Source organism: Tauraco erythrolophus, chromosome 4 (assembly GCF_009769465.1).
Source record: "Tauraco erythrolophus isolate bTauEry1 chromosome 4, bTauEry1.pri, whole genome shotgun sequence".
NCBI classification, from domain to species: Eukaryota; Metazoa; Chordata; class Aves; order Musophagiformes; family Musophagidae; genus Tauraco; species Tauraco erythrolophus.
Genome location: NC_141468.1, coordinates 53,297,062 through 53,819,265, shown reverse-complemented (window position 1 = coordinate 53,819,265; position 522,204 = coordinate 53,297,062). Strand labels below are relative to the sequence as shown.

Sequence of the window (522,204 nt, the reverse complement as noted above, 5' to 3'; positions counted from 1 at the left end):
GGAGGAGGAAAGGTCCTTTACTGCTTTGTCCTCCCTCAGTGGCACCCGATGTGCCGTGCAGAGCCTCGGCTCGAGTGTCCCCAGCGCCAGCGGCTGAGCACGGCTGGGTTGCCTCACTCTGGGCCACCGCACAGACCGGTGCTGGCTGCGTGGAGCACCGAATGCACCTGCCAAAGCAGCCGGCTGGCTGTCATGGCTTCAGCAGCATTTGCTGGGTGTCCCCAGGTGCTGAGGGTGACTGGTGGGAGCCGGCCATGTCCCACGGGCAGGGTGCCCATGTCTCTTCTGGCTGCTGGACCCCCCTGAGAAAACGTAATGTGCTCTCACGCAGCACTCCTCTCCTTCTCCAGCCTTGCCACAGGCTTCTGGAAATGAAACAGCTATTTTGGCCTTGATTTTTTAATTTATGTTATCTTAAAATCACAGTTAATTTCTGACTTGCACATATCAATAGGAGAAAGGTGCTTTAGTACTGTTAAACCACCTCAGGGATGCAACTTGCAAAGGTGACTTATGTTTTTGCCTTTTTCTGTGTTTGAACCAAGGTTTCACCAACCTACAGCCCAAATATCTTCCTGTAATGCTTTGAAATATTCTGCATAAACTGTGCCGAAGTTCAGCAAAACTGATTTGCCTGGCACAAGCAAAGGCCTGGAAGCAGGAACTCTTGAAAAAATGCTAACAATATCTCAAACTTGAACTATTTTTCCCTGAGCTGGGAAATCATTCCTTTTAAAATAGAACAGGCAGAGAGATGATAGAGAATTTTTTTAGCGGTCCCTGAGACGCAGGACGCACAAATTTTGTTCAGGTCTGGGGTGGCTTATAAAACCCATTTAGCCCCCGTGCGTTGACAAGCTTTCTGTTTTGCAGAAGGGAAAATACAAAGATTGCTGGCCTCTGGTCGTGTTTTCAGCCTTTGTACTGCCGGGGAGATGGAGACACCTGATTTGCATCCGTTTTACTCCACATTGCATTAATGTGAATTAAATAGGTTCGCAGTGTGTAAATAGTGGACTTAGCGCAGCAGCCTGGCTTGCATGAATAAGTCAATTAAGCTTCTCTGCCCTTTCTGCCCCGTGACTGCATAGATAAATAAAGAAAAGGCCTTATTATATTTGCTGTGGCTAAAATTAAAGGTCTGTGCTAACCCAAGTAAACTAAGCCTTCACACTTGTCCCCTAACACTTGCTGCTTCTTAAATCCCTTGGCTTAGGCTTTCTAACCTGGTGGGATATTACTATTCTGGGAGAGTGTTAAAACTGGAGACGCAGTTACGTACAGACAACAGCGGGGTCTTTGCCAGAAACGAAGCCCAAAATCTCACAGCTGATGTGCTGCAGCCCCCTCGTTCATATGAATAGACAGAGAGCACTTTATCCAGGAGTTTTGTAGTTGCTGAGACATTGTTAAAACGGAGAGAGAATCTGTGACAAATTTTCACAGGAAAACACCTTGAAGTCCATGTGGTTTGAACACGGCCAATTGGGCTGCAATTGTTTAGGAGGGGGTGATCCTGGAAGAGGAAGATTCAGTCACTCCTTGCCGAGTATCCATCCATCCATCCATGTGAGAGCTGCCATGTTATTTGGAAAGAAAAAAAGCAAGGAGAGAGGGAAGAATGACTACTCCACCATAACATCTCCTTCTTCCTCCTGAATTCCACATCATTCTTGCCCCACAGCCCCCGGTTCCCGTCTCACATGCTGCAGAGCTCAGGCTGCCCCTCGTGCATCTCTGCCTTCCACAGGCTACCCTCCCAGTCTTCTCCACAGCCACCGGTGCTTCCCAGCTTGGGCACCGCAACACACACCCCCCCTTTCCCAGAGCTCTCCCTTCTCCTGCATCCACATCGGAGCTACCCTCCACCCCAGAGCTCCCCACCTCTCCTTCCCTAGGTCCGGGCAACGGCTCCCCCTTCTCCCCACAAGCCCCTTCAGTCCTCCTGCCCTCTCTCCCAGCCCCTGTCCCTGGGCATTTGGGGAGCGTGGCTGTCATCATTTCCCTCCCTTGCTGTCCTGTTGGGCCCTAACACCATTCCCTCTGTGGCTGGTGCAGTCAGCCTGGCCTGTCCCTTGGTAGGCTCACAGATCCTGTATCTGTGGATGAAACCCCCATCTATGGCACCGTGCATCCTTCAGGCATCTCCACAAGACCATGGTCTCATCTAAGTGGAGTCAGAGCTTTCAGGAGGTGCAGACCTAGAGCTAGGATGTTGAAAGTCCCAAATTGCTAACACTTGCCTATGTGAGAGACCTTGCCTCTCACTTGTCCCCACCTCGCTGCCACTGTCTGGACTCCGTTGCCCTATACTGGTCCTCTCCTCAGGAGAGCAGTTTGCTTTCCTTTAAGGAGTGGGAGAAACAGCGGGACCTGGACCTCCAGCCTTGTGCCCTCAGCCACCCGTAATGCGTTCAGGAGTCGAAAAGGGCACCGTGGAGAAGGTGCTGGCAATGGGTGGAATGGACACCCTCAGCATCCCTCGGAAACTCATTACCTCCCCGGGCTGCTTCAACCGCCACTGTTCAAAGAGATTTAGATACTGAATGGCTAAATGGAGCTCTTGGCAGTTTCAGCAGGAGGTGGGTGCCTGGTGCCACCCTCCGATAGCGATTGGCATCCTTCTCTCCTCACTTCTCCTGGTGTCTTTCAGCTTAGTCCCTGCTCCTGGTGAATCCTCTTGCCTGGCAAACCTTTGTGATTACAGACTCAGAGCAACTAGAAGTTACTGTTCCCACCCAGCTCGTATTGCACTCTTCCTTGCAGAAATAATCCTTCGTCCTCAAGCCTTATCATGCCTTCAAGGTGCTCAGCTCCCCATCAGACCAGACCATGCAGCACAAAATAAATTCAGTCCATTTTTTTATATCATTCCAGTAATTCCTTTGGGGATGAGACTGCCTCAGTGTGCAGGCAGATAAAGAGCCAGCACTAATGCAGGGCTTCATCCTTTCCATGCTCGCTGTCCTTATACCAGAAATATTCCCACTGTGCTAACAGGATTAAAAAGATGGGTATCCAGGCACTAAGAATTAAGAGAATTCAGATTCAAAATGCCGTTGAGTTTTCTTTTGAAATGACTGTGTAAACATACAAATGATTAGCAGATGGAGATCAAAACTTCCACATTAATAAATACAAAAATGGACTTGGCATTTTTTCTTGAACTAAAATGTTATGAACATAGCGAAGTTTATTGGTAGGCCAAGGCATCATCATAACAGAACATGAGCTCTTAGGGAAGCCTGTTATCTGGCATAATAATTCTGTCTTTACTCATTAACAAACATCAGCAAATGCGTGCTGCAGACACCAATATTGGGAAGTGTTGGGTACAGTGGCTTCTTTGTGAATGAACTGTCTTTCTCTGAGAACTGGACCGCCGGTAATTCATTATCTCAATGTCTTTGATCTATTTACTTTGTGCATATTTCATCTGTTTTGGTTTGTTACTTGCATTTCAATGATCTCTCACATTACGGAGCAATTCCTCTGGTTGGGAAAATTGCCTTTCATTTTCCCATGGGAGCGTAGCAGTGTACTAACCACTCCTCAGAGACGACAGGTCCATTTTTTACTTCTGTGAGCATGACTGCACTGATTTAAGGAATCTGCCCGTATACAGCTGAGGAATTCAGTTTGCTCTTATGAAGCCTCTGCGCGCATTTATAGCAAACTCCAAACTCCCTTTGGGCTGCGAAGCTATTTGCCTGCTCTCTCAGTTTTAAAGGTAAAATGGTAGGCAGAGATGGCAAAGGATGACTATCATTAAAGATCTGTCTCTTGCTCATCAAAAGCAAGATCATCTCTATTTCTAACTACTGGTTAAACACTTAACTGTATTTAACACAATAATTGCAGTACGACTGCGTGTGTGATTGACCTCAGATTTTCCCAAGAACAATTTTATTAACTATTACATGTTGTGAACTTGAGCTCAAAATAAAAGGATTGCTCAGTCATATTTTTGCCATGACAGACAATGAACCCATGCTGATAGCATGGGGGTCAATCAGTCCATTCCATCTATCTCCTTCCCAAAAAAAACCATGGAAATTGGTGTGGGTTTTTTTTAAATTATCAAGGCTGGAACAGGTTGGGAAGTTTTCAATTCCTTCCTCCCACAGGCTATTATTTCTGAGTATCCGATGTTTTATCTTTAACAATTTATGTTATTGCATTTTATGTGATAGCAAAAGCAGACTTGAGGAGGGAATAGCAAATATTTCATGTATTTTTGGTTTCCATTCTTGAAAAACACCACTGAAAAAGGCACAGCAAGCAACAAACAATGTTTTACTGGAACTACTAAAATCAAATCAGAGCTAATTTTGCGTTTGAAAGCTATGGCAGAGCCCAGTTCTAGCTTGCTATAACCCTGCCGATTCCCATACAAATCAGTACCTCATCTTAGGCAAAATTAGCTCTAGGTTGACCTATACTGTAGAGATTGAGCTGAAGACAAGGAGCAGCTAAGGGCATACTACCAGAAGACAAGTTTTGTCACCTGGTCATAACAGGAGAGGGACAGCAGGGCTCTGCTGAGGACGCCGGAGCGCAGGGTCAGCAATCACGGGGAGCAGCATGCTCGCCCAAGTGTGCATGCCCTGTGCAAGAAACACGATGGGGTTTCACGCTCTCCACATGCTGGAGCAGGGGGGACTCACGCAGTCCAGAGGTTCTCAACCACATATTGGTAAAATAGGGCAAATCCAGGATCAGCAACTTACACTAGAATCGGCCCTGACTCAAAGCTCCCTTATGATTTTTATGATGCATGAAGCCAGATTTCACTGCCCCAGCTAAAGCACATCTAATTTATGCAAAGGCACTTATCTAGCAAACCCCTATGGCTGCAGTGGTTGTGGGAGGTTCGCAAGAACTTTATTTTCTTGAAACTTAAACTATAACCAAAGACATTCTGCAGTACATTAGGTGCACGGGTATTTTTCTCCAGCACCAGGGGACAAATCTTTCCAGAGCACGTTCAAACCTCACCTCTTTGCTTGGTAGCTTCAATAACATCAGCAAGAGCTTTTGAAGCTTTCTCAGTCTGATGGGCTGTTGTAGCACAGCCCCGAGAGCACAGCTCTTTGATTTCTATGACAGCAATTCACACTCTAAGGCTGGAGACCAGGGGTTCGATCTCTTGCCCTTGAGTGCTGCTGTGGTTTGAAGGTGAACCTGCTTCTGTGCTCCAGCATCACGCAGTCACCAGCCACCTCTGGTGTTTGTCTCCCTCTGTGATTCTTCTTCCAGGAGAGGCTGAGATTGATTACTTTTGCCCTCCAGGGTGACTCTGGGACACAAACAACATTTGCTCTCTCTTCTCTTTTTATTGACTGAACAGCTGCCCTTGAGCTGCGTCATGAAGCAAATGTATTTGTCTGAGCTAATGAAAGCATGAAATGTACCCTGTATTGGATAAAGAGCATAGCAAAAGGATGTTTTTGCAAAAAGATGTTTTGGACTTGCTTTGAGGGACTGTGATGCCCAAGCAAAAGAGGAAAGAAGAGGTGGCATCCCACCAGCTCTCACAGCTCTGGAGCTGAAGTTTGCAGCCAGCTTTGGGATCGTCCTCTCTGCCACTGCCCCACCAGTCCCTCAGCAGTACCTTGGGAGGCAGGAGCCTTCACAGCTCTAATCCTCTCTTCCCTTGGACCTACATTTTGTGCCAGGGGATAGCCAAGAACAGCAACCAGGGGCTGGAGTGCCAATACATCTGACGTGGAAGAGCAGTGGTGGTGTCATTTTAAGGCACTCTGCAAGAGGTAGCCGGTGAACGATGCTGTGGGATGTATCCTGCATTCATCCATCGGTGGATTATGCTTAGGGGACACAAGTGCCTTGCCCAGCACCGCAGGAAGACAAGTTGGGGATTAAAGTGGATGAGGTTTTTCTCTTCCAGACCCCAGCAATCAAACTAGCAGCAGGCAATCTTTCCAAGCCCTGTGCCAGGCTGGCTTTTTCTTTTCTGACATTAGAGATTCATAGATTCATAGATTCATAGATTTCTAGGTTGGAAAAGACCTTAGAGATCATCGAGTCCAACCGTCCCTAATCCCCATTAAACCATATCGCTAAGTAGATCATCCACCCTATTCTTAAACACATCCAGGGATGGGGACTCAACCACCTCCCTGGGAAGCCTATTCCAGTGGCTGACAACCCTTTCAGAGAAGAAATACTTCCTAACATCCAACCTGAATCTGCCCTGACTAAGCTTATACCGATTTCCTCTGTTCTATCTTGATTATGTGCACTGGATAAAACAGAGCAGGAACTATGAGGGTCATGGTTTCCAGTCCCCTTTTGGCAGGACCTAGCCTCCTCATGAGGGAGCAAGACCTGAGAGCTCCTTACAAACCTTTCTCTGAAGATGCCATAGTGCCCCCTCCCTGCCCTGCACTTTCACCATGGGTATGTGCTGCCATGGTCCGCTTCTCATGTTAGACCATGTAGATTTTCCTCTGAAGGTAAAATTCAGAACACGCGTTCCTAGTAGGAGAATACAGCTGCACAAAATTGAATCTCATCCCTCTGACTCCTGGATTCAAAACTCAGACATCATTTTACGTCTCTTCCAGGAAAGCAGGAACTTCACTGTATTTACTGTAAATGCTCCTCTTTTACACTCATTCTATGTCATCAATTGCAAAAATCCCTTCTAAAGTTAAATATAAGACTTTGGTTTGAGACAAGTAATTTATTCTTTTTTTTTTTTTTTAATAAGAAAAACTCAGTACTGTGCAAGATAACTTACTTGTGCAGTTATCTCAGACTGCCCTCTTATGGCAAAATTTTAAACTGTAGGTTTTCCTGGAGTTTTCAAAGGTTTTGCAAGTTCAGTTACTGAAAAAAAACATAGTCTTAAAAGTTACTGAACAATGAGACAGAAGAAGTCGTGGTTGCCTGATTCATTTCTGCCCTGTAGAGGTCCTGTCATCTGTTTATCCTGCTGTGCTCAAGCACTACCAACCCCTGGTCAGCAGCTTGGCCACCATCTGGTACCCTTGAGCTCATTTATCGTTCCTTCTCCAACACGAATGTGCCTAGCTGGATGTATGTGTTTGGGAAGCTTTCTAAAATGCTTGTGCATGTATGCACACATCTGCGCTGCTCTTTGTATACATTAGAGAAGGCTTGACTTCATGAAAGTGTGTCTTTCATGTAGGATGAAGGCTGTTGACGGTCTCCAAATCCTAACAAACTGGAGGAGTTTCTCAAACCCAGGGGCCAGCTGCCAACAAGGCTTTGCAGAAGCCACAGCTGAGCTCTCCCCTGATGCAGAAAGCCTCAGAAAACCAGGGCAGCAAAACTGCTGGCCGCTGAAATGATTGTAGAGGCCATATCTGCTGGCTGCAGACAAGAGTATGGATGAGGGAGAACTTGGCATGGGTCAGCAGCTCTGGCCATGGGTGGAAATGGGCAAGCGGGCAGGGCAACCTGCAGCCTCCTCCCCAGCCCTTTAAAGCTGCTCTGCCCACTTCGTCCTGGCCGCTCCTCCCCAAGGAACTCATCTTGCCCCATACACGAGTGAGGAGGGCTACACGTAAAGGAGCTTCTCACCATCATAGAGCAGGGGTGGAAGGAATCAATCTAACCTGTGGATTTGCAATGTCCATTCATTGTGCAAATGCTTTAAAAAAAAAACATCAGTCACTTCCTTCAGATGGACAGTCTATATAAATTGTAGAGAGGACTGGAGAGTGCACTTCCGCTGTCACCTAAGCCTTTATGGCCCGTGCTGCAGCGGCTGCCTGGGCACTTGGAGCCTTGCAGTGGTGACACTTCTGACATCTCATGTCTTTCAGCTGCCAAGACTGTTACTCTTGACTTAAAGTGTTTCCACCAGAGGCCTTGCAACATGTCTGAGCTTTTCAGAATCCACCTGCTACAGGACAGCGGGAAGCTGTCACATAGCCAGCTGTTCATCATAGCTGTGCAGACAGGGGATGCATTCATGTTTGTAGAAACACACCAAAACCAGAAGTAGTCTGTATACATGACTGCAAGGTACTGACAGCTTGACTGACATTGTAGTAGTAAGATCTGACTCAGGAAGAAAGCCAAAAAAAGCCTCTGCCTCAAGGTGGTGTCAGCTCAGGCCACCACTGGTTTATTCTAGGACAGTGCCCTGGGTCTTTTGTAGCTGTGTGACCAGGGAAAAGGCCATACCTGCAGCATACAGATCCTTGCAAATTGCTCAAATACCCAGGCAGAGAAAAGAAACTATAGTGGCAGTGGAGAAAAACTCTTTCATTTCCAGCCATGAAGAGCCAGAGATTATTCAATCCATTGATATATTTACACCCTCCCAACCAGCACCAGCCTGTCTGAGGTACAGCCCTCTCCTGGCTGCAACAACTTACAGGCCAGTGAATGGATATACATCACCTGCATGACAGTATAGCTCTCTGGAAGGAATTCTTTCCTCTTACAGCTGATTTATAGATAGAGAGGTAGGTGGAGAAGGTGAACACATACTTGACTCATCAACATTTTTTTCAGTCCCATTTGGCTCCCAGCTCTTAGCCTTGCCTGAGTTATGAAGTCTCGACGTGGCCTCTTTTATTTAGATATTCAATCTGGAAAAGCAATACAATACCCTAAGCTTTCAATTTCTAAACCAGGAGCTGCACCTGGTTTATGCATTACAGTCCTGCACGGAGACAGGAGGGAGTGTATTCATACTCCCCAAACAGCAATTTTAAAACTTTTTTAAGGATTTGGCATGAGAAACGGTTATGAATGTCAGCAAAACACCTTCCTTTGAAATTAGGAGAATATAAACAAGAAAGCACTGAGTTGCCAGAAGACTGAAATTCAAAGCATTAAACCAATGAGGAAGCAAAATAAATAAAGGTCTGGTTCCTTTCTAACGTGCAGGTGCTCCCACTGCAAAAACGCTCACTCCCAGGAGACACCCACATACCTGCTGACTCCTCAGCTTGGGAAACGGGGCTGCGCTCCCTGCGGGGACTCGGAAGAAGCCATTTCTCTTCCTCAGCCGTCTGCTTTGCTCTGTATAAAGTGGAGAGGATTATCATCACTTTTACTGCCTTTATTCACCCTGGATGATGGATTACGTGACAATGAGGACTTTTATAGACTCCGTTCCTCTTGTGTGGAGAATATAACATTTGAGCCTGCTCGCTTCGGCAACATGAAGCCCAGACTCCAGCCCCTACTGCGCACCCCCTAAACAAGAATAAGTTTGAACGTGAGGCATTAAAGTGTGGCTCTGCCGGTGCTGAAGGAGGCTCTGCAGGGTCCCCTGTGTTTCCCTTTCCAGCTGTTTCCTCCGGAGCCGCTGAGACGGGAGTTTGTTTCCCGACTCTTGTCCTCGGGCGCCCTGACATCCAGCAAACTCTGATGGTTTGCGTGCAGGACCCACATTTTTGCCCCATTCCCCAAGACAGACACCTCTCCCAGGCCACAGCTGCCCCGGTAAACCTTCAAAAAGATTTGCTACTGCCCTGGAAATGCTGGAGGCAGAGGCACAGGCTCTGTGTTTTGGCTTTTCCCAGCTGTTTTCCTCCACGTGTGGCTGCAGGCAAGCAGCATGATGTCTTGCCTCCCTCACCCTTGACAGAGTGTTTCGGAGCCCCTGGCAGCCCTTGGTGGAGGACAGGCAGCATCCCACACCTGCCTGCTTCTTCAGAGAGGGAGGGAAAGCTATACCTGACGGGCCCCAGTTAAAGAAAGTTTAAAAGATGGCTTTAAAATCATCGAAAGCATGAAATATGTTACATAATCCTTTTGTCTCCATAATTCCTTCATCTCCATTCTCTCCCAAGCAGAAAGTGGATATGGGGCAAGCAGGAAAGCCCCATGCAAAACTCCTACATTCAGGGCAGGCCAATTCAGTGCAGTGCAACTGCTGTTCACAGTGAGGATGAGGAGCTGCCTTCGCTCCAGGTTAACCTATCATCAGGACTGGCAAGGTCCAAACTTGGCTTTGCCCAGCCTCACCCAGCAACACTTGGGTGTGTTCCACTTTCTCATACATGCTGACATCCAAGACATCTGAGTCGTGAGATGTTTTGAGAGCCCCAAATGAAAATACACCAGAAAGTCAGCATCCTTTCACCACGAGGTAAGAGGAAAATCTCTACTTGAGTTGTCCAGGAGGGAGCCCACATGAGATCTGGCCCTGGGGCAGGTACCAGGGAGCAGGAGTGGTAGCTCCAGCTGTGGTCCCATAGGGGTCAGTTTATACCCCAAAACCAAGCCAAGTCAGGATTTCATAAAGAATGTTGGTCGGTGTTTAACAAAACTGCATGCAGGGAGAAAAAAAAAAAAAAGGAATAATCACAAGTATTTTTATTTTAAAAATAGCTCTGTTAACTGAGGACATTGACAAAAAATGGGTGGTTTCTGCAGCCGAAGTGACTGCTTTGTTTCCAGTACAAGAGCTCGGATGTCCTTGCAAATGCCCACAGACTCCTGCTGGTTTTACCTTTCACTTTAAGTGGCAATTCAAAAGCTCTTTGCTGTGGTTGCCATCCTTCCAACCGCAAAATACCTACAGTGGTCACCACTGGAAAGCCCCAAAGCTTATCACCGGTGACCACACCATTTAAGGCCTGAACATTGCAATTCGCTGGGCAGCAGCAGTCCTGCGAGTCCGTGCCATGTCCTTTGTGTCATGCCCAAGATACCACAACATCTATAATTAGAGCAGGAAATGCCTGTGGAATCGTGGTGAACACTACCAACAATTTCCTTTCTACTGCTGCTTGCAAGAGATTGTTGCTGACATACCTAAGGAATTATGAGTCTAGTTGAGTTGCAAAAGTAGTGTTATTTTCTCCACCTTTCTTCCTACTTTCCTGTCTGTCCTGATGATTTTTTCCTTGTTTTGCATTTAACTTAAGTGTCACGGTGGTGAGACCATCTTTTCATCTTTCAGTACAGCATCCATGGCCATGAGGCCCCCATCCCTGATGGACGCAGTGGGAAGATAACTCTTCTGTGTTGGCAATGTGCTTCTTGCCTGTGAGGCTGAAGAACAAGCACTAACCATCCAACGCAGCACGGCAAATCTGCTCTGCCAGTAACTCATATTAAACCTGACTTCTGTAGAGACTGTGGTGCATGTTGATGAGCCCTGAGTGGATTGTAAAAGTAGGGAAGGAATAGTTTATACAGGAGCACACCTCATTGTGTAAGAGTTATCCATCTATTTCCTCATTTAACATCGAGAAAAACAAGATTTTAAAAAATATCTCGGAATATGCCCTTTTTTAAAGATTAAGGCCCTGCAGCATGAGAGTAGCACTGTCTTGTTCTTTTACTTCACTTGAATGTTTTTCCCTAAATATAGCCTACATCAGCTGCATTGAAAATTGCGCGTAATTTCTCTTTTCTTACTTCCAATGGCTATCAAGGACCAGTGACCACCACCTGCAATATAACAAACCTCTACCCATCAGTAGACCTTTTTTACCATTTCCCCTCACTCCTGCTCTACATGTATTCCATTCATTTCCAGCTTAAGTAAATCTATTTCCTTCAGCCTTTCCTAACAGATCAGTTTTCATCCTTTTGGTTGCTCTCGGCACCCGCTCATCGTGTTTATTAAATGAAGGTGGTTGCAGTTGGATGCAGCAGCCAGGCAAGGTCCTTGCTGGCAGCAGAAAGCATGGAACAAACACCACATTGCATCTCCTCAGCTCCTGCTGGTCAGGCCAACCCAGAGGGATGAACAGATCTCATGAATCTGGCCCATGAGGAGAGGCTGAAAGACAGGGACTGGCTCAGCCAGGAGCTGAGGCAGCTTTGGGGGGACCTAACAGCAGGCCCTAAAGAGAGGGTTATGGAGAAGAGGGAGTCAGGCAGTTCACAGCCTGCTGGGAAGGTGAGAGACAATGGGCATGAGGTGAAACATGAGTTACAGCTAGAATGTATGGACATTTTTTCCCATGAGGACACTCAAACAGTGACATGGGCTGCCCAGGGAGGCTGTCCAGTTGTCGTCCCTGGAGGTTTTCAAGACTCAACTGGAGCAATCTGGTCTGATCTTACAGCCGCTCCTGCTTTGAGAGGAAAGTTGGACCAGAGACCTCCACATGTCCCTTCCAACACAAAGTATCCTGTGGTTCTGTGATCCTATGACGTCCTAGATGACAAAATCGGATACATATGCTGCATAAGCCACTCTCCATAGAGAATATACTTTTAAACCTAAAGAAGAAAGATGTTTGAAATAGAGCTCATGAGGTGTGTAGAAGGACCTAGCTCAGTGCTGTATTCCCAGCTCAGTGTGCACTTCGAGGAGAGGCCTACCAAAAAGATTAATTTTGGTGAAAAGCCTGGAAAGTCAGAAAGTTACCATCGCTTTGAAAACTAGTCAATTAAAAAAATCAAAGTGATTTCAAAGGTCAGGCCTACCAAATACCCTTTGCAGTGGTTTCACAATCTTGTCTTCCTATTTTATCGCAGTATTTTCTCACCCCTAATGCATTAATGACTCACCCATGTGGTGGAGCACCAAAAAAACCTCTAACAGCTCGAGAAAGGAGACAAGCAGTGAACCTCCTCAAGCTCACGATGTTGTTGAGGGTTGAAAGTAAACAAACAGAAAAGACATTTCCTCCAATTGCTTCACTTCACATTCTAGTACACCAAGGAGGTAGCTTTGCCCATATTAGGTGAAATATTTTCAGAACTGGATTTTCAACTAATGTTTTTTAAAGCAACATCTTGAACCTCTCGCTGCCTACAAAGTGCACATCAGAGTGTGCAAGGAACCCTGGTTCCCAAGTCTCTTGGCAGTAGAACCAGGAAAATTACACCACCACCTCCTCTATGTAAACCAGAGTGTCTCATCTGTTTCGTAATTGCAGCTTTTATGAAACTTTGCCACAACAGCACTGAGTGACCATGCAGTAAACTGTGCTAAATGTCAGCATCGGATATCCAGAAGTTGTCAAAATCCTACACTCAACACTTGATTTTTACATTTTTCCCTGTGAGCAACAAACGGTGGAGGAAAGAGAAGCCTCTAAAAAGTTTACAAAAAGTGCAACATAAAAGTAAAATACTCTAGTGTCAATATTACTAAAATAGCGACAGGGATGGATTTAAAAAAGAAACTTGTTACAAGCAGGAAGGGGCGTGCCTTTGTGCATATATAAAATAGTGGGGAACAGGCACTGCATTCGCCTACTCCAGTGGCTGCTTTTGGGGCTGAGGGAGCACTCCCGCTCCTGGATCTGGCCTTCTTTCCTCTTCTCCCCTCTTGTTAGCAACCAAGGCTCGGGTGAGCAGAGGCTGACTCCTCAGCTCCTTCCACTGGGGAGTCCAGCCTTCCCTCCTCTCCCCCCATCCCTCCCCATCATCTGGGGAGGGAACTTTCATCCTCTGGAGAAAGCATCATTAGCTTTCCAGCATGTTTCCAGATGTTCATTATTTTTCTCTTTTTTCTTTATGTAGGAGTTTTCTGAAAGGCACCTCAAGTTTTGGGAAGCCAGCTGTCACCCAGAAGAACTTATTGGTACTTAGCCCCATGCAGGTGAAGCAGCCCAAGAAGCACGACAATTACAATAAATTAATACCTTACGTTTCCTCTCCTATCCCCTGTGTCTATACCATAAACTTAAAAATCAGCCTCTTCGCTGTAGGAACTTCCTCTTGCTACACATTTGTACCATGCCTAACGGAGCAGGATGCTGCTGTCAGTCTGTCACATCTTGTGGGAGATGTGCTTACATGGCTGCTTCCTTATGCTCTTCTGCCATGGAGCTGCCCCTCATGCTCTTGCAGGGCTATGCTGCAGCTCCCCACCTACCCCATGCATCCACCTCTGAGCCCTGCTGTCCATATGTCCATCATAACGTTGATACGCCAACATCTTGGAGCTGGTAGGGGAGATCCGAAAGGCAGCAGCAAGAGCACCTCGTGAGCCCTACGAGTGGCTTTGGAGGAGCCTGGATGAGAGGCATGAGCAGAGGCAGACCTGCACCCCCCACCTTTGGGCATCCCCTCTCTGGGATCTGCTGGCAGCTGCCCACTCCTGGCACACAGCTCGCCAGGTCGTGCCATGGTCAGTGTTGGAGGCTCTGGCACAAATGTTCTGTACACTGCTCTGGTACAAATGAAATGTCTTGATTATCTGTTGCATGGATTACATACCATCTTACTATCATACGCATACATGTACATGTATCTGGGCACGCACTGCTCTTCCATTCAAGTCTGTGAATGTTTCCAAATGCACAAATACCATGGAAAAATAAATATATGAAGCATAAATCATCCTTCAAGGCCAGGTCTGTGATTCTTGCTAATCCTCAAGCTCCCACTGGAGTCAAGAGAAGTTCAGCAAGCACAAAAATTGTACATTGTCCAGTAGGTATTTCTTTGCCTTCATTGCTGCGTGGTGGGCTCATGGGAGGCAGCTGTTGGATCTCCACTCCTAATGTTTAGGCAGTAACAGAAGGGAAGCAAAACAAAACATGGCCTAAACCCCTGGAAACACACAAGTAGATATAAACAGCTGGGATGGAAGAAACTCCTTTTTTTCCATGCCTCTGCTGAGGTTTTATGGTCTTTGCTTCTCCCACAGAGGGATCGCTGGGTGAGAGAGATTGCAACCACCAGAGGATATATTTGAATTATTTGGAAGTCTTGTGAAGAAGTTTGTGCACAAAACTGTTTATCTAATTGCTGGAATTTGGAAAGCTGACATTTTCCATCTCATTTAAACGTGCATGAGGAGCATTTTCCGCATAGTCGTCTGAGCACACTGCAAACATAGGACCAGTTTCCCAACAGTTCATTGTGGAGGACAGTATCTATGTCAATGGCACATCTCTTGCTGTCTCATATGGACCCTACTCTGAGAAGGGACCAGGGGAACCAGAGGGTCCCTGTTCACACTCTAATCCACCCCACATGACAAACGCACTATTGCATGGCCTGTCCTTATCTCTCCCATCCTCTTCATACGCCTATCTTACCCTCTCCAAATTAGGGATAATGAACAATAACTATTTAAACTTCCCTTCTACAGCCAGGGAAATTACAGCAAATTTTGTTTTTTACAGGCAGTTATCAAAAAGCAACCGCTTTTACAGCAAAATTGCTCTTATTTTATGTGCCACTTTCACATTCTGGTTTTGTTTCCTCTCTCTGTAATTTACTCAGCAGGGGAGAAACATATAAATTTCCTGTGCATGCTCCCAGCTCCAGCTTGAAAGCTCAGACCAGCACACAGCGAGCTGGGGCTCCTCGGGATCAACACGGGAGCGGCAAAATCAGCGCCGGGGTCTGTAGGACGCACTGAAATGGCATTAACTTGGTAGGGGTGTCATTTAGGAAATCTCTCGTTGTCACATACCTTGGAAAATAACAACCACAAGACTCGCAATAAGTAAGAGTTATAGCAGCAGCAGATAGCGGTATCTTTACAATTCAAGTTCGAAAAAAAAAAAAAAAAAAAAGCCCCAAAAAAGCCCAAAAGAGTCTCTCATTGTTTCCCAGGCTGGTCTCTTCCAACTTGAAATAAAGTACTGCAGCAATATACTGTTCTCTAGGGGTTAATGGTACATTAATCAGAACTGACAAGCATGAAAATCATTCTTTGTTGTCTTTAAATTGCTAATTTAAGATTGAAATCTAAAACGCTTGAGCACTGATCGTTAACACTGACGCTCAAACAAAACCCAAGTACAATCTTCCCTCCTATGGGCCACTACACAATTGTTTTACATTTGGTTGAGAAAACAAATGCAAAGTCTGTAACTAAATCCTAATGTATCCTTTAAGTGTTTCTATTCACACGTGTTCTTTGGCTAAACTTCAACGAATTGTTCTAGTGTAATTGAAAAGCGGCATTTGCACAGGCATTTACATCTCAAGGCAGAAATACTGGTAATGTATGGTGCGGTGCAACGGCAGCAATAATACCCAAAAACACGAATAATTTTTTTGCAGGTATTATTTTTCCACTTGCAGAAGTATTTTAATGAGCTAGTTCTCAACTGAGGTAACCAAGTAAAGTCTGAGATGCTTAGTAACAAAAAAGCTTATTTAAAAAGCTTATTTAAGTTTAAAAAAACTTATTAAAGGGTACAGTCGAAACTCAGCGCAATGAAGACAGGCACCAGATAAAATCAGGGGGAATAAAGCGGCAGCGACTGTGTGGCTACAAAACTAACAAAAAAGTACGTAGTAGCGAAACAAATGGGATAAGCATGCCCTCCTTCTGCCTCTCTAATGGGATTATAAATTCTGTTGGGAGCCACATCAAGTCCAGTTTATTTTGACAGCTTGAATATTGGCAGGTTCAAGCCTCTTCGCAGACATAGCTCCCACTGGAGCCCGTGGACACACGCACTTGCAGCTGGAATAAGCTCAACCTTCAGCTTGGCTGAAGCAAACTCTGTGATCTAAAATAATTTCTTTAACTCGGAGTCCATCAGTGGATCTGGTTTGATCTGAGCCCTTGAGATGAGGACGGAGGAAAAAAGACATCTGGGATAGAGTCACTCTCTAATGGGACCGTGCGGATGCTCCATCAGAGGCTTGGGATGCCGAGAGCAGGAGAAGGGCTGGGGGTAAAGCAAGTGATCCCCTCGTTCTTCCCTCTGAGAAGCCAGTGAGCTACAGTAGCTGTGATAGCCAGAGTCCAGAGTGAAGAATGACACATTTTTCACATCCGAGCACTTCGCCTTTCTTTGCTATTACAGTAAAGCAAGGTTGAGCTATGCAGGCAGACTTAGCACATCCATTGACCTCGATGGGAGATCCATAGCAAATCTTAGGGCAGAACTTGTCACACAAAAGACGTGTTAAAGACACAAGCACTGTCATGCAGAACAAGCTCTTCGAGCAGAAGAAAAGGACTCAGCATTTGGCCGAAGAGTGGGGTCATGCACTGTGGGTGCTTTGTATTCTGGGGAGGACGTGGGACGATGGCTCTCCAGGCTCACGCAGAGCAGAGGCAGAGGAATATAAGGCTTAGGGAAAGAGAAAATGAGTATAGGATTTAGGGAAAAGGGAAAATGTAAGAGATTCTGAGCTCTCTCTCATCTGGCAGCTGGATCGAGAGTATGAAAGTGCCTGTAGAGGAAGGCACTTACCTTTCCTTCTGGTTAATAAAGTAGGAGAGTAAAACTGCCCTTGAATTAAGAGGCAATCAGAGCAACATTCCTTTGTTTGTTAACCCCTAACATCACTAAGAAATCTGAGTTCCGGTGTCTGTTTGAGTCTAGACTCAAAGTCAGATCTAATGTAAGTATAACAAAACCAGATGTCCATCATGTCGCATGCTTCTTTGCAGCACCCCTTGTGTACAGTACTAGAGCAGGTCCCAGTAGAGCAGATCAAGAAAACAGACAAGTGTGCTTTCACCAGGGTATGTTGGGTTTATTGTTGAAGGGGACAACTCCAGAGTTTGAAAATCAAAAACATTTTTCACTGTATGCTTGTTCTTACAAGGAGCAGTTGCAAGATTTGATTGATACATTTTTGTTGCATTCAATTCTGTCTCTCGGCACTTCCAACTCATGTTTAGCTGGTTTATATGAAAGTCTGACAGGAAGAGGATCTCTTTGAGCATCTTTACTAACAAAACTTTTGTTAGAGCTGGGACTCAGAAGCTCACCAGCAGCACCAGGAGAGCAAGCCAAATGCCTAATAGTGAAAAGAAACCTCAGAGCCTCAGACCTTCCAGTTGAAATCAATAGTACCTGCCTAAACAACCATTTGTTAAATTCTGACTTCTATTTCAAGCTATTTAAAAATGATAAATAATAAGCAAAATAACCCAAAGTGTCATTAAGTATTGTGGTGTATTCAACGTTTTCAATAGGCCTTCAAAGCCCTGGGTCCAAATACTTCCTTACTTTTTAACCGTTTTAGCCATGGGGATGGGTTTGTCTGCATTTGTCTGGAAAACACAATGTGAAGAAGTGAAGGGAAGTCTCATGGGAGGAAGAGGACTGGAATAAGCATGACATTAACCTTGACAATGACCATTTTCCCTCAAATCAGCATTAAAATTAGTATTTTCTGTTTTCTTTATTCTTATGTGGAAAAGTAGGGAAATTCTCATTAAAATATCTAGTGTTTCATAATGCCATATTTACAATTCATGGTTTTTACTTTGTTTTTAGACTTGCAGATCATTTAAAGACTCAGGAATTCTCCCAAACATTCATCCCGTTTGTGAAAAATTCACATTTGCAAAACACATCTTCTATGTTCACACCCAGTCGAAGTTCAATGAAGTGAGTAAGGGCAGGATCCATTGCATCAGGCAGACATCCAAATCGAAGTATCTGCACACAGGCTAAAAGCAGGATTCAAGTGCCTAAGGATAAGACACCTGTCACCACTGAGGGACCTGGGCTAGGGAGAGGTGCTCAGCCCCACAGGCAGCTCCAGGAAAGTTTGGTTCTTCTGTAGACCCTCCATCATGCCAGTCAGCCTCTGAGGATGCCTTTGGTGCCCACGGGCATCTCTAAGGCCTATATTTAGGCAATTAAATGCGTCTAGCAAATGGAGATCCAAGGCTGTTATCCAGGTTGGCATCTAAAGCAATGTGAGAACCCCTAAGGTGTCTGAGATGTCTCCCTATAGCTAGCAGATATGGCACAGAATATATAGGAACTGATGCCTTTCCAGAAGGGTAGCCTGAGACAAGTTAGGACAGCCCACAGCCTCTCAAGTAGCATTAGATGTTCACAGAATCGGTTGAGCTCTTGGTCAGTATATTCAAAGGAGTCTAGAGACTGATTCATTTAATTGGCCATCAGCTATATGCTTAGGGTCAACATAAGGAGATCCCCAGTGCTCAGTTCAGCTATCTTGGCACCCAGTACCATTTGAGAGGTTATAGGTTACCCCATCTTGTGTCCAGTTGCTGTTCCAGAAGGGCACTACAGTCCTGTAGGCTGTATGCCAAGTTGGCCAGCCCTGTCCGAATGTCTCACACATCAGAAGTAACTCAGATGTAACTGATGCAAGACTTCCTCTAACTCTATTGGGAATTAAAACAACTAGCTCGTATGTAGACACCAACATGTACACATCTTCATCTTGAACTGAGCTGCAGCCCCAAAGTCTCATGAGTGCTGGTGAAAGTCCTGTGTTATTTTCAGAGTCATACACAAACAGAATTTCTCTTTGAGTCCTGAATCTGTTTATAGATAAATTAAAGTATTTTGTTTGTATCAAGGAACATAGCAGCACAACAAATGCCCAGTTGCATGAAGGTAAGCATGCAAATATTCCCAAAACATGCAAATACTGGTGTATACATGTATCAAGCTTTCAGATGAGCTTCCAAGATACTTCTTTTTATGTGCTGTTTTAAAATGCTCCTGCTGTTTTAGAAAAAAGTTTTCTATTTTTTGTCTAGGGCTGAACTGGAAACCATCAAGCTGCTCATATTAATCTGTTCAACTTTATGATTTATTATTGCTCTGCTCTTTCAATCTGTTTTCTGTGCCTCAGATGTGCAATAAACTCCATATAGTCAGCCCCATCTGCTTCTGTCTACACAGGACATGTCCATACTGTCGCAAAAGCAGAAGAACAAATTTCCTGATCACCAATATTGCCTCGCACTTTTGGGGAAGCCGCTGGCTCTCCAGGAGGAGAAATTTCATATGCGAGCAGCTTGAACTCAAAATAGCTCCTGGTGCGAGCGGTGTGGATGCAAGCAGCTTGAGACCGGAGCGGTGACAAACATGACCTTACATCCAAGCAGTGTGGCTGCCAGAGTGACATCACACCCTGCAAGTGCTGGGGGCACACAGGGGCACCACTCCTAACTGGGGTGCTGCAAACAACTAACAGCGTTCTCATCAGCCAGAGCAAAAGGTGGCTCCATATTTGTTTAAAGCTTGCTTTTAATTTCTGTACCTTATGTAAGGATTCCTCTTTGTCTCACCCTTTTCACCAGTTTTGAACATTCAAACCACAAAACCAGACTCAAAGCTATGGAGACAAAGATGTATATGCATTCAATCTCTAGTGATATGCCATATCACATCAAGTGTCTTTTCAGATACTCAGAAGGTTTGGTTAACCTACTCTGTTGCTGCTTTTGAGTATCAAAACCTATTACTGTTTTGTAACTATGTTTATATTTGACAGAAATTTTAAATTTCAGGTATTTGTAAAAGTTTAGATGCCTCACGGGTAGTAACAGCTTATGATGCCTCCATCCATCAAACGGATGAAGCAAATATTTTTTCAGTTTTATTAATGCAGTAAATGCACACAGTGTATATGATGCTAGGGACTGTTTTAAAAATACATTAAAACTATTTGCCATATTGGAAAGGTTTTAACCTTGAGTCAGAGGTGGTGTTTTCCCCTCCAGAGAATGTTTTTACATATAATAGGAAGATAGAGGTTACATTGCTTAAGGGTTTTATTACATGTGCTTGCTTCTGGATAATATATTATGTATCTGGCATCCATTTGCATAAATGCCCAATGAATTTAAAATTAAATTACATTTGGGAAATCAATTTCTGGCCGTCTCAATAAATCACAAACATTTGAGCTATAATGTCTGGATGGTGGAAAGGAGCTGAGTCTTGTATGTGTCCCTAAGGCTCAGGAATTCTCTTATCAGCCTTGAATGTTTTTAATGTGATCATTATTTATGAGAATAAATACAAGACTGTGAGAAAGGTTAAAGAAAGGTGAAAAATTTCAATTGCGATGTCACTAAAGGCACATATGAAGCAAGAGAGATAATAAAAGCACCACATAGCAATTCAGTGATTTACCTGCTACGCCAGAGCCAAATCCCAATTCCAAATCAATACTTTGCAACTTATTAGCCCATCTGCAGGAACAGAGATTCAAGGCTGCCCTAACCCAATAAGGGCGCTTAGTGAAGTGTGTTTAGTGAAAATCAGCTGAAACGTGTTCCATTTACACAGGGAACCCACCCACAAAAAAAAACCAAAACCACCACAACAAAAAAAACAAACCAAACACAACACGGGAAAAAAAAAAAAAGGAACATTTTCAGTGTTAAATCAGATACTGTAGAGATAGCAGAGACATGGCAGTAAATCTCTGTTACCGCTAGAACAAGATACTATTTGGTGAAAGAGAAACGGGTAGCACTGTGCATTAGAGATATGATAGGCTACCAAGATATAAAAAATAGCATTAAATAAGATTTTTTTTTTTGAGGATCATAATCACTTTGGGAATAGCCGCTAAAAGTGACCATTTAGGACATAAAGAGGGTTGGTGACAAGGCCTGGGGCAGTGTCTGAATGGGTTCCGGAGTGGGGTTAAGCATATGCATGGCTGAGAGCCACCATTTCCCATTTCCATTGCTGGCCCTAGCCTTCCTGTGAGCAGCCCAGGATCAAAGTCTCCCCCGGATGCTTAGGAAAACCAGCACTTGGGATATCTCTCGGGTGCCCTGAACGGTAACATCCTGTGCCCCACTTAGACTTCATCCACTCAGACCACACGGACAAGACATCCAGCGTGCACGCAGGCATCAGGAGCTTGGGCTCTCTCCCCCTCCAGAGTCTTATCAGGGCTGAGGAGCTCAGATGAAGGCAGCCTGCGAATGCAGCTGAAGAGGTTCCAGTAGGGATGGTGAGTCAGTCTGGTCTTGAGAGCAGATCCAATATCCACTTAACCAACAGACAGACTGGATTTAGATATTGAGTATGAGAATATTGTAAGAGGATTTCAGTGATGTATCACTACGGGAGAGTTAGTTTCCCAACTATAACTGAAGAAAAAATGGCAACTGGTAAAGATGGAGGTAGTAACTTGACAAAAAATAAATATAGTTACTTGAAAATTGTGAAAGTTGTCTTAAAAACACCTGAGAGGCATGTGCAAATATGTGGAATCACTGTTCATGAGTAGTTTTCATAAATATTTCGGTTAGACAGCAGCATTCCGCACTTCAAAGTTATGAGTTAGAAACACATTGGAATCATGAGAGAAGCCTGGTGAGTTTATTTTATCCTTATACTCTTTTTATGAGCTTCTGAAAGCACCATGATAAAGTGACTCTGCAGAAAAACGGAATAATGTCTCTCCTGGCCACATCCTGCTAGCACCGCCTCAGCAATCTCATTAGAAACAGCAAGAACTGGAAAGCTCTGCCGATGGAGAACTGAGACTAGCAGGGCCTACAGATTTAATTTAAAGTTTTAAACTAAAACACATTTTCTGCGATGACACAATTAGAAACACAGAAACAGATGTGCAAGATTTTGATGCCGTCATGAAAACATCCTGATGCATAATGGATCCAAAACCAGAGGGGGGATCTGAAGCACTCACATCCTCCATCAAATCACCTCTCGTGGCTAAGAAGCCACACACACGTGCCATGACCACGTCCTGCGATCACTAGCAGCACCCTGCACCGTCTTTCTGGGCAGATTCATATCAAACAAAAAACAACCTGCTTCAGCATGGATGCGAAAAACGTCAGCCCAGTCAGTAGGGAGTTTTCAGCAGATACCTCTTGTCCCAAACACAGGCAGCCTGTGCACGGCTGCCCGGTACATCCCAGGGCAGAGCAGAAAGGATGTGCAAGTATAAGTTAACTCAATTCAAGACAAGCAGAACTGGAAATCAGCTAAGAAGAGCTGTCTGCGTTTCAGAAACTTTAGTTTTAAAAGGATCAGCGTAAAGACGTCTCAAGTTTACAAAATAGGGCATCTGCAGGATGTGAGTTTACAAGTTTTTGTCTATTTAAGTTTCTGTAATGAAACCTGAGACTGAAAAAGTACTAGATAGATGGGTGACGGAGGCCTGATAAGAGCTGTTTTGCGTGTGTGTGTGTGAGCTGCCTTGCAGATGTTTCCACAAGCAGCGCTCACGGAGGGATGTGAAGGAGTTTGAGATCCCCTATAAAGCATGTTTGGCCGTCACGTCCCGGCAGACAGAGCCCAGAAATGGCTCCTGGCAGCACCTGCAGCCTGGGGGGCTGCCGTGCTTAGCCCGCGAGGGGAAACGCAAACAGAGGGCTTATTCTGGCCCAACAAGGGCGATGCCACAGAAGACCAAACACGAGTGAAACGCAGGAAGGAAAATAAGAACGAAACGCGCCACGGGCAAGCCCGAGACCCCTCTTCTTCCCGGTGAGGTCCGGACTCGCCGCAGGGAACGGTCCGGGGCAGAATCAAATCCTCGGTCCCTCGGGAACCAGCTCCAAACGCCCGCCCGCCTCAGCCCCGCGCCCCGCCGTCGTGCGAGGGCAGCGGCCCCGCCGCACCTCCGCCGCTCCCCGCCCGGCTTCCCGTGCCCGGCCCAGCGGGACCGGCCCGCTTGGCTCGACCGCCGGCCAGCGGCGGCGGGCGGGGGAGGCCGGGGGAGGTGGGAGGAGACGTGGGAAGGACTTCGGTTGCCACTACAAATCTGGTGACAGAGCCGCCGCCGGCACATGGCGATCGGTCCTTCCCGCCACACGCTCGGCAGGTGGGTGCGGGGCGGCGCGGTACAGCCCGGCCCGCGGGCGGGCGTGTGGGGAGGCTGGGAGGGTGCCTGGCGGCGCCGCTTGTTTGCCCGCGGGGCCCACCCTGCCGCCCGCTCCGCGCCCGTGGGAGGGGAGGCGGGAGCGGGGATCCCCGCGCCGGGCGGACCGGGGCGGGGGGGGGGTGCGGGGTGCGTGTGTGCCGCCTCCGCGCGGCGCTGACGTCGCCGAGGGGCCGCTTGGAGGAGGCTGCGGCTCGGGGCGCCCAAGATGGCGGCAGCGGCGGTTGACGGGTGCGTGCGGGGGCGGCCGGCGGGAGCGGGACGGCGGCTCTGCGACCCCGCCGCCCGGGGGCGGTCTGCGGCAGCCCCGCGGGGGCAGGTGCCCGGCGGAGGGGAGCGGAGGGCGGCAGGGAGGGAGGGAGGCGGCGGCGCCACTTCCCGCGGGCAAGGGGCGGTAGCGGAGGGGCATCTGAGAAGGGGGCGCCCGTTGCCGCGGGGCGAGCCGGGCACGGCGTGGGGCCGCGGGAGCCGCCGGGGCGGGGGGAGGGTGCTGCCGCCCTGGCGACGGCTCTGGCAGGGGAGCGGGGCCCCCGGGACCGTCCTCCCTCGCCGGCCGCGGGCAGGAGGTGTCCCGCCGCGCTCGGCGTGTGGCGGGGAGCCCGGCGGGCCCCTGCGTGAGGGCCGGTCCCTTCAGCCGTCCCGGAGGGGTCGGGAAGGCGTCGAGGTGAGGGAGACCGAGGGAAGGAGGAGGGGGTGGCGGTGAGCGGGGCGGCGGGCAGCAGAGCTGCCAGGCCGGCCGCTCGGGTCTCCTGCGTGCCGCTTGTTGTCGGCGAGAGGCCGGGAGTCGCGCCGTGTCGCGGGGCGCTGGGAAGCGCTGGAGCTTCCTATCGGAACAGTCGTGGGCACCCTCGTCCTCCGGCATCGAGCCGTGGGTGAGCTTAGCGGGAGTGTCTTTATTCGCGGGGGCCGTCAGAACAGGAGGCAGGCGTCGTCCGAGGAGCTGTCAGCGCAGCCAGAGATGCTTATTTTTCTAAATGGGAAGAACCGTCGAGTGTAAATCCAGCCTACTAAGAAATGCTGTGTTTTCCATGCTTCCGTGAAAGCGCTTCTATCCGAACTATTTGTTTAGTTCGAATTCTCAACTGCAGGAAATGCGCGGTTATTTGTCTGGAGACGTTGAAGGTAGTGCTGTGCCGGTGGCTGGTGCACTGGTGTAAAGGGCTACTTCTAGGAGCATACTGTATAGACATTCCTTAGCTGGCGAAAAGAGAGAAAAAAAAATGCTAAATGGCTATCTGTATGTGTGGCTTCAAAGAAAAGACGCTGGGGCTTTCTCGTCAGAGGCTGTACTGTTAGAAATCGAAAGTAATTTGCGAAATTTCTTCTGGGAGTGCTGGTTTGATTTTTAAGTCTTACTGTTATGCCTGCAGGACTTGTACTGCAGCTTGAAGTTCTGCACATCAATGTTTTGTCGGGTTGTTTTCCTTTTTTTTTTAAAAAAAATAAATTAAATGGTTTAAGCAAGCAGTAAAGCAGTGCCTTCCAGTTAGCATACTTGCTATCTAAAACTTTCAGATGTTAAGTTCCCATGATTCCTGTTTTTTCAGATATTAAACAGGTACTCTGAACCTGGTGAAAAATCAGTTGATAAACTGTCGTCTGATTTATTAATGGAACACATAAACACACACACACACGTATGCTTATATGCTAGTAAAACTATATACTGGATTTCTAGTTCAACGCTTGAGATAAACTTTGATTTTTTTCATTTACGTGCCAAACAATTAGTTACGAAAGTAATTAAAAGGGAAAAATATTTCCTTTTGTTTATATTTAGAGTTACAATTTTAAAATTTATTAGAGTTACAATTTTGAAATTTATCAGCTGCGAATATTAATCTTCTTGTTTACGTGGAATACAAATCGGAAAAAGAAAGTATTTTCATGACTTCTAAGTTGTTGTTTTGTGACATCGAGTACTTTTTCAGCTCATGAGTTACCCCAAAACGTACATTTTGCCAGCCGTTCTTTAGTGAAACTGAAGAAACGAGCACGTCAACAAGGTTGAAATATGGTTCAGTGAAAAAAAAAAAAATCCTATTCTGTATATCGTTCTTTCTTGCTTGTGAAACTTTGGCGCAAGAAAGGACTTTTGTGTATCTCTGTTTTCCCAGACGACGCTTTCGGTAGTGCTGTTCTGTGTGTTAGTAGTTGTTATTTTGCTTACTACTTCAGCTCAGGTCTGTGCTGAGAACCCAGGGGGCCTGATCTCTGAAGTGCTGGTCAACTAATTCACAGTTTCTTTGTGTGTGTGCACAGAACTGAACCTCGGGAGGGAAGAATGCAGAAGCTAGCGCTGAATAATTTTCTTTAGGGAATTTTAACGTTAGAGCATTTGCTTGTACTATTTTATTCCAGCTGCAGCTTTCTAGTAGGCGTGGGAACGAGTATGCAGTATTTTTTAGGTTTCTTCCACCACTATCTGTCACTTCACTGCTGTTCCCCCCCCCCCCCCCCCCCCCCGAGCTATTCTATTTTGCCAAGTCTTGGTTCTAAGGTATGGTTTTAAAATTTTGTGACTTGATTCAGTCTCAGTACTTCAGTGCTCCACGTCTTTAAACATTCGTGCTGTCAGCGTGCTGCTTGACATTCAGCTGAAGTTTTCTTAGTCTGTTTTGTACTTTTAGCTTTTTTGCAGTCTTTTCGGGTATTTCTGTCTTTTTGACCAAGCTCTGCATTTGGATTTCTTCGCGTTTTCTTCAAAGAAAGACTTCTCCCATGCCAAGACGTTTCCTTCTCCCCTCCCCCCTTCCACCCTGTCTCCTTTCTCCATACGACGACGTAGGTGGGAAAAAGCCATGCTGGCTTGCTTGCTGGGGGGGGTGTGAGCTGGGGCTTTAGGTCTTTCACTTCAAGGCGCTGATCTTGCGCTTTCGTGGAATCGCGTTGTTTTTGCATGAAGAGCTCGATTGTGCAACTCTGGTTTACGCAGTGCTTGTCCTGAAATCAGCGCACTGCTTTTGTCCACAGTCCAATATCTGCTTACGTTGAGGCATGTCAGTAGTTTCACTCTTGATAATGTTTTTAAAATGAAGAAAAAAACCCCAAGTTTCTGATCATGTAATATTAAAAAGAAGGAAAAATAAGGCACAATGATTACACAGTGACTTTAACAAAACCAGAAAGGGTCGACCTGTCAGACCTCTCTGACTGACAGCATTGCTGTATGTGACAGCCCTGTGGGGAAGGCAGGGTTTAGTGTTCCTTTTCTGGCCTGCTCGAAAGGACTGTTACTAATATGTTGTGCAGGAGAATCTGTTTCTCTTAGCTCAAAAACACAAAGATGAGTCTTGTCTCTTAAAATCCTGTCTACCGTGTTTAATTCTTGCAGCACACTTTACATAGGTATTACTTTAATATTCCAGGAAGAATTAGCATACTTGGTTCAACTCTGAAATTTACGTGAATTTTGTCAGTGTTAGAAAAGCTCAGCTTCGTTGAAGAAAACAGGTTGTCAGACTAGGAGAAGATATGGGATAATGCTAGTGGTCTTATTTATAAAAACAGTAGAAAAAGCAAACTTAGTACGCACAACCATTTGTAAAAGAATCTCATTAGCAGCCTATGAATAGGCTGCCTTTAGAAGGAATGAATGTTATGGATGCTAGCAAGCTGAAAAAGTTCAGCAAGCCATTATTTTTGTGATCTGTTGACCATAGCACACAAGGGATCTCGACCTCCCATAATACGCTATGGCTGGTACTTAATCTGGGAATTACTGAATGGGTACCCAGGGGTCATGGCGCCTGGAATTCCTCAGTGCAGTGAGTATGGACTGGAGACATCTCTTAAATAAATTGAACGAGGATGATTAATATTGGCATGTAAAATGTGTACGCTTTATTAATTTTACTACAGCTGACTCAGCCTTTTCCATGTTACAGAGTAAGACCTACACAACACATGCCGTGCGGGATGCTGGCTGCATTCTTAGAGAGTTATTAGAGCCCTTCTCCTGGTATCTGTGTTGTAACATTTTAAAAGGCACTAGCCATGGGCCAATTAACTGATCAAAGCCACTTTTTGTTAAATCTTTTAACTGCAGTTTTTATCTAAGTAACAGATGAAAAAGAAAGCGGCTTTCCTGTCCAGCTGCAACTTTTACCTCGTTCCTTTCCTTAGCAGTGTCATGTCATTGTATATTAGGGTTGCCTCAATCTAATGCTTATTCTAACCTAGACGTCTGTTCTAAATTGTGTATTTCTTGTGTATTTCAGAATGGTAAAAATGAAAAAATACTAGCGTATGGAAGGATAATAGCTGCAATATAATCTTGGGTTTCATCTGGCAAGTACTGTGCGTAATGATACTGGTGCTGTGTGTGATTTAGCCCTTCTAGTCAGTGACGTTGCAGGCGCAAGCACCCCAGATAAAATATTATCACTTCCTGACACACCATTTGTCTCTAGATGATATCTCTCAACTAGAAATAGTCGAAAGAAAGATGATAAAAACATAAAGAAACAATGAATCACTGTCTCTTTAATTTTTATTACTCAGAGCCTGCCTGTTTGTTTTAGGCAAATGCACCTTATAGGAGAAAGCAAATACAGCAGCTTTGAACAAATAAGTGCTACCACATAAACTTATTAAAGGAGGTAAGCCAGTGCTTGCCAGACTTTTAAGTGATTTTTTTGAAGACATGATTAGAAAGGTTTGTTAAAAATGCAGGTTTTTGTACGGTTTGCAGCAACTGAAGTAGGTATCTAATGGTATTTTTGTCTTATGAAGAAATCAAGTTCTGCTTTTCCAGGTCACTGTTGTGTTTTTTTTTTTTTTTTTCCCCCAGAGGTGTTAGGATGACATATTAAAATATGCTTATTGAAGATGTATTATTGTAGAAAGCACTGGTATAATGGGCTTGCCTGAGCACAAAGGTGCAGTGATTTAATTGAAGGTGTGGTTTAATTAAGGGTTTGAGTTGTATAAAGCCTCATTTGTCTGAACTGTTGGCACTGTGTAAACATCATAAATTTAAGTGAACTTTGCACTTCTGCACCTGTACCCTTAAGGATAGAATTAATAGGAGCATTTTAGAATCACAGAATGGTTTGGGTTGGAAGGGACCTTCAAAGATTATCAAGTCCAAGCCCCCTGCAGTGAGCAGGGACACGTTCCACTAGATCAGGTTGCTCAGAGCCCTCTCCAGCCTGACCTTGAATGCTTCCAGGAACAGGGCATCTACAACTTCTCTGGGCAACCTGTCCGGTGTTAAGTTATGTTTGTATCCAAACTCTGTAACAGTGTCTTTTAACGAAATGAGTGCTCCTTCGAAAAAAACAGGCCTAATCTAAAGTGTGGCTAGTATGCTTCAGTCCTGATCCAGAAGGTACTGGGAATTTAAGCAGTGGTGTTCAGACCATTTACTCTGAACGTCATACTGCTGCAGATAATGTTGCTTGTGGCTCCACATAACTGGCTGCCTTAATGTGTTTGATGGGACTTTGTTGGATGGAGATTGTGATCTTAACCTCAAGTGTGAGTCTGGTGTACTGACACCTGTAAAAGTGATACAGTTGGGTATTAATGAACTGTAACATAATTTTTTTTTTTTTTTAGTTGCAGATTGAAATATCGTGAACAGAAAATAGTTTGCATGATGTGTTTTGCCAGTGTATCTCTGCAGTTTCAGTTTTAACAATGGATAAGTGTAAGCATGTAGGACGTCTGCGACTGGCCCAAGATCACTCCATCCTGAATCCTCAGAAATGGCATTGCGTGGACTGCAATACTACCGAATCTGTGTGGGCGTGCCTCAGCTGCTCACATGTGGCATGTGGAAGATATATTGAAGAACATGCACTAAAGCACTTTCAGGAGAGCAGTCACCCAGTGGCATTGGAAGTAAATGAGCTGTATGTTTTCTGTTATCTCTGTGATGATTATGTTCTTAATGATAATGCAACTGGTGATTTAAAACTGTTGCGAAGTACATTGAGTGCAATCAAGAGTCAGAACTATGAGTGCACTACTCGAAGTGGGAGGACTTTGCGTTCTATGGGTACAAGTGATGATTCTTACCTTTCACATGGTGGTGCCCAGGCCTTGCTTCGGAATGAAGACCGCATGTTCACGGCTCTCTGGCACCGACGGCGTGCGTTCCTGGGCAAAATATTCAGATCATGGCTTGAGTTGACACCTACTGGAAAAAAGATTTTGGAAGAGGAAAGGCGTCGGGAACAAGAAGAGGAAAGAAGAGACAAAGCTAGGAAAAGAAGACAAGAACGAAAGCGTGAGTTGAAAGCAGAGATGGAAAAGATGCCTCCAAGAAAGAGCAGTCGTTTACAAAATCAGATTAGAATGTCCTCAAAAACAGCACCTTGCCTGCAAAAAACATCACAGAATGTGGAATCTGTGGCAGAGTTGAAAGAAACGTATACCTCAGATGACGTAAGATTGAAAAAAATAAGTGACTCTCCAATTAAACGAAGGCCCACGGTAACTCCTGGGGTTACAGGACTGAGAAACCTGGGAAATACATGCTATATGAATTCTGTCCTTCAGGTATTAAGTCACTTACTTATTTTTCGAGAATGCTTTTTAAAGCTTGATCTCAACCAAACTCAGGAACTGCTGGCAACAGCAACCAATGGTAAAACCAGATCTTCATCTAAACACCTAACAATAGCTGCCTCAACATTACATGTAAATGAGAACCAAGAGAAAGGAAAGGGATCGTCTTCTGTGAGGCGGCCTAGTTTATCCTCTGGATTAAGTGGAGGAGCATCAAAAAGTAGAAATATGGAACTTATTCAGCGCAGGGAGCCCAGTTCAAAGCATATTTCTCTCTGTCATGAGCTACATACTCTGTTCCAAGTTATGTGGTCTGGCAAATGGGCGCTGGTGTCTCCTTTTGCCATGCTTCATTCTGTGTGGAGACTAATTCCAGCCTTCAGAGGATATGCCCAACAAGATGCTCAGGAATTTCTCTGTGAACTTTTGGATAAAGTGCAGCAGGAACTGGAGTCTACGGGGACCAGATACCCAGCTCTCATCCCTGCTTCTCAAAGAAAACTTATAAAACAGGTTTTGAATGTGGTTAACAACGTTTTTCATGGACAGCTATTAAGTCAGGTATGTTTTATGAGATTTTTTTTTTTTTCAAGTGTGTAATGATTTGTAGTAATGGATTTCTACTGCTCAATGATGGGCATACTTCAAAGGTTAATAAATTTATAACTACTGAGGAGGGATGGGGAGGATATAATACATACAGATTCAGAAGAAAGGTCATTTGGGTACTGCTAAAACTTTCAACAGAAGAGTCACCTGATAGACATAAAAGTATTAAATTTGGTATTTTCAAGCACACCTTTGCAACTACTGAGAAATATCTGTCTTTGCTATTAAGCACCGACTAGTTTGCTGGAATAAAGAATTAACAATTTTAAGCATCTAGCTTATCACTATAGTGATACGAGACAAAAGGTGTTAAGGAAGGTGTTAATCTCACCTAAGTGGAAACTGATTAGGTAACGGATGTCAAGCAGGATATTATTTCAGTAAATAGCCTGAATTTGAGCTCATTACTACAGAGTAATTGCGTGTCATGGTGCTATGTAAGAGAATACTAGCACTTTTCTGTTACAACACAAAGATACACAAGACTCTGTCAACACAGGAACCAGATTGGTGGGCTGGAGGCAACAGTTGTTTTCCTTTTTTCTGCCTGACTACTTTCCTTTTTCTTCTTCTTCTCGGCTTCCTGTTAAGCACTTCGATGTGTCTGGTTACTATTATGTGTATCCCAACTGTGCGTGTGTAGAAATGTCTGAGAACTGACTGAACAAACAAATGCTGGTTTTTGTTGAATTAATGAATTAATCTAAAATATGATCACATTGCAGTAGGAACACAGGTTGAGAAAGTGTTGCCCCCCTGGAATTGGTCTTCAGTGTGCACGCACGCGTTACTGAGGGAGTGCAGAGGCATTTAATGAATATGTTGTGTAAAGGAGTAGAGGTTTAACACAAATTAACAAAAATGTGGATGTTCCTATTATTCTGGCTATTTGATTGGTGGTGCAATATTTTAGTATGTGAAGCTAGAAATCCAAGTGTTTTTTGAATAAAGTAGGATTGTTACTGCTATGGTATCTATAAACTTTATATAATACGGTAACGGGACTTTTAAAATTAGTGTTGTTTGCAACATATGTTAGCTTTTAGATCATCTTAGGTTTTGAGTAACTACTAGAAACTGTTATATCTACTAATAAAACCAGATCATCCTCTACCTTCTGTTTAGCCCAGTATAAGAACATTTCTGTTGGCACACTTCCTTACCTCAGGGTAGTTAACATATCTTGTATCAGGGTTGCACTAATTTAAGTGTCTAGTGTGTTATGTCATTAAAGCTTTCTATTTGAAAAACACATTCCTCTCCAAAATGCTAACTTTGTTAGTAAGACAAAGTAATTGCCTTGGCTTGGTTGCATTCCAAGCTTTCTTACAGAACTCATTTTTTGGAAGAATTTTCAAGGCTTTGAAGACACAAGCATTATTTCAGTAGTACCACTTCTTTCACACGTTTTTCAGCTTTGTTATGTTGAGGCTTGTTACTAGAAACCCTCCCACCTTCCTGAAACCAGGGAGGGGAACAGTGAGAATTCACTCAAGTGTCATGAGTGAGACTGAAAGGGAATTCAACAGTTTTAGCTATGCTGTGACTACAACACACAGCTCTCTTACTGCAGCTGGTCAGCGTCTGTGTGCAAAATACAGCCTTGATGAACTTCAGAATGCCTAGAGTGACAGGAACAAAGAGAAGAGTATTGAGGCTCTTATCTGTAGTAATTTCTCCCTGGCTCTAAGGCAGTTCCCACAGACAGTGTCAAACACTTTACCTCCTAATGATCCCTTTGTCTTCTGCCACTCCTTTGTTCCAGTTTAGTCTTCCCTAGCACTTTTGAATAGGGTAAGTATTAAAAGCAAAAGGTAACCCCTGAAGATTTACCTTTCCTCCTCGATAAAATTTACTCAGGTCATGTTAACGATTCAGACCCTTGTGTTTTCTCATGGAAGGATGAGCTTTAAAAACTTAGGCAATTACTTTCCTCAGTAAGACTCCTGCATCATGATTTCACTAGGCCTTTCAGAATTGGCACAAACTACTGTAATTAAGTTAACAAAAAAGCCAAGAAAACGTCCATGCAGGGCTGAAGAAAAAAAAAGAAAGACTTCTTGCTATGTCATCTCATCTTTGACAATGTTAACTCCTTTTGAAAGCAAGCAGTGTACGCTTTGTCCTTGTAGGCTTAACTTGATAAGTCCCCTACAAGCTGTAACAGTATTACAGTTTCTCTCTAGAAGATACCTGGAGCCTGCTGCATTTATTAAAAATAGGATGGTATTTTAGTCTAGTGTATTTAATAAGCTACAGCTTAACTCAGTGACTAAGGGGAACTGAGAAGCTTGTTTCTGTATAGCAGTTGCCTTCTGTTTTAGGATCACTAAAAAGGTTGTTATACTTACTGTCCCTTTGTACTGAAAACGTTAAAGATTTTTGATTCTGTGAGATACTCAAGTGCGGTGAAGTCAATCTTGACTTTCAAACCTCAGGAATACTATGAACTACTCTTGATATAGGACGGAGAGGATCACTTACAATGCTGAAAAGCTGTATGTTTACTTGGTTTTCACATTACTTTCACATGTGCAATAAAACATTTTCCCTCTTCTTCTAGCTGTTCTATTTTAACTTGAAGGGAATTTGTAATCCTGAGTTTGCCATCATTCTGTTGTTATTGAAATAGCTGCCTGGTTCAGTACTGTAACTGAATTTAGGATACAAGATTTAGAAAGGAGAGGGGTTTTAGAATCTTATCAGATTACTTTTTGATAATTATAAAAAGCTTTAGGTGATGCCAAAACAATTGCACCTTTTATGAGTTAGTTGTTTTTATTTTGTTGTGTTCTCAGGTGATTTAAAGTAATCCTCCTTATCTACCACTTGAAATCTTTTACTATTTTATGGAATACTAAATTGAGTGATGAGTAACTCAAAGAATAGCATGGGTAAATTGCCTCTTGAATTTTTTTTTTTTTTTAAATTATTATTATTCCAATATCCTTTTTAGGATTAGAGCTTTTTACTCTGCAATACAGGTTGTGAAACTTCAATACCCAGTACATCCAAGGGAAGTAAAGATAGGATATATAGCTGCAAAACCCTTCCCCTCTATTCTTTCCTTTTTCACATGCTAGTCTTCCTCTAGCGATTGCCTGGATAAAGTTGTGCTATAGCACTTACTGGGCAAAAGAGTCTTCATCTTGTAAACCTGTGCTTTCAGAGGCAGATTTGCTGGAGCAGTGGTTCATCCCTCTCAACTTTACTATGACTACAAGCAGATGCCAATGTGTCTACTAAAATCTCAGTTGTTTTCAGTGCCTTGGTGCCTCTAATCTTGTGGAAGATACCCACTGTCTCCTGTCCTTGATCCTTCAATCGGAAAGGAAGAAAATACTGCACTATGAAGTTATGTGTGTGCCACTGGTAAACTGACCCATCCACAGATCTTTGAAGTACACTTCAAGAGCTCAAGTAGGTTAGCCAACACCTCCCTCAAGAGTATTTGGCTTGTGTTTTTAAATGTTCCCAGATAAATAGCACGGTATGCAACATTGCAAAATTATCTATATTTCAAGTTTTGTCCATATTAAGCAAGGAAGTGGGCAGGTATATTAAAAAAAAAACAACAAACAAACGGAGATTGAAATAGCAGATTTTAGCTTTCAAAGTAAATGTATATTTTCAGCATTACATTGAGAAAATTGCATCCCACATGTCCGCAGAAATCATACTAAGAGAAACTCTGGTGTGTGTAGTTATACCAGCATTAAACTTTTAGTCAGGATGATTTATACTGGGAGGAGGGAGACAGGGAGACTTGTATGACGTATTTGTGAAAGATGATCTAGGACACTACCCTAGTAGATCTACAAAACTTACAGATACTGATACTGGCAAAAGCTTATGTGTAGACATAGCTTTTACCTCTTGAAGCTCAGCTTTTTAACTAAATTGGTTTACGCCTAGGATAGTGTTAAGTACGCAGGTTTTGATTGCTTGAAAGTTAGGGCCATTTTAGACTCCATTTTTGAAGATTTTAATAATTAATATTGGCTCAGACAAAAAGTCTGAGTCAAGACTATCAAGACATCAAAAATAGTCAAAGAATAGAAGTGTGCTTCTGATACAGCTTATTTGGAGACACTCTTGACATTGGAGTATAGCACACATATGTCCCAGATGAATTGCCCAGAATAGCTGTCCCCAGTTCAACCCATATAGTAATGAATCTTTCTGAAACTGAGAAGTGGTAGTTGCCAACGAAAATAGATACTGGATATTTCATGTATCTTGTGCTTTTTGGCCACTGTGTTGGTAAAACCTTAACAATTTATTAAAGTTCAGAATAAGCATCTTGTCATGAGAATTGCCAGGGGAAAAAAAAGACTTCTGTAAGCCAGACAAGATGATTCTAAATATTTTTACCTACCTTTAAATAATGCCAAAATAATAATTCAAATTAATTAATCTCTTTGTATCCTTGATTTTGTGTGTGAAGAGTTGTAAAGGTATGTTTGAGTCTAATAATAACAAAATAACTGGTCAAAATAGCCACTGAAGATCAAATTCCAATGATTATTTAGAAAACGTTTTTGTTACCAAAGATTGTCTTTCCTCAGTTGCTCAGCTTTCATTCTTCATTTTTAGGACAGCTTCTTGACAGTTAAGGTCACGTGCACACACACACAGAATTGTTGAGGTTGGAAAGGACCTCTGGAAATCGCCTAGTCCAACTCGGCTCAAAACAGTCAACTAGAACAGGTTGCTCAGGGCTGCGTGCAGTCAGGTTTTCAATAGCACCAAGGATGGAGAACCACAGCCTCTCCGGGCAGCCTGTGCCAGTGCTAGACCATCCTCACAGTAAAAACAATTTCTTCTGTCTCAGCGGAACCTCCTGTGTTTCAGTTCGTGTCTGTTTCCTTTTGTCCTGTCACTGAGCACCACTGAGAAGAGCTTGGCTCCATCTTCCTTGTTCCTTGCCATCAGGTGCTTACACACAAGGATAAGATCCCCCTGAGCTTCTCTTCTCCAGGCTGAACACTCCCAGCTTCCTCAGCCTCTCTTCATATGTCAGATACTTCAAGCCCTTTCATCATATTCGTGGCTCTTTGCTGGTGTTGCTCCAGTAAGTCAATATCTTGTACTGGGAAAGGCAGCACTGGGCCTAGCCCTCCAGCTGTGTCTCACCAGGGCTGCGCAGGGGCGAAGGATCACCTCCCTTGACCTGCTGCTGATGCTCTGCCTAACACAGCCCCAGAGGCTATTGGGCTGCTTTGCTGTAAGGGCAGGTTTCTGGCTCATGGTCAGCTTCTTCATCAAGACCTCAAGGTCCTTCTCTGGGGAGCTGCTTCCCAGCCTGTACTGGTGCCTGGGGTTATTCCTGCCCAGGAGCAGGACTTGACGTTTTCTTTTGTTGAACTGCAGGAGGTTCCTGTTGGCCCATTGTCTCAGCCCGTCTGGATCACTGTGTCATGGTTTAGCCCAGCTGGCAGCTAAGCTGCCTCACCTGCCTCGATGACATCGCTCACTCACTTCTTTCCCATGGTGAGGGGGAGAGGAGAAAAATGTAACAGAAGGCTTCAGGGTCAAGATAAGAACAAGGCAGGATCATCCACCAACCATGGCCCTGGGCAAAACAGACTCAGCTTGGGGACAAATCAATTTAATTCATTAACAGTTGCTTGAGAGGATAAGCCAGATCTTAAAACACCTTTCCACACTGTGTGCCCCCCTGTCCCCTTCTTCCTGGCTCTACCTCCTCCCCCAGCCGCATGGGGATGTGGAATGGAGTGGGTTGCAGTTGTAGGTCATGTCATCACATGGTGTTTCTGCTGCTCCTTTCGTAAAGGGGGAGGACTCCTTACACTCTTTTCCCCTGCTCCAGTGGATCCCCTCCTCATGGAACACAGTCAACAGACTTCTCCAACATGAGTCCTTCCTACTGGATGCAATCCTTACCCATCAGATTGCTTCAGTGTGGGCTTTTCCCATAGAGCTATGGCTTCTTAGGGCACAACCACCTGCTCCAGTGTGGGGTCTACCACGAACTTGAAATGCATCTCCGCCTCATTGTCAGCTTCCAGCAGTGTGGGGTCCTTCCCAATGAGATAATCCATGACCTCCCTTAGGCACAGGCATCTCTGCTCCAGTGTTGAGTTCTCCACATGCTGCAGGTGGATCGCTGCTCCACCATTAATCTCCACAGGTGGCAATCTCCACGGGTGGCAGGGGGGCCGCCTGCTGTCTCACCATGGGCTGCAGGGGAACCTCAGCTCTGGCACACCTCCTCCTGCTCCATCTTCATGACCTTGGTGTCTCTGTGGCCATTTCTCCCAGGTCTCAGTCCTTTCTCTGCTACAGCAGCACCGGGTCTGACTGGCCCCATGAACCTCGGCAGTCCTGGCAGGATGAACTCTTCCCAGCAGGTGCCCCAGAGCTCCCCAGGCCGTTGCACCGTGGTCATCTCCAGTTGAGTGGTGGTGGCCCAGTGTGGGCAGCCACCCTCCCAGGAGGCTAAGGGGCCAGCCCCCCACCCTCCCCCTTTCTTCACTGCAGGTCCAGGCTGGTTTGGGCTCCTTTGTCCCCTTCTTAAATAGGGCATTCACAAAGGTGCTGATGGCTTGACCTGGCCAGAGACCAGACTGACCAGTTTTGGAGCCAGGGAAGCTTTTTGCAGCTATTTACAGAGACTACCTCTGCAGCCCCTCCCCTGCTACCAAAACCCCATCACATAAACCCAGCACACTCTGGAAAGGCAGCACGACCCTCTGGTGTATCAGGAGCTCCTCCCTGTATTGTGTCATCTGCAAACTTTCCAAGGGTTTAACAGGATCGGCCTCAGTGTCAAACCCCCGGGGTACACTGCTAGCGGCTGGGCTCTGGCTGCATTTCGTGCCGCTGACCGCAGTGCTCTGAGCCTGGCAGTTCATTCAGTTGCTGGTTCACCTCGCTGTCTGTTTATCTAGCCTGCATTTTATCATTTTTTGTGTGAGCATGTTATGGGATCGTGTTGAAAGCCTCACTGAAGTAAAGATAAACAACATCCACTGTTTTCCGCTCATCCACTGGTTATCTGTACCAGTCATCTCATTGTAGGGAGAAGGCTAATCAAGTTGGTCAAGTGTGATTTTCACATCATAAATCCATGATGCCTGCTCCCAGTCATCACCTTATCCTTAATATCTTTGGAAATGGTTTCCAGGATTATTTGCTCCATCAGACTTCCCACAGATCAAAGTGATGGCTTGTAGTTCCCCAGATCCTCCTTTCTGAAAACAGGAGTGACGCTTTGCTTTCTTCCTGTCCTTCCTGTCCATGGGAACCTCCCCTGATTGCCATGACCTTGCAGGGGCCTTTTAAAGATGGAGGATGGTCTTCCGACGCCATCAGCCAGCTCTTTCTGTTCTTTCAGTTTAATCAGGGATAGTTTCTAATTCTGGGCAAGGAGAAGGAGAAGGACAATCGATACTTTCTGTGGCTAAAAAACGGCCCAGTAAGGGAGGAGAAAGAATAAGGTTTGTGCTAATTTACCTGAAAGCTGCTTGGCTACAGAATTCAAGGAAGAGAATTAATGTTGAATTATGAATGCAGTGTTTTACTGAACTGGTGCACGTTGCAAAGCAGTAAGTAGTTGTTGATGATTTCTTCATAGAGTACTGTTGATTAAATTTAATGTAAAAAATCAAAAAATATGTAGCCAATGTAGTTCTAACATCTTTTTGGAGTGGTGAGGAACCCTTTAGGAACTGTTTTGTTTGAGGTGGGTTTTGAAAGTCTCTTGTGAGGATTCCACTGTGTTTGAATCTGGTGCCTTATGTAAAGCTCTTTGACTAGATTTCTATTACAGCAACACCAAACAGCAGTGAAAGTGAAGAGCAGTGGCTATGCAGATTTAGTAACAAACTTCCTCTACAGCAAAGTTGTGATTAGTTGCTGTTTCTTTTTAGGATAAACCTATCTTGGGCTGTCAGATTTTTTCCAACAATTCTTTATTTATTATAGCGATGCCTAGGAAGAACTAGCTTTTGATATCTCTAGACATACGTAAAAAAAAAACCCAAACGGTTTGGCTATTTACTGATCATGTTCAAGATGGAATCTGAGCAAAATGCCTCACCCCGGCCCCACACAGCATGGCAGAGTCACAGTGCATGGTGCTCAGAGAAATGAATATGCCAGAGACCGAATTAGATTCTAACCAATGTAGTATGTAAATTGTGTTTAAAGTTTTAAAAGGCAGTGCCTCTCCTTGCAAGCCTTGCTTCATTTACTTGCTCGACTGGTATATTTCAGGACGGGTTGGCTGAGAGAAGCGGAAATGTGCAATCTTTGGGTTATTTGAAGTCCTGCAGTTTTGGGTAGCGTGCTGTGAGTTAAATGTTGAGGCAGAATGCTGAGGGTGACTATTGTGCAGTGCTGTGTATTAAGTGTCCCACTGAAAAGATTATTAAAAACTGTGAGATCTTCAGGGAGGTAATAGGAGGATTTGCACTTGGACCATCCATGACCGTATGCCGATTTCTATATTCCAGTATTGGTCTCTGTGCTTTTATGTGTTGCCTGAATCACAAAATGGTTGTCAAGTTGCTTTCCAAATAGTCGAAGATGACATTTTAAGTTAATCTGTAGGAGGCCGTTGAAATCACAGACCACGGTTTGCTGTGGTTATGCTTGTGTTATTCTGTTAAACAGATACAGATCATTTTGATGATGGTGTATGCTCATCACCACAAAGTTATTTTTATAACCGAAGAAATGCAGTATGGACTGTCATGTGGAATGCCATATTATAGCAGAAATCTCTTTCTACTTTGCTGTGGAAAACTTCAATTACTACTCTTTTTATATATGTCTCATGTAGTGAAAACTTAAGTAGTAGTGAAAGCACAAAAATGGAACTGGCCGTCTTACTATTCTTAAAAATAAAAAAAAGAATCAGAGCAGAGATTGTAACAATTGTCTTTCTTCCACGCAAGTGCAGGAAATACAGGCAAAACAGTGGATGATGGAGTTGGCTTTTTCTGCAGCAATATGTTAACTATTTTCTTTGGCTGCATTTAGGCTGAATGCCATCTGGGGCAGTGGCTGTCTGTCAAATGATTGTGGGCACAATGATGCTTGTCTGAGTGGCCTCCGTGCTTAGCTTGAATCAAGCAATTTGATCCAGCTCTTTTCAGTCTGGCCTTTGGCCCACGATTGAATACTGAGCTGTAACCAAACTATTGTGTGTAGTACCGTGTTTCAAGGCATGAGAGGGTGGTCAGGGCAGAATGTAAGGTAGAGATTTCAGACTAGCTAAAAACAGTCGTTTACTTTCTTTGCTCTAATGTGAACTTCTCATATAGCTTTGTTATAAATGACAACATTACGGCTTCCTAAAATAGCAATTGTGGAATAGAATGGGGAGGTGAAATCGAACTCTAAATTTGTAAGATACAGTCATAAAAAGATACATGTCACTAACCAGATTGCTAGAGTAGACTTACTTCCCTATTACTGTTGTGCACACTCGTACCATAAAAAGTTACATTGGACAGATACATAAGTGTTTTTGCCAGCCCTTTGAGCTCATGTTTGGGTTCAGTTTGGTTTGTTTTGTTTTCATGTCTTGTTCAACCAACTTGTGAGCAGTTTATACCGTTTCAATGCTTTTCATTTAAAAAGAAAATCTGGGTTGCACTGTGTGAGTGGTGGTGGATGGAGTGTGAAATAAAGGAGTCCTGTTTAGGACAGGAGGAGAAGTGACGGGAGTGTTGTGAAGCCTGTGCTGATTGATGGACAGGCCAGTGCTGATGGATTCCACAGAAGGGTAGGGATCCTCCTACTTGTTGAGTAATCCAATTTGTAAGCTCAGGCCTGGCTAAGAAAATGCTTCCAACCTTCGTTCCAGCCCTGTTTTACCTCTTATTTACTACTGAGTGAGAGTGTGCACAGGAGCAGATAGCGCATGGCGACTGATAAGGTTGGGTGTACGCTTATCTGAATACGTTACTTTCGAGTTACTTGGCTGTTGGCAAGTATGCAAATCCCACATAACTCAATAGTTTAACTCTGCTGCAGTGTCGTGGTGAGGAGAAGTGTCTTGGATTTGAGGAAGTAAGTACAGCTCTATATCAGTACAGGATTTTGTCAACCAAATCAGCTTTGCTTACAGTGGCACGACTATTGCATCAGTTTATCTTTTTTGGTTTTTTGAGAGGCAAAATTTGGAAGCTGGATCAATTATTTGTTTCTTTTTCTTTGGGATAGTACTTACTAGCTAGTTGGGAAAGAGAATCTTAAAATAACCTAGATGATTAACATTACACACTAAATTTAAAACCTCAGAACTTGTTAAAATTGTCTGTACTGAATTTGTGTATGTACTTCATCCCAAGACGTTAATCTTCAGTGTGCATTCATGTGCAACAAATTCTTCAGTAACTCGTCAATTAAATAAACTTTTGGCCCAACAAAATCACCCATTTGTACAGCAGAAATCTATTAGTCATTCTGTGTTTATGCTGGAGTTAGCTTGAACTGTGGCCAAACATACCATTTTGTCTCCAAGTCTAGATTCCAGCTCTGAATTACTAATAGTTTGTGGCTTTGAAACATTGCCAGATGTTAGCACTTACAAAAGAAGCTCCTGTCAGTGTAAATTAAGAAGATTCTCCTCTTTCCTGCCATGTAAGTTAGAAGTTTTGTTTTCTAAGAACAAGACAGTGGCATTTTCTTCTTCCTTAGAACTTAAAACAACTAACAACTTTCCTAACTCCACCGCTAAACATGTGTGCTGATACACAAATACCCATGTGCATTAGGTAGCTAATGCACAGGTCGTGTATAAGCTGTTGTAGCTAACAAATGCATTAAATACTTACTCACAAGAACACCTAGGAGGAAGGTACCATAAGGTGACAGATCTGTCCTTACATAAATGATCATGAAATAAAGAAGTAGGGTGAATAATTATGTAACAGCAAACCTTCAGAGGAAAATAAAGGAGCTCTTGAAAAAAAGTGAGTGTGTTTTTACACTGAATTTCTTTAGAACAGCAACACAAAGGCGTGCCTGTGAAATAACAATATTTGGATCCCTTGTGGATTTTCATTCCTTTAATACTACATCTTTGTATTCATTGTTCCAAACAACTTGTGGTATTTTCCTAAACAGGAAGCATGCTTACAGAGATTTAATTTGGCAATTATTTACCCTTGTGGTGCAAACTTAAGGAGATATCACACCTGGCTGTTGTTCTCAGCTGATAAATAGCAGTTCCTTGACAGTAGGTCCTATATGAAAATTTTGAGTGCCTTTAATGTTTTTGATGGGAAAATTTAATTGTTGGGGAAGGAGGTGGGAACGTGTTGGATGCTTATAGAAGATTTGTCAAAGCTGTCTATCTGAGCCCTGTTAAAATTCAACTTATTTTCAGAATGCGTCTTTTCTAGAGCAGCGAGGTTAGAGCTGCTTGAGTTAGTGGTCAGCTGCAACTTTTAAGCCAATGAATACATTAACAGTAGAAAACTCAGGTAACTGCTCTTCAGGATTGTATTGTACTTTGTTCCATTGAACATACCGAGGGAACATATCTTTAGTCTCACACACAACACTTGTTATTTACTGGTATTTCTTTATAGCCCACATGAACTATGCTTGTTACAGTCTAAATGGAGTTTTCACCACTGCATAGGTTCAGCTGCTGACAGAAGTTACTCATCCACATGGATCGTGGAAGGGTGGAGGTCCTTTGGAGGAAGACTCAAATGATGTGACACCCTTCTATAAGCAGCTTGAGCTGGCTTTTAGAAGACTGCATTGCAAATCAATGCCTAATGTGTTGCCATTCCAGCATAGAAGAGCTACTGCTTTTAACTTAACTTTCCTAAATATTCAATGTTATCATAAATTAATTGTCCCCTGCTGTATTATCTGCGTTTTCCAGGTTGACTCACTTCACTTCTTGACATTTTATTTATGTTGTCTTACTGCTTGTCCTTTCCCTAGTGTGACGATGGATCCACTTACTGAAAGAAGAAATAAATTATTTTTACCTGTTAATTTTTCTTTGAAGAAGTGTGCTTCCTAATCCAGGCTTCCCTGGAAGACTTACAAAGTAAGAAGGATATGACTTTAAAATCCCCAGCTGTTGTTGGTTTTTTGTTTGTTTGTTTAAATTAACCTAAACTATAGTTTCTCTTCATGTAAATTTTCCTTTTGGAGTATTTCTTTTTGGAGAAAAGACTCCCGAGACTCCCATCAGCTGCTCTCTCTTGGACAGTCCCAGGCCAACCATTTTGACACTGCTTGCTTTCTCAGTAAAACATAAGAACACTTACATATTTGTGATAATAGTATTGGACATGCTGCTTCAGAGAAAAGAAATGAGGTGCATAATTTCTTTTGTTAAGTGACTATGTCTTGGTTTTGGTTGCATCAGTTATCTCTAGGGAAAAAAAATATTTTGGTTTGGTTTTTTAGAGCTATGTTAAGGTATGCTTTTAGCAAAGTAAGGTTTTGCGTGTAAGCAACTGGTGAAATATTGTTTTACAGGTTACATGTCTTACCTGTGACAACAAGTCAAATACCGTAGAACCTTTCTGGGACCTGTCCCTGGAGTTTCCTGAGAGGTATCACTGCAACGGCAAGGAGATGTCATCTCAGTATCCATGTCTGCTGACAGAAATGCTGGCCAAGTTTACAGAAACTGAAGCTTTGGAAGGAAAGATATATGCCTGTGATCAGTGCAACAGTGAGTAAAGGCAGTATGTACTCATGCATACGTTCTCTGTGTAAAGTATAAAGTAAACTGACAGTGAAAGTGTAGAAGAAAAATACTAAAAGTCTTAAAAGTATGTTGTGATCAAAGTTCTCCTTATGTCCTGGTGTGGTCACTTGACAGCTATTACTCACCACACTGAAGATGGAATTGTTCAAAGGATGTTTTAAAGTGTGATGCTTCTCTTAGATAAAGTCTGACCACACACTAATGGGGATTCTGATACTCCCAGCTGAAGAACCCATCAGCGTTTTTAATTAAGGTGACTAACTTAAGTGACCACAAATATTTCATACTTGCATCATAAAATAATCCTTGCAAAATGGCTCTCAGAGCATATCTTTTTTAAGGAGGCACATACCGTAGCTATTTAGGTCCACGCAATTTTGGTGGATAAATCTTAAGACTGAAATACAAGGCTGTTATCGAGATTTGTATTGTGTAACTGTGTGTTTGGCCTCAGCAAAACGAAGGAAGTTTTCTTCTAAACCAGTTATACTCACAGAAGCTCAGAAGCAGCTTATGGTGTGTCGGCTACCTCAGGTTCTCAGATTACACCTTAAACGGTTTAGGTAAGTAGTACCACAACAAACAGTGTTGCAAACTGACCAGTTCAGTCCTGCTCTTCCATTGTTTGGGATCAGTGTTTTTCCGCATCAGTTTCATTTCCATTTACTAGTATAATGAGAAACAGTTATTAGAAACTCCTTTTTCTTGTTAAATTCATCTTATTAATGTTTAAATTTACCTTTTGGATTCCAACTATTTTCTACTTTAATACCAAAAATTATTTAATCCTTCTTTTCAGTCAAAGCCTACTAACCTTGCTGTGATCTCTGTTGGTAGAAATTAATCTCGTGCTATCTTCAAGTAAACGTTCATATTCATTAACATACAAACCAAGATTGTATTCAGTGGAAATCTCACATAAACTTCATATAATGAAATACATTAATGCGAGTAAGGAAGTGGAGACTGCATCTCTTTGAGACCTTAGTCCACGCATTAGTACAGAATCTGCCTTGAATACAAAGGAAACTGAAAATGAGACAGAATAAATGAGAAATGCCAATGAGATGTAATACGCGGGAAGTACTTCCCACTCACCATTACACAGATCTTCAGAGGACAATAGTAGATGCCATAGACGCATTTTAAAAGGCCTCGGAATAAAGGAAAAGTGAAAGAGGAAGCCTAGGAAAAAAGTATGCAAATTAGCATACTAATAGACAATAGTAAAGACAATAGTGAAGATAACACTCGTTATGTTAAAATATAATTCAGAGTGCTGTGTTCTTTCTGTGGAAAAAGGTAAGTTTTTGTTTGACTTAACTTTCCAGGTGGTCAGGACGCAATCATCGTGAGAAGATTGGCGTGCATGTGAATTTTGATCAAATGCTGAACATGGAGCCTTACTGCTGCAGAGAATCCCTCAAGTCCCTCCTGCCTGACTGCTTTATCTACGACTTGTCTGCTGTGGTAATGCATCACGGGAAAGGATTTGGCTCAGGGCACTACACTGCCTACTGCTACAATTCAGAAGGAGGTAGGAACCAGCTGTGAAATAAGGAGCGTGGGAGAAAGAGCTGGTCATAATTCTGAACGGATAAGCTCGCTGTCTTTTCTCAAATGCAAAAGGGAAAAAAAAAAAAAGCTGAGCCGCCGGGAATGAGAATTGCAGTTGTGTAGACCAACACTGTTTAGTTTTTGTATTGGCTTGTTAAATGTGTTCTGGCTATAAACTCTTATAAATCCGAGGAAGCTGAGCTGGGCTTTTAAAGCGTAGAGGCAAATATACTAGGTCAGCTGAAGCAGTATACTGTTTCTGCACAACTTGTTAAAAGTGACTCGGTAATTAATTGTTAAATACAACACAATTACCTCAACATCAGTGTCCTGATGGCTTTTTTTGGGTGTATTTCTTCACTGCAGGATTTTGGGTACACTGCAATGATTCGAAACTCAACATGTGCACTATGGAAGAAGTATGCAAGGCTCAAGCTTACATTTTGTTTTACAGCCAACGACGTACTCAGGCAAACGGACATGGTAAAATACCGTGTCCTAGCACAGCTGAAAGTCAGCAGCACACAGAATTAGCTGACTGTTCCATGGACAACAGTAGCAGCTAATCCAAAGCCAGTTAACTGTGTGTATGGTAAAAGTTCAAATTGTCATAACTATATATTTTTTTAAATGAAATGGAAGTATGGTATTGTACTTTTTTACTTTGAATCTGTGTACAATGTTTATATACTTTTGTATTAGTTAAAGTACTCTTCATAATTGTTAGTAAAAGTTTTTATTGGCAGTAAATAACTTCCTAAGTACCTAGAATTTCAATACAGCTATTTTTTTAAGAAAAAGATTGCTATTTGCATTTAACTCTTACCTCAGGCTGGTTTTTTAAGCTGGTTTTGTATTTTGATAATCTTTTTGAATTGGTTTAGAAAAATGACTTTTGATGGGCAACTGATGTTTCTCTGGTTAATTTTCTATATATGCTTGTGTACATTTTATAGTGTAGTTCTAATGGTATCATGATTCTTACTGTCTGCAGGAATCGCTACTAGGTCTTAGAATATTAACATTCACCAGCAAGGAATGTTTTACGTGTCAAACAGTAACTGAACTTTTCATGGGGAACTTTCTGGATCTTCTTCATGACTGAAGTGAAATTATTTTGCAAGCTTCAAGGGAACTACACTAAAGATATGTTGATAGAATTTCTTAAAATCTGAAATTGAGGAATTGGAGCATGTACTTATTTTCATATAAGTATGTAAGAGGAGCGTTTAATAGCACAAGAACGTATCTTTACCAGGACTTCCGTGTTTTAGCCTTAACAAGCCTGACAACTCAAGTGCCAAATTCAAAGTATAACTTTGACAACCAGGGGCTTTTTATTCCAATAACTTAAAAAGCTTTCTTAAGAAGAAAACCAACAGAACCACACTCACCCACTCCCCTGTCATTGCTACACGAATGTTAGCACCCTCTTTCTTGCATTGGACAAGCTTACTTTAAATTACAGCAAGCGATGTCTGTTTTAGTAATCTCTAACACAAACCCCTGAAAAGAAGCTGTAAAATTTCTATGAAAGCATTTTCAATCTGACTGGTTTCATTAGCTACAACTGCTGTACCTTCTCCATGGTCCTACCACTAGCATTAACAGAACTGTGCATTGAGGAGAATCTAACAAGCAGGAATTATCAGTCGTTCTCCACTTATGGTTGTTAATACCAACTTAATTTTAATTGCGAAGTTATTTTGCATAAATCCTATGCAAATTGTTACCTCATCTTCTGCAAAGTTTATACCTCAATAAAATGCCTTGATGTGGACAGAAAACTATGTGTGTACTGGAATTAGTTCCTTTGTTATCATTATATTTTTTAAAAAAAAATTATTGTTAAACTTTGTCAAACATGGGTTAAGGCATTAAATTAGTGATGGCCAAAGTGGTCTTACAGTTAACAGCTGGTTTTAATCATGACTTTTCCTACCACCTCTATCTATGTTTCTGCAAAATGCCATGTTATAGCGAGCATATAGTGGCCTCTGATCTCGAACTTTCTTCACCTTGTGCTCACCCTAAGTAAATGTGAAAAAGCAGTTTGGTTGGGTTTTTTTTTAAGCCAAGGGTGACCTACTGAAGTGAGATGATCTGACACATCTACTTGTTATGGCTGTGCAGTCTTTCAAACACTTTCCTTCTCTGCTGTCCTCTCACTGCAGCAAGGATTATTAGGCTTTCTCTAAAAGACATCATTAGCTTAGCAAAAGCAAATTCTGCTTTCTTCCCGTTGGTGCTGTCTGGGGTAGAACAAGAGAAGGGAAGGAGAAAGGACACACTCAAACAGAGTTCTAGACCTAATCCAAGCAGCAGGAAGGCAAGAGATTATTATTGCAGTCCAGCATAAGGATGAGCTAATTCAGGTGCACTTCTCAACAGCTCCTGCTTCGGTTAATGCTTGCTGGTTCATGTAGCTGGCTCTGCACCCTTTATCTGGAGTAACGCTTAAGCACAGCACGATTCTACACGCCACTACCTTTATATGAGCCTGCCTCACTTCACTCCAGTTAAGTATTTAAAATAGAGCTCAACCGGAGCCAAGGAAGCAGCAAGGTGCTGGAGCAGTGACCAAATTAGCAGAAATACCATAGCCATTGCAGAAGCCTACATCATGTTGTAGGCCTTGGGAAACCAGACAGCTATTTGAGCAAAGGCCACCCATCCGTTTTGGCAGCTGCTGTTCCTGGGATCAGGGTTCCACAACTCACTGGAAGGAGTTCTGCAGAGCGGTAAAGCTAAGGGTCCAGCAACTTGGCACCTGTATCAGGGACAGGTGCAGTTAAGGTGGAGTGATCTGTTACATCAGAAGAGACCCAGATAAACCCATCTGATGGCTCCACAGCTCTCTCCTTCATCAGCAGGGAGCTGGTCTCGTAGCTAAGTTGATTGCATGGAAGACTAACCATGTGAAAGCATCTCAAGAAGCCATCACCTTTGCCAGCCATAACCTTTGTCTCCTCTCCACATTCAATTTAATCTACATTCAGAAAAACAGGTTCAAGAGGAAGGTTCAGCTCCACTGCTACCTTGCTACGAGCCGTCTCCAGCCCAGATAGCTGCTGCCTGGTTACCTAGAGCTCCATACACTGTCCTTGCTGAACTTCCTCTGATTGCACAATCAGTGCTTGTGGGAACTTGGTAAAGCAATTGCGTATTAATTATTTTTAATGAAGGGTTCAGGACCACCTCACACACAGAGTAACGCTCCATGAGTAGTAATTTCGCAGCCAACCACAGCGTGAACATGCACACACACTGCTGCTCAACATAGAAATGTAATTACAGTTTTATGTCTGTTTTTGAGATCACTTGCTGACTCCCTTCCTCAGTCCTTCAGGAGAGAGGCTGGATTGTTTTTCCCCACATGCACAAGGGAAGTAGTACTGTGCTGGAACTATTTGCCTACCAAGTACATTAAAGGAGAGTGCACAAAATTGTTGATAGCAGAATGGGCCTCTGGAGATTGCAGAGTCCAACGCGGCTCCAAACGGGGTCAACCAGATAGAACAGGTTGCTCAGGGCTGCCTGCAGTCAGGTTTTCAATAGCACCAAGGATGGAGACACCACAGCCTCTCTGGGCAGCCTGTGCCAGTGCTAGACCATCCTCACACCAGTCTATGTAGGCTGGCTGTTTATTTAATCTATTATTTTTTAAGCAGTATAGCTGTGCAAAAGGAGAAATCAGCATTAGTATAAAAGCAAAGCTAAAGGCTCTACAACTTTGGACCTGAGTTAGGAGTCAGTGGGCTGTCATGGCAAAAACACAAATCAATTTTTGCTACAAAAATCTTGAAAGAGTCACAGCACAGTTGTCTTAATTATTTTTTTTCTTTTACTTTAAAAGTACTCAAACATTTCCAATTATAAAAACATAACTGCCTTTTGATTCCTTGTAGAAAAAAAATATTCTATAGAAAAAATTCATATAAAAATAACATCCTGCTTCAAAGCATGCTATGCTTTTCTCAAGTTACACAGTCTTTATCTCTAAACACACCTTCATAAAACCATTTGGCAGAAACATTATTCTGTGAATGGATATAAGAACACACACTGCCTGCCTTTGCTTCTGGACATCTGATTGATGTTGCACAGAATGCGAGTACCAACAAGTTGGAAGTGCAAAATCCTGGCAAATGATTAACTATAAAAGCCTAACTCCCTTCTTCCTTCCTGAAAGAAAAATATTTGAAGTAAGTAGGATTTGGCAAAGTTCCTCTACCTCCAAACACTACCCGTAAAAATCAAATGAACAAATTCCACTCATGTTTACACATCACATCATTAAGTTTCCTTGATACCATTCTTGCCCTGGTTTTGTACTTTTAATGTAATATACATGTTATTTTGATATACTGAAGGTAACATGACACAATGAAGTTGGAAGATGCAACAGCAGTTTTCTCATCTAACAGCAACTTTGCCTCCCTCCCCAGATGCCCTGTTTCGGCCTCGAAAATTACGGTCACATTCACCCTGAAAACACCTGCTCCCTTGCAAGCCAAGTTGCTGCTCAGCAGCTTCCATGCAGCTAGTGCTACTACTGCTTTGTTATTTCACAAGCTAGAGTCTGAAGTCAAAGAGTACGTCCCTAGGGATATAGCTTACCGTTGCTGCTTGGCACTGAGTTTATTTCTCTTTTTAATAAAGTTTGCCACTAAAAAGGAAAAACCCTGCTCTGTTACGGTGGTATTTTTAAAGCCAAAACAAATGTGAAGTGGAAAACTCCAAAGAAAACTACCATCGATACACAAGCTGACATTTTTCAACAGGAGACCTGCAGCTTTGGATAATACTACCTCCGACTCAAGTAAAAGCAGTAAAATCTATCCTTTAAAAGGAAAGCCCTTCTAGTTTTAACACATTTATTTTGTTTTCTACAAAATATCCATGCCGCAGCAGCTTTGAGAAACAAAGATAACCAAACCCATCACCGTATGCAAGACTTCCACTTCATGGCTGGCAGCACTTATATCCACCAGCCCCATTTCTCCTGTCCCAGTCCCAGTCCATGGAAGGCGTTCAACACCAGTCCCCCGCCCCAGCCGAGGGACACGCTGCCCGGGGGAAAGCGCCAGGGCAGCTCCAGCACTCGCCGCTTGCTGCAGGCGGTCGCTTTCTTGGCAGCTGCTAGATAGAGGCTTTCACTGAAACTCTAAAGCAACAGGGCTTTTTGTTTTGGGACAAAGTCAAGTTCGCTTTGCTTCTGCAAGCTGCAGTCAAGTTTCTGCCTCATCCTGCTCCTTAGGAGCGCTGCTAACACAGTTAAACACAGGACAAAGTAACTTTGCTATTTTACAGTCAGAAAAATTGTACAAGGCTCCATGAAACTAACAGACAGGCTTATTTAGGTTGAAGACTTATTCAAGCAGGTAATCAAAAAGCAGGGGAAAAAAAATCCAAATCAAACCCAAACCGCACATCTAAGAGGAGAAACACGTTGTTTGAGTCTAAGATTAGTCTCCCAGTTAGGAAAATCTTAGGCCATACCTTCATCAAAAGGACAGATCATATGAGGTCCAACTGTACATTCTCTAATGACATGTGTGTCTCAAGGTCTGCATGAAGGAAAAACTCTGTGGAGTAGCTTCTGGACTCTCTACTTTGGCCCTTCTAATAAACATACTCTCTACAAAAACTATGACCATTTCTGGTGCTGCATGTACTTGAGAAACAAGATGATCCCCATTGTCTGGGTATTTGAGGAAGGCACACTTCAATATCTGGCTCAAACATCTTTGATAAGCTTTTGATTTTGTCAGGTGACAACAGTACGGTTCAGTTATCAGACAGCATGGCCAGGACTTTGCAACTGCACTGCCAGCAATATGAAAAGGCAGCCTAAAGAGCATGAAGGCAGCAGAGGATTTTTTTTTATTATTATTTTTAAATGCGAGGTGCAAGGAGGTGGAAATGGGGCTTGCCTTCCACACTGACAGGTGCAAACGCAGGATGGTCAGCAGCACTGGAAGCACATAACCAGACAAACCCAGTTAAATTTAATGGCAACAAATAATCCTCATGTTCTGCAAATATTTTTCTGAGGCATTTCCTCTACAATTTATGCATGATTATCAAGCTTCCATATGTGAATTGGCTAATGGACAGTAAATTAAAAAGTTAAAAGACCAGGTCATAGTCCAAAGTAGCTCTGCTAGTCTGGATCTTCCTATCATGTTCAGGTAAAAGAAAGGACAAACGGAGGAAAACAAGTCATCGATCTGTAATACTACGTGTTCTTGAAGTGAAGATAAAAGCCTGAAGCTGTAGGAACAGCACCAAAGATCTCTGAGCTACTACTTCTCTCTTTCTAGAGAGAAAAGTCTGTGGGTAAGAGGCTGAGAATCAAAGCAGATTTGTCTTGTTCCTAGCAGAATTTGTAGTAACCAGGCTTGTTCCCAAAATAGGGTAAGTGAGCTGGAAACCGTTAATTCTGCCCTGTTCATCACAGATCCTTCAAGCGCCAGTCTTTGCTTTGCAATGCACAAGCGCATACACCAGCTACTCTTTGTTTGGAACCTGAAACACATGTGCCCACACAGCTGGACAAATTGCTTAAAATTCATTGCTGGGATGCCAAGAATCTCAAACATCAACAACAGAAATACACATTTCAGTATCTCATTAAATCCATTTCTACAAGCAGTACTAAGTTTAAACTTACAAACAGGAAAAAGAACCACCACTGATGTCTCGTTTTCAAACTGTAGGCGGGGTACCCGACGCTGCTCCCCTCTAAAGTGCAGCTCACACACCAGAGTTTTAAAGGTCAAACGGCACCTTTTACCCAAAGACAGCAGGGGAAAGAACTGATATTTCTAAATTAATATGAACTCCTCTATAAATCAGCACATGCTGTCACTATAAAGGAGCAGGTGAGGTGTCTCTGCTTCCTAAGCAGTTTAAGGCACTGTCATTGATCTATTAAAGAAGCTGGTTTTGTTACCAGTAACTACGTAAAATTTTGATATGCAAGTCCTGAGGTAAATACACAGCACTGGGAAGATATACTGCATCTCGGCCTGAAGAGCCATGGGATTTAATTCACCTTCAGAAATGAGATTCACCGGTCAGATTCGCTGCAGTGGGAAGGCAGATAACGACTCCTTACATCAAGAAAACATCAAATACTACAGACTAGTTTGCCTGTATGGAAGAACTCTCAACACTCCAAAATAAATCGATGTTTTCATTGTCCCCACAACTTGTCCAATCCAATGTGTACTTGAAGGAGATAGGGAATTGCACAAAGGAAAATTTTACTCCCTGTTAAAAGGGCGTACCAATGGCAAAGAATATAAAGGGATACATACTAACAGTCACAGTTGACTTCAGCCTGAAGTTGCATGTTGCTGGTAACAGCAACAGAGACCACAAAATGCATCTGACATGTTCCAAATACAGATAAAGTCTAAGCCCAAGACCGGCACTCTCAAAACCAAACCACACCATGCATCTCCACTGAAGTCCCTTTCTGTCCTGAAAAGAGCTGATGACTTCTTGCCCTGTATCCCAGCACCAACAAGACTATTTAAATAAGCACTAAAAGGCAAAGTTTCATATTAAGGGCGAGCCAGGTCCAGTTTCAAGACAAGAAATGGCAAATCAAGTTTGTAAAATATTTAATACACCGGTTTCCCAGCAGACTCCTGACCAGAATCGTAACCAGACTTCTAAAAAGTATATATATTTTTAGATCTGAAAATTTGTCTTTATTTTTTACAAAATGGATTCCAGGAAGTTTAAAAGGCAATATCATAGAGGACTTGGGTGCAGAAATCAGGTGTAGTCATTCAAAGCATTCAAGTAGGAATATGGTAATATAAATATTTGAAAAGCATCTTTTATCATAAATGTTCAAAACAAAATGTATAACTCATTCCAAACTAAAAATTGAGCTTTATAGCACGTATTTCCCTGAACAGAAAAAATAAGTAACTTTTGAAATACTTCTAAAGGCCTGAAAGCTTTTTCCTTGTTAGTTACATTAGAAGACTTGCCTTTGATTAAATTCCTTCCTTTCCAAATGTGGAAAGTATTACATCAGTCCACTGTTAAAACAGACAATATGTTGCAAATTAATTCTGGTATAGTATGTTCCAACAAAGCCTAGAGTATAAAGGTGCTGAGGTGGCTTTGAGTTTAGTAGTCATCTCCTCTGCTGACAACCTCCTTGCACGTTGGGCGCAAGAGTATAGTGTGCTCGAACTGTGCCGTGTAAGAGCCTTTAATGTCGCATAAGGGAGGATACGGATCCACTATTCCCAGATCGCACAGGTTCTTCAACGCCATTAGGTATTTACTCTCTCCCAGGCGATCCAGCCATCTGCGGCAGAAGGCAAGAGTACCAAAGTTTTCATTGATAACGTTTAGCAAGTGTTTTGCTCTTGGAAGCCTGAAGCAAAAAAAAAAAAAGAACATGTTTGAGAAGAAAGAGGTATCACCAGCAAGCATTCACCTCAGAAATAAAACACACCAATTAGGAAAAGGGTTAGATTTCAAGGTATTTTAAGACTGCCCACTCTTGGAAACTATCTTTCTACATCAGTCAGGTCTTCTGTTCACAAAAGAAAGTGCATTTTCCTCCTGCACAAAAGACACCCTTCAAAACAAATCTGAATGCTGCCAAACACACTGGCCATCCGTTTGCAAAAGAGGAAGTTAGATTGTGAACATATCTGCATCTAACTGCCCAAGGAAAACTAAACGCAGCGACAGGAACCACTCTCTTAAACAAAAGGATGATTCATTTTATAAAGAAAAACATCATTCTTCCTGATTCAAAGTGGTTAATAATCTGAAGTAATTTAAGACTGGTGGTTAAGAACTCCGATGTTTTGCTCCTGAAGTCAAATACTCAGTAAGCTTTTTATTCATATTTCTTACAATATATATGAATAAAAATTAGAGATTTTTAGATTTGCTAAGAAATAAACTTACTTCCAAACATAAGCAGCTCCTTTCCAACCCATAGGCTAATTATCCCCCCCTCCTCGCCTTTTTCATATTACTAGATTGTTCTACGGAGACAAAATATCTGGAAAACGATGTCTGCCTGTTATGTTTCTAACCATGATAGCCTTCCCTTCAGAAAACATGTTGCACGCCTAGAAATGTCAAACTGCAATCCCAGTGAAAACTGAAAATTAATAAGTTATTTCATTTTACAGCAATAAGCTGAAACAAGAACTTAAAAATCATAAAATATTAACAAACAAAACAGATGACATGAATAGCTTGATATATTCTGGGAACAGGACTAAGATAAATATTGCGGCACATAACCACGATGCAAATGTTGATTTTTAAAAAATGTATATATGCATTTAATATGCAGACTAATATGCAAACATAATCTATATATTATTAATTATAAAAATTTACTATTGATAGGAAGTTAAAAAACAATCCAGATTTCTGAAGACATAACCAGGTACTTTCTCCACTTCCAGATTCTTTGGAATAATTCCATATTGTTCCAGATTTAAAATTGGAGCATTGCTAACACCACCCTTTGAGTCCTGGCAGCCTCATTAATTACTGAAGAACCTGTATTATACCAAATTTGAGCCCTAAGAGGGTGGGAGCTCTCGCACAATATACCAACAAAAAACACCAACAAAAATCCGACCTTATTGGCACGTGCCCAACATCAAAATTCTTCATATAATGAGAACACTCCATATCATCATGAACAACACCTTTTCCTGTGCTACCGAAGGTTTCTATAGCATATACTTCACCTTCCTAAGAAAAGAAAAAGAAAAAAGGGAACATGTTGCAATATCAAAATAAGTGACATTGGGCCATTCTGATATAATTATCTCAGTATAACAACTTCTGAATGCAAATAATTAAATGTGAATGGATTCAATCACCAAACCAATGTTCAACTTCCAAGAGAAAAATTCAATATGGAGATTTCACACAGTAAAGTTACAGACATCTCCAAATCATCATCTATTTATGTTAGTACCATTTTATTTGTTTCAAGTCATAAATACCAGTATGTTTCTAGTCACAATTTCTCAAAGTCATGGCAGTTAAAGCATTGTCAAAGCATACATCTAACATAGCTAGGAAACTACATTCTGCTGCAAAATATTTGCTAACTGCAAGTAATTCTCTGTTGCTATTCAGATCGAAGTCCTAGGAAATGTATAGTTTAGACACAGCAAATAGATGTTGATTACAAAGACTGCGCTGAAGAACTTTCTGCCCAATTTCTGCAAGAATTTTCTGGTAATAGCTGCTAGTATAAACCCTTACCTGCTCATTTCCACTCCACAAGATGAATTTCTTCAAGAAATGAAGGTGATATATATCTGCAAGGGCATTATCAAAATTCCAGCCAAGAACATACTGAAATGCCATTATATAAACTCATTTCTGCCAAGTGCATTCACATATCCTTAACGGTAGGACTGTGAAAGGGACTTAACGGGCATCAAACACTAACAGACAGCAGGAGCTGGGTTTTTCAGTTTATTAAGCTACTTCAAAAGTCACAATCCAAAACCAAGAAGCCATGTGAAAAGCAGTAACACAGACTTCAAATTCAAGACAAACTCTTAAAGATGCCCCTAATATTCGACTGATTTAATTTAAAAAAGCAAAACACAAAGCCACAAACACCCTCACACAATGCCACAACAAAAAATTCACTTTACACCCACTTTTTCAGAATAAGGATCATCAGAGGCTCCATTTCTCTCCATCACAAAAAACTCATTGGATTGCAGTTTGGTACTATAATTAGCACAGTACAGCAAGAGCTTGGCTACACTCCACATCCTTCATTGGCAAAACTCGCTGTCTTTAATGATGCAGGATTGTGTCCTAAGTAACCTACAGCGGCTGAAGAAATTAAAAAATGTCTTCTCCCCAGTGTCTGGATATTCAATTAAAACCATCTCAAAGCTCTGAAATCTTTAAGTAAGATTTGCTTAAAGAACACTTAAGTTTTATACTAGTAATACACTGATGATGGATGATATACAAGACCTAACCATTTGACTAAGCTAAAACAAGAAGGGCACACAAGCTTTTTCTGTCTTCCAATACTCTCTAATCCTTTGCACACTCCTATAGACAAGACAATAGTTAAAACTTTGTCTTTTTGCTTGCATGGTTAACAAGGAGATCAACAATTATGACACAAGTTTTGGGTGATGAGAGTGAGCTTACCTCAAAAACCAATCCTGTTCAGACCACACCTGTCCCTGTTCAACTCTTACAATCTTATTTACTCTGATAGGCTTACTAGCGATCATTGCTGATCAGTTATCAGGCTTAGAATGAAATTAAAAGCTTCTTATCTCATTGCCAATCTTTTAAATAGGCCTTCTTATCTTGTTAGCACACAAGCTTACATCAAAATGGTGGCTACATCTCAGGTTATATATTTTAACACTGCCTTTCCAATCAGTATAGTTTGCCACATCATGTGCAGCACTTTCTCTTCCCCTGCTCCAAACTGCTATTCAGACAACATCTTTCATCTAGCCTCTCACGCCAACTAGAAATATGGTTAATTCTTTTGTATCTGCAAAGAAAAACTGCACTGGAAGCTTTTCAAGAAAGATACCATATCTAACTGTACTTGCAAAAAGTCATCAAAAGCTACAACTCTACAGAAATATTTCTCAAGAATTACCTGAACAAGAAAAGATTGTTATTTTGTCTTTTTAATTACAGAGTGAACAAACAAGAAAAGTGTGAACGACTGGTAAGTCTAAACACCCTCCTGGAAAAATCTAGTCCTTCAAGTTCACTCCAAAATCTGAACTCTTGTCCTTTTTCCTGCTCCTAAGTGCAACATTACAACACTGCATTTAAGTAATGCATATACATTACGAAATAAATACGCAAGAGTTTCTGTAGGCATCTCTAAGGCCATTCAGATTTCAAGGTGGGGTTGGTTTTGTTGTTTGGTGGGGTTTTTTCTTTGTTGGTTGCCCCCCGCTCACACCCCTCAAATAGCAGAGTTCCAAGGCCTCAGTTTCAGAAAGCATTAGATAGCAGAACATTCCAGGACTAAAAGGAGAAGCCACAGAGATGAAACAGGAGCGATCACTCCTTTACAGGAACACTACAAAGTACATGAAAATTCTTCCTCTGCTGCTATCACCTACCAGGATCACAAATACTAACCATTAGTAGTATGTGATTATTAGTCACATTAGTCTTGTGTGATCTGATCTGGGTGGTCCTGCTCCAGCAGGGGGATGGGACTACATGATCCTTTGAGGTCCCTTCCAATCCCTAACGTTCTGTGATTCATTAGGATTGCATAGGAAATATTATTCTTGCAGTCACAGTTGGGGAAACTTAACGGAAATATTTAAGAACTCCATTTACCTCCATTCTTGTGGCTTCTCCTCCTTTCACAATGGGCACTGTTTTTCCAGCATGTATCCTATATGGCCCAATCGAGTGTCCATTCAAATTGCGAATTGGTTTCACTTTTGAAGAAAACATTAATATTACAGGTAATTACCTAACAAATGTAAAACTTTTTAAGGCAATCTGGTTTGTTAGCTCATATTGAAAGTACAGTAGTGACTCGTCGTATCGCAGAGGAACTAAACACAAAACTATCCACACATATTGTACAAATTCCAGCCAAGACACAAGTTAGTTTTGTATGCTATATCAAAACTTCATTATTAAAGACTAGCAACTCCAATACTAACAGAAGCTTTTCAGTCAAACAGCAGGTATTAAATGATTTGTTCGTGTTGAAAGTTTTTCAGCCTTTGTCTTATCTGTTAAAGATACAATACTTGGAAGGATAAGCTAAGGACATTCCTCCGGAGGAACGGCAAGCCAACCAGAAACACGTTTTTATGCAAGTCACTCTTACCACGCTTCTCGTCCGGAGGTCTTTTCAATACGATACGAATAAATCAGTATTTGTACAAAGACACACACTTGAAGAACAGCTATCCTTATAAAAAGAAAAGAACTTGCCTTGGTATGTTTTGCCATCAATTTCAACCTCATAAGACTCCATAACTTCTTGTATGGCCTCCCCCACATCACAGAGACGTACATCTATCCCAGCACACTGAAAATAAAGCGCAAATATAAATGGAAAATAACTGCAAAGTTTGCTGTAAAAGACTTGGTAAATGACTTACATAATGATCATACCTTTATTCCAGTATTTGTGGCATCCTTTACAGCTTGTAACAGTCTGTCATATTTTGGATTGAATGTGACTGTAAAAGCACAGTCAATAATACGACCTGAAATCAGCAGAAGTTAATTAGCTTCACAGTCTTTGCGCTGAAGAACGTTCTCAAAGTTTTAATTAATAAATGAAAACTAACCACTAATGTGTGTCCCAAAATCTATTTTGCAAATATCATCGTACTGCAGGACTGTTGGATCTCCAGCATTGGGAGTGTAGTGGGCAGCACAATTATTCAGAGAGCACCCAGTAGGAAATGCAAGTCCTGCATTTAAACCATTCTCCTTTATCAGCTTACGTGAGCAATCTTCTAATTTTTCACTAAAAGGCAGAGGGGAGGGAGAAGAAAAAAAGAACATAACGGTTGTCATTAATATTTCTTATAATGACTTCAAATAAATCAATGTAAAAACAAAACCTCAGGAAAACGTTCAAGAAAGTGTTTTAATTTTTTAATTTGAAATTTTAAATGACTTGTAGGCTAAATAGAAGGACACTCTGGACTGGAAAACATAAGTAAAACAAAATGGTCTTCAGTTCTTGGTGGTGTTTCTTCTACCCTTTCTTGGGCAAAACTAAGTACTTGGCTAGTATTTCTACTCTAAAGTTAAAACATCCATCCTTTACAAGCTACATTTAACCCATTCTTCCAGAGCAGCAGAGGTTATACAACTAAAGTTTAGGTAAATTAAATGCATTCTTTACAATTATTGGGATTTAAAATAAAAAAAAAAAGCAATAGTATAGTTCTCTCATTTACTAAAAAAAAATCCTAATTAAAGAAGGATAATATTTTTTTAATTTAAGCGGTAACTGTGATAAAATAAAACTTTATGAGATTAGCATTTGCTCTTGGTTTTTGTCTACTCTCACGCTGTTAGCTACTGGAAAGCTATAGATACATGTCGACCAGTGCATACTCTTATAGTGGCAGTGAATGATGTAAACTGCAGCTCACATTAGTACACCGTACTCTGATTTTATCTAATAAAGCTATTCACTCAGAGCAATCTGGAAAAAGGAGAGCTTATTTTAGTAGGCAAGTCCCCACAGCCTGAGGTACTTCAGGAAGAAAAGTCATGTTTTGAGAAAATCATTGCTTATAACAGTCAAACTGTGTAATTCAATATGACAGATTTGTTTCAGCCAGACTAGTGATTATTAAGGCAGCTGTCTGTCTTCCACTTTCCCTGATGGTATGTTATTTATTTCCGTTATCCTTGCAGTTACCTTGGGGATCAGCTCTGATTAGCTTTCTTACTATCCTACCCTTGTCAGCACAGTCCTCAGTCATACCAGGCTGAAAGCATCTGATTTTGGAAGCTAAATTGTCCTGGATCTGTGCAGTACTTGGACAGCAGACATTTACTCTAGATAGACTGGAGGATAGAAAAAGGAATAGTTGGAAGAGTCACAAGAATCAGTTGAGGGTAATTATTTCTTTAAATTTAATCAAACTCATGTTTATCTTAATCTATTTGCTCAGTTATTTCTTGTCAACTGAGAATAACACAAAGAAACGTTATATTTCTCCAAAAACATCAGTCAGTGAAGACTAAATATAGCCTAAAACCTCCTGCCCTAGACTGAGTACAGAGTCATGCTGGTTTTATGCTTCTTCCCTCACTCCCAGCCTCAAGACAGCACGTGCATTGCTTGTCCACAGAGCGTTTCACTGACAATTTTGGCAAAAGCCAGGATGCTTACTACCACGATTGCTGCTTCGCCCAGCCCTGCTTGCAGAACTTACGTGCAGAGCAGCAAGGGCACAGAACATTAAAATCAAGCATGTGCTCCAAATAAGTGAGCCATAACTGAAAGCTTTGTTTGAAATTCATTATGATCCCAGGCCCTGTAAAGCTGCATAAGCTAAGAATATGCCATAAGAGGAAACTTAAAGAAAATAATTGGGCATATTGGTTGCGTGCTTCAAATGGAAATCCCCCCAACACAGTCAATTAAGCACCCAAAATTGAGACTAAATCCCTCCCGCTCTGGAGAAAGAAGAAAAATCTACAGCAGAGGCCTTTGAGAAGATCTGTATCCTCACCAGATTTCTATCATTGTCATTCCAGGTTTTATCCAGCTCATAACATATTTCCTCACTTGTCTGTGTGCCTCTGCAGCCTCCCGAAAATCATTCCAGATTTCCTCACTGGCTTGGTCTAGTGCTTTCTTTTCTTCACTAGTTGTTCTCCAAGCAGCAGTTCGCCTTCAAAATAAATAAAGCGTGTCATGAAAAGTTACTAAAATCACAGTAGTCATTAGAACTTCTGTCTAAAGTCTGCAAAGTGTTTATTAACTAGCCAGGCCTCCACTCCCCTGTGTAATGGAAAAGACTTTGATTTATACAATTTTCAGAATAAAGGAAGCCTATAAAAAAATCTATCAGCACCACAGACTGGCACCTGTGAAAGGCAGCGACATTGGAGAAAAAATAAATAAATTATATGTACACTGAAATCTAACTCAGTTAGACCACGAACCACTTTATTCCCTTTACATTTTCCAAAGCCGTACCTCCCAACCCTCCCAAAAGGCCACAGAAGCAGTGTGCTTGAAGGATGTATAATACTTTTCAAAAACACAGAACTGGCACATAAAATTCATACCAAGGCCTCCAATTGTACCTTCAGCTTAGCAGGGCAAATCACTGCAACATGCTCTGCTTATGCAAAAAGTTTATTTTTTGCACAATCTTACTCAGACAGTGCTCCTCCTGCATGGAGAAGGATCTCAGCACTGTGGTGTAACTACTTGGCCCAGAAACCGTTACTGACACAGAGACAATAAGCTCCTTCAAAATTTAAGAGCCTGCAGTTCCAGCACTACCTTCGCCCATCTTCAGAATACTTAGGGATACCGAGCACCTGATACAGTGCACAGTAACTATGACACAGGCCAGGAAGTTACTTCCTAAATTCGTTGGATGGCAAATTAACATGCGTTCCATGAGAATACCAGTAATTTTGGCTCTTTGGTAGGTTCATACAACAAATGCAAGAATAATTTTCAACACAAGACTAAATAGAAGATTAATTTTGAATATCTTTTTTTATTATGCAAGAAATCATACAACTGAGGTTCCAAGAAAACAAAAACCAAAACAAAAGTCATTTAAGCACTCCAGCAACTTCCAGAATTTAATTAAAAGACTACTCTTCTGACTACGAAGTAGAGATACCCTTCAAATGGTAAAGCTGAAGCCCTGTAATGACACAAAAAACCCTAGTGATAAAGAACTCAGTATGTGCTATGCAGCACATCCTGGTAGGTGGGTCATAAAAGAACAGGGATGATGGACAAGACAGATGAAAGATGCTGTACTACACCAAAGTTTCCAAATTTAGAAATTAACTTTTACCTTTATGTAAATGAGCTGATTCTAAGCAAACAACTGAATATGCAGAGTTAAAGGATTACTTTTTGAAATTCAGAGTGTAGCTACTTACCTGTTTCATGGACATGTATCTTGGCTCCACTCTGCTTCCCTCACAGCCAAAAAAACAGGTATGAGGGAGCCAAGAGACTACGCCCTGCAATTTTACTGCATTTTAAACTGTGTATTTATATGCTATTGAGAGGCCTGCAATCCTAAAGCAGAGTTGAAAAGATAAAGAAGGATAACAGTCTATTCCTTAAAAATCTTTCTCAGGATGACCAGAGGTTCTAAATATTTTGAGACCCTTTTGTTTGTTTCCCTTGAACTTACTGAGCCTTTTCAAATAAAGTAACAATAGGGCAAAGAAGAAATCCCGTGCTTACATTTCTGAGCAGTTTTCTTGCTCCAAGAGCAAGCATCATGCACGCTACCCTTAGAATTTGCCTTAACACAGGTAAATTCCACACACACACAAAAAAAAAAAGGGCAAGCAACAGGCTGCAACACCTGAGCCCCTTGAAAACTGGACTACTTCCAGCACAGCAGTCATGGCATAAGAAAACAGAAAAGATGTACTGCAGAAAAAACAGTGGGAAGAGGGACTCAAGGATCCTTTCAGACTGCTCTGGGTTCCAGCAGGGAACACCCTCTGGTAGCAAGAGCTGTCGACAGAGTCTGGGCAGCTGCTCTGCCATCAGTCATGGACTTAAGTGCAAACTCCAGCAAAGTGGCGGGAAGCCGTCCTTGCTCTATCCTACTGTATTTCAGCATACAGTCACTCCATGCAAGACAAGTGGACAACAAAATAGCCTCTACATTTAAAAATACTGCATCAGACCTAAAGCATTTTGTTGCCAAAGCTGCACCACTGCCACCTGGGAGCTCAGGAAAGAAATCCTGCTTGGGCCTAAGCACTTCAGGATATGTGAAAAATCCATTGATTAGGTAAAGGTCTCACATCAAACATCAAGTCCTCTGACAAGTACATGAGCTAACAAGCTTTTCCGAGGACAGTTTCCTAATGTCCTGGCTACCACATAAGCCAGCTTAAGAAGTTTACCTCTTGCTACAAGCCATTTGTTTCCGTATTTTCACTCCAGTTCACAGCTCCCAGCTTTTACTATTACAAATCTTTATAAGATTGTGCTGTGCAGATTCTAGTGATCAAAGATAAGAATTCCAGAAAATAATTCCCCTAAATTATTTTAATGCAGATAACGGCACAGGGGCAGAAACAAGCATGCAGGGACAAGAATTCCTTAATTCCACTTTAACAAAATCAGTGTATTATGAAATACTGCTTATAGCTTTTCCACCCTCCCTGTAGCATCATTTCATATTTGAGTGTCTTCAACAAAAAGCACAAGTCTTCAAACGGAATTAAATACCCAAGATACAAAAATATCAAAACTGTTAAGTCTGTTGTCTATGTAAGAATTGATTCTCTGCTATTTTTCCCCTGAAAACAGAACGATACCCACTTCTAGTTCAACCTCCCACACAAAATATGCAATTCTAGGTTGATGAGAGGTAACTCTAGAAAGCATGTGACATCAGGAGTCAAGAATAGAAGTGCAACTCTTTTTCAAAAAAAAAAAAAAATCCGACAAAACCCTACTGACCTCAGCACGAATAAGAGAAGTAGCACAAAAATGCTTTACCAATATATAAAATTAAACTATTATTCAGATTAGGAAATATCCTAGCATTCGTGTCAGCTACTAATTTAAGTGGCTGTTTATGTTAGGAAATACTAAAGTAGTATCACAAGATTTAAATATTTAAGTTAGGAACAAAATCTAAGCATATATAATTTGCTTAAGCAAATATAAAGAAACTACTTCAGGTTCCTTAGAAGAGTATTCTTCTCGCATGGCAGAATACTCTTGGTACAGAAAAGATGCCCCACCTAAATTGTTAGAAAAGGTGGTTTGGTTTTGTTGTTGTGTTTTGTGTTTTTTTTTTTTTCTTCTATTCGAATTAATAGTAGCAAACAGCGTAAAACATTCCATCTTCAACAGCTGGATAGGTAACAGAGGTGTAAAAATGGTATGTCATTTGTTAATAAACTATGAACATGCTTAAGATGTTTATAATCTAACTTTCTAGCTTGCTTAAACCATGTCCTTCTGAACTCGGCATATGCATATACAGACAAACACTTTAACTCTTAAGCATGAAAGAATCACTCCTGGATCAGCCAGTCAGGACCACCCTGTGAAAGTCCTTCATTAACATGCTAATATTGTGCATACAAACAAGGCAGTCATTTGTAAGTAAATATGAGCACACCCTGTTATCAAATTGAAGTCATTAACAATAAGAAAAGGCTTCCTCAAAACAAAATTTTAATCTCATAAAAATGAAACCGTATTATCTGTGAATATCTGAATATAATTTATAGGATGTACTAGACTCTTAACTATGTTGTCGACACTCCATGAGAAACAGGCATTGACTTTAAACAACCAATAAATGTTATTTGATTAACAGTAATTTGATTCTGGAAAAAAAAAGTCACTGAAAACTAAACAATACTTTCAGAAATATAAGTATTTATCTACTCCTGTCCCTCTTTCGTTTTTGGTTTTTTTTTTTTTTTTTTTTTTTTTAGAGTTTTGATTCAAAATTTCCTGGGAAGTTTCCAGAATACATTCAGATTTACATGCAGTTCAAGCTGATTCCACCCCCTCCACCCATATGAGTGAAACATGACCTTCCACAACACTTCATGTAGGAAAATTCAGGAAGCTCAGTCAAGCTTGCATATCCTAGTTCCTAACAAAGCATAAGGAAATAGTAGTACCCTATGAAAACAAACGGATGCAGATCTCCATTCCAGTAAACCACTGGAAGCTGTTGCTCGTTTAGTAAAATTGCACATTATTTCTACATCACTATGAATTTTAAAACAGTTTAGGTTATAATAACTATATATTCATACAAACAAAGAGAAGCAAAGTGCAGAATATACCACTCAGGCTTTTAAACTAAACTGTCTCCTACTCTGAGATTGACATATCTCTACCAAAAAATAAATAAAAATAACAAGTTGACATCTAGATGCCTCCAAAACTGCTGCATAACAGTGTCTCATCTCCCTAAATTTTAAACCTTCACTCAGTTCTAATTCAGATCATATTTTTATTGAAAGCTGCCTACTGAAATTGTATTGGTCCCCCGAGTCTCAAGGTCCCCTGCCTCATAGCAATTCTGTTCATAGGGGCTATACCTTAATTAAAAGGGTAGGGAAGGAGGAACATTTCTGGCCTGAAGACTTCCATTCATTAAATTCTTAGATGATCCAGTTTAAAAAATTAAAAAAAACCCAGGCATTACAACTCACTTTGTCCATTTAGTTGCACATCAACAGTTTTGCAATTCAGCACATCCAGATGACAGCATTTATTTTTTAAGCTTAAAACACTCACCCATCTTGCGTTGGTGGGTATTCACATTCTTCTCCCTTTGGGAATATGTTGCTGGGAAATAGATCACATATTGGAATGGAAGGTGGATCTGTCTGGACCTTAGCTGTTGAGTAAAATTTAAGAAAGTTTTTACATATGATAGATGGGAAATACTAAGTATCTTACTTGAACCATAAAAGTTAAACGGCACAAGTTATTTAAGATCTCCTTACTAGAATCTGAGCTTCTACCAAGAAAACACCTTATTGCAATGCCCTTGTATGACTTTATTTGGCCAATGCTCAAGGTGGCATTCAGAGGTACCAGAGAGAACAAAATTCAGCCAGGCTTAACCTACAAAAAACAGAACCTACCAAACAGAACCCCAAAATTTGTTTCAACTGCCAAGAACAGCACTTACATATGCTTATCCAAATATTCATGCAGTCTATCTTTATTTTTATGCTTGATACCTACGTCCTTTCTTCTTTTTCTTCTTCTTCTTCTTTTTTCCTGTTGCTCCATCTCCTTCGCCTTCTCCATCTACAGGAAAGAAAGTGCTCAGGTGAACATAAAATAACCTTAAAGAACCAAAGAATTTTGAAGGAGACACAAAACCATCTGGACTACCCAGAAACACTTCTTTCAGAGAAGAATTTAATGGATTAAAAGAAAACAACTAGAAGCTGCCACCAAATCATTAGCGTTTTCAGTCCCTACACCAAACACAGACCTAAGAAAATACTTTCTGAAGTTGATGACATAAACATATCACCAAACAGACAAAAACAAAGCAGCTCAGGAAGTCTTACTTCAAATTCCTTAATTCTTAATTCACCCAAAAAGATGCCTGGGGTGGAGAGAAGGCATGAGAGAGAATATATCAGACACAACAGCTAACAAAAAGATAGGAAGCACTGCTTCAAACCCATCTTCTGACGCTTCAGCTAAAGGAACTTAATGCATCTGGAAAGAAAAAAAACCCAAACAAGTAGAGATGACAGCACTTAGGTCGGGATGAGTTTAATCTGGAGATAAGAAGCAAAGTCACAACCAGCACGAAGCAAAACCACTGTGTGTGGGATGTACCAGCGGGAGGTTTTTGGAGAGCACAGTGTGTAAGCACCAAGAATCGGCCACATCATGTTACAGTCACATTTGGGAGGTAACGATAAACCCGTGCATGGACCTCACATGGGGCTACATCTAATGCTTAGTTACTTCCTACACAATGAAGCATTCCTCTAATGTGACACCATCTAACTAACCTTCTGGACCTAACCACAAGTTCATTACAAAATGGGTAAGTACTAGTCATCTACATTTAGAACACTTATTTTTGTCTAAAGTGAAAAGTAAAATTGATTTCAATCTTCTCGTGATGGTCAGTGTCATACACATTTTTATGCCGTAGTGACTGCTGTAATCCTGCAGCTGGGGCAAGTTTCAGTAATGTGTCACCTCTGCCCCTCCCCAGCTCATTTTGGCATTAAGTATCTTAATATAAATTTTTGTAAAAAATTGTAAGTATGAATACTTTGTAACAACAACAACGTAGTCCAGCCTATCAGATTCTCCATCAATCTATATTTCATAGGCAGCTGAAAATCCTTAACAGCGCATATAAATTTCTTTAAAATGTAGTAACTTTGCCACATTCCTCTTGACCTTGAGCTGTGCTCAAATCATTCATCAAGAAATGAATTAAATGTGACTCCAGTTCATTCACCAAGCAATTTTTTTTTTCCTTTTAAAAGCTAGGCCTAAACTGCAAAAAAGTGCAGCATTTCTTAAATGTTGTCACTGTTGCTATCTGCTTATTGTGGCTTTTTCATACATCACTGCACGTGAATCTGCCAACTGCAAGCCAAACTAAGCGGGCCTCTGCTTTCACGTCCTTGAAGACTGCTGCAGGCTGGCTGTGCTGCCAGAAACATAACTACTGCATCTGACCAATACCCTGTTTGTCTTCAGGTTATTTAGCTGATAATGAAAAAATACTTTCACCAGAAAAGCAATTTAAGATCTTTGCAAAACCAGGGCCCAAACTTCGGCCATTTTGCTACAGCTGTTTAATAACTTAGCCTAATATAATGCAAAAATGTTATCTATCAGCATGTTCTAACAACTCCATTGGAAATCTGAAGAATAGTTCCTAATCTCTCCAAGATTTCAAAAGGCACACAGTCTCAGCTCTGAAGCCCAGTTATGGGCTTATCAAGGGGAAAAACAAAAAGGGGAGGGGGTAGGTGCTTTATTGATTTTAATCTAATGCAGCACCATGTCTTAAGCAACATCTCTGAAACAATACAAGTAGCAAGAACCAGTACAAGCAAGAACACACAGCTGCCTTCAAAAAAAAAAAACACCTTACAACAATTTTTATTTTTCTGCAAAAATATTGTTTTTCTAAAAACAAATCCAAGTAATATTTTTTAATACTTTCTAATACTGCAGTACTAATTGCTAATACTGTAAAAAGCATAAAAACACGATCTGCAACTAACAGTGTTATTTCTACTGAGATGAAACTATAACTATTGTAATAATTTTCAAAAAATTTTTTTCATTGTATAAAGTTTTCACTATCCTCAATACTTCTCACTTAGTTGCAACGATGGCAAAGTATGTGTTGTATTAATTATCTTTCAACTTCATCACCTGAAACATAGTGTAAAATAAATAATCCACCAGAATACACTTCTACAGAAAGTAATTTCATAAAACTGGATGCTATATATAGATTAGTAATGTCCAAAGATAAATTTATTTGTAATTTTATATATCCCAGCAGTCTTATTTCATTTTTTTTAAACTCCTGTATATAATATATTAAATTAAATTCTGGAATGATGAATTCCAGCAATAGTCAACTAAGAAGGTTTCTAAGCAGAACAGTAAGAACCATTTTAAGGTGCCGAACCAACTTTAAATGCTAATTCACAAGAAAGAAACTAAATTGCTAACTTGAGAAATATATTTTCTTAAATGTCCCTTTCTATTGAGAACCACTCATCAGAACAAGGCAAAGACAGCATTTTTATCTGACTTTCCTACAGACCAGATACATCCAGCCTGAATTTCAATGCTGGACACATCCAAGGCACTTGCTTAGCACATCAGCTGCAAAGCACAACCAACACACAAGTTGTATGCCTTGCTTGTGTATTAATCTTTCGCCAGTTCAGCTTTAACGAAAAATTAGGATTACAGGTGAACAGGATTCAAGTCACTAGTAAAGACTCTACGACCTTCTATTAATTAAAATGCTCCCTTAAAATTTTGCCTGTACTTTTTGTTCTAAGCCAAGAATAAGAGACATAATTTGGAACATAAAAATTTATACTGATCATGATAATGCAAGTGAGAACGATTTATAGCTTACTTTATCTTAAGCTAAACGTTTCCCTGCAGTAATTAGATCCTTGAAAACAAGAAGCTTTAACAAAGCTGTTATCTCTGTTATTTTTTATATGTTTGCACCTGTGATAGCTAAATTGTTGCCAAAAAAGTAAAAAGTATACATAGTTGCATCTCAGGTCTCCCGAGTGGAAAAAACCCAAACCAAACAAATCCAAAAGGCATCTGTAAAGGTTTGTTAAAATGGGAGTCTAGGAAGAAGTTGAAATTGGAAATGTTAAGAGAAAAGATAAGTTACACTTGCCTTCATCATCATCATCTTTTTCTTTCTCCTCCAGTGCTTGTTTATCCAATTGTTTTGCTACATCATCAAGAGTACCTTCCATTTCTTTATCTGTTTCTTGTCCTGTTTGTAAAATTAAAGTATAACTTGCAGTAAAAGGATAGCTCCACATTAGTAAACAACAGCCCCAAAACTTTATAGAAATATCATCCTATAGATACAAGAGCATGTTGCTTCCCCCCCCCCGCCAAAGCAGACCCAATGTGTAAGATTGTAGGGCACTACAGTGACAGGTACTGGTACTCAAACTTGCGTATACAGGTAGCATTATCCAGACACTTCTGATTACTTTTTTTTCTGTCAGGGTAACTAATTCTTGCCATAGCAGCAGCCTGCTCTTGTGAGATAACAGGGGCGTGAAGTAGATAATTATAAACGCACCGCATGATCATCACTCACTGCTAGCCTGCTAAAACAAACCGAAACAGTAGTTCCTTTACACTATTTGCCCAGACTTGCTCCGGCTCTCTCAGAAAGCTTGGGAGGGGTACAGAGACTCCGTAATGCAAGATGACTTTTACGGCAGCAGTCTTACGCCTTTGCCCCCTCAGGGCATAGGAGGGGATAAGGGAACGGGTGGCTTCTCCAGCGCGCACCGAAGCAGGGAGAACTTCCCCCGCCCCAGCTTCTCCGGTGCTGACCGGCAGCAGCACCCTCCCGGCACCCGCCGGCCCGCTCCTCGCCGAGGGGAGGCCCCTCAGCCGCCACAGGCCGGACGGTGGCCTCGGCGGCGCCCATCGCCCTGCCCGCGTCTCGCACGGCAGGACCCTGTGGCCACCCGCAGCAGCCCGGGCCGCGTACGAGGCCCGGACTGCCCGGTCGCGGCCCCTCAGGCCGCCCCACCGGCCTGTCAGCGGACGGTCCCGGCGCGGCGCGGCCCCTACCCGCGGGGCCCGTTTTGCCCTTCTTCTTCTTCTTGCGCTTCTTCTTGGCACCATCCTCCGCGCCGAGTCCCGCCGCGCCGCCCTCCGCGCCGTCCTTGTCCTCCAGCTCCGGCGGCAGCTCGCCGTTGAGGTGCTTCTCCGCCTCGGCGGCAGCGGTGCCCGCCTGCCCCGCGCCCGCCATGTCGCTGCGGCCGCGCCGCCTCCCAGGCACGGCGCGAGCGAGAGAGGAGAGAGAGAGTGGCGAGGCCGGCCCTCCGCTCTATGGCGAGCGCGGGGCACGCCGGGATGGCTGGAGGACTCCCCGCGCGCGCGCACGCGCGCAGCCCGTGAAAAGATGGCGCAGTGCCGGTCGGCCGCTGCGCTGCCCTAGGCCGTCCCGCCGCCCGCCCTGGCCCTGGCCGGCAGCTGCCGCTAGTGGGGCTGTGCCGCGGCCCCGCCGAACTCCGCAGCCTGCAGCCGGGGCACCGGCCCGCGGCGCGGGGCACCGCCGGCTGCCGGTGCCGTCGTTGTCCTCAGCCCCCGTCCCGTCCCGTGCCCGCTCGTTTCGTTCTCCCTGTTTGTGGGCGCCACAGACGTGCGCGTGTGTAAGTGCTTTTTAGGGGGAGTGTGTGCCCCTGGGTTTGAAAGGCCGTTTTTGGTCTCCTGCGTTTTCCAGAGGGCTGGAATGGGAGTAGTCCAATTCAACTGGTCGGGCGACACAAACGACCTTCACGTAATTGGTTTTCAGTTTGGAAAGGGTCAGTGGGATAAGATGACAAGCCAGTAGCCGTTCCAAAGGAGGGTTTCAAAAGTGCAGGCTGAGGGCTAACAGTAGAGGCTTCGGTTGTCTTCCTCAGCAAGTATCTTCTTGGGGAAATAAAACAAAAACCAGAAAATCTTGCTAAAACAAAGTAGTCCTTTCCCAGGAGGAACAGCTGCCATGAAAAGTTTTATAGCATTTAGGATTGTTGAGATTTTACACCTGGTGAACACTGAACAAATTAAAACAAGTCACATGAGAGAGAACTTGTACAGAAGGAAAATAATGTAAGAAAAAAAGACTCGAAATTCCAAGTCCCATGAAGGAAAAAAGAAAAGATTCTAATACGTGGTAAAGCGTGCTGCCTTGTGCCATTTTCCACCACTACCTATAAAACCAAGGAGAAATACCTGTATTATCAGCAGTCACTAATGGTTCATTAAATCGGTCTAATTCTTAAAATTCCTGTACTGAGCTTAAACTTTTTACATGTTTTCTCCCAGTATAATCGTGCTGGCTAAAAATACTATTTCTTCCTTACTGGTATGTTTTCATAACTCTTTCCTTAGGTGTATTTATAGTATATAGTATAATACAGTTTATAACTTATAAGGGTTATAAATGCGTCTTAGCGTGCATAACTGTTTTTAAAAATGCTTCTGCAGCCAGGTCTTTGGGAAAACTGATAATGCCTTGTACCTCACTGAGGCACAAATTCTGGCCCCTTGGCCCTGCTGAGGCTGACTGCTTGCTTTCATTTCCCCCCAGTGGCTCAGACCCAGGAGCACTCCCTCACTCCCAGCCTGCTACAATTCCAAGCAAGCACAAGGCTTCAAAAGACTAAGCTAATGTCTAGTACCGATCAAACAAACTCCATCCTGGTCTTTGCAGGTGTCATAGCAGCATGTTCTCCAGTGCTTTTGCTTGTAAGAGCACTCAAACATGGAAACATCCAGCTGGGCCTTTCATGGGACTGGGCTGGGTGCTGTGAAGCTGACTTCCTTGGGCTTAAGACATGTTCAGAGGAGTGAGACATGCCCCATCAGTTGAGAACTGCTGTGGTGCCACTTTTACTCTGTTTAAACCATGTTGTTTATATGTCTATGTCAATGAATATAACAGGACCACCTCCAGGACGGTCCTAGTACTATGCTTAAAGCACAATAAACCTTGCACAATAGAGCAGGTGAGCCATTTAATGCTCTGCTGCCATTTTCCTGCTGTTTTGTTGCCCCTATTCCAGTCAGAATTGATGTTGTCCAAGGCTGATGAAGAGAGCCATGGAGAAAAAGCTTTTTCTCAGAATGGATGACAGACAAGCATGTGCACTAATGTTGACTAGAACGCTTTTTGTTTATTGCTTTCCATTCTAGTTTTCTAATTAGGTAGAGGAAGAATCTACAGAGCTGTTATTTTTTTGTGTGTGTGGTTGGCAACAGGGAGAGGGGGAACATCAAGAGGGGTAGTATTCACTGAATTCTCCATTTTGAGTCATCTTAGATCTTCCTGTTGTACATTTATTGTAGCTGGGCACTGTAATGGTCTCAAGACATCCTATAGCGATGTTTCTACTTCTGTGTTTGATTTTAATCCATTAGTCTCCCATGTACCAGACTGTTCTTACTCCTCGCTATATGCCTTTTGGTGTCTTCGACAGCCTGAAAAAGGGAGTTACTAGCTTGTGTTCCTGGTCCTTTCACTCTGGCATGTGTCAAAACAGCCAAGTTGCCAGACCATTGATTTTGCTCGCTCTAGAACTGAAGGACATAACATAAAGGAGGCCGTAAAGTCTACAGAAGCCCAGGGAGTACAGAAAGAGAGATACTGAACAGAAATAGATAAAGGAAAAATAAGGCAGGTAGGAATACATCCTGTGCAGGGGCTGCAGACATGAGATCCAGAAATAAGGGCATCAGAAGAAAAGAGACAACAAGCAGAACAAATATTTCTGTGATCAGCTGAATTAATGAAGCCAGTTTTCTCAGAGGGTTGTTTCTTTCCTCCCCAGAATGACTCCAGCACCGTTCATAATCACTGTGGTACTCCAGTGAAAAGAGAGATGGCTTGAGCTTTAGTACTGACGTGCATTTGGCAAGCTGACTGGTGCCACACCGTTCAGCAGAGTTTGGCCTGCCTGTTTTTTGTTGGGGACACTTCCTTGAGCCTCTGTCGTCTACCCAGCTGCTGATTTTCACAAAGTGTGTCCAGGCGTCATTGTCTTTGAGTGTGTTATTCTGCCAAATCTGGCTGAAACTGGACATTTGCATAAAGCTTCCTTCCTTTAAAAAGTAGGCTAAATAGAAATCGTAGAGGGGAGTCCCACTTTCCTTACCAAAGAATATGAATATAAAACCTAGCAGAGTGAAAGAAAATTGGCAGTGAGCTAGAAGAGGCAGGACTTAACAATGTGTCTCTACGGTTTGGGGAGATGCTGCGCACTAAATGCTGTTATGGGATCCAGGAGCACTCCGTAAGCTGCGCTGCATTCATGAGGCTTGCAGAGAAGAGGGCACATTGGGCAGAGCAAAGTTAAGCACCTTTGTGGTGGGTTGACCCTGGCTGGATGCCAGGTGCCCACTAAAGCTGCTCTGTCACTCCCCTTCTTCCACTGGACAGGGGAAAGAAAATATAATTAAAGGCTCATGGATCGAGATAAGGTCAGAGAGAGATCCCATTACCATCACGGGCAAAACAGACTCAACTTGGGGAAATTAATTTATTACCAATCAAATCAGAGAAAGGTAATGAGAAATAAAACCAAATCTCAAAACAGCTTCCTCCTGCCCTTCCCTTCTTCCCAGGCTCAGCTTTACTCCCAAATTCTCTACCTCCTCCTGCTGAGCGGTGCAGGGGGATGGGGAATGGGAGTTGCGGTCAGTTCATTACATGTGGTTTCTGCTGCTCCTTCCTCCTCAGGGGGAGGACTCCTCACACTCTTCCCTTGCTCCAGCGTGGGATCCCTCCCATAGGACTCAGTCCTCCATGAACTTCTGCAATGTGAGTCTTTCCCGAGGGCTGAAGTTCTTCACAAAGTGCTCCAATGTGGGTCCCTTCCACAAAGTGCAGTCCTTCAGGTAACAGACTGCTCCAAGTGTGGGTCCCTCATGAGGTCACAAGTCCTGCCAGCAAACCTGCTCCAGCACGGGCTTCCCACAGGGTCACAGCCTCCTTTGGGCTGTCTCACCACAGGGTGCAGGGGAGTCTCTGCTCTGGCACATGGAGCACCTCCTTTCCCTCCTTCTTCACTGTCTTTGGTGTCTGCAGGGTTGTTTCTGCCATATATTCCCACTCCTCTCTTTGGCTACAGTTGCCGTCCCGCAGGTTTTGTTCTCCTTCTTAACTATATTACCCCAGAGGTGCTACCGGCGTCACTGATGGGCTCAGCCTTGGCCAGCAGCAGGTCCCTCTGGGTGCCAGCTGGCACTGGCTCTGTTGGACATAGGGGCAGTTTCTACACACGCCACCCCTGTCGCCCCTCCACTACCAAGACCTTGCCACGTAAACACTGCAACCTTCCAGGCTACGCTGCTTCCAGCCCCAGAATTAGTGCTACACCCTGTATAAGAGAGTACATACAGGTAGCCAACAGGATGGTAGCTTGATAACCAACACGGAAAAATAGGAATGCTGAATGAAAAAATTGCAAAGTGGGAGTAAGAAGCTGGGCTGACTGCATTAACAAAGCGAACATTAACATGAACAGACTGACAGCTGGAGTTTGCGTTCCCCACCTGGCTGCTTTTAAGAGGATTTGGTCTTTTAGAAGCAGAGAGAGTGAGCCACGTCTCGTAGCATGCCCTTACCAGCTCAGATTTTTTTGCCCTTCTTCTGTTATTGCCAGTCAGCTATTCCTAGCATTTAATACACATTATAGTAATGAACACTACATTTTCCAATTTCGTTCTGTTCTAGGCAGCGTGATAAGAAGACAGCATCGGACAGGCCAGAGGCCAGAAGAGACATGTGAATACCATTTTTAGCTGGAGAAAGATACTGTTTTTTTTTTGTTTTCTCACAGTGGCCATTCCTTTTTCTTAACTAGCCTCCCAGACAAAGGCAGGCAGTGGCTGGGGAGCCAAGGGGAGGGCTGAATGCAGTCCAAAACGTGGTAACTAAGCAGCAGGACTTGAAACCATTTCCTGAAACACAACATAAAGACTCACCTCTTCTTTTTCTTTCAAGGAGGCAGCTCCTATTGCACTATTTTCCTAGCAAAAGAAGTTATGATCTTAAAGAAAAGACTTCATTCAGGGTATGTTATGTTTTCTTTTGTGTTTTCTTTTCAAGCTGTATGTAAGTGTCAAGAAATGGCATGGAATGGAGTGGGGAACTGTCTCTGACAGCTGCAGTTTAATCCTGGAAAGAGAGGGAGGAAGGATGACCAGGGAGTAAGTCCCAAGAAGAGTTCAACAGAGGGATATTGTATTTGTTTTGTTTGTATTTCTGGGGCTGCTGTTATTATTTATGTGTTTATAACACTTTAAAACTCTTTTTCCTAGCTTAGGGCCAAAATTCCTAGTCCTTACTCAACTTTAAAAATCCACTGAAGTCAACGGGACAATTTTATAACTAGAAGTTTAATATCGAGCCTAAAGGCTGGATGTAGACAAAGAAAAAATTTCTTGCATGAGAGCAAATATATCTTATGAACTCTAGAAGGAAAGATATTCTCCCTCACCAGTTGCTCAGGACAGAGGACACTTGTACTTCCTCAGCCATCATCACCCATAGCATTTACTAGGGGAATGACATCTGACACCTAGAAGTACCTTCCTTAGCATGAGCAAGTTAAAGCTCCTTCTCTAAGATTTTACCTAGATGAAGTGGCTAAATCACCATTAAAAGTGACAAAAGCAGCCAAAGAATTCACATTTAACACTGTCTGCTGTGGACTTCTTTCCACATTCCTTAACAATTTCTTTTTTTTTTTTTTTTTTTTTCACCAAACACTAGTTTGATTACAGCCTGTCAGCTGTGATCCAAACATCCTGGCTTGCATCAGCTAGTGTCACAACATCAACATTTTGGAGGACAGATTTTCAAAGGATGCAGTGAGTGCTTCTGAAAAGAAGCAAATTTAATCTCTCTTACTGCTGAAAGTCACCTTGAGAAGCACAGGCTGCTGTTTGTGCACTTAGACTGGGACAAAGCAAACACTTTTCAATTTGCATGAATAGATGCATGCTGTGAAATATAAAAATAAGTCAGTTTATTGCCTCCTCTGGAGCTCATTTTTAAAATTGCTTTTAAGTGACAAGATTCATATGAACAGAACAATCCATTGTTTGGACCAGTGCTTCAAAAAGACTCCTTATATTTCTGTGATAAGGAGCTATTGCATTAGGTGTGTATGCAGATATGTGTGTTAGGATGTGCTACAGTGATCATCTCCCTGACAGCAGATCTCTGTGCCTGTGTATGCAGTCTTAGTAGGGGATGGAAGGCTGCACAGAGTCAAGGCACCCCACACTGGTATCTTTCAAATAATTCTTTTGTATTTATGATAGAGTCATAAAACTCCTTTTTTAAACAAAAGTATATTTATCGATGTACTCACTGAGTCATAACTGCAGATGCAAGCAGTCTTCTTTTTCAAAAAACAGACATTACCTATTATCAGAAATAATTGTAGGTCATATCTAATGAAAACACTAGTTTAGAGTATTATGAACCTAAATTATCAAAAACTGGTATTTTGATCTTCAGTTTTGTAATCAACTTCATATAATTTAATCCACTGATGCATGAATGTATTCCCATTCATACAGTAGTGGTTCCTGCGTTAATTGAAACAGATTTTCAAGGCCTCACACAGAAAATAATTTCCCAGCTTCACTGTTACTGTAATAAATACAAACATTTTCCATCTCACAGCCTGATGACATAACTGTTTTCCTCTGGGGTGCTCCACCCCTTCTTCATTCTAGGGAGTAATGGAAGCAGTGCTTACAGCTGCAGTGCTGGATGCAGGACCTGTATATTTCTTTGATCAGGTATTTTCTTTTATATCCAGCACATTCTTCTACTTCCCTCCTCCCCTTTACACCTCCTCCAAACTTAAATTGGAAACACTCATTTTGTTACAGAAGAAAACTGGAATGAAAGACAGGAGCAAGAAGATATCAGAAGAACTGTCCTCATGTACAGATCTTTTCCCTGGCTTTACTCCCAGGTAATGGTGTGACGCCTGTAGTGGTGGAGCTTGGGAGTTTCTGTCAACTGGTTTTTCAGGGAAGACACAAAAAGGAGTCCCAAGGTAATGTGGCCAAGGCAGAATGGGAGAGATGGGGAAGGCACATGACCAGAATTAGCATTCTGCCACATGGTGTGAGCAGAGGGAGACAAGTGGGAAGGTGATAGTATCCTATACCTAACCCTAACTCCTTAAGGTGTAGGTTCTAATGTTCATTTCTGCTGTCAGCATTTCATTAGTTTAATATGTTTAACATACAAATCTTGAGCAGTTAGTTAAAGAATGCCACATAATAGTCTTGTTCTACTGTTTTGGCATGGACTGAACAACAGCACATTGCAGAGCTCTATGGATTTAATTAAGTTCATGTTTGCTGACTAATGTACTGGGAGCCAGTGTTCACAGCATTCCTCTGGGGTGTGTGACTCCTCTGGATAACTGGGTTTTAAATACAGGTTTCATCACATTTGCTTTAAACTGATATTTTTGTTCCAAGGACAAACCTTGTTTTGCTTACCTTGCTTTTGAATTTCAGAAATTTACTCCAGCTTGTTTCAGCCTAGAACACGTTTGTTTGCACTCAACTTAAAGAGTGTAAGAAGCTACCATTGAAACTGGAGCGGGTAGCCATGTGGTTACAGCTAAGCTTGAGTGCGTTTAGAGACTTGAGGACTAAGACTTTTCTAGTAAACTTTCCTTGTGTTTTAGATTTTAAACCTCCTAAAATTTGTTAATAAATTTTCCACGTTGGCAGTCCTCTAATTAAACTGTTACAGTTTAAAATGGAGATGGTCCTTTCATAACCATGGAAGACAAGGGTTCTCAAACTGAAAAAAATAAAAGAGCCCAACATAAAATAGGGTGTATAGAATTAGCAGCTACTGGAGAAGACTTCTTTAGACACTCCAGGTTTCATTACATCTAAAAGTCCTTTGCATGTCACATCTAAGAAAGCAAAGTTTTGGATTTATTTGATTACCATTTTACTGAGGCAAGAGAAAATAATTTCACATAGGAGAGAAGAAATCAGTCAACATGTTACATTACATTACATTGCACTTCAGCAGGCATAGTCGAAAACATACACTGTCAGTGCAGAGACACCCTGGTTTGGCAATGGCTGAACTAAATCTTCTCTTGCTGCTCTGCACAGGTATTTCTGAGCTTGATGTAGGAGTGCCTTCTTTAACTGTTACTGCTTTCACTTAATGATACAGCTTTTTTTTCTCTTCAGCCCAACCAAAGGAAGGAGTGCCATCTGTACAGGTGAGCATACAGAAAGGCATGAAGATGGTTTCTTAAATGATGATCCAACAAGAAAAGAAAAATATCCAGTTTTGCAACAAGTGTCTTGTCATTCCCTGTGTAAAACCACTATGGAAGACTCAAACCCAAAGATCTCCCAGACATCTTTGAACCCACAGGCAGATGAGGACTCACCACTGAACATGTTGAATAAGTCTGTGGCTGCCAACATGTTAGAGGAACTTGGAGAGAAGTTGCAGCTTCTTGCTAGGTATGAGACTGCCTTCCCTCAGGGACTTGTGAATGTACTAACCTGTAGCTGGAGAGAACTCACTGAGGGAGCTGATGACCGTAAACGGCACCAGAAGTTACTAGCGTACAACAGTGTGAGATCCAGGAAAAGCCAAGCTTCAGAGGAGGTTAAGAGTGGTGCTCCGGGATCCAAATATACGAAGTGTGAAATCACTGCCATCAGAAAAGAGCGATACAAGAAAAGCTTTGCTCTACCAGCCTGCACTACAAAGGAAAAAAGAAAACCTGAGACAGCATCAAACATACCTGTAGAGAGTAAAGGTAAAGTCGTCATGCTGTGTAAATGTGCTGTGTTGTGATGTTTGCCCACAAAAGGGAAAAACGCACTTTCTGTTAAGACTACGCTCTGTTGGCCGGGTAGGCCAACGTGCTCCACTTTATAGGTTGTTATACTGCAGTTCTCTGCAAAGCATTGTTTTAGGACATGATGAAATAGCTTTGCAGCTGAAGCAAGAGGTACAAACACTTAGAAGAACAAAGCCGGTGAAACTGGGCAATGTTTCAAACCATTTATCAAAGCATTTTTAGTCTCCTCTTTCAAGGTGAGCGATAGAGTCATAACATATTGCGCCAGTAAAAATCATTTGCATCAAGAGCATTTCATTCAGCAAGCGTCAGTAATTCTCCGTGCAGAACCATAGGTTGGGGTCAAGCCTGTTCCAGCTCTCCAGATGCTACCGCAGTCTTCCTCTTTAAAAAAAAAGAATAATCTTTGGTTTTATGTTTTTGAAATCTGACTTACGCTTGCGTGTATGATCATAAGCATTGCACTCTGCTTTCTTCCTGTATAGCTTCTGTTGTGCAAAATGATGCTGGCCAGTCACCTGTCCCAATCAGCTTCTCGCTCTCATCCAGCATTTGTGAGGAAGGAGGTAAGAGTAGCAGGCAGCTTGGTGGGATGGCTGGTGCTTAGCAGAGGCAGTCAGAATTATGCAGTACCTGGACAGCTGTTCTGAATGCCTGAATTAACCAAAGCATAGATTAGCACGAGAAGGGAGTAATCGTCAAGCAATAACCCCACTCTGCTTTTTGGATAAGATCTGGTTTTAAATACCCTGTCCTTCTCTGATTATCTCTCATCAACTGCCAACAAGGTTTTCTACATAGCTGCTGCAGGTCCGCTGCTCTCTGCTAGCAGAGCACAGGGTGAATAACTGCTTTGGGACATTATTTTAAGCCTTTCCCTACTGGAAACCACCTGACCATATATATTTGACTTATTAACTTTTGCTGTGAATGAGAGCACTAATGCACTAACTGAAAAGTTCTTCACAAGGCGTTATACCAGTTCTGCCTAAAACATGGACAAATTTGATGATCTGGAGGGAAGGACTGCTTACTCTGCACCTCTGTTAGATTTCTTTAAGAACATTGCCATGTGGGGAAAAAAAAAAAGCATTGGTGCATTTTTTTCCTAATCCTGGTCATGAAGTTGGTCAGGTGCCACCAGGAGCGCAGAGCTGAAATCCCTTGACAGGTGAAGGTTATAAGTGCTGCAGAGACACCCAGCATCCTAGCATGGAGGAATAGCTCTGTAAACAAATATGTAGGCAGTGAAGGGATTTACACCCTCTTCTGTTGTTTTCTGAAAATGTAGTGTCCAGTTTCTTCTAGTTGTAACAAAGCGATAGCACTTCTGAAATGGTTTGCTGTAGAGTTGCATGCTCTTGGTGTCTCTGAGCTATTAAGTTGGCAAGGGTATTGATTCCACCTTTAGCTCTTGTGCTCACAGGGAGCCTCTTTATTCTTCTGTCTCAGCGATCTCAAGATCATGCACATTTCCCTTCAGCACTCCATGAGTGGATCTGCCAGTGCACTGTACAGTCAGGCAGCTGTTGGAGTTTTCTTGATCACAAATGAAAGTCTAAAGGGTCAAGACAACCAGCTTCCACTAAACCATCCCTACCCTTTCCTATCTCATGGGAGCTTCCATTTGCTTGGTCTGGCATCTCAGGTTTATTTTTTGTTTGGTGAAGGGAATGCCCAGCAGCAGGTCATGCATTTCTGTGACTGCAATTCTAGCACACTGAGTTCTTGTTTCTGACTAACTTGCTTTTCAATTTGTTCATAGCGAAACAGTAAAACTAGAGAAACTGAGCTTCCCTGCATTGATTTTAACAATTGCTTGGCCCATTCTCTAGCAGTCTGTGTCTGTAGCCATTCTGTATCACCTCATTTGGACTTTCATATCAAGTAATCTGATTTCTTGTTGATAACCATTGTAATAGAAGATGTTCAGACTGAATAGAGATCACTCCCTGACCATTCATCTTGGGCATTCTCACATTGTTAGAAAATTGAGTGAGAATGAGAATCTCCAGAAGTTGAGGAACTGCTCCTTCCACACTCCCACAGGCCTTCTGAAATCATCCACAGATGCTGCAAATGTAAACTAAATAAAATATACCTATTATAGTGCAGCTGCAACCACAGATGTCTTACAGAAATGCAGAACTCTGTGCCCCTGCTGCTCCAAGTGATACATGGCTTAATTTTCCAACTACTTCTCCAGATTGCTGCTGAGAATAATTAAAGAGTCTACATTACCTGTGTTCTTTTTCAGCAGTGATCCTGGGCTGTAGACCAATCAAATAGCGACTGACTGAGGTGGGAAGTTAAGGTAGTTCATAGGAAGGTCTAACCGGGAATTTATCTGAATAATCCATTTTTCCGGATGCCCATCCTCTTCATAGAGATAATTTTCTGGTTTTCGATTGAAGGCACATACAATGCAAATTCCCTCTTTCTCCCATTGTGTTCTTCAAGGCAAAAAATCTGTTTAATCTGTTTAAGAAGACACTTCCCAAAGCATCAGCACTTTATATTCATATGAAAGAACCTATCTTTCTGTTGTCACATGCCATAGAACAGGACTGACTTTAACATCAGTCTTTACTTATGCATATAATTCTGATCTCTCATTCTGTTTTTCTAGATTGGATTTTCCAACTTTCTGACTCAAATTCTGAAGATATTCACCAGACGCTGCCTTACGTGTGGACACTGGAGAGGCTAAAACAAATTCAAAACCGAATGTAATAAACTGAGGTTTTTACTTCCATAAGCAAAGTTAGAATACATGACAATGTTTTCATGATGTAGAATGCAGATTATGAGAGACCATTTCACCAAACTAACATGCTAGTCAAGAGACTGCTCTGAAAACTAGAGTTCTGCTTAACATTTCACTGTTCATGAAAGAGAAACATATACTTGTATTTTAGCTGCTAGTAATGGAAGATAAGAATTATCTCAACAGAGACATTTTCAGGGATTAGTGGTGAAACAATATTTTCTGATTATGGTTAAGCTGCAGATAAACTTTCCAATAGTTGTGAAAGCCTGTTTGAATATTTTTTGCAAAAGAAACCATGATCCATGAAAAACATTTTACATTTTGATAATTTGCTGTGATCTATAGCGTGTTGCCTTGCCAGGGCCTGAAAGAGGATTGCCATAAAATATTGTGGCCAGAATCAGGCCTTTAGACTTCTTCACGCTGCTTATACTTAAGTCTTCTGGTTTTGCACAGCACAAGATAACCTTAACACCCTGGAGGCTCCCCATAGAGAACTGGCCATGTGTTTAAAATGTATGGTAGCTTCCAAATACATGAGCCATTCTGTGACTACCAACTATAGTGCTAAAATAATATCAAGGGATGGAGGGTCAGAAATAGTTAAGATTTACTCTGCCTGATCAATTCTCTGAATTACTTACAAGGACAGTTATTAAAGTTAACCTTTATAAATTTGTATCTACAGCACTGTTTCTGAATTTCAGCTGTTACATATCCTGCTATTTAACTGGCAGTTCCTGTACACTGGCAAATTTATAAACGTATTCAGATTTAATAAAATCAGCATTGTATCTTAGGTGAAAAATTATGAAATCATCATTCACAGTAATAGGTTTAGCAGCTAGTGGCTGTGTAAAATCAAACAGTTTTTGGTGTTTAAGAGTGTTACAATGTATTGTACGTTGTACAATATAGTACACTAGCATATTACTCATTGTGGAATGGGTTATTATCACTGCTTTATTCCTTGGGGAACTGAGTAGCCCAAAGTCCAAAAGTATTGATGCTGCAGCAAAAACTGGAGTTTGTGTTGTTTGACCATCCTCTGTATGTCAGCCTCCAAAAGCTATATAATGTGTTTGCAAGGCCGAGAAAAAGAAAAGCGACAAAAAAGCTTAATATTTGAAGCTTAAACTGAAGCATCATATCTTCTGATTATGTAAATCAGTGCTGTTTTCTTTCCACCCATGAGACATATCATGTCTTAGAATTACCTGTTTTAGAGAAGACTATTAAATGTGTCAGTCATTTATCCTCCTGGATTCTGGATTTTGGTATACCCCAGCCTGCAATTGTTAAGAACTGGATAGAGCTCATCCAAACACTGAGGATAGCTGTGGTTATCTGTGGTGCAATTATTCTGGGATCTACCATATTACTGTTCCCAAAAGCTCTGCAGTCAGCTGATTTAATCATCTAATTGAAGACAAAATTTACACCACAAATAGGGTCATAGAGTCTCCCTACAAGCAAGGTGTTTCCTTTCACAGGACCCGAGCATGTTTGCAGGACTTGGAAACCCTGTTGACCCATCAAGTTGGAAGTAAAATGCTGCTCTTCATATTGCAGTACCCTGATGCTGTCACCACATTCTTGTATCAGTGCCATGAGAGTTGGCTGAGTCTTCTTGAATATTTATGCTTAGCCTGGTCAGCAAAAAGTTTATACTAAGCAATATTTTAGGCAAAATTGAAACAGCAAGAAATCTTGGCTTGAAGACAAAAATATTCCTTTGATTTCCAACAGCTGATATTTTACATAATTAGCTTTCCTCAAAATTGACTGGCTTTTTTGTTCATTTTCCTTTAATGGTCTCATTTGCCTAATACTACTGTGATGACCTGCACATTTTTAGCACTGCTTAAAGACTAACAGATGAAAGTATGGATGCATGTACTCATATATACATGTAGAACAGTACTCATGGAACATCTAATTGAAAAGAAGGTCAGCCAAAGGCCAGCAGGACTAAATAGCTGTCTCCCAGGTTTGGGTTAATTTAGCCAGCCTTAAACTCTCTCTGCTTCTTTCTCATGATCAGTCATAGGAGCTAAACAGATATAAATTTGACTGTTAGATAAAGAGATTTTTAAATATTCGAATATTGTTCTTTCTCAGAAAGATGAAGTAAGCAATAGCAATGAAGAGTAGCACAATAGATGTATGGAATATGGGATGGTGAAGCTGAAGAAAAAATACCAGGTAGAATTTCAACAGGGGTATCGTTGGCTGCTCCTCACAGTCAAAGGATCTCTGCTATGTACGTGTGTAGAGGTTTGGTGCAGTCTTCTAGTGCCAGCTTAACCACAGGTGACTTACGTGATCGTAGGCAACTTACATGACCCCATTCTATCTGAGAGTAATGTGTTTAATAATAAGTATTTATCATCAATGCTTACAAAGCTCCTCAGGATTCTTAGGTGAAAAACAATTTAGAAGGGTGCAAAATCATATCATTAGCTGTAGAGAGGTCCTGATGAAAGCTTATTGATGAAACAAACCAGAAATCTGCCACTTCAGGCTGATATTGCTTGGGGAGGGAATGGGGACATCAGCAGGTTCTTCTGTGGTTAGTTGGAAGGAGGAGATTATAGAAGAACATTTGGGCACATTTTACTCATACTGTAGATGAAGACAGAAACCTAGTGACTTGCTAATATAATTGTAGGTGTATAATAGCTGAGCCTTTACACAAGAAATTTTAATTGTTGCTCACACTGGCCGTGCTGATCAGTAAGAAGTCTGAACCTCCACTCATGGACTGAGTCTGTTGACAAAGCACTGAAATGTCTGTAACAAATTCAACAGGCGATAGGACTGTTTGCTAATGTTTGTGAGGCTGCCTGAATTCCTAGATAAATTAGTAATCTTGATAATGTCTATCTCAGCTTAGAAACTCACAAATCAAGGTATGTTTTCTGCTTAGGTCAAACTTCATTCTAAATTAACAGAAGTCTTGCCTGAGGATTCTGCTTAGCAGGAACTAATCAGAGGTATAATTTTTTTTCCTCCCTCATGTAAACAGAGAAGAACAAACATCGAAGCTGAAAGAAGTGGAGTTTGACAAACCAATTATTCTCCGGCATTATGGTGATCACAGAGAAGAAACTTTCTCCAAGACATGGAAGGTTCAGACTGGCATGACTGTCACACCGGAGCTGACATTCAGCAAACCTCAGATCCCAGTGGTCAAGGAAGCAGGCACAGCACAGAGAAAACTGCACTACAGGCTGAACGATGGCTCATCTTTCATTTAATATCCTTTCTGTTTACACAGCACATGTGAATTCTAGCAGGAGTGTGAAGGATAGTGGCAGAACTTTTACGGGGGGAAGACTCAGACTTCATGTGTAGCTGAACAGCTTCCAAGACTCAGCTACTTGAAAAAGAACAAGACATCATTCTTTCGTTTGTTTCCTATCAGACTGTATTTATATGGTACTAGAGCTACAGCCAGGTAGTCAGATTGTAACAACAAAGCCCAGTATGTGTCAGGTGGTGGACATGCCTCAGAAAGAAATATTCCAGAATGAAAAATGCAGGTACAAGTTAATGGCATCAAACTGCAATCCATTTAGAGTATAATCTTGTCATGAACAAAGATGGCTTTATCAGTCACAGTCATCGGACTGGATTAGGAACATCCGCTCTGTCACAGGGAAAACAACCAAGATATTAGGCTTCATAAACATATTTCTGATGCGTATGTTGCTCCTGCAAAGGTCATTTTTGGCTTGTACCAGCCACGTTAGCTCAGTTAGGTGGGTGGATTTTGTGCTGAGAGCTCTGCCCATCCTCCATCCCTTCCAACTTGCTTGTCCAAGGACGGACATGATTGGTTTAGTAGCTTCACTTATCCGTATACACCTGGACACAATACCCACGATAGAGAGCTGATAGAGACTGTTAGTCCCCATATTCTTTGCAGGGGCATGTAACAGAAGCCATAAAAATGGAGAATGATAACAACAAGCTAACTCCTTGACTCTCATTTTAGCTATCCTTCTGAGTATCTCGCTGTTTGCCAAAGCTGCTGCAATCTACCATGTGGAGGTTTCTATACTAATATATTTAGCCCTTCTCCAGATCACTCCATAGTTGGAATTTTCACCCCTTTTGGACATGGCAGCATCTGTCTTCCAAGCAGGTAGGCAGATGCACTATGAGCACTTGCTTGATGCTGCAAATTAGAGCAGAGAGCATGAAGCTATACATGGATGTATATTGGATGTCTCTTCCAATCCAAACCATTCTATGATTCTATGTGAACAATGTTCAAAACCATAATGGACATGAGAAAGGTGATATGCTGTGCAATGCTTTTTTTTTCCCTGCAACTTAGAGCCATATCTTAGTTGGGTGTCTAACAATGGTTTGGGTTTACTTTGTTTGGTTGTTTTTCATTTGCCCTCTTCACTCAAAAAAGTAAAGTCAGGCGCAGTCTTTGGTGACCAAACTTTTGTTCAGACAGATCGATAGTCTATGGAGAGTTCGACATTGGAGGAGATTGACATCTACATATGTGGGAAGATGAAAAACACCACTTCCAACTTGTTTGCAGGTCACCTGGAGGTGCAGGAACCTGGAGGTGCAGGAACCTGTCCCCTCTACAATTCCCTCTAGGAGTCAAATGTCACCATTTTTTCAAGCAGCCCAAAAGCACTATGTTATCTAAATTGCTAAGCTAGACAGAAATCACTTTGAAAATTGAATTTCCCATTTGTGAAACCAATGTTGTGAGGACAGGATGCACTTTGTCTTACTAGAAAATTTACACGTGCAAAGGAGACAGCAGGCAATTGGGAGCCAGCCTTCTGGCTGCCTTGAATGCCTGGCACGAGCTACAGATAGATATTTCACACAGACAAAGCTCAGACACCCTCTTCCCCCCTCCACCCCTGCCACTTCTTATGCACTTATAATGCAGTGCATTATACAGGTCATAAAAAGAGCTGATCAATGCTATTTGTTCTGTGTATTATTCAATCATCGTTATGATTTTTTGTATTAAAAATAATTGGCATAACTTTATGGAGAAATTGGAGCTACTGACCTAGTCTGGAATAATTTACATGCAACAAGGAACTTTCTTCTTAAAGAAGCTTCGTGCCTGTCTATCACCAAATATTTGCGGAATTGTTTGGTCCCTCCCTCTATTTAAATGTGTCTGAGTGACTTCTCTAAGTCCCTTCCAGCTCCTTTTTCTCCAATCTGTTTTAATAAGGATGGAAATTAAGACTATAATTATCTTCGCTAGATCTTAGATGCATGTTTTAAAAAAAGTCCTTTAAATAATATTGCTCATGGTTTTACATTTTCATCTTGATTCTGTTTCTTTTGTTGGGTTTCATTGATTCTCCCAGGTTTGTGTTACACCATCTTGTTAGAACAGTTGCAAGGATTTGTTTGGATACCCAGCCTTCTATACAGCTTTCTTCCTTTTGTGCGTGGGTCCCTTATCTAAAGAGTCATAGATTGATGTGTCATTAAAAACTTATTTATCTAACAAAAGCTGCAGGATGAACACTGATATTCTCTATATCCTCTGCGTCGATTTCAAATGCAGATGTAAAGAGCAGATTCTCACTTGGGGAAAGCATGCATGCTGGCAATTTCCTCTGAAGTTTCAGGCCCACCAGAGCACGTAAACTGAACATCAACAGTTCTCTTCTGGATAATGTTACTACCTGTTTACATCTCTCTGTGTACATCTTTCTGCACCTTTACATGATATGAACAAAGATTATCGTTGATTCCTACTTACAGCACAGTCTTTTCCTTTATTTTCCTCTTTTATGCTCCTTTAGTGACTTTGGAGTACTCAAGACATCTGGGATCAAAAATTTCATGCTCTGCAGAGAGGAATACTAGCTAAAAATGAGGGATACATTAACTTGCAGCTGCTTTCATTTTTAAAGAAGTCAAGTTCATTGGCTTACCATCCTGAATGAGCTCTTGGGATTGGAGGAATATGTTTTATTGGAGCTGTGCAGATAAGGATTGTACAGCTCTTGTATAAAAGGACTTTAAAAGGAGCTCAGTGGCCTCATAGCTAGAGGAAGGAGCTGGCCTTTGTTTATAAAACAAAAATCTAGGAGTCAAAAATATTAAAAAAACCTTTTTAAACAATTCTCAATTAGGATATCAATTAGGAAATCAAACCAAGAAAATTTACTTACACTGGCCAGCCTTAAATGATGGAAAAGCAAGAAAAAATGCATAGAAAATATAAAGTGCAAGCATGAAATCTCAGGATTCCTAGTGTTTTGTGCTTTGTCCTTGTTAATATATATGTATTTATTTTTCAAAACCCAGTGGAAACTCAAGAAAAACATATTTTATTAAAGATTCAGTTGCTGTATTCAGTTAAGTTGTGAGAAAAAAACCCCAGCAAACCCAGGACTATCCCTGGTACTTTAAACAAGAAACCCCTGAATTCTCCAATCCTCTGTGTCCAGGGAAGACCATCAACACACAGAATCCACTTAAAAAAACTTCTGATGATCAGAGGACCTTTTCTATGTGTTTCAAAATTTATGTCTTTCTGCAGGTCACCAAGTGTTATTTGCTTATGGATAGATAAAAGAAGGATCAGAATACATATTATTCTTGATAAATATTGAGGATAGAGACATAAAAATGCTACTGAAACTGTCCACTGAAGGCCTATACATGAATGGCATCTACGTGCCATTCTACCTTATTGATTTCTTTCTTTGAATTTACAATAGAATTTGTAAGTGGTTTAGAACTTCTAGGAACATACTAGTACGTGGAAATGCCATTAAAATCAGATCATTTGACATCAGTTTCTTTTTAATTTGAATTATTTAATCAAGAATTTAACCTGACTCTTTTGTCTGTATCACAGGGATAACAATTTGTATCTGCCTCACTGGCCTATAGCATGAGAAAAGCTCAATGGAGTGGATATGCAAAGTGGCTTTTTAATTAAAGACTCGTAGATCAAAGTGAGCTTCTTGGATTGCTTAGGTTTTACTGAGATACACCAGGAAAAACAGGTTCCATATTTCTGCTTGTTTACAGCAACACTGTAACAGTGATGTTTAATCAGGAAGGAGGTCTGGTGACTAATAAAGATGAAGAAATGGTCAGAGAGTGGAAATGGCCTCAGGATGGCAAGCTTGCCCAGCCAGTTATAGCACAGGTAATATTTATTGCTTTACTTTTCTTACAGTTGTTCTTACTTCTTCTTTTTTTCTTTTTTTTTTTTTTTTTTATTTCACACCTTCTGGTCTCTCTGGGGTGTCTTAATTGCAAGGAACATGATGCACATATTTCTTCTTCTTTAAGACATTCTTTACAAAGAATGGCTCTCCCAACAGCCTCTACATGAGTGAATGTCGTTACTTCTGGTTTATTCGTGTGACATCTTAGCGAGAAGGAAAAGCAAATTGCCCGGAACTGTTGTAACTCAGGATTTCAATAAAACAGAGGCCTGTCTTCCCTTCTGGAAGCATCTTGGAAGAGACTTTTCTGAGCTTGGGAATATGAATGAGCCATTCCTCATTTTTCTTCTGGGCATGTTCAGTAGCAGGTAGTTGTTTGCCTTCCTTCAGGCCTGATCCAATTTCCACTGACATCCATGAATAGTCTGCCACTGCCGTGTAGTTACCAGAGCTGGGCCTGGCATGCTGCAGAAACACCAGAAACAAAGGCAGAACGTTTGTGACCCCAGTCGGTAAGCGTGCCTTCAGGCACGGAGTTTGTAAACACACCCATTATTTCCAAGCGTTGGATCAGGTGGGGTTTTTTATTGCTTGCTCCCTGCTATAGAGGCATACAAGGCGTACAGAAGGCCCTGACAGAATGACAGGCAGCCAGACCCAGACCAGGTTTTCTTTACTTGGCTCATACTACCAGGCTGGCAACTGACAGGAAGGAATAGCTTCAAACAAATGGCAATAAAATTCTTACAGCTGCTATGACTGTTCCGCATAGGCAGATATTCTTATTTGGGGTAGAACTTTTGTTGCTTCTGTAAAATCTGCAACAGTTTGAGACTTCCAAAATATCACGCTGTATCTGCAGTTTTGGTCTTTATAAAACCTGTAACAATTAAAGCAGATGATTATTGAAAGAGTTTGGGTTATCAAGTGCAGATTACAGAATGCTATAGATTATAGAATGTGAATTATATGCTATATCAAATTAATTTGACATTCTTCAAGAGCCACATGAAAATGGAAATTATTTTAGTAAAGCTGTTAGTTTTTGCAACATAGTATTTACTTTGTTTGAAAGGGTAGGAGTGTCAGAGGCTAGAAAAGGCTGGTGCAAACTGGCATTTGGATTAAACAGAAGTGGTTCCAAGTCCCCTGCTTGGTGTCACCAGGGCATTCTTCATGGTCTGCGTGCACAGACAATGCTAAAGGCTTTAACAACCATGATTTTAAGAACGTACTTTGTATGTGTCAAAACTCTAATTCTTTACTGGGGACTAAACATTGTCCAAATCCTGCCCACTTTCACAAACAACCGTAGTTAAAGGGCAAGCAAGGACTAGAGCTTCCCAAGTCTGTCAATGTCTGACTCCACAGCCTCTGCCTCAGAAGCATACATGCTTTCCCGAGCAGTAGGAGAGTTTCTCAGGTCTTCCTGCTGTACACCATCACCTTCCAAAAGTTGCAGTCTCTGCATTTGCTTGGAGCAGGAGTCACCCAGGCACAGGGCTGGGAGCTGTCTCTGTACACAGTTCTTATGCTACAAGCTAACTCCGCAGGATTCAAATCAGACTGACAGCACTAAAATTGTTGGTGGACTCAAGCCTAGAGTAACTGATCATTCCCTTGACTATGACCAACTGTCTTGGATAAGCCTTTGAGACTTCAGTCTGCCTCTTCCATACAAACAGAAATATGAAAACTTTCTGGAGTTAGTAAATCTCCCTTTTTGCTCTTTCAGGTTAATGAATACATCACAGTGAGGATTGCAGGGCGCTTTGCAATTAGCTTGGTCTACAAGTGGCAACATGAAAGTGTGTGCTTGTCTTTGTCACCGCTGCAGGGTGTGGCTCTTCCACAGTTAGAAGAATTGGTATGTTGTAACTGCTACAGTATTGCATTTTATGAAGGCTCTTTAAAAATATTATTTGCCCTGCAAACTCCAGAATTGATGAGCTTTCCCATAAAATACATTTCCCAAGTCTATTTTCTTTTAAGTGTGCTAAGTGCAATGACACAGAGTGATCAAGTAAGAGCTTCTAGAGATTAAATATAAACTCCAGTGGCTTTATGCCAGTGTCCACCTACTGTATGTCTAGCCCAAAGGGACAGTTATTTCTCTGTGCTTGGGTTTCTGTTTCTGCTTTTTTTTTTTTTTCCTGGCTGATTTCCTTTATTATTTAATGTATTACCTGTTCACAATTGCCACCCTACATCCCGTGTTTACTCTATACATACATCTAAACCACAGATGAATCTTCATTTTGCTTAGAAAGGATGGTTAAATATTACCTGTAATTTATCTAGAATTCTCTGATCTACCAGACAGAATACTAAGTGCATTGACAGCCCATTCTGAGGTAGTGATAATTTATTGTGCTGTAGGTGAGGGGTACTGAATGAAGCCCCAAGAAATCCTGATCCAAATCATTCTGTCCAGCTAGGTTAACCATTCAGCCAAAACCCTACATCTCAATGGCAAATGCTGTCTTATAGTTGGGTTGAAATACACTGTTCATAAAAAAGATTTTTTATGTGAATTGGGAGTCAGGAGGATAATTATGAAACAGTTGTTGAAAAAGCAGAGGAAATCTATGATCCAAGTAAAACAAAACCAAAAGTCTGTTTGTTCAGAGTTTATTTCCTTCTTCCTGTTACATAGGAAAGCTAGAAAATTTTAGCCTAGAAAATGTGAAAGCACATATTGCATGTCTATAAGAGGCATGTATACATCTCATTGATTTTAAGAGAAATTTAGATTAACTCCTGAACTTCTGAGAAATTAAATTTGTTGGAGTTATTTAATAGCACTTGTAAGAGAGTGTCACAATGTGTAGCTCATAGGCTTAGATCCGTCAAACTGCTACAACTAAAATTGCCATCATTAGCAAAAAACCCTCCAACTTCTTTCTCACGCACCTTTCTGCTTATGTGGGCAAGGAAACGTTCTAAATGAGGGAAGGTAAAAGTAGTAAATTAATATAGTCAAAATCTAACCTATTTTTTATTTGTTTGGAAACAAAAATTCAATCTACATTTCATAAACTGGACCTTAGTTTTTTTAAACAGTTTGGCAGTTCTTGATTAAAGAAGATTGAGAAGCTCTTAATACCTCTTTAATAAGCTGTAATCCCTCTGTAACACTGGGATGAGAAACAATACCTTATTCCTTCTAATTCTGGAAATGGCTGGGCCATAACAATAATAGAGCTACTCCCGAGTAGTCCCTGTAAGGCTGCTGGCTGAAATGCCACCAGAACAGGGCTTCCTGTAGAGAAGAAGGGAGAATTTGAGCCTCTCTCAAAGTAGAACTAGAGAAGATGAAGCACCATGAGGAATTCACTGGATATCTTTCCTGAGTGGAACTGGAAGGGTCACTGCTCTGAGAGACTACAAGGAAATACAGAGAATTGGTATAGCAAGAATAAGTCTTTTGATTCATTCACATCCTTGAGTAGGTGTTTAGAATTTATACAATTCTCAGTTCAGACCTACTTCTTTACACACAAAGCCTTCCTTGACACAGCACTGAGGTGGAGAATTTGACTTTAAGAGGATTTTACTTAAAATTGCTGATAAAGCAAATTCCACTTGGGAAAAATTATAGAAAATATGTGGCAGACAGCTATGGTCTGAGTCACAGACAACCTGTGTCTTCACTTAGTCTACTGGCACAAGGGTATGTCAGTAAAACACTACGAAGAAGGTATGACGAAAAGCTTTTATTGAGTCATTTTAGTTTGATTATGGGTCTCTACTCTCTAAGACTCCACATTGACTTACTAAGAGATATCCCAGCAACACACTCCAGATGTATATGCTACTCTGCAATCTTATTGTCCTCCCTCCTCCAAGCAGATTTGTGTCATTTTTAAACACTACTGGTCCAAAAGAACCAATTATTTTGAAAGGTCAGATTTTTTTGAAAACAGGATATGGGAAGGTGGCATTTGCCTACATCAGAATATCAGCTGTTGTCAGTGGCATTTTAAATACTTGTACCTGTTATTTCATTATAGATTAACAGACAACATCAAAAATGGTCTAAACTTTGAGGTAAATCAGCATTTGTCTTTGTACTTTGCCCTTTGTTTCTTATTAATGAAAATAATCTCTCCTCTGAATTTTACACAGTGCTTCTTACTTACAGTCAGCAAGAATCTCTCTCTCGCAATTAATCTTTTTCTTTTCCAAAAATCAAATAATCTCCTTTTATAACAATTAAAATAGCTCTTTTTTTTTCACTTGTCAGCAATCCAAATAATAAAAGACACTGCACAGTAAAACCTCATAAACCAACAAATATTTAAAAGCCACACAATTAAAACTGTGAATTATCATAGCAGAAGTGATGAATACTCTCTTTAAAGCCAGTTAAGCATACTGGGTATTTGTCGACTAATACCATTCTTTTTGGAGTCCCATTAGCATCTGCTTTTATGTCAGTCTATGCTCTCTATGAAGGTTCTTCACCCCAAGAACTCCTGCACTAGGCATAGTCATCACTACAAGGAGCTAGACAGTAGACAACATAATCCATATCCTGATGCTGGCTACACCTTTAGAAACCAGTTAATCCTTTCAACTCTTTCTGCCCTAAGTAAGAATAGCGTAAGCAGAGGTTATTAAAACCAGATATATTGCCACTACACATCACTTAGTAGTTCCTTTGCATCTATATTGTTCACTAGCAGAAAATTCTTTTCTTCAAAGCTGATGGAATTTGAACAAACTATGGGAAATCTAGAGAAGATTAGATTTCATTCTGAGAAAATTCTTCTGATTCTTGTCTCTCTAGCCCTCAAATCTGTTTAGCCACAGAGACTTTTTCTATGTTTCTTCTGAAAGGGCTAGATAAGAACTAATTTGCAGGGGCAAATCTGTAAGAGAAGTATTTTCAGGTAGATTTAAATTAATAGTCACACTGTGGCATGGTAGAATTGGTAACATTTGTAGAGGACACAGAATGTTGGCATGCAAACTAAGATCTTGTTAAAAAGAAATAAAAATAGTTACATTAACCGTCAGCAAGTAAGCTGACAAATTGCAAGCAAGGAAGCAGCTATTAGGCTGATTTTGATTTATGCAAGAAATTAAGACCAAAATCTGCATAGAATGAAAAATATACTTCAATCTTAACTGGAGAGAATCCTACAGCTCTGGAGAAGAGTGGGTTATCTGATATCTACTCCAATTTAAAGAATTAGGGAAACAAAAATAAAACCAAAATAGTCCTGCCATAGCTACCTTCTGACTGAAAAAAAAAAAAAAATCTCAAGGAGCACAATATTAAAAATGTTTATTTTTATCTTAAGAGTATTTTGTTTAAGGTATGAAGAAGAGATTCTGTGTGGAATTAATTTATATTAATTTGAGGTTACATTTATATTTTTCAGAGTGGCCTAACTATCTTAGTTGTTAATTTTCATTTTCCATAGTTATCAAGGGCTCTTTCAAACATACACCGATGTATGACTTATTGTTTGTAAAATATTATTACATGTATCATGCTGTTACTGTGTATCATAGAATCATAGAATGGCATAGGCTGGAAGGGACTTTAGAGACCATCTAATCCAACCTCCCTGTCATGGGCAGGGATGCCTCTCAACTACATCAGGCTACTCAAGGCTCTGTCCAACTTGGTCTGAACACCTCCAGGGAGGGGGCATCCACAACTTCTCTGGGCAATTTATTCCAAAGTCTTACCACCCTTGTACTGAATGTTCAGAACAAATTAAAGGTAAAGCATTTGTTTGGAATGCAAAGATTTAAATGTTTCTAGATTCAGTGAAAAATCTAGCAGTTATATCTGCTTCATGCTTTTTTTTTTGCATAGCGCAGAGTGCTATCTTCTTTGGCCACTGGAATTTTCATGAGCCCAGTCGGCAGACAAATACTAACCATATCTGCTCTGCTTTTCAGTATTTATAGTCTCCTTTGTCCAACCTAGAAGAGGGCAGAGTTCACTGTTGCAACTATTCTCCAGTGATAGTTGAGTTGTCTAAAAAAATTTCTTTTTAAATTGCACTTCATTCTGTCAAGAACTTGTACTCAGAAGGTGTTTATATCTCTGAGGCATTTAGTAGTGTTATGCCAGCATCAGTGCCATTAAACACCAGATGGAATCATTAAGTTCTTTTTTTTTGTTCTGTTGTTATTTTTTAAAGCCAAAGGTGACAGAGCTGTTGATGAAAAATGAAGTTCCGAAGGCAACTATAAGCTACATAAATGATATCAGTGCAGCCAGAGAACTGAGGAATTTGCAGAGGAAGATCCGGAGCATCGTGAATGACTGGCTGCGGTATTATCGCACAGCCTTAGGTCAGGCATGTTCAGAATACAGCTGGGGACGTGGTTTTATGAGCTTGTTTCCATATCAGCAGGTACCAGAGTAGACTAAATAGTCCTCTGAAAGTCAGGCTCAGACTGACCATCAGAGAATGCAGACACTGCTGGCTTTAGCACTGAACTAGAAAGGAGGCCAATAGGTGACCTGTTACTCAAATTGGTGAGCAGGTGCTTGGGATACGTGGTTCCTCTGAGGTCAGCAGATATTGCTATGCTGAGTGTTCCCATACAGCATGGCAGTAAAATTGCCAGGCAAGTGCTGAAGAAGCCCACTCTACACCTGACAGCAGCAGAGCCACATCAGATTGCCACTGCATTCGGACTGATGGGTCCCAAAGGGACTGGGCCATTTAGCACAGACACAGCAGCATGTTAACGCACCGTACTGCTCCCAGGGCCAGGCTAATACCTCTGCACGGTACTGCACAAAGCCAAGCACATCGACTTGGTCAGGGATCGCTGCAGTGAGGTACATTTCACAGTACAGACAGGCCCCGTGTAGATCTTTGAGCTATATTTGGGCTGAACAGACACTGAATTCCAGTCCTGTACTGAGGAAACTACTGGGGACAACAGGACAGGTAATGGCCTCTCCAATTCCCTACTTCCTTGATAGTGCAGCTTTTGTTGGAATGAGACTGTGGAGATGGAGGAAGGAAGGTTTGGAAAAGAGAATGGAAAAAAGGTGTGTTCACTGTGAGTTCATAAAACTCCTGACAGCATGAAAGCCAGGCCTGGGCAGAAGGGTAATATAAACTTATTTCAGCCTTGAATGGAATGAAATTGATTTAGAGAGCTCGTGCTGGTGCATTACATGCCATGGGAATCATTCTGTAAGTGCTTGATACATAAAAGCCTCCTTAATAATACAAAAAAATCTGTAAGAACATGCTCTGGTTTACTGAACATGGTTCAGTAAAATTGGCAGTGCCTGAATTCTGTATTGTTGCTGATTAAATTAGCAAAATATGCATTCCATATATTGGAGTCCTCTTATAGGGAAGACAGCTTAAGCATGACCATGTTACTTTGGCAGGGTTCATTTTCCTTCTTCTACCTTGCCAACATCGTTGTCAACACTGATAATTTTTTCTTCTGGATTGTAATGTAGCCACCAGAAAAACCTGCCAACCTGCCAATTAGTTATACCTAATCCAACAGTACATAACTGGTTCTGGGCAGGAAGAGGGAGGTGTAAAACGGTCAAGATCAGATTTAAGATCTACCAACTAAGTTAAGACTTTGGCCTTAGCAGGAAGAGGGAGGTGTATAACGGTCAAGATCAGATTTAAGATCTACCAACTAAGTTAAGACTTTGGCCTTAGCAGGTCGAGGAAGGTGATCTTTCTCCCCTACTTAGCACTGGTGAGACCATACCTGGAGTACTGTGTCCAGTCCTGGACTCCCCAGTACAAGAGAGACATAGATACACTGGAGGCAGTCCAATGAGGGGCCATGAAGATGATTAAGGGACTGGAGCTTCTCTCCTATAAGGAAAGGCTGACAGAAATGGGACTGTTCAGCCTGGAGAAGAGAAGGCCTCAAGGGATCTCTTCAATGTATGCAAATGCTTAAAGGGAGGGTACATAGAGGATGGAGCCAGGCTCTTTTCAGTGGTGCCCAGTGACAGGACTAGAGGCAATGGGCACAAACTGAAACACAGGAGGTTCCCTCTGAACATCTAGAAATGCTTTTCTCCTGTGAGGGTGACCAAGCACTGGCAAAGATTGCCCAGAGAGATGGTGGAGTCTCCCACATTGGAGATATTCAAAAGCCATCTGGACATGGTCCTGGGCAACCAGCTGTAGGTGGCCCTGTTTGAGCAAGGGGATTGGACCAGCTATCTCCAGGGGTCCCTTCCAACCTCAACCATTTTGTGATTCCATAATTCTATGATTGTCACGGTTTAACCTGGCCAGCCACTAAACACTGTGCAGTCGCTCGTACTCCCTCCCCCATCCCTGGGAAAGAGAATTGAAGGGGAAAAGGGAAAGAGACTCATGGGCTGAGATAACAATTTACTAATTGAAATAAAATAAAATTAAAAGTAACAATGATAAAAATGATAATATTATAATAATATATTTTAATATAAAAATGATAATAATATATGCAAACAAGTGATGCACACTGTAATTGCTCACTACCCACTGACCAACACCTGACTCATCCCGGCTAGTGATCCCAAAACAGAGAAGTCCTGAAACCACAATCCTGGAAGAGCAAGAGCCCCAAAAAGAGATACGAAGGGAGACAGAGAGCCCACTTCCCGGCCAACTCTTATCTATATACTGGGCATGATGTTGCATGATATGGAATATTCCATTGGCCAGTTTAAGCCTCAATCCTAAATCTAAGATCAAATCATAACCTAGGAGTTGTGGGTCCTTTGTTCTGGCTATGCTCCCTCCCAGATTACTGTGCACCTGGCAAAACATGGGAAGCTGAAAGTCCTTGACGTCTTAGCAACAACTATAAACATCAGTGTGTTATCAATGTTCTTCTCATAGCAAATCCCACAGCGCTATTCTAGCTACTGAAAAGAGAACTAACTCTGCCCAGCTGAAACCAGGACTATGATTAACTTTCACTATTACTTTCCCAGTTTGGATCACAGAGCAGACACGTTAAATTTATAAGCACAAAACCACCATCAGTTACCAAATCAGGGCCTACTTTGTCACTGATTTCAGTGATGCTGATGTATTTCAGGAATTGACCAGATACGCCTTCAGAAAATGTCTGGCCTTCCTCTGCGACCCTTAAGGAAGGGCCTAATTCAGTCTGCAGATGCTCTCCCAGTTTCCTTAGGTTTGCAGAGATCACAAGGGAAGAGGAAAGAGAACAGCCAAGCTCCCAAGTCAGAAACTCCTCACGTCCTAGATCAAATGCAGTCTGTTCCTCATGCCACGCAGTAAGAATTTACATCCTTTTTCCATGACATGTTATTATCAGTACCTCAGAGTTTTCATATATCCCAGTACGATACTGTAAAAGCAGCCATAACAATGAAGCAGCAGTTGAGAAGGTTTGGAAAATGCCCATATTAGAGCTTCAATATTTCAGCAAATAAGATTAACTTTTTTGATTATTATCAGTCACATTTGTGATAGTAGCAGCCAAAGAACTCTGGGAGCAATGCCTTCCTGTACCAGCATTTATGAAGATGCAAACCCCACGTCATGCACTTCACTGATGCTCTGCTCTTCCAAGTGCCACCATCTGCCAGTTATCACATATAGAACATCTGAGCTTCAGACTTGCTTTCTAAGAGTTTGTTTAGAGTCCTAGTCATGCTACTTTGTTTCACTTCTTAAAAATATGTAAGGGAAGTCAGAGAAATGGGAAGAATACTGTTTTCAGCATCTTTCCCAAGTCTTGCCTTTTCAAGTACAAGACAGTCCGTACTTGATTTCAAATTATCTGCTAGTCTCAGACAAATGTCTTTTTATTCAATCCATTAAAGCAAAGAGGTTTGCAATAGCCATAGCAATTATCTGAAATCTGACTTCACCCATCCATGGCACATCTTGCTAATGCAAGACGATTGTCTGTTTTGTTTGGCCATTCAACTTTCACTTACTTGCTGTATTTTCTCATACAGGGCTTCTGTTTTACTAACTAGCAATACCAAATCAGAGAAGCTGCTTACAACTCAGTTCAATTTAAATAAAAGAAGGAATGTACTGAATGTCATTAATTCACGGTAAGGAATTTAAAGCTAAGATTGGACAATGATCGCTCCAGTGTAAACATTGATGGTAGTACACTAGCAGTTCGTTCCTGGATATCATAGAGTCATAGAATCATAGAATGGTTAGGGTTGGAAGGGGCCTTAAAGATCATCTAGTTCCAACCCTCCTGCCACGGGCAGGGACACCTTCCACTAGACAAGGTTGCTTAAAGCCTCATCCAACCTGGCCTCAAACACCTCCAGGGATGGGTCATCCACAACTCCTCTGGGCAAACCTGTTCCAGTTTTCAGCACCCTCATTGTAAAAAATTTCTTCCTTATGGTTAAATAGTTCACCTATGCCTCCAAGCCGTTACACCATTGCATAGGAGGCATTGCATGTGGATTAAAAGCAGTAGTAACTTTTCAAGCCTAAGTAAAAAAACAAGATGATACGATTTCTCTCTGTATTTTTGGTGGCCTAAAGTTCCTTTGTGTCTTGGAGGCAAGTTTGCTTTTATTGATACTTTTCCTATGGGTGAATAGCAACAGTGCTTTTTTACAAACTCAATGATTTCTGAAAATGAGCAAAATTAATGGAACAAAGTACTTTTAATTTCATATGACTAGTCTCAACTAGTTGAGCTAATAGCTCAACTCATAAAGTAAAAATACCATAAATCTCAAGTATTTTATTATTTCTTCTAGTATGCTGAAATTGTAATCTTGTTTTACATACATGAGAAGCTGAAAACAAAAATTTTGCACATTCTCGTGCTGTCTATGAGATTACTTATGGTCTCTTTTCCCTGATCCATTTAGTTCAGACTTCCTTTTTTCTTCTGCTCCCTGCAGCACAATATACCCCCAGTAGACATCTAATTCAGGCCAGTGCTCCTCATAGCTCTCTCTGTTTTAATGCTTTTCTCTTGGCACAGCCATTTAGCAACTGGTCCAACATCCCCAAATAGAACAACAATCTTTCCATTAGCTTCAGAAGGCCACAGAGGAGGTCTGTGAGCTTCACAGTCTCTTGTTTTTCTGGTCCAAACCTTTCACAGGATTTGCTCTCACTGTGAGCAAGTTGTGTTCAAAAGATACCATCACCTAAAGCAGTATGGCAGGTTCTTATTGACAACATGATGTCTTCACTAGAGGTGTGAAGATAAGGCTCTGAAACTTGGCACTCGTGCTGGCTGCTTTACAGGATGAAACAACCTACAGAATCCCCCGAAAAGGTCCAAGGACTTCTCAAAGAAATTAGTCTTCACCATGTTTGTGAAAGACAAATAATCCCAACACACAGAGCACATACACATGAACATAAAATGAGTACACTACAATCAGCTGTCAGAGCTAAGAGGTGCCTATGAGACTTTCAGATAATTAGGGAGTAGCCTTTGAAGTCTGCTCTTCATTGCTACCAAAGCCTGCCTGGCTAGCTTATCTGGTTAAAGCTCATCCCTTGTTCTCCTGACAGCTTGGTTTCAGAGGCTGTGTTTTGGCAGAAGCCAGGAGCTCCACAGCACGCATGGTTGCATCAGACCTTAAGAAATACCTGAAACGTTCAGATGACTGCATGCCTCAGATAACAGGGGATGACTGGGCCTAGGCTTGTCTTTTATAGAGATGTTTTTAAATGATTCTTCAATCTGTATTTGATTTATTTGACAATCTAACTTGCTAACTCTTACTCCTATGTTTTTTCTTCCTTGTGACAGAGAAAAGCTGTGGGTTACATCCCAGGCTGCTTGTCCTGCTGTGCTTCGAAGAATTATGATGGGGGAGGAAGGGAAGACATGCAAGTGTAGTAATCGTCGGATTCCCTATGTGTCAGACCTGGAGTATGATCGCCTCATTAGCAATCAGATGTCCTTTAAGGAGCAGATTACAGTGGTCTGTGTCTCATCATCTTCACAAACAAACAAGGATCCTAGCGAAGACAAGATAGAACAGCTGTATGAAATAAAGAACAAGAACAGAAGTATGCCTTGTGTTCAGGTGGGCTTCATCAGACAGTAAATAGTTTTTCCAACACATGGTTGAAAACTTTCAAGACTCTTTTTGGAATAATTCTCTGTTTACCTGGTTGCTAAAATATCTGAAAATTTGTCTTACCAGAAACGTTTAACTGGCACCAACTCCAAATATGTGTTCTATAGGAAACTTAATATTAAAAAAATACTTCCAAAATAGAAAAAAAGTCTGTAAATACTAGAGTTTCCTACAAAAAAAAAGGGCATTTCAAAACAAATTGTTTCTGAAAACTAAATATTACTTGAATCTGTATCTTTGAAGATGGAGTAAATCGCTATTCCCAACTTAGAGGAATTCCTCATATCATTCTTTTTTCTGGAACAGCTGAGGGAGTAACCCTGAATAATCCCTTGATGTACAGCAGGGACCTCAAACTTTGATTAAAAATCCCTAGAACTGAGTCTTGGGGGCTTTCTAGCTCTGTCACACAGTACCGGGAAACCCTGCCGAGTGTGTGTGGGGCTTGTGTGGCATTGCAGGCCCCAAGGATTAGTAACCACAACAATCTATTGCATCAGTTGAACAGAAATCTGTGATTTGGTTGCAATGTGACAAAAAAACTATTTTTGTTGAAACATCTTGGCTTCCAGGAATCAGCACTTTCTAATAAAAATGAATGGAAAACATTCCGCACAGAAGTATGCTGCTAGAAAATTTCAAACCAGCTCATTTTCCTTATAGTATAAACTTACCAAGTAGTGATTTAATACAAGACTCTGTCCTCACATTCACATAGCCGAGTACTACAGAAATATACAACACAAACTAGCTTTGTGTAAGTCTGTATTTAGAAGGACTGAGAATACGAGTAAGTTAAAGTTTGGAAGGGCAAAAAAGCAAAAGATAGGTAATATGATAAACACTTTAAAACAAGGAATGTTTTCTGTTTTAATGTCCCCCAGACATTGTCTATTCTTATAATTACCTGAAAATTTCTCAATAAAGCTAACGGTGGAAGTGGTAGTAGTGCTCAACAGGCATTTTTATCATCTAGATATAGTGGGCACAACGGTAAACATCAGTGACTGCTGTATTCTAAATCTTCTGCTTGTTATTAGATATTAACAGAGCTGCACTGAAATTAAAATGTTAAGAGGATTTGAGCCTGCGTAGATGCAGCTTCAGTACCAATGAAGGCATTAAAATGACTTCTTTCACCAGGTCTTATTTATCCATTCCTTGAGAAACTGGTCACACAGCAACTATCATTTCTGATTTGCATTTGAAAAAGTTAGCATAGAAGGGGTCAAATTCTGGCCTTCATGAAGTCTTTGGGAAAACTCCTGTGTATTTCAGCACCAGCAGGATTTTTAGTCCAAGAAACAGATGCTAAATCTGATTTAAATATCTACATTTTATATAAAGAGAAAAGGAAGACAGTAAGGGTGTTTTCAGACCTAAATTTTCCTATTGTTCTTTCATCCTGGAAGCCTGACCTGAAAACCTATTTGGGAAATCAGTGGAAAAAAGGCTTGTGTATTGCCTCCTTTTCTCATGCTGTGGTCCTGTAGATGGCCCTTGTCCATTGGTGGCAGGAGCACAAGACTTTTGGAAGACAGGATTCCAGAGGATTATGACAAATCCATAAGGAGGTTGCACAGTGATTAGCTACCACTGCTGTTTTGGCAAATATGAAGTCTAGTTTTATAAATCAGAGGAGTTGTTTCTTTCAAGAAGAGAGAAATCATAGAATCATAGAATGGTTAGGGTTGGAAGGGACCTTAAAGATCATATAGTTCCAACCCCCCTGCCATGGGCAGAGAAATCCTCCACTACACTAGGTTGCCCAAAGCCTCATCCAACCTGGCCTTGAACACTTCCAGGGATGGGGCATCCACAACTTTTCTGGGCAAAATACAAAAAAATACAAAAATACACCTACAAAGAGAAATTGAGAAATTTAGAAGCCTCTGTCATCAAACTTACAGTGTAGAGAACCATTGCTACCTAGTCTAAAAGGGGAAAATAATTCAGTTAAGTTCATAAGGACTTATTTAGAATGAATGTTACTAGCTTAATTGGTCAGGCAAAATTTACCACCTACTTAATTATATAATGATACTTCCCTTGTTTCTTCAGGGTTGTCTGGATTCCTTTCGCCTCCTCAAATATGACATCACTTCTGCAGCTGCATTTACAGATCACAAGGGCTCCTTACTGGAAAAGAGACATAATGTAGCTCCTGGCATGTTTTTGGTACGTTAAAACTATTACAGTCAATTATTTAACTTTTAATGCTATTACTGTGATCTGGTTACAAATGAGTGACTTTGGGATTGCCACATGTCATGAGTATTTGGGCCACCAGAAGAGCAGAATGCTGGTCTTCCCTCTTCAGGAGTACTGACTGTTGCCCAGCAGACCCAGCTCTTCTTTATCTATTAGCAGTTCAAGATTTGCAATGCATCAGGTCATTCTCATTCCACCTGTAAAGGGCAAGAAGCACATGCTAGTTGCCACAGCATTAGATTAGGAACATGATTTCTTCCTTTGGACTTCGTAGGTTAGATCTAGCCATCTATATGCACTTAACCTCATTTCTGCTTCATCTGTGGCAAAAACTCTTGAAGCACATCACACAACAGCGTGTTTCAGTCTTTAGAAAAAGGAAAAAACACTTTCATTTTCCAACATGCTAAGAAGTACTCTTTGCAAATCAGGAAAAAGTCTAAGATGAAACATGCACCGAAGTTAGTTTTAAGTACTTGTATAGTTTTCATATGCAGTCTGGAAACATTGGAATTTCTTGTAAGAGACTAATTCATAGGTGGTTTATTCTACGGAAGCTTTGCATGTGAAGCATACGTTGCAAGTTTTGAAATACATTATTGTTGTAACACTGTGAAGAGAGGATTCTCCAGGTCTTGTTCATCTCTGTTCACAAGCTGTTCACCTCTGTCGCAAGCTGTTATTAGGCTAAGAAAATGCAATCTTGTTTTGCATCACACAGAATTGCATTGTAATTGGATTTTAATAATCCTCACATCTTTCTGTAAATATCAGCACAAACACTGTTTTGCTTGGTTATTTTAGTTACCTTCTCCCAGTAGGGGAGTGCGACTGCTAATTACTGTTTGGTTATTCTTTGCTTCCTAATAACGGTGAGGAACAAGTACTGCTTCCTCTGTTTGCTCTGTACCCTTTTAGTAGCAGCCATGGCATTAGAACAGAGGACCTTTCCAATATTGTCTCACCTACTGTAAAATTAGGGCTATTTCTGTCAGTTAGGAATGAGCTTTTTCTGCAGAGAGAAAAACTTCTCTACATGACACGCATCTGTGATCAACTTCTCTGTCCACTGGGTGACACCAGCAGCCTGTCCGACATTGCTTAGCTGTGTACAGTACCACAGAACACATGTCTGAAGAACATCAAATTCTTAACCACACAGCTTCTTTTTCCTTAGTAATATTAACAACATTTTCTTTCCTCTCTGGTGGCAAAGTGATATAAATAAATAGGAAAAACAAAATGCAGAAAACGCAAAACTTCCTCCAAACCTACTACATGTAGTTTACAAAGCCGAAGGAGACAAAGTGAAAAACAGTCTGTAAAATACACAACAAAGTGAGGGCCTGTTGTAGAAAAAGATGGAGATGACATGCTTTAGTGTGAGTGACCCACAGTTGATGAAAACGATTGTTAACAGCTCTGAGGAACTCAGGCAACCAGTTACAGAGATGCAGTTTGATTCTGTTTCATGTTACCTTTTTGCATTGTCATATGGAAATTATTTATTTTTTCTGAAAGAAAAATCAGGATAGAAAACAATTTTTTGTGGCTAATGAACTGATTAACCCTTAGAGCAGCTCATAAACTACTTTTGTTTTAAAAATCATTTAAAGACATTTTATGGTATATGTGCAGTATTTTGTTTTGGTAGGGTTTTTTTGTTTGTTTGTTCGTTTTTATTTTTTTTTACTTTATCTGTAATTCACTGCCTCAAAGATTAGCCACCAGTACAAGCTCAGTTGCAGTCAGTACCTAGATACAGACAGACAAAAAAGATGCATGAAGAGTAAAATCCGAAGCCTAATTAGCCTGTCAGCATGGTCTTAATTACTGTTTTAAAAAACTGAACAGTAAAAGGAAGGTGGCTATTTCTTTTGCTTGAACAAGAAAATAACCATTGTTTAAGGAAGAATGGAGTTTGTTTTAGAAGGAATGTGTTAACAGTCCTTTTAATACCCCTAGTGTCTCCCAGCTGACAGATAATCAGTCCAAGCAATCAAAAAGTTCCAAAGGTATGAGCCTATTTCACCTGGTTACAACCTCTGCCTTTCAAATGATACAGTGAACATCCTATACAGATGGAGTCTTTGCTGTTTCCAGGGAGGTCTTCAACTCATCTTCAACCTTCATCCCAGTCGGACCACTCAGCTGTTACCATGCTCTGCCAGAGCAGTTTAATCTACCAACAGGAGCCGTAGCAATTAAGAACAGTTTCACAGGCCTGGCTTTGAAGGGCAAGACTTGACCAAAGCGGTACTGCAGGATACAGGCATTCTCTATGGACCAGGGGGCACTAAGGAAATCCGCCAGAGGCAGCAGCTCCAGCTCTCCTTATATTGTCTGTGTACAGTGGCGACTCGCAAAGACCAGGAGAAAGATAAGCTGTCAAATGCAACTCTACCAGAAGTCACAAACTGGGAAGGGCCACAACATTTTATATAGTCATTTCCAGAGCAGCTCAAAAGCAAAATAATAAATAAAATTTAGAAGTTCTGGAATGTAAAATAGGCTATGGTTCTTTTCTGTTGGACAACAGCATGACTGCTGCTGAAGAACTGGGACTGGCCTGATTGTAGTTTAGAAGTAATAATCACTAAGAATGAAGTCACTACATTTACAGTAGAATACAACTCTCATTTTTTTGTAGTTCTGAAAAATTGACATTATGTGTCACGAGATGACAAAATTCCAGGTCACACTTGACTGAATGTCCAAGGCTGATCACAGAGAACTCCAGAAGAATTGTGCAATGCTCAGCAATTGATAATCAGTTGGTGTATGAAATTCCCTGTCAATGCAGAGTAATTTACATGGGGGAGAAGAATAATAATTATTTATACAGATGCAAAGATGGACACAATAGCTCTTAACACTGAAATAAGAAATCTAAAACTTGTTTGCTGACATATCCCTGAAAACTTCTGATCAGTGCTCTGCAACAGCCATAATGCAAGCAGAATGTTAGTGAAAGGGTAAATAAAACATTCTTGAGGGTCTGGTATACAGCACATGACTGTCTTCACTACATCTCAGAAAAGGATATAATATGGAAAGGCTGTTCGTATAAGGAAGGACTAAATAGGGTATCTTACAGAAGAGACTAAGATGAAATACGAGAAAGCTTTATAAAGCAAAAATGGTGTGGCAAAGGAATAAGAAATAACTATTCATTGTTTCTTAAAACATAGGAATGATTGGGCACTGATGAAGAGATAAGCTGCACATTTAAAAAAAAGGAAGTTCTTTTTCTCACAGCACATCATTAAATTGTGGAACTCTTTGCCACAGGATGTTGTGGAGGCCAAAAGCATAAGTGTGTTCGGAATGGAATTAGATACATTCCTGAGGGTGGCTCCATTGGCAGCTATCAAACATGATGGGCCAGACACAGCTTTTGGTTGAGGAAATCCCTGAATTGTTAACTGCTTACAGCTGCTATGGGTCACAAAGTACAGGATTTTCTTATAAACGCTCTTCCACTCCTCCCCACCTACCAGCCACTTGCAGGGACAGGATACTGGATGGGTTAGATAAGCCTTTGGTATAATCCTGCACAGCTGCTTTTACACCAGTATGTGCAAGGTTGTTGCTTGAATTTGGGTAAAACTTCAATAAAATGATTAGAGGGGGGAATGCGCAGAGTTCATGAGGAGGTTCTTTGCCTCAGAAATCACCCTCAGCTACATGTATCAAACAATTTTGCATATATTTTGATTTGTAAAGCTTCAATAAAGCAAAATTAATGTTCCCAGGTAGGGAAGGTCTCTCTCAAACTGTGTAAAACTAGGATTAAAAACTTACTTAATTTTACATGTTTTCTTCTTGAGGCACATAACTAATTTCCTCCAGTCATTGTGAATTTCTTCAGATGATCAGGAAAAAAACTTCAAAATGAAAGAGAGTTGTCCTCTGTGTCTAATGAATCAAAAGGACAGCGTCTAACCTTAATTTCCTACTGAAATAACTATTGTTCAGCTAAATAAATACAAGTGAGTTTAAGAGAAGGAATTCATTGCTTCAAAGAAAAAGAATTAAGTTCAAGTTTTAATGAACGTATTAGGCAAGAAAGAAATGTTACATGATATTAAACATTTGCTTTTAGACAGCTTTCTATATAGTCTTTTAGATGCCTCAAGGAAATCTTTTTACAGAAGCATTATAACAACACAGTTGCTCCCAGGGGCAGTTGCTTCTCTCTGATCGTGGCATGTACTTCCTGCCATATGGACAATCCCTCTCTCTCTCCCTGCCCCCATCTAAAAATCTTCAGCCAGGACTTAATTCCTGTGCCTTCAAAATGTGAGGGAGCTGTGTGTTTGAGGATTATTATTTTTTTGTCCGCAAGAAGTGGCTTTTCAAAAGCATTGTTTGTGCTGAGTTAAAAGAGAACAACCACCGAGCACCAAACATTTCTGCTGTTTTCTTTCCCACAGGATTTTCATTTTTGCCAAAGTAGATGCCTTTTCTGTGTAGTTTACAAATTCATAATCATACATTATTTGTTGACTAATTACTAGGATAACAAACATAAGAACCTAACAATAGCAAAACGTGGTGTTCTCATATACATACACACACACAAACACACACTGCTGTTCCATTTTAAGAATGAACTTAAGCCAATATACTTGTTTTCATCCATTAATGCTGTACTACATGGAATGATCATTAAATACCGTGAGAGCTAACTGAGGGAAACTGGCATCGAATGATTGCATTTCTAGATTTAAAATTATCTCTGTGATGTGACTACCTGAGCCCTAGCAGCACAATTCTTAAAAAGTTGCATTTTGCAATTTGTGGAGCATGTCAGACTGACACTGTGATGCAATGGAGAGGAGAAGGCAACTTCAGGTCAAAAGCAGGTTCATGGATCTGGAAATGTGTTCCTGCACTTGAAGAATGCAACATGAGCTGTGAAAGTTACTTACGTTCACTTAGCTTTCACTTGCAATGTGGCCATGTAGTCACCGATGGAAGGCAGCAGCTTTAGATTTCGACCCATTAGTCAAGATTCTCTGTTTATCCCAAATAACAAACATAACTGACCTCTCCAGCAAGCAGCAGTGTTCCTGGTTTGTGCCACTGGTAACATCCCTCTAAGGTTGAAACACAGACAGAAGTCCCCTAAATGTGTGAGGAAGCTAGAAGGGGAAAAATAAAAGGGAAACAAGGCAGGAAGGGGACAAAGCTTGCCCTCAGTAACACCTGCTGCATTTGCCATTAATGATGAAATTCATACGCACCTATAAACAGTCATCGGCGGAGAAATCGGCCATTTGAGCATAGATGCCAGGCCTAGGATGAAGAACAGGAGACTCCACACTTTTTTCTGCCAAGATGTGAATATGCACAAAATTTCCAAAAAAGGTCAGACGAAACCACAGTCTGATCTTAACCAATCCTAAACTTCCCCATGGCCAGCCAGGGTTCTAGCATGCAGGTTTGAGATAAGAAACGTAACAAAGATTTCATTAAATTCACTAGTGACATTTTTATTGCTGTTTCCAGACTACTACAGGTTGCAAATACTGAGACAGCGTAGTGACAAGCGGCAGGACACACTTATAACTAGTTGTATAAGTCGAGATAAACTATCAGTATGAAAAACTTCACAGATGAGGTTTTCATTATTTTTCTCCCTTAAAAATTAGGGCGCTGCCCTGAAAAAAGTGAGGGAAAATCACACCAATCCATTTCATTCCAGCCCATCTTAAAATCCAAGACTTTTTAAAGGAAGGCTAGGTTCCATAATTTCATTTGCCTTGCAGCAGACTAAAGCCTTGCCAGCTTCTTAAGTGCACTCATTACAATATGGGCTGAATGCTTTGAGCTGATTCTGCATTTTATCGACAGCATGGAAGGAATTTGTGCTCTATCAGGCCATTGAGTGACTTTGGACTTCCCTGAACTGAAGAGTTGAATGGGAATCTTCTGGGTATATAATTCAAAATGATTTCTGCCGTTTTCTGCTGCAGATAATCAAGGTGACAAGGTTTTTAGTAATTTTTCTCCAGAAAAATAATTCTCATGAAATGAGCCCAGGACATGGAAACTTCTATTTATACACAAAATCTGACAATACATCCAGCAACTGTTTGAACAGTTTTCTGTTTCACAAAAGCTATTCCGGAGAGGCCATAGTCAGGAATCTACAGGACAATCAGTCTCTATACTTCTGCTCTTGACTCCTTTAAGAATGCTGGTTTGCTCATTGTGTGGTGATGATGTACTTGTTTGCTTATTAACAATTAAATTATTCATTATTATCTCATTCCAAATTATTCAGCCAAGCAGCCATCAAACAATAATAAATTTCTGTTACTGTCATCCTACTGAACAGACAACTTCTGTTTTCAGTTAGTCCTTTAGTTAGGCAGACCTTCTGCAATGGCAGTTCTTCCTAATCTGGAAGAACCTCAAGCGGTCATCTAGCCTCACCATTTTCATCGGTACAAAATCAACTACTTCAGTGCTATGCTATGACTGACACAAGAGATGGTACAGTCTTCTACAGACCTCTAGACCTGAATCAGTTTTCTAGAGTCTGTCACAGCCCCTGAAGAAAAACAGGCACTCCCCAGTGTAATTCATCTCCTTCCAACGGAAAACAGAAGTGGGTCAAATGAATCACATACTAGAAATACCAGTTTGTCTCCCATGGGATTCAGGCGTAGGTGAGATGAATTCCACTCCTGCTGTTTAACCTGTTCATAAAGACTCGGTGATTGAGAAGCCATAATATCTCTCAAAAGTCTATCTGAATGATTTATACTCATATTGCTTGATAGCTTTTCCTATTTATTTTTTCTTCCTGCAATTAGCCTATTATTTCTTGCTCTGTTTATCACAGATACAGAAAACAGGTGATTCTCTTTCTTTCTGTAGCAGCTCATATGGTCATATCTGTTATTTCCCTTCTATCTTCCTTAAGTATACTCCCACACTCAGTCTTCATGTCTGTCTACTAAACAAGCAGAGATTATGCAGCCTTTCTTTATAGGTCATATTTTCTGGAGCTCTGGTCATTCCCTTTGCTTTCCTGCAGATTCTTGCTGGTTGATATGCATTTGGCCACTCCAGCACTGCTGAACTTGTAAGTTATACCTTGTATTTCACAGGTTAGATTCCTGTTTGCACACCCACAATGATTAAAAGTTGTATGTCATCATCACCACAGATAATCTATAACATGAAAAGGACAGCTCAACCATCTTGTTTGTTTATTACCAGCCCAAGAAGGGTGGTACTACCAAACCCAAACAGATAACAAAGCTTTCACTAAATATATTTAAACTCTGGTGATTAAATTTAAATGAACTTTAGTGTAATCAAATCTTTTTTACTTGAACATCTGAACATACATGCACAGACACACATGAACTTGTCAAGTTGCTTCTCTACGAGGCAGTTTGAATTAACAGAATTGTTTCGATAATATGAACATGTGAAGTTTGCTACTCTGCATGAAATATTCCTAGACAGAAGAAAGAAGGAAATTAATCTCGAGAATGACCGTCTTGATCAAAAAAGCCAGGCAAAGAGAACTTGTGATAACTTGACGACAGCCCTATTTTACTCCTTCAGTCAGCTGGAAAGATGCAGAAAGGCACATAAGGGGAAAAATATGGGCTGAACTCCCAAAACCCCTACTGTGCATTGCTTAATGTCTGTGTTTAATGTCTAAAAGTTCCCCTTCTCCCAAAGGTTAAAAGGAATCAGGACAGAGATATATATGCTTATAAAACCAACCTACTGTTGCCAATAATAAAACATATTTTATTTTGGCTTTTTTTTTTTTTCATGTTCTGACCTATTACTGCTCTGAAGTTCAGAATTTCATTAGTATTAAACTTCATCTTTGACCTTTCACCTTTTTATGTGGAAGAATAGTCAGGGAGAAAAAAACATTCCTCTTTGCCCTGGCTTGCTTATTATGACTCCCGCAAGAATTTCAGTCTGAGGCTATTTGCCAGAACTATGTTTAGCTCTGAGAGGAGAAAGAACCTCCCCCCACTCCAAAACGCTGCTATCCAAATTTATCTCTTGGCTTTCACTAAAGCCTTGTTTTTAAAACACTATGGATTAAATTTACCCCAATAGGGATAAAAAAGCTTTGCTATGCCAGTTTATACCTACTGTGAAAAGTTCACCTTCACAGCTGCTTGCTAATGAACCTTCTTGTTCTATAAATTCCTGGTGTTTTAGGAGTGAACCAAGCCAGAAAGATACCCCGTAGAAGATAAAATTCCTAGTCATGCCATAAAATGCCAGCCTGTGAAAATCACATGCTACAGAAGGCCATCATAAGAGTGACAGGAATTTGAAAAACACTGGAAAACTTTGACTGGTAACATTTATGTATTATGCAAGCAAAGCAAAGCTTCAAGCATACTTGAATTTTACGCTTGAAGGCACAAATTGATTGCTTGTGGTGGAAGGAATAATGAAATCTCTCCGTGTAATAACATCACAGATTCAACCAGGTGAATTGTAATGGAAAGGGCCACATTCCTCTGATAGCGATGGTGATCGCCAGAGGCAGCCTTCTCATTTATATTCACTTAGAATAAGTTTCAATGCATTGTGTATTCCTGCATCAGATCATCTTTGGAACAGATTTATCTACCCCTTCTATCAACCTCTTCATTTTGCACAATTACAGAAGATATTCTTATCAGAGAACAGCAGTGTTATTTCCAAAGCATTCTGTACGCAGTCCTGCAGTGGTAAAACGTTCCTTCCCTGTCTGCTTGTTACCGTTTTCACCATTAGCCACAAGGAAACAGTCAGAGCTCTACATGAAATAACAAACCTGGTATGCATCCCACCATATTTTGGCAGTAGGACAATGGCAGTGGTTAAACAAAGCCAACATGAGAGGAGCGTTGTGTGTTGCTTCCTCATCCATGTGAAAGGCAGTGAAAGACACTTAAATTGGGCAACACATGTAAGGGCTTGCAGCAGCAAGACAAAGGTAATTCAGATTATCTGTTCAGGGAACCCAAAGGCTAGAACAGACCAAGGAGTCGTGACCAAACCAAAGCACAAATTCCTGGCATACGGAGCGCTGGGCTGTAGGTGGCTGGGAGCTGCTTTTTCTCTGTGCAAGGAAAGAACATGCAGAATTGAGGGAGAATGATAACAGAGATACGGACGAGAAGTATGAGATTCCAGACATGAGAAGGATCTGTGTAATGAGAAATATGATACAGAGAGGGAGGTAAGACCAGTTATGGGAAACAAGATGAGGCATTGATTAGGGAAAAAAAGTAAGCAGCAGGGAAAGAAATATATGCACAAGTAAAGGAATGAGGAATAAACTGAAATAAGAAGAGCAAAATCAAGAGAGCGTTAGGAAAGTCAGAACAAATGAACGCAAAGAGTTTGCCTCAAGAGGAAAACACAGAGACATAAAGGGGTACGTATCGCCAGAGAAACAGCAGCTGAGGCCAAACGTTTCATCATATCCACCTGCTGACATACGCTCAAAGCTGTACCCCAAGGAGAGCTTAACAGGATTCCCTTTGTTGTGATGCTGACACTGCTGACAACACTGGACTTAAGCAAGGGAGCGGAGAAATGAGGACCTGTGTGGAACTGTAACAGGTATTAAACTGTCCATCGCTTTCAGATCTGTACTGCTGCGGGTGCTCCTCTCACACTCGGGTAAATAGAGCTTTTCATAGTAATGAGAAACTATTTGACTGAAAGAAAAATGCTTCAGAGTTGAGTAAAACAGTGCTATCATAATAACTTTTTGTCTATAAAACTGAAAAATGCATGACGTAAAATGTTTTATTCCCTCTCAGTTATCCACAAGTAAAAGCAGTGTTCTACGTCATGTTCATTACTGGTTATATTACAGATGGATACATACTGTTGTGAGCATAAGATGAAGACAATTCAGTGGTCTTCTGGATTTCCTTCTAGTGAATACATCCGTTGTTACTTAAACATGCATATACCCTGAAGCATTCAAAGAGTCTTGACTTGGAGTCCCGCATGCCAAGAGCTTCCATGAAATACACCAGATGTTTCCAATTGTGTAACACTGGGAACATCCCACAACACAAGCAGCTTCGGATAGTACATCAGCTTAAATGGTTCTTATAGTTTTAAACTCAATGAAGCCAATTTTCACTTAAAACAAAGGCTCCTTTACACTGCCAGAACAATGACACAGGCCTTCATGTCAGTGAGAATCTGGCCTAGCTAGATCTTTACTGACCAAGAAAAGGCTGATGTTCTGACCTTCACATTTTTTTTATATCTAATTTTTCAACAGTCTTTTCTTCAAGCCCTAATTCTGAAATCATCCATATGTTATATAGAATTATAGAATGGTTTGAGTTGGAAGGGATCTTAAAGATCAGCTAGTTCCAAACCCCCCTGCCATGGGCAGGGACACTTTCCACTAGATCAGGTTGCTCAAAGCCTCATCCAGCCTGGCCTTGAACACTTCCAGTGATGAGGCATCCACAACTTGTCTGGGTAACCTGTTCCAGTGCCTCACCACTCTCACAGTGAAGAATTTCTTCCTTAGATCTAATTGAAATCTACCCTCTTTCAGTTTAAAGCCATTGTCCCTTGTCTTATCCCTATGTGCCCTTGTAAAAGTCCCTCTCCAGCTTTCTTGTAGACTCCCTTTAGGTACTGGAAGGCTGCTAGAAGGTCTCCCTGGAACCTTCTCTTCTCAAGGCTGAACAGCCCCAACTCTCTCAGCCTGTCTTCATAGCAGAGGTGCTCCAGCCCTCTGATCATCTTCGTGGCCCTCCTCTGGACTCGTTCCAGTAGCTACATGTCCTTCTTGTGTTGGGGACGCCAGAGCTGAACACTGTACTCTAGGTGGGGGTCTCCCAAGAGTAGAGCAAAGGAGCAGAGTCACCTCCCTGGACCTGCTGGCCACGCTTCTTTTGATGCAGCCCAGGGTACAGCTGGCTTTCTGGGCTGCCAGCGCACATTGTCGGCTCTCATTGAGCTTCTCATCCACCAGCATTCCCAAGTCCTTCTCCTCAGGGCTGCTCTCAATCCATTCTCCGCCCAGCCTGTATTTGTGCTGGGGATTGCCCTGACCCACGTGTAGGACCTTGCACTTGGCCTGGTTGAACTTCACGAGGTTTGCACAGGTGCACCTCTCCAGCCTGTCAAGGTCCTTCTGCATATTCCTCTGGATATCTGTGTGAAACAGTCTTTGCAACATGTTGAAAAAGTATTTATCTTTTCTTGAACTTGCTCTGTTAATTTTGAATCTGGAGACATTAAAACCAAAAGGTTTAACCCAACAAACTGATCCAAATCCAATAGAAATACTCTAAAAATCCAGAAGGCCACCTCCTTTCAGTTGTTGAGATCTTACTACAAAATGCATCATTAATCTGATTTGTTTAATAATTCTAAATTCTAGCATGAAACAGAATTTGGCTTTTAACTCATCTGTTTTGCTGAGGATGTCATGATAAGATAGTCATCTACAAATGCCAGCTTTGAGAAACATGCAAATGATTGAGACATCATGAAATATACTTCAGAATCAAAAGCAAGTTTGAAACTGGAAATAGAGTTGGAAAATGTTTCTGGATCTTTCTGAATCACTCTGAATTAGCTTTAGTCTCACAGTTTACTTTTCCAAGCAGAGAAAATTGCTGAAGTTTCAGATTTTGCACACATTTTGAATCCTTATGGCTTTGAATATCAGGCCTAGTTAATTCCTGTAGGTTTCCAATCCCTTGTCAAATGACCGTGGTCACCTTTCTTCTCTAGAAAACTGTTTTGAGTGAGATACAGTATTTAAACAGGAAAGTTCATTGCTACTCAGAAAAGTGTAGAAGTAGGACACCTTACTTCTACTGCTTATTAGTTAAAACCAAAACAAAACAATAAAAGAAAAATATTTAGTTAATATATGCAAAAGAAAAAACCAAACAGCTTTTTTTTCCTGCACCTAACTTATTTGTCTGTGTTCATCTTCAAATATGTCATGTTATGCCATACCTAAACTAAAATATTACTTGCATGCATGATGGTGGGTTTCAGTGGTCCATGAAACAGCATGCAAAACATTGTTTTATACACTCTACTAAGCTGTGTTTTGAAATCTTGGAGGGACTAGAAAAGTATGAGGTTTATTTTTTAATTTCTTATATAAAATATTTTATTTCATTTAACAAAGTCATGAAAGGTGAAAGCTGTAAGCCGTAATACAGTTGTAAGTCAGGCTACCGAACAACCTTCTTTGTTTGTTTCTCAAACTATCATCTTCATTTAGAATAAGAGGCTGCTCTTGCAAATTATGCATTTTTTTTTGTTCTCTTTGGCAGATGTACATTCAAGGAAAGCTAGTCTTTGCCAACTATATTTTCAATGGGTACAGCAAGTCAACTAAAGACCTTCAAAAACAAATAGCTAAGACAAGGAGCGATTATCTCATGGGTTACTGTCTTCCAAGTGATTTCAAGCTCAGGTATTTTACTTTCCATCATTATGGTTTTTAATCATTTCATTCTGAGACCTTTGGCTTCTTTGTTCCGTTTCTTAAATATAAAGCACTGTGACTCAGAGCACCGACTACAGCAGTCTCAAATACGAAAGCATTTGCAGCTTTTGGTGTGATTACAAGTTCTCCATCGTGTATATTCCTTCCCGCCCCAGTCAGCAGTTAGGACTGTCTAACCCTAACTGCTGAGCTACAGAATAATTTTGAGCCAATTCTGCCAGTTACTGGCAACGAGGAAGTAAGAAATCAGGTGAAAGTTCTGGCACATCCCCCATTTCTTTTTTGCATGTCTTACTTGTTTTCTGGGCTGTTATATTTACATTTTGGCATTAACCATAAAAAATTAATTGCCATTAAAGGATCAATTATTTTAGTCAGGTGTATTCTGGCAACTAGGTTTTTCATTTAATTAATAGTTGCAGAGAAGCTTTAGAAGCATAACCTGGAGAAATAGCAGCAGATGGTCAAACACTTCACAGCTGCATACTGAGCACATAGCTCTCGGAGGCAGCTGTCCCAGGAGCTAAAGCATATGCTGCAACAGTTAGCTCTCTTGTAGAAGTTCCCAAAGCAGAAACAACGACAGGCAGAAAGAAACTTTTGAAATGTGTTTAGTATATAGCTTTTGGGAACCATATCATTATTTGTAATTCAGTGGTGCTGCAAACCAGCAATCAAACTGGAACTTCACAGTGCCTGAATGCCAAGGCCACTGCATTCCACTACTGACTTAACCAATAGGTCTTGCAGGGTGTGATTACGATGATGATCCATTAAACTACTGTTAATAGCCGAGAAGCAGCTGACAGCAGAGACAGCAAAGAACAACACAGGATGTAGCCCAAAATGAAGTGTGCTGTCTTTTGCTGAGCTGCTCTTAGCCAGCTTAGACAAGTCACGGAAAGCCCGTTCCTTTCTTGTGCTTCTTTTTAGCTTAACAAAACAACCTATTTCATTTATACAGAACAACAGCAGAAACTGGCACATATTACAGTTGTAGTCCATTCTTTGCTGAAGGAAATCTTGTCACTTCATATGCGTACACAAAACAATTACCGGGGTAGTAAAGAAGTCAGGGATTAAATATGACAGGCAATTAACAGTAGCATTTTCAAATGCATTAATTACTGGCATACCGTGCTTTCCCGCCAAGTCAGCAGCAAGCTTTCTTGATTGCAGTCAGGACAGATTAGCTTTAGGCTGGGTGTTTTTGCAAACGCTTCTCGGAGTGACTGGAAAGGCTGCACTTGCCTGTGGAATTCTCTGTGCTGGGTCTTCTATACACTGGAATTTCCCTAAATATTTCCCACTGTGGCATCATCCCTAAATGCAACATTAGAAGCAAATGTATGTGGTTGCACAGATGGGCATTTGCCCGACCTAAGTATAACTGATGTCACATGTGGTCAGAGCCAGCATGGGTATTCTACATGTGCGTTTCTGCTCCTTGCTACCACACCACCATGACAAGAAATCCACTGGGACATTCCACGAGGTTCTCTCATGCAGAGGCTGTGAGCACATGAGCAGGTGCAACTGGGGGCACAAAAATAGTCTTAATGAAGAGAGGGTGATAAAGAGTCCAAGAGAAAACCAAGGTTAGGTGACATAGCTATTTCCATATACACTACTATAATTATATAGGTGGTGCTAAACATGTGATTAATTTCATCCTTAAGTAAGTGTCTAATTACAGATGAAACAGTAGGTTCTCCAAGAGTGGATTCTCCTGGTATTTTCCCTCTTGCCAGCTGATCTCCCACCCTCAAAAATTGCGATGTACTCAACACATAGGTGCATGTGCATGTTCTGTTCACTTTCTTTATTTCAATACCTTGGGTCCACTGTAACAGACCTTTGAACTCTCTCCTCCTGCATACCATGCTGTGGAACAGATACTATTGAAGAGTGCAGCTGTAGCTCAAGGAAGATCGTGCACTACTAAAAAGTGATTAGCATCAGTGAAATGCTGAAAATCTTGCTTTTCACTGGGAGGATAAAAGAAGTGCTATCATTTCTCTATCTGTTCATGGAGTGATTTCTTGGGAGATAGCATTTTCTTGTTTGTAAATCAGCTGTTTCTCTAATGGAAGGAAGCAAACGGGTCCTACCCTGCCTTCATTTTTCCTTTTTCATCTACCTGGAAGATGAGTTGAGCATGGAGACAGCACAGAGAGCTGACTGACTTAAGTTGAAGGCCACATTTTTAGGAAAAAGGTGCCCTTATATTACTCTTCCAAATCTCTCCTCAAAACTTGCTTCGCTCAGGAAGACCATGGGTTTCTTAGCATATGTCAGCAGGAGCAACCACCCATGAGACTTACAAACTTCATCTCTCAGTACATTTTTTGTGGTGTCTTGTCCGTTTGTTCATACCATGGATAGCCCATTCTAGGTTTCTTCTTCACCATCTTAAAAAGGTACGGACTATGCTGCAAAATAACCCTAGGGAAGCTTTATACAGTAAAACTGATTACATGTTGGGATCAGTGGAACAATACAACAGAATGACTGGCTTTTTAGGACTCATCTGTCTCCATCTCAGCCAGACACACTACACTAGACCAGGTTACCCAATATGGTGCAAGTATATGAAGCAGCACAGTAGAAGGATGAGAAGAACAGGTTTTAATGAGAGAAAGGAGAAATACAGCAATACAGCTGATACAAAAAAGTACACAATATAACACAAGTGTCTAATAAATTAGCAGAGAACTCAAGAAACAGGAAGAAAGTTTCAGATGGTTGAAGAAAGGCTTGCTCAAAAAGATACAATCTTAAGTCTTCATAGATATATATACATTCTTGGCAGTATAGGAAACGTACAGTTCTTACATAGAAAATATTGACTGTCTGAAGTGGTAGTATCAATTCCTGAAGAATATTTGCATATGGTACATTATGAAGAATACACACAGGCAATTTAGCATTCAAAAAATCTCCAAGTAAAGGAAAACATTACGGACCTCTCTTTGTAGACAGGCTTCTCGTTCTAACAGCAGCAATTGGATCTGCTCAGTATTCCATATGAAAACAAACAAACCAACCTGAAAATAGCAAAGAATAAGCTAGACCTTTTGTACTGCACAACAAATTATGCACTGATTAGGCAGCAAGATTCAATACACAAGAATAAATACTCCTGCCTCAGCAAGCTTCCCCTTGCCTTTCAAGATCAAATGATTTCCCTTCTTCCCCAGTCATCTCTAAGCTTTCCTTCCTGGGGATATGAATTAGGTGAGAGTGAGTCATATCTAAGTGAGAAGAGTGGTCAACAGCTGTTAACCTTAAAACCAATACAGGGAAAGCTTACAGGAAGAGGTGTGCATCCGCCACAGCTCCTAACACCAGCAGAACACAGCCTTTGTCCTGATAATAAAGTCTAAGCATTATGAGGGAGCCACAAAGCTTCAGATAAAAGGAGCCGGTCTGTACTGCTGCCGCTATTTTGGCACTTTCAAAGTGTACAGAGAAAGTCTCTTTGTTAGGAGTCATACAGCTAGACAAGTAGAAGATGTCTCCTGCAGACCAGCTAAGCCCGGTTCCTAGGTTAAAGATCTACCTGCTACCAGTCTCCTCAAGTGACACATTATTCTCTTCCTAAAGCTCCACCTACCTAGCCATTTATGTGATGCTAAAAGGGATTTTGGTACTAGTTGCACATGGTTGCACAGCATACAGGTCTCTGAAAGATGATGGGAAGGTGCAACTGGAAGCATACGATACACAGAAAAACATTCTTTCTTCAGTCATCACTTATTTAGACAAGAGCAACCAGTGTTCATTACTAAAGTGCTTGTACAAAGGAGCCAGCAAAATATACTGCAGAAAATAACTATTGCCAAGATTGCTTAAAATTAATTTCATCTTCAGGATGAAAGAGGAATTATAAATAAACTTCTGTATAAAAGATCAAACAAAGTGCTGATACAGCATTTATGCATCCCTGTAAAAGCATTCCCTATTCCATTCAATCACTACTAATTGAAGGATAGATAAGCCATATCCACGTCACCTAGGCAGATGTCAGGGATACAGGATAAGGAGAAAAAGCGATACATGCAGGACTGAGGCAGAATTTTACTACAGATGCTGAAGAAGTAATAGCAACCAAAAAGACTTTGAAAGTGATTAGCATTACAAATGAGAAAACTACTTCTGAAACTGGGGAAACCCAGACAAAAATAATTAAAAAAAGGCTTAAAAATAATTCTGGTGATGCACATCATGAAGCATGTAAAAAATACTTTAAGTCCTGATGCATATCCATAGGAAAAAAGGAAGGAGGTAAAGTGGGAAAGTAAGAAAAAGGGAAACAAAAATGGTTTGGGTAAGTATCACAGGCAAGAAACTATCACAAAGAAAGGGCAGAACCCAGGAACGTTTTCCTGCTACCGCCTACATCCAACCCAGATCTTTAGTTCTTGGAGCCTTAACACAGCCAGTCACCAGGCTTCATACCTGCTTTAAAGACCTGCTGATTTAAGCCTGTGTGAGGCCGATCTAATCAGCTGTGCTTAAAGCAGTGTCAGCAGTGGCAGGGTAGGTGCAGAAAAGGCTCCTAGTGGAGCAAAACCACGTGAGTTTTCAGTGTAGTCTAAGGAAAGAGACTGACGTCATACAGAGCTTAAAGGAAGAGAGATGGAGATCGATTTACATACAGCTGGATACACCAGCACAGCAGGACTGAGTCTTTCTGTGGAAATGAAATGTAGATGAAATAGAGGTTTCTTTAAAAGCTGCTGAAGACTACCAGTCTGGTGAACATTTCCTGTCTCCACTTCACACTGAAGAGAAATTGTGGATCCTTCCCAGTGTCTGCAAACTTCAGAGTGTATCATGTGTGATTTCCTTCTGTAGCCCTGCCAGAAGTCTCTTACTGCAGTTTGTTCTTTTAAACATTTCCTCTTATACTTTAGCTCTCATTTATTAACCAATGAAACAGCAGCTTATCAAGGTTCTTTTCTTTCCCTGTGGTTTCCTTGGCAATCTATGCTGCCCTTAGGGCCTGTTTTGGGAAATGCCAAGACTTAGCAGGCAGGAAATGTTGAGGAACATGTATTTGTTTACATGTTTAAGACAGGGCAGATGGGCATACAGGCACTCACAGTGGCTCAGGTGCAAAGGACAAACCAAGGTTAAATAGCTTTTCTAATTAAGAGTGTAAAATCAGTATTTAAAATCAGGTATTTAAATACCTCCATGCAGCCTGCTTGGTAATACAGAACTCAGTTATTTTGCCATTAGATAGCAAGAATAAAGTTTTTGCTTACCTTCTGAGTAAGTAACTGGGAAGTTTCATATAAGAAAAAATACCACCTCTTTGCTAGACAGCCTTTCAATGTGATATCTGGCAATACACATGTATGATAGGAAGAGGGTGTGTGTGTGTGTATATATATATAAAACCTCACACAAACCCCGTAAATTAAGAAAAAATCCATTAATACTGCTCAATAAGAATTCTAAATGGTTCAAATCAGGGGTGATTTAGCAGTAATTGTGTTCTGAAAACACATGCTCTTTGACAGTGGGAAAACTTTAAGCACAACTGCTAGATCCCAGAGCTTCCAGAGCTCAGGGCTAGGCAGCTATGGAGCCAAAGCACATTGGCACAGCAGCTGGAGAACATGTTTTCAGCCCCTACTGCAGGAAGAAGCGAGCTTATCTAGAAGAACACAGACTCAGCCAGAACTGTGCCACCCTCCTGTTGGAAAGAACAAGTAAAGCTCACGTAATGAGGAATGTGTGTTCAAGGATGAGTCTTGCTGACAAGACATTACCATCTTATGATCATTAAGGAGAGAGACTTCTGGAAGTGAATGTTCTGAAGTCCAGGAAGGAATAGGAGGGCCAAGTTGAAATGAAAGTCAAAGTTCCCCAGAAAGAAAGTCAGGATAGACAAATTACCAGCCCTAAGAATCCTTTTGTTTACAAGTTTTCAACTGGGAATGTGCAGCAGTGCCTTGGTGTGGGTTCCCTATAACCTGCCATTTCATAAAGTTTAGACAATGGGTTCAGAAATGAAGGGAAAAAGTGGCCAAGTTCCTAAACAGCTGGCAGCAGCAGAACACTGGAGAAGACATGAAGACTGCTAAGAGGGAAGAGAGAGACCACTGAAGGAAAGAACAGACCTAGCAAAAACTGGAGCTTTGAAAGATGACTCTGCAGCGTCATTGAGCCTACCTAGCTCAGCACCCTCATGGTCAATTACCTCAGTACAACCCTTCTCAGAAGTGGTCAAACCAGAAGAGCTTCTCCAGCCCTTGTGTGCCCAGGCCCCGTGCTTGCAGTGTGGCCACTAATGTTTAAGCTTCTATTGGAAATACATTACCTGGTGCATTATAGGATAGTAACCTAGGCGAGAAACAAACAGAACCTCCCACAACTGGTTTGTATGGTCTATGAAGAGGAAAGCTGAGATGGAAAAGAGTTTATGAGTGGGATTGCACAAGGCATGGATGCTGCAATAGAGTAAGACAGAGACAATAAACTCAAAATGCTTGGGAGGCATCCTGCTCCTGTATAGCTTTCACTGAGCACTGTTCCATGAGCTCTAGAAGCTCTGCAGACCTTGTGCACACAGGTGCATGCAGACTGTCTGTGAACACTCATGTTAGGACATTAAAAACTTTGAGTACAATGTCATACTGAGCAGTGCAGGAACAGACAGCATGACTTGTTTAAATATGACCAGCTGCAGCTTTGGATGAAAGATCTGGAGGACAATTCATTGCATTCTGGCGTTTATCTCATAATACATTTAAAATCTTTTATTATTATTATTATTTTAGAAACACAGATATCAAACGTTATAAATGGCCCTCCTTTATGGTGCTTCTATTGAGATCAAATGCATGATTCTCTGTTAGTAATGACTATTGAAGATATTAAGCACTGACTTTTCTCTTTTTGTTTATTTAGGAATGGGCCTCTTTTTAATAGCACAAAGTAATGGAAAGCATTGGTCACTCTCCATTTGGAAATCTGAGATTATTTTCGGTTGTGTTGTCATCCGTGCAGCTGGAGAAGGTCAGGAAGCAGTCTTTAAATATTAAAGACTTGAGCACAAATCAAGTCAACTAATGACACTTATTCTGGGACCTTGTACTAGAATTGCAGTTATTTCTAAAACACAACTGGTGTTTTTAAGGAAGCCAGAATTACTTATAAAAGCCAATATACACCAAAAGGGTGGTATAAATTTGAGCTGCCATATGTTATTATTTCTGTTTTGACTGCAGTACTCCCCATTATGGTGTCTGCCTTCTGTTTCAGTTCTCAGCTCAACTGGGAAGGTCAGTATGCATTTCTAGATCTAATCCTTCCAATGCTGAAGATACAGAAGAATCAAGCTGTGTTACAAACATACACAAAAAGAATTTGTGTGTTATTTTAAAATCTGAAACTGTAGAGTGATGGTAAGGGGAGAGGACTGTGAGTGTCACAGGGACCAGAAAGGTGAAAACAGTAAGCAGAAAAGAGAAAAAGACACCCATGATAATTTCAGTTTTACTGGCAGTATAATAAACAGGTCTTAGAGACTCTGTGGAGTAAGCCTCAACAGGTCTTGGGCAGCATAGGCCTGAAGAACAAAAAAAATGGAGGAGTTAAAATGAGTGAGGAAAAGAATGAATGGCATCATCCTCAATCAACAGAAAATACGGAGAGATGAAGGAAGCAACATATAGAGTTGAGTTTATCCCACTTCAGTACAGACACTAATGATGTCAGCTCACAGCATGTAAATACTAATTCAAACTGATTTAAATTTGAGCTATGGCATTCCTCCTCATCACCCAGCCACGTATTCCCTCCTGCTCCCCTGAGATGCTACTATTGCTCTTTCAGCCACACACTGAATTAGTTGAGGGAGCCAGCTGAAAGTTAAAGCAGTGGTGCATTTTCAGCCAGATCCATGTCCTAACTCACTGAATGGTTACAAAAGCCAGCCTAAGTCCCAGGAGGGACTGAGATTGCATGGCCATGGCAACGCCATGGCAGCCTGGACATGGATCGGATTAAGCTGCTATAGAACTGCATCCCCTAAAGCAGACTGTCTGTGAGGCCTTTAAGATTTAAAGCTGAGAAGGTATAAAAGTCAAAAAATGCTGATCACATGAAAGTATTCAAGTTTTGGTCCTATTCAACCCTTTTAAAATAAGCCACTTTGTAATGGAGAAACAAACCCTTTTTCCTCATCTATTAAATTATAGTCACTTCTTCAGAATCCTATGTTCAATTCAGAAAGCATAAAATGGGCTAACAGAGCATTCAGGTTGTTAGGTCAAATTTTCTTCTGTCAAACCTGCCAATAACTTAAGAGACAGCAGTGTGAAAGGTGAGGCAGAATATCGAGAAACTGATCTGTAGCTCAAACTATATCGCTGTATCCATCTACAGAGCAAAGTTCACGGTAGGTACATTTTACCCCTACCTATGACCACGTCTTACTATCACAGTTACAGTACCATTACCATTTCTCTGATTACTGCACAAATTTCCAAGTCAAATGAATCAAAGTGTATCTTTTGGCATTTAAAATTCCAGGTGGTAAAATAAAAACATACACCCAAGGGAATTAAATATCATGAGAATATGGATAAAGCACATCTCCAAGCATTTTAAAAATTAGTCACAGAAGTCTTCAGTTTGATCTCTGATATCCATATTGTTATATATTTTGTGATACATGCTTATTCATCAGAGATCAGAACAGCTCTGAAAAAATCAAGCTGAAATTTAAACAAGTGTTGTTTGGCATCTTTAGTTTGTGTTAGACCAGGTGGCAGCTGTTGGAAGATCATTTTGATTTAACAACTTTTTATTTTGTTAGCAAAGAAAAACATTTTCCAGTCAAATCCTGCTGACAGTGAATAAATATTTCTCCTCCATTAGACCAAACATTTTCATTTGTCATCCTAATAGCTAGAGGTAAAAGATCTGAAAAGATTTTATTTCCTATATGGACTCTAATATATTTGAATGATTCGGTGTTTTATGGGAGGTAATTATTACTCCATACTCAGCACTGCTGAGGTTACGTCTGGAGAACTGCACCACACTTTGGTCACGATACTGCAAAAACTGGACAGATTTCCAAGGAAAGTAACCAAAAGGTGGAAAACATGACCTCTGCAGAAGGTCTGAAAGAAGTCAGCTTGCTCAGTTCAATAAAGAAAATTAAAAAACAATATTGACAAATCTTCTCATCTGTAAGAGTCTATTATTATAATAAAGATGAGTGCGTACTGGCATTGGGACTAGTAATAAATGACCAAACATGAGACTGAACAAATTTATGGAAGAGGATTCCATCAGGATCTGTTAAGCTCACAGCCACCGCACTACTGGCTCAAGAAGTCCCCGATCCACAAATTACTGGGAAGTAGCCTGGGGAAACATCACTACACGATCTCCCTTTTCTCATACTCTTCCCCGATCATCTGCTATTAGTCCCTGTCACAGACAAGATCCTAGAGTAGCCTGACCCATTACACTGACCTGGTGCCTTTCTCACCCTCTGCCCTCTTTTTTAGATAGACAATAAGAAAACTAGTTAATTCTAAAGAATAGTTAGCCCTGGGAACAAGCCACTTGCAGAGCAACATTAGCCCTTCACCTAAATACTCTAAAGAACAAGGGAAGTTCAGTATGCTTGACCTCTTGTTTCTGTTAAAAACAAAATAAGAAAAAAGAAAAAAAAGGACGGATTACAAGATTACATAGTTCAGTGCGGGCTACACAGTGCACCACTTAGATGTTTTTTTATAAGCAAAGAAATTAATAAGATAGTTTCAAATTCTGCACTTGAGATGCACAATACTAATTCTAATACTGTAAACAGTTGGGTCGCACACAGATAGGTGCGCTCAGGACAAAGTCTGAAACCTCAGTAAAACTGGCTACTCTGCCAGATTTCATCTTGTATTTGGATAACTAAGTGCAAGATTCGGTGATGTCTAGGAATCCTCTGTCAGGAGTAAAACTATCTCATTACTGCAACTGATAGCAGAAGCCTTCACGTTTGTGGATCTTGCTTGTAGTTGACGCAGGCACATTTGAAAGATTCTCTATCACCCGTAATTCTCAAAATATGCTGCCATTACAGCACTGTTTCATTTCTGTCTTGAAGACATACACTTAACAAGACAGACAAGTGATCTTTTTATCATAGATCTCTGTCCACATTTAAGCCTTTACCTAGATCTTTAGCTGCAAAGTGAATGACAAAGCACGGAGTGCTAGATTGCAATCCAACCTAAGAAGCACATACTGCCTTTGGAGTGCCTTCTGGGTGGGCCAGGAGGAGAACAAACTATTTAACCCTATATAATTACTTGCTGCTTTAAAATTTCACAGAGCTGCTGATTGGAAATGGAATATGGAAAATGCATTTATTGTTAGCTCTGCTCTTCACAAAGAAATTTAGCTGCTGATAGCCTTTGCACAACCCATTATTTAGTGTGGATTTCCTGATTAACATGTTTCAAAATAAGAATTAAGTGTTCTGTTTTCACAAAAATCCCTATCTAGAGTAATGAGCCAAAGAACACAGGACAGCACTCAGACCTTGACATGCTCAATATATTAACACGACTCTCTAGTGCTAACACACACTTCAGTGTGTTCATGTATGTTATTTTAAATGCAACAATAAATTATGAATGCCAAGAAATCTGTCAGGTTCTTGAAGGAATCTACAGTATGTACGCACAGTCCTTTCAAATGACAAAATTATGAGGAAATCTGGATTACAACAGACAATTCATACGTAAATGGAACCTGGTTATCAAATCAAGGTAAGCCATGCTTTGTGTGCTGTACACTGTTAAGTCATATTTTTCTGCAGGAAGAATATGAAATAAATCAAAATAAATGACCTGATGGCTGTTATACATAGATGTGACAAGAGGCAGAGAACGCCCAGGTGTTCACACGTGCAGCTTCTAAGACCACATTAAGTAAAACCATGGAGATCAGTTAAATTGCTTGTTGAAAATCTATTTGTTCAAAGTAGGATCAGAACTTGTTCCAAAAAGTCATCCTTGTCTAATGTCAAGGCTGTAATTTCACACTACACCATCTTTGCCAGTGACGTAAATGTGAGCAATCCTGACTCTCACGCCAGCAACACAGCATGTGCTGATAAGAGCTGTTGGAGGTAAATTCTCTAAACTTCATTACTGCCAACAAGAACGGTGAAAAGTAATCCCTAAAAAGTGTGGATTTTCGACCCAAGAGGACTCCTGAGCTGGTTCATAACATGGCCACAAAAACCTGTGTCGACTCAGCTGATGGGTGAAAATGAACAACTAATGATGGATGGAGTTTCTTAGCCCAGTTTCATCACCAAGACCAGTGTCTTATAAAACTAGGTCCCAAGTGAGCCACCAAAGTAGATTCTCCAGGTCTTTTGCTAAGGACTGCAGCAAAGGAATAAAGAACTAGCAACTTTTATAAATGCAAGATCTGAAACCTGTTTTAGTAGCAATGCAAAGCACTCAGGCTACTGCTGACTTCAACCAAAACTGTGAGGACCGTGATAATTCATGTCCTAAATCTAATCATTTTTCCAGGTTGGTATCATAGCCATACACATTGTAAAACGAAGATTTGGATCCCATGGGAAAAGTTCAGGAGTATGATTTCTGGGATACACAACATCAGACTGTGAGATGCTGGTGGATGAGTTGCAGAAAAATATTAAGGGAACGTACATTTAGGCAGTCAGAACAATTAGCTAGGAACAAAAAATATCTGGGCACTTTGTGAACTCAAGGATCTCAAGTCAAGGATGAGGAAGACTTCTTTTTCAGAAGCATGGACAATGCTTCAAACACAATTTATCCAAAGCAGTTGTTCTAGACTTGTGTTTTTTTTGTTTGTTTTTGTTTTGTTTTGTTTTTTTCACCGCAGAGAAAATAAACCAGTGTTTCATCATCTTAGCCTAACCTTTACAGGTTACTGAAGAATATAGTCTGCCACTAAGAGGAGGCTTAGCTTCTGAATACACAACGAGAAGTATCTTTTTTTTTTTCTTTTACAAGTTCCCCAAGACATCATCCATTCAGCTTCCAGTCACTTACACAAAATTAAGGGCACAGAACACAGTGTTACTGGTTAATGAAGAATGGCGAAACTTTCTCTTCCCAAATTCTGTATGTGAGGGAGGAGACAGGCATTATATTGTGAAAGAACAGTGTAAGTCAAGTACTCCCATCTCTATCAATTGATATTTACCTCTTTACAGTCTGTGAAAAAATCCACATATTTAACAGTGTTCATACAAAATCATGAATAGAAGAGGGAGGCTGAAAGAAAGCACTTGTTTTCTGACATATGGTCAAGCGTTCCACCCTAACCTGCTGACCTTTTTTAGCTTCCCCACTTCCCATGACAGCATCCTAGGAAAGATATTGCTCTTAACCACTTGCATCTAAAAACCCCTTTATTCTATAGAATCAACAAGAGACAATAAATACCCTAAATAACTGATGAGGCTTTTTTTTTGTGACTGGAAATGTATCAAGGTCCAAGTAGAGTATTCCATTCAAAGAGGCAGCTCTCGCCATCAGAGACATGAGACCTTTACGTCGTTTGTGTCAGAGGGCAAAAGGCAGAGAAGGCAGTGAACCCATTAAGCAGCTCCTCTGTGAGGTGAGCGTCAGTTCGCTGCTCCTCATAACAGCACCACAGAGAAAAAAAACCACCCACATAATCTCATACCAAATATCCAGACTTCAGTGTCAACTAAGTTACAAGATGATACACAATTCTTGTTCTCTCATGGATTCTTAATCACACAGGTTATAGTTGTGATCTAGAGGAGAACAAAAGAACATCGGGGAAAAGCAAGTATGTTGTTTAAACAAAATAATGGATGTTGTGAAGCACTCAGATAATTTTGCTCTAAGAAAATAATTTCAGGACATAAACAAAAATGTACAATCAATCATTATATCAAATCAAACAATTATATTAAGGTTCAGTTTACAAAAGGTTAACAAATAATTAATAGCTGCTTTAATAAATAGGTATTTAGTTCTCATTTATTATCAATCCAACAGATAGCTTCTAGCTGTCTATAGTACTTTCTACTGATGTGCTCATTACCCTCCCTAACATATACTACACGTTTCTCTAACATGAATTACAATATCTAGAAATCATTTATTAACCCTTCATAAAATTCTAAAAAAACCTTAATATGAAGCATGACTAACTTCGTTCTATTTCGGCCCCATACCCCAGGACACATCAAATACTAGCTCTTTCAAGTTTTTATTTAAAATTCTACATTTTAGTTGGGAGCCACATCACTAGCCACAGAATCACAAATGCCTATGGTGGCTCAGCCAACACACTGCAGACACAAGAAGTGAAACGAAAGTGGTGGGGGAAGATCAGAGGGAACAGTTCACATTCTTCCAAAAGAAACGTCCTGGCTTTTTTGTTGGAACAAATATTGATACCACGACAAGAGAACCAGAGAGAGGAAAAAAAAAAGGGAGTCTGTTGTAATTCAAGACATTGTTTTTCCTTCTTTTTAGAAAAAAAAAAACCCAACACAATACATTAAAATATAAATAAATAAAACACAAATGTAAATTGCAAAACTCACCACTAGGATCTTAAAAAGGCAACAGCCAACTATTTCTTGGATGCAGCCTGAACTTCTCTTACCTGCAAATTTTCAATATACTTAGAAGTCCTATTTAGTGTATCAGACTTAGGGAAAAAGATGTATTATATTTAAGTCTCCTTTTTTCCTTCCCTTATTTTCATCTTCAAACCTCCACCTTAGTTTTTTCCACCAAACTGCCTGCTGTTGGTTTAACAAAGTTCAGCTCAGACTTATACTTTTCTTTCACTTTCAGAGCCTCTATCTTCATTCTCACAGTCCTCCACAAGGTCTTCACACTCCTGTGTCTTCTCTTCCTCTTCCTCCTCCTCCTCCTCCTCCTCCCCCTCATCTCCAAAAGTCTCTTCTTGCATTGTGGTAAAAGCAAAAGACCTGGCAGCAACTTGTGCAGCCAGACCAGACGTGAAGTTTAAATCTGTGGATATGTGGAGCTGGGCCAGTCTATGCTTGATTTTTGAATGCAGCACGTCCTTAGAGCGAGACTGTGAAACCTCTACTCCATCCATATTGCTTGGCTTGAGTTCTTCGACTTCCCCTTCATGCTGATAACACATTCTTTCTTCAGCCTCTGTAGAAATACCTTCATCAGTAGTACTGTCTTTGTTTTTCTCCATCTCAGGTTCTTCATACAAATATTCTGTCCTGATTTTATCAGCAGAATTCACTTTTGGATTAGAGTCTTTTTCTTCTGATTTATCACAACTTTGGCTGCAGTCCTGCTTTTCTGTATCTGAATTCATATGCGATTCCAAATTATTTAGTAGCTTCAGCGGTTCTACAGGAGACAAGGGTTTCACTGCAGCTTAAAAAGGGGGAAAAAAATTAAATGATAACTAAAAGCAAGCTGCTATATCTAAATAAGTTATTTGTGTCTGAAAAGATGCAAGATTCTAAGGGTTGAAATAGCTTAAAGAAAACCCTGAAACCACAGAAACAAAAAAGCCACAATCAAACAAAACTTAAAATAAAACAATGTTTTCTAATCACAAAGCTGAAGTGAAATGTGATAGCTACTGGTTGTAACTACTCCTTAAAATCTGTGACATAACGAGACAGCACGAAATCGATGATGTTCAAAACCAGCATCAAACACAGATGATGCAATCAACGTTAAAGCAAAAACCAAGTAAAACTACCGCACTGTATACAGATTTGAACTGTCTTCATTTTAAACAACAGTTTACCTAAACCAATAAAGACAGCTGGTACATGAAAAAGTCCTTATAGGCAGCATCTGATCTCATACACCACAACATATAAATACAACACGTATTCATACAGTCAGGTAAGGTGTCCTCACAAATAAAGTGTGGTTTAATTTAGCCTCTCTTGAAGTTAGTAGCAGCAGCGAGTCCCATTGCCAGCAACGGGATGCTTGCCAGGAAGTCTCTCCTCCCAGTGTTAAGGGTTAGTATAACTCGGTACAATCACTTCTTGAAGAACAGACGTCTTTCTTTTTAAGAAAACGATATAATGTCCATTTCCAAGTAACAGATTCCCTATACTGCAGTAGCTCCATTAGAGTAGCAGCACGAACATAAATGAGAGCGGCAACAGCAGATTCCCAAGTAGCATTTCCCTTTCTAATTCCATTCTGACTTTACCCCTGTAAGCAGAGATGAAAATAACTCTGGGAAATACACAAACTTTTCATGGGAAACAAAATTTACGGTATTAGGATTTTTCCATCGCATCCTATTTCAGTAATATTTACTTTAGCTAGCTGAAGGCAGGCACATCATCATGGTTGTCATATTGATAACTATTGTCATTAGCACACTGACAGACTGCAGCTTCGAATTTTAAAACCTTATATACCAAAGGAGCGCTGCACCAGACTCGTCTCAATTGTTAGTTAATGAAGTACTTCTTTCCCCATCTTGTGAAAAAACATGCTGCTGCTTATTTCTGCCCATTTCCTCGAAAAGGCAGGAATATGCACTGTAATCTTATAATTTGGAAACAAACTTGTTGCCTACTTCCTCCAAAGAATACTTCCAAACTCAACATTTCTCAAAAAATAAATAGATACTTCAGATTGGTAGCTAGCCAATTTGCTGAGTTGAGTCCAAATCTGAAAAGAAAGCTCTATAAGGACTGTTGTATGGACAAGGTGGGAGAAGGGGAAGCAGCTGGGTACAACGCCACCACTGACAGAATGAACTTTTTTGCAGGAGAGAGGTTAGGGGAAAGGCTGGGAGTCATTTTGCACCAGAAGAAAGGTGTTTTACAATGTTTGTCAAATGAAAACAATGCCACTAACAACTTCACAGACCTCTTCAAAAGCACTTTCATTTTACTGGCTCAACAGGATGCCAAAGAACCAAAAATGTAAATTACCTACACTCTCATGAATTACCCGCTGCCCAGCCTGTAAGCAGTATTGCCACGGTGCTGGGCCTGGGCAAATTTGCTTTAGTCTGGTGCTCTGCTAAGATGATGTTTTTCTTCTGGAATCCAGCCTATCATCTCCAGTTGACTTCATGCCATGTTCTTTAGACATATTGGCCCGTTTGGAGCTGACTTCTTTTATGCGGAAACCCTCACCGAACCAAAAATCATAACAAATCAGAATGGCTTGCTGGGTGCCTTCACTAACAGTTTAAAGCCTTTGAATATTTCAGGATCTTTCTTCACAATAATCACAAGTTAGGAGAACACAAGATTTCTGGAATACAATCATCCTATAAAAGCAAGATTTAAGCAGGCTATGGAAAAGTGTGATATCACAGCCATCCATTGGCTTGGGCCAATGGATTCAAGAATACGAACCTTTCTGGGTTTAAATCTTCAAGATAAAGCAAGCCACAAATGTGGAAAGCACAGCTCACAAAAATGTTTCCCTAAGTAGAAGATGTTATTTATATCTGCTGTCCCTATCGGTCTTTCAGATTAGACACACACTGTCTCTGAGCCAAAAGGATACAATATTAATTACTTTAATGAACTGCACTCATGTCTTCCAGTTTTATACAGGATGGAAGTAATCAATGATTAGTTGTAGGCAGCTGGAGGAAATCAGACTTTCCTCCCTCCTCACCATTGAATCTCTAATCCTAAAACAATGTAATATCTATACATGGAAAGGGAAGGAACCAACATAAGCCACAAAGGGTTTCAGGTGAACAGTTACTGAAGATTACAGGAGTCACCTGACTCTTTCCAGCTATGGCCACAAATGGCCTGAGGACGTACCGATGTGGACAGCTGTCAGCTGCTAGATAAGGAAATATCCAATGCTGCTCTCCTGACAAGAACTCTTTCTGCAGCAGTCACTAGATCTGCCAAGTCTTGAGCTAGAGGTGGGATTCCTTCCTTCTCTTTTCAACAGGGAGGAAAGGAAGACTTGAAGAGATTTATGTGAAGAGTTGTGTGGTGTCACATCTAACACCAGAAGGATAATATAGAAATCCTACTCTTGAGCAGACTGATGCAATCTGATGTCTTAGGTTTTTTTAACTCAACTAGAAGAGAAGTCAATAGCAATGGCCAAGTGATTTCTTTTACCATAGTTGTAGCTAAATGGATGTAAAGAAGAAAGTTGTGAAGAATTATGGGTTTGATGTCAAAAGAAAGTCTCATAAATATGTATGGTCTGCTACTGTGTGTTCCCACTAAATTATTGAAAGATGCAATCCATGGTCTTTTTTTTCCTGGAAGACACTGGCAGGGGCAGAATCCTTGGATAAATTGTCAGACTTGAGGGTTGTTTTTCATAACATAGAAAATGAAATTTTTGAGAGGACTATTCTTGACCTGTCTTTAAGAGGAAGGAATGAAAATGGGAAAAAGAAGGGAAAAGACAAACTACTGCTAATTTTAAAGATGATAAATCAAACAGCTCAAGTAGTGAAAGGAATCAAGTTGTATCCAGTCTTACTGCTAGAACAGAGATACACTGTCTTGGTGAGGCAAGAGAAACTTCCATATTCCTGCTTTCAAGCGGTTGGAGCTACTCAGCAGACCTCAGAGTTAGTAAAGGCTGGTTTGGAAGAACTCTTCTTGTTAGGTTGTTGGTTTTTGTTTGTAAACGTATTCTGTATATTTACTCTCTCATTGAAACAAAAGTCAGTCTTACTCTTTTATGAGCCTTTAATATTTCAAAGTCTAGCTCAGGCAACAGACCTGAGTACTGTGTTCAGCTCTGGGGTCCCCAACACAAGAAGGACATGGAGCTGTTGGAGCAGGTCCAGAGAAGGGCCACAAAAATCATCTGAGGGCTGGAGCACCTCTCCTATGAAGACAGGCTGAGAGAATTGGGGTTGTTCAGCCTGCAGAAGAGAAGGCTCTGGGGTGATTTTATATCAGCCTTCCAGTACCTAATGGGGCCTACAGAAAAGCTGGAGAGGGACTTTTTACAAGGGCATGTAGTGATAGGACAAGGGGCAATGGCTTTAAACTGAACGAGGGCAGATTTAGATTAGATGTAAGGAAGAAATTCTTCACTGTGAGAGTGGTGAGGCACTGGAACAGGTTGCCCAGACAAGTTGTGGATGCCCCATCCCTGGAGATGTTCAAGGCCAGGCTGGATGAGGCTTTGAGCAATCTTAGTGGAAGGTGTCCCTACCCATGGCTTTAAGTAGATGGTCTTTAAGGTCCCTTCCAGCACAAACCATTCTATGATTCTATTATTATTCACTTTAGCCTATATATTTTTGTAAGTCTGGGATAATTTCTGATGGTTTCTTTAAATTCTGAAAAGTAATTTATTTATGCAACCTGATTAAAATGCATATTTACTGGAAAGCCATGAGAGAAAGCCAGTTCAGTTTGTGTGGTTTTAGCCTGACAGTTCTCTTTATGCTTTCATAATATTTTGTGCGTTTAATATTTTAGCTCAATATTTTCTTCAGAGCCATATTCCCATTTCTCTTGAGTTCTTTTTCAATATATAGTAAAATGACTGCTACAAGTAATATAAAGAGATGGAACACCAAACTAAGGTAACATAGCTCTATCAAAGACACTACTATAGCTAAGCACTGTCTGAATTCTAACATAGCCAGATGTTGATGGCAGACACCTACCCTTTCTTAGGCAGGAATTAATTTTCAAAAGCAATGCTTACCATGGCCGCTGAATAGCAGCTGTTTCCATTTCTGTCTTTCTATTTCTGAAGCTTTAAATCCCAGTACAGATTTCAATTCTTGTAACACCCTCTTAGATTCCTGTCTCTCTCGTTCTTGTCTCTCTCGTTCTTCCTGGGAAAAGCAGTAAAAATCTTCCCTTTTGTATTCATTCTCCATATCTGAATAATCAACATACGCTTCCAATTCCTAAAGAAAGAAAGAAAAAAAAATTTGATCTTCACTGTCAGTGTAGACTTTGTCCTACAATCTGATGTATGATCAAGTGCTCTCAACACAAGCCAATCACAGTAAAAAGATGGAGCCAGTCTGAGGAGAGCCAGTGGATCTGACACTGTTCTCAGTTATATCTGTAGAATTTTGGCGCAAGTCCACTCATTGAAAGTTAACATTACTGCAGTCACCTAAGATTTTCAATGACTGGTGTTCCTCAGGGGCCCGTGCTCTTTAACATCTTTGTTGGCAACATGCACAGTGGGATCGAGTGCACCCTCAGCAAGTTTGCTGATGACACCAAGCTGTGTGGTGTGGTGGACATGCTGGAGGGAAGGGATGCCATCCAGAGGGACCTTGACAGGCTTGAGGGGTGGGCCTGTATGAACTTCATGAAGTTCAACAAGGCCAAGTGCAAGGTCCTGCATGTGGGTCAGGGCAATCCCAAGCACAAGTACAGGCTGGGTGGAGAATGGATTGAGAGCAGCCCTGAGGAAAAGGACTTGGGGGTGTTGGTTGATGAGAAGCTCAACATGAGCCGGCAATGCGCATTGGCAGCCCAGAAAGCCAACAGTATCCTGGGCTGCATCCAAAGAAGCGTGGCCTGCAGGTCACGGGAGGCGATTCTGTCCTTCTACTCTGCTCTCATGAGACCCCACCTGGAATACTGCATTCAGCTCTGGGGTCCCCAACATAAGACAGACATGGACCTGTTGGAGCGGGTCCAGAGGAGGGCCACAAAAATGATCTGAGGGCTGGAGCACTTCTCCTGTGAAGACAGGCTGAGAGAGCTGGGGTTGTTCAGACTGGAGAAGAGAAGGGTCCAGGGAGATCTTATAGCAGTTTTCCAGTACCTAAAGGGGGCCTACAGGAAAGCTGGAGAGGGACTTTCTACAAGGGCATGTAGTGACAGGGGAAGGCATAATGGCTTTAAACTGAAGGGAGGTAGATTTAGATTAGATATAAGGAAGAAATTTTGTACAATGAGAGTGGTGAAACACTGGAACAGGTTGCCCAGGAGCTTTGGATGCCCCATCTCTGGATGTGTTCAAGGTCAGGATGAATGAAGCTTTGAGCAATCTGACCTAGTAGGAGGTGTCCCTGCCCATGGCAGAGGTGTTGGAAGTAGATGATCTTTAAGGTCCCTTCCAACTCAAATCATTCTATGATTCAGAGACAAGTATGATCAAGTGATACACCTTTTAAATTCCACCACAATTACAGGTGGAAATAAGCAATGCTGATGTGTTTTTTTTTTTTAAATTTACATCATAAGTAATTCTTTCTCAGTCAAGCATCCTGCTAATTGAACCTCTGTAAATCCTTATTAAGACTATGTTGAGAATTGCAAACTCCTCCTCCGCTTTTAACTATATTGGCTTACAAACCTGGAAAAACTGAGCTCCATTTACGTTGTAACAGAGAGCCAGTAAAGCTATTAGTCCCAGCTTTTTGATATGGAAAAAAGTGTAGAGAGAATACATGTGCAGTAGGCTTGGGAGAAGGCGAGGGAGGGACAGAGCAGAGCACTATTGTTCAATCTGCTTTCAGAAGGCATCTGCCACTCAGTTCTGGGATGGAGGAGGCCAGTCTCTCTTCAAGACAGCCCAACCATCACAGAGGAGCTTCCCAAATAACACAAAACTGTTCAGTGTTACAGTTTGTTTTAGGTATCCAAAAATGCAGAGATTACTCAAATTTAAGGCAGGCTGGTTCGTTCTGGAATTTGTCACTTTTGCAACTCTGTCAGTTCATCTAACAATATCCAAGTAAGACTCAATTTTATATTCTGCCTTTTAGCAATGCACTTTTATTTTCTACATTATTTTGACTTCTGTTGCTGCTCTCCATTTGTCTTTTATTTCTAATGATATAGGAGAACAAGTGAATGCTAATGCTCCTTTTTCCAGGAAGGGGAATATCTCCCCTTGGAACAGCAGAAGGAATACACGTAAATTTTTTCTCTAAGTCCAATTACAAAATGGCACTGGCTACCCACTTGATCTGTCTTGGCAAGACAAGAAAGTCACTACATAAGCAATTGTAAAAGGAATGGATGCAGAAAACAAGCATCACTTATTACTTTAATAATAACATTTTTTTAAATTATTTTTTTACCTGCTCTTCAGGGATTGGATCTTTGTTTTCTATGTATATGGCAGGCTGTGTTAATGGTACTGTAGTATGCTGTAGGTTGTCACAGGAAACTTCAAGTTTGCCTTTAGGGGGGGAAATAAAAAAGGGATTAAAAAGCAAGAAGACTGAGTGTTGAATGACATTTTTGACTCACTCAGGCAGGGTCTTGGCATTTTCATTACGCAGGATTGGCACATATTAAAAATATGGTGAGAAGGCTGGTTAGCACACATTGAAACACTGGGTTAGAGAGCACCTAAATAACTTGGCTATTTTGATATAATCTGGGTCTGATGAAACTCACCTTGAAATACTTCAGCTAACAAACCTCAATTTTTACAGACTTTGAAAACCTGCAGATGGCAGGAAAAATTGGTAAAACCATAAAAGAGACTTGATGCCCAAGTTTAAAAAGAGAAACAAAATATGAGATGGGAAATTATAGGCAAATCAGCTTCAAATCATTGGAAAACATTGGAAAAAATAATGAAGCTAAATTTACAGGAAGCTACTTCGAAGGTAGCAAGGAGGTAAATGACAGCCAGTGTGGTTTTGTTGAGAACAGAAGATTTCAAATCACTCCAATTTTACGTTGCAATGCAGTAACAGGTCTTAGAAATAGAAAGAAGAGAAAGACATCCTGCATTTTATTTTCAGTATGGCTTTTGACATGGTGTCATGACATACTGATCAGCAAAATACATAGGCCAGGAGAAGTTGCTATTATGTGCATAGACCAGTCTTTGGATAATCAGAATGTAGTTACCAGCTTCAGAAAGGAACAATATATTGAATGAGAATTTGTCTCAAGTCCAATACTCTTTAATATTTCCAATGGGTGAACAAAAAGTGTTTAAGTTCATTAAATCTGCTGACATTGGGATAATCTGCAAGGATACTGAAGGGCATAATTAGAATAAAAAATAATACAGGAAAATCAGAGACACAGCCCAGGAATAATTGGATTTCAGATACAGCAGTTCCATGTCAGTGGCTGCAAAGTTTTGTGCTTTGGAATAGTCAAAGGCACAAATATAAGACAACTGACTGGGCAGCACCACTGAGACAAAGATGTGAGGAGCCTGGTAGTCAGCTATATCCTGCTGCAAGCAAAAAGCCAAACTACATGCTAGTACATATAAACAACAGCACTGACTGTTAGACACATGAAATCACATTTCTACTCTGTTTGGCACTGATCAGGCTGCGAATAGATCATAGTGCCCAGCCTGGGGCTCCTTCACTCAATAATACTGTGGACCAACTAGAGGGAGTCTGAAGGAAAACAGTGGAAATGACTAAATAAAGTATAGTCATAAGAGAAGAGTTGAAGGATTCAGAGTCATGCCGAGAAGATAGAAACACATCAGCTGTCTTCAAAAATGTATGAGCTATAAAGAAGGAAAGAATTTCCATTGTGAGTAGATCAAAAGTACCGCTTTTAAATGGCAGCAAGAGATATTTATATTCAATAATAACTTTCTAGTGGTAATGGAATTAAGTGCTGAAATAGATGCCTGGAAATACTGTAAAATGTCTCTAAAGAGAGGGTTTTAGGAACAGGCAAACAACATTTACTCACAAACACTAATTTACCCTTGAGAAGGGAAATAGGCTTGATGACCTCGCCAAGCCCCACTCATCCCTATTTTCAATTTCTAATCTATACATTGAATACTTAGGGATGGTGTGGTTCTGAAAGTAGGGGGTTCACATCAGTGACAATTTTAATGGTGCTCAGTTACCTGCTTTTGCAAACAAGGAAGCTATGTGATTCCCCCGTTGTCTGGGCTGAGCTAAAGATTTGACATTCCAAAAGCATCTAAATGCAAAGTTTAAAAGAAAGGGGAAGCAGGCAGGGAAATTTGAAGTAAGTGGAAAACTGATGTGAGATATTTATTTTATAAATATCAACTCCCTTTGTTGATTGCATAATTCTGCCTTGGAATAAAAACATTTAAATAACAATAATAATGACAGCAACAATAGAATTATGCTCCTGAAGGTATGAAGACAAATTTGGAAGTGTATATGGAAGTTATCAATGAAAACTTGCCTTCCCAAATCAGAGGAGTAAACCAGCTGCTCTAATATGTACAGGCTGCTGTGTTTGCCACCTATATGGGATGATATCGTTGCTAAGGATATTCATAGATTCATAGATTTCTAGGTTGGAAAAGACCTTAGAGATCATCGAGTCCAACCATCCCTAATCCCCATTAAACCATATCCTCAAGTAGCTCATCCACCCTATTCTTAAACACATCCAGGGATGGGGACTCAACCACCTCCCTGGCCAGCCTATTCCAGTGGCTGACAACCCTTTCAGAGAAGAAATACTTCCTAACATCCAACCTGAATCTCCCCTGACTAAGCTTATGCCCATTTCCTCTTGTTCTATCACCCGTCACTAATGTAAAGAGCCCTTCCCCTAACTCCCCACCATCTTTTCTCAAGTATTTATAGGCCGTAATCAGGTCTCCCCTCAGTCTACTCTTCTCCAGGCTAAACAGCCCCAACTCCCTCAGCCGCTCCTCATAAGTTTTATTTTCCAGCCCCTTGACCAGTTTGGTCGCCCTTCTTTGGACTCGCTCCAGGAGCTCAATATCTCTCTTAAAGCGAGGGGCCCAAAACTGGACACAATATTCCAGGTGCGGCCTCACCAGTGCCGAGTACAGGGGCAGGATCACTTCCCTGCTCCTGCTGGTCACACTATTCTTGATACACGCCAGTATCCCATTGGCCTTTTTGGCCACCTGGGCACACTGCTGGCTCATATCAAGCCGATAGTCAACCAACACCCCCAGGTCCTTCTCCGCCAGGCAGCTCTCCAGCCACTCCTCCCCGAGCCTATAGCGATGCTTGGGGTTTTTATACCCCAAGTGAAGGACTCTGCACTTGGCCTTATTAAAGCTCATGCCGTTGGCCTCAGCCCAACGATCCAGTCTGTTCAAATCCCTCTGAAGGGCCTCCCTACCCTCAAGCAGATCGACACAGCCTCCCAGCTTGGTGTCATCCGCAAATTTACTGAGGGTACATTCAATCCCCTCATCCAGGTCATTGATAAAGATGTTAAACAGAACTGGACCCAGCACTGAGCCCTGGGGAACCCCACTGGTGACCGGCCTCCAGCCGGATTTAGCCCCATTTACCACCACTCTTTGGGCCCGGCCATCCAGCCAGTTTTTAACCCAAAGGAGGGTGTGCCTATCCAGGCCAGCAGTTACCAGTTTCTCAACTATCATCTTGATATGCTTCAAGATGACGAATTCACAGTGTTTATCTAAAACTGCTGTTGCTTTAGTTCCTCTCTAGTGGATCAAATGACTGCAAGATCCAGGAGCTTGTAGCAGCGTACTATCGTCTTGCTCTTACAAATATCTAAAAAAGCTGTATACATTTGCAAAGATAGAGACATAAACAGTCTGAGGGATATTATTTCAAAGATCATTAAAACAACCCTATAACTAGCCATAAAGCATATTCCATTCTGTAAAATTAGCAGCAGATTACTACATGCTTAAACTGTCGAGGCCTTAAGTGGCAAATCAGTTTTATCAGTGATGAAAAAGGCGAAAGAATAAAGAGAAGATGGCTGAAAGTCTAGAATCAGCTCCTGTGGGAAGCGAGCAAAGAACAACAATAGATAAGCCTATCATTGTCCAATGAATTTAAGTAGAGGTAAATTCCCTTCAGGGTGCTAAAGCCCCACTCGTGCTCAGGCTCTGTTCTGTATCTGACAGAATCAGTGACTAACGGCACTGGTTCTAGAAATACACCAAGTCCTGGAAACAAAGCAGCCAAACGGCATTTACTAAAGTAACCATACAGCATAATATATACTGATATCACCACCCAGTAAAGGCTGATGAATGAATGTTCAATCAGGTAGATTTAAAGGCTTTGCTTTGACAGAGCTTGACACAATGAGCTATTTAACGTAGCTGTGAGAAACCTGCTTTGACACAGAATGACTTAGAGCAAGAAGCGTGCAGCGCTTGCTGAAGGACATCCAAATTCTGTATAAACAATCATTTATACAGAAAACAATTAAAGAAATGCAAAACTGCTCTGAAAATAACTGATAGGCAGCTACGTAGGATGCCACAACCAGGACAGCTCACAGTTCAAAACAGCTCTTTAGTGGTTGGAAGCTTTCAACTCCTGGTTCAACAGCAGTTTGATGCTGGATGGAGCAACGAGTCCCCAGGTTCTTTCTTTCCATGGGGCAATGCGGGCCTTTTGCTGCAACTGCTGAGCTGACTTCTACTTCTCATGGAAGGAAACCTTCCCATGCTGGGAGCAGAAGGAATGAAGAAGGGCAAGTAAAGCTACATTTTTGCTCAGTATATAAACATGGTAAGATCCAAACCCAAGCAAACATTAAGTTTAAATACTGGATACATTTTGTATGTATAGATGAAGAACCAAAAAAGGCTTATTTTGTTTAATACTAAGAACAATTATGAGATACTGCTATAAATATTTAAAAATATATACAGCTTTTATGTAATGAAATATTCCCTCTCAAAACTGGGTCTAAGCCATCAGAAACAGCTGCTTCTTCAACAGTGTTCACCACTGACATTGAAAACGGTATTCCCACTGCTCCCTGGGTGAACTAGTTAACTGAACTAAGCATTTATTGCAGCAAAAGTGCTGGGCGTCCACTTTGACACAATGTTGTGCTGCTACGGGGTTCTTGCTACAGCTCTTGTCAAAAGATTCATTTGGGTTTGGATAATAGCGCATAAAGACAAGAGAAAGATGTGCTTAACTGTTATATTATTTCAGCAGGAAGATATCTTCTTCCAAAGAGCTTACAGGAAGCATTGAAAAAAACCAAAGATAATTTAATGAAGTAATTCACATAATCATGACCAACAGACCAGCTGTCAAGATTTGTAGAAAGTCAGCAGAAGAATTAGACTCAATTTCATGCACAGCTTGAAAAGGTCAACTCATGGAAATTAGACTGCTTAGAAACATATCAGGAAAGTAAAATGTAGTCAGATAAAAATAGTTTTCAATGACCAACATTATTTAAAAGTAGCTCCTGTGAAGTAATTCAGTAAACTTGTTGCAAAATAGAGAATCAACCCCAGCACCTTTCCAGGCAAGTCACTGGGCAAAAGTGAAAGTGAAGGTTTTTTTATTTTTTATTTCCCACACAATCCCTCCCTTCTAGATCACACACTAGGTTAATTTTGTACTGAACTTTAAAAGGAAGCCTACTGTGAAATTTATACACAAAGTAAAAATAGAACTAAAATAACTAAAAATACTGTGGCATGCAGTCTAGAAAGAACATTTAAGGAAAGGGGAAAAAAACCCATCAGTGGAACTGCTGGTTGTGGAGGGCATCCAAAACACAACAGGCTAGCACATGCAAACGTATCAGAGTAAATTTAATATCTTCAGAGGTTGTTTTATGCATCACTGAGAGGGAAGTTGTAAGACTAGAATACGAGGCAAAGTACAGACAAATTTGGTCATACCATGTCTGTACCTGCATGGAGCCTGCATTAGGCCTCCCAGCGCTCCCAGTTCTGATGTAAGCATGAACAAGGTCAGTTTGCGCACCTCTAGGCCCACAGCGGTATTCATCCATCTACTGGATATCCCACCCATATATCATTAAGAGCTTCACTCACTACAAATTTGGTTTTCTATAGGTAACTTGCTGATATCCCAAGTCATAATTTTCCTAATGCAGTTTCCATTACCAGCATTACTCTGATGCTGGGCTGTGCCTTCCTAGGACAGTGAAAAAGCTCCTGGAAAAAAGGAAAACTAGAAATTACAGGTTCAACTCTGTGTCAGGAAAGCCTTACTTCACTAACATTATTTAAGCTAATTGTGATTCAGAAGGAGAACGGCATGGGCAGTACGAGTCACTAAAGAGAGGGACATAAGGCAAAACTTTGGGATATGCTGCTCAGTATGACTTTTAAGCACACAGAAGATTAGGTCACTCTCTCTGACAGAGCAGGTGAACGGGTATTATATGCTCAATACATCCTCTACAGTTTAAAATGTTCCAGGAAATGTCACTGTCAAGAAAGTTTCATGACAATGTCATTGTCATTTCAAATAACTTTGTAATTTTTATGCAGTAAATAAACAGAAATCTCAGGGATGATTCATCCAAATCCCATCCCTTCTCATGTGATTCATCAACCAAAGGCCAAAAGCCACCATGAGTCTACACTTGGGAATGTAACAATCCGAATCCACAGGTCTAACAGAATGAGTTAACATGTTTACATTTTTTGCTGAAACAAAAGCTTCAAGGTCAGTCATCACCATGAAAAAGCCTGACACATGTAGACAGTTCTTCAAAGCGTATGGTTGTAAGACCTTCTTCGGCTAAAACTCTGATACTTGGGCTCAGTGCTGTTTTTGATGCATTTGATTATTCCATCTCTAAAGTGTATCCCACCAATTGCTAAATTAATCTCTCACATTTACCTTTTTTATTTGGGTTTCTTCCACTCATTTTTTCCACCTGAGAAATTGCTTCTTCCCAGCAGCTGTTGCTTGCCTGGATATGAGGCTGAATAAACTTCAGTTTTTGTTCCAGAACTTGATGGGCTTCTGTTGTCAACTCAGGTGTCTCCTTAGTGCTAACAAGTTTTTCAAGTTCATCCTCCAGAATTATTACCCTGAGTGATGAGGAGATGAAGAGAAGTAAGTAATAATAAATATCCAACTTCACCATTCCTTCAGGTATTTAATTTAATACATTGCTATTTTCTTTAAGTTTTAAGAATCTAATTCAGCCAATTCCTCAAAGATGCCCCAAAAATTTAAAAATAAGATCCTTTTCTCCACATCAAAATACATTGATCACCTGCATTCATTATAGTAATTCTTATATGTAAGATTAAAGGAGTAAAACAGTTCCAACTATTTCACCAAGGCAGTGACAAATCTTTAAAAATATGTACTAGGTAGCTACTATAAGCTAAACTTTATTATAAAGCATTTGGTATGTTGCAAAATCAATGACAGATAAGTAAGTTTTCAGATTTTTTTCAAGGGAGTGACAAAAGCAAGGCAAGATCTTAATGCAATGCTTAGCTTTGAATTTTCACCAGGTACTTATAGAACAACCAGGAAACAATATCAGATTCCACACAGAACCAAGAACCTTTGACCCCACAGTACACGAAGATATGCCTATGATTGCAATGACTGTACACAGCTGTCTTTTTTGGTTTTAATTTGCGGCAGATACAAGCTGACAACCCAAAGAACTCAAGTCTGAGCCTTCTTCCTACAGGCACATTCTCTTAATTCATGTGTAAACTTACTCATTGAGCAGTGCCTTGAGATGAAGCTGCAAGCTGCGTACAGCTGTCTGAAGACTGTTCAGCTCTCTTGACTTCTGCTTTGTTCTGGCTGGCCGTTCGAAACCTGACTGATGCTGAGTCTCAAAGTACCGATAAAACTCATAACTTCGCTTAAGCTCCTCTAAGCAGGCAGCATGTGTGTGAGGTAGGCCTTGAGTCACATCCGACAAGATGTGATGAGGCAGCCGTTCGGGGGAGACCAAGGGCTTGGGGGACGCGTTGGCTGGGGAGAGGAGCAGTACCAGCCTCCTGAAGAACTCTGAACTCTGCCCTACCCAGAGCTGAAAGAGGACCTGCAAAACAGAGTAGGGTTAGCTCTGTGCACCTGGGAAGACAGCCAGCCGCCAAACCATACGTACAGATGTATCATGGGAAAACATTCCTTGGCCAGCCACAGAACTTTGAAAAACTAAGAAAATCCACTGAATGTTTTTGAAGGGTATTCCAGACCATGTGAGTTTCAGATCTTGTGAACCCTGGGTGACTGTTAATTCTTTGATGAAGGATATTACATGCAATTATGCTCAGAAGGTTGTCAGATGTCTAAAAACTCATATTCACATCAGGCAGTCTCATTATTGCTAAAACCTCCACATACTCTACACCTCACAAAGGGCTGCCAAAATTACAGTGGCAGCAAAGACATTTTTTCCTTCATAACACCAAACTATCATTTCTGTGATCTACTAACGAATGCATTGCCCCACACCCAACCCTGAAACACGAGTCTAATGGTACTGTACTTCCACAAAACCCACCCAACTTCTGAAGAGAGCTGAACTGCTAACTTAGGGTTTTTTTCAGCTGAAGTGAGAGACTTCACCAATGTCACTAAGGAGGAAAGACTTGGAAGAAATTAATCGATTGACAATGTTATATATGGTTCAAAAGAGGACAGTCCCTCTGGGAGCAAGGAAACCCACAATTTCGATTTCTTGAGAACTTTCACTTCCAATGAAACAAAAAGAACTGTTTTCTTAGTTTAGAGAAGACTGCTAGCTCAGCAGACCATGAAATAACAGTAGCATCTTATATTTCTAAAACAAAAAGGAAAGCTTCTGACACTTCTGTCTGCAATTCTGGTCCTTACTGAAACGAAACAACTGAAGGTGAATATGAGGTGTAGTCTGAAATCTGTTCTCAAGCATTCCAGACAGAGGAAGAAAAAGTAACTACTCATAATGCTTTTTTTCTGCCTCCCTCAGCTACAGAACAGGACTAACAATTGACTTTTTCTGAGATTTTAGATCTAGAGGATTTCTAATAAGATATGTGTATCTTTGTACTCATACTACTACGGACAAATAACATTTTTTCCCAGTGTGCGAATATTCAAAAGCAAAACATTCAGAATAGTAACACAAAAAATTAAATGCCTTCAGATAGATGTGATTTGATATACCCACAAGTATATCAAAAATACTTGGATGCAAACCGACAAAATATTCTGAAAGAAAAAAAATAATTCTCAGTTTAAAAAACATGGTTATGAGAAGCAAGCGCACAGAATGATATGAAATTAATTTGTGGCACACATGCAAGACAGTGATTTGGCTGGGTGTTACAATAAAAAGCAAACAAATGGGCAGCAATCACCCAAGTGTGCCTGAAGGTGTGATGCCCTGGACAGAAAGTCAAGAGCTCACACTACAATAAGCGCAAAAGAAGACCAATCCCTTCCACCAGACATTAGGCAAAAGCAGTGAAAAAGTAGTACACAAAAGTAATGAACTTCAGTAATTGATAATAATAATAATCCAAAACCTACCTGAAAACAGGCATAATGATGAAAGAAAAGGAAATTCCAGATCTATTTAGGGTTGCAAGTAGCTTGCTCTGACAATGACTTTTGATGATACTTACTGGCATTTAAACTTCATCCAAAACATCTCACTGGCTCTCCTCAGCTTGGATCAGTATTTATTTTCAAGCCATAATTTTTCATTCTTTAAACTGGTTTAGTTCAAGGGCAAGGTATCCAAAACACACAGGCTACATTTGCCATATGGCCTAGGTAGGGGCCTGAAGGAAATTAATATATTAACTAAATCTGGACACATGTCTGTATTCTACCTGCATTTTAATATAATGGCAAGTTCTCTCAAATTAAAAAAAACCCAAACCTAAAGAGGACTGTTCATAAATCCAGGGGTCGCAACACGAGCATGTCTCAGGGTTATCTAAATGTATCTATTTTGTTATCTAAGCAGCAATTTGCTTAGGACTGATTTATGTTAATTTAACTTGATTCAACTACACCAGACCAAGCCTTCATCACTGTCTGTTACCAGTTAAGGTAAACTGAGATTTAGTTGTGAGCTTAACTTTACTCGGAAAGCATCCCAAACAGTTGAACTAAAACAGATTTCAGCTAAATTACTGCAGATTGCAGGTAAATAAAGACTTAGCTTGCAAGCTTGGGCAACTCTGACTGGCTTCTTGCGCTTAAAAAAACGTGGGTAAATAAGTGATCTTGCATGGTTGCAATTAGAACTTCAGCTAATGAAAAGGCAAGAAAAAAATCCCCAAAGCTTACATCTGATGTAGCTCTTAGCTTACAACTAATTAGACAAAGCCTCAAAGCTTAGCAACCGCTATTACTGGTAACATTTACTGTCAGAACAAAAGAAGTCAAGGTCTAGGAATTCAGTGAATCAAATGCAACAAGAACCAACCCCATAAAAACACAGAGCCACACAATAATGGAATTTTCCATTAAAAAAAATTATATTAAAATGGAATTGCCTCAGCAGAGAACCACTAGAGTGTAGAAGGCTTGCATTCAAATTAAATCTTCCTTCCAACTGCAAACATTTACTCATGCAAATCAAAAATACTTAACATCTCAAACCAAAATAGATAAAAAGGCCATTATGTGGTTGTCATTTTGTTCAGTTAAATGTTTTTCAAAGATCAAAGAACCACACTGTTTCATGGCAGCAGGGGTCCAAGCTTATGATTTCTACTCCTCAGTGTAACTACATGCAGCTATTCCCTTTGGCAATTACAACTAATTTGTACCTTTGGATGCCTATCGTTTTATTTAAGTCAAGAGATTAGCTAAAAAAGATAGAAATACAAATCGGGAAATTACTTTACTCAGTTAGTATGAAGTGAAATCAGAGAGCAAGAGATCATGTTTAAGAAGGAGATTGCTCAAGCTAATTATAAAACACTGACTTGAAATTATGCGATTTGCAGAAAAAAATCCTCCTGGTGTATTGTGCAACTTCTCTTCAACTACATGCAAGCAGAAATCACCTAAAAGCCAATAAATGTAGAAACACGTGATATAAGACTGATAACATCTCCCCGTCAGTTGACCGTGTTACTACAGGCTAGTATGTACAAGCCACAAGCCTGCGTGACAACTGAAAGAGATTTTCACGAGGAACCTCGTGATGTAGATGTTGTTCTAGGAGAGGTTACCTTGAGCGCAGGCAAACTGAAGCCATCGGTGAGATTGTGTGCCTCCTCTTCAGACACCTGCTCTTCACTCAGTCCCAGACCCAGCTCCTTAAAGGGGACGACACAGATGTAGCTGGTCACGTTGTCGCTCTCCGAGTTCAGCGGGTAGGTTTAGCCGGAGTTAAGGTGGTTAACAAAGCAACTTTTGCATTAAACACACAGAAAAGGGAAAAACACCTAATAAGGTTTCTTATTTCTGGCAATTTACATGAAAGAATATACATTCTACCCAAATCCACCTGAATCCTGTTTAATTGAATGTTTTGCAGTCCTTACTCAGAGCACAAGTTTTGAAGACTCTTAGAAGGATGAAAGATAAGACATTGACAAAACACCTACATCTAAATACAAACACATAAAAAGAAACAAACCAGATTGATGAAAAAATCCCTGCATCCCTTTCAAGTGAGGAAAATACCTTATCTTTAAATCTTAAGTTTCCAAGAAGTATCTCATGTCAACCTTAAACCAGAAATCATATATTTACCAGAGGAAAGAGGAGAGCACTTCTTGTGCAATTTTAACTTTCAAAGGTAGCTTACGTTACAGGCCAAACTCAGGGTGATGGTAATTCCCCGCAAGTTCTGTCTGTGGAGGAACTGCTCAAAGATCTCTACAATAACTGCTCTCTGACATTTCAGATGGTATCGTGAAGAACAGGAGCTCCTGGATTGTCATACCACTCATTTTATTGATTACCTTGTTGTAAAGCCACCATGATCTTGGCAGGAACAGTGGCAAACTTATCCACCAATATTATTCAGCCTATTTAAATTCTGAGTATGAAAATATACATTTCCAGTCTTCAGAAGTGCTTAAAAAGTAGGAAGCAAGCATGACATAACTGACACCAGAAGATAGACACAAATAATTCATAGACTAGGCAGCATTTATTTTAAAATAGCACTAATTTTAGGCTAAACATGCTGGGGAAGGGGGAAGAGGAACGGTTCAAATTTTCTGCACGTTTTGGATAGTTACCCAGTTGCAAAATAGTAAAATTTGCTTTAAAACAGAAACTTACAGCTTATGATCACAAGCACGTTTGTTCCACAGAAATACATAAAAAAAATATTGTGAAGCATTCATGAAAATAAGGCCTTAATTTAAACTATGTTTTTTTCATTTATATTTTGATATACAAACTGAACACTCTCATCTCTTGGGGCACATAAAGCCAATTAGAAGCACCTGTCTCCTGTCCAACTAATGTGTTTTCTGGAGAAGCTACAAGTTCCACCTGCTTTCACTCCCAAATTTTCCACCTGGTAAATCCTCATAGGATTAAATTTGTAATGATGATCTGCTCAAAAAAATTTTTACCACTTGAACAGTAGAACATTGCCTAAAATAAAATTTCTGTGGCCCAGGAAACTGCAATACTAAGTGTCCAAGCTCTAAACAAACAACTAAATTTCTCCCTAATTTCTCCCCTAAGTCCAGGAAGAAAGAAGCCTATTAAGTGTTCTCCAGAAGCATGAATGAAGATGAAAAATTGCAATGCGAATCACTCAGAAACACAATATATTGTTGCCACCAGCCGCTGCCTCACATAAACGTAGTGTCTCCTCTAAATTAACCTGACAGCATGCCCAGCAGATGGAGCACATGGGATGAGGATGGTAACTCCACCACAGATTGAAAAACCAGGTCAAAACCCTTCAGGACCAGTTATCTCCAAGACTAATTATTTTCCTTGTTAGTATTTTCACACAAGAAGACATTTCCAACAGCACGAACACCATAAAAAGCAGTTTGGACACATGTGAATTTCTAAGTCATGCTAAAAAAAAATTCCAGGGAATCTCTCAAATGTGTGGTTTGACCAAACGAGCCGCTTATCAGTATTATGTCTCAGTTTGAGATTCCCAGAGGACTCTCACATCTCTTGCTTTGCCTTGCTCTATTGTAGCCCTCCCACTCCCATTTCTATGTTAGATGAAAGCAGGGAGCTGATCCCACACCCCTATTAGCTTCCTAACAACTAAACCTTCAGAAAGTTTAAGCACATACATCACACACACAAACATATTTCTTTCATGTGCTTTGCTCTAAAACGCAATATTTTTAGAGCTAATGTTTTCTATTAAAATCAAAATACAGTAACTAAGCTTACGTTAGCAAAATTTTTATGCCTTTATGAAAATACTTTATGAGTTTAACTTCTATTCCTTATTAGTTTGGAAAAAAAGAAGACAAAGCTACTTAATAATAAACAGTCACATCCAGAGTAAAGTATCTGTACAGCGAATATCTAACCTCTTCCAGGAGGCCAATCTTATTTACCTAAAGAAACGCAAGAACAGTAACGTACCCCTGTGCCTAACAATTTAATATTCGCACCTTGCTCTTCAAAAGCACATTCCCATCCAAAGATCTAACAGGAAGGCCTCACAATATCCCTGAAAAATTTAAGCCGCTCTTTTATAAAATCCTCACTTGCTCATCAGGCGGGGAGGGATAAGCAAAGCATGTGATGAACTGGCTGGTCAATGAAGAAACATCACACTGAAAAATTTCCAAGTATCTTTATTCAGACCTTCCAGCATCAGATTTCTGATTTAGGCTTTTATGACCCAAAGAAGGTACTACTTTTTGTTTAGCTTACTGTTTTCTTGTGCAAGCTTTCTCTTTCCCAAGTTAAAAAGTATGTGTTTTTTTCTAACATTTCACGATGCAATAGCTAAATTTTTGCAAAGGAGAAGGAACAATTTTTTTACTAGAGGAAATTTGCAAGTTTCCCTGAGCTCAGTACATCTCAAAGACATCGAAAGCATTTTATATCCATTCCACCTTAATCAGGTAAGATATAATTAAATTTAAAATATTGCTATCCCATGTCTGTTTATGCCTTCTCATCAGGGAATGACACACTGACAACAAACTCAGTCCTGCTTGAGTTTATATGGTCCAACCTCCAGGTCTGACCTATCACTATAGTTCAATGGAAATGGAGTATCACACTATTTTGCACCAGCTCAGGATGAGACTACGAACGTCATCTAGTAACATAAGCTACAAAACTTCCTCCATCCAGCTTGAATATCACTAAATCAGTGAATAAATCATAGATGCCCATGACGCAGAACCCACAAGGCTCTTACGTATAAAATATTAAGCAAATAGCCAACTGAAGTATTACTTGAGATATTACACAATTCGATGGAGTACAGTGCAGAGATTGGTTGAGCTAGTAGTCACTGGTCTGCACAACATCCTGTAAATACTTAACCCAAAATGTCTAATTTCTAGCCTAAGCTTTCAGTCATTGCATCCTGCTATACCCTAATCTTCCAGATTAAAAGAGAAATACTCTTTTCCTTTCTCCCTTCTGACTTTTTCTTCTTTGATTTTGAGCAATGAAATCATCTCAATACAAACAAATCAGAATAAGAACAGCATGAGAAAATGTTGAATGGTTTCTGCAAGCACCCAACTGTTATTTCACATAAAATGTAAGGAATATGACTTTCCATCTCATGAAGTATTACTGATCCACCAAGTTTGATACAAACATCTGGTATAGGGCTAAAGTATAACTGTATATTTTTTCTGGTTTACATGGGAATAAATTTTATTTAAGATGGCATTATTCAATGAAGGGAGCTGTCTAGCTAAAAGGGGGCACACTAACCACAAGCAAATATTGCTAAACTTCTAATCTTACTGGAGTGAGTAATGATAACATATCAAGTTTATGCAATTTGTATTGCCATGAATAAAACTGTGAATTAAGGTTTTTTAATTCTCTGTAACAGGTTCATCAGACAGATCTCCCTCTAACACATTTGAGATATACATTAACATAAAAGCAAAATTTGCGGCAGATATTTTGGTAGAAGAAATAATACATATGGCTATAAAATCTACACTTAATAGATTAGCGTAGATCAACATATTCTTTAACATTTACGGTGTATTTACTATTTTATTTTTACTTAGTCACTCATTTTTGTCTACAATTAAGATTAATACTTAGGTTAGCCAGTTTTTAAGACTCAGCCCAAGAGTTACCAGCCTAGCCCCTCAAGTATATTTCATAGAATTACAGAATCACAGAATGTTAGGGATTGGAAGGGACCTCAAAGGATCACCTAGTCCAATCCCCCTGCCGGAGCAGGACCACCTAGATTAGATCACACAAGAGAGCATCCAGGTGGGTTTTGAACACCTCCATAGAAGGAGACTCCACAACCTCTCTGGGCAGCCTGTTCCAGTGTTCTGTTACCCCTACTGGGAAGAAGTTCTTCCTCATGTTTAAGCAGAACCTCCTATGTTCCAGCTTATATCCATTTCCCCTTGTCCTATCATTGGATCCCACTGAGAAGAGCCTGGCTCCATCCTCATGACAGTCACCCTTTACATATTTATTTTTTTTCTTCCTTAGATATAAGGAAGAAACTTTTTACATTGAGGGTGGTGAGGCACTGGAACAGGTTGCCCAGATAAGTTGTGGATGCCCCATCCCTGGAAGTGTTCAAGGCCAGGTTGGATGAGGCTTTGGGCAACCTGGTGTAGTGAAGTATTTCTCTGCCCATGGCAGGGGGGTTGGAACTAGATGATCTTTAAGGTCCCTTTCAACCCTAAACATTCTATGATTCTATAAACATTAATGAGGTCCCCCCTCAGTCTCCTCTTCTCCAGGCTAAAGAGACCCAGCTCCCTCAGCCTTTCCTCACAAGGGAGATGCTCCCTTAATCATCTCTGTGGCCCTGCGCTGGACTCTCTCAAGCAGTTCCTTGTCCTTCTTGAACTGAGGGGCCCAGAACTGGACACAATATTCCAGATGTGGCCTCACCAGGGCAGAGTAGAGGGGGAGGAGAACCTCTCTCCACCTACTAATCACACCCCTTCTAATACACCCCAGGATGCCACTGGCCTTCTTGGCCACAAGGGCACATTGCTGGCTCATGGTCATCCCGCTGTCCACCAGGACCCCCAGGTCCCTTTCCTCTGTGCTGCTCCCCAACAGTTCAGTCCCCAACTTGTACTGGTACGTGGGGTTGTTCTTACCCAGATGCAAGACTCTACACTTGCCCTTGTTGTATTTCATTAAATTTCTCCCCGCCCAACTCTTCAGCCTGTCCAGGTCTCTCCGAATGGCAGCACAGCCTTCAGGTGTGTCAGCCGCTTCTCCCAGTTTAGTGTTATCAGCAAACTTGCTAACTGTGCACTCTATTCCCTCATCCAAGTCATTGATGAATATGTTGAACAATATAGGTCCCAATACTGACCCCTGAGGGACTCCACTGGATACAGGCCTCCAACTGGACTCTGTCCCATTGACCACTGCTCTCTGGCTTCTATCCTTCAGCCAGTTCACAATCCACCTCACTACCCGATCATCCAGACCACACTTCCTCAGTTTAGCTGTGAGGATGCTGTGGGAGACTGTGTCAAATGCTTTACTGAAGTCAAGACAGACCACATCCACTGCTCTACCATCATCCACCCACTGGGTGATGTCCTCATAAAAGGCTATCAGGTTTGTCAAGCACGACTTGCCCTTAGTGAAGTCATGTTGACTGCCCCTGTTTGCATTTGTTGACAAAATGAGATACAAATCTATAAATGTTTTTAAGATTAAATATTTACGTATTTAACTGCATAGTTTTAAAGATCTAGATTTAAAGCAATGTAAGCATTAAAATTCACAGAACTTAGATCAAATATATGTCTATACAACATCATTCACTGAAATGACCTTTTCTGTGAAAAAATTGCCCCATTAAAATAGATTTTGCTTATTTCTGAACACATTTTTGACTTAACATTACGTACATGCAACCTGTCTTAGAAAACAGTACCTTTAAGAGTCTGTTCAGCTGATTTTGTTAAGCACATATAAATGCATATTTTCAAAGTAGAGAAAATTATCAGCCCTTATCAAGCCACAATGAGTAAACTGATCTTGTTGCAAATTATTTTTGAAAGGGATATTCTGACATAATAAGCTTGAAAAATAATTCAGCTACAGATATTTCTAGTAAGTTCTGAATATATAAGAATGTTTTAAATGAAAGCTTAACTTAAATTAAAGTATACCTTTTACTACATTAGTAAATTTAATACCATTTTCTGTATTACTTTAACCATTATATGTAATAACAGACATGTATCAGTTCAAGGTATATTTACCATAGCCTTAAGGCAACAATTATCTTCACAGCATTATAAATTTCAATCTCAAATTTCCAGGTTCATTATAAGAAACATAAGGATGGCAAAAAATAGGGCATACTTCACACTATCATACTTTTGTACCAAGTATACCACTCAGGAAGCCCAGTAACAGACTAACACCTTACTTTGATAACTGGACATCACACAGAAAGGATCTCTGGAGTCAAAGGCTCACCACTGTCATTGAATGACAAGTATCATGCCCATGTAGCAGTACCAACTGCATACTGCCAACCACAGAAAGCAAAGTGTAATATGGAAGTTCATTTCCCATTTATACATGCATAAATGTTTCCATGAAATGCACACTCCATGATTCAAAGCAGTGCCTGTCCTACATATTTTCTTACACTCTTAAGGAATGACTACTTCCTTATTCTTTAAAGATAAAAATGGCCCTACAGAATGAACAACCATCAGTTAAAATGGAACTAAGCTTTGATCCACAGTGTACTCACTGGAAAGTTTAAAATTTTGTTGTTGAGGTATTCTGCATACTAAATTCCTACTGAAAATTGTTCCGAACAGAAATTATTCCGTTTTTCATTTGCCTAAATACAGAGATACATCTGCTCTGCTACGAAGATACAGAGCAATATCCAGTAAAACAAAAAAATGTTCATTTAAGCAGTATTATGACTAACCAGGAAGTATAGGGTTTGGAGGTTCTTTTATGTCACTTTTTAATACTAATACAAATGTTAAATATTTGGAATGTTTTTCCAATATTTTTTTCTCTAAAAAAAAGCATTTTGTTTTGCTGTTGCCAGTGCAAATCACTAACAGTGCTAATGGATTCATGTCTCTCATGATACTCAGAAAAAGCAAATTTCAAATAGCAATTCATTAGTTCAAACTCCAATAACCTCGTGGAGTTAAAGTTGAGAATATCTTCTGATTTTGTGCAAAGCAGAGCTTGCAAAAAAGAACTGTAAAAGTCAGAATTGGGATCTCATTTCCAGACTTTGGATGGAAGTTCCTTTCCTTTAATTTATCAGCATTCCTTTCCTTCGATTTGTCACCTCACTCCTTTATTTAATGTCTCCAGTTCCTCCTTCTCCTTGCTGTAGGCCAGATTTATGCTAACAATCTGATGACGGACAAGGGCATTGAAGTTGTCACAAGTGGCAGCTGTGAATGCCTTTGACATGAAGGAATCTTTGGCCACCCCAGCATAAGACTACTATTTAATTTTACAAGGCAGTGGAACCCATTTGAAAGATGCTCCTTGCCATCAATGCCCGTATAATACATGTAATGTTTTCAGGCATTCGTGATACGTGGGAAAAAGGCAACTTGGAACTGCCTTAAAGCTGCTCTTAATTATCCCCTGCTGAGGAGGAGGAATCCTTTACTCACTTTCCTTACAATTAAATTCCTTGCTTTCAGTTTTCATGCACTGCAGTCGGCCTAGCCTGCATCTCGGCTCACATGCTGCCACTGTTTTTGCCACTACACTTCACACAAATATAATGCTTCTCTTTCCATTTGTCAAGAACCTATACGCAACACAACTTCAATACATTTTTTGCTATTTATTTTTGCTGGCCCTTACTACTGTGATATCTGCATGATAATTTGGTATAATGTAACTTCCATCCTAAATATTTTCCAAAGACAGATTTAAATGTCCAATTATCCCAAGTAAACAAATAACTTTCTTCTCTCCTGTCCTTTAGTTTAAAAGCCATTCCTTAAATTTAGTATTTACAAAACTAGTGGACAGTGTAATATACACCAACATTCCTTGAACCTCTAACCTCCCCACTCACAGCAACAATCTACGCACTTGCCATAACCATTGCTAGACTTCCTTCCTTCATGATGAAGGGTATTTGAGAAGGCCATGTTAACTGATTCCATTTTCAGATCTCTTCCCATGTTCTTAGAACTGATTCTTGATTATTTCCAAGCTAGGTTGTCAGTTGTTCTTATCAACATGCCTGAACGAGTCAGAGTATTATTTTCTTCCTTTACACAGCAAACACACCTCATTCCTCAAAGCTAAGAGTGAAGTCTTGAGCCCAGAATGAGGATGCCTATCCCTACACAAGTAATTATTTTGCAAACAAATACTCGTTTCCTTCAAAATGAATGCACGCACTCACAGTTTTATGTGTCCCTCTGTGTGAGTACACGTCATCACTCGGTATATCCATCCATTTGTCAGGCAAGATACATTAGTCAAATATTATGTTTCAGGAAGACAAAACAAGCAATTTGTCATGTCAGATTTTCAACACTCGCATTACCACCTGCTTTCATTTCCCTGCATGTGTTTTTTCAGATCAGGAACATATCTGTTTTATTTTTGCTATAATACAGGGTGAAGACATTGTTTCCCATATAGTACAAGAAGTACAATAAACAGAAAAAAAAACCTTGAAATGCTAATGCCATTAAGAAAGAATACAATTCACCAAAGAAATATAGATGATGCTTCACAAAATGGAATCTGAACAGTGTTCTGCTTTGATTCAGAGCAGAAACTCCTTGCTCTTAAATGGCCAATTAATGTAACCAGAGTTTCACCCACCTTGCCTGAAACAGGAAGTCAACTTACCTTTGAACACACGGATATTGAGTGAAAGGCCATATTGTTCAGAGGAGAGGGCATTTTGGTGCAAGGGAAAAAGATGGCTAAGAAGGACTCTGACACACATCGCCAGTACTTAGACCGAAGGCATGGGTGTCAGTAACTGGGACAATGTTTCAGTGCACAGAATCTTATCTCACACTGCACAGTACCCAAAAAGACAAAAATTTTAAGAATGTTCCAAACCAAGCATAAGCCACAATTTACTGTGCTACCTTTTCTTTATCTTGTTTAGATATGTAATTAAGATATTTTATGTTTCTAGACATGCAAACTCTAAACATTGGCACAATTACAGATAAGTAACATGGAATATCTGAACTCGTGGGCTTTTAGGAAAAGGATATTTTTTCAGCATGTACAGAGTAGCCAGTCTTGAAGCTCGAAAGTTGGCTCTGACAGATCGATAAACGGCTTTCCGGAGACCAATAAGATGCTGACTAGGATGCTGTCCAGCTTTATTAAATGGGCAAGCGGCACTGACCCTGTCAAGCAAACTTGAAAAGTAAAATGTGATACAACTGTACAGATGTCCTAAAGTATTTTTAAAAGACAGTATATCAGATTTCTTATTCCATTGCTTACAAAACTTTTTTCAAACCACTCAGTAACTATGAGAGCAAAAAAATAAAATCAAATCCATCATATCAATGATATATTTAATAAAGATTTTAGATAAGCAGCCAGGATTCCTCAGTAGACAGACTATTCCCATCTGAGCCATTGCAAAACTCCTAAAGACATTTGTTTTCTCCAAAGTTTTCCAAAATGATACACTAAGGGCAGACAGGCCATAACATTATCTCTGATAAAAAACTATCAGAAGCCCACTGTAAGCTTTGGAGGTTTTAACACACAGATGTTCAACATATATGCAAATTTGTTCTTTAAATAATTTTTGCAGAAAAAATGTGCTACTACGTACTGTTTTTCATCCAACACACTATATTCTTTCAACCTTCTCCATGCAGAACCTTCTCTAGGTCAACAGAAATATTATTTGAGTGGTGACTTAGATTTAATCATGCAATGAATGACAGCTGTGTTTGTGGGAGTCTGACAGGTAAACACATGAAATGTATGCAACTATACAAGCATATTAAAAAATATATTTTGGTGTCCACACATTCAGGTGAATATACCATTTAAAAGAAATTGTGCCATTTGCCTATTAGAATATACTTCTGAATGGCTTCAGAACGGTAAGAAATTGCCTCAGCTGGAAATAAACTGAACTGTGAAGTGGGTGAATGTCAAACACATCTGTAACATTAAGCTGTAGAAAAGGAAAGGAAGATTAATATCCAGTTATATCTACCCATACATAGTCTGACGCCAAACCTGTGACCGAGACACTGAAAATAGCCTAGGTGGACAGTTCATCCATTCTACTTGCTGGGACTGTTTTTACTAGAATCAACTCAGGAATGGACATAGTGCGGACAACAGGATGATGAACTGAGATGAATTGTTTGGGTACTTGAAACTTGCTCCTGGTCTCACCATTCCCAGGCACATTGAGGAGGTGATTTCATGTCAGAAGTCACTTATAAGGGAAAAACATACAGGGTACCTGGCAGGGTGGGTTGCTGCATTAGTAACTATTTCTTTAGCCCACCCTCCATCCCACTGAAGAGTTGACTAAACCAGCAGACCTGACCCTGCTAGAAAAATGTCAGTCCTACTGTATGTGCTTAGTTGGACCATGCTGCACATTGATCAGGAGGGGAAACAGCTTATCGCCTGCGCTGTCAAATAGGAAAAGCGACGCAGCCCACCCAGTGAGCAAGGCTAAACACATTCCAGCATGTTAAATATGGTTAACATGAGGAGATTCATGCCAAATAGCAGTATACTCAATAAGCTAGCTAAAGCACCATGTTAAAACAACTGTATACCATATTAAATTATATAAGTGATATTAAAACGGTTGCTGTAACAGCTCATAAAGTACATTAAAATCTATATAAAATAAAACCAAACTGTGATAATTTCAATTGCTAAACATAAATTTAAAATGCTAGTCTTGACATACGTTTCACTAGGGAACACAGCATGTAATGTACTACATGCCAATCTCTAACGTTTCCTTAGGTTTTGAAGGTAACAACTGGAAATGTTTATGGATGAACTCTCACATCAGTTTGTAGACTCAAGCCCTGGGTGAATTGTCAGAAGCAGGCTCAAAGAAAAGGAGTAAAATTCTTTTACTGTAAAAAAGAGAGAGAGAGATCTATGTTCTGCTACAGCGATATAAGCATTTCCAGCTTCTATACAGAACAAATATAGCACAATTCCTGCACAGCATGTACTGCCAGTATTCAGCAAAATAATTTGCTTTCCTTCTGGGAAGGCTTGTTTCAGTGTTTTTTATAAAATAATTCTTCTTTATTCCACTAATCTTAAATTAGTATAACTTGCTATAAATGTCTATGTGCCAGACGTGCCATGTCTCCAACTTCTTAATGTTTCATTTCTCTTCTATGTATTTTAATTTAACTCGCAAAATGTTATCAGCTTTGTGTATCAGCCACAAATACCAAGAAGAAATAAAGGTTAAGGGTGAATTTCCTCTTTCCTACTGCTCCAAATGCGTTTTACTTGTAAAGAACAGAGACTTATTTCTCCGTTAATTTCACCAGCCAAATTTTAAATAGTTCTCAACTTTTAACGACCTTGTATAGACGCATTAATAAAAACCTATTACTGCACTCCAACATGAAAGCAGTTCTATAAAGATGCTATATACACCAATATGTGCTCATAGAGCTTGATTCTAGTTTAAAATACAGTAGAAAAGAAGCATTTTGGAGAAAAGCTAATTATTTCAGTGACAGACAAGAAAATAACTACTGCTTATTGCTGCAGCCTTTCATTAGGTATTCCTACAGTTTTCATTTTATAGTGTGCAAGACAACGGACATACTTTCATTATCCAGCAGAAGTTCCCAGCTGCAACCCATGATCAGGCTTCATTTGTCTAATTGCAAATGAAACAATAAGACAGAAATACTGCCATTCTGTCTGAGCAGAGAACTGCCCTACCTTGGCTACACAATTTCTGTAATCCAGACTACCCTGGTGAGGTCTCAGGCATCTCTGCATCGCAGAGCTTGTACCACACCGACATACCCTAAATGCCAACATTTCTGAAATCAGAATATCCATCTGCCTTTGAAAGCAGCTAATGTAAGAGAGGACTGATGGGATTTTTAGTTCCTTTTCTAAGTGGCTACTGTAGTGTTTTTGGTGGGAAATGAATGAAGGGAAAACAATGCTTGAATTGGTTAAACATAGAGCAGTCACTACCACACAGTAGCAGACCAGAGAACCAGTGGAGAGCAGACCAAAACCCAATCAAGAATAATTTAACTTTTACAGACACAGTCAAGTACGAATTAATAAGGGGCAAACAGGGTAGAATAAAGCAAAGCCATAGATATTTCAAAGCCTAGGTAAATTAGCCTATGAGAACACAGCAATGGATGGTGCAATGAGGAGAAAAAAACAGCAGTGGAACGCAAGGAACTTCAGGCCAAAGCTGCAGACCTGAGCTTGCCATACCAGAGTTCAGCTAAGTACAGCTAGCCAAAATCCGAACTCAGTACTATTTAAATATCAGCTTCAGTATCTTTCCATTCACAACACGGTTAATGCACAGTCCAAACCATGCTGTGCTGTGCTACCTGGCTGAAATCCCATTCCTTCAAGGATGTAAAATGACACAAGAAGATACGCATTAACTTTTCCGATGCAACCATTTCTATTGCCACATGACTCTTTCTGAACAAGCATTAAGACTTCGACAAGGTTACTACAGGAGAACATACTAAGCTCTGTTTTGCTAAGGTTTATTGTAGCAAAATTCTGGATGAAAAAAGGAGTAGCTAGTTTTTTGAATCATACATGAAGCGCTATCTCAAGCAAAAAATTTCATGGTGCCCTGTGCAGCAGCATCTCTTGCATACGTGGATGCAGAAAAGGACGCTGGATTTAGAACTTCCTCCATGCTAAACCAACCCAAAACCTGTACCGCACTGACTTCTTCATACTGGACAACTGTTGCAAAGAGGATGCTGACGCAATCAGACTTCTCCCACTCCATCCATACTCCGCAGTCTTTTGAAAAGCTCGCCAAAGTTTTAATGAAAGAGGCTATTAGATCAAACATCAGCTTGAAGACCAGTCTGGTTTTTGTTAATATGTTATCTAAGATATGTAGCAAAAGAACAAGGCACCAGCAATTTAGACATTGACCACAAGTTGGTTTGCTTAAACTTAGGAAAAAATCCATATGTTTTTCTCATCTGTAACTTGGACAAGCCCTAACAATAATTTCTTTTAAGAACGCATTTGCACAGATAAGACTGCCTATTGCTTAACAACGTGCTTCTTCAGCAAAAAAAGAAAACAAAACATAGCTAGGCAGACTGAAGACACGCTCATGCATTCTAAAGGGAGAAAGAAACGTTTCTTCAATGAAGCATACTGAAAGCATCTCAAGCTAGAAAATTAATTCAAAATGTTAAGTCTACCATTTCAAATTTGCATGTAAAAACATGTGCCTGAGCGCAGAGCTGTTGGTCTGGCATGAACAAACACTTTCTTGGTGCACCCAGGGGAATTTTTTAATTGTTTTTAGAAAGAAGTGGACTTGATTTTAGCTGTTGGTGTTCCCTGCCTTCTTTAACCTTAAGTCTAACTGGCACAGGTACGTATATAACCATAGGTTGTTACAAGGGAAGAGCATACAGAATCACAGAAAGTTAAGGATTGGAAGGGACCTCAAAGGATCATCTAGTCCAATCCCCCTGCCTGAGCAGGACCACCTAGATCACACACGGCAATGAGCGTGCACAGAAGTGGGGCTGTTGGCTTTGTGATCATTGCATACACTGAATGTGTTCTGAAGTCCTTTCACTCAGCAAATAAGCAAAATTACCAATAGCTACAAGAACTAAATAACCAGGAACAGTTTCACATCCCTTAAGTAAACAAGAGACTAATTCAGAAGTAAGTAATTTAAGATTCTAAACATCTCAACAACTGAATGCAGGAAAAAAAACCTATTGTAAACTTTTTTTTTTGAGGTGGGAAATGACCTTTGATGGTCTTTACTGATTGCTGTGTTTTCATTCCTCCAGATCGTTATTTGTTCAATAAAAATAGAATGGTTTTCATTTCTAAAGCATGCATGATTACTTGCAAGTCAGTTTACTTACATAGATTTGGTAATATAAGATTAAAAAAACCTTCAAACAAACAATCCTCTAATTGACTCCCCAAAACAGTTAACTAAATTGGTTCAAAATTCACTTCTTCATGTATTTCATTGCTAGCAGAGCATGAGATTTTAAAGGCATAGAAGTTTTGTGAGACTTAATTCTCCTTCAGGATGCAGGGTTTTAACACTGAGTTGTTAGAATTCATAGTTTTAGAATGAATGGTAATTAAACTATTTTATGTAACTGAAAAGCTCTAAATAGTATGTTTTTCAGTAATTCCACTTGTTATGAAGACAGTGTAACAGGACAATTTTAGAAGATATCTGGCTTAAATGGATCTGTGTATTACATAAAGTGAAATACAGACTCACAGGGTAAATCCTCTGGAAATTACTTCAGTCTCTTGAATGAGTCGTAGAGCTTTCCTCACGAGATTAGTAAAAGCTCGGCTATTAGCCACTGTTTCTTCCAGCTGGCTACAGTATTTTCGCAGGGACATTTGCAGCTTGGCTGTCCTCCATGTGCCCCACACGCGAAAGACTGCGTAGACAAGCAGAACTACCCCCCACGGCAGCCACGACGATTCCTTCCACCACGAAGGAAGCATAAGCAGCGCGCTTACGAAGGCAAGCAACAGCGAGACATCCCTGCAAACAGAGAAAGTACCATCAGCTACAAATTCCTGAGGTCAAACAAGCAGGAAAATCATGAAGCTTTCAGTTCCTGAGGTCAAACAAGCAGGAAAATCATGAAGCTTTCAGTTACATTCGAGATTACAACATCTTATTACAGGGCTTTTTATGTAGGTCCTGAAGGGAGCTGTAAACACTGACAACTGCTCCTAGTGGCAGATTTAGATGTATACGTACATGATATTACTTGGTCAGTATACTCTAAGGAAACATTTCTCTGGCTTTTTTATGGCATGAGTAAAAGAATAATGTACCACTTTGAAAGGTCAGTTTCTCTTACATATACAACATTTTTTTTTTTTAAAAAAGAAAAGAAAATAGAAAAAGAAAAAAACCTGGTTACTCAGCATTATAAGCCAGGGTGGGTAGGAACGGGAATATCTGTACTTCCAGGTTCAAGAGTACAGTAGGGAAGGGCGTTTCTTTTGGTAACAAAACCCTCAAGTAATGCTAGCTTTACTTTTTCCAGAGTCTGACTCATTTAACTTGGACACCAACACACCAGTAGTTTTTAACACATTTTTTGTAAAGATGGCTTCAATAATCGCTTAAAATAATTTGGCAGGTTTTGAAAATCCTTAAAGAACAGTTACTAGTATCTCAGTTCAGTTATTTCTCATTTAAAAACTTCATAAAGCTGTTATTTTAATCTAGAAAAATTCAATTAAAAAAGTAACTGCTAGAAAATACACTGTTTTCTCTATATAGTATTATAGAATCATAGAATGGTTTGGGTTGGAAGGGACCTTGAAGATCATTTAGTTCTAACCCCCCTGCCATGGGCAGGGACACCTTCCCCTAGATGAGGTTGCTCAGAGCCTCATCCAACCTGAGCAACCTACAGTTTTGTATAATTATGACAGTATTCACCTAGATGAATAGGCTATGGTTTCAAGATGCATAACATTAACTTTTTTAGAATTTTTTAAAAGAAAAATATTCACTTTCTTCACCCCTTAAGGCTGCATATCTTTTATTTAGTTTTGGAAGTATTCACAAGGAATATTTTCCTATTTCTAAAATAAGACATGATCTTTGAGTTTCTATTTTCTGGACAATTTTGTGGTCATATTTCAACAAGCTTTACAAGTGTTAACTCTTCAGGGCTACTGATAGGTTTCAGTAGAGGTCTAGGATTAAAATATTCCAGATATATAATTAACTTTAAAAAGGACAGACACACAGTCTGTAACTTCCTCGGTACATTAAAAAAATAAATCACACACACAAAAATGAATCACAACAATGAAAGACTGGAAGTGATTTAAGAGCTCACTTCGTCCATTTTCAGTTTCTAGTTAATCCAGACCATCATGGACAGAGTGAAAAAGAAAATGGAGACTCTACAACCCTCCCACGTAGCTATTCCAATTTGTAAGGACCCTTAGAGTTCAAAAGATTTCCCCCAAGTCCAGTTGGAATCACTGGTAAACTGATTGCACTATTTTTCCTCATATCCTTCACTTTTCTGAACAGAATAAACGATGACTGATCACCACTTTGTTAACTACCTTCTACACATCATAACACTGTTCCATCTCACCTCAATTTTGTCCATTTTGGCCAAACAATCCTCACACATTTTAGTGTTTCTGAGAAATTACATTTTTTAAACTCATTAGTCTTCTCATTCTACTCCGAACTGTCTCTAAATTACCTATGCCTCTCCAAGTGTGGCATCCAAAACCAGATGCTGTAGTCTAACACAGGGCTTAGGGAAACAGAAAAGTAAACCTCCATGTCCTGCATATAACAAGGACACTAGGATGAGAATTGCCATTTTTTGAATAATTTGCTGATGCATTCAATTTATGCTCTGCAACAATGTCCAGATCCTTTTCTGAAGTGGTACTGCCTACATAAATATTCACCACTTTGTGTTTGTTTATTTGATTCTTCTTGTATTTCTCTAAGCTACTTTTGAAGTCTATTCAGCCAAAACACTTACAAACTTGGTGTCACCTGTAAGCTGAGCAATATTTACAAATTTTGTTAAGTGTACTTTATCATCTGAACAGTTAAAGAAACAATGAATAGTGCTAGGATCAGGAAAAATTGCTGGAAAAATCTGGTTCAAAAGTTCTCTTGACAAAGAGCATCAATAATGACATATTACATACATGACATACAACGACATAAAAGTTTGGGTTTTTAACCTGCTTTGGCTTTAAAATAATCTTATCTATCTTCCTAACATATGTTTGAAAACATAGCACCAGGCTGTGTTATGAGATATTTTTATCTATTGATTCCTGTCCATTTCTGAGCAAGTGACTCCTGACAGAACATTCACCATCCTTGTTATTTTTCAAATACAGGTGGTAGCTGTTCAGGCACTGCTGCAGCTAGCTCCTTCAGTATTCTAGGGTGAATTTCAGCCTCTGCTGACATGAATGCATCTTATTTAAATATTCTTTAGTCTATTCTTCTGGTATTCTATGTCGGAAAATCAATTGCACATACCTCTCCAATATATTTTATGAAAACCACAGCAAAGAAAACACTTTTCAATTCAGTCTTCACAATCATGTCTTGTTTATCGAAATCACCATTTTATAGCTTTAGAAATTCATGAATTAATCATAGAATCATAGAATGGTTAGGGCTGGAAGGGACCTTCAAAGGTCATCTAGTCCAACCCCCCTGCAAGGAACAGGCATATCTCCAACTAGATCAGGTTGCTCAGGGCCTCGTCCAACCTGGCCTTGAACGTCTCCAGGGATGGAGCATCCACCACCTCTCTGGGCAACCTGTTCTAGTGTTCTACAACTCTCATGGTAAAAAATTTTTTCCTAATATCCAATCTGAATCTACCTCCCTCTATTTTAAAACCATTACCCCTTGTCCTATCACAACAATCATATAATTAATCAACCATATTAGTTCTTCCTTATAGCAAATATTAGAGTTGGAAGTTTCCATTCACATTCATGTAGCTATCTCAGATTAAAACTCACTCTTTCAATAAAATACTGGAGGAAAAATACATGCTTATACAAAAATTTGGGAACTAGTGGACCAAAGACTCAAAGACCTGAAAAATAAAGTAGTTACTTCATTGCGGCATTTTATATAAAGAACATACAATAATTTTTTTGCTTGTTTCTCAGTGAATATAGTGGTAGATATTCTTTATACAATACCAAATATTAGGAGTTGCTAGGGAGCGTAGTGTTGGAAGCTGTCTGTTTTCCTGTTGCTTACACTGCCCTGCAGACAGGATACTGGGGTCAAGGAACTCAATCAGTTCCACATCCTCCTGCAGCAGAACTTCCTGTTGCAGGATGGTACGGAGCGTGTCAAATCGAAATCCAACATCCTTACCACAAACGGGCAGGAGAAAAAACAGGCATTAGTAAAGAATATGAAAATTCTTAAAATTAAGTTAGCAGAAAACCACCTAGACACTCTACACTGTACTGACAACAATCTGTTCCCAAAGGCTACAGGAATGTTTCAGATATATCGCAAGTAGCTACTTCGTTTTTATTAAACTTGCTTAACTTTAAGAACTCACATACTACCTAACAGTTCAGACCTGCAGTGTGCATCGCACTGACTTTGTGATCTGACCTAGATAGTAACAATACCTGGAAACATGCCACAGATTATGCCAATATATTTGCGTAAGAATCAGAGAGGTACTATATCTATCAGAAGATCATTAATAAAACAGTAAACACCTTTTTTTTTTTTTAAATGTCATGACATAATTTACATTATTAACAAACAAAAATTAGAAAGAGAGATATCGCAAATCAGACAACAAAAAGTCACCTATGGACACTTAATAACAGTAGAGTCAATGCACTGGACTCAAGTCCCAAGACAAGGCAGTCAAGTCCTCTCCTGCAGGATTGTGCCTTTCCCAAGGGAACTTGATCCAAACATGCAACAGCATGAGATTCTAAAGACCTCACACTTGCTAAACTCCAGGCAAACTTCAAGGAGTTACTTCCTTGTGGATTTCATGTCACAATAAGCATTGACTATTTTTTTCCCCTACAACTACAGCTCTTGAAGACAAATACATAGCTCTTGAAGACAAATATATCCATCAGAGAAGCCCCATGAAATTTTAATATGCATACTGCACCAAACTACAATTGCAAAACACTTCAAGTTAAGAATGTCATAACAAAACCCAACGAACACTGAATAAGTGCATCTTTGCATCTAGCTAGATTACAGGAGGGAAAGGAGAATATTTCTGAAAACCCTCTAATAGAAGCTGTTAACAGAAGTACGACATTTCACAGTATAAAACCTGTTCAGTTCTGTCACTGACAGAATTAGATTCTTTATGAAACCGTAAGACAGCTAGTCAAAAGTTTAATTCCTTACATTGATGTCACTTGAGATAACCTGCATACTGCTTTTAATGGAAAACATTTGTTTCAGGACTGCATGCAAAGGGAAACTCTGCCCGCCTCTGATGCATCCTGTGTCAGACTTGACAGGATAACAGTACCCTACTATAGCACTGCTACTACTATATAGCAGAACGAGAAACATGTTTTCCATATTCTTTGACTATGTCTCCATCTCAAGAAAGTACAGTTAAAAAAAGCTGTTAAAATAGTACTTTCGATTCATAGAGGAAGAGGGAGAAAAAAAAAAAGACAACCAAAGATCACTAAAGAGAGGTTTCCGAGGAAATTTCGTCCTCTTGAGATAATGGAGAAGAGAGAGCAATTGGATTCGGTAGAAGTCTCTGAGAGATGGAAACCCCTAACTTCTCATGTTGCTCAACACTTTTTTTTTTTTTTTTTTTTTGAAGCTACATTTGAAGATATCATCCCAACATCACAGTAGAAAAAAAAAATCTAAATTCCAACTTTTATATTCTGGAACCATTTGACTAATGTGACATTTGTAAGCCAGACTAGGAACCTGAAGCAGTTGAGTGCAAGTTAAAACAGATCTCAGACAAGCCCAGCCTAGAGACTGAACTGGCTAGAAAGTGGTGCTGCAGAGAACAGGTGTAAAGGCAGCATAAAACTATTTTTAACTATAAGTTAACCTAAAAGTTCCTGCAGGCTCCAGGAGTAGAAGAATACAACTTCTGGTGAGGCAGATGGATACCCAACCTGCTTCTGAACTGCTGAGACAAGAGAACATAGGTAGTACAGAGAACTGTTCTTGCCTCTCCCTACAGCCAGACCACTACACAGATGTCATCTGCTCTTAACGCGTAACACTGTTCTGAAGCACTATAATGGAGGTGTCTTAGTTTGCTTCGCTTTTCCCAAATGCAGAAGCACCGTGGACATCAGACAGGCCAGGATGGGTCCAAGGATAGTACGGCTGCACTGTGGTAGTGCTACGCCTGAGCTAACAAGCTGAAGCAGAAGGTGAAGCAACACTCAGATGAAGCTCTAGAGCCTTCTGTCTTGAGCTGTGTCTGCAAGGCACTAGGCTGCAACATATGGACTTTCTCAGTCAATATCTCCACACTGCCTTCTGCTGAAGTAGGCAGCTACACCGTAGGTTAACTCCTTTCAGCTGTCAAGAATTTCTTTAATTTCTCATACATTTTATTTTAATTTCTCTTCCACATTTTGAACATCTTCAACCTGGCTACTGATATTGTTCCTGTTCTTGTGTGCCCAATTTGCCTGGCACAGTAACTCTGAAAATCAGAATATTATCTGAAGAATAAGTAAAACTCTTAGCAAAACCAACAACACAGACCAAAGATGGTGCTCAGAGGACGAGGCAGAGAGGAAAGGAAGACTTGCGGATTAGGAATGGAAATGAAAAAAAAAAAAAAAAGTGATTACTTACCAGTCGGTGAAGTATGTCATCGTTTTTCTTATACTGTGGAAAAGGAAACCAACTTCTAAAGAACTCAACTAGTTTTGACAGGATGCTTTGCTGAAGGGAACAGAAATTACTCCAATTAAAAAAAAAAAAAACAAAGCCAAAAATAAATAACAAGAGACAACTCCTTTATTTCTGCATTTGCTTTTCTTATTAACTTAGATCCAAGTACCTGTAAGGAAGTTTCGCTTACTGTGTCTGGCCTAACTTCAGAGTACGCTAAGGGAACATCTGCTTCCCGTCAGTTTGCCTGTACACAGGAGTGTGAAATAAAGCTTTCGGTAACCCCACCTATTTAGAGCATAATGAATTGTTATGTTGTACTGTTAAAAATAACTACAGCTAGTATTAGTTTGATCTCAAGTTGGCAGCTACTGCATCGATATGAAAGGCTTTCTCTCTCCTTGAGGATAAAAGCAAGCAGTGAAGTTAAATGGCTGACAGGGACTGAACAAAAGTAAAAGATCAGGAGAGGAACAACCTCTCCTTGGTAGACCACCACAGCTTGAAGTCAAAGCTCTGGAGGAGTTGTGAACTGAGACAGAGAAGAGTGACTGTAAGAAGAGGAACTGTCCAGAAACTTCCTGTCCCAATCCGTGTGAGCTTTCAGGCACTTTGTCTCCATGCTGCTTCACATGCAACCTAAATCCACACTTTCATCTGAGTTGCAAACATAACTTCGAACGCCACTAATTAGAGGGACTCCCTCTCCGTCATCATACATTTTACTCATGTATCTTCCTAAAATACAATGCGTGAAAGATTATCATTAAATAGATGCATGATTTTGCTTCACTCTGCAGCCACTCAATGAAAAAAAATAACATGGAGTTTTTGACACACACTGCGTATCTACTTTCCTCAGACTAAGCTGACAGAAAGTATTTTTCAAAATATTTACTTACATGTATTTCACAAATTCTGAGGCCCTACCTCTTTATCTTCAGACTGCTGACATGTAATACAATCAAAAGAAATGTAAGCAAAGAAAAATTAATTGTGGAGCACTTACATTTTGTGGCATAGTCTTTCAAAACAAAAATAAAACCCCCCTAGATTATAATGGCTTAGTATAAAGGCTGTCTGCATTAAATCAGCTTCTTTCGTTTCTCCCTTTTTTTTTTTTCCCCCCACAACTATAAGGTGGGAAATAGAAGAGTAAAACCAAGCAACAGGAGCTTGGAGCTCTGTGGTTAGTGCTGTGATCAGCCCGACAGCCCTCTGAAAGGCAGTGTGACACATGTTTGATGCAGCAAGCGGGGCAGAACAGCTTTGAGTAACACGAGAAACTGTCACCCTAAAGCCCTTATGCTTCAACCATTTTTGAAATAACTTACTTTGGCGTCCATTTGGGTAACCTAACTCAAGTTTTTTGTTACATATATCTCATCTTTCTGTGTACAGTTAGAATTGCAGACCTATGCCAAAAGGAAGTGTTTTTAGGTCAGCGGAGAGACAAATCAATAATAGAGATTTCATAACGATAGCCCCTCCTGATACACAGACATCATCATGGCTCATTAGGAGGAGCTATCCCAGCAATCCACACTTCTTAGACTACGGAATAAACCCAAGTGATTGTACTTTGATGTTGCTGAAGGGCACTGACATAAATTGGAAGAGGAGAATAGTGTCACAAACTGCAGCACTAGATTATCCTCCAAGTTTCTTGTAAAGTGATGCAAAATAAAACAAAATTTTCCAGTTAGGAATTTGTAGAAAATCGAGATTAAATAAACAAAGGTCCTTGCTCTGCATTTGAGTTGCAGAAAGATACTTCATTCAGAAGTACTTTTCTCTGTACTTTGAAAGCAGAGTACAGAAAGAATTGTCCATTTACTATTTAAAATTATGCCTCTTGGAGCCTCCCATTTTCAACTGCTTAACCTTCATAAGTCTTTGGGTTTTATCATGAACATTTAAACCTACACCAAGGATAATTTTAAACTGCTACCAGCTGACTAAACTAGACGGTGGAATCACTGAAAAAAAACCCCATATTAGTGTGCTACTTAAGTAATCTTTTGGTTTATTTTCTGTGATTTAGTTTGAAACTAAAAAGCTGAGCTTGCATAAACACTCAACAGGCATGTCAGTGCTTGAAAACACAAAACATGACAGGCCACTGTCTTGGGCTGTGACCCAGTAAAGTACAGTAACACATTAAATTATTCAGATCCTTGGAACAGTGTCTCAGTCTGCATTCCCATTGGGGGTGTTACTGACAAGTAAAACAACTTTCATCAACACACAAGTCAGGTCATGTTGCCATATTCTTCTTACAACTTCGGAATACCACTCAGTCAAACTCTCTGTAAATTGAATAACAAAGATGTATAACTCCTAACATTTAAAAAAAATAGCATAGGACATGCACATTTTAGGTACATTCATTTGAATCTAAAATAAAATTCTAAGGACTATTTCTCTTTTGTACAGGATGAACTTGAAATGGCAAACTAGCAAGTATATAAAATATCCTCACTCACATTGGCACCTTTCAATTCTGTGCACTTCAGAAAGAAGATAATGCTACATATTAAATACCTTCCAGCCACCCAGAACTAGCGTTAAGTGGGTGGGAGCCCTAGACAAAGGCAAAGGACTGGTTCCTCTGCCTTTCCACATCAGGTCACCTGCACAGCTACCAAGGGCTAGCCCCAACACAATCCTCAGTAGCTGCCTCCAGCATCAGCCGTGTTCTAGTGATGAAATATTATCACATCTAAGATGGGATAAAGTGTGACAGTATAATCAATTTAAACATTCAGATAGGCACAGCAGTGGAGGAAAATGACTGAGAAAGAAAAAATGTAAATGGGAAGAAATACTTTCCTTAAAGATCAACCAGAATTACCCAAACAGCATTTAATTCCAGAAACAGGTCTAGGAGCTCTTGCAAACAGTGCTTTTGAGTATCAAGTGATCATGAGACCAGAACTTTAGCTGTTAACTTCCTCCAGACTGGCACAGCCAGGAACACCGTACCTATAATTACTGTGCTAAATCACATGTCTGTGCTCCCTCAGATGGGAGCTTGGCATTTCATCAGCCCTCAGAACACAACCTTGAAGCACCTTTACAGCTTTTTAGCTCAATATTCATTAAGACCACATTCCGATTTAAAAAATCCACCAAAACCACACAAACGGAGAACTATTTAAGACATGCTTCAAGTTCAGCAGAAGCCTCTGCCTTGCCTTAAGTCTCAACCAGATACGCTGCTTGGAATGACAGCAAGACACAGTAGCAACGTTTGTATCAGTCACTAGGAACCTCTTCCCGCCCCCCCCCCCAATTTGTTTTTTCAGTCCCTGAACTAGATCCCAAATTAGATCTTCACTTTGCCAAAATCTTGCTACATGTCACCGGATTGCATCTGCACAGGGTTCCTACTTGACTGAATACAAGAGAAGTAAACAATCTCAACTCAAAGACAAAGCAATACTGCAGCTTTTCTGTTTTTATTTTAATAAAGTGTTCAGGGCATTCGCAAACTTGCTTTTCAGAACAGAAGGAAAATGATGCACACATACTAGGCATCACTCAGCATGGAACATCATCTACTCCCTGTGATCATATTCTACATTACACAAAGCCTCAACTAAGATCATTTTATACTAGGACTGTGGGTAGGTACATATTCAGAACTCAGAAATCATTTGTTTCCCAGACATTTTTTAATTTCAGTAGGCCAGGCCAGTGAAGGCTAAGAGAAGGGAAGTGATAAGAGTCTCATGTAAAAACGAGGAAATAATGGGATGGGAATGTAAATGATTTGTCTGTATGTCATACAAAAGTTACACAAAGCCTCAGATCCTCCTAAACTGTCTACTTTAAATGTGTGGCCAGCTGCCGCTCCCTCTTCATCTTTCCTTGTGAGACACCCTACCAAAATGGGACACCAAAATCAAATGACAAGAACAGACTTTCTGACATCACATTACAAAAAAAAAAGTGTTAATATTCCCAAACTGGAACCGGAACAGCAGCAGGAAGAACCTGTGACATTTTATCACTAGAAATTACGCACAGGTTTCTTCCATATTTCTACCACATATCCTTGTCTAGACAGAGATGAGACAATGTGAGTGTCATCCTAGTATTTGTAAGAAATGGACAGTCCATTGTCACACACCCACTCCCTTCAAGTTGCAAATCATGATGAATTACTTCTACATTTGACTCAATGCTGGAGGACTTGCTCCCAACACAACAAAATTAAGTGTAAAACACTTGAGGGGAAGGGAAAAAACTGAATACTTGAGGCTTTTGTAAGCAGCATATCTCAATACTTTTGAGGTTCTTAACCCCACAGCACTTTTGTATTAAATTGGTGGAAATTATATACCTGAACACAGGATCATACTGCTTTACTGACTTCCATAAAAGTAATTATGCAAAATAAAATAATGCAGCTAACAAGCGATAGTCCATGCACTACTACATAGTAATGAAAAGATAATCAGACCATGAAATATGTCACACTAATTTTCAATTAACAATGGTTTAATTAAAATCTTCCTGCACTAAGCCAGAATAGGTATCTTCAATGTAAATGTACCACAAAACGGTCAATATCTTTAAAGGGAAAATACACTTTCGGGTGGTTTCTTAAGGATTAGGGTGAGTGCCAGCTGACAATTCTGAAAAGTAAGGGTAGTGGACCTAATATTTCCATGAATACTTTTAAAAGTAATTTAAATTAAAGTATAAAAAATTGTGAGTTAAACCCTGAATTAAATTCAGCCTTGTCTTGTGACCATTGATAGAAGTAATCATTATTACAAATGTAATAGATATTCACATCAACAGTAACTAGATATCAATTCATTCATTACATTTACAGCAATCTCACATTAGAGAAACCAGTCAAAGAAGCAACATGGAGACACTGCAAGAGTCACTCCTCCTCCTCTCAGTTAGTTCTGTGTATTGGGCTCACAGATCCTCAGCACACAAGACTGGAGTTCTGTATGAAACTTCTTCGTATTTTTTTCTACATGATTGCTGAACTATTTGAAAAGCTGTAAACTCTACAAGAATGCAGCTGAAAACTACTAAACTTGAGGATTCTTATTACAGTATTATTAGTTTTACAGGCTCTGTCTAATCCATGTGCTGCGCACGCAGTGGTACTTACTGGTCTGCTCAACGGATACGCACCCTGCATCTCACTTACATGGTCATCTTTGATCAGAAAGGGGGGCATCAGAGAAGGGAGACATGGCACACTTCTGTAGGACTACAGGTCTCAGAAACTGGCGATGAAGGCTAGGAAGAAAAGTGCACAGTGCACCTGCCCAACAGGTAAATACAAACTATGACCAATCTATCCATGAAGATAAGTGCCCAACAGGACTGAAAACCAAAGCAAAAGGTTTCATGTTTTATTATCCTGCCTTTTCAAACGGACTAATGAGTGTGTGTCTATACACAGAGTGTATAGAAACGAATGTTGTTGTATGAAAATATGACCCACCAACACTTCTCTGAATACTGCTAGATGAATAAGCTTCACACTGCAATGTCTAAATTTCCACTTCAAAGACAGTGCATGTCAGTCCTTGCAAGTACACCATACTATTGTAAACATTTCAAAACCCACATATTCTTCCCTTGGATCAGAAAAAAAACTGACTGATGTTATCCACACCAGTTCCTACACATCCAAATCCTACCCCACCTAAGATCCTACATAAAGTAAAACAGATTAAAAATCCCACAAGAAAAAAAATACTACTGACCTAAAACAAAGAAGGAACAAGAAGGACATATACGAAACTGAAAAAATTCTGTTGAAATAAAGCCTAACTAACTGTGACTATTACTTGGCTAATTCCTGGAAGCATCTGAGAACTGAGTACCGGATATATGTCAAGATGGCATTATTTGAGAAAAGATCCTAAGAAAGGCATCAGCTCTCCTTATTTGCTCTATGATCCTCCATCCACCAAAAATGCAGAAAGATCTTCTTGAGATCTCAGGGCCATTCACATCATATTGCCTGTGTTTGGGAAAACCAGAATGCTCTCCCTAGTTCACTGCCAGCTAACTGAGAGGGTGGAACATTGTGGAGCAGGGAAGCAGTAGAGGTTACAAACAGGTGGAAAGGGGTTGTGAACCTCTGATTTGAAGGTGGCTGAAGAGGTATAAAGCAGGAATGAACAACAGGAAAACTGAGCTCCAGTGGAAGGTTAAAAGCCACAGCAGCCAATTATCAGATGAGCTAAGGTGCAAAAAGATGAAAGCTACCTTAGATGGTGGAGAGAGAGGAGAAAGAAATTATAATTCTTCAGAGGCAACGCATCAACCCACGAATGCTTGGTTTGGGTTCCTAGTTGCGAGGTTCTGCCCACCTTAGCTGGCAGTGGCCAGGACAGAGAAGTCTGCACGGAGGCCTCTTTTTCCTCTTGGCTTAGCACATAGTTGGAGTATGTCCACTGAAAATAGAACCCTTCACTGTGGAAGTGAAAGAGGTAGGTAGAAAAATAATTGCTCTTTGCATGCTCCATCTAGGTGTTAAGGAGAAGACAGACCAATTACTGAATTTTCAATATACTGGTTGCAAAGAGATGCCTACATTAGCTTCCTCAAAAGAGGGATTTCCTAACCTACACTACAGCTCCTCATCTGAGTCACATTGCTTGTAAGCTACCAATAACAGTAAAATACTATTTATTTTTAACAAGGAAAACAAAAAATGTGTAGTCCTTAGTAGGTATTAAATGGTAAAATTCTCAAGCATAACTTTAATATCAAAACGTTTTAAAAAAATCCACAAGCCTTTACTTAAAACAATAGAGGAATAACAAGTCTGAGCTAATCAGTTGATGATCCTTGTCAGGTGTTACTGTTAGAAAATTGCCATAATCTAAGCACAGTTCTACTATCTTCATTCATACTGGTTACTGTATGTATACTTCCCAGAAATCCTCTTTCTTAATATGTTTTGTCTCAGAGTAAGTGATATTTAGCAAATGAATGCCTGAGAAGGGCTGGGATCTATAAATATTCTGTTCCAGAAAATTACAGGTTTTATTCCCAGAAAGTCATGCTAAGCTAACATAATATCCAGTAAATAAGATAACTTACAACACTCGAAAAATTCATGATCAAAGTCTCTTGCCTCCCTAGCCTATATAAGTGCAAAGAAACATTCGAAACTATGCTGGCAAACCACGCATTTCCAAACACATTTTCAGACAAGATATGACAATCAGTTGGAGTTTTTTTGTTTGGGGTTTTTTTACTTTTTTTTAATTTAAATAGTAAGAGATTTATGTTTATCCCCTCTGATTTTGCCTATTTGTGAAGCAATGCCGTTCTCTTTTGAGAAGATAAATACTCAGGAACCGGAGAGCACTCACTTTCTGGGCAGTGTGCACAGTCCGCTCTCTTTGGCTTTCTGCTGCTGCACATTGCTCTGCCTTCTGCGACACAGATGAACATACTTCAAAATCTGTGTGTCCCAAATCCTGCAGATATTGGTAGAGTGGGGAATTCTGAAAGAGAGTTAAAAAAGAAGTATGAGAAAAAAACAATGTTAAAAACCACTCCCTGTTTCCCACAAAACACAACTGTGAATATAGCAACCGCACAACCAGCAATGTATAAATTGAGAACAGCCCTGCAGAGAAGGACTTGGGGGTACTGGTGCATGAAAAACTGAACATGAGCTGGCAACGTGCGCTCACAGCCCAGAAAGCCAGCCATATCCTGGGCTGCATCAAAAGAAGCATGGCCAGCAGGTCAAGGGAAGTGATTCTCCTCCTTTACTCCTCTCTGGTGAGACCTCACCTGGAGTATTGCATTCAGCTCTGGAGTTCCCAACATAAGAAGGACACGGAGCTGTCGGTGAAGGGATCACCATGGTGGGATCACCATGACGGTCATCCGTGGGCTGGAGCACCTCTCCTATGAAGACAGGCTGACAGAGTCGTGGTTGTTCAGCCTGGAGAACAGAAGGCTCTGGAGAGACCCTACTGAGGCCTTTCAATAATTAAAGGAGGCTTATAAGGAAGACAGAGATGGACTTTTTACCAGGGCCTATAGTGACAGGAAAAGGGGTAACAGCTTTAAACTGAAAGAGGACAGATTTAGGTTAGATATAAGGAATAATTTTTTTACAATGAGGGTGGTAAGACACTGGAACAGGTTGCCTAGAGAAGCTGCAGATGTTCAAGGTCAGGCTGGATGGGCCTTTGAGCAACCTGATATAGCAGAAGATGTTCCTGCCCATGGCAGGGGGGTTGGACTAGATGATCTTTAAAGGTCCCTTCCAACCCAAACCATTCTGTAATTCTATGCAACAGGAAAAAACCCAACATAGTTAATAGTTAAGAAGCCAAAATTTTGCTTTAAATATCTCCCTTAAGTTTTATCCTGGCCATAATGAAAGAAGCTGCAAGTCAGTCAACATACAAAACAATGTGATGAGAAAAAAGCACGCAACCAATCGACTGTTCCCACAGCAATATTTTTTTGAGGTTACCTGATAGGGTTCTTTAGCCTATAACTTATGTGTTTTCAATAAATAAATTATGTATTTGGTAATACATTTTAAAATATTATTATGTGACTCCAGAACACTTAATGACACTGTCTTCCTAAAGTTTATAAAAATTAAATAGATTATACTTTGAACCACTTCTACTGAAATAAACTTTAAAACTAGAGCGATTTTCAAACTCCAATAAATGAAGCTTCAGCATAACCTGATTAGGTACCTACAGAACGTTTTACAGAAATGGAAAAACAAATTAGAAAAGGACTTCTGCTCTCTCCAAGGATGGCACTAGCACTTCTGGCAAAGGAGTATCACAGCACTTTAAGCTGCTGGCAAAACTACTCATTTAAAAAATGTCCTTAATAAAACTTTTTAGAGAAAGTATGAATTCTGATCACCAGAGAATGGGTTTTTACATGTTTAGATATTTATCTATATAGACTTCTGAAATTTCTTGTGATCATCTGCATCAAATATCTAGATTTACTTAACTTTTTTTTCTGTTTACAACCACATATATGGCAGTATCTAGGATAGACTTAACGAAAAGGATATTTATGCTAACTCCAGTTTTTCTCAGGACATGTGAAGAGACTTTGTTTTTAAGAAAACCTTTCAGCAATAGGTCTTAAATAGTCTAGTTAGTTAGGGATTCATTTCAACCTCTGAAAAATTTTATCAACATCCCACACGAGCATGCAAACGCTGGCCATATGCAGTTTGCTAACTGCATATGAAGAACACCAACCATTTTAAGAATTACAACATACTATCAATGAGATAACAAAAATACTGTAAATATAAAGTAAAAACTTTACAGTAAATAATGCACAGTTGTGGAGGTCTGCTGAAACAACCACCAAAAGAACACCTACTACAAATTATTACATTAACTACCATTAACTTGGTGGTGCAAGTTGCGAAGGCGGCTCATCTACTATGACCATGTACCACCATGGCCAAATCTCAGACGACTGCTTGCCATATGATAAAACTTGGAAGCAATCATTCACACCAGCTGAACAAATTAACTTGTCACTTCTAGGGATTTTCTTAACCCCATCACCAAGGAGCTATTTTGATCACTTATCTATTTAAAGGATGCAAATTCATACTTTTGCACGGTCTGCTTGAGTTACTCACAATAGATTTACTGTCCAGTCATTACCTGAAACTCAAACATTTGTACCAACTCACAGGTACAGACAATCACCCTCACCCACAATGACAATGACTGTGCAAAATGCTAGGATAGGTTAGTGACTCATTTCCTTGCAAGAATTTTTCTAGTGTGACAACTCAATCCTATCTTTTTTTCCAAGTACCCTTCCTCCAGGGTTGAGTACTTTTTCAAATGCATCTAACTCTAACTAAACAACGTGCTGTTCTGGACTGGCTGGAAAGAAGGTACAACATGCTACCTTACCAGAATTACTTAATTAAAACGGAAAAGAAAACAAAATAGACACTGTTAAATTCCCTTAATAACTTCAGGACAAAACTTGGAATATGAATGGATATGCACAACCATGTCTTCTTAAAATTACTTCCATACAGAACCAGGCTGCACACTGGCAGCACACCTGGAACAACTCGAGCACCCCCACACAAGAGGCTTTAGGGTAGCATGGAGGTTTCAGGCAGGACCAGCCAGAATTTTCCCCATTTAGACAGAGATGCACAGACAAAACAGTGGATGATCAGAGAATGTTTTATTAAAAAAAATCACAGTTTTGACACTCACTCCAGGCAAGACTCCAAGGAAATCGTATCTAGACTCTTGGCAGACCTGTCCATCGTCTTGACCATCATCTTGATCATACTTGTCACAAGCATGGCCAGTCATCATTTGACACATGACTATTCCTGTAGTTTATTGGTACTCATCTACATAAAGAGAGCTGACAAAAGAACCCAAATATACCAAGGAGATTTTCCACAAGTATCTCAGGGTGCACCTCACTTTGTGGTCCATGATGAGATAATTTTCTAAAAGCGGAACAAGAAAAATGGACTAATGCTGTTTAGATGGGTTCTATTTACTCACAAAAATGGACGAAGTTAAGGCAGAGAGAGAGGCAGAGACTCTGTCTACTGAAGACAGAGAGAGAATTAGCTAAAATCCTGACTGCTACATTTAGTAAGTGAAATATTGCATAGATGAAACAATGCCCAATTCTTCTCTCTTTCTGGGTATTTGGCAACATCAAAACCTTCCATCTAACTGCAATTAGTACATTTTGTGCTTGACAGAAATAGTAAAAAATATAGCATCTCTCCAAAAGTTAAGAAAACTTTAGCCCCTGGCTAGGACGAATAATTTTATTTGTTCTTATTATCAAGGTAGAATACAGGCACCTTACTAGTTTTACATAAATTCCTTCTGATTAACATTTCAAAGGCTTTACAGGGTCTCATTAGGGGTAGATTTACAATTTTTTATCACTGCTCGACTGGAAATCAGTTTGCTGACTACTGAGTTAGCAAATAATAACTGAATAAAAGCTAACTTGAATGTTTATCATATATTCCTTCAAATAGATAAGGGTTCTCCTCTTTCAGTTTCTCAGAGTAGTCAGGCTACGCCAATCCTCCTCCTCGGAGGAGGATTTTTCTCACTCCACATGATTTCTCTCACTCCACATGCCTTCTCTTTCCCACTCTTTTCTAAAAGATCATTAGTGGAACTTAAGTGCACATTGGAAAACCTCATTTTTTTTATTAAATGACCAAGAACTACACTGTGACTAAAATCTCATATACTCTAAGTAAAACCACCACTGTTCCCCTTTCTGAATCCATTAGAAGCATGTAAAATGTGGGCAAAGAAAGCACTAAATAGGTAGTGGGTTAAGGCCCTTGTGAAATCAGGTTATTAAGAACCTTAATGATCATAAAATTCTTCCATTAAGAGTGAGGTCTCTTGTGTAGCACACTCAGCTTTACATTTTGCTCAGAAAATTTGAAGATTAGACTCCGCTTCCATCAGAAATATCACTGATGGCATACATATATTAGCCTATGCTAACAAAAAACCAGACACTATTTGTTTATTTATTATATTTCATGTCCTAGATACTGTCTAACTTTAAATGATACTGACAGGCCTGTCACTTGTAAAGCTGTGTGGTCTGTATAACTCATTGAAGATGTCTCCAACAGTCTATAGCAAACTTCTCCCATGACATAAGTAAGTAATGGCTAGAAAATCTAGTAAAGGAATTTTAAAAAGTTGAAGGGTAGATTTTATGTACATGAACATTCACACAAAAGTTCCAATATTATCAAAGAATCAGAATATTACTACGTAACTACATAATTGCAATACCATTAAAATAGCCTATTCTATATAATGCTTGTTTCAATACAGGAGACAGAAGTATTATACTTAACACTTACAAAGCATTTTTCATCTTCACAAAGCTTTAAAAACAATAATTAAATCTCATAATGTGTCTGATGTCCCACAAATTATAGCTCTGAATTTCTAGCTTACATCCTTACCCAAACCTCTCACTCCTAAATGCCTTCTTTCCCATAAAAAACATCACAGATACGCACATATTCTTGAACATGCGCTTCTGACTGTGAGAAAAGTTCCTTGGTTTCTATTCATGCTGTCATTCATCAGCATTGTCAGGCTCAGCTGTTTTCATCTGCAAATGTCATGATAATATAAAAAAACCAGTCCAATGTTAAAAAAAAAAAAAGTGCAACTCATTTTACATTTCTGCATATATTATAGAATTATAGAATCATAGAATGGTTTGGGTTGGAAGAGACCTCAAAGATTATCTAGTTCCAACCCCCCTGCCATGGGCAGGGACACCCTCTACTACACCAGGTTGCTCAAAGCCTCGTCCAACCTGGCCTTGAACACTTATAGATACCACAGTTTTAGTTTAAGAAGTTTAAGACATATCAGAAAGTTTATCCTTGCAAGTACTAATAGGTTGTAATTTAAAAAAAAACAAAAACAATTCAGACCTGAGAGAAAGTTTTTATGTTAGAATGTGAGATAAAGGAACAGCAAGGTTGTTTCAGTGGATGGCATGAAAAGAAAATTTAAAATATAAAATCTCATCTTCCTACCAATAGAGCATCATATTATTCTAGAGGAATCTACTTCCACGTATTTTTGAATCTTTACTTTCAATCACTCTCAACTTAGATAAAAAAATGAACCTGACTGTCAAACATGAATAATACTATTCTTACTATTACTCATGTTTGACAGTCAGATTTGTTTGTTTATTTCTAGTTATCTCTGGTAGAATGACATGGTAATGAATCGTTTACAAAGTAGGGAAGAAAAAAACCTGTAATAATTCATGTTATTGTAATGTTTCCATCATACTGTCAGTTACTGATGGTAAATAAAGTAAGTAAGGATACCAAAACAGGGTTTTCAAAACAGGGTTTTTCAGCAATATGCTGTATTTATTGCTGAAGTTTCTTCTAAGTTTCTTCATCTTTCAAATCACTTTCTGAGACCATCTAGGTACAAGAGACAGGCATTACATTTACAGCCAGGGCATCATTTATTACGCTACTTGCCCAAAACGTGTGCTGGAAATGGAAAACAGTTCCAGGACAGACAGAAGACAAAATGCCATTATTCTTTGGTGCACTTCGTACAAATAAGACACAGAAAATCTTGTTAATAAGTGAAGCAACGTAGTCAGAAAGTCAATGTACTGAGTGGGAATATACTATTTGAAAATTTTAAGAATTAGGGTTTTCCGGGAACTCCGCAGGGGCTGACAACAAAAAAAACACTTTTCTATGACTTTTCTAATTCCCTATAGTCAGTCACACTGCAAAGCCATTCAATCGTAACTAGACATTTATAGTACAGTAAAGTATAAGTTTATACAAGTTCCTGATTCCAGAATCAAGAAAGAAAACCCTTTCCTCCTCATTTATAACTCCCTGAGCATATTTATTTTAGATCCATACTACTAAAAATCATTTCACTCAAATACAGGTGTTTAATTACAACTCTACTTTTTTCATTGTTGAAAGTGGTTGAGTCTCATTCTAAACCCAAGATATATTAAGCAGGATTAAAGAACAATCCACTAAATTAGTTTTGTTTTTTAACGCTTTCCCAATGCTTATTTTCATGCCGCTTGCCATACAGCACTGACTCGGTGGGAAAAACACATCACCTAAACTGAAGACTAAACATATTTGCAACTCTAAGCCTACAGTAAAAATAAATACAAAAAAAAAATCAAAACCAAGCCAAATACTAAAAGATAATCAAACATATATAACATTGCCTACTGCTATGTGAGGGAAAGGTTGTTATAGTAGAGAACTCTAGCTTTGGAAAAGAGCTTACTTTTGATAGGTATCTCCTCAAATACTTACATCTACCGCAGTCTTGAAAGCACAGATATTGCACTTTACTATGTGAGGCATTTTGTGTGTATTCAGAGAAAAATCTCTGCAATCACAAATCAGATCAAGACATTGTTACAATAGCGTCTGAAAATCAAAGCCACACCCTAATTATTTTTGCTGATGCATCATGAAGTAAATGACTCAGGATTTCTCCATTAGAGACAGGGGCTTCCCACACCCAATGTTCCTTCCTATGATAAAATTTACTACCTAGCAAACCGTTGCTCTAGTTTCCAACCATAGCTAACGGAGCAGATTAAAAGTAATATCTAATGCCATTGCACAAAATAAGAGGTTTAAAGATCTCTTCTTAAAACATGGATACGTTATTCCAAAGCTGAAGTTTCCAATATGACAAAAACACTGTGGGAGCTTAAACCATCTTCAAAATAACAACAAGTTATGAATTATCTTTTTTTAAAACAAAAGATTAAACATTTCTACCACAGTGACAGCAAAGGCTAAGATTTGCTGAGCAGGTGTCTAAATTCAGAACAAAAGAAACAGTATTGAAATCTCCCCTCACCCCAAAACACAGATTTGAAGAAGCTGAGCTAACTAACACTCACAGACAGCGCGATCTTAGTCTCCTGGAAAAGGGTGTTCCATTTTTCTCTTCGGTACTGCTCCCATGCACCTGAGAGAACCTCGCCCGTCTCCCCGTTTCTTTCCGCTTGTCCCTCCAGGATGACCCGAGCCGAGGATGAGAAGCAGCCGTCAGTGTAATTGCACCTGCGCCCCCGCACAGTAGCATTTTCCTGACGGCATCAGCAGACGCAGTTTGAAACTTCCCAAGACTGTGCGATTTCTCCTGACTAATGTGGCTTTCTAACCGGGGGGAGGGAGACGAGGATGACAGATTGCTAAAGGCTTTTAGAAAGATACTGCTTGAAAGAATTATTGCACATCGATTTACACGCACCCATTAATAAGACTTTCCAAGCAACAGTATTTAAAAGCCTCGGTCATATTCTCCTGGCTGGTAACCACCTCCTCCTGTGCTCCGACTGACAAAGAGCCAGGCGCTGACAGGGCTAATATTAGACAATGACTTCAAGGCAGTGAGAGAGTCATCTAAATTTCCTATTCTGCTTTCACTGCCACAGGAGCGCAGACCTTGGTTTCTCCAGCACTACTGTATCATCTGATTTAGAAGCAGGCTCTACTTTGAACTACTTTGAAGCCATTAATCTAGTACCGTTCCTGGATATTTTCTGATGCACAATACATATCTAATTCTGCATGCAGCCATGCATCCTGAACAGTTAGAAAAGTTTTATAGCCTGTGTATAGTTTTGTGTCACTGGATCGGTACATGGGAAAGCTCTTTCAGCATTTTCAGCAGGTGGTTGCACATTACTGCCATTGTGGAAAAGTCTTAGAAAGAAATACCATTTACTAGACAAAGCCCTGAAACTCCCTGAGAGCTCTGGATTATTTACCTGTTCAAAAGTGGACCTGCAAACATAGGTGACAAGCCGAGCAGGACCTTTCTGACAAGGACAGAGTTGAAAAATACCTGAAAAACTGAAAGTAAAAATGGCAAACGCTACCTTTCCCGGAGGACAGGATAACACGCCAGCCAGGCTCTGTACCTGGAGCTTTGGGTGGAGAGTCACTGATCATGCAGGTCATTGGACTAGGCTGATACAGGAAAATTGGTTTGATTTATACCAGTTACTAACAACTCACAGATTTTAACCTCCACTTACATTCAAAACTAAATTAATGAAATTAATGCATCTGACCAGTAAACTAGTAGAGTATTTCTGAAACATTTTGGAAATCTCTTCTAAAACACCAGCTCCAAAGAATTAACTTGTTTATCCATTATAAGTCATGCTAACTCTGATTCCTAACGACAACACACTGTAAGCAAACACCTTTACTGAAGTGCAAAGCATCAGAGACAGTCACATTTTAAAGACTAAAAGTACAGTGAGTCTTTTTTTATTATTCAACTGTCTCAAGGAAGTTTCATGACTTGAAGGTATGAGAGCAGTAATGCAGTATTAACTCCCCTGTAAACATGACCCCAGAGTAATTAATACAGAGAAGGATTAAAAAATTTTTGGACCAACAGACATCAAAATTTACTATGGATCATCACGTACTTTTGTCTTCAAACTTTCTGTTAAAACTAGTAAAGGCAACATGGGTTCCCGCACCATACAGCCCATGTAATATTTTCCTCTATCCATGCAGATACACTACTGTTAACCAACACCTGATAAATTTACTTGGCCTTCGCAACAACCAGACCACTCTTTACATTGTTTTAAGCTTGCAGTTTCTTTTATTTTCTCTCCTGTATCACCTGTCTCCCAGTCATATGATGAAAAGGAGCACAGCTTGTCCTCTCCTTCCTCTTAGCGCACTGCTGAGAAGCAAGATATTCAAAATAGTCCATTCATCACTAGTCCAGGTGCCTCTACAGTACACTGCAATTTGCAGCAGAGATATCGCCCCAGGCTGCAGTTACATGGTCAATTTAATCTGCCATTACCAGTGGGCGCAGATGAAAGCTTCAGTACCATTTTAGAACAGTAACAGCAATATTTATACAGTCAAAAGGTGAGATGGAACAAGGAACTGGTATTATTTCTTTCTTAGCCAGGTTAGTTTATAGTCTAATCAGTCTCCTGAGACAGTTTATAGCATCACCCACAGATCCAGGTGCCAGCACAACGAAGAGAACGGAAAAAAGACCAAACACCTTTTTTGGTAACAGTCGACACTTCAGGCAGACAAAGCACAGTCTCAGAACCAGCTCATCAGAATGACAAGTGAACTGTGGTTTTAACAGAACTGTGTATGTAAAACTGGCTTTATTTCATGCATATGTATGACATGAGAGTACTACATCTTTAGTCCACCCAATATTTGGTGAGAAAAATCCTATTGAGGAAGCATTACTGACATTGTCATTGAAGTTGTGTGAATGCTCTTTTTCAACTACTTCTTTTTCCTAAGTTATAATGTTTCAGACTACAACATTTGTAAGTCTGATGCTTGACCAAAAATCACATTACTTCGCAAGTCCATGAGTTTTTAGGTTTTTGAATGAACACAACTTAAAATTTTCATCACAAGAAAGACTTTTTGAGGTTACGCTTCCCAGGGTTTTCATTTGTTTTTGTTTAATTTTTTAAACAAAATAATTTTAGAACAGCTCAGTTTGGGTGGAGAAAGCATTTGTGAAAACAAACATCACTGATTGTTTTGATAAAAGCCACATTTGGTTCAAAAGGGTTCATATGAGGACTTGAACTGCTCAAGAAATACCACATTTTAGACATGTTTTACTATTGAAAGCACAGAGAGAACACATCAGCTAAAGGCTGTTCTGAATATAGTTGTATTATGCTGGGAAATGGTGATGCCTCTTGCTGGAATCTTTCTCAAGTCTCCCAGGAATCTATATATCAGCACATTACAGGTAGGCAACCTTCATGCCCCTCAGCACCAAGAAGCATCTTGGCTTGCTGCCTAAATAAGCAGTGAGAGTTGTCTTTCTGAACCCGACGTTTGAACACAGTGTAGTGTCACCCAATATCTTGCAAGGACTTCTGTCCCACATCCCTCCTAAACAGACTCCACCATTCCTACCTCCTCCCCACACGGGCCAGATCCAGTGCCATGTAGTTGCCAGCTCTGCTGAGCCCTGGTGCTTCTTTTCTCTCTCAGGATAGCACGCTGCTTGTAAAGTACTTCTCCACTGTTTTCAGGACTCATTTTTCGAATTAACTTCTTCCATTACAGTAAGAAGACAAAGAATGCAGACCATGCCTCTCCAAACTCTGGAAAGGGTAATTCCATTTCTGTGCGAATTTGCCCCCAGTGATGGGAAGAGGACTGCTTGATCAAGGTTTGGCTGTGAAATGAGAGCACCTGACATACATTCAAAATCTTTGTTCTGAGTTTGTGGGTTTCAGTTCTAGGTTCAGTAGAGCTGTGTTCAATATTTTAAAGAGATATAAGCTTTTGAATTTGGACATGAGATTTCTGACACTCTCTGCATTCATCACCAGCTTGTCTTCTTTTTAAATACAGATTTGCATGAATTCTGATATTTGATGCAGATAGGTGAGCCAAAGAAAGCCTCATTTTGTTTATTTGGTATTATTCTCACATTTGCACAAAATAAAATTTGAAGTCAGCAAAGATCACATATACAACACAAGTTGTATTTTTCAGTCTGAGATTTCTAATGGGACAAGAAATAAATCCCAAATTTAAAAGTCTGGAGTCATACTAACAACCAGATCCTCTAGATCTGGAATAAAAGATTACATTCAACAGTGACATTAACATCATGACACTCAGACAGCCTTTAGTTGGCTATTCTTTGATGTGTATTTCCATCAGTGCTGAAAGAGCTAGCGAATAGCAACATTAAGTAAACGATATGGACAGAACTGGTTGTACGAAAAGCACAAGACTCATGAGTTAACTAAAATAATGTCTCAAGTGAGGAAAGCTTTCTTTTCTAATTAATTTTTTTTTTAAAAATGAGATATGTTTATGGCAATGGAATTAGTTCAGTACTATATTTTACACAATTCTACATGCAAACGTATTTCAAACATTATGTGTGATAAAGCCGTTAAAATCTAAGGTGGTGGCCATTTGACACTGTGGGTGTCAAAAATCTCATCCTTTTTGTGCAATCCGATAAAAAAAAAAATTGTATGGATTAGCTTTCTTCTGCAAACACAGCACTGGAATGGAAAATAACAAGTCAGCTCCAATCCTTCCACTAGAACCTTACATAGTCAGGAAGACTTTCTGGGATTAGGTTCAAACAACAGTCTGAGTGAACCTGAAGGCACTGGAGCTTCTCTCCTATGAGGAAAGGCTGAGAGAGATGGGAATGTTCAGCCTGAAGAAGAGAAGGCTCAGGGGGATCTCATCAATGTATGCAAATACCTAAAGGGAAGATGCAAAGAAGATGGAGCCATGTTCTTTCCAGTGGTGCTCAGTGGCAGGACCAGAAACAATGAGCACAAACTGAAAAACTAGAGGTTCCCTCTGAACAGGAAACACTTTTTCACTGTGAGGGTGACCAAGCACTGGCACAGGTTGACCAGAGTCTGTGGAGTCTCCATCCTTGGAGATATTAAAAAGTCATCTGAACATGGTCCTGGGCAACTGGCTGTAGGTAGCCCTGCTTGAGCATGGGGGGCTGGACCAGCTATCTCCAGACGTCCCTTCCAACCCCAACTATTCTGTGATTTTGTAAACACAGCTTTAATATCTATCCAAATGCAAAAACCCAAACTTGCACAAGCTAAAATATAGCACAAATGACTTAGCTAGAAGCGACAACAGGAGCTGAAAATGCACATAAAGAGCAGTGTTTGGATCACCTGCATCCCAGTGTTCTGAAAGAATGAGCACAGGGGATCAAAGATCCAGCAGAAAGGATTTTTAATAAATCTATAAACTCAAGAGTGGAAAAAAGCAAACATAGTGTCTATATTTACAGGGAGAAAAAAAGCAACCAGGAGTATGTCAGGCCTATGAATCTGATCAAAAGCCAGAATGCTACCGAGAATAATTATTCTTTCTTATAAAATCCAAAGACACAGAAGAAAACAGATGATCATCAAAGAAGATATCACATGTGTTCCCCAGAGGTAGATTGTGCCAAGCTCACTTGACATCATTTTTTGACAAGACAGCTATTTTTTCTAGATAAAGGAAGTGTGGGAAGTTTATATGGACCTTTTATACTGTGCAATATGGGGTAAGGAGTTTTGATATTGTGCCATATCAGTTAAGACGAGAAAGATGGGAAAGGAACCAAATATGTAGATGGAAGAGATAACAGTGGGTTATGCTCAATGGAAAGCTTCAGATCAGAACAAGGTTACTAACGAAGTTGCTAAAGAATGAGTCCTTGGTCAAAGCTTTTAAATTTTCCTTAATTATCATTATACCAAAAGAGCATGCTAATGAAATTTCCTACAATAAATCAACACCAAATAACATCAAATACGCAGAAAAAGATTGAAACCCCATACAAAAAGAACTGGATGACTTTGAGTAGGTACTGATAATGGCACGCAATTTAACAGCAGACAACAGCCAAGACCTTACACAGAGGGACAATAAAAAGAATAATGTGGAAGCTGTTGATCAAAATAAGGACAGACATAAGTAGTTACCCGATCACATACAATCAAGTCAAAGAGTTTTAAGACTTGAAAAAGTTGTTTGCAGGCCTAGGATGCAAGAAACAAAGTATTCCCAGCAGAAGCAAGTAAAGATAGTTGCACAAGACCCCAGCAAGAATCCGCAGTAGCATGCTACAAGCTCACGTAAAGAAAGATGAACTCAAACTGAAGTAGATGGAAAAAACCAAACCAAACTACCAAACCAAAGATGAAGAACAGGAAAATCTGTTTTGTAAAAGGAATCTAAAATACATCAGATCATTCAGTTCAGCAAAATCCTTAGCCAGAATAAGATTGCTTTCTATGAATACATTAGGAGAGGTAAAACTCCACAAAAACATAAGAACTACAGATGCTAATAGACAATATTAGCAAAAGTGCAAGTAGGTATAAAGTGGCCATGAAAAAATTTCAAGTCAGAAATTAGATGGCAGTTACTAACTATCAAAACAATTAAGTTCTGACACAGTCCTCCCACTGGAATAACGACGCAGAAATTTAGCCAGCTTGAACAAGGAGCTTCTTTAATTTACACATTAAAAAAAGAAAAAGAAAACAAGAAGCAGACTTCATTGTCCACAAAAAAAATACTAACACAATTCCAGTCTCTCATGAAAATACACAAAATACCCCAGAGTCCTCTGGAAAATTGCAGTACAGTTGCTTGCAAACTATGTTCACCTAATCAGAAACTATTGCAGCGCCGTACGCACTACACTAACTACAGCATTCTATCTTCTAGCCCATTTTGGGTTGTAAAAACTCATCTCGATTAACTTAATATCAAATTTCCTCTATCCTATCTCATGATCTTCCTTAATACATAAGCCAGACATTAACAAAGAATGTAATTTGGGGGTTTTTTTTGGTTGTTTTTTTTGTGTTTTGTTTTGGTTTTTTTTACAATCTGCTCTCACTACAACAATTTTTAATTTGACACACTGCTGGCAGGTGAACCTATGCCAAGCACATCAGAGGCACCTCTGTGGTTCTTAGGTTCTGTCCCCTCTCCCTCAATATTTGTAGAATTTTAATTAAAAGAGCAACTGGTAGTAACAAACGCAAGAACTGAAGTGCTGAGGACTATGCAGTCAGTGAATGAAAATCTCTGGCTACTGTAGGAAGTCATTTATAAACTAGATAGAGCATGGCAGCACTTACCAGTTAAAGTAAAATGACCATCACTCATTATTATTCAATCACAATGATCTGCAATGGCTCGAGCTTCCGGATAGAAAATACTGCTTTCCCAGGGCAGTGATGCCATGTTTGTGTTTCCCTTCCTTCAGAGATACATTAATGCAAAAGATACTTTGGTAGTGCAAAAAAACGATCAGTCCTTGGAAGCTCATAAATATCTATCAGGAGGCCATCGTCTGTCTGAGGCTGCAAAACTTGTAGTGCAGACAGCTGCCATTGATGTATTCGGGGCCTGATGGCCAGAGCTATGACCTGAAAAACGTGCAGAAGATAACACTGGGTGTAACTGATGTGGGACAGGTGAAGCATACACTGTTCACTTCTCTTCCTACCCATTCTACTGGATAGGAACAACGTGAAGGGCTACTTCTTTTCTGACTATGCATTTGTTAGCACACCACTACCGCTTATAATATTGACCATTGTCTTGTTCACAAGAGCTCCAAAAGCACAGAGAAAACAGCTGCTCATAGTAACCTAGGTCTAAATGCTGAATGCCTCCTTGAAACACTGACCACTGAAGAACAACATGGAAAGTGATCTACTGAGGTGTAGAAAAAAATGTAGTTGCTTACCAGAAACCACAAATAATTAAGGGCAAGAGTTTGGTGCCCAAGAAAAAAAAAAACAAACAGTAACTGAAAAATAAATATGTTGTAGCATTAAATACTCAAATACTTTTCAGCTCCTTCCTAATTCCCAGCTCTGGCTCATCTGTGTGGAGTATGTCCATAATTCTCTGTGGTGCCTTCATTTTACAATGGCATGAACCCTGCTGAGCACTTCTGAAGATAATTTTTGCATGCACATCAAGGTACCCATTATTATCAGCAGGTTTCTCACCCTGCTCTGAACTCCAACCAATCAAAAAAATCTGTATTTTTGTACCGTTGCTTATCTGATGTTTTAAGTTGTACCCTACTGTATGAAAGATACGTTGCCTTGTTACTCAGTATACCTATAAGTGTGTATATAAACACACACATACCTGATATAGTAATGTATCAAAGAGCCCTTACTCGTGTCAGAAATCCATTCTCAAAACGCAAAGGAAATAGTGGAAGTGCACATGCAGGGAGGTTCTTTACTCCCTATGCAGCAGAACTTTTTCAATCGAAACAGTAATTGCTGCATGAACTGAAGAACTGTGGAACTGTAAAACAAGTATCGCTTTTACTGAGGAACGAAATGCAGAGAGCAGGCATTATACCTGTGAAATAAATTGTCACCGTGGATTTATGTCATTAAAGGAAGTGATTTAACATAGCAGCAATGTAAATAACAGATTTTATTGTTAGGATTCAAAGTTGGTTGTGGATCAACACAAAGTTTGCTGGTACAGACCAAAGCCATGAACAGGTAGTACTTAAATGAGAAAAAAAGTGTTCCTTATGGAAAGAGCTTTTTGTATCCTGGTAAAACCAGAAGCCTTATTACTATTATAATAATTAATAATTTTAAAGAGAGTATTTCTTTAGAACCACTTTCTCTGTACACCTGCAAAAACAGGCGTATCCTGCACGAAGATGCAACTACATTCACCTGCTGCAAACCAACCTGATTTTGCCACTGAGCTGCAGATATATTTAACCACTGTTTCCAACAAGGCGGAGACGCACGATATCGTAGCCCATCTAGCACGACATGTAACGCATTGCAAAGGTTTTCTGCAAACCTGGTGAATAACACAAACCCCAGAAAGAAAATGTAGCTTCGGTACTGACTACACAGACGACTGCGTGCTGAAACGCCCCTTTTACGCGAATTGCACTGATTTGGAAGCAGGATTTATCACCCACACAGCGGATTTCCCACCGCAGCCCCGACCCCACAGCCCGGCGCGGCGCGAAGCCGCACACACGCCCTGTGCCTTCCGCACCGGCAGCCGCGGGCACGTCCCGCCGGCGCGCACCGCGCCGACACCCCGGCCGGCCGCTCGCTGCTCCTCGGCCCCTGACGGCTCGCACAGGCCGGGCAGGCGGCTCCCGGGCAGCACCGGCCGACACGGGCCTCCCGCCCGGCCGCGGCGCCAGCAGCCCGATAACGGCGGGCGGGCAGCGCGGCGGCCGCCGGCCCGCGCAGCCCAGGCGGGCCACCGCACAAAGGATCGCCCCGTCCCTCGGCTGGGCTGAGCTTTCCCCAGCCCCAACTCGGCTCCTTCTCCCGCCGGCGGCCCCGCCCTCGGCCTGCGCGGAGGGGCGCGGCGCGGCTCCGGTCCCCGGGCTGCTCCGGAGCGTGAGACGCCGCGCGCCGTCCCGCCGAGCGCCGCCCCGACCCGCCGGCCCCGCCGGCCCCCGCCCGCCGCCGGCGCTGCCCCCGGCCGGGCCCCGCGCCTGCCTCACGCCCCACGGTCACCCCGGGCCGCCCGCACGCCGCCCCCGGGGGCCGCGCCGCGACGCCTCGGCGAGGGGCGGAGAGACACGGGCCCAGCCCGCCCCGGGTCGCCCCTGTGCCCACCTCAAACACCACTTCTTCGTCAAACTCCGGTGTCATCCTTCTCCGCCATGCCACCCCCTGCGGGCACTCTGGGAAACGGAGTCCGCCGCGCCGCCGGCGGCCCCTCCCCTCCCCGCCCGGCACGGCGCGGCCCTGCCTCGCGCCGGGAGGAACTACAGCCCCCAGCGGGCGAGGGCGCGCTTCCGGGCGCGCTGTGGGCGGTGCGGGCTAGTGGGCGGGGCCAGGCGGGCCGGGTGGCGAACGCGGGCCCGGCAGGGGGCGCCGCTGAGCGGCGGCGGGCGGGCTGGCGGCGGGCGCTGTCGGTGCTCACTCCGCCGCGGGGAGTTATGCGGCGGCGGGTGGGGGGTGCTGCCGGGCGGCGGTGCGGGGAGACAATGGGCTCCTTCTCCTCGGCCCTCAGAGGGGCTGTAGCGTAAGGGACGCGGGGGATGACGGCGCGGCGCGTGGGGAGCACCATGAGCTCCTCCGGTGAGTGCCCGGGGAAAGTTTGGGGAGCGGCGGTTCTCTTCCGCCCGCCCGGCCGGAGGCAGGCGGGGTGTCCCCGTGCCCCCGCGGCCGGAGAGCTGAGCCTCACCCCGTGGCGGCCGCTGGGGAGAAGACGCGGGAGGGGCGCCGCGGCCGTCCTGCCGTGCCGGCGCGGGACGGGAGCCGGAGCCGCCGCCGCACTCCCTGTCCCGGCGGCGCCGGGCGGCTGCTCCCGGCTTTCACCCACCGCCGCCGCGGGACCGGGCGCTGCGTTCGCCCCCTCGCCCCCGGGGAAGCGCGGCGAGGCGGAGGGGGCGCGCAGCCTCGCCCCCCGCTGCTGCCCCGGGGGCAGCCCTTCCCTGGGGCCCGCTACGGGCGTCCCGCTACTCCTCGGCCGCGGGGCTGTGCGGACACGTCCCTGCCCCGGTGGCCGGCGCTGCGCGGAGCGGAGCCGGGCTCTCCGCTCCCTTCCCGGTGTGCGGCTCCGGCCGCTCTCGCGTGTCCGCTGGAGAGGCTTCGTGCCCGGCGGCGGAGCGGGTCACCTGGCGTGGGGCTGGGCTGGCGGCGGGCGAAACCTGCCAGGAGCCTCCTCCGGGGGCCGGGAGTTCTGGCAGGAAAGCCCAGCATCGGGGCTTGCGTTATCTCTCCGTCTGACTTCGCGGAGTTGGGAAAGTTTGGCTGTGTCTGAGCTCCGGCTGGTTGCTTCAGGGGTATACCTGCCTCCATGGAGCTCGTGCTAGCGGGAGCCCTCACGCAGCGGCAGCGGTACTGGAAGGCGTTCACTTCTGGCCTTTCCAGCTGCTGGTTTCTGCTGACCTACTTCAGTCCTTTCCTTACCTTTCCTCCCCCTTTTCTTGACCGCTGCCAACTTTCTGGCTTGAAAGTGCTGCGGAGCAAATTCTTGGTTTAAAACAAGAGCTCTCCGTGTTTAAGGGAGTTGCTCGTGTTTTGTTTGTTTGGCTGCCTGGTGGTGTGCTGTTAGTACTTTTGCTCACCCAGCTGTTAGATTAGTAGGTTCCTTTCCTAGTCTGCTTGAAGACAAGAATAGGAGTCATTTCTGCATTGAAAAGACGTCATGTGTTAGGTTATGATGTATTAGGTGTACAGTGTAAACCTGAAGCAGTGAAGTGCTTCCTGTAAGGATTGGGCTGGGGGTTGTTCTGAAGGAAAAGCAATACACAGGCATCAAGGAAAAACATCAAACTAATTGTCAGTGTTTTCCTCTCAAATATGTCAGATTGTTACCGAGTCCAGCATTAATTTTAAGTTACCTGGGCTCTCCCAGTTAATCAGAACTTACTGGAAAATTAAAAGCTATTTAATGCATCTCTCTGCTTTATTTCATATGCTTTCACTTTTAGCATCTCCGATAGAACTGATTTTGGATAGATCTGGATAAACATGTAATAAAGCGGCATATCGTCTCTACTTAACAGCTGCATTGTATGTTCACTTTGTTCGGTAGCGCTGCTGCTGGCAGTGCCATTCACCTCTGCTCTTTTAAGAGTTAAACAGGTGTGCAAATAAAAAATACGTGTTAGGGGGTGCTCAAGAGCTTAGAGCTAGGCTGTTAAAATAAAATTTGATATGGTACTAAGTTTCAGAAAGTTGGGTTGATTTTCACCACTGAATAGTGATTTCAGGACTTGGAGAGCTGAGGTTGTGTGACCAAGGCGCTCTGTTGTTTTAGTCTATGTTGTGATGGTGTTTGCGGGGAAGGTGAGGAGGAAGGAGTTCTGGTGAACAAAGTCACTTGGAAGGCGAAAGAGAAAGGGATGCTGAGAAATACCAGTAAGAAGAAAGTGGGGCAGTTTCATGGAAAATATGAATTTTAGCAAGCAATTTGAAGGGGGAGGCGTAGAGAGAGTTCTGGTGGGCAGGAAGAGGGAAGCTGAGGGAGATGTGGAGGTTACTGAAGAGGGGATGAAGAGTATTTTGTGTGTGATGGTTTGTGTGAGGATAAAAAAAATATATGGGGAATAGGTGAAACAGGATCAGAGGCTCACATCTTGCTGACAGTGTTATGACAGCTTTTAACGTTTCAATTAAGGAGCTCATAGACACGTTATGAAGAGACTGAGGGCTGCCAGAAGACAATTCTGAAGATTTAACATCTGTCTCTTTGTATTGCTGCAGAATTTACCTCCTGAAATATATAGACATGCTTTATAAAGCTATTGCTCCAATAAAAACTTATCAACTTCTATATTTTAACTTCAGTCCTGTGATCTATAGGATCTGTTTCCTACATTGAAATTATTTAGATTATGAATTCAGTTATTACTCTGGTTTGTGCTAGGTAAGCTAGCTTTCGGACAACTGTTTGGTAATACAGCTTTTCAGTAAAAATGTTACCCTGTGTGAAGGCTTCAGATAGAATTTGAAATGCCTAGAAATCCTTCTGCTCTTCTTTTAGTTTAACATGAAGGACTTGAGTGTCTCTCTCTTGTGTCTTCTTTGAATGTACCTTTAGAACAAAGCAACCTGGTACAGCATCATCAGTATTGATTTAATATCTTGAAGTGGGATTTGCAGGTATGAGTGACTTCAGCTTGATATGCAGGACTCCCTGAAAGAGATACTGTACTATTTGAGGGAGCTGTGGTAGGGAGAGAAATACCAAACACAGCTTCTGTCTGGTGATAGAAGTTGCAAAAGGTCCAACATTGATAACCCAGCCTTAACTCCACTCCACCTTGCCTTTTACCTTTCTGAATAATGCAGTGCATTTTCAGTTTATTACTATGTATCTTTTCTACTTCCTCTACGGAATTGTTTCATTTACATCCAGCTCCTGACTGAGATTTAATTCAGTGATAGGTGAAGTAGTTTTCTTAGCTGTTGCTTACATATATGAAGATGTATAAGTAAACCTGGACTTTTTAGAACCAAGGAACTACAGCACTTACTTCAAATACTTCTAGATAATTTAAAACTTATCTTTTTGTAGTGATCAACCTGTATGTTGGTTTTGACCTTGATTTATAGCTATTCTCTCATTGCTTTCTCATATACGGCATATTCTCTATATACGATGCTGATGAATTCACATTTACTCATTTTCTGCCTGGAACTATTGTGCTGTCTTCAAGTATGTGCTTTGCCTTTAAAAGGGAAAAACAAAAGCTCAGAGTTACGACTTTGACATTTATTATTTCTAGCTGAAGAAACAGTCCTTATATGTGAATCTATACAGCTTATTTAATGTGGGCAGAATGTGTAGCTTAGGCTTGAAATCTGATTTGACAACAGCAATGAGAAATATGTGGTGTATTTTAATGTCAAAAATGTAATTCAAAGGGGAAAAAAAACGTAACAGGAACAGAATAAACAGAATCAACGTGACTTTTCCAGTCGAACTTCATTGCTTTCAAGGATTGAAAAAATGAGGCCTACAGGGTTTAATGTCCCTTCAACCCTCTGATATGTCAAGTCTCATTAGAGTCAACTCTGTCTCTGCATGCGATCTTAAAAGGTTGTTTATTCATCTGTTGTCTGTACTCTAAAGTTATTCCCAACTTTCCTGTTTTATTTCAACAAGTCATTGAACAACCTGAGATTCTGAAATTAATGTTTTCCTTTTGCAGTTTATTTAGGATGTTTTCTAAAACTGTACTGGCTTGGAAACCATCATTTTCCCTTGTATTTTAAAAACTACATGTGTTATCTTCCGGGATGTCATGACTCATTCCTTTTTTTGTTTTCTTTTGAGCATTGTGGCACCTGAGAAAATCAGAGCCTCTGCATAATGAGAAAATAAATACACATTCACAGGAAATAAATTTGTGATCTCAGAATACTTTTCTGAGGTGCTTGTTTACCTAATGGAACTTTCTTTCTGTAACTGAAAGCAAAGTAATTGAACTGAAAAACCTTTTTGTGAGTCATTAAAACTTAGGTTGCTGGAGAATGGGAGTTTTAAAATACTTTTATCTTTTTATCTGTGCAGTGTATTAACTACCATTGCAATAATATCTGTATCCTGAACATATAGCAATAATTATCTCTCTCCGTACATGCTTTTTAAAAGCCAGATTGGCTTTTTTGTTATGTGTCTGTGAGCTGTAGTGTTTAATGCCAAAAGTAGTCCCAGGAACAGTAAATTGGCTGTGGGAGCAAGCTCTTCCTTCCCTTAAGAAAGAACAGCACATTGATCCCTTGGTAGATACCTTCTAGGCATCGTGTTATTTTCATATATAGCCTACAGATGTGATTTCCTGGCTCTGAGAATACAGTATGCCCAAGGTGCCATGAGAAAGCCAATAGGTACGTTTACAGTAGGCCAGCTGCTAAGCAGTAACTGTTTCAAGCCCTTTCCTTTTTTTTTCCTAGTGCATGTGAAATAGATATGTGAAATAGATTTCACCTTGTAACGAAAAGGAATAAACTACCTTGTATCCTCTGTAGTAAGATAAGAGTATACATATGGCCAGCTTCTATAGAGTAGCTGATTTGTTAAATTCATACCTTGGCTTACCCCATAGTAACTTGATTGTGTACCTGTACCTGAAGTTTAGGTCCAACTGCTGTCAAAATCTTATGTCACACTGATTGATTGTTTTACTGTCTTCCTACTGTTTTGTGGTTCAAAAAGGATGTTGCTTTAGAGTGAGTTGCAGAATCTTGCCGTGGGGATACCTCTTGGGTGACTAGAGGCAGTCCCCCAGGGTACTGACTTCCAGGAGAGAGGCCTCTGTTCATGTGGAGTGTTGCAAGGAAGGAAAATTAAGTTATATTTGCATGACAGCATCCAGAACTGTTTGTTCCTGTTTCTTGGACTGATGTGGGTGAACATAACTTCGTCGTCTTCTTTTGCTGGTCCCAAGTGTTGGAAGTTGTCAACATAATCTCAAAACTATGGGCATAAACATAACCTGGGAAAATGTTCCTTTAGCAATAGTAGGGTTTATTGCAGAAAGGGTAGTGCTGTTTGTTTTTTTTTTTTTGCCTCAGTTCAGCTTCATATATCTTCTTTTCTCCCTATTCCTGTGCTGGGCAGACAAGATAACAAGGGAGAAGGTTTAAAGCTATGTAATAATAGTGCTTAAGTACACTGTCTTATTGACTTTCCTTCTCATTCATGACATTGCATCGGAGAAGACACATGAGCATTTTTAAGTGAGGCCCTCAGTTGCCCTATCCTATCATCTGAAGAACAGAAACGGGCACTGTAAGGCCAAAATGTTGAGAGTAGAAGTTGCTCCAGGGTGTTCTCATCCTCCTCTAAACCAACTTGGAGGTAGGAGAGGAACGCGTGCTAGTCGAACAGTAACAAGCGTCAGTTGCAGAGCTGCTCAGCAGGATGAAGATGGATGTCACTTTTTCCTCAGCACGCTGGAGGAGGTAATAATTCACCAGAGGGTCAAACGTCTGTTCTCTGTGCTGTGACCTGAAGTTGGACAAAGAGCATATGCGTTGACCTGCGTAGGTGGTGCTAAGGGCTATTTATTGTTAGAAAAATAATACCATTTTTAATCAGTTTTTTTTTTTTTTTTTAAAAAGGGTGTTGGGTGTGTTGGTATTTTTAAGATTTTTTTTTTTTTTTTTCCTTGACCACTGAACTTGGTGTTGGCCATTTCTAGATGAGCAGTAGATTTCCTGTTGATGATGGCAGCTTAGTCACTTTATTTATGGATTTCTTCCTTTGCCTAGTCAAGCGAGTCAGGATATCTCTGGCTGTTTCTCTGGCTCCTAATCATTTAATCTGTTTATGCAAATAAAACTTTGTTTCTGCTCTTGCATTTGGATTTATTACTGGTAACCCATGACGCTAGCCTGGATGCCAGGATCTTCTCTGAGAAATGGGGTAAAATTGGAGGGGGGAGTGGGGGAAATCATAGTTATTCTCTATTCTAATCCCTTGAGTAAATCAAGTCAGAGAATCCAACGTCCGGTTCAAAATTTCCTCTGAAGATTCTACACATCTCAGAAAGTGAATTTAGGTTGACCGTAAGTGCTAGTGACTCCACCACAACCCCAGGTGCAATGTTCCTGTAGTTAATTATCTTTGGAGTTTAATGATAATTTAGAAGGTTTGTTTTCAGTTTGAACTTGTCAAACTTCAGTGGTCAGCTATGGGATCTCATCATGATATTTTTTTTTTCCCCGATTAAAGAGCCATCTGTTATAAAAAATCTTTCACATGTGCATTAGTGTATATACTATCACTATCTCATTTGTTAAATTCTTGGTTAAATTAAGCAGAATGGGCTTCCTTGGGGTTTGAGGCATGATTTTTACACCTTGGGTTCTTTTGTAATTATTTCTTGCCTTCATCCCAAGTTTTCATCTAAGAATACCAGAAGGTAACATAGCATGTCACTAACAGTCTGGCAGGTGTTGTGTACAGAAATATTTTCAGCTCCCTTCATCTTTTTGTATTTATTTCCTTGTAATTTGGAGGATTATTTACCACCTTAGCTGCAAACCTGCATGGAGCTCACACAAAATAACTGTCTACAATGATTTCCAAAATTCTCTTCAGTTTTAACTCTCCTAAGCGTAATCAACCATCTCTATTCTTAGGTGAACAGTTCCATATGGTACCAGGAAAAAGCCTGTTGTCCAAACAACTCACCGCTTCATGCATTTGTTGTATAATGCTTCCTTGATTATGTTTATTTTTTTTCACCAAAGAGGCTTGCTTTTGCTTGTCATTTAACAAAAAGTCATTCTCATATGACTTCCAGTCATTCCTTACACCTTTATATATAAACAGTTGCCTCCTACTTAGTTTTCTTTCTATTCAGGGTGGGAAATTGTCCCTTTTAAAGCACTGCATTATATTCAACTGGTTTGGATTCACACACGAGGAATTAAATTGGTTTATAATCAACCTAATTTCAATTCTCAATTTCTAATCAAAATCTAATATATTTTTACCCTTGCCTAGCTGCTGTGATCTTTTTGTGAATAAGTTCATCACTTGTATTTTTCAGAAACTTAAAGGTGTTTTGTTAAGGAAAGCTATTGGTATGCATTCCCTTCCTGAAGTCTTTCCTCTCACGTCATACTTATGTTTGAAAGGGCTCCTCATCACATTCCTTTCTGATTGAGCTGTCTACTGCAGATCTGTACTGATACTGAGACTGTAATGTGCCTGTTAATACATTGACCCATATGTACCCTAGATGAAATGAGCAATCACTTTAAAGCAGATAGTGGTGTCTTTATTATACCACACAACTTGCTCGTCTCTTCTGTCTGTCCCAATGCTTTTTAATGTTGAAGTAATTTGAAAAATGTTAGTAGGTTTCAGAAATCGTATTGAATTGCACTTATCAGAAGAGAATTTTTCTGGCTCTGTTTGTTTTCCAGGTTTCCACTATTGGCATATAAACAACTGGTTTGTTTTCTTTGCATTCCTTGACATTTTCATGTTTTAGTTTTGAATCTTATATTCAGGTAATGGTATCATATCATACCTTCTGAATGTCCTCTCTGATGAAAACCCTGAAGAGTAATCTGGTTTAGTTGTTATCCAAAGTGTTAGGCAGTCCCACTAGAGAGACAGAAAAACTTACAAGGTTTATGGACTTCAATTTGCAGAGTGAGACAAATAATCTGCAGGATATCACTTACCTAGCCAGTGTGTAATCTCCTGATCTTCTGCAGTCTGTTTCTCATGTGAGCATCAGGAAGGGTTCCCAAGCAGACCATCTCTTTCTCTCTCTCTCTCTCTCTCTCTCTCTCTCTCTCTCATCTTTTCAGGGAGCTTTAATATCTTGCCATTACTGAGCATGGCCCAGGTCTACTACTGCCTTGTCTTCCAGAACAAGCTGAGCATCCCTTCCTTGGTTTTTACTGTAGGACACAGACTCCTTTATTCCCATCGCTTAATTCTGCAACTGAATAGACAGTTGCCTTCTCTGAAAGTGAGTGTACAACTCTCTTTTGCTCTTGAGCATCAGTGGTTGCCCATCCAAAAGGTTTTTTTCTTTTTTTCCTAGCAAACTATTGACTCTTCACTGTGTGGGAAACCTCTGTCTTTGGATAGGAAGCAGAAGGTAGTGCATCCTTTGCTGATAGGTGGGCCGCTCTTGGCTGTTGTCAGTGGCTATAGGGAGCTGTGCCTTTTGAAGGAAATTCTGTGTTCCCTTTTGCAAAATGTCTCAAAAATTATCTCTACCATCAGGTTTACCTCTTTGCTAGTATAATTGCAGCAAGGGCAACTATTCCAAGTGTAAGTGAAGTCAGTCTAGATACCATTTAATGATTCATGTCCTAGACAAACATGGTTTTCCTGTTTCTATAGTAGAGACATTGTTTCTGGCCGTCTGCTTAGAGCAGTGGCTTAGTGTTTGGGAAATGCTTGCAAGCGATGGCATCTGCCTTTTTTTTTTTTTAAACCATCTAGATTTCTTTCATACAAGCAAACAAAAAATCCAAACCAGAAAAAACTCAAAGCCTGAAACTTTATTCTTGTATTTCTAGGCTAGATAGTAGGATATAGTTGCATACCTGTAATAATGATGGTGATAAAAACCAACCCCACAGTTCAAAGGGAATCATAAATCAATGGTTTAACCAATCTCTTTGCATGTGAAACATTAATTAGCATGTTTTCTTGAGAGTTTTGTTTCATGGGTGTATGACTTTCTTGTTCAAAACAAAGGTAATAAATACAGAGGTAGTACATAAAAAAACAGGAGGAACTTGTTTACTTAATAAATAAGTTTTCATATGTCAAAAATCACTCAAAGCGCTTATAAATCTGAAATTATACCAGCATATGGAAATAAATTGGTCATAAATGATCTCCTGCAATATTTAAATGCTTCAGACATACCTTAAAAAAAACCCACAAAACAAAAAAAAAAAACAAAACAGCACGATCAAAACTCCATAATCTCCAAGTTCCTCATGTCCTCCGTTTCCTGCCGTCCACTCTCCCCAGGGTTTGTCATTGTGTGCTGTCAAGTGGGTCATAAGTCATAGCGGTGGTGACTGTTTCTGGGTCAGACAGTAACATGTTGGTTGGAGTAATTTGATAAGATGCACAGAAATAGTCTTTTACAGTAGGAAAGTACTGACTTGCTACAAATTACTGCATTAACTTCACACCACAGGCTCATTTCACTGAACTGGTGGTAGTGACGTGCTGGTTTTACAGCTGGTATGGTTATCCATCTCAATATTGTTTGAAAAGAAGAGGAAGGGAAAGGGGAATTTTAGGTTACACGTTTCCAGAGGTGGTAGAGGAAGGAACTGAACTGTTTTGGTAGTTACCCTAGTTGTTCTGTTATCTTTGTGGCTTATTGTACCTGAGGCACTTAGCATATTTGAACCATTTTTAAAAGGTATTGTAATAATTCAAACTGCAAAACCAAGCTAATCTGCTCTGGTTTTATTAGCATCGTACTTTAGCATCTGAGCAAGGACATGTACTTCCATAAAGTTAAATTGTTTTTTAACAAAGAAATTACCCTGAAGACTTTTCCTACCACTCCTCAATTGCACCTGTTAAAATGAAGAAAGACAACTAATGAAGAAGCGGCGATAAGGAAGGGAGACGTGCTTTTAAGAGAAAAATGTCGGCATATACACACTGAGGTGCTGTAGATCGTGTGATTTAGATGTTACAAAACCTGTAATAATACTGTGGTGCAGATGAAGTTGTTCTGTGGGCTTATGGTAACTAAAGTCTTTGTTTTCTGTCCTTCGTAGAAATCAAGAAGCCACCAGTGGCCCCCAAACCAAAATTTGTGGTAGGACACAAGGCAACACCTCCACCTGTTGCACCGAAGCCCGACATTGTACTTTCTGGTGTTATACAAGCAGCAAGGAAAACCAAGCCAGCAATTGCACCAAAACCAAAGGTTCTCAAGAGCTCATCCATTCCAGAAGTTAAACCTCCATCGTCTACAAGGAAAAGCACAAAAAGCTTTGAGGAGCACAGGGGAGATTCTTCTCAAACGCTAGACTGCTTGAACTATAAAAATGAAGCCTTGGAAGAGAGTACTGATAACACAGCATATATTTTACCAATGTCATCTTGCAAATTTGAATGCCTTCATAAGCTTGGAAATGGGGAGAACACCTGTAAAACTCAGATCATTTTTGAGCACTTTGAAAAGTTAGAGAACCTCAAAGTTGGTGAAAAAACTGCACTAGCTCTGGGTGATGGTCCTAATGAAAAACTGGCAAATAGAAATCAGGTGGTTTTGAAAGCAAGCATTTTGGAAGAGAAACTTAAGGACGTTCTAACTCATAGCGTGTTTCCTAACAGCAGTCCTGTGAGGCACAGGTATGCGGACAAACTTGACAAAGGGAATGGCAGCAGTTCCAAGAACGATGTTAAAATAGAGTTTATGGAGCTTGTACGGTCTTCATCATCTTCTGAGGTAGCTAAAGGGAAGCAACAAAATACCAATGGTAGGCTAACTGTTGATGAGCTTCAGATGTCTGAAATTTGTCCTAGTTTGACTGAAAATAACCGCAGTTGCTCTTGCCCATTGGACCAGGAAATCCTGGAAAATGAAAATTTAAGTAGCGATAGTACATTTTCAGGTGAAATGGGTATGAAAACAGATGCTGATAAAACCTCCTCTGAAACATCTTTAGTCCTGAACTCAAAAGTGCTTCCTATCCCTAAGCCAAGAAAGCCACGTGCTGCATGTCTAGTCCGTCAGGATGGCATAGACACTACAGGAGAAGGAACAAAGGAACCATCTAATTCAGAGAAAGATTCCTTTGGCCTCACAGAACAAAGCTTTAAAAAGCCAGCAAAAATTAATATCCTTGGTCAGAGTGTTTGTTATAACAATAATACGGAAGTGCTTCATCCTGAGAAATGCGAGATAACTCAGAGCAATGCAGACAAAATGCATCAGGTGAAGGAACCTGCTACAGAAGAGTCAACTTCACAAAATCTTTTGCCTCAGTTGTCACACAAAACTTCTGATTTGGTGGAAAGTGTTGGATGTTCTTTAGATGCAGACCATAACTTAGTAAACTCCGTGGATGAGATGACAGATGATACCAGTATGCTAGATGCTGTGGACAAAAGGACTAACTTTGTCAGGTGTGATACTTTGTCCATGAGTTTGCCAAAGCAACTCAAATTAGCTAGCAGTCAGCACTCATCTGCTTCCAGTAGCCTTCGTGTTTCCCCACAAAACTTGGAAGATAAAGAAGTTAAAATAAAGGATGAAAGTTCTCCAAAAATCATTCCTAAGAAACCACAGAGGCACAGCTTACCAGCTGCTGGCCTGCTGAAAAAAGCTGCATCAGCAGAACTTGTGGAGAAAAGTTCTTACACTTCCAGTGAGGACAAATCGAACAACGTTCTTGAAGGATCTCACTTCACACGTCCACCAGCCAAGGAGCAAGGCGCGCTGTCGTCCTGTGACATACCCAAACGATCTTCTGAGAAACCTGTCTGGAAGTTACCTCATCCTATTCTTCCGTTTTCAGGAAATTCTGAATCATTAAAAACTGCTAACATTGCTACCAGCTTCAGCCACTTGGCTGTTGTGACAAAGCCTAGGGCCAAATCTCTCTCTGCTGTGGACATGGAAAGGACAGACAAGCCTTGCAAAGACCATCAGAAGAAAAATAGCTTGAAAAAGTTTCTCAACATGAAACTGTCGGTTTGCCTGATGAAAAGTGACTTCCAAAAATTTCTGTCTAAAGGCAGCCAGTCAATGGATAGCGCTGTCACCAACCTTTCCATTGGGGACAGGTATGGAAGTGGTAGCAACCGAAATATAGCATCTGTAGGCAGTGAAAGGAAAGCTAAATCTGCAAAGGCGCATTCTGTAGAAATAAGTAGTCCTGCGTTACAGAAGAAGAGGCAGAGAAACAGAAGTCAACCTGAGATGCGAAGTAACCAAAGGCTGGAGTTTTTAGATGGGCTTGTACTTTCGGGAGAGAATTTGTCACAAATGCATTTGAATTCTGTAACCAGCACTTGTGCTCCAGAGTATGAGAACGTGCGTCACTATGAGGAAATACCCGAGTATGAGAACTTGCCTTTTGCTATGGGTGCTGGGAGAAATCTCTGTTTTGAATGGCAGAACTCCAGCAGCGTGGAAGACCAGAGCCCTAGCTTCTACGAGGCTGAGGAGCCTTGTGAAGCTACAAACAGGCGTTTGGAGCTTAGCAGGTAAAATAAAGGGAAAAGGGAAGTTAAACACTTTCATTGCAACTGTTTTGGATGTAAACATGTTTAGATGATGACTTGAGAGGCTGTACCCCTTTTATTAGATGTCAACAGAACAGTCGTTGCTGTATATCTATATATGTTTTTGCTCTTTTGAAAACTGTTTGCACTGGGTAGAGTCAAGAGGAAAAATAAGCTAGTTATTCCTCATACATGATAAAAATTTGAGAAACTAACGTATGTACTTTTCCAGATTTAAAGCAAATCAGGCACAGTCATGTGTTTGTATCCAAGAATACTTACATGGGGAGAAATAAACCTTACCACAGGCTCGGGATGTACTGGAGTAAGTGTTCATAGAGTGCATAGTTGCTAGATTTGTAGAGGGAGTGAATATATTTTTAGGTCAGGTGATAGAGCTGGGAAAAGCAGACGAGCTTTTGAGTATGCAAATTTTTCATCAGGTCTTGAAAGCTTTTTGGGTATAAAAAAATATATTGCCTCTGAATATAGCGAGTCTTCTGTATCTCCCTGTGCTCCCAGATGCAATAAAGGTAATAGTAGTGCACGAGTTCCGTGTGACTCACACAGAATATTACTGAAAGACAGAGTCTGGTGACTGTGGAGGTTGCTGCTGTATTTCGTTGTCTCAGGAGATGGTAGAGACAGATAATATCAGCAGATTCAAAAAGGGATTGGACTGATGTCCAAAACAGATGCATAATGGAATAGGCAGGAACAGGTCTTTTAATACATGTAATACTGTGATTGTGGATGCTGGGAAGAGGAACCGGCCACAAAGGGTGGCCCAGCTCATGTGTTCTCCCTAAATAGCGTCACTTACTATTGGACTGTTTGATGGAAAGCATGAAGCCTTATCATGGGAAGTAAGATTTTTTGGTTATGGGCTTGGTATTGGTATATTTATTCACGTGGTTGCCGAGTATTTTTCTTTTTAACTGGAGGGTGTTTCTTGGTTTTGCCTTGGCATAATTTAAGTTCCTGAATACGAGTATGCTTTTTGTTTAAATCTAATCTTTGGGTATCTTTTAAGGGTTTTGACCGTGCTCTCTTAGAATTCCCTTGAATTGGTTTACCCAAGAAGAGTGAGACCAATCTTAGATAAGGGTTTATTTTATGTGTTTATGTGATCTATTTTGGTTTGTGTTGTGGTTCTGGCTCAGGTGAATGTATGCCTTTGCTTCAGGAAAAGGACTGTTTTGTTATATGAAGTATGGTAGGCATGAGACTCCAGCTGCTCCTTGAGTGAAATTCTGTAGTTTTCTCACCTGGCTGAGTGAGAGGTTTATAGTTACTCCCTCTCCACGCAAACCTTCCCCAGTACCGACAGTGATTTAAGGGTTTAAGTGATCTCTTGCACCCTGGCACATAACGCAACTGTAGCTGCTCCCTAAGCTGGACATTCTTGACATAACTGAGTTTGTGTTGTGTTGTTTTCTTTAAAAAGCACACATAGAAAACCAGAACCAGAACCCTTTAAGTGTTTATTTTGGACTAAATTACGTAGTCAGAAACTACCTCAGGAAGCAATAAATGCATGCAGTTACTTCAGTAGATCTTGGGGAGCAAAGAAATCCCTAGGAGAAAAAGGAACACAACAGGGCAGTGGTTTCTTGACCCATATCAGCTTATGCTGGAAGATCAGGTACAGGTATTTGTTTTGGCTCTGGCTTGGGAGGTGCAAGGGTCCTCCTTGCCCGGACAGAGCCAGGCAGGCAGCTGCTCCAGTTTTCCCATTCATTGTTGTCTCAAATCCTTTGAAGCTTCTTTATCAATGTTGTCTTACCTTTTCTGCATAGTTCTTTAAGAGCCTTTTCTCATTTCCTGGGCCAGGTGGTATTATAAAACCGGTTAGAGAAACAGTGCTGATGTTATTGAAATAATTACCGCTCGTGTTTTCCCCAGCCTGTCAGAACACGCACTTAGCCCTTTTTCGTAGATCATGGCATATAAACCTCCTGTAATGCACTGCTAATGGGGATCTCAAAGCAAATTATCTTACGATTAAAGCCAACGTACAAATGAGATTGTTCTTCTGAGAAATTCATAGACCGATTGCCTAAACTTCTAGTCATAATAGCACATACGCAGTGTATTAAGTTTGAGTGCCAGGCTTGCTATTACCAGAGGAGTTCGGCAGTGTCTTTACCCCATGTTACATTTCTTTCTGGAGGAAGAAATAAAATTTTCATTATGTACCCAGTGCTTCAGTGGTTACTGAGAAATTTCCTCCTGCTCCCATCCGGTGAAACCAGTATAATTTAATGGAGAACGGTAATAGCTTCTGATACTCTTATCCTAACTTCATCTGTTATTAAATTCAGATATGTTTGTTTGCTTGGGCCTTCCCACGGGGATTTAAATGCAAATGGCAGGCCTGGGTAATTAATGGTGGGTATCAGTTGTAACTTACCACTTGATTTTTTGAGTTACTTGATGTCAGCCTCCCTTCTACTGTAGTTGGGCTTGGCTTTGAACAGAAGAGGACCAGGTTCCTGATACAATGTGCGAACTGCTGGTGTGGGACAGACGCTGTTGATAGGACACTGATGGGTTTGGCTTGTGTTAAGTAATTCAGGGAAATATTCTCAATAAAGAAAGTAATGACAATACCTTGAGAGCAGATAATCCATTAAGAAGTCTCTTGAAACAGTTTTTAAGGATTTTTTGTTTTGTTCTAGTCTACTTGCTTGACTAGCAATTTAAAATGGATAATTAAGATAAATGTGTTATGACAACTCTGTAAACAAAGTGAGTGAAGAATAGATGCTGTGGGATAGAAAATGTACTGTTAAATGTAAAAGAAGTTTTAAATATCATTATCCAGTTGCAGGTAACAACAGGGAAAGCAGCTCTTTGGGTTTGTTTTTTTTGAGAAATGAATGGTTCGGGCCTGAAAAGTGAGGTGAAAAGTTGATATTGCTGGTAATGCCACAATTAATTTTAATATTATCAGAGTCCAGTAGCTGTAACAGTTCTGTTCTGAAGCAACACCATTTTTTAAAACCTCCTAATGAAAGAGAAACATTTATGTATTGATTGTCCTCTTTTTAGTGACAAACGTTTATTCTGAGCATGTCAGCAAACTCTTCCTTAAAACTGAAAGTAAAATTGAATGTACATTTGTCCAGTAATCTAAAGATGCAAAGGGAACAGTGAACATGCCTTGGAATATCTGTCATGACATAGAAAACAGAAACATAAACTTTTCTAGATCTTGTGGGCTTCCTTTTGGTATTTGTTACATTGTTCTAGGCAAGAGAATTGTACTTCAGGTTGGATGAATCTGCTCCTTCACCCTTCAGGGAATAACATACTGTATTTACTCTTCGCCCTTCAGGGAATAACATACTGCATTTACTGCCTACTTTTGACAGTGTTCCTTCAAGATATTGCAAATGTATGTGACTGTTAATTGATTTTCACAAAATTTATAGCTGTGTCATTGTATTTCTAGCTAGGATTTTTCTGTGTACAGGGCTGGGAGCGGGGAGTACCATGTGACAACAATCCTTTGAGATCTTATTGTTGGTGTAATTAAATACTAGTTCCTATTTTCCCCACCCCTGCTGATTTAAATTAATCCATTGGTTTTCCAGAAATGAGCATCTCAATGCAAAATGTAAATTTAGTTTTCCGGATTAAATTCTGCTTTGGTGACTGAGTCCCCAGAGGTCAATTAAGTGTCCATGAAAGCCTTCCTGGAATAGTGAATTTAGTAATGAAATCTGTGTGGTTAAGCACTTTGCTTTGATGCATATTCTTCTTTGATGTACTGAACTTTGTTAGGGTTGAGCCATGCTTCTGATGAGCAGTATTGCACCAGATAAATGTGGTGGTGTTTAGGGATTGGCTATGTTAAAGAAGAAGTTTTCTTGCAATTGCAATATTCCCATTCAAAAGTATTTCAAGAGAAACACGAAATTCATAAAATACTACGGGATTTAAATAGTATTTAAAAACAGTTTTCAAACACTTATGCTGAGATTCGAATGCATTAAATACATTTTAGGTATTGAAGGTGTTATACATTAAAAATTACATTTTCTTTTTACTGAATTTTATTGAAGGATATAATTTCCTCATATGTAGAGGCCAGGTATGTAAATGTTTTTGATTTCATCTGCTTCTTAAAGATGATAATGGATTTCTGATTGAAGAAGGGAGGTTCCTTTTCCTCCATTGGCTCTGCAGTCTTGTCCTGTCTTCTGATCTCCCCCTGTGCTTCTAGCTGGCTTCTGCCACCCTTAGCTGTGCGTTAAATTCTTTCTTTGCAATTGTAACTCAGATTTTAATGGGATAGCTTTGATAATGTGCTGTTTAGGTTTCCTATCAGACTTCATTATCTTCGGTCATGTATTATCACTGGCTTGCTTTTTGTACTCTGCTTCCTTGAGCTTGCCTTTTTCTTTCCCCTCCCTACCTCGCTTTCTCACGTACGTGTTATGCAGCTGGTAGGCTTCTGCCAACTCCGAGGGCTTGTCAGTAAAGAGTGAGTCAGATGGCTCAGATCTCTGCTTCCCGTCCCCCGTGAGGCTGAATGCAAATCGTATCGGCAGTCCCAGCTCTGGTGTTTGGGAGCAGGAAACGGACAAAGCAATTCTTGGCTACCAGGAATAAGGAAAATGCCGTCTTGCTGACTTCTCACGTTTTTGCTATTTTATGGGCTATGGGGTGTCTAATCAGAGTCCAAATCAGTGAGAAATGGAAATATTGGTAGCACTGCTACTTGGGAATATGATGATCTGACGTAAGGGCTTTGGGGAAGAATTGGGTGTATGCAGATGGTGGGACCCTTTTGTCTTGAGGCTGTATGCCACTGTGGGAGCTCCTTCTCTTTCTCGAGGGTTAGCCAAATCACTGACCTTGGGGCTGGAATTACTCTATTTTGTAGTGTTAATTATTTTATACTACTAGGGTGGCATGTGAAACTACATAAAAAACTTGGAGTGAATTTTTTTTCTCAAGAAAGCATATGGAGTTGTGTTTTTCATTTTTTATTTCTCTATTTGCAAGAATCTTTATGCAAGTCAGTGTCTCCCTGGTCTGCTTTTCCAGTAAGAGAAGGAGTTTCCCTTAGTATTTGGCATGAGTTTCGGTCATGCAGCTTTATAGTTTAGTCTGCTATACAAACTGAGATAAAATGCCTATACTATAAGAAGATAGGCACTCTGGGAAAATATTTAAATATTCTAAAGCAATTGGGAGAAGCATGCCAATCCCTTAAAAAAAAAAAAAAAAGAATAGAAACTTTCTTGCTTTAAAAGAATCTTGACACACACTTGTGCAAATGTGTTTGAGATGTGCTGATTTCATATCTTGATGTTGGGAAAGATTCTGAGGTCCAATGCTCTCCCTCTCCATTAAGAGAGAGAAAGGAGTTGGAGAACTGAATTTTTCTGATACCAAGTCCATTATTCTAGTATACAATCCAGTCTTGAAAAGGTTTGAAAGGTCTTATGAGATGAACACAATTGTGAAGATCTCCAAGACTGTCATGAAAGAGAATTTTTGTCTTTGGTATTTCTTTCATCTCTCTTTTCAAGGGCTCTCTCTTGATTTTGGTAAAAGAAAGAGGGGGATGAAGCAGGATGTGGACACTGCACATAGGGGAACTTTTGACAGAGTTGGATGAGCAACAATGAAAAACTTATAATTTATCAAAAGGTATTACAAGTGCTACGTAAAAATAGATGTGGTTTAAGCTCTTGATGTTATCTTTTTACCGAGTGCAGTTGAGGCTGGGTGCGTTTGGGAGAGTAAGAGGGAACGAGCTGACCGTGGCGGCAGTGATGAGGCAGGCGCTGCTGGGGTGCACTGGGCAAATCTCGTCGCCGCTGTCCAAAAAGTTTGGTGGTTTCCTTTGTCACCGTCTTGCACAGTCTAGAAAATTACCTCACATTAACCTAGGAGCACGTGCAGTCCATATGCGTTAAAAGAGCCATTTTGAGAGTAAATGCAATGTTTGCTACAAACCAAATGATAAACTGCACTGTCTTTCGTTTCCCACCAAAGAAGTGCTCCAAGCAGTGGCAAAAAAGTCCTAACTGTGCTATTCCTATCAATTCCCCTGGTACAATACAAGGATGTCCTTATCCTTCCTCCTGGTGACGTCGCCGCAGCCTGACGCGTCGACTCTTGCCTTTGGCCAAAGGGCGGCTTAGTGTGGTGTGGGAGGGCCTGAAGTAAGCAGAGCAGTGCGTGAACACCCCTGTGTCCTGTAGCCTGCTTCCTAACCCCCGTCTTTATGGATAACAGGAACTCGGGTGTCACGCGCTTTCTTGAATTAATCTCCAATGCCTTATCTTTTTCTTTCCTCTTTTATTCCATGTTTGGTTTTTTCCTAACTTTCGCATTTTTTTTATATGTATTTCCCTTTCCCTTAACTTGGGGAAACTAACTTAATGTTGCATATTTGTCACCTGACGTTGGCCTTTCTCCCCTGCCTCCAACACGCATGCTTTGTCTCTGGTTGCCAACCATGGTATAAATTGCAGGTTAAGAAAATGTAGCTCAAGAGAGTATCAGATGTAGAATGGAGAGTCACATGTGACATAAGAATTGATGAAAGACCCGTTTATGTGCTCAACAACAGCCTTTTCCTGTGTGTTATTTTCAGCATTGGCTCAGGAAATGTGCTTGTGAAGCTTCGTGGTATTCTGGTTTGTACGGTGATTTTTTTAACTGCAGCAAGGTCTACTGTAATTGTATATGTAAAACAGTAAGTTTTTTTTTTTTTGAGGGAGCATAAAAACGTTGGGAAAGAAAGCAATCAAACTATTAACTTCAGTTTTTATTTAAATGCCAACAGTGATATGAATATGCCTCATTTACTTAACATTTATATTTCATCCAGTTAAAGATGTTTTAAAGAGTAGACTTCAAAACTATACAGCCATGTTGTTTCAATGCACTGGACAAAATCTAGATTAAGGAATGCAGGGTTTATTTGAGATACTAGGATCCAAGATGTTTCTTTAGAAAATATTAAGTTTACATAAGTATTAATTTTTCCTTAAAATATCTTTCTGCTTATGAAAAACTGCCCCACTCAAGCAGAAGTGGACTAAAAAAAAAATCTGTAAGATGCGTGTAAATAAATAAGAGGAGTTTTTATCAAAACCGTCATTTTAATATCACTGATATCAAATCCTTATGGCTCAGTGATTTCAACTGTGCAGAGTTCAGTTGATTTTTCTGTTGTTTTTTATTTGGTTTTTTTTTCCCACTCACCGGTGTTCCTGGGAGTCAGATGTTCTGTATTGATTTTTCAGATGTGCTGAAAAGTTTAGAAAAAGTGTCTGAGTCCCATTCTTCTTCTAATCTGTACAAAAAATGAGAGAAGAGAGGGCTCAAGTCCAAGCTTGCAAACAGCTCAATTCTTTACAGCTCGTCTGTGTTGGTCTCAACCAAACTATTTCATCCTCTGTTTTTCGACAGACTACCCAGGAAGATGTGTCAGCTCCAATGTGTACAGACAGTCGTGTGTTTAAGCGTTAAGTCACTACACGTTTATTTTAAATCTGAGTGACTGCCTTTTGAGTAATATGCTACTTAGCTTTCTCTCGTCATCTTCTAGGTATCTGACATGTGAAAAATAGAGTCGATTTTGCATTATTTCTAAATCGAATGAGCAATGTTTTGAAGAGAGATGTTGCAGCTCTGATTTCAGGGATAAAGTCACCCAAAAATCATAAAAGTAATGATCAATCAATACAGAAGATATTTAGGGCCTTGCGTTAACTCTGATTCTAGTCGAGCACATGTAGTGGAGTATACGTTGGAATGTCATGATAGCTCTGGCAAGGTAACATCCATTTTGTCTGAAATGAGTATTAATAGGAGGTTTGGTTCTCACTTGGTCTAAGTTTTTGCTTTCCTATTTGATGTGTTCAGTTTGAGATTTTGTCACATTTTGTTATAGTTTTCTAGAAGCCTCTTCAGTGTGTGCTGGAGTTGTATTGTGGTTTTTTTCTTTTTATATGACTGGACAGTAAACTGTTGTTTTTCTTTTGCTCCTGCTCTCCTTTCCCAGTAAACTTTTTCCCACTAGGATCTGTGTTTTGTGAACTGAGAGAAGCTACAATAGCAGGTCCTGATTGTAAACAAGCGCCATATTTTGGTGGTCCTGTTTTATATTGTTTCCACACCAGGAATTTTTCCAAAGGTCTTGGCCATGAGCGTTGTTGATGTGCAGCTCTCCCTATGAAACGAGAATTAATGAGAAGGGAAGGCAAAAAGCTGTAAATTCTGCAAAGTCTTCCCTCTTTACCTACTCTGGGAGGCAGGTAATCCCTCACAGGTTTAGGTAGTGATGGAAAGAAATGATGCAGCAACTCCTTCCCCTGTACAAGTCTCAAGGCAAGGGTTTTAAATCCCGGGGTTTCGCCGCAGTGTTTCACTTTCCAGTACCGATGCTTGAGACTGTCCCCATGTATCCTCTTCGATTATATTCTGCTGCCTTGGTGTAATCTCCTTGTGGCACTTGTGCTGTGGCCGCCGCAGCGGAGGCAGGGTGATGTGACCATCCCTCCTTGTCACGATGGCAGCTGTGCCGCGCCGCTCGGGAGCTGAGCTGGCCCGCTGCCCGCACCGCTTTTCTCAAAGACGTTTAAAACCGAGACCTCTCTCTTTTTTTTCTTTTTTTTTTTTTTTTCCCCCCCAGATGTGGCTTTTCTATGGTGAGTGTGGAAACATCCAAAGCATGCGTGTGTGTTTATGTTGAACCTTCCAAGGAATTGAGGAATTGTCAACAAACGGTCTCACAGAGGATGGCTCCTGTGAGCATGGGAGGCTGCTGGCGGTGAGAGCGGTCCTTGGGCGCCTCTGGCCACGGGAGCTCGTGTTTTCAGATCACAGCTAAATATGGAGATCATCTGAGTGCTGTTTGCATCTTTTTTTTAAACCAGGCTTTTTAAAATCATGCAATGAAGTATGCTCGCAACTGTACTGATCACAGTATGCCTAAAGTAGGGTGAGTGACAGTGGGTTGCTTAAAAAAAGAAACGGTACAAAACTGATTAAGTGTGAAACACATATGACAAATGCCTCTTTGCTTAGAGTGCGAGTCAGATTTATTTTTTTTCTTCTTGTCGAGGAAAGAAATAAGCGCTCTCTTGGCCTGAGGATAACAAATGCGAAACTGAACGGTGCTGGCTGCAAATGCTGGGATAACTTGGTTCCAGCAAGTCAGGTGTTGCAGTTTACAACATGCTTGGCCAAGTAGAGAAGGAGCTGCCAGTGGCATGATCTAACAGGCTAAATGTGATGGCAGCTCTCGACAGTGTTTCTGATATCCCCCTAGCCCAGAAAGCCCAGGTGTGAGCAGAGAGTGCCAGAGGTAAGGACCGGGACACAGAGAGTAGTTCTTGGCAGGAGCAAACTCCCACTTGGCTCCTCTCTGCAGCCATCCCTTTGCCCGGGAGGCAGCAGGCAGCTTTCGAAATACAAGCAGCTCTGAACCAAAATCCATTTCAAATAGGTTGTCTCAAACTTCTCTTTTAACAGTGTATCCCGATCATCAAGGATCCTAACTTTCTGAAAATACATAGATGCTTGTGTGTGCATATGCTACATATGATATTGCTTAAAATAATTGTTTGAATTCTTGAAGTCTTTAAACTGCAATTTGAAGAAATAACCTGATGAGCACAAATCATTTCCAATTGGAGTTGCTCAGCTGGATGTGGGTTGTTTCTGTTTCTAGCTGTGATTCTTGAGGAGTGTTTATGTTTGTAATTGCATCCTTAAAGTTCCCTAACCAGCCCAGATAGAATATAGCACAACAGTTATAAATGATGTAAATAATTGTAGATTCATTGGTCTAGTTCGTTTGCTTCTTGTTTTGTGGTGCTTTTTTTAAAGCCTGGTGTAGTGGGTCTGTTTCATTCCTCAGCCATGTCACCTACAGAAGAGTAGCTCGTGAAAGGAACTGATGAATCTCACTGGCACGATCTGATCAGGTGGTCTTAGAAAACATAAATAAAAGGGAGATCGAGATTAACTGCCTGTCATGTTCTTTAGCATCAGACCAATAAAACTCCTGGTCTATTGCCTTTTTTGTTGCTTCTGGTCCTAATAATATGAAGAACTTATGAAAATCATTGAGTTGTCACTGCAGAATAATGAATGGCATAACTTTAACGCTATCCTGTAAAATCCTGTTTGAGAGGACACCTTGCAATCTCGCTCTCTTGCTGTGAAAAAGCACCATTTTTGGCAGTGAAGTTGAAGCCCAAGCAGCTTGGCTGCAATAAGGCAACCAGTCCCCGGTGCTGCCAGCCAAGCCAGCGCTGCGAGAGCCGCAGAGGTGTCCACCAGCCTTTCTCACATTCTCCACTACATCTAGAGAGGAGAGACGTGATCTCAGTTTCTGCTCTGTCCATCTGTGTGTCTGTCATTAAACCAGAGAGGTGACTGATGCTGTGGGAATAACTTGAATAAGTGGGCCGCCTGGTCCAGGCTGCGTTTCATCCTCATTTACTGCTTAATGGTCTGGTATGTCTGAAGGAGAAATGAAAAGCAGGGGGACATGAAGAGGATGATGAGGGAGGGGAATTTTTTCGCTATAACAGTAGACAGTCACTATTGTTCAGAGAATCTGAAGTTTAAATGGTGAGGCGAATGTGATGGTTTAGGGTCCAGGTGCATCTGGAGTGATATGAAGTTCATTTTTATGCTTTCCAGATCGATTTGCAAAAGGAAACGTGCTAATGTTGATTTCTTAGGATGGTTGTGGAGCTGAGATGTTGCAGCAAATCATCCGAAAAGTACATTAATTGATGCTTTTATTAATCCTACTGATCGCTAATCCTTTCATCTATTTCCTTAAAACTTCCACAGGAGCTCACTAGTGATCTTGCTTAGTTAGTATTCATTATTTTCTTTGTGTTTTGTCAATTATGTTTGCTTTCGAGACATGTTTTCCTTTTTTCCAGAAAAAAAAATGCAGTAAATAAATATTAAAGACATTGAAATGTCTTAAATAAAAAGTATTAAAGCGAAAGGAAGTTCGCTAAACCAAATCAGACAATTATTAACCAAGCAATAATTTCCCTTTTGCTTTGGCATTCCAAGAGCATCTTCTGTTATATTGAGCACCCAAATGAGATAATTGCTGCTTAAATTGTTTCAGGATCTTAACGTGATTTCTATGTTTACAGTCCTCCTTTCTACCTTGAAAGAAAGATTCTGAATTTAGATGGGACCTAACAGAAAAGACACCATAGAATTTTTTTTTCCCTTTAGTCTTTTAAGTCTTTTATCCTTGGGGTTCCCCTGAAGCATATAGCTAGGATCCATTGAGGGAATTAGTCAGTTAGGCTAGCTGCCTTACCTATGGCTATTACAAGTATGAGACACTAAAAAAAAAAACCCCAACATAACAGCCTTATCTATTGCCTCCACAGTGAGTCCATGTGCTTTTAGATATTAAAAAAAAAAAAAAAAAGGCATCCAAACATGCCTTAATTGTTGAAATTAATTGCAGGGACTAGTGATATCAAAAACTGATAATGGATTAACAGTAATAGCAATTGTTACTTCTCCGGAGGAAAGTGAGATGTAAGCAGCTGTGAAAAGATTGTGAAATACTGTAACAAAACAAAAAGGATTTGAGATTAGATATTATAGTGGCGTATGCTTATTTGCTCTCTGATATTTTGGCGTGTATTTTTTAGCTGAGTAGGAACTTCAGTTTGTGTAATTTTGCTGTACGTTGAAGGCTTTCTTAAAAAATAAACAAACAAACAAAAACGCCCACAAAAAAACCACAATGAAATGCTGGAGGAAGAGACAGAAGAAGGATGAAGATGCTAGGACACTTCTACAAAAAGCACAGTAGAATGGATGCTCCTTTTAAAATAACGAAAGGATGAGAAAAGACAATTTTAGTAGAGTGTTGGGTGCAAGGTTCTGTTCATTCAGCATTCCTACGTATTTTTGATTACTTAATGGAAGTGGAAAAAACATCTAAAAATAATGGAGATGACAAGGAAATGTGCGTAAAGCAGCAGCTTGGGGGCTGTGGAAACTTGCTTTTTAGTAGTTATGGTGATGCTAACACTTGAAGTAATTCCAATATACTATAAAACGCTTAATGTTGGGGCATTCCATGGCAGAGAATCTCTCTGAATCATCTCAGTCAAGCTTAAAATACTAATTGCCTTCTAAATCAATTGGGAGCTGAGATGAAATGTTAATTGTTACTTCAGGCTATAGCGTCCTGTGCAGTGTCTAAATCCACAGTGCCTGAAAGTGAAGCTTTAGGTGTATTTGAAGCTTCTATAATAATACGAATAAGCAAGTCTGATCCAGTCTTGGTCAACTTTGAAGACAATAAGAGGTTTTTATGCTGATTAGGATTTATTTTTCTGGCTGTAATAGCTTGATGGCAGTTCTTAAGTTTTGGCAGTTTATCTTGTTGTATGCCTGATTAGGATGGGCATGTTTTGTTTAATATTTTAGTATCGTATTAGGAAAATATAGCACAATGTACATGCTTCATCTTATAAACTACTCATTCAGAGGCAAACTAATGATCCCTTCATTTTGTGTCAAATAAAAAAGCCCCACGTCTATATTTAGGTAACTTGCTCACAAGATACAGCAAGATATTCTTACTCAGTGGGCAGCACAGTGAGTTGGCAGTGATGGTGTTTCACATGACTGATAATGCAGAAGTTTCTCTTGGGAGTGCTGTGTGTAGGACAAAGAATCGTGATGAAGAGGGAACAAGATAGAGATAGTTCACTGCATCCCCAAAATACCTATCAGAAGAGCTGCTTAAAAATAGCCACTACTGCATGCCTGTGGTATTTTGGAAAAGAGGAATTGATATGTGGCAGAAAAGATTCTGTTTATTTAAAGATTTACTGCTATTTCCAAACTCATTTGAGGGCTATGAGGGATTTCACTTCATCCAGAGATAACTTCAAAAGAACTATATATATATGTGATTACGGTGAGGTGTTTTAACTGATGGAGCGGATACTATAGGCAAGATTTGGTAGATGGTTCTCTCAGGTCTCACAGTTTCCTTTACTGGAATAGTAGGTGCGTACGTACCACAAAGGCAAGAAAAGGAGCTTACTGCTTAAACATTGTTGTGATTCCCAGGAAGGAAAAAAAAGAAAACTATATGGTGAGTGGCTCTCGTTTGTGGACACTCACTAAACATTCTAAATCATCAGTTGTTGATTATTAAAAACTTTTAGTAGTTTTTTTTACTGAAACTTTCTACTAGATAAGCCGCTTATTCTTTCATTTAGAAAATTCTTCACCCAACACAGGCCAGCTAGTTTGTTATTTATCCTTCAATGGTAATGGGATTATGTTTGTGCAAGCAGAATACAGCCTCACCTAGAAATGTGCTCGTTTCTGACTTCGAAAAGGGCAGATTTTTTTTAAAACTTTAAGTGTTGGCACAGTTGCCCTGAAATATTTAGACGGAAAATGATAGCAAAATCTGGGAGTGGGCATCCTGTAGAATATGCTTAGGCAAAAGTACTGTGATTTCACAAGTGTGAAAGTAATCTTTTCTTGGTGAGAAGGGATCCCAGTTAAAAGAGATTAAAGCAGCAATTAAAACAAATATTAAGGGTAGGAAAAAGAAAAAAAAAAGTCCCAGACCAGATGTAGATTCAGTGACAGATGTGGATGGTAAAACTGTTGAATAACATAGCAGTGGAAGGACTATCAGTAGTTATTTCTGTTGCAGGTTTTGACTAAAGCAGGAGGATTTATCTACCTCATGTAATGCTACAGATGTAATAAAGATGTTTGCCATCTATAAAAATAAAAGGATATGAGAGGGCATCTGCTAAAATAAACATTCTCAGGTGAACAGGTCATTTGGCTGTGAATTAGATAGACTAGAAAAGGAGTTTTTGGAACTGAAGTTAGCAAATAACTGCAGAAATCTTAGCATCCTGCTAATGTGGTTCCAGAGAAAACTCCAGTGAAAAGCTGCGGGTCTGCCTTCCTACAGCTCTTGGAGGCTCCACGGGAATCGTCCCTGGCGTACTCCATGCTCTGTTGTCATCAGCGCCCATCTCTCTGTCGACTGCTCTCTTACCAGGTTAAGTTGATCATTTCCAAACTGAAATAACTGGGTGTCTCTCTGCACCCTGGCTGCAGTCCTGGCTCCGGATCTTGTTTTGACTCGGTGATGAGCTTGCAATTGTCTTTCTTCCCCCACCCCATTCAGTTCTGGGAGATGGTAACTGCTTGGGTGTTTCCTGAGTCCTTCCTGTGTTGCCTTAATAGAACCAAGATATTTTAATCTTTTCTGCGTCTTCGTGGCTGAGCAAGGCCTGTCTGCAGGCCAACTTATCATGTCTTCACCTCTAAATGTATTTCTGTTTGTGATCAGCATTTGTATCGTGTTTTTGGTTTTTTAACTCTGCCTTGAGCATTGAATAATCAACCCCTTGCTGCTGGAGCATCCTCACACAGCTGGTATTCCTTACTTCTGCTGTTTGGCTTACTGGCAGCTGTCTCTCATGGGATCCACGCCAACAGATTTTCTTCCTGGTAACTAGTCATGTTTGGAGGTGGTGAGTCGGAAGAGTTGCTCTCCATCCCTGCTTTCTTGCCATTCAAAGTTAGGGAAAAGAAAAGATCAGTTGTAACCATCCCTTGCCTCGGGAGGCAGAGGGCAGCCATATGGAGAAATGAGTAGCCCTGACATATGCTGGCTGCGCAAAATCAGGTGTTGATTGGCACAGTGAGATCTCTGCTGGCTGCGGCAGCTTGGCAGCAAGGGTTTCTGGATTTGCTTTTTGTTTTGTAGGGTAGCTAATCACTTTTGGCTCATATCACAATAAGCCTGTGGCATCCCAGCATCTTTTTGCAGGCCTCGAACACAGATTATGTGAATTTAGACACAGCTTTAATGTAATTGGCAATTATCAGATAATTTTAAGGATTAAAATTAGGAGCCCAGGGATTTGCTGTATTTCTGTGTAACTTTACCAAAACTTCAGGCTGTTTCCTCTAGTCTCTGTTTTCTTCTTTACCTTTCCCTACCTCTTTTTTTATATTCTTCTAGAATTGTATTTCTTAAATCTCTACTGAAGTTGTCAAGGCTAGTTAGAGGAAGAAGGCTATGTGCCTGTCTCATGCAATTTCTGTATTGCAGCTACAGCTAAAGCTAATGACTAGAGACCTCTATAATCATTGTGCAGCAGCACAGCAAGGTTATATTTTATAAGCTTGACAGCTACCTGGAAGATGTGTATCTCTGGGGGATGGGAGTTTTTAATCACAAAAAGTTCTGCTTTCTTGTTTTTCAGAAGAATTATTGGACAGAACGGTTATAATATTGCCATGCCTGATACAGTTGTTTAGCATATACATTGAGAAACAACCCTGTACATGCATCTAAAATTTCAGACAGAAAGCTCCAGTCTGAGTACCATATCTAGAACAAGTCCTGATGCTATGAGATAGAGGAGAGCAAACTGGCTATGATCTTTCTTTGTCCTTCTGGTACACACTACAAATGTTGCACTATAGATGCACATGGCAATAAGAGAATGGATTTATCAAACTTTGCTATCGGGCAGACTCTGATGGAAAAGAGTAAATACTCCAAAGGTACTGTGGCTTTTGCTCGCTATCAGTGAGCATTGTATCAATACCAGTATAGGTAAAACATTGCAGAGTTATGAGTCCACTCTGGAAAAGCCTACCACTGTTGTTGTCATCTTCAGATTACCCACTACTGTTTTCCATGTTTCTGATACCAAGTAGACCATTTATTGTGGGGTAAACCAGAAAGCTCTTTACATAAATAAAGTATGGTATGTTTATTGACTATACATACTTTAATTTTAGGTCCTTAGAACAACACCGTGATCATCCTAACATGGTAATGGGAGATCTTCAGTCAGATGAAGAAGATATCATCAACAGTTCTGATGAAGATGATGACACAAATTCTGATTCCAGCAAAGGGGAGCCTGATCTTCAAGAAGATAAGCAGGTATCTTTTTATCGTCTGAAGCTATTCCTCGCTCTTGCTCTATTTTGTAAGTTGTAACCTGTTGGGATATTTTCAAATAAAAGGCATTTAGTCAACATAACTTTATATATTTCTTTTTGTCATTCTTATTGTTTAGTGGGTTTTTTCTAAAATTTTTTATTTAATATGTGTACATTAGCCTGATATTAAGAGGTCAAGTTTAGAAATATCCCACTAGAAAGTGTGTGTTGCCTGGCATATTTGTTCTTAATCTTTCACTGAGCCTTGGAGCTGTAGACCTGCCTACAATGCCCCTCTAGTAGAGCTACATGCACAGATGTATGTTTAGAGATCTTCAGTTTTGAGACTTGTAAATACTTTTTAATGAGGCTCTCTATGTCTCAGAGATCCTAGAGTGCACGATATCTGTTGTGCACTGAACATTTAAAATCATCCTTTGATTTGTCAGCCTTGGTGAAGCCCAAGGAAAGGTGCCAAATGAAGGTTGGAAGGTCTAAGAAGATCCTTCTGAAAAAATCTCTTGGAAGCTGTAGTTTTTGCCTGGATGGTCCTATTTCAGGGGTCTCGACAGCAAAGACTGTGTTCCAGTAACTATTTCTGTGCAGACAGCTTTCTTGCATTTACAGGTTCTGCAAAATCACTGCTTAGTGCACAGAGGACAGATGACTGAACCGGGTTTTAATTCTTCCTTTTCGATGGCGTGAAACACAAATGGGCTCAACCTCCCTTTCAGCATTTAAGTTCCTTAATTTACTCCTTTGGTGCTGAGGAGAGACTATTGGTGTACGCGCAAGAGATCTGTCATCATAAGGTTGCAGAGTCACCTCTATGGCCCTTGGAGGAGTGTCAGCCACGCTTGACTGTTGTGGTTGAGGTCTGACCTTCTGCTAGCTTGCATGAGTGCCAGCTTGGAATGATTTCTCCTATTTTAACTTTATTTCTTCTTCAAATGAGGAGCAGGAAGACAGTACTAACTACTTGGAATGAAATGAAGTTTTGGGGGCCCTAACCCTGTCCTTGGGGATACGCACTTCCTTACTTCTCAATCCTGAGTGCCCTGACACCATCCTGCCCATAGACCGGTGCCTCTCCTCAGTACCAATCCTGGCAGCTCTGTTTCCTTTGATAGTAGTTATATTGGCTTCCTTTCCTTAAAAATGAATAATAATTTATAAAAAGAAAAAGCAGTGAGACTTTTTAGTGCTGGAAGAGAAGACTTGATGATGATGTGTCAGACCTGAATATCAAATCTTCTGAGAGGACTAAATTGAGGGAGGGAAAGAGGGTCGAGGGAAGAGCTCGTTCCTTTGAAGCTAAGCAGGACTGTACCTGTATAGAACCAAACTTACCTTGTGTGCCTCTAGAAATGCCCTCAACCTTTCATGAGGCAGTTCTACAGAAAAGTGTCCCTGTTATGAGGCTTCTCGGGCAGGTTTCACAGAGTAATTCAGTGCTCACTGTTAAGCATCTGCTCGTCAGCTTGCTTCAGCCGCTGCGGCACGTGCAGCTGGGGATTAACAACCAACTTCCTAACAGGGAGAGCAGCTGCAGAGGAGAAGGAAGCAGTCTCTGCATTGGTCATCAGCTGGGCTTGGTTTTATTTTGCCTTACCACAAGCATCTGCTTTTTATGCGTTAGAGGAGTTACAAGGTTCCTTCCCAATGCCATGCCTGAGAGCCCAATTTGTTATCCCTTTGGTTCTCCCATTAGAGACTCTCTTAGACCCGGAGTATCTTTGACTGAGCAAATGCAAAGTGGCCTTTTCAGTGCCAGCTGGTATGTGAAAAGTCTTTCAAATGGAGTTGAAAACAGACTGTGATATTTTGTTTTGTAATTGTTTAGCGGTAGCATCTTGTTCTCAAAATACTAATTTTCATCTCATTTGCAACTGTCACTTCTACAGTGATGGCAGACACCTTGCTGTGCATAATTGAGTTACTTGTGAACCCAGTCCTGCAGGGAGCATGTTGGCTGTGCTTTTTATAAAGGCATGGAGGCCTGAGGATGGGCGTTACAATCTTGCCTGAATCTGATTGACTCTCACTGGATAGAACTAAATGTTTTTTGGAAATAAATTTAATTTTAGAAGTAAAATTCAAGCTCTGCATGAAGATGTCTATGTAGTATATAAAATAATTTATTTTGCATATATGTGATGCAACACCAAATTATTAAATTTAGAAATTAATTTTAATTTAGTAATTTAACACTGTCAGTTAAATTCAAATGAAAAAATAATTTAGATTTATTTTTTATTTTCAATATAACAATATCATTAAAACCAACCTCTTCTGTTCCATGGTTTGATTTCAAGCACTTAAGACATTTATAGATTCAGAGAAGACCTAAAACTCCAGATAAATTTTGCACTGTTAGTGCTTATGAACTACAGATATCTGCTTTTCTAGATAAACTGATTGATGCCTACATTATGCTACCATACTCAATACAGCTTCAGGACTTCCATCGCACTTGTGTTGTATATCCTGTGATGTTTCAGTGTTCCTCATCCATACTCTTTCTTTGCAGCCCATTGAGATGAAAGCCAGAATATCTAATAGATGTGGTGACAGCTGGCAGCAGAGAAGCATATGGCAAACCATGAGAGCAGTTATGGAAAAAGATGTTTTATCTTAGGGAAATTGTACATGGAGTTACACTGTGTAGAAAATACATTTGCATCATGACATCTACCCCCTTTTGCTTTGTTATACCTGTTCCTTCTATCCGATGTTGAACGGTAGCATTGTTTTTTTGGAAGCCAAACGTGCGTATAAAAACCAACAACATCTCCACAGTGTTTCAGATAGATGACAAGGCTCACGCTTCCTACATCTTTGCAGTACGGTTGCTATGTATTCCAGCAGCTCTTTTACTAGATTGTCAGAAGCTGACTTTTCTCTTCAGTGTGATTTTTTTTTTTTCTTTCCTGCTTTCATCTTCTTTTTCAGTAAAGAGAATGTATATTTCTTTTAAGATGCTCCTGAAACCTATTTGAGTTTACTGCAAGTATTACTGTTGGTGTATTAATCAGAAAAAAATCAAATAATACAGAAATACTATCTGTACTTTACTACTTTTGCTAAACAATAATTGTCACTTGCTAGGGCTTCATTCATTACAGGCTTCAGTGCTTCCTGTAATAATTAAATAGAAAGGCAGATAGTGTTATAAAAACTACTCTTAGATAATATTATTGTTTCCAGCTACAAGCTAAATTGATTTTCTCACAGATCCTGAAAAGCCAGAAGATTTCAAAGCTAAAAGATTTCAAAGCAGTATAAAATGTTTTTATTAGAAGTAACTGTTGAATAATTACATTGGATTTGAGAAACTGCTAGCCAGAAATTTAATAAAACTTTACAAGTTTTAGGAGGTGCATAGTATAACGTATAATTTTATTTGCAGAGTAAGGCAGCTGGAAAGAAAACAAAGGTTTACCATATTGCCAAGGAGATCATGAGCTCAGAGAAAGTGTAAGTGTTGATGCTAACTTAACAGCTACTCAGTTTATTTTAATTGGACAATTAAAATATTAACTATTTGCTTTTTCTTGCTTTTTTGATAGGTTCGTGGATGTGCTAAAGCTCTTACATATTGTAAGTACCCCCCAAAAATGAAGCTTCCTCCTCTGTTTGTTTAATGTCTTGAAGTTCTGTGTTTAGGCTTTATTGTAGTGAATGTGATTTTTTTTTTTCCTGCTGTGTCTACTCAAAACATAAAAATTAATCTAATTAAGCAGAACTTTAAAGTTTCAGATTTTATATAATGGGTGCATATTTTGGTGGTTCCTTCTGCATCTCCTTAGTTAATATATGCAGTCTTCCAGCTGAGTGGAGATATTGCTTGAATATTGAAAATGGAATATATATCCATTTATGTTAATTAGCATCATATTTATAAGCCAGCTTGTACCATAGCAACCAAAATACAATCTTTAGTTAGAATAACTTTTGAAGTAGCAGGAGGAGGCAGGAACAACTTACCTTTAGAAATGGTGCACAAAAATACACAATCTTTAGGTAATCTAACTAATTAGCTCTAATGGTGCATCCGTCACCATGGCAGCATATTTTTTGGGGCTGCAATTCTTTGACAGATGCTTGCTTTCCCATAACAGCTGTGATTGTAATATGTGCAATGTGTTGGCCATAGCAAGGGTTAACTATTTAATCCATGCTTATGCAGACCAGTCATCTGTTAAACATGCTGTGTTGAAGGTGATAATAGTAAATTAATGAAGAATTTAGCTTTCTCCAGCTCTGTTTTATGTGTTTTCGTGGACTTCTGATTTATACGTGTTTGTACCATTTTGTCACTCTATTAAGTGCAAGTATAGTGATTTTTTTCCTTGGGCAGTAGAAGTGGTTATATTGCAAACAGATGCGTTAGTCCATCTCAGTCTCTTGAGAAGCATGTTCTGTGAAAGTGGGAACAAAGGCTCTTATAGATGGATGTATACAGTCCTGTAATATGGACATCTTTCAGGAAACAAAAGACTTACCACACAACTTGCTGATTCCTCTTTTGCCTTCCATTTTAGTAATTGATTTTCTTATTCTTTAAAAGCTGGGTCAGGCAATTGCGGCCAATATATAATTTCTTTTCAACGTGGTTTCTGGTACAGAACTCAAGCTTCAATACTGGTCAAAAGAAGAGAACTGTCCTAATGCGCATAGACAAGTTTTAATCTATGTGATTTTTAATTATATTTTTTAGGCATATAACTTATATGTTAAAGGTGTTCTCAATTTTCAGTGTACCAGTTCTTCAGGTAACGTGCACAGTACTAGAAGGAAAGGCCATTGGTGAAGAGGATGCAGGCAAGTGGAGGAGGAATGTGGGAGAGGGAAAACAGTAGGGAGTTTAGGAAGTTTCTGGGATAAACTTAAGGTTGTCCACGTAGTATAAATGTGCAATGCTGCAGGATGTGTTTTGCTTTGTTTTAATGGACAACTCGCAGCTCTGTTCATGACGGTATGCTAGCTTTTAGCTGCCGAATAAAAACCATTAGAAATGTTTTTGTTGGCTAGCAATAACAATTGACATGTATTCAGCTTGGTCTAACAGAGAGGATGCTAGGCTAGGAGTTGAGGAAATAACTTTGTCCTCCACTTGTCAGTTGCCCTGCAGCAGGAACCTTGATGAGTGTCCTTGTCAGAGTGGACACGTTTTGAGGCTCTGTGTCTGTGTGTTCTTAAATAAAAATTGCCATACCTGAGAGAGGTTGCAGAAACACTTTTTTTTTTTATTTCCACAGAGCAGTATGCCTGAGGGTTTGTGTATGTTTGTCATACACATTATTAAATCTGTTTACTTAATCGTGAATTTCTTATGGATAATATTTAAACATTGATAAAACTATTTGATTTCACACGCATTGAACCACTTAGTCTTACCAGCTTTAGTGTCAGGATTGCTAACTGCCAGTCAAGCAACCTCTGGCAGCTTTCTGGAATTAAAACTTGGATTCTCCCCAGGGTGGGCCGTTTTACCCATAGTAAAGATTTGGCTGGTCAGGGGAGGCTCCATTACACCTTCTGAACCATCTATTAGTGGTTTTCCGAAGAGTAAATACTCGAAATTTAGTGACTAATTCCATTAGTGATGAACTGAAATTAATAGTATTCTCCTCAGTCTGTCTTACCAATGGCAGTTAATGCAGCTCATGGCTCTTAGAACAGCCAGGGAACAGGACTGTTGATGTAAAAAGAAGATTGTTAAGTTACTACTGCTCAGAGCATTTGAAATAGAGCCTAAAGCAGTTGAGAAGGTGGGAATGTGATTGCAAACTCGTTACATGTACCACTGAGTTTTTTTAGCATTTTTTTCTTTTATGTTGAAAAAGTCAAGTTAGGTGGAGCAACTTTTCCAAGATACCAGGGTGCCAGCCTATTTGGACACTGTCGCACTTTGTGAGTACATCTGACTGCTTTTCTTGAAGACAGACTACAAAAGTTCTCTAGAAAATTATAAACACTTAGGGACACTTCTATAATATGAAATAAGCTGATTGTAACAGTGATAAGAGAGCTGATGCTCACTTACTCAGTGAACAAGGGTTGCTTGAGTGAGAAATCAAACATTAGATGTAATCTTGATTTCTCTGTATTTCTGTAACTATCGTAATGCTCTTTTAGAGGACAAAGTTCCAGTAAAACAGTTAGAAACTCCTGAAAAAAAAAAGGATTTAAATCGAACCAGCCCATCTGTATGCATCTTTGTGAAGTGGTTCATGCATGGCCTCCAGAGGGTAAACAAGGGTTGAGAAGATGAGAGAAGTGCTGTTTCTTCCCTAAGGGCGCTAGTAGTAAAAAAGGCAACAGTGAACTGGATGTAATACATAAGTGACGTAAGAGAAACAAGCTTGTCACCGCTGTCTGAGATGCTCTGTGCCCAAAAAATACCTGGTGTTCCTGGAAAAGGAGCAAGGCAGGATTGGTGCCATTTGTCTGTCTTTGTTGTGGGATACTTTGGAACTGGTTTGCTTTGGACGTCCTCAGCAGCAGCCTGGTGCTGTAAAGGTAAGCTGCTCGGGTTATTTGCTGTCATTTCTTCTGTCCGTTTTTGTCCTGCATTTTGTTCTTTTGCCAGAATCCACCACTCTCTTTGTTCTCCCATCTTTTTTGATTTCATTTTCCCCCTGTTGCTACGGTATGGGCAGTGAGGCTTCTGGTCCGTCAGAGAAGATGCTTTTTGAGATGGCTCCTTCTACTGCAAGACTCAGTGTATAACTTTGTGCTGTGTGAGCAAAGAAAAGCTTAAGCCTGTAGTTTTTTGCCTGAGCCTTCAGACCTGTGCCGCTTAGACCCCTGTTCAGTCCTTTTTAGGACTCTGAGGGCAAGTAGAAGGTTGTCAGGAGGCACTTCTAACTTCTGCAGCCACAAGATCAGTCTCTGATTGGAGAAGGCAGATAAGGGGTCAAACATCATTGTTTTCTATTGTGTGTCCTTCTAGAGACGCTTACAAGAGTGAGAAATTCTGATTTAATAAGTTTCCATTTTCAGAATACAATTGCAAATTTACGTATATATACATACACATAAACTATATATAGTTTTATATATCTATAAAAACTTAGACTTTTTGTATTTTGTAGACAAATATTATGAAAAATAATTCATAGTAGGTTTGGAAAAAGAATGCAATATGCATATTGAGAAACAAAATAGCTATGGGTTTTGGAGCAAGGGAAGTGCTGATCTCTGGCCCTGGCTTACAACTGACCTACTGTTTGGCTGTGAAAAATTCTCTCAACCTGCTATAGTTTAACTTCACAGTTTATGGCTAACAGTCTAACTGCAGTTAAGACTGCCTATTTATATTTTAAATAACATAGTTGAGAAATCTTTTGTAGCTGTATTCCTAGCAGTTGTGTTTATAGTTTGTCACATATAGCAGCCTGGCTGTTCCCCAGAGCGCGAAACTTCCTCTACTTCCCTCCTCTCCCCCGTAGGATATGTCTGCGTGTGTTTCTTGAAAAGTGTCCAAGCGCAAACATATTTTTTTTCCTTAAATTAAACTGATATTTGAGCTATCTGCAGGTGTATTTAGCTGGGAGTTGTACCTCAGCAGAAGGGATTATGGCTTATTTTTGCTTTGCTGATGGTATGTTGTAGGAGAACAGATCCAAGATGAATATTGGTTGAAGCCTTAGGAGTAAAACACGTGACTGCATTTAGATCATGTTGCTCTTTCTCTCCCAGTTAAATTTATGAGACGATTTAATTTCACCCGTTTGAAATTATCTTCATTCAGCTATTAGACACCTGAAGGTGCGCTTAACCCAGTCAGCAACTGAGCGAGGGTTTAGTCTGGTCAGTACCTATTTTGGTTTACAACTAAACTTGGTCCTTTGCTCCCTAGACTGACGCGGGCAGGTCGCTTCGCGGTGTGCTGGGAATCCTCTGGTGGAAAGAACTGAGAGGGATTGTGAGTCAGGGCCTTTGCAGAGGGGAAGTGCGTGGGCTGATGGCAGATGATTCACAACAGGGTCAGGATTATTTCAGATATCACGGCCCTTTGCTTATTTAAGGAAGCTGCATTGAAGGAGGAGTGGAAGGAAGCAAAAGCAGCGATGGTGGTATCCTCCTCAAATATTGTTTAATAAATGTACAGCTCTAGGGGGAGTGTGTACTAATAAGAAAGTTTCATAAACTTTTTAAAGTTGGGAATGTTTTATCAGGCAGTAATTCAGCAAGAATATGTACTCGGAAGCCTTTAAAACTGCCTAAACTAGATTTTCATATGGACCCAGTACCCAGTGGGGTGCTGTCTTAGTCTGGAATAAACTAAGACTGTTTCTGGTTTGGAAAGAATGTGCTTTCCAGGGATGGTGATGAGTGCTGTCCTATTGAAATAGCTGTGTGAAGACGATTGCCTTTGCTTAAGCAGTAAAAAGTGGTATCAGAAGATTATTATTGGACCAGAAGATAATGTAGAACTACAAACTGTAAACCAGCACTTCAGAAAGTGTACAATAGCCTTCCCCCTTCTGAAAGAAAGAATTTTCCTGGTAAGACGCTGGGATGATTCAGTATAACTAACATCATCTTTTGTTTTCTGTCATGCAGCACATGAAACTTTTGTCTAGAGTTGCAATTAGTGTCTTTCAGTGCAATAAGCACGTTAATTCCAAAGCATGGAGAGTTTTTTTAAATAAGTGAGATTAAAAATGACCCTTTCAAATATTACAATGAGAATATCTCTCTCTTTAAAATTCACTGTAGTGGATTGCTGCATTGCTTCAAACAGAATAATTTCTAGGACAACTCAGGTGACTGCCTTTGAACACACTGATTAAAGCAGTGCTCTTCAGCAGTGTTATGTACTTCTATACGCTAAATATGTTTGTAATATGAATCACTTCTTGTAGGTGTATATAGATATCAGAGCAATTTATATATTATTTGTAACAGTGGTTCTGTTTTTATTTAGCAGTGAACGGATTTAGGTTTAGAAAGAATTAGGTTCTGGTGTGTTAAATGACTATTACTGCAATTTTTAATTTTGAAGTCATTCACCTACTTGCATAAAACGTTGTCCTTGTCTGAATATCTTCCACTCTTTGGAGTGAAATGTCAAGGTTTACTTTTTAAGGTAATATATTTTACATTTCATAATTAAAACAGACCTATGTTTCGTCCTTTTGGATAAGAAATTACTTTCTCAGAGGGCCAGTACCTTCAAGTGTAAACACTGTTAACTCCAACCTTGTTGTGTTTGTTTGACTTTTCCTACCCCCACTCCTCAGGCATGTGCTCTCTGCCTTCAGCTCTTGAGTTTATCTCAAGATGAACTTGGCATGACAGTTACTTCACACCCACTGCCAGGTTAAAAATAAATCTTAATGTGATTACAGTGACAAATGCATTGTACAGCTTCTGTAACGAAGACTTGATAATTCCAAAAAAAAAAAAAAAGTCAAAAGAAAAAGCATTGAAGTTTAGCTCTTTTGTTGTTCAGCAAGCTGGTTTGCATCATTTGAAAGCTTCACGTTATCTTTCTTCCCTGCGTTTCCTCTCTGCAGGGCTTCCTCCACTTACTGAGTTGTGGAGGGGGACGAAGGGGGTGATGAAACAAAGTTTTGGTTGGCTCTTTTAATGATGAGTCTTTCATGGCGTGATCCAAAGCCTGATGAAGCTGATGGACTTTGAATCAAGCCGGTTGAAAACCCAAATCTTCTGTATTTGGAAAACATCCTGCAGACTCTTTGACTGCTGTATCTAGAAGTTAAATAAATGCTCTTAACTACAAATGACATTCCTGTCTTATCTACTGGTGCTTAAACCTGGCTCCCTGCTCTCCTTTTATTGTTTGGTCAGGGAAAAGCCTGGGTTGTTGGTTACACTACAGACAAAACTCCTTTTCTTTTCATCGTGCAAGCAGCCCTATAACATTCAGACAAAATTCTTGTTTCACCCCATAGCAAAGTACATAAAGTATATTGTGTGTGCATATGATTTGAGTGGGGAGGGGGGAGAATATTATCATAATATGATGATGCATTTTGCATGAAGATCTCCAGAATGCCTCATTTGAGCTTTTGCCATTGTAATTCCTTGTATCATTTCAGTGTTAAGCAATGCCCCAGGGTCAGGAAAACCCATAAGATGCAGCTGGTAGTTAACCTATGTGTCACTAGTCTGCACAGAGGATGTAAAACAGAACATTTCCATATGAATAACGCCATCTGTTTTTTAACTCCCTTGCATTTAGTTCTCGGCCTTCCCCCATCACAGCCATTGCCCTGTATCTCCTTTCAGTTTCTTGTCATAACTCTGCCCAGTCAGAGCCTTGGTGACCCAGAGGGTCACAAAGCAAAAAAGTGTGTCTGGAGCTCACACTGCCCAGAGCTGATGTAATGAGGAGAGAGGGCAGGGGAAAGTCAAGACTTAAGTTTTAGATAGCCGAAATAGTGTCGTATACTGGACCGATGAGATAGATAGTAAGACCTGTAGTAGTAGACCTGGGGAGGGGGGAAAAAGGGGGCTTAATTTTATTTTTTTTTTTTCCCCCCCAACATGAGGACTTTACATATTTCGAAAGGCAGATGTGGACCCTATGCACATTTAAAATACAATTCATCGTTATGCTTAACAAGATGTTGTTTGGTCACCTTTTTCAGGCCACCTATAGATTGTGCACGCATTATCAGGTTTCAGCAGGCAGCAAATTCAAAAAGAGCTATTACAGATTGTCTTTTTCTGACTGTTGCCCAAATTTCAGTGAGAGATGATAATACAGCACAACTCCTAGTTTGGATTTTCTTTTTTGTCAATTTAGACAGTGTTATTTTTCAAATGAAATGGTGAATTGCTAACCTTTATTGACAATTTTGTTTGCATGTGATCAGGGAAAATACCTCGCCTAATGGATACTGAGTTTCATTATAGATACAATTCTGGCCATAATGACTTGTGTGGGACCAGGTTTTAATTTTAAATAGTTTAATGAGGACCATTGAGCCTCAACTCTATCCTGTTGGGAGCAGATTATAGGATAAAAATGCTATAAGATCCTTCAAGTGTAAGCAGGGTTTCCTTCCTCCTTGTAAATGTTTTGAAAGTACCAGTGTTGTTTTTGATCATCAGTGACATTTAAAATCTCATGATTCCCATATGTTGTTGCAATATATTTATGTTAGATATGAATTTTCCTGTATATAGAAGAGCTGCTGCATATAGCAGTTTTTTGTGACCCTACATTTTTGTCTGAGGCACGTCTTCTGAAAGGGCATTTGTAGATCACTTAAGAAAATTAGTATGATTTTAAAATAAAGATACTACGATTGTATTAGCTGATGCTAATATTTGGGTCAAAAAGCAAAAATACCGTAAGAAGATATTCAAGGCTGCCAGTAATTTTGCAGATACAAACTTTTTTCCCCTATAGTTTCCTTGTATGTAGTACCAGCACATTTATTCAGGGCAAGTTATAAAAAATAACAAACCACTTCTACACTATATATCCAGGAGCAAGAAAGTAAAGCTCCAGCATCAAACCGAAGGGATTAAGGCTGTCCCAGGGGAGTAAGTTGAAGCTGCAGAGAAACATAACCCAGATGGTACCCGCCTTGCCTTGGGTAATGGGGAGCAGTGCCTGGAATGTCTGCAGAGAGAACGCCGTTGTCTGTGTTGGTGCTTTGAAGGCTGTTCACTCATGGGAAGGGGGGTTTCTGTCCTCTTTGTACTCCGGCAGGATTTCCGGGACGCTGTGGCACATGCCTCTAGGCAGCTTGGAAAGCCGGTGATTGAGGACAGAATCCTGAATCAGATCCTGTACTACCTACCTCAGCTGTACGAACTCAATCGGGACCTCCTGAGGGAACTGGAAGAGCGATTATCTCACTGGTGACTATCAATGAAGGGATGCCACTCCTTTGATGTTGTTGAAATTTATCTGTGGGGCTTATGTGACTCCCTGTGACCACAGTTTGACTCTTGTTTGTGTTTCACACTCCTCCTTAAATGACAGAATTGACTTTGAAAGCACAGGAGATAATTTTCCATTTAGATGTATTTTTTGCCATTTAGATACACTTTTTGCTATTTAGATGTATCCAGAAAGGTCCAGAAGGCATGTCAGTACACAGTTTTTAGCAATCATACTTTTTTTATTTAAAAATTCATTTTTAATTGAAAGTTCTGGTCCCTGCATGGGCATGATAAGTGGACTGATTTTAGAGGAAACGCAGGCTGTCCTGAAGACCGATTTATGTTTCAAAGGTAGTTGAGATTTACTAACCAGACACAGCACTGATTGACAGCTACAATCCCATCGAAGTCCATTCTCAGTTACACTGGTGAGTCGATCTGAATCAGCTATACAAAGCCTACTGACAAAGGCACTGGAGTGGGTAAAGACTGTAATCTCATGCTTCCTATTAAGGGATGGAGACTGCATCTTGAAGTTTGAAGATGTGTCTCCTCAGAAATCCAGCTTGTACTAAAGTGTTCAAACAGTTCAAGACCATTTTAAGCATATTAAGTGGTTGTCATCTAACACTAAACTAGTGTGTCAAGGTGTGCCTGGTAAGATTTTTCAGAGTAGCTACTGAGATGGACACCTATTTGTTGAACTGCAAGCTTTTTTTGTTCAGAACATAAACTAGCACATCTTAGTGTGAAAAAGAGCAATGTTTTGCTGTAGGATTAAGATGTATGCTCTTTTTAGCTCTTTCTAATGGCTCTGTTTTTTGTTTCTAGGATCGAACATCAAAGAATTGCTGATATATTTGTTAAAAAGGGTCCTTACTTAAAGATGTATTCAACTTACATCAAAGAATTTGATAAAAATGTTGCACTGTTAGATGAACAGTGCAAGAAGAATGCAGGTTTTGCTTCAGTAGTCAAAGATTTTGAGGTACTGTGGTCTTTTGTAAGATATATTCTATTTCGTGGCTTTTCAGCAGTTGTGATCTTCCATAAGGCTTTAGAGGCTGTTCTTCATTTTTTTTTTTAAGTTTTGTCTCCTGATCATACTATGCACCAATTAACTGTCCTATTTTAACCAGGTCGATTTCTCTACCACATCATAGGGCAGTAGCTTACTCATGGCAATGGTGTTTCATTTCAGTTGGGAAAATAAAACCATGAATTTTCTGATCTGCATATTTCTAGAAGTTTTAAACCTAGGACATGCAGCAGCCAGGTGAACGCTGATTCATGTCCCTAAAAGCATTGCCAGATTTTTACATGATTCCGTTAAAACAAATCAGAGAAGAGGTGCAAGCTCCCTAAGCATGTGATCCACGTGAACTGTGAATTTACCTCCTATTACATGGGCTTCCCCTTGAGTGATCCCTGCTCTGTTTGCTTGTGAGTGGTTCAAAAGGCTGCTTACAGCGGGCAAAGGAAGAGCTCGAGGTAGTCAGCAAAGAGAGGAAGACAACAAGAAGACTTTTTAGGGCCTTGGTGTTTCAGATGCACGGTATTTTGGACAGAAACTCAATGCATGCGTCCGTGTTGTCTTTAGACGTGTGGATCAATTGAAACTTCTGCAGGAAATGCCGCTGTCCTCTCTGCCTTTCTGCCTCACGGACACTGGCAGCGAGTAGAAAGGAGCATGTTGCCCTTCCCACTGGTGCTTCCTTTATTTCTGGGAAGCTTCACCTCTCTTCTTTGTAAGCAAAAGCACCAGTTTTGAGTCTGCAGAGAGTATGAGTGCTTACCGAGGTCTTTGAATGCAAAATCAATCACGCGTTAAATCTTCCACGCAGGGAAATACTTGCTCAGTGCGTTTAACGCTGTGGTCGTCGCACCTTTTAAAGGTAAAGCTTGCCCAGTCTAATCAGTAGTTGTTTGTAGGTATGACTTCTTTGGTGGAACCCTTGACTACCACAGAGTCGTTATTTATTTTGGGTGTTTCTTTCAGATGAGCCCCCGCTGCGCTAGTCTGGCCCTCAAGCACTATCTGCTCAAGCCAGTTCAGAGGATTCCCCAGTACAGGCTCCTGTTGACAGGTACAGTCAAGCTCTTTTACAGGCTCAAGAAGCCAGTCTTCACACGTCCTGGGAAACTTGTTTTGAGGTGGTTGTGTCCATCTGTCAAGCATGTTTATCTGACTTCAGATATGTGGAGCTTTTTTAAAAAGCATAGCATGGGTTTAGAGGCTTTCTTTGTTAATATTGATTGCAGTAAGGTACACAAGCGAGGTGCTAATGTTCCCAACACTGTGGTGTGTTCTCTGATAGTACATTCAGCAGTACTTGGAAAACATGAAACCTGTGGTGGTTTTTGTTTGTTTCTGTGGTAGCAGAAGCCTGTAATTTTCTTAGAGGGTTGGAATGCTCTTGTTGTGATTTGGCTTTTGTTTTTTGTGGGTTTGGGGTTTTTTTGTTGTTGTTTTGGGGGAGTTTTTTACAAAGGTAAAAGGTATTATGGAAGATTTGAGCTGGGAGAAGGAAGTTAAAGATGTCTGTGCCACTGTGAACTTCGGCAAGTATGTTCTCCGTTTCTCCCCCACCCAGGTGTTTTGTCTGTAAAAAACATTCTCTTTTAAAGGCTAAGACTTGTTACAGGGGCTTTGTAGACTGAAGAAGAGCTGGCTTGGGACTAGGAAATCTGGGCTCTACGCACTGCTCTGGCACTGACATGTTTGGGTGACCTTGAGCAAGTCATCTCCATGATGCAGTGCTTGCTTTTGTTTAAAAGGGGGGCAATGATAGAGGCTTCCTTTGTGAAGTTTTTTGAGATGTGTTTGTTGTAAGAGAGGGATGGCTCCTGTAAGGATTTGGAAATACTTAAGGCATTGTTTTTGAAAGCTGTTGCTTCTTGATGAGCAATTTAAAAATAGCTTCTGTTTATGTAGTAACTGCAAAATAAAATGCTCCGTGACCTTTTTTTTGGCTCTGTAGCAGCTTGTTGGCATTTCCCCAGCAAGCACTTAGACTAGTGATGCTGTGGGAGATACAGACTTAAGTGTTATACACCAGTTACCAAGTTATTAACATTGGCTCTTTTCATTTTAATCATCTCATTAAAGTCACAGGTGTTGAAAAAAGGATGAAAAGCCCTCATTAACTGGACTGCTTTGTAGGGGAAAATGTTAGCGACTCTCGATTGATTAAATCAAACTGTAAAACAGCTTTTGGGGAGTTATTTTATTTTAAAAGGATACTGACTTAGGGCATGGTATAGGTTTGTTATACACTCCAAAATCAGCAGAGCTTTGCACAAGTTCAAAGGTTTTAATTAAAAAGGCTGAAGAAAGGATCAGGATGGAGTGAATGCCTTTGTCAATATGCATAGCAAAGCGAGAGATGTCAGGGGTGAATGGCACTGAAACAAACTCAGATGGTGAAGGGGAATTCCTTGTGACCGTTAACTGTCATTGTGGCTGGGACAGACTGTTTTAGACCTGAAAAAACGGATTCTGTGGTGATGGGAGTTGCTGTGGGTGTTCCTAGTCTGCAGACCTTACTGTGGCTGCCCAGCTTTAAATACACCTGCAAGAGGGAATGCTATTGACAGCAATGGGCTTGCAATGCTGGCTGCTGATTTAGAGAAGTAATTTTCTCTTGTTTTATGGGAGCAATAAAAGAGATCAGACTAACAATTTAATTATGCTAGGGCTGGGGGGGGTCTTATTTTGGATCTGTTTCATTTTCAGTCTGTTCAATCTATCACGCATTTCTGTCTTCCGTGAGATTCTCACTCTTCCCTATCTCTGTGGATGCCCCACCTGCTCTGTTATCTTCCAGCAGCTCTGTGTAATATTAAGTGATCTCTACATAAACTTGTGCTGCAAAACTTTTGCAGGACATGCAAAATATTTGGATCTATTGTTGCAGTGGGTGAGATGCAGCAATGCAACAGCTGCCCCAGCCAAAGATGGGGAATCTGTGGGTGAGAGGAGGGGGCAGTGGGTAAGAGCAGGGGAGCGAAAATAATCCAGGAAAGGAAGCTGCTAGGCCTGAGTCAGCAGGGATTTCTTCCTATTTAGATGTTCTGTGTCAGTGGGACAGCTTTGTACTGGTAACCTGCTGCTAGACCGTCACATCACAAGATTGTTGCTGTGCTTTGAAGTGGAGTTACTTTTGTGCTAACAAAAGCAGGAGCAGGTGGACTCATAAATCAGCCAAGGAGAGGCACACAGCTCAGCTGTGTTTCTGTTTAATTACACAGCTTCTCCAGTCCAGCAAGTGAACTTCCACTTCTCCATGTACTGACCCCAAGCTCTATACAGCAAACAGTGGATAGGTTTTTGGGGAGGTTAATTAGAGGCCTCTGATTTCTAATGGAAAGAAACGAAGAAGAGGTAATTCTCTCCTCCCAAAAATCTCTGATTTGAGTAGATGACTTGAGACAGTACAATATGAACAGGCTCTTCATTGTCATAGGATAAGCCGCTCTCCTCTTTTTCTCGACATAAGGTTTGCAGCGGGAGAGTCTTTTGTTATCCTTTAACTGGGATATAGTGAGGGGAGGCTGAGGGGGATAAGAAATAAGCCTTTGAGCACGCTGCTCTTTTGCAGGTCAGAAATAGAGTTGTCAGACTTGCGGCCAATTACGTGTTGGGGAACGATTGCTTTGAGTCTTACTTAATTAAATTAGACAACCTGAGACAAAAATTAGTTAACGAAGCAGACGAGAATTTTTAACAGGAGAAGGAGTGATAGTGGTTGCCCCCCAGCAAAAAAAGAAGAGAGAATTGCTGGCTGCTGTCAGGTAGAAGCAGGGCATAAGGAAAGTTTGTTCATCTCAGAACAGTACTTGTGTGCTGTTGTGTTTTGGGGTATCCAGCAGAGTTAGGAATTTTCATTTCTAGTTCTGCCTTTCTGAAGGTATGCTTAAGGTCTTCCTAGTGTGAACAACTAAAGCACACTTCAGAGGGGAAAATTTTTTGGCAAAGACAGTAGATACCATTCCACCTTAATATTTGACTTCTGTATTTATTTTATCTAGGAATATTTTTGCTAAATTTTTACTGTAACGTTATTCATGTCTCTGAAATCTGCTTGTCTGTATAGTTGAAGCCAGTACCTCCAGAAAGCTGTTGCAAGTACAGAATTTCCAGTGTGTATTCACAGAAGAGACTAAAAATATCTGTTCTGTGCTTCTCTGAAGCTGAGTTTTAGCTGTGAACTGAGGTCCACTTACCAGATACATAGAGAGTATTAAGATGAAAATTATGTATTTATCACTTTCAGGATTTTACAGTTCCAAGTTTTACTGACTGCTTCAGTCTTTGTAATGCAAAACCTGCTTTCTATTTCAAATGCGGAATTTTAAATGAACACAGTTATGTTAAAATCTCTAATTTACCCTCTTCTATTCACTGATGATATGATTTTAAATGCTAGAATATACCCATTCAAAAAATATTTTTGAGCAATGTAGCATTGTTGTTTTGGGGAATATGTCATAAAGCACAAATATGCCAAGAAGCAGTTAGTTCCCAAGTTGGGTCTCTGGTTTTAAATTTCCAGTGCAATTATTTTGGATATTAAATTGGACGTCTCCATGTACCAGGGACAGTTTCTTAGAGTGCCAGCAGTACATTTGCAGATGAGTCAATTATACCCACCTCACTTCTCGTTCCCAGCCCATAGAGGTGAGTGTGTGGTTGGCAGCTTTAAGAAGCTGATATTTCTGTATAAGCTGTAAGGACTCATTCTTTAGACTGGGAATTCTTTGTGCTGGCCCTAATGAAAATCTAGTTGCCTTTGTAAAGCTTTAAGTTGTTTGCTTTATGGTGGAGTCCCAGGAGAGAGCACCTTCGGCAGGCAGGGCAGGAGAGGGCAGCTGGTCTCATTGTATGTGTGACAGGTTCCTCCAGGTTAAACCAAGTTAAAGCCAATGGGAACTCTTCTTAGTTCCCTTCAAAATACCTCTTGTTGATATTTTTTTTTGTGTCTCACACTAGCTTCTTACCTGCATAACCTGAGGTTAAGCAAGATGAACTTTGTTTTTAATGGAATGTATATGCACCTAAATATTGCACTGGAATGTCTGGTAGTCACTGCAGCACAAGATCTTGAGGGACATGAAGGATGCAATATTTATGGAGTGTAGCTGGAGAGGTTTAGGTGTCATGTCAGACTTGTCTTAAAAGATCACAAGTTGACCAGCACCTGATAACGATCAGACAAAACTTCGAGGAGAGCAGAAAGCTGTGGGTGTTCCCGTGGTCTGGCCAGCCAGACCTCCCAGCGTTCCCTCCCCGCTTCCCTGCAGGAGACCCCAGCCAGTTCCTCCTCCTTCACCCCAGCCTGCTCTTCATGCTTCTCTCTTGGATCTTCCCTTAGGTCTTTGCCAAAACATAAAATTTCAGTGCCAAGTGTTTTGCTTCCTGTAGTTCTGTTTTTCTCAAAGCTTTCATTAACTGTGACAAGATTTCTCACTTTTCGTAGCATTTCTACTGCAGAAACATGTTTCATAATTCCTTTTTTTTTTTTTTGGCAAAAGGAAAGGATTACAATACACTGAGCAGTCTCGGAGGGCCATGCATGAAGCAAGACATTTGATGAAGGCAGGAACAATTGGCTCCTGATCCTTCTTGAGTAAAAGAATGAATTTGGGTAGGGCAAGCATATGGGAGTTGAATTATTTCACTCCTACGTGAAACTTGTACAGCCGTGAAGCTAAAATTGAACATTTGCTAGATGACATATGATTAGTTTTCAGTAGATCTGCCAGAATCTTAATACCTCATTTAAAAGGTAATTATAAATCAATATTTGTTGATATTGTCAAACAAACATGTCTATTTCTTTGAAAGTTTCTGTTTTGGTTTCTTTCAGTTTTAAGCTGTTCAAAGCTGTAGCTTGTAGAGAATAGCGGACTTTTTACTGAGGATATATATTAATCTTTGACAAAATATTGTACTTTTTGGTGAACTAGACACTCGACCAGGGAATGGAAACTCGAGGGGGATGTTTTCTTGTATAGTCATACATTTGGAGTTAATTTTACCTAAGTAAAATAGATTTTAAAACTACCAAGACTTTAATGGATTGAGGGTGCCATCTCGTGGTTCAGGAACTGAATTTATAATTGAAAACCAAAAATGTCTATTTGAACATTGAAGGGGGGGTATAATACTTTCATTATTGAAAAATATTAATCATAATCAGTTCTTCTGTAATGGACTACTTTTTTTAGCTCCTATAGACAAGTTAGATGCTTAGGCAAATATCTATAATCTTCAAATTTATTTGCATCATCTTAAATGTAAATGCTTGCAAGTATGTACTTGGTTTTTACTTGCTTATTTTGTTCTGGGATAATATATACAACATATCATTTGTCTATGAAGAAGGCCACTGTTTCAATAACCTTCTCTTCCCTGAGCAAGATATCATGATATGCTTTCATTATGGAAACACTAGTTTTCCTTTTGTTATTACTTTGAGAGATCTAAAAGATTACGTACAAAATTTTTGTGGCATAGGTCTGCCCAAAAAGCATATTTCCAGGAAAAAGGTGGGTTTTTACTACTTTCTAGTGCTGTTTATTTCTTTAACAAAACCGTCTCTATATTATTTTTTTCTTTATACAGATTATTTAAAGAATCTTTTAGAAGATTCTGCAGACTATAGGGATACTCAAGGTAAATGTCTCTTTATTATGAAATAACAGCTTATGTACATATGATAACATTTCTAAATTTTAAATGCATGCAAAATGCTAAGCCAGTAATAGAAATGTTTTCTAATTAGTTCTAAGTTTCTCAGCAGAGATAACTGAAAGATTGCAAACTTGTGTTTCAAAAAAGTTTGGAGCTGACTGGTATCAGCCCACCCTTGAGTTGAAACCAAGAGGTAAGAGTGAAGTTCCACAGGCAGCTTAAGCAGATATTTTGGGCGCTGCTGTTGAGACAGTCCTTGCATCTCTAGACCTTTCATGATAGGCACTCTGGTCTACCAGCTGCTTTCCCCTAGCTGTGAGCCTTTCTGACCTTCTCCTCTGTCTTTGTGCCAGGACAAGTGTTCATGTGGCAGGAGTGCACAAGATCAAGGAGCTGCTCTGGGTTATATTTTACCTGAGTTCTCTAGTTTGACTTGTCACAAGTTGCACAAACACAAGTGACTTCCACAAGTCTGCCTGTGTGTGGTGGGGAAAGGAGATAAGAGGAAATGAGAAGGAATAGTTGGTGATGGAAGAGGACAGGAATACATGTTTCGTGGTAGCTGGGGATTAAGCTGGTTTATCTTGAGCGTAGCAATGCAATGCACATTCAGACTGTTTCCTTTTTCCGTGTGTGTGTCTCAGCAGTAATAAAGTGCTCCCAGTCGATGTTTCAGTTTCCTTCACAAGAGCCCCTGTCACTTATTTCAGTCTCTTCAGCCACATTTGCACAAGCCTGATATCTTTAGGAGGAATGTGCAGAGGTAGTTGATTGGACTGCGATAAGTGAGTGCCTTCAACGCACTGAGCCAAGTTTGCTTTCTTATAGCTTTGTATGCTGAAACAGTACCATAAAATTTATGAGTAAATATCTTTCTTAGTTCATTTAGACATATTTGAGTATATTGAAAATATAAACCAAAACAGTTTTAAATTATGACTCTTTAAGAGATAGGAAAGTTTGTCTTGCTTATGGCTGTGAACAAACTAGTGCTTTCACTGCATGTTAAATAATAGATCAATTGAAAAATGAGCAACTTAAGTATATATTTTACTTTACATCTTCTTCTGATTTCTCCAGCTTTAGTGTTTTTTGCAGTTGTACGTTCTACAGTATTCTTCTCTCCCTTCATACTTCAAAGATAAAAGTGGAAGCTTAGTTCTAACAATATGTGTTAGGCATTTGACATGTTTGATAGCCTAATCTTTGAAACTGGGTGAGAAAAGAAAATCTAATCTTTACTTACAAAAATCCTTCTTGGGATAAATAAGCTTACCTTAGTTTTGGCTTGGCTTAGTTGTTAAATTCCATTGCAGGCGATGGAAAGGAGAAGACTAGGTTTGGTTATGGTTAAGTATTCTTGGAAAAAAAAAAAGCCCAAACAACACAATTCTTCCTGATGACCTTCATTTGAATACATTACTCCAGTGAAGTGGTATAAGAATTGGAATGCTCTTCCCTGCAAAAATCCACTTTGTTTATGGACTTTGACCCTATAGATTATTTTATGTTGTTGTTTAGATTGGTTTAGTCTTGGCTCTGCAAGTAGCCCTGAGATCCTGGAATTTTCAATAACCAGCAAATTTTCTCTAACATTCTTTGTTCTGTCTTGAAGTCAATGAGCAAAATTTTAAGTTTTTAATAGATGTAACATCTGATAGATGAAGGAAAGTATAACAAAATATTCAGATACTCATTCCTGCTTTTATGAATTTGGCTAGATTTCCCTTCTTTTTCTTGCAAGCGGATGGAAGCTAGGGAGTGTTTTGGATGGAGCAGCTCCAACATTTTGTAGGACGAGACCACCAGCTATTTTTCAGCAGGCTCAGTTGACATCATGACATCTATATCTAAACTTAAATTTTGATCAAATGCTTGATAAGTGCTCTTTGCCTTTTAACCGTTTGATTCCTGTGCTTGCATTGCCTTGGTCCATGAAAATCTTGAACAAAAATTCTTCTTAGATTGACTTAGGTGAGGCTTTTTGTTTGCATCTCAGTTTAGTTTCTTACATGGTTTCCTGACCTTCCGAACCTTTCAGTTCAGCAAGCTGTATCTTTTAACATGTTTTCTTTCTGAATATGAACTCAATAATAAGGGAAATATATATATATATATTCTACAGTACTACTAATACTTTAATGATTATGTGGAAAAAAAAACCAAAGCTTTTATTTAACCTGATTTGTTAGGCTTCTCTGTGGACTTTTAAACAAATATAGTTCCTTTATTTGGAGTGCTTGACTGCACTTATTACTCAGAAGGTGCTAAGTGCTTTAGGAATACATTTTATCAGAGCGGTTGTTCTAGCTTTCAATTAAATGAGTCTTTTTTTTTTTTTTTCCTACTTAAGTAAATTACAGGTTTTTGGATAAGATCCTTGGATTGGTTCTGTCTCATATACACTCACTGTTCAGTAATTTACATAATCCTTTTATGTAACCCCTTTTTGCAGTTACACCTTAGCATATATTACAGTAAAGTTGCTAGTTATTAAATATCAGTACTTAATAAAACCCCTCATCTTTGGTAATTCTGCCTTTTAATGGTTTTTTTTTTCTTTTCTTCTGGTATTAAAAGTTTGAAATTTAGAAATTTGAACTTTATACTGTTATCTTGAGATGCAGCAAAACTAAATGGAGAAGAAAGAAATAACAAAGATTTGGATAATTTTTCTAGGTAGTCTTCCGTGACTGGTACTGGAGGCACTTGTGTAAAATGGAAAAAAAACTTAATCTCTATGTAGTTTCAGTTAACATGTTAACTTTTCTGCTATAAGTAGAGACATTGAAACTAAAGTAATGCTTTGTGTGAGAAACTAGAATTTGATATTGCTTATGAACTGTTTTGATCAGCAGTAAGAAATGATTGACACTGTTGCTTGAAGCAGTGACTTGCTAGGGCACACTTATTAAACCATGATCCAAAAACTCTGGGCTCTATGAGAAGTGCTCCTGAATGCAGTGACTGTACAATCAGGTCCTTGAATCTTGGCATGATGTGGAAGGGCAATATTGTACCTGTGCTTTACATAATACCCAATGCTAACTAGTCTGTATAACCAAAGCATCATTTCTTCATCCTTCAGATGCTCTAGCTGTTGTCATAGAAGTTGCAAACCATGCCAATGACATCATGAAGCAGGGCGTAAGTATTTTGACTTATGAAGCTGGTTGATTAAAGCTTGAGAAAAAGCTTTTTTCTTTTCTTTTTTTCTTTTTTTTTTTTTTTTTTAAAGTCATGGATGCAAGGGCAATTACTTACCTTTTGCTTTTTCTCCCTGTAGGATAACTTTCAGAAACTCATGCAGATTCAGTACAGTTTAAATGGACACCATGAGATTGTACAGCCAGGAAGGGTAAGTCCTCCAGAAGGCATTCAGCAGATTGCAGCAAAGCATAGCACAGATGATATGCAAGCAAAGTATTGAATCTGGCATATACCAAGAATAAAAATGGTCCATCACTTAATTATTTTGTTCTAATAGTCAAATGAATACTGCCTCTACATAGGTGTGGGGTTTTTTTAGGCATTTATCTGATGAAAACTTATGATTTTTAAAATATGATTCCTTGGCAGATCTTGCAGGCAGGTTTATTTCCTCCAGCTTAACCTTGTATTTATTATTGTTTCAAGTGCAGCATGGAAAACTGTAATACAGCCAATCACGCTCCCTTTTAGAGAAACCTATGGATGAACAGCCATTCTCAGAAAGGGAACCTTGAATCCCAAAATTTCTTGCAGCGCTCTCAGTGTAGTAGTAGTAGTGATAATAATATGACAAAAAAGTCAGCTCATTTGTATGACTTGTGCCCTGAAAAGCTAGGTTTTGACTTGCTTGTTTTAATTTGCTAGGTCTTTCTGAAAGAGGGAACACTGATGAAGCTGTCACGGAAGGTCATGCAACCACGAATGTTTTTTCTGGTAAGACGCTGTGTATGTTGCTGTGTGTCTAACACTGGGGTTATTTTAAGTGTTTGAAACATTACACTACAAACATAAATAATAATTTCAGGTAGTGAAAAAATGACCAATTGTTGCTGTTCTACTTGCTCAGTTCTAATTTAGAGACATCATCTGTTGCATATGCTCTAATTTAATAGAAAACTATTTCTCACTAAAATGTACTGTTTTGAACAATGCTCAATTAAAATTTGAGCACTTTTATGAGAAGACGTTATCTGTGGAAGTGCGAAAACCGGAACAGTTACTCCATCCCACTTGGCTGTACCAGATCTTAAAACCTACAACTTTCCTCCCTTCCTCCTCCTCCTCTCTCCTTCCTCTGCACAAGTCCACCTTCATCCTGAGCGGAGCACTGGGCTGGAAGTTAAGTGCTGGGTTGTCTTCCTGCCTCTGCTACTGTTTTGGTTTGAAACTTCTGTGCATCTCTGAAGTTTCTGTTTCCACTTGAACCTTTTGTTTATCTCTTCTATTTAGATAGAAAAGCAACTGTTGCTGTGTGTGATTTGTGGCATTTTTGGTCCACAGTCCTGGGTGAAATCTGTTTTGTAGTTAATGTAGTAAGAATAAATATTTCCCTATGCAGTCATGAGGTATATATTCTAAGCTTGCATGTGCCTGTCTTATGCTCTGGGGGTGACTTTGTAGCATTTAAAGCACTGAGATAACTGCAAATTATATCAGTTAAGGTAATATTCTCAAGAATCTGGTGCTATCTCAAGCCAGACTTTGCAAATCAGATGTTGCTAATTTGAGTAACTCTAGCTCGGGTTTTGGTTTTTTTGGGTGATGGCAGGGTTTTTTGTCGGTGGGGTTTTTGATTTGAGTTTTTTTGTTTTGTTTTCATTTGATTTGGGTTTTTTTTACCTATACAAGCTGCATGCTAGTGTTTTTACTTTTAGACACTTAAGCAGTAATTTTTCCATTGATCATGCTGTGAAGATTTAGTAAGGCTCATGAAACATTTGGTTATTTTGCAAAGAACCTCATAGCAAAATCGTATGAGGCAGTTCAGTTTTCTAGTCTGTGTTTATGTGCAGTAAATGAAGTTTGGATCTATGTGTTGAACAACACAGGAAATAAAAAAAAAAATCTTAATAGCTGTTTAGTAAGTGCAGTGAACGAAGCCAAGTCTGATAGAACAGGAAAAAAACAGTAGATGCACATTTAAACTATTAAAATGCACATGGTACGTATGGATAAGTTTATCCTTATAATCATAAATTGCTAATCTTAATTCTGCTATCTTCAAGTTTCTGGAATGTTTTACTTTATTTGAATGGTTAATTCTAACATCCTTTTAAAGTAGCTTGTGATACAGTATAGCTGTGTGCACAAGAAACATTGTCATCCTTTTTGACAGCCTGTTCTTTGACGTCCATGCACTGTTTACTCATGTGCCAAGTGGATATTTACACAAGGAAGATATAAATAGACACTTATTGTTATCTAAATTCATATGTGAAAATGTTTCTTGGATTCTAAGTGGAATCATAGGAAGTAGCAGATGCTCTCCTGGACAGTTGATCTCAGCACTATATGAGTTCTATACTTCCAGTAAAATGCATCTGAAATTATCTGTCTCTAAACAATCTGTAGTAATGAAAAAGCATTGTGTCCATATTACAGTTCAATGATGCCCTGTTGTATACTACTCCAGTTCAGTCAGGGATGTATAAACTCAACAACATGCTGTCGTTGGCCGGAATGAAGGTGAGTCCCTTGTGAAAATGAGTCTTTCTGCAAATCTATTTGAACTCAGGCCTTCAGATTTTCAAAACGCAACTATGTTTATCATTGGAAAGAGCTTTTAAAGATGCTTCTTTTACAGAGGAATCCTACAGGCTTAATGTTTCTTGCATACTATGATCTGTGGGATTGCTGTCTGTTTCCCCAAAAAACTCTGTTGCCACAGTTTCATCCAGTATTGGCCAACTTTGAAATAGTCTGCCTACTTATTTTTTGTATTGTATTTTGTTCAGACTGCCTCACTTTTGCCTTGTAACTGCTTTTTATTGCCCACACCCAGAGGTTAGACATCTCTGCCTGATAAGCTTTGGTGGATCAAATCTCCATGGTTTATAGGGATCTGCTAACTGTGAGGGAAAATACAGCTTTTGTTTCTGAGCCTTTGTGAAAAGCATCAAAGTTAAGCCCTGAGCCCCTCTGGATAGTCATAAGGGACGTACACACTATATATTGACACAATCTCTGACATGAGAACAACTATCGCCTCAGGAACTTGTCTCTGGTCCTGTCAGAGAAAATCACCAAGTCCAGCAGCTGTGCACATCTGGTGCCCAGGTCCAAGCCTTCGCAGTCAGAGCTACAAAATCTCTTCTGCTAGTAGATGTCTTGTGGTGGCTCAGAATCACTCTTAACTTTTAAATGTTATGTTTGAAACTTGGTAGCTCAGAAGGATCAGCAGGGTGGTCCAGCCCTTGGGGTATGGGCAGATGCCTGCTCTGGTACACCAGTAGGCTACATCTTGCCCTGCAGCAGCAGCAGTGCCCTTTTTTGCCTAGTTGCAGTAGGTGCTTAGAGGGCAATTGGTCTGGGCATGTTGAAGCCCAGCAAGAGGTGTCTGACAGCTCTTGAGCTTCATTCCCTTATACATCTCCAGTGTTTATATGAGGCCATAGTGAAATGAAAGGGTGGACTGCATGTAATCTTAGTGTAGCTCAGCCCTGTGGACTGGTGTATGATCTACTTCTGAGGTTTTTTCTCTCCAATGTACCTCTTCTACAATAAAAATATAAGAAATTTTACAGTAAGTAAAACTAAAGCAACTATAAAAGTACCGTTTCAGTTTGAATGTCAAGTTTTCTCTCTTGACTGAAGGTTAAAAAGCCAACCCAGGAAGCATATCAGAATGAACTGAACATTGAAAGTGTAGAGAGATCCTTCATTCTTTCAGCAAGGTAAGTCTTGCAAATGAATAATGATTTTAAAAGGCTGTGATTTCAAACAGACCATGTAAGCTTTTTATAGCTTATTTTGTACTTAATGTAGTGAAAAGTTACCATTGGGTAGAGTAATTGCAGAATAGAGGGAGTGACAGGTGAGTTTCTGGAAATAAGATAGGCTTTGTTCTAATTTACTTTTGTTTACATTCAAAATCTGATTTTGAAAATTTAAGTTTATTTTTAAATGGGCCAGTGGAAAAGGAGCCTGATCAAATGTAAAAAGTTTGATAGGTACCATGTACATTTGTAGTCTCTAATACAGTTCACCCTGACTTGTAAGGAAGACTGACCATCGTAAAGTGATGGATAGAAGCACAAAAGCTGTAGTAAACATAACTGGTATTTGAGCAGTTTGGGCTTAAGGCAGCAGCTGGTAGGGATTCTGCTGTCCTCAAGACAGTTAACTGTTCAGCATGAATAAATGAATCTCAGTGAACCTGAAATTATGGAAACAGCAGCAATTACTGGAATGGCGCTTGTCTTTACCAGAACACCAAATTCTCACCAAATGCAGCAGCAAAAGGATACATGTCTGCTAAACCAGTGCAGCTCTGGTCTGCCGTCACCGAGATGCCTTTAGCAAAGACCTGGTTTTGTGGATTGTTGTTTTTACTGCATTTGAGTTGGAGCTTTATATGTTTTGACATTTGTGACAGTGCTGATACCAATGAAGAAAGACATGTTTTGTCTTTTGTTTAGCAAAGCTGAGCAAGGGCAGACGGCTGCTTTTTGTGTGACCTTGTAATTACCAACATGAGGATGTCTGCACAAAGATAGCAGTATATCTCTAGCTGAGGGGCAGACCAAGGTTAACCTTGTCAAAGTAGCCAAAGGAAGTAGCTCAATTGTCTGAGCAGTGGTTATTTATAACAACAGACTTGAAAGGAGTGTTTTTGTGGGGTTTTTTTCAACAAATTTAAATGTTTCTTTTGGTTCTTTTGCACATTGGGGAAAGAAAGAGATACATTTCACAGTTTAGGGTATGATTCTGCTCCAGTGTGATATGAGCAGGTCTGTGCTGCTCAGGTGCCTTGGTGACTGGGTGTCGCACAGATACATGAAGGCATTTAGGGGATTGCAGTAGGCAATGTGGATTTATCTCTGCTTGACTTGAAACAGCATTTCACTTTTAATTCAGTCATTTTAAAAAATTGTTAAAAATCATAGGAACTTGTGAAAAGATTATCATCTTGAAATATAGCCTACTTGTTTTCCACAAAACAGGATTGACGTGTCTTTTTGAGAAACTGATTAAGTGGCAGATTAAAAGCAAATCCTGTAAAATACATGCTGGTCCATAGGGGAAAACCTCTGTATAACGTTCTCATTAAATAGGGCACAGTTTGTAACATGCTTTTGTCTTGACCTTGAAATTACTGGAATTACCCTCACATTACCAGCTAAAGCTGCTCTGATTTTTTCTTTTTTTGGTGTTGTGATTTTGCATCTTTGGAGAGCATTCAGCTCTGTCGTTTTTATACTTGCTGGAAGCTGTGTGTGTGTGAAAGACTTAAGTTACACAGACAACAGTGATAGAGAGAGGTTGTGTTTGCTTGCGATGAAGGAGGTGCTGGGAGCCCCAGGTGTAAATCAGGATTTTCAGGTTGTTACCTGTCTGTAAGACCTGGAACTGTTGTGATGTAGGAGGGAAACAAATGGAAAAACTTTCAGCAACAGGTGCTTGCATGTATTTTTTCCTATTTAATTATATTGTTCCTGTTGATAAATATGCTGGATGTGAAGAGAATCAGTATCTTGTCAATACAGACTGCATCTTCCTTTTGATGATACCTCATTCTAACAACTTCTTGACTCCTATATGGTAAAAATCTCGATTACAGAACAGTTCAAATTCATCTTACAGACATTGGAGACAAAGTTCACTTCTGTATTTTTTCAAATAATAACCATTATGTGGAGTGTACACCAAAGAAGAGATTCTGAAATGATTCTGGGGGCAGAGATGGGGAGGGAAGCAATTAACCTAGTGAAAACTTGCTGGTAATAAAAAAGTAAGCCAGTTAATAACAGAAGTATAGATTAATGCCTAGACAAGAGTCTGTCACTTCAGGTTTAGTTTTACTGACTGCATTAGTATTCTGCTTTATCTAGTCTGAGTTGAGGTTTCAGTTTTCTTAGGATATCTGTAGGAACATGTATTGTTTTACATGGTACAATGCAGTATTGTACTAGAAATCTCTTAATCAGAGAAACAAGTTAGCGCATCTGCACGATACAGCGCTCTACAGAAGTAAATCTTTGGTCCTGAAAACAATAGTCGTGCCAGCCTGATGTGATCTGAGGCCAGCTGGCCCCATCCCCCTTGATAAGGCTAGCCAAGAGCTACCCCAGGCAGACATAGCTGCATCGCCTCCTCTAGCATAAGGATAGCTCATGGAAGACTAGTTCAGCTGGGACAGGTGCCCTAAGGCTCTGACATTGGAAACAAGAGGGGTATAATTCTGTGAGCCCTCCTGGGACCACCTAACTGCTTAGCTCCATTGGGCAACTGTGACATGTGCCTCTAGCACACACTTTTGCCAGTAATAACAATTGCTGGGGTTCTCTGCGGTCTAGTTAAAGTTTTCTACTGTATTGTTAAATCTTAAATAAATTAAAAAAAAAAAAATTCCTACGAAAACCCTGCAGTTTTAGTAAACGAAACGACTTTTGGAAGGACACAACAAGTCCTGGACCTGCAGCGAAGGGAGGTGGTAGGGCTGTGCAGCTGTGGGGGAGGGCTGGGAGCAACAGCAGAAGAAACACTGCCTATTTTGCTGCAGCACACCATTACGTCAGCTCAGTTGCCGATGGCGCCGCCTTTGCTCTTAAGTTCTGAAGGATCGTAAACAACCCGAAAGGCTCGCGCTAGCAAACCTACCAAGCGCGAGCTCCCCAGTGAAATATTAGGGCGTAAGCCGTGTCCTCATTGTGCAAGCAGCCCCGTATGTAGCAATCCCCGCAATGACCAAGGGATGCTTAATCTCCAAAAAGTGTGCCAACTTTAAATTGAATTATTTAATATAGTTTTAGGAACCTTATTAAATGAAAACAGATTTTGAAAAAAACCAAAGGAGTTGGTTAGAGTTATGAATGTTACGTAGCTAAGGCAGACCAGTTGTTCTTACCAGATGAGGAAGCAAAGGTAAATAAACTGAAGAAAATGTTCCGCTCAAAGTGTGAGATATTGAGACAGACGACAATAATTTGCTTTGCCCTTGCTTGTGTCTTATTTCCTCTCCTTTTGTTCTGGTTTTGTTTCTGTGTGCGCTATATTGTTTTTTTCCCCTCATGCCTCACAGGCTTCACCCATGTTTACCTTGCCAGATTTGTCCTCTCTGATTTTGTGTAGTACTCAGTTTTGTCTAGTTTAAAACCCCAGCTCAAAGCATTTTCCTTAAAGGTTCAAAGGTGATCAAAGCTTCCAAATTCACCTACAAAAGCCATTAAACAATACTTGGTGTTACACAGCTAATTTGTCTAAATCATTGCTTTCCTCTTCCCTGACTTTCCTTTTTATGTATTCATCATGTTCAATTCCTAGATTTAAAAAAAGTAATTTATTTGATACTATTTAAGAAGCGGGGAATAAAAAAAATGTTGATAGTAGATACTGGTTCAAATTTTAGAAGCTCTTTTTAAGCTGGCATGGCATCTTAAACAAGTGATCTGACCATTTCTCTGACACAAAACTACTTCTTCCTTCTTCAGAGCACCCTGCGTGGTGCTGGCACAAGTAGTTGTTCAGCTGTGTGATAAGCCCAGTTGGTAAGTTGATCCAGAGGAAGGGCAGGTTGATGGTTTGCTTTAATACAGATTCATTTTCCAGTCCAGCCCACCGTGTAGCCATGTGTGTTCTGGAACAAGGGAGAAAATAAGACCTACTGGCTGGGAAGGGAGTATAGTAGGCTGCCCTTTGCAGCAGCAGCAGCATGGATTTATATTATGTGAAAGTGGTGGTGTGCCCATGGCCGGAGGAAGCGCTTTGGCATTGCACAGAACCCAGTATAGCTGCGGGCTGCCGCTGTGCCAGGCACTCCTTGTTCTCCCTGCTTCCAGTGCCATGCCACTTCAGCCTGATGCTTTTCTTGCACTTGATTAGTGATCCACCAGCTGTAGGATAAAGAGATACAGTAAGCTCATCTGTTTGTCTCTTTGGGTTAGCTAATCCAATGGAAAAATTTGGAAAAGAAGAATTACTTCAAAGCATCATGACCTGATAGGAGCAAACAGTCAGGAGTACAAGGCTGGGGAAGAGGCAGCATGCTTTTTTCTGACAGAAGCTCAGGGTTTCACAGGGTTGGGTATAACAAACTGCACCCTGAGACACAAGGAAGGGGAGGAAAAAAGGCTTACTGAAATTTCAGAGTCCCTCTCAAGAGGAAGAGTCCATTCCTGTGTTCTGGGTGCACCATTTACCCCAGTATTACTCAAGCTATTCAAGGGTCGAGGGAGAGAAGTGGGGAGCAATGACATACAAGCCTTGAAACGATCACAAGCTCTTCTGGAAGGACGAAAGGGAGGAGGGAGGAAATTCACATTATAGCAACAGACACAGAAATATTTTTAAGTATTAATCAACTCAAATAACAGACACAATGCAGAGAGTTTAAAAAAATTAATGCCAGTTTCAGTAGGAACTGGAGACAATCCATAAAACTGAAATTGCAAGAGAGTTAAGTCAATGTGTAATAAAGCTACTAGAATTCTAATCGACACTTGCTTCTTGGTTTTAAATGTTAATAATAATAAATTGAGTTTATTTTTATTCCAACAGTTCTGCTACAGAAAGAGATGAGTGGTTAGAAGCTATCTCCAAGTCAATTGAAGAATATACAAAAAAGAGAATCACATTTAATCCTAGCAAAAGTCTTGAAGAGGTATATTGCACCATTGTTGTTGGTTTGTTCCTTTTTTGAATATAAAGATTCTTTGCAGGTGTTTAGAGAAACAAAAGACATTCCCTGATGAATAATAAAACAGGATGGTAAATAAGTGAACAGGTGATAGAAAAGAATGATATTTCATAATGTTATCTACTTCATACATTTAAAATTATTTCCTTCCAAAAAACTCAAACTAGCTTTCTCAATTCTCTCAGTAATCTCGCAAACAGAAAGATTAAATTAAAAGATTTTAAAATATAGCGGCTATTGATATAAATAGGCTGGTAAAGCTTGAAAGTCACACAGCGTTTTTAAACTAATTAAATGCAGCTTTGTCTTCAGGCTTGCATTGTAATAGTCACTGATGAAATAGTAGATAACATTGAAGACCATGACAATTTATCAGAGAAGGCTTTCCAACATAATTAGAGTTAACTTATAATCACTGATAAGTATTCATCTTGTTTCTCATCATTGAATATAATGGTATTCTGCCTATATTCTCTCAGGCAGATCCAGAAAAACAGGAAGAAGATAGTCCACTGGGATCAAAGGCTCCGATCTGGATCCCTGATACTAGAGCCACTATGTGTATGATCTGTACAAGTGAATTCACGTTGACATGGAGAAGGCATCACTGCAGGGCATGTGGAAAGGTTGGGCAATTTTGTGATTACCTTTTCTGTGAGCTGTTCCGGTTCGTTGCGGAACATACAGATGGAGCCCGATTTCACCTAAACAACTCTCTTAACGGAACACTGCACTAGGACACAAGTATATGGATTAAAACCAATATGTTGGGTTGTGTTGGGTTTGGTGGTTTTTTTTTTTAGACAGACCAGTGTTCAACCTTTTAACCTGTTACATGTTTCTTATTTTGCATTTTTGAGTACTATTTATGGTTGTCTTCTGCATCTGCAATTACGTAGTAGAAATGAAGAATGTGAGGTGAAATGAGAAAAATTATCTTCCTCACTAATTTTCTTAAGATACATAATGATTTTGGTTTTGAGTTGGTACCAAGCTTATATTTAACACGTATGAAAGATATATCTAATAAACTGTTATTTTTCTAGTTTTAATCAAGTGAGAATACAGAATTCAATGCAGCTGAGACATCTGTGTTGTGGAGAAATTGTCAAGAGAACAATAACTATTTTTCGTTATTTCTTTAAAACCTTACGATTTAAACAGTTCAGTAATACAGTACACTTATTTTACTTTTCATGATTGTTATTGGCTGATTTACTTGTGTAATTCAGTGATTTTTTTTTTTCCTGTTTAAATGTTTTACATTTAGAGGAGGAAAGAGCAGCATGTTGAACATAGACATAAGGAAAAGCCAAGATCTTTAACCATTTTCAATGTAAAATAGTGCCTATTTGAGGTTCTGTTATGAGATTAACAGTACTGAAGGGAACATCTTTGAGCATTTGGTGATTTACAGGTGCACATCATGTACAATAATGCTTTTATCGTTTCCAGATTGTCTGTCAAGCTTGTTCATCAAATAAACATGGTTTAGACTATATGAAAAATCAGCCAGCAAGAGTATGTGATCATTGCTTCAGGGAGCTACAGAAACAAGGTAAAGAAACTCTGCACAAACTGCCTGTCTTATTTTTGTGGCCCTCAATTAACATGTTATGTCTGTACCTTATGTTTACTGTTGGGTTCAAGTGTCTAATTCTGCTAGTGCCTGAAAAGTGGTAGACATAGAATCATGCAATCATTTAGTTTGGAAAGGACCTTTAAGATCGAGTCCAACCATTAACCTAACGCTGCCAAGTCCACCACTAAACCATGTCCCTAAGTGCCACATCTACACGTCTTTTAAACACCTCAACCACTTCCCTGGGCAGCCTGTTCCAGTGCTTGACTACCCTTTTTCCTAACACCCAGTCTAAAGGCATCTGAGGTTATAAGAGCCCAAACAAGTTTCTGTGGAGTAAGTTAGGAAGTGAATTTGCAGTACATTGGCTCTTCCTTCTAGAAACATGCATGCATTTCCTCTATGACATGTAGCTTGTGCTACTTGTTTTTTGAGATAATGAGTGTTATATTGCTTTTCATTAATCACAGGGTACAAGTATACATTAAAATCCTTGCAGCTTATCATGACCTCCCAGTGGGTTCATGTGTACTCTTATTGTCTGTAACTTACATGCATGTAAACTTCATTTTTGGAAGCTAAGCTGCTGAGATAGCTGAAGTTCTGGGGCTCTGTAAAGACATAGGACTTCATCTTACTGAAGCTGAGTCTCTTCAGCCTCAGGCCTTGGCTCATCTGGAATTCAAGAAGCTGGCATATCTGCGCCTCAGTTCTGAGGGCAAACTCTTAACAGTTGCCTACCACACACTGGCAACATGGATTTCAACGTAAAACACCATCGCCACAGCTATTTTAATTGAAACACTTTCAGAGAATGTGGTACTACTGATGCATGGTGGTGATAACATTTGCTTAGAGAGGAGAGCCAGAGTCAGTTTTCTTCTCATCCTGAGGGAACTCAAATCTGTCTCTTTGAAGTAGCTTCATATCATTATGCAGAAGTGAATGTAAAATCAACGGGGACACCTCCCAGTGAGGTGAGAATCCCGTCCCATCTCACCAGATGTGGTCTGAGTTCTGTCAAGACTCTGATATAACATACACAAATGAACTATAACCAGGGACTGAAACAGTTTGCTGCCCTTCCCTCTGGCTGAGGCTCCAGTTCAACACAAGCTCTCTAGGGTACCAGGAAATCCGTGATGCCCCAATGAAATAATCAAGCTATGGCTTCCAGCATGCTGGGAGCTGCATTTGTCATGGGGATGTGGAAAGCCGCATCGACACCCTTGAAGTGGTGGCCGTGGGAGCCTGCAATGCTGGGGAGGATGGATTGCCTGGACCACCTGCAGGTCTCTGCATTGGGCACTAGAGGCTGCTGTGCTGCTGGCAATCGCAGGTGCTTTTAGCTGGGAAAAGAGCCGCGGAGCAGGTGCAGTACAGCTGACAATCCTATTACTCTCCTGCTCTGCTCATTATTTCAGAGGCTCACCTCGTTGAGGGACAACTCTAGAAGGGAAGTTAATGAAGCTTAGGGCAGCCCTGCTCCTTCCAGACCGGGCTGGAAAGTAGTGGTGGGTGTTGCTATAAAAGGGGGTTTTAAAGGAGTGAAGTGTTGCAGAAGTCTTCCAAGAGAAATGAAGAAACTGCCTGTGGAAGCAGAGAAAGACAATACGTGCTCTGGAGATGGGAATCTTCAGAAGTGTATGCGATGGCATGATGCTGAGAGAGGAGCCCTACAGCATCCATTTAGGTTAGATATAAGCCCTACAGCAGATTTAGGTTAGATGTAAGAAATAAATTCTTTACATTGAGGATGGTGAGGTACTGGAACAGGTTGCCCAGAGAAGTTGTGGATGCCCCATCCCTGGAGGTGTTCAAGGCCAGGTTGGATGAGGCTTTGGGCAACCTGATGTAGTGGAGGATTTCCCTGCCCATGGCAGGGGGGTTGGAACTAGATGATCTTTGAGGTCCCTTCCAACCCTAACCATTCTCTGGTTCTATGATCCATACTGAAAAAAGCTGAGAAGATAACAGATGTATAGAACTGAAGGACAGAGTGTTGGGGAACAGAGGGAAAGCACAAATTAAACTGCAGAGGACAGCTCTAAAAATCTTGTGTGGTTTTTAAGACTTAAATTTCACCTTGCTTATGGGCAAAGGTAGTTCAATATCACAAAAACAGGTTTTGAAAACAAACAAGACCAATCCGTTTAGTTTCAAATTTCTTGCGGTTTTTCAGTCTGATTGTAATTTGGAGGATTCTAACTCATGGTGTTGATGATAATACTGAAAAGTTAATTCAACACTGAATTTAAGGTGATTATAGTTTTTCAATAGCTACACCTAATCAGAATAAAAATGTCAGCTGTTTTTAAGGAAAAAAAAGTCCAAGAATCATTGTCTGTGTTTAGTCATCTGTGACATGAAAGCAATATATTCATCCTGTGCATTTTAGATAACCAGTGCACTCTCAAGAGCGGATCCCCAGTCAACCATAAATCTCCATCAAGTGCCTTGTCTACAGTATTACATAGTATTCCCTCTGGAAGAAAGCAGAAAAAAATTCCTGCAGCCCTCAAAGAAGTAAGTGCTTTATTGGTCAAAAGTAACGCCTTGTTGGTATTATATCATCAATACTAACAACAACAACAACAAAATCCATAATTTAGCCATCTTCTCTAGAATCAAAAGTCAAAATTCACCTATTAAAGTGGTTTGGGCCTTAGTTTTATACAGACGGGGACTGAACTATGAAGCAGTGTATAAACTGCATAAACACCTATGAGACTGTGATTCAGAGAGATAGTCAGAACAGTAATTTCTTTCTTGCTTCCCTGTGTTTCAAGGAACTGTGATTTACCTCTGTACCAACAGTCAAGAAGAAGACTCTTTAACCAACTCAGCTCTTGGCTTATGATTAGGAAAGGCAGAGCTAAACTCTGCCTACCTACACTGAAGGTCTTGAGAATGGGAGGAAGTAATTTTTCTTCTTGTGTAGGAATGTGTGTTCTCCAGCTGTACGTGGTCCTCAGTGTTTCAGCCCTCTCTTGTGTTGTTGCATCCAGTAAGTTCCAACCCATAGTGACTGCAGAAACCTCCCATCCAGACCAGATAGAAGGTGGCAGACAAAAATCATTTTTCTTTCAGCCATCTGACTTAATTAGCAACATTAACATGAGATCAGGTAAGAATTTGAGTCTTTGACAGGACAGGGCACTGGAGATCTTTTTTATAAAAAGCTATACTGTGAAAACCTGGACAGATGCATACATACCCTTGGGGTTTGTTTGTTGTTTTTTTCTCTTCAGGTTTCAGCAAATACAGAAGACTCTACAATGAGTGGCTATCTACACAGATCTAAGGGCAGTAAGAAACCATGGAAACACCTCTGGTTTGTTATAAAAAATAAGGTGCTATACACATATGCTGCTAGCGAGGTGAGAGACTACATATTAGAAATCAAATATCCAATGATAATACTGTCTTTGTAACAAAGTTGTTTATTCTTATGATCTAGAAACAAGCTATAAAATTAGATCACCTTACAGTAATTTATCTGACTGTGATGCAGTATTTTGAAAAAGGCCCAGTGAGCTTGGTACCATAATACGCTGATATAGCTACGCTGTTTCTGATTCCAGACCTAGCTTTGAGTCCCTCTGCACTGCACACTGTTGCACAGTTGTAGGTATGTTCTGAGTCAGTTGAATACATGGGGGTCTGTTCGGATGCATCACACTGGACTAGTGGCAAAGCCAACATTATAAAAGCATCTCGAAGTATCTTGTTCTGCAGTTCCACAAGGTATTTTGAATGCTTGGAAAATGAGCAAACTAAATCTCTTTACTTCTCGAACTGTTGTCTTCAGCTTGGAGTTATTTAATATACAGTGCTGCAGTAACAAAAGTGAAATGCATTTGCTTTTTTATGTAGAATGTGTAGTCTTATTGCAGTGTGGAATGATCTCTAATCAATGTATATAAAATCTGTGTATCCCAGCATGTGCTGAGGATGTGGTTTTATTGCATCTTATAATGTTTTGCAACGTATATGGATGTACTGTAGCACTGGAATATCTTGTTTTTTGCTTTTTTGTATTATATGTTATAGTTTGCTAATAGCTTTCAAGAGCAAAATACCCAAAGCATCTATTTAAAGGTATTGCTATCCCTCACTCTCTTTCAAAATGTGAAGCCCAACCTATCCTGACCCTGTAAAGAATTACCCTTCTTCACTCTCCACGCCAGCCCTACTCTAGTTATTTCCTGGTTTGTGCTCAGATTTGTTCCTGGGTTGTTACTGCTGTAGTGCCAACCTTTATTTTAGCACTTCTGAATTACATGCAGAACCTGTGATGTTGTTTCCACCACAGCATTAGCAATAGTATAAAAAAAAAAAAAAAAAGGTAATATCTGTCCTTATTTTTCATCTTGATAAGGCAAGGAAAGGTCCAGTGTGGCCTTAACCAGGAAACCTCACTTAAACTACTTATATTAGCTCCAAGTGCTATAAAGATTGGTGGTAAAAAGACCACTTATTAGTGGTACAAAGATCTAAGATAGTAAAATAGATTGCTAAGCCTTGCTTGACTGTTTTCCATTATCAAAAAATGCTACTTTCACAGGATGCTCTTGTTTCAATGTAGAAACAATTACCAAAGGTTTCACCTGATGTGACAGTGTTTACATACATTCTTTGTTTATTTTTCCTATCCAGAAGCATTGCAGGACCCTGCCTAGCTACACAACACTGTTTTGGAATTTGCACAGGATGAAAATACTTTTTTTTTTTTTCTTTCCAAAAATGCTGTGCATTGTTATTTATTAATTAAAAGACAAGAGTTTAAAAAAAAGGAAGTAATTGAGATGAATGAGGAAGTGAAAAGTTTGCCTTTTTAGCCAGTTTTTTAAATTAAATGAAGAGAAAATAAAAAGGTACAGCTTCTCTTGCTACTCTTTCCTAGCCAACCACTTGTGAACACTCAGCAACTTTTCATCCCTGTCCTGTTAATTTCAGCAACAGAAAGCAAAATAAAAATAAAAACCCCAAGCATCGCTATAGGCTCGAGGAAGAGTGGCTGGAGAGCTGCCTGGCGGAGAAGGACCTGGGGGTGTTGGTTGACTACCGGCTTGATATGAGCCAGCAGTGTGCCCAGGTGGCCAAAAAGGCCAATGGGATACTGGCGTGTATCAAGAATAGTGTGACCAGCAGGAGCAGGGAAGTGATCCTGCCCCTGTACTCGGCACTGGTGAGGCCGCATCTGTCCAGTTTTGGGCCCCTCGCTTTAAGAGAGATATTGAGCTCCTGGAGCGGGTCCAAAGAAGGGCGACTAAACTGGTCAAGGGGCTGGAAAATAAAACTTATGAGGAGCGGCTGAGGGAGTTGGGGATGTTTAGCCTGGAGAAGAGGAGGCTGAGGGGAGACCTGATTACAGCCTACAAATACTTGAGAAGGGGTGGTGGGGAGGTAGGGGAAGGGCTCTTTACATTAGTGATGGGTGATAGAACAAGAGGAAATGGGTATAAGCTTAGTCAGAGGAGATTCAGGTTGGATGTTAGAAAGTATTTCTTCTCTGGAAGGGTTGTCAGCCACTGGAATAGGCTGCCCAGGGAGGTGGTTGAGTCCCCATCCCTGGATGTGCTTAAGAAAAGGGTGGATGAGCTACTTAGCGATATGGTTTAATGGGGATTAGGGACGGTTGGACTGGATGATCTCTAAGGTCTTTTCCAACCCAGAAATCTATGAAATCTATGAAAATAAGTTTAGCCATCCATAGTATTTGGAGTGTGACTCCAGTGCTTGAGAACATAGGTTACATCCATAGCTCCTCCTTCCAGTGTACTCAGGGCAGCTAATAGCATCCGATATCACTTTTAAGACATGAAAACTCACTACTAAGGTTGTTGGAGAGAGCAGTGGGCTAGACAGACCTTTGGTCTGCTGCGAGGTAGCAGTCGATGTTTTGAGATAAGAAGTCCTTACCAGGCAGAACAATGAGACTATACAGTGAAAGACAAGGTAGATGTTATCAGGGAAATAAAAAGAGGAACAGCAATGTTGAAGTCTATGAGATTTTGTTATTTCCTGTCCCCTGATTCATGCATGGAGGCTATAAAAAGCGGCATTTTGTGCATGACTGTAACAACTTGTTTGTTGCATAATGTGTTGCAATGGTATGGTGCATGAGTAAAGTCTAAATGCATTCCTTAGTATGTCTTACAAGCACTAATTTTGTCTTATTTGCCTTTTTCCCCATGAAATAGGATGTGGCAGCATTAGAGAGCCAGCCTTTACTTGGATTCACAGTCAGTGAAGTGAAAGACGAAAACTCAGAGTCTAGAGTGTTCCATTTACTGCACAAAAACACTTTATTTTACATATTCAAGGCAGATGATCCCCATTCAGCTCAAAAGTAAGAAACTATTTGAATTAATTTGTTACTTAGTATGTTCAGCCGAAAAGCTTGAATTCAAACAACACTCACACAAGCTGTTTCATTTCAAGTCCTGCTGAGGTGTTTGAATTTGGAGTTATGTTTATCAATTTATGTATTGTGTGTGTTTTATATAAAATAACCTAGAAGCTTTCTCATTAATCAGTAGAAAACGTTTGCTATACGAATCATGGAGTAAACTGGAAATGAACATGGAAACAATACATTTAAGTTATCTTGCCTATATGCTCAGCTTATCTGACTGGTTTCACTGCAGTTTTTCCAAATGAGTTTTACATTAATAAAATAGATTTTATATGCGCTAACGAGTCCATTATTAATACTTAAGCCTTCAAATGGCTGCAGGTCTAGTTTTGTGCAAATAGGGGTATTCTAAAAAAAGTACCCAGGGCAACTGAAAATTGTGAACAGCTGAGAACATACTTAATGACCCTTCTCCACCCACAAAATCTGGAACTCTCTATTTTATTTTGGAAGTATTTTGTCTTGCAGATGCAAACAAATGTTTCCTTGTTCATTAAGATGGTATTCTCTTGTTCCACTGTGTGCTCATTTGTACTATATAAAACAAAATGAAACAAATCCAAGGCATTCAACAGCTTTGTTTTCCTATTCAGACAATGGCTTTTGTCACTAGTATGAAAACTTGAAATTGGACATACTGCATTTTACTGAGGCTAGGAATAACATTAAGTACCTTAAATTGCAAGCTTTCTCCAAGTATTTAATATCCTTAGGAGATTTATGCTGAACCTGCAGAATAAACACTGCTTGAAAAAAACAAAGAACATGCTGTTGGCCTGTTTGCATCAGTGGACACTATTTTTTTCCTGTTAGGGTCAAAGAAGTATCTCATGTATTTGTGTAAGTGTAGTAATAAATTTTAACAGATGTTTACTTTTTGATAAGCTTTTAAATTTCTTAGTCCAGTACTATGTTCAATGCTTAAGTTTATGAATTTGTTGTATTCGCATACCATTTTAGCTATTTTTAATGACTATATGGCAAAGAAAATACAGTGATCTCTAAAAAGTAAGGGATAGAAGTTTGAGTTGTGTGTGCAGATGGGCATGCATGAACACTACTTATACATGCTTAATAGGTTCGTACCAAAAGCTTGAATTCAAAGAACACGCACACGGTTACAAAGTTAAACACTCAGGGCAAGGAATAGCCAACACCTGTGACTACCGTTTAGATACCCTGTGAATACGAAGGCAGGCTTGAATTTCCATGATAAAGATAGTTTTACAGTCTTTGTCTTATTCAATTCTTGCAAGATTTTCACTCAGCAAAAAAGATCATCAGTATGTGGGCCCCTTAACTTTACATGCACACAGTTCAGCCCTTACTCAGAAGACAGAATTATTCCGTTTTTTACTGTATTTTTCAGTGTAGCATTGGAGTGCTTCAGACACATTAATTTTTGCAGCATCCTTGAGAAGGTGAGGAAGTTTATCACCCTCATAATAAAGTGGGAACAGAAACCACAGCTCTAGGGGGTAAAAGTCTGAATATCAACTTTGAATTTCCAGTTTGAGACACCTTGGATCAAGTGTTTGGGACTTCCTCGCCTTTTACATGTATTTGTATTTTCATGGTTATGACATGCGGAATATCTGTTAATACATGATTCAGTAGTAGCACATATTGCGTGTGTGAATATGAGGAAGTTCTGTCATCGTGCAAAGGCACCATTCCTCCACCCCAGCCCATGTGCCCTGTGGCTTCCTCCCTCAGCCCTGCTAGTCCTTCACTAACACCCTTGTACCAGCTGCAAGAGCAGAGCGCACGGGCTGTGCAGATGGCACTCAGTTATTCTAGTATCCTGATTCATCCCGGATCATGTTTGCAGTGAAATATGAGACAGGAGTACTGTTTGGGTTTTTTTTTTAAAGGTATGAAGTCATGTTATGAAAGTTGGCAGAACCTTGGCATTTTCTGCTTTTTGAGCATTCGATTCCCCAGCTTCACTTGTTCCTTATGCATGTAACTTCAGTATGGAAGAGGTTCAGAAAATAGTTTCTATCATCTGGCCTTGTACTGATACCTAATACATCTCTAGCAAGCTTTGTATGTTTGGACTCATTGGACAGATTTCTAGAATTTGCACTAACAGACCAACTGGTAATGGAAGTATGATGTTACTCATTGTGTGAATCTTTGGCTAGTCAGAGCAGTGTGATTTGTACTTTTACCAGCAACTTCCTAACAGTGTTTCATTTTCTAATAGGTGGATAGAAGCTTTTCAAGAAGGCACCATATTATAGCAGTGTCAACATAGTGTCTGCAAGTCTAAAGGAAAACGTCCAAGGATGGTGGTAAAAGCAAGTACAGCAGCTGTTCATAAAAACAGAATCCTGCCGTCTCAATCTACACAAAATTGTATATATTTGTCAGGATTAGGAGTTGTTGCATTTTTAGTGTAAGGTAATATTTTTTTAAAGAATTGTGTGTATTTCTGTGTTGCTACAAAATGTGTTATTTATTAAATTCTAATGTTTACTGTAACAGTCAGAATTATTTGTGAGGTCTGCATTGAGGTCCAAAGTGCCCATGTCTTCAAAATGGCAGGTGGTTGGTCAACATATTCCTAAAATTTGTGCTTAAAAAAAAAAAAAAAACAACACAAAACAAATCTGTTGCAATTATACAGTTCCTCGTGATTCATGTATAAGTCTTAAGTTGCTGATTCTCTCTTTGCAATTTAGCAAGAACAGATCAGAATAGGATAGATAGGGCAGATCAGAATAGGAATTTCAATGGTTTTGCATCTTTGTTGGCTATGTAAGCTCCTTTATGAGAAGTTGTATAATATTGCCGCTCCTTTTCTTGAATAGCAGTTGAAATCTTGCATATCAGTATATTAAAACAGTACAACAAATTCTGTGTCACAGAAGAAATTGCAAAGTACAGTTCAATTATTAAAAAAGAGAACAGGGAAAAATATTTTAAAACAGACATTGCAATTACAGAGATAAGGCACTAGAACTTTTACAGTACTACAAATGCCAAAGAGACTAAATGAGTTATCTTCAAACAATTGCAGGATATATTTTCTTTTATGTTTCCAGTAGTAATTTAAAGCAGAGTAAAAAATACATTTTTGATATACAGGGAAAAGACAAAATATCTTACTTGATTCAAAACTGTGTGTCAAATGAGTTCTGTACACAGGATGAAACACTGTATAAACTATTGTTCAAAGAACGTTAAACAAATACATGCACCCCTCTCTCCTAAAATTTTGAACTATTGTATATTTAAATATTATGTTTAAACTGGAATAGCCATACCAAGAAAACCTGGCTTTTTTAGTGCAGATGGCATTGAAACGTATACCATTCTTTGAAATACCTTTTGTTTACACTATGATTTGTTCTGTTTGACACTTTAAAACACAATTCAGTTTTAGGTGTTTGGGGTTTTATTTCTTTAAGAAAATTGTCAGTATACCTCATTAGGAAGTACTTACTGATGATTCTGGTGCATTTATCTATTTAACTTTTGAAAATTTGAAAAACACTGTAATAGCATAAATGGAACTAGAACTATGAAAAACACGTGAAAGGAAGCCGTTTTATGTCAAATGTGATGCATATGTAGCCAGTTAATTTTACTGTATGAAACGCTTTTCAATAGTCCTCTGAATCAAGCTAGTTGTGGTAACAGAATTAAGAGCAATTCACTTGTAATTAATAGTTTGAATCCATGTTAATAGCTATGCTGTGGCCTCACAAAGGAAAGAGAATAGATGGTACAATAGATAGAATCACAGAAAGGCCAAGAATGAAAATGCAAACCAAAATTCTCTTATTCTCTCAAATACCTCAAGATCAGGTCCAAGATACCAATATAGCTCTGAAGAAGCTTGGTTTTTCAGAGCTTCTGTTAAGTTAGCAGTGGGCTCAGAAGCCTAATGCTTAATATTAAGTATACAAGTAATTTCACTGAATTCAAGCATTTCAGTAGAGAACCTTTCTGAATCAGGGACTTAAGGCTGTAGGTCTGGCTTCCCTCATGAACGCTAGAGATTTGACCAGATAGTGTTTGAAATTTGGTGGGAGTCTGATCAAAGCCTTTATTCTCTTTTATTTTAATACAAACTCAATACATGAATATTTTTCTCTTGTTATATAAAGGGCTTTTACTTAATTTTCAAAACCAGCTGCTGACTGAAGCCACGTAAGCTATTAGCATGTCTCTTCAGGGTGATTTTTGACATGGTCTTTACTGTAATCAAAACAAAACTGACACCAATGTAACAGAGATCTGATGTGGCTCTTCCAGTTGAGGGAAGGGCTTCTTAATACTTTTATAGGGACTGCACACCAATTAAGATAGAAAGCCATGAGCCGGCAAACGAATCGGAAAGTTGGCTAGAAACGAGTAATTTAATTTCAATTTATGGTTTGATATTGAACTCCCTGCTGCAAAACACAGCAATAAAAGTCAAAACACATACTGAATAAGGTCCTTATGTGTGGCGTCAAACTACCTCTCAAGGATTTGGTGCGGAGTGAGAAAATAGTTTCAGAGGTTCCATAAAAATCAGAGGACTTCTTCCAGAAGCAGTTGATCGATCAAAAAATATTTCTGTGACAGAAATAGATTAGAACAGAGCCTTAAAAACAATAGTACACATATTGCAGTCTAATTCTGTGTGAAATAAATTGTCTTTGTAAACACGTTTGAATGCTTCTTTTCCTCTTTCTCCAGCACTAGTGCTTTGTGTCACGTGAAGAACTCACAACATAGGCATTTTCAGATGGCTGCTTTTCAAACTTACCCTATTTCTCCAGCTCGCCTCCCATTTTGATTCATTACCATCAAAAGTAAAGTGTTCACTTCTTGATTTGACTAAACACTAAAACAAGACCAGAAGCTTTTAAATACCTGGCTACCTCTTCTTATAAAAATCTATAGTGAATAATTAATTTAAGATTGGTTAGTAGAGTATGAGACAAACATTAGCATTGAATATTAGTTCTAGCATCTCTATTCTTGGATAAATTAAAGGTTTTAGGATCCTGAATTGTCCTTAACTTAAATCTATTTTTTGTGCCCAAAGGACTTAAAACAAATGGATAGCTGAGCAGCTATGGAACACATTTTACTAAATATTATTTGTGTGTGGAAACTTGATTACTTGATTAAGTATATTACATCGTAACATAAAGAGATGTTTGGAAAGACACATTCAATGCATTTTTTTTCCATAACTGCTATCCCCTGTATTTACCATCCAAATAGGCTTTTATTTGGATCAGTCCTAAATCGTACTGTTTAAATGAAAGAATAGCATCCTTATTTTGTAAAAGAAACCAGTTTAAAGTTGTTGTAAATATTCCTGTGGATATGTATCATTTTTGTATAAATAAATTCACATTAGTCGAGTCTGCATTGGGATTTTTTAATGTATTTTTAGCTTTTTGTGTACTACATAATTCATGTATTCATTGATTTTCAAAGCAGAATTTGCTGTCATTATCCTGCACATCAGTCTGGCTTTAAAATTCCTAACGATGTTTTGCCCTTATAAACAGAAAATGGCATGAAAAGGTAGTAGGCTGTGTGCACAGACTGACGCTGCTGCTGGATCTGACCACCTGAAGCATTAATTTTAAGTGAATTGTCTTGCTCATGTCAGCCAAGACACTACACACTCTCATTACCAAAACTAGTGTCTTTACCATGAAAATTATTTCCATCATCCTGCCCTCCAGTCTTTCCTTAGCTGCCCCTTGCTGTCTAGTTCTTCACTTTCTGTTCCCTCTTCCCCAGCCCCTCAAAACTAAAAGCCCACACCTTCACAAGTTCATGATGTTTCTTTTCTGTAAAGCCTTTCCACAACTGGGTGCAGAGCCTATGCTGGAACGCAGCTTGCAGACAAAGTGCAGCAATCCAAAAAACTGCTCCTGAGCAAGTCCCACCTGGAGGACACCAAATAGTGGGGTTTTATTTCCTGAAGCCACCTCCAGCCCTGGGGAATGACAGCCCGTCCAAGCTTTATCAGCCCGGGAATGAACTAAGCTCCCTACACCAGGGATCTTATTTTACACCAGGGATCTTATTTTTGTGAGGACGCAGGATTTTTACTCATCTCTCCTTCGGCCACAAATACGTGAATTTACCAATTTTGGTGCTGTGGTCCTGTCTGTCTTTTTAAAAAGAAATCCCATCATCCTGCTGTTCTTAATGGTTACTGCACCTGATATTTGATCTGATTTTTTAAAATAAATTCTTTAGCACATTGTTGTGGATAGACATACCCATGGCAAAGAAAGTATCCTAAGAAACCATCATTCTGAAGAATTACAGGATTTATGTCTGTGTGAAGGTCAAATGAAGGGTGTTACATTAATAAATCCTTTTGCAAAATCCAGTTCTGCTATCTATTAAAGAGTGCCTGAATCCCACAGTTTCTGTTGGGCTAAGTATTTTAGCAGGGTTTGTAAGGGAGAGAATTGTCAGGTTAGTTTTGCTGCCTCCTTGTACTTCTCTGACAGATGTTTGAAACCATTTTTTTGATAACTTGGAGCAACAACATAAAGGGCTTTGCTTCTCTGCATGTGATAAGGATGTGTCTCTCGTAATCCTGGCTGACACAGCCTTTGTAATACAGATCAAGTATGAAATGGGGTCACTTACTAAGAAAAAAAAATCAAGACATGTTTTATTAGGTACAGTGACATTTCTGCTCTATTGAGGATATCAGAATACGCGTCTGAAATCAGCTTCGGTGCAAGTATTTGTTAAACTGCAGTAAGTTCCTTCATTTAGGCAGTGGATGTGTAGCTCAGAGTAGTTTGAGAAGTAAATTGGGAATGCTGTAACATTCGACACTTTCAAGAAATGCTTAGCAAGTTAATTGCTCCAATTTAAAAATTCTTCATAAGGCTCATTTGCAGTTGGCTTTTGGGAATGTGTTTGATCAAAAAGCAAAATACGATGCTTGCAAGTACTGACTGAACTAGTGATCTTGAGCTAGGGTAGCTCGATGGAAGTGCAGCTGTGGGACTGGGGGTGGGAAGAAAAGTAGTAAAGGAATTGACAAGATCAGAGGGTGAATGATTTTATTAATGTTAATACACAAATTACTTGGGTTTTTTTTTCATATTTCTGCTTCTCAGATGTTGATGCTTATGTCATCTGATTCAGTAGAAATTGGATAAAATGGTCTAAAGGAATTTCAGATAGTGAAATTGTGCACACAGCCCCAGTGGCCTAAATGATCTTGAAGTTCCTGCTGATCTCTAACATCAGCTCTACAATCTTCGTTGGACGAATGGAAGAGGAAGGGAAAAAAGGGACATTTAAAGTAAAAAAACTCTTACTTAAAATCAAGGTCGCTAAAATAATTAGCATAAACTAAGAATTAGCTAACACAACTTTGGTCCAAACGAGTGTCAAGACATAGCCAGAACAGCAGTAAGTTGTTCCTTTGGCACTTTTTCGGGAGCCCTACTCCAGTCGGGAGAGCTCTCATTAGCAGCCGGGCTCCCGTTGCCTTTCCAAACCTTGTTCAGAGCAGCGTTGACATTTAATGAAGTAATTTGCTGCCGCCGTGCTGGTGGAGAAAAACAGCTCTATCAAACACCGCGGGCCGAGCTGCTACAGTAACCGCGAGGGTAACGCAAAGCACCGTGAGGGGGTTTAGGTCTTCGTCACGCTGCACGTTTCCAACCGGCTCTGCAGGGTGCAGCCATGCGTGTGCCTCAGCTGGCAGACCCCACCGAGCTACCCAAAGCCAGAAGCAACGGCTTCGCGCCCGTGATGTCGAAGGCTGCCACGTTCCTGTTTCCTTGCAGAGAACTGCAGTGGGGATCTGGAGACTCGAGCTCCCCTCTGGAAGGGCACGACAATGCCGCACGACTCGGGGCACAGCCATGACTGCCCATCTGTGAGGGAGCTTCGCCTCAGGCGCCTCCTCCCGAGGAGCGCTTTGCTCAGGGCCTGGCCGGCTGCCACCTGCCCGCAGCAGCGCTGCCGGGCAGCCCGTGCCCGTTGGCGGCGGCGGGAAGCGGCGTGAAGGCGACGCGGGCGCGACAGCGGCGCCCGGCCCCGCCCCGCGCGGCGCCCTCCCCGGCGAGCCCCCCGCCCTCCCCGCCAGGCGGCCGGGCGCGAGCGCAGGCGCAGGCGCAGCCGCCGCGGCGGGGCGGGGCGGGGCGGGGCGGGGCCGCGCCGAGCGGAGCCGAGCTGAGGGGGCGGGGTCGCGAACTCTGACCTCCGGGAGCCGGAGCCGCCGCCGCCGCCAAATAAACCCGCCGGAGAGGCCGCCGGGCCCGCCAGGTGAGCAGCTCCCCCAGCAGCGTCCGCGGCCCGGCGGAGGCGGCGGCCGCGCGCGCTAACGGTGTGCGCCCTGGCGGCTGCCGGCCCGCCGCCCCCGCCGTGCGGGGCGCCGCCCCGCCCGTGCCGCTCTGTCCCGCCTCAGGCCTCGGCGCGTCCCGCCGGCGGCCCTGCGCCCCCCGACCTTTCACCTACAGGAACCGCTTACGCCGCCCGCCGCCCCGCATCCGGGCGGCGCCGGCAGCCGCTTCCATCCGGCGCGGCGGGCTCCGGCCCCTCCTGCCGGGGAGGGGGAGCCGCGGGGGGAGGTGGCGGCAGGCGATGCCACCCTCGTGCTGGGCGCCGGCCCCCCCGCCCCTCGCCGGGGCCGCGCAGCCATTTTGTGCGGGGCGCCGCTCTGCGGCCCCGCCGGCTGCGGCGGAGGGCGAGCCCGGGCGCCGACTCGCTGCCTCCTTCCCCCGCCCCGCGGCGTCTCGCCGCAACTCAGCGAAGCCCTCGGGGAGGAGAGAGGCGAGGGTCGTCTGCTGGGGGATGGGCTGGGGGGGGAGGCCGGCCCCGGGCGTTGCTCTGGAGTTTGTTCGCCGCGCTTCTCCTTCTGCCCCCGCGGCTGCCGTGCGCGGCCTCCCCCGTCCCGGGGTGTTGGGTGGCCATGCTCCCCTGTGAGCCCCGCAGTCACTTTGTGCCTGCTGACTGCCGTCATCCCGCCGGCTCCCTGTTCTCAGCTATCTCTGGCGGCTCTCTGGGTTGGCTTAGGTTAAGGTAGTCTGTCCTTCGTAGCACCCGGTATTATTTTTGTCGGGGCAGATGACTCTGTCGCTGTTCCTTATTTTGTCTCGTTGGGTGGGCTTTTTCTTTTAAGCTGCGGGGTTCGTGGATTCTTTCTTTTCTCAGTGCTGCAATACGTTGTTTTAAGTGTAAAAAGCACAGCCCTGTACTGTAGGGTAAAGATATTTGCGCGTTGTGGAGGGAAAAGAGGAGATAGCATGTGTTGTGCAAATAAACTTGCGCAACAGCGGGTAAAAAAAAAGTCTTTTGATACTGGTTTTACTGGAAGACAAATGTGTGGACATGATTCTTAAAAAAATGAGTTATGTGTTCTTCATGTGTGAAATATCTGAAGCTACTGATAGCAGCTTCAGCAAGGTGTGCTTGGGAAACGTGGTATAGTAAGAGGAGATGCATTCACACCTATCGTAGAAAAGTAAGATGACAAAATTAAAATAGCTTTTTGCAGGGCAGCTTCCTGGTTTTGGAATCAGCATTGTATAAGTAGCAATAAAAGTATCAGAGGGGAAGGCAAAACATCACACTAGTCTACTGGGTGAGGTAGTATTCAACCGATGACTCTTTCTTCTATGCTTGTAATTTTTGGATGGCTTTTTCTGTAACAGTATTTCTACTTGAGAATAAATGTTTTTTTTTTTCCGTGGTGGCCAGTTGTGACATGAGATGTCCTAGTCCAACAGACTCTTTAGCCCATAGCTTCCTCTTGCTGTACAGCTTTCCTCAGGGACACTTGTTTGAGGGAAGTCTTAAGGTCTGTGAAATGTTCTGCTCTTTCTGTCTGTAGCTCTTACTCCAGAGATGTTGCAGACCCTCTCTTACCACATAACTGAGTATTTTCACGTGATGGTGGTCAGCTGTACGTGTGCATATGTATAATAAAGTAAGGTGCGTAACTGACATCACCCAGTGACGTACACAGTCCTCCACTGCTTCTGCAGTTCGTACAAACTGCTCTGTCTGGATGATTGGACACCATTTAAGTCTGTTTCTTTTCTACAACAGATAAAAGATTTTTTTTTTTTTTACAGAAAAGAGCTTACAGTAGATAGATAAATTGTCTTACTTCAGCTTTTCCTCTCAATTCTTGGGGCAGTTTAATATTTCAGGGGTTTTTTGCTGATTATGTTTTCTTGTGAAGTGTTGTCTTGAAGAGAACAAATTTGTTGGGAGTTCTGTTATCTTTAAGAATAGGCATAGCCCAAGCTAGATTGTGGGAGAGGGAAGGGTGTGGGGTTTTTTTTAAAGCCTACATTGATTTTTCTCATCAAGTTTCTTAGCCTCTGAAGACAAAGCACTAAGCAACGTGTGTAAGTGAAGCTGACTCTGCTTTGGGGGAAGGAGATTGACCTCCAGAAGTACCTTTCAACATGATTTATTTCATTATTGTATTCTATTGTTAAAGGTGTATTGGGAGCGGAACAAAACCAAACAAAAACCCGCTGGTACTGTAGCATGCATTTAAATAGTTCACATGCAAAATAAAATTACAAAATGCTTAAAGCTAATGTGCTAGTCCAATGAAAACTAGCTTTCGTCTATAATGTGAAATCTAAGTATTTACACTGGTAAGATTAGTTTGCTTGTTCCCTATGCTGATACTCATTTTTCGTTTTGATTTACTGTGTGATTATTGTATTATGCAATTAAAATTTGTACAGCCAGTGAAGTTGCTGGAGTTTCCTTAAAGTTTGTGAAGGAAAGCAGTTTCCCTAAATGAAGTAACATATGTCCCGTGTCTAGGTGAAAAGTCCTTGGAAAAAAAAACAGCACCCCTTGCTTGAAGTAGTGAGCTTAACTGTGTATATGGAATAGTGGTGTCAAATCTTTAACTTCTACATGTTTGTTCTGCTGGTGGACAAAGTGGATCGCAGCTGGCAGTGCTGCAGCTGGCAGAGAGTGTGTGTGCCTTTCCTGCTTCAGCAGCCGTCCTGACTTAAGCAGGCTTAATAGTAAGCTTTGCTAACCTGAGTTATTTTGGTTGATACAGGTCAGGGAGCTCTCATGTGAGTAGCTTTCCTAGACCTGTTGGGGTATTAACATCCACTGTGAGGAAGTGGTAAGCAGCTGGGGTGGGTGTGGAGGCTCTAGGCTGTGGCTGGCACAGCTGTCTGCGTATGCTTTCTTTGTCACACACGGGTTGCAGCATGGAACCTGACAGGGACCCTCAGGGAAAACTAACCAATACCTAAGTTACTTTCTGGTAAACTTATAAAATTTTTTCCCTCAGTGCTGTTTCAGTATTTTAAACTTTTGCCTGCACATTATTGGTGTAAGGTAAGCTGCTGCAAAACAGTTTTTCATCAGTGTGAGAATGATAGATAAAACTGCAGAGGTGCAGTTAATCAAATTCTGTTGTGTATGCAGACCTGTCCATATTCTTACCCTTCAGTCAGCAGCTTTTGATTCTAGAGATTACTATGTTAGGTAGTAGTCATCAAACCCTTAAAGGAATAAAGGTTTTCTATTTTGAAGAGTCAGACTCTTAATTCTTGATATTTGAAGGTTGCTTGTGCTTTCCAGGCAAGTCCCATGTATCTTACAATGCAGTGCTGCAGATTTTGTAAGGAAGCACATTCCTTCCTGAAAATCATGGTCTAAGAACTGCCTTTCTGTATCAATATTTAGATTGATTTTGTTCGTTTGGCCAGGCCTTTTTTGAAAGGCTATTTAAATTTGCTTAACTTGAATTAATTTTGTTCGACTTGATAGTAAGACAGGCTGGATTAAGCTAAGTATTTGACTGCCTTTGTAGGAAGTTAAACCAGAAACTTGAAAAACATAAACCACCAAAAACTAAAGCCAAACCCTCTGCTATTGTCATATTAGCTATAATTAATGGTTATTTAATTCCATGTAAGTTGAGGTGGTTGTTTATAACTTAGCAGTAACTTTGTGGTGTGAAAATTGCCCCATTTGTTTTGCTAATATATTTCCTTTGAAGTATTAGCAGGACAGTGTAAGTGTCAACATGACTAATGCTTTCACTCTTGACTGACTTAATCTGAATATTTTTTTTCCAGGGTGCTTTACATGTGTGTTTATAGGAATTAAAACAAAAAAACCCAGCAACACACATCCTCTAAAAAAATCTAATCCTGTAGAGTTAAAAAAAAGGAAGAGGCGGGTGATGATATTTATAAAGGGATATTTTTATCTGAAACAATTTCAACACCGATTTACTGGAAGGATGTTTGTGAAACTCGGGGTGTTTTTCTGAAGGAAATTTCTGTGGATATGAGCGTGTGCAAATTGTAAGGGGAGAGTTAGTAGTAGTACTGTTGAACACTTTTGAAAGTCCTTTACATAGCACACCTTCATGTGTCAACTTATCTGTGGTTGTAGGTCGGTGAATGCTCTGAGCAGTCATGTCACACTACACCTATATGGGCAACTTGGTGTTATACATAAGCTGGGGTAACAATATGGGCCAAAAGAAATGGTCTTATTTCTGATTCTACCTGTTTTTATGGTGCTATGTATAGCCGTTGTTAGCCAGAGGGTAAATAAATTGAGAAGATGAGCTTACCTTACAGCTCTGCAACCACAAGGTCAAATGCAGAGGGGAACAAAGCTGTCAGCCAGGAGTGGGGCTACCCCTCTTCGTGAAATGCTGTAATCATACCATAGTGGCCATAATGCCTCTCTGTGTTCGGAAAGAAGGGTTTGCACTCGCTATGCTGTGTTAGTGTAATCTTTGTGACAGATGGGAGAATGGACTTGGCTGAACCTAATCCAACGAAGGGGGAATTCTTCAGTCAGATGAACCTCCTGGTCTGGTTCATTGTGCAGCTTCAGCTCGGGTGCAGGGAACCACTTTGGTACAGGAAGAAAAAAACCCCAATACAGGATTTTGCAAGCTGCAGGTGGAGATGCAGGCTATGGCTGATGTTACACAGGGCAGCTTGACCTGATTAAATGACTGTCTCCTTACCTAGCTCTGGCATGTAGCCAGGGCTCTTGTGAGTGGACTCAGCTTGCAGATGGCCCCCTTGCCTTTCCTCCTCCTTCCTTTTCCACATTGTTTCTGGGGCTGGTGAGCTGAATTAGCTCTCTAGCTGTTCAGGCAGATGCTAGAGATGGCAGGATAAAAGCAACAGGAGCCCAGGGCTAAAAGTGAGACTCTCCCTTTGGTGGTCCAGGCTCTTAAGAATGACTCAACAGTCTCCTAAAAATTTATCCCAGCAATTCTATTTTCCTCACCTCACCTCCTGCTGTGGCACTCGCTTACATGAAAAAGCGGTGAGAGCAATGATTTCAAACTAATTGTACAGGCATGCCTGCGATTGTGTCTCTTTATTGCTGTGTGCCTTTTAATTATTCCCTTATGCTTTTGCAAGCATCTCATCTTCCCTTGCCTGCAGGTTTAGCTGCTTCTGTTTCCTGTGGTTATCTGTCTCTTACATATGTACTTTTTAAATCTTGATGTCATGCAAATTTAATAAACAGTATCTAACTGGGTGTCAAGAGTCACATAAATATTACTTAGTTCATGGGTAAAGAGAATCTTACTCTTTTAAGTCTGCCAGCTGTTCTGCCATCTTCAGCAATATGGCTTATGGAACAGTAATCCGAGAATAGCTCATTTAACTTCCTGTGTTCATATGAAGCATCGAGCTGAGTAGTGTCATTTGTTTCACAAGTGTTTGACTTAATTTATTATATGTGAAGCATTGCAGAATACTGTTCTGAAGTATAAAGAAATCTTAGTGCTCAAAACAAGTAACAAAACTCCCTAACTCTGACACTTTTAATTGCAGAGGGTTTAAGTGCTTTCTATTTTATGTGTAGGTATGGATTAAACAAGTTTGACACAGGTTATACTGAGTTCTTAATTAGTACATGATGAGTTTAAGAATGGAAATGAGGTCTAGTTTCCATTTTAAGGTACAGAGCAGCTGTAAGGCCAGTGTGATGGCCTGAGCTAAAATAGCATATCCTTAGTCCATTTTCCAAGATCTGTTGAAATAATTTGCTACTGAAGCAGTATGACTGTAGAGATTAAGACAGTTTCTTCTAAGAGGGGGAATACTTTTCCAGTTAGCTTTCCACTGGATTAACCTTTTGAGCTTTTCTAAGAAGTCATGTTGGTCTTCCTGTATTTCTCTTTACTGTGATATAAAAAGAGAAAGTAAAGTTCACATAACTTCTGCAGTCCTAATTAGTTAATGTACCTGTACCTCAAAAGTATCTAGAAAGTTCTTATGTAACTTCATTAGTTTAAATGTGCATCTGATCTTCTACGGGTGAATTTAATCTAGGAAAGACCTCTGTATTAACACACATTCCATACATATACATAGTCATTACCAGAATCATTATGCAATTCCATATATAGTCAAACTGGTTTGACATTGCCAGCAGGGTAACTTGAACTACTCAAATTTTACAAGCATTGTTTTTGTACCAGTAAAACTATAGTGGCCTGGGTTATGACTTTTTTTAAAAAAAAGTAAACTGAAGATCTCTGGGGTGGACAGAATTTTCTCATGTTGCATCGTCATACCAATGTGGTTTGTTCTTACTCATTTTAGGGGTGTTAAATCAGAATTGAGGTACTTGATAGTGGGGTAGCTATACCAACAGTGCAATGTAACAGAACAAAGAGTCCAAACCAAGTAATATTCTTCCTGCTACTGCTTTTTAAGTCCTTAATCTTCACTGGTATAATATTTTGAAACACTATTAGTAGGAACTTCCTACTAGGACAATTAAAGTTGTGTAACTTTTGTTGCTAGAGAAGGGTGTGAGTTAAACATGGATGCTTCTAAGTGTAACTGTACTAGTGGAGAGGTTAGTGCTTCTGATTACCGACCCTCAAATCTTCTGGCTGTGCTGATGGGAATGTTTCCTAATCCAATCCATTTCAGTTGAAGTAAGCCAAAAACAATTTTAAAAAAGTCTTTCTGAAGTTGATTTGCCTAAAACATTGAGAAAACTGACACATAAAAACTGATGAAGAAGTGAAAAAGCGTGGTTGACTTAGTGCAAGCTAATGAAAGACTGACACAGTAGCTCATGGAGTGCTTATCTAGTGATGGAAAACCATTGGCTATGATGCCAGGTTCAACACCAACAAGTTTGGGCTAACGCTCATGATAGTGATGTATTTAAAAATAATTCTGACGACTCCTGCCAAGAAGGCACACTAACTCATTTACTAGGGACATAAACTAACAAGATTCCTTAGGATTTACGTACATAAAGGGATTTTGGCTGCATTTTACTTGAGTCTGAATATTGAAGAGAGATGCAATAAATGCGTTGTAAGTAATACAGAGGAAGTGTAACGCCTGTCTTTTGTCAAAATGCCTGCTTTTAGATGCTTCTTCTAATAAATTGTCTTGGGGCATTGAGGTTTTGAAAAGAAGAGATGGATATATAATTCTGTCTCTCCATTAGTCATTTTTTTCAAAGGTTTTTGAAAGAGCTTCATTTTTATTTATTTAATTATGTGGTAATGACAGTAATACTGTCAAGGACTCAATAACTTGGAAAACGAATGCAGTGATTTTACTTGTAAAGCAGATCTAATAGCTATAAATACAGATGCTAGTATTTGTGTTATTCTGTACCTGGAGCAACAGAAGAGGAACCTTACTGTGTTGGGTATCCTCTAAGAAAGTGATTTTTCCCTAGCCCCAGAAATTTACCACTTATGAGAAAATACACAAACCATCGTTGCAGACTGAGGGAATACAAAAGTACAAAAGTAGAATGTATTGCACAGTTGGAGAGGCAGTGATCTAATCATGTTGACAGTCTAAATGTTGTCAGTTTTGACATTGTTGTCAGCAGCACATCTGTTTTAAGACAAACTGAAGGAAGGTTGGGTATCTATTTTGTAGAGTTTTAGAAAGTGTTTCTGATCTTAATGGCAGATCTGCAGAAAGTTGTAGGAGGAAGTAAGAGCTTAAGCAGTGATCAGTATCATTAGCCAAATGGTCATTGGACAAAGCATTTCTTAACACTTCATTTTTCAGAACCTTCATGGTAAAGGAAAGGATCTTCAGTCTGATGTGAAAAAAGGGAAACAGTCGAGCGATTAAGCAGTAATTGCTATAAGCAACTGTAGACTCACTGGTTGTAACAGTGAGAGAACAAAACTTTTGCAAGAATATTCAAAGTGAGATATGAATGAGGCAATCTTTGCAAATAATTTAGTGCTTGATGTATTGGCAGGAGCCTTGTCTCTCCTCCTCTCCCCTCTTGGAGCAATAATATAACTAATATTATTACAGTTCTTTTAATTGTGGGGTGTTATAAAGAAGATCCTAAGAGTATGTGCAGGGTTTTTAATTTTCTGTTCTCTGGTTCCTTTTTGAATTCCAGCTCTCGTCCTTTCATTGTTTTAGATAATTTCAGAAAGGTAAAATAAATGTGATTAACAGTCTTTAACTAGCATCTGGATAAAGTTTGTTTTATCTTGATTTGTCTCATTCCCTTTGAAAGGAGAACAAAGCATTCTCCAGCAAGAAACCATCAATTATTTGACTCAATCTACTTCTTTCCTATACTAGCAATAAAAAAACATTTGTTGAATGTTGTCTGATGTGTGCTTTGAAGGTGCGTGGCATGGTTTGGATAACTGGGGGAGTGGGAAGAAGTGTTTCTGAAATCAGGAAGATTCACATTAGATGAGAACGCCTTGAAGATTACTTCCACTTATTGAAGATCAAAACTTAGACTGTGGTGATAGTTATTTAAATCTTTTTCTTTACTAGGAAATGAAGGTTTGTTCTGAAGTGTTTAAGAAATATTTCCTGGTTTCACATAGTTCTGAGTTTAGAATATGTTCATCATGTGAAACAACTCGACCTGTGGGAAAGTTTGCTGGAGTAATTCAGGAAAAGAAGCTTTTAAAAACTTAAAAAATGTACTAAATTTGTAAGTTTACATAACAGAAGGAAAAAACAGCTAAAGCATTTTTTCTTGCTTAATTCTTTGCAGGGATCTCTAGAGTGATTAAGCATACCTGATGTGAAGTCTAACATAGATACCTTAGGTAAGCAAAAGGTGAACTACAGAACTTTTTACATCTGTCCCAAAGTTAGCTTAGAATTTGTCAACAGCCAGTTCTCCTTGACCTGTCCTGCCTCTCCATCTCCAGTGTCAAGATGCACAGCCTAACAGGTGGCTACTGCTCAAAGAGGCAGCCTTACTGCTTCACCCAACTGGAAGTGGTCCTTGTCTCTCTCCATGGTGAGCTGTGTCCGGCAACTGGACAGGCTGAAAACAAAGTGTACAGTTTCACAGTGCAGCTGAACTGAATTATCAGCTCCCCGCCACAAACGATGGAAAGGGAAGTTTGCCGCCTCCTTCATCTTCCTCTTTTTCCTCCCTCTTGATTTCTAACAACATGTTGAGTGCTTGGAACTAGATTATCTTGAGGTCCCTTCCAACTCAAACCATTCTGTGTTCTCCCTTTTGTCTGCAGTGGAATGAATTGGAGTGCTAAGTAAATTAGTTCAGTGTGCTTAACTCGCAGATGTTTGGTGCATTTCTGCTAGTTTAGTTTTTCTGTCTTTTTAGTGAGTTGAATTGTCCTAGTGTGTGGTCAGCAGGTTAGGGTCAGCAGTACCTTCTCCCCACAGGTAAGCTGTAATTCTCTTCTAACCACCTTTGAAATTATGCCCTGACTCTACAAAAAAAGAGGTTTCTGCCAGTTCAGTTCCTTGAACTGATCCTCAGATTGTTATATCAATGCCAGCGCACAGGTGAAAAAATAAAGCGAGAACAAGGAGTAGGATAAGAATACCTGTTTCAGCTAGCCATTTCAACAGTTGAGCTGTGGCATGAAATCCTGCCTGAAAATTTATAATTTAAACATTGAAGTTGGTGAGTTTTTTCACCAGTACATGTGATCTTCAGAGCAAAGTGGTGTGGTTTATTGGAGGTGGTTTAAGTTAAGGCATTTCAGTACAGAGTACCATAGTTATAAATACTGGATTTGTTGATTACTGCCCTGGTGTTTAGGGATCACCGAGTTAAATAAAGCAACAACACACAGAAGAACCTACTACTGAATGTTTATTCAACTTGAAATTGCAAATATCAAAATATAAAACATCATGTAATTAATCTGTAAATTTTTTGTCAATAATACTCTTTAATTTCACAACATTAGAAAACAAAAACAAAACAAGGGAATAATCCTGTAAAACGTATCGCTTTTTCATTGTATGTAATTACAAGTCACGCTGGTTACAAAGGATGCATTCACAGTACATGAAGTTGTGTGGCAACCTGAGCCATAGGCTCACTTATGCCATGTTAGGTAAATGAGAGAGGAACCTGATTTTCACTAGCCTTTATTTTAGGATGTAGTTGAGTTTGACATTTGCAAGTGTCAGAGACACTAATCATTCATAATTTTTTCTTAAAGTCCATGGAAATTTGAGCTCTGAACCAATATTAAGATTACACTCTTTACTTTAAGACCTCCAATACATAATCAAGGACCTCAGCGCAGTTCCTGACAGGACTCCTGGCTGTTGTCCCACCTGTAATATACAGATGACCAAGATGCTGTTGAGCAGGTTGCTGAGCAGTACTCTCTACTGCATTGCATTTTAACGCAAATGGTAAAGACAAACTTCAGAATAATACACTGCTCTCTGGTGATTCAGCAACCAGTTCAGAAATAGCTCATCCACATGTACACTCAAGGGAGATGGAGGATTAATTCAGCAGGTTGTTCCAGGCTATGCTGTCTCTGCTTACGAGCGCTGTTAAAGTCAGACCAGTGTTTCAGACTAGTTGCCTGCTTCTGAGAGTTTGAATCAGTGCTTTTCTCACTAGCAAGAGCCATAGTGGGACTGACTCCTAGAGAGTATTAATTTGCCAGTTGTTCTTTTCTACACAAAGGAATTTCACCTGCTTAAGCCATCATAAGATCATATCCTCGTAATCAGTATAACTTCATAGACCTGATGTATCTTGGTCTTATTACTTAGCGATGGCTTTGAATGACAAAAATTCAACACAAAAATGTGAAGAGATAATTCCCCCTTCCTTTTGTTTTAAGTGATAGGTTTTCTAAAAAGAATCCAGTAGGATGATTAATGTCACATCAAAAGAGGCATCAAAATTGTCAAGTTCTAATGCGTGCATGAAAATGCAGAAAAAGTGAGTGCACTCTTCCAATGCATCCATTGCTGTTGTAAAGACTAATTAAAAAAGCTGCTTTCATGGCTTTCATAATGTAGCAGTTGTCATTTAGTACTGATATAAGTTATATCTAGGAAAGAACCTAGTGCTAGTCAAAGATTTTTTTTTATAATTGTAAATGTATACTAACAAATTCTGTCATTTCAATTATCCCACTTAAGTCCCAGAATTTTTTTTTTTATGTGAGTATATATATACATATGCACACACCTTTCACTGTTGCAATACTTTCATTGTAATTTTTTTCTAGGCAATTGATTTTTGCATATAGATTATAATAACTGCATGTAAGAGGTGGTTTGCTTAATATTTTTATTGACTACCAACCTGGTTTTCAGGTCTATCTTCTAAGTTACCAAGATCTAGTGTATATCTCAACCAACTTTTCTCCAGAAATTTTGCACTGCTACTAGTAATACAGTTGTAGCAAGAAGAACAGACAGCTTTAACGTTTTTATTTAAATAGTAGTGTGAGCTAAGGAAATATCATGTTAATAGTCCATGCAAACTGTTAAAAATGTTCTGTTAGTTTTACGTAGCAACTCTCTATTGTGGTCTGACCATAGTAGTTGCAAATTCTTACTCAAGTGAGTATATTCCTTTTCCATTGTATACATGTCCCATGTGCTCTCGCTCAGATGATTTGTCTGGCTTTGACAGCTGGTTCTGATACCATGGGCTGAATTTCCTTGTGCTTATTCCAGGCAATGCGAAGAGGTAGGACAGGCTCAACCAATTCTCCAGATTCCTCTTCATCATAAGAGTTCAATCTTGTTTGTATGCTTGAAGTAGTCTGTTCACACTAGTCTAGTTAAAATGAGAAGCAGATGAATTCATTCAAGGCCAGGTTGGACGAGGCCCTGAGCAACCTGATCTAGTTGGAGATATCCCTGTTCCTTGCAGGGGGGTTGGACTAGATGACCTTTGAAGGTCCCTTCCAGCCCTAACCATTCTATGATTCTGTGATTCTTTTGGGTAAAGCTCCAATAATTCACTTCTCATGGTTTATGCCTCTCTGAGAGTTAAGTTTCCCTATGGCTGGAGCGTCATAGTCGAATACGTGTGTATTCCTTTACTGCAAGGTAAAACATGAAAGCATGATAGTTTAAATCACTTTCAGTTTTTAAGCTTACTTATTTTACTAAAACGTCTTAGGTGTGAGGACAGTCACATCTAGTTTAGGAGAACAAACTAGCAGGTGCAAAATAATTCCTTAAAGTACACACCTCTTGATTCTCAAGGTGGGTCTTTTTCTTTCTTACCAAGACAGCAGTGCAGAAGTGTGCCTCTGAGCTGAGGGATGATCTAACTAGCAGCACAGAATGGCTGGATGAGCAATTGAAAAGCTTTTGTTTTAGTTTGAGGTTTGTGTGTCTCAACAGGCTTGTGATGTATGAGATTCATAGCTGGTGAATTCATGACTATGATGAAGAATTTATGGAGTTTCAAGAGGAGTTTTCCTTTTATTTTTTTCAATTTTTATTATTAACTACTTGAAGGTAAAAGAGAATATTTTATTTTTTTCTAAGATGCACTGTCAGGTGTCCAGTGAAGCATTCTTAAAAGCTGTCTTTATGTGGTGGTTGAGACCCTCGATGATGGACACTTAAGTGTTAGGCTTTTTTGAGGGATTTTTGTTTTCTGAGAGCTGTGTGGTTTACAAGTCTGAAGATTATAGGTGTTGAGAAAAACCTTGAAGGTGCTTTGAATGAAGAGGTGACATTCTTCAAGTCCAGAAAAAGATGGGTTTGAAAACTCTTGTGAACACAGATTTCTCTTTCTTGGTTCTGAGAATCACATTTCAAAGAAAATCGTTTTGACCCATAGTAATTCTTCTGATTAGGGAATGATAGGAGCATCATTTGTGTAGGGAATATTAATCTAGTCAGGCTTTCAAATTACATTGTAATTTCATTATGTTTTTATTTAACGATCATCACCTGTAAAGCCGTTTGATTCTAAACAGTTAGTCAAAGGATTTGGTGACCAGTGCCCTTTGGGTTATTGTTTAATTTTGCTTATTTTGGAGGCATTTAGACTGTGTTGCCACAACTCAGTACCTCGTGGAGGTTGTGGTTGATTAACTGTCTATTCTGTTCCAAATTCCTTCCTACTTTTTCTCATCTCTAATTTAGGATTCCTGCAAAAATAATACATTATCAAGACAAGGAATCTCTTAGAGAACCTCTTCCACTGCTCTAAAGAGCAAAACAGAGTATACTTACATTGCTCCTAACAGCAAGAATAAAGGACAGCTGTGGCCAATTCTGGATTTGAGAGAGCGGGATGTCTTCAGTATTTTATTAGCATTTGTTTGATAACACTGAATTAATAATCTAAAAATACCTGCTCTCTCTCATAGCCATTCGTCTTGCTCGCGAGAGAGAGATCTTGTTACAGACAGGTGTTAGCACCAATACACAATTCTGCCATAACTAGTACAAACTCTCCCCTTGCTGTTGGTGAGCATTTGGCAATGTGACAAAGAACACAAAGTCTAACATCTCAAAGATAAGACACCGTTTACTTCTGTGCTGGGACTTGAAAATTCAGTATCTGTTAACTGAGGGACTAAAATCCACTAAGAGGTTGAAAAGCCTGTGCTGTAGAGTATTTCTGCTAGAAAATACAGGGCTTAGCTATGAATAAGCTCATGTGTATGAAACTTTTATAACTGCACCACTTTCCTTGCATTGTTTTTAAAAGTAGCTTTGACTATTAAGGTTCTCATAATTAGAAAATTTTACCCTTCCTAGAAATAAGGAGCGAGGCAAGAAAGTAGATCCCCATCAGTCTCCTAATTGTACAGTACTTAAGCTTATGGACCAGAAGACTCTACTAGGTCACCTCACCATCATAAGTGTTGCCTGTTTTGTCCTGTGGCTATATGTTGCTTTTTTTCATGCTCTATTTCTTGTTTTTTTCACCTGTTCATCTGTAAGATCCAAAACCAAGTGTGTCTAAGCTCCAAGGCTTATCTCACAACAATTTATAGAGCTGTGGGAAAGTATGGGAGACTTCAGATGTCTTAAGATGATGTAAATTTCTGCTGCTGTGGAAAGGTGTGATCTACAGTAACCCTCCACCGCTGGTACAGCAGTAATATTTGCATGGTAATATAGCAAGTGCAAATCATTCCTTGGACTGAGAACTAACAGAGACAAAAAAACCCACTTTGTTGCTGGCTGTGAATTCACAGATGTACCAGTGCTGGCACCAGGGAGAGAGGCTGGAAACTCAGGGTAGGAGATAGGTTAGGGCTAGCCCTTTTGGTGACAGAATGGTTTTGAATAAGGTAGTAATGCATCTGCAACATTAAAAGAAAATACCTTTCTTCCTTGTTAAGACTGTGGCCAAAGTACTCTTGGAGGCTTGGAGAGATCAGATCTCTCCATCTTTCATTTACCGAGTTTGTGGCAAAAATATTAATGTGTTGATTTGTTAATTTAAAGTAATTGTATAGCAGAGAACATTAAAGAGAATCTTTAATTATAATTTTGCAATGCCACAGATATGATAGGTGTTTTTTTTATTCTTCATGTCTGAGTCAATTTCTGTAACAGTTATTTTCCATATTTTGCCTCCTGTGCAAGTTCAGTATTTGACTGCAAGCTTTTACAGGATGAGCAATAAATTCAGCTTTTCTTTTCACTGTACTGTATTGTTCATTTCCATGTGCTGCTGAGTTGGTGCAACACAGCTATGGCAGTAATAATTAATATTCAGTATTCTTGTCGGAACATGCTAATTCTGCAGGCTGAAACACTAGGAGTTCTAGAAAAGCATAAACCAAAGTAGCTTGTCATGGTTTGATGTGGAGGGGGGGGTGGTTCTGGTGGCAGGAGAGGGATTTTGCTCCCTGCGACCTCCCCGGTTTTGGATCCGGGTTAGGCTTAGTTCTGGCCACCGGATCAGACTGCCATCCCCCTCGGGGTTGAGCCAATAGGGCGCCTCTGCGAATTGCCCTATTTAAGTCGGGACAAAGGGACCGGAAAAGGTGCTTCGCCCAGGATCGACCAGAGAAGGGAGGAGGGCACTGCCCCCTCTCCCTGGCTCCCGGCCGGGCGGCTGCCTGCGTCGGGCCGGCGCTGCCCACGGAGGATGGCAGCGGCGGAGCCAGCTGGGGAACTCGGGGGCACCCCACTCCCAGGGTGCCCACTGGGCTGAGTTCACCTGGAGAGGACTGAGATCTGAGAGAAACAGCTGCATCGACAGCAGGTCAGTGAGGATGGAGCGGGAGGAGGTGTGCTGGAGCCGAGGTTCCCCTGCGGCTGATGGTGAGATAGCAGGCTGCCCCCCTGCAACCAGGACGGCCTCGGTGGAGCAGCGACCCACTCGCAGCCCGTGGGGAGAAGATGCCTGAGCCCGAGGATGGTCGTGTTGGGGGCACGGCAAGGCAGAAAGGCATCTGGAGTCTTCGTGACGACCCACGCCGGAGCGAGTGGCTGCAGCTCCCTAAGTACCCGAGACTGTGGTATAGCCCACACCGGAGCAATCTGTGGGGAAGGATTGTTTCCAGTGGGCTGGACTCACGTTGGAGAAGTTTGTGGATTTTTCCTCGTGGGTAGGGGATCCATTGGAGCAGGGGAAAAGGGTGTAAGGACTCCTTCTCCTTTAAGAAAGAAGCAGCAGTAACAGCACGGAATGAACTGACCTGCACTCCCCCAGTCCCTGCCCCCTGTGCTGCTGGGGGAGGAGGTAGAGCCGGGAGGAAAAGGAAGGTGGGGGGGGGGAAGGTGTCGGTTTTAAGATCTGGTTTTGTTTCTTTCTGTCCTCTCAAGTAATCGGTTTTTATTTCCCTTTGTCCTTCTAAGTAATCATTAATAAACTGTTTTGCTTTGAGAAAAGCGCTGCCTGTTTTGCCCAGGACCATGGTTGGTGGGTGCTCCCTCTGTTCTTGCCTCAACCCTCAGTCCTTTTGGTTTTTTTTTTCCCTCTCCTCTCTACTTTATTGGAGAAGGAGAGACTGTGTGAGTTTTAGTTGCTGGATCAGCCTAAAACCACGACATAGCTACAGGCTCTGTTGGTAAATATGACTAAAATTGAGAAGGTCACAATCCTACTTTGTTGTAGGAAGGATTGTAGACCTGGCTTTTCTGATGAGAAAATGATACTGATGTAGTCTAGTTTCTTTTGGGAAAATAAGGTAGGAAATGATGGAGACAGTGATTGCAGAATGGAAAATGTTACTGGTGTCTCAAAAGGCTGACATAAAGGAACGTGTATTCTCCATAAAATTGGTTTAAACTGCTCAAAATAAGCTTCTTGTGCATAGCTCTTCAAGCTAGATACTCAGTGACATAAAACTTTAAAATTGGATAATATTGTGTCCTTGAAAATACCTGCACAGTAGACCTATATGGAGGCAGTCAGAAGATTTTGCAAATCAAACTGCTTTCAAAATCTTGGGGCTTTTTTTGTAATTGCAAGCAACTGTTGTTCTTGTAGCTAAGAAAATAGTGCATTTTTGAGTTGTAGAATATTCCAGGTTGGAAAGGATATCAGGAGTTCTCTAGTCCAAAAGCCCACTCGAAGCAGGATCAGCTCTCAGATCAGACTAGAATTTCAGCATTTTACTTAGTTTACTCTTAATTTTTTTCAAAATATCATCATATGTATGATATTTCTGGTACATCAAATTGTCACAAAGCAGTAAGATCTTTGAAGTAACTCTTTGCAAAAAGTACATCTCTCTTTCCCAAAAGTGTGTCTGTGTTACTAAATATTTCTCTAATTTGCTTTTAAGATGTTAAACTTTTCTTTGTAGCTTTTTTTTTTTTCTGTAATGAGAGAGTACTTATTTCTGGCACTGTGTATGTAAGCAATGCAGTATTTTGCTACTACTAGTAAATATTTTATTTAAAAGAAGAAAACATCTGATAGAATATGTTGGCTGACTTGAAATTAAGTGCTCCTTGAATAGTGGTTGTTCTGCAGCTCTGTGTGCAGAAGTGGATTAACAGAGTGCTCCTGCAAGGGTGTTGACGTTTAGTAGATCTTCTAAGGAGATAATGATTTTCAACATAAGCTTCAATCTGATATGTTTTATGTGTATGCCTGTCATATTTCATCTTAATTTAACTGACAGTGCTGCACTCTGTTGGGTGGTTAAGAATGGTCTACAACGCTCAAATATTTCTGTAGTCTTCCACATCAGTTAGGGTTTAGTTATACTGCTCTGCACGCTTGGAGAGCAGAATGAGCTTCAAAATGAGTTACATTTTTATTTGCATAGTTGATTGGAAAAGTTTAGAGATCACTGGGATGGGAGATAGTTCCTAGAAGTTCTAGCAAAGTTAAGTAGTGGAAACCAACTAGCTATATATACAGCTTTTCTACATATGTAACTGCTTTCATTCTAACTTTTTCTATGGTTACACAGCACCGTTCCTGCCTAATCAATCAATTAATCAGTCTTTTATACCATATAGAAAATCCTTTATACTGACACCATTTATTATTATGTTAGTACAGGAATATGCGTGTTGGTGTTAAACATCTTTATAACTTTGTCTGCAATGAGAAGGCTGTATAACCTGAGTATGTTGTATATTTGAAATGAAACAAATTTAGTATATGGACACATCCTTTAGTGTAAGACTGCTGTCTTGGTTCATATAAGTAGAAGATATTGCAGTGGTTTTAATACAGCTTTTGTCAGGAAAATTTAAGTATTTGTGGTGATTCATAATTTGTAGATGTTCCTCTTAAGTTCTGCCTAGTGAATATTTGTAAATTGATGCCCAAACAAACAAGGCATAGATCTGAATATGTCGTACTGCATTAATGTAGTAGTGTCTGTTAAATCCTTCAAAATTCCTCTCATGAAAATTTGGATTTCTTACACTGTAACTACAGTATTGATGGAAAAGCAGCATCTTTTTTTAAACGTGTGTATTTTCTGCCACCTAAGTGGTGTGACCTTCAAACACTCCTATTAGTACTAAAATAGCCGCATGAGTTGAGAAGTAAGACTTTTCGCCCTTTGGTTAAAATTAACAAGATTGGCTCTGTTCCAGTTTTTAAGATGTTAATTGTGTCCCTGCTGATGTCATGGTCAGTAATGTAGTACTGTTCTCACAGGGAGTTTATTTTTGCTCTTTGGGAAAGCAGAGGAGGAAGAATAGGAAGTCTATATGTGAGTTATACGAGTGAAAACTTACAGAAGATTACAAACAGAAAATAAATTGCTACTTTTGTAGTGTAATCAAACTTTAAATTTTGCAGGGATGTCACCTTCAGACAACTATAAACATACTTTACTTGTGTATTTCCCCAAGTAGATGTTAAGCATCTTCTTTCCTTTCTTTGACAGGAAATTCTGGTGGTTAAAGATCATGGCAACCATAGAGGAACTGGCCCATCAAATTATTGAACAGCAAATGGGAGAGGTACATAAATTTTGAGTCCTATTTAAGAGACATTGAATAATAAAATGTACAGACTGATATGTAAAAATCAAAATCACAAGAGAAAATAATTTTTAGTACACCCAAAGCTTCCGGAGACTCTCCCGTAGAAGACTAGAAGAACTTTTTCTGTCCATTTTAAAGTCATGCTGGAAAGTCTTTTTTTCCCAAGTTTGCCCCACAGAAGTGAAGCTTCTCTGCTTTTTGGGCCTGAGGTGATCTTCAGAAAGCCATCTGGTGGTGTAATAACTTTGCTCACTTTCAGTTACAAAATTTACAATTAAGAAAGTTGTCAGTACGTAGCTTTTACTTTCTAATTAAGTAATTGCTTCAGTTGTCATTTTTGCTTTCGCTAGTAAAGGTTTGCCATGCTCTTCACTGTAAAATACTTGTTGGTATTTGGTATAAGTCTCTCATTTGCGCTAACTTCTGGTTTTCATTTTCTGTAATGTGTGTGCAGAATCTGTACTGCAGCCAGAGAACTTCTGGAAATACCCAGTTTAGTCATAGCATAGTCTATCTAAAATTAGCACCACTTTAAATTAGATACGAGCAGTATCTTATTTATCTTAAATAAATGGTGTTTTTTAGCTTGAAACATCCACTCTTCATTTCTTGTCTAGATGTAGACTTATTTTTCAAGTAATTTTAGTTCCTCTCAGTCTTGATTTCAAATAGAAAGGTTGAGGATGGGGGCAGGTGGTTAATTCTATTCTGTATACATTCTTACAGCTTTTATTGTAGCATCAGAGTGTTGCTAAAGCTATCTCAAAGGACATCAGTGATTTATGTGATGTATGGTGTTTTCTTTCTCTCACTTGTCCTCTTTATAGGTAAGAATGGCGTGTCTAGTGTAGTTTTGTTAGTTTTGTTTTGGTAATATAATTCCTTGTGAAAGTCTAAATAGGGCTGTATTTCCTGTTTTGTTTTTTTTTTTTCATTTTGAAAGTGCAGGCTGGTCAAAGCTAGCTGTAATGTACATTCCACTCGGAAGAGACGATGGTGTGATGATGATGTTTAGCCTCTATAACGATTGTTTCTAATCTTCATGATTCCATGAAACAATGAGCTGACTTAGTATCTCAGTGCCATGGGAAAGGGAAGGTCCTTTTTCTGTTTGCTAAATGTACTTAATTTCCACACCAGCAGCGAGCTAACCTAGCCAAAACAAATGGAAGGTTTTCTGCTGGGTTAGTGCATCGAGTAGGGTCTGAGAAGGCTGTAATGAGTGCCAGAGCCAGTGTAAAGGAGATGGCTGGTAGCCAAAGGAAAGCAGGGAAGAAGACGGAGGGAGTAGAGGTTGCGACACTGCAGAGAGCTGTTGGCTGTTTCTGTTCATGGTGGAGCTGCAGCCTTCCCATTTTCATGGATTTCATTCTGTCAGCAGTGTAGACTAAGATTTGTCCTTTTTTACTGAGCGTGAGACCATTACAACTTATTTGGCAGCAGTGCAGCTTAAACATTTCCCAGTGCTCGTTTAGCCACTTATTCTCACGCTATGCCAGTCTTGCTTATGTAACCTCTCTGTGTCATTGTGTGATGGACAAAACTGGGGGGGGGGGTGTGTGTGTGAAAAGAGATAGTAGAGGAAGGCCTTCTCCCTCCCAGTTGAGATCAATTCCCTTCTCTGCTACAAGGTGCAGCCTAACCTGGCACGTGGTTAGGACTGAAAAGCATCACCCAGGGCAGTGCAGGGTGGAACTCGGTAAGCCAATACTGTCAAAGGAGTGCACTGCCTAAAGGGTGGAGTCAGCAAGGAAAATGGTCTTACAGGAGCCTTCATGTAATATTTTACATTCCTACCTACCTGTGACCGACCAGCTGTAATTGCCTGGTGCTGTTCCTTTTCAATGTGAGCAATGAAAACCATATTTTAAGGTCTGCAGAACTTCAGCAGTATTTTTGATAGCATTTTTAATTCTCTTGAATGTTGATATAGTTTTAATTGAATTTACAAAAAAAATTTACACGAGTAGAACACGAAAGGAAAAAGACAAGTGTTCCCATTCTGAGGAGAATAGAAAGTGTTCTTATGTCTCACTGAAATAATGGTCAGAAGTGTTCTGTGGTACACCTTTTGATTTCTTTATAACAATTCTTTTTCATGAAGCATTTTAAAACACAAAATTATCACAAACGATTTTGTGGTGTTCATAAACGTGTTTTTGTTAATTTAGGGCTTTTTTGCATAAAACCAAAACTTAGAAAAGAATTTATAGTCTTGCCTATATGGAGTATTGCACAATGCTTATCTTTTCTGAAATTCTGCCAGCTGCTAATCATCTTTTTGCTGAGTGTGAGATATTTCATACTTCTGCATCAAGATGACATTCCTTGATTCATATAGGGAAGTTGTCTGTCAAGAGCCTGCAGGAATCTTCTTTCTTCAATCCGTGGTTGGGTACACTAAGTGTAGGGTGGTTTGTTTCCACAGTCCTGCCAGGTAACAGTAACAGAGGAAAGCTACATATTTGTCAAAACAGTCTGTCCTACACGTACAAAATATAATTTTTAACAAATAATGCAGTTATTCCTGCCAGTATATTTTTTAACTGCAATAAAAAACTGTATTCTGTATAGAAATAAAACTGTCAGGCTGACATTTTGTGGGGTTGAAGAGCAGTTTTACCTTACACAACATGTAGATCATGACATTTTAAGGGAGCAAGCATAGAACAGTCCTGGAATATGTAGCTTATTTTGTAAAGCAAAGATAAATTCAGATAAAACTCCAGTTGCCTTTGAATCACCACATGTGCATGCCATTTGAAAAGCAGAATTTTAGTGCTTGAAAGTATCTCTTTCAAACTCTAAATGTTGCTGCATAGTGAACACTTCTTTGTCCTTTACTTAAGCAAAGAAGGAGATGAATTGTTTGAGTATGGAAAGTATTCATACTCGTGAAAAATTGGATATTTTTAGAAAGCAGTATTCCAAAGTGGCTTGGGCAGTAGTTTGACAAGCATTTATTTTGATTGTGCTGGCAGCTTAAGGGATTTCCCCAGCAGCTTAATCCCTCTCATTTGCTCTGATATGTCTGCTTCTGAGCATTGTGGAGATCTGGATTGAAGGTTTTGATCTATGCTAAGAATAGCCTTTGTTTGTCTGTTTGCTGGGCTGCTTTTTAACCTGCATCCGTGTCCTGTTCCATATCACTGAATGACTAACCAACCAGTTTTACTTACCAAGCTGAAGGGATAGGAGCAAGCAGGTTATGTTATAACAGTTGAGACTGGTACCAAAAGTAATACCTTTTGAAGTAAAATTTCAAAATCAGCTTAGGCTCATGGGAGCTTGTGTTTGTGCTGTAAGTCTTACCCACTGGTCCTTCCCCTTCTCATACTCACCTCCAGCTGCATGTTCTTGCCTCCTTTCCTTTGCTGGTACTAGCATTTACATGGTGGTGTGGTTGCAAAATCAGGAAGCTGATCCAGGAGGAACGAGAGAGCTCTCAACCTGTTATGAAACAGTACTTTTATTGCAGATATAGATACATATTTTCTATATTAATTTTTGGGAAGGAGGACAAGAGGATGGCAGTTGAGGAGAAAGGTTTTTATAATGGCATAAATACTGAGAATTATTATTAATACAGAATTGCAGGATGTTCCAGAGTTTTTTAACTGCAAAATATTTGGGGATTTACTCAGGAATTTAAGACAAAAATTTCAATTTGAAGGTGTCTTTAGACTCTATGAAGACAATCTTCCTTTGTATACAAAAAGTCAGGCCTTTCTGATCAAGCCTCTGTAAATAGCAGCTGTACTTCTTAATTTTTATTGACAAATAATTTAATGAATAATACCCTCCCACATATACTTTTGACATGTGAAGAATTTTTAAAATGCTGATAATCATTAAAGCACTTCCACAAATTGTGTTTGAGAGCATTCACACAAAGATTTAAATTTGTTTTAAGATACACTGCTTGCAAATGTCATGCATTTCATTAATTTTCTCTAACTTTCTTGATAGTTCCCAAATAAAGAATTCTGTTGTTCTGGTTTTACTGCTTTAACAGAAGACCAGAAACAGGACAGAAAAGGCCAATTGCTGTATTTCCACACAAAAAAATTTTTTGTCACTTTAAGTAAGCCATTAAGGTAAAAATATTTTAGTGTAAATGTAGCACAGCTATGATTAAAGGTATCGCGTTTAGTATGTGTCTCAGGAACATCAACAGTAATAAATATTGTCTGATTGACTTACGTGGACTTGTCAACAATGAATTGCTTTACTTGATGTGTTTCTAAATTTCACATTGGAAGATATTTCAAAATGGATTTAAAACAGTGGAACAAACAGAATTTTCTAACTAGCAAACTTAAGATATTTAATTAAATTACAAGCATTTGCATTCCCTATACAGTAAGAGTGTCAGACTTTCCATTGCCTTGTGCACAGAAATCAGAAGTTGATGAAACCTCAAGGTTGTATCCATTAAGGTAGTGTATCCATCCTTAAGGCAGTATATCCATTGTCAATCCATTACATTTGTTTCTTTTTCTCTAGATTAGCCATTCCCAGGGATCTGTTACGGAAACACTAATGGATGGGACAGCACAACGAATACAGATTGTCCCTGCAGATTCAGGCCTCTCTTTACCACAACGTATACAGGTATGCTTCATCTGATGTATTTTAAAAGCAGAGATCAACTATTATTTGTGCCAGTTTTCACACATGGTTCTTCTTTATTTGCGTCAGATTGTTTGCTTGAATGTAAATATTCAGACCTGGGTGGCAGAGACCATTTCTATATAAACAGGAGTAAAGCATCACTCCTCTAAGAATTTTAAGATTGACAGAAAATTATAACCACTGAACAGAAAAAGACTTTTCCCAATACTGTAATGATACTGGTCTTTAAAAGCGAATAATTTTTAGATTTAGTAATTCAACTGAGTTTTTGGAACATTTCTATATTTTGGAGCAGGGAGGGAGGGAAACACTGCATTGCATCATTGATACAAATCGTGAAAAAGTGCAAGGCGACCTAATGTCTGAGAAGGATACTGTTTTTTGGTTGTCCCAGCCAGTGTTATAGGTCTTGATAAGCTAATTCATAGCCTGGCCAGGTAATAATCTCCAGTTCAAGTGTGGGTAGGAAATTTTTGGCAATATGGGTACTTAAATCAACATAGCTATGTGTATATGGAGATTAGAAGGATTTGGGGAATGGAATTTTGCATTTTATCCCTTAGAAGTCAATGCAAGTCCTTGCAAACATTTTATTTTTAAATTTCATCCTAGAGAAAATTATCAACTGCAGAATAAATTTTAAAAATATTCTCAGATGTAGGTTGTTGCATACAAAAACTCTTGTTTAAGCGAGCCAGCTGATAGTGTAATCTTGGCTGCTTTTTCTTTTGCTGGCTTCACTCTTCAATATTTTTTCCTGTTTCAGTGCATTGCATTGAAGCTTTCAACCTTCCAAGGTTCTTCACAACCACCCCCATACATGGTCTTTTGTTTTGTTTTATCACCCTCTACCTGTGCTCTAGTCATGGTACCAGTCTTGCCTATCCAGTAGATCTTTATTCTTTCAGCTGCCTCCACTCCTTTTCTACCCTTGGTGTACAGCTGTACCTTTTTTTATTAACTAATTTATGTTAATCAATTAACCACCAGCTCCTTATCCTCTGTTTTCGTTGTCAATACCTGTGTGCTATAATGTCCCTGTAGTGTGAAGCCATGTAATGTAATTTCAGCATCAGACAATGACATACAAACCCATGAGCCTTTCTTGTTGAACAGCAGGACAGTTCTGTTGGTTCAAAGCCAGTGGCAGACTTTAACCCTTGTGTCTCACCTTTTTTGTGGGGGGACCACTACTTTTGGTTAGACACTGTAAGTACGGCAAATACGATGAACATGGAATAATTGTATTTCTAGGGACAAGGACCTGTAGATCTGTTTTCATTGTCTCATGTAGCTGGAAGATCACTTGTTTGTAACCCAGCTACTTTGTCCCTTGTCTTTTTTCACCACGCTCATTGATTCTTGCTTCAAAATGGATGGTAAGTGCTTTGGGGTGGTGGTTTGTCTCTAGATATGTATGGAGCAACACTCAGTCAAATGGCATCCTTCCTGCAACAGGCATCTGTAAACATGTCAACAATACAAACAATAATAAATTAGATACGAGGTAGAACATAGCAATGAAAACTTTCCTCAGAGCAGAATTTACGTGAAGAGTAAAGTAGTTTGTAGGAACAAATACATCTCTCTGAAATGTTCAAAATAAATGTTAAATTGATTTGGTTTGAGTTTATATTTTCAATCAATATTTTTTCCTTTATTTTATTTTTGTTAAATTCACATAAATAATTATCTGAAATCTTGAAATACAAACCCCTCAGTAAAACGTTCTTTATAATACTTTATATTAGTCAACCTTTTTAGAGAATGCCAACATTTCTCTAGGATAGAAGTTGAATGTCACATTTGTTGTTAAACAGACTTTTCTGTTCAAAACCTGCTCTGTTATAAACAAGTGCATTACTCCTCTGTGTTCAGACTTTTTTTTGTTTTGTTTTAATAAAACAGGAACACAGAATTATTGAAGTGTTTCATTTATTGAAATGATGTTCAAATGGAAGTGAAAACTTGTTAATGGACAAGGCTTAAAAGCAATAAAGGAAAATACTATCCTCCATTATCATCAGGGTGCTTAAATGAAATACATGGAGGAAGTGCATTTTTTAAGCATATCCTGAATTAATATATTCCTGGTTTATGACATTATCCCTTTAACGATAATGAGTTTTAGATTATTAAGAAACATGATCAGTTGTCACTGGGCCCTGATGGATTCTCTTGAGAAGATAAGTGGTTTTCTTTTTCCTCTGATTATTTTTTTCCTCTTATCTCAACATTTAGGTACTGCAAGTTCTTATACTTTGGTGGATTGCTCCACTTTTCAGAGTCCCATTGCGGTTTAGGTGGAGTTTTTGCAGGTGTATGGCCGTAAGAGGTCAGCTGCAGACAGGCTGTGCTTAGTTGTTTAAACCGCTTTATCTTGTGCCTCTGTCAAGTACGGGACAGCCGCAGAAACCATTTGTGCAGACCGAATAGCTTTGTGTGGATATTAACGTAGCACTGTACCTACTGTATCATGTAGTGAAAACTACATGGGCATCCTCCTAGAATTGCAGGAAGCCATTTGGAGAATTGGGGTACTATTTGTTAAGTAGGAGGTGAAGCAAATTATGTGAAGTAGCGATGGTTCTTCTGCCTACTGTCCCGCCGTATTTATCTACAAATACATACCTTTTTTTAAATTACAGAGCTGGACTACAATAGGAAAAAAGATAATTTTAGCATATGTAGCCAAAAAATAATTTTGACTTTAGTTCAAATTTGTATCTTCACTGTTTGGTACACTATGGTTTTTGAGTTAGGTTTATACTATACTTTGTATAAACCTAACTAGACCAAGCGTATGCGTTTTTTGATGTACACATAGTTGCACTTCTAAGTTTTGATAGAGAGACAGATTTTAGATAAGAGTGCAAAGAGCAGTTCTGGAAATTGAAGAAACAGCCCAATAGTCTGTGTTTGGCTTTTGTACATGTATGCACTCTGTTAAGGATAACATGCATTGGATTTCTTCTAATCCCAATAAAGTGGATGTATTTAGAGAGAAGGAGAAGGGAACATGAAAATAACTAGAAATGACACAGGAAAAATAAAGATTGTAAATGAAGAAAAACTGAACAAAAGGAGAAAGTTCAGTGAAGAAGGAAATTAAAAGGGCAAGGAAATTTGCCTTCTAAAAACTATAGAACCAATATAAAGGAGTTGAAAGGAGAAACAAGGGACTGCTGTAGTCATTTGTGGTCCCGGACGTGTGGATATCTGAGAAAACTGAATGGCAACCCCTGTATTAATCATGTTGATAACTATTGTGGCGATTTTGCTTTGTCTTTCCATCCTACACCCCAAATCTCATGATAATTTACATTCTTTTCTTACATCTTTAGCGTCTGGAATTTTATCATCTTACCTAAATTTCTTTCTTACATAAGATTTTAATTGTGTTTTGCAGAGAAAAAAAATCGAAATTTGATCTATTAAAATCTAAATAGCAAAAGGCCACTTGAAGGAAACACATTTCTTTTGTATATTTTGAAGCTCATAATTTCTGAATATTTGAAAGTGGCAATATTGATTTATAACTGCTGAAATTAGATACTCTATATCTCTTACTGTTTACCATTTAAAAAGTAAGCTATACCCAGGTTTTTGAAACAAGTATAGTATATCGAACATTTAGAGAAAGTAATAAGCTAGTTGTAAAGGTGCAATAGCAAAGCTGTTAAAGACTTGTGTGAAGTTATGCCTCATTCAGTTTCTTTGTGCCTCTGTTCTCCACCTAGAAAATAACAATTAGTATTGCTGCCCTAATTACATGAAACTAGTTATGATAAGTATTAGGCCATGAAATAAATAATTTCATCAGTAATAAGGAGCATATAAAGGGATAAGGATAGATGGACATAAATGTTTGATTATAGATACAAAAAAAATTAATAGGAGCTATTTTATTGATCTGTAATTCAAAAATTGCAGGAAACAGTCTGTGTAGGATGATTCTCTTTAGTCTCCAGAATAAACCAGGGAGTTTTCTGTATAGGCATTTTGATGGAGGAAGGCAAGCAGTGACTAAAAGTGAAATGTATAATGGAAGATATATGGAGTCTTGATTATTTTCTCTGAGGATTATAATCTTCTGACACAGCTGGCAAAAAATGAGGTTTAGTGGAGGATTACTTAATAAAATTCTGCTGTATTTGTGCTTGAAAATAGGGATAAAATGGAAAAATTAGTCTGTAAGTCTGTTCTTGATTATGAAATGAAACATGAAAAGACGTTTTTCCTTTAAAAAAACAGAAAAAATGGCAGGGAGAGAGATTCTGTTTTATTTATTTTATTTAGAAATATACATGTTAAGTAAAGCCCCTCAAAAAATGAAGCCTAAAATGTATATGCAAGTGCAACAAGTTTATTGCTTCTGTTGCTGTTTGATGCTTACTTTTTTCACTTGGAAATCTACATTTGTGTGTTTAAGAAGTTTTTAGTTAAGCAGCCAAAGCTGGGCAGTGCTGAGCACTTCACGTGGTATGCAGTGAACTCAAGAGTTAAGATTTCTCATAACCTGATGGGTCCTAGGACTGAGCTGCAGACATACCTTGAATTGTGGATGTTAGGATTGTCAGGGTTTCAGCAGTGTTGTAAAAAAAGCATGGGCCAGTTGTAAAACTTGAGTATCAACTCAGGTTTTGACTTCAAACAGCCTTGATGGAAATGTGTTTCAAATACAGTGAAAATCCAAGGTTTTGCCTGAGTTTACTTCACTCTTGTGTGACAGAGGGGAAGACGATCCTGCTTCACAAATGTCAAAGGCAAAATTCCCGTTTTCTTCAAGTGCCCGAATTGGGCCCCAAAGGTGAACTTGAATTATCGTAACAATTTGAGATAAATGTATTATTAGATTGTCACAGATCAGCAGACGGGCCAGAAGATTCAGATTGTTACAGCACTTGATCAGAGCTCAGCAGGCAAGCAGTTCATCTTAACAAATCATGATGGCTCTACCCCAAGCAAGGTGATCCTTGCCAGACAAGATTCCACTCCAGGAAAAGTTATCCTAGCAACTCCAGATGCTCCAGGTGTCAACCAACTGTTTTTTGCATCCCCTGATATATCTGCACAACACATCCAGGTAGATAATCCACTTTATTTCATAATTTTGGTTCAAATGAGATAAGAAGAGATGTTTTCTTTCCAAATATGTCTTATCTGGGTTCTACTTTTTTCTTTTTTTTTTTCTTTTTTTAACAGTATACTTTTCCTTGCACTAGTACTCAATATGGATATGTAGAAATTACAAAGCAACCTTTTTTTTTTCCTAAATTTATTGCTTTTAAAATTTACACCCTGGCTTATGACATTAGAAAGAATACTCTTATTTTTGTTGTCATTTCCAGCTCCTGCCATACCAACAGTCCTTCTTTATTTTTGCTTCATTGACTTTCCATCTATTGTCATGTATTGTTGAAAAACATACTCTTTGTTGTCTTTATCACTTAACATTTCCTTCTGCTTGTTTTCTTTTTCATGTGCTCTTGTAACTACTGTTCAACTATGTGGATTGTACTCCAAGGTAGTTTCTCAGAGAGACTATTTAGTAGGGAAGTACATTACTCAGTGGGGGTGGGATAATAACCACTAAAGGTTCTGGGTTTACTAATACGAGATTGTAACTAGTCAGGGTTATGACTCCCTAAACTGGTCGCCGGTGTGCCTTACTCTCGCGCACATTGTATGTGCTACTTCCTTAGTCCTTGGCCTCCAAATTCCAAGCTTTCTGCCACATATCCTCACTTGGCAAGGATGCGGAGGGCACTGATGTGAACAACGTGCACAGAAGAGTTGGGAGATTGGAGCTCCTTCAACGTGAAGTAGGAGATTGCTGCAGTTACTGCATACTGTTTGCCCGTGTACATTGATGCTTCTGTTAAAACATGTCAGTGTGGTGGGCCAGGCAACTCTGAGATAGTTACAGTCCGTTTAGTCCAGTATCTTATAAATAAATGATGGCCAGAAACAGTTACTTAAGGAAAAATATTAAAAATGGGACAAGTAAATAATGATCCTTCTGAGCATATCCTTTCACTTCCATTAGCTGATGGTTTAGAGCAACCTCCTGATGTGGAGATTGCAGTGAGACCATTATGTTTGATAGCTGCCACTAAAGTTTGTAACAACCTTTTTTGTGATTTATATAGACCATATATGCTTTGGTCTGTATAATATCTTACAGTATAATTGTATGTTGTGCAAAGAATGCTTTAGTTGATTTGATCTTCTGAGAAAAGTATTTCATGAGGTGTCTCTTGTGCTATAAGAAACAGCTATAAAGGATCCTATTGTTTTTGTAAATCACTATTGTATACTCTTTTGAAAGTGATCTGTTTTCAACTGAAGACCCCTGATCTTTTTAGTTTGTGCTCTTCTGGGAGCCAGTCCACTACTCTGATTCGCTACTCACATGTTGTACAAACTTGAAACATATCTCTGTATTATATATTACATATTTTTTTTGAAACTCACAAATCTTTGCAAATGGACATCCAAGGTCCTTGCTCCAAAGAATTTGATTGCGATGAATAGAGGAGCAGTAGCAAAAGCCAATCATCTTGAGAGGCTTTTAAGCGTGTTTAGTGGTATCATACACTCTGTATTTTTGGTAAACCTCAACAAAAGTATAAACCCGTGGGATATGATTTGAAGTAATCCATATAGAAAATTATTTTCAAAGTCAACTTAAGAGATGAGAAGTGTGTCACATTAGTTTAAAAGGCAAAATACAGGAATAGAGCAAGTCTGGACAAAAAATCGAAAGCTCTAGTTTTGGTTCTACACTTCAGGCAAAATAGGTTAGTTTGAGAGGCAACAGAGTATTCTGTCACTATAGTTAGATTTTCTATTATCAGCTAGTATGTATGTATGGAGATTATTTTTTTTCCCCTGCTTAAAGTTTGTGAAATGCAGAGTACCATTCATTTATTGTTCAACTGCATCCTCTTTGGGATCTTTCCTGTTTTCTCCCCTAAATGGTCTTTTCATCTGCAGTTTCACCTTTTTTGTTGTTCTTCTGTAGCCTTCACTTGAAATGCACCTTCATTTGCTTTGCAAAAAACCTCTCCTTTATTGCATTTTATCTTTACATTGACTCATTTGGCAAGGCCCTTTCTCTCATCATCTGTTTTACCTTCAGTGGCTCTTCTTCATCTTAATATTATCAATTTTTATTCTTCATGTTCAAGGTCAGTTGATGAGTTCTCTGAGTCTGGGATTTTTATCTCCTCATGGGCAAAGTTCTGTAGTCCTTCCTTATGCAGAACTTCCCATTTCAGTGCAGGTTTCACTTATGGAAGGACTTAGAATTTGTTTGTATATATTTTATATAATATAATGAAAATACGTAATGTTAATGATGGAAATTAGGAAGGAGTGAAAGGTTAATATTCTTTTAACTCATCAATATTATTTTTTGTAAAAAGATGTTATATTAAAAGAAAACTTGATAGACGAATCTCTGAGACGGTATTGTTAACAAAGGCTAAGCAGAAAGAAGGATGTTTGTTAAACTTTCCCATATATATCGTCTATACTATCTTCCAAACCTTCCCCAAAAAAGTGATTTCCTAATTTTCTCTATAGAAGATAGGGTACTACTTTCAATTAAGTTATCTTTCTTTTTATCAGAGGTTCTGTTTTGAATATGCAAAGCAAGAATAAGAGAGTCTGACTTCCCATTAAGACACAGTAGAAGTTAGAAATTCTTAAAACTTCTAAATTATAATGTCTTTTTAATGGAAAAAACCAGTTTTTTCTTGTCTGCTTTACATAATTGTCAAGATGGCATTTGGTGTTCATTTTTTAAATTGAATTTTTGCTGTGCTTTTTTTATGTTGCAGTGGGATAGAGTTTTTAAAGATGAAAGGGAAGACTATACCACCTACCCTGTAGTGCTGGGATTCTAATACTAAATGCTTAATGTAGCTTTACAGGTAGCAGAGATAAATGAATGAGACAAGAATACTGTAATGATGTCAAACTGTTACTGAAAGCTGAACTATATACCACTTGATAGTTAATGGTAATGTCCAGAGTACATTTTCTATTGGTCCACCATTTGTGTGTATTACAAAAAAAGGAGCTACCAAATATGACTGTAGATATAGTAGCCTTTACAGGGGAATTTTTTTGTTCCATCTGTTTAATGCTTCACTTTCTTTTGTACTACGTATAAGTCATTAGGATATAAATACAAAATTGAACAAAAGGTAAGATGAGAGTATGCAGATGCTAAATGTTTTTCAAAATGTTAGTCCATTCTGCAGAGGTAGTATTTAAAGAAATGAAATCTTGAAATCTTTTCAGAAGTATTAAAAGTAAAATTTTGTTCTATCCTGAAAAGAACACAGTGGCATGGCAGGTAGCTCCTTTGTGCCTATAGAGACTGTAAAATGTAGTCAAGAAAACCTCATACTTTCTAGATTTGTTTTCCTATCTTAGAGAAAAATCACAAGCATGAGATTTATTTTAATCTTTCTTGATGGTAAGAAAAAGAAAAACAAAGTTCTTTCACTTTTTTTCCAGATTTTAACAGACAGCTCTCCCAATGAACAGAGCCTAAATAAAGTGTTTGATCTGTGTGTTGTATGTGGAGACAAGGCATCAGGTATTTACTTTTTTCTTTCTTTTTTTTTTTCCTAAGGGGATGCAATTCTATAAAAAGAGTTTAAAATTCTTCTGAAGCTATGTAAGAGTTTGCATGTATATACATCTAAATATATATTGATTACATTATTGAAATTGTAAAAATACACTATAATTGCAGTAAAAAATAAGCTTAAAACTGGCATATTCAAATATTGCCACCAAAATAGCGTGCTAAGGTAAGAAAAGAAAAATGTTTCATGCACTATATTTTATGTAATGATATTAAGGAACTGGAAAGAATTATAGTGGGAGCACTGTGCTGGAGAACTCTGTCTCCCATTTTACCTTTGCATGTGCACCTGCCATCAGGTGTTACAGATCTATCAGAGGTGGAATTAGTGAGAGTGTCTTGTGTTTTTATTTTAGGGGAGGAGGGAGAGAGAGAGAATTAAAAGGACTGTTCCTCAACACATTTTAGCTGAAAACTTTTTCTTTGCACTTTCTTTGTTACAGAAGATAATAGGGTGTAAGAGAGATGAGACATTTAACTTTGCTCTTTACTTAGCTAAAATTAGACTACGTAGGGAAACAGTTGCTCCATCAGAAAATGCTTACGTTTTGTCAGTGAAGTCTGTGTGATGGACCTGCAGTAATACCAAAATATGACAGTTAAATGCTCCTTTTGGGAAGTGATAGGAATAAAGCGGTACAAAAATGGGAGGCCAGAGGTAAGTAGTAGTTAAATGTTAGGGTATCATCATGAGAAGCGACAGGATGTAGAGCAAACTGCTTAGAAAATAAAACCAATTTAAAATTTTCTACTGCAGCAAAGTTTAGCAGAAAAGTTACAGTTTTTAGAGCTCTAAATACATGTTAAATTTCCCCTATCTCAAAGGAAATTTCTGCCAAACATAAGGCAAAGATCTGGTGAGTCTGCTCCAATTGGCAAGACTCCTCTGGCTCTTCAGTGGAAGGCTGAAGTATTCATTGAGGGGCTGGAGATCCCAGAAGCTCCAGTCCTGGCCCAGGGATATTGAGCATTAGTAGTGAATTTAGGGAGAGTGCCATGTGTCCTTGAGCAGCTGCAGGTTCTGTGAAGAAGGTGAAGAAAGCAGCTCAGGCACTTTGCAGGACGGAAATTAAGTATTCACAATCCAGCTGCTGTTAAAATGTTTCACTTAGTGATATTCTTTTAATATAGAAGGTGCTTTTTATATTTCAGTTTAATAGTGTGGTAATATGGTGTGATAAAGCAATCTAGAAAACCTGTCAGAATTTCTAGAAATTTCAGGCAGACGAGATAGATTTATCTTAAAAAAAGTTTTTGAGGAGTGAGGAAAGAATCTAAAAATACTTTTTCCCATAAATTAGTTCATATTTGAGATTTATTTCTGTAATATGCCCTACTTAGTTCAAACAGCAGCTTTGGTGCCTCTGCAGTATGCATTTGAGTGTTTGTCAGTGATCTTTGGTTTTAGAATATTTTTTTTTTCTTCAACATCATAGAACTAAAATTCTCGGAATTGCCAAGCATGCCTTAATCAAACCAAGTACTTATAGTAATTTTTTATTTTGTGTCACAGCAGAATCCAAACAATATTCTGAAAAAGGACATTTTGAACTTGACTTTTTTTCTGTAGTATATCCTAGAAATTTTTATATGTTAGTAGTATTTTTTAGAAAATTCACAGAAGAACTGATTTTTAAAAAAAATTACTTAGGTATTTTACATTACTTCTCTCATTGAACTTTTACTGAAAGAAGTAAGGATGTCCTGTTAACCTTTTACGAAAATGGAAGGTGAATGTAGAGCTTTGAAGTGCTTACCTGCTGCTGTCAAATGCCATGTTTGTGCTTTCCAAGGTTCTCTTAGATTTAATGCACACGGTTTTGACAGCTGCATTCGTAATGAGCTTGATTGTAGGAACGTTTTTTAAAAATTGCTAAATAATGTATAAACTAAAAGAGTTTCTTCTGTGTTCTTGCTAGCCTGTTTTCTTAACGTTTTTTAACACTGCTCGCAACAGAGTCAGCGGGAATTTAATAAGCAACTTTGTTATTCACCTCTTTGTAAAATTTGTCCTATTTCAGTGCTTTAAACTAGAAATGTCATAGCCACAATATATTTTAAGATTTGTAACCTGCTGGGGATAGAAGTGTTCTTTTTTCTGAATAAAATAACAAATACTTTGTTTTTAATAACTATAAACTCTAAAAAAAAATTACAGTGTAAAATTAGTGCCATGACTTATTTTGTTCTGTATCTAGGGCGTCACTATGGAGCAGTAACTTGCGAGGGATGCAAAGGATTCTTTAAAAGGAGTATACGGAAGAATTTAGTTTATTCGTGCCGAGGAACGAAAGACTGTGTCATTAACAAACACCACCGGAATCGGTGTCAGTACTGTAGGCTGCAGAGATGCATCGCGTTTGGGATGAAACAAGATTGTAAGTCTCAATAAAAGTAAATTATTTTAGCTGGCAGCTGCGTTAAAGTTTGTGTTACAAAATATATGCTTTGTATTAACACAAATTGTTATCTCGATTTTATACTTTTATGTCATTGTATCTTTTTCCTTTAAAGAATTGTGCAAGTTTGGTGTACCATGTCTGAAATGTTTCCAAGTATACGTATTGCTTGACAAACTTTATAAGCACATTGCATGTGGTAACAGTGAATGCATTGTTATTCCTAGCTGGCAAACGTCAGGCATGTCTTCATGTTCGGTTTTTATATATGCGATTCAGGTTTTCTATGCCTAAATGAGGCTACCGAACATTTTGAATCCTGCTACCTTCTTGTCACTTTTTCCACAGCTGAGGTTGCTGGCAATTGCTGTTCGCTCTTGGCAAAGCTCTGCAGAGACAGATATTCGCAAGGCAGAGATCCATAGAGATCTAGATATCAGTTCTTACCGATTCCCATAGATTTCAAGTTCCTTTTTAGATTTCCATATATTTGGTGTAGTGATACTGTGATACCGCAGTAGTATCAGAATATTAAATATGCAGAATATCAAGCAATACATGAATTCTTCAGCCCTGATGCCACCACACTGTTACTATATGCACAGTATTAGCCTTGTGCTCTGTGCTCTACCATCCAGCTCTGTTTTGTTGACCCTCTTGAACCTCTGTGGATGTTCCCCTCCTACAGCCCTGCTTGTGTCAGCAGAAGCCAGTAACACTTTTCCAGCACAGGGGAAATGAATTCAGAAAGGGAGGAAAAGCTGAGGGAGTGAAAGTGATCTTTACCCTCCAGTTCAGCTGGCAGTACTTTGCCCCTCCACAGAAGACTTTTCAAGCAGAACAGAATTGCTGGGGTGGGGTTCAGAAGGCAGAAAAAGGATGTCCGGATTGTGGGAGAAGACTGAGCAGAAGAATCATAGAATGGTTTGGGTTGGAAGGGACCTCAAAGATCATCTAGTTCCAACCCCCCTGCTGTAGGCAGGGACACCCTCCACTACACCAGGCTGCTCAAAGCCTCATCCAACCTGGCCTTGAACACTTCCAGGGATGGGACATCCACAACCTCTCTGGGCAACCTGTTCCAGTGCCTCACCACCCTCTGAGTGAAAAATTTCTTCCTTATATCTAATCTAAATCTACTCTCTTTCAGTTTAAAGCCATTGCCCCTTGTCCTGTCACTACATGCCCTTGTAAAAAGTCCCTCTCCAGCTTTCCTGTAGGCCCCCTTTCAGTACTGGAAGGCTGCAATAAGATCACCCCGGAGCCTTCTCTTCTCCAGGCTGAACAGCCCCAACTCTCTCAGCCTGTCTTCATAGGAGAGGTGCTCGAGCCCTCGGATCATCTTCCAGGAGCTCCATGTCCTTCTTGTGCTGGGGACTCCAGAGATGAACACAGTATTCCAGGTGGGGTCTCACGAGAGCAGAGTAGAGGGGCAGAATCACCTCCCTCGCCCTGCTGGCCACGCTCCTTTTGATGCAGCCCAGGATACAGTTGGCTTTCTGGGCTGCCAGTGCACATTGCTGGCTCATGTTGAGCTTCTCATCCACCAGCACTCCCAAGTCCTTTTCCTCTGTGCTGGATTGTTCCAGGGTAAGAAGTCTCATTCCTCAGTGGAGTGGGGAGAGGAAAGAACACTCGGCACCGTCTTGTACTGTAGCTCTCTCAGTGGGGTTATTTGTCCCTTGAAGAAGTCTTGGCCCTTTCTCAGCAAACTCCCAAGCTCCAGCTAGGGAGCAGAGGGTTGGCAAAGGAAGAAAGACTTTTGCCTCCATCTCCCACCCTTTCAAAGCATCATTTGTGAGTTATGGACTGGCTTTAATGGTATTGTCAATGTTTGATTATATTATGATGGTTGGTTTTATACTTAACAATGTAAAAATTCAAATAGCATCACAGTCTACTACTAACTTGAAAACTTTTCCATTTTTTTATTTAGTTACACATTTTACAAAACTGCATATTTGAAGAAAAAAATACTTAGTTTTTTTTCCTATTTGCCTTTGTGTTTTAAAACAAATGAACATTCAGGATTCTCTTTATAGGCTTAAACAGTTTCTAAGTGCAGTACAATGTTAAAGAGACTCTGCTAGCCAGTAGCCAGTGCTTATCAGCCTGGTGAATGGATGGTAAATTATGAACAGGTCTGGTTTGTGACTTTCTTCCAGGATCTTATTCCAATCTTTAAAATTACTTGCACTGTTTTAAAATTGTGGAAGAATAAATTACTGCATATTTTTAAAAGATTTGTACTTTTGTTAAGAAGTTTTACAGAAAGAGTGTCATGTTACTATTATGTTATTTTTTCAGAAATTAAATTTTCCTTTTAAACTTGTAAAATCAAACTGAAATTGATTTTTCTTGGCTTTATTCTGTAGAGCTAGAGAGTTCCCCGTAGGGTATAATACTGTAAATTTCATTTTAATGTTCTCAGATCCATCCAAAGGAAGGTAGTGTATCTGTAAGCTAAAGCCCAGATTCATACCGTCTAGTTCGAAGCTATTCAAATTTAAAATCTCCTTGTTCTCTAAAAGTCAGTGATTTTGGGCCAGGGGATCACGCAGATCTTAAATGGTCTGAACTAAACTTTGTGAATGTCCCTTTTGCCCTGTTATTTCCTTCTAAGTTGGAAAGCTTCTTTAAGTGTATAAGGTTATGTGGGTTCAGCCCAGACCTGCAGTGCATGGAGAAGGATAACCATGAATCCTTTGCAGATGAACTGAGAGTGTGAGCTAGTGAAACTGAGAGAGGGAGAAGCCGTAAGCTTCCAGTTAAAGATCCAAATTGAAAATAAGGTGTAGGGGGATTTCTCCCTTAATTGTAACTTGAAAAATTATTAAGTGTCTATGTTTGATCTCAGACTTTGACTACCACATTATTTCATTAAGAACAAATCAAGTGGATGCGTTGTTTTTACCCAAGTTGTTAGCTTATTGGTTATGGGGTTTTTTTAGTTATAACCTCTGTAAATATTCAGAATCGTTATTAAAATTGCAGATTAAATAAAGAGAGAAAAAAAAGAATTATTTTTTTAGTCCGTAATTTGGGATGTGACCTAATTATTGTGTATTGTTTTGTTAGCGGTGCAGTGTGAGAGGAAACCTATCGAAGTGTCAAGAGAAAAATCTTCGAACTGTGCAGCTTCTACAGAAAAGATCTACATTCGGAAAGATCTTCGTAGTCCGTTAGCAGCAACTCCAACTTTTGTAACAGACAATGAAACAGCAAGGTATGTAAATTCCACTCAGAAGCAGCTATCTGTTTCCTGAAAACACCTCAAAATTAAAATGCGTGGTATTTTGTGTCAGATCAACAGGTCTGCTGGAATCGGGAATGTTTGTTAACATTCATCAGTCTGCCATAAAAAATGAGCCTACTGTGCTGATGACTCCAGATAAGGCAAGTGATGACACAATCGATATATTAAGTGAAGTTGATAGCTGTAGTTGTGTATGTTGGGAGGGAAGGTTGTTCTGTTTTGTTGTACTTCTGTTTTGTTAAATTCATTTTTAAAACCCTTCTTTACAACATTACCCAGTGTTGCAAATGCCTTCTCTTCACAAGAATGCTTTTAGCCTTGCATAGTAAAAATGTTAAAAACTCTTCAAAGTAAATACCTCTTCCCCTTTTTTAGAGAGCTTTAAGTGCTGCCTTGTTTTTATTTGTATTGGACGATCCTGACGCTCAGATATTTCTTTTCTACCAATAGAGTGAGGTGTTTGCAAAAACTCACATGGCATTATCACAGTGAATTTCATACTGTTAGTTCCCCCCCCAATCACTAATTTTTTTTGCAAAGCTAATAAGCTAATCTCAGCAACAATCTTATTTCTGGGATGATTTTCCTTTGTTTCTATTTTATTACACTTACTGATCCACTCAAGCCATGTGATAACTTCCCTACACATGCACAGTTGGAAGATTTTGTATTTTTCTAGCTGATATTAAATCACCTCATACAGTTTTCATGTATTTTTCCTCACTTGTTCTGTCTGCAAAGGACTCATCATGTTTATTCTATTCCACTTTTCTGGCTCTATCTGTAGAGTATAACAACACAAGCTAAATGACGTGTAGCATGCTGGTGTTAGCAGCAGCAGCATACTTGTCTGTAATCAGGCACTTTCCTTATTAATTTTTTTTTGTGGAGCAGGGTGGGAAATATGCCTTACTGCCTCTCTGAGTTGCTGGTCACTGAATCACCTTGTTCTCTTGCAGTTAAATAAAAATATAAAAAACAGAAAGGCTGCAGCAGAATTCTTTTTCTGCTTGCTTTTAAGGGTGACTTTTAATCCATTCCTTTTCAGACATTCTGCTACCCTGTTACTACTGACTCATTTACATGAGGAAGGAAGGAAGATTCTAGAGATACAATCTAGTGCAGTCTTACAGACCTGATAACTGTTTGACTAGTGAGTGGAGAAGATAAATTCTCTGTCTGCACTTGCTTACAATCTGTAGCATTCTTTCTGAAAGAAATAGCTATTACTTGTAAAAGTAGATGTCTAAATATTTCATATTTTAGAAGCAGTGCAGTATCTGGTTGCTGCATTACGATTACCCATTTACTGAAAACAATAATTTTCTTACAGGTCTGTTCACACACACAATTCTTCATTTATGTAAAAGTTAGACTCTTCTACTGCAAGTTAACTCCTGCCAATATGAGAAAATTAAAAGCTGTACTTTTCCCTTAGGTTGAAGCGTGTCAGGGAGATTTAAGTACACTGGCAAATGTGGTGACTTCATTAGCAAATCTCAGTAAATGCAAAGACATGTCACAAAGCAGTACAGAACTATCTATGATTGAGAGTTTAAGTAATGGAGATGCATCATTATCTGAACTCCAGCAAGAACAAGAAGCTAGTAGTGATGTTACAAGGTAAGGCATGTTACACTTGAAAATATTATTCTTTTTGAGATCTCTGTCAATTCAAGCCATTAATTAAATTCATCACAGTGTAGGTAATTTATGTTCATTAAAAATAGTAGTGATAGCAGCCTGAGCTCATGTAGAAGATAAATCTTGTAAGATTTTTCCAAGTGAAATCATAAGGTAAGTTCCATTTGTGAAATAAATATTTCTAGTTGTTTGTACTTGAAATGAATTTCAATGTAAATCTTACAGCTGATTTTCTTACCTTTTGCTTGGCCTTAATAACGTGTGTTAGATCTTCTACTATAGTCTTAGCACTTTGTATCATCTTGGAAAACTGTTTCTTAGAGATCTCATCTCTCTAAGTAGTTTAGTGCCTGTAACTATTAATCACCTTAAAAGCTGGAAAAGCATTTTCTTTCTACAGAGGAGAACTCACAGAGTTCTCACCGTCAATACAAATACATTCACTGAGTATCTTACAAACTTGTGTCTTGCTCTGGTTTTCACTGAGCCATTTTGGCAGGCATATGTGTAAGATATTCTGCGTAGTACGTACTCAGTTATTCCGTCAATCACAATCATATTCTTCCTTAGTTGCCACCTCATGCAAGCTTCTGACAGCTGTCCCAGCAATATTCGTTTACACACCATCTACATTGTACATACTCTTTTGAAAATGTGTATGTTGAGTAAATCTACCAAGGAATAAAAAGATTAGTATATAGTGAAGTAGTTTGTACTGACTGAAATACAGGATTTCCCCTAGAATCTCTACTGCTTTGTTTAATTTCAAGCAGAATGCATTTGTTCTGCTCCTTTCTTTAAATGCTGCTTAGAAAGTCAATGTGACTTTCCATAGGTGCTGATTTGGGCCTTTCCTGTGTCCTCCTAGGTAAAGAATATAAGATTATGCTGTGTAAACAGCGTTGTTGAACATGCTGATAAACTCCATTCAATACTACAGGTGTTCAAAAAGATGTAGAAATAAGGTTGCATGATAATCTTTCATTTCTTTGTTTCCTGGCACTTTCAGATGCTTGCTTTTGCCAACTTCAGTGTTTCTGTTCAGTTTTTAAAATCTAACTGTAACAAGGCAGCAAGTTCTCTCAGTCAGAAAGCTTGAAAGAGCACTGACTCCGTAATGTGTACTCTTGTCTAGTAGGTTACCTAATAGATTTCCAGTGGGGAGGTTCAAGTTAAATATTCCTGTGAAAGGGAAGTTGTTACCCAAGCAGAAGCTAAAATTTTTATCAGAATCTCTGATTTCCTTGCCAGGCCCTATGCCAGCTTGATCTAACAGATGTTTACTGAAGAAAAGGAAGATTTCATAAGGGATTTCAGGAAGCAAGTTTTATCCATCCACGATTTTCATGTATTTTATTATATTCCATTGCTTGCAGCTGCAGTAGTTAAACTTTCACTTTTGCTGACACAAATTTAGTGTACAACTTTGCTGCTAGCTTTCCACTGCGTCTGTATTGTAATTTTATATGCCTTGTCCTCCAACAGATTCATTATCTATGTTCATTTTTTACAGTTTATCTGTTAGTGACTGGACCTGACGAAAAAAAGAAGCAAAGTTGTTTCTAGCAAAGGATATCAATACCATGTATTTTAATGTTGGTTATACCTTTTTTTCTCACTTTGTGGGTTAGGTTTTCATAGCTTCCAGGCAAGCTTTGTTCTAGATTCTCTTTTCGTTGGTGTTTCACCTTATGATCATTGCTTGTGTTGAGGCTTCACACATGAAAAGGACCCACAGTGCTGAGCCATGAGGAAGCAACGCTTCTATTGACTTGCTGGCTTACTACTACCAGTTTATGAGATAGGAGGGAGATTTCTTTTGAAGCAAACATTCAAGAGTAAGTTGGAAACAAAGTGTCATGGGCAGACATGGTTAACCAGTGTACCTGCCCACCCTGTTTAAAAAGGACTCTTTGGCCTATCCTAGAAGAAACACAGGATCATGTCCGATGTGTATGACATTTACCTTTTGCGAAAAGGAGACTTTGTTTCTCTCTTACATTTCTGTCCCTGCTACATGAAGAGCCCTACAAAGATTCTGTTTTTCCTAAGAAGCAGCTGCCACTGAACTGCTGGGTTTGCCTCTTCTACCTAAGGCTGCTAAGAGTGAGCCATGCAGGACCTGAAACTCAGATCTCCTAGCAGGAATCCAATAATATAACTTCTAGAGCTTACCCAGGAATGTATTCCCTTTATGCCTTCTTTCCATATACCGGAGACAGAAAATGTCCCAGATACATCTGTGTAGTCCACTTGTGCAGTCACCCTCATGTGTACACATCAAGGTATACAGGCTAGTGTAGGACTGAAAACTAGTTTGCTTACCATCTCAAGCCTGAGGCAGTGTCAGAAGCTCTTCTGTTGTGAATATTGTTTCATTGGGTTGTAAATGGTGATGTCAAACATAGCAAACATTTAGATATTTTTAGCATGTTAATGAATTTAGATAGCTAGGGAGTGTAGGGGAAGAGAAGGTAGCAAAATTCTACTCCAGACTTTGGCTTTAAATCAGTGATTTCAGATTCTGTGGTAATAAACAAATCTCTATAAATTGAGAAGCAGTTCTACGTACAAGCTGTTAATCAGCTTTTGTAAAGTTTTCAGACCTCTATGCGGAAGTTTTTCACACAGTGCTGTATACAGATGATACTGCTCTCAGATATGTCATCTGTCTGTAGGCAGCGATCAAATCTGCATATTTTTGATAGGAAGATACAGCAGTTTTGGTTTTCAGGTGTCTTCATGCACAGAAAAACAATGGATCTGTTATCAAGCAGCAAAATAATAAATAATAGATCTGTGCTCTTCTTGGTATCTCTCCCATAATGTTTGTGCATGTGACTTAGTCATCACAGGAGTCGACATTAAAGGATACTAAGGATGGTCTTGAAAGCATGAGACTGCTTTCTCTTACATATTTTGAAACAATCTTTTCAAATTAAGTTGAATAACCTAACCACAACTCATTACTTAAAAAAAAAATAAATTGTTCTTTATGTGCTTCGTAACAGAAAAAGTCTGTAAAATTTAGACGTGCGTTAAGTTCCTGGAACAGCAGTCTGAGGATCATGTGCTCAAAATGCTCGTGCCAGCACTCTTGGTAAACATCACTAAAGAGATCTTGAAAGGCAAACTGTGATTCAGCAGCACAATCAGTATGTCAAAACTGTGAATTTGTTGGCAACTGTGTGAACAGAATCTGCTGCTATTTTTTGTTTCAGAGCCATTGTAAGTTGGAGTTTTCAGGGATTTTGTTTGGTGGAGTTTTCCAAATCTTTTCTTTGAAACAGACATTTAAGTACAGGTTTCAGACATGTTCAGCAGGTTCCTCCTAAATTGAAACCAATCTCTGAAATTTTATTTTGTTTATTATGATTTTACAGGGCGTTTGATACTCTTGCAAAAGCATTAAATCCAGGAGAGAGTGCAACATGCCAGAACTCCGAAAGTATTGAAGCCAGTGTACAGCTGATTGATGGAGAAACAAGCATGAATATCGTTGAAATAGAGGGGCCACTACTTAGTGATGCACATGTAGCATTCAGGGTATTTAACACTATTTTACTGTTGACTATTTGTAACGATTTTAACATAGTAATATAAAATAATGATCTGATTAAATCTTATTTTTAATTTCTTAGCAGAGTTAACTATTTATTCAGGTCTTGGCACTCATTTCTGATTAATGCACTGCTTTCGTTTGCTGGTTAACTATTTGTTTGGGAAAATGTACAGCTCTCTTCAGTAGTTTAGCTGCACTGTTTATTTTATAGCTTCTTACCTTAAAAATACTAGGTGATCCGTGCAAAAGGATTTACGTAGACAAGAGTCACATGAAGCAGAGAGTGTCAGCATCCACATTCCCACTTGTTAAGTAACAGGTGGATCTGATGCAATCTGCCAATGGATTTAGAGACTCTTAAGTGTGTTTGTTAGTTTCTCCTTTGTGTATATACCCTATTTTAGTATGGTATTAATTGACTTCAATCATTAAGGGAAAATGCGGTTGCTTTGTTAGTGAGCCAGACGTTTTCTGGCTTTATTTCTTATTTTACGAGCCTGCGGACATTCTTCTATCCATTTTTTTCATCACTAAAATAAACATCTCTCTAATGCAAATGTCGGGGTTTTTTTTAAGTTGTGTTAGCAAAACCATTGTATTAGGAAGTATTAATTTCTGAAGATAAAACTGCAACACTATAATTAGCAGTTTTGGGTCAAATCCCACTTTCTTCACATATGCAGGTAACACCGTGGATTTTACTCATGCACATTGAGAAAGCTGGTCCTTTCTGATGTATATCGATTATATTTTTAGGACTTGGGAGCAGCTGCATATTAGGTGTTTTACTCACATAGAAAGATTTTTTGATGTATTTATTTGTAAAATATTAATTAAAAGTACAAAAAAAAGATGTTTTGTGAAATGGAATTCACACATACACTTTTCGCAGGAATTGTGGTAACTCCTCTGATTTTTCAGGCCACTTGTTCTACTCATCTGGGAGAAACTTTAGAAAGTAATGATGCCTCTGTGTTTATTTTTTTTCTGTACTTATCTATATATAAACATAAACTATTTCATTCTAATTACAATGATTCTTCTGAAACTTTTATTCTTTGAGAGTGTCTCAAAAGTTGAGTTTTATTTGAGATTTTTTCATCTCCAGGTGTCCCAGACGTGAATATTTATCTAAGACAAAGATTCAAAATTTTGGCCTTTATTGTTGCTTTATAGTTACTGTAGGGTATAACAGTGTGGCTAATAATGAAAAAGGCAGTCATTCAATTTTATTTCAGGATTATCTCAAGTTTATTTAAAAAAACAATTTTACTTATTCATTTAAAAGAAACTCTAAGACTGATTTTTATTTCTTACCATTTTATGAAGAAAGTAAAATAGCTGGCTTGCACTTTTTTTTTCCCCCTTTTTGTTTTGGTTGCCAGCTTACCATGCCTTCTCCTATGCCTGAATATCTCAACGTTCACTATATCTGCGAATCTGCCTCCAGGTTGCTGTTCTTGTCCATGCACTGGGCACGTTCCATTCCATCTTTCCAAGCTTTAGGGTAAGTGTTCAGTTACTCTATTCACTGATGTTGTGAATACACACTTTTTAGGTTTTTTACTTTCACTGTCTTCTTCAGGGACATTTTGAAATATAAATCTATTTATTAAAACTGTTTTATAGATCTTGATCGTGAAGTAAATTTTCTGAATCAAAACTACTCCCAACTTCAGTCCAACTGAGGTACTTTAGTTGCATTATGAAGGAAAAAGAAATAGATTTATAACAATCAAATGCCTGCACACTGCTACATTTTAAATTAATTTTTAGTAAATAGGACTTCTTATCATTTTTTTTACAGCTACATCCTGAACTAAGATGCTTATCAGGCAGTTACCAAAAAGAAACTCCTCTCTGGATCCCTAAATATTGCTATCTTTATAGGTGAATTAGTAGTAATAATTTTGCCTTTAATAACCTATATGAAGAAAACGGTTAGCTAGATTCCACAAGCATTCAGGATGAAGTTGTTTAATTTCAGTGGATTTTCCAAAAGCAAATGGTTGCTGCAACCAGAAAGTAATTCTTATTATTCTTTTTACAGTTTGTATAACATCCTGCTTTTCCAGCAGAATTCAGTGTATCACTTAAAATTCTCAAGCTAAATGTAGTAGTACATTGCTGATCATCATGAGAAAACATCTCAAAACAGCATGGGGAAAGTGATTTATATGATTTTCAGAAATAATTTTATGAAGACACATCAAACAAATAAAGATACTGTATCAGCTCTGACACAAATGGAGTATAAATCATGTTTGTCTGTTCTCATCTACAGTCTTTAATATCAAAATAGTGTATGACTGTGGCAGCAAAGAGAATTCCTTTTTAAAGTCAGGAGTTGTCCCTTTTTCCAGGAAGGCCGTGAAAAGCAGGATGATCTGTGATTATCGTTAGTGTTTACTCAGATGTTTAAGCCAAATGATTCTACATTGTTTAAGGAAAGATACTATATTGTGTGTAATTGAAGCCTGTGTTTTGGAGAAGGAAAAAGTAAAATTCTGTAAAGTTTAACAATAGCAAGGGTAAAAAATCAGGTAAATATGATGTTTTATTTTGGTAGAAATTGTTGCCCTGCAGAAGTTCAAAATATGTAACGAATTAACATGGTACATTATATCATTATACATTTTTAAAATATTTTTGTAACAGAGAGACACTGCAAATTAGTGTTTTAACAAGAAATTAAAATTGCTTTTTAATGTTGTACAGAAGTCCTGTCTCTGAAAAGATTTAACAAGAAATGCTTATAGAAAATCTGCTTTTTTTTTTTTTTTGAATACGTTACTTCCAATATATTTTTCTGTTTGAATAAAAAAATGGAAGAGTAGACTGTCGTAGTAGTGTTAATATTCACCTGTGCTAGCATGTACAGTCCCAGTTAATATCATGGGCAACAGTATATTTAAACATCATTTAACATATCATTTTCCTTTTGAAGACCTTAAAATACTAACTTTTTTCAAGTGGAGATTTATTTGAAATTAATGCCGCTTTTTTAGTTTGAGCACATTATGTACTATAATTTTGACTTAAAAGGGCGACTAATTTCACTTTTAAAATGAAGATAAATTCATGGTACTAATAATTGAGAGGAGCTGACGAGCCAAAACAAAACCATAGTAATGTTTTTTTAAGGAAGATGGATAATTGTGTCCAGGCGATTCCTTCCTCAGGCAATATTTTCCTTAGTCTCAGCAAGATAGTTGGCTTTGGCATACTGATTTATTTACTGATATGAAGTTATTGCTTAATTCATCTTCTTGCACGAGGATCTTCGTAGGTAAGAGAGATTCCTATTGAAACATTCATCAAGCTGGTTACAGCCTCTTAGTTTTTTGAGGCGGCTTAAGTTTGATCAGCCGGTTCTGGTCTAAGTTTGATCAGCCATAAAGTTGCTCTAGATGATACATTTATCTACACATACACCACCTGAGTAGCCAGTACACTCTATTTCCGCTGTTCCTCAGCCTTGTCCCTTTGACAGGAGATGAATGGGGATGTAACAAATATGTGTAGAAGCTACACATTTAGTATCATGTCTACTGTAACAAGAACTGGATCACAGTAAAAACCACTGCCCTAGGTAAGCTCGCTGTAATCCAGTACAGCACAAGTCTACGTTGATCTGTCGTATGGCATGTTAGTGTTGCAGTAAATCATCAGAAATGTCCTTGAAGATTATATCAACGTTCTTACAAAAATCCATTCCACTGTATTTTTGTAGTTGAAATCCTAGCTTTAATATGCTTTTCTTCTTTGATAGGTCTTGTGCTTCTTTTAAATTTCCATTATTTATATTTACTGGCTAAAACTGTGAAACATGGTACCTGAATTTGACTCCTCACTGGTAGGATTTCCTTTTTAAGGTACTGAGCTCTTGTTAAGCTCTACAAGTTAGAGATGCTTGGCAATACTGAAAGTTAGGTTACTAATATGGAAGTGCCCGAATATGGATTGATATACCTAATTTTAAGTTCAGCATTTGAAAAAAAACATTGACTACACATGAAAATTTAAAGACTAGTTCTTACAGCGAAGAAATCCTCATGACTTCTATTTATACTTTAAAGTCTGTATTTCAAACCTTATTCCAAATGTGAAGGGAATACAAAGAAGGGGCAGTCAGGAGGCTCAAGAACTTGATCTCACATGTTCCACTTCACGTGTATTTTTAATTAAGAAATTATACCAACCTGCCAGATTTCAAGTAAAAAAACCAAAAAGGATCCTTGAGTCTATTCTACAGCCACAATACAGGAACAATGGGAAGTTTTTTTGCCATGCATGTAAATGTTATTCAAAAATTAGTGTAAATACTAAGAAGACTAGCATGATGGAATATGCCCAGATAGTCATCATTTACTGTAACTTCAGCTTGCTTTTGCGATAGAAATCTATCTCCTTGTAGAACATTAAAACAAAAATTACTTCTTTACAAAAGTCACTCTAAAGCAAATATTTCAGTCCTAGCATGCAAATAAAAATATTTTGGATGCAGGGCTTCATTTTGGTACTGATTGCAATGTTGAATTAGATGAATGTTTTATGAAGTGTTTTTCAAGTTAAAAAAAAACAACTATGTGAATGCAAATGACTGGTTTTACTGAGTGAAGTTATTGTATTTTTTAATAGACAGGATAACAGCATATCATTAGTAAAAGCCTGCTGGAACGAACTTTTTACACTTGGTCTTGCACAATGTTCACAAGTTATGAATGTGGCAACTATATTATCTGCATTTGTTAATCACCTTCATGGCAGTTTACAGCAAGGTAAGGTGTATACTGTGCACATTGCCAGACTTGGGGAATTACTTCATGTTTTCTAAGTTTTGAACTGCGGAGAAGCTTTTTACTTGTCCTTCAGTTGTTAATAAAAATTTACTGTTTTTAGAGTTTTGTGGTTAGTATTGAAACAAAATAATACTAAAAAATACAGTTCACACAATGGAATCTTTTAGCAATTCTGCAAATGTCAACTGTGCTAATACTTACCCCCAAATTTAAAAAAAAAAAAAAAAGAAGTTACCCATTTATCTAGTATAGGTTAGCATCTGCTGGGGTTGTTTTTATTGTGTGTCTGTGTAGTGTCTAATAGTGTTCTGCTGCTCTGTTAATATACATCAGCTCAAATATGAGTATTTCAGGCAGCATCAGGATTAAAAACACAAGTGTACTGTGAATATGATTCCTCTCTATCAAGGGTATAAAGTCAAGAATGACCCACCTGTCCTTGCTGTTCGTGGCTGTGAAACAAAGCAGTCAGATGCTAACTTGGTGCTACACTTCCATTACATAACTTGGCTTGGTGGCTTCTGTATACTAGTTTTAGACTATGTGCAAGTCTTCAACAGGTCTTCACTAAGTACGCTTCGTTCCATATCGATCCTATGTCTTGCATCTTTTGCATGTTTTTCATTCAAATGAAAGAGATGTCAGTTGGCCTCCTCTTTCATTTACTCTGCAGTGAAGGAAATGTTCTTCTGAGTGGTAGGGGAGTCTTTTAGCTAATCTTTGCGTGCTTGTGAGCTCTCACTAAAAGCTAACTAATCAAAAATACTATAGTCTTTATCTGTTCATAGTCTTAACACATTTTTAATAACTTAGATGCACATGCAAAACTGTTAGCATTTTCAGGTTTAACTAGATTTTAGGATTATTTATTGTTATGTGGATGAAAATTCTCTATCATTAATACTATACAAAAACAAATTCGTAAGCTATAGAAAAACAGCCCACAAGACCATAGATTTTTCCTCTCCTTTTATGAGATGGGAATTAAAAAATTATTTCTGAGAGGTTTTCACATTTTAAAAATATCCACAAGATCCTCCTATAAATAACAAAACAATTAACAAAATTAAAACAAATGGATTAAACTATTAAATGTAATGGATCAGCTAAAGATACTCACAGATAAATATGTGAATGTCTTTAGGAGTGATACAAATGGAATTTAGAAACTTAACTTTGCTCTACGTAATTTTAAAGCATGTTCACCTAAAAGGGTATTGTAGTAATTAATCCTGGTTTTATCATTACTACAAATACGTATTTTTGCTATTTAATTTGAGGATCCATTTGAATGCACAAATCAGAAACCTATACCCAGTGTCTTCTGGTTGCTGCAGCATCTCCAAAAGATAACAAGTTTGTGGGGCCCATGGACTCTAGTTTGATGGATGTGGAGGGAAAGGGATTTTCAGGACACTTAGCTGTTGCTGACGCAAGGGGAACAGCTCTGCACCAGCCACATTCCCCTAGATGCAAATCAGGGAAGGTGTATGGTGCACCTTCTTTTTCAGCAGCGGCATGGTCTTTGACTGATTAAAATAACCCACGAAACTGTGCACGAACCCACCTCATGGCAACCGTCTCTTAGATGCAGACCACAGATCTGCAGTAGCAGTGTGTTCTTTACTTATAAGTAGTCTTTCCCTTCCTGGATCACTTCAAGCTCTAGTCTGATTATTAGAAGCTTTAGTGGCAGGAAGAGACCTAATTGTACAACATAAGAAAAAGAAAAAAAAGGAAAAACAAGATCTTTATAGTCAGTAATTGTTTGTGTCAAGATTATTGAGACCTAGTATGTGAGTTTAGAGATGATGTAGGTTTCCCACTGTTTCAATCTAATACAAATCATTATTTTTAAAAATCCAATGTGACTGCATTTTTTGCATGTGTGTTGACTTGGAGGTTTTGTATTTTATGTGTGTGTTGACTTAGATAAGCTGCCAACAGACAGAGGAAAATTAGTAATGGAGCATATCTTCAAATTGCAAGAGTTCTGTAACAGCATGGTTAAGCTTTGTCTAGATGGATATGAATATGCATATTTGAAAGCGATCGTCCTCTTCAGTCCTGGTATGTAATTACTCCAAAAGTACAACTTTAATCTATGCTTTTTTTGCCGTATAACTTCTGCCTGTTTCATTATACGCACTTACTGTCACCTGTAGAATTACTGCCTATGTTGTTGAGGAATCTGGGAAGGTGTGTAATGAGGACCATAGGAAGAGGAGGGTTAATCTTGTAATGTGACTAGTTGAATGCTGCTTTGCGACTTGAGTTTTACTACTGCTTCTGCCATTGGTGGGGTTTTTTAAATTTTTATTTATCGCTTTTAATTCTGTGCCTTCTTTCTGGGATATTTTTTCTGAGGACCTGCAGTTTAATTTTCAGAAGTGTTGCTCTTGCACATCCAGCTGGATTGAAGTTGTGTTTTTAATTTGTAAAAGACTATCTCTCTGGGCATCAGTTCTCACATGCAAAATTACAGAAACATACCACCTCACTTCAGATGGATATTTTGAAAATAAATACTACATTGTTGTGGTTTAGCCCAAACACCACACAGCTGCTCACTCACCCTCCCCCACCCCAAAGGGATGGGGAAGAGAATTAAAGAGGAAAAGGGAAGGAGACTTGTGGGTTGAGATAAGAACAGTTCATCATCATTATTATTATTATTAATAATAATAAAATGAATATATGTATGTGTAATGATACTAATATATATAAACAAGTGATGCACAGTGTAATTGCTCACCACCCCTTGACCAAGGCCCGTCTCATCCTGGTAAACGATTCCAAAATAGTTCAGTTCCGACACCGCAATCCTGGATGAGCAAGAGGCCCAAAAAGAGAATGAGAAAGAGATAGCACTCCAAGAGTCTGAGAATGAGAGCCCCTGGAAGAGCAAAAGCCCTTCTTTCCAGTCAATACTGGGCATGACGTTGTACGATATGGAATAATCCATTGGCCAATTTGGCCCTCAAGCCTACGTCTAAGTTCGAATCGTAAGGGGAGTTGTGGACCCTTTGTCCTGGCCTTGCTCCACCCCAGCCCATTGTGTTCCTGCACACTGGCAAAAACAGGGCCAGCTGAAAAGTTCTTGGTGTCTCAGTACCAACTACAAACATCAGTGTGCTGTCAGTATTATTCTCATAACGAATCCCAGACTAAAACCAAAACACAGAGCTCTTCTGGCTGCTAGAGAGAACTAACTCTGTCCCAGCCGAAACCAGGACATACATACAGCATTTCTGGTGAATGAACACCACAAACATTCCCTTATGTTATTTTTCTGTTTTCTGAACAGTATTTGTCTAATGTACTCCACATGACATTAATGGACAAACATTAGACAGTGAAGATAAAACTATTATTTTTTCCTTCTGAGACATTAGTCTACAATATGGAAGAAGAAGGATCCTCTGGTTATAACAGATAGTGGCTGAGTAGTTAGATTATGTAGCATCTATGCCTGAACTGCAGAAAATTACAAAATTAATTTTCTTTATTTGAAAATTGTAGAATTAACTTTTCACTAAGAGATTCAGATATTATATCAGTATGTTGCAGGTCTTAGATTCATCATTCAGAATTCAGGGATTTCACATAAAACCAAAACCAAATCTTTTGGTATAAGAAAAACGTATAAACCTCAAGTACTTCTGTATCGCCAGGAATTTTTCACTGTCACATTTAGAAAGTAAATCTTCAGTCACTCCATTTTGCATTAGAAGGTTTTAAAAGCTTCTCAACAGCTTCCTCAAGCCTCAGTGCTCTGTTCTTAGATTCCAATGGCCCATAGAAAAGATCAGAGACAATTTTTAAAAGCTATCTGAGTCTTAGTGACCTTGCCTCTGTCAGTAGTGTAGGATATGGAGGAGAACTGAATATTTAGTTCTTGTCAGTTCTGTAGATTTATTAGATCTGAGAAGAATTTTCTTTTTCCATTGAGTTGCAGCTCACCTTTCCACTGAGAAATTAGTTAAGAAAATCTTTTGGAACTTGGATCAAAAATGTAAATTTTAAGCAGGTTGTCTTATATATATATAAAAGAATTATGGGGTTCTTGCTTTGCCATTTCCCTCATATTTTAGTGATCTTTTCTATATGTAGTATCTCCAAAGAGTATCTACATGTCACAGTAAAAGTGGCAGCATCAGCAGTTCATGGAACTCATCAAAGTGCATAACATCAATAGAAGACTTCCAAGATTAAAGACCTTCTTGCAAATAAGAAGGAAAATAACTAAAGTCAGAATCCTCCAGTAAAGATGAGAAATTCCCAGAAGATATTCCAGAGATATTCTTCTATTGTAGGTCACTAAGGAAAATCAGATCCTGGGTGTTTTCACTAGGAGAACATAATCCTGCTCTCGGTCGTCATGACTAAGAGACTCTTGTGTGGTTTTATGGGTTTTCTTCTACAGTCCACTGAAGCACAGGAACTATTTACATTTTCTGATAAGCAGTATCCACTATCAGTCTAACTGGAATATTAAGAGCAATTGAAGTTGTTTGCAATTTTTCTTTTCCAGTAAGGACTGAAGAGTTGCCTGGACTTTTCACTATTATTTCAGAAGAGTCAGAGAGTTTCTTTAAGTGAGAGCAGGAAGTTGTTCACTTGTTTAATTTTAGTAGATCATGCTTGCAGGAGACTTAATTCTCCTTTAAGTTTTCCTTACCCTAAAATAGTCCTTCCGTGCCATTCCCATATTCAGAACAAAATGATAGAAGAATACCTCAAGCCCATTTTTCTAGGACCGTGTCTGCTAGGACTTAAGGCAGAATTTGTTGGCTTATCTGAAGAAATCGGTCCTGTTAGAGACGAGAAAATATTTCTCTAGAAAGCTTACACTTGCAAAGCAATCTTTACTTGTTGTGTAGTCTGAAGCTAATTTGTCAGCATTTGACAGCAGAAAGGTAGAAGGAAAAGTATCTTGGGAAAATATTAAAGCCAGTCATGTGATGACATTAATTTTCTTTAGCTCACATGCTTTCAGGATCACTTTCCTAATGATGTGTAGCTGCATTAATGGCAATGTGTTGTCTTATGAGCCATATAACAAAATCGTCATATACCTGGAAGTCATGTTCAGTACCTTGAACAGAAGGGATGTTCTAGAAATGATTCACAGGCCAGAAATTACAATTTGAGGGATTTTACTGCTCTGCTACAGCGTGGGGCTGGGCTGCACATCCACCAGAGTCCTAAAGTAAGAACATTCGCTTTAGCAGGCCCTGCTGATTTGCTGCCTTCCATAGCTGGAGATTTGAACATTACTGAAAATCTTCTGTGCCAAGCCAGCTGTTGGTCTGTCACAAGACAGCCTTGGGCAAAGTTATGCATGCAAAGGGAGTGCCTAGAAGACTTTACGTCTTTATAAATGACTACTAGTAGTGCAGTACTAGCAGAGCTAGTACTACTACTAGTAGTGGTCTTCAAACTACAGTTTTTGGAAGTTGACTTCTGGCTGTGTTCTGACATTGCTCTAAAAGCAGAGTCATGAAGCAATGCATCTTGCATGTCAGTGACGACTCTTCAGAATCTGTTGCTTCTTTATGACCTTGTTAACCTCTTGTCCTCTGCATAAATTTGAATTCATGTTTTCAGAATGACCAAATTACTATATAGGACAAAATATTCCTCTGTGAATTGATGTGTTCAAGGGAGTCCAGTGTATCACATAACTGCTAAATTGCTCTGAAAGCTTCTGTATCTACAGAGCTAGACCAAAAACTCTTGATTTTGTTGACAGAAGGCCATAAATTTGGAGACGAGGAGCAGCTGTTAGAAATAATCTTTTACCTGATATAATTTGGCAGCTCTATTCTGATCCTATTTCTGAAAAATAAAATCTACATGATTTGTCATGCTACTATGACAGTAAAATATTTACATTAAGATAGATGGATAATAAAAATCACAGACCACGTAAAGTGTTCAGAATTGCCAGATAATAATTTCCAAATGTGACTTGGCAGTTAGGTTAATATCCTTTCATTTTAGCAAGAGTTAGATTTCAAGTGTTTAAATCAGCGCTAAAAATTATGTTTAGCACATTTGAAAATTTTGCACCAAATAGTTGAAAAAAAATGATCTGCTACATACCTTGTACAGTTTATAGGAAGCAAATGGTTCATAGCCTTTTATTCTGCTTTTTCCACTGATCTTAGTTTTATCCTTCACTTCCCACCCAAATGCTGTTTGTGCATAAAATAATCCAACGAATGTCTCTGTGTTGAAACGATGCTGTTCTACTGCTACACAGAGAAGCTGTATCATCAAGATTATTGTAAACATTGCAAGCACTGCCTTTATTTGAACTCCTCAAAATGTCTGATTGCATTTATAAAAAAATAAATAAAACATAAACACTGAGGAGAAGAAATATAAGGATATAAAGCACCGTCCACCATTCAGCTGTGAAGTTGCTGCAGCTATCAAATGATGATCTCAGTATGCCCACAGTTAGATAATCTGTATGGATTTTAGTGCATCTTATATAGAACAGGTATAACAATGTAGAGTGGTTTTTTTTCAGATCACCCAGGTCTAGAAAATGTGGCACAGATTGAGAAATTTCAAGAAAAGGCTTACATGGAGTTCCAAGACTATGTAACAAAAGCATATCCAGATGATACTTACAGGTCAGTAACTTATACACTTACTTGATTGACTCTTTTCAGAGCATCGGCGATACTGATCTTTACAGTGTTTCTTGTAATAAATATGTTGGTTTTCTCCTTACCTCCTTAAAGGTAAGAATTTACCTTTAGAGCACTTCAAATATTATGCATGTACTCATATGTATTATAAGTATTTTTAATCTAGTTATTCATTATTATTTTCCAAATTGAAATATGGGAAATAAAATCAATATTTTTAATGTTTTCATTTTGAGTTACACCTAATTGAAATATTTCCTCATTTAGTCTAAGGCCACATGTGATTGACTGGCATGTTCACATTTTTTGTACAGTTGAAGACATGACTGAACATAAATTTAATACTCTACTGATTTAAATATTTAAGCCTTTCGTGAATTAGATATAGCGAATTTTGACCAACATTGTCCCTTGTTAATTTTTTTCTTTTCTCTTACTGGTAACACGATTGTGAATAACACCAAAATATGTGACCACAAGTAACACTTTTTAACAAACTTATTTTGCAGACTGTCTAGACTTCTGCTCCGATTGCCCGCTCTTAGGCTGATGAGTGCTGCCATCACTGAAGAGCTGTTCTTCGCAGGACTAATTGGAAATGTTCAGATTGATAGCATCATCCCATATATTCTGCGAATGGAGACAGCGGACTACAACTCTCAGATAATTGGTCACGCCGTATAAAAGTAGCATTTAAGGATTCTGTACCGTGGCAGTCATGGTGATGTAAGTGCATACCCTGTCTCCAAGAGATGGCAATAAGCCTTCCCATGCACCTTTCCAAAGAAGGCTAATATTCCTCCTTTCCAGTACGCTTGGGAAATGTGGTGGAGTGTATTAAGGAATAATATAGGATCGCTTCCTATTTTTCACCTGATCTTCAAAGACTTGTAAATTAATTTGATATCTGAAGAAAGTCAAGAATTGTCCATCCTATTTTTGTAGATAGATGAACTTGGAATATTTGTTTATGAAGTCCAGGCGTGTGAAGAAACCGAAGAAGCTTTGACTGAACTAAGGTATCTCAACTTAGTTTGATGTTTTAGACAAATAAATTAACTTACCTCTCTGAGTTGTGTTTTCAGTGTTTTGCTACTAGTTCTTTCTCATTGATCAAATGGAAAATACATGATCAAACATACTGAAAAGGCCACTGTTTCCATGGAAACAAGACCTTTATAACCAACTTAATTTTTCCTGTTGTTTTGAAGAGAGATTTGTTTCTTGTTGAATGAAACACTGGACACCATTAAAAGTGCAGGGAAGGTAGAGGAAGTTGACAGTTTAAAATATTCTGATGATATGTTGATGCAGTTGATCAAAAGTGAAGCAGCGAAGGGTCGGTACTGACTGTTTTGTGGATGCGAAGGAATGCTGTGTTGTAGTGTTACATCTTGGTAGACATCAGCTGGTTTATACTATGAAGTCTAACAAAGAAGTGTATGCTGCAGGTATTCGAAGACAGCATCCTCCTGTCTTTTCTGGTCTCAGAAGTTAAGGTTTTTTCACACTGCCCCTCCCTCTTTCATACTCAGTGCACAACAATGGAGGCATTCTAGATGCCTCTTAACTTGTGTTCACATCTTTGGTTTTTTACTATGGTTAGCCTTTGGCTATGTAGTTCTCTTTTCCAACCAGTCTCATATGATTATCTTTTAAATTTGAGTTTGTCAAATCCAGTGCCCCTCCCTATGGGAGCATGGTCTCTGCTGCTTTTCCTTTCCTTATTAGAAATGGGTCTAGACGCTTCATATATGTTGCCTGAATCATACTCCATAGCTCCATCTAAGGATGGGTTTAAATGTTTTTGTATCTTGAGGCATGTGCCTCACTGATGAGTAACACTGACACGTGGTTGCTTCTTGCTTCCCTTTGCAACAGGAAGTTATACATCCCATTTAATACCTGTTGCTTAAAATGAGAGAAGTATCCTAGTAGAAGTGGTGGTCTACCTCTAACACTAGCATTTAGGATTATCTAAATCTTGGATCAAGGCCAAGTTCTATTTATGATGAACCTTCCCTTTCTCTGGCAACATTGGGTGAGGAAGAACATCGCCCAATCAAGAAACAGAAATTGCTTAGCCAAACTATCACTTTAAATGGGGGCCTTTGCCCACTCTGCGCTAGCAACTCCAAGGCCACCCTAACACCAAGAGACTACTAGATGAGGCTTGGGTGAGTTCTGTAGTTTTTTGCAGCACCCGAGGATCTCAACCAGACAAAAAGAATCAGAGAACTGCCTCTGACACTGAATTTCTATGTTCTTTTTAATTCCACTACCTGAGCTGCTTGGATTTTCCTCCACCTGAGCTCTGTAATCTGAGGCTGTAATACAAGATCGGTCATATCCAGTACCACAGACCAAAGCACCCAGTGCTTAGGACTTCTGATAGGATGGAACCATCTCCCCTTTTCTGCCTTGGCACTTACTGACTTGCTGGAGGACAGCATTGAGTGCTGGAGCTGGCCATGGCAGCTGAGCTCTTCTCACATTCCACCTTTCGAAGGGCGGCGCAGGATTCAAGCTCTTCATCCGCGTTCCCTGGAGAGCAGTATGAGGACTACTTCTCTGCGTCTCAGCAGGTATACATCTCATCACCAGGCTTTATGGAAGCCTGAAAGACGGTTGCTGCCAATATGCTGTGCTTGTCCTCTCCCCAGTAGTTACAGGCCCATCTTGCCATCTGTAGGACCAAGCTGCAGATAGGAAGTATATCTTTCAGTTCTCCTTAGAAATTCCCACCCTGCTTTCTAGCCCTGTGCTATCTCTAACCCACTTCTGGCCCTAACAGGCATGGGAGAGGTACAGTCTTCTGTATTAAAGCTTTAAGGAAGCTGACAGCACATTACTCCAGAATGTTTTGGTTTCCCAGGTGTTACAATGGTCTTGGAAGAGTTTTATTCCAATATTCTCCAGATTCATGTATTGCAGATAATAGTAAGATGGAAATAAAAGTTTATTTTCCTTCTAAATGCACTACATTGTGCAAATCTCTCTCACATCCTTGCAGAAATATTTCACTCTGTAGCTTGAGCCTCAGGTGTGATATGCAGTTTGTTTACAGCCAGCCAAAAGATTCAGCTGACACAGCCTCTCCCATGGTACTGTCCGGCTTCATGAGAAAATACCAGTGTTTCTACAGACATAAATTTGTAGTGATTGAATCCCTCAGCTCATCCATCTTTATCATAGAACAGCCCAGGTATGAAGGGACCTTGAAAGATCATCCAGTCCCACCTTTTGTGGGAAAGGGGGACCGTAGATGAGATTATCTAGCACCCTTTCTGATTGCATCTTGAAAACCTTCAGTTGTAGGACTCCACAACATCCCTGGGGAGGTTGTTGCACTGATTGATTGTTCTCAGTTTAAAAAATTTCTTTCTTCTCAGACTTTTCGAAGATTATAGACAGTGGCGTTGCACCAACGTCAGCCACTTCTCTTCATACCCCAGGGTGGATTTCCTCTGGGCCCATGGATTTATGCAGGTTGAGCCCTTGCAAGAGGCAGCACACCAGCCCTTCCTCCACTACTGATGGGTCAGCACATGTGTTGTCGTAGCTACTTGATCCTGTGCTCTGTGGTCCAGCTATGCTGGTAAAGACAGAGGCAAAGAAGATACTGAGAACCTCTGCCTTGTCAGCATTATTAGTGAGCAGTTTCCCTGCCCTGTTTAGTTATAGCCCTATGTCTTCTCTGTGCTTCTGCTTACTCCTCACGTATCTGAAGAACGCTTTCTTCGTGTTCTTGACATCTTTGGCAAATTTCAGTTCTAGCTGAGCCTTAGTCTTCCTGACTGCATCTCTGCATGCCCTAGCAAGGTTCTTGTAGTCCTTGATGAGTATTCAGCCGCCTTTCCATAGCTGGTATGCTTTTGCCTTTTTTTCTCTCTTTTTTGTCAGAGCACTGCTTTGCCAGAGATGGTTTCAGAACCATATTTTCTCTAGATTTCTGTTCTTGATTCCTCTTTGTCCGCTAGTCTGTTTGAATACAAGTTAGCCTACTTCAGTAATGTGTGGGCTGCCATTACCACTGACTGCTGGGTCAAGACTACTTTCTTAGGATGTCTTAACTCAAAAGCACAAGAACCTTGGTCATGTTTCACATCAAGTTGTTTAAATTCAGGTGTTTGAAACATGTCCTTGCTGTTCTTTTTGATGCCCATCACCTCTGCTGGGCAGCAGCAGATCCAAATTCCGATGGCTGACTTTTTCCCTTCCCATACCTTTTACTGTTCTTTCCCTGGCAAACCCCTTGGACTTCATCTGGAATTTCTGCCAGATGACCAAATCAGGAAATTCACCTATGTATGTTTTTCTTTATAAATCCTGTATTTTCATGTCTGAGATTTCCCTTCGTATGTTGGGTAGCAAGAGAATATTGTTGTCTTATTTGCATGGGACAGACTTTCAGATTAATCTAGTTCTCTTGACCAGGTGAGAAATCAAGCAGGATAACCATCTCCAAACTAGGTAACAGACTGTGTTACCTCTCTTGGAAACAGGATGGTTGAGTCACCATCAGTAATCGGGATATACTTTAATAGTTCTCAGACTACATTTGAGGCTTTGCTCAATAATAGCTCTGTTTCATATCTTGGCAAACTGGACAACTAGTTCAAGAAATCTTCAACCAAGAACCAAGAAGTCTCTGCCAGCCACTTTTTCCTGAGAATACTGGGACACTTGAGTATCCATGGTGTGGCCATGTATATGGATACGCTCATAAAGAAAAGTTGCTTATCTTAAAGAGATTCTAGCTACTTGTATGTTGTCCGTATATGTGATTATCGTATACCCTTCTCCCTTGCTATGTGTGGCTGGCAGAATGTTATAATTCTGTGCTTGCTGTCACGTCAAGGAACAGGGAGAGAGATGAGTACACACCCACAGCATGGTGAGGTCAAAAAAAACTCCATTGTATCATCTTGGAAACTTCTTACATTTGGACCTCTATAGAGCAAATGTGCATATGTGCAACACATTACAAAGAGCTCTGGCTACTGGTAAGTACCCCTTTTCCCCAAAAAGTTTTCTTACATGTTTTCGTAGTAATAAATTTTCATCACAAGTTCAGCATTGGTTTAAAGGTAGGGTGCAGCTGGTCTGTGCTGCCTGGCAAGTAATCTCTCGTGTCTTCATGATCATCTAGAAGGTGGATCCCATGCTGCAAGTTGTTGCTTCAGCATTATTCACTTTGCTTATCAAGATTTTTCATTAATCATTTAAAAATCATTTCATTACTCTAAATTCATACTTTTGATAACGAATGCAGCATAACTGGGTTTTCTCAGGAATGGGAGCTTTAAAACAGGTAAATTAATACAGGGATGAACATGCTTTTTTCTTACTTCTGCTTATTAACCATTGCAGTTATCTTTGAGAATAATGCAACATCTCATAGAAAGGCTAAACAGTGAAGTTCTGGTTTTGTTGTTTTGGGTTTCTAAGGTAACTGCTGCTCAATTAAATGGAGCATATTAAGTTACCTTCAGCTCGGGCCCTGAGTGTTTCTAACAGCTATTTTTAATGATGATACAATCTCACGTTACCACCTGTGTGATTTATTGTCATTTTTAGTCTTGCAAATAAATGTTCTTTGCTGCTGAATGAAAGACTGGCTAATATTACTGGTTTCTTTCATGCTGTTCAGTAACAGTGTTAGTCAGCTAACAAAAATGTCAATATTGAAGTTCACTCCACCATGGATGTTACAATATCTCATTATTTTTTGTGACCTCTTCCTTTCACCTTTAATTTCTTTTTCAACTTTTTGATCTTCAGCAGTTCTGATGGTTCAGTTCAGATCTGACAGTTTCATACCCAATCAGGATTTAACCAAACTGTGGCATTTACTATCCAAAAAGTAAGAAGTCTCTTTGCCAGTGAAAGGACAATTCTAGTTTCAACAGCTTTAAAATTTTCAATATTAAGAGCAAGAAGAATCATTCTGCTGTAAATCACATGAAAAGAAGAACAATTTTATACATTTTAGAATCCTGTCATTTAAAGATGGGAGCAGTGTTACACATAATAAGCCTGCTAGTTCAAACATTTTTCATCAAAATATATTTTGTACATATATACGTGGGTTTAAGTTGCTTGTTTCATACTGGTAAAGTTCATGGTGCAAATAATTGTTATATTTAAAACTTTTCAGAAATACCTTCATTGCAATACCTTCTACAGTTACAAAGTTACCTGTCTATACGTTTATTCTCTTTGTGTGATCTTCAGTGTCAGTGAAAGTCATTCTGTTAATTTTGTTCAGCCTTTGCGGTTTGCTAGTACATCGGTTTCAGTGTAAGCATTACAATGTCACTATATGGTTGTCTTGCTGTTGTATAAAAAAAAACAACACTGTAAATGTCTTGAAACCTGGCTAAATTGGTAAATTCTATTTTGGCTGTATTTTTTAAAATAAATTGTAACTTTCTATTCTAGAAAACAATTGCAATAACCTATTACTTTGTTAGTGTTTTATATGGATTGACTACAGAGTTAAAACAGTGTATATAATTACAAAGAGTTTGTGGATCTTTCACACTTTTATTACACGATGTAGTATTGTCAATTATAGTCAGTCTCTGGGATTTGTGATAGCTGCAATATCTTGCTGTTTTCTAATCTTTGTTGCCATTAACCCTTTGTTTCCATGCTTACTACTTTCTGGCCTATGAATTTGAAAATGTAATAATTTATTGTAAAATTTAATTTACCATATTTTTGCTTTTTAAAACACTACATAGAAATATTTATTGTAACGAACCCTGATCACAGATCTTCATGCCATATAGTGCAATAATGTATATTTGGAAATGATTATTTGATTTGTTATGGATCAGTTTTAGGTTGGAAGTTAGTGTGTGGTTGAACACAGTTTTTTTTCTTTTGAAAGAAATACAGACTTCAGGTGTTCAGGTTTAATTATCTCAGTTTTAAGTGTTACTGGAAAAATAATTAACTTAGTCATGTTTGAAATTGTAAAATTATCACAAGTTTTGATCTATTCCAGAATTGAATTCTCAGTGATAATTGAAAAAGTGTAGGTTTCTTTAGTCTTTTTTTTTCTATTATAAATGAATGCGGTGTTTGCATGAATGTGCAGATAACCCAGAACAGTATCCCAAACGAGAAATGAGCTACCATTCTTTCCATGTTTAAATTCTGAAATGTTTTTATCATGAAGTAAATTAATTACCCACTGACACACAGCAGAGAAAATGTTTCAAAGGTGCACTGGTAAAAGATAAAGTTTGGATGATGCAGTAAGTTTACTAATTATGAGAGCTGGAAATAAGCATATAGAGTCTCTTCCCCATCAAAACTTACTCCAGGCTTTCTCTTGCCTCTGTTTTGAAAACTTAGCTTTCTCAGTACTTAGAATCATAGTATCACAGAATGATTTGAGTTGGAAGGGTCTTCAAAGATCATCTAGTCCAGCCCCCTGCCATGGGCAGGGACATCTTCCACTAGATCAGGTTGCTCAGAGCCCCATCCAGCCTGACCTTGAACACTTCCAGGGATGGGGCATCCACAACTTCTCTGGGCAACCTGTTCCAGTGTCTCACCACCTTCATCATACAGAATTTCTTCCTTATGTCCAATCTAAATCTACCCTTTTCCAGTTTAAAACCATTACCCCCAGTCCTGCCACTGCAGGCCCTGTAAGAAGTCTTCCTCCATCTTTCTTATAAGCCCCCTTTAATTATCAAAAGGCCGCAATAAGGTCTCCTCAGAGCCATCTCTTCTCCAGGCTGAACAACCCCAACTCTCTCAGCCTTTCTTCATAGGAGAGGTGCTCCAGACCTCTGACCATTTTTGTGGCCCTCCTCTGGACCCACTCTAGCTTCTACAGAGCCCTGTTCCCGTTGGACTGCTGATCAAGTATTCTCCTACCAGTAACTTTGCACAGCCTTTTGGTCACCTATGAAGAGAAGAAGAGGTCTCTAGAAAAAAAGTGCTCTCCTGGTGAATAGCAAAAACTTGTCTGGGAACTCTCCACTTTGTTTCCCTGTGTCACCTCCTTTTTTCTCTCTACTCAACAAACATCCCTAGCACCCACTCCTGCTTTTCCTCCTCACACCTCTGTGTCAGATAACCCCAAAGAACACTTGTATTTCATCGTATGAACCCTTCTCTCATGAGCTCCTCTGTTTTCATATGTGTGCACGGTTGTGTTAATGCTCACCTGCGAACAGCCCTGCTCAGCCATCACAGTCTTCCTTTACCCTTGAGCTCTCTCATGTAAAGCCCTACGCTCGCTCGGATATACAAGAACACTATTTTCTGCTTCACGGATCTTTACTGGAAGTCGGGGTTGTGTGTTTTGGCCTGAGTGTAGGAACCAAGTGTGTCTGCTGAGTCACGGCATTGGAGGTGACAGGAAGTCATTTAGACCACTAGAGTGTCACTGTCTTCAAGAACCAACATCTGGATGCTTCAGGTTTTTGCGACTGTTGATACTGGCTGAACTAATGCATTTCCTGATTATTTTTTAGTAACTGGATCTTGTAGTAATGCTCACTCCCAATACATTTTCAAGTTAACTGTGCTTGGATTAGAGGAAGGTGTGGCGTGCTGCTAGTAAGGAGAGAAGAGTATTGTGTGTGGAGTGGTGAGGAAAAGGGGATAGCACCAAAGTGATGTTCTGGGGTCCCTTTTAACAAAATTTCTGTGCTGGAGTTGCCTGCAATAGCAGAGAAACTAGGTGGAACTGCTCTGCTCCACCATGGGTTCTCCTGAATGAATACAGCGCATTTCACCCAGCAGAGCTGTCCCCTGGACATCCAGAGGACCAAACTGCCAGGCTTTGAACCTCCTGGTAATACCAGCTTCCTAAAAATTGGTTGGCTTGACTCATGAGCAGCCGACCCTGTGGCTTTGGTCCTGCAGATTTCTGGTGCTCTGCAGATCTACAGTCTAATCCCTTCCAAGAAGCTGTTCATGAGGTGCCTAAGCTCCTTTATGATGACTTAATTCTAATTTGTCTTAGAGTTTTATTGTGGAGCAAACTGAACAGCCACATAATTTGGTTAATGAAGTCTAGCTAATGAACAACTGTAAAATGAGTTTTTCATTCACCCTGTAACCAGTGGAATTTTGCCATTGGGAAATGGATGATGAAGACTGAGTTACTGCTTGAGACGTAACCCAAATAGCTCCCACAAAGCGGCAGGTGCTTTCTAGAAGTGCCGGTAAAGTAGTTATTCTGGGGATTTTGAGTGTTTTACTGTTGTCACAGAGGTATATACATATTTGAGTGTTGTTTGGAAATTGTAAAATAAAATTTTTAGTACATTACACTTTAGTTCCAGGCTATGAATTTAACCTTTTAAAGCAGCTGAACCCAAGTGATAAAAACTTTTTCATTTTGCTTTTGGGAAATAATATGGATTATAGGACTGGCTAAAAATCTGTTAGTGAAAGCATTAGAGATCGCATTGTTTAGACTAGAGAGAGAGAAACTGTGGTTACAGACTGGACTCGAATATTTCGGGACACTGAATTGTGGAGACTTGTGTTGTGGATTGCACTTTGCTTCTGTAACTTTGCAATTTTAGGAGGATGGGAGAGGAAGTGATAACATTTAGACCAAATGATCCTTGAGGTCCCTTCCAACCTGGTATTCTATGATTCCATGATTTGCAAAATCTAGAAAGTTTGGTCCTATTTATTCTTCTCTCTTCTGTCGAATTTCTTAGTTTAATCAAGAAAAGAAATTCCAATTAATGTTACAAATGTATGTTCCACAGTTGTGAACCATTGCGGAATAAATTTATGTGACTTTCCATACTAAGAATAGAGAGAATGGCAGTGGAATAGACAAACATAATAAAAATAGTTCTTCTGAGGTCAAATGTAAATACGGAATTACTCTGTAGATCGATTGATTTTGCACTTTCTGAGAATTTATGAACGTAGATTTTTCAAGATCAATTGTACTACTGAATAAAGCTCTTTAAATAAAAATGAAAATACGTAGGATTCAGTGAGACTGTTGTGTGCTATCAAAGCCAAGGGAAGTTGCATGTCATCCTTTGAGTCATTCAGGAAATGGATTTGTTTATCTTTGAAAAATATGTTCTTGTTTGTTACACTCTAAATCTGGATTAGAAAAGAGGCAACTAACTAACCGTGTTCAGAATTGAGAGGTTTTTTTGGGTCCTGAAAAGATTTCTGTCAGTAATTCTGTGCCATTTACTTGGACCACAGGAGAAAAACAAGGCAGCATTAAATGTGTCTAGCAAGAGTGAAGTTCAGTGTACAAAACTTTTGGGGAACAAAAGCAACATCTAACAGTCTTAAATTTTAAAACCTCAGAATTAAAAATTTCTTATGGGTGCATAAGTTTTGTAAGTTACTTGAGTGACGAGGCAGCATTTCAATGCTGTCTCCTGAAGATGCCTCAGTAAATTATTAGGAAGATGCTCTATTTCCATTTGCATTCCACTGTATTTGACCATGACATTTGCACTGAGTTCAGGGAGAATTTTGAACACACTAGTAAGATTTGTTTTTCATGCTCAGTGACCCAATACATTGACAAAATCAGTTTAAGTAGATGCGATGAGACTTGAGTGGTTATGACCTAATGAAATTCTCAGTGGAGATCTTACTTGACCCAATTAATGGAGAAAAATAGTACAAATAAAAATCAGAATGTAATTTGAAGATGCTATAAAATGTTTCTGCTACTAAGAATATATTTTCCACAAAATCATCTGTAGGATCAAAGTCACATTAGGATGTTAATCCCTTCTCCCAGCTTTGTGTTACAATGCCCACATTAGTCTCGGTCTAAGAACCATGGTGCCACACGGATCAGTGAAGTGATCCAGATCATTTTAACTCTTGGGAAAAAAAACAATCTATGTTATTTCACTGCCAGAAGAGAAACTGCTCATGGAATTATGCTCTCAGTCAATGAAAATGATCCCAGTTACATGAATCAGGAATAGACTTAGAAAATGGTTCAAGAGTCAAACCTATCCAATGCTTCAAAAGTTGGCTGATCTAATTTAAACTATATTTCTTTCATATTTTACACTCCACCATCAGTACTTTGTATAAAAACAATGGTTGCTATGTGCAAAGTTATGACTAAACAAGTGATTTCTAATTGTAAATGTTCCTCTTTTTCTGCCTGCTAATGTACAATTATCTGAGCGTATTTTAATATATTTAATAAATTTTGTAAGAGTTTTGATTGTGAAAATGCAAATAACCTGCCACAAGTGTACTGAAGTCTGAGACTTACCATGAAGCAAGACGCTGTGGTTACAGGACAGAGCACTGAATCTGCAGGACTTGTATTTTGTGTTTGTACACAAAATCTCTTGTGTTCAAATTAAAAATTTTTGAATGGGAAGCTTAGACCACTAGACTTTATGTTGAAATGGGTATTGTATGTCCTCACTGCGAACTTGGTCGACAGGCCTTCTTCCCAGACTCATTTTCCTTTCAAGTTTAACACTGCATACTTAATTTTTCACTTTAGCTTTGTCCCTTGCCAAATCCCCATTTCCTGTGGTGCCAGCACCCAGCAGCTTGGCCTCTCTGTGCTGACAGCCGGGCTCCGCTGATCGGATGGTGCTGGTTGCACCACTGATGATGTGTTTACCAGGTGCTTTTCCAAGTCCTGCCTGCTCTGACAAGGTACCGTGGATCTATTTTTGGCTGGCCTGTGTAGCCCTAGCTTTGCAAAGGTCAGTGAAGTAGTTTTTGCACCTTGCCAGACCAGCCTCGCAACGACAGCAGTAAAGTACTCCCAATCCCCGCAGCAGGGCCATCAAAATTATTTCTTCCTGCTGCTGCAGAGCCAGAAGAGGGACAAGATGGAGATGACGAGGTGGAGAGGTGGACAAAGAGATGCACGTTCCTTAATGGCCTGTCAGAGTTGGGAAAAGCCAGGGAGAGGCAAGACTGTTAAGCTCTTCTCTGACCATCACTCACAGTCTGCATGGGGTAAGATGCCACCTCCCCAGTCTCCTAATGGTTGATGTAGGCAATCCTGGACTCCTCACTGCCTATCTTAGTAACTCTTTCTCATGACAGGTCTTGTGACCTGTGTGAAATAAGGGATAGACATTAGACATTTCTATTAAAAAGGGGTTTCTTCCCTATGCTGAAGTTGTCTCTTGCTGATCTTCATGCGTGAGCAGCAGGCAAATGCTCTTTTTATGGATCTAGACACTATGCACATTAGAAGCCCAAATCTCAGTGTCTTCAGCAGAAAATACCAGTCAGCAACCTTAACAAAGGCCAGAAGAAGGATTTCACTGCTGGATGTTTCTGCATAGTTGCTCTGTTATCATGAACAAAGCAAACTACATGCTAGCTGCACTGGGAGGTGTGGTCTGCCAGTCCAGGGGAATTTATCGTTCCCTTGTCAGGCGAGGCCATAGCTGGGATACCAGGGTCCTGTTCAAGTGGGATGTTGAAATCCTGCTCCATTAGCGGGTTGTTGAAACAGCCAAGAACGAGTGCATTTGTGAAAATGAGTTTTGCGGGAGTTCTGCACCTACAGCCTGGTGAGGAGGTGCTCAGGGGCATCTAATTGCAGCCTACAACTGTTTGCAGGAGATGAGCCATAATAATGAGGACGATGGAGCCGTATTCCTCATTGGAGTGGATCACAGAGCAGGAGGAGACGGCTGAAAAGCAGCTTGCCAGGCAGGGGCAGGTCAGGAGTAACGTACTCGGCGGCGGCTGGGCAGGGCAGCACCGGGCAGCACGGCGGGCAGTAAATCTTCCCCCCCTTGCCGGCTTTCGACAGACCAGGCAGAGCCGCAGCAGGCTGGTGCTCATGCCAGCGGCAACCCAGCTCCAAGCGTGACACGGGCCTGGGCGGCCCCAGAGGCCGCGTCCAACCGGCCCAGCCTCCGCGGCCCGGGCAGCGCCTTGGACAACCACCAAGCAAACGGCGCACAGTAACACACCGTCTCAGCCCTGCGCCCTCCCTCGGGCGCGGGCGGACGAGGTGGTGCCCCGGCGAAAGGGCCGGTCTGCGGCGAGGGGGGCGGAGGCGGGGCGGCCCCGGGCCGGAACAGCGGCGGGAGGCACCGCCCCAAGATGGCGGAGTACGTGCAAGTGCTGAAGCGGGCCCTGAAGCACCTCGGCGGCCACGGCGGCGTCCGCGGCGCCCTGTGGCAGCTGCTGAGGTAACGGGGCGCCCGGCGCGCCCGGCGCAGGTGACGGCGGGCTCTCCGCTCCCGCCTCGCCGCTCCGCGGGGTCACCTTGGCCGGTCCCGGTCAGGCGGGCGGGTCGCGGGTCCCTGCCGCGGCACGGAGCGGGGTTGGCGGGGTCGAGGGGGACGACACGGGGCGGCCGCGGGCTGACCGGGGTGGTCAGCGGGCTCTGCGGGTTCTGCCCGCCGCCGGGCGGTGTGCGGTGCCGGGCCAGGCCTCGGCAGGAGGCCGCTCCGTGCAGCCCTCCGTGCGCGCCCCCGGCGAGCGGGTCCTGCGGTCAGAGCGTTCCTCGGGCCGGCTCTGCCGGCTGTCTTCTCTTCTTCGGGCGTTTCAGTGGGTTTCCCGATGCTGAGCTGTCAGTAGTGCCCAGGCAGGTTTTCCCGGTGTCCAGCCTCAGTCCTTCTCAGTGGTGTTGCCACAGCCGTGCCCGCCGTGGCGACGCGCAGCTCTGCGCCAGCCGCCTCGTTGGGCCCCGCGAACCGCCATCCCTCTGGCCTGCGGCTCTTGGCTCTGGACCATCTCAGGCTGGCGGCAGCTTCCCTACGCTGTCCGGTGTGCAAACCCGAAAGCCATGCTTCTGCTGAAATCCTGCGGGGTAAAGCAGAGGATTAATTCTTCTGCCTTCCCGGCTGTAACTCTTTAACAGTTCAACCCGTGCGTCTCCCTCTTCGGTGGTGGTTTGTCGCCATTGACCTGTGCTCAGCTTTAGATGTCCTCTCGCCCCAGTGGTGTGTTCTGCAGAACTAGTTGCAGCCTTTGTTCCCAGTTGTGGCTGTGTACTCGGTTCCCCAAGCACAAACCTTGCACTCGTCCACATTAAACTTTCTCCTGTTTTGTGATGAGTCCCCCACTCACAACTCATCTGTACCTTGTGAAGAGTATTTTGGATTGTGATGCGGTGTACTTGGAAGTCCTCTCAAATAGGAGGAGCTGCAGATTTACTAAGGTGCTCTTTTTCATTCAGATCCTTGATGAAGTGTAGGGTGGATGTCTGAATGGTAAATGACCCAAATTTGGCAATGTCAGCAACTTGTGTTACCTTTGTAGCTGGTCTTGGAAAAGTTAGGTTCAGTGAATGTTGTCGGCCTGACCACGTAGCCAAAAAGCCTTTTTTTTTAAGAGTAGGGAAGTCAGGAGTATGGAATAGGGAGGATTCGCAAAGGTAAAGTTCCTGCTGTATATCAAGGGTTCTCTTACGCTAGAATAAACAAGCCAAGCTTCTTGAGCCTTCTTGAAGACTTTTTTCCAGTCATCATAATAGCCCTTTCTCTGTTATTTCCTGTAGTTTAAATTGATATGTTTTGAACAATTAAACATAACATATTACACAGTTGCTGATCAGGCCTCATCAGTATTTTCATACAGTGGCTGTAGTGCTTGCTTTGTTCACTGAAGACAGCTTGGTTCACCTGGGACATCCTAGGATTAGCTTGTCTTTTCCCCATGTGTCAGTTGGCAGCTTATTATTGCCTGGTGACATCCGAATGTTTTCCTTGTGATTACGCACACAGTGCTTCAGATCTTATTAGTCTCCAGGTGCATCACCTTGTGCTATGACCATCATACTACTGAATTTCATTCTGGTGGTATCTCTCCAGCCCTGAAAATGGTACAGAACTCCTGTACAATAACGTGACCTTTTACTGTATGGTAATACCATAATCTGCCAGACCCCTGTGCTTTTTGGGGGTGGGGTTTCTGTTTTGGTTTTGGAACCCTGTGAAGTATTAAATATCAACATGAATGTTCTTTGTGGAACTTCACTAGTAACCTTCCATCAACTCTATATTTCTTCTTTCAGCTGAGCATGTTGTCTTCTTCCTGTCAGTATTGCTCCCTTTGCAGTTATTATGCCATTTTAAATTATTTTCTCATTTGTTTTGTGGCACAGTATCTTATGCTTTTCTAAAGTCAGCTTGGCCTTTGGGAAGTCTCAACTTTGTCTTTGTGTTCCAACTACCTGTGGTGACAGGAGACTTCTGGCTTTTCTGTCTCCACTGTAGAAAGCAGCTCAGGTAGACCATCCTCTTGCAAAATTTTTTAGAGGGAAATTTCAAGCTGTTAAACAGTAGAAGGTAAGATAATGTATGATTTCCTCGGCTAGTATTTTATTATTATTTTCTGTCAGCCCCCCCCCCCGAAGTTGTTTGCTTTGTTTCCCTTCTGAAGCTGTAGCTACTACACTGGCAGTGCACAAGAAGAAACAGAGCTTCGGAAATAGTGTAGAAGAGTTTGTGTATTAGGTTTCACCTGAGTGCCCCTTGGGAAGCACATCTTAATGACTGTCTTGTCAGAGAGCTGTTGTGAGTCGAAGATCATAGGCTGTGTTGACACCTTTCTACTACACAGAAAAAGGGAGCAAGGTTGGAGGCTGTGTTCTCCTTTTTCTTTCAGAAGACTAAAGTTGGAAGAGAGGTGTGCTAGGTGGAGCATCACACCTGATCCTCATGACCATGCGAGTGACAAACATAGCCACTGCCTCCCCTTTGCTTTTCAAGCCATTGAATCCTGTGTCCCAGCTCAAGGAATAGACTTGGTGCTCACAGGAAGAGTAATCAAGATGTATCTTTCTTGCAACAATTGGTGTGTTTAAGAAGTAACTACTGGTAACTTGGAAAAATAACTTACCCAAGTCAGGAGACTCCTTCTCTGCAAGGGTTTTATTCTGAATTTCCCTACTTTTCTCTATGTGCTTCCCGCAAAGGAGGCTGGAACAGGTTTTATGCAGTAGAAGTCAAATTATTAAGAACCTATGTGCCTGAAAACGTCCTCCTTACTCAAGACTTAGTGAAATTGGCTGGAAAATTTCCTCTGGAAGCTGTAAATATGCCTTAGTGTTTGATGTCAGTATTCCTGGCATGAAGTCAGAACAAGGGCATAAGAACGCTTAGAAGAAAGGGAGGGGAAGAAGGAAGGGAGAGCAGCAGTGAGATGCCTCTTTTTCTGAAGCTGGGAGCTCGGGCTTGAATGTGTGAGCCAGAGATCTTCGAGTATTTCTTTCGCAGAGGAAAGCTGCAGCAGAGAGTCTTTCTGCCTGGGACCACAGAGGTTTGAAATGAGTACTTGGAGCGATTATTGCTTTCATGCACCCTGGGAGAAAAGACAAAAAAAACCCCACTTTATCTGTAGTTTCCCAACTAAGGAAGCATGCATCTGCACGTCCCTTCTGTTACTCAGGACTGAGTTGAGTGTGCGTATAATACTACAAACTACTAAAACCTTTGGGAGTAAACTTTTTCTTATGTAATTCTGGTTGAGATAAATATCAGTAAAAAGGAAAGCAAAGATGCATATCTAGGGGGAAAAGAACACTTCAGTAATTTTAAGGTTTTAACAATAGAATGTAAATCATAGGTTGGGTTTAATTATTGATGTGTACAGTAATGTTAAAATGTGTTCTGTATAAAGAGGTGAAACTGGTATATATCTTACCTGGGCCAATGTAAGTCTTCTGGAGCAGCAGGGTAAATGCTTGCATCTTTCAGTTACACAAAAGCTAGAAAGTGATGATTGTAACTTAAGAGTTTAGCATGCATTTCCTTGGCAAGCAGCTACAATAGCTTAAAACATTATTCTTCTCCTGGAGGTTAGTGCCTGCGCAGAGGAGTGAGATCTCTTAAGTTGCTTTGGTGCTGACCCCTTTCCATGGCAATTCAAGCTGAAATGGTACTAACAAATAGTTGAGAAGGATGGTAATGTCTTAGTGAACTAGTGAATTAACATGTGGCTCTGGGACTCCCTTTCGCAGTATTTAAGGTTTTGTGGATGTTAAATTGTGCAATATTGCAGTTGCTTTATCTCCCACTTTAAAGAGCTTTCAAATAAATTATAGCCCCCCCAAAGCCTTTTTGTATGACTTGTGTTATCCTGTCAGTGGGGCACACAGTAAAGGCATGCTGACGTTGGTTGCAGGAATTGGTGATAATGCTTTGCAATCCTTAAGCTTGAATAGTTCTTTTAAATAGCTTTATATAGATGTGATTAAGAGTTTTCACTACAGATTTTTACCAACCCCTAAGAAACCTCTGTCGCAGCTTCATTCTAAGAAGATGTCAATTGAACCTGTTGTTTTGGGAATTCACAGGGTCAATGATTTGAAGACTGGTACGCTGATAGGAACTGACAAATACGGAAACAAGTACTATGAAGACAAAAGAAACTTCTTTGGTAAGTGTGCTTATGTGAACACCTCCTGACTGACTGTCTGACTTTGTATTGATTGCATGATTTCTGCTGGTGAAATAGAACTTGTCTGACCAACTTTCTTGCGCTTGACTTGCGTGAGGCTTAGAGGGGCTTAGGGGGCTCGTAGAAATGCCTTGACATCCTTTGCCTCTCCTACTGCTTCCCTCAATTCATTTGCAAACATATTCAATCTGACTTAATAAATATGGGATAAATCTAAGCCAGTCAGATGCTTTCCATACAGGTATGCCTATGTGATAATGTGATTGAGAGCTGAGTTTGGTCCTTCACCTAAAAACTGGTAGCTTAATGGGGTGGGAGGCCGGGGAGAGCACTGTCTTTAAAACTGCCTTACAGCTGTAGGTACTTATATGGTCACTTTAAGGCAGAGAAACACAGGTTAGGTTACACTTCCTATTACCTTAAGTAATAGGATTTTAAATAACATTTGTAAAGCACTTAAGGAGGTAGCACCTAAAACAATGAAGGTGATACATAAGCAATTGATACACAGTAGGTTAGGCCAAGCTCTGCCTACTGTAGGGTAACTTGTAGGGTACCTGGGGAAAGCAGAGTCACTGGTGAACGCCACTCGGTAGTTTTATATGTGTGAAACTTAGTCTAATCTTAGGTTGCTAATGACAATGTCCTTTTGGAAAAGACTTCTCCTAATGGCAGGATGGGGGACACAACCAAATCTGTTTCTCTGCCTGAAAATTTTGTCAGTACGGGCTTCCTTGTGAAAGCGTTAGATTCAGCCATATAAAAATACAGTAAGAGCAGAAATACAGGAGACTTGGAAAAATAAAAGCTATACTGACTTTGAAATAAGTGCCCATAATGGTAGATACTTTTAGTCAAAAAACTTTTCCTTATGTTTTCGTGAATTCTCCCTTTTATGAAAATAGGGATGTTTTTTGAGCTAATACAATATTTCTCTTTGTTTATTTAAGGTCGACACAGATGGGTTGTCTATACTCATGAAATGAATGGAAAAGATACGTTTTGGGAAGTTGATGGAAGTATGGTGCCTCCTGAATGGTAAACCATTTAGCTTAATAATGTGGACAGATAAGAGTTGTGTAATTGGCTGTATATTTTCTTGTATTACAAAGCCGAAGGTTAAAAAAAACCACAATAATTTTATGGTAATGAAGTTTTCTTGGATGCAGCTATCTTATAGATGCCCAGAAGATTTCTGACTGATTACTTTTAATTTTGAACTGTATTTATAATGTTATATTGCTCACTGTCCTCATAGTCTTGGAATAAGAAAAGCATTTTGCCAGCCAGATTGAGCAGGTCAAGCCAGTATTCCAATTTTCCTTATTATTTGTGATTCCATCTTAGTGGTTTGGCAAAGCCTACATTAGCATTGAGCAGCCAGAGGTAGAAAAAATATTTTTATCATAGAATCGTCTGGTTGGCAGAGACCTTCAAGATCATCGAGTCCAACCATTCACCCTGCACTGTCAGGGTCCCTAAACCATATTGCACAACACCAAATCTACACGGTTTCTAGACAAGAACTCAAAGAACATGAGGCAATGATGAAACAACATTCCTTAATCCACAGCCATTAACAGCATAATTAATTGTCTCAGTTGGTACACAGTGATACTCTACAAGGTGATGAACAGCAAAGGGCCGTTACATTGACCGCTACTTGACTGTAATTTTTCCTAAGGTTCGATTTTCTGTTCATGCATTTCAGTAATAATTCTGTACAACCTTGAATTTCAGTCTCTGGCCACACAGCTATTAATACTTTTTTGATCTTCCTAAATAACTCAGGAAAAACACACACCAAATAAAATAACAGTGTATGCTAGCAAAAACAATCTCTACCTGATCCTTGAGGAATATGAATAGCATTTCAGATATAAAACAATATAGGTGATATGAAATAAGAGCTGCTTGGTGTACTGAACATCAGCGAACGCTGGTTTTTATTCTTCCTGTGATAGATGCTCTGCACCAAGGCTGAGATTGATTGTCTAAACTCCTCAATTATGACTCTCAGAACATTTGAGAAACATGTGGGTGGACTGTATAGGTAGTCAATTTTGTTTCAAATTCTCCCAGCTGTAAAATTATACTTAATGCAGTTACTGGTTTTTTTTCTGTCTTCTTCAGTGAGAGTTTAATGGCAGTGTTTTTTTGAAGTGACATCAGAATCTCCAAATCTAGCATGTTCCTGCCAGTGCGGGGCTGTTCCTTGTTATCTGTGCAATAACTGTTGTTTGGTCCTAGTTTTTATCCTTTCACTATTAGACTGTGTTGGTTTTCAAAATTTTCCTTATTTTGAGGCATGTTTTTTGTTGTTTGGTTTTTTCTTTGCTCAGACTTGTGCATCATTTATTGTGTCCTTACAAACCTCGATAAAAGGTTTCTTCCTGAGTATCAAAGTGATATTTCTAGGATCAAGTCGCTTGTTTAGATCACATAAATTAGTGAGGTAGAAAAATTTGGTTTCATATAGATGTGGAAAAAATTGCCCTAGAAACAACAGTAAATGTTTCATTATTTTCAAGACTACTCAGTGCAATGGGGTACAAAAGAGTAAACAGTCCTGTGTGCTAAGGTATTTTTGTGAGGAAACTTAGTTGTGCAGTACTATTCAGTTTTTCATTTGTTTTGGTTTTTTTTTTCTTGCTGATAAACTTCTACATCCTGTGGCATCCTTAGATGTTTATTCTTATATAGGAATCCTATCTTTGTGACCCATCCAAATCACTGACCTGTAATCCTATACTGTTTAAATACATCTTTAAAAATAGAAGTATTTTGACTGGGAATAAATGCTGCCTTTAAGACTCTATTTTTTTTTTCATCTGATGCTATACTGTCTTAAATTTTTAACATGACATAGACATCTGAATTAAGACTTAATATATTGTACAAGTTACTGTCGATGTAACACTGAGGTCATGCAACTACATAGGAAACAATTGGGGTTTTTTGAACCAGAAATTTGTTGGAAATAAACAGAGAAATTCATTTGGTCCATAATTGTTGTGGTTTAACCTGGCTGGTAACTAAATGCCACAAAGCCGCTTGCTCACCCTCCCCCACCTCCAGGGGATGGCGAAGAGAATTAAAGGGTAAAAGAGAAGAAAACTTGTGGGTTGAGATCAGAACAATTCACTAATAACAATAATATATGAATATATGTATATATATTTAAAATGATGATATTAGATACAAACAAGTGATGCACAGTATGATTGCTCATCACCTAGCGACCAATGCCTGTCTGGTCCCAATTCTGAAACAGATAAGTCCTGACACCGCAATCCTGGATGAGTGAGAGGCCCGGAAAGAGAATGAGAAAGAGACAGCACTCCAAGAGTCTGAGAATGAGAGCCGCTGGAAGAGCAAAAGCCCTTCTTTCCAGTCAACCCTCATCTGTATACTGGGCATGACGTTGTACGATATGGAATACTCCATTGGCCAATTTGGCCCTCAAGCCTACGTCTAAGTTCGAATCGTAAGGGGAGTTGTGGACCCTTTGTCCTGGCCTTGCTCCACCCCAGCCTGTTGTGTTCCTGCGCACTGGCAAAAACAGGGCCAGCTGAAAAGTTCTTGGTGTCTCAGTACCAACTACAAACGTCAGTGTGTTATCAACATTCTTCTCATAGCCAATCCCAGGCTAAAACCAAAACACAGAGCTCTTCTAGCAGCTAAAAAGAACAACTAACTCTGTCCCAGTCAAAACCAGGAGAATAGTATAATAGTATCTGTGCTATCAGTTGTAAAAAATGTTTATTTCTTAAAGCACTAGCCCTCCCTTCAACAGAGGGAAAGTTGAGACAAGTTTTTCGTCCTTGGGTCGACTGGGAAGTATATAAAGTACCATTGTAACATCTGGGATGTGATGTGAATACTTCTAAACACTGATTTTCGACTCCAGCTTTTAGTTAATTCATCTCAGTAGAGGATTTTGTGGGTATGTTGCTGTTCCACCCTCTGCAGGTGGAAGCAGGTATTACTACATTGTTTATGCTTGGCTTACTTTCACCAAAAATATTTTGCACCTGTCATGCCTAAAGATGACACTTTCAAAAAAATCAAGGTTAAAGACCAGGGCTAACCTACCTAGAGATTTCAGATATTCTTTTTTTTAATAGTAATGCTAACTAGTTTGTAATGGTTTTGTAGTACTCTGATGAAAATTACACTACTGAGTATCCTACTGGTTACACTGTTTTCTTGAGCAGTACAGAGAACACTAGCAGATGTGCAAAGTAGAATTTTGTGGTCAGTCGTGTGCCTTCAGGGTTGTGGAATACGAATGATTGTTGAAATACAGTGAGGTGGACCTCAGATTCCATGCACGGTGAATTGGAAAAAAGCATTTTGGTATATTGAAAAGTTCTGAAAACAATTGTCTGGAAAAAATAAAATAGGAATTCATGCAGCTACTCTTTATCTTCTGTCAGACATTGTAGAAAAGGAAAAAGTAGCAAGGAAAAACATCTCGTATGTAATAACATATTGTAGTACCATTTTTTTAGGAACTCCAGAATATTTTGAGTATTCTGAAATAATTGGCGTAATGTCTTTTGACAACGGATGTACTGAAATCACAGTCTGAAGGAAATCAAAAGAGTTGTTTTGACATACATCTACTATACAGGGAATTGAGACTGTTGCTTTTTTAAAATGTTGCCACACCAGAATGTGTAGGCTTGTGGTTTATTCTGATATAGTTGTGTTATTTAACCTCTTTGTTACTCGGGGTTTTCTTTTCTTTTCTTATCTTCCAAATCAAGATGATGGTATCTACTTTGTTGGAGACAAGTTTTTTGCTTTGTTTTTAATTCCTTCAGTACTTGCATTGGGAATAATTAGTATTAATCTTGTAATGCTCTACAACATAATGGACACTTTTTTTTTTTCCTACGTGAAGACATCTTTTACACTGTTAGGCAGTTAAGAAAGCCAAAATACTTGTTTTGTCTCCTACTGTTCAGAGCATGTTGTTTGCTGGATATTACTGCTTCCAGTTTTGAACACACTGATCGGATGTGCTCTGGGAACATATCCTATGACAAAAGTTAAATCTGCTTGTATCAGTGCCCGTATGCACTCTGTTTAGCGTTCAATCTCTTGCAGAAGAGAAAGGCATAGTCCATCTTCCGGAGACAGATGGGTACAATAGGAAGCAGTAAGTTTAAATTACAGAGTAAATGATACAGATTGGACATTGCTATCCCTACTACTAAAAAATTCTACTCATCTTCACTGGCATTAACTTGGTTTGGGAAGATGAGGAAGCCAGTATTACAGCAACTCCATAACAAGTTAAGCAGGTGTCTGCTGGGAGTGACGTGGATGTAGCTGATAATTCCTTGGGTCTAAAGCATATCCAGAGTGTCTAAATTCCTTCCAGACTTGTATTTCTAGAGTCTTTGATCCTCACATCTAAGGGTTTGTCAGTTATTTCCACTGAAACAAGGTGAGGGGATAACACTGAGTATCTCACTGTCCTTAATCTGTTTGAGATCAGAGGAGAGAGTAGCGTTTTTTTCCCCAAAAAATTTCCTGTGTCAGTATCTTGATTTTCAGGTTATGTTCACATCTCACGCAAAAGTTCCCTGTGTGTCTGCTTATTCCTGCCATGGGCTCCTATTTGCTCTGCAGTGATCAGGATACTCCTGTAGCTGAAATCTGGAAGAGCCCAAGTTTGCATTTGAAGGATTCTGGGAGGTTCAGGTTGAGCCCACTGAGGGGGGCAACTTGGAACCTGATTTTCCACTTTCAACTGAGTTATGCTTTGTAGTAAGGCTTCCTTTTGAGAGTGCATAAAGTCCGTGCAAGTCAAGGCCTGACATCCTGCTGGGTGCCAGAGGTGTGCCTCTCTTGCTTCACATTCAAAGCCTGTCGTGGCTGTCCACACACTGTTCGTTTACCATTTATCTGTTTTAATGTAATTTGGTTTGTTTGGGTCAAATACTTTGGAAAAACAAATTGACAACTGGTTTATGTATACAAACTAGTTTAAAATAATTTTTTCTTTCGATATCTTGTGTCCCGTGGGGAAAGAAGAGCTATAATTTCATAATAGTTTTCTCCTTTTGCAGGGACACTTCCTTTTGCCAGCATTGTCCTTTGTATGTGCAATGTTTGTCCTGTATTTCAATGTTTATTTCCTTATGGTGCAAATCTGACATGTTTCGAAGGAGCGTTGGGATTGTTAACTTCATACAGTGAAATATTTCAAATTTAACTTCAATTTAATAGTCTATATCCTCTTTGTTAGTTGGTTTGACAACTGAAGGAGGGAGAAATGTAGCATCTCTGACTTAATGCCAACCTACTAAGAAATGTGCTCTTCTCCTGTAAAACTGCTGCTTCTCCAGTCTGCCTATGGGGGAAAACAAAACAGAAAGATTGAACTGAAAAGGAATGGGAGACTAAAATTTCTGTCCTTTCAGTAGCTTCACAATAAATTCTTAAGTTTTATAACTAGATTAAATACTGGTGTTTTCAGGTAAATGGGATGCTCTCTCATTACTATACAATGGTGTCTTACTGTAGCTTGCATGAGAAAGTTATCTCCCATGTGTACACAAATAAAAACGTGTTTCTTGTCCCTTTTTCCTTCTCTTCCCATATGTAGACCTAGAATAATAAGTGAATACTATCTTTAAAACAAAAAAAGCTTATTTTTATCCTAGTCAAAGTTAAATCTCTGATTTCTTGTTCACTTAAAGTACTTGGGAAAGCACAGAAATACTTTTTGTCCTTTGACCATAACACACATCTTCACGTCTCTTTTGTCATATTGCAATGTGGTTAACTTGTTGAAAAAAACTGGATGCTAGCAAGTTGGCAAACATCCTGAACTTACGTAGTCCGTGCCTGAACCTTGCAGATGCACATATGGTAGTAGCTACGGAGTTTGTGTAGCATCGGTTCTTGTTTGACAGCTTGTACGTCATATAATTGGCTCTGGTCCCTTGTAGCTTCAGTTTGAAATCTCCTTGCTTTTAAATATTTGTCTGACTTGGGAGAAAATGCTACACAGTCTTGAGAGCAGCTGAAGATCCTTTGAGGTGTCTTTCCTCTCTTTACCCAAGTAAAAGTCCAGAGGCTTTGCTAGCCTCCGTGAGCTTGGTAGTGACTCTGCTCTGTGATTCAGGAAGCTGCTTCACCCTCTTCAGAGCTTGTGCTGTCCTCCTGATTTTCTTTGTTCTGTGTAAGTTGTCTGCTTCTTTGTAGGTTTTAAGTCATTAATTGCTTTTGAATCCTGTTTTTCCATGCCTGGATTTATAGGCAGAGTTTGTATAGAAGTCTGGCCATCTGCAAGACGTCAAATCTCTTTATTCATGCTGTTCAATCTAGTGCATGAAAAGCTTTTCTTGAGCATCTGGGAGTAGAGTCTATGAGACATCAGGGCTTCAAAGGACTCTTTGAGGGAGGTTGTCAAGGGGAAGGTCTTCCCAAAATAAACTTTTCAAATTTTACATATTCTGCATAAGTGGAGAGTGGGAGCTTTTGTTTGAGAACAGACTCTGCAAATCAAAGTGCTTTTTTAAGTCACATGTTGGGCTTCTAAGGGGAATCTGTTGTGACCAGGCTTAAGCTCTGAAACTCTTAAAGTACTGAATTAGTGGATGGAGTTCTAAACAAACTTTTGAAATCTCTTCAGGTATTTCAGTACCTGTGACTGTACTGACATGTCTCGTAGGTGAGCAATTTTATTTCTGCTTTCCATTGAGACAATGGGTTAAAGGATTGGTTTTGCTGATCTGTTTAAATTTGAGCCTGATTTCATATTGATGTTATAGAACTTCAGCAAATCCTGAAAGCAAATATATTAATTACTAAATATACAAATACATTAATTATTATTTTAAAAGACTTCATGGATTTAGTCTCAGAAAAGCTGCAAAACAATAGTTAAATGACAGAATAAAACTGTTCTGTTTTCTGCCTTCTGAGTTAAATAAGTAAATAAGTCAATATTGTGGTAATTTTACTGATGTTTCAAGGAGTGAGCGTACGACATAAGTACACTTGAAAGGAAAGAGGTGCCAGACATCATGAAAGCTTGAAATCTAGTTGATTTTAACAGAGTTCTTGTGCTCCACATGCTCCAGCCTGTCTTTCGGGGCCTTTGTAACTGCATTCTGTCTGCGAAAACAATTTTTTGTTTGTCCTCTTGATGTGCATGACTCTCAGGGGAGTGGGAGGATGGTGAGGCATGGTGACAGATGCATAAATAGGATTTTGTTTGCAAGATCCCTATCCACTATTACTGGAAGCATCACTAGGTGAAGGTGCCTGAGTTTAAGTTGCCTCTGTATGTACAATAAGGGGGTTTGAAAAGCTGAGGCTCCTCTGGAGTGATACTGCAAAGCATTTTGAAATGCAGAACTTCAGTCAATATTGGCAGAATGTATATGGACACATGGACTGTTCTTTTCCCCTTCCTCCCATGCCACAAACTTGTGTGTTTCTTTGTGTCAGCAGTGGAGAGCTGGCTTGTTGGGTGTGAGCATACAATCCCACCTCTGTCAGCTTAGCTGTTCTACAGCGTTTCTGCCAGCTTCGATGTCAGCCGTCACAGGGCAGGTGACATCTCGGGTAGTGTGAAGCTCAGTAGCAGTACACAGAATTCTAACAGATGTGAACTGGGAGAGCAAGATCACCCAGAGTGTAATGTGGCCAGGGCATTTCAGAGGCTGGTAGTACCAGGTTTAAAATCAAACAAGACCTGATCCTGTGTCCTCAGGCCACAGCATGATTAGTAGTGCTATGGGGCTGCCTCCTTCCAGACAGAAATTGTTATCCCCAATCTTCTTTTTTTAATAGAAGTAGTGGGAAATGTATACTTCAAATGATACCAGTTCTACAAAGGAGAGTGGGGGGAGGAAGAGAGGGATCCCTATCCCATCAGTGTTGTAAAGGGTCACTTCATCTGAACGTGTGTAACTTTCAGACTCGTTAAGTGGATGATTTTTCCTGTAGGAGCCCATTCTTTACCTCTAAACAAGCTTTTTCTTCTTACTTTTAAAGGATCTTATGGTTCCATCCAGTTTAGTATTCAAGCCAGTTTCCCAGCAGTCCTTAGTTCTACAAAGTGTGGCTTTTGTTTGAGGTTTTTGTTTGGTTTTTTCCTTACAGAAAATGAACATATGGCTGGCATATTTTTTTTTAAGTGAGATTTTTGTACTAAAGTTATATCCAAAGTTGTGAGGTTTTTTTCTTTTCCTGAAATTAATGTCTAGAAGCTATTTGACTGAAAAGATAATCAACCTTCTGTAGAGCTGTTCAAATTTAGGACATACTTGTCAGTCAAACACATGTATCTATTTCTCACCACTTTTACTGTGGATTTGTTTTGGTGTATCAATGAAGTGTGCCGGATTTGTTGCTAGAGGTTGAAGATGCAACTTCTAGGCTTTCTCACAACAACTGGAATAGTGATTAGCAGAAGCCGCTTTGATTCTACCTCAGAAAAAAAGTACATAAGCTTGCAAAAAAAGTCGTAACTTCATTTCTGTCATAACTGTGCATGCATACAGTATGAAGTACATGTATACTGGCAGCTGATAAAAATGTTATTCAGGTTTGAAAGTTGCTTTGGGCATTGAAATAGAAGCCGGATGAAATCAATTCAGTTGATCCCTGCTGTAGTGTTTCAGTAAATTGCCAGGGAAAATACTTTGCCGGATCATTAATGTTGTTTGCACAGGGGAGGATTGACATTTAGTTCATAGGTAAAGGATAATCACTATAATCACTTGCTAATTACCCCATTACTGATTAATACCAATCATTTTATTGTGCAGTCAGTAAACGTTTACATGATTGTTTTAGGTTAACCTGCATCATTTATCCATATCCCAAGTGGTAGCCTCATGAATGCCTTGGTATTGAAATTGTTTTCTTGCATAGTCTTCTGTTAATTAAAAAAAAATAAAAAATCCACTGCCAACAAAAACCCAGAAAACAAAACAAAACCTTGTGGTTTTGTCATTTGTGGTGCCTGCCTTCACCTGACTGGCTTGTTAATGCCATATGAACATGTAACAATGAAATACTCCATGCCCAAATACTGAGCATGCAAAGGAACAAGAAGTTCAAACACAGGTGTGCTTTCACTTGCTTGGAAGCAGAACCGTTGTTTATCAGTTATGTTTGTTTAATTTCTTTAAAACAATATCCTGTAGTCTCATTCAAAGTCATACTAGATTAAAATTAGGGTTTTTTTTCTCCCCTTAAAAAAAATAGTGTCTCTTCAGAGGAGAACCATCGGGAGTCAGGCTTGTTATAGGTCGTGTAATGTTCTTAATAACAGTATGTCTTTTTCCTCTTAAGGCATCGCTGGCTTCACTCAATGACAGATGACCCTCCAACTACTCATCCACCAGTTGCTCGTAAATTTATCTGGGAGAACCATAAATTCAATCTGAGTGGCACTCCTGGACAGTACGTACCTTACTCTACTACCCGCAAGAAGATACAAGAGTGGGTCCCACCTACAACAGCCAGCAAATAACAACAACAAAAAATGTGACTTGCCTCAGTTTTGGCTTTCAGTGTAAACTGTATTTTCACTGGTTTTGTTCAAAATAAAAGCCTCCTATAACAGCTGTAGTTTGGTTTATTGAATTGGGGGACAAGTGAAAAACACTGGGAAGAGGTAGAGGACAGAATACATGGTAAGTCTTAATCTCATCAAGATACTGGGCTTTTTGTCATACTGTCAGTGGCTCTTGTCTTCACATAAGCAGCTCTCAAACTGTTTTTAGCATGATAACCATTTCTGTGGAAGCCACTCCTCACATTTGTACCATTCGACAGAATAGAAATATAAATTTAAATACAGGATTCTCATCTTTAACCTTATCCTATTATAGTCTCTGCATGGCAACTAATGTAGTATTCTTGTACTATTTTAGGAAGACATCTCTTTAATTATTTATAAGACAAGTTAGAATAATAAAGCCAGTCAAGGAGTATAGTTTTTATTCATAAATTCTTTGTGCATGAGTATGTATGCATGCATTTCTTCCTTAGATCTGATTGAAATCTACCCTCTTTCAGTTTAAAGCCATTGTCCCTTGTCCTGTCACTACATGCCCTTGTAAAAAGTCTCTCTCCAGCTTTCTTGTAAGCCCCCATTAGGTACTGGAAGGTTGCTAGAAGGTCTCCTGGAGCCTTCTCCTCCAGGCTGAACAGCCCCAACTCTCTCAGCCTGTCTTCATAGGAGAGGTGGTCCAGCCCTCGGATCATCTTCGTGGCCCTCCTCTGGACTTGCTCCAACAGCTCAATGTCCTTCTTAAGTTGGAGGCCTCAGAGCTGAACGCAGTAGTCCAGGTGGGGTCTCATAGAAGCAGAGTAGAGGGGCAGAATCACCTCCCTCGACCTGCTGGCCACGCTTCTTTGGCTGCAGCCCAGGATACGGTTGGCTTTCTGGGCTGCAGGCGCACATTGCCCGCTCATGTGGACCTTCTCATCAACCAACACCCCCAAGTCCTTTTCCTCAGGGCTGCTTTCAATCCATTCTCCGCCCAGCCTGTACTTGTGCTTGGGATTGCCCCAACCCACATGCAGGACCTTGCACTTGGCCTTGTTGAACTTCATTAGGTTCTCACAGGCCCACCTCTCCAGCCTGTCAAAGTCCCTCTGGATGGCATTCCTTCCCTCCAGCATGTCCACAACACCACATAACTTGATGTAATCAGCAAACTTGCTGAGGGTGCACTCGATCCCACTGTCCATGTCACCAACAAAGATGTTAAACAGTACCCGTCCCAATACTGACCCCTGAGGAACACCACTCATCACTGGCCTCCACTTGGAGGTACAGCCATTGACCACAACTCTTTGAGGGCCACCATCCAGCCAATTCCTTATCCACCAAGTGGTCCACTTTAATCCACATCTGTCCAATTTAAAGACAAGGATGTTGTGCGGGACAGTGTCAAATGCTTTGCATAAGTCCAGGTAGATGATGTCAACTGCTCTTCCTGTATCTGCCAATGCTGTAAACCTGTCGTAGCAGGGTCACTAAATTTGTCAGGCACAATTTGCCCTTAGTAAAGCCATGTTGGCTGTCACCAGTCACCTCCTTATTTGCTGTGTGCCTTAGCATAGTTTCCAGGAGGATTTGCTCCATGATCTTGCCAGGCACAGAGGTGAGACTGACTGGCCTGCAGTTCCCCAGGTCTTTCTTTTTTTCCTTTTTGAAAATGGGGGCTACGTTTCCCCTTTTCCAGACAGTGGGAATTAGAAAGCTCATGGGTTGAGATAAAGGCGGGAAAGTGCTATCCAGTTACCATCATGGGCCAAAGAGACTTGACTTTAATTCATTGTCAATTAAAATAGATTTGCACGGTAAGAAACAAAGCCAAAAAAACCATTAAACACCACCTTCCCTCCTCCCCTTCTCCCCAGGCTCAACTTCACACCTTCATTCCTGACTCCTCTGCCTCCCACCACAACAGCACTGGGGCACGGGGGTTGTGGTCAGTCCATAACAGCTCCTCTCTGCTGCAATTACACCCAATACACTGACTTATAAAAATCATTGCTAAAGACAACTAAGAAGGGGTTTGAATATATTACATGCTTGCAGTTGTCTGACAAGAAGCAAAAACCTTTTCTGCTCCCTAAAAGCCACCCCAGCGGCTCACTGCTGCTGGCCCTATGCTGGCTGCTTTTCTTTTTGGTCATTTAAACCCCAGTTGCTTCCTTATTAAATCAATGTCCGTATTAATTCATTATTTAAAGGTGGGAGGTTTAGCTTTAATTGCTTTAAACTAGTTCTAGTCTTTAAATCAGTAGGAAGTAGCACTTCCTGAGATCTCCTAAGTCATCTAATTAGAAAAGGATAATGTTTAATTTACTTTAAGTCAACAAAAGCACCGAGCACGGCTGAAAAGTAATTTGAGCCATACTAAGCAGCGTACGTGGAAAGGACTCTTTCAACATTTTCATCATGATAGATTATTTGACCTTAAGCAGCGAGCTTCCCCCAGTGCTGCTGAAGAGCTTCATTACTAACACTCATCTATTACAAGCCCTACGGGCACAAACCTGAGCAGAGCAATTAACTCTATTAGTTTTAGTCTCTACTTCGTTTTAATGTGTTTTCTACCTGTTTCATACCTCTTCCTTCTTTGTCTTGTGGATTTTTCGGATTGCAGCCTAAACACATCAGGAGGTACAGCTGAGAACGATCCTCTGTATTCAAGGGACAGACAGGGATGCAGTAACTCTTCCTACACCACCTGTGCTGAAGAAAGAGGCCTGAGAGCTGGTCTGTCCTTTTGTTGTCAGCTGGCACAGAAACGTTGAGGGAGCAAGCAGTTTTGAACAGCTTCGTGTGCAGCAATACTCCACAGAAAGGCAGGAAAATGGGCTCATCCTCCTGCTTCACAGGGCTGAAGCTAGCCAAGGGCTCAGTAGCTCTGTTTGGAAAATATCATCAATCTTGTTTCTGGAGAGGACAGGAACCTGCTGATCCTGCTTTAATTGAGGAGGAATGGCTGAATTTTGAATGCAGAATTACACTGGCATCTGTTGTAACATTGCTTCTCCAAGGTAGATTGCGTAAGGCATGTACAGGAAATTAAGCATATGCAGAAAAATCAGCGGTCTTCCACAGGGTGCTTTCTAAACAATTCTGCAATTCAGTCTTTTTATCAGCAACTTCATTCACTTATGGAAGTTCACCTTTGCCAATGACATCTGCCTCAGTATCCAGGCTCAGTTGCTTTCTGGTCTAGATGACATTTTAAATGCCAAGCTGGCCGAGTGTCGCAGCAGATGGTGCCTTCAACCAAGTGCAACTGAAGCACCAACAGGAATACCCCCCTTGCACTAAATGTGACTTTTAAAAGAGGCAACTTTCTGACATGGGAACCATCTCATTAAGAAGACAAGTACCTCTTCCAGGAAGAGCAGAGTGCTGAAACTCACTTTTGTTTTAAAACTGTGTCTTTACCAGTAGCTCTCCATATCCCCACGGTCCAGGGCAGCCCTTTATCTGCCTCCGGACTATCACTGTGCTGACAGCACATTTGGCTCAGCCCCATACATTGGCATGGAGCCCTTCCCTCAACAGGGCACTGCATCCTCTCTTGCTGCTGCCCGGAGCTGCACCTCTCCACTCAATATAGCCAAAACTGGCCATGAGACATCAGGGTGCAGAATGACAGAGACAGGAGCTTCAGGAGACCATCTCCCCATGTGAAGATCCCAGTAACAATAGGTCAATACTGGCACGTGCAACACAGCTTTGCAGCACAGGCCCTACGGCAGCTGCACCACCAGCCACGCGTTTGTCCCATGTGCCGCGTTCAACGCCCCGCCGAGCCGAGACACACTGCCTAGTCCCCATCACCGAGGGTGACTCTTTGCCAGCAGAGAGTTTATTTAGACCCTGGTAGTCCAATAGCCCAGGTCAGCACAACGCAGCATTAAATTAACAAGAATGGGCTCTATCAACGGGATCCATTGGCAGCACGCCACTCACTAAGCCTTCAGATTTTGACCTTAAGACTCAAAAATTGCCCAACTGTACAGGTCTGGAGCAGGTGGAAGTTGCCTTGCAGACACAGGACCTGTGCTGTAGGTGAGTACGAACAGTGCTGTTCAATGCTTGTGAGACTTGATATTTGCTGTGATGTTGAAAACAGCTAATGAATCCATTGTAGCTCTGCTTGGCAAAATGTTACTCCTCCAGATGAGACAGATGGAGGGGAGAGGCAGCACCAGCATCGCACTGAAGAGCTTGCAGCAAAGAGTTAACATTTCATAATCATTTCTAGCTACAACGAGAGGAGAAATCTTTGACAGGTGTGGACACCCTAGACTATTTAAGAAAGCTGGAAGGAGAGGGGAGGAGACCTTGTCCTTTCCTGCCAAACCTGTACTGTACTGCTGACTCCTGCACGCAGTGCCCACCTGGCTCCTCGAGGGCATGCCGAGAACATTCAGATACTAGCCACCTCACATTTCTATGTCGTATAACCTCAGGCTTCAATTATTGGGAGGTTTCCTGCTAAGGTTGGTGCCGGGAAGCAGTCTTGAGTGGGAACTACAGAGATGATTGTTTTGGATACAGTTGGAAGTCATCAGCCCAGCAAGCTGGGATATATATTTTCCACAGCTGTGATGTATTCAGAGTGAAGAATTGAGTTAGTAATTCTGTGGGCCTTATTATTCTCCTGGCAACTGAGGGGGAGGGAGGGAACATCCTTGCTTTGCTAAGAGGTTAAAGCAACTGCAACTCTAAGAGCTTTGCCTTCATATGGCGTTTGCAAGGGGTGTACAAAAGCAGGTACTTTGAGGAGGGGGGAAGTGGCAGCCTTGAAATAGCAGTTCAGGTTCCTCACACAAATCTCACAGTAAATGCTGCGTTATGCCAAGGGGAAGCTTATCTCAGTGAAAGAGACCAGAGCAACATGTGTTCACTGGGGAAGTGCCCAGCAGGGGTTTCCTCCTGGAGACCTGCTGAACTTTGAGCGTCATCCTCCGGTCTCTGAGCACAGCAAGGCCTGCACACCAGAGCTAATGGTGGCTTTTGCTTCCAGCCAGATTTCAGTGTGGAGCCCAGGAAGGGGAGCGCTTTGCTGTGTGTGCCGTTGCCAGCTGCCAGCAGGAGACGACCGTGCTCAGCCTGCAGAGGATCTTGGAGCCTCTAGAGACTTCCCTTTGCCAAAGAGCCAAAACCAGGTCTGGCCAATTCCTTTATGTATGTAATGTCATTTCCCAGACTGATGAATTTTGCAGGTGCTCTTAGCTTGTTCATATGCAACAAACACAAAGGGTGGAATCAAAGCAGGATTTTGAGAAAAAAGCAGTGTTTTTAAAAGTTATGTATGAAATAATCACCTATAAGATGGTTTGGTTTTTGAAAAAGCATTTTTAGACTTACATTTATAATTTCCTCTATGCATTTTACTTAGTGGTTTTGATTCATGATTTTTCTCATATTAGATATCAAGAGAGTAAAAAAAATTAGAATGTGAATATGTATGTTAAGCAATATGTGTATACACAAATATGTATAGATACACTTTTAGCAGGAAGAAGAAATACCAAATTCAGCGTAAAGACTACGTTTAGTTGGAAACTTGCATTGCAAAGTTTCCAACAAACAATGCTAAACTTTCTTCGTCAAATTATGAAGAGATGTAAAACAAGTTAAAAATTGATATTCAAATCAATTTTTTTTTGCTTGTTAATTAAAATAATGAATCACTTCATTTAGATCAGTTTATCCTGCACTAAAAACCTGATAAGGCAGAAGAAATTGATTTTGATGTTGCAACCAAAAATTTTTGTTTGTGTGCGTAAGAGCAAAAATAAGAATTACTGGGTAATTTTAAAGTAAGTATTTAAAGCAGGAGCAATGATTAAATGACAACATCACAGATTGCATCTAAGATTTAGTGGTTTAGAATTTGTTCTCATTAAGAAGGATATGCTGCAACTAAAACTTTAGGAGCCCATCTTTTTCTCTAGGTCAATTACCCACCAAAAATGAAATTAATAGCTTAGTATAATTTAATATCTGTAATAACAATAACAGTTACAAAATCTATTTAAATAATCTATGCTACTGTTAGCATCACTTAAGCAAATTGCAGCTCGAGACTTCTGTTTTACATTGGTTTATATTGTTAGAATATTATATCTATTTCTTTGTCTATTGTGTAATTTCTTTCCCACTCCTCTAATGGACTACTCAATTCTCCCCTGTGATATATATTTTAAATATTAGTTTTAGGGCAAGTGGTTGTAGGACTTCTTTATATCCTTCATAGCCCAAAGGATTTTTAGCTGATGGAATAGCAATCCATCAAAACGCAGCCTGAATGTAACATGAAGTCTCATGTGGTTGAGCATTCAGACACAGGCCTATTAATAGTTTGTTTTTTGAGAGTAACCATCCGTAAAAATTCAATGAGGCAAAACCAAATTCAGCAATATCAGTCTGTGTGGCACTTCCCTTGTGTCTTGCAGTGAAACAAGGGCCAGAGGAAGCAAGAAAACCATAGCATGTTTTAATTTGAGACAGCTGCGTTAAAAAAGAAAAGGATTTATTTTCCCTGGCTGTTGAGGAGTTCATGGAGCTGCTTCACTTTCCAAAGGAAAAAGCTGAGTGCAAGGTTTTTACCATGTGAGCCTCAGGTATACTTCACTTTCCCACATCACAGCAGCAAGACCATTGTTGGCACAAGTGAGAAGTTTTTGTTATTTAGCACATCTCAACTTGATCTTGGACATCTCCAGGCCTTCTGGGGGTGGCTTGGGCCACTTGGCACCAAGCCACCCTGAGACAGAGACCCCTCCACCTCTGGCAGGAGAGATCATCTTCAAATCTCAATCTGAGCCTCATCACTGTGGGTCTAAATCAGGTTCCGACTCCCAGCAGCACTCTTGGCCTTCTGGGTATATCAAAGCTTAATTTCTGGATGTCTGTACCCCAGAGAGCCCATTAATAATGTGAATCTATGCAGAAGAGCGAGTCTGAAAATAGAAACAGAAGCCAAAGAGAGAGTTGTGCTCTCTTTCTTCTGTTCACAGACAGAAGGAGTTGTAGGTGACACCAAGTGAGCTCTGCCTGGCACCTGGAAGTAATGGTGACTTCAGAGGTCTCTCCAGCTGGAGTTTGACCAGGCAGTCAGAAAACAAGTCTCTCCATTCAAGAATTTGCTATTTGCTATGAATAACTATTAAAATAGGGGGAAAAAAACTACCACTGAAATGAGCCTGCTAGAGATCAGAGAGAGGGAGTGTATGCTTTGAGTGATCAACTCACATTTGCGTATTTAAAAAGCAAGAAATTAAATAATGAAGAGTAGGGCAAGATTTAGATTTTTTTTATATATATATTAAAGTGTAAAAATTCAAACTTTTTACTCATTTGAAAGAGGAAGAGTGAGAGGAATATCTGGCTTTATTTCTTCTGCCTTAGAAAAAATCTTTCTTTGCTAAGTCGATATCAGCTCGTGGGAGAATCATATGGAACTGGCATTGGCTCAGACACGGGGTTGAGACAAAAGCCATGGTTGGGACACAATCTTATGCTGGCTGAAAGGGCTCAGTCTGAAGGTATTCATACCTTTTAATTTTTTTTTTAATTACTTTTTAGCTATGAGATTAAAATCTACCTGGCTTTCCTTTAACTTCTGCTATTTAATTTGCATTCCTCTCCAGTGGAATTATTTTTATAAACAAGCTTTTTCAGTTTGAGGCTCTCTGTCCTGCAGTGTTGTTGCTGTAAATACTAACAGGAAAGGTTAGTTTGTGTTTTATCAACTTCAAATAATATCTGATGGACTTTTTCTGATGGATTTTTTCCTTCAGAAAAATTCCTTACACATATGTTATTCTTTGGGCTTTCAAAGCTTGATTTGGCCATTAAAGTTTAGGTTTTGAAAAGCAGCAACAGAAGCCAATGTATCCTGGCAGAGTCACTTCAAACTGTGCGGTAAATAGTAACGTGTCCTGTGACACATTTGAAAGTACAGAGTTTGAGAGGGCAAAAAATAATTCAGCACCCAACTGTTACTTGCTGTAACCAATTATTAGGGCAGAAGGAAGAATTAAATTAAGCATGACTTCTTCTTTGCGCTCAGCAAAGAGGGCTGCAAAACTTGCAGTAGGTAGGTCAGTCCCCAGCAGCACAGGGCTGGGGACCCAGAGCTGGCACCAGGAAGGGGCTGCTCAGGAGACATTGGCATTGGCCTCTGTGCAGCACCGTGGCTGGCCACTCCACTGTCCTGCAGTAATCTGTGGTTATTTACATCTGTAACAAAATCAAAGCCCAGAGATCAGTCCCAAAAATAACATCCATCTTCGTGTGGTGACTGCTGTCCCTGCTGTGCTCATGCAAATCCACAGCAACACCTCCCCTGCAGCGCACGCGTTGTTGGGAGGTGGCTACCTGGCTCTGTTTACCCTTCCCTTCCCCCCCCCCCCGCCCCCCCAAAATCTGTCCTCCTGGCAAGGTGCCAGCCCCTCATTTGGATCCAAACAATCGTTAGAGCATCTATTGACTCTGTGCTAATAACAGCCTTCATCTCCAGAGCTGGAAAACTTCTCTGAAGCACAATCATCTCTGCTGCTTGCTGCTTACTTAGCGCCACTTACAAAAGAAAGGACAGGAAGTAATGGCTGTGTAACCCGTACCATTAAGGCCACCTTACAGCTACAGCCTTACCACAGCTACAGGGGGCTGGCGGTGGCCCTGTCACCGACCTGTGCTATGGCTGCTTCTGGCAGCTGAAGAAAAGCACAAACTAGAAAGCAAGCACTGAAACAGCAAACATCTCCATTGTGGCCAAGCACAAACTGGATGCTCCAAATCCAGCCTGTGAGTACAATTTCATACCTGCAAGAGAAAAGCAGTGAAAAGCAATTAATCTGTGCTATAAGGCTTGTTAAATTACATCAAGTAAACTTTTGTTTCTTCTAAAGCCCAGTGGGTTCTTATGTAGTTGTAGCTCCTATTAGTCAGGATTCTAATTGCTGTTGTTACTCAGCAATAGGAGAATACAAGCCACAACTGACTGTCCAGCTCTGATTGAGGCAGCAAATCTCTTGCCCATTTGTCTGACACCACACTGGGCGAAACGAACACCTTCATGTCACAATGTATAATTCTACAGTATATTTCATTTCATGCTCTGCAATTAACAAAAGAGCATCTTGATACAAAAAGATATCAAGGAAACAAATTTCTTCTATCATCCACCGTATGCTGCCTAGAATTAAGTGTTTAAAAGTTGCTGTAAACTAGTTGTTGTGCGTTATAATTCATTCAGGTCTTTCAGAGAAGATGACATTTCACAGGCATCTAGACAATATCTTTCCTGAGCATCTTGCCAGTGTTAACAAGGAGCTGTGAGTGAATTTGTAGGACTGTCTTATCCTCCTTTCTGTCCTTCCTCTGTGCCTCAATTAAAATAACATTAAAATAAAAATTATTCTATATTGTTATTATATAATAACAAACTCTCCTAAGAGAGACGCTAACCTCCTAAATAGGGTTAATAAACACACGTTACCTTTATACATACATGTTATACAGGGAATGTTTGTGCTTATCACTTGAGTTGCTTGAGCCTTTAGTTGTCTTTCAGTGTCTATTTAGCTTCGGTATACATTTAGTCTATAGGGGACCTATTCTCACCTCCAGTATTGCCTTGAACTCCCACTTCTCTTCATTTATTCCCCAAAAGCCGTGCCACAGTGGGTCAAGAAAGCCCAAAGTGTTTTGTCTCTACGTTTTAGTGGAGCCATTAAGAGCACTGAAAAGCTTTTCACTCGCTGTGCTGGACTCTTCATTTTTTCGCTGGGAAGCCCCATGCTGTCGGGAGGACTGCGGCAATAGCCACTGAGATTCAGGAGCAAACTCTTCCCTGCAGCTTGGCTTCTCCACAGCAGGACATACTGCTCTTTACAGCCATGACTGTAGCAGGCAGTGGGAGGCTGGTAGTGCAAACGGATTTTTGTGGTTGTAACCACTTCTGAGAGGAAAGCAGGGGGAAAATCTCTGTAGATAAGAGTTTTGCTTCTCTTGAACCAGTTGATGAGCTCATGTGCTATTGCTCTGAGGTGGATCTGTGCATCTTTCCAGCTTCCCTGCAGTTTCCTGAGCGCTATCGGCCGCCTTCCCTCCTGTTCAAGGCAACTCCCCTGCTGTGCTGCCTCGTTCCAGGGGCTGGCACTGCAGGTCTGCATGCTGCCTCCTGTCCATCTCCCCTCATCCACAGCCGAGGGGTTTTGTGTCACCTCTGACTTCCTGCATTAGACTCTGCCCTCCCTTCTCATGCCAGTAGCTGTCTGCCTCTCTCCTTCCCTGCTTACTCCTGCAAGGTTGCCCTTCTTGGTGTTCATACTGTGTTCATCACCGATGGACCTGAGTGCTTAATGCAATTGCATCAATCCAATCTAATGAAAGCTGGTCTTTCATTTTCTTCCCCCAGACATCCTAACTAACAGAAAGGTTGCATGATTGCTTACCAGTATGAAGGAACTGAGCAAAAGATGCGAGATTTCCATTTTGTCCTGCTAGCACATCATTCTTGGCCATTTTCCTTTCAGATATGAGTGGCTTTTTTGTTAGTCCACAGACTGGAAAGATCTCCCCTTCTTCTAATCTGACAGACATCCATGAATTGAGCAAATGGACTAAAGAGTTGTTGTTGGTTGTTCGGGTTTTTTTTTTTTTTTTTTTCTTCTTTTAAAGTAAGTGTTTGACCGTTTAATCTCTCCTCTTAGAAATTACTAACTTGCATTTATATTTCGCAGAGTTGAGCGAAACATCTCAGGTTTGGCTAAAGCATATCTTCATGCAAAGCATCCTGTCTTGCTCTGTGGAATCGTCTTTCCTTGATCACGTGTCATAATGTGCAGTTGCCTCCACCATCGAAAAGCTGGGCCTAATTTCTAATTGAATTTGTCTGGCTCCAGCCTTCAGCCACTGGATTCTGTTGTTGCCTTTCTCTGCAAGCTGAGAGAAGTGATGACTACCCTGTATTTTCTGCCTGGGAAATCACGTGTACGCTGTAATCAAGTCACCTCTCACTTTTCTTGTTGACAAGCTAAACAGATGGAACCCTCCATCTTTCCATGAGAAGCACTTTTCCCTTGTAATTTTTGTGGTCCTCTACCCTCTCTGATTTTTCATCAGCCTTTTCAGATTGAGGATTACCTAACATACCAATCCTGTATACAAACTGTAAAAATTGTCTTCTTCCTCCTGCTTACCTATTCCCTCCACGAATGCAGCAAGGAGTCAAGGACGTACTTATTTTTTTTTTGTTTGTTTACTGCATGATTGCACAGTGAGCTTGCTTTAGGTTGCCCTGAAGGCAGTGGGTACCATCTGAGCAGCTTGGCTGTGGTTTGGTGCTTTGCAGCAACCCTGGGCTCCTCCAGCTCCAGTGCTGAGTGCTGCTCACCCTGTGCTCCAGACCTATCTTTTACCCCGCTGTTCCCATCTCGCCCATGTCCTGCCAGGTGCAGCTCCAGCTCTGCTCTCAGACACATCCCTCTAGTTTAAGAGCTACTGAATTATATGTTAGCAAACACTGCGAGGGAGGACAGGATGGGACATATGCTTGAGATATAGGGGGAAAAGCTAAATAAAAAAATACGTTTGTGTGAACTGCTGAATCAGCACTTAGCAAGTGCTTTTCTGACATGTTATATTGCTAACTTTTCATCAGGTTTTACACAGTATGAAATTAAACCCCTTGCAATCATCTAGGTGTGTTACATCTCCATGTTTACCTGTACAAACCTATAATTTGAAATGATGAAATAAGATTTCTTTGGCAAGTCTCAGAAAAATCACAATTGATGCTCTGTACCTACCATTAATTCTTGGAGTGCTGTCACCCCCTATTGTCTCTACCAGTGTGTTTTTTCCACACTCCCAGTCACTGCTAGGGTGTATTTATCTTAGTCAAGTCACTTCAACACTTTCTATATTAGCACAGCATAAGCATTCTTTCAGTCTCCTGGAATTTCCCCAGTTCCTTCAAAATCAAGGTCAAATCAGACAAAGAAGGATCCTCAGACAACTCTTCTACTACTGCTGGGATTCACTGGCATCTAAACATGTCAGATTAGTAACGTTCATCCTCACACATGAAAGAACAAATTCTTTCTAATTAATATGAATCCTACTTTTTTCCAGACACAAACCAAAAATTTTAAGCTGTTCTGTATTATTAATGCTTTCACCATCCAATTCTGAACCACCTATTCTCCTGAGATGTTTGGCTCTTTGTGTATTTCTGTATTGACCTTAGCCTTACAGCTGGCACGCACACCTCCTCAGTAGGAACTGCCTGACCTTCAGAGGCAAGGGTGAGAAGATCAGTGCTTGCATTCCTCATTTTTCCACTTAGGAGAACCTGAGGACTGAGGAATCTGCTCTTTCAGAGGTGCAACAAGGCTGATGACAGCTGTGGGGAAGAATAAGCCACAGAGAAGCATTTGTTCATCACCCCTCTCTGATGACTGTTGATCATTTCAACTGATGATAGCCTGCTCACAAGCTAATACAGGTTTTAAAATGATCGATGACCCACACAGTTTTATCTGATAAGGATAAGTGTTTTTTATTGGGGTGGGTATAGTCAGGGCAGGAGCCTGTTAAGGAAAGATGGAAAGTCCTACTCTGCTTTTAGTGTCCTACTGTTCCAAATTTTCTCCATTTCTACAGACTCAAGAGCTACGCTGAGACTGCATTCCTTGATCATCAGGGATGCTTGTCATCACCCTGATTACCATCAGCTTAAAATCATACAGACAAATGGGAAATTAGAATTAAAATGACACAAAAAAAATCAAAGCCAGGAATCTAATTAGATTCTGCTTCCTGTGACTTTTCCTGTGATCTTAAGTTTCATTTAAAAAGAGGAGGATTTTCCTCTTGCATATGTTTTGTGGTAATTCTTTTAATGTATTTACTTCTGACTGACATCAGAGAAACTTCAGGGGATCACATGTCTATTTTTCTGTGTTGCAAGGCTGTAGCAAAGCCAGAATGTAGGAAGCAGCTAATGCTAAGATTATACCTTGTTTATATACTTACTGAAAAATTACCCTGCAGAAGGCTTTGCTGACTGATAGGGAAGCGTGTGCACTCACTCCACAGACTGGACCAGGGCTGAAAACCCCAGTAAGCCTGCTCCAGGCAGCTGCTGAGCAAGCCATAATGCAGTGCCATGATAAAACTGGTAGGGTGGCTTTGCACCAGCTGTAGCTGCACTCTTAGTTTAGCATTTGGTGTCTCTAAAAATGTAGTACTTCATAGTTGCTTGTCAAAATCCCCAACTGCATTAAAATATCATGTTCTGTACATCTTACCTGATGTGTTAGGCTTTACTTTTTTAGTGGCACAAACTTTATCTTGATTCTGTTACTCTTGATTCACTGTCATTCAGAAATTTCTAAAGGAAACCAAATTACACTGCCCCTATTTCTGACTGCGATAACTGCTATACATTAGGATTGTTTATCAACACCAGTGCTTCCTGAATCATTGGCTTCCTAACGTGTGAGCCCCGTGCAGACTTTGGCACCACCGTAATGATGTTTTTTGCTTTGAAGGTAGGATGTCTCGGGCTAACCATTTAATAGAGGACAAAGGTATGGTGCCAAGCAGAAAGTGAGAGGTAGCAGGTGCCAGAGATATCAAGTTCCTATCAGTTTTGTAAATACTAGCACCTGGGTAAAGGAGAAAGAATGAATTAATACCTCACCAGGAGTCGGGCTGCTTGTGTGAGCTTCACAGTCACTCGTGCTGCCTGGCCTGCCCCTGCGCCCCAGGCTGCATGCCCCAGCTAGCCAGTAAGCACAGGGTGTGAACCAGTGTGATGGCAGGCAGGGAGCACTGAAAGCAGAGGGGAATTTAGGGTGTGCAAAGGAAACAGGGAATGTGATGAGGTCATGTAGGGAGGAAAAAGCCAAAGCTATTTGGGTGGGCGCATGAGGCCATGCGGGCTTCCCTAGTTCGAGCACTGGTGCAGCAGGGTTTGTATTTACCTACATTTAACAGCTGACCTCTTGAAAATAATAAACCAAACCATGAGGCGAAAAGTTGCCTCATCATTACCAGTTGTCCGTGCTGTCCAAGATCCCACCTATTTTTTCTAATCAAAAAGTAAGGGCCTTCTATGGCTTGACTGAATCCCACCCCAGTAGGGACATGGCCTTTCCCTTCCCTTCTCCTGCCAGCCTACAAGAGTTGAATCAGTTTAATACATCCTGCCACAGATGATTTATTTACACTTGTTCAAAACAAGAAGTCATAGTCTGTTATGTAGAGTAACTGGTAAAAATAAAAAAAAAAGTCTTTTGTCGAGACACATTATATATTGAACTTATGGTCCTAGCATTTGATTTACCATTCAACAGCGAAAAAACATAACAACCACCTCTGTGAGAGGAATTGATTTTCATATGATGGGTTTTATGAAGCCGTAAATGTTATAGTACTTGGCTAGTTCAACGCAGCCATCCATGGCTTTCCATTTTACTCTGCTCAGCCCATGTACTGCTCACAACATACTGCGTTGAGTTAAAAGTTAGGAAAATGCCAACTAAATAAAAGTTGTCTTTTCGGTGTCTCACTTTTGAGCGTGCTAGTGCTTGCAGTCTTCGATCCGGTCACAGTTTACGTCACTGAGCTTTAAATAGAGGTTTTCTTGATGAAAGCCTTTTTAAGTTTGAGAGATTCCAATTTTGTATTGAAATACCAGATGTCATCCCGAGATTTAATATATTCTTTCATTCTAATCGATGGCAGACAAACTGTTTGATCTGACACCACACGCTGAAGTTATATTTTTTCCCATGCTGTGTGTTAAGGATCGCTTTAAAAAACTGACAGTAGATTCCTGACAGCTTTATTCGTACTTGGTAATTAAGGGGCCTGATTTGATGTCTAAATGACTCTGGAAAATGTTACGTTTTCTTTACCAAATTTTTGCTTTATATTCTTATTACTCTTATTGTTTAAAATAGTCTTTTCTCGGTTCTGTAGGAAGGGAACTGACTCCAATTATTGGCTTGAGGAGGCGTGTTGAGTGGAAAGGATATTCACAATACTTATTTTAAGTAAATTTACCTCGTTTGTCATACAAGGAGCATCCCTGTAGGCAAGGTAGAGGTAAACAACTTGCCAGCGGCTGAGCTAGGCACTGAGGATCTGACGTGTGAATACCCACCACAAGGTACACAAACTGGGAAAACAGAGCAATACTTCTCCTTTTGTTCTGACTTGCCATGTTCCCGAGTCCTTGCTGCTATCAAAAGCAGGTCATCGTTACAATTTTGAAGTGGACCGTGGTGCTTTTCATGCCCCAAGTTATGCCATAGTTATGGTTTTGTGTGGATGTACACACCTACTGGGACTGTTCAGTACCCTGTATGGTAATTTGTACCAGGAGAAGATCTCCTCCTCAGATCTGTGGAGAAGATATTGGTAGTGGATTGTGAAGGATGACAGCAAAGGAATGCATTTCTTCTACAGAGGCAGTGGAAAGCAATGCTAAGAAAGAGAGCAAGTCGTTTCAGGACAGTCTAGCACTGTATGGTGTAAGCATAGGAAATCATTTCAATACATAGTAAACTTTAAGCACTTTAAGCAAGTGCCTTAGGAACTCAAGGATATTATTAATGCTTTCCTGAGTCAGAACTAATATCTGGTCATTTAAATAAAATTAAGAATTCTGTAAGCTTAGCTAGAATGCAAAACTGAAGTCAAAATCCAGTTCGATAAAAGATCTATAGCTCAGGCAGCCTTTCAGAGGGCAGGCACTCTCAAATGTCAGTGCAGTTAAGAGATGCAAAATATTTCCTGGATGCACCAGTGCCATATCTGAGTTAGCCAGCCCTGGGAAAGGCTTGTCTTATTTTTACAGCAGCTAAGGGGAGAATTACATAGAGAAAGTAAAGCCAAATGCAAACATATTTTTGTATCTTTTAGAAAATCTACAGGCTCAAACTAGAATGGCAGTTACTGAAATTGCTGTAAAACCTGTGTTCTCAGTTCAGCAAAATTACATTTAGGTAATCTCATAAGTAGCAGGGTAGTTACCTGCCATCACACTATGTAAGCGTTGGAGGAGAGCATAAATTCTGGCTAAGCATGATTCTTTAGCCACAGGATAATGTATTTCCATTAATACTGGTCTGTTCTACCTGATCGGAGTATTTTGTTCCTTTCAATAGGTTTTCAGTCCCTGAGTTTACTCATGTACTTCAAAATACGTGCTTATGTGGTTTGCTTGGTCTGTATTTGCTTTAACAATAACAGCTGGATACTGGTACTAATGCCATCACTGTAATAATTTTGATCTCATGCCTGGATGATGATGTTGAAATAGGGATACCAACTGAATATATGTTTGCTACTACTCCCTCGTCTTTTCTTTTCTGGAGGAAGTTATCTTTTTAGTATCAACTCTTACATTACAGTTGAGGAGTTCTACTAAGATCTACCTATCTACATCTCTCTGCCTGTCTGTTGTTCAAAATATATCAAAATAGCAATATCATAACCAGTTATTGAGCTACAGTCTTTTCATACCTGCTTCTCCTACGAATAGGCTTGAAATACAAGTTCTATTTTAAATGTGATGCTTATTTAACAAAGTTGATCAATTTAATCTTGTATTAGCTCAAATGAAAATATTCCCATGTAACATTTTTAACTGCCCTGCAACTGCCTATATGGAGGCAGAAAAGAAAAGGCAAACTCAAAATCTTTGTTGGCCTGAAGCACTTGATTCCTGACTAGTAGGCAGTTTGCTGACTCATCTAATTCAAATACGCAAAAGGGTGAGTAAGCAATATACCAATCTCAAATCAATCCACCTGGCAGTAGGTAAAATAGCTTTAATGAACAGCATGTTTATAGAGCACATTTCCTACTCAGTCTTGTAATTTTCAGGATTTAGGCCACGGATGTCACAGGTTGTCTGAAAAGCATTAGATGCAAGGAGATGACTGTATGTGGAAGGGGAGTTTGAGGATAATTTATGATGATGGATGTTTGCTGTTTCTGTGCACTTCATTAGCTAAGTCAATCTGGCTAGCGCTCCTGGGATTTCTCTGCTTTCCCTACTGCTTGCTGATGGCCATTGGTTCTGAGTTCATAGGTGAGTGAACACAAACATATGTTTTTGGATAGATGATTTGCTTTATGATGACTAAGGAATGCATGAGGCATCTGTTACGGAGCTTAGAAGTTGTCAGTTGGCAGTTTTATTCTAACTTGAGGTGCCCTATGATCTAACAAGGTCCTAAATTGACTCCCAACATGAGAAGCTTTGTATCTGCCTCAACCAATGCTATCAGCATAATGTCTTGGTATTGTGAATTTTTGGATTGCCTTCAGTGGGAACACATGTGTACATAAATAATAGATTTTTATTTTTATGTTTAAAATTATTAGGCAAATCAGTAGGAGCAGCTTTCTGAAAAGTGAGAGCCTGAAGTGCTCTCTAATGATGCTGAACACGACAGCTAAAGTCACAATGACTTAGAAGTGATACCACAATTGTGGTAGCGTACTGTTTAGCAAGAACAAGCCAATTCTTTTGCTTTGTGAATGAGAAATAACACTAATTTTTTACCAAAGTTAAAATCAAATTAAAGTTATCATCAAATTACTGGTGTAAATACATAAGGAAGCATTCATACAGGCAGGAACAGTTACTTGACCAACATCATGTACCTTCCAGATTTCTAGGAACAAAGGACACTGTAAATAAATATGTGTTTTGCAATTGTATCTCTTGTTTCTGAACGACAACTTCCAGAAAACAGTGACAAGGACAGCTCTGAACAGAGGATTAACTCAGGTTGCTTAGTGCAGCTTGAAAAGTGTGAACAGTAAGAGGGCGGAAAATATTACAGTAAGATGCAATATTGCAAATGATGAAACCAGCCCCTTTAATAAATTCAAATTACTGGTGCACCATTTGCCATTGTCATCAAGGCACCTCTGCAGGTGAGACCAAACAACCAGCAGGAACTGAGACTTTGTGTCCACTATACGAGTATCTCAGTAGTAAAACTGCTTTAAAGATGTGCTCCCGCTTCCATCCCAACTCTCCTGCACCCAACATGCTTTTTCCTTCAGTTAGGCTGCAGGTATTACAGCAGTTTAATAAGTTCAGCATAAGAACTGAACTGACAAAGCACTCCAAGGTTAGACACAATTGTAACAACCCGTTATGTGGTAATGGAAGTTTTGAAGTTGGAAATGCTTGTCCTTGAAACCAATATTCACTGTCCTGGAATAATTGTCTTATAACAAGTAGCTTCCTTATTGTACCCATACTTTTTAAACTAGGATAGCTGCAACAGTAAGTGCTCGTACTCCTAATTGAATAACTGAGCCAATAAAAACTGTAACGTGTAGAAAAGGCTTCAGGACCTTCTTCCATGCTTAGTTTCAAATGTCTCCCTTCTCTTTTCTAATGTGTTATGATTCACACTCTGCAGTACTGGGCATCTCCTTAGACCAACGTGGAATACAGATGAGGTAGCAGCCCTGTTTGGTCCTCTGCATGCTGGGCACTCCAGTGTTCAAAGTCCTCTACAAGCCAGGTCTCTTAATATTCACTCACACAAACTTGATGACATACAAATGCTTTGGGCTGAAGTCTGCACAGGAAACTCGTTCTACTTCTCTGGCTATGTATGTCGTACACATGAACAAAGCTTTGTGTCTCTCCTGTGTTGCCCACCCTAGGATTTTCACTTCCCACAGTGACAGTAGATCTTAATATCTCTGTGGAATGAACTGAGCCTAGAACCTGCTCTCTCATTCAGAGTCAGCACCACATCTGACAACACCCTGACTCACATGAGAAACACAGAGGTCTTACCATAACATAGACCATCACAATTTTCCTGCTTTAAATCTTGCTATTGAATCGGGTTCGGATGATTTAAAAAAGTTTAGTTAGTTAATGCTTATATTAGACCTGAATGTAGGCTGATCTGAAATGGTATAATTTATGTCACTGTAATTTCCTATACATCTGTAAGAACCACAAAGCATAGATTTATCTTCTACATTTGTATGAAGCAAATAACTAGGATGACACTCAAATTTTATTTTGGATTTGTGCATATAGTGTTATTTTATTTATATTATGAGCCTTGTGAGCAGACAGATACTTCCTTTCTTCTATGGACTGTCTCATAGCTTTAAATTGACAGCTCCTGGAGGAGAGAGACAGCATGTGACATGTGTACAGAATCCAAGATTGATAAGGGTATGCTTTCATTCATTATAATGATTGAGAAGGAGTGAAGATTGACAGCTCAATCACTCATTAATAAAGACTTACTCTATTCCCATTCATGAAAGTGTTAGTCAAATTCTAAAACATTCTTAAAAGGATATTATTATCATTAAAGTTTGATTTAGTACTTTCCCTTTGTATGACAGTGTAGAAAAATCTCTATCAATAAACAGAATTTTAATTAGTCTAAAAACTACACCAAAATTACTGATCTTTTTCTTTTTTTTTAATTTTGGGAAATATCTTTGGTGCTTACAGACTGAGAAGAGGCAGGACTTAAATATGTGCTTACTGTAGTTCAACAGGTTGCTAAACATCAGCGGAGCCAAAGGACTAATATACCATTCCAGACGAGAGAGGATCAAGCTAGGTTATGTTACTTTTAATTGCTGTGGGCAGAGGTCTCCGACTCACACTGACTGATTTAAAACATTACTGACAGAGTCCACTGTGGAGGACTTGGCAGAGCAGGGTACGAGCCTTGTCTCACAGAGCAGCTCTGTCCACAGCCTCTCTTCCTGGAGGAGCTGGTGCTCTATGATAGGCAGGTCACTGAGGGAAGCCAACATTGACCTTAGCTTCTGCAGGCTACCAGGCTGTAGGTTGTGTGACAGCTGTCTGGACACCCCTGTGGTGAGATGGGCAGCAGAGCTGCTGTCTCAGGGTACATGGTACCAGCTCATGGAAAACAAAGTCATCACATAAATCCAGTCTCAACATGCACGTAGGATAAAGGAGGTAATTGCACAATCATGTTAAGTCTTATTCTCTTCCAAATTCTCTGAGGACCTCTTCAAGCTTTCTCTCCCAAAACAAGATTTAGTTAGATTTGAGCAGTTTCACACCCATTTCATTCCTTGATTCTATTGCCAAATAGGATTGATTTGTCAGTTTGTCTTATTGTCTGTTCATGTCCTACAATAAGATGGCAATCTCACATCCCTAAAAAGCTTATAGGTTTTTTGGGGCAATGAACAAATCATATTTTCCTACTGTTTGGCAGTGAAATGATTGTTCTTTGTCTCATGTTGACTGATTAGGTGATGTGCAGATATAGCCAATCTTGTTATTTTAAAAAAACCCCGCCTCTTGCTTCAGCTGATTGGGTGGAGAGAAGGTTTTGTTCCCATAGCAACATTTTGCATTCCAGCCTGCAAAAATGAGGCTGGCTAGAGGCATTTCAAACAGGCTGCATTTAAAGAGCGGGTTGTGCTCTATAATGTGTTTTCATTTTTGCATCTGACAGAATTATTTAGTGAGCATCAGAGAAACAAAAATAAAAATCTTTGCATACTCATACATGAAACTTGGGCCTGCTGGTACCGGGTATGCTACAGAGCATCGCTTGAACTGCTCTTGCAAAATGTGCACAGTGAAGCAACCTGACGGTGTTACAATCAGTTGTTTGAACAGACACCACAACTTCAAGTAAAAATCAGTCCAAAGCTCAGATGTCACTTTTGTAAGAGTTTTTCTCCTACCTTCAGTGGAGATAATGCTGAACATGCTGTTTGGAGGGAACTGGCTATAATGCTGATGAAGAGTAAAACCCATGCGGGAGGTTGTATCTCAGAGACGTGGGGCAGCAGGAGGGGAGGGGCTGCTGAATTCTTGCAGAAGTGGCAGATAGGATGGAGTAAAAAAATGTCAAGGAGCTGCTGAAGGAAAGCACCACTGGAGAAAGAATGGAGGACAAAAGCAATTTAGGTTCTGGATTTTGCACTTCACACTGTAAAGGTTGATCATGCGGTTGATACGCGTTAATTTTTGTGGATAAAGAAGAGGGAATTAGACTTCCATGACAGAGTGACAAGACAAAGAACATATTTCACTTCAGGACTTTTGGTTCGTTTTGTGAAATACTGGGAAAGAAGCACAGAGCAGAAGAAATATGTAGTAGAGAGATGATATAAACTGCTCCTTCCACTTTGGCTGCCATCATCTGTGTTTCACCAGACATACCCTCTCACTCAGCACGCATCTTGTTCAGGCAGAACTGGAAGATTCCACGTGTTTGTCCAGGATTTCACTTCGGGAGGTACACAGTTCAGTGGCACAGTACACACAGGTCAGAAGCACAGTGGTTTGGTCCAGGGAAAATGGTGGCAACTCACCCAGGAGGACAGAACTACAAACAAAACGCACACACAGAGTCAATGTTACAGTATTTTAGGAATTTTATATTATATTAACGTACAGTGATACTTTAATGGGAAATTGAATCACCTTTTCTCTATGTATGCCTTTGGGCATGATAAGCAAAGTAATGACATTAAGAATAACAAAAAAGTTGGTATTATTGGTAAATACCTTAGTGGGAACAAGTTGAGAGAGCATTGTTGTAGTGTAGCACCATCCAGCTGGTAACATAAAACTGTAAAATGGCTCAAATATGAGAAGGCAGTAAATTGTTACCTAAAGCTTTTTTGGGAGAAGGAAATACAGGCAGATTGATTTCAGAAGTTTTGTGGAAGGAAGACACCTCACACCAAAAAGCATGAGTGAAAGTTAGAGGAAATATGAAGCGGGCATGGTCATGCTGAATGCTGGTTGCTCTCCAGTTATCCAAGCTTCATCTGAGCTGACCAGCATGGGCTGGAGTTCCCGCCTGTCATTCTGATTAAGTGGCATTATTGCGTGTGAGTAAAACTCTTTGAAGATCAGCAAACTAACATGGCTTTGTCAAAACAAGTTTGAAAATAATTGTACAATAGTTGTCAGTTGTAATTTTTATTAGAGAGTTTTTGGAGGAGAAAGTAAGTTTGCATACAGGGAAACTGATCAAGGGTCTGTTTCTGGAGATCATGGATCAATCCCACCAAATAATGCATTGCATCATGCCCAGACTTCTTCTGAAGATGTCTGGTGTTGCACAAGCATGATAAGTGGGCTAAAACTGGGAGAAAAGAGGCACACAGGGTGATGTAAGCGAGGAGGAACATGGAGAGAGCTTGCAACATCAGAAAGGCAGGAGTGGGTGCTGAGCCAAGAGCTACGCAGAGTCACAACAACTGATAAAGATCATCAAAAAAAAGATAATGATGGGATGAAAGAGTGGAAACACAAACAATCCTGATGCCCTGAAATGATATTATCTCAGACAAGACAAGACAGCAAAGTTAAATATTTGCTGCTGGTTGGTCAGATGGCCCTGGAGTTGTATCAAAAATCCCTGCCCACCACATTTCTTGACAGGTCTGGATTCCGAACTTTTCATCTGCCTTAACATGCTTGTGTTTTCAAAACAAAGGGATGGTCTCAGACTTTTATAGGTCCAGAAAAAAATGCAGAGGTCAACACTGCAAGAAGGAGGCAGCAGTATTCCTGCTGTTATGAGAAAACAAATAAAAAGCATGCACCGAGGTGAGTTATCTAATACAGCTTTTGAAAGATACGGACATCAGGGCCTATCTCCAGGGCAAATGGCTCAGCCCTGCCTTCTGGGGAAATAATAGCTCTGGTCTTGAGGTGGAGAGCCAGATTTCCAGCAACTTGTCATTAGAGATCCTGAGAGGCTGCTCTATGAAAAACCATGTTTGGTTGCTGACTTTAGACAGTTTCTGGCTCACTGGGAAGGGAAGATTGCTATGAAACCTGTTCCAAGGTCTTGAACTCTCCTAATGCCTAAAAAGCCAAAGTACCAAGCACTGAGGTTTGGCATACTTGAAGAACTCCATACCTGTGATTTAAGCATTGCAACACCTGAATCTTAGCGTTCCAACTCTCTTTTAATCATATTCAGAGATTTTTGTCAGAAAATAAGTGATTCTAGAGCACATGTCTTTTCATGAGTGTAACTGCGGAGAAAACGAACCAAATACTCAGAGCAGATTCCCACATGCCTATGGTCCAGGATTATTGCTGATGTTCTTATTTCTCTTGATCATCCTATTTCACTTATAGGTAAACTACTAATTGTATGAAGCCTACAAAATCAACTGTCACGCCAGAAGGAGGTGTGCACTTCAGTGAGAAATGTCTGGAAGAAAGGAAAGCTGTTCGAGAGTCTGTCATGACCAGAGGTGACAGCAGATACATTGAGAGATGTGTCCCGTGGCATTTTAAGCTGGGCAGTGGACAAGAAGAGTTAATGACCGTAGCAGGCAGTATTCTTGGAAAAGCCACAGATTTCTATGAATAGTCAGTGACTATGAAAACATCATATCATACCTGTAATACAGAAATTTTGACAAAATGAGGGGTTCTTCATTTTCAGGAGATGGGAAAGGGAAGTGGCAACCTGAGCAAGTGAACAGAAGTGCGACTGAAGCCTGTATAATCAGACCTGAGAGAGGAGAACTAACTAACTACCAGCATCAGGAGACACAAATTAACGTGCTAACAGGAGCCCAGCAAATCTGAGCCCAAGAGGTGTCACCAACAATGTGACAATCGTTGGTTAACCATAACCAACATAAAAAAACACTAGTCACGCACGTTCCACTCAGGTGACCTCCCTCCATTTTAGCACCTTAATGCAACATGGTGCTAATACCTTACACCACAAGATCAAAGGCAGCGTGTGAATCAGTCTGCGCAGCATCGCAAACGTGATGGCTGAGCTTTGATGGCCGGGTACTGTGCTGTGGCTCCCTGCTCTCCATGACCTCAGGTTATGAACTCTGTGTTAACCTGCCAGCTAATATTCAGTCACTTCAGCTAAGCTGCTCCTGTCAAACTAATTCCAAAGGTAAATGAGATGACAGTTTGCTCTGACTTCTTTGTCTGCTTTTTACTTACTAACTAGCTTGCTGGAAATGAATTTACCATGGGCTGCTATGCACTCACAGGACCGAAGTTTCATGAAAAGTTACTTCAGAACGTACCAGGACACAGTGAAAACTTGAAATAATGCGTTGCTCTGAGATAAGTCACATCCTTCAGCATCTGAAACGCGTGGTCCTGTCCTCCCAAGACATGGCACAACCTGCTACACCGTTGCCCAGGTTCGATGCTGGGCACACAGGTTCAGCCGGAGGGGGTGCGTGTGTGCAGATGTAACACACCAAGCAACCATCCACCTCCACACACCGGGCAGCAGGAGCCCCGGGTTCTTGCATTTAACGTTCATACAGAAAGTACATTATAATTAGCACTAAATACCTTTCGAGATCGGATTCTATTTTAACTCGAGAACAGCTTGTAGCTCTGACAGTGTACTACAGCTTGCAGGAAATTTAAATTGCTCCTGGAACAGGTGTAATTTGCCTTGGGTGAGACTCACTTCGTTATGGCAAACCGGAGCACTGTGACCACGTAGAGAGCGTTTAAGCACCGGACCAGCGTGGTCCAAGTGGCTTCTCGCGGCCCGGATCTGGCCGGGGCGATGAAGCCATCCAGCCTGGCATCTCCTGGCATCTCCCTCCTCCCCGGGAGGGGAAGCAACCCTCAGCCCTGCCCTGCTCTGGCCCAGACCATCCGACGCTGCACCGCTGGGAGCCGGCGGCGGCGGCGGGCCGGGAGCCCCGCACCCCGCGTTCCGTGGGGCGCCGCCGCGGCTCCCCAAATCGCTACGGGCGCCCACGGAGCCTGACCGAGAGCCGCCCACGGCCAGGCGCCTGGCTTGGCCCCCGACCCTCCCGGGTCGAGGCCACCTCCTCAGCCCCGGCTACCCCCGCCCCGGGCGGCGGGCACCGGCTCCGGGCGGGGAGGGGGCCGCGGCCGCGCCCCTGCCCGGGGCCGAGGGAAGGGGCCGGGCGGCGGGGGCGGGTGGGCCCGGCCCCCCTCGCGGCCGCGCTGCCTCGTGGCGGGCGGCAGCCGTCGCGCCGCCGCTCCCGCTCAGTGTGGGCAGGCGGGCGGCGCGCACGGAGGGCTGCCGCGCCCGCGGGCTCTGGGCGCTGCGCCGCCGGGCCGGGCCGTGCCGTGCCGTGCCGTGCCGGGGTGTGCGCCCCGGGGCGGCCGCAGCAGCCGCGCTGCCCCTGCACGGCCGCGCCGTGAGGGGCGGGCGAGCGCGGCGCCGTGGCGGGGAGCCCCCGGCGCTGCCTGCCCAGCATGCTGCGGAAGGTAAGGAGCCCGCTGCTTGCCCCGCTGGCCGCGGGCGCGCACGCCGGAGCGGGGGCTGGGGGCGCGGGGCCGCCGCCGAGCCCGGGGCGCCGCGACCGGGAGTGGAGGCGAGGGTGCGGCGGGGCGGTTAGCGGCGTGTGCGCCGGGGCCCCGCCAGGGGGCGCCGCGGCGCCGGGAGCGGCCCCTCGGGGTCGGTTGCGCCGGTCGGGGCGGCGGGGCGCAGCGCGGGCGGCGGCGGGTCGGGCGGCGGGAGCCCGCGGGCGCTGTCCACGGTGCGGCGGCGGGGTCAGCGGGTGGGCAAAGTTTGCCGCTCTCCGGGCGGGCCGTTTTGGGGCTGGAGTTGCCATGGATGCCTGCGGCTGGCAGCACCCTCCTCTGGTCAGGGCAGCGCCGGGTCCGGCGCAGCCGAGGCGCGGGGTCCCCTCCCAGGCCGCCGCCGCTGGCTGCGAACCCGGCTGCGGCGGGTGAGGCTCGGCCGGCCGGAGCCTGGAGACACCCGGGGCCGCCTGTGGGAGCGAACCGGCGCGCCGGGCGTCCGCCGTGTGCGGGGACCGGCGGTCGGCGGCTCACCCGCCTGCCGCTGTTGTTCCGTGCGCGGCAGCCTGCGATCCCTTCGCTGTAAAATCTCGGGCAGGGAGAGAGAGACTTCGGCGAATGGAACCGCTGGTCGTTTGTACACGAGGCAGCGGCACTGTCTGTTTCGTGTGAAGGTGAATGCCAGGCTCTTGCAACTGCTGAAGGCGATGCTAAAAGCTTTAGAAAAACAACCTGAAGGTCTGAGCCCAGGGAGGGCGGCTACACGGCAGCACCAGACCCCACTTTGGAGCTGCGGCCAAAAGCTGTTGAAGTCAGTAGGAATCCTTTCCCTGATGTAAGAGAGTGTGCGAACAGACCTGCCAGCTCCTGTCGCAATTTTCAGTACTCCTTCTGAAAGGCAAGATTTCCTTCTAGGTGGACCTGGGCTGCTTCCCATCATGGCTAGAAACTGGCTGTAACAGGAAAGTGCCAGTGTAGAAGGAGTGTTATCGAAAGAATGAACCACGTAACTGCTCAGGCTTGTCCCGCTGTTGTTCCTGTCTTGCTCTCATTTTGTGTTATCTTCCCAAATTTTGTTGTTACAGCATTAAGCCTGCTAGCCTAAGCGCGTGGTGGCTCAGACAACTGGAGTAGCAAGACATGCTTCAAAATGTGTGATAAAAGGTGTGGGGAATCTGTAACCTCACTGCATGGTGAGTGAGGTGGTTGGAGCCTGGGGCCCTCATCAGCGCTTCTGAGCTCCTCATCTGGGCTCTGACGGCTGCACTGGGTTTGGCAGAGCCCAAGCGATGCAGAACAAACAAGGTGATTTAGGATTTCCCTTTGTCCTGGAGAGGAACCCTTCACTTCGCCAGGCTCCCAAAGCCCGGCATTGCTAATCTCTTTTAACAAATACGTAGTTATTACACAGTTTGGACAATCTGGGTAAGAGAAAGTTGATTAATTCTATCCTTGCATTGTGAATAATGTGGAACAAATGCTTCATTTGAATTTCACCCACTTCCACTACCCATCACACTGCTTTGCGTACAAGGAGGGAGAGTGCAGAGATGGTCAAGATGTGAAATTAAGGCTTTATTAAAAGTTAAAATGACCCTGGGGGTTGTGGATACAAAGTATTTGAGCCTTGTTTCTTTTTCATGCCTGATTCTGCTGCTGCTCAAGGGCTGAATTGGGGCCTGAGGTGGGTCTACGCTGGCAGCCTGTTCTGTGCTGCATGTTCATGAGCCACCTGTTGTAGACTGACCTCCGTGTGAATTATGGGCCACCTGTGCTAAATTCCTCTGCTACACACTAGAACTAGAGTGGTGCCAAGAGAAGTTAAACTAAGCTAACTTTATCTTAAAATTATGTTAAAATTTGTAATCCCTAATTCTTGGGCAACACCTCAGGGTTAATGAAGGATCATCTCAGAAAGGGAATCTCCTTTTAGGCAAAAGGAACAAGAAATAAAAAGAAACATAATTGCAGCCCTCACTTTGGATCATGAGTTCCCAGATCCTACTTTAGACATCCCATTGGAGAACATTCCTTATTGAGTTCATGGATCAGGTCCTTACCATGTCTTGGAAAAACATTAGTCATGGGGGCAACCAACAGCTAAATTTAATTTCATTCTATTGTTCTCTAGGCTGGAGTATGAAACCTTGATGTCAATTGCTTTGTCTCCTCTTTATTCTCTGCTGTTCTAGAGGATTTTCTACCGTGTGTGACTTAGCATCCCCTTTTTGCTTTTATCTATCACGAAGGGAAGATAAAATAAGGAGAAACTCCTGATTTTCTATTTTTCTACCTGTCGTGTGATTTTATGGCCAACAAGAGGAAGCCTAGCATTTGGGACCTCTCTGGCTTTGCTGCCCCTAAATGCAGTTGGTGTTTCATTGATTGCTTCAAAAATAAATTAAGCTGGAGAGGGTTGGGCCACTGAGATAGAAAGCTGAAACGCTTGCACAGGGTTTAGTATGGGTCAACAGCTCAGTGTTAAATCCACACTTCCCATTTGGATCAAGTTTTCCAGTGCCATCTGCGCTCAGAAAGGAGCAATAAATGGAAGAGTTGTTTCAGATGTGTCAGAAGCATAGTAAAAACCTGGATTTTGTTGCCAGAGACAGATGAAATAATGTCCTTGCCCTTTCTTTTGGGAATGTACTGAAGTTCCACTGTGACATGGAGGAAGTGGACCTGTGAGGATGAGTGGAATCAGTGAAAGGTTAGTGTCTTGGTGCAGCCACTGTTGAGTTGCGTGTGTGGGCTGGGCTTTCCCTAAGCTGAGCCTTTGGCTTTTCAGGTAAGCCAGTCTCTCTGAGGATCCTCCCTGCTCCCCATGCATCAGTCACTGAAACAAGGTGAAGTCCTTCAGGCAGTGGTGACCTGAAGCCAGCAGAGGTACGCGAGTGCTGGCAGTCCTGTGGCTTCAAGAGTGATACAGAGATGCTTTGTGCAACATCCTCTGCACTTTTGCTCACCAGTGGAGAGGCATATCTTAGGCAGACCACCCTCCATGCATTCCTCAGGTCCCTGCTGTAGTCTGTGGAGGAAAGCAGAGCAGCTCTGGCTAAATGAGGTCTGGCGCTGTACGCATCGGAGCTGTGCTGTAAGGAAGAGAGACCACCATGGGGAAGGACGGGCAGTAGCAAGACGCTGCTAGCCTGCGGCTTTCAGGGTCTCTGCTGAACCTGGAGCCTAGCTCAGCCATTCTTACCAAGTGCTTCTGTCAGGGAGCAGCTCTGACCTCCCTGCCTGCCACCCCCTCCCCTCCTCCTGCCCTCTCCAGCTACATACATTCAACGTGTTCTTCACAAAGAGGGTGCTTTCTAAAATCCTCTGAGTACTAGTGAGGTAGAGGTTTCCTAATTATCCTAAAGCCTTATTTGAGATGCTTCACAGGAGTTTCATCCTTCCAGAGTGCGTGCCCCCCTCTCTTGTCTCTACACACTCTCTTTTCAGACTTGAGAAACACGACAGCTGTGTGTACAGAGTTTCTTGACCACCACTGCTTTTCCTCCCTCTTCAAGCTGTTTGGAATAGTTAAAGATGACATAGGCATTTCCAAGTACTTTCTTGCTTGCATTTTTAAGAACACCATTGCGTAGTATATAGGTGCTGCAGCTGGGTGTATAGGTAATGTCAGCTGAGGTTGGTCCGCTTGATTTCATTCCAGGTGAAAGACTTCATTCTTTGTCTTCCACGTGCCCCTCACTTTGCACTCAGTTTCTTACTAGCAAATATAAGCAGGAAGAAAATTGCTGAGTATTTTTTTCCTGTTCTTGCCTACCTCCCTCTTCCAGGTCATTCAGAGAAAATAGATTGGCATTCTAGCTAATAGAGACAAGCTGCCTATTAGACATTGCAGGAAGGCGGTAACAGAGTTAAGAGAGGAGATACTACATTTCCAGGCAACGGATGGAAAGCCAGTTCTCCAAACGTCAGCTTTCTTGTCTCTTTGGACTTGTTTCTCTTTCAGCTCCTCTTGCCAGTTGACCTACCTATCTTAATTGACCATATCAAGAGCTAATTTATTCAGCCTAGACAGTCCTTCACTGGGTTGCTGAAATACATATGAGATATAAATTCTCATTTGTATCTGCTTTTATTATCTTTTTTGAATATCAGCTCTGTGTATCTTGTTCATTTTCACCAGGGAAAACAAATTCACATGTCAAATTCTGCTGGAGTTACTTCTTCAGGCAAGATATACCCACACTTGAAAATTAATGGAAATCAAGCACATCAACAAGAAATTAGTATTTAGGGAAGAAATTAGTATGAATTAGTATTAGAAAATTAGAAGAAATTTGTATTGGCAGAATACACTGAAAATCCAGGCTGGGCTAAATAAAGTGTGTAATGAAGACGAAATTGTGTGCTACTTCTGGGGTTTTTTTTATATCATTTAATGTTCTTAGGTGGTTTTGGCTCTGACACTCAGTAATCAGTAGCTACTCTTGTAGGAGGAAAGGGAACAGGCTTGCTTGGTAATGCTCTGTTTAATTCATAAGGTAGTTAGGAGGGACATATATACCTTGACAGGTTCAGATCAGTGATACGTCTTGCTGCAGATTTTATTCACCAGACATTTGAGAAGAATGAAAGCTTTATTTTTAATCAAGTTGTCATTGTCTGGTCTTTATAACCTGTTGGGCAAAACTGCACATACTGGGACAATTTGGGCTAGTGGGAGTGGGTGGCACCATAGCTCTGCTGGGGGAAAAAAGTGCCCTTTTGGTATTTTTTGTTGCTTGGAGGTTGTCTTCAACTAGTATATAGCACTGTCAGTCAAAAACTACATTTCAGGGTTGAGGTAATAATGAAATTTTCCTTATTCAGCTATTTTGGAGGCTCTGCTATTTTGGGTACCCTCAGGGAATATAAGATGTGTTACCAGTTAAATCCATGACAACAGATAACTTATGGAAACATTAGATTTAGCCAAGCTAACGTGCAGGCAATTGAACCGGGTGAGACACAGGCCACCCTGGCATGAGGGAGCACTGAATAAATCCTTGCTCCAAACACAGCAAAGTAGGGGCTTGAACAGGGGTCTCTGACCTTTGGGAGAAACAGGACAGACAGGCAGTGGGAGATTTCTGCTAGAGCTTGGGCAGGCTGTGACTGGGGTGGGAATTTAGTGGGTTTTAGTGGATTTTTAGTGAATTTAGGTGCCTGGAGGCGTTTAAATGCCTACAAGATTACATGATGTGTGAGTGAGCGTTTTGGTGGGACATCAGCGTTAGTTTTGAAGGACTGAAGATAAGAGGATTTCATGCCGTTACCTCAAGCACTCCTATTTGCTAAAGAGTTCACCTTTCCCATCGCTGCTTCTGCTGAGGGAAAGTGAGATTGAAATGGTGGATGTGCTTTCAGCCGTCTTTCTTACTGGTCGTATTTTTATCTGCCACCTCTGTTGGTGAGCAGAGAGGAGAGCGGGGCATAAATGGCACGGGAAGGAAGAATTAGGGAGAGACCCATGGTCCACTCTCTCTGTCAGGAGAAGAACTGGAGGCCTCCCATGAAACCGTCAGGCTCTGGGTTCAGAGCAGAAAGATGTGCTCCTTTGTGCTCCTCGTTTAGCAGTGCAACCCCTTGCCGTTGGGTGTTGGAGGGGGCACGAGTTTCCATGGGTTCGAAAAGCAAGTGGGCAAATTCAAGAATATTTGGAAGGCTCTGGAGTACAAAATTAACACAGCTGACTCAGAAAGCCCTTGGCCTGCAGAGCCCCGGCAGCTGGAAAGTGTTTCAGGGAGCAGCAGTACACGATTATTCTGGTCATGAAACATCTGCTGTTGGCCACTGTTTCAGCCAAGATGCAGGCACAGATTTACTGTAAGCCAGTGTGCTCCTTACAGTCCAGCACCGCAGGACCCAGCTGTGTTTTCTCCTGAGGTTGCTTGTGAGATATTGAGCCTATTAGAGTCGTAGCGTTGATTGAGCAGGTCAACTGAGAAATGCTTTACAAGACTACGTCGTCTCAGAGAATGTGTGCGTTGCTTAAGACCGAAGCAGTGGGGAAACAAATGGAGGAAGATCCAGATCTCTTAAGCATATTGGCTTAATTGAACTGAAAACAGAAGGATGTTTTTGAAGTAATTTCTTGTGTTAGTGACTCCTGTTTGGGGCAATGGTGGTAGGTCAGAGTGGCTGGTTGCACATTTCTCGGCAGGCTGCCTGCACTAGGACCAATATTCCTTTCCCCTCATGTTCTGAGCTGGGGACAAAGCAGATTTTAGCACAAAAGACACAAAAGGGCAGTTAATATCTTTTCCTTTATATGTTTCCCACTGCTGGAATGTTGTCCTGGTGAGAAGACAATAAAATCTTAACTTTCAAAAATGTGTATGAAAAAATCCACAAACAGACAAGGGAAAAAAAAGAGACAGATGTGTTGATTGACCTTTTTGGTTGTGAGGAGAGGGGGGAAATTTTGCCTTCTTTAACAAAGATGGTTTCCAAGTCTGCCCAGTGATAAAACTGCAATTTTCGAAGGGTTTTTTGTTTTCATTGCTTGGGATATGGCTATGCTGGACTGATTGGCCGAATAAGTGGAATTAATAAGTTCACCTTGGTATAAATTCCTGGTAAGTAAGCCATGTGTGACTATTTTTTCCTGTCAGCCCTTCCTGCAGTAGTTAGCAATTAGTGCAAAAATGGATTTCTTCAGTTTGCTGCTTTACCACGTAGCAGAGGTACATTTAGAAATTGGCAGTGGTGGCTTGTGTTTTGGTCTCCACGGCCATCTGTTTCCTTCGAGACAAGCAGCAAGTCCTGCTCCGGTGAGGATGCGGCCAGTGTGTCCGCCCAGATGGTAACACCCGTCTTCCAAATAATTCAGCTGAGGTTGAGCAAATCTGTGTATTTACTGGACTGACTAGATCACTTGATAGTAGATTCTGTGTAGTCTGATGACAACTGAGGTCTCCCTAAGTTATAATATCCAACTAACTGATGTAGCATCTTGACTGCTTTGTAGTGAGACTTGTAGGCCAAATATCCCAAACATTTTAGACCAGCAGATTATTGTGAGCTGTTAACTTGTGTAAAACTATATTAATAGTCTTTCAGTCAGAAACTGTTACACGTTTCTGGCCGATGCACCATTTTCTGAAGCCTCAGCAATGGTTTGCAAAAAGTGCCAAGCATTCAACATACCTTCTCCTTGCTGCCTAAGGAGTAATTTCCATCTTCAGAGGATAAGTGGCACCAACCTGTAGTCCTTGGTATGATGATGCCTCTCTTGAACCAGGGCTTGGGGCTCAGTGGCTTGGGCTTTGGGATTGTTTAAACAGGTACTCTGTTTTCACTGGGCTGTTGACCTGATGGGAACAGCAGGCAATTTTTTTGGTCTATCTTGGGCATATTAATACAATCATAGAATCGTAGAATTGTTTAGGTTGGAAGAGACCTTGAAGATCATCGAGTCCAACCATTAACCTAACACTGCCAATTCCACCACTAAACCGTGTCCCTGAGCACCACATCTACACATCTTTTAAATACTTCCAGGGGCGATGACTCAACCACTTCCCTGGCCAGCCTGTTTGAATGTCTGACAGCCATTTTGGTGAAGAAATTTTTCCTTATATCCAATCTAAACCTCCCTTGGTGCAACTTAAGGCCATTTGCTCTTGTCCTATTGCTTGTTACTTGGGAGAGGAGATTGACACCTATGTAGCTACAACCTCCTTCTTTCAAGTAGTTGTAAAGTTGCAATAAGATCTTCACTCAGCCTCCTTTTCTCCAGGCTAAACAACCCCAGTTCCCTCAGCCGCTCCTTATAAGACTTGTGCTTTAGACTCTTCACCAGCTCTATTGCCCTTCTTTGGACACGCAAAGTTGTTGGTGAAGAAACTTTTTCTCTCATTGAAGAGTACATAAGACTTCAAAAAATCTTTGATAGTCTTCAGTTGTGAAGTGAAAAATGGCTAGGGCTCACCTTTTCCGCCCTACTACAACATCTGTGTGTGCCCTGACAGATCTCATGTGGCTTCTGGACCTATAAAATGGGGACACTGGCTCTTTGGTCACTGGTTTAGTGCTTCTGAACAATTGATCTTAAGCTCCTGTATTTAACATAGTGGAGCCTGACCTCGAATCCAGAAGTCATTATAAAAGGAAATGCTTCACTGACCCATATTAGTCAAAGCTGTTTTTAATAGAAAATAGGAATTTAATTTGAAAAAAAATCCAACCCTACAAGAGAAAATATATTTCTGCTTAAAATACTGATTTCTCCTTGAAAAACTAACCTGTATTTGGAAAAAATGACTTAAAGCTCTTTATTCTCAATGGGAATCAAAACCTTTTCCAGAATTGGAAAATACATATTTTTTCCCAACAGCAATATAGTATTATGCTTGCTAGTTTGATTCAGATATTCTACTTTTTTTTTTTTATAAATAAATTAGTATTTACATCTGGTTTTTCTTTTATGAATTGTTATTCATCGTGGGCATTTTCTAGCATATAATTATTCATACCAGTAATTGAATTTGCAATCTCCCAGTATTCTCCGTCTTTTTCAGATGCTCTAAAACCTGTTCTGTTAAATGTTGTCTTTGTCTTTTTGTCTTTTTCAGCTTATTTCTGGGCAGATGAATAAACACACTTTGTAATGCATTTCAATTATCTTGCTTTTTGTCAAGATATATTTTCAGGTAATACAATTAATTAAAACTCCATTAACCATTTAAAAAGGACATATCCCCTCGTGGCAGTCCTTTGATACTGGCCTACTTGAGTTAATGAGTGCAAATGGATGTATGGTACATATCGACTTGCTCAGAAATAAAGGAGGATTTTTGTCCTTTTTCTTGCTTTTTATGTGTAATGGAAGCCTGAAGAGATGCTCTTTCCTTTGCATTTTACCATTTAGATTCAGTCTCTTCAGGTCCTCCTGAGAGTTAGATTGCAGGGCCATGCCATGCCATGCCATGCCATGCCATGCCATGCCATGCCATGCCATGCTATGCTATGCTATGCTATGCTATCCTATTTTGATTTATGTGTTGAAAGCAGGGCTGGTTGTACAAACTTGGATGCCTTCTCAGCAAACAGATTCCCTCTGGCCTTTAGTAAGAAAGAATTAGGACAACTTTTCTAAGCTTTTTGCTATTCACATTCATTCTCAGCAAAAGTATAACCATGCCCAGCCTTGCAGCTGAGAAGCTATGTCCAGCCTCACAGGCTTTTTTCCTTCTGCTGCCCGACTGACCTGTTCCCATCTCCTGCTATTCTCTTCCCACCGGAGCAGCCAGTCACTGAGGAAAAGCGACTTGTTTGGGCCATGGGAAAGCTCAGGTAGATCGAGTTGTTTTTTCCAAACTACTTTGCAGCACAAAGAAAACTTCTCAGAGAGGGCTGCTTTCACCGCTGCTCACTGCTGCCAGGTCAGCTACCGGTCTGGGCAAACTGGGCTTTTGTGGCTTGCAGAACACCTGCGTGGGAAGGCAGCTGAGCACAGAGACTACCTTGATGAGGGAAGGGATCACGAAAAAGGTCTTTCTGCAGAGTGGTAAGTGTTATTTTATTACATGAATAAAGTTTGATTTTTTTTTTTACTTACTGGGGAAAAGTCTAACCAGAGAACTTCCTAGGCTGTAACCCTGAGTGCTGTCATTGCAGAAACTATGTAGAATGAGTTGAAGGTATGCAGAATAAAATGTCCCCGGCTTTGGGTGATATTAGAAGCCACAGTTTCCTGACAGTTATTTATCATTCCTCCTTTTAATGTGTGATCCAAAAGGGTGTTTTTATCCAAGAGGATTTTTTAACTTAGCCCTACAAAAGGTGACTTCTTTTAACTACTGTTTTCAGATCCTAAGAAGTAGGAGTGCAGCTGTACCAAGCAGGAATGTGTGTCTACATATGTAATACTCTGGTAATTCACACATGTTGGGAGAAAAATAACAGATTTATATCCTAATATCCTGGCGTACCAGTTCTAGAGGTGGGAGTGAATAGTCAAGACTTTTGTACTTGACACCTCTGCTGCCAGGCTCTACAGAAACTGGAATAATTCAAGAAAAAAATGAAGTTGCTTTTATTCAGTACATCTCCTACAGAAACATGGCAATGGTGGAGAATAAAGGAATTTCGAATCACTGGTGGTGGATAGTAATGTAATATAAATCCCCAGGCAGGTTAAGTTAATGTATTCTCGGCATAGCGCCCAGAGTGGGATGGGGGGGAAGGAATGGGAAGGGATGAATCAGCTCTGATGTTTTGCAAGATCCTGCCTTCTAGTTCAATATTGTCTTGTTTTCTTTGCCTGAATTTATTCCTGACAGGTGGTGACAGAATGTTTTCGTTAAAGAAAGGCAGATACCTTCCTAGAATCACAGAAATCATATAATGTCTCCTGTGGCAAACTAGTATTCAGACTTACAAGTGGCCAGATTCTCTTCACCAGTTCTTTAAAGATTTAAAACTCCTCCTTGCTGCCTAACATCACTTTTTTTCCAGGCCCCATTTTTCCAGGGACACCTTCCACTACATCAGGTTGCTCAAAGCCTCGTCTAAGCTGGCCTTGAACACTTCCAGGGATGAGGCATCCACAACTTCCCTGGGCAACTTGTTCTGGTGTTTCACCACCCTCAGAGTGAAGAATTTCTTCCTTATGTCCAACCTAAGTCTGCCCGCTCTCAGTTTAAAGCCATTGCCTCTTGTCCTATCACTACATGCCCTTGTAAAAAGTCCCTCTCCAGCTTTCTTGTAGGCACCCATTAGGTACTGGAAGGCTGCTCTAAGGTCTGCCCGGAGCCTTCTCTTCTCCAGGCTAAACAACCCCAGCTCTCTCAGCCTGTCTTCATAGCAGAGGTGCTCCAGCCCTCGGATCATCTTCGCGGTCCTCCTCTGGACTTGCTCCAGCAGATCCATGGCCTTCTTCTGTTGAGGGCCTCAGAGCTGGATTCAGTACTTCAGGTGGGGTCTCACAAGAGCAGAGTAGAGGGGCAGAATCATCTCCCTCGACCGTCCAGGTGAGGTTGCTGCGCCTCACCTCGTATGACCTCGAGAGGTGGTCGCTAGAGTTTGTTGCAGCCTGTGCTGCCTGCTCTGGTTTCTCACTTGTGGTTCCCTGGTGAATGTAAATGAGAATGTGGGTCACTGTCAGACTGCAGCATCGCGGGGACAGAGGAGAAATGACTGTCTGTACTTGAGCAGGGTGGGTGGTCAACAAGGTAGCTAGTATTTCCAGCTTCAGGGCCAGGGACTGTGTGTGGACCAGGTCTCCATGTACAGAGCAGGAAAGGAGAGAGAAAGAGGAGCTGCCTGATGAACCAAGCACTGTCATCGTGAGTCTTAGCGAAGCTGAGCATGCTGGAGGCCGTTTTTAATTGCTGGTTCTGGTGTGCTGAACCGCCACTTCCAGAATAGCCTGCCTGTAACAAGTGCCCAGGTGTTCAGGCTGGGTTTACTGTTATCTATGGTAACTAAATTTAGACAGAATGTGATTTAGAAATGAAAGACACAAGTCAGTAAATCAGAGGGAAGCATGGTATTGAATCAAATGAGAAAAAAGTAATACTTTTCCCAAGCTAAATAACAATCACGTCATTTGTTCCTTGCTTCTGGAGCCCATTTTGATTTCATAAGCACATTTTCTTCCTTGGCACTGCCACTTTAGGGATTTTGAAAGTATGTGTGTGTTCTCAAATTTTTGCTGTGCAGTGTTGAGATCGGCGTTGTTAACTTTACTCATCTGTGTGTTCGGTTCATTCCCCTGGGCCTATACAGTGATCAGCTTTGCTTGTCCCACGGGGCAGGTTTTGGCAAATGTCCTTAGAGATGCTAATATGGGGTGGTGGAAGGGAGAAATACCATAGGGCTAAGAGTGTGTTAAAAGCTATTGCCTTGATGTATGTTAATGCTTGTATAATTTCGGACTTCTCATCTTCCCAGTGCATTAAGGAATCCTCCTGACACCACTATGAAGTGGTGTGTATTATCGCTATATTAGATGAGAGGGCAAGAGATAAAATTTTCTTGTGTAAGGCTCACCAAAGAAGCCAAGGGGAAAACCAGTAGTTTTAAATTACTGTCTTTTCCAAGACAACTAGAATTTGTCTTTCTAAGACACTGCATTGTAAAAGCATACACTTGTGTAGGCACAGGCATCAGTGCTCTCCTGAATAAAGAAACGTTCCTAAACTAGCGCTTGGGAAACCAGTGCGGCTTTGAAATAGCTGAGTGATTCTGCAGGGAGGACCTGTCAGGATTTTAAATTTGTTATTGAGCTTACTAAGGTTTTGCATTCTAATAGGGTTTCAGATTAGAGCTTGTTTAGCAATTTCAGACTTTTCTCATGTCCTCCTTTCCCATACTGCAGTTCGAAAAGGGAGATGGAGGAGAGGGAAAGGGAAAGCACCTCCAGAAGACATGCGGAGTGGTGCTTAGGTTGCCGGGCAGCAAGTGGGAGGAGAGAGAGCAGCTGAAGAAGGTGGTTTGGGTTTGAGGATGCCTGACGAGGCTGTGGTAGTGAAACTCCAGCTAAGGGAGAAGACATTGCTGGGACATTCAAGGACTCTTCTGCTAGTTCTGCTGGAGCATCCTTGTCTAGGCGCTGTAAGTCCTGGGCTTTGTCTGCTCCTGCTGCCTATTGTTGTCATCCTTTCGTAGCCAAAGCCTTTTCAGCGTAGTTCCACCCGTGCTGCATCCACCTCCTCCCATCTGTATTTGTTCTCTGCTCCTAGCAGCTCCTTGGCAACCTGCCGCATGAGATATAATCTGCAGCCTCACTTAGAGAATTACTCTACTCTGACCTCCTCTGTATTGCAGACTACTTCTACTTCATAAGGCTTAAACCTGCAAAGAGCTAAACTCAACTCAAACTAAGCATCCTTAGCTGGGACTGCCTTCCTACAGGTGGATTTATGGTTAAGAGCAGCACATGTCGAAGTACATTAACCACTATACGGTAGAAATCAGTATCATGAATTAATTTTTCAAGTGAAGTCTGTAAACTAATTCTAACGGTGTAAAGCCACTTTTTTTGGGAGGATCTTCTTTCATGAATAGAAAAGCTAAGGTAAAAATGAAAACCTATTTCAATATTATTGATTTTAGAACACCGTAATTAATTTCTTTTACAGGTAACACTAATGTTTTCTGATGAGTGGTCACTGAACATCATTCAAGATTTTTTTAATGTATATATAGCATAAATCTAGAGATGCATTGGGAGTAATATCTTGTTAGACAAATAGGTAGAGCAAAGAACTAGGACACAGATAATTATGTTTCTGATCAAATTAAGTTTCTGCATGCTGAAATATCCATGAACAACCCTCCTGAGACATTTTAAATGACATAAAACTCACCAGCTGTATCCCTGCTGATTCTAATGCTCATTGCAACCCGTGTTCTCTGAGCACGACAGCCTGACACCATGACTGGTTCACAGAAAGGCCAACCAGGTTTATTTGCTCACAATAACGTCATTTCCGAAGCTGGAAAGGCCATCTTTTTTCTCTACCTTGGGTCGCTCCATGATAACCTCTTTATTTTCTGTCCTCCTTTGAAGGGGGTGCTCTCACAAGCACTGCCTCCCCCTTCCATCACACTGCTGTCCTCTTGCAGTCCATCCACCAGTGCCACCTCCTTCCAGACTGCCTGTCCTGCCCTGGCAGGCTCTGCAGCTCTGGCTTGCTTTAGCCCTAGTCCCTATCTCCTGCTGTGTGACCTTTGGGTAGCTCTTCCCGATTCCCTCGTAGCTACTCTTGTCCCCTTCTCCATTCTCAGTGCTCCATCTCTCCGTCTTTTCTGCAGTCACTGGGCAGAGGCGGGTACCAGACATTTTCCTCCCCTTCTCCTTTCTCTAAATCCCATTTCTTTCCTGAAAGCCCCCTCAGAGCCAGTACCTTTGCACGGCATTGCCCTGTGACTTAGTACCGTGTGTACGGGTCTCTCCCAGCTCTCTTACGCTGTTGGGGTGCTTTTCAGATAGTGAGGTATGAAGGAGTGACACAACTTACTCAAAGAGCTGGATTAGATTCATGTATCACCTGTAAACCTGTCTTCCTGAAAATAGAGCAGAAGCTGACGTCCCAGTTTTCACTAATGCTATATCATAGAATCATAGAATGGTTAGGGCTGGAAGGGACCTTCAAAGGTCATGTAGTCCAACCCCCCTGCAAGGAACAGGGATATCTCCAACTAGATCAGGTTGCTCAAAGCCTCGTCCAACCTGGCCTTGAACGTCTCCAGGGATGGAGCATCTGCCACCTCTCTGGGCAACCTGTTCCAGTGTTCTACAACTCTCATGGTAAAAAATTTTTTCCTAATATCCAACCTGAATCTACCTCCCTCTATTTTAAAACCATTACCCCTTGTCCTATCACAACTGGCCCTCCTGAACAGCCTCTCCCCATCTTTCTTGTAGGCCCCCTTGAGGTACTGGAAGACTGCTATAAGGTCACCCCGGAGCCTCCTCTTCTCCAGGCTGAACAGCCCCAACTCTTTCAGCCTGTCCTCATAGGAAAGGTGCTCCAGCCCTCCTATCATCTTCGTGGCCCTCCTCTGGACCCTCTCCAACTGGTCCATGTCCTTCTTATGTTGGGGACTCCAGAACCGGACGCAATACTCCAAGTGAGGTCTCACGAGGGCAGAGTAGAGGGGGAGAATCACCTCCCTTGACCTGCTGGCCACGCTCCTCTTGATGCAGCCCAGGACGCGGTTGGCCTTCTGGGCCACAAGAGCACATTGTCGGCTCATATTGAGCTTCTTGTCCACCAGTACTCCCAAGTCCTTCTCCTCAGGGCTGCTCTTGATCCATTCTCCGCCCAGTCTGTATTTGTGCCTGAGATTGCCACGACCCAGATGTAGGACCTTGCACTTGGCCTGGTTAAACTTCATGAGGTTGGTACGGGCCCACCTCTCCAGCCTGTCGAGGTCCCTCTGGATGGCATCCCTCCCTTCCAGCGTGTCGACGGCACCACACAGCTTGGTGTCATCGGCGAACTTGCTGAGGGTGCACTCCATGCCACTGTCCACGTCACCGACAAAGATGTTGAAGAGGGCCGGGCCCAACACGGATCCCTGAGGGACGCCACTCGTGACCGGTCTCCACTTGGACATCGAGCCGTTGACCACTGCTCTCTGAGTGCGGCCATTGAGCCAATTCCTTATCCACCGAGTGGTCCATCCATCAAACCCATGCCTCTCTAGTTTAGAGAGAAGAATGTTGTGTGGGACAGTGTCAAAAGCTTTGCACAAGTCCAGGTAGATGATATCCGTTGGTCGACCCTTGTCCACCGATGCTGTCACCCCATCATAAAAGGCCACCAAGTTGGTCAGGCACGATCTGCCTTTGGTGAAGCCATGTTGGCTGTCACCCACCACCTCCTTGCTCTCCATGTGCCTTAGCATGGTTCCCAGGAGAATCTGCTCCATGACCTTGCCAGGCACAGAGGTGAGGCTGACCGGCCTGTAGTTGCCCGGGTCCTCCTTGTTCCCCTTTTTAAAAATGGGGGTTATGTTCCCTCTCTTCCAGTCATTGGGGACCTTGCCAGACCGCTACGACTTCTCCAATACAATGGCCAGTGGCTTGGCAACTTCATCCGCCAGTTCCTTCAGGACCCGCGGATGGATCTCATCAGGTCCCACAGACTTGTGCACCTTCAAGTTCCTCAGATGTTCCCGAACCTGCTCTTCAAGTACAGTGGGCGGTGGTTCATCCTCACAGTCCCTGCTAGTTCTTTCCACAGCTTGGGTGGTAAGACAAGAGGCTTTATCAGTGAAGACTGATGCAAAAAAGTCGTTGAGTAACTCAGCCTTCTCTATGTCCCGGGTAACCAGAGCACCAGTATCCTTCCGGAGGGGGCCTACATTCTCCTTGGACTTCCTTTTGTCCCCTACATACCTATAGAAGCTTTTCTTATTGCTTTTTATATCCCTTGCCAAATTCAATTCCTTCAGGGCTTTAGCCTTCCTCACCTGATCCCTGGTCACTCGTACAGCTTCTCTGTATTCCTCCCAGGCTATCTGTCTCCGCTTCCACCCTCTATAGGCTATCCTCTTCATTTTCAGTTTTTATTTTATGTATATATTCAGTTTTTATTTATATATTTGAGGATTTTTCTGTTAGCCGGTGGGACATGCTGCTACCTGGGACCCAGGCTCCTGCGATGCTTTGGCAGTTGTGAACCTCCCCGTGCTCTTCCTAAGAAAATGGACTAATTGATTAGTAAAGTGTTCCGTTTCCCCCCAGACTTTGATTCTGTGCCTTGTGAGTTTTGTTTCCCCTTCTAAGAATGCTAAGCAGGTACTGGTACTGGTAATTAGTGAGTCTGATTCTTTGGTAGTGTTCTTTGAGGTAAACACATGGGAATTTAGTTCATTCTGAGGACTTCTGCGTAGTCCAACACCAGTGTATAAAAAAGAAGTATGCGAAGTCATATGCTGAGCTCACTCTGTTTAAGTATCCTGCATTGCTACAACAGACTAAGACTTAGTATCTGCATGTCACGTTTTTTTGTAGTGCTGGTTTAAGATAATTGAGCTGTGTGTAATTTGCCTTCTGGACTCTCACTCCTACTAAAAACAACTGATGATCAGTGCCAGCGTTAAGTTAGACATGAGTAAAACGCTGTTCAGCTAAACAGCTTGAATAACGTAACAAATGGTGCCATTTTGCATGCCTATTCAGAGTGCAGAAAATCCATCTGCTTGCAAAGCTGGCACCCTGCCACTTGGCTTATGGATTTCTAGCAGTTTCAGACCCAAAGCCCAGTTTACCTTCAAGTTAGCATAATCACACTGTCCAGTCATGAGCATATAACCTGCACAGATTTCGTTTGGGAATTACATTGTGGAAATACAGATGGGTCAGTTTAATGAGGTACAAAACCTATTTTGCGTGAAATGTATAAACCTCAAATTATCCATACGCCACAAGGGACAAAGGATAATTTTGATAATCAAGCTTTCAGAAAATGGCAGGAATATTTAATATGATAAGCATTAGGAATTGTGACCTCATCTGGGATAACACAAGGCTTGCATAATTGAAGTGCTTCTACATTGGATTTGAGGAGTGCAGTAGTATTTAATTTTTGGGCTCCAGTTCAGTAACTGTTTTTAGTATCCAACTCAAAAAGAACCAGAAGAGCCAAGTAGGTCTAAGTGCTTCGCACTGCCACTGGTAGTCTTGAGTTAACTGCTACTGGGGACAGAAAAGGAGACTTTGATAGCCTGCTTCTCAAAGAAAGCCAGTGTGTCATTTTTACACAGTTAGTGTATTTGCTGACTCAAAAAAAAAAATTAGTGGGCTTTATTTTCTCTGAAAGTTGCATTTTAAAGAGAAATCCTTTTCTTTTTTTTTTTTCTTTTTTTTTTTTTTTTTAAGATTTGGAGCTCAGAATGTTTTGGAATATTTTTCCTGCTCATTTAGAGTAAATCCCACTTCATTTGAATTAACTACTGCTCCTATGGTGATATTTGAAATAAAGACAATTTTGGATGCTCAAAAGAGGAAAAAAAAAGACTAAAACTCATCATATGAGTCTTACCGATAGAATCTTACTAAGTCTGCATGCTGATGTTGACAAATTCCTTCATCCTCCTGCCTCCCACTATCGCTGCCTTTTGATTTTTAAATCTGTGAAGAGTTTTTCAGAGAACTCCAGCAGAAGTGAGCTTCACGTTACCTTACCAGAATGGTAGGGATCAACTCACAATTATCTGAGTCGCTACACACTGCAGAGATCTATGTTTACATTCTTGATATGAATTAGTATATTCTCCTGTTTGAAATACCAAGAAGTTTATGGTAAATGAGGACATCCTCATATTGATACGGGTAGACTGTTTTGGTGGCTCTCCAGCTGTTTTACTTGACTGCTTTGCGTTCTGCCAGACTGTGTATAAGTGCGTCTTCTGCTCCACTGGCAGAACAAATAGATGAATCCAAACAGACAGATACATGAGTGAATGGATGTTGTTTGTCTGTTCAAATGCAACCTGAGTCAATTCATTGGCAATTGCATGTCCCAGAGTCGGTCTGTAGCTGACATTGCTTCGTTATTCCACCACACAGTGCACTTGGAAAGAGGTCTGCGGCTGTCCATCATCTCACTGGCTTTTTGAACGCTTGAAAAGGATGCCAGTGCAAGGTCACGACTGGGATGTAATGCTAGATCAGAAGAACCTGTAAGAAAGAAAATGTCTTAAGGCTAGGCTCAAGTAGTTCTGCTGTCTGTCACTAATGTGTTCTTCTGCGTAGCATGTGGTAGCTGGAGGTGGGCAAGCCATACTTTGTGATAGAGAGTGCAAAAATAACAGTGGTTCAGGACCTTGCATGTTCTAGTAAAGGGCTGTCTGAAAGCTGAGGAGTTCTTTGCAGTGCAAGAGACCAGCTGGATACAGAAGATGAAGGAGGACCTGAACTTGTGGCCTTCCTGTTTTCTGATCAGTTGGGCTCCTACCTGGCAACGCTGCAGATGGTTCTTCAGTTGGTGAGCATTTATCTTCTGACCCGTTTCTTTTCCTTGTGCTATGAATAACTGGCACTGTACACCAACACACAACCAGCAGCTCATTCTCTGTGTGCGCACAGGGTGTTTGGCAGATGTGGGCTGTTCAGTAGGGTCCTTCCTTACCTTTGCGTTCGAGATTTGTTAAGAATCAGTCTTGCACTATTCTCACCCAGGTTGTCATCATCTCCTTCCTTCTTATACCCAGCTTTAGGTCCCCTTTGCCATTCATTTAAAATGGTGCCTGTTCTACTGTGTTGTTTTACAACAGCAAATCAGTAGTCACAGGGCATCTCCGTAGCTCATTTTACCATAACTACCATTCATTCCCTGTGATTCTGCTTGCAGAGCCTGCATTCCCAAACTCTCTGCCAGTCTTGTCCTGCATGTTAGATGTGAAACAGAAAATTACTTCTTAGAATTGACTTTGTTGGCCGTTGAAGTGGCAAAGAAAAAGAGTAGAATCTTTATGGTGTTACATGCTAGAGGACAGTCAGTTGTACAAAGTGGAGGTGTGTTACACACACAAACATATGTTTTGAAGTAGGGGGTACAGTGTTTGAACAAAAGTATCTGAGACATTTTGCTTTTCAGGACAAAACATAGTAACTGAAGAGTAGATAATGTATCTGAAAGTATTTATTCCAATGATACTAAACCTCACTATACTAAGATTTCTGTGGGATGACTTTCTCCACTTGATTTCAGTGGGAACTGTGTGTGTTTGTAGAATATAGAAAATGTCAGGGAAAATATTTGGAGGTAATGTTTCAAAGCAGTGCCACCTTATGGTTCATTTCAGAACGGGAACGTGTGGCCTCCCACCCATGCAAAACATTGTGTGTATCTTACTGGGCTCTCCAACTTTCTTAGATGGTCATCTTCTGTGCTTCCGATGACAGTGGTCAGTGGTGGCCTATACCTATCACTATGAGGACTAATTGCAGAAAAAAAACATGCAATTATTAGAAGAGCTGTTCCCTCTGTACAATTAACTGACCCATTGCTCATGTGGGCAAAAAATCCTGCCCTGGGTTTCTCCCTCCCCGACTGCTTGTGGAGATGCACATGCAATTTCTGTTTAGAGCTCCCGGTTCTGCTGAGACATTGCGCTCCAACCCAATGTCACAATCTAAAATCTTGGTAGCCGCAGCCCATATTCATCATACCTACCCCTGCAGTCCTGTCGTTCATGCCACCGTAAGTAATCGCTGACTGGCCAAGAGCAGGAGGAAAGGCTTTCAGGTTGTGCAGTGCTGTTGCTCACCTAGATCCCTGATCCCGAAGCAGCATGAGTTTCGTGGGACTGCATGTGACTCTGCACCCAGGGAAGATGAGCTCAGAAAAATCCTTGCAAAAGAAACTGGTCTTCTTGGTCTCATCTTGCTCTTCTTGCAGTTTCTGGCAGGACTAGCTGCTGCCTGGATGCCAAAAGCTTGTCAGAGCTGCTTTGTTGTGTGGCTGGACTGAGTTCCCTGAGAAGTCAATTACATATTGACGTATGCTCATGTGTTAATTACAGCAACTGGTGCAGCTTGGAGACCTCTTTTGCCTGCAGTAGCCGTAACAGTTTGCAAATAATTCTGGTTAGCCTGTGAGAGAAGGGTCACTGAATTACAGGAGAAAAATCCTGGGGATACTTTAATTAAATCCTAGGTTTAAAAGTAGCAGTTTCTTCCAACAACCACAATGCCTACACGTCCCAGAAGCGGGATTAAGGAAGATGGGATTCCTCGCTACCCTGCTGAATGCAGAGGAAATCCATCTCGTGGAAATTGCTGTTTGAACTGGAATGAGAAATGGCACAGGGATGGATGTGGCTGGAGCAGCTGGGACTCACATTAAGCTGCTCAGTGCAGTATACACAACCGTCATCACCGCTATCCTCGGTGTCAAGCCGCCACCAGTTGCAATGGAGGTAAAACAAAATAGGAGCCATTAGCTAGGCTTCGACTCTCTGATGTACTAGTTTATTCATATCCAGCCCTTTCTTCTTCCTTTTAGGCACACAGACACTCCACAGCAGCTTTACTGAGCATCGTGCAGAGATGACCAGCTCAGCACGGCTGCTGAATTCCCTCGGATTCCAGCAACAGGCTCATTTATTGTGGAAGACAGTAAAGCTTAATAATGAAAATCTCTTAATTAATATTAGCTTAAATATGGCTGCTGGTATGAATTTGTCTTGTTCACAAAGGTGTGTATGTTAAGTCCTGTGGCTGCAAAGAATACTGTGGAAACTAAGTTTCCTATGGTCTTGAGCCTTTTCATTCATAGCCTTTTAAAAATTAAAAGATACTGTTATTTTCCGTTCTTACCTTGTATCCTATAAAATTCCCATCCTTTCTCATACAGCCTTTCTTCTGCCAAATATTTTGACAGCTACACGCGGGCTGCCTCATTTGACTGATTTGGCCAACAGAATCAAAACCTTGGCCTTCCCTCACTCTGGACTTAAAAAATGCACAGAGGGCTCATCATATTTGAGATCTCCAGTGTCTGATTGGTCTGCAATCAACATTAAAGGGTTACTACAGACAGATACACCGACTGATCCTGGAAATCTGATTTCCATAGGGAACCAGGCTAACTAAACCAAGTCAGAAGTATGGGACTTACAACCAATGGAAGATAAAAGTGAAAATGAAAATGAAGAGAGTATGGAGATAGAAGAAAACAGTCCAGAAATGAAAGTCATGCTACTCTAGCTGCCTTGTAAGAGCATCTGAAACCCTCGACATCACTGCCTTCAATGATTTAAGGAATATTGCAAACTTTACTTCTGAATGTCTTGGCTTACAGACTTGGGTCAGGTTCTTCTTGGGAATACACTGTTGCAGCTCTACTGATGGCAGTTTCAACACCAGCACCATGCCCAACACCAGCCGAGGGTGAGCGAATTTTGGAACAATTTTGCAATGTACCTTGAATTATGTATTTCCAGTATCACTTTGAAAGAACTACGCTGCTCTGCCTCGAGGCATCCGTAGCAACTTTAATACGTGGAACTGGTTTGTCAGGCCTGTCTGTGATTTACTCTTTTGCTTGACGTTATTTCTATATAGTCGATATTTCTCTTTCATTATAATAAAGCTTTTTTTTCATGAAACAGTGGTTGTATGTGTTATAAAAAAGATTTATCCTAAATAAGAGAATGACAGGGTTTTTCTGTGCCCGTGACATAGTCTTTCAACAGCACTGTCTGTTCATGGGGTGTATTCCCATTCCCATGCACGATGGATTTATGGGTGTCACACAAACTATTGGGTATCAAAATGATATATATATGGGCAATTAAGTAACTGCAGTGTTAGAGCAGTTTCTGGTAAGTAATTTAAGTCCAGATTCAGGTGAGCTGTAGACACATACAGTAGGTCATACAAAAATTCTGAAATATCTGAACATGCCTGTGGCCATGCGTAGCCAGCCATGACAACCTGGCACACTGCTTGCAAGGGCTAGATGTGAGAGCTCCCTGCTCCCTGATTGCAAGGGCTGAGTGTCAGAGCTCCCGGCTCACTAGGCTTCTCTTGACGTAAACGGGAACCTTACTCAGCCATACAGGGTCCTGTGACTCACAGGTGTATAGTTCTGATCATATTCAGCAGCATGCATATGTTTGCATTTATGCTGCATTAGTAACAGAATGGAACGGTTTTACTCCTCCCTTTCTTTTAAGAAAGAAGCCTAATTTTTAGGAAGAAAGCTGACTTTGAAAAAATGCGTATATTCTCATTAAAAGCGTGATAGTAATGGAGTAATTGTTACAGCTTTGTTCAAAGTCTCATTTGACTTGTTAGCATTTTAAGTGTGTAAATTTGTTAGATGTATTTTTGAGACAGCAGTTACTCGTTTGACTTTTTTTGTAAAACTCATTTTATGGAGGCAGAAGGTCTTTTTTATAAAGTATTTCTTACCTTTAACATTATGTTATTGGATTTGAGAGACAAAGAAAGAAACTTTTCAAAGATTCTGCCAGGTTCTTTAGTGCCAGGTTTTCCTGTATGGAAGAAAACATTTAGAAGGGATTCAGGGTTATATGAGTAGAAAAAGTGGGTTTTGGTTTGCTTTGAGGACACAGTTTCCGAGGCTGTCTGACCTCCCAAGTGCAGGAGGGCTCATAGTTGTGGTGAGGCTCAAGTCACCAACAAGGCATTTCTGGTGAGTGCTCTTCCACAAAGAGCTTCTGGTGGTTTTCTTCTATCTTTCCTCCCTCTCCCTACTTTTCCTACCTCTGGAAGAGTAGTCTTTTGTCACTGTTGTTTGTTTTAACGTTCTCTGGCATCTAACTATGGTTTCAGGTATGAAGTGGTGACACACCAGTTTTCCAACCCTCATTGGTATTCACGGCCGGATTTAAAGATGTGTGATCTTTACTTGCCTCCAACAGTATCCCACAGGTTTATAGCGTCTCTGATGGTCAGCCCTGGAGGTTTGCTTACGCTTGCATACAAGATCTCACTGCTGTATGTGTAGCTGAATGTTTTTTTATTTCTCTACATTAGAAGATCTCTCAGCTTTGTGCAAGATGAGGAGACTGAAAACCATGCCATGTCTTGCTAGTGTTTTTTCACATCCATCAGAGCATTGTAATTTGTGACACCTAAACTGTGATGTACTTCTAGCCTACTAGCACCACCATCAAATATTCCTGGCTGATTTTTATGCTGTATACTTTTTAATGCATTTGAAGCCTTTGTATTGTTCTCACATTTTTGACAAAGAATTGTTTTTTTTGAAAATTTTATCTGACAAAAAGAATCAGGTTGCCCTTCTCACCCTTGTTGCCTTACAGATGCATGAATGTACAAGAATTCATGCAAAGTGATTAAGTGTGCAACGCAGAGAATGATGTACTGTACATGCTTTTTATCTGAATGCATTTTGTTTCAGAGTTATACCTCTTGTTGTATCCCCTGGAAGATTATTATGGATGCTACAAGCTGTATGGATAAAGTAGTGTTGCTAAAGGGCATGGGGTAATTAATGTATGTAGGACTTCATGCTTGCTTGGATCCTGCTGCCGAATCAATGTGTGATGTCAGCGTGAATGTGGGTGAGAAGCTCAGCCTGCGAAGTGGAAGTGACAGGCTTAGGGTCTAAAATGCAATACAATGCTTTGTCTTCCAGTTTGTTTTTCTGAGCTTTGCAGTAAATGCTAGTGCTTGAAGGCTCTCCACTGGATTTCCTCTTTCTTATAGGCCCTGCCATGCTCAGCAGGAGCACGTTAGGACAGAGAGCTTTGGGTAGCTGAGCTTTCAGCCTCCTGCTCGATTGCATCCTTCCAACACAGCTGCAGAAGAAAAAGAAAAGGAATTATTTATGAGGGAGCTAGGCTCCCTGCAAGAGACAGGTTAACCCCATCATCTCCTTGCAGAAACTGAGCCTGTCTTGTCCTGTATCCTAAATTCTTTGTATTCAAAATTACTTTAAGCTGGCACAAGCTCTGCATCTGCTGATGCGATCAATCCCTTTTGTTCTTGTGCACTCAGTTTTCTGAGGTTTAGGTTTTGTAGAGATGTTGCACTTTGAATCCAAAGCTTACAGAAAGCCATGAGGTACTCAGTGACTTCAGTCAGCTCTAGGTCCACTCCTAGATCCTAACTTCACCGATGCCTTTCAAAGGACCAAATGATTAGATGGAGTTTTGAAACAAGTAAATCAGCAGGATCTCCATACAAGGTACAACATACGAATCCTTCTGCTGTCTCTAATGTGGTTTTGGATTAACCTCTTACAAGGGACAATGGCTTCTGGTGTTCTTATGGGCAGGTTCCTTGTGGGTCTTCAGGAGATGAGCTCACTGTGCCTCCTTGGTTGTGAACACCGCAGTGACAGATATGTAGAGCTCTGTGAGGTTTAACATGCTTAGAGAGAAAGATAAAGTGTAGATCTGCGTGTAGGCTGCCAGAAGAGACTACTGCCTTCAGCTGGCCAGGGCAATGTTTTCTAAGACTATGGAGGCTTTGAAATGAAGCTGGAATACTGGGAAACTCATGGAGGGGGGCAGTTGTGCCTCTATCAGCTACAGTCAGTTCAGGTAGGTGCTGCATTTCGACTTCTAGAAAAATTCACTTGCTCGTGCTCTTGCCATGTGTCTACCTCACCTGGGCTCACATGTTGCTTACAGGCACTTGCTGGGCCCGTTTCCAGGGACGGATGGTAATATTCAAAGAGATGTGAATACAGATTTTCGTTTTAAAATGCCATGAACTTGTAAATTCATACTTTTTAAATTTTGTAAAAATAACACAATCACATTTATTTGACACAACAATAAGGATGCACAGCCTGAGACACCTGTGTGTTGTGTTTATAAAGGGAGACTAGAAAGTAACTTTGTTCACTGTACCCATCTCCTTTTCAGAAGAACAAGAGTGTGAGTGAGCTGCAACTGTGTATAGCTTTGGCCTTGAAATTGGTAAGATAGCAAATATTTGTTTTATTCTTGCTCAAAGACTTAATCCGGTAGCACAGAAAACAGAGGTTCTTATGGGGAAATGCACTACTGTTCTCTGGATTTAGCAGTGGGATTTTATTGTGTTCTTATGGCAATTTTAGTTCTGGTCTGTTCAGATCCATGTCGAGACTTCTAATACCAAGACTGTGTGACTAAGAAATTCAGATCCATCTCCTTACCAGCAGCAAGAGGTGGTGAGGTTCAAGCCTGGTTCTGTGTTTTTCTGAGTGTTTAGTGAAAGTTTGGGCCCTGGTTTTGTCTGATGCTCAGATCTCACTTACTGAAGACCAGACTGAGGATCTGCCACCGCTGAGCCTGCAACTCTCAGCCAGCCATGGAGAGGGCTGAAGCTGTGCGGGTGGTTGTGCTGATGCCCACCAGCCCCAGGTGTGCAGCGCTGTGCACCTACCATGCGAGCCGCTTGCCTCCAGTGCCTGCCGTGCCACGCAGCTTGTCCCTTCAGTGTGGGGCTCTCCTGCCCAAGTGCACATGCTGAATTTGTTTCCAATGGGCTCCTCCACTGCTGTGCCCCGCCACCCCATGGCTGGGAGGGAGGCTCTCAGGGGAACACCGGCTGCCCAGGGCAGCAAGAGGATGATGCCAGTGTGAACAGCCTTCGGGAGGCGTTTTTTAAACTTTAGCTTGCGTGTAGTCTTACCAGCCACAAGCCTGCCTCATCGAAAGAAACATGTTCCCCAGGTCTTGTCTTTAGACCCTGAAGAGTGGCTGATGCTCCGAAGTCACAGCAGCCTCTGGTCCACAGATCAGCCTGGTAAGGAAGGCACAGGGCTTGCAGTGGGTCTTTTCTAAGCGTTACTGCTCTGCAACTTCCAGGGGGGTCATTGTGGTTTTCTGTGCATCATGTGGCTCTTCCATGCAAACAATAAAGCCCTTTAATGGACTCTGCAGTGCATTTTGGCATTATTGAATGTAAAATAATGTACAGAAATGGAAGATCTGTTTGTGCTTAGTGAAAACTGAAAGCCTAACTAGTCCTTTGAGTTTCACTTTGATGATGCAAAATTGCAGGACCGAATAAATCTCCCAAGATCACGCAGTTCAAAGATTTATCTTATTTTGAACAGTGTACATCTTGTGAAAGATTTCTTGATTAGAGTTGTTTCTGAACCAATCTCTTCAAGGTTTGCAGCTAATCTCACCATAAGAGCGAAGGTTAAATAATTCCTTACATCTACTCTTGGAGTTCAAAAGAGGCTGCTTCACAGTTGCTGTTTGATCTGATTTCAATGTCTGCCACAATGCAAACACTGGTGGTTTTTTTCCTACACCTGCTGAGGAGTCATACAAGTATTTTCAGCTACTCTTGCATCATTTGAACAAAATAACAAAACCTTCAGGTCCAGCGTTCCTTTCTGGAAAAATGTTCAAAATCTACTAAGTTATCAAATAAATCGGCACCTAGCAACAGATTGCCCAGGATACATATGGATGTGATGTGATTCAGTAATAAACAACTCGGCGATATGTACATTGCCAAATGTTTTTTTCCAGTGCTACGGGACAGCAGTGCCAGCTTCGGATCTGAGCTTTTTGATTTTTGTTTGTTTGTTTGTTTGAGTCACAAGTAGGCAGTGATTTTCATTTCAACCTATTATTTTCTATAGCTAGCGAGGTTTCTCCATGATCTGGAAAGAGGAGAATCCTGCGGAATCAAGCTCCTGTTGTGCGGTGGCATCAGCAAGTCACAAGTAGAGTTGGCTGGTGCCATGGTGCAGTGCCTGGCTGGGTGCTGCTGGTTAACCACCAGCTGGCTTGAAGGGGAGTGGTTGATCGATCTCCTTGTTTACTATTGATAGTCAATGATTTAAGATCTTGAGTAGGTGAAGAGCTAGAAGAGGGCTAGAAAGGTGTGGAAGATTCCTCCTTTCCCCTCCATTTTTCACTTTGGCTGAAGGCTCTCGCTATGGGAAGCAGCAGTGACCAGTCTGCCCAGGGAGAAGCGATTGCTGGATTTGGTTCAGGAGATGGATCTGACGGCTGAGGCAGCCATGAGCTCAGCTATGCCTTGCTCCAAACTTCCTTCATGACCCTCAAGGCGCTCATGGGGTTTCACAGTGCCTCTTCCTCCACAGCAGGACAAGGACCAGCCCCTGTCCTTGGAGGAGGGTTGGGAGGCTGCTCTCTTTAGGAAAGGACTATGTAATACGAGTCAAAATACCGTTTCTTGCCTTACAAATTAGAGTAATTCAGTTTGTTTAAAGATGTGGTTCATAGTCATGCTCTTAGTATGGTTTTAAAGGGACTCGCTTGTTCCTGTTGCAATGTTTCTAAGTGATTTGGTGAAAGAGGAAGCTCTGAAAGTGGCTGTGTAAAGATTGCCATCAAAGGCACAAATTAAATTGAAACCCAGACAGGCTGTGCTGTTCTTTGTTAGCACCTTGTCCTCTCATGAACTTAGAAGTTGCTGCAACTACAGCAAGTAAAAATCAAACCATAGGTGTGATCTTTGCATGTCTTTAACAAGATATTTCTTTCCCAAATGGTGGCTGAGAGTAGCTGAAGCATTTTATTCCTCTGTATTATATTACTTAAATAACCCTTTTCTAATAGAAAAGGGATTAGCTTCCATTTATGTGTTTATCTTGGGTTTCTTTATTAGATTTGTTATATCAAATGATCTAGAAATAAATGCTCAAATCCCTGAAGATACAGCACAACACAAATAGATAGGAAGAAGATAAAGTTGCAGAATGTATCTCAGCATTTTTTTTATACTAAGTGAAATATTATTTGTATTTACAAGTGCAGGAACTACTTTTACAGGACATGCAATATTATCAGTCCACACCACAGGGCCAAATACAAACATAAGACTGGGGGAAAGAGAAGGGAAGGGAGACTGTGTGGTGGACCGGCATCCTTCCTTAGAAGACCAGGAGCGCACATCAGCTCAAGTAATATTGCTGAGGGCTGATGCTGCCTGTGGTTACCTGATGCCACTTTACCTTGGTTTAGCTCATTCAGGAAAAAAAAAATAAAAATTAAGTGAGTCAAATCTTTAAAGATATAAAGTGAAACAGATTTTTTTCCTGAGAAAAAAAGCAAATTTGATGGCACAATCACATTCTATATGTATGAGACATCAGTCAGATTTTTTTGTTCTGAAAAGCCAATGTGTCATTGCTTTTCTATAAAATCACCATTTTTTTTTAATTTTAAGTAAAATTAAAAGTTTTAAACATTAATGAATGATTTTGTGAGACTTGAGAATACTTTGAATTTTTTATTTTGCTAGAAATTTAGAAAATGCTTGTTTTCACTTTGTAGCAGAGCCAAATAATCTCCTGGGGGAAAAAAGAACAATATGAATCACTTTTTCACTTGCCAATGCCATCAAATGCTACGGGAGTGATAATTCTTTTTATTAGCTTACTCCAACAGCAAAATCTAGCACAGAGATGTGCATCTCTTGTCAGAGACCCAGCAGACAAATTTTAGGGGATTCTGTGACCGGTGAAGTCTCTCAGAGTCCTTCAGTGCCCAGAGCTGGATATTTTGAGAATCATCCCTGACTTCTGGAGTGCCTTTGGTTGACATCCTCAAGCAGAGGCCATCTAAGAAAATGAAGATGCGTGGTGTCCGTGAGTTGTGTGTTAGCTGCGTCCCTGTTTATTTTCAGCTCTTCATGTTGCGTTAGTGGTTTCATTTCCTTTTCGTGAACACTTTGCTCAGAAGCTACTGTTTCTGTCACGCAAGTGACATCTGGATCAATTAAACCTGATTTTAAATGAGCATCCAAAATGTCATTTCATCTTCAAAAGTGAAACTTAGTGGGGTTTTGGATGCCTGCTTCGATCTCCCATTAGTGCTTTAAAAACAGGTCTGAGAGTTTTGAGCAGGCTCTCCTCCTCCTTCCTGCAGAAATCAAGGAAACAAAGTTTCCTTTAGAAAAATGGCATATCAGAATGTTCCCAGTTGCTGCAGTCTTGTGTTATTACCAGTATGTGCGCACAGATGTGAGACTTCATGAATAGCTTTTGCTGTGCTGTGTCGTGTAGTACAGCTGAACGTGCCGTAGTAGCAACACCGTAATGGGAGAGGGGAAGGATGGAGCGTTGCCTTGTCTGGTGTGCAACACTCACAGGCAAGACCTGAGCTGTGTTTCCCTTGTAGTTTACATATCTCCTGGATGTTGAGAGCCACAAATTGTCGGTCTTCAATTCTGATTAAGAGGAAGGAAAGAAAGGATAGGATGAACACAGCCGTCATCTCTCACGGCAATAGACTGTATGGCATAAGGTAGCATTTGCTTCTTGCTGACAGCCAGAAAATAAAATATACTGAGAAAGGTCTAAACAGATCATATTGTCTACTTAAACAAATTCTCCAAGTTCTGTATTTTACATGAATTAAGCTAAAAAAAAAAAAAAGAAAAAAAAAGTTCACCTGTAGCCTTTTAGTTTTCTAAACTTTTTTCAAACACCTTTCTTATGAATTGTATTGTTCTGCTTTCTAGAAAATAGAGCTTTCAAATATGCTAAGACATATTTCCTGAGATCTTATTGTCTTGTCTTTTCTTCCATTTTCTTGTAAAACATCTGAAATCCTATCCTGAGACACAGAGACAAGGTTGTTTGATTTCAGTTTCATGTTCTTTAACTAATTAACTTGCCCTCTTGCTTTAGCTGTCTCATGGTACTTGGTCCCAGATTCTTGGTATAACCTCTACAAGCATCTGCAAGAAACAGTAAGAACGCCTCAACCTTTAACTTGGAGAGGACCACTGTGAAGACACTGACCATGATACAGAGCTGTGCCAGTTAAGAGGCTGTATTTGTATCAGTGGAGATAAAGCTATATGACTGCCTGTATACTTTCAAACCACTTTTATCCTGGCTTATGTTGGTAAAAATAGAGCTCTTAAAAATGGCTATTTTAAGTTGAACCCATTAAACTTATGTGTGTAGGCAAGCTCTGAGATGTATGGGAGGATGTCCCAAACAGGCAGATATGTCAACAGGCCACAGTTCACCCAAAGAATCGAATTTCTCATTCCTTTGCATCTATATCAAGTTGGCTTCTGTGAGAAGCTGCTACAAGCCTCCCCTGTGTCCAACAGAGCCAGTGCCAGCCGGCTCCAAGAGGGACCTGCCACTGGCCAAGGCTGAGCCCATCAGGGACGGTGGTAGCACCTCTGGGATAACATAGTCAAGAAGAGGAAAAAAAACCTGTGCAATTGCATCTGGGAGAGAGGAGTGAGAATATGTGAGAGAAACAACTCTGCAGACACCAAGGTCAGTGAAGAAGGAGGGGAAGGAGGTGGTCCAGGTACCAGAGCAGAGATTCTCCTGCAACCCTTGGTGAAGACCATAATGAGGCAGGCTGTCTGCCTGCAGCTTGTGGAGGACCCCATGCTGGAGCAGGTGGATGCCCAAAGGAGACTGTGGCCCTGTGGGAAGCCCACGCTGGGGCAGCCTCCTGGCAGGACCTGTGGGCCCATGGAGAGAGGATCCCATGATGGAGCAGGTTTGCTGGCAGGACTTGTGACCCTGTGGAAGGGACCCACGCTGGATCAGCTTGTGAAGAACGGCAGCCCATGGGAAGAACTCACATTGGACAAGTTCATGGAGAACTGTCTCCCATGGGAGGGACTCCATGCTGGAGCAGGGGAAGAGCGTGAGGAATCTGCCCCCTGAGGAGGAAGGAGTGGCAGAGACAATGTGTGACAAACTGACCGCAACACCTGTTCCCTGTCCTGGCAGGTGGAGGTAGAGAATTTGGGAGTAAAGTTGAGCGTGGGATGAAAAAAAATCTTTTTTTTTTTTTTTAAGATTTGGTTTTATTTCCCATTGTCGTACTCTGATTTGATTAGTAATAAATTAAACTAATTTCCCAAAGTTGAGTCTATTTTGCCTGTGACAGTAGTTGCGGAGTGATCTCCCTGTCCTTATCTTGATCCCTGAGCCTTTTGTTAAATTTCCTCTCCCCTCTCCAGCTGAGGAAGGGGAGATAGAGCGGCTTTAGTGGGCACCTGGTGTCCAGCCAGGGTCAACCCACCACAGCATCCTATAGGTTTCTTTTCACGTCTGTGTGAAGTGAATGACAGTGTTTCACACTGAGTTTACCCAGAGTAACACACAGTCCACAAAGCCTCCAGTCCTGCAAACTTGGACCTTTAGCTTCGAAATGTTTGCACATTTTTTTCAGTGTGTGCACTGAGACTTTATTTTTTTTATATTTCCAATGTGATGAAATGCAGTGCTGTGGGCTGGATTCTCATCCTTTTTATAGTCTTTCTTCCAGTGTACCTTGACTGAATTTGCTGGATCCAGTCTTGGTTTGCATTGAAGGTTAGATCACAGGTCCTTGCTTTCTTCATCTTTCAGCTTCTTGATGACTGTGGTTCCCTCCATTTTGTAAGAAATGACTGTTGTTGCTAACACATTCATGATTGTGATGTAATTTTTCCCATCCAGACTGTAATCCCCAATAGAGTTTCCAGGCTGGTTTAAGAGAGTATCTTTGATGAGGGATGGTAGAGAGGAAGCTGAGCTTTCTTTGCTGCAGGGAGACCACCAGTCCATCCCACCTCTGCTACCTCCACCACCACCATGCTCAGGCAGTAAATGCTGTGTTGGTTACAAGGACCAGGATGTCCCAGGCAGGAGGGATCTGAAGCAGAAGCTATAGGGCCTTTGAACTTTCTCCTCTATTTTGTTTAAACTGCAAGTGCTACCTGTTAGGAGTGAAGAAAAGGCTTGTTTTTTCATCCTCTCTCTCTTTAATCCTTTATTCTGGAATGGGACGAATCTTACTTTAGTTGCTGGCAACACTTACTATGTAGGTGTGAGCAAAAATAACTCATTTATGGTGAAATGTGCTGCCAGGTACAGATTTTGAGAAAGTCAAAGAGTCCTTAGGCTGACTTAAACCTACTGACAGCCTAGATGCATTATCTTGCTCGTTATGGAACATCGTTCCTGTTCTTAGACAAACATTGCTGTAGACAAACCAGAACCCATCAAATGATATATGCTTTGAAGTACATTTGTAGTATCGGGGCTGAAACAGGGAAAGTTTTGTGTTTTTTTATTTCCAATGCATTGTCTGGGTGCCAGATAACCTTGCTGTAAATGAAGTGGAAAGAGCAAACGCTGCCCACTGTCATCTCTCTGAACTACAACAAGATGGCAGGGTACCTCAGGACATTACTGATGCATCTGCATCTGGCTGTCCACTAGCTACCTCTTCTCTGGGTCACCACTGTGTAGACATATATCCTGCATCTACTGCTGCAACAGCACTCCCAGGCATACCAGAGTCATGAGAGGAGATGTGGTTGATCATCTGTCTCTGGTACAATAATGGTGATACCAGCACACACTAGGTCTCCCAATACAATCAGTATTAGTTACTGAAAGAGGAATTTAAGCATCAAGATGCATGGGTGTGTGTATACAGCTACAGCTATAGGTATGTATGGAAGGGATCATTGCTACAATAGCCCACTTTTGGTAATGACTGTTAGAGGAGCGTCCTGAGCAAAGCTTGTGTCCAAGCTGCTATTCCTACTAGCTACTGATGGTCACAGTCTTCAGGAGGTTTCCACATTTTAGCCTGTTTATACTTCTGTCCTCCAGAACATCACTGCCAAAAACTACCACAGTTAAACTGTGCAGTGCAACAGGGGTGGCTCTTAACCATAGCCAGCTAGGAGTAGTTGTCACAGGCAACAGATCAAAGTGGATGGTGGAGCAAAATTGGTTTTGTTGGGTGCTAAAGCTGTAGATCTGCCAGCACTTAAATTAGGCTGTCAGGAATCCTAATGTTGCATGTTCTCTGGCTGCTGGGAAGAACTGATTGAAGTACCACTGAGAGGTCTTCAAACAGATCTGCAGAGCATCTCAGCATCATGCCACATTTGTTCTTCTGTCCATTGCTTGCTTTTCCCACTTGCTCCATGTCAGAGGAGCTCTTTCTGTATCCTGAGTTGAGGTTCTTCTGTATAGCTTTGCACATGCCAGCAAGGACCCACTGAGCATGAGGACCTCTGCCTTTGTCAGGAAAGATCTCAGACCAGGAATGAGCATGTTTCTACCTGGCTGTATACAGACCATGAGCAGTACTCCGTGGCAAAGGAGAGGAGGAGATCCTCATGTTGCTTTCTCAAGAGCAGGTGTTGTCTCACATGCATGTTGCTGTGGCACCCCTGCTGCCTTGAGCTGCAGCCACCAATGTAGCATGACAGTCCTCAAAGACTGTTTTGGCTTCATAGAGGGCACAAATTACTGGGTGACATATCTCCTAGACTCCCAAGAAAAGAGGACACTGGTCACAGACCCCAGAAGGGCTTCTTTGTGCTTCTTTCACAGTTTCCTTGCTCCTGGCTGGTTGTCTTCCCTGGCACCTGAAAACTCTTTCATTTCCTTTCAGTCTGGTGCCTGGGGCATTTGCTCTGCTGTCCTTCACGCGGAGTTGCACTTTGCAACGCTGACTGCAAGCAAGAAGCTTAGAGCTGGCTCTGTATTACAGCGTAGTACGTATCATGACAGGTGCAGGTCCAGAAAGTTACCTGGGATTGACACCAACGTGTGTAAGCACTAGAAAGGTGAGAAGTACAGAATTATTTGCACCCTTGCTGAAGACATGTCTTCACCTATGTGTTTCAGAGAAGCAAGTCTTGTTTTTTTTTTTACTCTGATTGAATTTGCTTGGTTGCACGTAGGCCCAGAGATGTAGCTCTTGAGAAGACTGGGAAAAATATCAATTTGGAAACAAGATAACAGGGGGGAAAAGGCAGACATGATTTTAAGAAGTGTAAAATAGAGAGTGAATATCCCTATCAGCTTGTAGAGATGATACCATTTACTGATTAATTTGGTTTTGGTTTCCAATTCCAATAGCTTTTGCTTTTTTTGGTTTTGCCAACTGATATATGAACTTTTTGCTTTTTATTGCATATATGCAATAAAAATATCTTGATTTACAGCAGTGTGGGAAAGTAGCAGTGACTCTCTTAGTTAAAGCAAGATTCTTATCTGAGGTGGTTTTGCCTTCAAACTTCTTCTCAGAGTCAAGATACCTAATTTCCACTGGAATCACATTCCTGTATTACTTTCCAACCTGATTCTGTGCTTGGAATGAATATGGCTATTCTTTTGTAGTCAAACAAGAATGCATTTCTTCTGTTATTTTTGCTTCTGAGTTTTTTTTTTCCCCCCTAGGACATCACATGAACAGACACAAGCTTCCTGAAAGTACTTTTGGAATGAAACAAGCTTAAACAGGTGACTCAGTCACACAGCTTTTTCTGATATTTGCAGAGGTCTTTCCTCTTGACAAGTGGTCTTATGGTTTCAGAGATAATGATTGCAGAATTAGGTTCAGGCTTGAATTTATTGCAGGCTTATCATGGGATTATTAACACCTGCTTCTGTACATTGTAAATCTTGTCACAGAAGTTCAGGATTCAGCCATAGAGGTGAAAATTTCCTCTGCTAGAGCTGCCTGAGGGAGATGGACCTGGCTGGGAGAAAGGTGAGACTGGAGCAATAGGGTGGGTGCATGTTTACCTGGATTTTTCACCAGTTAGCTCTAAAGGAGTGCAAAGCAGAACTAAAGATGTCCTCGCTCCTCTGGGAAGATCAGATGGCAAAAATGTTGCCTAATCTTTCCCAAGAGAGGTGTTTGGTTGGTGAATATTGTTTCATTATGGAATGTTTCTCTTGAATTCCGATTTCAGGTTGGAGCAAATTTGTATCTGGCCTGCAGATTAGAAGAAAATATTGGCTATAGTAGGTGATAAAAATATGCAATCCTTGGCTGAAATGAGTATCTGTCATCTGGTTGGGAAGATGGAGAGATCAATCGCTGTGTGACAAGTCCTGGGACATGTGTTTGGTACTTACAGAATGTATTCCACTGCTTTAAACTGCTTGCATAACAGCAGGAAATAAAATCCAGCTCTGAGGTTTAAAGTGTTTACTCTGTGAAAATCCTCTGAGTTCAATCTTCAGATATTTATGATCCAGTGAGAATTAAACCTTAGCAGAAGGTTTATGAAGCATGAACATATACATAAGCAAATGCACACACTTGGATATGCACATCTGCACATTCTGCATTAAAGTCCTGATTTCCTATTGGGGAGAAAAAAATGGCTGAAATAAGGACAATTACACAACTGAATTTAGTTACTCAAAATAATTAGAGCAGTGTATGGAGCTTGTGGAGGAGCTGTGAGGGTGACTTTTTGTATGAAATCATAATTTCTCCTGAACTTGTAACTCATTAAAAACTGAAGTGTATAGACTAGCTCCCTTGTTTCAATGGACTCTTGGGACTATATACTGAAGCACCTTGTTGAATTGGAGCTGCAGGTGCTCCACAGTATGATAATAATTCAAAATGACTTCTTAAATAGTGTTTCTGGTCTATCAGCATACCAGCTACTTCAGTGATCATATAGAGCTGTAAAAGAGGGGCCACACTTTACTCTGGTGGCCTGCATAGAATGGGATATGAGTTGGCTAATAACATATAGTTATATTTTCAGTAGTGTTTGTGAACTTTTTGCATGGAAAGAAATTTTTTTTTCGTGGCAATCTCTCCTTTTGGAAATGCATAGGTCTAGCATTACGCATGTTTTATATCTACCTTCTTTCCTTTTCCATTTGTGGGGGGGTGTGTGGTGTTAATCTGTAATAACATTTGAGGAAAGAATCACAGTTTTAAAAGGTTTTCTCTTACCAGTTTGTATTAGCAGTTGTCAGCTGCTTTGTGGCATGCTGTGTAAAAAGATGCTGTGTGTACAGTACCTGAAGTGGTAGCAGAAGCTAAACTGGCCTAGAAAAAAAAAGCAGACTTGGGAGACCTAGAAATACTGACACCATTTTGAGCTAAATTACTAACACGTACTTTGTAGTAGACAAAAACTGTAGTGGAGTAATTTCCTGGCATTCAAACATATATCTGAGAACACCTGCTATTATAATTCCAGCTTTATGTTCCAATTGTACAGAATCCAATAAATGCTACATTTTGTTCTCATTTTCCATATACAGACTTCAGTTTCAATTTACATAATTGTGTGTTTTTCTGCTTCCTCTGTTTCTTGTTCTGTATATTTTCTTGTACGTGGCAACACCTTCAAAAGATTTGCTATCTTTCTGAGACATACTGAATGAGGAAACATATTCCCCAGATTTATTCTCCCAGTGTTAATTGTCTTACTCTGTAAATAAATGCAGCAACCTTAAGCCAGAGTGTTGTACTTTATGTTAAAGATTATGACAGTCAAGTGAATTGGCAAACATACAGAGTTTGTTTGTTCCGTGCTTGGTGGTACTTGTACTGCCTTGGTGTTCTAGGTTATCTGTCTTTGGTCAACAAATCAAAATATCATAAAAACTTGTTTAGCCCATCTTATGCTTTTGAATGCTTTGACCTAGCAATGCATGTAGTGCTTGGCAGGCTGGGAGCCTGAAGTTAGAGAATATCTTGATTTACAGTACAGATGGATAAAATGATTTGAAAGCTAGTACTGCTGCATTTTCCCACTTTCCTGCTACTTCTGATTGTCTGTGAACTGTACTTCCCTACTGTTTCTACTAATCCTTAGTAATGCAAGTATTATTAACAGGTTTAATAACAACCAAGTGAGATACGAGTTTTAATTTGAATTTTAGTTTCTACATTCACATCATAATTTTGCAATTGTAACATGGAGTAGTAAAATATTGCTTTGTTAGCTATGTAAAAAAGAGAACTTTTAATCATCTTGTGTCTTAAAAGTAGGCATAATTAAATCATTGCTAACCAAGAAAACAAATTAAAAGTTATTTTGCTAAAATACTTAATTTACAGTGTTAATTTACAAAAACCCGAGGGATGATGGTGTCTTATCCTATGATGGATGCTTAATTTGATGCTTCTGGTGTATGCAGCACTCTAATCCTAATGACTTTCAAATGATGGAAGAAATTAGTGTGCCATCGCCCGAGAATCTTGCCTGCATATGTCAAATCCTGCAGTTGAGAGTACTGATGGAAAATGACAGCACATAATCTCATTCCAGTGAATCTGTGTGCTCCCAGCAGGTTATTGCTGTGTTTCTCTTGATACTTGTGGATTTTGCACTTTTATTTTTCTGTTTTACAGTCTTTCAAACCATCCTTCCCAAACCTACATCACCTATGCAGGCACAGACTTATCTCTGGTTCATTTCTTGCTGTTGGAGAGTCACAGAACAGCTTTCACAGATGAAGGAAAGATCCAAAAGGGAGGAAGACGTAGCTATGTGAGCAAAGCTACACATGCTGTGGGAGCCAGCATGCTTTGATTAATGGGGAGGAGAGCTGGGGAGAAAAGTCTTGTGGTCTCCTCCTTTCTCCCAAGCCTTATTGAGCAAATACTCAACCTTTAGCCATAAAAACTTCGTATGGTTGTGCCTTATCCTGCACAACACCATGAGAAAAAGATTTGTTTATAAAATTTGCCAATGTTACCTTTTTGATTTAACAATTCATCCCTCATTTGTCTTTAGAATGATCCTCCAGATAGAAAATCAATAACAAATTAATTTAATGTAGTTGACCAGAAGTGTACTGATGACAACTATATATTATATATGTGGGTTTATGATGAGGGTTGAGACTCTGTCCTTTGGCCCCCGTGGCAAACTGAGGGAGAGATGGCTTGTGTTTGTCCTCCAGCCCAAGTGCTCATCAGTAAGGACTGGATGATGAGGATGCCTTTGTAAGCACTGTCCTTTCTCAGGGCTAAAGTGGTTCTGCTTTCCCTGGCAGGCAGCAGTATCTGAAGCAAACAAAAAGGGCTTGTGAGCCAGCAGATATCTTGTACGACATGTATTCATACAGAAATTGCTGTGGCCTCTGGGTTACCTTTGCTTATGTAAGGGAGGGGATGGCGCAGCAGGAGGAGGGAGACATGCTCCCGGCTCCATGGTGCAGCGTGGGCAGAGCACGCTCTGCCTGCCTCAGGCACCGGGCAGGGGAGTTCGGGCACCCGCACGAAGCCGGAGTGGTGGTGCTGGCTGGGCTTCAGGATGAGTGAGTAGCCAGAGGTCTCTCTGGGGCTGGTGGTTGGAGCTTTTCCTCGCCACGTCCCTGCCCTTGCTCTGGGAGCGCAGCCAGCCCCGCTCCTGGGCTCCGATGGGAGAGCAGACACATGCTGCTATGGAGATCTTACCTGTGGCAAAAGAACTTCATGTTTTATAGAAAACAATAAGTAAAAATGCTCTCTGAGGCAGTGCAGGATGGCCTTAGCTTCCTATTGGCATTGAAATGATGATGGTTTATGCTGTCTGGTGAGAGAAACTTACCTTCTCCACACATTTCTGCAATGTTCCCTCAGCCTGGGGAGCTGAGATTTCTGAACAAGCACCCTTACCTGACTCCTCTTAAAGTATAGTGTTTCCCAGGCGTTTAGTGAGCCGAAACATGGGTATCTGCAGCATCACACAGTAGGAAAATGTCAAGGCTATTTGATGAATCTCTAAGTTTTTGATGTACAACAAGCAAGCATGAGCCCCTGTGAATTCTCATACTGCTTCTAAGACACCTGTTGCTTTTGATTTCTGTATGCTTGGTTGATATTAATCAGCACGAAAAGAAGAGAGATGCTTTTGTATTTCTTTCGGAGTTCTTTTTGATGCTGGAGTTGCCCATGAGGGCATTGGGACTCTCAAGGACCGTCAAATGTGGGGAGTTCTTCAATTAGCAGCGACTCTCTCCCTCCGCTGGCTTTTTCACTCTAAGTGCACCACTTTTGGTTTTCCTTTTCGTGTGATTTTTTTTCTTTTTCTCCTCGTCACTTGACAGTAGAAGCTGTAATGTCACTGAGCCACTGCTGTGCCTTCCTGTCCTTTCTGTATCAATCAAGTCATCTGGGGCAGAGAGAACAGCTTGAAGGTCATAGCCTCATCTTTGCTCTGGCTGTACCTTGAAATAAAGGGTGTAGGCAAGAAGGAGGAGGCCATGTTTTTAGAGGAGTGATACGAACTCAGGGCCTCAGTTCTAGTTCTGATGCTGGCTGTCCCATTTGCAGCTTCCCAATGCACTTCCCTATGAGACCAGTGCTATGTGGCTTTTAAAGGAACCGGAGTTTCTGTAGAAGAAAATTTCTTATGCTGCAGTATGGAAAATCTCATCTGACCAGTCTGTGTGATGCAGGATGAGTAATGGGAATGAGAGTCGTGTGGAAGATGTAATATGGCCAGGGATCCTAAGCAGTAGCAGAGAACAAAAGTAGAAAAATCCTGGAGTAAACACAACTGCATTTAATTTTCTCATTACATTTAATTATCTGTGTTCTTTGGCTGCTGTGAGGAGTGCTCAAGCTGGGTGCGATACCCTTGCTGAAGCATTAACATCTACAGGTGAAACAAATGTTTATAGATTCCAAGGTGCAGTTTGTTTTAGGATCATCATTTGACTGTCTGTTTGTTTTTGCAACAGCATGACATAGGGTCACAAATATACATCCATCTCATCTCCACATCCACTTATCCTCCATGTTGCATTTGTGCAGCAGATGATGATTTCATTTGTTCATGCTGTATTATCATCTTATTTTAAGTCCACTCCAACTGATTTCTCAAATCCTTTCAACTTCTAGTTCTGTCCTCCCATGTGCTCGCAGCCCCTTTCACATGCTGTCTGTACTATGTATAGAAAATGCATGTTCCCTGTTTCACTGTCTCCGTTGAAACCGAACACACAGTATGGGCTTTCTGTTTGGCACGGAACTACAGAGAAGCACTTTCTAGTTATGTATTGTGAAAGCACATAAAAAGCTGTATATTAACTGAAGATACAGAACATTTCTTACTTCTGCCTTGCCCAGAAAGATCTTTTGTCCTGTCGTGGGAGGAAGAGTGACATGATCTGGCTCTGATAAATCCACATTAGCTTTTCCGTAACACTTTACAATCTTCTAGGTGCTTGCAAAGAGAGAGCTCATTTCCTCTCCTGTTCCCATTTCTATGTTTCCTGTGAACTGAAGTTCAGCAGGGTCAGGAAATTACTGATCAGTCAGCGTGTTTGTTGCTCTCAGAAAGCAAATTTTCCATTCAAAGGAAGTTCCCAGATGCAGTTCACTCTGTCTCTTATGCGGAGGTAACTATAATTTATTTTGTTTCAGTTTTTACAGAAACTGTGTTTGCTGTCTATACTTTTGATGGAAAATTTCTCTCAAGCTTGCTTTCAATAATCACTGTTGAATACAGTGTCCTTTATTTAGTGATTTACTATGGCAGTGAGAATTGTGGTAGTCTACTTTCCAAAAAAGTGGGAGTCAGAAAGCAAAGTCGTCTCTCTGATGCAAAAGCATTGATCTGTCTGTAGCTGTTACTATTGGGAGATCTGGATACATCAGCCCAAATTCACTCCAAAGAATTTGAAGCTTTTAAATGACAACTCATTTCTCTTTGCACTCTCTATATTGAGAGTGCTTAGGTAGCAATTTAGGTGCCAGAGTTAAAGTAGGTGGATGTACTCAGGCAACAGGGAGGAAGTGCATGCACTTTGAAGTCAAGGATTTACTGCATGAATTGATGCAGTCACTTAACCTCCTGAAAAAGACATGGGGACCTCACTGAAAGTGGAATGGCATGAGAGAGACTCTTCGTAATTAGTTTTGGCCACGACTGTGACTATCCAAAATGCTGAGACTAAAAAGACAGGCTGATCAGCCAACTAATTTGGGTTATGATCCAAATTGCACTAAAATTAATGGATGGACTGTGACTTCATGAGAGGTGAATCGAACTCTAATAGACAAAAGAATTTGCTATGCACAAGAGACTTCGGAATATATTTCTTACTTTTTAAAAGTTATATGTCGTTTAAAAGTTTCAGGCCTAAAATAATATCTGCCTATGGTGAACTGCAAATGATTGGTCTGGATTACAGCAGAGCAGGAGTTAGTGAAACCTTTGTCTGTTCTTGTCTTTCGTCAAAATTTTCAGTTTTAGATTTCTTCCATATCTTAACCCTACCAAACATAACCTCCTTTGACTTTACCTTTATTATTTTTCGTGTTAACATCTTGCACAGTTTCAGCTTGCTAGTTTTAGGGAAGAGAGGAATCACAGAATCAGGTAGGTTGGACAGGACCTCTGGATACCTCTATTCCCACCTCCTGCTCAAAGCAGGCCCAATTAGAGCAGGTGGCTCAGATATGTTGCTGTTGGGTTTTGAGTATGTCCAAAGGTGGAGGCCTCATGGTCTTTTTGGGCAGCCTATCCCGTGGTCTGGCCAAAATAGTGCTCTGTTGAGCAGATGACATCCGAAGCAGAGCTCTGAAAGGTATTGTCGCGATCTCGGTGGATGGACAAGTACACTGGGTTTCTTCTAGAAATGAGGAGGCATTCGTAGTTTTAAAGAGGCCTGGAGAGACCGTATGTGCCATAAATACTCCATCCTAGTATTTTTTTATAGCCTCAGTTAGGGTTTAACTAGTGTGTACGCAATCTGTAGTCTTGTTGGAGTTTTTCAACCAGGGACAAAACTCAGCCTCAACTTGACCACTGTATCTCCCAGTAAGTTTTTCTGGTTGGACTTCTTTGTTGGCTGCTACAGAGCTTGCTGTTTAGGGTTGATCCTGTGGATCGGCATATATCTCCAGGATACTGTGGTGAACATGTGTCACGTTCCAAATACCTGCCCATGACCACATCACATACCATTTAAGGGTCCACAGATACAGTGGCAGAAAGGAGGGAGAGGTGACTCAGATTCGCTGATCCCCTCTATGTGGATTAAGGTAAGAGTGCACTCAAGGTCTGTGGGTAAACAAAAACACTTATTCCGTAGTTAGGCTCATGGGTAAATAATTGGATGGCAGAAATACTTATTGCTCACCCTGTGTGTGTGGTTTTATACCTTCTGTTACTTATTAGAGAAAAAAGGAATAAAAAGGATGAGAAAATAAGAAGAAAGAGGAGGGAGGAGAGAGAGAAAAAGATATATATCGCCGGTCTGGGTTCCAGCACTGGTCCAGCCAACGGGGTCCCTGATGTGTAGGGTGCTTGTCCAGAAATTCCCCACCCAATGGCACGTGCCTCCTCCTTTTATGTCCGCTGTTGGCTATGGACTGCCCCTCTGCCCAGGTGGCAGGTTAGTCTCAGGATCGAGCTCAGAGATTTTCACATCAAGGTTTTTTTGCACCTTGTATTTGAGACATTCCTTGGAAGGACTCAGGGAACCTCCACCCCCTGTTCCCTCATTGAGTTTTTTTCTCCTGCATTGCCTGCACCCTTCTGAGCAGACAGTTCCTTGTCCCAGAGAGTCACAAGTCAGCATTGATATTAGGTGGTAATGGTTCCTCCACGTTGGTCTCCTACAACGTGGAGCTGTCTGAGCGGGCTGCTGGGTACTTTACCTGGAACCAGTTGTGGCGGCACTTTTCTCTGTGTGTGTTCGATATCGGTTTGGTAGAAAGCCTGTCTGCATGCAGGCAGGAGGGAGAATGTTAGCTCCGACAGCCTTCCAGCAAACGCTTGGGACCGAAGGCTGCCATGGTGCCATCCTCCGTCCCTGCTGAGCTGTGAAAATCAGCCTGAGGGGACTAGAAAAGCCCAGGGGAACAGTACGGCCTAGAATTAAAGGTCTCTCTCGTGCCAACCCAAGCCAGCAGGCTCCAGGGCTTGCCTTGTGCAAGATTTAGCCACCTCATTTCTCGAGGCTCAGCCCCACTTTGCCAAGGTGGGACTGCGGCAGCTGCCGCCTCCCCTCCCTGGGAGGGTCTGGCAGTAGCGCTGCAGTCAGCACTTGGAGGGATGGAGGCTGCTTTTTATCCTCTTACAGTCTCCTGGAGAGACATCAGTAAACCATGTGCATCATGTTATGGGAAATACTAAATACAATAACTTTCTTACCAGATTCACTTTTTTTCCCCTTGGTAAGCGTTGTACAAAGCTTAAATATAGTATTAGCTGAAGAGATTGCTTGTATTACTGGCAGCATGCGCTCACAGGGACACTTGTTACATTCTGCTGGTTTTAGAGTGACTTCTTTTTAGGACGATTACACTCAGTTCTCACCTTTAAATACCGTTTCTGGTTTCTCAAGCTCTGGGAAAATAAGCATTTTGAAACCTGTAAAGACCAGAAGACCAAAACTTTAAAAGTGTTCCATCTAACATCTCCTGGTTGTTTTATTAAAACAAGGTCTTCAATCTCAGGGTCTCTCTTGATATTTTAAAATACCGAAATTCTGCTTTGACTAGACTTTCTCTGCAGCCTTATACTGCCTAGAGTCATTGAAACCAACCTGGGTTTGGGTCTCAAAACTGAAATGTTAATACTACTAATTAACTTCTGGCCTGTTAAAATGGCAAGAGTATTAAAATAGTTTTTCATTTTGTGTCTCTCTTTTGACTGACTGGATGATTTGGATGTCATTAGGCTACTTATTTATAGCAGGAGTGTGAGCATTGCACTATGAGCAGTGGAAGTAATTTCTGGCTGCTTAGCTAGAAGTCCAAATGTTCATTTTGTTACTGTTTAAATGAAATAAAAGCACCATTTTGTTCAATTCTTCAGTATCCAAAATAAATTCATTACACAACAGCAATTAAGACAACAAGCTTAATCTCTCCTTTCATTGTGCAAATTGACTGTGCCAGTATTAGCCTGCAGTCTTCGTGATTTATGAATATTGTACATTGCTTTGCAGTCACGTAATAAAATTAAACTTCCTGAACTGAAGAAAAATAGTTCAATTATTTTTAGAGTAACAGCTCATATCTCCATAGCATGGAGATAATAGTCATATTTTTATCAAAATACATTCTCAGTAGAAGATACTTTGCAAAACATGTTAATGGAGATAGTGTTTAATCTCATTGTCTCTGGATTTTATGTACGTGATTGAGTTCATGATTCAACACTGTTTAAGCCAGTGGTTATGCATGATACAGGGTCCTTAGATTGCAGAGCTCAACTCTTAATTAAAGCAATGCTTTAAGGAGCTAAAAACTCTTACTATGAACACACATGCCTCACCACCACCTTGTAAAAAAAAACCCAACAAACCAACCAACCAACCAAAAAAACCCGCACACATTAAAAAACAATACTTCCTGAGGAAAAAAATTAGGAACAACACTTCCCTCCTAGCAGAGATCCTTATTACAGACTCTGCATGTTCTTCCTGCACCAGAACCCAATTAATGATTTTTTAATTTTTTTTTTTTCAGTGCCTAGAAAGACCTCTGTCTTGGAGAGCTCCTACCTCCCTCCCTCAACTCCATTTTTGAAACTCTTTTCTCTCTTGTTCCCTTCCATCTGTAGAGGAATAGCACTGCAATTTTTTTTTTTATTATTATTATTTATTTTTTACAATCTGTGGAGTCTAGCTCAAGTTACCCATTTGTGTTGATTTTTACCTTGAAAACTGTGTGCAAAACTTGGGATCGTCTAGGCAGTTTGTTCTCTTGGATCATTCTGTCATGGTTTGATGGCTGTGGAGCCCTTCTAGCTTCTGTAAGTGGAGACTGCAACACTTCCAGGGCCTTTATGTGGTCCTCATGACCATGGTGTTTATGAGAAATGGCGTTTGGATGCACAGCAGCCTGGGACTGTGGTAAGAACAGAATATCAGCCCCTGGAGTCTTGTTTTGGTTTTGCGTCTTCTGTTTCCACCCTAGAAGCCAAGGCAATGCCCATGCCTGGAACTTTTCTTGTCTCTGGAGTTTTCTACCCATCCAGGTCCAAAGTATATTTTGGGTCTGGCTTCAAGCCCCAGACTAAAACTGAGGAAATACCGCTGGGGTGACTAGTGACTGAAGGAGGAGAATTGATCTAATGATTCTAGTTTGCTAGATATATAGGAAAATAATTGAATTTTAGAATTAAGAAATGGTTTCTAAGTTTGGGTGGGGTTTTTTGAGTTTTTATTAAGGATGCCTACAGGAAATATATTGGCATGCAAATGCAGTCTCTATATAAATAAACCGAACTAGACCATGATGCTATCACCAATGGCCCACACTTCAGTGTTAACTGGCAGTTATGTGTTAAGTGTTCAAGTGAGTGCTCTGCAGTGTTAATACGCTTTGCACTGAAGTGGGTAGCGTGATGGTCCCTAGGTGGAGAGTAAATGCTACATTTAACTCATTGTATCACTGTAGAGTTAAAATCTGGTTTAGATAACTGACAGAAAACAGTGCAGAGAACATATTTACAGGAAACACAGATAAATTTCTCTTTTTAGAAATAATTTTAATTGAGCGAGAAACAGACTGAAGGTGCTACTGATATGTTTTAGTTGTTCCTCAAATTTTCCTCAGTAGGGATTTCAGTTTGGTGCCAGTTTGTGGCCAGAATGCCAAGCAGTGCCGTAGAAAGCAGATCAGGTCATTCGTATGTCTTCTGGTTTTAGAGCATGCAGAGAAAGGCACAAAAAGTACTACATGGGAGCAATGGAATCATGTTCCTTTGTTGTATCTGTAACAAATAATAAAACCAGAATAGTGCAGGATGATGGAAGGACTAAATGAACGTGCTTAGTGAATGCCTGTGTGTAGACTTAAAAATAATTCAATGGAAACAGAAGAGTCCTGAGGTTTTCTTTGGCTGGTGTCTTGCAGATCAGACTGGCTGCTAAGTATAATAGACTTGTTGGCCTTAATATCTATTAATTCAAATCATGTCAGTCATTAACTGTTCTTTTTCTTCCTCTTTTTTTAGAAGTACTCACACATTTGATCAGTTCTTAATGAGGTGGCTCCATTTGATTTTTTTCACATGATTGCAATTCGTGCACATCTGCGAGTAGCGACTTTTGAGTTTGCTTTTCATTTTGTCTTGTTCCAGTAAATCAGTCACAGAAGAAAATGTGAAGGCATCTGAGGGGAAGATCTAAGTAGCCTGCCAGGCTGCCTTAAGATCAGACATCTAGCAGACTGGCCTAGAAAGAACAATACCATCTGGACATAGAAAGAACCCTTAAGATGTTTTTGGCGTCACACAGGGTTATTTACATGGTAAATGTGCAGCAGTAAAGCCTGCCAGAAATCTGAGAGCTGGTCCATGTGCCTTCCAGCAGCTGCGGGTGTTAAAACTCCCTGGACTCGCAGCCTGTAGCTGTACTTTCATTAGCTCCCCATGAGTTTCAGCTCTCACTGAAATTCATTTTCTAGATGGTGGGATTACCTGAAGGGAAAGAATCTCATTTGATTTTTTATTTTTGATTCCCTGGTATGAATCTGTCCCAAAAGCCTTTTCAGTGTCCACAGCTGAAACATACTGCTTTATCCAATTTAAGTGAGCGCTAGTATTCAGGGTCTGTTTTTCAGCCGTCTACAAAATCTGGCTGTTGTAACTGAAGTTGTTCTTAAAGCCTAGAGACTAAAAATTCTGTTCATGACAGTTATCCAGAGTTTTCTTTAGCAGATGTTAAAACTCCATATTCTTGTTACAAATAAACTTTTGAGATGGTTCCATTCAGCCATTTGCCTAGCAGAAGCTCAGCTGACCCACGTGGTTAGCATGACGAAGGCAGGCGGGTGTCACGTTTAGCCAGGTTACTTACTCAGCGTGGGTGGCCATCGCTTAGGGTGAGCGTGCCTGGGGCTGGGCTTTGGGGTGCAACTGGAACAACGTGTCAGCTCTCAGCAAGAACGAGCTGCCTTGTCAAGACCACCACTGTGATCAGTGCTTGCTATTCGCTTTAAATTCTGAATCAGTATTTTTAGGCCCTGTACAACTAGTGGGACCGGTTTTTCAGACTCTCTCTCTCCAGGTCTGGAAGAAATGATTTGATCTTACTCCTCTGATTTGAGGAAAGATGTTGTATCCTGCTGTTTGGCTGCACTCTCTCGCCACCCTTCAAGAACTGTCTTGCCTTTGGGGAAATGTAAGCGATGCCTTCAGTGTTCTGTTAAGCAGAGCCCTTTCCAGGAGCTAATCCAACCCAAATCAAAATGTGATGAAAGCGAAGTTGAAAGGAAAAGGTTTAAAAGCCAGCCTGTGCCATAATCACCCCGTGAACCTTTCCCTCCTCGTTTGGGTTTGTTATCCCACCTGAGGGAGCTTAAAATCAGACTGAGTGCAGATGTTATCAAATACGACTCTGCGTATTCTGTATGCAGAGCTCTGTGCCGCCTCTGACTCTGCTCCATTTTTAGCTTCAGAGTAATGTCGTGCTCTCATAATTTATTACACAAAACATTCTGGCAGTAGAAAGGATCAAGAGTAGATGTGGCTATTATAGCTGTTACCTGATTCTTTTTCAATGTTAGAGACTATTTTTCAAAAAAAAAGAAAAGGCAGCCTTTTTTACGTGTGCTCCAGGATTTCCATTTTGTGTTGAAAAATGAGTGGTCTATCTAAAAGCTAGTTGACCCTCCCTAAACCGGGTGAGATCCAAACACTGAAAATTAAGAGCAAAAACTCCCAGTAACCTCAGGAGGGGCGGGCTTTTTAATCCCTTTAGTGTGACCACAGAAGAAGCTTATCCCAGCTCTCTGAGGACAGCTGGACATCTCACCTCCCATCTGCCAGCACTCCTGCTTTTTGTGAGGTGGTGCTGGAGGGGAACAGATGCTCCCTCCTGCATCTCCTGGTATGTGGCTGCCCCAGCAGACTCCTCATGAAACTACCTGGATCATGCTGCAAGGAAGGAGGGGGTAGATGAGGACAAACTTGTAACTACTAGGAAGCTTCTTTGCAGACTTCAATGGATAAAAGACAGCTAAACATGGGAGCGTGGGAAGTACTGGCAGCTGTCAGAAACCTCATGTTCAAGTGCAGCATGTTTTTTTTCCCCAGCAGAGAGGCACTGTGTGTTGGGTGATGCAGTGGGCCACTTGTAGGTCATGTGAACAGGGAATGGCCACATTACTAAGCCACATCTATGGGGTTGTGAAGTGGGACTGAGGAGAAGGAACAGTGTCACCATCTGAGATATCCTCAGCAAGAACATAGGGCTGCGGCTCCTCTCTTGCTCAATGTCCTCTTGTGTTGGGTTTGGCTGCTCGAGGAGACTATATATCACACCAGTGAGCCGCGTACGGCACATGAATGCCCTATATGGCAGAGATATATGTGCACGGTATAACAGGCATGAGGTAGGAGCCAGCACATGCCTTGCACTCAGCGGGGTGGGGAGCAAGTGCTGTGTCTCCAGATACAGCAAATGCAACCTGCAGTGCCAAAACGGTTGCAATTGGGTGTAGCAGGGCTATGCATAGTGTGCTGCTTGGATGCAGCTAATGCAGGAATGAACTGGCTGTGGATAAAAGATCTAGAATATTTTGGAAAAAAATAGCATTATGAAAAAGAAAAAAAGGCAAGCTGCTGGTTGCAGTCCTTCAGAGAAGCTTGCTCTGCAGTGCAGAAGCAATGAAGATTGCTTTACTCTTTTGTTTGACCAACAAGTGCATTAGTCAAATTATTTGGTTTATTCTTTTGCTCTCATAATAGCCTGAGAACAAGATACGGTTGGTCTTTCTCTGAGAGAACTTAAGGCAACTACAATCTGTAGGCACTCATGTCTGTTAAACTTTAAACTTGATGGTGTGTGACTGTGTAGAGAGGAGGAACAAAGGGTTTATCTGTCCCTCACTACTGGCCTTAGAAATCTTGTGATGAAAATTCAAACCAATTTACATCTTTTTACAGACTTAAATGAAGTTTATAAAGAAAAAATGCATAACTGGAAAAAGAGCAAACCCAGGTCCTCCTTGCAATTTCTGCTTCCTGTGTATTCCTACAGGGTCTCCAACCTTTTTATGAATATTGAGATATCAAAATTAAACCTAGAAAGATTGCCCACATATCTTTTGAAAAGAGCAGTCTTCAGAAAAACCGTAGGCACTGCATCCTGTCCTGTGCATTCTGGCCATCCTGGACAGCCAGGGCGAGTACGCTAATGGCTGGCAGCACTGCCGTCTGGGCTCCGTGCTGGGCAGGACCTGCTCCCGCAGTGTGAGAGGCTTTGCATTCACGCAAGAGGAGGAGGAGTCATTTGGTTTTGAGGAAGGCTCTCAGGCTATCTTTAGCAGACAGACCACTGCTGGGTTGCACTTCCAGAAACGGAAACAGCCTTCTAGTCTGACTTCAGTGCTGTTCAGGTCTGTGCCACTCAGCTCACACTTTCATTTCTCTCCAGGGGCTAACTTGTACAGACGATACATCCAAGCAGAAGCCATCTACCTCTCCAAGTTAACGGTACCTACTTAACCCTTCTCACCTTGCTGGGAAGACGTTATCCTTCTGGACTGCTTAGGGAACACCGTTGGCTTCCTGAATAGAACTTGTCTTTAGATATTGTTTTCATCTGCATTTCCAGCCAGGACTAGGTAGTCTGCTGCGGTCACAGTCTAGGAGTAAAGATGTTCTCCAGATGCTCAAACTCTTTTTAGTTTGACTATGTCTTGTGCCCTCTTACAGAGACCTTTTTCTTTGCCTCCGTGACAGCAAGCTGTATTGTGTATGTGCTAAACAAGTAGTAGTCAGCCTGCAGAGGTGACTGTTAATGTAGGACGGATTGTGTTTGTATCCTGACTGTCAAGAGTTTGGCAGTAATAACTACCAGTGATAAATTAGATGACATGAGCTGTATGTGATAATACCAGTATTTAGTGGAGTTGTTTTACTTGTGAAGTTCAGGCATGATCAGAAAACAAGTATCAGCGTTTCTATAGTCCTTGTCTGCAGCGCTTACTGGTAAACGCAGTTGTTTTTCTTCATGTACCTCTGTTTTTCCAAATTGAAGGAAAATTGTGAAAGACTTGCAATTACAATGTTCCAGGTGTATTTGCCATGTTCCTCTCTCCTCTCTTGTTTTGTAAGGGCTAGTTTTGAGCATTCATTGCTCAAGTTAGCAGTTGACTCAGTTAATGAATCTATTATCATATGTTTTTGAAAAATAGGCCAGGAGACCAGTTTCACTGGTGCTGACTTCAATGCCCATGTACAGAGCACAGTGGTATAAGTAAGCAACAAATTTACCAAAAGTCCTAGCTTGTTTTTTATCTAGCTCTAATTTTTAAAGCCGATTAAAATCACTGAGAGTTGTCATCTTCCTTCCTTTAAATGTAACATCGTTTTCCTTTCTGATATAATAGCCAAGATACTCCACACCATAAGTATATTCTTATTGTATTGACTATAGGAGAAGACAATGTGACATTTCTTCAGAATAAGAACGTATTTCTGGATTTTATGACTCTTTAGATTCTGAATAGCAGTTGACAATGCAGTAACCTGGGATTTCAGGGGAGGAAGTGTTCTTGTGAGGGATAGAAGACATCAGCTAAAAGTGGAACAAGTTTTCACATGACTGTCCCCTGCCTGCATGATCATCCATAGTAAATGCATTTTGTGGGTAGGGTAGGGTTGTTTTTTATAAGCAAACCTAAATAGAAATAGTTTAGGTGAGAAACACATGCATGTAGAGGACAGAAAGCAGCAGACATGTCAGTAAAAGCTGGGAAAACTGAATTGGGAAAGAACGCTAGAAGCAGAAAACAAACAGACAAGCAAGATCAATTTTTAAAAATGTGTTGTATTTTTCCTTCATATGCAAAGCAGCAAAACGCTGGGAGTTGGGTTGCCCAGTGGAAATTCCTACTGGGTTGCAGGGTAGTTTGGGACTGACTGCCTGGCTCAGGGTGCTCCTTGCCTAACTTAAGTAGCTGAATCTTAGGCAGAGACAGCCCAGGTCAACCGTCTAATTGTGAATGGTAATCAAAGGGGTTTTAAATATAAAAAAGCCACTGTGCGATGGTGTAAATAAGACAATTTACACCCTATTTAAAAGAAGACAGTTTACAGCCTCCAAGTTATGTAGACAAACATGCACAAAATAGTTCAGATGATGAGGTAAAGGGGATGTGCATGACTGGATTTCTCCTGGGACTGCGAGAACTCTTTCTGATTATGAGTATCTAAGCATCAGGCTACAGCCTCTTGGTGAAAACCTCAAGCACCTCAGGGGTCCTGTGAAAGCAGGCCTCTTGCTAATGCTTTAACAATAGCAAGGCTGTGCCCTTTCTTCTCTGCTCTGTGGTGGGAACCCTAGGGAACATTTTCTCCTAGTTAGATGTTGCTGTAGTTAGTGAGTGTAAATACACTAGCAAAATAGCAGATGTTACTCCTGACAGTCCAGGGCTGTATGGACATTGTGTAGTGCCTGGCAGGATCTGTCCATGCAGTACAGTGCAATGCTGTATTTGGAAGCAATGCACCTCTATTAGGAGCACCAAAGGCAGAAAGGCCCCAAGACAGCTCCTAGAACAAACTCGTTTTTCGTTGATTCATCTATCCTCTTTGATAAACTGAACTTAAGTATTTAATGATTGATGTATTTTGTGCTTATTCCAACATTTTTATTTCTTCGAATGCAGCAGTCTTACAGGGCCATACAGGGACTGTGTCCTGACAGGACCAGGAGATACTGCGAGAAAACTGCAGAAAGCTCAGGCTCCACAAAATGATACATCACCATGCCTTTAATAGCCACTCGGGGATTAAATGCATGGGTTTAGGTATCTTAAGCCAGCTGCTGTTCAGGCAACTCTCACTCTCATTCTGTGTTGGATGGCAATAACAGGGGAAGTCAGTTGTTCCGGAAGATGGCTGTATGGGGTAGGTTAGTGGTTTTCTCCATGTGTGCCTGTGGGCTGGCACACAGTGAGACTTGGGCTTGCCTTCCATGTTAGACTCTGTGTCTGAAGGTTTCATCCACTGATATCTACGTATATGTTTTTCCCTGCCTGGATAAGGATCTTGGACGTTCTCGGGATAAGAGTAGAGGCAGCGCACGGCACCTGTAGCAAGGAGTCCTTATCCAGTGGTGTGGATGACATGTGCTAGGGCTCTCCCACATCATGTCTTGTAAGAAGGAGTACTGCAAGGTCTCAGTTCTTTCTTATGTCATCCATTAGTTTCCTTAGTAGGAGGAGACTTAAGAAATAGGATCTTAAATTCATAAAAAAGGGTAATTAACTATAATAATTGACAATACAGCTTGTGTGTTAAAAACATATAGGTAAAGGGAGACTGTTAAATCCTTAGAGAGAAACTAGCTTGACTTGTGCTTGGATTTTGAACTTCTTAAAAGTGATGCATTGTAATGGCATTATCATTGCAAGTATCAGTGAGCAGTTGCTTTTGGCTTCTTCTGACCCAACATGGTTTCTCTTGAGAAGACTGACATTATAGCATTTACATTCAGTTCAGTTTTTGCCGGTCACTCCAACTAAAAGGCAGCAGCTCCCTTCTGGCTTTGGAGCTTTGTCTGTAAAACTATGCATCCATTGCTACCACTCCTGGGGCTAGAGGTGTGCTGGGTTATTCTCTAGCCTTCTACTTCTCAAGACAGAGATTCACATCATGATTTAAGTCACAAGTAGCAGCGTACTGGCAATTTCACCTTCTCCTCCTCCTTATGTACCTCAGAAAATCTGTATTGAAGAGTGAATTACGTTTAAGAGAGTAAGAGGTTGAGAAACAAAGCGTGAGATGCCTTCTCAAGAGGGACAGGACTTTATTCTTGCATCTCCAGTCTATCCTAGTGGGGTGAAAAAGCCTTGAATGGATGTAGGGCAGCCTTAGTGCAAATCCTAACCAGGTCTGGGATTTTTCATGTACAAACTCCTGAGGCTGTTGTTTGCTCATGAAGCTCAGAAGAAGTCATCTCTTTGCTGTGTGGATTCCTGGGTGACTTCCATGTCCTGTGTGATGCGGGAGATCAGAGCTACATGTTGTGATCTTTGCTGGCCTAAAATGTCTGTGCTTCTGTGATCTGGGAAACACCAAAAAGTGGAGCAGTTGTTTGTCAGAAAAGCTGATGGACTGCATCAGCACTGTGTTTAACACAAATCCTTGTTTTGCCCCCCTGTCATGTTAAGTAGGTGCTATTTTGAGTTCAACAGGGGATGGATGCAGTGTTAACCAGACCCTTATTTTGCTGTTACTTCTTTAAACAGTTCACTTGACACCGAGTCCTGCAAAATAGTTATCTCCATTATTAGTGGCTTTCACTGCTAAAATATTTTTAGCCTTATAAGAAAATACACAAGAAAAAGAAAGGAATCCACTGGCAAATAACATAAAGGCTTAAGTAGGGCTTTCACTGCAGCAGTTTTCCTTACTGCCTTTGATGTTGGCTGCCTCGAGTGCGTGTAGGGAAAACCCTCTGTGTGACTGTGTTGTAGCTGGTGATGTCTGTCTTTCTGAGACAGAACTGGATGAGCTGATCTGGCACTACTGTTGAAATCAGCTCTTTTTTTCCATTACAATTGGAAAAAAGGCAGATAAGGGAGATGACTGAAATGATGAAGTTTCTACCTCTTGCGTGTGCAGCCCTCTTCTGGAAAATTAAAAACATAACACAAAGTGTCAGCTGCTCAGGCCTTGCAAATTTACACCAGTCCTGAGCTGTCAAAACCACTGCTTTCCTCTTGCTTTCAGGTTACAGGCTTCAAGTAGTGTTACATGTAGTCAGGATGACTTGGCCAACTAATTTTGGCACTTACTAAACAGGAGGCAGAAAAAAAGAAGTTTGTAAGAGGAAAAAATACAGAAGAAAGAATGGCATGCACTTTTTGGAGGTGTAGAAGTTAGTTGATGTTGCTAATAATAGAGATTTTTTCCATTCCATGTCACTGGCAAAGCTTTATCTGTGCAGCTTTCATTAGTGGAAAGAATGGAAACAAGAAATATGTTCACTTCTGATCCTTCCAGATCATCCATCCTCATGATCCTTTGACCCTTTTGTGTCTTCTAGATAAATAATTTCCAAATAGTGGTAACTATATGCACTTAAAATTTACTAGTCTGTACACTTTCATAGCATCTCTCATACTTAATTCTAAATCTCCTGTTTCTAGAGTATTCTTGGTGGTTTGGTTTTTGTTCCCCCAATGGTAGCCCACGAAGGTACCCAAAACCTTCAAGGAATTTGACTGGTTCTTTTACTTTAAGATACCAAATTATATAAAGTGATTTGTTTCCTGTTTTTTTCTCAGTTTTATGACTACTACTTTTATAGGTATGTCTCTGTGTAGTGGCCTGAGTTGGATTTCGTTACCTTGGAAAACAGACCTCTGCCTCACACCCATACTTCCATGCACAGCTGAGCTGAAAGTTGTAAACGTTTACTCGAGATGTGTGTTATTATTTTCCATGCTTTGAGAAAAAAAATCACATTTTTTCAAAATTGGAATATTACAGTATGATTGCATTATTAATGGGATACTAGTTAAAGTGTTTTGGTTACTTTCCTTTTTATATAGTTTCTAGATGAGATTCTACTGATGTTCCTTTTGCCTTTACAAACTGATAGACTTTTAGATATCTTTGAAGCAAAGTTACTGAATGTTTTAGTTTTGCTATGGGGAAAAAAATAGGGACACTTATCTGTCTGCAGCGAGCACATTAATTGGCATTGCTAAGCCTGTGTATAAATATGTCCAAAAACCTTCAGGGTAAGAAGAGCAAAAGCTTTCCAGCACCTGCCTTGTAGGAACATGCTGGGATTTATGGTAAAAATGTATAAATGGTTGCAACAGATCTATGAAATCTACTGGCAAAATCTATAGTGAGCATTTCATTGTTTAAACAGTTAAAAAACCCATGGTCCTTCCCTGAAATGTATGGCCTCATTTGAAGCCCAGTTGAATTTTACCTTTCTAGAGACTTCGGCAGGCTTTGGATTGCACTGGTGGTTAAAAGGTGTTTATCTTCAGGGTACACATGTTAAGAGATAGGGAGAACCTGTTGGATCATATTCTTCATCACTGTGAATCTTCCTATGGTATTTATGTGATGCTTTTCACATCTAATTGTAAATCACTTCAGCAACGAAGCCACATCAGGTGCATAAGGAAAGTGCCCCACATTTTGGTGGAGCTTTCTTTCCCAAGGCTCGGTGTCAGGATCCCTCTCTCAGTTGAAACTCACTCTCTTGGTTACATCCTGTGCTGATGGATTGTACAACATCTCATATAGAAAACCTGAGCTGACCTTTGAGGACATGGGGCTGTTGCCTGTCGGTGGAGTTAGTTTCTAAGAAATATCTTGTTTCCTCTCTCAGGCTAGCACTAGTCAGGGGCTGCCCTTGCCTTTTAACAAGGCAGTTGTCTTGGAGGTAGAAGAGGGGACAAGTCCTGCTTTGCTCTTCCAGCCCTATCTGCCAGAAGCAAAAGCCTGTGCACCAGCTGTGCTGCTCTCCTCCTGTATTCTCATCTTTGGGGCAGGGTGAGCTCGCAAACCAAGTGACCTGCGTTCCTCCTGATAGGAGGAATAACTACTGCTGTTACTGTTGCTAATTTTAATATAAATATCATCTTTGCTTGCATGTTTTAAAGAGCATCAGTAGGATCAGGCGTAAGGCCATGTCTCTGCAAACAAAACCACTTGGATTATGTATTCTATTCAGGGCTTCTATTGTGCCAGGCACAGTAGGGTCTTGCCCCAGACTGAAAGTCCCAGTGTTATAACTAATAACATCTGACAGTAATTGTTTCATTACGTTGAGTCGGAGACCCTTTACTGAGGGATTTGCTAACTGACAAACATGCTGTGTAGCTCTGCGTTTCCATTAAGGAGACTGTACCAGGCTTTTCTACCTCTTTGTACTGAGGTTGAGACTTGAAGTCATTAATCATCATAACCAACGAGGAAAGGTGCTGTGCTAGACCTTGTTCTCACCAACAGGGAGGGGCTGGTGGGGAATGTGAAGCTGAAGGGCAGCCTTGGCTGCAGTGACCATGAAATGGTGAAGTTCAAGATCCTTAGGGTGGTGAGGAGGGCACACAGCAAGCTCACTACTCTGAACTTCAGGAGATGAGACTTTGGCCTCTACTTGGTAGAGTACCATGGGATAAAGCCCTGGAGGGAAGAGGGGCCCAAGAAAGCTGGTTAATATTCAAGGACTAAGGAAAAATGTGGGCCCTCTCCAGTAGGAAATGAGAGACCTGGTTACCTGGGATATGGAGAAGACTGAGGTACTCAATGACTTCTTTGCCTCAGTCTTCACTGGCAAGAGCTCCAGACGCACTGCCCAACTCACAGAAGGCAAAGGCAGGGACTGGGAGAATAAAGAACCACCCACGGTAGGAGAAGATCAGGTTCGACATCATCAAAGGAACCTAAAGGTGCACACATCCATGTGAACTGATGAGATGCACCTAGCAGTTCTGAGGGAGCTGGCAGATAAAGTTGCTAAGCCACTATCCATCATATGGATGCCATCCAGAGAGACCTTGAGAGGTGGGCCCCTGCGAACCTCATGAAGTTCAACAAGGCCAAGTGCAAGGCCCTGCATATGGGTTGGGGCAATCCCAAACACAGGCTGGTTTGAAATGTATCGAGAGCAGCCCTGAGGAAAAGGACTTCGGGGTGCTTGTTGATGAGAAGCTCGACATGAGCCACCTTGTATCCTGGGCTGCATCAAAAGAAGCGTGGCCAGCAGGTTGAGAGAGGTGATTCTGCCCATCTGCTCTGCTCTCATGAGACCTCACCTGGAGTACTGAATCCACCTCTGGGGCCCCCAATGTAAGAAGGACATGGAGCTGCTGGACCGAGTCCAGAGGAGGGCTGTGAAGGTGATCCGAGGGCTGGAGCACCTCTGCCATCAAGCTGAGAGAGTTGGGGCTCTTCAGCCTGGAGAAGAGAGGGCTCTGGGAAGACCTTCTAGCAGCTTTCTGGTACCTAAAGGGAGTCTACAAGAAAGCTGGAGAGGGACTTTTTACAAGGACATGTAGTGATAGGACAAGGAGCAATGGCTTTAAACTGAGAGAGGGTAGATTTAGGTTGGACATAAGGAAGAAATTTTTTGCAATGAGGGTGGTAGACACTGGAACAGGTTGCCTGAAGGACTTGTGGATGCCCCATCCCTGGAAGCGTTCAAGGCCAGGTTGGGTGAGGCTTTGAGCTACCTGAGGTACTAGAAGGTATCCCTGCCCAAGGCAGAGGGGTTTGGGATTAGATGATTTTTAAGGTCTCTTCCAACCCAAACCATTCTATGATTCTATAAATAAAAAAAAAAAGACAAATAAGTTGGACTTCAGTGCTTAATGGCTTGTTTTAGGGTTCTCCCCAATGCTCCAGACAAGTGAAATAGATAATGAAGGCTTTCCCATGCTGTTCATAGCCTGTGTTTCTTGGTGACAGGAGTGGCAGGAGGCAAAGGAGAGGGTAGCACAGCAATCATCACAGCTTGGCTTTGCCCTGCCAGCCCTTGCAACCACGCAGCTGCCCTTCCAACAGCCTGCCAGGGCATACCTGGGGTGTATTGGTTCTCTGTGCCTCAGCCACCTGAGACCAGCTATTTGTGCCAGGGGCATAGTCCAGAGCACCAAGAAGCAAGTCAGTTTTAGAGTTAAACAGAGGCGTGATACTAGTCTGAAAATGGAAGTTCCCTTCTTGGTTCTGCCACACACTCCTCAGGATGCCTGGGACATGTTGCTTCTCTCCCAGTTTCTGAAGAATCATGGAAATATTAATTTCCACTGATTTCCTATCACCTTGCTCTGTTTCCTTTCACAAATGTTCTTTCAGGGAACTTGGAACATTTCTGCACTTTACTGATAAAAAATGTTTGCTTTCCCTCTGCAAAATGACACTTAATCCACACCGATGCCTCTCATGGAGGTGGAAGATGTGTCAGCCCTGTGATGATGTACTTCCCAAGAGTTTCCATCAGGAATAAAAGAGGCAGCGATACTGACTGGATTGCTGTTTTTTCTCGCTATATTAATTTCTTGTTGCACTGATGATTTTGAACAGCTTGGAAATTGTTTTCCTGCTTTATGAATAGATCCTTCTTTGACAGAAGAATGCCACTTTTCTCCATGATGTTTTCCAGTTCAGTTTTTATCTTCTGTCCTGGTCACAGATTGGTATCCTTTACATTTATTAATTGGAGTGAGTGCTGATTTGATGGGTTAGTCTCTGCTGTTACTGTAACCTGGCTCCTCTCCAGTAAACTAGATAGCATGAGATATTTTTTTTTTTCAAATACAAGATATGAAGTGGAAAGAAATGAGAGGAAATTGTGCCATATGGTGTTTGTGTTCGATAAACCACTTTTCTTATTCTGCCAGCTGTGAGTCCCCTTGTGTGCCTGGGAGATGATTTCTGCAGGCAGTTCTAGATGCGGTGTGTGGGCAGGGTATATGACCCAAGCTCTGTCCCCAGCTGAGGGAAGATCACACTCTCTTCCAACATTGATTCTGGCATATAAGAAAAAAATCATGGCATTAATTTTTTCTTTCATTTCAGCGACATCTCCATTGCATTTGTAGCCTGGGAGGCTACCATTACATTTCAGGAAGGCATGTAAGATGGTCTGTGTTAGGGTATGAGCACAAAACCAGAAGTGATTGAATTGAATGTGAACCTCATGAAGTTCAACAAGGCCAAGTGCAAGGTCCTGCACATGGGTCGGGGCAATCCCAAGCACAAAAGGCAGCTGAACCTTCTTGCATGTTTTCCACCTTCTGTTGGTGGTAGGCAGAGTTCATGTCTAGCGACTGGCTTTACAGAGCTCAGGTGCCATCAGTGAGAATTCTCAAACCCTACTAAAGAAAAATTAAATAAATCATGCTGAGATAAAACAAATACAGTTGTTAGGATCAAGGAGATCTGAAATTTCTTTGTACCAAAACCTGGTTTACCTATGCTGTAAAACTCTCCCTTGAACTCTAGTTGGGCCAGACTTCTGCAGATCGAGCTTATTTCATTTTGGGGAGTTTGCAGACTTGGAGCAGTTTGGACAATAGTCATCTATGGTGTCAGAACGTGATGTCAGAACATGTCAAACATTGTAATGAAGTAAAGCCAAACAAAGCTCTTAGTTTCCAAAACTCTGCAATGAAATTTTTATGATTTTTGTTACTGATCTTGGAAGGTAGAGAATAGCTCAGTACCATGTAGTCCTCAGCATCAAATGGTCCTCTTACACTGCAAGAAGTTTTGACGTTTCAGTGTATTTTTCAAATGCATTTTGATTTCAAAATGAACTGAAGTAAACCGAACCATGTAAGTAACATCTACTTACAAGAATTAACACAGTAAATTAATGCAAATAAAATCAGACAGGTGCAAGAATGTTTGCAGGACGTTGCTTAAAAGGAAAATGGCTCTGTCCTCGTTTACAAGGTGCAAATATCCTACTTTGTAACCAAAATCATCTTTAATTGAAACGTGACTTTCACTGGCAACTTCTGGTTTTATTTACAGTATGTGCCTTTATGCTCAATGACAGGACAAAAATTTTCCACGAGCAGAATTCAATATGCTGGTTTAAATTCATGTAGTGGAAAAAGGCCTATTGAAATAGATTTTAGATTTCAGAAGAGTGAACTTCAGCTCACTCAGAGCTCAGCTGGGAGGGATTCCATGGGAAGCTTCCATGTAGGATAAATGAGCTAGTGAGTGCTGAAGGCTTCAAGAATGCTCTCCTGCAAGCACAAAAACAGTTCCTCTCTTTTAAAGGTAAGGGAAGTAGGTGGAGCAAGAGACCCTCTTGGCTTAACTGTGAGCTGCTGAGTCTGCTTTTTCATATTTATGACTAGCTTTAATTGTACTCAATTTCCTTTTTTATTTTTGAGAGTGCTAGTATAGTTAGATTCTGTGTAAGTGGTATTTAGGGGCAAATAGCGGAACTGATGTCAAGTGTTTAAAAACTGCGACTGACCAAAAAACCTGCTTTCTTCATTCATCTTATGATTCCTGAGCCTTCAGGTGTACTGAGATCCCATTTCACATTTTCTCTAGGACAGCTAAAGACTTTGAACTTTTACATTGTTATTTTTTCTACTGGCAGGTGATATGTTCATCTGATGACACTGATCCAGACACTGAGTCCTTTAGCATCATTGTGGGATTCATTATAAAGTTATGAGAGCTGGAATAGTGCGTTAGAAGGCTTGCATTCCCATGGTAGCAACTTTGCAATCTTTTAAGTGTCTGAGCGGAGATGATAATGCTGAATGTCTGACTTGGGCTGAATTCTTTGTCTAGAATTTGAGGGGGGAAAAAAACAGTTCATTCATTTTGAGGGCAAGATTAAGGAAAATAGTTTGGTCTTATCTGTTTGCTGGTCTTTCAGAGAAGGCTGGCAGGCTGCAAGGACCTGATCTCCTGTGAGGAAAAAGAGTGAAAGCTTTTTTCTAATACGCAACAAAAAGGTTTTTGATTCTTGGAAGGAATGAAGGATGTGGCATGTGACCCTGGCTGTTTTGCCTCCTGTCTCACGGGCTTGGGTAAGTGACTCACCTCCCAGATTTGCCTTCAGACTCCAAAACACAAATCCAGAAACACAAATATTCATTTTACCCCTTAACCCTTGCTGACCTATGGGTCAACAAAGTCCCCAGGCAGTGCTGATGAGTTTCTATTCCTCTGAGGGCAGCAAGGCACAAGATGGATCGCTCCCAAGAGGCGCGTGGGATGCAGCACAGCATGCTGGAGTGCCTAGTCTGGAAGTGGGAGGCCAAGGACATGTGCAGGCAGTTTGCTCTAGACGACCAGGTTTGGTCCCAAAAGGCAGATGCGTGGAGGTCTTAGTTCTGGGAAAAGCAAATGGGAAAAGTCTTGGAAGAGCTTAAGTCCAAGCTCACAAGCACCAAAGCTTCCCAACTATAAGACACAAGAGTTCAGGAAGCCAGACTTTACTCCTGCTTCTCAGAAACCTTTTCATCTGCTTAGAAAATTTGTGTGGAAGAACTGAGTGAGCCAGCTGGAAACCGTATCAATTAGAGATGCACTTTGAATGTATTAAGCACTATAAAAGTGTGAAGTTCTGTGCAAAATGAAATCAAAATTAATGGATATTATGGCACTGATATTTCTATGTCTCATTTTAGGTAACTTTTAACATAAGTTATGCATTTAAGATAACTTTAGAAAAGTTTGAGAACTCTGGGAGTCTGATGATCCCACAGTAATGCCCTTGCAGAAATGCAGGGTATAGGGATTGAGATGTGACATTATAAAATAAGAAAAACACAGCTGGAATTTTAGATGGGTAACAACGACAAATGCCATTTTCCTCCTTCAGGTGAATGACACAATCCTTTTGTTTAAATATTGTCCTTTTTTCCACATCCTTTAATGTCTGTCAAAAGTACTGCTGTTGTGGTATGCTCTGACAGAGTTCCCTGCAAGGGCAAGCAGAAGTCCAGGACATGTTTTGCAGTCTTGGGAAGTGTGGCAGAGCATGGCAGGTCCCACTCACTTAGGCTTAAGCATGTGGCTTTCTAGCACAGGCTTTATTCTGCTGCTCCCAAGAGTGAGGGTGGAAGTGAGAAACATAGGCAGGCAGAAAACAAGTGTGTGCTAAGATATGCCTCTTCCTGGGGGGTTTCTAGGAAGCCAATGTGTGCAAGTTCCCGCCGGCATGGTGAAGTTGCTCCAGCTTCAGCAGAGATGGTGTTATCGTGACTCTCTGGTGTGCCCTGCACTGTCTCTCCGTTAGAAAGGCAGGAGATCAGCCAAGCACTGTAGAAACGTCCTTGTTTCAGGACATGATTTCTTGCTTCCTTCTCACCCAGCCTTTGATCTTCCTTCTCAGAGAGCACTGGCAGTTCTCTTGCGTTTGAGGAGTGCCGTCTTTCCCTAGTGTCCTGGGAAACACGCTTTGTCGTTCTCTCCCATCTTCAATTGCCCTTGGTCTACCTGAGCTTCCCTTTTAATTCCCAGTCCTCCCTTGCAGGCTTTCTGCCTGCCTGTGATACTCATACGATTCCCCTCGTCTCCTGTGAAAAACGTTGTAACAGGCACTTGCAAACTTTTCCTCTGTGCCCGCTGTGTCTTGTGGATGGTGATTTAGCTTTGTTGAAGTCATGGGGGTCATGCTGACCTGCGCTTGCTGAAGCTCCGGCTGTGGTTAATGAGGAGCTCTGGGAGGCTGATCCCAGATGAGGCAGGTGAAGCTGGGGAAGAAGGTGTACCGTGAGTTATTAATTGTGCATTTGTCTTAGCCTGCCTGATCCTGTAAACGAAGGTCTGGCTTTGCGGAGCCTGATGTTGAACCCTGGAGATGACTGAGTAGGGATATTTGTAGGTATTTTGGCACCAGCGTTCATATCAAGAGCTATTAAAAATAATGAGGCGCTGCAGCTTTACTAATGTTTTAAGAGGTTGTCCTTGCATCTCAGTATGAGGCTGATCTGATACAGCCATCTTCATGATAGCTTCCCGCAGTGCTTTGTCTTTATGAGTACATCTTGTTCTGGCTTGTTTCAGAAATCTGCTCTTAGCTCAAAGGTCTGCAATTGTTGGCCTGTAATTAGTACCAATATTACAGTGTTATTACTGCACTGGTCTGAACTGCTGGCTATTTTTAGATATGACATTGTTCAGGTTTTTGTTGCATAGCTTATTTCTCTCATCACGAATCAGCAGGCTGCTTAGAACAATTAGTGCAGACTTATGTAGATACCAGTTTGCTGGTATTTACACAAACATATCTTTAGATGGAGACTGTGGTCCGGTCCCAGGCTGAGGGAGACTGGTCAATAATCTTTTCTGGTGGCTTGAAATACTAAGTACCTGCCTTGCCTGTGGGCCAGGTAGTTGAGTGAATTTACACTTAGTCTGCAGCAAAATCACGTACTTGTCATGCACACGGGTCGTCTAGGTAACATTTACTGTAACTGAAACTGTCAACTGTTTGTCAAGAAGCTAAATACTATTAACATCTTATTGAGAAAGAGCCAGGTTTATGCCTTATGGGGGACTAATAACAGGAAGCCTGATTTCACAAAAGCTTGGGTGAAAACAAGGATGTGTGCTGTGTCTGAACCCTTACAGCTAATGTCTGAGTTCTCTTAACTTGCATCTTCTCTTTGAATTGTAAAATGTCAGCCCTCCGGTGGCTGTAGCGTCCTTCAGTACCAGTTAGTATTAGTCAGAGATTGTGCAGCTTTTGTAGGTAAGTGGCAGCTTTATATTTCAGATATCTTCTTTGAACACCCTTTGGTTTTATTCACAAATAAAACTGTACTATCTTTTCCTTTCTCAGCACTGTTGTTAAAGAGAACTTGCTTTCCGTTACACCTCTAAACCAAGACATGCTAAATGTAAAATCCCACTGAGCCTGGTGAAGAAAGAAATGATGCAGCTATTGAAGATACAGTCCTTGATTCTGCATGAGAAACTTTTAAGACTTCATATCCCAGAGAGCAGGCCAGTCTACTTAAAGGCTCAGGCTGAATGAGAGGTAATTAAAGCTAAATTAGAAACAGGCAGTTTCCTTCTGTGATTTTAGAATTGTGGAAAATACATTAGAGAGGAAGGCACCAGAGCACAGAACTAGAAAAAGAGAAATCGGGAGGCTACCTCCAATATGGATGTTCACTGCCCATGCTTACTGAGAAAGTCATCACAAAGAAAGTAAGAAATGGGACCAGAAAACAAAATGGGATTCACTTTAAAATAAAGCTAGATCTGGAGAGAAATTTTCAAAGAAAGAGAAACACTTGAAAGGTTTGATTTTGAAAAAATCCCGGGAGTGAGAGCATGCAGTTAATTGGTTATGATGTTGCAATTTATGAATTATTCTTTATAATTTGATAGCACTCAGAGGTATCAACAACAAATGAGTATTTAATTTTTTCTATAGAATCTGTCATTTTTTTACCTGTACTGGCTGGCTTAAATCTCAGGAGTGTCATGAAGCTTAGTTCATTAATGGGTTTAAAGAGCTTTGATGCTGTGTGCTAAAAGATGGCATCAGTATAAAAATAATAATAAACACTTAGATTTTAGTGTCATTTCTGGATTTTGTTAGTTGACAAATCTCTCTAACATGCGTCCCCATGTACATTTATGAAAACGTGCACATTTTCTCTTTCAGATTTCAATAATTCGTGTACAGCTCTAGTCTTTTACACTGTGCTTCAGAGGAAACTTAGTGATAGTTACAAAAACTGCATTTCTATGTAGTGACGTTTTAAGCCTTACTTACATTTCAAGTGAGAAAAATACATCCTGAGATATGGCTGACCAGGGCTGAAACCACTGCATGCCATGAACAGACAGCATGTGGCAAGCTGTGGGTCCAAGCCTGTGACTCCAATGTCTAGAGGGTTGCCAGCAGCTTTCCCTGTAGAAGACATGAGTCCATTCTGCAGATGGAGAGGGGATGTTTCAGCCCTTTCGTAGAGGCTCTCTATTCAGCTGTCAGAAGAGAGAAGACCTCAAAACTGGAGTGGCTGAACGTTGTGACATTCAATCACAAAAATGGAAGATGTTTTAAATGATCTGGGGAAAACGGAGTCAGGGAACTCCTGGGCACCTCCAGCTGCAGTGATCATGGACTCATCTCTCTGAGTGTGCACATGAGCCTCCTCTGTAGGTAAATGCAAGAAATTAATAGCACTGATAGAACTATCTTGTGGACACTCAGGCAGAGGCGTGAAATGCTAATGTGGTTGTTCACCAGAATGAAAAACCACCTTGCTTCAGTAAGGGACTGCAGCTCACAGAACTGAAGTATTTCTCAGGCCAGTTTTCCTCTCTCTGATTACTGAGCAATCTGCCCTCCACAGGAAAGCAGAAGAGAGACCTGCCTAAAAAATTTGGTGACTAACTAGTTGAAGTGTAGGGGCTTTTTTAAGTTTGTATTTTTTCAGTTCTGGAAATATCTCTTCTCTTTAGGGAGATAAATATCATTTTATTAAACTTGTCAGGAAATACTACTGAAGACCATCAGCTCTTTTTAGCATTTCATTTGTAAATGCATACATGTGAAATTTCAAGGTCTCAATGAGCTTTCTCAGTGATGAATATAACTCCTCATTTTGCCTCACCGCACACCCTGCTTGTATTATACGAGCTGAATCTAGCAACTTCTTTCCAGACTTTTGGAAGTTGTGTACCGCAGCCGGGCATCAGGGCGTTCCTGTACCTCGTGCTACCTCATCCTCAATTTGAGTTGCAGCTGGTTAAGGCCTTAAGTTAGTACCTTTTCTCTCCTTCACCTCCTTGGGTGTCTGTGTTTGGGAAGGTAGGAGAATCAGGAGGACTTCATGGGGATCATGTGTGCCTCTAGAGCCTCCTTGCTCTTGCAACCCCCTGTCCTCTGCTGCAGCTCCTGTCTTCCTGGGCTGGCTGAGTTTTGTTCTCAGGAGGCTGCCACACACTCCACTCACCCAGCCTCTTCTTTTTCTGCTTCTCGCTACGCTAGAAGGTGCATAGGGCAGACACCGCTCCTGCCCTGTTCCTGCCATGGCTCTGTCTAGAGAAGTCAAAGTAACTTTATGCTAGATCTTGCATTTTAAGTTCTTGGTTTTCTTGGCTGTTGGAAACCCATGGGAAGGTGCTGTATATGAGGAGAATGAGAGTGTCTTGGAGTGTCCTAGAAAACAGGCGGCTGCTGACTCCCATTGGGATGCTCCAGGCTCCAGAATTGAATACTGGGCACTACAAATCAGTCTACCTTTGTCCTGTGACAAAATACAGCTTGGGGATTAATATGGTGTAGGGAGACAACTCCAGCTGCTTTTGATTTCCTCACTAGGAGCCCATCTGACTAGCTGCCAGGTTGTGATACGGTTGTATTGCTTGTTGCGTTGACTCATACTCTCTTTTCCTAACGATGCACAGAGATCAATTACCTGTATGTTGTTTGCAGTGTGCCTATCTGCCTTTCATGCAGTCCCTCCTGAAGGGTTATTGACATTCCCATGGAGCGTGAGAAATGGACGGGACTTTTGCAAGCGGCCTCTCTGCTAATCTGTGAAGACATCCTGAGGAGGGAACTGGGAAGCTGTTTCTCTTCCCTCACAGTGCTGGGTGATATATGCCTATATGAGCTCTCTCTAACTGAGTTTTCATTTCTTTTTGTTTTCTTCGTTAAAAGGTGTGTCACACGTTTCTTCTTCCTTTTGCTTATGGCTAATATGCAGCTGAGCAAGTTTTTCAGTATTGTGTCAAGACTGGAAAATAGAGGAGAGTGAGCTGGCTCATTCTCAGTTCAAATAAAAAGTCTTGGGAAAAATACCCTGAGTATGCCTGTGCCCTTTACCCCGAGGCAGTGGTTGCACCCAGGGGCTACTGAGGGTTAATCTCCCAGATATGGAAAAGAATCAGCATGTGCTTATTTACGATACCTGGGGTTTTTTTTGTATTCATTTGCTACCATTTGCTGTTACTTCAGCATTAGAGATGTTTGCAATGAATTATATTCTGAATTGCTTCTTAGTTGCTCCACTAAGGACTAAGCAAGGTACAACACTGTTAAACAGAATGTCTTGCTTCAATCATATTATACTATGTTTTGCTTTGTTACTGGAGGCTCTTGACTTTTCATTAGATTTTAAAAATACTGATGTTAACCCTAAGTGGACTGGGATCAGCATGGTGAGAGAGAAATCTCATCTCAGGCCTTATTGCCACAGATGAAACTTAGAAGTGCTCAAGCTCATTGGATTTATTTTTCAAGACAGACAAGTGGCTGGATGTGCTGGACTGTTTACTTGCAGCAGCTGGAGCGGGATGGTCTGTGGTGGGCCCAGATATGGTGCTTATCACTGAGGCTGCTCAACATCCTTGCAGAGTCTTACATCTTCTGGCTTCAATAATATACTGATTGGTAGATTAGAAAAATGCCTCATTAACACTTGCTACTTTTAGTAGGTTTGTTTTGACTGGACACAGTGACATGATAGGAAGTAACAGCTTTCTGTACAGAAATAGAGTGTTAAGATTCTTTATTTAGCTTAACTTGGCAGAAGCAGAGGCGTGCCACTGAACCTAGCTTTTGCAATGTATTGGACCTTGAGTGCTTGTTCATTCTTAACTATATGAAACTTCTTTACACGAATATATCTTCGCTTATGCTGAACAAATATTTTAAAATGCTTAATTCTTCCCTGATTTCATTTTCCCAGAGTCTTTACCATGACAGAATCAAAGAATAAAATTCACTGACAGTGTGGCGGCTTTGTCTTGAGGTTACGTGTGCTTTCCAGTAAGCAGGAAAGTTTTGCCTTTGTACTTTGCCAGGTCAACACTCTTGTAAGAAGTGATGTGATACTGATTTCTTAGGCTGGTTGGTCTGTTTTAAAAGAATCGAATTACAGTCTGAGGCATGCACAGCATGTCAATAAATAGCAGCATTGCTATCTGCGGATATTTCTGGGGTTTGGTTTGCTTGTTTGTTTTTGGGTTTTTTTTTTTCTGTTTCTTTACTTAATGAAGGAAGCAGACTACTTAAAGGCACTTAGGAGTTACCAATTTGGATCATACTGGTAGTTCACCAACTCTAGTTGTGAATGCAGCTAAGTGCATCAGAGAAAGTATAATAATATGCAGCATAGAGTGTACTTCATAACTTGTCTGCACAAAAATGGGCTTCTTAACTTCTTCTGGCTGCTCCCTTTCCCCCCTCCGATTATGAAGATGTACTTTCTAACATTACTGTCAAATTTTATATTTGTAAGCTGCAGTACTGTTGCTGCGTTCTTCTTGTATAGAATTATTTGGGTCCACAAGTCCTTCTTGTTCCCCTGTCTGAAGCCATTTCCTAACCCTGCAGGTTAGGTCCTCCACTGAGGAATGAGACTTCTTACCCTAGAACAATCCAGCCCTGAGGAAAAGGATTTGGGCGTGCTGGTGGATGAGAAGCTCAACATGAGCCGGCAATGGGCACTGGCAGCCCAGAAAGCCAACTGTATCCTGGGCTGCATCAAAAGAAGCGTGGCCAGCAGGTCGAGGGAGGTGATTCTGCCCCTCTACTCTGCTCTCGTGAGACCCCACCTGGAATACTGTGTTCAGCTCTGGAGTCTCCAACACAAGAAGGACATAGAGCTCTTGGAGTGGGTCCAGAGGAGGGCCATGACAATGATCCGAGGGCTCAAGCACCTCTCCTATTAAGACAGGCTGAGAGAGTAGGAGTTGTTCAGCCTGGAGAAGAGAAGGCTCCAGGGTGATCTTATAGCAGCTTTCCAGTACTTAAAGGAGGCCTACAGGAAAGCTGGAGAGGGACTTTTTTCAAGGGCTTGTAGTGATAGGACAAGGGGAAATGGCTTTAAATTGAAAGAGGGTAGATTTAGATTAGATATAAGGAAGAAATTTTTCACTCAGAGGGTGGTGAGGCACTGGAACAGGTTGCCCAGAGAAGTTGTAGATGCCCCATCCCTGGAAGTGTTCAAGGCCAGGTTGGATGAGGCTTTGGGCAACCTGGTGTCATGGAGGGTTTCCCTGCCCATGACAGTGGATTTGGAACTAGATGATCTTTGAGGTCCCTTCCAACTCTAGCCATTCTATGATTCTATGATCACCCAAGTAAACCTAATAGGATTTTAAAGGTGCTTGATCTCATCCAGACTATTCAACAGCTAAACCTAAAGACTATGAACTTCATTTCCTCCCTCCATTAGGTCTCTGTTTACACAGACGTCAACAGGTGACAGCACCACATTGAAACGTGCCGATGCAGGAGGCACCTCTACAAGAGGTGAGCCTGGTCACGCTGTAGAGGCTGTGCACTTCAACAAGTCCAGCTAGGAGAAAAAAGGCCAAATGCAATGGAATCAGATACTTTTGTGCATTCTTGTAAATAAACAGTGTCCTTGCTCACATCCCCAACACTAGGGACAGCCGGTGACTCCACAAGGCTCTCTCTGAAAGCTGCTGCAGTCACTTCCTGCTGCACTTATTCGGCCATGCTCGAGGTTTCTTCTGATGCAAGCCATCTCTCCAGGCTTCTTATGCTGAGCTGTCACTCAGGCACACTTTTCTGACCAAAGTGGTTCTCTGCAGAGCTTCACAATTCAAGGTTCAGCAATCTTTGGCCTCTCCCCAGTTTGGGAGGAGAAGAGGGATGAGTACATATATCTCTGTCAACAAACATCTGTCAAGGACTCTTTAACTAGCTGGTCCCCAAGGCAGCTCTGTGTCTCTTCAGCTCCTTCCCATATTTTTTTTTGTTTTTGTGAATTTTGGATTTTCTGGATTTTCTTTTAATCTTTTTAAGAGACTAACTAACTACTTGCCCACAAAGAAATATGATACGACCATCCCCTCACTGGTTTTGTGGAAAATACATAAGTATATTCTGAATTTAGCTGGATGACTGAATACTTCCAGACATATATATATTAAACAAATTCTTTTACAAATACCTGACTATTAATTTCAAGCACAGCTTTTCAGTGACTTCTGCTTGACATGCAACTTTTGCTGGGACAACTGAAACTGCACTCTTTTCCTGCAAATAAATTGTTAATATACTGGCCCAGTCTTTCGTGCTAGTCTAGTGTCCTGTTTACAGCAAGTTGAAACCAGCTATGCCTTGATAAAATATGCATGTTTCCTATGTTTTTTAAATAGTTTTTATCAATTGGTAAATAACTGAGATATTTTATCAATTTTTCAGCACTGTCATGGGGGCACTACTCTAGAAACATGAGAAGGATGTGTATCTGTCAGAGTTTCAGTTTGATTAGAAAGATTGAGTATCATCAGTTAAAACAGGAGATTTGTGAAGTGGACACTTATTAGAAATTCAGGGGTATCCCCTGAAAGCTTAAAAGAACTGGGTCTCACTATGGGTTTCCCTTTCCTATCACCCAAGACAGAGTGCAAAAGACAGGTGCTATTTCCCAGACAGGTGCATCCGGTGGATGAATGCCTTTAGAATTATTTTATAATAGAACTGTGGCTTACAATATCTTATATAGCTTTTTTTCCTAAATAAGCAAGAAACTTTTTCCATGTTTGATAAAGGTATTTTCTAGTGTCTATTTTGGTGTTACTAAAACAAGCCATTACCATTTAAATGGCTTTAAATGAGGCAGTTTGTGTAACAACTGAAGAGCAACAAAACCAAAACAATATGCTTCTAATACATACCCCAAACACATGCATATTAAAGACATTTCAAGGACCTAGTTAGATTTGGTATCTTCTAATTAGAAGCTTAACATTGAGCTGTACTGATGCCACAATTAACTTGGACTGTTACTAATGAATTTTCTAAATACATTTTTATGTAACTTGTTACTGCCCAATTGCTGGAGGGAAAGGAGTGCTGGGGAACTATACAAGCAGTTGCAATAATGTCTGGGACTAATTGCCTCTTAGGTCTTGGCCTTGCCAATTACTCGTTTTTCATCAGTTTCAGTGATTTATTTGTCACAGAATCAGAGCCAGAAAATATGAAAGCAATCAAGTAGGTTTGCTTTTGAAAAGCATCATCTGTTGTTCGTCTTCAGCAAGTGCCGAGGCAATGGTATCTTTGAGCTGCTGCAGACAGAGTCCAGCTCCTGCCTTAGCTGAACTTTGTGACTTGAGTGGCTTGTTTCTGCCAAAACACTTCACAATGTTCATTAATTTTTAGCTGCATCAAAGTTTAGGGGCAGGATGTACAACTTCTTTGAGACAGCATTTAGATGTATTACGTCCCCCCTGCCAAATTTTGTACTCAGCAGCTGTGAGTCAGTCCTTCCAAAGTAATGAGATTAAAAACAGTGACTTTTTTCTCTTTGCCATCTGTTTTATGAGAGTCAGGTGACACTCTTGACAGATTTTTAGCTTTACTTTGTAATCACAAGTTTACACTATTCAAAAATATGAAAGCTGACAATCTTAGTTTTGTCATTCCGGGCCTGGGAGCTTTGAGAGACTCTACATACCAGGAAATATGGACAAAATCATGAGAGTTGACAGGGCTCTAGCCGGACAGTAGAGCCCTCCCTCGGGTCTGCATGTGTGCCTGCAGGAGGGCTTGCATGCCTCTCCCAGTCACATCAAGGGATCAAAGTTGTCCAGGGATCAAGGCTTCCTGACCCAAGAACCCAAGAGGACACAAGCCAGGAGTGACTGACAAGTAAATGACTCTATGGAGACACACACCATGAGTGTAGTCCCTTTGGAAGGGTTGTGTGGAATCCCAGCCGCTGCTTGCCCATGTTCTCTATATTGGCCAGCTGCGTATGGAAGGGGACTTGAGGAAACAACCTCCTTCTCAACTATACTGAATCCCTGTCAAAAATTACTTGGCCCATGCACAGCTGTACTCTGGAGACAGCTGGTCTTCACATACTTCTGAGTTTTGTGCCATGAGAACTCTTACTGTTGTTGTACGAAAGGTCATGGTCCAACCTAACCTTTATCTGTGATACTGATGCAGTGTTATCTGCCCTTGAAGAAAAGAGAAGAAAGTAATATCTTAATTTCCTCTCTGCTAGTGAATGTGGGGATTTACGTGTTCTTCCTAGAGAACTGTGCAATGTTAGGAAAACTGTTTGCAAGACAGAGCTCCTGGTGGCCTTCAGAGCTGCTTTTCAACTGCTTGTCAAAGTGACTGCAGTCTGAGCTACTGGGGCACAAGAGTAAATCCTAAAATTAGCAACAGTGTTTTGCAGTTGTGCATTCTGACCTGCTCAAGATTTTGTAGCTGCTTTCAATAAAGAATTAAAAACAAAAGGGTGCTGTTACCTTTGTATAATTCTTACACAATGGCCAAAAAGGGGAATGATTGGAGAAATGTCAAGAGAGAAATTATACTTGCATTTCACAGAGAGAAATTAGAAAGTTGTTATCTTTCTGAATTTCCATGTTTGCATCACATTTGAAATTGATATTTCCTAACATGATTTAAATAAGTCGTGAATGTACTTCTCTGATTTTAAAAACCTGATTATTTTATCCCAAGGAAGATCTGTGCATCATGTGAATGACACACAATTCAGGAGCTACTTGTGTTCTGCTGAAAAGTCATTAGACTAAGGATGAGGAATGGCGTATGTGAGAAACTCAGCAATGTAATTATGTGCAAGAGCTCTGCTACAGCCTTTGCTGATAGACTACAATCTAAATCCAGTCCTTGAGGATCCAGACAGTATTACCTTAGAAGTTACTTAGCCTTACTCACTGCTTAATCTCTCCTTTGTAGTCTAATGCTGTGTGGTGTGCTCCTACCCTGTGGGAAATGTGAAGGCAGCGGCCGAAAGAGCATGTGTGCAAGAAAACCGTTTCCTTTCAGCATTTCTATTACAGTTTCACTTCTTTTTTTTTTGGATACGTACCAGTGAAAGGTTTCAGCTTTGCATGCAGAACTCAAATACCCTTTTTTCAATCAGCCAAGCTAAGACTTGGTGATATGTATTAGAAAACAAAACCCCAACAACCAAGTTCCTCGTAGTTTAGGTATTTTGGTTATGATATAGATGTGCTCTTTGATCCATCCAGGCACATGGAGTCCACCAGCTGTATTATGGAATTGAGAGAAGTTGAGAAATGAGCATTTAGAGCAAGATATGTTGACTATACAGAAAGTTTGATTTCCCCACCCCCAATGACACTTTCGCTTCGTATCAGCTCTCTCACTTACTCACTATGTATTTGCTGTTCCTAAGATGTCCGTCAGTGCTCTGTGAGCTAAAACCAGCTACTGTGTGGTGCTTACGGAAGTGGATTGGCTAGCGGGAAGGATGTCAAGGAGAGGAGGCACAAACCACACTCAACATGCAAAGAGGGCTTGAGAGGAAGAGGTGGGTCATCTTCTCCTGCTTCTGTTCTGGCAGATGTGTCTGCTCAGATGTGCAAGAAATTGCGTATTTTTTTTTTTTTAAAGCTACTAGAGTAGTAGAGTAATGAGAGCTTTAATATTATCAAGGAGCTGAAAAGATCTGGACCCGTGCTGATATTTGCAGTAGGTATCATATTTAGTATATGCCCAGAGGAATTTTTAAGGGGCGAATTGTCTGTATTTCTTACTGAACCCAGGATAAATCCTTGGAGAAGATAATCTGATTTCAGAAAACTAAAGAAATTCAGAGAAAAAATGGGACACTTTGGCAAAACAATGGGAGATCCAGGAGGCTAAAGGAAGCCAGCTTTTCTCAAAAATTGAGGTGTCTTTAGGTAAAACCAGGAAGCCCATACCAAACCTGCTACAGATAACTATTTATTTTTGATGTTACAACTCACATGGATTGTTTTGAAAGTGGCTGGCAAAGTTATCTCTACTCTCATACCTCAGTCCCACTTAGTGACTGACTACTAAGGCTGGTAAGATGAATAGGACCTAACTTCGATCGAAGTTTTGAGGATCCCAGAAATGTTCTTTACTGGATGATTTTTAGGTATGTCAAACTGTCTTGAATGACCTAGCATTCTGCATTCCCTAATGCACTTGTTATAAGTCAGGTCTTTGACTTTTCCGACTTTTAGTTAGCAAAATTTGTATTCTCTAAGTTTTACTCCAAATTAGGTGTAGCCAATGACATTTATGTAACTGTTTTTTTCTTGAAAAATGGGATAATAATTAGCTGTTTCTCCTATGTATCTGATTTGTTTATGTGGATTGCAAGCCAACCCTCCTTGAGACTGGTTATTTTGCTAGAATGGCAGATTCTCATCTATGGTCTTCATCAAATGAAGACCTTAGGAAAAACTGTTGTGCTATGTGCAGGTGAAGGACACTGTTCCTCTCTTGTCCCCACATCTAATTTAAAGAATCCAGGCAATGGACAGCTGGTGAGAACAGACCTTTTGACAATGCGGGTTCCACTTATGACTAGAATAACTTACATATGTGTGCCATATGATCTGAGCCAGACAAGTGCTTTAGATACGCCTCGTAGCCTTCTTTTGCAGGTGATGCTGGGCAGCTCAGTGGCAAGTCTTCCTCTTGTACCGGCAACCCCTAGGAATATGGCACAAACGTAACTGGAGTCGTGGATGAGCTTGTGGGTTTGACATCCCTGAGGAAACGACCTAGAAGAGGCTGAAGTCAAGCGTAAGTGCTGTGGGACACCCCATAGCAGCCATTTGGCTGCTTCTGAAGAGAGGACCAGATAGGACTGGTTGAAATAATCTTGCAGTTCTCTACAGATTTGCATCTATATTTGCGTTTTCTGTGGCACTTCAGGTACAGGAAACCCCTTTGTGTGGGAGTTTGGACATACGAGTGGAGCCTTACGAGTGCATTGTTTGCACAAGACTACTTTGGAGGCTTGTGATAAGTCTCCAGCCTTCTGCAAATCAGCTAAAATGTGTTGGTCTATTTATTTCTGCCTTTCCTAATCCCTGGGAGGGATTTGTTACCAGACAAGGGCCCAAGTCACAGACTCAAAGACTTGCAGCTGAATTTTGTCACTGAGTCATCACATGCCTATTGGTAAGCCATCTGCAAATAAGATAATTGTCTGTAATTTGGGTTATCTCATCTAAAGACCTCAGTTTCCATTGCTAAAAAATGAGCCTAATGCATGTGGCACAAGGATACTGTGTAGAATAACTCGCTGTATCTAACTATTGAAGAGTTCTTTGCAGGTATGGAGTGCTTGTTAATGGCTAATTAGCATTATTTATCTGTACTTCCAGCCATTAAAACTCCACTATCCCAAATGAAACCAAATTAAGCTTTTATTCTAACCTGTACATAGAGAATAATTTTTCCAACCATAACTGTGTGTAACTTGCTGTTTGCTCTCATCTGATCCACTTACTAGCTCTTGAGAGCGAATTGAGTTCAATCTCATCTGTCTCAGTAGCTCAGATATTCTTAGACTTCATCCTAAAAACCTTTGCACACAGTTAACGCATTAAATCCTCTTTTTGTTTACCAGAGCAATTGTCCCATTTCAAGCAGTTGAGGGATGAGAGCCCTACTCAGTAAGAAGGGGTGCAGGTTAAAAAAATCAGTATATGCCACACTCAGCAGGAAGCTTTTTAGACTGATAGAAAAGGGACGTGACAGATCGACTGCTGGGGCAGTAGCTCACCTGTTGCAGGTATCACAAAGCCACAGAGAGCTCTTCTCCAAAGAAGGTACCTGCTCTGTCAGTTTAGATATATCTCAAAATGGTATGTGCTTCATCTCTGCATATACCAAGACACAATGAACTAGGATACCAGAAGATATTCTTTCTTTTGGGTTTCACTGACTGGAGACAAGTCTACAAGTTCATTTACTCAGAGCAAGCGTCACAGAACAGGCTGTGGAATGTAGCACAAAAATGCCGATGAATATCTGTAGTTTCATTGTGATGTTTATTACTGTGTTTCACAAAAGTGATTTGCTTTATGAAGGAATTTGATGCCTTACTACTTCCTAATGTATCTTGCTGCTACCTTCAAATGTACAATTTTAGAAGACGTTTCCACAAAATCCTTTTCGGTTCCTAAATTTTAAAATATTCAATATACTGCAGCATGAATGTCATTAGGCTTTAGAATCTATCAGTCTACTGTGTTTACTTTTAAATTTCATTTTCTAGAAATGCTCAATTACTTGTAGCAACATGTGGTTGATACTTCTGCAGCCTAGGGGAATCCAGTTACTTGGCTCAGCAAAACTTCACTTTTTGAGAAGTCACAGTGGGAATGCATTATCTTGGAAGGAATTTTCTAGAGTTTCCCATGTTCTCCTCCTTGTGTGTACTTAGTTGCTTCAGAGTTCATTATGCTGTGATGAAATCTTGTCTCTACAAGCTCAATTCCTAGTCCAGGTGGATGGCACACTCTCATTTATACCCTTTCAGGTGTTGTGGCTGAGCTTGCCTTCAAAGCGAGAGAGCAGAGGCTTGACCTACAGCTCTTTGTAATCAAGGTTTCTGTTTACCTTGCTGGGCTTTATAGTGAGTTAACAGCATACTTCAGTCAATTGCAAAAGCAGCACAGCTCCTTGCCCCAACTTTCCCTGCCCAAACCCCAGCACAGAGCAGGTTGTCATAATTTCTTTCATCCTTCTGCCAGTTTTTTTTTCAGTTAAGCCTGAGTGTCTGCTGTCTGATGTTTCTGCCATGGGATGTATGTTTTAGAGTAAACAAGATCTGTTTTCATTTCTCCAAGATAAATTACCCATAAAAAAAAAAAATCGTTACTTAAAAAAAGCTAATTGCACTTAATCAGTCTAAAATGCATCATCAGTTAGTGTGTCTCATTTCAGAGCTGGAGGCATGTGTCTGAGCCCCTTGCTCTGCTCTTATGTCAAAGGCTGTTCCTAGTGAGCATGGAGGGGAATGGGTACCTGCTCCGTCAGGCCAGCAAAGTGAAGGTACAGGACACGGTACTAACCCCATCCAAGTGAGCTCTTGTGCTCCAAGTTACAGAAAGGAGCACACTTGCTGCGCTGTCTGTATTGAGGATGGGCTGGGAAGATAAAAAGAAATCAGTATCAGATGCGTTGGAAGCTACATGTGTAATTTATTTAGCAGTGTGAAGTTTGTATTCATGTGGAAGTGGGAATGGTGTACACATGTCAGAGAGGAAGAGAGAGGGAGACAGAAAGGAAAGAAAACTTCACAATTATTGAAAAATAAAAAGTTAAAAACTTGTAACTTCAGATCTGATGCTGGTCAAATTTATTAGTAGTTCTGAATGATGAGGAATGGAAAGCTAGAACCCCTTGAATCTAAATATCCTTGTGTTGTAGTTAGTCCTGCTAGATGTACCTGTAAATCCAACAAAAGAACTTCTGTGTCTGCAGATGGAAACATGCCTGTGTAAATACTCTCACCCCTTTCTGCCTCCCTTGCCCGCCTTGAACTTCTAACTAGGAGGAGTCAGGAAAGGACACTGTTGGATTTGCAGTAAAATTTGGCCTGCACGTATGATCTAATTATATATCATACCAGATAATAGCTGTATTATATCACCCTGATTAAAAAATGGACTGCAGCATCAATAAGCTGCTGCCTGTCATGTCAGTCTGCACAATGCCGTTGATTTGGCAGACTTTTAAGAAAAAGAATTTTAACCTCTTTCCTCTTGATCACTTTATTAAACCCAGATTGATCTTTCATCCAAAATGTCAAGGCATCTGCCAGCAACTTGGCAATTAATGAGAATAATGACCTGCAGTAAAACAAACAACAGTGATTAAAAATACCGGTCATGTCTGCATTTGCCGACAAGATACAGATAATTTTTTTAGCCATTCTTAATTCTCATCTTTAAAAAAAGACATAGATACTAGGGAGAGTCTGTTAATTCCAATTGAGCTCAGATTCCTATCTGAGTGCTCAAAGATTTTGGCTCACAAATTGGGACAGCTTATGCTAAGCCTGCTGCAGCAATTCTGGCCCCAAGCTTTTCACTCTGCCCTTCTTTATTCTGCCATTGTTGCTGAGATTGCTTGGCTAATCATAAAAAGCAGTTGCAGATCTACTTTAAATCATAGCTGGATGCTCTGGGAAAGACCAAAATTGATGCCAGAGTGATAGAGCATCTACTGGACCAGAAGCTGAGCTGGTCCTATAAGGAGGGAGGGAGACATCTAAAATGGGCAGATTGTTAGGACAGAAAATTCTTTTAAGCTTTCCTAAGCTTATCTATATCTACTAATGAGTCAGAGCTTTAATTCCCAATGAATTAAACAGATCAACTCCGAGAGAGCTTTGTATTTGAGTATTTTTAAGAATCCAGCCCTCAAATTCTTAAATTATTTTGATGGTAGGACTGAAGCTCCTGAATCACTTAGACTTTGCAGTGTTGTACCTAAAATACTGTCATTCTATTTAAAAATTCATACAACTCAGACACTATCTGTAAAAAATGTTCTCAATCCAAAAAAAGTGCATACTCTGAGTGAAAGTACTGTTTCTGATTCACATTTATACTTAAAAGGGTTTATTTTAAAGGTTAAATGCTTTACATTTTTGGACAAACATGGAAGTGAAACTGTTATATTTTAGTGTAAATTTTAAGAGCACTTCTACTTTCCTTTCATATTGACATGTTGGTAAGATTTTATCTGCATAAAAGATAAGAAACATCCCTATTACTGTACTAGAGAAGATGGGTGAAAGTGTAACTTAAGCCAGAGGGAAAACTTTCGTTTTGTTTAGTGAAATCAGAGTTTTCCTAGTGTGTTTAAGAGTATATTAGTTCTTTGTAAAAAATGTTTCCCTTAGAATAAAGCATCAGAATCTCCTAAATATGAGAGCAAAAAGAGTTACTGTACTAGCATAAGCCTCTAAAGACCATTGGAGACATTACTGCTTGAACCGTGTGATTTTATTTGCTTGGTTTATTCAGCATGTGAAGATACCTCGGTTGTTTCTCATATGTGTATTAATATCAAAGCCAAAACTAATCTTTGTCAGATCCTGCGTGGGAGAGCCTTGGAGCTCCCAGTCACTTGGATACAAGCCCCAGCTTCTTGCTTGGCCTCCAAGAGGGCATGTCAAAAGGTGTTGTGTTTTCACTTGATTTTGAAACACTGGGCCTTTCCTGACTCTCCGTGCTGTCTTCTTGGAGCTACCAAACCGGTGGCATTGTCAGCGTAGCCATCAGCTCCCAGCCCTGCTCTCCCCATCCCTCGCTCCCGTCGGCCGTGCAGTCTCAATCGCTCTCGCCTCGGGCGGAGGGTGTAAGCTGCGTCTCTTCTAACACACAGCAGATTTCCTGGTCAGTGGCTTCATACCAGTTCGGAAAGATGCGCCGTCATTTCTCAAACGAGTGTTATTTTCTGGGGATAAAATGGCAAATGACTGTTTTGGCTATGACGCTGCCCCCGCTTTAGCTTGGGTGCCCGACTGTGGGATTTGTGGTGGTTTGTGAGCATCTTCTGATTTCAGACGAGTGCTTTTCACGCTGCTTATGTTTGTTCAAATGCTTTATGTTCTGTGCTCTGAGACATTTCCCGACCACTCAGTTCAAATTCATGACTAATTAGATATCGTCAGGTTGAAATGTAGTTAATTACAAAAACAGAGGTAATTGTTTCAAGGATGATGCTTGCATGTATTTTTTTTTCCTGTTGTTTTTTTTTCCCCTCGAATTCCATTGTTGAGAAACAACCTGGTTTTTATTTTGCTATGGAAAGACCCCATAAAAGAGGACATACAGCTCGAACTCAATTGTGCACAAAGTGTTGTCAAATGAAAGTGTGTGAAAACAAAGAAAAGGAAATAGTTTTTTCACTACCTCTTTGATATCTAGTAAAGGGGCCTGAAACTGGTAAAGTTCTAACTTGACCATTTACCTTAAAAGTAGAACATTGAAAAACAGGTACTTCTAGCAAGAAATTTCTGTAATTTCTCTTTGTATAGTGTGAACCTACTTCACCTGAATGGATAGGGTTTTGGAGATGTCCAGTGTAGTAATATACACCAATTTTGTACCTTGTTGCATGGAGCTTCACATGCAATTGGATTTATCTCGTATGTGGTATTTAAATGGTGGTTGCATTTCGTGTATCAGCTCATAATTTTTTATGCACATCAACATGAAAAAAATGCATGCCAAAAGAATTACCTGCATTTGGATTGAAATGATCTATTAATATGAAAGATCAAGATATACCAGTATCATTTGTATTCTGTATACATGCATATGCTAAATAATTTTGTTTTCCGAGTGGATATATTATGGCTTTCTGACTCTGAAATAATTACAAGCCTCAGCTATAGCTGAAGTGTTAGTCACAGTGATTTAGCTCTGCCCGTAATGTTGTGAATATATAGAATATTAATACGGTGTGGAGCAGCAATAGTGAAGATGAATCTGTGGCTCTGCTGAGTGTTTACCTTTCCAGGCAGAAACACTCATCTATCTGTCATTACTTGCACACATCCATGTGTGTAAAACTGGAAACCACTATTAAAATCAGATCCTTTTTTTTAGTAAAACACATTTTTTAAATGGCTTTCTCAAAAAAGAACGTTATATTCTTTAGTTTTCCAAGATCTTTCGTACCAGGTCCCATACCCATCCTCACATGCCCTGATATCTGAATGCTCTCAATACTTTTCAGCGCTGTGCTTAATGGTAAGACCAAAATGTGCCAAAAGAGTTTTATTTTATTATTCTGACTGTACTATTTTGCTAATATTTTGGTTTCTTCAGCTTTTCTCAAAATGACTAGCACTCACAGCTGCTTGTATTTTCCAGTGATATTTGCAGATACTTGAGCACATCTGAAAGTTACAGTGCGGGTAACTAAAATAGGAATTCAAATAAGCTTAAGTACTTCATTTGGAAACCTTTGCTATTGACTTATTCGTAGGCGATGATCAGTTTGAGCAACAGGTATTGTGGTTACCACTATAAGTTGTAATTAAACTACCTTTTGAAAAAAAATATTTCCAAATGAAGGGAAAAATGTTACAAGTTTAGAGAGGTTGCTCAGAAGGCACTCTGCATTGCACGAGCTTGTGTTGCCTTAAAAAGACAAAGGCTGTTGATCCCCCTCTTAGACAAGGCAGTAAAGACAGACAACCACATCCTTGCTCTGCCCTTTGGGTTCTCAGCTGCAGCTTGGGGGTTACCAAACCTGCTAATTCCTCATTCAGCAGAGACTCAAGTTAGCTTCAGCTATGGGATTTTTGCTGCCCCAGACGAACCTGAATGTTGGCATGCTTCACTGCCTGGGATCTACTATCAAGCATGTCCTCTATAGGTTTTTACTGTCTACAGAAACTGTCTAACTAGTAAGATAGTGTCTGATCGTTTAGAGTGGGTCTTTTTTTCTCTAACTAAACAGAATTTATATTTTTAGCCTTTCTGCCACTGAATTTTCTAACATTTTTCTTCATTCAAGTGAGTAGCAGTTTACTGAATCTTACAGTAGATGTTCACTTATAGCTTGTACCCAGAGAACTCATGATGTTCTATCTTCAGTGAATTACATGGTAACAACTGAATTTATCAGAGTAGAGTGCCAGGACAGCATATTTACTACATTATTTTTTTGTAATGAAGGAAGAGAAGAGTACCTGTAGGTGGCAATAGTACCGAAGCTGTAGCCACATGCCATTGTGGGGTTTTTAATTAGTCGATTACCATCAAGTTAATTTTCAAGTTTGCTTTCTGCAATTCCTGTTCAATAAACTGCTTTACTGATGCTTAAGGCCAGGATAACATGTCCCTGATTGTCCGATTGCAAAGCCAAATCCAGATTCTCCACGCTGTCTAGCTTAGGCAAATTCGTAGATGCCTTTGGAAATTTTGTTTCAACATTTATCTATTTATTTATATATTTTCAATCAGTGCACGTTGACACAGATTTTTAATGCCAGTGTTGAGAGAAATGCGACGTTTTTATCATTAGCATTACTTGAATTCACAATACAAGAAGCCACAATAATACAGTCACAAATTCAAGAATTCTGTCAGTGAACTACAAAGATAAAAAGTTGTGTGCACATGAAATAAAAAACCAACACTGTGCATGGCTGAGGGCCCCAGTTGTAGCCTCTGGTTGCTCTTTCAAGGTGAATTCATGGTGCTGATGGGTAACAGCAATGTCTGGGGAGCGTGACAGTACCTGTGCAGCTTTGAGGGCAGCCAAGGGAGATGATGTGTCCTGAGCATGAGCAACAGCACAAGGGACCCTGTCAGGATTGACAGTTGATGGACTGGTGCTCTCTGGGTTTCAGCTCCGCTCAGGACAGACCTTGGGCATTTTGTACGTAGGCTGCTGTAACCTGGGATTGCTGCAAAATACTCTGGAAGGTGCAACTGGCACCAGGTCTGCCAGAATCAGAGCAGCATTCGTGTGGGTTGCACAATGCCTTTCACAATGCGCTTCTTGAGTAGGAACACAGCTAAAGCATCACAAGTTCCTAATTCAGTTGGTCATTGCACTATGATGCACTGGATTTATCACTGCAGTGGTTAAAGACCAACTAGGATTACAGAAGTGTTGTAAACAACCACAACTGCACAGGTACAAAGTAATAAACAGTTCTTAATTTACAGTCTGTATCAGTATTTCTTCTGCATTATTATTGTTACTTGTTAGGTTATGTAAATGCCTACTGAAAATTAAATAAGATCTTACTTTGACACAGATAGTTTTCATTAGATGAAGCAATGCTAACTGAACAGAAAAATCTAAGTTCTATTTGTGGCTCGTTATCTATGGTGGCATTTTTATTAAATTCCACAAAATGGGGAAGCGACACATCCACTCAAAATTCTAGTTGCCACTAGAATAACTATTTTTCCAGAAGATTATTTTCTGAGGGAGTCTAATTTATGCGTTCCAAGTACTTTGCTCGCTGATAGTAGTTCAAAATAAAGAACTTTTTTTGCAGAAATTTAATCATTACCTTCAGCTGTGAATGCCCGTTGCTCAGAGAAAATTGTCCCTGTAATTGTGCTACCGTTTTAACTGGCATTTTAATTAAGGCTCTTCTGCTTGTCAGTGTAAAACCAGAGACCATTTGTTGTGCACCTGAATCCACTGACTGAAATGAAAAAGATGGAGAAACAAGCTCCATGTGAAAGGTCGGAGAGTTATTTGAAATAATGAAATAGTTGCAAGTGCCAAACTAGCGTGTGAAATCAAAGTGAAGAGAGCTAGTCTGTTGTGACTCTGGGAGTAGCAGGTGAGGTGGTAACTCGGTGACCTACTTTACTGCGCTGATTTATTGGCATTAGTCATCCCTGTAGTCGAAACCCAAAATTCCACACTTGTTGATATTGTTACCCAGATGCATGTAAAGGAAAGTCCGTGATGGCGGCTTCAAGCGCGGCTGTGATTACTCTCTCTGTGATTCACTATACCTGATTAGACTTGTTGTCCTAGAAGTTTAGCATGTTGTTCTCCTTGACGTATTTTATCCCTCTTTTTTTCGATTCTTTTTGCTCTGCAGCTTCAAATAGCCCAGGACTTTAAGAAAACTTTTATGGTATTGGAATTCAGCAGTCAAATATCAGGAAAAATACGGCTAAGACTAAGCTTTCAACTGGAAGGTGTGCGTAGGTCTTTTATTTAATTTTATTTGAACTACCTTGTACCATATGCCTGCTTTCTCGGCAGTCTTGGAGTTCAGCCTTGTGAAGAAATGACATTATAGGCTCCAAAGGTTAGGAAAATAAGCAGCCAAGACACATTAGAGGAATTTTATAACGGTAGTGGTGGGTGGAAACAAGGTTAAAAAGTTTTCTGTGAACCAAAGATCAGACACAGGTTTCTGTTGTCAGGGCTGGGAACTCAGTTAAAGAATGATGACCTCAGCTGACCTTAGTTATCTTGTTGTATAATGATCATAAAAAAGGGAGAGGCTTAGAAACGCTGCCTTTGCTGTCCTTGGATAAATGCTGGGCAAGAATCACTGGGTTACATAGAAGTTGAAGTTGACTTTTTTGTGTTTATGTCTGTGCTTCAAATCTGTGCTATGTGTTTGTTTGGGGTTTTTTTTAACATGATATTTTAAAAAGGTTGAGAAAGAATTTAAAGTCTTGACTTGATTACACAGGTTACTTAACTGCTGAGGAACCTGAGGACTGCTCAACCCATGATAATTGTGCTGGGCAATATAGGTAAATGGTTTACAGCCCAGCAGTAATGTTCTAAAAATACGTTGCACCTTCTCTGTTCTACAACATGGGCAGATGGTACGCAGAAGCTAAAGGGTTCATAGGGGATATCACAACGTCTTTCAGCAAGTTACAGACTTCTGTGTCTGCTGTGCAGCCGTTTTCCAACTAATTGTTGCCCTGTCTTGCAGCAGCCCTTAGAGAGATGGTCCCTCCTGGGCTGTGGTGGGCACAGGGCTGGGAAAAAGCACACCTGGAGATATTGCCTCCACCTCCCTCCATGATGAGCATCTGTCTTTTGCCCTGCTTTAGGTTACCAAAGGGAAGCATCACGGGTTGATGTTACATCTGTCGGGAAGGATGGTGCAGTCCTTTGAGCTTCTTACAGTGGCAGAGCTAACCAGCCTCTGACCCAGCTGTTGAGCTCCCATCTTCCTACCTGGCACCTCCTCCAAGGATGGTGGTGTATGGCTAACGGACCCTAGGACCTGCCCTAACCCTCCGTTGGCCGGTGTGGGACTTGTGCAGCCCACTGCATCCCCTACAGAGGCTGGGCGCTTTGGGGGTCAGCGAGAAGCCACGCTCAGTGTCGCTGGGTGCTCCCGTGCCACATGTGCCAGGTGGTGCTGCCGTGTCTCGCTGGCTCCCCTTGCCAGCTGGCATCTTCCCCGGGGAGCTTAAAGCAGGGATGATGGTGTATTAAAAAACCACCAAGCTTGTTGGTCTTAAAAACGCAAGCGCATAGCCACTGCTCAAGTTTTCCCTGTCTCTTCTCTCACTCTTCCCATGCTGCTGCTTCCTCCCCTGCACTGTTCCATGTCCCATTGCTTTCTTCCTATATGTTCAGATGATGGTGTGACGCATGGGTTAAAAATAAGTCTTTTGAATGAGAAGCATGTTTACAGCAATAGCAGACAAGGGAAACAAAAATCAATAGAAATCGTTTTCTGGTTCACAGTCTCATTAATGTCTTTGGCTTTAAAGGGATTTGAGATTTTTGTGAGGTAAATGACCCATTGCAGGCTACACAGACATTTTGAGTTACATAAAAATTTTAAGGGACAGTAAAGCATTCGTGTCTACTCCTGCTCCAGGGGATTTGAAAGGTTACTGCAGATTTCTTTTCCTATTGCTGTCCATTTTGTTTTGATTCTTGGGAAGTACGGATGAAGGCAAAGGTATCACCTGTTTCAAGAGGATGTCCATAAAGCAGGAAAGTTTTGTCAAAGTGTTTTAGGTACCTCCTTCCATTCTTGTTCCATCCTGCACAAGAGCAGACGCTGAGCACCACGTGTTCTCCTGGTTTGCCTGTCAGCTTCTCAGGTAGGATTTGTCTCTGCTTCTTGTGTAAAGGCCTCCAGGTAAGCCTCAGCCGCTGAGCCTGTTCCCCTGTCCCCATCCCCGTCTCCATTTTGTAAAAAGGCACCTGGAGAAGGGCTACAAAAATATATTTGTCCCAGTAACTTCCCATGACAATCCCTGGGGTCCTGTACAAGCGGTGTAACATCTGGAAATATTTGAAAAACATAGCCACAGAAAGACGGAGCTACCGATGGTCCACCTCTTTCACTCTCTAGATGAACTGATGCGAATCAGTCCTTGCTGGGCATTTATCCAGGGTAACTGGCATTAGTAAATAAGGCCACAGGCAGATTGTAACAGGAAAAAAAAATAGCTTAAGAATTTATCATATCACGTCAGCAGAGGTAACAGCATCTTGTGGCAGTTTTCTCCCACCCCACGAGTGGATGGAGCAGTACGCGCACCTGCACGTCAGCTCCTCAAGGACATGGTAGGTGACATCTGCCACCTCAGCCGCCTCCTCCTCCTCTGCTGTTGCTGGAGGAAGAATCGGATGTGTCACACTGGTTTGATTTTTTTAGGCTTCCAGTTATCAATATACATTTAAAGATGAACATTGACAAGTGTAAGCAGATTGTTTACATTGAGTTCTCTCACCTCAGGGTAAATTTAAAACATAGTACTGATGGATTACAGATCCCCCAGATGCAGTGGATTGTTTCGGGCAAGCCTTCATGTGTCTTGCAGTATCACCTACGCAGCAGATTGCTGAGTTGTGTTGCCATGCTTAGTATCAGTTATAACTTTCTCAGTGCCCACGTGCTTTTAACTTCCCTTGAAAACTGGCTGCTGCCACAAAATAACTCAGTTTCTGTTATTATTACAACATTTAAATGACATAGCATGGTCAAAACAAACCGTGTGTGCTGACAAGAATTTCCGTCAGTACCTCAGCCTTCAGCAGAAGAAGAGACCCAGTTAACAACATCTAACTTCCGTACGATTTATTTCAAATTCATCTAACACGTCCATCCACTCTCTTCCATCTTTCAGAGAGACCGACAGAAATGAGATTGATTGGAAACTGTCTGAGGGGCAAAATTCATCCTGTGCTGACAGGGCAAAAACACACAACAATACCCCTGATGGTGATATGGAGCCCAGTGCAGGGAGAGTTCCAGAGGTTCTGTTCTGGGAACAGCGTTGTCTCTAATTTGTTTAATAGTATCACTTAGATATATTTGTTTGTGTTATATTAGAGCACAACTGCTATAAAGAAATTATGTATATGTAAAATATATAGGTATCCTTCAGACTGGTATTTGAAAGATGGCTGTATGTGTCATGTCTTTCAAGTAAGACACAAAATCAACCAATGCAGAAAGGTCAAGGTTGAATGTTAATAAAGAGTTGCAGCGGGAGGCCTTTCAGGCTCCCTGTTTAGCAGTGTTAGTGCTATGGTCATATCTGAAAGTTAACTCTGGGGATTTTTTCTGTTGTTTTGTTAGCACTTCACCTTGATACTTTCCAGATCTCTTTTAAGGAAAGACAGATTAAAAACGAAGTAAAAGGACCAGGTAGATTATCCAGGGTAAGTTAAGTTTTAATAAATGATGCATATAGCATAGCCCTGAGTGATGGATAATTCAGTAAAATATCAGTGTGCCTTTGTAATAACCTTATGGAAGAGCCATTGGCCATAAATTAAGTCAATAACTTGTATGTGCATGTTTTTAAAATCTGGAAAATATTTTCCATGTTCTTTCTCAAGTGCCACGCGATCTGACAAGGTCAGCATATTCTTCAAAGTACTTGCATAAATACATCCGTGTCTTTGCAAAACTATATGAAATTCAAGGTACAAATAATTAGTCCTGAGTATCCATTGCAGTACACATCTCACCTGCATGGTCAATTCTACCACAGCTGCCCCAGAGATTGATGCTGACCGGTACTGACAGCATCTAACTAAATCATGATATCTCATATGTAGGAATCTCTGTATGTCTAAGCAGCAGCTCTATATGCTGATCAAATCCTTGATCAAAATCAGTTTAATTACTATCATTAGGTTTGAATCAGAGAGGTAGCGTACATACATGCAGAAACCTAGAGACGTATTTCAGAAATTTCTTTCAGGGAACAAACTGTCATCATGTATATGGCTTTTAGGTAGCTTTTCTGTGCTCATGCAATTAAATCCTAGTAAATAGAATTAGGAAAAGCCAACTAGAATAAATTATGTATTTCTTCCCTCCTCCTGAGACACTGTCCTGGTGGAAGTGCTTCTCCTAGCTTGTGGCCCACCTATTAATAGGAAAGCACTGCAGCTGCTCAGTATTAAAACTGCAAGTTTTCATACAGCTTCTCATACTTGTGATTCAAGAAGTGATGCTGTTGCATATTCTTTCTTTTACATGTATATATATGTATCTAAAAATATATTTATTTCTGTACATAAATATAATTTATGTATATAAATTCTAGCTTGAAACAGCTAGACCCACACAAGTAAGTGTGACTGAGGGCTCCATATCTGACCTTCAAACATATCCAAGTGCCACAAAATTTGTGGTGAAACTAGTGGCTGAAAGCAAGATTTTATTGCTCACTGTCGTGGGTTAGGCCGCTTCGGCAACTAAACCCTGCACAGCCCCTCTCTCACCCTCCCCCACCCCCAGGGATGAGGGAGAGAGTCAAAGAGGAAAAAAAGGAAAGAGACCCGTAGGTTGAGATAAGAACAATTTACTACTACCGCTACTAATTATATATATATACGGATATGTGCAAGGATAAACAAATGCAAACGAGTGATGTACGGTGTAATTGCTCGCCACCCCTTGACCGAGGCCCGTCTCGTTCCAAAGCTGCAATCCCGAAACAGATAAAACTCGATACCACAATCCTGGATGAACGGGAGGCCCTGAGACAGAGAGAGAGAGAGAACACCCCGAGAGTCTGAAAGTGAGAGCACCGGAAGGGCAAAAGGCGCTTCTTTCCGACTGCCCCTCACTTTTATACTGGGCATGACGCTGCATGATATGGAATACTAATTGGCCAGTTTGGCCCTCAATCTCAAGTTCAGGTACAAATCGTAGGGAGAGTCGTGGACCCCTTGTCCCGGCTATGCTCCCCCCTTATCCTGTTGTGCTCCTGCACACTGGCAAGAACATGGCGAGCTGAAGAGTCTTTGAGAACTCAGTGCCAACTATAAACATCAGCTTGCTATCAGCATTCTTCTCAGAGTGAGCCTCTGAGTAAAACCAAAACACGGAGCTCTTCCAGCTGCTAAAAAGAAGAGCTAACTCTGTCCCAGCTAAAACCAGGACACTCACCTCCTTCAGGACTGTAGTAAACTACACGCACTGATGCTGTGTCTTATTTGAGTGGTTCTGCAAAACATGCGAAGAACTTGGTTGCTCCAATTACAGGACTGATTTTTTACCTACTTTAATGGCTCTCCACAATTTATTGAACTAAAAGCCATTTGCAGTAACAGAAGAGATTTGTGAGGGTCCTTAGGTGCTGAAAATTGGTAGTGCTCACAGAACTCAAAAGAGTTGTCCCAGTTTCAGAACAGTTTAAAAATCTGTTGCAAGAGTTAATTACTAAAAAACAGCTCAGGAACCTCTCCAATCAATCCATAACATGCAAACAAATCCACTTATTTTTTTCATTTTGGGACAAAAATGCCCTCTTCAAGACTGGTACATCCCTCCCCAAAACCAAAAACCCTGCTAACTTTTTCTTTTTACTATTACTATTTTACTATTTACTCTCCATCCAACACAGTGACCAGCTGACAATTGCTCAGGCTTTTGGCAAACTGAAGTCAAGAAGACACAATGTGGATGTTTCCCCTGCACACCGCACAGTGCCATGTGTAAACTGCTCACTCTGCCTATGAAATGCTATAAGCACTGGGGAGGCATAAATTAATAATGTGTGTTTATACATATGCATGTCTGTAGAATACCTAATGAACAAAGAGAAGATAGCTTGAGCAAAACATTTTTAACCTCAAAGTTTTGTTTAGTGTTTTTCTTATTTCTGAGGTTACAGGGCGGTATAAAGACATGTTGAAAACAGTAGGGACTCGTTTACTGGAAGTGTCATTCACAACTGCTGAGGAATACTGGAAAACTAAGAGAGAGGGAAATGCTCATGTGCATGTGTTTACCTATGCATATTTGTGCATGTGTAGATCTGGAAGTTACAAAAGGAAACAAGAAGGCTATTTCAAGAAGTTTTGGGGGAATCAAGTCAAGAAGAGGTTTGTCACAATGCAAACAGGTTGCAGGAATTTTAGCTCTGTGCATGTGAGGAGGAAAAAAAAGATATCTGTAAGCAAAGAACATGCCTTGTAGTTGGAAAACCTGCTCATTTGGGATCTGTTAATCTCTTCTGGTTTTAAATCGCTGTATGATTTTGATAGATGGGTTGAAGATGTCTTGCTGAGAGCAGTTACTAAACATTTGTTTGTTTTTATTCTCATCTTAAGAAGAGGATTCACATTAAGCTATTTAAATGCTTAGGGACATTGTTTAACTTCTAAATGTTTACTCTGCTGCCTGTCTGCGTTCACTACAGAGGAATGCAAGAATTCCCTCCTGATTTAATTGAGTTTATCTACTTCTTTTCTGCATCAGTGAAGCTGAGTTGTATACACATGCGCCCTTATTTCTTACTATGGAATGCCTTAGAAAAATAAATACATAATGGTTTTGAGGACTAAACAGATGAAGTCCAGATAACCAAAGGAAATTTCATTATCAGCAAGAGGAAAGTTTATACAGATTTAGTGAAGCATCCCTTGGAGATGACACATTCTTAGAGAAGACAAGCATATTCCTGCTGGCTCGCTGATTTTAGTTATATAGAAAGATTTCTTCCCTTTTCTAGCAAATCAGCTAGTTGTTTGTATACCTCAGATGCTTTCTCTCCACAGATGTTCTAATGCCATGTTTGCATTGTTCTTGGTCCTTTAGGCAGTCCTGTGGGTTTTCATCTTTCCCTCATCATGATTTGAGCAGCTGGTATTATGATATTCATATAATTACTGATCTCAAGTTCACCAGAAGATTCACTCTGAAGCTTCCCATTAGGTTTTTGCTTGGATTAAGCAGTTTGTTATTTTTCCAAGGTCTGAATGAATCATACTATTATTGAAGTTCTGTTAGAAAATGAGAAAATAGTTCGTTCTAAAGGTTTAATAGTTCATTTTAGAGCGCCTATGCTTTTAGAGTTTCCCATAAATGTTAGATGGCTTAACATACGAGTGTATCCTCACTACACATCTTTTAGAAGGATAACTAACCTTTATAAAGATCCACAGTATATTAATGTTAAGAGTGTTTGGATGCGAACGTACCCAGCGTGTTATGACACAAACCCTTGGCAACTAAGGATGTGATTGCATGATCAACTCAACTTTAGTCCTTACTTCTGACTTCTGCTAGGTTCTGCCTTCTGCCCTCAGGCGTGGTTCCCTGCCCACTCTCGTGAGTCAACACCACAGCTTGAGGGGTTGTGCGGCCAGTCAGATGAGGGAGCTAATAAAACTAATACGTATGTAATTTTGCAGTCTAATAGTTTATTTTCTTTTGACAGAGGTAGTTTTCACCTGGATCAGCTCTCTGGCCAGCTCTCCATTGTTGCATCCAAATTACAACCCAGCCTCAAGGATAAGATACTAGACCAAACACAGGCATTAAAGGTACATCTCTCTGCCCTGATAATACATACCCATGTAGCATTACAGGGCTACCGGTCATCAGTTCTATACTGACTCTGAAGCAGTGGCATCCAAGCAGTCAGTGGTTTTCGTTGCAGCTTAAGTACGTGGTATAAATACTCCCCTGCCTATGCTGCTGCCTGTGAGCAGCTCAAATGGGTTGCTTCTAGGTTGGTATCAGTAACTGGCTGTTTATGTTTATGGCCCTGGGGCCTCTGATACCTTCCGTGCCGTAGTTTCAAGGCCGCTGATGTCAGACAGTGGCCGTGCTGCTGGGAGGCCCCACCTGTAGCTGGGATTGTTCTTTACCTACGCAACAGGGGCATATATAAAGCACGCCCTTTTGGAGCTGCGTGCTATTTCTCTCTGTGTGCTTATAGCAGAGCTCCAGGTATGAGACCAGAGCGACTTTGCTTACCAGCCAAGGCAGAACTGTGCCTTTCATCGTAAGCAAATCCTCAAACCATGCCTAGAGTTTCAGCGACGGAAATCAGAACTGCTGGAAAATGGTAGGTTATTTTCATGAAAACTTGCGGCAGAAATGAGAAATAAGTGAAATGGAAAATGAAAATGAGAAAAAAAAAAATATATCTCGAGTTTTTTTTCTGTTGAGTTTTCAAACAGTGAAAAGTTTGTGATATGTTGTTTTGTGATAGAAAACATGAGAAAAATGTATCATTTAGAACAAAGACAAACTTTTATTGAAAGGAGTGCAAGGTTTTGGTGAGTGTTGGTGAACAATATGTTCCATTGCTTCGTAATTGCATCAGACTTGTGTGTTGGACATGCTGAAAATCACCGGAACTGGTGAGTGTCAGGGTAAGTTGGAAGATAGGCACTTTCCCTTCATGTCCTATGCCTTTGTGATACTGCTTGTTTCCGAAGGGTTTGTCAGCTGTGTTACTTTGTCGTGACTTTTATATGCTTGGTCTCCAGAACTCTTAATTACTTATGGTATATATACTGTGTTGCTATTAGAGTTTTTATGTTGCTATTAGAGTTTATATGTTGCTCCAATGCTTTCTACTGAGTCTTATAATTGCAAGTGTTTCAAAACCTACATTTAATAATTAATCTTTATTAGCAGAATAGGAAAGCTGGAACATTCAATTTCTCCTTTATAATACTTTAAATAAAATTGTTTATAAGGCTGTGTATGTGTGTGAGATACACACGCAAACACAAATGAATGTAAGGGTACATTGTAAAAAAATAGTTTCACTAGTTAGCCTATAATTATTACCATTTTTTCCTCTGTTTTGATTAGTAAGCATGTGCCTGTGAGATTCTTGTTCATAATGTCATGCCTTTATACTGGGCTTTAAAAATCTGTCTAACATGTAAAACTGTTGGCCTGAGGTGGTTACAAAAAAGAATTGGGGAGCTGCTTGTAGCTCAAGCAGAGGCAATTACTTGCCGACCTTCCAGGTGAGACCAACCTAAACCCTGCTGCCAAAATTGTTTTTTTTGAGGCAGGAAGAGGGTCACCTTCATTTTTCAGTGGCACCTGAGGGTAGCTCGTGATGGCCAGGGCTGAAGCTCTATACACGGTGGGCAGTGGAAGGGCAGAGGCGTTTCGATTCTTCCAGCCACAGAGCTGTCTGGCTGCTGCAGGGTGTCTTTTGCTTGTGCCATCAGGCGTTGGGGTTCTCTATGCTTCTGTTGCTTCACATATAAATGCTTTACCTATAAATGCTTTATCAACATAGCTGTATCAGTTAAGAAGGTAGAGAAAAATAAGTCCCACACTTCGTGGATATAACTTTAGTAAGAAAAGCTCAGTTACAATTATACTGGGAAATCAAGTTATTAATTTTGTTCCAGAGAATGCTATTCCTGTATAGCAGAATAGAAATTTTTATTGCCAAATGTTGTATCTCTACTGTTCCATTTTCTAGTGATCTCATGCTGAAACATTTTCCATTTATGGAAGTTGAAGGGGAAACTCCCCTGAAACCCTAGGACTCTAACGTGTTGCTACAGTTTCCAAAAACATTGCAAAATAAGATGCTTCTTTATATATTCCTGCTAAAACTCAGGTCCCAGGGATGAGAAATGTACTCTATGGTATCTATATATTTTATGGATTGTATAAGAACAAAGCAGAAGTCTTCAGACTTTCAAAAATTTCCTCCAAAATTTCCTAATGAATAATAGCTTATGAATTTATGATTTTTAAAAGGCCCTGAAGGGTGAGTATGAGTATATGTTAAAAATTCAAACTTACTTTTTCTGCTTAAAATCTATATTCTCTCACAGACTATTCTGAAGCGTCTGACAGCACCAGGATAGTTAAAAATCAGAATTGTGTTACGTCTTATCACTTGCCTCCATGGTCAACTAGTCACATGTCTAAGTTCACTAAATCTAAATTCCAATCTAAATCATGAATCCAGTAGTCATAATTATGTAGTTCTGATCCAGGAACGTATGCATACAGATGCAGCAGTTTGATGTTGTTAAAAATGCTTACTTACATGCAGGAAGTTATGAAGCTCTGCACTTATCTTTGGGACATTAGTAGTGAGTGAATTTGCTGTGGAATATGCAGAAATATGTGAGAAAGGCCTTGCCTGTTAAAGCAATTGGCAAAACTTTAATCAATGGACCTGGATTTTATCCATAAAAGGCATTATAAAGTGAAAGTAAAATGAATTTAATACCTGTTAGAATACAACCAAGAAGCAAATACAGCAAATATTTTGTTCAGTTAAAACTGTTCTGTAGAATTGCATAGTAATAACCCAGAACTGACTCCTTGGTAAATTTCTATGTTTAGATGAGTAAAGAGAGCATGTTGCTGGATACTTATAATATGGTTGATACAAATTTACTTAACCTAATGCAAATGTCTGTGCTATGCTGTATTTTTTTGTTTGCAATTTAGTGCCTTTAAAATATTTGTTGTGAAAATCAGGCACTTGGAAAATTTATGCCAATTAAACATAGTGGCATTTGGGCTTTTCTGCTTAGTTGATGTTAATCTTTCAAGTCCGTTTCATCCAAATCAGAGCTGAATGTCATATGTTTAGGTCTGGCAGATTGGGAAGTAAACTAGAAGGAGCTTTATGTTTTTATTACACTCATTTTAAATAGGCTTTTAACCATGTTTGTCTAATGGCTTTTATTAATGCCTGGTTAACCCACCAGATAACTGACTTAATGCAGTTCCCTGTTCATGCAGTTTTAAAGGAAAGCTTTCATATTGCATTAAATTAGATTTTACAGAACCACAGCTAGATGAGTTGTAGGTGGTCAACTTTGATAGTGGCGAGGGAACTTGAGCTTCATGTCCCTGTAACTTGCATCTCTGTAGATAAGAGAGTCACTGTAGTGAAACCCAAGGGGCTGGCTGTGTTGTAAAAGCACTCACCAGGGAGAGGTGTGGGCTTACTTGTATAATCATTAATTTTTCTGTCCTCTCATAACCCATCTGTGTTTTCTGGTTGACTGGCAAACAAGTCCTAATCCTGCGTTTGACATTGTCTCTTGATATGGAAATAATTGATGTCACACGTTTAGCATGACATAACTTATACAGAGCCACAGCTGTGCAATGCACTTCATAGACAAATAAAATTGACAGCTTCGTATCCAGCACAATCTATGATCTCTGTGTGCAACCATCAGCTACAGACTGAGCTGGGGTGTCTGTGAACCTGTGGCCATAAAGCGGTAGGGTGAAAGCTGTGATGTTCTTGTATTCCCTTACGGAGCCTTTAGGAGCTCAGATGTCAGCTATTCAGCTACATGCCACTTTAGGGGTCTCTGTGCACTTCCCTGAGCTTGGATGATAGAGGTGGCACATCTTGAGAGCAATTCTTGTGCTCATGGGCTACCTCTATGGGATGTTTGAGGTTTTGGCTTGTTTGTTTTAATTTGGGTTCAAAGCTCGCACTGATGTAAGCACCAGGATATGCAGTAATAGGAGATTGAGGCTAGCTGTCTTCTGGCTGCAGTCTGAACGATTTGGATGCAAGTGCACATTCATGTTTTGGAATGGGGTACACCTTTGTGTGCCAACAGGCTGCAGCTGTTGGTCCTGCATACCTCATGGCAATATCGAAGTGGCTGATTTGGGACAGACAGGCTGGATATGCTTATTCCCAGAATGGCCCACAATCACATACTAAAAGGGAGAAAAAAAATTTGTAAGGTGATGAGCAGCAACCATTCACGTTGCCTAAGGGAGAAATTTTGTACTTGCCTCTGCAGCACGGGTCATCTTTAATGTAAATAGCTGGGCTCCAGGCAAGTTCTTGGGTATATGGAACAGCAGGTATTCAAGTCTGCTAAAAAGGTGGCTCTTATTCATAGCATTTGAAATGCAAAACACTGCCACTCTCCTGTAGGTACTGTTTGCACTGTGGCTGTCACTCAGCAGCAGAGACGAGGAATCATGTAGCAGAACGAGGCTGTACTAGAGCGAGGAAAGGGCTTGAAATTGTCTCTCATCACACAGCAAAGGACACAGAGTAGTAGGTGGGGGAAAGAAAGAAGAGGGAGAACTTCTGTTACCCTCAACTGGAATTTTTCACTTGCTTCTCTATCCTTCACCCCTATCAATGCATCTCACTAAAACACGATGATGGTCTTAGTTTTGGACTTTTTTCCTGTGTAGAAATGGTTGCTCACAGAGTGTGGATGGCTGTTACATCCTGAAAGCACATAAAACATTTATTAACGAGGAGAGGTCAAAGGAAGAGAAGAGTCAATTTAAAATTTTAGTTTGATATTGAATGTTTATTGACATCTTCTGAATGCACGTCACAGCTTGGCAATGCAATCTGTAAGTCTCAGTGTGATCCCGTGGTAGTTAGTGCTGGGTACAGACAAGCGGAGTATCTCCTTTCCTGTGGGTGGGAAAGGCTCATGCTTTGGCAGATAAACTGAGAACCGTGACAGCCTGCGCTCGGATAACTGCAAGACCGACGTCACTCAGTCCTGTCCCATTTGCCATCAGATTCAGAAATGGCGCCGACAGCTTGTCATCACATAGACCTTTTCCCCAGAGGCTGGTTGCTACAGGCTTTTGGAAAAAGATTTGGAGGGCATGTTAAAAAGTCTCTTGTAAGAAGCCCCAGTATCCTGTTTAGAGTACAGATGTTACCATTGTGGAAAAAGGGACCTTCGCCTTCTTCCTGATTGTACCTTTGCCAATATACACTTGACACCGTATGTTTAATTTCTCCCAACAAACATCAGAACACAACATTTAATAATAGCATTTTTAATTCCAGAGAGCTCAAGGTTCTCTGCAGAAGGAAGATGTACTGTGCTTCTCCTTTTACAAATGTGGTAGTGGAAGTCCAAAGAAGTAAAGTAAATTGTCAAGATCCAGATTCATGGTAAAACTGGAAAGAGAATGGGGCCAAACCTCAATCCAGCCTCCTAATGACAGAATTTCTATGCCTTCCGTCTCCATAAAGATTTCCTTTCTTGTGATGCTTCCCAGTGTGTGCACGACCCCAGCTATGGGAGTACGTTGGGTGGGAGTTGGGGTTTGCTGAGTAATCCCTCTGTCGCCACTGCTGCTTCTTCTCCCTCTGTGGCCTATACGTAAGTCAATATAGATAATTCATGGCTCACAGGTGGGACTGCTGTGTCTGCTGTGCACGGTCATGCAGCAGGAAATGGATGGTGAAGATGCAGCTTTTGCCGGGAGGAATGAGACAGGAGTCATCTGTAGAAATCTCTGCCTGACAGGCCTGCTTTGGTCAAACGGGGTGCCTCTGCTGCCCCTCCAGAGATTCGACTTTCCTAAAACAGGGCAATGCAGGCAAACCCAATATTGATGTCTGTCCCTCTGAAGGACAAGTACAGCGGTGTACGCCCTTGTACAGTGATCTTGTCTAACAGACCTTCCATTCCTAATTGGCATTATTTTTTAAAAGGTCACTTTAAAAAGCTAGGCAAAATAATGTAAATATCAAGAGCTAAGCTTTATGGGTCGTGCCAGCATGCTGAAGTGAAGGAAAGCACTGGAAAAGGATGAAATTACTCTGTGCTTCTGCGGACAGCTGGGCAGTCAGTGAGGGATTTTGAAGTATTTGAACTTTAAAATTGACACAATGGATGGCTGGGATGATTTAACACTTTTATCATTAATTTAAACCATAGAAATTAATTTGAAAAATATTTTGTGAGAAGAACAAAGAGTGAGAGAATTCATCCACAGGCTACGGCTTCTGTCTGTTTCACTGTGAGTCCAGACTCATGCTCCTGCCAATATCTGGAAGGATTTTCTTTAGTGGATTGAAGGTTCAGTTAAGAGTAGGTGCAGTGTGTGGGAAGAGCATTTATTTAAACTCTGTGGGCTTTTGAAAATAAGAGTGAGAGAAGTACCTGGTGAGGCTGTCAGAAGTACTGTGCTGTGCAATATTCTGCCATGTGCAGGGAGTCACGTCTCTGTTTTGGAGTGAGGACGGAGAGCCATACAAACCAGCTGAGTGTGTGTGGAGTTGTCTTTGCTCAGCTAAGCAGAAGGAAATGTACTTTGCAAACATGCCACAGGAGAACAGTCTTTCTGCTTCTGCTATAGGCCAGGAAGGACCTAGTGACACATATGTGAAGGGGACAGATAAAGGGGGAAAAGAGCAGTGTTTGGCCAGAGATTTGCATGGCACCATAGTTTGGTATACACTAAACTTAACATTCTGAAGATGCAGATGATTTAACTCCAACATGTGAAAAGAACCATTTGTTGTATATGCTTGCAAAGTGTGGCACCTGCAGAGGCTGCTGAGATGGCAACAGCTCCTAATTCAGCTTGTGTGGAACGTTTCTCCTGACCTGTGGGACAGGTGCCTCTACCCAAGCAGCTATTTCTGCTCCACCATAACTTGCTGCTGTGTGCAGCAGTTGTTCTGAGTTGCCCAGCCCACTGCTTCATGGTCACAGCTCCTCCAGGAACTGCCCAGTGCCAGGGCTTTTTAAAATATATTAGTGTGTGTGTTAATACTACTGAGCCCAGCCACACGTGATACTGCACATCCCTGTCTCTCTTGAGAGAGAAGAGAATCTTGAAGAGGAGTTTCATTATTTTGTGGTTAGCCTTCTGCTATTAATTAAATAAAGCTGATATTATTTTAATGAAACTCTTAAACTTTTGAATAAACTATGATTTATAATAAGCTTTGTATTACTGAAGAGCCAAATAACTGAAGACTCCTATGTGCCCCTTTTCCAGCTACTTAACCTCTCTATGCTTTGATCAACTTCATCTGGCAAGGCTTAAAAAAACTCTCAAAAGTTTGTGAGGAAATAAGGATGTTTCATCCTAGGTGCTGGAAACTGCACAGTCCCCTTTGGAAATGTGCAGTTATGACTTCAGTGAAAACCCCAAACCCACAACATTTGCCTATTTAATTTCTTACTGACCTTTACCTCCAGGGTTCCCCACCCTCTGGCACATTTTGTGTCATGAATTAACTTTCATGTCTGAGATGAAGAACTGGAGAAATCTAATTCCCATTTTAAAGCTTTTTCCCAGCAGCCTTCCAACTTCAACTATCTTGTTTCACTGTGTAAGAAGTACGGAAAGGATGATGGCAAGTCATCGCTTGTGTCAAAGTGTCCTCTGTTAGTTTGGTTACTTTGAATACTGCATTGGGCAAATAATGCTTTGCTTAGTAAACCCACTCACTACTTAAGTTGGGATAGCTTTGTAAAAACTGGTGTTAGAGTTGAAGAAGAAACACCTGCCAAGAAGACAAGGTCTACGATTTATTTTTGCTTTGGAATTTCAGGTCTTTCATTTTTGAAGACACCTCATTACATGAAAACACCAAGGAGACCCTTGTGTCAGATGATTAAGCTCAGAACATAAGATTCCAATAAAAAATGTAAATGGTGGCAGGGAAATAATTTTTTAAAAGCTGCAAGGCCCCCCCCCCCCCCCCCCCCCCCCCCCCCCCCGATAGTTAGCTGGGTTGATTTATGTGTGTTTATATATACACATGCCTTGGAACTGTTGCTCTCTCCAACTAGAGAAGAAAAGCAGTGTGACTCATGCATGAGCATTGTAACAACTGTAACAAAAAGGTGAAGTCCTGCTGCCCTCACAGGGGCGTCAGTCTGGAGGAACTCCTGATGTACTTTGTGTAACAAGGTAGAAGCGGTGACCCAAGAACTTTACTTCTTCGGGAAAAGAAGAAAGTACGTCTCCTGTACAACTTAATGAGTGATTATAAAAATGGTATTCTACTTACACGTTTCAGTAGTTTAAAATGTGTTAAGTGTTACAAAAATCAGTTGGGAGCTCTACTCAGCTCTTAGGAATTGAAGTACATTGACATATGCATGCCCTGGAAAACAGGTTTTCCTTAGGTGTTCACTAGTATGGCTTAAAGCTCCCCTGTGCTAGGACCCTGAAGGATTTCTCTCGTGTGTGTAATGTGCAGAAATGGGGACTGAATTGATTGCTGTGCTCCACTGACAACTTTGGAAAATCTGGACTCTGCTTATAACATGTTTATTAGAAGAAGCTCTGGATTTTCCAGCAGTGTCCAGGGTGCCTTAAACTACTGCAAACAGTCAAACCCTTACAAGTGAGTCTGCCCCAGAAGGAACAACATGCTTAATACTTCTGGTTTCTTCCTTTGTTGAAGAAAGGGGAGGGAGAGGTTCTCCTCCCCCTCTACTCTGCCCTGGTGAGGCCGCATCTGGAATATTGTGTCTGGTTCTGGGCCCCTCAGTTCAAGAAGGACAGGGAACTGCTTGAGAGAGTCCAGCGTAGGGCCACAAAGATGATTAAGGGAGTGGAGCATCTCCCTTATGAGGAAAGGCTGAAGGAGCTGGGTCTCCTTAGCTTGGAGAAGAGGAGACAGGGGGAACCTCATTAATGTTTATAAATATGTAAAGGGTGACTGTCATGAGGATGGAGCCAGGCTCTTCACACTGGCATCCAATGATAGGACAAGGGGAAATGGATATAAGCTGGAACATAGGAGGTTCTGCTTAAACATGAGGAAGAACTTCTTCCCGGTAAGGGTAACAGAACACTGGAACAGGCTGCCCAGAGAGGTTGTGGAGTCTCCTTCTCTGGAGATGTTCAAAACCTGCCTGGACGTGTTCTTGTGTGATCTGATCTAGGTGGTCCTGCCCATGGCAGGGAGATTGGACTAGATGATCCTTTGAGGTCCCCTCCAATCCCTAACATTCTGTGATTCCTTTGTTTCCCCTTTGGACTTCTGAACCTTTAGGATGTGCTATGTTTTGTGGGGTTTTGTTGTAGCCACAGGCTCTAGATTTCTTTTAACAGAAGTTGAGATGGCTGCTTCAGTTTATCTGGATGGTAACTCCCTCCGAGAACTGGAGCTTTAGCGAAAAGCCTGAACCGAAGCAGCTGATGTCAGCAGGAGGAATGGGACTGTCACCCCTCCGCCCAGCCATTCCTCTGGGAAATCATCCTTGCCCCAGCTCCTGCTGCCCCCTTGCAAGCGCCGGCCTTCAAAATTAAAAAAAAAAATAAAATATATATATATATATATAAATAAAAGCGATTTATAGCCCACTCCCTGGCTAAAGCTCGCTCCTACCCTCTTCTCCCCTCGGGCGTCCTCCCTTTTTGGAAGGAAGGAAGGGAGGGAGGGGAAACACCCCATCCTCGATCCCCTTCACGACCGCGCAGCCGACGGCCCCTTCGCCCGATGAGGCGGGAACCGGAGCGCTGAGGGGTTAATCCGGGTGTGCCGGCTGAGGAGAAGCGGAGCGGGCTGCCGCCGCCGTACGGGAGGGCCGGGCACGCCCCTCCGGGCGTGCCCGGCCCTCCCGTACGGCGGCGGCAGCCGTGAGAGCCCCCTCAGTGCCGCGGCCGTGGGCCGGTGGTGGACGGGACCCCTTGCCCGCGGGCGGGCTTTTGGCGGGCACCGCTGAGGAGAAGGAGGCGGCGGCGGCGGGGCAACATGCCGGGCAGCGACACGGCGCTGGCCGTGGACAGGACGTACTCGGACCCGGAGCGGCACCGGCGCCGCAAGACGCGGGTAAGGGGCGTGAGGACACGGGGTGTTGGGGCTGCTCTCGGGTGTAGCCCGCTAGTCTGCAGCGTGTTCTCCAAGAGGTCTCCGCGTTTGCTAGGTTGTCGGTCTGAAGGGGAGGGTTTTTCATCTGTGCTTCTTTCATATTCCTGCCGTAAATAGTCGTTGGTATGGGAAAATGAAATGAAACTGGTGTTGACATAGCAGAAACCGATGTTCAAGATATACCCACAGAAGAAACTGGTTGGAGGCGAGAGGAATAGAGGACTTACTCACCAAAGTCAACAGCGCTGATGACTTAATGAAGTGATTCTGTGTCTAGATCGCACTGGTGAATACTTGGGTTTGTTTCACAAGTTTTGTTTAATAAACTGTGGATCAGGTGATTGTACCTAGTAGCAGAGAATGATGACGGCTTCCTTCCTCAAGTTGCTTACAAGAGGGCTGTGGCAGGGATGGAGATCGACAGAAAAAGAGTGTGCTAGGGTTGGAGTAAGAATATACTGTATATCCATGATGTATGGTTTTATGGGACACTTTTTCTTACGGTCTGCTGGCAAGTTCATCTTTCTTTATCTTATTGTTTTGATGTTTTGTTCATATGATGTATGGTAAACATACATAAACAGTGCTCCTGATCCTTTTGTGTATTTAGTAGCCTTTGTGGTGAATGTTATGCTGATGAAGGCAGTTGGCTCTCTAGTTTATGCACAGATTTCGAATTCTTACCTAAATGCTCAGATCAAACAGGTGTGAAACAAACAGCTCTTTCTTCCCATGCCTGCAGAAAGAAGCAAAGAAGATTACTCCAGCTGACTGGAGATATCAACAGAAATTATGTCTTCTGTGCCAAGATGAGGTCCTGCACATGTCAATAAAAGAGCTTTACAGTTTAAAGTGTAGGGATTAGCTATTTGTGAAGGAAGACTGTTTTTTGGGGGGAGGGTTCTTGTGGTTTTTTTTTTTTTTAATTTTGTTTTGGTTTGTCTTTTTCCTGTACTGCACATTAGCCATTCTTTCCATCCCTCCAGCCCATTAATTGGTAGTGCTGGAAAGGAGACAGCGTACTTCAGATTGTTGCTGTATAATGAAATGTTTTAGAATTAGGTAACCCTATACGCAGTACCTTTACTACTGGAATCTGCAATGCTCTTCATACCGTAAGCTGGGTCCGTATGCTGGTCATAATCCAGTTAAAAAAAAATATATGTATTTCCTTTGTTTTTCTCTTTGCAAGTTGAACTAGGTAGTTTTCCTTCATTGTTCTTGCTGTAAGAGTACTACGCTACCTAGCTTATTACGGCCATGGAAGAAAGTTGCATACCTTCAAGGATAATTTTTGTGAAGTTTTAGAGTTAAACCTGAAGCTTCTGCTCTATAGTCTAGCTGATCAGCTTAAAAGCATAAAGTATCATGGCTAGCATTCAGTGTTGCATATTGTGCTTGTGTATTGAAAAATTTAAAAACCTTCATGCTTAAGACCATTTTATGAAAGCTTTTCTCTGATTGTGGGTTTCTTTTCATCAGGATCAGCCTCTCCATCTCTTCCTGCAACCATGAGAACTGGAAATATAATACTGTAACAAGTTTGTAGAGTTGTACGTAATTGCATTGCTCCAGGGTTTGGGCATTACAAGTTTTGTCAGATATCACAGAACTTGTAATACAATTGATAGAGGTGGTAGCAGCAGGTTGTATGTTCCAGATGATGGCAAGAGCTTGCATTAAGTCCATTTTTGCTTATTCTGGACAAATAGGAATTTTTCCTGAGTAAATTGCCTGGATAATTTCAACATTCCTCTTACTGCTTTAACCAGGGAGATGGAAATGGTCAGGCACTGGAGCAGCAACAACTGATCATGTTATGTAGGAAAGAAGCAAGAAAGCAGACTGCTATTTTTCTTTTACAGACTGAATAGAAAGCGTCAGAGCAGCTGGAGCTAAAGCTGCCATTTCCAAACATTCATGGAGAAAAGCAATATGGAGCACCAACACAGCAATAGAGAGCTGATGGGGGAACGCTTGGGGAACCCAAACAAACCAGGCAGACTTTCTTGTGTGAAGAAGGTCTTGGAGTTGATTTTGGCAGCAGGATAGGGACAGTGTATATAGTAAGTAGAGTGAGATACATTTAATAAAGCCTGGGGGAAAGAGAGGTGTCAAATTAGTGGTTGGATCTCACAGTCTGTGTAACCTAGGCTACTGAGCCTGGTTTTTGGGTAGGCAGGTTTTGAAGGACTTCTCCGGCCCTATAGGCTACTGCCTGTGTCTTCCAAGCTCATCTAGGGATTTTTCTTACAAGAAAGTGAAGCTGCCTTTTCTTACAAGAAAGCAAACAGGCAAGAGGTCTGTTCCAAAATTGCAGCTGTATATGTGATAGGAAGGCATCACCAAATTCAGTTTGCAGAATTGCTAGAAGAACTTACTGTGAATAAAGCCTTCTGAGTCTGTAAATGGTAGAATCTGTGAGGAAAGGGATTTTAAAATTCCTGCTGCAGCTAAAAAGCTCTTTCAGTGTAAGGCAACAGGTCTCTTCATTACCTTCTTGTTTGAGGCTATTTGAAGTGTAAGATAGTGTGGGCTCTGCTAACAACTCTCCCGTGAACATGTCAGATTTTGTGTAAAGTTCCCAGTGCCTGAAAGAGGGAAAACACTTTAATGAAGAACAGCTGAATCATTCTTAACATGGGGGGAGTCATTGCTGACTAAGGAGGCCAAGTATTTTGAGGGAGAGGCTGGATCCCTGTTCTCTTCCTTGGACAAGTCACAAGAGACCCAAGCTATGCCGCGCATGGCACCACGGAGCAGGGCATAAAATTGCTATTGCTTATAGTGTAATAGTATCAGTGCCTTTCAGTTTTGGTGTTATTTGGTGGGTATAGATTTACAGTCGTGTGGTTACCTTGGTTCTGGTAAATCATACATCCCCAGCTTTAAGAAGGGTACCCTTCAAGGAGACTTCTCCTGCCTCTCTTTGTCGACGATATCCGGTCACTATAATCTGGATTACTTCAATTTGCTTGGCTGGCACAGGTGGAATCCATGTGGACAATACAGCTGTGCAAAATGTTTCAGTTCACCTCTGCTAATGCCAGTTGCTGCAGCTTCACTGTGCTTCGCATCCACTGCTAGTTGATTCCTGCATTGCTTCAAGAACTAATCCAAATCTTTCAAAATCAGGACCTAAGACATGAAGTAGGATAAGATTTGGGAACCAGGGTTACATTTTAGCTGTCATGCACCAAATAATGTTCTTGCTGGAATGTAGCTTGTAGAACAGCTAAAGGCTGTCGTGATGCTTTCTTAAGGGACTTGTTTTTGCAGTGAGTACTCTGGGAGATGAGAGGTGCTCATATTCCAGCTACGCTGTGCTGCTTAGGCAGTAAGTCCATGCAGAGGTCTATGCAATTGCAAGAGTAATATTCCTGATGCTCAAACTAGCTTGGCTATGCTAATTTATGCCTCATTGTGTTGGCTTTTGCTTCTAGAGCATTGTGTCAGGACTGCCTTTCCAAGACTCGATTAGAACGCTCTCGAAGTTGTCTGATTTAGACCTCAGAAACCTGTGTACAGAGTTTTTTTGCTGCTGATCAGGGCATTGCTCTTCACTCTTGATCTCTTACGCCCTTAGAGTACACATTTCTTCCCTGTTTCATCAGGATTACAAATGTATACTTATTACTTACTAGAAAAATCCTTTTCTAGTTCAACTAAAACATGTGAGTTCCTTTACTTCATCTCATCAGAAGTCTAGGCAGTGGTAAGTCCTGCTTTTAACAAGGGCCAGATGCTTTGGAGAGATGCAGGACATCCTAATTATGTAAATTCTTGCACATTGGAGCCTATTCAGAACATTCTTTTATTAGTAGTAGACTTCTATTTGAAATTTTAAGAATTCTTCCTTTATTTAAAAACAAAAAAACCTTACCTGGAACAAATGTGGTTTATTTATTAACCAATAGATAATCTTAATTTCAATTGTCTTGTGCTTTCAGCCTTAGTGAGACTAGGAATAGAATCAGTGTTTTGTGGATGAACTGATTCTTATGTGATCTCACACACACACACACACAAAGTCTTATGTTAAACAAAGAATACAGACATCCACTTGCTTTCTAGTGATGAAAAAACGTTCTGTGGAATGTCTCTTCTCATTTTCCGTGTCTCTCTTATGATACCTCCCATTCATCTTGTCTGTAAGTGAGGCAGTCTTTTAAATAATCTCTCCTCATATGGAAGTCTTTCTAAGTCTCTAATCACTTTCATCATCTGTCCTTGGATTCCCTTTATTTCTTAAAACCTTCAGTACGTTTAGAGGAAATAATATGAAGGGACCTAGAAGGATTAAAAATGTAAAAAAACCCACACCCACCACCCCCTGAAAAAAACAAAAACAACCAAACAACAACAAACCTCAAAGAAAAACAAAACAAAACAAACAAAACCCCATCCCACTCACGGTATTAGGAGAAAGGGAGATTTAATCTCCTGGTATTCCTTTCCGTGTAAAGATTGCTGTAGAAGAAATGCTTGTTCTGGGCTTTTGTAACTTGTAACCAAACCTCCAGATACATTGTGCTCAAAGAATTTATGCACACTTTTCCCACAGCTCCCCTATGTTTTGACACAAGATGAAGATAATTTGAGGAGGCAGAATATTCTTAAGACCTCCAAGCACTGCTTTGAAATCCACAGTGTATCTAGAAATATGTGAAACCTGTCAAAGAGTAGGCTGCATGAGGCAGGATTATTGGGAATAAGAGAGGGAAGCCACAATTGTAGTGTGAATCCAAAAAGACAGATTAGCTGGTTAGAACTAAAGAAAAACCTGGTTTGTTCATGTAAAACAGTGATCATGTTTTACTGTTTGGAAAACTGTAACTTTTTTATTTTTTGCTATTACCAGAAAGTAATGTTAGGAAGTTTACAAAGCTGGTATCTTTTTTTATATATATATATTGTGAGTTTTGGGATTAAATATATCTAAAAGCTAAAGGTCAATGTTAGGTGTGATTTGTTGTTGTCGAACAAAAAAAAGGGAAACTGTTGTTGTACAACTTTATATAGTACTTCTGTGCTCCCTGATCCTGCAAGGTGAACCTCTTTGGCGGAGTCGTAAGCCATAAAGGTTGTATTTTCATCCAATCCATCTTCTCCCTTCCAGCCCAAGAAGACAGTTTTAAACAGTAAGTAAAAGTAGAGATGCATGTGCTTTTCAAGATTTAAGCTGATTTTTAGGTTTGGAAGTTTTATACTTAGACCTTTCGTGGTTCTTGCTCTCCAGCTGGAAAATTCATGCCTCTGAAGATTGTACAGTGTCTCCTTTCCTTTGCTGTGCTTTGATTCATCCTTATTGCAGTGGATGGTATTGCTTGCAGGACTGGGGCATCTGTTATCAGCTTTTTCAGTGTCAGGTATATTTAAAAAAATGGTCACTGGAGGAAAATCACCGACCTTCTGGTTTGCTTTCTTGTTGAAGGACATGTAATTGTCCTTCTGTCAGGTTGCCAATGGTGATGTAGGGGGATGCCAACAGCTCTAGATCCCTAGCTTGCTTATTGTCGTCATCTCCATAGATAAGGCTTTAACTGGGCACCACCTGGTACAGCGTCTGCAGAGAGGCTGAGCCTTGGAGGTTTCTGGATTTGATGTCTAGCATTGTCTGGGCTAAAAAGATTGCTCCTGGCTGTTGTGCACTTTTAGTTGTTTTGGCACCACTAGAAAGCGTGTGGCTTTCATCTTTACTCCCACAGTGAGCGTGGGTTTGGGAAAGACCTGTGTGGGAGGTGAGTTTCTATGTAGTGTTGGGGAATGGCAGAGTGTAATTCTTGCTTTTCATTTATGTATCCAGATAGAGAAACTTTGCTAAAGAGTGTTTGCACCACTGCTATCGAGAGTTGCAAATATCTTTACTCTTGAAAGTTTTCTGCTCTTCCCTTAGTCTGAAAGGAGAGCAGAGGATTAATACGCAAAGCCAAAAATAAACCTGCTGTTCTAAAGCCTTGACATATGGGACCTGGTATGCAACTGGGATGGCTTGTAGCTATGCAGCTAACCTTTTTCAGACACTCAGCAAGTGAGAACTTCTCTAAGGCAGTTTTTTATACCGTCGTTCATGATCTGAGTTTTAATTTAGGGACAAGCATGAGAGTGGACGGATGTCTACTGGCTGAGGTGTAAAGAATATCTACGAGTTGGAAGCTGCGATGCTATTATTGTAGAAAGCTAAAATGAGGCACTTTTTTTTTTTTTTTCAAAAAAAGCTTAACAATATTGCAAGCTGGCCTGCTTCGTTATTGTTCTGTTTAGGTGTTGCAACTGGATAAAATTCCAGAGGGCAGAAGTTAGGAAACCACTGCTACTAATATTTTCTTAGTTATCTCTGTATTGGACACAGACTATGGTGTACTTTAATGGACCTTTGATATAAAGTATTTGGCATCAATTCTAAATACTTCTCAGTTAACCTTTACTGTAGTAGGCACCTTTTCCTTGGTTTACCTATTTGTGTACAGTTTAGTAACAGTTACCTTCCTTTGTAAACTTCTGTTTCAGTAGCTCTGGATGAAGAAGTTGTGTGAGGAGGCAAAGAATTAGCACTGTGCTATTGAGTTAAAATAAAAATGTGATCGAAGTAGTGCTGAATCCATTGGAAACTTTTGATTGATATCAATGGCCTATGGAACCAATCCAAAATGAATGAGAACAGCCTTATGGAAAATTCTCTACATATTAAGTGTTCTTTACATGATAGTAGATGCTACTTCCAGTTTGTATTATAGTCTCATCTAGCTTAAACCGGGATAGTGTAGGTGGGTTTTCATCTTCTGTTTTTGTTTTGTAAATAAATGCTCTTGTAGTGGGTTTAGCTAAAAATGTATGGAAACCTGTTTAGTTTCCTGGCAAAGGTTGTGACAGAAAGAGCAGCCAGTGTGTGTATATATATCTCTAAGGATTGCAGCAGTTAAACACTCTGATTATCTCTGTCATGTGGTTTTTGTTAAAGTTGATAAGACTACCTTTTTCAAAAAGGCTACTCATGTTTACAAGATACTACACCATTGGCTTCTCAAGCATTAAATAAGATTATTTATTTTTCTTCTATTGACTTGCTAATCCTGTGTTTAAAGCAAGGCTCTTCAGCTGAAGACGAAGCCTTATGATGGAAGCTGGTGTTTTAAAGACAGGGAAGATTGCAGTGCTCTGGAGTCAGTTTATATGTGCAGGAGGTGTTGATTTATAAGGTGAGACAAAGAGTTGGGCAGAGCTGGTGGAAGTGCAAGTCCTTTGTTCTTAAGAAAAACCTGATATTGTCTATCACCACCAAAAGGCAAGTAACACAGCTTACATGTGAGGAGTCAATGCTTTGGGGTCTGTAGGTTATTAGTTTTTTAAGTCTAAGTAAATTTCTAAGTGGGCTTTCAGTGCTACACTGCAAGAATTACTGTGACAGGAAGAGAAGCCTTTTAAGCTGAAGTAACAAGTTTCTCTGGTTTTACAGCATTCACTCCTTTTATTCCAGGTTATTCCAGTACATGTAATACAGAAATTACAATTAAGCTAGTGCTCATTGTTCAAATGCAAAAATATATAAATATGCAGAAAATGTGCTGCTTTATACCAGCATGTCTGTACAGGTGAGTGACGCCCAAAGATTAAACTGGCAGACCAATTAGAACGTTTTTCAAGCTCAAGGCAGTATAGCTTAATAGCATGCTGTACTGTAAGAGTGCTAAGGACTTCTGAAGATTCGCTGCTTTGCCCTCACTTCCTAGGAGAGAAATTTAAATAAACAGGAGGTGAGAGTTTGTTGGACTCTAGTGGTCATTGTCTGTATTTTGGATTACAGTAGACAAGAAGCTTTGGTTGAAGGCTGCAGACAGCTGCAAGGTAAGGTGGAAGCTTTGGAACCGAGTAGGATCAAACCCAGTACTAGTCTCAAAGAGACATTTAGTGTTAGAAAAACTAAATGAACAGATCTTGAGCAAGAGTTGCCTAGATCGGGTGTGAGGAACCCTTCTTAAGAAGGGCCAGAGATGACTTTTGACTGCGCACTCATTTGCAGCTTCTCTTCCAGTCTGCAGCATTGCAGTTTGCCACCTTCACCCTGCCAGCTTTCCCAAAGCTGCTCAGAGCTATCTTGTATCAAGTTCATTAACATGGAGCTCCTTCACCCCCACTGTGGTCATATTGTGCTTACAGATTCTGCACCCTTCCTAGTGCCAAGCTTCCTCACTCACTCCCTGTCCCAGGGTTGAGGGTCAGGGGAAGATCTCAGCAGCTTTTGGGCATGGTCAGGGCAATGGTAAAGATAATAGGGACACGTGATGTAAAGAGGAATAGAGGTGGGACTTCACATGCTCTGCCCAGAATGGAGTCACTCTTTCTGTCTGTCTGTTTCACTTTTTTTTTTTTTTTTGAGAAGTATCTAAATCTTGTAGATGCTGTGAGACACAGAATCACATCTGCAGTAAATTTTGAACGTACTGGTCTGGAGCCTTTGAATTCATACTTTAATATTTGTGCTGTATGTGAATGCTGAATTATCAGTGTCAACAGTGTCATACCAGTGTTAATATATTATAATTATTATTATAAAATAATAAATTATCATTATCCTGTCTAAGTCTAGAAGAAACACGAGTTCAAATCTGAAAATTATAGCAACCAGAAAATGAAAGGAGAAATGCTTCTTGGTCTTAGGGGCAGGGCACACATTAAAAAAGCACAGGAAGAAAAGACAATAAAATATTGTTAGCATGAGAGTGACTAATACAATAAAAATGTTAAGCAAGAAATGTACATTGCTCCTGTGATACATCTTTTTGTTAAGGCATTTTGTTGAAGGGAAACTTTTTTAAATGTCATCTTCTGGAACCCTTTCTTCTCATACCTGCCTCAATTCTACTGCTTACCAATAATGTTCTGATACATTGGGTTATGAAGAGGATGCATCCTGTATCACATACCTTTGGATTCTCTTTGGTCTGGTAAAATAAACTGGACTGCACTTCTTGAATTATATATCTGGCTTGCTTTTTTTTGTTTGTTTGTACTTAAACCATTGAGAAGAATCTGTGATGCATTGAAGCAAGTGTGAAATAATGGATTTGGCTAGAATCAGGCTAAAAATTTATGCCAGAGATTAAATGTTAGCTTCTTGTTTCCCTCCTTGACTCCACACAGATGACCTGAAAATGAAATGAAATACTTCATTACTTGGTATCACTCCAGTTACTGATCCATATGCATAATATGGGGGGTGTGGCTCTTACTATGTTAGGAATCTTTGTTTTACTAGAAATTTTGGCAGGAGTAACACAACTCTGTCATGATTGTTCCTGATACTTGTTGCAGATCAACAAAGTATCTCTTCACATCATCAGGTTTCTGATCTATTTCTTTCCCCTTCCCTCTTATGTCCAGAGAAAGTGGTTATCTTTGTTCATTCCCCCTCCTTCTGTGTCTTAAGGAAAAAATCTGGTTACATCTTGTCATGTGTAACCAGTCCTTTTTGGAGAAAATTACACAATTTCAGTTTCAATAAACAAGAGAAGGTTGACAGCCTGCTCCTAAGGTAAGAGTTAAAGGGATATTCTTAGGAGTCTTTTTAAAGCCAGGTGGTAAATAGCAGTGGACTGATTCAGTAGCTGCCAGGCTCCTGCTGTGCTAAAATGTGTCCAGAAGGCTGATGGTGAGTTTGTCATACTCTTCAGTTGTTGTCCTGCTCAGCTTTTTGTGAAGGTCTCTATAGTAGAACCCTTTCTTCACACATGAATTCGTTCAATGGGTGACACTCAGGCCCTTCTCATATACAGCATCACCACAAGCAGGTGCTGCTGGCCCTGGTGAGGGCCTGTGGTCTGTTCAAGAATTATGCTCCTTCTGTCCTGAGCAAGTGGACTGGATTTTGTACGCCTTTGTACCACAGACACGGGAAGCCTAGAGGGTGAAAGCATTTCTTAACAAGACCTGAGGAAGATTTAAGAAGAGAAGAGTGAAGGCAATGAGATCTTTGACAATCAGTTGAGAGCTTCTCCTGTTGGCCGGTAGATATGTGAAGAAATTCTGAGGCTGTCCATGTTGACCCTTGCATGTTTTGATCCCATAAACCGTATGGATGTGGTCTTAAGTAATTTGTCTTGGGAAGTGCCAAGGAGCATTACTGTCTGTAAGAGATAGATGCTTGCTGCTCCTGGTAAAGGTGTGCCATTATAAGGGCATTCCATTGTGTCTTTCCAATGTTAGCTCCTGTGATGTTCTCTCTCTAGTGCACAGAGAGATCCTATTGAGCAAATCTTCAATTTCTGATATTTATGAAACTGGCTTCCTATGGATTTCTACATGAAGGACATCATTATGTCTTGCAATGTATATTTAATGTAGAAAAAAGATGCACTTATCTTTTCTGTGCGTTTTTGTTTGTTTGTTTTGATTTGTGTGGGGGTTTTCTGTTTGTTTGTTTGTTTGTTTTCCTCCAAGGAACTCTTTCTCTCCTTTTACTAAGGAACTGGAAAGTCTTGGATTACAGGTAGATATTCAGGAGAGTGATTAAGACATGAACTGACAAAGCTTGATCTGAAAGTGATCAAGTGGAATCTCTAGTGACACTCATAAAACTTGATGTCAAGCTTTTGTTTGTGATTTGTTGATGCCAGAAGCTCTGATATTCTTTTAGGTTTGGGAAGCTGGGCTTTGAGGGCAGTAGCTTATATATTTTTCTTTCACAAAGTGTTTTGACCTATGTTGCCACTTTTCATGCATGCTTTAGGTGGATTTTCTCAGGTACTAGTGAGTATGTACATTACACTGTAGCATATATGCAGACTGCTCTTTAATTTGAAGTAGTACTCTTGCAATGAAGATACACCCACTTGTGGTGTTTTGGAACAAATAACCAAGCCCTTGTTTCAGTTATTCTTGTTTGGACTTGAGAGAGTCAACTGGAATAATCTTTGTGTGCTCTGCGCCACTACGCAGTGTGGCAGTTAATGTCAGACAAGGTTGAAGTTCAGTGATTTCCTTGAAAAGTGTCTTTGACTTGAAATGAAATCTAGAGTAGTGATGACGATGTTAGCCTAAGGCTCTGGTGACACAGATTCCGGCTACTGTGGCAGCTCTCAGCTCTTGTGTAATGATGGGAGTCATTTAACCTCTCTGAAGAGAATAAGATTTTTCCCGATGTGCATAGGGGAGGGGATAAACACTGTGAAGGATACATGTTTCAGAATCATTAGCCATCTGGGTGGACTTAAAAAAAACCAACAACCACCTGACTTTTTTGTGGAGTTCCAAAAACATGCAATGAATGCACATTCCTGCTTTCCACATCAGGCAGATTTTAAGACTATCTGCTGTAGGTGCTTCTTCCCCCAAAACCGTGTAAGTCTTACGTACCTTTTTGAAATTGGGCATCTGCTCTTGTGGCAGTTGTGTAGGGCACCCTCTGCCACTGAGAGGGGTACAGCTCTTGCAAGTGATCTGTCTGATCTTCATTCATTTGGTAGAAGCTTAAACTACATCACCTACAGGTGAGCATCTGAAGCTGGGTGAGACTCAATCCACTCTAAATAGCTGTGTAGCAGTGGATACTGCAGGCACTGAAGAAAAGATGCAAGTTTCACCATTTCCTTTGCATTTTAGAACTAGATGTACGTACTGAGTATCTAGACATCTGTGCCAAATCAACTTTACTCTTGAGTGGGACTTAAAGTTCCTTTTATTAGACAGACAAAGTAAAAGGCTTTCTGGCTTTCCCTCTTGCACTATGCATTATTAGTATTACTGAATCTTCATTTCACTTATGCATAACTGTACTGGTTTCCTAAAACTTTTTTTTTTTTTAAATCTCCATCTTTTGCCAGCTTTGCCATTATGCATAGAAACCATTGGTCTCTGGTTGCTCAGAAATTTGGCAGTACAGGATGTTACCTTTCCTTTCCCCTCTTCTTTCTGTTTTGGCTCAATTATGATTATTATAGAGTGCACCTACTGTGAGTATTGTACAGAAATGCATTATTTGTCTCTGTAGTTAAGCCAGAATTAAATTATGGAAGAGTTGTTTGATTTTTTGTTTGTTTGTTTGTTTTTTTAATAAAGGAAGAAAGATGAAAAAATACCAGTGTATGACTTGGAAAGGAGGAGAGTAATCCTAAGTTTTCGTTATCATTACTGTGAGAAAGATTCCTTCTGTGAATCTGTAGGGCTCTTTTTACTTCTGGTAGCAGCATGCACTTCTGATAATGTTAAGTTTGGCAGTGTTTTGCAATTTGTTAGTGGTGCGTTGAATTGGAATTAGACTGGTACTGACTTCCATGTGTTGTCTTGTGGGACACTTGAGGCTGTGGGCAGGTGAGACCACTACCAGGGCATTTCCCATCAGCTGTGTCCTGCTCTTGGGTATATCAGCAGCAGCACTGGGTAATTGCAGTGGTGCAGGATTAGGCCTTCTGCAGGTTCTCTTTGTAATAATTTTATTAATGAAACAGGCATTTATGAACTTATAGCATATCAGTAAGTAGTCAGAAAGATACAAGTTTTTAGTGATAGAATTTTTTTCAGCACACTTTTCTATCCTTTTAAGGAGTTCACCTTGGCCTAGCCTAACCTACAGCAAAAGATGTAATGATAGGATGTATTAGACAGTTCCTTGTGTGTCTGTCAGACCAGTATACCTTAACCTTTTTGGCAGGTTCTGCCAGTTAAAATGAATCCTACCTAAGAGAGCTGGAATCCAGTTTTAGTTCTAAGACTAGGATGTAAAGTTGTATAATGTTTGAGTATGTGCAGTGAGTCTTCACATCGTGTCAAGCAGCGCTGTGTGGTAAGTTTTCAATGTCACTCTTACATGTTGTTTATATAAGACTACGTTGTGCCCAGTCACTGGTGAGTATTAGTGCTGTCATGTTTGTTTTGTAAAGTAGATGTGGCTGAAAAAGGAACCTGTATAGCACGGTGGCAGGGTGTGAAGGGCAAAGAAGGCTGAAGTTTGAGGTGGAAAGACTGTCTTGGAGCGCTGCTGTTCTGTTAAAGCATGTGTGGAATTTATACTCAATGGCTCTGACGGAGGTCCAAACTAGAGGGTGCCTGAGAAAATGTGTGACTTAACTTGCATAAATCCTGGCGTTCCAGAGACAGATGATACTGTATCCTAATTCCTTTGAAACTTTTAGTCTTTATGATGATCCTCTAATTTCCTCTATTCCAGTCTTCAGAGTAAGAATGCATTAGTTCCCCTTGTAATTTCTTCTTCAGCATGATCTGTCAATGAATGCCCAAAACTGTAATGTCTTCTTTTCAGAATGCATCCCTTAATCTTCAGTATGTAATTGCTTTTGCTATTCCTGAATGGACATTTTGAAGAGAATGATGGAAAGAAGGGAGATGAGGGAAAGAGGAAATTTCTTCCCTCTATCTACAGGCTCAAATTGGTGTCTGAGTTAAGGAAATTTGGATCTGATGCTCCTCACTCCTCAAGTGTAACCGTTCAGTTAATATTTCTGCCTGCTTGCTTGTGACTGACAGTACATAGGGAGTTGCAGCACTGATGCCAGTTCCTGCAGACACATAGCTTATCTTTCCACTTTCCTTCACTTTGTCTTTCTCTAGCAATAAGAAAAAAGAAAAGGTTGTTCAACCTTATACCATTATTACAGATGCTGATTCAATTAACTTGTGCTGAAGTTGTCAATATGGAAACTGAAATCTGAAGTGAAGACTTGGGTTAGAATTTGCATTTTTACAAGTGGAGAAAATAATTTTGTGTGTAAAACGAAATCCTCATGCTGGTTTGGGTTTGTGGGTTTTTTAAACATTTATGTCTGATTTTAAGAAAATAAAGGGCTACAATTAATTTGTAGACTGCCTAGTAAGATAGCTTTAAAACGTCATATAGAGTTCAATTCACTTTATTAATATCCCTTGCACATTGCAATAGAATCTTAATTTCTATTTTGAAGAAAAATTTTTATCTCTAGTTACATCTAATGCAGCTTACTAATTTTAGAGGTGTAAACTCTTCATGGTTTAGTGAGACAAAGTTTTGATAGGTGCGTCTGAATACTTGTTTAAAATTTATCACTGTGTGTTTCTGTGTAGGGCAGAATATGTTGCTTGTGATGTTATTTTGGTGACTAACAGGCTGATGGGCTGATAAACATACTTTAATAATAAAGTAGGGTTAGTACATTGGAAATGGGAAGAAATTCTCATTCGAAGATGATTTTGAAGTCTCGTGTCTTAATATATTGAATCATCGTATTGATGCGCTCTAATGCTACAGTTAGAATTGGCTTGCGAGTATTGTATGTGAACTGTTTTTTTGAAATTTCCATATAAGGGGCAGCGAACTTGCCATATACTTTACTAGCCAACTCATGAAGCAATGTCTTTATTTCCTGTAGTAATTATTCTTTGCTAAATTTAGGGAAGCTTTAATTTTAGCAGGGTGGTGCCTGGTACCATTCAGTGCTGTGATTAACATACTGGGAAGATTCAGTTCTGAGTGCCCTGAGACTTTTATGATAAAATTGCATCATTCTCTGAAAAGTCTATTCCTCCTGGGGCAGACAGGTCTATCTGTTGTCATTATCTTTGCAATAGCAATAAGATTTAGGAGACAGTCCTGTTAACAAAGGTACAAAGTGTCCTCAATTCAATAGCTCATTTCCAAACACAAAAACCCCTCAGTATTATCACAGCAGATGTGCTTGCTTTTTTGAATGTTGAATGCTCAGAAGTATTCCTTAGGCTAACGCTATGCTCAGCGTTCTTCTGCCTGAGCAGACTTTGCATTTATTCAGCCCTCTGTCATTTTAAAAAGGGAGAATGACTAAAGATGAAGCTCATGCATTTTTTGAAGTTTTAAGTATATGTTATATGTTCTGCATCATTTTTGTATACTTTCTTTCAGAAGTGAACAAATTGACTGTGAAAATATTGCAATGCTCTGACATTTGAACTTCCCAGAAGACGCACTCCTATCAGTCTCCTTGTTCTGAATTATGTTAAGTCATCCCCCTGTTTCCACCAAAGTAATGAGCTGTCTCTACTGTATAAAGCTCTTTTCTGGCAAGGTGTGTTCTTCATGCAACATGGCGCTCTCAAGATAACTTTTTCCCCCAAAATGGACTCAAAAGTCCATCTTCTTAGTATGCTAGATGTTACTCTTGCAGGTGCCAAATGGAGTTTCCTAATTGTTAGACATTAATTTAAAATGACCGGTTTGCACCAAATACGTATTTTCAGTAGTAACAATTTTAGACCTGGAGTTGTCTGTATGTTTTATGGGAGAGGAGAAAGAGGACATCGATGTAATTTCATTGACATAAAATATGCCATTGTGTGTTTTTTATTTTGTACATACACACACACGCATATATATATGCATGTATAAAGTATTTAAAATGTTTATACCCTTCCTTTATTTTATGTATTTAGCCTTTTTTTTCCTTTTAGAAAAATGAGCACAAACAGAACTGAAGGATGAATACTGTATTTCTCTTAGAAAATCTGACCGATCTTTTCCTTCAATGTTTCGTTTTTGGGAAAAAATATTGTAAAATTACACCATGAGAAACGCATGGAATGTGATTATTTTTCTTTTTTCGCTGGGAGCTATATTTCATAGCAGCCTGAAGTTTTACATCTCTGGGAAAACTTGTATAGAAATAGTAGTTTATCAACTTCATTATGAAAGAACAAAGTTGAGAGATTAGGGGTGAAGGCTATGAAGATTAGGAAGTTGCTGTTAGTCATTGTTCATCTGCAAGCTACCACAAGAAAAGAGAATTTTATTGCTGTTGGCTCAGGACATATCCTCTTTTGGAATTTAATGGCCAGTGTGAATTACAATAGCAACATGTATTAATTATTTTTATTTATGACGTTAGTATTTCATTGGCTAAACTGCTCCTACTCTTGCATGTGACACCATGATTTTAGTCTCATAAATTGAATTGCCTTTGGTGGTTGTGGTGCTGACTGAGCTCCTCCAGGAGAATAACAAGCATAAGACCTCTTTTTGAAAGAGAAAGGAATACTCTAACTAAATACGGGCCTTGGGATAACCTCAGTGACACAGAAGGCTTTAAAGCAAATAGATCTCTGAGCAAATTTTCAAGGAGAGAATAATGGAATAATTAAAGACTTGAAAGTAAATAGAAAATGAAATAAATTCAACTTTTGGTTTAACCGGTGGTGGATCTGGCCAGTTAATATAGTCTGTTATCTTAGCAAAGGTAAACGCCATGTCTGCTGGATTCCCTGTGCTCTGAATATGAATGTGGCCCTGAGTCCCAAGTCTCGCTACGGTGACCTGTCATAAACAGTATGTGATGTTGAAGATTTCACAGGGGATAGAGAAATAGACAAGAGATGGGATTGGGGATGGTTAATAATCTCACAAAGCATCTGGTATAATTTTTCTTTAAGCCAAGAGGGGAAGTTTGTACTATTAAATTAATTTTCATTTAATGTATGTTGTCCTGCATCTGTGCACCAATGACAAGGAGAAACAGTTGAAACCAAGTTGGGTGTAGAAGAGAAAGATCTAACTGCAAGTAAAGGTAGTAAATCAAGATAAAATTTTTATTCATGAAAATAACGACGTTCTGAAATTGCTTTCCAAACTTGAGTAGCAGGAAAAGTATATGACTCCTTTGGAAAGGAAGCCTGATAAGTTTGTGAAGATAACTTCAATGTTAAGAGTCAGGAATTTCCTTTAAGTCCTTTGTTTCTGCCCTGGAAATTATTTTACATTTCCTGAGGCTTTTCCATCATTCAAGTCTGTTGAAATGAATATATTCTGCCTAATAAATTTGTCAGGAGACTAGAGGCTTCGAAGGTAACAAGCCCAGAATCTTATGAAAATAATTTTAATGTGTCCTCACCAGGTCCTTATCCATTCTCGTAGGGGAGTGAAAGTCCCATACAATTTGCCCATTATCCACTGGCTGGCATGCTGGTCTATCAGTAGGCAGATAGTCTAAGATGATCCACAGAATATGCTTTCTTGCCCACCTGCTGAGCCAGGAAGGTTATGCAAGGGACCCTAATGAAATTGGAGCTGTTATAAAGGACTATTATGGACACTGGAGGAAACAGAAAATATTCTATAGCATTTTAGGGATGTAAGAGAATCTGAGGGTATTGAGGTGTGGGGAGTGAGGGGATCTGGGAAGGCGTTGCTGGCATTGTTGCTGTAGGAAACAAGTCTAAGGTCCATAAGATAACATGTTTCATTGTGTTTGCTCAACTAATGCTTCTGCTGGATTGTGGGGGATCACATAGCAGACTGTCCCTGCCACTTCTCTATGAATTCGAATGTGTCCAAGGGAATACAGCAATTGTTCCACAGTGCTGTTCAGGCTGAGCTAAGGCTCAGGTCTCTAAGAGGTAGTGAATAATTTTGCATTATGGAACACTTTGAGAAATTTTGTTTGTGGCAGAGGGCTGTCAGATCCCCTATCTCATGTGCTTTTCCACACACAGGAATGTATACACGCTTGTATTTCAGTTCAAATGCAATTATTATGTTAAACTGCTTAGCTAACAATCCAATCCACTTAGTCTTTCCCATGGTAAGCCTTAATTTTGCTTGGTGGTGTTAGACTAGAATACGTATTCACTGTAGCTTTCTGTCCTGGCTGCTGGTCCTGATATCCTCCAGGTATATTGGAAAAAGTTATACAACAGGCATTGTGCTGCTGGAGTTTGTAGCCTGAGTAATTTAAGCCAACCACAAATTATTGCCTAAAGGAGTAGTAATGCTATGTTAACACATAGCTGTTCGTGCCCATAGTGCCCACCAGTTCAAGCATTAAGTCACAGCGTAACAGAAGATTAATGTTCCAGAGGCAGCCAATCTATTATCAAAAAAAAATGGATTGGCTAGACTTTGTGAGCACATATGGTTTCTAGCAGTGATTTAGAGATGCTTCTTTAAAAATACGTACAATTTGTCATAGTAATTGTTCATCTGTCAATTTCCTGTTGCAAGACAATTGGGTTAGTAGTGTCTTTACAGCATTGGAGCTGTAGAACTGCAGACAACTTAATGCACAGGCTGTGCTCAGGGATGAGGTTTCCTGTTTAGCTTCTTTAGTAACCTTAGAAGCAGATGCCTGTCTGCTGGTTCTGAACACAGTCTGATGCTCCTATCTTTGGGCTGATCATCAGTTTGCATGTAACCAGCCCTGTAAAAGAGTTCTCTTTCTCTCTCTCTGCGGAAACAAATTTTTAATCATCTATGGTCTCCTTTGTGTTGCCTTGCTAAACAGTAATGACACCTTTCAGAAGGAGCATGGTGTTAACGTGAGATCAAGTTACCCACCTGATGGATAACTGGTGCTTGTTCAGCCACTGATCAGGTGTAATGTGTGCCCTCTGATAGTGACTGTACCGTGGAGCTCTGCTACAAAAGGCAGCTTTATGCACACTAATTTGAATGAAGCTTCTGTATCAGCAGGGTAGTGATGAATTGACAGAACTGTGTTAATAGTGAAAGCTCTATTAATGATCTGTCCTAAATGCTTGAGCAGAGGTGCTCTAACATCTTCTGTCAGCCACGACGAAGCATAGAAAGAGAAAACAGGCCTGCCAGGGAGTGCTTTTTAGGACCGTTGGGAAGGCAAATTTGATTTGAAGACAACATCCCAGCCAGCTCCTGTGCTCTTAGCAGCAAATAGGTGGCCAGAGAAAGCGCTGTGAAGGAAGGTAGATGACTTCAAAATGAGGTGGTGTGCCTTTGGGAAGGCAAAACACGTAAAGTGAAGAAGCAGATACTGACAGCAGATGGCTTTCCTCTGGTGTGATGCTTGGTGTTACTGAAAGTGCTTCCTGCCACCATTGATGAACACAGTTATTCTTGTATCCACTGCATTTTGATGTGCCTGGTTCCTGTAACACCATTGCTCTCTCCATTGAGAACGAGTGCCATAAGAAGTATTTGTGTTGATACACATAGAATGTGTCTTTGAAGTTTTAGAAGGGGTCTGGTTCCTTTTTTTTTTTTCCCTTTTTGACCATTTCCATGGTTGCGTTTGTTATTGGAAATTAAAATCTCGGTTTTTAATTTTAAACAATTGTTGGTCATGTTTTTTTTTTAATCCATGTTCTGTGAGTTGATTTAAGATTCGTAGAAGACCAGTGTTAACTAAATTTGAGCATGTGCTTCATGTGGCAGGGGTTAAACGGAAAATTATTGAATTCTCTCTCCGAGAGCACAGGATGTTCATTGCTGTCTAGTGGTTTGTTTTTTTATTCTTTCAGTAGGCACCCTTAATTCTGTTTGACAGTGTTTCATTGTCTTGAGGTGCATAGTATGGTGATGTTCTTGATAATTTTTTTGAGAATCTGGTTTCATCCATGCTTGTGAACATAAGAAGCAATTGATGTTAGTCAAATATTTGAAATGCCTTTCTGCAGTGCTTAGCTGCCACACAGTGTGGAAGAATGATCTTCGCTGAAGTAGCTCTGGTTGCCGCTTCTTAAACTCTGGATCTAGGTGTCTTGACAGAGCTCTGGGGGTTTTCTGTATGCTTCATTCCTGTGTATGACATTAATATTTCACTTTCATGAGGACTGAAGCAAGAAAATAAATTGTGACCTTCATAAAAAATTTAAAAATGTTGCTTTTTTTTTGAATCGGTTGTTGCATAGTATCTTACCAAGTGTTAAGTGTTTAACAGCTTGTCTACACTTAGTGCATCTTTATTAAAACAATAAGATTTGACTTCTAATAAATGTTGTGCTTTGCTGCATACAAGGCTGGATATTGCAGGTGACTTTTTAGCTCTGGTTCAATTTTTGCTTGCCAAACTTTAGACATCCATTTTAAGATTCATAATCTTAAGCTTCAGTTGATAGAGAAGATTTTTTTCAGAATTTTCCTATTACCTTTTGTAATACCTCACATTTAGACCAGGCTTGTCCAAGAAAATGTTCCAAAGGATGTAAGCTATTCTGTGCACGTACTTCCTGTCCTCTGAGTAGTTGATGAAAGTCTCTTTCATGAGTATATTTAATAAAAAAAAAAAATTAAATCACTAGAGTTTTAAAATAATATGGAGCACTCGGGCATAACTTAAAGTTGAAACCAATAGCTTGAGACTCTTAAGTCAGGAAATGCGCACAGAGTCTCAGCAGTGACAGGCTTTCATGGCTTGATTTCAAACTGGAGTGCAGAAACCTCTCTTCACTGGTGAATTATTTAGGTATATAAGCCAATTCCAGCCCATCTTGATTTTAGAGGTAACTGAATGGCATTACTTGTGTTACGCATTTACTGAAGAGGTAAGACCAGTTCTGCCTGCAGTCTATTTCAGCACTCTGGCTTGCGTACAATACCATTTTTCAGGTTATTCCTGTCAACATTAAGTAGTAATGGATGTGTTTTTTGGTAAGCTCCATTCAGGTTATGGTCAATGGGGAACATTACAGCAGATTGCTCTTTTAATGGGAGAGATATGTGGCTCAAATGCCGCTAATTAATAATGTACTGAAAAAATGGTCCAAAATATGGTTTTACAGGAACAGGATAAAAATTAGACTTAACATGTTTCATAGAAGTAGTGTGGCATGAGTAAGCTTCTGCTGAACTAAGCAAAAGAGTCTGTTGGACACCTTGTGTATTCCCCACCATCTTGTTTAAGCTGCTTGGGAGCCTGTGTTTGAGATGTGCCATCTGATCAAGGCCTCTGCGCCTCTGGAGGCAGGTTGGCCCCAGCACTGTAGAGGCTCAAGGCAACAAGTTCGCTGTTGAAGAATAACAAGAGCAAGTCCAAGAACACAAAGCAACATGCTGGTGTGCCCTCTTTCAGTGACAGTACATTTCTTCGGAACATGTCTGTGGTGTGAGAACAGTTTTCCCTTCGCTGTGGCACATTCTCACGGCCCTGCTGTCTTTTGTAATCTCTCCATAAATCCCAGGGTTCAGTGGCCAGAGTTCCTCAGGAGAGGCAGAGGAATGCCATTGACTTAAGTGTCAGTTTGGTGGTTGGGGTGTCCTCCTTGAAGCTGCAAGTTTGAACGTGTCTGAAGGTGAAGACAGCCTAGAACCCAACTGTTACTTCCTTGATGAGCGATTTTAACTGATTAGCAAGCCTACATATTATTTCCCTGTGCCTATTGCTGAAGACATGTGACTAAACACGTGATTCATCATGATTCATCGTGATATCACTACCCCCACTGTTATGAAGCCACTGCAAAGAAATCCCTGGAGAATGAGGGAATAAACTCTTTTAAGAAAATACTTTTTAAAGCATGCGAAATAACAGGAAAAAGAATTCAGGAAATGACTGGCTAAGTGCATCTCACTTGAAACAGTGACGTTTGCCTTAGTACAAAGTCTTCAGACTACCTGCGTTAGTTCTCCTGTAGGTTGTTTAAAATTATGGCTCTGTTTCAATCAGCTAAAATTGCTCTTAAGTATTACCTACCATCCTTCCAATCTTGTTGGTTGAGTGGCACTAAAAAGAGACAAAAAGATGTTGGTAATTATTTTCATTATACAGATACCACAGAGTTTTGATTTACTCTATTAATTGTTGTAAACTTAAAAAAAAAAGTTTAGATAAAAAAAAAAATGGGAAGTATGTTTTATAGTGCAATTGCAATTGTCTCCTCCTGGTGCAGTATCTACAGTACAGTGCAATGGTAATTTTTAAAGCAGATGTTATTTTCGCTTGACAGGCAAGTGGCAGCCTGGGTAGCCTCATGAGTAGATTATGACCAGTAGTAACTTAGCACTTAAGCTTTCAATATTGGCCTGGGTTTGTTTGCGTTTTGTTTCTTTTATTTCTTATATATGATCCCTTTCATACTTTTTTTGTGCTTCTGAGAAGTGAAGGCACATGCACAAGAGACTAGAGGGGAAAAAGTTTCTTCCAGGCACTGGCAGGCTGGTAGGCAAGGCGAAGTGTCAGAGCTTGTGGCAAGGCTTACAGAGCTCCTTGTTCTGCATTCACGTTGGTTTTTGTTTCTGCAGTTGTATCGTATGACTGCTGTTAACTTACTGTTAGACTCCTAGAATTATAGCTACTGTTGCTTTCCTTGTGAAGTTATGCAAGCTAAAGAGTTTGATAAAGCATCTTTTGAGAGACTGAGAATAACCTACTAGGAAGATTGTGCTTGAATAATGAGATTATTTTCTTCAGTTTTCCTAATGTGAGTGGATACCGATATGATTTACAGGAAGTTATACCACTGATGACAAATTATATACTTGTGTTATATACATAATTAAAGGTAGGTCCTAGCTTCAAGACTCCTTGGCTCAGATGAGCAAAATCTAAATTGAGTCAGGAAATGTTTGGGAGTAGGTAAATCCTGCAGAAGTTCTGGGTGAGAGGGAGGTACGCACCTATTACAAGGTGTGTAGATAGAAAAGTGGGAGGGAAGCAATGACAGAAAGAACTGAGAACTGAAGAGTCCATAAAAAAGTATGCAAAGGAAGGGTGCAAAGGGGTAAGGGGAAAAGCCTGAGCTCTTGTGAGGCAGAAACTTGCATGAGCTTCTGCTCACATGAATAGAACTCATGAACTTGTGCTTAACCAGTAAGATGTGATTTGAAGCAAAGTCCTTGTATGTGGCATCCTCCCATCCTCTGGAGCAGAACAGTGTCCTCCCTGAGCTTAATACTTAGAAAAATACCAGGCCTTCCAGCTTCACCCAAAATAGCACCTGGTTCAGCTTCCAGCTGCCAAAGTGGCTACCATCATCATTCATGGATGCCAGCCATGCCATGGATGAGATAAAGTGAAGACTTAAGAGCCTGGGTTATGATTTGTAGGTAGGAGAATAACTATGTGCAAGGTGTCAGATGCCTGTGGTATCAGACTGAGGATGAAATTTCACCTGAGGTGGCTGCAGGAGCTATGTGACATCTATATGTAAGCACAGATCAAGTGTCTCTGGTTGTCAAAGACACACTGGGTTTACCAGGAGTCCTTGAATGTTTCGACAATGGAAGCAGTTGTGACACTTGATCTTCTGTGGGTGGGAGATCACAAAATCTTCATCTTACAAGCACATGCTGAAGCAGGTTCAGAAGGCAACACTGACCAAAAGGGAAATAAATAGATCATGTTTTAGTACTTAAAACTCGTGATTGGTTTGACAGAACATTGTGGTGATTAGTTTTTGTTCTTTTCGTCTCTGGCTCATATTGCCCACCAGTCTGTCTGTGTGCTCTGGGGATAGGGAGAAAGGCAAATTCCTGTGGAACACATCACTGAGTATATCTGGCATGACTATCTCAATGCAAGCTTCGAGATACAGTTTGTCAGTGAGGCTTCTCTTGGACCTAGTGAAGTTTTTCTAGGATTTACCTTTTTACAGATCAGAAGTACAGTTCAAATCATTCTGGCAGGTTGTGCCAGAGACAGGCATCTAGAACTACCAGCTATAACTTCAGAATTCTGCTGTTAACAATGAGAACTCTTCAGGAGGTGACCATAAAGGCATAATACCCCAGCTCTGAAAATGTTACTCTCAAACTATTTTGGCCTTAGTAGACTTGGTCACTGTAAGGGATGTTGGCAGGCTGCCAAGTCTGTAGGTAGTGATTTTATGTACATTTAAATGTAGCAGTCTCCTACACGACCAGTCTGTTGGTGTAGCCACTGAGTCTGTTAGATTTTCTTTTAATTGAACTGTGAGATTTTGTGTGATAGCAAAAGAACTACTTGTAGTTGGGTCTCAGCATTCTAGGCTGTAACAAAATTTCTCTGACTGGATTAAAATTTACACAGTGCCTACAGGGTTGTTGCTGCATGTAATGAAACTATGTACCTTCTGGAACAATGCTCTTTCCAGGAGATATTTCCAGGAAGAGTCCTTTTGTTTCCCTACAGATCACAAGTGTTCTTACAGTTTTACTGTTATCCGTTCTGATACAAGTTTCAACCCTAATATATTAGGTAATCAAATATCACAATATTGTGATATTTTACACACAGTAAGAACTTTTCTTATCTGTTACCTCATGTGACCCTAAAGCCATTTAGGGAAGTTGAAAAACAGTGTTAAAATGGTATACATTTTTTATTACACTACGTCATAAGTGTCTTAAGTTATTTACACTCTGCTAACTCCCAACCCCAGCTCTGCACGCTAAACAAGAATGCAAAATGTTTAATTTAAATCTTTAAAGCAGACAGCATGATGCATGAATCTTTTAAAACCTGTATTGTGAAGTCAATACCAGAAGTTTACTACCTGCTTTTTTCCTTTTTTTTTGTGGGGTTTTTTTTTTTTTTTTTTTTTTTGTTTTTTTTTTGTTTTTTTTTAAGTCTGCAGGAGCTACTTTTGAAAATATATTTCTGTCCAAACCTAATGCTGGTAGCAAGTGCATTTCTCAACTTTGGCAAACAGTTGATACTCTGGAACCAAAATCCAAACTGCAGCTAGGTTGGTGCGTGCTACTCTTGTGTACAGAAGGTGACACCTCTAACCTGTTTCTTCCGCTTGCTTACCTGCTGGCAGTCTGCTTTGATTGCAGTGTACATACCAAGAACTAGAGGGCATAAGCTGAAAAAGCTTCCATTAGAGTTTGCACTATAATTTCTTGGAAAACCCTCTATTCTCTGATTTCAAAGTTGTATTGGCAAAAGCTTCTTAACACAGCAGCAAATACAAGTTGTTCTGGGAAGGGAGTCTCTGAGATCTAACATAACCACTGTCCATCTGGCTCCTGAATTCTTGGCCTTGGCTGTAGTTGTGAAACCCAGACATACATTGTGAAATTTTCAGTGAGGTAAATCAGTAAAATAATTTCTTAGAAATAACAGAATTGAAGTTGTGGCATGACAGATTTCATGGACGAGCGAAGAGCGGTAGTTGAAGAGCAGAACTTGCTTGAGGAACTGTTGGCACCATTGGCTTGTGAAAGAGCTATGGTGTGATCTGTGTGTTTCTCAAACTTGTCAAGTAACTGACTACAGAAAGTGAGAGGATTTGTCAGTCTGTTTCTTTAGGAAGAGTATCTGGAAATGTTTTTTTAATGTGTAACACAGTATAGAATATTAACTCATTGTGTGGAAGTTGTAGTTAGGCTAGCATCATTTGGCTAATCTCACAGGAGGCATATTTTTGAGGATTTAGTAGAGGCTGTAGAGCTTCATCTGCTTGTTGAGACCACTAAATATCTGATTTATAGATTGTAGTTTTTGCAGGTTAAATTACTCTAAGGATATGGCCAAATGAGAGATAAAGGGGAAAAAATATTTAGACAATTTTTTAGAGCCTTGATCTTTTAAGATGAGCACTGTCTTTTGGCTTTCATTTTGCATTTCTGCTTTGAAAGGTATGAGGTCTCCTGTGTTGAATGTTAGGCTGTTTACTACAGAATTCCAGAGCCTATAGTCAGGCAGAGCTGCCTGGTCAGGTACAGAGCTCTGGCTCAGTGCAGTGCCAGTAACCGTGGTCGGACTCCAAGGACAGCATGACTCTTGTCTGCTTCCTTTCCCACTGAGCTTCGCTTTGTTCCTTTTTTCTCTGCTGTTGCTATGACTGAATATGGTAATATGTTTATAAGTCTTTTACACCAAAGCCGACCATGTGATAAAGCATATCCTTTTAGATTGTCTGAATAGAAACTTGAGAGGAGAAAAAAAAAAAGCTATTTAGAAAGTTCAACGGAGAGAGAGGCAGGCAAGGAACAGAATATTGGTTGTGGCTTCATTTATAATCAATATTGATGAATCGGCTGCTAACATCTCCACAACTCTAAAAATAGAAAACTCTAATACGAGTTTAATACGTAGGAACTGGCATTAAAATAGAATTGGCAACTAGCATTTAGGTCTATGTGCTTTTGAGAAACCTTCTATGTTTAGCTTGGGTGTAAGCTGAACACATGCCATTTTCTGTGGATAATTATTTTTGAAATGCTCTGAATTAAGATTACAAGCTGCCTTAAAAAGATTATCAGGCTTATTGCAGTATTTTATGGCATAATAAAATTACATGGGGAAGATAGGTAGGAAAACACGACTGAACTTCTGCATCCTGCTTTAAATGGTTCCATTGTGCTGTAATGGCCAAAGAACGTAGGGAACGAGCTTGAGTTGGGCAGCCTGTAGCGTCATACAAAAATGTTACAATGAGATGAGTGCAACTAGTTTAACTCTGGCAGTGGCTTGAGACAGGCGCTCTCGGTTCTCAGTGGTTAGGTAAGGGAGGCAGTAACTTTCAATAAGCTGAAAAATAACTCTTAAAAATGCTTTGAAGCATCTTCGATTGTTTTCATACACTTGGCAGAGAAGTTGATTGGTGAACTCTGTGACTCAGTTCCTGGAAGGTGCTTCCAAGTCATGGATGAGCGTTTGTGCGACAACTAAATGAAGCAGAAAAACAATAGTCTGTGCTCTTGTTTCAGAAGCGCTAGCCTGGTCTAACTAACGTGGGTTATGGCTGTATAAGAATCTGAAATACCTATTTGCTTCATGAAGTTTTTGTTAGGTATAATATGAATAATTTCTATTACCATCTCCGCTTAGTCAATAGAGGTAGCTTTTATGTTTCTTTATACCATGTGAAGCTTACCAGCCATGCTGGAAGAGATTCTTGGGTAAAACAGAGGTCTATACTAATGCCTGACTTGAAAATTGTGTCTTTACTGTATGTATTTATACCAATTGACTTACTTATCGCTATGGATTTAATAATGGATGCTACCAAGGATGTAGCAAAATCCATTCTTTTTTTAATATTCTATTTTAGTAAGCAATATTATCAGTTGTTGTGTCAAGCATCTATTCAAATTGAAATGAATGGATTCCATAAAATCATGTGCTTTGGAGTTTGCAGTATCCAGAATAAACACTTGTTGTTTGCGTGCTGTAGTACAAATCATCACTATTATTTTAAAAAGACAAACTTTTCTAGGATAGTCTTAATTTCCTGTATATCTTTCTGTAAGACTCTTAAGAAACATTAATGCATAGATCGGCAATTTTTGTAAATCTTGGCAAGTATTGTATCAAGTAAAATATATCCCAGATAAAAAGCATGTTTAAACTAATTTCAGATAAAAGGATGAAGCTGCAAATATGAGATGAGAAAAAGTAGGAAGATAAGAGGAAAGAGATAACTGAAAAGACAAATGTACAAACTTAGAGAGTGAATAAGCACTTGACTGTCAGTGTAGATCTTATTTCTGTAGCAAGCTATACTTGTTTTTATTTATGTAGCTGAGTGTACTAGAATATCCTAATGACAATATTATGGTTTCTTCTTCCAAAAAATCTCAGTTCGATTAGCCAGTGGTCCTCGTTGATATGAATTGACAAGTTTGCCTGTTTTGTCTTTCGAGTCTAAGTTATGGTTAGTATGGCATCTGGCCGTATAAACATCTTGGTGAAGTAAACCTCTCTGAATTTCAGTTACATTTCGTCAAATGTTATTTGAAGAATAATTTTATCATTACCTGAGAGATGCTATCCCAGAACAATGAAACATTGTTGGTATTGCCGTATTCACTTAAATACATCATCCCTCTGACACCATCACATCCTCTGGAGGTCTAGGACAAACCACCCGAGATATCCTTAATGATGCTGAGATCCAAATTAAATTGTGACTCTAAAAACATTATAAAGGCCTTAATCCCCTCTTGTCCTCCTAGATAAGAGTTGACAAAAATAAAAAATCTGAAAGGCCTTGAACATGAAGGACAGGGGTCTGTTACATGTAGCCAAAGGCAAGAAAATACAGTAAAAGCAATACAGGCTGCAAAGCCGTCATTGCTTCTCGCTTTCTTATGCAACTCTTAACTCTTGCTGTTGTGTTACTGGTGTTGCCTTTTTAGCCCTGCTGTTTCCTGTGGTAGTTCTCAGCTAGACCTGTCCCACGTTGAGCACAATTTTGCACAAAGATATTAATGTAGCAAAGAAGTTGCGTAAAGTTGGTCTGTAATATTTTTTCAACCCTCTCAATTACAATATCTAAGATTAAGGGGATTTAATTTAACCGTATTAAGTTGCTTTAGATTAGCAACGTGGTTTTAGCAGATTAAAAAAGACCAACTTGAACACAGTTTTTTCTACTGAATCTAATATGTTCTATGTAATTTAATCTGCTGTTCAACTGTAGAGTTTCTGAGCATTTTCCAGTAGTCTGTTAAACAAAGTCGCTACTGTTTCTTGCCTGTGGTTCTCATCTCACAGCCCTGCTTTTAGGAATGAATTTTGTGTTGGATGGCAGAGAGAAAGGAGCGGGTTTTTTATTTGTGTTTTGTTTTCTTGGGTTTTTTATTTAGTTTATGAGCACTAAATTTGTGCCTAAACTATGTACATAATACACATTCTCCTGTGTATTTATACTGCATGAAGAGATGTTCACCAAAGGTGCCCTGTAGTTGGAGTAGAAGGCAGTGAGCTTTGTAATGAGCCTTTAGTATCCGCAGGAGTTCATTCCACCCTTGACATTTTAGTTCTGGCCAAACAGAGATAGATGTATTTTCAGTTTGCAAACATCTCTGGAAAGAAAAGTCTGCTTTCATTCGCCATTACTGTCTTGGCAATACATAAAGGTTACTACTCAAGCTTGTTCAAAATGACATCAGAAGCTTTCTACCATACTCTCAAATTTTTGTGAATCCCCGTTAAAGGCAGTTGTTTAAAAAATGGTTTCTTTCTTTACCGCTAAAACTCAAAAAAAAAAAAAAAAAAAAGTGATTTAACACTCTTTACAAGTAGTATGATGACATAAGTATAATTTAACCTAGTTCATCTTCCAAAATTGTCTGAATTGCTATCTCAAAGTAATTCACTTTAATAAATCTCACTAATTGGAGAAGTGTGCTCTCCAGATAGGAATCTTTTTAAGACTAGATAAAAATTTTACTGTAGGGTTTTATTACTCTCTAATTGGGTGAATCTCTTTGTTTTTCTTTTCAGTTAGACAAGCTTTCTGCATTTTGGGTTTCTAATGGATGTTATCTTATTGACTTATGGAGCTTCTCTACAATACAGTTTCTTTTATGAGTTGAGATATCTTATGTAATGTGCATTAGTAGTTGAAGTTTATGGTCTATATAAAAATTTGAAAGAAAAAGGAAAAAAAATGGAGGATGGAGATGACCCAGCACTAGGTACAAATAGTCGGTTATTTGAGTTCAGTAAAATTGATACAACAGTCTTACCTGAACGTGATTCAGAGAGAAAAGACTGGTAGGAAGGTTGCTTATATTTATTTTAAAAAACAACCCCCCAGCCTCTTACAGGAATGATATGTGCCAGTACAAACTCATAAGCGTTTTAAAAGATTGTGTGAGAAACTATTCAAAATCATGTACTATAAACAGTGTTTAATGTATGGTGACTCCTTCAAGACAATTGACCTAAGAGTTTATTTAGACTTTCTGTAGGCTTCTAAAAAGATTTTCTTCCTTTGCAACTAACAAATAGGCAATCGGTGCACACACAAAATGTGTTTCTGGAGAGCGCACAAAACACTGGCTGAAGTAGTCGTTCACTCTGTGTTGCTGTTATGTGCACATGGAACCTCTTCAAAAAGGAGAATTCAGGGACATCTGCTTGTAGAGGCACACTCATCTGCAAAATGTGTGCTGTGTCTCTCTTTTACTGGAAAAGTTATCTTTTTTTCTAAATTCATATTTAGTTGTAACTATTTGAATTGACTGTCAGGGTGTAAACTTAAAATACCAGGCCCAGAGGAATTTCTCCAGAAAGGTGCACATCAGCTGAAACATGGCTTTATTTTTTTTCTCCTTATGTATATTAGACTTTCTGTGGACTAGTACTTGCTTATAACAATTTTACGCATATTTTTAAAAATATCTATAAAAGCGTATTTTTATACACGTACATTTATATAAATAAGAAGATTGTAAGCATACAAATAATATTTGAAGACATTTCCCCCTAATTAAGGGGAACTGCTATAGCTGCTCTTCAGAAGGGAAAGCATCGCCTCTGACCCAGTTTAGCAGTGTAGTCACAGCAGCAGAAAACCATGTTCCATTATATTTTTACTTTTCAAAACAATGTTATTTATGTTAACTTCAGGGACAATGTTTCATTTTCTTAGAGGAGGAAGATGTGCAAAGAGTACTGCCTGAGCAGGAAACTGTTTCTGTTGCCTAATGCTTTATATTGCCCCTTCAGTGAAAAGAAAGTAAAAGGCTTTTGCTGTCACAAAAAATAAATGTAAATAAGAAAATGCTTTAAAGTTCTGTTGTTGTGGTCTTCAGGAGGTAGAGGGTTAAATCTGTGGAATCTGCAGAGACTTTTGGTGCTTACTGCACTGCAATTAAGATGTTTTCTCCAGAGTTTATTCAGAGCAGTGTTAATAAGTTATGTATAATAGCTTAAAATACCATTATTGCAGCAGTTTTTGAATAACAAATGGCCTGTATAATAATGCATCTGTGTGATCCCAGTTTTAGTTATTCTTATCTTGCATAATGAAATACAGTTTTGTTATTAAAAAAAATAAAAATTATTTTTATTAAAGTAGGCTGTAAAAGAAAAGCTTTCATCTCTCCTTTTCTGGGCTTGTCTTTTTTCTTTTTTCTTTTTTATTTGTTTCAGTATATGTAGATCATGAAGTGTGGCCAAAGTTTTTGATTTTTGGTAGCCTAGTCTTCCTGCAGTTGTCTGCTTTTGGGCTTATTTGTGGTATTAGGTACAAATACAAGCCTTGGATATCAGGCGTGGAACAAAAAAATGCACTCATGTAGTGTGGCAAATAGTGAAAGTTTGCTTGTGTATATAAGTAACTAAGCTTTAAAAAATAAAGTTGTCTTGTCAAGAGATGTACTAGTTACTATGGAGAGGTAAACAAAATGTTCTTCAAAATGGAGATCCTTTCCTGAAGAGCAGCCTGAAGTATAAGGGCAAGGGTGAGGAGGAGAGGGGAAGGAGAGAGGAAGGAGAGACCTTGTGTTCAGCACACTTCTAAGTTCAAGTAGATGTGTTTGCTGCTGACAGTTGGAAGGAGGGCTAACAGGTATTGAACTTAATGGACAAGCAAAGCTTAGAGCCTCTCATATCTGAAAGAGAGATGGGAGGAATATCAGGTATATGTGAAGTGTTCTTAAAGAGGGGTCAAAGCCACAGCTGTAAGCCTTCCAGTAGTTCCCATAATAATGCACAACTACATCTAAGCTGCTCATTAGGCAGCTAGTTGTTGTTAGTCACATAATGTAATGAAGAAAACCTTATTTTTTGATTAGACCTTCATATTAAAATGAACTAAGAGTCCTGTGTGTAGGCAGAACTGCTGATGCAACAGAATTGTGTTTTAGGTTTTACTTTATCAACCCAGTGTGGAGAGAAGCAGGGGGGGAAGGAAGAAGCAAGCAGGCTGCTTTGAATAAGTGGCTCAGTTCATGTACAGGACAAGATGTGATTGTTTGTATGCTCAGGATGTGCTGCCACAGCATCAACGCAAATGAAAAGATTTTATGCGTGATGGAGCTATTGTTCTCTTGTTTATAAATGGAAGTTTTGCAATGGTTAAAACAAACAAAAGACCCACGTCTTGGGTCCTTTGCCTATGATGGTTGGTCTGTCTGGATGTAGAGTGGTTTGTCTCGGAATGGTAGCACTTCCAAAATTCTCTGCTACTGTAAAGTCTTAACGTTCCTGTTACAAAATAGCTTTTATTTAAGTGTTGCCAGCTCAAAGCAATAAAAAGTCATGAAGGAGACTTTCTAAAATCAGTCTTGGGTTGTGGGTTTGATTTTTGTACATCTATAAATCACATATTTAAAATTTCCTTAACATTGTGTGTATTTTGGTGGAAGGAGGACTTGGTTGGTGGTTGACTATTAAGTTAGATGTTGGAGCTATTTCTCCGTAACTGAGGCCAAGAAACTTAGTAATATTCCCTGAAAGTCTCTCGTATGGTTGTACAGTTCCAGGAGCTAGGATTTCAGGAAATACTTAGACAATATGAATAGTAACGAAATTGAGATGACTGTGAAGCAGAAAGAATCGGGCGGAGGGAGCAGGTAACCTGTTGTAGCTTTATCAACATGGAATAGATAATTTGTGATGTGAAGTTAGACAATGGAGTGACACGAAGGAAAAGACACTCTAAATCACAAGTAGCTGGAAATCAGAAGCATGTGCTGCAACTATGAGAAGTGGTTAGTCATGGCAGAGATGTAGCTGGCTTTTTATCAAATTCTCATTCACGGAAAAGAATTTAATAATTGAAAATGTATTGCAGCTGGCTTTTCACAGAGTATTTCACAGTATGCTGGAAAATTTCATTCTTGCCACCTATTTGAACATCTTTAGGAAAAAGAAACTTGTTATTGAATGGGAGGGGAGGAAAATCCACAAAAGTGGGGTGGGGAACACTTATTAGAAACACTAAAAGTGAACAATTGAATTGAACAATTAGTCTAGAAGAAGAGATACAGAATGTCTTGCATCACTCTTCAAAAATGTGCCACCCCCACACTGATTCATAGTGGCTGTTTTTTTGAGGAATTTGTCAGGTGAAAGGTGTGCTCCTTCAGTGGGACTGGGAGTGCAAGCTTCTTACAAGCACTTGGTGAAACCACCTGTCTAGCACCTGGGGCTCCCAAGTATTTCTTTATATATGGAAACGCATAAAAGTGACATTTATTTTCATTTAAGAAGTTAAGGGAGAGTATTTTAATGACTTCTCCTTAACAACACTTATCTAAAGAGTGAGACTGATCTGAAGCAAAATAGTTAACTGTGCGGGGTGGAGCCTACCTCTTGCCCATTCAAGATTAAGCGTAGTAAATCTGAGTATTAGTTCATCGCTGCATTGTTTTCCCTAGCCAGGACAGTGGGTTTTTTACGTGACTGCTGCTGGACAGTAAATGGAGAGTAGTTTGCTTGCTTTTATAAAGGCCTGTTGAAGTTTCTGGCGTCTAGGCGCAGAAGTTGTTTGGATCGCAACTGGTTTGCTCCCGTGAGTTTTATGCTGTAGAACAACCTGGAACAGGACTGAGTGCGAGTTGTGACAGGGGAGACTTTTTGGTGGATGGTGTTGGGTTTCAAAGGAGCTGGAGTTAGCAATGAAGCAGAAAATTGCCTCTTCCCCCCATTGTTCTCTTCTCCCGTTGTTGGTCTAATCTGAAATAGTGACATATCTAAAAACTTAGTTACACACAAGCAGTGACCTAGCTAATTTGGCCTTAGTTTAGTCCTTTAATTAGAAATTAGTTAAAAGGTTATTTCTGGGATACTCCTAGTTTGAACTGAGTGTGTCCTTAGGCTTTGAGGCAAAACAATGTTGGTGTGAACTTGGCTGTTTGAGTCGCAAGTTATACATGGCTATTTGGCATTGACCAAATTAGACCAAGAGAGTAAAAGCTGACTTTCTACTAACACCAGAACTTGTGTGTATATGCTTTCTTTGACATTGCTTTCTACAGTTTGTTTTAAAGCATTTTAAATTTTTTTTTTTGCTTAAACTAAAATTACAAGCATGTTTACATTTTCCTTGAGATGCCTGTGCTTACAGTCTCAGCTCTGTGGTACTGATAAAATGAATTAAAATGGAGGGAAAGATAGGTGATGGGTTATAGAGGAACTGTGGGGGTAAAAGAACCACCTTCTGTATTATTCGACTCCATCAGCTTTTGCCAGTTGGTCTCAGACAAATCTCTTACCCTGGATCTCTGAGTTCCCCAGTAAAAAGTAGAAGCAGGGTTTGCTGTCTGTCTCCATTCCTATATCCTCAACCCTCTGCATGATTGTTAGTATGATGTTCTGTGTGGAGATACTTCTAGATGTTACTATTAAGTAGCTGTCTAAAAAACGTGAGCAGAAGGTGTTTTGCTGTAACATACTATACGGCAATTTTGGGGGCTGATTTTATATAACTTAAAACCTTTTATGATGATTAAGCACCATTTTAAGCCTTTCATGAAGGACTCTTCTGTGGATTTTAGAAGGAGCAGTGACTTAGATGATAAAACTCTCTCCCCAAACACATTTCTGCTTTGGAATATACTGAATAAGTAACAAAACCTCGTCTGTGTGTGCTTTTATCCATTGGAACCCCTGTGCTTCTGGTATATGTATACTTCTTGACAAAAAGAGAATTACTCTTGAATATATTTGTTGCTGCTGCTAAACCCTAAAAGCTTTACAGCTGCCTTAATCCCATCTTGTATGTTTCTTACAGGATTCTTTTTCTAAGCACTAATCAGATACACCTCTAAAAGTCTTGCAAGATAGATTTAAATTGTCATCAAAAGCTTTTGTTGAGCTTGCACAGCTATGACTGATGATGGTAATGAGGCTGTTTGGGGAAAGAAAAAAACAAAACAACCAACCACCTTTGAACTGAGCCTATTTGAAGTAAGTAGATGACTTTGTGTCTTCATGGTTTGCTTCTGTTAGTGAGGCAAGCCAAAGATGTGTGCTTTCTGCACCCCGATGCGTATATGCAGTCAATGACTCTGTCTTGCAAATACTTTTTCTCTGTGCTTCTTTCAGCCACTTTTTGTTAAAAGAGTGTGAAAGAAATCTGTGAAATGAACACTAAGGTTGTTTGACACCTAAACATAGGTGGCTGAGCTCTCACTTGTTGGTGGAGAGCTATTGACACAGTCAGTGGAACAGAGGAAGTGATTCATCTGAGCAGCCGTGAGATGTGTGCTTGAGGGTGGGCTGCATGCTTTCTGTGCTCTATGCACTCCAGATTTCTTTCTCCCACATGGATCCCACCCAGGATCTTTGGGGAAGAAATAACCATCTACATCTGCTTCGCATTTTGCAACCAGAGGATATAATGGCCAATCTACGTAGGCTGTTAAGCATGATGCCTTTGCCCGTTCAGCAGTTCCTGTCCATATGGAACCCCTTTCCAAAGGTCTTACCTGTGGCATTTGGGCGCATGGGTCCTTTTGTGCTCAGAGCTCCTTGTTGGCATGGCCTGCAAATCTGAGCTTTGGGTTCCTTTTGCAGATGGTAAGTGAGAAAACATGTGGATCATTATGACATCCTTGCTTCTGTGATTGGGTTTCAAAGGCACTATTGTACTCTGAATGAGTCTTAACGAATGGCAGGTTGCCTTTTGCCCAGCCCGTTTCAGGCAGAAAGTATACCTGCCAGTTCAAGAGTAATGACAGGTTCCTAGCAGCGTGCCTGTGTTCACTGCACCAAGCAGTTATTTTGCTGTCTCTTTTGAAGCTCTGGACTTCGACTTGAAACGGGCTGTGTGAACAGCCTGGCCGTGCAGCCAGGGGTCTACTTTGCTCCATGGAAGAAGGGGCAGAATGAAGTTGCTGTACCCCTCTGAGAGGGATCTATCTAGTCATCCGTGGTGTTTGGCTCTAACGCAGGCAAGGAGCCCGAACTGCTGCACTCCTAAATCACTGTTCTTAAAAGCTAGACTTTGGGCAGCACAAACGTTAACATTAGTTCTCAACTGAATTGTAGCAAAGTACATATGTGAACTACTCCATAAAATGCAGTGGTTGCTCCAAGCCTCAGATTTCTTCTTTCAAGCTAACTTCAGCTATGGCTATCCCAGTAACCATGTGCAATTTGGTGCTTCCATGGCCTAGAAGCCAGATCCTGGACATGTCTCTGGTACTTCTGCAGACTCTAGGCTGGTGCATTGCCTTCCTTGTGTTACCACGTGTCTCAGAAATGCTTCCTCTGATCTATTGCTAATCCCCAGCTCTCTATTAGTTGTTATTGTGATAGGAGAGATGTATGATGATTCCATTCTTTTTTTTTTTAAGAGCTTCTCACTTCCAAGAATGAGTGGTCCCAGATAGGTTGTTTTGATTATTGGTGCTACTACTGCATGTGTATATTTGTTTGTTTGCTTATTTTGTTTTCTTTTGGCAGCCACACTGAAAATCTTAAAAAAACAAATCAATCTCTAAACAACAACTTTATTATTAACAGCTTGGTGCCCTCATCAGGTGCTGGTGACCCGAGAGTCACAGAAAGAACAATGGCATGGATGGCATTCGTTGTCTCCTCCCGTAGAATAGCTGGAAGACCACTTGTGTAGTCCAAGGGGGATGTGTGTTCAGCCTTCTGCATGTGGGAGAACTTCAGCCCACATCACAGGAGAGTGCGTCAGTCCCTGTGGGGATCAGGTAGCATCCTAGACTCCTACTGACAGTCTTCTGCTCCTTGTAATAACCTGGCATTCGATACAGCGGGAAGTGCAAGCTATGTGTATAGTGCTTCAGGAAGGTACACAGAGGGTATTTCTTATCTTAAGATTTGAGACTGTTGCAGCAAGGAGACTTTGGAATAGGATTTGAAATAGGATTTGAAGTTGGACCTCTGGTGTCTTGGGGTAACATTAGTGTTGAGCTATAGAGATATCCCAAATGGATCTTTGCCAAACTGTTCTACCTCATCAAGATAGAAGACAGGTGATAAGCCCATTGTCTAGAGATACCTGGGTCCTTCAGTGTCTGCTTGCTTCTGACTGAAAACAAAACAAACAAAAAAAACCCGAAAACCAAACCCTCTCCCCTGCAAACTCACGCAAAAACAACCAACCAACCAAAAAAAACCCACAAACCCAAACCACAAAACCCCCAAAAAAACCCACCCCACCAACAAAAAGGTGTATTGCATCAAGAGAAGATTTCAAGAGCTTCTGTTGCTTGACCCAACCTTGTATCAAGACAACTGCCATTTTGGCCAAATACGATCAGATAGAGGAACGTCTCGTATATGATTCTTCCGTACCCTTGGTGAGCTCTTAATCCAGGAAGCTAAAAACCTATTCCTAGTAGTGTTTTGGGAATTTAGACACAATTCTTTTCCAAACTTCGCTGAATTTAAACTGACCTTATGATTAGTTTTGCTCACTTCAGAAGTGGATTTGCTACATGCTAATTGATTTCCTCAACTCCAAAAGCAATGTGACTTTCAGCAGATGTGTTCCCTCAACACTATTGTTCTTTTTCATCTCTATTAATGTTGTGACCTTGAACTTCCAGGAAGGCAGGGGTTGCACGGTGATGATAAACCTTGCTGACCACTAGAGACTCCAGTGAGAGAGAGAGGACATAAGGGAGAAGGGATCTGATTTGGGCTTGTATCCAATTATTACAATACATTTTTAGACTATTTTGTACTAAGGAAGTAAACACTTAATGCTGGGTGAAGGTTACAGATAGACCCACCCATTCTTGGAAGTATGCACAGCTTGTCCTGAGTGACATCAGTGATGGATCTGTCTTGTCTGTATATGCAATTCAGTGATTTATTACAGTATAATTCTGTGCCAAAGCTTATTCAAAAAAGTCTTAGTTTGTTTCAGGAAACTATTGTTTTATACCGAGCTTTTTCTCTTTGCTGAATTTGTCCAGACCCAGTAAACCCATTTAAAGAAATATTTGCAGTATGAGGTACAGATCTAGTATTTAAGCTTTTCAGCTATTTGCCTTGATTGCTTTTCTTTGCTGTATAAGCCTTTGGAAAGATTTTTGCAAATCTGTCCAAATATAAGCAAATATTTTTGTGCATATTAAATGTGTATTTTAGCTACAACAACAGTACTATGAGTGTTAACACTTCAAAAGTGATCTAAAAAAGTTATTTTTATTTTCTATTAGTTGTATTTCTAAGACTTTTCAATTAGAAAAAAAAATCAGTAAAAATGGAAGTTAGTTTTGATGCTTGTGATTTTTTTCATTCTTTAAATTAGGTTTCACCCTGAATATAGAATGCCATCCATGTGCAAATGCTAAAATGAGATCTCATCAATAAAGTGGATTTTCTGTGAAGGACTTATGACTGATGATATTAAATCATACGCAGTTTTTATATATTTATAAAAACTACTTGAACCTCTTTTTAATAATTCAGCATATGGCTCAATATAAATTATTTTTAAAAAACTGGTAAAGTTCAGAGTTATTAGGCCACAGCACTAGTTTAGTCCTTGGAATAGAGTCCAAGTCTTAAAAGTTGCCATTAACCAATATTCTCCAGAGGAAATTGTCAACTCCAGAACTCTTCAGTTTGCATTTTTCAAGTGTCCGTTTTCCTTAAAGGTTGGTGAATGTGAAATTTTATGTTACCTCGTTTGCACCCTAAGCAGTGCAGTAGCAAAAGAAAAAGAGAAAAAAAAGAAAAAAAGGTACTGTAATTCTCAGGAATATAAGAATATAACATAGGAGTAGAAATGATCTTGTCTCTGAAATGGTCCGATACATATCCAATTTTATGGCTGTATTACCCTCTCTGTGCTTGTGACCCATCATGATAGACGCAGGGTGAGAATAGTTCTCGTGATAAATCTGTGCATGATGCATGTCATTAACAGCAGGACACCACATCTGGTTCCTGAGCCTGTGTTTTAAGGGGAATACACGAATACTGGAGAGAACTTCCAGGAGGGCCACCAAAACTGTGCAAGGATGAGAAAACAAGCCTTATGACAATGCTTAATGATATTTTTATGTTTTTAATCAAGGAAAAGTCTGAATGGTGATTACTGAACACGTATGTGCACATAGGTCTTGCTGCAAGATCTTCAGTATTGTAGACAATAAGCAATGCTGTTGTTGGAAAACAAACTTTTAACATAGGATGTCAGACATTTTGAAGCAAAGAGTAGATAAAACATTTCACAAATGCATCTTTAAAAGATACTTTAATACAGCTTCTACCCTGTCTCTGCAATGGTCTTGCCTGAGCAATTGTATTAGTTCCCTCTGGTCTTAAAGCTCTGAAAACCGATTATGGCTAGAGCATTTGTTAAGCAGTCTCTGTAGATATGATGTCGTGGCAGCTTTAATGAAACGTACCTTCTCTGTCATAGAGGCTAGCACGAGCTGCTAATAGGGATGAAGCTGTTCTGGTTAGGTCATTTGTGTCTTATGCCTCCCCTGTGGCTTTGACTTTATAAGAGGAAATTTCTATTTTACTACTCTAAGCTACTTTATATTGTGTACTTGTTATAATTACGTGTGGAAAACTGAAAGCTGGATTTAAAAAAGTAAAATTCAGATTCCATTTATCTCTTTTCTGTCTCCTCAGGTGGAAAGACATGACATGAATACCCTGAGTTTACCACTTAACATTCGCCGTGGAGGCTCTGACACCAACCTGAACTTTGATGTACCAGATGGGGTCCTAGAGTTTCACAAAGTCAAACTCAGTGCAGATAGCTTGAAACAGAAGATCCTCAAGGTTACAGAACAGATCAAAGTTGAACAAACAGCTCGAGATGGAAATGTGGCTGAGTATTTGAAACTGGTAAACAGTGCAGACAAGCAACAGGCTGGGCGCATTAAACAAGTCTTTGAGAAAAAGAACCAGAAGTCTGCCCACTCCATTGCCCAGCTGCAGAAGAAATTGGAACAGTATCACAGAAAGCTCAAGGATATTGAACAAAATGGATCTTCCAAAAGCACTAAGGATACTTCTAAAGATAACTTGAAAGATATTCAGCATGGAAAACCACGTGGAACAGAGAGCAGCAAGTCGAGTGTGCCGGGTGTATCCTTGACACCACCTGTCTTTGTCTTCAGCAAGTCTAGAGAGTTTGCAAACCTGATCAGAAACAAATTTGGCAGTGCGGACAACATTGCTCATCTCAAAAATACCTTGGATGAATTTCGGCCAGAAACGAGTTCTAGAACATATGGGGGCAGTGCCACCATTGTTGCCAAACCAAAGTATGTTAGTGATGATGAATGCTCAAGCGGGACCTCTGGCTCAGCAGATAGTAATGGGAATACTTCCTTTGGTCCTGCTGTGGCAAGTACCCTGGACAGTCAAGGAAAGCTTTCCATGATTTTGGAGGAACTAAGGGAGATTAAGGAGACACAGTCCCAATTAGCTGATGATATTGAGAATTTGAAAGCACAATTTAAAAGAGACTATGGCTTTATTTCTCAGATGTTACAAGAGGAAAGATATAGGTATATTTTCTTTTAACTGTTCTTTTGAAATGGCTTTTGAATGGATATAGAAGCTATTTGGAAAGTGTAAATGTGGGTGTGTGCTTGTGTGTGATATTTCAGAAGCAAGAGGGAAAAATAATTCAAATCAGTATCTGGTACCAAAATGTTCCACTCCTTCCAATAACTGAAAATACCTGTAGAACATTAATATTTCCTATCAAATGATGTGGTACTTCTTTGCCTTTTGTAGAAGGCTTGTCAGAAAATTCCCTCATCTGACATCTTACTGGCATATTGTATTATGTGACTACTGCATATAGGAGATGCCAATTGTTTTGTAACTGGTAGAAGAATGATGATCTATTGCAACTTGGAAACGCTCATCAGTCTACAGTGTAGCAGAGCTGACTTACAGCTGACAAATATACCCTTTAGTTCTGTGTACCTTCTCCAAATGCTCTTCAGACACATTGCTGTCGTGTGGATGCAATGTCACTTAGTACCCTGGTGTAGCACATGGCTGTGAAATGTCATATTAAGTGCTGTAGCACAACTTCCTCTTGCATTTGTTACTTGGCAATTAATTCCTTTATCATCAACTGTGGGAAGTGAGGTATGCTCTACAGAGGGCTTGCACCTGCTGTACCTTTATCCCATTTGTCATATCGCTTGTTAAAGTAAGTGTTAATTCTTGAAGTCTTTACTACACTAATGGGCAAAAACTCCGTATGACTTGCAATATTTAATGTTTCTCTTGTTTACCCTTCTTGAAATACAAGGGAAGGTGGTAACATGGGGGAGGAAAGAACAGAGAAAATGACCTACTGCATTCAGGACTTGGGTTTCAGGAGAAGGCTGAGCGGCCTTTTCTGACAGCTCACTGCCATTAAGATCTCAAGCCTCCTGCCACCATTTCCACAGCTAGACAATTCTACCTCCATCATTTTTGTGCTGACTGCAGTGTTTGCCTGTTTGTGTGTTAAACTAAGTTATAAATGCGCCAAAAAAAAATTTCATTTTCTGATGGTTCAGTTGAAATGGTTTACCGTGCAGAGACATGCCAGAACAGGCTGTACATGAATGGCAGGACCTTGCAGTTGTGTTTGAGAGGGGATCCAGGGAACATATTTTTCCTTTCGCTACTGGCGAGCTGTTAAGTGGCTCAAGCTTACTTATGAAACTATATCTTCTTGTCTAAATGAAAAGTGAGAAATGGAAAAATGTGAGTTGGATACCCTTAGCCACTGTTTATAGTTCAAATAATTTGCCAATGATGTACAAATATTTGCTTTTTAACACCCACTTCCAGCAAAAAAAAAGGCTTTCAGTTTGCTGAATAAATGCTTGTGGAGAGTTTCCAAAGTTTTTACTGATTTCTCTGTGCTCTGTAATGCCAGTCAGATGAATCCGTAGCACACTGAGAAGTTGCCTTTTAAAATGCGTAATTATTTTCATGATTTAGCATTACTTGAATAGAACGCACTAAATTTAGACCTTTTTTCCTGATAAGATACGAAAGATTGGAAGACCAGTTAAATGACCTCACTGATCTTCATCAACATGAGACAGCAAACTTGAAACAAGAGTTAGCCAGCATAGAGGAGAAAGTGGCGTATCAGGCATATGAGCGATCACGAGATGTTCAGGTACTTTTTGTTTCTTTCTTTCTTTCCTAATCATAACCTTCTAACATTTTGTAGAAATCTGGTACTGTAAAACACTTGCATCTTTCTACATCTCGGTATCTAAGGGATCTGGGGAAAGATTTAAGCCCATGTTTTGTCTGTTTTAAGATGAAAACCCAGCACATTTAAATAGATGACAAACTCTGTTTGTTTCAATGGGTTCGGAATTTTATCTGCCAGAATTGATGATACAGCGTGGACAGACTTGTGGATGAAGAATAGCCTGTTTTAATTTCATTCACCAGAGGAGAAAGGAATTGAGTCTCCTTGTATTGTGTAAAATGCCACTTTTGACAATGTCCTAACACAAACCTCTCGCTCAGACTTTTGACAACATAGTAGTCGAAATCACTGGCAAGGTTTATTATAAATTGAGTTTAAGGTGAAAAGTAAGAGAGCCAATTAAATATATTTGTAGATTTGCCAATTATAATTTAAGAGTTTTAATCCATGGTCAGAACGGCCCTTATACTCAAAGCTGTAGGGTGTGTTCACCTCAGTGATCAGTTGGTCATGTCTGGCTTCGATCAAAAGTCAGTAATAATTTCTACAAGTTTGTCCTGACAGCATGTAGTTACATACTTGAATATTTATATACAATATAAGCATTTATAAAATGCATAATACTTCTACCTGTAGTCTGAGCAAGTGTTGGAAAATGGTGAAAACATTGGTTTTGCCTTACCGTGGATTTAAATTCACTGACAACTGAGGAATGCTCAGACTGTCTTCATATTGGCTCAGATGGTGAAAAAAAAACCCCAACCCTGTCCTGTACACACCTGTGCTCATGTTTCTAAGTGTAGAGAGGTCAGGCAGCAGGACGATCATCCTGTTTCCTGATTGTCATAAGAGTCAGGAACCCCTGGGAACAGAATGGGAAAGAGATGGTACTGAATCTAAGCATGTCATAGGTTCCTTTGTAGGTTTAAAGAGAGGTCTCTCATGCAGGACGCCTTTCTGTGAAGGCATCTTGAGGATGTAAAAACTGAATGAGACCCAAGTTCTCCAGCAGAAGGACTGTGAAATGTTCACTAACTCATTAGCAGAACCCTGGAGAAGTGTCAAACTTTTAAAATTAATTGAAGTGCCATGTTGTTACAACCTTGTTTGTTTTCTCTCTGTACGGTTGGTCCTATCTAAACCTATCTCTTTGGGGGTTTGGCAAATAAAGCTAAAAAAGAGTAAAAGCATTTAAGTTGTGGATATTTTAAGTAACAACCTAACTTAGGGACGTTCTGTCCCTAAGGAATGGGCAGATAGTTTTTAAAACACTTGTTCAGCCTCTCAATGCAAATCAGACTTTTACAACTGGACTTTCTCTAAAGCAGCACGAGATGATTTGAGAATAACTTAGAGTGGAAGAAGAACCAGGAAAGTTCTTTAGTGTGTAGTGGAGAGCATGTGTGAGCCCCAAGGGACTTTATGCCACCCATTAGGAGCTATCTTCTATGTTATTATTAATTCCTAGAACAGGGGAAAGGAAGCAGCCTTTTGCAAGGTCCCGTGCCATGCGCTTTGTGCTGACTTCGGTGCCTGGTTGATGACGTGGTAAGCCAGTTAAACTTGCCAAAACAACAGAGAACTGGCCCAGCCAAAGGAAGCTAATAACTCGGTGTGCAGTGGTTTTGTTTCTTTTTACAGGAGGATTGGGTCGAATCAGCGTACTGTGTCATTAGGTAAATGCCCCTCCCAGTGCAAGGAAGATGTTTGACGTTTCAGAGTGGGGAAGGAAGTAGGGATGCTGGAGCATGATTTTTCCCTTTCACACAGTGGTAAAATGCTATGTCAAGTTGATCAATCTCATTAAATGATAGCCTCACACCATGTTACATAGTGGTGCCCAAGTCCCAACTCCAGCAAAAAGTGGCATTTTGGCAAGTAAGTGAAGCAGTAAGAAATTTTTCCATGTTTCACTTTGAGAGGGCTTAAGTGTGGGGTTAGTGACTTAGGAACTGTTTTACTCAAAGATCATTTTTAGTGCACCCTCAAGAAGAGCAACATCGGCTTTCTTTAGAACAAAAAGTGAAGCGGAATATATCATGTGAGAGAAAGAATCCCATAAAAGCATCGCCACAGATTTCTCTGCTGTCTCTGCTGTGCACTGCCTGCTTGGGGTATGGATTACTGAGCCTTTACCCTAACAGAAGGAGAAGGCAATCTCTTACTGAGGACTCAATTCCAGTCCTGTATGATGGGTGGCTTTGAGAGAAAAAGTGATGCAGACCAGAGAGGTGGTGTAAACTAAATGGTACACGTTGCAAAGTAGATTTAATTGGTATCACAGCAAGCCTGTGCTGCCCTAATGTTTTCTGTAGCGTATACAAAGAATGATGCTGTTTTAATGCAGTGAAAGCTGCTATGGCAACAGCTTTCCCAGTACTTTATCTCATCAGTATATGCAGGAAACATTGTCTGTTGTGAACATTAGAGTTTATGATACTTTTTCTCAAACATGAAAAACGTAAAAACAACATTTTGGACAGTGTTGTCAGACTTGATTGTGCCTGAGCAGGCACTGATGCACAAGTGCAGATATATATGTACGTTTATTTTTAAAAGAGTTGGTTCATTTAAGTTTTAGAAGTCTATAATAAATTACTTTTCTAATCTAGCTGATGGATGGCTGCGCAGCTAAAACAGGAAAAGTCGTGTATAGAAATACAGCTGTTCTTATTCTTGTTTTCTGTCTCCAGGAAGCCTTGGAATCATGCCAGACCCGGGTTTCGAAGCTGGAACTTCATCAGCAGGAGCAGCAAGCACAGCAGTCCGAAACGGTTAATGCCAAAGTGCTCCTGGGGAAATGTATAAATGTTATCCTGGCCTTCATGACTGTCATCTTAGTGTGCGTTTCTACTATTGCAAAGTTCATTGCTCCTATGATGAAGAGCCGTTTTCATATCATTTGCACATTTTTTGCAGTGACACTGCTGGCAATATTTTGTAAAAACTGGGATCATATCATTTGTGCCATAGAAAGGATGATTATACCAAGATGAAGCTGCTGATCTGGCTGCTTTCTTTTTCTTTTTCTTTTTTTTTTTTTGTTCTCCTTCCCCTGCCAGTTTAAGTGCTGTACGTATACAAATTATTTTTGGTTAGTTTAAATGTGCAAACTGGATGGAGAAGGCTACAGTGACTCTTGGACTTTGAGGTGTAAATACATAGATGCATACTTGTTGGCAGTCACTTGCCTGTTCAGTCAGATGGTGTCTAACTGGCTATGTCTTTGATGAACTGCTCGCTTATGTTAGTCTTCTGCCTTAATCCAATGGGTTTTCCACTTTACAAACCCACACCTACAAAAGACGATATGATGCTCTGGGAGGGATCCAGGCAACTGCAAATGTCAGGTGTGCTTTTTACTAGACTGGAGTACAAAGATTGTGATCAGGAGTGTATCAGCCCTGTTAGACAAATAAGTTAATTATCTCTCTGAATCCAATTAGAATGATAAGCTGAATTATACAATCATATGTATTAATAGTTCTTGATTCCAAATTAACATGTGTTTGTATTATGGGGTTATTTGGGACCAGCAAAACTCGATGCTTCTGCTAGTAACCTTTTGCACAGAGAGTTTATTGTTTATAAATTATACCAGTGATGACTTTTGACCACAGCCCACAGTTGTTCTGTCCTGGCACTGTTCATCGTCACACTCAGGAAACACATAAATCATAAATGTGGCATAGGGCTTCCAAAGATGAGCTGAACTGAACGACAAGATCTCCAGGCCACTTCCTAAAGGCACAAAGCAGCAGGTAACTGGTGGGTATGTTGACACACAGACCAAAGCACTCACTTGCTTCGGGCCCTGCAGTCTGCAAGGGGAAAGGAGTACACAGAAGGGCAACATTAGGTTAGCCTTTGTTAGCACTGAATTGTTGGAGTGCTCCAACTGAATGCAAGGCAGGTAGGTGGTGGCACTCAGGGTACAGTGGATTTCTCTTTCTTGTGTCAGATTAAGGAATGTGAAAGAAGCATGAGGGAACAGGTCCTTAGCGGGGAGCAGGAAGTTAAACTTCTGTAAATACACACACACTGTGCAGGCTCTCTTGACAAACATTCCTGGAGATAATGTATTAGCATACAGTACCACTACTAGGAGACAGGGTTGGTTTTGTTTTCTTACTGGAATTTATTTTCCTTGATTTAAGAACTGCAAAAAAAACTTCCCTGAAATCTGCTTGGCTTTCAGCCATGATGTAAAAAAGATCTTCAATAAAAAAAGAAACAAAACAAACCACCACAACCAGAATTCTTCTCCACTCTCCATTAAAGTAAAAAAAAGACAGTGTCTCCAGTTATTTGATATTCAGTGTTGCTTACTTAGAAAATAATTATCATGACAGATTTTCTTTTCAGTTGCAGTATTTATTATGCTGGTTTTACGGGGTGGGTAAGGGAAGGGGATTACTTGATGTTTGTATTTATTTTCAATCAAGTGCAATAGTTGGTGTAGAAATTGAGAAAACCTTATTCTGAGGACAGGGAGTTGGGGTGGGGAGGCAGGGGAAGAACTTTGACATTTTACTGTGGTTGAATTAACAGTGAATACGGTTACTTTTTGTGGCTTCAGGGACTGAAGGAACGACAGAATTAACTGCATAAATAACAGTATGACTCAGCATTTAGAAAATTCAATTAAAACACTTTAAAAATCATAAAAGAATTATTTATATGTGCTACGTCTTTGTACAGAGGAATCAGGAAGGGTTGTGCTGGCTCACAGGCACCAGAAATGGACCAGATCAGGCACACCCATGTTATTCCAACCCAGCCCTGCCTAATCTTCAGAGGAAGGTGGAGTGGAAAGCAAAAGTCCTCCTGAGAGGAATATGCCTTTATAAAGCCCAATTGGTCAAGAACAACTATCATATAGATACAGTCATCTTTTCCTTCATGTTTTTTTCTTTTTTTCTCTTTGCCTTTACCCCTGTATTCCTGGCATCCCCTGAAGAAGGAAAGAGGGATTGTGTTATGTATAGAACTTCTCTGTCTCAATTGTTTCATGTGCTCCTGCTGCTGTTCAGTTCAGGGAGACCTTTCTTCTCGTCTCTTGACCCGTTTCGGCACTGTACGCGTGCATTGCAACAGGCCTTCACCCCTGCCTTCCAAGTACCTGTGCTTAGCCTCCTTTTACAGCCAGTGAGGAGATTGCTTCCACCAATGCAGATCATAAACTTATCTTCACAGGGAAGTCCCTTCCACAACATTAAAAGGAATAAAGAAGTAGCTTTTTCCTGGCCTTTACATCACAAGGAAAGGTTTCCCTTGGTTCATTTTTGTGCCCTTCTGATGTGTCCTGAGATCTCCTTGGTCTTTTCCACTGTTTTAATATAATTTGTCCCTATCTTCATTTTTGAAAAGGTGTCTTTTTATAGTCTGTGCTTTCTGTTTATTTAGCCAATGAGTGTGCTTCTGTTAACAGTCCCTTCCTTTCTGAAGTCTTTTCCTAAACTCCACCGCCCATTTTACTAATCAGCTCTATGACTTTTCTATTCTCCTCATTTCTGTAGGCCACAACATTATACATCCATTACAAAAAAAGCCAAAACAAATGAGTCCTGGTACTGATCCTCAGAAAGTTGTGGCTCTTCCTGGTGTTTTCTTGCCATCTTTATTATAATCTCTATTATTCTATTCAGTTTGCACAGCCACCTTCTGGTTTGGCCACTTGAGAAAACAGTTTGTCTAGCATTTTGTTAAATGGGTTCGGAAGGGTGTATGTGCAAGGAAGAAATACCACGTGTTAATAATTTTTAGGTAAGAAAAACACCCTTGCCTGTTGCATGGTTATATGTTTAAAGAGATAATCCTCCCAGTTCTAGTGTATGTAGTTAAAAATGGAATGTCAAGTAGTCTCAAGGTC

At 40.6% G+C, this 522,204-nt stretch overlaps 8 protein-coding genes across 12 annotated transcripts; 6 read left to right on the top strand and 2 right to left on the bottom strand.

Moving 5' to 3' along the window:
- The first annotated feature begins 23,401 nt into the window (after nucleotides 1-23,401).
- On the top strand, nucleotides 23,402-46,674 carry USP44 (ubiquitin specific peptidase 44). Of its 2 annotated transcripts, none has more exons than XM_086610926.1 (6): nucleotides 23,402-23,436; nucleotides 29,056-30,570; nucleotides 43,102-43,300; nucleotides 43,791-43,899; nucleotides 44,668-44,873; nucleotides 45,260-46,674. In XM_086610926.1, the coding sequence occupies exons 2-6, from the start codon at nucleotides 29,137-29,139 to the stop codon at nucleotides 45,457-45,459; spliced, it is 2,148 nt and encodes a 715-aa protein (XP_086467052.1). In that variant the 5' UTR covers nucleotides 23,402-23,436; nucleotides 29,056-29,136; the 3' UTR covers nucleotides 45,460-46,674. The 2 variants fall into 2 exon arrangements, with proteins under 2 accessions (XP_086467052.1, XP_086467051.1); XM_086610925.1 differs by lacking the exon at nucleotides 23,402-23,436 and adding an exon at nucleotides 23,687-23,724.
- A 5,836-nt stretch (nucleotides 46,675-52,510) lies between these two features.
- Nucleotides 52,511-69,660, bottom strand: METAP2 (methionyl aminopeptidase 2). Its single transcript, XM_086610924.1, has 11 exons — nucleotides 69,480-69,660; nucleotides 68,557-68,658; nucleotides 65,370-65,435; nucleotides 64,914-65,016; nucleotides 60,151-60,312; nucleotides 58,240-58,421; nucleotides 58,061-58,155; nucleotides 57,878-57,974; nucleotides 57,266-57,369; nucleotides 54,537-54,652; nucleotides 52,511-53,300 (listed from the first exon to the last, which is right to left on the bottom strand). The coding sequence occupies exons 1-11, from the start codon at nucleotides 69,658-69,660 to the stop codon at nucleotides 53,048-53,050; spliced, it is 1,461 nt and encodes a 486-aa protein (XP_086467050.1). The 3' UTR covers nucleotides 52,511-53,047.
- Nucleotides 69,661-74,446: 4,786 nt separating this feature from the next.
- Nucleotides 74,447-115,018, top strand: LOC147528853 (uncharacterized protein C3orf20-like). The gene is made up of 18 exons (XM_086610790.1): nucleotides 74,447-74,470; nucleotides 76,146-76,211; nucleotides 76,305-76,390; nucleotides 77,646-77,745; nucleotides 77,872-78,229; nucleotides 78,760-78,840; nucleotides 80,904-81,003; nucleotides 82,992-82,994; nucleotides 84,073-84,303; nucleotides 85,045-85,194; nucleotides 88,095-88,215; nucleotides 89,973-90,104; nucleotides 94,402-94,555; nucleotides 97,295-97,486; nucleotides 98,156-98,288; nucleotides 99,977-100,256; nucleotides 102,372-102,488; nucleotides 114,845-115,018. Exons 2-18 carry the CDS (start codon nucleotides 76,152-76,154, stop codon nucleotides 115,016-115,018), a joined length of 2,472 nt encoding a protein of 823 aa, XP_086466916.1. The 5' UTR covers nucleotides 74,447-74,470; nucleotides 76,146-76,151.
- Nucleotides 115,019-128,012: 12,994 nt separating this feature from the next.
- VEZT (vezatin, adherens junctions transmembrane protein) lies at nucleotides 128,013-191,251 on the bottom strand. Of its 2 annotated transcripts, none has more exons than XM_086610922.1 (12): nucleotides 191,096-191,251; nucleotides 174,814-174,948; nucleotides 167,408-167,497; nucleotides 164,764-164,939; nucleotides 161,300-161,575; nucleotides 156,051-156,200; nucleotides 146,886-147,033; nucleotides 143,418-143,749; nucleotides 142,573-142,766; nucleotides 136,084-136,184; nucleotides 133,734-133,941; nucleotides 128,013-129,467 (listed from the first exon to the last, which is right to left on the bottom strand). In XM_086610922.1, exons 1-12 carry the CDS (start codon nucleotides 191,231-191,233, stop codon nucleotides 128,878-128,880), a joined length of 2,538 nt encoding a protein of 845 aa, XP_086467048.1. In that variant the 5' UTR covers nucleotides 191,234-191,251; the 3' UTR covers nucleotides 128,013-128,877. The 2 variants fall into 2 exon arrangements, with proteins under 2 accessions (XP_086467048.1, XP_086467049.1); XM_086610923.1 differs by having other exon boundaries at nucleotides 191,198-191,251.
- Nucleotides 191,252-191,637: 386 nt separating this feature from the next.
- On the top strand, nucleotides 191,638-261,939 carry FGD6 (FYVE, RhoGEF and PH domain containing 6). The gene is made up of 21 exons (XM_086610035.1): nucleotides 191,638-191,665; nucleotides 201,329-203,768; nucleotides 219,624-219,771; nucleotides 223,180-223,247; nucleotides 223,340-223,370; nucleotides 231,472-231,623; nucleotides 232,479-232,635; nucleotides 233,647-233,734; nucleotides 239,275-239,325; nucleotides 242,432-242,490; nucleotides 242,630-242,701; nucleotides 243,199-243,267; nucleotides 244,936-245,019; nucleotides 246,148-246,227; nucleotides 251,050-251,152; nucleotides 251,668-251,814; nucleotides 252,644-252,746; nucleotides 255,169-255,296; nucleotides 256,022-256,150; nucleotides 258,977-259,125; nucleotides 261,401-261,939. The coding sequence occupies exons 1-21, from the start codon at nucleotides 191,653-191,655 to the stop codon at nucleotides 261,435-261,437; spliced, it is 4,308 nt and encodes a 1,435-aa protein (XP_086466161.1). The 5' UTR covers nucleotides 191,638-191,652; the 3' UTR covers nucleotides 261,438-261,939.
- A 5,468-nt stretch (nucleotides 261,940-267,407) lies between these two features.
- NR2C1 (nuclear receptor subfamily 2 group C member 1) lies at nucleotides 267,408-323,084 on the top strand. Its single transcript, XM_086610920.1, has 15 exons — nucleotides 267,408-267,459; nucleotides 285,725-285,800; nucleotides 290,331-290,438; nucleotides 295,315-295,545; nucleotides 298,992-299,073; nucleotides 301,323-301,502; nucleotides 304,602-304,749; nucleotides 304,829-304,919; nucleotides 306,218-306,402; nucleotides 309,807-309,969; nucleotides 311,371-311,492; nucleotides 314,627-314,766; nucleotides 316,720-316,857; nucleotides 321,329-321,434; nucleotides 321,962-323,084. The coding sequence occupies exons 2-15, from the start codon at nucleotides 285,747-285,749 to the stop codon at nucleotides 322,134-322,136; spliced, it is 1,923 nt and encodes a 640-aa protein (XP_086467046.1). The 5' UTR covers nucleotides 267,408-267,459; nucleotides 285,725-285,746; the 3' UTR covers nucleotides 322,137-323,084.
- Nucleotides 323,085-334,517: 11,433 nt separating this feature from the next.
- NDUFA12 (NADH:ubiquinone oxidoreductase subunit A12) lies at nucleotides 334,518-349,433 on the top strand. Of its 3 annotated transcripts, none has more exons than XM_086610166.1 (4): nucleotides 334,518-334,615; nucleotides 338,728-338,810; nucleotides 339,782-339,869; nucleotides 349,161-349,433. In XM_086610166.1, exons 1-4 carry the CDS (start codon nucleotides 334,527-334,529, stop codon nucleotides 349,339-349,341), a joined length of 441 nt encoding a protein of 146 aa, XP_086466292.1. In that variant the 5' UTR covers nucleotides 334,518-334,526; the 3' UTR covers nucleotides 349,342-349,433. The 3 variants fall into 3 exon arrangements, with proteins under 3 accessions (XP_086466292.1, XP_086466294.1, XP_086466293.1); XM_086610168.1 differs by having other exon boundaries at nucleotides 334,521-334,534; XM_086610167.1 differs by lacking the exon at nucleotides 334,518-334,615 and adding an exon at nucleotides 337,034-337,226.
- Nucleotides 349,434-474,719: 125,286 nt separating this feature from the next.
- Nucleotides 474,720-519,353, top strand: TMCC3 (transmembrane and coiled-coil domain family 3). The gene is made up of 4 exons (XM_009977669.2): nucleotides 474,720-474,797; nucleotides 513,776-514,662; nucleotides 516,155-516,290; nucleotides 519,026-519,353. The coding sequence occupies exons 1-4, from the start codon at nucleotides 474,720-474,722 to the stop codon at nucleotides 519,326-519,328; spliced, it is 1,404 nt and encodes a 467-aa protein (XP_009975971.1). The 3' UTR covers nucleotides 519,329-519,353.
- The last annotated feature ends 2,851 nt before the right edge of the window (nucleotides 519,354-522,204 follow it).

Bases quoted from the DNA above. Each gene is read 5' to 3' on its own strand.
- USP44 (XM_086610926.1), top strand. From the start codon at position 29,137: ATGGATAAGTGTAAGCATGTAGGACGTCTGCGACTGGCCCAAGATCAC. The intron at 43,301-43,790 runs GTGAGTAAAGGC...GTTTGGCCTCAG, and splicing joins TGCCTGTGATCAGTGCAACA to CAAAACGAAGGAAGTTTTCT. The intron at 43,900-44,667 runs GTAAGTAGTACC...TTAACTTTCCAG, and splicing joins TTACACCTTAAACGGTTTAG to GTGGTCAGGACGCAATCATC.
- METAP2 (XM_086610924.1), bottom strand. From the start codon at position 69,660: ATGGCGGGCGCGGGGCAGGCGGGCACCGCTGCCGCCGAGGCGGAGAAG. The intron at 65,017-65,369 runs GTAGGTATCAAG...TTTACTCAACAG, and splicing joins GAAGAAAAAGAAGAAAGGAC to CTAAGGTCCAGACAGATCCA. The intron at 57,975-58,060 runs GTATGATCATTA...CTTTATTTTCAG, and splicing joins CCACAAATACTGGAATAAAG to TGTGCTGGGATAGATGTACG.
- LOC147528853 (XM_086610790.1), top strand. From the start codon at position 76,152: ATGGAAGCAGTGCTTACAGCTGCAGTGCTGGATGCAGGACCTGTATAT. The intron at 97,487-98,155 runs ATGCCACGCAGT...TGGCCATTCAAC, and splicing joins TCAAATGCAGTCTGTTCCTC to TTTCACTTACTTGCTGTATT. The intron at 102,489-114,844 runs GTACGTTAAAAC...TCTCTTTGGCAG, and splicing joins TAGCTCCTGGCATGTTTTTG to ATGTACATTCAAGGAAAGCT.
- VEZT (XM_086610922.1), bottom strand. From the start codon at position 191,233: ATGACACCGGAGTTTGACGAAGAAGTGGTGTTTGAGGTGGGCACAGGG. The intron at 167,498-174,813 runs GTGAGTGCTCTC...TGTTCCCTTCAG, and splicing joins CTGTGCACACTGCCCAGAAA to CAAAGCATCCTGTCAAAACT. The intron at 164,940-167,407 runs GTAAGTAATCAC...GTTTGTGGTAAG, and splicing joins ATGACATACTTCACCGACTG to GATGTTGGATTTCGATTTGA.
- FGD6 (XM_086610035.1), top strand. The intron at 219,772-223,179 runs GTATCTTTTTAT...TTTTATTTGCAG, and splicing joins ATCTTCAAGAAGATAAGCAG to AGTAAGGCAGCTGGAAAGAA. The intron at 223,371-231,471 runs GTAAGTACCCCC...GTACTCCGGCAG, and splicing joins TGCTAAAGCTCTTACATATT to GATTTCCGGGACGCTGTGGC.
- NR2C1 (XM_086610920.1), top strand. From the start codon at position 285,747: ATGGCAACCATAGAGGAACTGGCCCATCAAATTATTGAACAGCAAATG. The intron at 290,439-295,314 runs GTATGCTTCATC...ATGTATTATTAG, and splicing joins CTTTACCACAACGTATACAG to ATTGTCACAGATCAGCAGAC. The intron at 314,767-316,719 runs GTAAGGTGTATA...GTGTTGACTTAG, and splicing joins TCATGGCAGTTTACAGCAAG to ATAAGCTGCCAACAGACAGA.
- NDUFA12 (XM_086610166.1), top strand. From the start codon at position 334,527: ATGGCGGAGTACGTGCAAGTGCTGAAGCGGGCCCTGAAGCACCTCGGC. The intron at 334,616-338,727 runs GTAACGGGGCGC...GGGAATTCACAG, and splicing joins GCCCTGTGGCAGCTGCTGAG to GGTCAATGATTTGAAGACTG. The intron at 338,811-339,781 runs GTAAGTGTGCTT...TGTTTATTTAAG, and splicing joins AGACAAAAGAAACTTCTTTG to GTCGACACAGATGGGTTGTC.
- TMCC3 (XM_009977669.2), top strand. From the start codon at position 474,720: ATGCCGGGCAGCGACACGGCGCTGGCCGTGGACAGGACGTACTCGGAC. The intron at 514,663-516,154 runs GTATATTTTCTT...TTTCCTGATAAG, and splicing joins TTACAAGAGGAAAGATATAG to ATACGAAAGATTGGAAGACC. The intron at 516,291-519,025 runs GTACTTTTTGTT...TTCTGTCTCCAG, and splicing joins AGCGATCACGAGATGTTCAG to GAAGCCTTGGAATCATGCCA.